At 46.6% G+C, this 501224-nt stretch overlaps 2 protein-coding genes across 3 annotated transcripts; one reads left to right on the top strand and one right to left on the bottom strand.

Annotated features, from left to right (window-relative positions):
- Positions 1 to 18854: 18854 nt before the first annotated feature.
- On the bottom strand, positions 18855 to 416864 carry hcn4 (hyperpolarization activated cyclic nucleotide-gated potassium channel 4). Its single transcript, XM_085972020.1, has 8 exons — positions 415606 to 416864; positions 356945 to 357368; positions 288150 to 288311; positions 206789 to 207007; positions 110893 to 111039; positions 104683 to 104923; positions 94873 to 95037; positions 18855 to 20768 (listed from the first exon to the last, which is right to left on the bottom strand). Exons 1-8 carry the CDS (start codon positions 416280 to 416282, stop codon positions 19159 to 19161), a joined length of 3645 nt encoding a protein of 1214 aa, XP_085828146.1. The 5' UTR covers positions 416283 to 416864; the 3' UTR covers positions 18855 to 19158.
- Positions 416865 to 428573: 11709 nt separating this feature from the next.
- LOC147097343 (meiotic recombination protein REC114-like) lies at positions 428574 to 479731 on the top strand. 2 transcript variants are annotated; one of them, XM_085972236.1, is made up of 6 exons: positions 428574 to 428747; positions 431471 to 431563; positions 459003 to 459086; positions 460509 to 460700; positions 469688 to 469768; positions 479344 to 479731. In XM_085972236.1, the coding sequence occupies exons 1-6, from the start codon at positions 428604 to 428606 to the stop codon at positions 479506 to 479508; spliced, it is 759 nt and encodes a 252-aa protein (XP_085828362.1). In that variant the 5' UTR covers positions 428574 to 428603; the 3' UTR covers positions 479509 to 479731. The 2 variants fall into 2 exon arrangements, with proteins under 2 accessions (XP_085828362.1, XP_085828363.1); XM_085972237.1 differs by lacking the exon at positions 479344 to 479731 and adding an exon at positions 471947 to 472083.
- Positions 479732 to 501224: the final 21493 nt, after the last annotated feature.

Here is a 501224-nt window from a genome sequence, read left to right as displayed (position 1 = left end):
ATTTTCCAAATACATTTTATGCTACGATCAATAAGTAACTAAAAATCAGTGAGGTGGAGCATTGTGCAATGCTCCTGGGTTCAGTGCAGGAAGCGCTTTAATGACCTAACCAGGTCAGGAAAGGTGAGCACAGTAGCATATTCACCTACATCCTCCCCACCCAGCTCCCTCCACCCTCCCTCACCCTCCCCGATGCCAATGGAATGTGCACTTTTACAGAGGAAGCACCAGGGGCCGGACTGATTAAACAAGAACAGCAGATGACTTTAATTCCCTCACAATGGAGATTGGTTTTTACCCCCTTCAACAAATACACGGCAGGAACTGAACTGCCAGCGCTGTGTAGCCAAGGGCCTTGTATAATCAGCACTGGCCGCAGCTCTGTGCACTGAGACCCATGGTAGAAATCTTGTGGCAAAATGATACCACAGTTTTGCTATTACAAAGCAGGGTGGCATTAGTGATATGAAAATTTCTAAAAAGCTAATACTGCAAGGTATATTTTTTAGATATAAATACATCTGTTTGATTTCAATAAAGCAAAATTATTCCGAGCTTTGCCAATTTTGGTTTTAGTTTAAGTGGAGGTTGGTGCTTGATTAACAATCCTGACCAGCGAGAGACACACTGGGCAATAATGGATGGCTAGGAACACATTACAGAGCTATAACACTGCAGATAGCAGTTCAGTAGAGTTTCAAACAAATGTTGCTCACAAACGTTTTATCAAGGGCCACAATTGTGACCAACGTCTCCTCTGAGGGTCACTCATAACCAGCGTGTTCCCTAAGTGTCACTCATAACCATCGTCTTCTATAAGAGTCACTTATAACCAGCGTGTTCCCTAAGAGTCACTCATAACCAGTGTCTTCCCTAAGAGTCACTCATAACCAGCATCTTCCCTAAGAGTCACTCATAACCAGCATCTTCCCTAAGAGTCACTCATAACCATCATCGTCTATAAGAGTCACTCATAACCATCGTCTTCCCTAAGAGTCACTCACAACCATCGTCTTCCCTAAGAGTCACTCAGAACCAGCATCTTCCCTAAGAGTCACTCACAACCAGCGTCTTCCCTAAAAGTCACTCATAACCAGCGTCTTCCCTAAGAGTCACTCATAACCAGCATCTTCCCTAAGAGTCACTCATAATCAATGTCTTCCCTGAGAGTCATTCATAATCAATGTCTTCCCTAAGAGTCACTCATAACCAGTGTCTTCCCTAAGAGTCACTCATAACCATTGTCTTCTATAAGAGTCACTCATAACCAGCATCTTCCCTAAGAGTCACTCATAACCAGCGTCTTCCCTAAGAGTCACTCATAACCGTCGTCTTCTATAAGAGTCACTCATAACCATCATCTTCCAAAAGAGTCACTCATAACCAGTGTCTTCCCTAAGGGTCACGCATAACCAGCGTCTTCCCTAAGAGTCACTCATAACCATCGTCTTCTATAACAGTCACTCATAACCAGCGTCTTCCCTAAGAGTCACTCATAACCAGCATCTTCCCTAAGAGTCACTCATAACCAGCGTCTTCTATAAGAGTCACTCATAACCATCGTCTTCTATAAGAGTCACTCATAACCAGCGTCTTCCCTAAGAGTCACTCATAACTAGCGTCTTCCCTAAGAGTCACTCATAACCATCGTCTTCTATAAGAGTCACTCATAATCAGCGTCTTCTATAAGAGTCACTCATAACTAGCGTCTTCCCTAAGAGTCACTCAAAACCAGCGTCTTCCCTAAGAGTACCTCATAACTAGCGTCTTCCCTAAGAGTCACTCACAACCAGCGTCTTCCCTAAGAGCCACTCACAACCATTGTCTTCCCTAAGAGTCACTCACAACCATCATCTTCCCTAAGAGTCACTCACAACCAGCGTCTTCCCTAAGAGTCACTCACAACCATCGTCTTCCCTAAGAGTCACTCACAACCAACGTCTTCCCTAAGAGTCACTCACAACAAGCGTCTTCCCTAAGAGTCACTCACAACCATCGTCTTCCCTAAGAGTCACTCACAACCATCATCTTCCCTAAGAGTCACTCACAACCAACGTCTTCCCTAAGAGTCACTCACAACCATTGTCTTCCCTAAGAGTCACTCACAACCATCATCTTCCCTAAGAGTCACTCATAACCAGCATCTTCCCTAAGGATCAGTCATAACCAAGTCTTGTCTGAAGGTCACTCTCAGGAATGATGCACCACAGGGTGATGGGGCATGGGTCTGCACCTGTGATCTCTATACAGTGAGCTCGTACTTCATGCTGTTGCGTGCAGACTCTGGATGCAGATGATGCGCTCTCCCATGGGGAGAAGAGCACTGTTGGCTCAATAGTTTTCATTTTACTATGACCGCTTCACTTACTGTTTGGAAGCTGAGATGGCCCTGGCTTCTAATAGCGCTGCCTTCCTTTCTTTTGTGGGGAGCAAGGTAAAAAGAAAGGGAATTACACTGTACCCTGGTTTGGACAACATTCCACAATGAGGAGGTTTAGAGGCACTCAGGTCTCTCGAGAGCCAATGGGGAAAGTGGGAGATCGGCCCCCAAATAGCCTCTGGGCTGCATTCTGAATGTCAACCCCTTAAAACATGAATTGAAAGTTGACGTAGTTTCTTATGCGAGCCCAGAGATCATAGGGTTGAATTTCCATGGCGGTTCGCCCGAACATCTACTGAAACATTGGCGGAATCAGGAGAAATGCCGCCAATGGCTTTTACGCAATTTCTGGAGTTTCCGTGAATCTTCCACCAAATCTACAGTGGACGATTTGGGAGATTCCACGCAGGAAATTCAGCCCCTTCTATTGCAGCCGTCACATATTCCTCGCCAGCTCCCATTCGATGTGGTGCCTTGCATTTTTAAGAATATTGTGATAAAAGGTTACTATCTAGCCTTACCTTTCACGTTGAATTTTGTCAAAAGTGATGGCATCTGATGAGAGCATTTGCAGTGAGACAGGAACATGTGACAGGAGGGAAAATGTGACAAATATTTTTGCAATCTGTTCCTATGTCATCATCATATATATACAGCAAAACCCAACTCCTTTCACCCATTGAAAAGATTTTAGAATGTATTATTACAGTGCCTGCTACAACATATACAATGGTTGGATTCCTCTTTGCAAACCATATAAATACCCTCTTTATAATTTAGTTTTCATATTCCAAAAGATATCATTGTAAAAGGTATACTGTGTTATGTACATTTTAAGAAAACAAAGGCATTATATAACATTGGTAGCTTCATTGGTACTTAAATAATATCACAAAAATACTATACAGGTCAACGTCCTCATGAACCCCTGGAGATAAAGCCGTTCTCTGCAGAAGTATACAATTATTATTGTTTCCGTTCACGCACGTCACCTACTGCACACTAAAGTGTGGCTTTTGATTGAGACTCCTAGGTGAGAGGCCGAGGCCCACAGTACTAGGACATCACTGAGGATGAAAAAGTGAGTGAGAGCTGAGGTAAATTAAGATGTAGTGATGTGAGGTCAATCGTGATGTGGTGATTAGATGACACCAAGCGTGGGTTTTAAAAGCTTTAGCTGTAGGAAGAAGGGAAGACTGAGGGAGATAGTGGCCGGGACTTTGCTCACCTTGGCGGGTCCATGGGGGGCGATGTTGGTGGCGGGTCCTGCCCCCGCTGCTGGCTCCGTCCCGCTCTGTGAAATGAATTTCCCTCGATTGGGCTTGTTAAGCCCACCCAGCGCGTTTCCCGGTCCAATTAGAGGAAGCGGGTCTGCTAACGTCATTTGATGATGCGTCATCAGCCGGTTTCCTTAAAGGGACCATGGCCAACTTTATTTTGACATTTGTGCTGTCAGTGTTCTACAGCATTGAGGTGCTGCAAACACTGACAATCACTGCACAGAGGAGCAGGGCTGCACCCAGGCTCTCCTATGACTCCCTCCATATGCTTATGGAGGGAGTCACAGCATGCAGGGAGGTCCTCTTCCCTTCCCATGGGCGGAAGAGACCTCCCCAGGAGATCAACACAGCCTGGTTGCACATTGCAGAGGAGGGCACAAGCAGGGATGTGGTCAGGAGGACCTGGGTGCAGTGCTACAAACGTTTCAATGATCTTGTTAGATCACGAAATGCTAGTACAAAGCCACACTTAACCTCATCCTGCTGTGCCTCTCATCACATCCCCATCACACTGCCTTCCCTACCCTACTCCTGCACATCCTTACTCACACCAACTTACCTTGCACCTCCACCCATCCCTCTCTATCTATATTATCACATCCCCATCACACTGCCTTCCCTACCCTACACCTGCACATCCTTACTCACACCAACTTACCTTGCACCTCCATCCATCCCTCTCTATCTATATTATCACATCCCCATCTCACTAGCCACCCCTCACACTCACCCTCATCCTAGTCCAATCATACCAACTAACAACACACAAATTTAGCCACTTGGGTGTTTTATCCAATGTTCATGTAAAGTTTCTGTTAATGTGGTGTCAAACATTGAAACCTTTATTTTCAATGCTTTGTGTTCTTGGACAGATTTGTGGGCACCTTTGGAAGTGGCTTAATGAGTTGCAGTGAATGGTGAGACATAATGGTACCTCCCACAGTGGTGATGAGTGTGAAAGGAATGGCTTAGGCATTGTAGGGATGCTTTATGGTGTTGGTGTTGGGTGGTGCCAACCAGGCGCATCATGTGGCAGCCAGGGTACAGCATTAAGTGGAGTAAATCTGGCCATGGTGAGGCCATTCCTGGCCTATCGGGCAGCAATGTGGTCGGGTGCTGATGTCCTGTGTCCTGTGCAGCATCAGTTGATTGCTGAGAAGTTTGGTGTTTTGGTTGGTGTTGGGGCGGATCATGGTGGGATTCTGAGGACCAAGGTGAGAGTGTATAAAGGGCACCCATGTTGATGGACTAGATGGCAGGTGAAGTTGAGATGACAGAAGCGATCTGTCAATGGTGAGAGATGTAAGAAGTCACACAACACCAGGTTATAGTCCAACAGCTTTATTTGAAATCACAAGCTTTCGGAGCGCTGCTCCTTCGTCAGGTGACTTCACCTGACGAAGGAGCAGTGCTCCGAAAGCTTGTGATTTCAAATAAAACTGTTGGACTATAACCTGGTGTTGTGTGACATCTTACATTTGTCCACCCCAGTCCAACACCGGCATCTCCACACAATGGTGAGAGAGGTTGTTACAATGAGGTGACACTGGATAGAGAGTTTGCTCCACACACTTGTAAAGCTCAATCTGTGTTCCAAATGCAGTAAGCAACAGCTTCTGAGCATAGGAAGTGAAGAGCTGTGAGGTGGAAGCTTTTATAGCACATTTCAAGCTGTCAAGTAATCAGCTGATTCAATGGCCATTCATCTCCCACATCAGATTAACAGACGTGATCCCCAAGCAGCGAGGACCCCGTGGGCGAGCAAGTAAAGTCAAAAAGTAAGCTAAAATGAATTCTTAATGATGGTTTCCCCCACCGCTGCGTGTCGGGTCTGCTCAGCGCTGACAGACCTGACATTGGTGAAGGCCCGTGGTGGTGGGTTCACAGCGGGGTCCCGACCCGCTGTGAAAAAAACACTTTCCCACCCGACCCGCCACCGATCACGCCCGCTGACACCCCGGAAAATTCCGGTCAAAGCGTTCCCCAGTTTTGAGATCCTGAGGAGTTTGACGGTGTAGCAAGTCTAGGACCAGGAATTTCCTTCGAGTTGCTCCTTGCTCCTGTCATAATTTCGCTGGAAGTGCCGCAGAAAGGCCCGACGTGCAGGCGTGAACATGGTGGCCACCACATTTCCAGCCAAAACGCAGAGGCAGAGCGAGAGCAGCTCCAGGGAAATTCTTGACCTTGACATCAATTAGTGAGGATGCAGAGAGGAGGAAGAGGTGCGTAGGATGGGGCTCACGAGGCATAGGACAGGAACATTTAGAAGAGTAAGGACCATGGCTGTATTAACAAAATAAAAAGAGACAAGAAAGATCGTGGTGCTGAATGAGACGTGGGAGGTTTGAATTGAGTGAACGGTTGCCGATCAAATGAGCATTATTTTTATATCCTCTCCAAGAAGGATTTGAAAATATAAAATGAAGCAAAGTTTAAAAAATATATATTATTTGGGATGCTTGTTTTAGGAACAGGAGAAGGCCATTCAGCCCCTTGGCCCTGTTCCGCCTTTCAATTAGATCATGGCTGCTCTGCGTCTTAACTCCATCTACCCCGCCTTGGTTCTATAACCCTTAATGCTCTTGCCTAACAAAAATCTTTCAATCTTAGTTTTGAAATTTTCATTGACCACCCCAGCCTCAACAACTATTTGGGGGAGAGTTCCCGATTTTCACTATCATTTGTGTGAAGAAGTGCTTTCTACCCTGAGTGGCCTAGCTCTATATTTATGGTTATAGCCCCTAATTCTGGCCTCTCCCATCAGAGGAAATAGTTTCTCTCTACCTATCCTATTAACTCCTTTAATTATAAGAACATAAGAAATAGGAGCAGGAGTCAGCCATTTGGCTCCTCGAGCCTGCTCTGCCATTCAGTAAGATCATGGCTGATCTTCTACCTCATCTCCACTTTCCTGCACTATCCCCATATCCCTTGATTCCCTTAATATCCAAAAATCTATCGATCTCTGTCTTGAATATACTCAACGACTGAGCCTCCACAGCCCTCTGGGGTAGAGAATTTCAAAGATTCACCACCCTCTGAGTGAAAAAATTTCTCCTAAATGGCCGACCCCTTATTCTGAGACTGTGACCCCTGGTTCTAGACTCCCCAGCCAGGGGAAACATCCTCCCTGCATCTACCCTGTCAAGCCCTGTAAGAATTTTGTATGTTTCAATTAGATCACCACTCATTCTTCTAAATTCTAGAGAATATAGGCCTAGTCTACTCAATCTGTCCTCATAGGACAATCCCCCCATCCCAGGAACCAGTCTGGTGAACCTTTGTTGCACTCCCTCTATGGCAAGTATATCCTTCCTTAGGTAAGGAAACCAAAACTATAGACAATACTCCAGGTGTGGTCTCACCTGGGCCCTATGTAATTGCAGTAAGAAGTCTTTACTCTTATATTCAAATCCTCTTGTAATAAAGGCCAACATACCATTTGCTTGCTGTACCTGCATGTTAACTTTCAATGATTTGTGTACAAGGACACCCAGGTTCCTCTGAACACCAACATTTCCCAGTCTCTCACCATTTACAAAATACTCTGCTTTTCTATTTTCCTACCAAAGTGGATAACTTCACATTTCTCCACATTATATTCCATTTGCCATGTTCTTGTCCACTCACTTAACTTGTCTATATCCCCTTGAAGCCTCCTTGCGTCCTCCTCACAACTTACATTCCCACCCAGCTTTGTATCATCAGCAAACTTGGATATATTGCATTTGGTCTCCTCATCCAAATCATTGATGTAGATTGTGAATAGCTGAGGCCCAAGCAATGATTCTTGCTGTACTCCATTAGTTACAGCCTGCCAACTCAAAAATGACCCGTTTATTGCTACTCTCTGTTTTCTGTCCATTAACCAATCCTCAATCCATGCTAGTATATTACCCGCAATCCCATGTGCCCTAATTTTGTTTAATTACCTCTTGTGTAGCACCTTATAGAATGCCTTCTGAAAATCCAAATATATCACATCCACAGGTTCCCCCTTATCTATTCTGGTAGTTACAACCTCAAAAAACTCTTAACAGATTCGTCAAACACAATTTCCCTTTCATAAATCCGTGTTGACTCTGCCCAATCCTATTATTATTTTGTAAGTGCCCTGTCACCACATCCTTAAGAGATTCTAGCATTTTCCCTAATACTGATGTCAGGCTAACTGGTCTGTAGTTCCCTGTTTTCTCTCTCCCTCCTTTCTTAAATAGTGGGATTACAGTTGCTACTTTCTCTTCCACGGGAACCATTCTAGAATCTATGAAATTTTGGAAAATGACAACTAATGCATCCACTATCTCTATAGCCACTAGGATGTAGGCCATCAGGTCCAGGGGATTTATTGGCTTTCAGTCCCATTCATTTCTCCAGTACTATGTTTTTTACTAATACTAATTTCTTTCAGTTCCTCATTCTCGCTAGACCCTTGGTTCTCCACTATTTCCGGGAAGTTGTTTTTTTCTTCTTCCGTGAAGACAGACACAAGGGGCTCGATTTTTCGGTTCGAGGCGGCTTGGGGAAGGGACAGCTGCCTTCTGGGTTCCAGTCCCGCCTCCAACGACATCAGACGCACAAACGTGATTTTGCGTCAATTGGCCTTGTTAAGCCCCGCCCTGCGAGCTTGCCGGCCAATTAAGAGGAAGCCTGTGTCAGATGACGTCAGATGATGAAGCCTCGTCTGCCGGTTTTCTTAAAGGGGCCACGCACATTTTTCTTTGACAGCTGATTTCTCAGTGTTTGTCAGCACTGAGGTGCTGCAAACACTGACAATCACTGTAAAAATGGTGAGTTCTTACACCCAGGCTCTCCAGTGACTCCCTCCTTAGGCTAGAACAGATGGCAGCTGCAGGTGAGGTTACAGAAGCGATCTGTCACTGGTGAGAGAGGTTCTCCCAATGAGGTGGGACTACACACACAATCCAAAACTTGTTACCTACAGAAAAGTCTAAATGCATTAAAAATGATTTTCCCAACACTATCTTACCTCTGAAACTCACCAATGCACCATTGGATCCTTCACACCACTTCTGCAGCTGTCATCACTGCAAAAACATTACAGTAGACCCACAGCACGCCACACTTACCTGGCGTGGTGTCCGGACATCGGGAAGCCTGCAGTAGAACTGTCAAAATTGCAATAAGCCTCCTAACTGCCTGTTAGCAACCTGTTAACAAGCAGTTAAGTGGCTATAATCCTCTTCCCGCTGCTAGGCATCGGGTCCATGCACAAATCGGGGACCCGACACCTGGGAAGATTGATTGGAAGCAGGTTGACAGCGGGTTTCTGACCCGCTGTCAATCTTTGCGATTTTGCTGGATGTCCCATCTCCAAACCCGCCCCCTGAGCACTGGCAAATTTCCGGCCAAAGTATTTGTTTAATTTCTCTGCCATTTCCTTATCCCCCATTATAATTTCTCCTGTCTCAGCCTGTAAGGGACCCACATTTACTTTCTCTAAACTTTGCCTTTTTACATACCTACAGAAGCTTTTACAATCTGTTTTTATGTCTCTTGCTAGTTTACTCTCAAATTCTATTTCCCTTTTCTTTATCAATTTTTTGGTCCTCCTTTGCTGAATTCTAAAACCCTCCCAACCCTCAGGCCTACTAATCTTTTTGGCAACATTATAAGCCTGTTCCTTTGATCTAATATTATCTTTAACTTCTCTTAGACACCTCAATTAAATAACCTGTTAATCTTCTATATTCAAAGCAGTCGAAGCCTAGTCTGTGCAACAAGATGTCTATGTCTTATTTAATCCTTGAAACTCCATTCACATCAATATTCAATAGATGCTACACATGAATGGCACTGACAAATGGTAATTTGTCTAATTTAACTGAGAGACTCAGTCTGGCATGCCTCAATCTTGAATGCCTTGTGCAGTTTTTAAATCATGTACAATTTTTCCATCACTTAATACTTTCAAAAGTCATCTTCTGCAAGAATCTGGTACAAAATTTATGATAATTGGCAAATGAACGAGGGGGCGAGGAGGAGAATTTTTTTTTACGCAGCGAGTTGTTATGATCTGAGATGCACTGCCTGAAAGGGTGATGGTAGCAGATTCAATAGTAACATTCAAAACATGAATACTTGAAAAGAAGAAAGTCGCAGGGGCTATGGGGAAAGAGCGGGGGAGTGGGACTAATTGGATAGCTCTTTCACAGGCACGATGGGCCGAATGGCCTCCTTATGCGCTGTGAGATTCTATTAAATATATTATGGTAGAATTTAAAAAATGAGAACAGCCACAAAACATAAAATTCTGTCAGGCCTGGACAGACTAGATGCAGGAAGGATGTTTCTGATGGCCGGGGAGTCCAGAACCAGGGGTCACAGTCTAAGGATAAGGGGTAAGCCATTTAGGACTGAAATGAGGAGGAATTTCTTCACCCAGAGAGTGGTGAACCTGTGGAATTCTCTGCCACAGAGGGCGGTGGAGGCCAGTTCATTAAATATATTCAAGAAAGAGTTGGATATATTTCTTAAGGCTAAAGGGATCAAGGAATATGGGGAGAAGGCAGGGACAGGGTACTGAATTTGGATGATCAGCCATGATCTCATTGAATGGCGGAGCAGGCTCGAGGGGCCGAATGGCCTACTCCAGCTCCTATCTTCTATGTTTCTATGTTTCTCTCCATTGGTGGATGGGTCGTAAACTGCTCTCAATTCAGCCCGAACTCATTCTTTATGTACATTGATTTTGCCCCCTCCTCTCCACTTGAAGGCAGTGATGACTCGTGTACGCATCCATGGGTGGTTGTCCTCGCCTGGTACTTCTCCCAAGGGGTCATTCATCATACAATTTTGGTATGCTATTTGACCATAAGGAGGTCACAAAGGAGCCTCCTCCTATGCTCACCTGATGTCCACACATTGACATTCGCAGGGGATTCTGGATCGCGATCAGGAAAGGAAACCCAGCTTGATTATTTTTCACCCCGTTCTAACTCTTGGGTGCTGGGGCCCAACCACTGTCCTGACTCAGCACAGACGAATGTTAGAATCTGGAACCTTCTTGGCATGTGTGGGTCAACTATTCATTGGCCGAAATCAGGAGGGCCTTCTGTGCACCTTCTAAATGCATATTTAAGTTTTTTATTAGCTGTGGCTCAGTGGGCAGCACCCTCACCTCTGAGTCATGAAGGTTGTGGGTTCAAGTCCCACTCTAGCGACTTGACCACAACATCTAGGCTGACACTCCAATGCAGTGTTGAGGGAGTGCTGCAGTGTCAGAGGTGTTGTTTTTCAGATGAGACATTAAATCGAGGTCCTGGGTGGATGTGACAGATCCTATAACATTATTTTGAAGAAGAGCAGATGAGTTATCCCCGGTGTCCTGGACCAATATTTAGCCCTCAATTAACATCGCTAAATCAGATTATCGGTCATCATCACATTGCTGATTGTGGGAGCTTGCTGTGCGCAAATTGGCTGCCATGTTTCCTACATTACAACAGTGACTACACTTCAAATTGGCTGTAAAGTACTTTGGGACGTCCGATGGTCATGAAAGGCGCTATAAAATGCAAATCTTCCCTTTCTTTTTCTTTAACAGAAGAGAAAACTAGAATTATTGCTCCAAGTAACTGTTACAATGGTTCAGTGGGTTTAGTGTAGAAGGAACTCATCGGACAATGAGAATATCATCATTGTGATTGTGAGTTCCAGGTATTTTAATACAAATTACCATCCTAATTTGCTCTTGTCTTAAATATTAATGAGATCTTGACCTTCACATCCATGAAAAAACTGCAGTAGCTTACCATCACTATATAGAGGAGACATCGTGAAGAGCACTTGATGTAGAAAATTAGCTATTTGGTGACATTATGTAATCCTAAACACCAGAGGCACAATTAAGTTACATCATTCATGTCAGAGGATTATTTGCATTCAATTTGCACTGCTCATGGTCTCGTCTAGTAGTTGAACCCTTAAGAGTATTGTCCTTCCATTGAACTCTGTGTGCAGATTGTTGGAAGGGTCGGCAATCAACCTTTACAAACCTTAATGATGATTAATAACACCCACTGTGGCTCACTGGATAGCACACTCGCCTCTGAGACAGAAGGTTGTGGGTTCACAGTCCCACTCCAGGGACTTGAGCACCTAAAGCTAGGCTGACGCTCCAATGCAGTGCTGAGGGAGTGCTGCACTGTCGGAGGTGCCGTCTTTCAGATGAGATGTTAAATTGAGGCCCCGTCTGCTCTCTCAGGTGGACAGAAAGGATCCCAAGATCGAAGAAGAGCAGGGGAGTTATCCCCGGTGTCCAAGCCAACATGTATTCCTCAATCCACATAACAAAAACAGGATTACCTGGTCATTGTTACATTGCTGTTTGTGGGAGCTTGCTGTTTGCAAATTGGCTGCCACATTACAACAGTGACTACACTCCAAAAGTACTTCATTGGCTGTAAAGTGCTTTGAGGTGGTCGTGGAAGGTGCTATAGAAATGTAAGTCTTTTTTTTGTACAGTGTTTATAACAGTGAATAATTCAGTGCAAAACAAGGCAATTCAACCATTTGTGTCCGTGCTAACCCCTTCAAAAGGACTCCTCATATCCCATTTTCATACTCCTTTCCAATCCTTTTGGAGTATGAGTTTTTTTCAGATCAGTGGGCAGTATTTCTGTTGTTTCCACCCAGGGATTTGACTAAAATAGCAATAGTGATGGAGGAGATTAAGGGAGATAATGAAGTTAGCTGTCTACTCAGTGTAGGACATGAGGCAGCTTCCCTTGCTCTTTCCTACGTGTGGTTCGGTGATATAACTATATTGCACAGCAGCACCGAGAGTAAAGGACAAAGAGTGTGCCAGGACAGTGAGGCTGAGTTGGGGGATGAGTGAGACTGTGCAGATGAGGTGTTTTTTTTTGGCAAGGGCTATCAGATGACCTACACTGATCATGTGGGAATAGGAAATACAGCAATTGAGAAGTATTTTAGATTAAGATCTTTGGACCGCCTTATTTGTGCCAGCTACCTAATGTTTGTCGCTGGTTATTAAGAAACTGATCCCTAGACGACATCATCTCCAACCCTGTGAGAGGCATAAACCAATGCAGGAATTCCGTGTAGTGCAAATATGCCCCTTTCAATACTGTAGTTCTACTTTAGTCCTCATACAAGTTAAGGTACGAGTTTTTTTAAATTCGTTCGTGGGATGTGGGCATCGCTGGCAAGACCAATATTTATTGCCCATCCCTAGTTGCCCTTGAGAAGGTGGTGGTGAGCCACCTTCTTGAACCGCTGCAGTCCGTGTGGTGAAGGTACTCCCACAGTGCTGTTAGGGAGGGAGTTCCAGGATTTTGACCCAGCGACGATGAAGGATCGGTGATGCACTTCCAAGTCAAGATGGTGTGTGACTTGGAGGGGAACTTGCAGGTGGTGGTGTTCCCATGCGCCTGCTGCCCTCGTCCTTCTGGGTGGATGAGGTCGCGGGTTTGGGAGGTGCTGCCGAAGAAGCCTTGGCGAGTTGCTGCAGTGCATCTTGTAGATGGTACACACTGCAGTCACGGTGCGACGGTGGTGGAGGGAGTGAATGTTTAAGGTGGTGGATGGGGTGCCAATCAAGCGAGCTGCTTTGACCTGGATGGTGTTGAGCTTCTTGAGTGTTGTTGGAGCTGCACTCATCCAGGCAAGTGGAGAGTATTCCATCACACTCCTTACTTGTGCCTTGTAGATGGTGGAAAGGCTTTGGGGAGCTGAGAGTGAAATAATTCCCCACTCTGCAGTCACTGATTACTGAGACGCTTCTATGATCATGTTTAGCAAAGTTGGGTTCAGTGACATTGCTCTAGCAATGCATCTCCACTCCACTCAAAGAAAATCAGCTCTCCGCAGCAGGAACATTTTGTATTCTCCGTATTCGCCCTTCAGAGCTGTGTCTATTCCATTGATTTTTGAATGCAAGGTAGATCTGTGCTGTAGATGCAGGTTAATTGTGAGTCAGGTGAAGGGAGCTTGATATCAGGTTAAATACAACCTTCAGCAGGAATAAATTTATAACCTTTAGCAACAGTAAGAGTTTATTTGCTTTCCTGGTGCCACACTGAAACTTGGAACTCAATGGTAAAGGTTGCCAGCATCTTAGACTACCCAATATCCCTATAAAAAAGTGTAATCAGTTGCCAACCAGTAATATGAATCTACTACAAAATAAAGGCAAGACCAAATATTTATACCTCAACCAACATCACTAAAATAGATTATCTGGTCATTATCACATTGCTGATTGTGGGAGCTTGCTGTGCGCAAATTGGCTGCTGCGTTTCCTACATTACAACAGTGATTACACTTCAAAAAGTACTTCATTGGCTGTAAAGTGCTTTGGGACATCCTGACGTCACGAAAGGCGCTATATAAATTCAAGTCTTTCTTCATCTTTTCAAATAAACCATTGCTTTCTTTCAATTTCTTCCAAACATATTCATTTCAACCGTTTTTTCCAGATTACAAACTCAACAAAACACACTTGCGCTACATAATCTATAATATATTAAAAGCCCTTGTGTGTAGCGCACACCACCTGAAAGCATCACCCTTCCTTCGGCACACTTTATTGATAAAATCCCCATTATAAAACAGTGTATCTTCTGACGGACTGTGAGCAACACCACGTGAGATCTGCTAGTAAAAGAAAGACTTGCATTTCTATAGCGCCTTTCACGACCACGGGACGTCCCAAATGCTTTACAGCCAATGAAGTACTTTTTGAAGTGTAGTCACTGTTGTAATGTAGGAAACGCGGCAGCCAGTTTGTACACAGCAAGCTCCCACAAACAGCAATGTGATAATGACCAGATAATCTGCTTTAGTGATGTTGATTAAGGGATAAATATTGGCCCCAGGACACCAGAGATAACTCCCCTGCTCTTCTTCGAAATAGTGCCATGGGATCTTTTTACGTCCACCTGAGAGAGCGGAAGGGGGCCTCGGTTTAATGTCTCATCCGAAAGACGGCATCTCCGACAGTACGGTACTCCCTCAGCACTGCACTGGGAGTATCGGCCTAGATTTCTGTGCTCAAGTCTCTGGAGTAGAACCCACAACCTTCTGACTCAGCAGCGAGAGTGCTACCAACTGAGACATGGCTAACAGAGTATACATTTGAAGTCTTCTTCCTGCCAAGCTCTGTCTGGTTACATGCTGCCGACTGGCTCGTTCCCCATCGGTCTCTGGGTGAGATCATTTGGTCAAAGGTTAAAGTGACACAAGTACAGATTCGCGACACTTTTTTCTAACTCTCTGGTGCGTAACTTTGAATTAAAAAATCCTTCCTTATTTGTATTTCAAAATAAAATGATAAACTTCACATTATTTCTTCAGTGTAGCTTTGTCCTGCTAGGGCTGTGATAAAAGTTTGCATGGACAGTAATATGACAAGTCAAATCCAATGGGTTGCACAGAACATTTCTTCACGTATTACGTAAGGGAGCCATTTGTCCAACTCAAACTAGAGTAGTTGGTTATTGATGGTTGACTGGCTCCATGCAATGATTGTTCTTGGTTTGAAAGATTGACTACCTGTCCAGCATGGTGGGAGAACCTGATGTCTCTTTCGGAGTTTCTTTCATTTTCTCAGTGTGCTGGGTTTGAATGCTTATTCTAGATGACCCAGATATTTTTCAAGCCTCTAAAAGTCCTCATGTCACTTTAACCTTACACCAAATGGTCTCACCCAGAGACCGATAGAGAAAGAGCCAGTCCACACACATACATGTGTAACCAGACACTGATTGATAGGAAGAAGACTTCAAAGTTATACTTATTCATGGTGTTGCTTTACTTTCTCAGCAGGATATGGTAATGTTTTTTTAATTCATTCACAGGATGTGGGCATTGCTGGCAAGGCTAGCATTTATTGCCCATCCCTAATTCCCCTTGAGTGGCTTACTGGGCCATTGCAGAGTTAAGAGTCTGGAGTCACATATAGGCCAGGTAAGGACAGCAGATTTCCTTCCCTAAAGGACATTAGTGAACCAGCTGGGTTTTTATGACAATATGGTAGTTTCATGGTCACCGTTACTGATAACAGCTTTCTTTATTCCAGATTTACTTAATTAACTGAATTTAAATTCCCCAGCTGCTGTGGTGGGATTTAGAACTCACGTTGAACCGGATTATTAGTCTAGGCCTCTGGATTACTAGTCCAGTAACATAACCACTATGCTACCGTGTTACTGGACTAGCAATCTGGAGAATTTAAGTTCAAATCCTATCATGAGAATTTGAATTCAGTTTTTTTTTAATCTGGAAATTACGAAGTTGGTAGAAGTAAAAGTGACCATTAAACTGGCGGATTGTCATGAAAACCCAACCGGTTCACTAATGTTTTGTAGGGACATTAAACCTGCCGTTCTTACCCGGTCTGGCCTATATGTGGCTCCAGTCCCACACTAAAATGGCTGACTCTTAACTGCTGTCTGAAGTGGCCTAATCATCCACTCAGTTGTATCAAGGGCAACTAGGAATGGGCAATAAATGTCAGCCTTGCCAGCAACACCTACATCTTGAGAATGAATTTAAAAAAAAGGAAGACCAAAGTTCTGTACTCACCATTTGGCCATCAAATGCAGCTTCGTGACATCAATTAACAAAATCCCTGCAATGGAAATTGGAAATTCCCATTCTTCAAATGGGGAAAATAAAACATTTATTATTCCCTCATCTGGTCTGCCTACCTCGCTTTCCCAATACAATAGGTTGATGGTACTTTAGATCCTGCTGTCCAAGTCCTTTCCTTCTTCACCCAACATGTCTACTGGTGGGCTTATGTAGATCTTATGATGATTCTGTAGTCCGGTTCCAGTTTTATTGGTCACATTTCCATGCGGTGCTATTTTCCGTTAACTGGTTCATTCCTTTCCTGTACTATTTTAATGCATTTGTTAACCTATTTAAAATAGACAGGTTAACGGCCGTATTAGGACAGCACAGGCAGGAGTTTAGCTGGAAGGCAGCGGGGGAATGTTCCAAAAAGGCGAAATGAAATCCCTTACATTTCTACATCGAGCATTTTGGCAGACAATTTAAAAATTGTTCTCCTCTTCGAGTACTGAGTATGAGCTTTTATGTTTTGTAATGTATTTCCCTCTGCTTGTTCAATGACATCTTTGTCATTTAAAATAAAGTTCCAAATGTTATTTGAACATTAATAACATCAATCTTTTAAAAATTATTGAGCCCTCCAATATTCTCCCCTGAAGGCACGCATGAATGGCTCCATCGGCACTAGTCATATTACAGAACCTCACCCAAGTGCCTATTGTTCATGTGTGAGTCTAGACAGTGAGTGCTGGCAGGCTGTTTTGAGTATGGAAGTCTAACAGCTCAGACTGGTCTTCCTCTCACATGACATCTACACGTGGCACCTTCTAGCAGGATGTACTGGATAGAGACCAAGAGACGGATGCCTGTCTAATTATTTTTTTTATCCTCTGGTTTAGTCCAAGGACACTGATGACATTTATGGCATCTGAACTGCTGTCTTGGCTAACTCGCCATAGACATGATGTGGTACCTGGATTATTTTGGTCTGTGCAGTTCAGCTTCACACCGAGCCATGAATTAAGCATCTGAGCCATCGAGAGAGCTACTTAATCCTGTCTACAGTTTCCCTGTTATTTGGCTGTAAAGCGCTTTGGGACGTCCTGAGGTCGTGAAAGGCGCTATATAAATGCAAGTCTTTCTTTTAAAAATCTTACTTAGTAAGGTGTTGATACCTCATTTGGGGAGCTTTTGGTATGGTTTACATATAACAGATACCTCATTGAACAAATTCATGAAAAATATCAAGAGTCACTCTACTAAAGAAATAGCCACATAAATATTTGCTTCTGAAGCCCTTGCATTACATAATGCTGCATGTTATGTCTGAGGAATAAGATGGAATAATTCTTTGTAGGTGACAACCATGCTATGTTTTAACTTACCTTGCAGTCCCCTCACGCGCCCATTGTTAGTACAAAACATTTTTAAATTGCAGTACGGTATGAAGTTTACCAAGGTTCTCAACTATCAGTTGCTGGGGAAAGCCCATTGTTAGCAGTACAGCATATGGAACTGCGATAGATCTCGCCTCCTCTAAGATGCTTCTTAAAACCAAACTCTTTGACCAAGCTTTTGGCCACCAGTCCTTATATCTCCTTATGTGGCTCAGTGTCAAATTTTGCTCGATAACGCCTTGTTTGGGACGTTGTTGAGGGGATGTAAGGAGAAAAAGTTGCTTGCAACTAGCGCCTCATGTAAAGGATACTCCAGTGAGGCTCAAACTTAGGCTCAAACTCCCAATTTTAATACCTGAAAATTATTTTTGACCTTACTTGGCTTGACGCCTGCCCCTATGCAGAACAGGTCATGCCACGAAAAACTGTCTTTAACATAAGAACATAAGAAATAGGAGCAGGAATTGGCCACTTGGCCCCTCGAGCCTGCTCCGCCATTCAATAAGATCATGGCTGATCTTGGGCTCAAAGCCACTTCCCCGCCCGCTCCCCATAACCCTTCACTCCCTTATCTTGCTAAAATGTGTCTATCCCCACATTAATTGTATTTAATGACCCAGCCTCCACAGCTCTCTGGGGCAGAGAATTCCACAGATTTACGACCCTCTGAGAGAAGAAATTCCTCCTCATCTCAGTTCTAAAAGGGTGACCCTTTATTCTGAGACTGTGCCCCCGAGTTCTAGATTTCCCCACGAGGGGAAACATCCTCTCTGCATCTACCCTGTCGAGCTCCCTCAGTATCTTATTTATTTCGATAAGATCACCTCTCATTCTTCTAAATTCCAATGAGTATAGGCCCAGCCTGCTCAACCTTTCCTCATAAGTCAAACCCCTCATCTCTGGAATTAACCTAGTGAATCTTCTCTGAACTGCCTCCAATGCAAGTATATCCTTCCTTCAATAAGGAGACCAAAACTGTACGCAGTACTTAAGGTGTGGTCTCACCAACTTGTCTTTCTCCTTGCCTTGACCCTAATTAATATACATATTGAATATCAATTAACATTGGAGTCCCAGAACAATTTGACAGCTCTAAATACCTGAGAGCAGAGGTTTCTCCCACTGATGTATATCTAATAGTGCAGAGCCGTACAGTTGAACTTCACCCTACTTTAGTCCTGACCCTGAATGCATCACTGGACCATTTGTTGGTGATAAATTGTTTCTGACCTTTAATGAAGCTTCAAGAGTCATTAAATATGTTTTTTTTTTACAAAAAAAATTACATTTTAGTGTCCCACATCATTCTGCTATTAATTCTAGCACTGCGAAAGAGGCCATATTTTGCTTATCTGCAGCAGTTTATACAGTTTATCAATTATCCATTCCCTTTGTATGAAAAATGTATAAAATAATGTGACACAAAACTATAGCTCTAGAATAACTGGTTATCTAAAAAAAAATCACAGTTATACAGAAGAAAAGAGAATTATATATAATAAACTTGATTACTTGCGACTTGCTAGGTCCTCATATAACCTCACAAGTTGGAAGGGAGCTTAGACCGGACAGGTTCCAAATCAGAACCAAAGTCGACTGATCCCTTCCGAGGAACAGTTTCCTCTTTAGATAATGTAGTTGGGAAAGTAGCAGCAGGTGCTCCAAGTACTTGTCCTTGTGGTTGCGATAAAGAACTTGAGGACATCTGCCTAGGTAGAGTCATACGCTCAGGGATGGAGCTGCACGGTTTGCTTAGACGTCCGGGTCTAGAAAAGGTTGTTGAGCTGCCCACAGATTCTCTTACTGAGGAAGGACTGCTTCGATGCATTGCTTGAGCCAACTCTTGGGGCAAGGATGGCTGGGATGCTGAAATCATCTTGAGGTCCTGCGTGAGACGTCCAATTGGCAATGGCGGCGTACTTTTTAGAGTGATGATTTGTTGAAGTGCTGTAGGGGTTTGTGGCATCAGGAGAGAAGTATGGGACCCTGATACGTCAGGCGGGCCACACGGAAATGTTCTTTTAGTCACTGGACTTTGAACTGGAGGACTTGGAGCATGAGGGGTGTAGCACAGAGATGCGGTGCCTGAATGTTGTAGGGGAGACACGGCAACTGACGAATAACTGGGTTTTTCTGGTTGAATTTGGACAACGGAGCTCGCCTGCTGTCCTAATCCACTTTGTGGCATTTGAAAGTGTGCCGATGGGGAGCTTGAACTGGCTTGAGGAAGCTGGCTTAAACTGGATGAAGGAGGGCTCATTCCAGCTTGATGAAGCTGGCTTAGACTAGCCGAGGGAGAGCTAGATGTCATCTGCGGAAACTGCTTCAGCCCAGCTGATTGTGCGCTGCCTGGAAACTGAAGGTGGCCAGAGTTCACCCGAGGTGATTTGGAGGCAGATTGAAATTGGCTAAAGCCAGCTGCGGTAGGGCTGGATGAAGGCTGGTGAAGCTGCGTGAAGATCGGGGAGGATGATCCTAGGGCAGAGGGTTGGAGACCAGATACGGGTGAGCTGCTTAAAAACTGTTGGAGTTGTCCTAGGCTGGATGAAGGTGAGCTCGCTCTAGACTGTTGCGCTTGACTTAAACTAGTTGAAGTTGCACCTGAATGAATGTGACCTGAACTTGCAGGTGGAGAACCGGTTGCAAGTGGCTGGAGTTGATTCAAACTGCTGGAGGTGGAGCCACTTATGAGCTGATGAGTCTGAAATAAAGCAGCTGAGGGCGATTCTGCACAGGGGGTCTGTAACTGTGACGATGTGCTGGACGGAGAGCCCACTGAAGAAGGTCCTGAGTTTGGAGCAGAGTACTGCACCCTCTTTAACTGCCTCGGTGTTTGGATGGATTGTTGCCCCAAGGAACTTAGAATGGACACCGGGGGTTGGAACAGACCTCCAGGGAGGCATGGGTGGTGGTGTGTGAGCGCGATAGCCACGGATGAGGTCGCTGCCGCCGCTTGTAGTGGTGCTTGAACCAGTGGTGTCCAGATGACTGGCGCTGGGGTGGAAACCGTGGGCCCTGGTTTCTGGATGCTCAGTGCCATCTCCCTGTCGTGTTGTACAATCTGCTGTATAATCTCATTCTCCTGATAGTTCAAGGCACCAGAGTTCAGGTCATGCTGCACTTTATGGAGCAAGATAGAGTTTTTCTTGCCTGCAGAAACAGAGGGAACATGTTAGAAGATTATTTAAGTCAATTGGCAAAATTAAGGTGAATGGCCAAAGAATCAAGAGGCGAAGATGAGGAGAATTTTTTTTTACGCAGCGAGGTGTTATGCTCTGCCTGAAAGGGTGGTGGAAGCAGTAACTTTCAAAAGGGAGTTGGATAAGTACTTAAAATGGAAAGATTGGCAGGGCTATGGGGAAAGGACAGGGGCGTGGGACTAATTGGACAGCTCTACCAAAGAGGCACGATGGGCCGAATGACCTCCTTCTGTGCTGTATCAGTCTATGATCGGATGAGCAGGACCTTCTCATCCCTCACATTCTCATGGCCCTTGCTCAGTTGCTGCGTCCACTGCAGCATTCCATCATTGAAGCCTTAGAGTTCATCAAGTTGATTCCACCATCCAGCGCTCTCAGTGGGCTTGTGTGCCTGTGAGTTCCTGACTTGTGAGTCCTGCTCGTCACTTGGGCATGCTAGATTACAGGTATCACCCATCACATGCAGCTTTCAGCAAAATTGCACACACTTAGGCCCCGATATTAACAGAGAAACATAGGAGCAGGAGTAGGCCATTTGGCTCTTCGAGCCTGCTCCGCCATTCAATATGATCATGGCTGATCCTCTATCTCAATACCATATTCCCGCTCTCTCCCCATACCCCTTGACGCCTTTTGCATCTAGAAATCTATCTCTCTCCTTAAATATATTCAGTGACTTGGCCGCCACAGCCTTCTGTGGTAGAGAATTCCACAGGTTCACCACCCTCTGAGTGAAGAAATTTCTCCTCATCTCAGTCCTAAATGTCCTACCCCATATCCTGAGACTGTGACCCTCTCGTTCTAGACCCCCCCCAGCCAGGGGAAACATCCTCCCTGCATCCAGTCTGTCTAGCCCTGTCAGAATTTTATACGTTTCAATGAGATCCCCTCTCATTCTTCTAAACTCTAGTGAATACAGGCCTAGATGACCCAATCTCTCCTCATACAACAGTCCTGCCATCCTAGGAACCAATCTGGTGAACCTTCGCTGCACTCCCTCTATGGCAAGTATATCCTTTCTTAGGTAAGGAGACCAAAACTGCACACAGTACTCCAGGTATGGTCTCACCAAGGCCCTGTATAACTGTAGTAAGACATCCTTGCTCCTGTACTCAAATCCTCTTGCAATGAAGGCCAACATACCATTTGCCTTCCTAACTGCTTGCTGCACCTGCATGTTTGCTTTCAGTGACTGGTGTACAAGGACACCCAGGTCCCTCTGTACATCAACATTTCCCAATCTACCACCATTTAAATAATACTCTGCCTTTCTGTTTTTCCTACCGAAGTGGATAGCTTCACATTTATCCACGTTATACTGCATCTGCCATGTAACTGCCCTCACCTGGCAGGTCACTTACCCCCTCTGGTCACTCTGCCTTACCCCCCCGATATTAACCTGCTCCTTTGAGCAGGCGAGCAAGGACACCTGCAGGAAGGAAGCGGGGACCTACTTTAAGTACCCAGACCGGGTCCAATGTTCCCATCACTATACCGATCTGCAACTTCAACCGGAGGCCTGAGCGGGGGAGCAGTGTCGGGCAGGACTCTGCGTAGATCTATTAAAATAAGGCCCTGCCGTTAAGATTGGCCGGGCTTGCACATTCCTGGCCTTGCCAGGTTCTTTGCCTGCTGCCCGGGCACCCCTGTACCTTTCCCCGCCCCCATTATAATCGGGGCCTTAGCAACTGATTCCACACTGTCTAACGTTCTGTTTATTTTCTGTGTCTCTGATACATAAGCTATTTTTTTCCTGTAGTTAATAAGTGAGTTTAAGCTTTACTGTAATCATCTTAGTCAGATTTAAAAGCATGAAAGCGGTCCGTTCTGATACTGAGCCATTAAGACTCGCAAGGTCAGAGGCTTAACACCAGGTCTGTGCCGCGGTTGGCCAGAGTTTGCAGCAGGTGCACTGAAGGACGGACGCCGTGCCTGCGCCCATACAGGAGGGAAGAAATCGTCACAGATCCACTCCCAGTTGCTGTCCAGTGACCTCTGGTGTAAATAGCACATGTAGAAGATGGGAGAGGGCTTGGCTGTGGCACCTCTGTGATGGAATATACTGTCAATATTCACTGTGTAGATACGGAAAAGAAAAAAGACGGGTACTTTAGTGCAATAGGGCTCGAGTTTGTCAATGGGGAGCTTTTGGAGGCGGGACTCCCACTTTTTGGGTTGTAGTCCCGCCTCCATCGACTTGTGGCCAACCCACGCTACTTTCCCTTGATTGACCTTGTTAAGCCCGCCCAGCGGGCTCAGCAGGCCAATTAAGGGACACCTGGTTACTGGTGACGTCAGCGATTGACATTTCATCTGTCAAACACTGACAATCTGTCTTCTAACTTGAGTCCTTCTACTCAGACTCAGTTAGCGAGCTCTCCAGACCAGAAAGCAGAGGCTGCAGCTTTTGACAGTTCAGCGGCCATTTTGCTTTCTGTGCCGGTGAGCTGAGGGACTCCTGAGAACTGAAGGAAGGAAGCCTGCAGGAGAAAGTAAAGGTAAGTAAAACTTATTAAAACACTTTACACTTACCTCACACACTTACCTCTGCACACATGCACCCATCACTCACCTGCACAATGGACATCTCGACCCCTCCAACCCCTGCAGACCGACGGTCCACTTTGCTAACTTGGCGTGGTTTGGAGCCGTCGGACAGCCCACACTTCAGGGCTAAAAATAGGGATTAGGCAAAAAACTGCATGTTAACTACCTGTTAACAGGCAGTTAGTTGGCACTAATCCCCTTCCCGCCTCGGGGAGGCGGCTCCCAGCACAGGTCGGGTACCCGCCTCCTGGGACATTGGCACGGAGGCGGGTTGGGGGCGGGATGGGTTCCTGCCTCCTGATTCTGCAATTTTCCCACCACTCCCGCCTCCAAACCCGCCTCCTCGGGGCTTGGAAAATCGAGCCCATAGTCTCTCATGAAACCGTGCTGAGCATGCGGCAGCATATTTAGGGGTGGAAAGCATAATGGGTGGGGGGGTGGGAACACAGGACAAAGGTAAAATATTGTGAGTAGTTTGTGTCATATATTGTCAGACTAGGATATGATTAAACCGTATGATAGATATTACTATAGTTATCTACAGTGTATAATCTCGTCGTACAGTAATTAAAATGTCAGTTCTAAAGTAGTCAATGAGTTCAATTTCATCAGTTAATTACACGGCTGAAACAGATCTTCACAATAGCAATTGGCTCATTTAATGATGTGATGGATTAGGGGTTGCAAACCTGAGGGCTAGTTTCAAAAAATTTAGTCCCGTAAGCCCAGGGGTTTCTTTTCATTCCTGGGATGTAGGCAAAGCTGACAGGGCTGCATTTATTATTTCATTGCCCTGATACCTCAGAGGATACAGAATCACAGAATCACAGAAACCTCACAGTGCAGATAGAGGCCATTTCAGCCCATCGAGCCTGCACCGACACATATCCCACCCGATCCCCGTAACCCCTACACCAACACATATCCCACCCTATCCCCGTAACCCCACGTATTTAATCCCCCTAACACTAAGGGTCAATTTTTATCATAGCCAATCAACCTAACCCGCACATCTTTGGACTGTGGGAAGAAACCGGAGCACCCGGAGGAAACCCACGCAAACACGGGGAGAATGTGCAAACTCCACACAGACAGTCACCCGAGGCCAGATTCGAACCCGGGTCCCTGGCGCTGTGAGGCAACAGTGCTAACCACCCTCACCTAGGTTAGACCAGGTAGGGTGGTGACAGTAGGTTCCCTTTCTCTGAAGGACATTAGCGAAACACTTGGGATTTTTTGGGCCACTACTCTCTGGAGTTTAGAAGCATGAGCGGTGATCTCATTGAAACATGTAAGATTCTGAAGGGGATTGACAGGGTAGATGCTGAGAGGCTGCTTCCCCCTGGCTGGAGAGTCTAGAACTAGGGGGCGTAGTCTCAGGATAAGGGGTCAGTCATTTAAGACTGAGATGAGGAGGAATTTCTTCACTCAGAGGGTTGTAAATCTTTGGAATTCTCTGCCCCAGAGGGCTGTGGATGCTGAATTGTTGAGTATATTCAAGGCTGAGATAGATAGATTTTTGGATTCATAGGGATATGGAGATTTGGCAGGAAAGTGGAGTTGCGGTTGAAGATCAGCCATGATCCTACTGAATGGCGGAGCAGGTTCGAGGGGCTGTATAGCTGACTCCTGCTCCTAATTCTTAGGTCCTTGAATTACAAGATTTATTGAATTCAATTTGCCATGGTAGGATTGGAACTTGTGACCGTAGGCTTGAAGCTCCAGTACTATAACCACTACTCTACCATATGGTGCCATCATACCCCCAGAATTTTTACAGGGAAGTGGAAGTAGAGGTAACTCCTGTGGTATGTAGGTGAGCACAAAGCATTGTGGCCAGAGGAACAAGGAACTGTTGAGAAAGCTTCATCATATTAACAAAGCGGCAGAGATTGAAAATGGAATGAAAGGAAAGGGGTTATCTCCTCCTCTGGGGAAGGTTGGCAGAGCTTAATTGGTCTGTTAATCAGACTGCCACACCTATTATATGGTCTTCTAATATGGTTATAATATAACTTTTTTGAGATTAGCCAGGCCAATTCAAATTAAATCGTGCCGTGAATGTGAACTCATTCTATGATTGCAAGGTGTTACCATGCATTAATGGATTAATTCCAGTAATCCTACTTGCTAGTAGAAGAGGCATTAATCTACTAATTAATGTAGTTGCAATATGCTACCTAATCCTTTATTTCCCCATGGAGATTTTACCGTCAGCAATTTAGTGGGTGAAAAGAAAGTAATGCAGAATTACATTTCTCTGTATTTTTTTCTAACCCTACTGGTTTGATCAATGAGTGTCTTGAGCCTTAAAATTCAGGAAGCTTTGATTTCTGGTCTGTGCTCAATTCACTGGTCTCATCTGGGCCGATAATAAGGGAACTACAGTATGCTTCAGTGATCATGGCTGGGGGAGGAAAGAAAGTCGGCCAAGATTACATGCCTGCTGGAAGTCCAGGTGCAGATGTGATGCGAGGACAGCACTGGGCTTGGCTGTGAGTTCTACCCCACCCCGCCCGCCCAGCTGTTGAATAGCCTATTGGTGCCAATAATCACAAAGGGATAATGGGCAAGATACTAGGGGGCAACTGTCACCCATGGGGCCATACCCCTTCAGGAGAAGAAAGAAGGTTGCTGAGAGAGAAAAAAGCTTTTCATTTTAGCTGATTCTGTATTCAAGATGGCCGCAATAGCATTGGATACACTGGCCAATACAGATAGGACTTAACGCATCTGAAATTTGAGATACATTCACAGAGTGATGTGTCATATGGAGCCCTTTGGACCTAGTGAGGCATTACTTTGGATCTTCAAATATAGTTCTATAATTGAGAGAGTTTAACACACAGTAACACTGTCCAGACAAATCAAATGTATTCTTTTGGACAATCTAACTCTTAAAAATGAATATATGTATAGTTCTTCCAACACCATGGGACATCGTAGGAACACCTTCACCTCCAACGTCCCCTCCAAGTCACACACTACCCTGACTGATGAAACTATGGGGGGAATTTTAGCAATGGGGGCACGTTGGGGGCGGGACTGCTGCTTGTCGGGTTTCAGTCCCGCCCCCAACGACGTCCGGCCAACCCATGCTATTTTCCCTTGATTGACCTTGTTAAGCCTGCCCTGCGGGCTTAGCAGGCCAATTAAGGGAAAGCCGGTTACAGAGAACTTCAACGTATGACGTTTCATCTGTCGATGAATTGTCATTGTTTGACAGTTTTGAGAAGCTGTCAAACACTGACAATCTCTGTTCTTTGGTGAGTCCTTGTACCCAAGGCTCACCAAACCTCTTTCCTGAGCAGAAATCAGATGGCTGCTGCATTGGAGAACGCAGCAGCCATTCTGTCATCTCTGCCGTGGAGATGAGGCACCTCCAGATGCCCAACGGTTGAAGACTGCAGGAAGAAACAAAGGTAAAGAAACTTTTTCTAACACTTTTCACTTACCTCACATACTTACCTCTCCACACTTGCACCCATCACTCACCTCCACAGCACACTTTTGGACCCCTTTCACCCCCGCAGACCCACTGCTCGCCTTGCTGGCCCTGGCGAGGTTTCCCGACGTCGGAAAGCCCGCACTTGTGTTGGTAAAATGAGGATAATCCTCTTAACTGCCTTTTAACTACCTGTTAACAGGCAGTTAAGTGGCTGTAATCCCCTTCCCGCCTCGCGGAGACGGGTCCCGGCGCGAGTCAGGTACCCGCCTCCTGGCAAGATGGCATGGAGGCAGGTTGGGGTGGGTTCGGTCCCCGCTCCCAGATTCTGCCATTTTCCCGGCATTCCCGCCTCCATACCCGCCTCCCCAGGGCTGGCAAGATCACCCCCTATATCTCCATTCCATCATTGTCATTGGGTTAAAATCTAGGAATTTCCTACCTTAACACCATCTCGGCAGCACCAAAGTGGTTTATCAAAGAGACCCACCACCACTTTTTAGGGCAACTGGGAGTGGACAATAAATGCAGTCAGCCTTCCCACACACGTTAAGAACAAATGAAAAAAAAAACATTTTAGACATCTACCTTTAGTTTCTTTCTCATAAAATAAAATAAGCAAAATTGCCGGCGAATGGAACATTCATCTATTTTGATCTTGGTCCAATGGCAAGGGGATCCAAGACGATTGGAGACCAGGCTCTGCTACAACGGCAAGACCTTGCTCTGTCAAGCCCGTGTGGTAGCTTGTGTGCAACGGCCACCCCACGTTAAAAGAATTCACGCACAGGCATCTTCCACCCTTTAACATGAAGTTCGGGACCTGGAACGTCAGGACCCTCATGGACAACCCCGACAATGACAGACCGGAACGCCGTACTGCTATCGTTGCCCGGGAACTCAGACGTTTCGACATTGACATCGCCGCCGTAAGCGAGACCCGGCGGGCAGGGGAAGGCCAGCTCAAGGAGCAAGGCGGTGGCTACACCTTCTTCTGGAAAGGCAAGCCTGAAGAAGAACGCCGCCTCCATGGGGTAGGCTTCGCCATAAAAAATGAACTAGTTGGGCGTCTCAGAGACTCTCCTAGCGGTATAAACGAGCGCCTCATGACTCTTTGGCTCACCCTAGTCCGGAACCAGTGGGCTACGGTCATCAGTGCATACGCCCCAATACTGGAAGCCACAGAGACATCTACTTTCAACCCATTAAGAGCATCAAGCTTGTTCAGGCCAGGTGCTGAGCAGGCCAATAAAAGAATTTGTTCAGGCTGGATTCAGACCCATGTTCTAGATTGCCTTGTCTTTCACTGTACAACCCAATTCCCATTAGTCTGTTCTCTTTAAAAGAACAATCAATTTCTTCAAAGGACACATTTTCCTGATCATATCGGGACTCCGCTGTATGACAGGCATTCAGAGAGATTTCTAATGTGCATTGAATGCAGGAACCACTTCAATGTGAGCCACTTATCTTATCTAATAGCCTGTTTGCTGTGGGATTTATCTGTGCCCTGGTTCCTACCCAACAATATTTAAGTGCAGATTAAAAGTGCATATTATTTAAGAACATGCACTGAAGTGCTTAAGTAGAGATTGCAGACCAACCTAACCAGTTTTAATACCGTAAGTGGTAATCATGTTCATAAGTAGCCGATAATCCCCAAATTCTCCACACTGAGTAAGAAAGGCCACATTGGGTTTGTGTTTAGACTATTCATCTGAGCAAGATAGTTGTGAAAGAACTCATTGGAGCTTAGAAGAATGAGAGGTGATCTTATTGAAACGTATAAGATTCTGAGGGGGCTTGACAGGGTGGATGCTGAGAGGATGTTTCCCCTCGTGGGGGAATCGAAAACTAGGGGGCATAGTTTCAGAATAAAGGGTCGCCCATTTAAAACGGAGATGAGGAGGAGTTTCTTCTCTCAGAGGGTCGTGAATCTTTGGAATTCTCTGCCCCAGAGAGCTGTGGAGGCTGGGCCATTGAATATATTTAAGGCGAAGATAGACAGATTTTTGAATGATAAGGGAGTCAAGGGTTATGGGGAGCGGGCAGGAAGGTGGAGCTGAGGCCAAGATCAGATCAGCCATGATCTTATTGAATGGCGGGGCAGGCTCGAGGGGCCGAATGGCCGGCTCCTATTATTTCCTAAGTTATGTTCTTCTGTTCTTACAAGTGATGAGTAACGTAAGTAGACAGGATTATGTCCATTCTTTGGCCATTTCATGATATTCACTCAGTTGGATAAATTCAGTGCTTCTATGCTCCCAGCAGGTAAGCCACATAGAATTACATAGAATTTACAGCATAGAAACAGATCATTTGGCCCAATTGGTCCGTGCCATTGTTTATGCAGCGTAGGTTTACCAGAATGATACAAGGGTTAAATTACGAGGAGAGATTACACAAACTAGGTCCCTGATCAAACACATTCCTCTACATTGGGGAGACCAAACGCAGATTGGGTGACCGCTTTGCGGAACACCTCCGTTCAGTCCGTAAGGGGAACCCCGAGCTTCCGGTCGCCTGTCATTTTAATTCACTGCCCCATTCCCACTCAGACCTCACCGTCCTCGGGCTCTTGCATTGTTCCACGGAAACCCATCTTTATTTAGACAGAAGATCAAAGACTCCCATGACTGTTGTGTATGTAACCGTTTACCTTTAAGGGAACTATAGAATGTAACCGTTCGCCTTTAAGAGCACTACTTTAGGGTGGCACTATCTATTGGCTCATGTATACTGTAATACCGATAGTGACCACACCAGTATATAAGGGTTGTGATACGTTAACTAGGGCAGAATCGCCCGAGCCTCTGAATAGTAAAGACGTGTTTTATTTTGTTAACAGTGGAGTCTGTGATTATTTATAATACAACCCACAGACTTAACATTGGCGACGAGTCAGGATTCGAACCCTGCGGCAGTTGTTCCACGGCGGCTTCGTCCGAAGACAGGACGTTGAAGAGAGGTTTCAATCCTCACCAGTCTGGAACCGACAGGCTGGAAGCGACAGGCATTAGGATCCTGAAGCCTCCATAACCTCGTGGGTAAGCCGCAGCGTTGGCTGCAAAGACAGTGCCACCGATCGGGAGATAAGGGCGATCGCAATCCCTGATAAGAGCCGCGGTGAAACGCGCGAGCGGGTAAGCCAGAGCCCGGGAGGGAGCGAGCAAGATCCGCGCGAGCGGGTCAGCCAGAGGCCGGGGCCCGCTTTCAAGTGCGAGGCGCAGCCGGGCCATCGATCGCATCCGCTGATAAGAGCCGCACTCGGGCTGAAAGTCAGCGTCGGGGAACGGGTGATAACCGCCATTGAAGTGGGCGGAGAGCGCCGAGAAGCGCGGGAAAACCGCCATCGAAGTGGGCGGGGAGAGCGAGAAGCGCGGGAAAGCCGCCATTTTTCGCGGGGAAACCGCTGAAGAAGAAGGAAGAAGCGGGAAACCGCCATCTTGGAAATTATTAAGAATTTCAGGAAAGTAATAAGATTTTTCAGAAAGGCTGGTGTGTTCTCAAGAAGAGAGGGAAAATAAGTATAAGTACAGCAATACTTGTGGTGTTCTCAAGAAGAGAGAAGAAAATTAATAATAAGTAAAGTAATACTTGTACTGTACTCGAAAAGAGAAGAAGATGCCTAAGCGAGGAAATATTAATGACTTTAATGCTGAAATAGAAGACTGGGCCACGTATGTGGAACGCATAGAAATATATTGCGTAGCCAACGACATTGAGGATGACGACAAGGCAATAACTTTGTTAAATTCAATGGGAGCAAAAACATACGGGCTTTTGAAACATCTAATAGCACCAGTTAAACCAGTGGACCAGACCTTCGAAGAGATCGTAGCAGTGCTGAAGGATCACTTGAACCCCACACCGTTGATGCTGGCTGAACGATTTAAATTTTACGCCAGAACCCAGAGGCAAGATGAAAGCAATGCGGAATACTTAGTCGAACTGCGTAAGCTAGCGAAATACTGCCAGTTTGGAGGGAATTTGACAGAGGCGCTGCGGGACAAGTTCGTATGCGGCTTGGCCAAAGAAGGAACGCAGAAGCGACTCCTGGAGGAAAACGACCTCACACTGGACAGGGCTGTCCTCATAGCTTCATCGCACGAAGCCGCAGTGAAAGGAACGGCGGAAATGCAGCTAAAGGCGGCGGCACTCGGGGTGGACCAAATGACTGCAAGCATTTCCAAATGCTACCGTTGTGGAAAGACAACGCACGACCAGAATCAGTGCTGGTTTAAGAATCAAGAGTGCAGGAAATGTGGCAAACTGGGTCACATCGCGAAGGTATGCAGGTCCAGAAAGAAGACCAACAAACAAAGGAAGCCACCACCACAAGAAAAGTACAACAAGGTGCATCAGGTGGCTGAAAAGAGTTCAGACGAACAAAATTCAGACTCAGACCCAAACAGCCAGGAGTTGGATGGTCTGAGAATCCACAATGTGGGTAAAGTAACTGATCTACAGACGATCTGGGTCACACTAAAAATAGCTGGAGTCCAAGTACGAATGGAGCTGGACACGGGATCAGCTGTATCAGTCATCAACCAAAAGGACTACCACCGACTATTCTCTCACATACCCTTAAGAAATACCAAGTTCGTATTACAGACATACACGGGGCATCGCGTATACCCCATGGGGAAAATAAGAGTCAAGGTGAGAGATAGGGGTAAAGTACACCCAAGAATGAATTTGTACGTACTACCTGAGGGAGGACCACCACTTCTAGGACGGGAGTGGATCAAGAAAATAGACATGGAATGGCACTACCGACAAGCAATGACGAGTGAGGACTCGGTGCAGACAAGCAGCTCAGACTCTGAGCCGGAAGACGATAAGTCCAGCTTATGTATGAAAAACAAGGTTAACATTAACTCACAGACTAAGGTTGGAAAATCGATGGCGTGCATAAAGACAGAGAATTCTGAGTCTGTTCAAGCTACAGACATATGCATTACGGAGGAACACCGGGCTCGAACTCAACGCTATTTCAAAGTACAACAACAATTAGAACAATTAAGTTACCGCCTCGTACAAGAGATGAAAACAATGAAAAAGTTCTATGACACCGAATGGGAGAGTCTGGAAAGACAACAGAACCTACTGGCTCAAGCAGAGAGCGACCATAGAGCCATCGTGACCAATTACCGATCACATCTCCCTGATGATGTTCAGGGGTTAGAATATTTGCATGATCTAGAGATACAGCAGAAGGGCAAATCACGCTGCACTGAGGATTTTGTTCTGCAATTAGAGACGGAGCTAGTGCAGGCAAAGTTAAGAGAAATTGAATCACAGGGTGCTCTTAAGGAGATGCAGAAACAAATCTTGGACATGGAAAAGAGAAACGCTTCTTTACCTGATGAGAATAATGTGGCCATGTTGCAAGAGGAGCTTATAGGGGCGAAACTGAAAGAAGCTAAGCAAAGGATGTTGGAACTTGAAACGCAGAACCAAATCAGCGGTAATCAGCTATGTCAAGCAGAGAAGGAGTGCAAGGGTCTACATGAGAAGGTGCAATATCTCTCAGCCCAAAATAAGGGACTACTCACTCAGTTAAATGAAAGTAAACGGGAAATGGCTGAGATGGACTGCAAGAATAAAGAAGAGTTGATGGCAGTGAGACTTCGAGAGGCAGATAGCATAGCAGCCTTGGCTGAACTCCAACAGGAAATTGCGAAAGAAACAAATGAAGAGGAATCTTCAGGAAGCCAGGATTTTATTCCAGTTCTTCTCTACGACTCCTTACAAGCAGAGTGCGAGAAGTTGAAAAAACAGTATGAACAGGCCCAGACTACAATTCTGGAGGGGGTTAACTCAGCAACCTCCGAAAAGCTAGTTTCGTTGGAAGTATATGAGCAACTAAAGGTTGAACATGAGCAAGAAGTCCAAAGGCTGCAGGAAATTCTTGAGGAGCTCAGGGCCAAGACAGACTCATCGGTAGAAGTTCCATACATAGATGAGGATGTAGAGGTGAAAGACATGGCAGAACTCATAAAAATATGGAAGGAAGCCCAAGACAAATATGAGGCGGCAATTACCGAGGTTGACCGACTTGAAGAACAGTTTCAACTGGGAATGGGCCCTGAACATGAGCTAGAGAGCATCGAGGCGCAACTTCTCCAAGCACTGGAAGCCAAAGTACAAGAGGAAGAGAAGATGAAAGCATTGGAGAAAATGATGGATGAAATGGAGGAGTACGCTGAATTACGTCCAGGGGAACAGGAGAATGGGGAAACAGCTACTTCAGTAGAAGGATTAAATAGCCTGATAACGAAATCCCTGAAGGAAGGGAAAGGATTGAACGCACAAATGAGGCCAGGAGGGAAGGAAGGGCAGACATCCGAGGAAGAGCAGGATGAATATGATTGCTTGAAGAAGGGTTTTGACCTGTTGAGTGACACCGAATGTTATGAGGATGTGGTCTGCCCAAATTGTGATGGGAACTCCCAAAGTGCTGAAATCCTGAGGAAGCACTTAAGGTCTAAGGAACATAGAGAGTTGGTGGCGCTACAGATGGCAGCCGGGAAAAGAGCTCGGAGAGTTTCAAAAAGGCAGAAAAGAAAAAGAAGAAGCAGAAAATAATAACTGTTTAAAATATTATTACTTCTACTACCTCAGTCCGAACACTACGAAAGGTGCTAAATTTGTAAAAAAAAATCCAGGGACATTATCAAGACAGCCAGTGGGTTGTATAAGTCCGCACTGCTGGTTCAACAGGACGAAAGTACAAGCTGTTAAAAAAAAAAAAAAAAAGGCTATGGAGGATGCTGTCTGGAACGAATTAATACCAGAGACTGAATTTATGAACTGTTCCCACAGAGACTGAACCTGTAAACTGATTCCACTGAGAGTATGTTTGTAAACTGTTATATGACGTTGACTCCATTGAGAGTATATCTGTAAATTGTTATATGACGTTGACTCCATCGAGAGTATATCTGCAAACTGTTTATATAAAGTTGAAGATTGTATGTTTAACGGGATTCTGTAAGTAATAAGCTAGGAAGGGAGGAGTGTTGTGTATGTAACCGTTTACCTTTAAGGGAACTATAGAATGTAACCGTTCGCCTTTAAGAGCACTACTTTAGGGTGGCACTATCTATTGGCTCATGTATACTGTAATACCGATAGTGACCACACCAGTATATAAGGGTTGTGATACGTTAACTAGGGCAGAATCGCCCGAGCCTCTGAATAGTAAAGACGTGTTTTATTTTGTTAACAGTGGAGTCTGTGATTATTTATAATACAACCCACAGACTTAACAATGACCTAGTGGGTAAAGGCACTGTCCAGTGTAACATTAAGCTTTACAGACCAGAAGTTCCAGATTCATTGCCTATTTTGTGCCAAACTAACTAATCCAGGTCAAAGTAGCAGTTAAAGAAGAAAGACTTGTATTTATATAGCGCCTTTCATGCCCACCGGATGTCCCAAAGCACTTTGCAGCCAATGAAGTACTTTTTGAAGTGTAGTCACTGTTGTAATGTAGGAAACGCGGCAACCAATTTGCACACAGCAAGCTCCCACAAGCAGCACTGAGATAATGACCAGGTAATCTGTTTTTGTGATGTTGATTGAGGGATAAATATTGGCCCAGGACACCGGGGAGAACCCCCTGCTCTTGTTCGAAATCGTGCCATGGGATCTTTTACATCCACCTGAGAGAGCAGACGTGGCCTCGGTTTAACGTCGCATCTGAAAGACAGCACCTCCGACAGTGCAGCGCTCCCTCAGCACTGCACTGGAGTGTCAGCTGAGATTTTTGTGCATAAGTCTCAAGTGGGTCTACGAACCCATAATCTTCTGACTCTGGGGCGAGAGAGTGTGCTACCCACTGAGCCACGGTCAGGGTTCCTGATGAAAATAATTCACCAGTGACTCCTTTTGGAACGTATGTATGTGGGGGTCATCGAATGAGACCAAGATCAAGTCCGGCTTTGATGGCCACTGTCAAACAGGCTGCTAACACTCAGGGCAGGATTTTCATTGGGCCGAGGAGGTGGGATTGAAGGCGTGTGGGGGGTTAAAATCCCGAAATCGGGGGGGCACAAACCCATCCTGCCCCCAACCCGCCTCCATGCCAGTTTCAAAGGAGGCGGGTACCCGACCTGCGCTGGGACCCAACTCCCCGAGGCGGGAAGGGGATTGGTGCCAATTAACTGCCTGGTAACATGTAGTTAACAGGCAGTTTTTAGCCCAATCCCTATTTTTATTGCTGAAGTGTGGGATTCCCGACAGCTCCAAACCACGGCAAGTTAGCGAGGTGGGCCGTCGGGCTGAAGGACTTGGAGGGTTCGAGATGTCCGGTGTTCAGGTGAGTGATGGGTGCATGAGTGAAGAGGTAAGTGTGTTTGGTGTGTGTAAAGTGTTTAAAGAAGTTTTACTTACCTTTACAGCCTTCCTTCCTTCAGGTCTCTGGAGTCCCTCATCTCACCGGCACAGAAAGCAGAATGGCCACGATCTGTCAAAAATTGCAGCATTCAGCTTTCTGTTCTGGAGAGATCTCTAAATCAGCCTGAGGGGAAGGAATTAACTTGGAGTACAGATTGTCAGTGTTTGACAGCTTCAAACAGCTGTCAAACGCTGATATTTCATCTGTCAAAAGCTCTTGACAGATGAAATGTCAATCTGTGACATCACTGTTGCCGGGTGGCCCTTAATTGGCCTGCTGAGCCCACTGGGCGGGCTCAACAAGGTCAATCAAGTGAAAATCGCATGGGTTGGCCACAACTTGATAAGGCGGGACTACAACCCCGAAAGTTGTAGTCCCGCCTTCTACACGCTTCCTCAATGAAAATCCAGCCCTCACTGTCTAGTCTCACAAATTAAGAAGCGACCATTTCAGTAAGCTACCAAAAGGGTGTCAGTGCCTGTGGAACTGTACTCCAGCATGGATCAATGGCTTAGGGAAAATGGAACAAATACTTATAGATCATTATCAAATTTCATAGGAAAGGACAGTATTTAGAATTATTATTCCACAGATTACAAGGGATTGATCCTGGTTAATATTAATGACTCTTCCTCTGACCCAGATTCGTTATGTGAGTGAGATTGTTATTAAGTATGTCCGGATGAATAAGAATTACTCAAAAATGGTTAGCAGGTCACTAAAGTCTAAAATATTGACGACATTACATTAGGAACTCTGCCTATGTGTAAATGTATGTGGACATTCAGACTTTGGGTTATACCGAGATCATTAGCTCATATACCTATTAAAAATAAACTGAATTTGGGTTAAAGCTTCAAAGAATACTGAACGCTGCCTGCTGATTAAACAGACTATTTTGCACTTCCCGTTCTGCTCTTTGCATGTTGTTCTAAAATTATATTATAGAAATATCACTTCACAGAAAATAATGGGATTGCTGCTGTTTAATATTTATGAAATTCAACCTTCTCTGACCCAGACAAATCAGCATTTTTTTTAATACATTTATTCGCTCTGTAGGTTGCTAACAAGGGGAAGAGGGATAAATCCTGTAACTGCAGGCAAATCAGCCGAACGTCAGTGGTGGAGAATATTGTAGAGATAATAATCCAGAACAAAGTCAATTGGCACTTGGCAAAACATGGGTTAATAAATGACAGCCGGCCGGGCTATGGGGAAAGAGCAGGGGGAGTGGAACTAATTGGTTAGCTCTTTCAAAGAGCCGGCACAGGCACGACGGGCCGAATGACCGCCTTCTGTGCTGTAAGATTCTATGAGTCATTAGTAAATTCTTGCTGCTCTAAATACGAAGGAGGCATAGCTGGGCTGTGCACCTCTGATGCCAACATCAAATGTTAATGCTTGCGTACAGATTCACATCTGCCCTTTAGGTTTCCCTTGTAGTCTAACCACCACCCCTTGATATTCAATGGCATTACCATCGCTGAATACCCCACCATCAACATCCTGGGGGTCACCATTGACCAGAAACTTAACTGGACCAGCCACATAAATACTGTGGCTACAAGAGCAGATCAGAGGCTGGGTATTCTGCGGCGAGTGTCTCACCTCCTGACTCTCCAAAGCCTTTCCACCATCTACAAGGCACAAGTCAGGAGTGTGATGGAATACTCTCCACTTGCCTGGATGACTGCAGCTCCAACAACACTCAAGAAGCTCGACACCATTCAGATTAAAGCAGCCCTTTGATTGGCACCCCATCCACCACCTTAAACATTCACTCCCTCCACCACCGGTGTACCGTGGCTGCAGTGTGCACCATCTACAAGATGCACTGCAGCAACTTGCCAAGGCTTTGGCAGCACCTCCCAAACCTGTGACCTCTTCCACCTAGAAGGACATGGGCAGCAGGCGCATGGGAACACCACCACCTCCAAGTTCCCCTCTAAGTCACACACCATCCTGACTTAGAAGTATATCGCCGATCCTTCATCGATGCTGGGTCAAAATCCAGGAACTCCCTCCCTAACAGCACTGTGGGAGCACCATCACCACACGGACTGCAGCGGTTCAAGAAGGAGGCTCACCACCACCTTCTCAAGGGCAATTAGTGATGGGCAATAAATGCTGGCTTTGCCAGCGACGCCCACATCCTGTGAACGAATTTTTAAAAAGTTGTTTTAACCTGCCGCTTCTTAATCCCTTACCCTTCAACCGTGATAAAGCTTGTCTATGGGTTGAGACGCCCTTTGACCTTTTTCCAAAGGCCTTTGGGAATTATTGACAGCTTACTTGTAACATTTTCCTTTAATTGTCCCTGTCACTTTAAATTTCGGGGGCACACAGTTTTTTGCTCCCATGGCTAATGTGTTTCCTGCACCCATCGAATTCTGCCAATCATCAGGTAAACAGCCTAAACTAAGAAATATGAGTGCTAGTAGCAGAATAAAATTCTGGCAAGATTAGCACCAGTTCTTAACCATTAAGAGCTGACTTATAACAGAAGAGGAAAATTAGGCCCAAGAAGACGACATGAAGATTTTCATCTCCAAGTTGTAGGCAACCACTGACGGATTAAAGAATTAAAGTGGAAAGAGTTCTGATGATGTTATGCCCTTTGAATCGTTCTAAATACCAGCCAATGTAAGCGTAGAAATTATCGTCTATGATACTTGCGAGAGAACTTGCATTTATATATTGCGATAATCAAATTTTGTTATCTGTTCCTTGGATGTGGGCGGCACTAGCAAGGTCGCATTGAGTGCCCACTCTGAGTTGCCCCTCTCCTTGAATCATGGAAATTTACAGCACAGAAGGAGGCCATTCGGCCCATCGTGATGTCAGCTGAAAAGAGCTATCCAGCCTAATCCCACTTTCCAGCTCTTGGTCCGTAGCCTTGTCAATTACAGCACTTCAAATGCCTATCCAAGTACTTTTTAAATGTGATGAGGGTTTCTGCCTCTACCACCCTTTCAGGCAGTGAGTTCCAGACCCCCACCACCCTCTGGGTGAAAGAATTTCTCCTCAACTCCCCTCTAATCCTTCTACCAACTACTTTAAATCTATGCCCTCTGTTTATTGACCTCTCTGCTAAGGGAAATAGGTCCGGTGCAGTCCTTATCATGAGGGTACTTCTGTGATGATGTTAGGTCGCGGTCACAGGGCTGCGAGGTCCTCTCAAAGTAAGCAGTATGCAGTGCGTCCTGTAGATAGTACATACTGAAACTACAGTGTGTTAGTAGTTGAGGGGGTGGATATTGAGTCCAGTGGCAGGGGTGCCCATCAAGCGGACTGCTCTATCCTGGTTGGTGGTGAACTGCTCAGGGTGTCCTAAGGTGCCTCATCCATAGACTAAATTACAGTGAAGTTCAGAATGAATTGTTGCTCTGTAAGTGAACGCAACAGCTCATTTTACACACAGTCTTCTAGACAAAGAACAGAACAACCAGCTCAACTATTTTTCTTGGCTATAAGACATCGGAAGAAAACTCTGCACTTCTTTCAACAATGGTGTGGGGTGGGGTCTTCAAAGGCCAAAATTATGAGGGTCTGCTCCTGGCTTGGAGCATTGTGAATGGGATGGAGTTACAGCTATAATGCTATTGTCCCAATTCTCTGGCCCACGCTTAATGCTAGTCCTGTGCCAACAGTTGAGCCTCACAATTTTTTGTCACTTTAATGTCTTCCAAACAGGCAGACAAGCCTTTGATTCAACATCTCATTCGAGAATCGCCTATGAATGCCGCGCATTTGCTTTGTTCGATGTGTTAACAAGTAGCAACCACAATAATGCGTTAAGCATTTCTTGCGCTCGTGCTGTAGACTGTAATTCATAGGCTATGATATTCAATAATTGTGCTAATGAGATCCAGTGGGAAGGCTATAAAGGGTTACGGAACCAAGGCGGGTAGATGGAGTTAAGATACAGATCAGCCATGATCTAATTGAATGGCGGTACAGGCTCGAGGGGCTGAATGGCCAAATCCTGTTCCTACGTTCCTAATGCTTAAAGTAGGAATGCTGTATCAATATAAAAACTTTTAGGCCTTACACAATGCTTCTGAGAACAGTGAAAAGCAATGACGGCTCTTCCTATCCATCCCTTAATAAACCACAGGCATAGCAGGCTTGTGTGGGTTCTTTGATTCCTTACATCTCAATCCCCAATGAGTTGCTCTGTTTTCCTTTGTCGTTGCTAAGGGACTTATAATTCCTCTTCTTTCCCTTCATCAATGTCTCTGTGCATGATACGCGAGCTGGCCTACTTCCAGGCCTCTGCCTGTGATGCTCTGCAAACACCCGGTGGGAGATGCATGAGAGTTTCCAGTGGATTCTGCATCAGATTTTCCATCACATTGGAGGCAGATTCAATCTTATCTTGCAAAAGGGAGTTGGATAAGTATCTGAAGGAAAAAAAAATTGCAGGGCTACGGGGAAGGGGCGGGGGAGTGGGACTAGCTGAGAGTCGGCACGGACTTGACAGGCCGAATGGCCTTCTTCCATGCTGTAACCATTCTATGATTCATTGAGATGAGCCAACCTGACCCTTATGTACTGTGAGGGACGAGATCTCCTCTGCTTGGCATTTCAAGAGAAATCGTAAACGTGGCTAAGGAAAGGAAATCTTCATCGCAAGACTACTGGCTCCATAACAACAGTCGCTGCTCTTCAAAGTAATTCATTAGATGTGAAGCATTTGGAGACATTTCTGAGGGATAAGATAATTGTTCCCATGGTGAACCTAATGGCACCCAGATCGCACCTTCCCCAGACTGCCTGCTGTAATTGGGACATTATCACAGGGGGATATCCAGGTGCAGACCTTCACTTCAACACATTGAGTTATTCATTTTGTCCGAGGTTTTTGTTAATATATATTGGGTGAATGGTTTCACTCTTCAAACTGAAGCTGCTTTTACATTGTACGGGACTTACCCTAACGCTACCAGGCTCCCGAACCACAGAGCTTGCCCTTAGCGCTGCCTATCTCCCGAACCACAGAGCTTGCCCTTAGTGCTGCCAATCTCCCGAACCACAGAGCTTGCCCTTAGCGCTGCCAATCTCCCGAACCACAGAGCTTGCCCTTAGCGCTGCCAATCTCCCGAATCACAGAGCTTGCCCTTAGTGCTGCCAATCTCCCGAACCACAGCGCTTGCCCTTAGTGCTGCCAATCTCCCGAACCACAGAGCTTGCCCTTAGCGCTGCCAATCTCCCGAACCACAGAGCTTGCCCTTAGTGCTGCCAATCTCCCGAACCACAGAACTTGCCCTTAGTGCTGCCAATCTCCCGAACCACAGAGCTTGCCCTTAGCGCTGCCAATCTCCCGAACCACAGCGCTTGCCCTTAGTGCTGCCAATCTCCCGAATCACAGAGCTTGCCCTTAGCGCTGCCAATCTCCCGAACCACAGAGCTTGCCCTTAGTGCTGCCAATCTCCCGATCCACAGAACTTGCCCTTAGTGCTGCCAACCTCCCGAACCACAGAAATTGCCCTTAGTGCTGCCAATCTCCCGAACCACAGAACTTGCCCTTAGCACTGCCAATCTCCCGAACCACAGAGCTTGCCTTAGGGCTGCCAATCTCCTGAACCACAGAGCTTGCCCTTAGCGCTGCCAATCTCCTGAATCACAGAGCTTGCCTTAGCGCTGCCAATCTCCTGAACCACAGAGCTTGCCCTTAGCGCTGCCAATCTCCTGAATCACAGAGCTTGCCCTTAGTGCTGCCAATCTCCTGAATCACAGAACTTGCCCTTAGTGCTGCCAATCTCCTGAATCACAGAGCTTGCCCTTAGCGCTGCCAATCTCCTGAATCACAGAGCTTGCCTTAGCGCTGCCAATCTCCTGAATCACAGAGCTTGCCTTAGCGCTGCCAATCTCCTGAATCACAGAGCTTGCCCTTAGCGCTGCCAATCTCCCGAATCACAGAGCTTGCCATTAGTGCTGCCAATCTCCTGAACCACAGAGCTTGCCCTTAGCGCTGCCAATCTCCCGAACCACAGAGCTTGCCCTTAGTGCTGCCAATCTCCCGAATCACAGAGCTTGCCATTAGTGCTGCCAATCTCCTGAACCACAGAGCTTGCCCTTAGCGCTGCCAATCTCCCGAACCACAGAGCTTGCCCTTAGCGCTGCCAATCTCCCGAATCACAGAGCTTGCCCTTAGCGCTGCCAATCTCCCGAATCACAGAGCTTGCCATTAGTGCTGCCAATCTCCTGAACCACAGAGCTTGCCCTTAGCGCTGCCAATCTCCCGAACCACAGAACTTGCCCTTAGCACTGCCAATCTCCTGAATCACAGAGCTTGCCCTTAGTGCTGCCAATCTCCCGAACCGCAGAGCTTGCCCTTAGCGCTGCCAGGCTCCTGAAGCGCAGAACTTGCACTGGCGCTGTCAGGCTTGCAAAGCGGGATTGCTGCATGGCCAATTGCGAGCCAAATGTAAAACTGCTGGAACTTTTTAAGTTTAGCAGGGAGGCCCATCCTTAACAGGCATTCTAGGGCGCTCATTGCGTGAGAATTGTACTTCAGGATCTCAGCATCCCGAGGGCAGTATAAAAACAAATAACATTCAGAGTGGATTTTTTTGCTGCTTGTGCACTCATAAAGAATTGGTATTTCTATAGCATATTTCACTACCTCAGGACAACCCAAAGCACTTTACAGCCAATGAGGTACTTTTGAAGTGTGGTCACTGTTGTAATGTAGGAAATGTGGCCAACCAATTTGCGCACAGCAAGGTCCCACAAACAGCAATGTGATAATGACCAGCTAATCTGTTCTAAGGGATAAATATTGGCCAGAACAACAGGGAGAACTCCCCTGCTCTTCTTTGAGATATTAACACGGTGTGGCAGAGCCACCAAGAGACACTGAACAACCTGTAATAATTCCTTTAAACACTCTGTAGTGCAGTTGTGGACTGCACCTTTAAGCTGTATGCAGCTTCTTGTATTTTCACGTGATGACGTCATGACGCCGATCACGTGACCCCCAGTTGGCGCGGAAAACGTGATGACGTCATGACGTCAGGTTCCAGTATTTAAGGGCAGTCTGAGAAAGGCTGGAGACCTTAACAGACCTGCTGACCTCTGCTCCTGTAGTTTAAAAGTTAAAGTATTGAGTTTATTAAAAGTTGATTACTTCGTTTATTTGCGTTGGAATTCGTTATTTGGATAGGAACTTCCGTTCCTACAACGGGATCTTTTATATCCACCTGAGAGAGCAGACGTGGCCTTGTTTTTTTTAAAAATTTGTTTATGGGATGTGGGCGTCACTGGCAAGGCCAGCATTTATTGCCCATCCCTAATTGCCCTTTGAGAAGGTGGGGGTGAGCCGCCTTCTTGAACCGCTGCAGTCCGTGCGGTGAAGGTACTCCCACAGCCTCATCTGAAAGTCGGCACTTCCGACAGTGCAGCACTCCCTCAATAATTCACTGGAGTGTCAGCCTGGATTTTGAGCTTAAGTCTCTGGAGTGGGACTCAGAGGTGAGCGCGCTACCCACCAAGCCACGGCTGGCACAAGAAGGGTTCAAACCCTACTCGCTAAAATGCCAGTTGGTGGACATCCACACAAGCAGTTTTATATTTCAATGTTTTTATACTTAGAACTGAGATGAGGAGGAATTTCTTCTCTCAGAGGGTCGTAAATCTGTGGAATTCTCTGCCCCAGAGAGCCGTGGAGGCTGGGTCACTAAATATATTTAAGGTGGAGATAGACAGATTTTTGCAAGATAAGGGAGTGAAGGGTTATGGGGAACGGGCAGGGAAGTGGCTTTGAGCCCAAGATCAACCATGATCTTATTGAATGGCGGAGCAGGCTCGAGGGGCCAAGTGGCCTATTCCTGCTCCTACTTCTCATGTTCTTATGTAAACCTTTTGACAGAAACTTTAAATAGCTCCTGCAATGAAAGTAGTAACGTAAAACAAACGTATGTCTTAGAGCCACGGGGTTAATCCAACAACATTTCATCGGCAATGCTACGTTGTTGAGGTGAGGGTCACCCACAGTAATCAACTCTCACATCAGTCAGGAAAATGAATTGCCTCAACCTAATTAATAAACTATTTGATTGCACAGATTTACAACGGTGAGAAGTGAAGGTTGGGTGATGGTAAAGAGCACCTGTTAGGAGAGGAAAGGAATTTCTAGTCTGTTTTCAATGTAGCTACCCAACATCTTTGGAATTCTCTGCCCGAAAGGGCTGTGGATGCTGAGTCGTTGAGTATATTCAAGGCTGAGATCGATAGATTTTTGGACTCGAGGGGAATCGAGGGATATGGGGATAGTGCAGGAAAGTGGAGTTGAGTTCGAAGATCAGCCATGATCTTATTGAATGGCGGAGCAGGCTCGAGGGGCCTAGTTCTTATGTTCTTACATACACTAAAAGGTGATTCGCTTCCACTGCTAATATTGAGCAAAAACAAAATAATTTGAATAATTAGCTACTGGATGTCAAATGTTAATACCTGAAAACCAGGTTACACTTTTCAAATGGTATCAGCTAACTATTATTTGTTGGGTTACTTCAACTTCTCTCTTCCTCTTTTCAACCTCGCTGCTGTCTGCATTATGGGCCTTCAACCTTTCATCTAGCTTTTCAAATGAATAAGAAATAGCGAGTGCTTAGCCATATTTTGTTTTCATGTCATTGAATGGCTTAATTCCAAACAATCCTTTGTGGAGTTCGGAAAGGAGTCTGGTGTTCAATCATCAACAATGGGGTGCATGCCGAGGATGTTATAAGCCAGTGTGATCCACTTAAAATGGCATGGATACTATACTTGAGACTCTTCATTGCTAGGCAGACTGGCCCATTCTGTCATTACAACCCCTAACATTGCCATTTCACATTTCCAAAATCTTGCTCTAGTATAACTTGGAGTTACACTGGGGGGTGTTTGTGTACAAATCGTCAAAGGTGGCAGGGCAGGTTGAGAAAGTGGTTAACAAAGCATACGGGATCCTGGGCTTCATAAATAGAGGCATAGAGTACAAAAGCAAGGAAGTTATGATGAACCTTTATAAAACACTGGTTCAGCCTCAACTGGAGTATTGTGTCCAGTTCTGTGCACTGCATTTTAGGAAGGATGTGAAGGCCTTAGAGAGGGTGCAGAAAAAATTACAAGAATGGTTCCAGAGATGAGGGACTTCAGTTACGTGGATAGACTGGAGAAGCTGGGGTTGTTCTCCTTGGAGCAGAGAAGGTTGAGAGGAGATTTGATCGAGGTGTTCAAAATCACGAGGGGTCTGGACAGAGTAGAGAGAGAGAAACTGTTCCCATTGGCGGAAGGGCCGAGAACCAGAGGACACAGGTTTAATGTGATTGGCAGACGAAGCAAAGGCGACATGAGGAAAAACTTTTTTACGCAGCGAGTGGTTGGGATCTGGAATGCACTGCCTGAAAGGGTGGTGGAGGCAGATTCAATCATGGCTTTCAAAAGGGAGTTGGATAAGTACCTGAAGGAAAAACATTTGCAGGGCTACGGGGACAGGGCGGGGGAGTGGGACTAGCTGAAGTGCTCTTGCAGAGAGCTGGCACGGGCTCGACGGGCCGAATGGCCTCCTTCTGCGCTGTAACCATTCTATGATTCTACACATTTTAAAAGCACAGGTAACATATCTTGCTCACTGAAAGTTAAAAAAATAAATAACTGGAAGCAGATTTACTTGATTGCAAAGGCATGACCAAATATTGTGACAACAGGAAGCGCTCACATACACAAGATATTTAATAATATATTTTTAAAGGAGGTGCAATAGGCACCATTAGGTTAATCTTCCTGGAATCATCTCTTACTATAAGTAGCATTCTGTAATTCCTATGCTGTTTTTCCTTTCATTCTCCTTTGGCTTGTGAACAAAGGTGCAACTTGATTCTAGCTAGGCTTTCTCTGTGGTGGTGTACACGCGGCTGCAGTGGCAACACTTGGTCATTGGCTACCAGGAATGCTGACCTGATCCCTCTCCCACCCAAACTCTCAGCCTCAGAAATCATTCTCTACTGCCATTGCTGGAAGAAGGGTGGGTTCTGCCTGCCTGCTAGCCCATGCGTGCTTTGCCATCCCGCGATCGCAACCAGTGTTCGCCCCAGAGAGACTGTTATTATGAAACTGTAATGGGTTGGTGCATCCGCAGATTGCAATGTTCCCAAGCACCCTGGTGTTTCAGGAATCCTAGGCAAGCCAGAGATTGCTGAAAAACGGCTGACAGGCATGTCAATGGGAGATTCTAAAATAATCTTTGTAGTTGGCAAGGCAAATGGATCATGCCCAGGTCTGTGCTATGTGTCAGCCAGTGGCTCAGTGGGCAGCACCCTTGCCTCTGAGTCAGAAGGTTGTGGGTTCAAGTCCCACTCCAGAGACTTGAGCACAAAATCTAGCCTGACACTCCAGGGCAGTACTGAGGGAGTGCTGCAATGTCAGAGATGTTGTCTTTCGGATGAGACATTAAACCGAGGCCTTATCTGCTCTTACAAAAGTACAGGATGTTCTTTCAATTCCTACCCCCCCTCTGCACCTGTTTAATATCTGTTACATCTCCAGCTTTTTCCAGTTCTGATGAAGGGTCCCAGACCTGAAATGTTAACTCTGTTTCTCTCTCCATGGATGCTGCCTGGCCTGCTGAGTATTTCCAGCATTTTATGTTGTTATTCCCGTCTGCTCTCTTGGGTGGATGTAAAAGATCTCATGGCATTATTTCGAAGAAGAGTAGGTGAGTTATCCCTGGTGTCCTGGGCCAATATTTATCCCTCAATCAACATCAATAAAACAGATTATCTGCTCATTATCACATTGCTGTTTGTGGGAGCTTGCTGTGTGCAAACTGGTTGCCGTGTCTCCCACATTACAACAGTGACTCCACTTCAAAAAGTACTTCATTGGCTGTAAAGTGCTTTGGGACATCCGTTGGTTGTGAAAGGCGCTATATAAATGCAAGTCTTTCATAGCTTAGAGGAAACAGCAAACAGCTGGCAGAATTTTATTGTCGGTATCAGAACTCACTCGTGCAAATGCTTTGCTCACAAATTAAACTTGACCTTAAAGATCCATTGCCTTGTTTTGTTAAAAAGCAGCCATGGGTATAAAGTAGGAATCCCCTCATTGTACTCACCCTAAAACTGTGCGCTAAAATTAGCGGAGGGAATTATATTGGCCCGTGATGAGGTTGAGAACATCGCATGAAAGGCTGATGAATTATGTAGTGGATTGCTGTGTAATGACATGTTTGATTTTGTTAATTGCATTGTGATAATAAGTATAAACTAGATTATCTGGTCATTTGTCTTGTTTGCGGGATATTGCGAATTCCTTGCCTACTCCCGTAACAATAAATGGTCTTCACAGTATTGCATTGTACATGAAATGCTCGGAGACATTTCCATGATTGGGGGGCTATATAAGTATAATCCTTTCTTGCTTTGAAAGGACAATCAGAGGGTTTGATGCCAACCTGATACCAGTTTCCTTAAAAAAGATTCGAGATTGCCCAATTTGCACCAACATTTATAAAATATGACTTTATCTAGTGCCAGCTACTGTAAAGTGGGAGCATAGTTTCAGAATAAAGGGTCGTTGCCCTTTTAGAACTGAGATGAGGAGGAATTTCTTCTCTCAGAGGGATGTAATTCTGTGGAATTCTCTGCCCCAGAGAGCCGTGGAGGCTGGGTCATTAAATACATTTAAGATGGAGATAGACAGATTTTTGCAAGATAAGGGAGTGAAGGGTTATGGGTAGCGGGCAGGGAAGTGGCTTTGAGCCCAAGATCAGTCATGATCTTATTGAATGGCGGAGCAGGCTCGAGGGGCCAAGTGGCCTATTCCTGCTCCTATTTCTTATGTTCTTACGTTCATTTTTGTCAGTTGCTGGGTTTTTTGCAGCTAAGTTTTATAAAATGATAATCTCAGGTGCAAGACTGGCAATATAAATCTTCTGTTGGTCAGTTAAACTACATATTTTTCATCATTCTGAAGCAGTTTCAATGTAGGCAAGCACTGGATGCGCACTTCAAGGAAGCATTGCTGCACCGAAGCAAAGTTTAAACGTGGGATAAAGGACCACTTCAAATGTCATTCTAATTTTTGACCCGTGTGAGTCCTGTCAGTTTTTCCTGCCATTTCTTTCACCCGAACACCTTACCAGTATTTGGACACCAGTAAGCGTAGCTTTGCACATTACTATTTAAATTTCTTAATCTGATAGCAAAGTATTTGGTTTTGAAAAATAAAGTTATTTGACAGAAACATTGAAGAAGGGTGTACCCTTTCATCTCTGGAAGCTAGTTTCAAACCCCGCCTATCTCAGGTGAAGCCTATCTCAGAGGGACTCACTTTTCTGTGAGTTAGACAGGGGCCTTTCACTCCTGGGGGGCGATTTTCTGACGTCGGAGGAGGCGGGTTTGGAGGCGGGAAAGGCGGGAAAATCAGATTCAAAGAGGTCGGGTTCGGAGCCCGCCTCCAACCCGCCTCAGCGGGATTTTGCCGGTGCTGGTTTCGGAGGTCGGGAAACGCTCCCGCCTCCAGCTGGCCATTGCGCTATTTAACATCCTTAAATGCTCGTTAAGGGCCTCTCTAAGCCTATTTTGAGAGGCCCTCGTGATTTTTCCAGTTCTTCGGCGTGATCCACGCGCCTCCTAAACCACGCCAGGTAAACCCAGGGGGTTGACTCGTGGGTGGCCTCCTCACTGCTGCAGCTCTAACAAGACATTGTTTGCTGCAGCAAGGATTACTTGCAGGTGCCAGACCCTGGCTTTAAAAGGTCTCTGAGCACTTTTAGAAGGCCTTCCGAAGTCGCAGGTGTTGCAGCTTGACTCCATCAACTGTGGGACCTCCTTGGAAGACCCTCTCCCCGCTTGCAATGAGCGCTTCCCCAAAGGAGGCATCTACAAGCAGCATGGGAACCATTCGTTTTCTTTCTGCATGGACCTCAGATAAGGATGAGGAGGAGGAGGAGGGGGAGGAGGTCCGAGCGCCGGTGTATCGACCAGCAGCAGTGACAGCACACGTGCACATGGCTGCCTGGGATGCAAGGGATGAACTTATCATGGCCAGATTTTGAAGGAATAAGCCATATAACCTATTCAGAAAAATACACCATTCTATGAAATAACTTTGGCCTTATTAAAACATGACAAACTGGGTCTGGAAATCTAGAAACCTAACTATGAAAAAGCTGTGAAAGCATTCTGGCTATAGAGATAAGATAAGTTGTTGACACTGAATCAATAACCTTATTGAAACAGAAGGTTAAAGGCTCCCAACAGGAGTAAAACAATGGTTCACCGTAGACAATGTGCTCTAATCTACACCTCGTAAAGAAGCACAAACATCTGCCTTCGTAAAAATGACGTCAAGTAAAACACACCTGCCGTTACACCATTTTTTATGGTAAACTTAGAACACCTAGAGAAGAGACATACTGTAATTCAGTAATACTACCAGCTGAGGTGACTGTAAGAATTGCAGGGGTCAGCAGAAAAATGACTAGAGATAATTAGCTTGCATCAGCAGTAAGATTACATTAGCTTACACCCGGCACTAAGCTCATGGTCTACAGAGCAGCAGTGATACCCGCCCTGCTGTATGCCTCAGAGACATGGACCATGTACAGCAGGCACCTCAAAGCACTGGAGAGGTACCACCAACGCTGCCTCCACAAGATCCTGCAAATCCATTGGCAGGATAGGCACACCAACGTCAGTGTTCTTGCTCAGGCCAACATCCCCAGCATCGAAGCTCTGACCACGCTCAATCAGCTCCGATGGATGGGTCACATTGTCCGCATGCCCGATACGAGACTCCCAAAACAAGCGCTCTACTCGGAGCTCCGGCACGGCAAGAGAGCCCCAGGTGGGAAGAGGAAACGCTTCAAGGACACCCTCAAAGCCTCCTTGAAAAAGTGTAACATCCCCACCGACACCTGGGAATCCCTGGCCCAAGACCGCACAAAGTGGAGGAGAAGCATCCGGGAAGGTGCTGAACACCTCGAGTCTCTTCGCCAGGAGCAAGCGGAAGCCAAGCGCAGGCAGTGCAAGGAGCGCACGTCAACCCAAGCACCCCACCCACCCGCCCCTTCAACCACTGTCTGCCCCACCTGTGACAGAGACTGTAGGTCCCACATTGGACTCATCAGTCACCTGCGAACTCATTTTTAATGTGGAAGCAAGTCATCCTCGGTTCCGAGGGACTGCCTAAGAAGAAGAGACATCAGCAGAAAACCTTAAAGGAAATACCACTGGAAAAGGCTATAAATATTGAACTCTCAAATGGGATAGTAGACTCGCGTTAAAGGGGCAAAGCGATTCTTGGCTTCAGAGGCGGCTCGCTAAGTCTCCAACTCTTTGTACCTCGGGGATCAAAGGTGTTTGATTTTGGCGGATATCCTGTAGAAAACTAAGAACTGTAAAACTGTAGCGAAGTTAAGATTTGAGAGTAAGGATCTCTGATAATAGAATTGTAAGCATTCTCTTTTTGGAACTGTTAATGTTGCGATTGAATCACCAACTGTAAATTACATGTCAGTTCTTTAATAAATCTATATATTTTTAGAATTGTCTCACATAAGACTTCTGTATCAAACTTGCAAACTCAATCTCTGTACACTCTTTGGTGAGGAGTTGCAGAATTCTGGGGGAGTTTTCCGGACCCTCATAATATCCGGAACGTTACAGTCTAGTTAAACTTATTAAAAGTGCTATCTGGAGGACGGTAACATTTTCAGGTTGTTCCTTTCCTTTAGGGAGAGATAGATCGGACCTTTAGACCCAATTAAGCGTCTTTAGGATTCAGTTACCTGAAACTTTAGTTGAAAGTGAACGTCTGAGGAATACACCTGATCTGGGATAATCCCAAAGGGGCTAAGACTAGTAATTATCCCTTCAAGATTTGCATAGGTTGCCCAAGTTGGCACATGTCCTTGGCTCCATCCTAGGGCATCATTGACAATGGACATGACTCTCTGGCCTCCTTTCACTCAGGCCACCAACCTGACAAATCAAGTGTGGCGGACACTGCAATGTGGAGCTGCCTAAGGCGAAAGAACAGATGCCATAACGCCAACATTTATGGCTTCAAATCATGTTAATGCTTTCCATCAGGGATGGCATTTCATCAATACACAGAAACAGTCTCCCAATCTGCACACAGATCTGGAGGTTATATCCCTTGCCAGCTGTACTCATACAGCCTTGGTTTCTTTGGCAGGCCTCTTCCTCCGAGATGATTGGAAGAGCACCTCCATGCTAGCTGTCGCCTCCTCCAGCAACATTTGCAGCGCCTCATCCGAGAGCCTCGGGGAGGCCCTTGCCTTGGAATTGGACATAGTGGTTTCTCCAAAGATGTTGGAGGTGGTGCAGGAGATGCAGAAATGCTGTGGAATGAGCCCAGGGAGCAAGAAGCCATGAAATCAGACTGGAAAAGTGCTGTCAACAGAGGCGAGTTTCAGTCCCAAAGCACTAATTGAGCAAGGGCATCCCACACCTCTGAAATCAAGTGGACAATCATGGGAAAATCACAAATTTTTTGAAACCTATCAGTGGAGGCAAGTTTCAAACGCACAGAAACTGATACGCGCCTCCATCTGGCCTCCAGTGGGAAAATCGCCCTTCTGGAGTCTGGATTCAGGTCCAGTCCACATTTAAGAAAGAAAGGAAGAGTTTGCATTTATATAGCGCCTTTCACAACCTCAGGACGTCCCAAAGCGCTTTACCACCAATGAACTACTTTTGAAGTGGAGTCACTGTTGTAATGTAGGAAACGCGGCAGCCAATTTGCACACAGCAAGCTCCCACAAACAGCAATGTGATAATGACCAGGTAATCCGTTTTTTTAAGTGATAAATATTGGCCAGGACACTGCTCTTCTTCGACATAGTGCCAAGGGATGTTTTACGTCCACCTGAGAGGGCAGACGGAGCCTCGGTTTAACATCTCATCCAAAAGACAGCACTTCCGCCAGTGCAGCACTCCCTATGTACTGCACGCCTAGATTCTGTGCTCAAGTCTTTGGAGGGGGCCTTGAACCCACAAGCTGCGGACTCAGAGACGAGAGTGCTGCCAACTGAGCCACAGCTAACACCTAGTAATTATAACCTACTATAACATTCATTAAAAAAACACAAGTCCCCCTCTGCCTGTTGGCTGCAAGGGTCCAATGTGAAATGAGTTTGAATGTTCACAGGCCATCCATGAAGATCAAGCCTTTGCCTGGCATCTGTACACTTGCGTTTTCTAACAACTGGTATAGCAATTGGGAGAAGGAAGCCTCGCTGATTTTCCCCACCCCACCTCACTAGGTCAACTAAGGAAACAACGGGGGCAGTTTCAGAATAAAGGGTCGCCCTTTTAGAACTGAGGAATTTCTTCTCTCAGAGGGGCGTAAATCTGTGGAATTCTCTGCCCCAGAGAGCCGTGGAGGCTGGGTCATTTAAGGTGGAGATAGACAGATTTTTGCAAGATAAGGGAGTGAAGGGTTATGGGGAGCGGGCAGAGAAGTGGCTTTGAGCTCAAGATCAGCCACGATCTTATTGGATGGCGGAGCAGGCTCGAGGGGCCAAGTGGCCTATTCCTGCTCCTATTTCTTATGTTCTTCCGAAACTCTTACCGCTACCCTATGCAATTGAACATGGACCAGGGGTCTTCCTGCTCTGTACGGATGTAGTACCACACAGGATGGGTAACTTACCTACTGAGGCATTGTGGTATCTTGCTGGTTATTGAATCCATTTCAGAGATGAACCACAGAAACACCATTATTATAGACAAAATACTAGACACCGGGGTAAGAACCCTCCTGCTCTTCAGTGAAATAGTGCCACGGGATCTGTTACATCCAACTGAGAGAGCAGACGGGGCCTCGGTTTAACGTCTCATCAGAAAGACGGCACCTCTGACAGTGCAGCGCTCCCTCAGCACTGCACTGGAGTGTCGGCCTAGATTTTGTGTTCAGGTCCCTGGAGTGGGACTTGAACCCACAACCATCTGATTCAGACGCTAGAGTGCTACCAACTGAGTAATATTACAATATATCCCTTGGGGAAACCTAAGGATTGAAATTCAGGTCATTAATTTTAGGGAAAAGTATTGCATTTTACTTTCATATATTTTTTTCGCTAAACATAACAAAGGCAGGACTTTCAGTCTCCGGATAATTCCCAGTTTATTTCCTTAAATGGCACATTCCCTCTGGCAATATGTTCCAAATCTCCTGTTATTCCTCCAATTACCAATCATATGGCTTTAAACATCTGCTTCTTCTTTACTCATGAGGCTTGTATAAGTTCAGCCCAGTATCAGTACCTGCATATACATGTGTGGTTACCTTATTTTATTTTATAAGTGGCATTTGTCAAGGATACGTCTGTGGAAAAATCACATATTCAGATTTCAGGGGCCCAGTTCTGTCTGTAATTTCAACGTGCTGACTGGTAGCGTTTGACCATCAACTGGGGAGAAGATTCTGGCCTCTTGCGCATCCCCGATTTTCATCCCTCCACCATTGGCGGCCGTGCCCTCAGCTGCCTAGGTCCTAAGCTCTGGAATTCCCTCCCTAAACCTCTCTGCCTCTCCTCCTTTAAGACGCTCCTTAAAAACTGCCTCTCACCTGTCCTAATATCTCCTGATGTGGCTCGGCATCGAATTTTGTTTGTGTGAAGCGCCTTGGGATGTCTTACAGCGTTAAAGGCACTATATAAATGCAAGTTGTTGTTGTTGTTGTTGAAGATCGCCAGCCAAGGTGGAATAAGATACAAACGAATATACATGCACGTGATCTCTGGCACTACTGAATCAGCCCTGCAGGGTTATTGGGGCAAATTGAGTATAAAGGAACTGGATCCGACTGCAAAACCTTTTCCACTGGATGTGTTTCTGCAATATAAATGGTAGCACGAAGCACTAGGAGGTCCCTCTACATGCTTTTTATAAATTGTTGGAAACAGTTCCTCATTGCACACCATCATTCCATTTTTGGGAAACAAATATTGGTGTTTGCATAGAATTACACAGAATGTACAGCACAGAAACAGGCCATTCAGCCCAACTTGTTCATGCTGGTGTTTACGCTCCACACCAGCCTCCTCCCACCCTGATTCATCTCACCCTATCAGCGTATCCTATTCCGGTCTCCCTCATGTGTTTATCTAGCTTCTAGCTTCCTCTTAAATGTATCTATGCTATTCACCTTAGCTACGCCTTGTGGTAGCGAGTTCCACATTGTAACTGCTCTCTGCGGTAAAGGAGCTTTTCCTGAATTTCCTATGGGATTTATTAGTGACTATCTTATACTTACGGCCCCTAGTTTTGGTCTCCTCCATGAGTGGAAATATCTTCTCTACGTCTACCCTATCGAACCCCTTTCATAATCTTAAAGACCTCTATCAGGTCACCCCTCAGCCTTCTCTTTTCTAGAGAATAGAGCCCCAGCCTTGTAAACGCAATCATTGTACCCGTCCCCAAATTCTGCCATTTTCCCGGCAGTCCCGCCTCCACACCCACCTCCCCAGGGCTGGCAAGATCGCGCCCATAGGGAACCAAGGGATATCGGGAAAGGTAGAAGATCAGCCATGATCTGATTGAATGGCGGAGCAGGCTTGAAGGGCCGAATGGCCTGCTCCTGATGTTCTTATGAGGTGAACTAACTCAGCACAGACTAGGAATTGAGCATGAAACCTTTTACATTCGTCTAGATTTTCTGATTGGCATTACTTTAATCTTGGACCCTGATGGGTTACCACAGGCATTAAGATAATGCTTCAGAAAGCCAAAGCCACAGGGTCTGCCTATAGAGCTTGTTGAGGAGCCATTTTCTTTTAAACTAAATAGTAGCACGATTGATTATTTTTTATTTCTATCATGCACTAAGTCAATCAAAGAGAACTTAATCTACGGTTCATTAAAAATCTGCAATCAATCTGTTTGATAGAGCTTCCCACTACTCTTGCCGGATTTGCACTGATAAGACCGATGCTTCAATGTCATTCCGTGAATCATTTTAGTTTGCGTCACCGGGGTGGTGAATTAATTGATGGGAGACCACTTCATGCAATTCAAGTCTTCAGAATGTTTCCTTGGCTGCAGCTGATTTAAGCAGCCAGGCCTATTGACCACTTCTATTGTCAACCCAAGCTAATCTGAGCATCTGCGACTCAATGAAACCTTATTGAAATGCATTGAAATCCATCTTATCAGGGTGATGTCTGGCAACAGAGTAAATCCCAGCCATTCGATAACCTGCTGCACATTTAATCAGGCTGGCTGCTCCTTTGCGGTACACTGGAGAATTCCTACTTCTTTTTAGTTCCCTGTTGAAGTGACACTTATCACCAGGAATTTGTGTTTTGCGAGCGAGGAATCCTGACTGGCAAAGGAGGGGCGAATCCAGCAATCCTGAGAACAGTCATAAATAGCACGAATGAAATGGTTTCAAAATTAACTGTCGTGAAAGTTAAATTTGACTTGCATGGAATTACATAGAGATTACAACATGGAAACGGTCTTTCTGCCCAGCTGGTCTGTGTCGGTGATCCTGTTTCGACAGTTTTGGTGTGCTTTCTGCGATGCTTCAGAGTTTGCAGGTGTTACACACAATGACACTTGCGGACATTTTAGAACGGAATATCAACCCAAAAGGGAAGGTTTCTTAAAATATTGTTTTCTACTAGACATGTCAGGCAAAGGAAGGCAACAGGTCAAGAATAGATAATGTCTCTATTGCCTGCTGATAACCTTGATTACATGATTAATTAATTAACATCTGTTTCAGCTATCTTATTTCGAATCCATTGACGCTTTCAAGGACAGCCATTCCATCTTTGAGCACATCTCAAATGCTTTACTCCATGCAATCCTGAAACTATTCAAATCTGAACAGAGCTTTCTACCTCACATCTCGTCCATTGCCAAGATCACCAACTCCTGCCTCTGGAACATGCCCACTTTTGTCTCTTCCTCAAGCTCTTCAGTGGCCTAAACTGTTACTCGAACTTTACCAGCTTGAGGCTTGATTTCTCAGTTATCTTCTTGCTTGCCTCACTATCACCATCTATCACAAGCTTCAAGCTGATCCAGGGCTCCGCAGCTCAAGCCTTCTCTTGTGTGAGGTCCTCCACACGCGTCTACCCCGATCCTCGGCTAACTCCATTAGCTTCCTGTGCCTCAGTGAATTGACTTCAAGATACTCCTCCATATTTTCACATCTCTCAATTACCTTGCCCCATCCTACTTAAGTAATCTTCTCCTGCCTTATGTCCCAGCCCACACATTCAATTTCCCTGATTCCACATCAGTGCTCTCTCCCTTACCCGTCCATTACAGTATCAGATGCCGATCTTTCAGTTATTATGGCACAGTCCTCAAGCACTCTCTTTCAAAACCACTTTGCCTTGTTACTTCTCTCCCTACTGTCTAAACATGTATCCCTTTACACGCCTTCAATCTGCCAGGTTCCCCCAAAAATCTGTTCCTTCCTTCTCAGTGTCATCTCTTCTCCCCTTTATAAAGCATGATCATTAACACGATAAGCACTATATAAAATAAGTTGTTGTACGAGACATAATATTGAAGGTGTCAGCTGTGGTTCACTTGGTAGCACTTTCTTCTCTAAGTCAGAAGGTTGTGGGTTCAAATCCCACACCAGCGGCTGGAGCACATAATCCCGATTGGCACTTCGGTGCAGTACTGAGGGAGTACTACACTGTTGGTAGGTGCTGCCTTTCGATTGAGATGTTAAACCAAGGCCCCTCAGTTAGATTTAAAAGATCCCATGACACTATTTGAAGAAGAGCAGGGGAATTATCCCCGGTGTCTTGGCCAATATTTATCCCTCAGCCAAAATCCCAAGAAAAACCTGATTATCTGGTCATTGTCACATTGCTGTTTGTGGGAGCTTGCTGTGCGCAAATTGGCTGCTAAGTTTCCTACGTTATAACAGTGACTGCACTTCAAAAGTACTTCATTTGAGGTCATAAAAGGCGCTATATATATGTAAGACTTTCTTCTTTCTTTCATGTCATTCTATTCTAGTTGTCATTGTTGACATAAGAAAACTACTGGGCACTTGGTCTAAGCGTTAAACAAAGCTTTAATCAACTGTTTTTCAACATGGAGATCTAGTTGTGTCCTTCACTAGTTCCTGTTAAAGAATGTCCTGAGGAAGCTGGGCCCATGCCCGAGTATTTATACTCTCCCTGGACAGCGCCACCAGCAGGCTGCCCAGTATTATTTTATAAGTCATTTCCACATGAATGACAAGATTCATGTCAATTGTCTTACCTCGTTTATGCCAATTATGGCAGCTAGTCACTCTCTCTCCATGGTTCTCCCCACTCCCCCCACCCTGCATCTCTCCTTGTCCCAAGATTGATCACAAGCAAGTCATTTTAATCCTTCCTCATTCTCCTTTCCCAATCCACTGTCATTTGGTACAATTGATCAGCTGCTGATGTTTTGTCTTGTTTTCCCAACTACTCCGGCACTTGACCCAGCCTTGACAAATGAAGACCACGGGCTTTCATTTCTGTAGCGCAACCACCATCTAATGCAATGCTGCTGCGGAGAGACTGGAACTCCCGGGCATTCAACTCGTTTAATGTCTGGTAAATCAGCTTCTCACAGCAAGCCAGATCTTCCTCAGCTATTACAAATCAAATCAATATCGTTCATAATGACTCTTTCTACACCAATTCTCTCAGTATTTCTGCCATCATTACTGCTTCCAGTTTGACTTAAATAAGCAAAGGAATGATTTGCATTCTCACCGAACTTCCATGCTCATTTAAAACCTGTCAGCTTTCCATTAATTTGCACTATGCTCATTAGCTTACATTATTCGTTTCATGATGTTGAGTGGTTCCTGAGAGATACCTTTAGTTCCTCATTGCTCTTCCTGTAAGGCAGTATCAAACATTGTTTTGAAGTGGTGAATTTATTACACACTGCCTTTTTAGCTTTAGCTCTGTGCTACAAAGACCCTGTCGACCATTCTGCAGCTATTCTAAATCCAGCTTTGCCTTCTGGTTATAGTTTTGATGCTAGATTGTAGCTCTTTGTGAATCACGTCGCTTGCAAGGCTTAGATTTATTCTCCGATAGCTTATATATTCTACCGTTTTTAAAAATCTTTCTTTTGGTACAAAGGAACAATGATTGCTTTACACCAGTCACCAGGTGGATCTGCATGCTATCACTAACACAGAACATCACCTCCTCTGTTTTTCCCCCTTTTAAGAGCCATCTCAAATGTGATCAAATCTGTCCCCGATGACTGCATTCTCCGCTTCTCTCTCCAACAGAATTGATGCCTCCTCCACAGGCAGTTCGAATGAATGCTGACTGACTCTTTGCGTTGGCGGAATTTGGATGGCCGTGCGATTTCTGTTCTGTTCTATGGTTCCATTAACTTGGCCTTTTACGTATGATGATTACTCTGCTCATCTCTGACTTTAATTGTTGTTCTGTTGTCCACCCTGGAGACAACTACAGCCCTCCTGTGGTGCCCATTAGCTGCGTCAGTGCTCTCGCATGTCTCTGCATGCCTTCTCCTCTTGTTACTGCTTGTACTTCTTTGTATTTCTTGTGCAATTTCATCGCATTTTTCTCCCTTTTTTTCAACTTTTATTTCAACTACCAGCTCACCAGAGATACAAGGTCCGTTAAGAAGTCTTTGGAAAGGGGCCTCTGTCCAACCATCCACCTAACCCTGAAACATAACTTTTTAAAATAAATATCCAATCATTAATGGGGCGGGGGAAGGTAATGTTCCCTGCACCAAATGGATTCAGGTTTGATCTCCAGCAAGTCCTCTTCTTAGGCAGTCCCTCGGAACCAAGGATGACTTGCTTTCACATTAAAAATGAGTTCTCAGGTGACTGATGAGTCCAATGCGGGACCTACAGTCTCTGTCACAGGTGGGGCAGACGGTGGTTGAATGGGTGGGTGGGTGGGTGCTTGGGTTGACGTGCGCTCCTTGCACTGCCTGCGCTTGGCTTCCGCTTGCTCCCGGCGAAGAGACTCAAGGTGTTCGGCGCCTTCCTGCAAGTGTGGACATTCTAACTGCCCATCCTTGGGATGAAAAAGGACAATGAGCGACCAAGGCCAACAAAATGGTGGAGCATTGTATTAGGTGTTCAATATTGATTTTATCCCAAGTCTAAGGAGATCAAGTAATTTGCAAATGCCTTGTGCAACATATTTCTGTTAGTCCTCTCATATTCAATACCTAAAGCTAGCTGGTCTGCATGTACGAACATATGCAAATGGAGGGCAGAAGAACACATTGTCCAGTGTGGTATTGACCCGTACACACCAGGAAGCTCCAAGCTTCAACCTCCAGCCCGCGCTGAGTTAGATCAGAGAACCCAAAGAGCAGCACTTCAAAGTAACTACAGGAATCCCGCCCCCAACTGCGGTTTTGCCATACACAGATTTCAAGTATACAGGAAACTCTTTCTTATCCGGCACCGACGGGACCGGCGTGGTGCCGGTTTATCAAAAAGTCCGGATTACAGAGAGGTATAGTAAAAGGTACGAGAGCTCCGTACACAGCAACAAATCCAGGCTTCCCTGTTGCTTAGCAACACGTGCAGGAACCCCGGCCACAGACCAAGCATCCCTGTTGCTTAGCAACAGGTGCAGGAACCCCGTTACACAGCCACAGATCTAGGAATGGCCACTAATACGAAGTAAAACTTACCTGAACCTACTCCTGAATTTTGCCGGTTAACGGAGATTTCCGGTTATTTAGATGCCGGTAAATCGGGAGTTTCCTGTAGACAGTTTCCACTCTGCGACAACTTTTGCCAACCGCGGCAGTGAATTTTGCAGTTTTAAATTTAGGATTAAGGTAAATAACATGATTTTATTGCTTTTATATTTTTTTATTGTGTTATTTGAACATTTATACTGTATTTGCCAACCGCGGTTTTACTAACCACGGGGGTTTTCAGGGTCGTATCCCCCGCGGTTGGGGAGGGATTACTGTATTATGACATTTCTAAGAAGCGTGATAAGGCACTACATAAAATCCAAGTCTTTCTCTCAAATATTGGTTCATCATTAGTCGTAGACGTAGACGTAGAGAAGATGTTTCCACTTGCGGGCGAGACCAGGACTAGGGACCATCAATATAAGATCATCACTAAAAAATCCAATAGGGAATTCAGGAGAAACTACCCAGAGAGTGGTTAGAATGTGGAACTCGCTACCTCAAGGAGTAGTTGAGGCGAGTAGCATAGGTGCCTTTAAGGGGCAGCTAGATAAACACATGAGGGAGAAAGGAATAGAAGGATATGTTGGTGGGGTTAGCTGAAGAAGGGTGGGAGGAGGCTCGTGTGGAGCATAAACACCAGCATAGACCAGTTGGGCCGAATGTCCTGTTTCTGTGCTGTAAATACTTTGTAATTGGTCACTGAGGGGGAAGATTTCATCTGTGCTTTTGGCTGTAACAAGTTGTTAAATGGATAGTTCTTTATACATGCTAATATGATAGAAACATAGAAACATAGAAGATAGGAGCAGGAGTAGGCCATTCGGCCCCTCGAGCCTGCTCCGCCATTCAATGAGATCATGGCTGATCATCCAAACTCAGTACCCTGTCCCTGCCTTCTCCCCATATCCCTTGATCCCTTTCACCTTAAGAAATATATCTAACTCCTTCTTGAATATATTTAATGAATTGGCCTCAACTGCCTTCTGTGGTAGAGAATTCCACAGGTTCACCACTCTCTGGGTGAAGAAATTCCTCCTCATCTCAGTCCTAAATGGCTTACCCCTTATCCTTAGACTGTGACCCCTGGTTCTGGACTACCCCGCCATTGGGAACATCCTTCCTGCGTCTAGTCTGTCTAGTCCTGTTAGAATTTTATAAGTTTCAATGAGATCCCCTCTCATTCTTCTAAACTCCAGCGAGTATAAACTATATCACTATAGCTAATCTAAGAGCTGTTGATTTAAAGAAAATTCTCTATGCAAGAAAGCAGTGAGGCTCCACCTGATGGATCTACTGAAGACACTGGTTAAATAGGAAGTCACTGTGTGTAACATGGCAGGCACAAAGTCCCACCACTGTGTGCTGTAGCATGTGGGTACAGCAAACCACTGGACTACCAGCTCACCTTACGTAGGAGGATGACTATGGTGCTTCTGTTGTACCAAGCTGCTCCTCCCTCATGCCAATTGTCTGACTGTGGATGATAAACACTGCCATCCACCACCGGCGCACCATGGCTGCAGTATGTACCATCTACAAGATGCACTGCAGCAACTCGCCAAGGCTTCTTCGGCAGCACCTCCCAAACCCACGACCTCTTCCACCTAGAAGGACAAGGGCAGCAGACGCATGGGAATGCCACCACCTCCTAAGTTCCCCTCCAAGTCACACATCATCCTGACTTGGAAATATATTCCTTCATCGTCGCTGGAACTCCCTCCCTAACAGCACTGTGGAAGTACCTTCACCACACGGACTGCAACGGTTCAAGAAGGAGGCTCACCACCACCTTCTCAAGGGCAATTAGGGATGGACAATAAATTCTGGCTTTGCCAGCGACGCCCTCATCACATGAACGAATAGGAAAAAATGGATAGAAGACTGCAACACAGATGACAACTTTTCACTGATTTATAACAGGCAAGGCGAACTTCGATAAAAATGAAAACTCTGGCTTGGAGTAGGTTGTGTCGGAGCACCGTGCATTGAATGTGAGTGTTGTGACAACTACAGGTAATTGGGGTGGATATAAAAGGCACTTCAATCAGAGACATCCGGCAGACATTTCCACGGTATTTCCTGAATGCTAAACTTAATGCTGCTTAATATTACATTTAATTGTTGGTTAAAGGGGAAGGTGCACTGAATTTCAGAACAAAAATACATCTAGATCAGTAGAATGAAACCAGCACTGTACTATTGTATAGACCAGAATCTAGATACATCATCATCAAAAAAAATCAAACCAAACCTGTTAAAAAGGAGTAAGACAAGTCATTTCTCCGGTGTTATTTTTATTCTATTTTTTCTGCTGCTATCCTGAAGATATTGGGGTAGACATTGATCCTTGAATGGCAGCACAAAGCGGGCAGTATCGCATTCACCGCCTGTTATAGGCCCCGCCCGATTATCAGTTCCATTGACTTCAGAGTAAATACGAGGATGTAGCCGGCAAAGTGATTAAAAGAGCCTCATTCCAAAGTTCAGGAAGGTGGAATTTCTGAAGGGCTTGGAAATGTTGTTAGGAAAATTGACTGCCCAGTGAAGTAAGCAGGCGACATTGCCCCTCAATAAAACCCGCTCAGAATTGTTAATATTTGTAAAGTTTAAAGGAATACTAATTAACAATTTGTTGCTGTAAAGTGAGCTGAATATTTGACGGTGGGTATAACAGGCAGTCGATGTGATTCTGGGCGTTTTTTGCGACATCCCAAAGCAAATGCCTACCCCACTGACTCTTCAACAGGGTAAAGGTCCATGGGTACTGGGCTGCCTCTGGTACCTCGCCTAAAGTGACTACTATTCATCTATGTGCCTTGATGTAAGCATCAGCAGCTAATTGATCAAGAGGGGTGATGTAAGAAAACTACTAGGCACTTGGTCTAAGCGTTAAACAAAGCTTTAATCAATTGTTTTACAACATGGAGGTCTAGTTGTGTCCTTCACTAGTTCCTGTTAAGAATGTCCTGCGCAAGCTGGGCCCATGCCCGAGTATTTATACTCTCCCTGGACAGCGCCACCCGCATGCCGCTCAGTATTATTTCATAAGTCTTTCTTTCATGAATGACTGATTCATGTCAAGGGGCATTGCAACTGAGCCCAATTCTATTCCCCACCCAACATTCCGCACATGCACATTTCCAGTACAGGTCTCTGAATAGTGAGCAGGAGTGGGGCCCTGGCCAATTCCTTCCCCCCACCTCCCCCACCCAGGGTGACTCAAGCTGACTGTAACACAGCTTACTGCCTCTTGGGCTGAGATCAGCAAATGCAGCACGGACGAGGAGTCGAATCTGGGTTGAAATTATGGTCACCATATGATTTCAGCCTTGACAAACCAACACCTGTTCCCAATCTTACATTTTACGGCTCAACTACTTCACTGATAAACTTGCTGAGTTGCTGGTGGAGCTTTTAGATTAATCTTAAACCATGAATGAGGAGCTTGAGTGCTCACTGATTGAAAAGAAGATGGCGACCGAGGCATCCCAGAGGTAAGCGCTCTCCCTGCTCCGGGCGGACCGCTCCCGCTACCGGAGCTTATACATCTCCGACGATGTGTTTGGCGAGTCGGGTGGAGGCAGCGCAGCAGCGACGACAACCCGTTACAGCACGTTGGCCGGCAGCTCCTCGGCGGGAAGCTCGCAGTCCGACTGGGAGGAGGGGGAGCCGGGTATGGCGGCCAGAGGCCGGACCGTGAGCGGGAGAAGCAGGCCACCACATCGTGGAGCCGGTGACAGTGAGGAGGCGGCCGCGGGGACGGGGTGGATGGAGTGGCTGAAGGACATCGCGTTCCCACTGCCATTAGATGCCATTAAATTGACTTTTTCAGAACACGGCGCTGGAGAATAGCTAACGTGTCTCTGTGAGCTCCCACAGCTTTATTGTGGGAGTGATTGGGGAGTAAGCATTCCATTGTACTAGTTACATATGGCAAATAAAATATCTTGAATCTTGAATCTTGACATTCCAATCTCATAAGAATGGTTAAGACTTGATGCACCCATGGTAATCAATATTTGGCTGATTACAATAGGCATTGCCCACTGTAACTCTCAGGATATGCCATTTAAAGCACAGGAGCATTTTGCAATCTAGCACCCAATATATCTGTTATGCATTAAAAATGTGGCAATGCAAACATAACGTTATGTGACTCGTTGAAAATAGTGGGTTTTTAGCCCCATACTCCGCAATCAATAGTGCAAAAGACATGTCTACCTAAAATAAATTACTGGACCCCTTACATGATCCTCTTGACAGCTTGCAGCATTCATGATTAAAAATTGACTGCATTTCAAACTGTGGCTGGGAACAGGCATTGGATTTGCAAGGCTGAAATCATATGGCGACCATCATTTCAACCCCGCTCCCTCCGCCCCCCCGCCACAGCTGCTGAGACCAGAAATGTTTGACCGAAACCCTCCACTTATGCTGGAGCCAAAATTGTCCTGCTCTTGTGTTCTGCCTCTCCTCTCCACTATTCAGCTCCTCTCTCATCGATTCTGCTTCGCCAAGCTGCTTTATTCCGCCCCCCCTCTCCCCATATCCCTTCATGCCCTCGTTCCTCCCCACCCTCGTGGTGGGAATCCCACTGGGAGCTGACTGTGCATATTCCCTTCCCCCACTACCCCCCTTTTCCTCCACACCCCGTCTTCCCTCACTCCTCCCCATTCTTTTCCTCTACCTGCCGCTCTCTTCTCCAGTCTCTCCTGCTCTAATGTCTTCTCTTCCCCCTCTACTCTCCTACTATCCTCTCGTCTTTCCCCCTCATCACCTCTCTTCTTCCCCTCCTCTCCTCTTTCCCTCCTCTCCTCTCTTCTCCCTCTCCACTCCTCCTTTCCTCTCCTTCCCTACTATCCTCTCCTCCTCTTCTTCTCCCACCTCCTCTCCTATCTCCTCCCCCTCCTCATTACGCCTCTCCTCTCCTAAAAAAAGTGCCCTCGGTCTTCAATCCCCGTGTCCAACACTGAGAGAAATCGACCATAAGACAAAGGTCCTCTACCAACCTGCCCCGCCACACAGTACTGCCTCCCGATTATCAAAATCCACAACAAGGCCTTGGACAACGTGGACCACTTTCCATACCTCAGGAGCCTACTGTCAACAAGGGCAGACATCGATGACGAAGTCCAACACCGCCTTCAGTGTGCCAGTGCAGCCTTTGGTCGCCTGAGGAAGAGAGTGTTTGAAGACCAGGACCTCAAACCCGGCACCAAGCTCATGGTCTACAGAGCAGCAGTGATACCCGCCCTGCTGTATGCCTCAGAGACATGGACCATGTACAGCAGGCACCTCAAAGCACTGGAGAGGTACCACCAATGCTGCCTCCGCAAGATCCTGCAAATCCATTGGCAGGATAGGCATACCAATGTCGGTGTTCTTGCTCAGGCCAACATCCCCAGCATCGAAGCTTTGACCACACTCGATCAGCTCCGATGGGCAGGTCAGATTGTCCGCATGCCCGATACGAGACTCCCAAAACAAGCGCGCTACTCAGAGCTCCGGCACGGCAAGAGAGCCCCAGGTGGGCAGAGGAAACGCTTCAAGGACACCCTCAAAGCCTCCTTGAAAAAGTGTAACATCCCCACCGACACCTGGGAATCCCTGACCCAAGACCGCACAAAGTGGAGGAGAAGCATCCGGGAAGGCACCGAACACCTCGAGTCTCTTTGCCGGGAGCAAGCGGAAGCCAAGCACAGGCAACGCAAGGAGCGCATGTCAACCCAAGCACCCCACCCACCCGCCCCTTCAACCACCGTCTGCCCCACCTGTGACAGAGGCTGTAGGTCCCGCATTGGACTCATCAGACACCTGAGAACTAATTTTTAATGTGGAAGCAAGTCATCCTCAGTTCCGAGGGACTGCCTAAGAAGAAGAAGAAGATAATACAGCATTGAGGGAAATGTCCTGTGTAGAAAGTATATACAGACCCTTAATGTTAATATTTCTTGAAATGCTTTGCCAGGCAAAAAGGTTTTACAAAGTGAAATAAAGTTGGTGAATGTAACGAGCAGTCTTTCACTGATGAGGCAGGAGACATTGTTGTGACTGCAGGGGGGCAGTGATAGTCAACAGAGAGAAACAAACCCCCTGAGTATTGTAGACATGGTGGCCTAGAAATTCAGTGGGCTTTGCGCCCAGTTACCGCCCAAAGAGGGTTCTGCGCCAGTCTGCAAACTTCGGGCGAACTTCATTGACGCGCTAATTGCGGCGGTAGCCGTTGGCGCTGCGCCGCCATCGATGACGTCATCGGTGTGCGCAGCGCCCCGGTTCCGCCCCAACACCGGCCCGATCCCCATCTTCAGTAGCGGCCGCTAATAACATTCGGAGACCGGGTCCGTACAGCAGCCTTAGTGGGGCGCTTTAAGGTGGAGGTGCGGCCGGCCGCTTTTTCGGCGGCCGCCTGCCCGCACCTTCTTCCCCGGCCTCCTCCACCCCCCCCCCCCCTGCGGCATTGCCGGCTGGTTTCCGGGAGCCCGGCACTTCTCCGTTGTGCCGGGCTCTTTTGCCGGCACTCGCGATCGGGGCTCCGGCTGCTGCAGGCACCTCCCCCTTAAGAGAGGGAGGAAGGCCTGCAGTACCGCAGCCTGCCGCTCCGCTGCGGGTGGCGCTGCGGCCACTAGCGCGCCGATATTCAGTTTCAGCGCCCCAAGCGGGGGCGGCCACACCCTTGAACAGCGGCCGTCCTCGACTTTGGGCGCTGAAACTGAATATCGGCTGGGCGCGAGTGGCTCCGCGCCCAGCGGTAAATTCTGGCCGCCAGCGAGCTGGCGGGGCTATAGCTAATTTCTAGGCTGGTGTCTCCGGTGACCTTTCTGAGGTGAGAAGTCAAACCTTTGAAGTTTTGAAATGCAGAATCCGACGTAACTCATGAACCGAACCAAGTGGTTTTCTGCCACCTTTGTAAACTTTAGGAGTGAATGAACAATTTTGGGCAGTGATAAGGACAAACTAAATAATAGCCACACAGGATGTGTGAGTGTAAACGTTTGACAGCTCAAACAGCTCAGACCAACATTAAAGGAACATTTCACTATCTCTGAACGAATGATTTAATGCAAAAGACACGGAAAGCTGTATAAAGCATGGTGGCTAAATAAAATCAGCACTGCAGTCAGAAGAAGGTGGTTTGGCCAGTCATCTCGCCTATGAGGATCAGGCTGCAGTCGGAAGGAGGGGCCTGGCCAGTCTTTACGCTTAACGAGGACCGACAATCAACGCTGGACTGATCATCCGTGGGCGGTTGTATGTATGATTTCCTGTAACATTATTGGTGGACTGCTCGCATAGTGGTTGGGGTTTTGAATCTGTCTTAGGAACAATAAAAGGTTAAAGACAGAGCCCGCGTGTCTGGTGTAATTTCTCATAAGTCTCAAGTCCGAACTCTACCACCTGTTGGACGGGGCGAGGGGTAATTCCGCAGGTCCTACACCAGTTGGCTCTTTCCCAATAACCATCAATAGTCTGTCTGAGGAAAGCTGTCTATGGCTAAGAGTGGGATTAATTAAGGAAAGTCAGCACGGATTTGTTAAAGGCAAATCATGTTTAACTAACTTGATTGAGTTTTTTGATGAGGTAACAGAGAGGGTTGATGAGGGTAATGCAGTTGACGTAGTGTACATTTTCAAAAGGTGTTCAAAAAAGTGCCACATAATAGGCTTGCCGGCAAAGTTGAAGCCCATGGAATAAAAGGACAGTGGCAAAATGGATACGAAATTGGCTAAGTGACAGGAAACAGAGAGTAGTGGTGAATGGTTGTTTTTTGGACTGGAGGAAGGTATAAAGTGGTGTTCCCCAGGGGTCAGTACCAGGACCACTGCTTTTGTTGATATATATTAATGACTTGGAAATAACAACAGAAAACGCTGGAAAAACTCAGCAGGCCAGGCAGCATCCGTGGAGAGAGAAACAGAGTTAACGTTTCAGGTCGATGACCTGACGAAGGGTCTTTGACCTGAAACGTTGGCTCTGTTTCTCTCTCCACGGATGCTGCCTGGCCTGCTGAGTTTTTCCAGCGTTTTCTGTTGTTATTTCAGATTTCCAGCATCCGCAGTATTTTGCTATCGTATTAATGACTTGGACGTGGGTGTCCAGGGCACAACTGCAATATTTGCAGACGACACAACACTTGGAGGTATAGTGAAGAGGATGGTGATAGACTTCAAGAGGACATAGACAGGCTGGTGGAATGGGCGGACACGTGGCAGATGAAATTTAACGCAGAAAAGTGTGAAGTGATACATTTTGGTAGAAAGAATGGGGAGAGGCAATATAAACTAATTGGTACAATCCTAAAGGGGGTGCATGAACAGAGAGACCTGGGTGTATGTGTGCACAAATCATTGAAGGTGGCAGGGCAGGTTGAAAAAGCAGTTAAAAAGGCTTACAGGATCCTGGGCTTCATAAATAGGGGCATAGAGTACAAAAGCGTGGAAATTATGATGAACCTGTATAAAACACTGGTTCAGCCCCAACTGGAGTCTTGTGTCCAAACCTGGGCACAAAACTTTAGGAAGGATGTGAAGGCCTTGGAGAGGGTGCAGAAAAGATTTTTGAGAATGATTCCAGGGATGAGGAACTTCATTTACATTGATAGACTGGAGAAGCTGGGGTTGTTCTCCTTGGAGCAGAGAAGCTTGAGAGGAGATTTGATAGAGTTGTTCAAAATCATGAGGGGTCTGAACAGAGTAGATAGAGAAACTGTTCCCATTGGCAGAAGGGTCGAGAACCAGAGGACACAGATTTAAGGTGATTGGCAAAAGAACCAAAGGTGACATAAGAAAAAACTTTTTTACGCAGCGAGTGGTTAGGATCTGGAATGCACTGCTTGAAAGGGTGGCGGAGGCAGACTCAATCACGGCTTTGAAAGGGAGTTGGATAAGTACCTGAAGGAAAGAAATTTGCAGGGCTGCGGGGAAAGGGCGGGGGAGTGGGACCAGCTGACACGTTGTTGCAGAGAGCCGGCACGGGCTCGATGGGCCGAATGGCCTCCTACTGTGCTGTAACCATTCTATGATATGATTCTAAGATGGAGCTGTGTTGAAGCTGGCTTTCCCCTATAAAATGTAACTGGTAGCAGAACACAAATCTGATCTCCGACATCCTCATCTGTGCCTTTTGTGTAAGCGCTCGAAACAGGCACATCATGAAGTCAATTAGAGGCGTAATTTCTGTTTCTGAAGGAAGATTGCTTATCACAAACACTTCTCTGGCGCAGTACAGGAAACTTTCGTTTAACCGGAGGTTAAATGTCCGGAAAGCTCTATCTACCGGCAACATTCAGGAGCCGTTTCCTATAAGTTTTTTTACTTCTCGTTGCTTTTTTTTTCCATTCAGGCTCTGCAAGATCTAGCTGAAGCTGTTGCTTAGCTACAGAGACGCTTTTAAGCTGCGGCCGACTGTTTTGAGCAACAGGGTTTGTTGATTCACACGGAGCTCAAAAGCTCCGTATGTTTTAACATTAGCGCTGGTTTCTACGGCAGTTTTGATGGTACGGCACCAGCTCGGTCCCGTCAGTGCCGGATACCAGAAGGTTTCCTGTAACAACACCTCTCTTCCTCTAAGTCAGCAGAAGGAAATGGTTTAATGCTCTCAATGCTGTAGGTTGACGGCTGATTATAAATCCCCAAAGCCTTCCCTTGGAGAGGACTCGGATTATCAAGATTAGCAGAAACCAACAGGAATCGTCTGGATTTTTTTTCTCTTATACTTTAAATAATTCTATTGTTATTTTTTTTACATAAATATGATATTTGAGCCAATCAGGGGACAATCAAGAACCTCTCACGCCCCTCGGGACGCGCTACAATGCTTCACTTTTGAAGTTTAATCACTTTTGTTTTGTAGGATAATGTTGCAGACAAACTGTACACAGCAAAGTCCCACGAAAGAACAGTGAGACAAATGCCTCGTTAATCTGCTTGATGAGGTTAGTTGAAGAATAAATGCTGGGTCTGCTTTGAATAGCGCCGTGGGATCTTTTACGTCCAGTGGGACAGGGTCGGGCGCACCATCTCAACCGCAAGACAATTAACAGGGTCTTTACGCCGTGGAATAGCAGCCCTAACTTTCTGCGGCAGTTTCATTCGTATTGACGGCGCAAATGCAGCAATTTCTTGACACTCACGGGGAGGTTGATGGTGAGTTACGGTTTGTGCGAGGCGAAAGGCGGAGCGGCGCAAATCGTCCAGCAATTTGTGGCGATTCGCAACTCACGTCGTGTCTCTTCCTCGCCACAAATTACGCACTATTAACGCTGCTATTTTTCCAGCAAATCCTGGCCCGTCATTCCTGGCCAAGAGAAAGGGGCTAGAAATCTGGTGCATTTGTCTCCCAGGGGGCGCTAACGGGGCGCAAACGGCTTTTCGCCCAGGCGCGGCGCTGCTAACGACTCCCGCTAAATTCAGCGAGAGTTTAGCGGCGGCGGCGGTAACCGGTAATGCCCCTCTCCGCAGGCGATGACGACATGCACAGCGCCCCGTTTTCGCCCCGCCTGCAAAATTGGCCCGCGCCCCCCTGAATCTGCGCCGGGCCATGAAAGCGACCGATTCAGGGGGCAAGAACAGAGCGGCAGGAGGCTCATGGGGCGCGAACTAAAGGGGAGGTGGCGGGCAGTGGAAAAAAAAAATTGGCCGACTTATTTGTCGCGGCCCATTGCTTCATTGAACGCGGGGTCCACACTGCGATCTGGCAGCCCGGTGCTCCTGTTGTGTGCCGGGCTGCTGGCACGGCACCTGCTCCCCGGTGGTCCAGGTAGGGCCCCGCAGAGTTGTGGGCTTAGGCCCTCCCCTTTAATCAGAGGAGCCCTTCCATGCGGCAGCACTACGTGGCCCCGTGCGGAGCGCTGCAGAACGCACCGGCCCGATATTCAGGGTTAGCGCTCTAAGAAGGAAGTGAAGCGTTTGACTTAGCACTCCACCTCCTTCTTGGGGTGCTAAAACTGAAGTTAGCGATCGCCGGCGCTATTTTTCGCCGGGCGCTCAGGCGATGTTAGCGACCCAAAATGGTGGCTAACGAATTTTTCCCCCAAAGGCTATACAACCTGCTCTGTCAATGCCATTCCAAGGAGTTTGACAACAGTCTGCAGTGACTCGTGAATCTCCCTCCCTCCCTCTGGGAAAGGCGCCAATTCTCTTAAAAAGGAAAACGCAAGTTGGCATTCCAAAAAAACGTCTGGAGACGTAATTGAGCCAATGCTGGGAGAGACAATAGGACCCAAACAAGTAACGCAGGCATACAATTTCTATACTACGAGTTATCCAAGCGCCTTAACCTGTGCATAATAACATCACTTGTTGGCTATTTCATCAAATTGGCTGCCTCGCTTCCTACATCACAACAGTGACAGCACTTCATTAGTACTTCATTGGCTGTAAAGCGACTTGGGACATCCTGAGGCCGTGAAAGGAGCTATATAAATGCAAGTTCTTTCTGTCTTTCTTTCCAATGTATTCTGACGAAACTCTTCTAATCCGCTGGAGGGAGCCTTAAGGTCGGAGGTTGAAATTATGGGGAGTGATAAAAAAGGGCTGTGCACTGTTCTCCCCCCATTTATCGTATAGTGGGCACAATACTGGAGATCAGCAATGTCGTAGTGACTGGAGTGTTGCTATAATGACGAGCGGTATTTACTTAACTAACGGCCTGCATCCAGCACAGAATGCCTCTGTCCCCAGATAGTATTACTGTCAAGAAAGTAGGTTATCATTATTAATTTGTGCGCTCACAGGGCAAAGAGAATACGTCCAAAAAACTAGAGCACACTCTGCACAGGCAAACTGTATCATACCATTTTCTATTTAGGTTGATTTTAAATATGGGCCTCATTAAGATGAACGATGTTAATAATGAGGGAATTAAACAATCTTCCATTTTTTTGCAGCCATTGCCAGATCCTGGGTCAAGTATAACATGGGTGCGAAGTAGTGAGTCAGAGTAAAGGGGGCCAATTTTTCTTGCAACTACTCCTCACCGCCCATTCCGAACCTGGGCACTGGTCAGGTTGAAGTTCACTCCACCTAACATACCTGAATCCACCTGGACTTCTGGGCTAATGGCACTAGCCTAGGCCAGACAGAGTTGCCAACTCTGGTTGGGCATATTCCTGGAGACTTCATCACATGACCTTTCGTATCCAAACACCCCAGCCAGTCAAACATACCTTTTTTGCCATCTTCAATGGGCCAGAAATTCGGGTCGGGGGCTTCCCGCGGGTGCAAGCCCCTCCGGCCTGCACTTACCTAGCGCGCCGGCCATTGAGCTGTGGGCCCCCATGGGATTCCGATCCTGGGCCTGCTCCAGCTGCCGGCGCGCAGTGCTTGCGTATCCCAGGGGCACAGTTAGTTCGAAGCGTCCCCTGGGATCATGTGGGCCATGGAGAGCCAATGGTAGCAGGGAATCTGTATACATAGATTTGACAGGAAGGCCTGTCAAATCTATGAATAGAGTTCGGCCCCAAAACATAACTGAAACTTCAAATACATTTTTAAAAAATCACATTTTTAAAATAACTATAAATTACATAAAATAACTATTTTAAACAATAATTTAAATTTTTGAAAAAATTAATTACAGTTTTTAATGGAGCTAAAAATAAACTTACCTTTCTTTAAAGTATTTATAAAAATAATAAACCTGTGGAAAACATGTTTTAATTTTACTTAATTCACCACTTACCTTGTTAAAAGCAGGCCTTGTGACTGCTTTTTAAAAGCGTAGCTGCTGGAGATTTACCCTCCCGGAGAAACCTGGGGAAAAAACGGAAGTTCCAGGCGTACGTGCTGCCTCTCCAGCGCACGCGTTCGACCTGTGAACCCCTTCTTTCAAGGGAACGGAAGTTCTGGTTTCCCGCGCATGCGCAGTGCATGCACGAAACCGGCATTTTCATTGGGCCTACGCGTGAGTACCCAGCACGTACTCACCCGTGGGGACCCGAATTTCTGGCCCAATATCTTTTATAGCTAATAAACACAAGCGTTCAAAGAAAATGAAAAGAAAATGACAATTTCTTTGATTCCCCGTATGATTTTTCTCCCAAGTTGCTCACAGCAGTGTCCAGGAGATTAGCAGCTAATTCCTGGTGACTCCAGGGCAATCCTGGAGGGTTGGCAACCCCTAGACCAGATGCTTCGCCAGTGCAGGCCCAGACCCTCTTCGGGTCTTGCATCTGGAAATAGGGGGTGGAGATCCAATCTCTGCCACAGGCTTGAGAGTCCCTGCAGAAACGGTAATGTCCGCCAACCAAGGGGAATTCCAGTCACCGTCCATAAACAGCAGCCAGCGGGCCTCAAGCACAAGATAGCGTTTCATTCCAGTCAAGGAGAGGTACTTAAGTTTTTCTCGGCTCCATCTGGTTGCCTACCCTTTCTTGGGTCCTCAGAAGCAAGATTATCTTCCTGAGTGCTCATTTCATGGTTTGAGATTCTGTATTTGAATTTCTCTTTTGCTCTTGAAAAGAGAAGGCTGAGGGAAGGCTGAGGGGTGACCTAATAGAGGTCTTTAAAATGATGAAAGGTTTTGATAGAGTGGATACAGAGAGAGAGTTTCCACTTGTGGGGAAGAGCATAACTAGAGGCCATCAGTATAAGATAGTCACCAAGAAATCCAATAGGGAATTCAGAAGAAACTTCTTTACCCAAAGAGTGGTGAGAATGTGGAACTCGCTACCACAGGGAGTGGTTGAGGCGAATAGTACAGATGCATTTAAGGGGAGGCGAGACAAGCATATGAGGGAGAAGGGAATAGAGGGTTATGCTGATAGTGTTAGATGAGAAAGGACAGGAGGAGGCTCGAGGGGAGCATAAACGCTGGCATGGACTGGTTGGGCCGAATGGCCTGTTTCTGTGCCGTATATCCTGTGTAATCCTATGTAACATCCAAGTGGGAGGGGTTGGAGGGGGGCGGTTATAGTTGGCTGGGGATGGATATGTTTTGGGGACTGAAATATTTCATGGAAGAAAGAAAGGGCTAGATTTTCAGTATGGACAGTTTTGGGGCGCTAACCTTAGCGCCCGCCCGAAGTTAGCGCCCGCCCCAAAGTAGCACCCCGTTGCCGGAAATTCAGTGGCTTCGCCCTAAGAGGTTGGTGAAGCGCTAAAAGATGCGTTCCACTACTATCTTTAGGCGCTAAGCCGGCGGTGCAGAGCGCAGCGCCCGAGCTAGGGCGCAGCGCACGGCAGACACTCTTGTGCCAGTGAGCTCTTAAAGGGGAAGGGTGCATGTGTTTTTTTCGGAGGAGGAGGAGGAGGAGGAGGAGGAGGAGGAGGAAAACATAAATACACCGTTCACAACAACACACTGGATCCTTCCACACAACACATGCAGACTGCCTTTTATAGTGCAGGAGGAGTGCCCTTTAATTTGCGCTCCCCAGGGTGTGTTGCGTTCCATTTTACAAACACTCTGGACCTCAGCCGCAGAATGGGGCGGTCCGACTGAAGTTTGGATTCGGGGCGGCCAAAGGGTGTTGCACGAGGATGTGACGTCATTTTCTGCGCGTGCATCCGGGCGGCCGCTAAACTTTGCGCCGGCGCTAACGGGCAACTTAATTTGGGGCGGGGCGCAAACTGCGCTGCGCCCGGGCGCTACACGAATAGCGCCCGAAAATCACTTCTCTTAAGGCGCTAACTGCTGGCGCAAGCAACTGAAAATCTAGCCCAAAGACTTGCATTTATATAGCGCCTTTCATGACCACCGGATGTCTCAAAGCGCTTTACAGCCAATGAAGTACTTTTTGAAATGTAGTCACTGTTGTAATGCGGGAAATATGACCCATAATATGACCCATATTAATGGAAGGAATTTTAAATTTGAGGAAACATTTTTGGAAAAAAATAACAGTCCAATACCTACACCAAAATTAAAAATAATAAATTGTTCTTTGAATTTATTTGGCGACTGTGAAAAAGTACTTATGAAAGTCTGAATGTTGCAGCAATGAGGTCAGAGAATATGGGCGGAGGGTCAAAAGCAGTGGACAAGGTCAAATGTTGCAGTAGTGGGGTCAAAGGTTACACGGTTTGAGGGGGTTTAGTAGAGTCTTATAATTTAAAATCATATTCACACTATAGAAAAATCCATTTATCATTTGAATTAAGCAATGTAAACAACACAGCAATTTTAATTTTTAGCAGATAACTTGAATTAAGAAACTTTGAATTAGTAGTAGACGGTGCTTGTGCACAAATGCTGCTTTAAACGCTGTTGGCAAAAGTACTGGTTGACTATCCTGTGCACCTACCAGAGGAGATGGTGCAAAGAATCTCCATTTCAACACAGCGAGGATACAGAGAGAAGCAAGAACATGCAGAAGAACAAATTCAGAGCTTACGAGGCACAAGAGAGTAGAGCTCAGAAGAGCAATGACCAGGATTGGCGTACAAGACTAAGGAAGTCTTACTACAATTGTACCGGGCTTTGGTGGAGCCACACCTGGAGTACTGTGCACAGTTTTGGTCTCCTTATCTGAGGAAGGACATACAGGAAACTCTCGATTTATCGGCACCTAAATAACCGGAAATCTCTATTAACTGGCAAAATTCAGGAGTAGGTTCAGGTAAGTTTTACTTCATATTAGTGGCTGTTCCTGGATCTGTGGCTGTGTAACCGGGGTGCCCGCACCTGTTGCTAATCAACAGGGACGCCTGGATCTGTGGCCAGGGTTCCTGCACCTGTTGCTATGCAACAGGGACGCCTGGACCTGTGGCCATGTACGGGGTTCTCCTACCTTTTACTGTACCTCTCTGTAATCCGGACTTTTTGATAAACCAGCACCACGCCGGTCCCGTCGGTGCCGGATAATAGTGTTTCCTGTACTTGCCTTAGAGGCGATGCAACAAAGGTTCACCAGATTGATCCCTGGGATGAGAGGGCTGTCCTATGATGAGAGATTGTGTAGAATGGGCCGATACTCTCTGGAGTTTAGAAGAATGAGAGGTGATCTCATTGAAACATATAAGATTCTGAGGGGGATTGACAGGGTAGATGCTGAGAGGTTGTTTCCCCCTGGCTGGAGAGTCTAGAACTAGGGGGCATAGTCTCAGATAAGGGGTCGGCCATTTAAGACTGAGATGAGGAGGAATTTCTTCACTCAGAGGGTTGTGAATCTTTGGAATTCTCTATCCCAGAGAGCTGTGGATGCCGAGTCGTTGAGTATATTCAAGGCTGAGTTAGGTAGATTTTTGGAGTCTAGGGGAATAGAGGGATATAGGGATCGGCGGGAAAGTGGTGTTGAGGTTGAAGATCAGCCGTGATCTTATTGAATGGTGGAGTAGCCTCGAAGGGCTGAATGGCCGACTCCTGCTCCTAATTCTTGTGTTCTTACGATTGTATCCAAAAAATAGAGAGAGGAGAAAGATTGCAATGGCGAGAGTAAGGTTGGAGATCAGCGGCGAGCAATGCTTCTATTTATGTTGTAATAATTCCATTCTGCTAATTTGATGCTATAATTTCCCATTCTCTGCTCGTCAGAAGAACGAGAATATATTTAGTCAAAACAACTTTGCAACTGGATGCTATTCATAGTGCTTTAATAAGCCTTAACATTCTGAAGGGTTCTAATTAGCCTGAGGGAAGCAGCTTTTGTCTTCCTGTGTTTCTGTCATCGTTACTTCAGGAAGTGTGATCTGAACCTCTGGCAGCATGTTGTCACTATATGAAAACATTCTTCTTACAGAATATCTACAGGGAACACCGGCCCAGAAATCATTGTTGGCGATATGGGTGGTTGTCCGCTTCAACACAAACACCCGATGTCCACTGTGAGCGTTTAAATCCTTTTGTTCTAAACGTGTCAACTTCTCTGTTAAAGTAGTGGACCGTATGAGCACGTCAAGTGATCGCTTGCTTGTATCATTAGCAGTCGTTTCTCAGCTACTGTCTGTTCTACTGAGACATCTGTCAGTGCTGAACAAAACAAGGAACACGAAAATGCAACAGTGAATGCGTTGACTGGTGTTAAAGAGATCTGAAAACAAGCTGAGCGAGGGCTCCAATTTGATTTTTGCTGCAATGTTGCTATCTTGGCTGCAGGGTTCGACTGTAGAGGGTGCTTCACTACCTACTGCACGGATTTTTGCTGTGTAGTCTTGGCATGTGCTGGTTTTTGCTTTTGCACTCATCAAGGAGACGGGGTCTGTGCTGGAAGAGGGCACGCCTCCATTTCAGATACCTCGGGGGTAGATTTTCCAATCAGGCTTCCAACTGTTGGGGGTGTCTCTGCCAATGTTGCCCCTGATTTTGTTTGGTGCGCGGTCCCTTTAAATTGCTGCGTGGCCCATTCAAACTCTGCGCATGTGCGGTATTTACTGAGCGGCCTGCGCGGGACCTCACAGGCACTTCGCCTCCGCACAGCCGGGCAGCTTTCAGGGAACATTGGTCAACAAGGGCAGACGTCGATGACGAAGTCCAACACCGCCTTCAGTGTGCCAGTGCAGCCTTCGGTCACCTGAGGAAGAGAGTGTTTGAACACCAGGACCTCAAACCCGGCACCAAGCTCATGGTCTGCAGAGCAGTAGTGATACCCGCCCTGTTGTATGCTTCAGAGACATGGACCATGTACAGCAGGCACCTCAAAGCACTGGAGAGTTACCACCAACGCTGCCTCCGCAAGATCCTGCAAATCCATTGGTAGGATAGGCGCACCAACGTCAGTGTTCTCGCTCAGGCCAACATCCCCAGCATCGAAGCTTTGACCACGCTCGATCAGCTCCGATGGACAGGCCCCATCGTCCGCATGCCCGATACGAGACTCCCAAAACAAACACTCTACTCGGAGCTCCGACACAGCAAGAGAGCCCCAGGTGGGCAAAGGAAACGCTTCAAGGACACCCTCAAAGCCTCCTTGAAAAAGTGCAACATCCCCACCGACACCTGCGAATCCCTGGCCCAAGACCACACAAAGTGGAGGAGAAGCATCTGGGAAGGCGCCGAACACCTTGTGTCTCTTCGCCGGGAGCAAGCGGAAGCCAGGCGCAAACAGCGCAAGGAGCGCACGTCAACCCAAGCACCCCACCCACCCGCCCCTTCAACCACCGTCTGCCCCACCTGTGACAGAGACTGTAGGTCCCGCATTGGACTCATCAGTCACCTGAGAACTCATTTTTAATGTGGAAGCAAGTCATCCTCGGTTCCGAGGGACTGCCTAAGAAGAAGAAGAATGCCCCTCCCCCCCACCCTCCCGATTCCATTGGATCAGCCTCATTTACATAGCATGGCTGAACTCGCAGCCCAGATTAGACTTGGTATTGGGAGCTCTTTCTGTCTGGAGGGGAAGGTGGTGGGAATTTGCGCACAAGGGGTGATGAGTAGATTTTAAGGCCATACGGGCAGGTACAGGAAACTCTTTTTTATCCAGCACCGACGGGACCGGCGTGGTGCCAGTTTATCAAAAAGTCCGGATTACAGAGAGGTATAGTAAAAGGTACGAGAGCTCCGTACACAGCAACAAATCCAGGCTTCCCTGTTGCTCAGCAACAGCTGCAGGAACCCCAGCCACAGACCAAGCGTCCCTGTTGCTTAGCAACAAGTGCAGGAACCCCGATTACACAGCCACAGGTCCAGGAACGGCCACTAATATGAAGTAAAACTTACCTGAACCTACTCCTGAATTTTGCAGGTTAACAGAGATTGTCGGTTGTTTAGGTGCCGATAAATCAAGAGTTTCCTATAACCGCATATGGGGATAAAAACGCTGGTAATATTTTACAACGGCTGCTAGTATTTTGAATGCATATTGCAGGCTTCATAACGGCTGGGTAACAAGAGTCCCTGGCAAAAGTCAGCGGTTGGCATCGTAAGTATGGAGGCAGGATGCCGGGTTTTTGGCCAAGCGATAGACCCTCTAACCCCCTGGTTGATGGTTGATGAAGTAAAGGTGGTGCAGAATGAAGTCACAGCGAGGAGGGTGCCTCTCCAGCCATCCTCGCATGGAATTTGCAATCGCCGCATGCCTGGAAGGCAATGGAGCCAGTACCAGACCTCTGATGCATTTTAGCTGCAGGTGTCATAGAGTCATAGAGTAATACAGCACGGATAGAGGCCCTTCGGCCCATCGTGTCCGCGCCGGCCATCAAGCCCTGTCTAATCTAATCCCATATTCCAGCATTTGGCCCGTAGCCTTGTATGCTATGGCATTTCAAGTGCACATCCAAATGCTTCTTAAATGTTGTGAGGGTTTCTGCCTCCACAACCCTTTCAGGCAGTGAGTTCCAGACTCCAACCACCCTCTGGGTGAAAAAGTTCTTTCTCAAATCCCCTCTAAACCTCCCGCCCTTTACCTTGAATCTATGCCCCCTAGTTATTGACCCCTCTACTAAGGGAAAAAGCTCCTCAGCATCCATCCTATCTATGCCCCTCATAATTTTGTACACCTCAATCATGTCCCCCCTCAGCCTCCTCAGCTCCAAGGAAAACAAACCCAACCTGCCCAGTCTCTCTTCATAGCTGAAGCGCTCCAGCCCTGGTAACATCCTGGTGAACCTCCTCTGCACCCTCTCTAACGCGATCACATCCTTCCTGTAGTGTGGCGACCAGAACTGCACACAATATTCCAGCTGTGGCCTAACCAGTGTTTTATACAGCTCCATCATAACCTCCTTGCTCTTATATTCAATGCCTCGGCTAATGAAGGCAAGTATCCCATATGCCTTTTTTACCACCTTATCCACCTGTTCCGCCGCCTTCAGGGATCTGTGTACTTGCACACCCAGATCCCTCTGACCCTCCGTCTTGCCTAGGGTCTTTCCATTCATTGTGTATTCCCTTGCCATGTTAGTCCCCCCAAAGTGCATCACCTCGCACTTTTCCGGGTTAAATTCCATTTGCCACTGTTCCGCCCATCTGACCAACCCATCTATATCGTCCTGCAGACTGAGGCTACCCTCCTCGCTATTTACCACCCTACCAATTTTTGTATCATCCGCGAACTTACTGATCATACCCTTTACATTCATATCCAAGTCATTAATGTAGACCACAAACAGCAAGGGACCCAGCACCGATCCCTGTGGTACCCCACTGGCCACAGGCTTCCAGTCACAAAAACAACCTTCGACCATCACCCTCTGCCTTCTGCCACTAAGCCAGTTTTGTATCCAATGTGCCAAGGCACCCTGGATTCCATGGGCTCTTACCTTCTTGACCAGTCTCCTGTGCGGGACTTTATCGAAGGCCTTACTGAAATCCATGTATACCACATCCACTGCGTTACCCTCATCCACACACCTAGTCACCCCCTCAAAAAATTCAATCAAATTAGTCAGACATGATCTTCCCTTGACAAAGCCATGTTGACTATCCCTGATTAATCCTTGCCTCTCCAAGTGGAGACAAATTTTGTCCCTCAGGATTTTTTCCAATAATTTTCCTACCACTGATGTTAGGCTCACTGGCCTGTAGTTCCCCGGTTTTTCCCTACTACCCTTCTTGAATAATGGTACTACATTAGCGGTTCTCCAGTCCTCTGGCACATCCCCTGTGGCCAGAGAGGTCCTGAATATATGTGTTAGAGCCCCCGCAATCTCCTCCTTTGCCTCACACAGCAGCCTGGGATACATTTCATCCGGGCCTGGGGATTTATCCATTTTTAGGCCAGCTAAAACCGCCAATACCTCCTCCCTCTCGATGTTAATATGTTCGAGCATATCACAGTCCCCCCGCCCTATTTCTATGTCTACATCGTCCTTCTCCATAGTGAAAACAGATGCAAAAAATTCATTTAGAACCCCTCCTACATCTTCCGGCTCCACACACAGATTGCCACTTTTGTCCCTAATGGGCCCTATTTTTTCCCTAGTTATCCTCTTACCCTTAATATACTTATAAAACATCTTCGGATTTTCCTTTATTTTGCTTGCCAGTGTTATTTCATGGCCCCTCCTTGATCTCCTAATTTCTTTTTTAAGTATCCCCCTGCACTTTTTGTACTCCTCTAGGGCTTCCTCCGTCTTTAGCCTTTTGTATCTACCAAAAGCCCTCCTTTTTTTCCTAATCCATTCTCGTATATCCCCTGACATCCAAGGTTCCCTGTGGTTTTTGGAACCACCCTTGACCTTTACGGGAACATGTTGCCATTGTATGATCTCAATCGCCCTTCTGAAAGCCTCCCATTGCTCCGATGCGGATTTTCCTACAAGTAGCTGATCCCAGTCCATTTTGGCCAGATCCTGCCTTATCCTATTAAAATCGGCCTTCCCCCAATTTAGAACCTTTATTTCCGGCCCATCCCTGTCCTTTTCCATGACCACCTTAAATCTTACCATATTATGGCCACTGTCACCAAAGTGCTCACCTACTAGCACTTTTTCCACTTGGCCGGCCACATTCCCTAGAATTAGGTCCAGTACCGCCCCCTCTCTTGTAGGACTTTCTACATGCTGGCTCAAAAAGCCCTCTTGGATGCACTTTAAGAATTCTACACCCTCTGAGCCTTTCACACTCTGACTATCCCAGTTAATATTGGGGAAGTTGAAATCCCCCATTATTATTACCCTATTATTTGCACATTTCTCTGAGATTTGCCTACATATCTGTTCCTCTATCTCCCCCTGACTGTTTGGAGGCCTATAGTACACTCCCAGCAAAGTGCTTGCCCCCTTTTTGTTTTTAAGCTCCACCCATATGGCCTCATTAGAGGACCCTGCTAATATATCATCCCTCCTTACTGCAGTAATTGACTCCTTAATTAATATTGCGACACCCCCTCCTCTTATACCTCCCCCTCTGTCTCGCCTGAAGATTCTGTACCCCGGAATATTGAGCTGCCAATCTTGCCCCTCCCTCAACCATGTCTCCGTGATAGCAACAATATCATACTCCCATGTGTTTATCAACACCTTCAGTTCATCCACCTTATTTGCAAGACTCCTTGCATTAAAATAGATGCCATCCAGCCTTGCCCTTATATATTTGCCCTGTCTACCAAGCTGACTTGTTTTTTTCTCTATAATTGGCAGCACATCCCCCCCTATTTCAGCTCCCCTCTGTATCCCATCCCCCTGCCAAGTTAGTTTAAACCCCCCCCAACAGTGCTAGCAAACCTCCCCGCAAGGATATTTGTCCCGCTCTGGTTCAGGTGCAACCCGTCCGACTTGTACAAGTCCCACCTTTCCCAGAAGCAGGCCCAGTGATCCAGGAAAGTAAAACCCTCCCCCCTACACCAACTCTTTAGCCACGCATTCATCTGCTCTATCCTCCCATTCCTATACTCACTAGCTCCTTGCAGGAGCTGGCACAGCTCGGCGCCATGGCTGGCCTACAGCCTGTGGAGCCAGTTCCGCATGGACAATGCAGGTTCGGTGTGCCTTTGCTCCTTAAATAGCAGTTGGAGGCAACCAAATGATACGGGCTGTCCCCCCCTGTGGCCTGACCAACTTGGGCCTCTTCCATTGCTCCATCTCTTCCTCCAAAAATATAAGTATCGGTGGAGTCCCACCGGGAAACCCATTGAGCTAATAGAAAGAAAGACTTGCATTTATATAGTGCCTTTCACGACCACCGGATGTCTCAAAGCACTTTACAGCCAATGAAGTACTTTTTGAGGTGTAGTCACTGTTGTAATGTAGGAAACACGGCAGCCAATTTGCACACAGCAAGGTCCCACAAACAGCAATGTGATAATGACCAGATAATCTGTTTTAGTGATGTTGATTGAGGGATAAATATTGGCCCAGGACACCGGGGAGAACTCCCCTGCTCTTCTTTGAAATAGTGCCGCGGGATTTTTTACGTCCACCTGAGAGAGCAGACGGGGCCTCGGTTTAACGTCTCATCCGAAAGATGGCACCTCTGACAGTGCAGCACTCCCTCAGTACTGCACTGGGAGTGTCAGCCTAGCTTTACGTGCTCAAGTCCCTGGAGTGGGACTTGAACCCACAACCGTCTGACTCAGAGGTAAGTGTGCTGCCCACTGAGCCATGGCTGACAGCTAATAGGGTGAATGCACCAAAGAAATGGCCAGAACACTTGGCACAAAGCCTTCTGACCAACTAAATGGAAATAGGAAAGCAATGGGGTGGGGGTGGTGAGGTGGGGGCGGGGGGGGGGAGGCGGCAGAAAAGGTTCAGAAATAGCCTCAAAATGCTGTTACAAATCTTACTATGAGATTCTTTAACTACTCCCCCATGACCTGCATTCCCTAGCAAGTTCCAATGCCCATTCTATATAGGCGGATAAATCATTGCGCGATATGCTGGTGAAATACATTGGGAAATTGCTTGGATATTTAAATTATGTCATCGGGGCCTAATTAACTACAAACTGACAAGGCATTTCTGGAGCCACTACTGATTGGATAAGGTGCTAAATTGGCAGAAATCTGATGCAACAGATCTTTGCCTGTCTTTCCATCGGTTACGCACCTCTCAAATCCTTTGTCCTTCCACTTCTGAGTATTCCCCTCTCTGAAGTGCTTTGGGATGTTTCAATTGGGTCGATTGGGCTTGTACTTGCTGGAGTTTAGAAGAGTGAGAGGGGATCTCATTGAAGCTTATAAAATTCTAACAGGACGAGACAGACTAGATGCAGGAAGGATGTTCCCGATGGCGGGGGAGTCCAGAACCAGGGTCACAGTCTAAGGATAAGGGGTAAGCCATTTAGGACTGAGATGAGGAGGAATTTCTTCACCCAGAGAGTGGTGAACCTGTGGAATTCTCTACCACAGAAGGCAGTAGAGCCAATTCATTAAATATATTCAAGAAGGAGTTAGATATATTTCTTAAGGCTAAAGGGATCAAGGGATATGGGGAGAAAGCAGGGACAGGGTACTGAATTTGGATGATCAGCCATGATCTCACTGAATGGCGGAGCAGGCTCGAGGGGCCGAATGGCCTACTCCTGCTCCTATCTTCTATGTTTCTATCATGTTAAATGTGTAAGCTGTTGTTCTTATTGTTTATTGGGCGTAACTGGTTGGTAACTTTACTCTCCAATCACAGTTTCAAGCCAGCTCACAGTCAGCATGAGCTACTCTGCCACAACTGCGTGCCTCAGTCTCCACCTCGGAAGAGCACCTGCTGCCTCAGCAGGTTGACATTTCCTGTTGCCCGCATCAGTTATCCTGAGATCTCTCTGAGTGAGGTTGGCAATTTAATGCCGGCTATGGTTATGGCCTTGTGTCTGGCAGGAACGGCATTGAGACGGCCAAACTCATTTCACATAGGCCCATTACACGAAAGAACGTGCATTTATCTAGTACCTCGTCACATCTCTCATATACACCTTAAACATTGTAAGCAGCCATTTTGCCCACTGCAAGATCCCACAAAATGTGATGAATGACGAGTGGGAACCTACTTTTGGTGGAGAAACCTTGGCTGTAACACCAGAAGAACGCATTGCCCATTTTTGAATAGTGCAATGGGACCTTTAGGGCTGGATTTTGCCAATGGGGAGCTTTTGGAGGCGGGACTCCCACTTGTCGGGTTTCAGTCCCGCCTCCATCAACTTCTGGCCAACCCACGCTATTTTCCCTTGATTGACCTTGTTAAGCCCGCTCAGAGGGCTCAGCAGGCCAGTTAAGGGGAAGCTGGTTACAGAGAACGTCAGCGTGTGACATTTCATCTGTCAAAAATTTATGACAGATGAATTGTCATCGTTTGACAGCTCTGTGAAGCTGTCAAACACTGACATTCTCTGTTGTTTGATGAGTTCTTGTATTCAAGACTCCTCAAACCTCTTTCTTTAGCAGAAATTAAATGGTTGTTGCACTGGAGAATGCAGCAGCCATCTGTCATCTCTGCCGGTGAGATGCGAGACTCTCCGCATCCCCAACTGTTGAAGCCTGCAGGAAGAAACAAAGGTAAGTAAACTTTTACTAACACTTTCCACTTACCTCACATACTCACCTCTCTACACTTGCACCCATCACTTACCTTCACAGCGCACTTTTGCACCCCTCCGACCCCCGCAGACCCACTGCTCACCTCGGTGACCCTGGCGGGGTTCGCAGCCTTCGGGAAGCCTACACTTTTGTGGGCAAAATGGGGATAATCCTCTAGTTAAGTGGCTGTAATCCCCTTCCCGCCTCCAGGAGACGGGACCCGGCGCGGGTCGGCTACCCGCCTCCTGGCAAGATGGCACGGAGGCGGGTTGGGGGCAGGTTGGGCACCCGCCCCCAGATTCTGCCATTTTCCCGGCAGTCCCGCCTCCAAACCCGCCTCCCCAGGGCTGGCAAGATCGCGCCCTTAATATCCACAAACATCAAGAAGGGGCAGATTTAACCTTGATCTCAGGTTTCATCTGAAGGACGGGACCTCAGATAATACAGCATGCCCGCGGCAAGAAATAACTTGCCTTTATATAGCGCCTTTCACATCCTTACAATGCCCCCAAAGCGCTTCACAGCCAATTGATGACTTTTTAACGCAAAAAGCAAAATACTGCGGATGCTGGAAATCTGAAATAAAAACAGAAAATGCTGGAAATACTCAGCAGGTCAGGCAGCGTCTGTGGAGAGAGAAACAGTTAACGTTTCAGATCAGTGACCCACGAAGGGTCATCGGCCTGAAACGTTAACTCTGTTTCTCTGATTACTTTTGAAAGCGTAGTCGCATATGTCGGCAGCCAATTTGTACGCGGCAAGGTCCCATAAACAGCAATGAGGTAAATTACCAATTAATCTATTTTGGTGGCGTGAGATGAGGGATCAATATTGGCCAGTTAAATGGTGAACTCTTCTGCTCTTCTTCAAATAGTGGCATGTGATCTTTTCCATCTACCTAAATAGTCAGAGGTGGCCTTGCTTTGACAACTGATCTGAGAAAGGACATATCTAACAATGCAGCACCCTCTCAGTACTGCAGCGAAGCACTGAAATACCAGCCGACCTTATGTACACATGGCTTGGATTGGTGTTTGAACCCACCACCTTCCGACTCAGAGGTGAAAGTGCGTTCAACCGGCCCATTACAGCCATGGCATTATTTTATGATTTTTTAAAAATAAATAATACAGGAAACTCTCTTTTTACCGGCACCTAAATAACTGGAAATCTCTCTTATCCGGCAAAATTCAGGAGTAGGTTCAGGTAAGTTTTACTTCATATTAGTGGCCGTGTAACCGGGGTTCCTGGATCTGTGGCCGTGTAACCGGGGTTCCTGCACCTGTTGCCATGCAACAGGGACGCCTGGATCTGTGGCCGTGTAACCGGGGTTCCTGCACCTGTTGCCATGCAACAGGGACGCCTGGATCTGTGGCCGTGTACGGGGCTCTCGTACCTTAGTAAGTATACCTCTCTGTAATCCGGACTTTTTGATCAACCGGCACCACGCCGGTCCCGTCAGTGCCGGATAAGAAAGAGTTTCTTGTATTTGTACATTAAACAGTAGGTAGAATCAGGAATGCTAAAGTGATCTGATCATATATCCCTGGGTGGGAATGCAAGTTGTGAGGAGGATGCATGGAGGCTTCCAGGAGATATAGACAGGCTAAGTGAGTGGGCAAGGACATGGCAAATGGAATATAATGTGGAGAAATGTGAAGTTATCCACTTTGGTAGGAAAAATAGAAAAGCAGAGTATTTTTTAATGGTGAGAGATTGGGAAATGTTGGTGTTCAGAGGGACCTGGGTGTCCTTGTACATGAATCACTGAAAGTTAACATGCAGGTACAGCAAGCAATTAGGAAAGCAAATGGTATGTTGGCCTTTATTACAAGAGGATTTGAGTATAAGAGTAAAGGGGCTAGAAATTCAGTTGGTTGCGCCAGCCGTTAGCGCCTTAGGAGGAGTAGATGTCGAGCGCTGGGCGTTTAGCGCCCGGGCGCAGTGCGATCTGCGCCTCTCCCCAACTTCAGTAGACATTTAGCGCCGGCGCAAAGTCTTTGCGCGCGCTCAGCTGCGCGCGCAGATCATGACGTCATTTCCTCGTGCAACGCCCTTTGTGCGCCCCAAACCGGATCTTCAGTCGCGCCGGCCCATTGTGCGCCGGGCGGCCCTAACGACTGTTGAGTGGAACGTTGCTCAGCCGATGCGGGCCACGGGGAGCGCAAATTAAAGGGCACTTCCCCTGCACTAGAAATGGCAGCCGTGTTGCAACACTCCGTTTTGTGCGCGACGGATCTTCTGGAGGAGGAGGAGGAGGAGGAGGAGGAGGACCACATAACAAACTAATGTCGGCCTTGCAAAAACACAAATGCACCCTCCCCCTTTAAGAGCTCACCGGCGCCAGAGTGTCTGCCGTCAATCAGCAGCTCGCCGCACCTGCCCTGCGCCCGACTTCCGGGGTTTCGCCCCGGGCCACCGGCTTAGCGCCTAATGATAGTTGTGCATCGCCTGTTTTAGCGCAGCAGCAACCTCTTAGGGCGATGCGACTGAATATCGGCGAAGGGGGCTCGACTTTGCTCCGGGCGCAAACTTTAGCGGCCGCCCGACTTTACCGCCCCAAAAGTGGCTATACTGAATTTCTAGGCCAAGATGTCTTACCTCAATTATATAGGACCCTGGTGAGACCACACCTGGAGTATTGTGTACAGTTTTGGTCTCCTTACCTAAGGAAGGATATACTTGCCATAGAGGGAGTGCAACGAAGGTTCACCAGACTGGTTCCTGGAATGGGGGATTGCCCTATGAGGACAGATTGAGTAGACTAGGCCTATATTCTCTAGAGTTTAGAAGAATGAGAGGTGATCTCATTGAAACATACAAAATTCTTACAGGGCTTGACAGAGGATTTTTCCCCTGGCTAGGGAGTCTAGAACCAGGGGTCACAGTCTCAGAATAAGAGGTCGGCTATTTAGGACTGAGATGAGGAGACATTTCTTCACTCAGAGGGTGGTGAATCTTTGGAATTCTCTACCACAGAGGGCTGTGGAGGCTCAGTCGTTGAGTATATTCAAGACAGAGATTGATAGATATTTGAATATTAAGGGAATCAACGGATATGGGGATAGTGCAGGAAAGTGGAGATGAGGTAGAAGATCAGCCATGATCTTAATGAATGGCGGAGCAGGCTCGAAGGGCCAAATAAGAACATAAGAACATAAGAAATAGGAGCAGGAGTAGGCCAATCGGCCCCTCGAGCCTGCTCTGCCATTTAATAAGATCATGGCTGATCTGATCCTAACCGCCAATCTACTATCACAGAACCATCTCCTGAATCTAACAGAATTAGACACACAAAATAGGAGCAGGATCAGGCTACACGGCCCCTGGGCCCGCTCCGCTACCCACAGGGCCATGTCCGATCCGAACCTAGACTCATGTCCAAATTCCTGCCCGCTCCCCGTAACCCTTAATTCCCTTTACTTCTAGGAAACTGTCTATTTCTGTTTTAAATTTATGTAATGATGTAGCTTCTACAGCTTTTTGGGGCAGCATATTCCATGGACCTACCACCCTCTGAGTGAAGTAGTTCCTCCTCATCTCAGTTTTGAAAGAGCAGCCCCTTATTCTAAGACTATGCCCCCTAGTTCTAGTTTCACCCATCATCGGGAACATCCTCCCTGCATCCACCCGATCCAACCCCTTCACAATCTTATATGTTTCAATAAGATCGCCTCTCATTCTTCTGAACTCCAATGAGTAGAGTCCCAATCTACTCGACCTCTCCTCATATGTCCATCCCCTCATTCCCGGGATTAACTGAGTGAACCTTCTTTGTACTAACTCGAGAGCAAGTATGTCTTTTCTTAAGTATGGACACCAAAACTGTATGCAGTATTCCAGGTGCGGTCTCACCAATACCTTGTACAACTGAAGCAATACCTCCCTATTTTGATATTCTATCCCCCTAGCAATGAAAGCCAACATTCCATTGGCCTTCTTAATCACTTGCTGCACCTGCATACTAACCTTTTGAGTTTCGTGCACCAGGACCCCCAGATCCCTTTGTACTTCAGTACTTTCCAGTTTCTTGCCATTAAGATAATAACTTGCTCTATGATTTTTCCTGCCAAAGTGCATAACCTCACACTTTCCAGTATTGTATTCCATCTGCCAAATCTCTGCCCACTTACTTAGCCTGTCGATGTCCCCTTGCAGGTTTTTTATGTCCTCCTCACTCACTACTTTCCCTCCCATCTTAGTATCATCTGCAAACTTTGATATGTTACACTCGGTCCCCTCCTCCAAATCGTTAATATAGATTGTAAAGAGTTGGGGACCCAGCACTGACCCCTGCGGAACACCACTAGTTACTGATTGCCAGTCTGAGAATGAACCATTTATCCCAACTCTCTGTCTTCTGTTAGATAGCCAATCCTCTATCCATGCCAGAATATTACCCCCAATTCCGTGATTTTTTATCTTAAGCAATAATCTTTTGTGTGGCACCTTGTCAAATGCCTTTTGGAAGTCTAAATACACTACGTCCACTGGTTCCCCTTTATCCACCCTATATGTTACTTCCTCAAAGAACTCCAGCAAATTTGTCAAACATGACTTCCCCTTCATAAAACCATGCTGACTTTGTCCTATTAAATTATGATTATCCAAATGTCCTGTTACTGTCTCCTTAATAATGGACTCCAAAATTTTACCTACCACAGATGTTAGGCTAACCGGTCTATAGTTTCCAGCCTTCTATCTACTGCCCTTTTTAAATAAGGGTGTTACATTCGCAGTTTTCCAGTCTGCCGGGACCTTTGCTGAGTCCAGGGAGTTTTGGAAAATTATTACTAATGCATCCACAATCCCTACCGCCACTTCCCTCAAGACCCTAGGATGTAAGCCATCAGGTCCAGGTGATTTATCCGCCTTGAGTCCCATTATTTTACCGAGTACCACTTCCTTAGTGGTTTTGATCGTGTTTAGCTCCTCCCCGCTTATAGCCCCTTGTTTGTCCAGTGTTGGGATATTCTTAGTGTCTTCTACTGTAAAGACTGATACAAAATATTCATTCAGTGTTTTTGCCATCTCCATATTTCCCACTATTAATTTCCCGGTCTCATCCTCTAAGGGACCAACATTTACTTTAGCCACCCTTTTTCTTTTTATATAACTATAAAAAACCTCTTACTATCTGTTTTTATATTTTTTGCTAACATAAGAACATAAGAACATAAGAAATAGGAGCAGGAGTAGGCCAATCGGCCCCTCGAGCCTGCTCCACCATTCAATAAGATCATGGCTGATCTGATCCTAACCTCAAATCTTCTATCACTCTGCATCCACCCGAACCCATGTGATCTCCCGGGAGAGGCGAAAAACCAGATAAAGACCCAATGGCCAATTTGGGAGAAAAAAATCTGGGAAATTCCTCTCCGACCCATCTAGGCGATCGAAATTCTTCCAGGAGATCACTCTGTCCCTATATTTTCTACAGTACTTACCTTCTGTAAAGGCGATCTCCACCCCAGCCAGGAACAGGAATAAAACCATCTCCTGAAATCTAACAGAATTAGAACACAGTAGGAGCAGAACAAGGCTACACGGCCCCTGGGCCCACTCCACTACCCACAGGGCCATGACCATTCCGAACCTAGACTCATGTCCAATTTCCTGCCCGCTCCCCGTAACCCTTAATTCCCTTTACTTCTAGGAAACTATCTATTTCTGTTTTAAATTTATTTAATGATGTAGCTTCCACAGCTTTCTGGGGCAGCAAATTCCACAAACCTACCACCCTCTGAGTGAAGAAGTTTCTCCTCATCTCAGTTTTGAATGAGCAGCCCCTTATTTTAAGATTATGCCCCCTAGTTCTAGTTTCACCCATCATTGGGAACATCCTCACCGCATCCACCCGATCAAGCCCCTTCACAATCTTATATGTTTCAATAAGATCGCCTCTCATTCTTAATTTACTTTCATAATCTATCTTCCCTTTCTTAATCAATCTTTTTGTTATTTTTTGCTGTCTTTTAAAGTTTTCCCAATCCTCTATCCTCCCACTAGATTTGGCTACCTTATATGCCCTTGTTTTTAGTCGAATACTATCCTTAATTTCTTTACTTAGCCACGGATGGCTGTCTTTTCTTTTACACCCTTTTCTTCTCAGTGGAATATATATTTTTTGGAAGTTGTAAAATAACTCCTTAAATGTACACCACTGATCATGTATCGTCTTACCCTTTAATCTATTTTCCCAATCCACCCTACTCAATTCCGCTCTCATACCTTCATAGTCTCCTTTATTCAAGCTTAGCACGCTTGTTTGAGATCCAACCTTCTCACCCTCTAATTGAATATGGAATTCAACGATGTTATGGTCACTCATTCCAAGGGGATCCTTTACTAGGACATTTTTAATTAATCCTGTCTCGTTACACAGGACCAGATCTAAGGTTGCTTGCCCCCTGGTCGGTTCAGTTACATACTGCTCAAGAAACCCATCCCTAATACACTCAATGAACTCATCCTCAAGGCAGCCCTGCCCAATTTGATTTGTCCAATTAATATGATAGTTAAAATCCCCCATAATTATAGATGTTCCCAAATGGCCTCCTCCTGTTCCTATTTCTTATATTCTTATATTCATCTACTTACTAACCTAGTAAACTGTCTCCCAAGAATGTTTACCATACCTCGTTAAGTGAATAAAAATATCATTTTCTATCAGCAATCAGTTATTATGAATTCATAATCAAGTATCCAATGAATACAGTTACACTCTCAATAATCTGTTGCATTACTTTAAAAAAAAATCTCACTAAAATGCAGCAAGATTCATCCACAATAAATAACCCTCCTAAATCACTATCAGCATAATCTGAAAATCTGACAAGTAACAGATTACTTATTAAAATTATAATGTTCTGAGGTTTCAATTATATTGTCAAATTTACATTGCTTCCTCCTGCTCTCAAAGGACTGTTCCGCTGATTAGGTCACAGGCTGCGTCTCAGTCATACTCCTTCCATTATCTGCTCAACTCATTACTTCATTCAGACAACAAAAAAGAAAAGAGCAACATAATTTTGGCAATTAAAAATGAAAGGTCTAGATTCAAGATTGCGAACTTTTGAACGCTGCCTGAATTCAAAAGAAGATGTTAAGTACGGGATTTAAAAGTTTTTGAAATTACAGTGCAGTGGTTATAAAATGTTCTCAATAATTGACCACTTTAAATAGATATTATAACCAGATTAATAATTTACAATTTTGTCAATTCTCTTCACTGCTGCATTAAGAGGGAGAAATTTGTTATCGCCCTGTTTGGGGCACTAACATTTGAAAGATGGGAAATTTAGTGGTCGGCGCTGGTGATTCCCAGCTTTTGCAAAAATGTTTTCACCCGGCGATACTGCAGGGGGCGGAACCGAAGTTCGGGTCCGGGGCGCTACCGGGGCGTTGAGCACGGCAATGACGTCACGATCTCCGGGCGCAGGAGAGCATGGTGCTAGTGGTTACCGCTGGCGTCGGTACTTTTGCCGCACCCGGTCGCAAAGCCGGTAGCTCCCCGTTAGTGCCCCCCGGAGGCGCTAACGGGAGGCGCTAAGGTACCGAATTTCTCCCCCTAATTATTTTGTAGTCTGCACTCAGTGTTTGGGATTTTACTGGTTGTTGTGTATGGCAGTGTACACCCAATATCCTGTGAAGATCCTGAACGTATCAACATTCAAAGTTGCATATTATCAATGGCTAAGATCATCTGCGAGAATTCATATCTTTTCTTCGGTTCCAATTTTTTCCCCACCTCTTATTGGGGTATGGTACATAAGAACATAAGAACATAAGAAATAGGAGCAGGAGTAGGCCAATCGGCCCCTCGAGCCTGCTCCACCATTCAATAAGATCATGGCTGATCTGATCCTAACCTCAAATCTTCTATCACTCTCCATCCCACCTGAACCCATGTAATCTCCCGGGAGAGGCGAAAAAACAGATAAAAAATCCAATGGCCAATTTGGGAGAAAAAATCTGGGAAATTCCTCTCCGACCCATCTAGGCGATCGAAATTCTTCCAGGAGATCACTCTGTCCCTATATTTTCTACAGTACTTACCTTCTGTAAAGGCGATCTCCACCCCAGCCAGGAACAGGAATAAAACCATCTCCTGAAATCTAATACAGAATTAGAACACAAGAAGTAGGAGCAGAACCTGGCTACATGGCCCCTGGGCCCGCTCCACTACCCACAGGGCCATGACCATTCCGAACCTAGACTCATGTCCAATTTCCTGCCCGCTCCCCGTAACCCTTAATTCCCTTTACTTCTAGGAAACTATCTATTTCTGTTTTAAATTTATTTAATGATGTAGCTTCCACAGCTTTCTGGGGCAGCAAATTCCACAAACCTACCACCCTCTGAGTGAAGAAGTTTCTCCTCATCTCAGTTTTGAAAGAGCAGCCCTTTATTTTAAGATTATGCCCCCTAGTTCTAGTTTCACCCATCATTGGGAACATCCTCACCGCATCCACCCTATCAAGCCCCTTCACAATCTTATATGTTTCAATAAGATCGCCTCTCATTCTTCTGAACTCCAATGAGTAGAGTCCCAATCTACTCAAACTCTCCTCATATGTCCACCCCCTCATCCCCGGGATTAACCGAGTGAACCTTCTTTGTACTAACTCGAGAGCAAGTATGTCTTTTCTTAAGTATGGACACCAAAACTGTATGCAGTATTCCAGGTGCGGTCTCACCAATACCTTGTATAACTGCAGCAATACCTCCCTGTTTTTATATTCTATCCCCCTAGCAATAAAAGCCAACATTCCATTGGCCTTCTTGATCACCTGCTGCACCTGCATACTAACTTTTTGAGTTTCGTGCACCAGGACCCCCAGATCCCTTTGTACTACAGTACTTTCCAGTTTCTTGCCATTAAGATAATAACTTGCTCTATGATTTTTCCTGCCAAAGTGCATAACCTCACACTTTCCAGTATTGTATTCCATCTGCCAAATCTCTGCCCACTTACCATTGGTGCCAGCAACCCTCTGCTACATCATCAAAGGGCCGCATCACTAAAACAGATTACCCAATCATTATCACATTGCTGTTTGCGGGAGCTTGTTGTGCACACATTGGCTGCCGCATTTCCTACATTACAACAGTGACTACACTTCAAAAAGTACTTCATTGGCTGTGAAGCGCTTTGGGACGTGCTGAGGTCATGAAAGGTGCTATAGAAATGCAATTGCTTTGCTGCCATTATTTGCAGTGTCCATGCTTGTCTTTCTTTTTCTCTCCTTTGTCTTTCTTTTTGTCCTTTTTCCCTCCCTTGACTTTCTTCACCTTTTTTTTCTTTTCATGAGGCAGCAGATGCTGGCAGTCTACCACACTGAACGGGCCATCGCAGCTGTACCTTGGTGGTGGTCAACTGTGTAACTCAACCACTTTCCGAGGCTGCATCTGCTCTCTCAGGTGGACGTAAAAGATCCCACGGCACTGTTTCGAAGAAGAACAGGGGAGTTCTCCCTGGTGTCCTGGGCCAATATTTATCCCTCAACCAACATCACTAAACCAGATTATCTGGTCATTAACACATTGCTGTTTGCGGGAGCTTGCTGTGTGCAAATTGGCTGCCATGTTTCTTATATTACAACAGTGACTACAGTTCATTGGCTGTAAAGCAATGTGGGACATTCTGAGGTTGTGAAAGGCCTTATATAAATGTAATCTCTTTCTTTCTGTCCTCTTTTCATTCTCAGTGACCTTCTACAGTACGGCCCTTCTCCTAGGCTTCTTAATTAAGAAAATAAAGGTGTACAGGAAACTTTTTTTTATCCGGCACGGACGGGACCGACGTGGTGCTGGTTCATCAAAAATTCCGGATAACAGAAAGCTATAGTAAAAGATACGGAGCTGAGAGCTCCGTATAAAGCAACAAACCCTGTTGCTTAGCAACAAGTTCAGAACAATGGCCACAAGTTGCAAGCGTCTCTGTAGCTTAACAACAGCTGCAGCCACACCCTTGCATAGCAACAGATGGAGGAACGCAAGTACAATATGAAGCAAAACCTACTCCTGAATTTTGCCGGTTAACCGAGATTTCCGGTTATTTAGGTGCCGGTAAATTGAAAGTTTCCTCTATATGGAATTTCACTTAGCTTAGGATATAATGGGCCATATTTTCTGCTCGGAGGCTTCCCACGGACGGAAGCCCCGATGTGCAAAAAAGAACCGCACCGGCCTTAATGCTCTGTGCCCGCGTAATCTTCTGATTTCATCCTGAGGATTTCTGGGCAGCATATGACGAAGAGCAGGGGAGTTATCCCCGGTGTCCTGCCCAATAATTATCCCTCAACCAGCATCACTAAAACAGATTACCCAATCATTATCACATTGCTGTTTGCGGGAGCTTGCTGTGCGCAAATTGGCGGCCGCATTTCCTACATTACAACAGTGACTACACTTCAAAAAAAAGTACTTCATTGGCTGTGAAGCGCTTTGGGATGTGCTGAGGTCGTGAAAGGTGCTATAGAAATGCAAGTCTTTCTCCCTTTTTTTCTTTCTGGCGATCAGCTAGTTCAGTGATGACCTGCTTGTCTTGTCTACAGGATACTTTCTGATATCCGGCACTGACGGGACCGAGCTGGTGCCGTACCATCAAAAGTGCCGGACATACCAGCGTTAATGTTGAAACATACGGAACTGAAAAGCTCTGTGTGAATCAACAAACCCTGTTGCTTAGCAACAGCTTCAAAACAGTTGGCTGCAGCTGCAAGCGTCTCTAGCTGAAGCTGTTGCTATAGCTACAGACCTTGCAGTGTCTGACTGGGGAAAAAAAAGCAACGAGAACTAAAAAAACTTATAGAAAACGGCTCCTGAATTTTTGCCGTTAGATCGAGTATTCCGGACATATAACCTCCGGATAAACCAAAGTTTCCTGTATGTAGCTCAGTGTCACACCAGCTGGTGGAAAGTACTTACTAAATTTGTGAATTCTCACTTTACAGAGAGAACAAAGCGTAATGCTCTAGATCTCCTGAATGAAAATAGCATTGCTCTGTTAGCTGTACAGCACCTAAGAGTCTGGCATATTTCCTAGCATTTTTATAGGGGTTCTTCTGGAAGTGAGGGGGCGAGGCTAAGAAAGCCAGAGAGGAAAAGGGGAGTCTGCCTCTCAAATAGGATAAAAAGGAGATATACCTATCCTGTCGAGTCTGTCGAGAGCCACTGTTTCAAAGGCACGCCTCATCATTGGATATTCCTCCAGCACTTCATTGAAGTGGTCCACCGAGAGGGAGTACAGCCTGCAGTAAGTGTCAGCTCGCACACTCGCTGTCCGACGGCCGCGGGTCAGCAGGCAAATCTCTACCGAGAGGGAAAAGAGAAAGTGCAATCGATTAATGGAGTCATTCACTTCACACGCTCGTTTCACTGACCAACAAAGCTTTGTTCCAGATCTGAATGCTTTCCAAATTGGGCCAAAAATCCCCATTAGTTGAATTAGGATGCTTTCACGCTGCACACTGTGTAACGTTAACGTGAAGCACCGTCACTGTGTACCAACACTGCTGTTGTAGTGTGAATCGCTGAATGCAGTGTCAGGCTCGACATGACATTGAAATGAAATAATGTGGGAATCCCTGGAAGGAGGGATCCTGATTCCACTTCACTACAGTTTAACAAAGGCCCTTTACACCCGATTTAAGATTGGTACAAAGTATTATTTAAATTGTGGTAAATTGGGAAATGTTGATGTACAAAGGGACCCGGGTGTCCTTGTACACCAGTCACTGAAAGCAAACATGCAGGTGCAGCAAGCAGTTAGGAAGGCAAATGGTATGTTGGCCTTCATTGCAAGAGGATTTGAGTACAGGAGCAAGGATGGCTTATTACAGTTGTACAGGGCCTTGGTGAGACCACACCTGGAGTACTGTGTGCAGTTTTGGTCTCCTTACCTAAGAAAGGATATACTTGCCATAGAGGGAGTGCAGCGAAGGTTCACCAGACTGATTCCTGGGATGGCAGGACTGTCGTATGAGGAGAAATTGGGTCGACTAGGCCAGTATTCACTAGAGTTTAGAAGAATGAGAGGAGATCTCATTGAAACATATAAAATTCTAACCGGGCTAGACAGACTGGATGCAGGGAGGATGTTTCCCCTGGCTGGGGGGGTCTAGAACGAGGGGTCACAGTCTCAGGATACGGGGTAGGACATTTAAGACTGAGATGAGGAGAAATTTCTTCACTCAGAGGGCGGTGAACCTGTAGAATTCTCTACCACAGAAGGCTGTGGAGGCCAAGTCAGTGAATATATTTAAGAAGGAGATAGATAGATTTCTAGACACAAAAGGCATCAAGGAGTATGGGGAGAGAGCAGAAATACGGTATTGAGATAGAGGATCAGCCATGATCATATTGAATGGTGGAGCAGGCTCGAAGGGCCGAATGGCCGACTCCTGCTCCTATTTTTCTATGTTTCTAAGTGGTTTATGGCTTTGGTCCAATACGAAACATGTTGAGCGCAAATGCGCCATTATTTTAAAATCAAGGCCGGGAAGGAAACACGATTTTCAACTGGTTTCAAACCAATTGAAAATCGGTCGCAGCCGCAGAGACAGTGTGAAATGTGAGAGAGCACAGATTGGAAGTCACCAAGGATGCAAAGCTTTAGAAAAATGTTCCCACTGACTACTTTGTTTACTGTAAAGCAATCATCAGTGAGTTTGCAGTGCAGTTATACAGATTAGATAGAATACCATATGATAGGTAGCAGGACCAAACCCCCTTGGTTCAAACCCTCCGTAACTCAAGTGCTTTTCAATAACATGTGCCTCAGGCTCTGGTTGATTTCGGCCAGCGCACATAGCACAATAGATTCCACAAATATTACCCATTTATGATTCTGATTCAGATAAAGGGATCCCAATCCACCTTCCCATTTCCCATTCATTCAAACCGTATAGGATCGCACTGAATAAACGACTACATATTCGCTCACATTGTACAGAATCCCAAGAGACCCAAAGCATTTCCTATTCATTGCCACGATAATGAATGTCTATGGACCAATCCACAGACTAAACCACATCCCATTCATTCACTCCTTTATACACGAAAATAAGTTCCCCTTCACCAATTGCTTCTTCATTCTCAGTACATACAATCTAATGCCTCCTAATTATTTACTGTTAATACTAAGCACACATTAAGTCAACCAACGCCAGGCCTCATCATGTGGAGCACACTTGGAAGTTTAATCACTTTTATCTGAATATCTCTTCTATTTTCTGTTTAGACTTACATTGATCTTCTGAATAAATGATTAAATAAATTTACCCACTGGCTATTTTAATTCACGCTTTGTAGGATTCCTGCTTTGAACAGCAATATTTTGACAACCCGGTCATTTATTTACTGAGGCTTAACATATTAGCCTCCCCCGAAAGCATTGTTGGAAATATCGCAGAATAAGATTTGGTGCAGTTAACAAATGCCACCCGTGGTGCATTTATAATGCATTGTTTATCAGACCAGCATTATACTGTAACTGGATTGGATAGTTCTAATCAACGTAAGTGTAGCCAATCATCTCTTAATGCTGTGCTTACCGCAGGTTCTTTACTTCTCCCCCCCACATGTCAACATAAAAGATAGAACTCGGCAAAAGGAACCATAAAAGGGAAAGTGCTACTTGAGGCAAATTGATTCTCCCATGTCAGCAGAAGGCTGAAATAAATCTTTCATTTTTCATCAGCAGACGTAAAATCACTCTTGTGTACAGCACCAACTGGGGCTGAGAGACACGGGGATTTAGCCGAGTGTTGATGGCTCTGCACTAGTGACGAGCAACTTTGGGATTGAGACTTGGAACCTCTGTCACTAGGAAAGAAAGACCTTGGGGGGAAAAATTCAGTTGTTTGCGCCTCCCGTTAGCGCCTTAGGAGGGCGCTAATGGGGCGCAAAGCAACCAGCGCCCCGGCACGGCGATGTTTGCGCCGCTCGTGAAATTAACTAGACATTTTGCGGCGGCGCTAAACACTACTGCCACGATCTCCTGCGCCGGCAGATCGTGACGTCAGTCGAGTGCGCAACGCATCGGTAGCACCCGGGACCGGATATTGAGTGGCGCCCCCTGCCTTACCGCCTGCCGCTAGCAACGACAGGTTGAGGGGAGCGTTTTGCAGTCAGAAAGGGACTGGGGGAGCGCTATTTAAAGGTGACCGCTTCCTGACTTTTTTTGTCAGTGACATTTTTGCACCACGCATTCTGAGAGAGAGAGAGAGACTTCTGGAGAGATTCAACGCTGTGTGAAGGAGTTTTGAGTACTGAGCAGCACTTTGCAGGTTTATTTTGATTTGCCCTTCCTTGCTTCGCCAGCGCTCTGAGGTAGCGCCTCGCTCCTCGGACTTTGTGCCTTAAGACAGATGTGAAGCGCCTGATTTAGCGCTCCAATCACCTCCAGGGGCGATAAAAGCCAAGTTTGCCGTCGGAGGCGATAATTAGCGCCAGGCGCTAAACTTTGCGCATGGCCGATAATGGCGCCCCAAACGGGGCGAGACTGAATTTTTCTCCCCTTGCATTTACTTAGCCCCTTTTGTGTCCTCAGGAGGTCCCAAAGTGTTTCACAGCCAATGGCCCCGAATTTAGCGGGGAGTGTGTGGGGCAACGCAATAGAGCGCGGCAAACCTGGCAAGGGCAGGGGGCGCGGAGGTCCTCAATTTTAAAATTCTCATCCCTGTTTTCAAACCCCTCCATGGCCTCGCCCCTCCCTATCTCTGTAACCTCCTCCAGCCCTACAACCCTCCGAGATCTCTGCGCTCCTCCAATCCTGGCCTCTTACGCGTCCCCGATTTTAATCGCTCCAGCATTGGTGACCGTGCCTTCAGCTGCCTGGAATTCCCTCCCTAAATCTCGCAGTCTCTCCGCCTCTCCCTCCTTCCTTTAAGACGCTCCTTAAAGCCTACCTCTTCGACCACGCATTTGGTCACCTACCCTAACATCTCCTTCTGTGGCTCGGTGTCAAATTTTGTTTGATAATCGCTCCTGTGAAGCGCCTTGGGACATTTTACCACCTTAAAGGCGCTACATGAATACAAGTTGCCGAATTTAATGGCAGGACCTCGCGAGAATTTTTTTCTTCCATTTCCCGCCCGGCATCCGGCCAAGTTCACAGGCTGTTATTTTTCCAACAAGTCCTGGCCCATTAAGAGGACGCAAGTTCTTCACCGGACACATTTGCATTCCAACCCCTATGTCGACAGGTGCGAAACCTATTTAAATGTAATACCCCGCTGCTACACACTTGATTCCTTTTCTCTGAATATCTCTCAGTTTGAGAACATGTTCAGACAAAGCTGCAGCTGTTGCAGTGATTACAATTCACCGGCAGTAATAAAAGCTGACTCCTTTACTACTGCCTGTTAATTAGACTGACACAAGAGACTTCAGGTTTCTCGAAGAAAGCAGTGAGCACATCTTCAGGAATGGGGTGGGCTGGGAAAGCTAATGGCTTGTAAACAGCAGAGCTGGTTGGATGAAGGGCTTAAGCATCTCCAGAGAGGGACTTAAGCAAACAGCAGAGAAGAATACGTGAAGGGTAGCACTAGAGGGCGAAACCATGGAGGAGGGAAAGGTAGGATTGTAAGATCCAAGGAGGGAATGGCTGTTTCATGAATCCAAACCATTGAGAAGAAGGAGTACAAAATGCAGGACCAAAACAGGGAGAAGGGAAAAACATTCATGTCGGAGCAAAGTGTGGTGGAGGGAAGGGCAACACCGTAGAATTAAAATGTAGAGAAGGAGGAAAGGACAGTAGGTCCACAAAAAGAAAGACCTGCATTTATATAGCGCCTTTCACGACCATCGGATGTCCCAATGCGCTTCACAGCCAATGAAGTACTTTGTGACGTGTAGTCACTGTTGTAATGTAGGAAAAGCAGCAGCCAGTTTACGCACAGCAAGCTCCCACAAACCGCAATGTGATAATGACCAGATAATCTGTTTTTAGTGATGTTGATTGGGGGATAAATATTGGCCAGGACACCTGGGAGAACTCCCCCTGCTCTTACAGTCATAGAGTCATGGGCCTAGAAATTCAGTAAGGCCCCGCCAGCTTTGCGCCCAGGTACCGCCGAAAGAGGGCTTCTGCGCCAAAAGAGGAGGCTGCGCTGATATTCAGCGCAGCGGGAATGGCGGCGGTAGCCGGTAGCGCTGCGCCGGCACCGATGACGTCATCGGTGTGCGCAGTGCCCCGGTTCCGCCCCGTTACCGGCCCGACCCCCATATTTAGTTGCGGCCGCCTCTTCCAATTTCTAGCCCATGGAGTCATAGGGCTAGAAATTCAGTGGGCTTTGCGCCCAGTTACCGCCCAAATAGGGTTTCTGCGCCAGTGTAAGAGGGTGCGCTGATATTCAGCGCTGCGGTAATGGCGGCGGTAGCCGGTAGCGCTGCACCGACACCGATGACGTCATCGGTGTGCGCAGTGCCCCGGTTCCGCCCCGCTTCCGGCCCAAACCCCATATTTAGTTGCGGCCGCCTCTTCTCCAGCGGCCGCAAACAGCGATTGAAAAACGGGGCCGTACTGCTGCGCTACTGGGGCGCTTTAAGGTGGAGGTGCGGCCGGCCGCTTTTTCGGCGGCCGCCTGCCCGCACCTCCTTCCCCGGCCTCCTCCACCCCCCCCGCCGTGGCATTGCCGGCTGCTTTCCGCGAGCCCGGCACTTCTCCGTGGTGCCGGGCTCATTTGCCGGCACAATCCAGCGGTGATCTCACTGTTGCAGGCACCTCCCCCTTAAGAGAAGGAGGAGGCCTGCAGTACCGCAGCCTGCCGCTCCGCAGCGGGTGGCGCAGCGGGGCCTACAGCGCAGAAATTCAGTTTCAGCGCCCCAAGTGGGGGCGGGCACACCCTGGAATAGCGCCCGGTTCCGACTTGGAGCGCAAAAGCCGAATATCTGACGGGCGCACCTGGCTCCGCGCGCAGCGCTAACTTTTGGGCGTTAGCCTGCTGGCGGGCCTTAACTGAATTTCTAGGCCATAGAGTCATAGAGTCATAATGGCACAGAAGGAGGCCATTCGGCCCACTGAATCCGTGCCGGCTCTCTGTAGAGCAATCCAGTCAGTCCCATTCCCCCGCTCTATCCCCGTAGCCCTGCAAGTTTATTTCCCTCAAGTGCCTATCCAGTCTCCCCTTGAAAACATTGAGGGCTAGAAATTAGCTATAGCCCCGCCAGCTCGCTTGCGCCCAGAATTTACCGCTGGGCGCGGAGCCACTCGCGCCCATCCGATATTCAGTTTCAGCGCCCCAAGTCGAGGACGGGCGCTGTTCCAGGGTGTGGCCACCCCCGCTTGGGGCGCTGCAACTGAATATCGGCGCGCTAGTTGCCGCAGCGCGACCCGCAGCGGAGCGGCAGGCTGCGGTACTGCAGGCCTTCCTCCCTCTCTTAAGGGGGAGGTGCCTGCAACAGCCGGAGCCCCGATCGCGAGTGCCGGCAAAAGAGCCCGGCACAACGGAGAAGTGCCGGGCTCCCGGAAACCAGCCGGCAATGCCACGGGGGGGGTGGAGGAGGCCGGGGAAGGAGGTGCGGGCAGGCGGCCGCCGAAAAAGCGGCCGGCCGCACCTCCACCTTAAAGCGCCCCACTAAGGCTGCATTACGGACCCGGTCTCTGAACGTTGTTTGCGGCCGCCACGGAAGAGGCGGCCGCAACTAAATATGGGGGTCGGGCCGGTATCGGGGCGGAACCGGGGCACTGCGCACACCGTTGACATCATCGGTGCCGGCGCAGCGCTACCGGCTACCGCCGCCATTCCCGCTGCGCTGAATATCAGCGCAGCCTCCTCTTTTGGCGCAGAAGCCCTCTTTCGGCGGTACCTGGGCGCAAAGCTGGCGGGGCCTTACTGAATTTCTAGGCCTGAGTGTCTCCGCTTCCACCACTTCCGTCGGCAGCGAGTTCCAGGTCCTCACCACTCACTGCGTAAAACATGTTTTTCCTCACATCCCCCCTGTATCTCTTGGCCAAAACCTTAAATCTGTGTCCCCTAGTCCTTGTACCATCAACTAGTGGGAGCAGCCTTTCCCCGTCTAGCCTATCCAAACCCGTCATAATCTTGTACACCTCTATCAAATCACCCCACAACCTCCTTTGCTCTAATGAAAGCAAATCCAGCTTCTCCAACCTGCCCTTGTAGCTAAGATCCCCCATCCCCAGAACCATTCTGGTAAAACTCCTCCGCACCCTCTCAAGGGCCTTCACATCCTTCCTAAAGTGTGGTGACCAGAACTGGATGCAATACTCCAGTTGTGGCCTAACCAGCGCTTTATAAAAGTTCAGCATAACTTCTTTACTTTTGTACTTACTACCTCTATTTATGAAGCCCAAGATCCCATATGCTTTGCTAACCACTCTCTCCACTTTCAAGGACCTATGCACATTAACTCCCAGCTCCCTCTGTCCCTGCACACTCTTTAGAACTGTGCCATTAAGTGTATATTGCTTCTCCCTGTTCCTTCTGCCAAAATGCACCACCTCACACTTCTCTGTATTAAATTCCATCTGCCACTTGTCTGCCCATTCTGCTAGCCTTTCTATGTCCTGTTGCAATTGGTTGGTATCATCATCCCTATTTGCCACACCCCCAAGTTTGGTGTCATTGGCAAATTTAGAAATTCTACTCTGTATCCCAATATCCAGATCATTTATCAGGAAACTTTCTTTTAACCGGCACCAAAAATCTCTGTTAACCGGCAAAATTCCGGAGTAGGTTCAGGTAAGTTTTACTTCATATTAGTGGCAGTTCCTGGATCTGTGGCTGTGTAACTGGGGTTCGTGCACTTGTTGCTAAGCAACAGGGACGCTTGGTCTGTGGCCGGAGTTCCTGCACATGTTGCTAAGCAACAGGGAAGCCTGGATTTGTTGCTGTGTACGGAGCTCTCGTACCTTTTACTATACCTCTCTGTAATCCGGACTTTTTGATAAACCGGCACCACGCCGGTCCCGTTGGTACCGGATAATAAAGAGTTTCCTGTATATATCAAAAAAGGCAGTGGCCCCAGCACTGACCCTTGGGGAACACCACTGTCTACCATCCTCCAGTCTGAAAAACAGACATTTACCACAACTCGCTGTTTTCTGTCCTTAAGCCAATTCCTTATCCAAGCTGCCACTGACCCACCTATTCCATGAGCTTTAATTTTGTTAACCAGCCTTCTATGTGGTACTTTGTCAAACACCTTCCGAAAATCCATGTAGACAACATCCATTGCACTCCCTTCATCAATCCTCCCTGTTACTTCATCAAAAAACTCAATTACATTAGTCAAACACAATCTGCCTTTTACAAATCTGTGTTGGTTCTCCTTAATTTGCTTAAAGCGGTCCAAGTGTTAATTTTTTCCTTGATTATTGTTTCTAAAACTTTACCCACCACTGATGTTAAACTGACCGGTCTGTCGTTACTAGGATTGTCCTTATACCCTTTCTTGAACAATGGTGTCACATTTGCCACTTTCCAATCCTCAGGCATCTCCCCTGCATCTAGGGAAGATTGGAAAATTATGGCAAACCCTTCTGCTATCTCCCCCTCCAATTGCCTTAGTAACCTGGGATGCAAGCCATCTGGACCAGGTGACTTGTCCACTCTAAGCATACCCAGCCTTTCTAGTACATCCTGTCTATCAATTTTCACCCCTTCCATTGCTTCTACCTTTTCCACTTCTACTGATATTTTGTCAGCATCCACCTCCTTAGTAAACACCGATACAGAGTACTCATTGAGTATTCTAGCCTTGCCCAGCACCTTTAAGCATATATCACCTTCTTTGTTCGAAATAGTGCCACGGGATCCTTATCGCCCACCTGAGAGTGCAAGCAGGGCCTCAGTTTAACGTCTCATCTGAAAGACAGCACCTCCAACAGTGCAGCACTCCCTCAGCACTGCACTGAAGTGTCAGCCTAGATTTTTGTGCTCAAGTCCCTGGAGTGGGGCTTGAACCCACAACCTTCTGACTGAGAGGCGAGGGTGCTGCCCACTGAGCCACTGGCTGACACAAGTTGAAGAGAGGCTGAGAACAGACCATTTTAATCAATGAGCTGTTAGGGAATGTTGGATTGGAGTAACAAAAATGAAACAGCAAATGTATTTCATGCTAATTAACTCTTTAGAGTGTCATTATGTCTGGTGGCATTGCCTTTGTTGCCTGGCTCAGACAAACTAGACGCTGAAACAATCCCTAATGTAACAATGCAAAGCTTCTCGGGTGTGAGGTATAGCTCTGGGACTACAACACAACGCAAGTGCACACTTCTGCCCACTCAGTCTTCCCTTTCTCCCCCATTCCCTTTCTTTTCTATCTTCACTATTTTATCTATTTAAGCACCACAGGTACGTCTGGGTCCTGTTGGACTGTGGAAGCCATCAGCGGGTATACCGTCACCATCCCTTCGGGTTTCAGGTGTAAGAACGTTTCCTGGTCATTGGAAATCTACCCTTAAAATCCAATTCTCAGTCAATGAAAACCAGCCTTAATTACAACCCTGTGTATTTTTCAATCTTGACTTTGTGCGACAATGTAAAATGGGTGATTCGGCAGCCCGTTTTACATCTCTTCTGATTGACGTCAATTGAAAACCATTATACACCATTGCACAAAGTCAAGCTCAAAGTCAAGCTCTACCCTAGTCTGTTCCTGAAGTAGGGATTAACATGAATCTTGTCATTCATGGGAAATGACTTATGAAATAATACTGGGCGGCCTGCTGGTGGCACTGTCCAGGGAGAGTATAAATACTCGGGCATGGGCCCAGCTTGCTCAGGACATTCTTTAACAGGAACCAGTGAAGGACACAACTAGATCTCCATGTTGAAAAACAGTTGCTTAAAGCCTTGTTTAATACTCAGACCAAGTGCCTAGTAGTTTTCTTATGCCAGGGATCGCTGTACCTATTCTGGGGTTCATGACCTCTTCTCTTTCCACCATGTAAATGCTGTCAAAGGCGGACTTCATTGACATTCTCACCTCCAAAGTAGGAACCATCCGACAGCTTGGTCTCCTTATTGCCTTTTGTAAGGACACTGACAAGTCCGTGTTGAATGAAGTACATCTTCTTCCCTATCGTCCCCTCGCGGATAATGTAATCCCCAGGCTGAAAGACCTCGAAGAGCAGCTTAGTCAACATGGATGTGACGAAGTTGGGATCTGCGTTCGCAAAGAGGGGCATGGATGCCACCAGCTTCCTGCAGTTAAAGTTTATGATTTCCTGCAACAACAAAAAAAAGGAGGAAGGGGAAAAAAACCAGAATGAAATCTCAGATACAGGCAAGATCTCGGCTGCAATACGCGAATGATGGAAGAATTTTTTTTTAATGGCCCAGAAATTCGGGTCTCCATGCGTGAGTACGCACGGGGTACTCACGCGTAGGCCCAACGAAAGTGCCGGTTTCGTGCATGCACTGCGCATGCGCGGGAAACCAGCACTTCCGTTCCCCTGAAAGAAGGGGTTCAGAATTCGAACGCGTGCGCCGGAGAGGCAGCGCGTGTGCATCGAACTTACGTTTTTTTTCCAGGTTTTTCCGGGAGGGTAAGTCTCCAGCAGTTACACTTTTAAAAAGCAGGCGCAAGGCCTGCTTTTAACAAGGTAAGTGGTGAATTAATTAAAATTAAAACATTTTTTCCACAGGTTTATTATTTTTAAATACTTTAAAGAAAGGTAAGTTTATTTTTAGCCCCGTTAGAAAATGTAATTCATTTTTTCAAAAATTTAAATTATTGTTTAAAATAGTTATTTCATGTAATTTATAGTTTATTTTAAAAATGTGATGATTTTTTAAAATTTATTTGAGGTTTTAGTGATGTTTTGGGGCTTATAGTATTTATCGGTTTGACAGCTCTTCCTGTCAAACTTATGAATGAAGCATTCCCTGCTACCATTGGCTCTCCATGGCCCACGTGATCCCAGGGGACACATCGAACTAACTGCGCCCCTGGGATACGCAAGCACTGCACGCCGGCAGTTGGAGCAGGCCCAGGATCAGAATCCTACACGCGGGCCCACAGCTCAACGGCCGGCGCGCTAGGTAAGTGCAGGTCGGAGGGGCTTGCACCCGCGGGAAGCCTCCGACCCGAATTTCTGGGCCATTAAGTTAATGGTTTGCAAAAGATTATTGCTGTGGTTCCTTTGACTTTGGCACTGGTTTCATTCCTACACCCGTGTCATTATAAATTGTGGCCTTACTCCAGAGAAGCCACCAGTGGAAGTAGGAGACTGAGATCTGGAGTTACTTGTATGTACCTCTGCTGTCAATGTGCTGCCTGGCAACCACAGATGTTGCCTTCATGTCGTATCTTCAAATCTACATCTGAAACTAAGCTGGAGGAGGCACGGCCATCTGGGAGAGGGAACACTCAAGGGGACGATGGAAGAAGGTGTGGACCATGAGTGAGTGGTATAGCGGGGTTGATAGTAAACTGAATTGGAAGGCAGCAATGCAATATGGGTTGAGGTCTACCTTCTGGGTAACCATTTAGCAGAGCGAGAGAATTTACATGAGCTTTAGGGCATACGCTTATAAAAGCATGACAGTATTTGGGAGAGGGGGCTCTTTCCAATTTGACTGTCTCACATTGCGGAGAAGCCGCGGTCGCAGAGAGCATCGTTCAGTGAATTGGGGACTGCAGTGTTGTATCCTGTCTTGAATCCATGCCTCTTTTGGGTGTGGCTGCCCCTTATACGGATCTCGGAAATGAGACTCACAATTCAGCGAATTCCCTCCCTCGACTGGATCTTAAAACGGGCTGAAGCTGTGCCAACAATGGCCGCTACAGGGACTAGGGCTGATTCTGTGATCCTCCGCTCCCAGTGAGAGCGAGTGAGGAAATCGTAGGCCTGAAGCCCATGACTTTCCATCCATTACAATCCCTGTGAGTGCCATCTTTCGCTGGGAGCATCTGATCGAGAAATAAGCCTTCTATTCTAAATTGAATGGATTCCATTTGTTAAGGGGCCAAGTCCGAGTGTTGCAGATGTTATGCTTCTATTAATGGCACTAAAATGCTTAGTACTTAGCAATGGCATCTCATAAACATAGAAACATAGAAGATAGGAGCAGGAGTAGGCCATTTGGCCCCTCGAGCCTGCTCCGCCATTCAAAGCGATCATGGCTGATCATCCAAATTCAGTACCCTGTCCCTGCTTTCTCCTCATATCCCTTGATCCCCTTAGCCTTAAGAAATATATCTAACTCCTTCTTGAATATATTTAATGAATTGGCCTCCACTGTCTTCTGTGGTAGAGAATTCCACAGGTTCACCACTCTCTAGGTGAAGAAATTCCTCCTCATCTCAGTCCTGAGATCTTTTAAGGCTAACCAAAGCTATTGAGTGCTAGAACTAAAGCTCTACATACCTGTTGAGGTAGGGGCTCTCTGCTGCCACCCAGCCCCAAGTCCTGTTCTTGTTAATGGCTTGATCTTCGGGAAGTGACTTAATGTTGTGAAGAACTTTATTCATTGATTTTTTTTGATAAGCCTTCCCTCCCAAAGACACGGAATCGCACTGAAATACAGTTCCCCATTTGCCAGTAGCTCTCTAATAACTCACCCAAGTGCCCATTTTTTTAAGTGTGAGCCTCGACGGTAAACGCCAAGCAACGGGATATTCACTCGTGTTGGGCGTCGCAGCCGAGCCCTCAGCTGATATCCAAGCGGATGCACTTTGCAGGAGCTCGTCGCCGGATAGTGATTACAAACCGATTCTTTTCCCCTTCCCACCCCGTGGGACTTTGAGGACAATTGTAGTGTGGAACTGGCGTGCAGTTGAGATCAAACCTGGTCAGTGCCGCTTCGCACTACACTGGATGGTTCCTCTACCCACTGGGCTCTTGTGGGGAGCTGAGGCGGCATCTTGGAACCGAGAGCATCTCATTTGAGGAAATTGACTCTAAGCCAATCCTGGGCAGCTGTTGCAAGTAGACAAGTGTGGCACAGGGTGACTGGCGCAAGCATTTTTTTCCCCTCCCTCTTTCTACAGTACCGTTATTTGGCAACTCCCCAAGGTGGCATGGCTGAGATCTGTTACCCTGTTGGGAACACGGGGCACTTACCCACATCCCAAAATCTGTGGCACGGCATGCTAGAGCTCCAAAGGCAGTGCCTTCCATCCATTAGGACTGTAGAAAGTATATACATACCCTTAATTTTTAATTTTGATATACATTGAAATGCTTTGCCAGGCCAAGAGGTTTTTTTTCAAAGTGAAATATAAAGTTGTCATGATCAGGGAATTTGCTTTGATGTGCTTTACTGAAAGGCAGGAAACATGGTTGTGACTGCAGGGGCTAGTCATAGACAACAGAGATAAACAAACCTCCTTAGATTTTGCAGACATCGTGTCTCTGATGACTTTTCGGAGGTTAAAGGGGAGAAGCCAAACCTTTGAAGTTTTGAAATGCAGAATACGACGTAACCCGTGAACCGCAACCAAGTGGTTTTCTGCCATTTTTGTAAACTTTAGGAGCGAATGAACAATTTTGGGCTGTGATAAAGACAACTAATGGATGACGACACAGAATGTGTTAATGTTAATGCTCAAACAGCTCAGACTGAACATTAAAGAAACATTTCACTATCTCTGAATGACTGATTTACTGTATAAGGCAAGGAAAGCTGTATAAAACACGATGGCTAAAGAATATCGGCACTGCAGCCGGAAGAAGGTGGTTTGGCCGGTCATCTCACCTACGAGGATCAGGCTGCAGTGGGAAGGAGGGACCTGGCCAGTCTTTTCGCTTAACGAGGACCGACAATCAACGCTGGACTGATCATCCGTGGGTGGTTGTATGTATGATTTCCTGTAACATTATTGGTGGACTGCTCGCATAGTGGTTGGGGTTTTGAATCTGTCTTAGGAACAATAAAAGGTTAAAGACAGAACCAAGTGTGTCTGGTGTAATTTCTCATAAGTCTCAAGTCTGAACTCTACCCCCTGTTGGACGGGGCGAGGGGTAATTCCGCACGTCCTACAGGAACTTTCATAAAAACACAGTTACCAAGAATTATCATCAACATTAACCTCCTTTTGTTTGCTCTTAATTGAATGTGTGTATTTGTACAGTGATAACATAACGGGGACTGGTCACCTGCAGATTATCATTGCGGCCCATAGACTGAGGGCGCAGAGCTCATACTGACTCACCCCAGGTCACGAACAGAAACTATCCACTAATGTTATTTTGGCTCTTGCAAAAACTGTGGCGCTCAGAAATTCCTTCAAGCTAATTCCTCCTTGGAAGCCACCAACAAACACTCTTTAATCACAAATGGCCAAAGAAAATAAACAAAAACAAAAAATCAACAAAACCGGACACAAAAAGAGTAAAGTTAATTCTTTATGAGAGTTTGATTTCTAAGGTGGGGTGGGGGGGGGGTGGGGTAGGGGAATGGTCTTTAGAATGTCATTCGCTCTTCAAGCTTGCGAAAGGTTTCATCTCTCTATAAGGGTCAGAGAGCAGAGAAGTGAGCCACGGGCTTCACCATTTTGATGTTAATACCCTCGGCGTTCAGCTTACAGGAGGTGCGCTTGCTGCAAGAGGAAATTCTTGGGTCTGTTTTTCGTTTCTGAGATAAGACTGCTTCACTCTAGCAAGATGTTCTACCAAGCAGCCCATCCGTGCAGTAATGACGTGTTTATACTCTTGTGGCTGGTCAATGTAAGGTCTGCTTGGACCAGAAGCCACATGGACTGAGTTACAATATACAGTCCAAGACAAACACTTCAATAGTGTTCAGTAGCATTGGTGCCCTCCTGGGACATTGCCCCCCAAAAATGATCACCTAACCCCATTTGTATTACAGGGCTGGCTTTGGGGGAAGCATTTTAGGTGGCATATGTTTCTCAGGAGGCATGGAACATTACCACATGAAGTGGTGCCGTTCCTTACCCAGCACAGGCAAAGTGCTGCCGATGGCAACGGTAAATAGTTGCTGCTGGCACCACTTGCCAAGCTCTCAATCCGCTTGTACAATTTATTTATTTATTTATTCATTCATAGGCAGGAATGATGTATGAGGAGAGATTGGGTCGATTGGGCTTATACTCGTTGGAGTTTAGAAGAATGAGAGGGGATCTCATTGAAACTTATAAAATTCTAACAGGACTAGACAGGCTAGATGCAGGAAGGATGTTCCCAATGGCCAGGGAGTCCAGAACCAGGGGTCACAGTCTAAGGATAAGGGGTAAGCCATTTAGGACTCAGATGAGGAGGAATTTCTTCACCCAGAGAGTGGTGAACCTGTGGAATTCTCTACCACAGAAGGCAGTTGAGGCCAATTCATTAAATATATTCAAGAAGGAGTTAGATATATTTCTTAAGGCTAAAGGGATCAAGGGATATGGGGAGAAGGCAGGGAAAGGGTACTGAATTTGGATGATCAGCCATGATCTCATTGAATGGCAGAGCAGGCTCGAGAGGCCGAATGGCCTACTCCTGCTCCTATCTTCTACGTTTCTATGTTTCATTCACGTGATGTGGGCGTCGCTGGCAAGGCCGGTACTTATTGCCCATCCCTAATTGCCCTTGAGAAGGTGGTGGTGAGCCGCCTTCTTGAACCGCTGCCAACCATCATAGCAGCTTTTTTTTTGATACAACAGAGTAGCCATTTCAGAGGGAGCAGTTAAGAGTCGACCCCATTGCTGTGGGTCTGGAGTCAGATATAGGCCAGACCGGGTAAGGGCGGCAGATTTCCTTCCACTAAAGGACATCAGTGAACCAAATGGGTTTTTACGACAATCCGGTAGTTTCATGGTCACCATTACTGATACTAGCTTTTTATTCCAGATTTATTTAATTAACTGAATTTAAATTCCCCAGTGTGGTGGGTGGAGGGCCACAGCCAGTATGGGAAAATCGGCCACACTGTCTGAATGGTTCTTGAGAAAGGTGAGCCCATCGAAAAATATGTTCCTGAGCACATCTCCAATAAAGTTCACATCTGCTTTCCACCTTTTAACCTCTCCTTTGTTCTGTGTACAAGATGCACCAAACTTACATCGTAGCCTGCGAATGACCGCAAGTAATGCAATGGGGATCGATTAGCAGTGTAAACCAAATCTTTCAATGTTATGGAAAGCGTGAATCATAAAGGTTTGGCCCCAATTGCCTGAAAACATTAAGGGCCAAGTTGGTGAAAACATTTGAAACTTCACAGCCTAACCAGTTCAACTGCTCCTCACCTCACGGAGGGGCTCGCTCAGCTCCCCGAGTATGCTCTCCTCGTCAAACATCTTGCCCTGAAAGCGATGCTCGTAATAGTCGTGGATTCGCTGGCGCATATCGGCTGGCAGCTTGTGGAAAGACATATACTGCTCCACTTGCTTGTACTGCGGAGGGAGGGGAAGAAAAAACAGGGTAAGTTTTTGAATATTGAGCGGTATTTGATTAGTTGCTGGTCCAAGGCTGACAGCACTTTTAATGGGCTGTGCTTTGTATCTGTGTCGATGGCCATATTTGGAATGGCCGCACCAGCAGGCCGCAGCAGAATCTTTGACTTAAGGCCAGAACCCGATATATCCAACCTTGTTACCGCCATTCCAATGAACTACAATGGGAGTACATCAAAACAACCACAGACTTTTTGGCCCCAGTAAAGTAATTGCACAATATAAGACACAGTGGTCTCCATGACATCTAGCAAACCTGATACTTGACGGCGATGAATCCTCTGGAATGACTTGGCCTACATTTTCGTTGCGGAAGCACTTGCGTACTACTGCCCAGTGCTGTGGAATTTGCCCCATTTATATTGCAGGGCAGAATTCCACAGCAGCAGAATAACAGACATAACTGCGCACGGGGCAGGATCGTACATGCATACACACCCACATACAAGCACACATCGTGATTTACAGCCTTATTTTCTGATGGTGGCTGGGGTGAATCTTCGGCCAGTGGGAGTTTAAATGCATCACCAGACTGGCATGAATGAGCTCAGCCTGCTCGTGACCAGGAAAGATGGCAGCCTCTTTCTCCAGCACGGTCACTGACTCCAAAGTGCCATGGCAGCAATGTTGTAAGGTAAATGACCCATTCAATCAGGAGTTGCCTACATAACCACAGTCGCTGCACTCCAATTCATCCGGCAAAGCACTTTGAGACATTTCCACGATACGAAAAGCCTCTATTCAAATACCACTTTGTTCTTTAAATAAGAGATGAGGAGAGATTTTTTCTCACAGAAGGTCATGAGTCTTTGGAACTTTTCCCCTTAGTAGAGGGGTCAATAATCAGGGGGCATAGTTTTAAGGTAAGGGGCAAGAGGTTTAGAGGAGATTTGAGGAAAAACATTTACACCCAGAGGGTGGTTGGAATCTGGAACTCACTGCCTGAAAGGGTGGTAGAGGCAGGAACCTTCACAACATTCAAGAAGCATTTAGATGAGCACTAGAAATGCCATAGCATACAAGGCTACGGACCAAGTGCTGGAAAATGGGATTAGAATAGACAGGGCTTGATGGCCGGCGCGGACACGATGGGCCAAAGGGCCTCTTTCAGTGCTGTATAATTCTATGACTCTATGATTCTTCCTCAGAGGGCAGTGGAAGCAGAGTCTTTGAATATTTTTAAGGCAGAGGTAGATAGGATCTTGGTAAGCAAGGGGGTGAAAGGTTATCGGGGGTAGGCGGGAATGTGGCGTAATCTGATCAGCCCATGGTCTTATTGAATGGCGGAGCAGGCTCGGGGGTGGCCGAGCGGCCGACTCCTGATCCTAATTTGTATGTTCATATGTACGTATGTAATAGGCCTCCCATAATCCAGGGTAGAGATTGGTCAGTATTAAGCCACAGTTAAGAGCGAACGAGTACCCCATGGGCACAATTGTGCCCACATCATAGAATCATAGAATGATACAGCAGAGAAGAAGACCATTCGGCCCATCGCACCTGTGCCGGCTCTTTGAAAGAGCTCTCCAGTCAGTCCCACTCCCCCTGCCCTTTCCCCATAGCCCGGCAACTTTTTCCACTTCAAGTATTTATCCAATTCCCTTTTGAAAGTTATTATTGAATCTGCTTCCACCGCCCTTTCAGGCAGATCATAACAACTCGCTGCCTAATTGTTTTCCTCCTGTCGCCTCTGGTTCTTTGGCCAATTACCGTAAATCTGTGTCCTCTGGTTACCGACCCGCCTGCCACTGGAAAGAGTTTCTCCTGATTTACTCAAACGAAAAGGAATGGTGCCACATGACTGGCAAACCAACAAGCTATTTCCGGGACTCTACCGACCCTGCTCCTTCACTCAGGAGGTTCAATATCCAGCCCGTGAGCCGCGTGCGGCCCCGAGCTCTTCCGCCAAGCCCTCGGATCCCTGGCTGCCAGTTCTACGTGTGCCTCTGTTTCTCATTCATTACTTTGTCCTGTTTTAATTCTGTGTGCCTGGAGGTTTAAAAAAGGGCTGATCCTAGCGGTGTTGGTTCATGGGAGAATAAATCCTCCGTCAGAACACCGAGATCTGTCAGTATCAGCAACTTGGAGATAGCTGCGAGTTAATGGGAGCACGGTGACAAGCTTTAAATGTGGCTCCCATGGCATTAGATCAAAGACAAAAGCCTAGCCTTCCTGCCATAACCACTTAATCTCTGATTTTTGTTCTTACTCTATAGAGAAGTAGGAGACAATTACCCATTCAGAAGCCCAAGTAAAATGCCTGCTGACTCATTGTTACTCAATAGTCTGGCAGTACGGTGATAACAAGATTCTTGACTTGGATTCACACAGGTGCTGGTGGCAACTGCCAGATCTGTTGGACCTCTTACTGCTGTTATTGATGGCAGGTCACACTGTGAGCAGATGCGAGAGAAACATCAACATAAGGTACTCTGGGAATACTTTGGGGGGAAAATTCAGTTGTTTGCGCCTCCCGTTAGCGCCTTAAGAGGGCGCTAATGGGGCGCAAAGCAACTAGCGCCCGGGCGCGGCGATATTTGCACTGCTCGCGAAATTAACTAGACATTTTGAGGCGGCGCTAAACACTACCGCCACGATCTCCTGCACCGGCAGATCGTGACATCAGTCGAGTGCGCAACGCCCCGTTAGTGCCCCAGACCGGATATTGAGTGGCGCCTGTGGTGTATGTAACCTGTTCCACCTTAAGAGAACTTAAGCCTGGTCCACCTTAAGAAAGGTACTACTTTCTTTGGCTGCTGTATACGTAATACCGGTGGTGACCACACCGGTATATAAGCACAGTGTAATAATATTGTATTCAGTATAGTCCGACCTCCAACCAGTAAAGACCTGTTGAATTTACTCTTGTGGTCTGTGTAGTAATTCTCACTATAACACACAGACTTAACAGTGGCGACGAGTCCGATTCTTACCCTGCTGCAGTAATTTCCACGGCGACTTCGTCCACAGACAGGACGTCGAAGAGAGGTTTCCACCCTCATCACCTACTGGAAGACACGTCGAGCGACAGGCATCGAGCAACCAGAGTGCAGAAGACATCCTGACCTCGAAGCCTCCATCAGCGACTGTCAGCTTCTTCTACTACCTCGTGGTGGGTAAGCTGGGCAGCGACGCGACAGAAAGTCAACCGCGTTGGCTGTACAGACGGGGCTGGGAAGACGGAGGAATAAGGGCGGTGAGGTCGATCGCGACCGGAGATAAGGGCCGGGCCGCTTTCGAGTGAGAGGCGCAGCGCGGGACATCGATCGCGACCGGAGATAAGGGCCGCATTCGGGCTAAAGGCGCAGCGTCTGGGGAAACTGAAGGCGCGAGAGCTGCGGTGAAGCGGAGACAGCGTCGGGGGACGGGTGAAGACCGCCAAGCGCGGGAAAACCGCCATTTTGTGGGCGGAGGACGACGACAAGGGCGGGAAGCCGCCATCTTGGATAACATTAAAAATACAATAAATTGCTACGATGCCTAAACATGGGAACATTAATGCCTTCGACAGTGATATAGAAGACTGGGCTATGTATGTAGAACGCATACAAAACTATTGTAAGGCAAATAAAATTCCTGATGCAGATAAAGCACTAACATTACTAAACTTAATGGGTGCGAAGAAGACATATGGGCAATTGAAACACCTGTTATCACCAGATGAACCGGCGGATAAGACGTTTGAACAGATTGTTACTGTCCTAAAAAATCATCTTAACCCCACGCCACTGATGCTAGCGGAACGATTTAAATTTTACGATAGAAGACAGCTGCAAAATGAAAGCAATGCTGAATATTTGATGGAATTACGTAAGCTAGCAAAATATTGTCAGTTTGGAACGGGACTGACAGAGGCACTTCGAGATAGATTTGTGTGTGGTTTATTTAAACAGGATACACAAAGGCGACTGCTCGAGGAGAATGAGCTGTCTCTCGAGAAGGCGGTCACTATGGCAGCAGCACACGAGGCCGCAGCGAGAGGCACGGCAGTAATGCAGCTACGGCCACTGGAACTCGGTACAAACAAATTGGGTTTGAGTTCTGTCAAATGTTATCGTTGTGGAAAGGCAGCGCACGATCAGAACCAGTGTTGGTTTAAAAACCAAGAATGCAGAACGTGTGGCAGGCTTGGTCACATAGCTAAAGTATGCCGGTCAGGAAGGAAGACCAGCAACAAAAAGTCACCGCAAGGAAAATATGCAAAGGTACACAAGGTGACAAAGAACAGTTTGACCGAACAGAAGTCAGATTCAGACGCTAGCAGTAATGAACTGGATAGCTTAAGAATACACAACGTTGGTAAGGATACAGACCTCCAGACAATTTGGGTCACTCTTAAGATAGCAGGAGTCCAAGTAAAAATGGAATTGGACACTGGATCGGCATTGACGGTCATGAATAAGAAAGATTACAGAAGGTTATTCCAACATATTCCCTTACAGGATACGGAGATTATATTGAAAACGTACACGGGGCAAAGAGTGTACCCCATCGGAAAAATAGAGGTAGAAGTGGTCCACAAGGGCGAAGGAAGCCAAGTAATGGACTTATATGTGCTACCTGAAGGAGGTCCACCACTACTAGGATGGGAGTGGATTAGGAAAATGAATATGGACTGGCACTCCTTGAAAGCACTAACGGTAGATTCCGGGGAAACAGCTGTCAAACCTAAACGATTGTCCAGAATATTGGATGAGGCTAAAGAGGTGTTCCAGCCGGGACTGGGAACACTGAGAGGAATTACGGCAAACATCAAGATTGATGAACATGCACAACCAAAATGTTTTAAAGCCAGACCGGTACCCTATGCAATACGACCTGCGGTTGAAGCGGAGCTGGAAGCACTAGAACGTTCAGGTGTACTGTCTAAAGTAGATTGGAGTGAGTGGGCTACGCCCATTGTTCCCGTTATGAAACGTCCTGCGAACAATAAGCCAGGAGATCCAGGGAAGGTTCGCATCTGTGGAGATTTCAAAATCACCGTTAATCCGGTGCTTCACACGGTGCAGTATCCGCTTCCACGGATTGAGGATATTTTCGCTTCACTGTCTGGCGGGAAACACTTCACCAAGATAGACCTGGCGCAGGCGTACTTGCAGATGGAGGTTGAAGAAGAATCACGCCAATACCTCACGATCAACACGCATCGAGGGTTGTACCGGTACAATAGGCTGGTTTTTGGAGTGGCATCGGCTCCAGCAATTTGGCAGAGGGCCATGGAGCAGGTATTACAGGGAATTCCAGGCACACCATGTTACCTGGACGACATTCTGATCACAGGTGATGGTGATGAACAACATCTCGCTAACTTGGAACTGGTGCTCAACAGACTGAAAGAGTATGGACTTAGAGTAAATCGGCGGAAATGTGAGTTCTTCCAGAAGCGGATCTCGTACTGTGGTCATGTCATTGACCGGGAGGGGCTTCATAAGTCTCCTGACAAGATAAAGGCAGTTGTAAAGGCTCCCGCTCCAGAGAATGTCTCTCAGTTGAGGTCGTTTCTAGGATTAATTAACTATTACCATAAATTTCTGCCAAATCTATCCATGGTACTGCATCCGTTGAACGCTCTTTTACAGAAAGGGGTACCATGGGACTGGGGCAAAAACTGTAAGAAGGCATTTCGCAAAAGCAAAGAATTGATCACCTCAGAGGAAGTGTTGGCTCACTTCAACCCGACACTGCCTATTCGGTTGGCTTGTGATGCTTCTCCATATGGTATTGGGGCAGTACTCTCACATAAATTGCCAAATGGCACGGAAAGGCCAGTCGCGTTTGCATCCAGATCATTGACCTCCGCTGAGCGCAACTATGCGCAGATCGATAGGGAGGCCCTTAGCCTTGTATGGGGAGTGAAGAAGTTTAATCATTACCTACAGGGCCAAAAATTCACACTTCTGACAGACCATCAACCGTTGGTGTCCATTTTTAACCCTAAGAAGGGTGTTTCGGTGATGACAGCACAGCGTCTCCAGAGATGGTCTCTTTTCTTAGGGGCACATCAATATCAGATAGAATTCAAAGGTACGAAACAGCATGGCAATGCTGATGGCCTGTCGCGCCTGCCACTACCTGAAGATGAAGACACGACGAAAGTTGACCCTGTTGAGTTATTTCATTCGACCATTATCGAGTGTTTACCTGTCACCAATGCAAGTATTGAAAGAGAAACCAGGAACGACCCGACACTGTCCAGAGTCTACGAGGTGACAGTGAAAGGATGGCCAACACCGGGTGATCCTCTGTTACCGGCATTCTCGGCAAGGTGAGACCAGCTGTCCGTCTGCCATGGTACTTTGATGTACGGGACAAGAGTGATTATTCCTCCCAAGTTAAGGGAAAGAGTTTTAAAAGAACTACATGAAGGTCATCTGGGGGGAGTTAAAATGAAAAGTCTTGCTAGGGCTTACGTATGGTGGCCGGGTATTGACCAACAGATTGAGGAGTTAACGAAAAGCTGCGCTGGGTGTCAAAAAGTGCAAAATGCACCTCCGATAGCACCGCTACACCCATGGGAATGGCCTTCAGCCCCATGGCAACGCGTACACATTGACTTTGCTGGTCCATTCATGGACTCCATGTTCCTAATCGCGGTGGACGCACATTCCAAATGGCCAGAAGTCATCAAGATGAATACCACTACTTCAGAAAAGACAATTGCGGTGTTAAGAACAATATTCGCAAGGAACGGATTGCCAGAACAGATCTGTTCGGACAACGGACCACAGTTTGTGTTGGAAGAATTCCAACAATTCTTAAAGAAGAATGGAGTTAAACATTATACCTCTGCCCCATATCATCTGGCGACAAACGGGTTGGCTGAAAGATTTGTCCAGACATTCAAAAAGGCTATTAAGGCCATGAATGATGATCAGATTCCGCTGCAACACAAGGTCGATAAGTTCCTGATGTCATATAGAAACGCCGATCATGCCGTGACTAACCAAAGTCCTGCTATGATGTTTTATAACAGGAGGTTGCGGTCCAAGTTGGACTTGTTATAACCAAATGTGCGGAGGGAAGTGGAAAACAAACAGTTTCGGCATATTAACAGCAAGACCACTCGAACTTTCGACGTAGGACAACCAGTGATGGCAAGGGGCTATGGAAACGAAAAATGGCAGTCCGGAACAATCCGGGCCAGACAAGGACCTCTGATGTACACCGTAGATATTGGTCATAATGTGATAAGACGTCATGCGGATCAACTGGTAGAGTCGAGAGGAAGGGTCGAACCCATGGTTGTGACAGAGACAGCTGTGGAAGACGTTCATGAACCTGAAGCATCTACCTCGGCCGAGAATGTACTTGATGATGATGACACCCAATACATTGGCAACCAACTAGAGGAGGCACCTCAACAACAAGAATCAGAGACCACTGAAAGGCGTTATCCAAGCCGAATCAGAAAGCCTCCTGAGAGACTGAACCTTTGAACTGTTATACCTGAAGTTATATATGTATAGATGTTATGTTTATTTGGGGATATGACTGTTAAGCTAAAAAGGGAGGATTGTGGTGTATGTAACCTGTTCCACCTTAAGAGAACTTAAGCCTGGTCCACCTTAAGAAAGGTATTACTTTCTTTGGCTGCTGTATATGTAATACCGGTGGTGACCACACCGGTATATAAGCACAGTGTAATAATATTGTATTCAGTATAGTCCTGACCTCCAACCAGTAAAGACCTGTTGAATTTACTCTTGTGGTCTGTGTAGTAATTCTCACTATAACACACAGACTTAACAGCGCCCCCTGCCTTACCGCCTGCCGCTAGCAACGACAGGTTGAGGGGAGCATTATGCTGTCAGAAAGGGACTGGGGGAGCACTATTTAAAGGCGACCGCTTCCTGCCTTTTTTTGTTGGTGACATTTTTGCACCACGCATTCTGAGAGAGAGAGAGAGACTTCTGGAGAGATTCAACGCTGTGTGAAGGAGTTTTGGGTACTGAGCAGCACTTTGCAGGTTCATTTTGATTTGCCCTTCCTTGCTTCGCCAGCGCTCTGAGGTAGCGCCTCGCTCCTCAGCCTTTGCGCCTTAAGACAGGTGTGAAGCGCCTGATTTAGCGCTCCAATCACCTCCAGGAGCGATAAAAGCCAAGTTTGCCGTCGGAGGCGATAATTAGCGCCAGGCGTTAAACTTTGCGCACGGCCGATAATGGCGCCCCAAACGGGGCGATACTGAATTTTTCCCCTTTTATTCCGGCAGAGCCTCCAACTCTTGCATCTGTGGACTGGGGAAATCGTCACAATTTTTCAATGGACGAGGTCCAACCAGAATGGCTTGGCCACGACATTTAATAGAATGAAACAGGAGCAATTGGGAACGTCTCGCACCTACGAATGGAATTGCAGTGAGCAACATGCGGGGGAGCATTGGGAAAATTAACCTTGGCAAATTCGCGTTGGCTGTGGCTCAGTTGGTAGCACCCTCACCTCTTCAGTCAGAAGACTTACGGGTTCAAGTTCCCACTTCAGAGACATGAGCATGAAAATCTAGGCTGACATAGAAACATAGAAGATAGGAGCAGGAGTAGGCCATTCGGCCCCTCGAGCCTGCTCCGCCATTCAATGCGATCATGGCTGATCATCCAAACTCAGTACCCTGTCCCTGCTTTCTCCCCATATCCCTTGATCTCTTTAGCCTCAAGAAATATATCCAACTCTTTCTTGATTATATTTAATGAATTAGCCTCAACTGCCCTGTGTGGCAGAGAATTCCACAGGTTCTGGGTGAAGAAATTCCTCCTCATCTCAGTCCTAAATGGCTTACCCCTTATCCTTAGACTGTGACCCCTGGTTCTGGACTCCCCCGCCATCGGGAACATCATTCCTGCATCTAGTCTGTCTCGTCCTGTTAGAATTTTATAAGTTTCAATGAGATCCCCTCTCATTCTTCTAACACTTCTGACACTCCCAGTGCAGTACTGAGGGAGTGCTGCACTGTCAGAGATGCCGGCGGATGAGACAACAACAACAACAACAACAACTCATCCATGCCTTTGTTACCTCTACACTTGACCATTCCAACACACTCCTGGCTGGCCTCCCACATTCCACCCTACGTAAACCTGAGGTCATCCAAAACTCGGCTGCCCATGTCCTAACTCGCACCAAGTCCCGATCGGCCATCTCCCCTGTGCTCGCTGACCTACATTGGCTCCCAGTTAAGCAGCGCTTCGATTTCAAAATTCTCATCCTTGTTTTCAAACCCCTCCATGGCCTCGCCCCTTCCTACCTCTGTAATCTCCTCCAGTCCCACAACACCCCCGAGATATCTGCGCTCCTCTAATTCTGCCCTCTTGAGCATCCCTGATTATAATCGCTCAACCATTGGTGGCCGTGCCTTCTGTTGCCTAGGCCCTAAGCTCTGGAATTCCCTGAATAAACCTCTTCGCCTCGCTATCTCTCTTCCCTCCTTTAAGACGAGTATTATAAGACAATAAATTTGACACCGAGCCACATAAGGAGAAATTAGGGCAGGTGACCAAAAGCTTGGTTAAAGAGATAGGTTTTAAGGAGTGTCTTAAAGGAGGAAAGAGAGGCAGAGAGGCGGAGAGGCTTAGGCAGGGAATTCCAGAGCTTAGGGCCTAGGCAACAGAAGGCACAGCTAGAGTGTGAATTCTAGCTGGGAGATGCTAAGTGTCTCCTCGCATTTAACATGCCTTGCCCCTATCTCTTTAGCCTCCTCCAGCTCTATAACCTGAGGCCCCGTCTTCTCTCTCAAGTGGACATAAAAGATCTCATGGCACTATTTCTAAGAAGTGCAGTGGAGTTATCCCTGGTGTCCCGGCCAATATTTATCCCCCAATTAACAATCACTAAATCAGATTATCTGATCATTATCACATTGCTGTGTGCAGATTGGCCGCCTCGTTTCCTACATTACAACAGCGACTACACTTCAAAAAGCACTTCATTGGCTGTAAAGTGCTTTGAGCCGTCCGGTGGTTGTAAAAGGCGCTATAAAAATGCAAGTCTTTCTTTCTTTCTTTCCTCCCTTCCCCTCCTCTCCTGAAGGCATTAACTCTTGCTGGGATACGGTTCAAATTCACCAGTAGGTCTTGACTGCCGTTCTTTACGCGTGAGCCCATACGTGTGAGTGGTCAGTGAGGTCATCGCAGCCAAGGTTGATTCTGTTCTCGCCCAATGTCCACCCACATAGCAACAACAACAACAACTTGTATTTATATAGTGCCTGAAACGTCGTAAAATGTCGGGGTGCTATCAGGCAAAAAAATTGATACCGAGCCGCGTATATTTGGACAGGTGACCAAAAGCTTGGTCAAAGAGGTAGGTTCTAAGGAGCGTCTTAAAGCAGGCGACAGAGGTAGAGAGGCGGAGAGGTTTAGGGAGGGAATTCCAGAGCTCGGGGCCCGGGCAGTTGAAGGCACGGCCGCCAATGGCGGAGCGATGAAAAGCGGGGATGCGCAGGAGGTCAGCATTTCGGAGGATTATAGAGCTGGAGGAGGTTCCAGAGAGAGCGGGCGAGGCATGTTAAATGCAAGGAGACACTGGGGGAAAAATTCAGTTGGTTTGCGCCTCCTGTTAGCGCCTTAAGAGGGCGCTAATGGGGCACAAAGCAACAAGCGCCCGGGCGCGGCGATGTTTGCGCCGCTCGCGAAATTAACTAGACATTTTGCTGTGGCGCTAAACACTACCGCCACGATCTCCTGCGCCGGCAGATCATGACGTCAGTCGAGTGCGCAGTGCCCCAGTAGCGCCCCGGACCGGACATTGAGTGGCGCCCCCTGCCTTACCGCCTGCCGCTAGCAATGACAGGTTGAGGGGAGCATTTTGCTGTCAGAAAGGGACTAGGGGAGCGCTATTTAAAGGCGACCGCTTCCTGCCTTATTTTGTTGGTGATATTTTTGCACCACGCATTCTGAGAGAGAGAGAGAGAGACTTCTGGAAAGATTCAACGCTGTGTGAAGGAGTTTTGAGTACTGAGCAGCACTTTGCAGCTTCATTTTGATTTCCCCTTCCTTGCTTCGCCAGCGCTCTGAGGTAGCGCCTCGCTCCTCGGCCTTTGCGCCTTAAGACAGGTGTGTAGCGCCTGATTTAGCGCTCCAATCACCTCCAGGGGCGATAAAAGCCAAGTTTGCCGTCGGAGGCGATAATTAGTGCCAGGCGCTAAACTTTGCGCACGGCCGATAATGGCGCCCCAAACGGGGCGATACTGAATTTTTCCCCCCCCCTAGCCTTACCCAGTTAGAATTCACACGCCCGCTGAGTGTGGATTTGAACACGAGAATGAGAATTTTAAATTTGAGGGGTTGCTGGACCGGGAGCCAAGGTAGCTCAGCGAGCACAGGGGGTGACGGGCGGGCCACTGGACAGGGGCCGGGAGTGGGGTTCCTCTCCCTAGTGTAGAGGCTAATTGCAGCACCCTCTCTGCAGTTGCAGCTGGAAACAGCTGGCTCAGCCTGGACCCGGGATTCAAATCCAGGGCTATTTGGTCTGTACAACTTAGTTCTGGTTTAACAACAGAAAATGCTGGGAGCACTCAGCAGGCCAGGCAGCATCCGTGGAGAGAGAAACAGAGTTAACGTTTCAGGTCTGGGACCCTTCATCAGAACTGGAAAAGGCTGGAGATGTGACAGGTTTTAAACAGGTGCAGAGGCAGGGAAAGCGGGTGGGAGAGGGGAGGAAGGAATTGAAGGAACAGTCTGTGCCAGGGTAGGAGGTAGGAGAGATTGAATGTTGCAAATGGGGATGGCCGAATTATAAACAGCCTGAAAAATGGGGGCAGGGGTTATAGTCTGAAATTGTTGAACTCAATGTTGAGTCCAGAAGGCTGTAAAGTGTCCAATCGAAAGATGAGGTGCTGTTCCTCAAGCTTACGTTGAGCTTCATTGGAACAGTGTAAGAGGCCGAGGACAGAGAGGTCAGAGTGGGAGGGGAGCGGAGAATTAAAGTGATAGGCGACCGGAAGCTCGGGGTCACCCTTACGGACTGAACGGAGGTGTTCCGCAAAGCGGTCGCCCAATCTGCGTTCTGGTGGTGCCTTTACTCACAAGGCCACCAGGGAAGCAGTATTTGTTCACCTCGATGCTGGTAGACAAACATGGGAGGGGAAAACAGGGACTGTGGAAGGACATGGGGAGTTCTCGTTGAACACTGAGTGCTGTAGATTGCAAGCTAGCTATTCTCGCTTTGTCAGATCACTACTTGTTTTAGCAAAAGCTTCGTAAAGACTTTGTGAAGATAAAACCAATATCAAAACGCACCTTTCCCGCAGAGAACATGCTGCTAGGGGTAGTTGCTTTATAACTGCAAGTGCTCGGATAATCTATGTGCTTTTAGATTTTTCACCCCAGGGAAGTCAATCTACAGACATAACCGAGTTATTACTGTATACAGTCATCGCCTCAATGGCCTCACTAGAATATATCCAGCAACGAAAGCACCTTTGCAGAATACGCTTTTTGATGTGTAGTGTGAAAAATATTGGGCCAGAACTTCGGGTCCCCACGGGTAAGTACGCGCTGGGTACTCACGCGTAGGCCCAACGAAAGTGTTGGTTTCGTGCATGCACTGCGCAGGCGCGGGAAACCGGAACTTCCGTTCCCTTAAAGGAAGGGGTTCACAGGTCGAACGCGTGCGCCGGAGAGACAGCGCGTACACCTGGAACTTCCGTTTTTTTTGCAGGTTTCTCCGGGAGGGTAAGTCTACAGCAGCTACGCTTTTAAAAAGCAGTCACAAGGCCTGCTTTTAACAAGGTAAGTGGTGAATTAAATAAAATTGAAACATTTTTTCCACAGGTTTATTATTTTTAAATACTTTAAAGAAAGGTAAGTTTATTTTTAGCCCTGTTAGAAGCTGTAATTAATTTTTTCAAAAATTTAAATTATTGTTTAAAATAGTTATTTTATGTCATTTATAGTTATTTTAAAAATGTGATGTTTTTTAAAATGTATTTGAAGTTTTAGTTATGTTTTGGGGCTGAACTCTATTCATAGATTTGACAGGTCTTCCTGTCAAATCTATGAATAGAGATTCCCTGCTACTATTGGCTCTCCATGGCCCACGTGATCTCAGGTGACGCTTCGAACTAACTGCGCCCCTGGGATGCGCAAGCACTGCACACCGGCAGTTGGAGCAGGCCCAGGATCAGAATCCCACGCGGGCCCACAGCACAACGGCCGGCACGCTAGGTAAGTGCAGGTCGGAGGGGCTTGCACCCGTGGGAAGCCTCCGACCCAAATTTCTGGGCCATTGTACAAGAGAGAAAATTACTAGCATCAAAGGATTAAAGGAAGACGTAACATCACCCGTGCACAGAAAGTACTCTCTCTGGACTTTTATTTCCCTGCACTAATAATTGTGCGAAACTTTCAAATTTATTTTGTTTTGTTATCTCGATATTCTCCTTCCCCCCTCACGCGTAAGTCCTCTTCCTCCTACTAGGTTGGCATGACAGTCTGGGGCCCCCGCATAACTCTCCAGATTTGCCTATCCCGACAGTATCAGGTTGTCTCGGTTCATCGTGTTGCTTGTTGCCAAGTCAGAAGTTTGTGCATTCAAGTCCCACTCCCGCACAGAATGCTGGCCGACACTCCAGTGCAGGACTGAGGGGGAGCGCTGTACCGCTGCCAGTATGATTTGGACAGGTTGGGCGATTGGGCAGATGCATGGCAGATGCAGTATAATGTGGATAAATGCGAGGTTATCCACTTTGGTGGCAAAAACAGGAAGGCAGATTATTATCTGAATGGCAATAGATTGGGAGAAGGGGAAGTGCAACGAGACCTGGGTGTTCTTGTGCACCAGTCGCTGAAGGTAAGCATGCAGGTGCAGCAGGAGGTTAAGAAGGCAAATGGTATGTTGGCCTTCATAGCGAGAGGGTTTGAGTACTGGAACAAGGATGTCTTGCTGCAGTTGTACAGGGCCTTGGTGAGACCACACCTTGAGTATTGTGTGCAGTTTTGGTCACCTTATCTGAGGAAGGATGTTCTTGCCATGGAGGGAGTGCAGCGAAGATTCACCAGACTGATACCTGGGATGGCAGGAATGACGTATGAGGAGAGATTGGGTCGATTGGGCTTACACTCGCTGGAGTTTAGAAGAATGAGAGGGGATCTCATTGAAACTTATAAAATTCTAACAGGACTAGACAGACTAGATGCAGGAAGGATGTTCCCGATGGCGGGGGAGTCCAGAACCAGGGGTCACAGTCTAAGGATAAGGGGTAAGCCATTTAGGACAGAGATGAGGAGGAATTTCTTCACCCAGAGAGTGGTGAACCTGTGGAATTCTCTACCACAGAAGGCAGTTGAGGCCAATTCATTAAATATATTCAAGAAGGAGTTAGATATATTTCTTAAGGCTAAAGGGTTCAAGGGATATGGGGAGAAGGCAGGGACAGGGTACTGAGTTTGGATGATCAGCCATGATCTCATTGAATGGCGGAGTCGGCTCGAGGGGCCGAATGGCCTCCTCCTGCTCCTATCTTCTATGTTTCTATGTCACATTTGGACAAGGCATTAAACCCGAGGCTCTGTCTGCCTGTCCGGATAGATGTCAAGGATTCCAAGGTGCTACTTGAAGAGGTTGAGACAGTCGTCTTGAGATCCTGGTCAATTTTCCTTCCTCAACTAACGCCACCCAAAAACAGGTCGGCGGCTCATTCATCTCATTGCTGTTTGTGGAATCTTCATGCAATAAATGGCTTCCACATTTACCGACATAACAAGTCTCTGCATTTCAAAGAAATTCAGGGGGAAAATTCAGCTGTTTGCGCTTCCCGTTAGCGCCTTAACTAGACATTTTGCGGCGGCGCTAAACACTACCGCCACGATCGCCTGCGCCGGCAGATTGTGATGTCAGTCGAGTGCACAACGCCCCGGTAGCGCCCCGGACCGGATATTGAGTGGCGCCCCCTGCCTTACCGCCTGCCGCTAGCAACGACAGGTTGAGGGGAGCGGTTTGCAGTCGGGAAGGGACTGGGGGGGCGCTATTTAAAGGGGACCGCTTCCTGCCTTTTTTTGTTGGTGACATTCTGAGAGAGAGAGAGAGAGAGACTTCTGGAGAGATTCAACGCTGTGTGAAGGGGTTTTGGGTACTGAGCAGCACTTTGCAGGTTCATTTTGATTTGCCCTTCCTTGCTTCGCCAGCGCTCTGAGGTAGCGCCTCACTCCTCAGCCTTTGCGCCTTAAGATAGGTGTGAAGCACCTGATTTAGCGCTCCAATCAGCTCCAGGGGCGATAAAAGCCAAGTTTGCCGCCGGAGGCAATAATTAGCGCCAGGCACTAAACTTTGCGCCCGGCCGATAATGGCGCCCCAAGCGGGGCGATACCAAATTTTTCCCCCTCATTCTATTACAAGTTCTTTGAGCCTTATACATGATTGTAATTTCCTACATTACAAGAGTGACTACACTTCAATAGTATTTCATTGGCTGTAAAGTGGCTCAGTGGGTAGCACCCTTGCCTCTGAGTCAGAAGGTTGTGGGTTCAAGTCCCATTCCAAGGACTTGAGCACATAAAGCTAGGCTGACACTCCAGTGCAGTGCTGAGGGAGTGCCGCACTGTTGGAGGTGCCGTCTTTCGGATGAGACGTTAAACCGAGGCCCCGTCTACTCTATCAGGTGGATGTAAAAGATCCCATGACACCATTTCAAAGAAGAATAGGCAAGTTATCCCCGGTGTCCTGGCCAATATTTATCCCTCAACCAACATAACAAAAACAGATTATCTGGTCATTATCACATTGATGTTTGCGGGAGCTTGCTGTGCGCAAATTGGCTGCCGCGTTTCCTACATTACAGCAGCAACTCTACTTCATTGACTGTAAAGCACTTTGAGACGTCCGGCGGTCGTGAAAGGTGCTATAGAAATGCAAGTCTTTCTTTTTAAGCACTTTGGGACGTCCTGAGGTCGTGAAAGGTGCTGTATAAATGCACAAGCTCCTTCCTGCAGCAACAAATGAGGTAATTCTGCCACTTTATAAATCATTGGTGTGACTGCATTGTGTGCGGTTCCGGTCGCCCCAGTACAAAAAGAATAGTGTATATATTGAAAGAACGCAGAAGACAGCAACCAGAATGATTGAGGGGATAGAAGGATTGGGTTATGAGAAGCGATACTATAAATTGGGCATGTTCTCACTGGTAAAGAGAAGGCTGGGAGGTGATTTGATTGCTGTTTTTTAGGATGCTAAAGAGACTAGATAACTTAGACCATGATAAGCTGTCTCACCTTGTCCAGAACAGTCGAATCAGAGGACACAGCCTGCATGTGAAGGGGGGGTAAATTGAAAACTAATCTGTGGAAGCAATATTTCAGTGAGTGAGTGGTTGACCTATGGAACAGGAGATGGTGGAAGCAGTTAGTAATGATTCATTCACATTTAATTAGATAGATTTCTTTCAGAAAATAACATGTTGGGATACAGTATGTGAGTAATTTGAGACTTGACGTGTGGTGAGTGTAGCGTGCTTGGAAGGAATAGGTGACCTTGGAACTATGGCTCCCAAAGCTCTCCACCACTGGGGTTTTTTTCCTTGTGTCATGTCTGGGTCTGTTGCAGGCTAATTGATAGAGATCGATTGCCGTGATTAGTCAAAATCTCCATTACCGTTGTGTCCTGTGAGTGCCAGGATGGTAGAAGACGACCTAGATGGACCTCGGTCTTGTTTTTGCCCAGCAATTCCTGTGTTCCTAAGTAGGGGCTCGGGAGGGACAGAGTTGGTCTTCACAGAAAGAATTGGGAAGACAAATCAGAACATTCACAAAAAAGACTCACAGGGGATAGAAACAAAAGCCGAAAAGCCAAAACTGAGCGTTAACTAAGAGTTTGCACCCCTGCGTAGAGCTGTGCATGCTGGGAGCACATAATGATGTAGGATAGGGTGTACTTGTAGGATTTAGTAAACATTATTAAGATTCTATAACCATTTTTGTATAACTATAATATGTGAAATTGTATGTTAAAAGCCTAAAAGCCTGTTTAAAATGGTGAACGGCTGAGAGCAAAGCAGGATGGGAAATTATGCCAACCTGACTAAAAACCTCTGTTTTAAAATGACTGAAGTAACGGAATGTAGTGCTAAGTTTATGGAGATGAGGAATTCGGCAATATTATGCTTAAAGAGATAAAAACTAGAGAGAGAGATAAGAGTTGGAGACATCCTTCATTGGTACAGCTATAGGATGGGCAGACTGTTTTGTCAACATTCTGGGAAGTTTTCTGTGAAAAGTGAACATCTGAGATAAGGATACATTGTTATGCATAGAGAAAAATCTCATTGCATCAACAAGGTCATAAGATGGCTAATGAGGGAAGCAATGCTTTTTAACCAGGCATCAGAGGGTTAATTACTGCCACGTAAGCAAAACGAGAGGAAAAGGGATTTTGAACATCGAAAGCACGCACCGTGTAACCAGAGATTGATAGGAGCTTCGGTCAACAGAACACAGCAAGATTCCAAGGAAGCGAGCTTCAGTCAACGGAACACGGCAACATACATCAGGAGACTTGCGCCGCGGTCACTCGGGAGGAACACCGGGGTGCGAACGAACAGACTGTGACTATCTTCTTGTTAAGTATTACTCCTTTGTACTGGATGTTAATGCTTAATAAACCCGTTTTACTAATACACAATATACCTGTACCCAGAGTGGTTTGAGTCGTCACGGACAAATTATTACAAGAGCTTTTGAAAGCTACAATGGAATCGAGGTTAATGTGCCATTTCACCGTCTGCCCAATCTTTCATCCATTAAGAAAAGAGAAGGCTGAGGGGTGACGTGATAGAGATCTTGAAGATTATGAAAGGGTTCGATAGGGTAGACGTAGAGAAGGTGTTTCCACTTCCGGGGGAGACCAGAACTAGGGGCCATCAATATAAGATGGTCACTAACAAATCCAATAGGGAATTCAGGAGAAATTTCTTTACCCAGAGAGTGGTGAGAATGTGGAACTTGCTACCACAGGGAGTGGTTGAGGTGAATAGCGTAGATGCATTTAAGTGGAAGCGAGATAAACACACGAGAGAGAAAGGAATAGAAGGATATGCTGATAGGGTGAGATGAAGAGCAGTGGGAGGAGGCTCGAGTGGAGCATAAACACCGGCACGGACCAGTTGGGCCGAATGGCCTGTTTCTGTGCTGTAAATTCCATGTAAAAAATGGACAAAGAATGGTGGCAGCTACAAAATTCAGGCACCGACTTAATACACACTGTGCTGGGAGTGCAAACTCAAAAATGTATTCTTAAATGCCACAATTAAAATCACTGGGGGGAAAATTCAGTTGTTTGTGCCTCCCGTTAGCGCCTTAAGAGGGCGCTAATGGGGCGCAAAGCAACTAGTGCCCGGGCGCGGCGATGATTGCGACGCTCGCGAAATTAACGAGATATTTTGCGGCACCGCTAAACACTACCGCCACGATCTCCTGCGCTGGCAGATCATGACATCAGTCGAGTGCGCAACGCCCTGGTAGCGCCCCGGACCGGATATTGAGTGGCGCCCCCTGCCTTACCGCCTGCCACTAGCAACGACAGGTTGAGGGGAGCGTTTTGCTGTCAGAAAGGGACTGGGGGAGTGCTATTTAAAGGCGACCGCTTCCTGCCTTTTTTTGTCAGTGACATTTTTGCACCACGCATTCTGAGAGAGAGAGAGAGAGACTTCTGGAGAGATTCAACGCTGTGTGAAGGAGTTTTGGGTACTGAGCAGCACTTTGCAGGTTCATTTTGATTTGCCCTTCCTTGCTTCGCCAGCGCTCTGAGGTAGCGCCTCGCTCCTCGGACTTTGCACCTTAAGACAGGTGTGAAGTGCCTGATTTAGCGCTCCAATCACCTCCAGGGGCGATAAAAGCCAAGTTTGCCGTCGGAGGCGATAATTAGCACCAGGCGCTAAACTTTGCGCACGGCCGATAATGGCGCCCCAAATTTTTCCCCCACTAAGTCTTATTATTTGATATGGAAGAATGGCCTGACCTCTCTCTAACATTGCCCAGGCTGCCAATTTGGGATCAAATTTCCAAAACAGGCACTTCCTGCAGCCCCTCGGTATCCAAACCAAATGAAATATTGTGAAACGGTTAAAAGAAAGCAATCCTGGTGCTCGACAATGCTGGTGATATCTATAGTCAGACCTAAGTTAAAACGCACAAGAACTAATCATTGTCTTTTTGGCATTAACAGCTTCAGGGGAAACAGTTACCTGCATGTTTTCCCCGGGCCCTGGGCTAACCCCCCCACCCACCCACCCCTGGTACCCTGTGGTGTAGGCCCGCCCTCCCCCTGGCTGCAGCTAGCACCAGAAGGGTCAGAGGTGAATGAGCATTAATCCGAGGCCCTGCCTGCCCACTCACGCAGATGCAAATAATCACGCAAATAATCAGATGTAAAGGGTCCTGCGGCACTATTCACAGAAGCAGCAGATGCCTTCTCCCAGTGACCTTGGCCAGCACTTACCCTTCCGCTACAAGAGGCAAACCGGCCGTTTATTTCATTTGCTGTTTGCGCGACCTTGCAGTGCCACGTTAGCCCAGGAAATAACAGTGGCTGCAGTTCGCATCACTTTGGGATGGCCTGAGAGTGTGAAAGGTGTTGTATAAATGCAAGCTCTTTCTCTCAATGCTAAAACCAACATTGCTTCGAGCTGAAAATGGCAAGAAGCCTTAATCCAGTCCTCAGAAAAGCTTCATAAAATATATATGCTTGTCTAAAGTTCTGAAAAATATATCATTTAAAAAATGAGGAAACAAAGGAATGAGAGGCCGAGAATAATAGTATTGCTGAAATTTTTAATTAAAATTATCTTATTTTGGTATTCAGTGATTAATATGAAATACTAAAGAAGCTCTATTACTGTAATATTAGCATTTGTTTCAGTAGTTTTTAAAAATTCAGTCTCAAGATCTGGGCGTTGCTGGCAAGGCCGGCATTTATTGCCCATCCCTAGTTGCCCTGAGAAGGTGGTGGTGGGCCTTCTCCTGGGCTAGGTTAGTGGCTTAATACAACTGAGTGGCTTGCTAGGCCACTACAGAGGGCAGTGGAATCACATTTTGGCCAGACCAGGTAAGGACAGCTGGTCTCCTTCCCTAAAGCACATTAGTAAACTACAGGAAACTTTCTGGTATCCGGCACGGACGGGACCGACGTGGTGCCGGTTCAGCAACAATTCCGGATAACTGAACGCTATAGTAAAAGATACGGAGCTCAGAGCTCCGTATAAAGCAACAAACCCTGTTGCTTAGCAACAGCTTCAGAACAACGTCCACAAGTTGCAAGTGTCTCTGTAGCTTAGCAACAGCTGCAGCCACACCCTTGCCTTCCTCCATTTGTTGCTGTGCAAGTAATAAAAGTTATAAAAGTTACCTAAAACCGACTCCTGAATTTTGCCGGTTAACTGACATTTCCGGTTATTTAGGGGCCGGTTAATCGAAAGTTTCCTGTAGTTGGGTTTTTATGACAATCCGACTTGCTTTTCATTGATACCAGTTTTTTATTTCCTGAATTCAATTCTCAAACTGCCCACATGGTAGGATTTGAATTCAGGTTCTTGTGGATTACTGGTCCAAGTAACATAACCACTATATTACCGTACCCTGTGATCCGCCAGTTGAAAGCTCACAAAACTGACCAACTCAAAGAGTTCATCTCCCTGTACCTGTCAGCTGTTCATGGGTTAACCTTTTTAAAGTTAAAAGAAAAAGTAGCAATCAAGGATTCAGTCATTGCTGATGTACGTACAGTCCCACAGGGAATCTTCTGTGTCTTTCCTCAGTGACCGTTCTTGAGGTGTGATCGTAAACAGTGAGTGCTGGTTGGCTATTTCAACGTGTGCAGTGAGGTGGCCATGGTTGATGTTCCCCCACATACTGGATATGTTGTCATTAGAGCAAAGGAGGTTGAGGGGTGATTTGATCGAGGTGTACAAGATTATGACAGGTTTGGATAGGCTAGACGGGGAAAGGCTGTTCCCACTAGTTAATGGTACAAGGACTAGGGGACACAGATTTAAGGTTTTGGGCAAGAGATACAGGGGGGACGTGAGGAAAAACATTTATGATGCAGCGAGTGGTGAGGACCTAGAACTCGCTGCCGACGGAAGTGGTGGAAGCGGAGACACTCAGGGGGAGAAATTGGGTGAGTAGCGCCACCTGTTAGCGCCTAAAGAGGCAGTCAGTGGCTGTAGCGCCACTGGCTGCATCTCCGGCGATATTCAGTAGGGGCGCTAATGGTGGCGTTAGGCATTTGCGCTGCGCCGCCACCGATGACATCATCGGTGTGCGCAGCACCCCATTCGTGCCCCGTTCACGATATTTGGTAGCGAACGCCGCAGTTGCGCCGCTCGCTACCCACGCCCGGTTCACGGGGCCTTACTGTGTCAGCAGCGGCGCAAGTTAAGGTGGAGGTGTGGGGCGGCCGCTTTTTCGGCGGCCGCCTGCCAGCACCTCCGTTCCCGGCCTCCTAACCCCTCCCCCGCGGCATTGCCGGCTGTTTCCCGAGAGCCCGGCACTTCTCCTTGGTGCCGGGCTCATTTGCTGGCACTCGCGATCAGGGTTCGCGCTGTTGCAGGCACCTCCCCCTTAACAGTGGGAGGAAGGCCTGCAGTACCGCAGCGTGCCGTGCCGCAGCATGTGGCGCTGCGGTACGTTGCGCTGCGATAATCAGTTTCAGCGCCCTAAGAGAGACGCGGAGCGCCTCGAGCCTCGCCCCGTCTCCCTCGAGGGGCACTGAAACTGAATTTCTGGCGATCGGTATCACACCGATCGCTGCGCTAAATCCTGCGCTCAGCTGACTTTTGCGCCACTTTGGCACCCCAACCCAATTTCTAGGCCTCAATGTTTTCAAGGGGAGACTGGATAGGCACTTGAGGGAAATAAACTTGCAGGGCTACGGGGATAGAGCGGGAGAATGGGACTGACTGGATTGCTCTACAGAGAGCCGGCACAGGCTCATAGAATAGAAAGTTACAGCACGGAAGGAGGCCATTTCAGCCCATCGTGTCTGCACCGACCAACAAAGAGCTATCCAGCCTAATCCCACTTCCCAGCTCTCGGTCCGTAGCCCTGCAGGTTAGAGCATCCCAAGTGCACATCCAAGTACTTTTTAAATGTGGTTCGGGTTCCTGCCTCTACCACCCTTTCAGGCAGTGAGTTCCAGATCCCCACAACCCTCTGGGTGAAGAAATTTCCCCTCAAAACCCCTCTAAACCTTCCACCAATTACTTTAAATCTGTGCCCCCTGGTTTTTGACCCCTCTGCTAAGGGAAATAGGTCCTTTCTATCCACTTTATATAGGCCCCTCGTAATTTTATACACCTCAATAAGGTCTCCCCTCGACTCGATGGGCCGAATGGTCTCCTTCTGTGCCGTTACGACTCGATGACATACTGCATTCCAGCAGTGGTCACTGTAAAGCTACCAGGAACAGCAGCCCTTCTGATTTAAAGCCTACCTTCCCCTCGCACCTCTCCCTCCACCTTCCTCAACATAGGATTCCTGAGGCTAATTGTAGCACTCCTACCATCATTCTGCCAGAGGCCATCTAACTCTGAGCACAGGCCAAGGAGCAGACCTGAGATCTTGTCTGCACACTTACTGATTCAACCAGAGGAACCATTGTGGGAGCCTAGATTCGAAGATTAGTGACTTCACCTATATAGGGCCACAATTTTACAAATGGTTAATCAAAGAAGCGCGGAGCAGCGATGGAAGCACATTGCAAGTGTCCATTAGCAGATCTGCAAGAAGTCTTTTAGAAAACTCCACCAAAAGGTACACAGGACAGGGCATTACAGGCATGCTTTCGGTCACTGTGAACTCCCGCTACCAGTGAATACTGAGGTCTACCGCCACGTAAAAAACTACAAGAAACTCTCGATTTACTGACACCTAAATAACCAGAAATCTCTGTTAACCGGCAAAATTCAGGAGTAGGTTCAGGTAAGTTTTACTTCATATTAGTGGCCGTTCCTGGATCTGTGGCCGTGTAACCGGGGTTCCTGCACCTGTTGCTAAGCAATAGGGACGCCTGGATCTTGTGGCGGGGTTCCTGCACCAGGGAAGCCTGGATTTGTTGCTGTGTACGGAGCTCTCGTACCTTTTACTATACCTCTCTGTAATCCGGACTTTTTGATAAACAAGCACCACGCCGGTCCCGTCGGTGCCGGATAAAAAAGAGTTTCCTGTAACTGCTATTCACCAGGAACTTCCAGAAGGTGAACTTCTGCCCATTTCATTTCACTCTTGAGTTATGCAAGGTGTTCCCTGTGGATTTCTGCTCTGTCCCTCACGCCTGCCAATTTTCAGTACAAAGGACAATCATCAGGCAGAGGCACCTGATTTAGTCATTTCGCCCATTTTATCACTGAGCTGCAGCCAACTAGATACAGGAAACTCCCGATTTACCGGCACCTAAATAACCGGAAATCTCTGTTAACTGGCAAAATTCAGGAGCAGGTTCAGGTAAGTTTTACTTCATATTAGTGACCATTCCTGGGTCTGTGGCTATGCAATCGGGGTTCCTGCACTTGTTGCTAAGCAACAGGGACGCTTGGTCTGTGGCCGGGGTTCCTGCACCTGTTGCTAAGCAACAGGGACGCCTGGATCTGTGGCCGTGTACGGGGCTCTCGTACCTTTTAACTATACCTCTCTGTAATCCGGACTTTTTGATAAACCGGCACCACGCCGGTCCCGTCGGTGCCGGATAAAAAAGAGTTTCCTGTAGATAAGTTTCCCTGGTAGAACCTGGTTGGCCCTTAACTCGCTCAGGACTGATTTACAGCTCGCTGCTGCGGCATTTCACAGTCTGGAGCCAAGAAGCAGAGGGGAGACTGGGAGTTAACACGTTGTGACCCAATGACTGAGATAGAAGTGAGCATGAAGGATAGGTAGAAAGACTCGCATTTATATGACATCTTGCACAACCTCAGGATGTCCCAAGGGGCTTTACAGCCAATGAATTCGCTTCGAAGTGTAATCACTGTTGTAATGTAAGAGTTGCGGCAGCCAATTTGCTCAGAGCAAGCTCCCACAAACAGCAGTGGGATAATGATAATCTATTTTAGTGATGTTAGGAATATAGGAGCATAGGCTTAGGAGTAGGCCATTCAGCCCCTCGAGCCTGTCCCACCATTCAATTAGATCGTGGCTGATCTGTATCTTAACCACATCTACCCGCCTTGGTTCCGTAACCCTTAATACCCTTTCCTAACAAAAATCTACCAATCTCAGTTTTGAAATTTTCAATTGGCAACAACCTCAACAGCTTCCCGATGTTAGTTGAGTGATAAATATTGGTTAGGACACTCGGGAGAATGCAACAACAACAACTTGTATTTATATAGCGCCTGTAATAGAGTAAAACATCCCAAGGTGCTTGATAGGAGCGTTTATAAAACAAAATTTGACACCGAGCCAAATAAGGAGAAATTAGGGCAGGTGACCAAAAGCTTGGTCAAATAGGTAGGTTTTAAGAAGCGTCTTAAAGCAGGAAAGAGAGGTAGCGAGGTGGAGGGGTTTAGGTGGGGAATTCCAGAGCTTAGGGCCTAGGCAACAGAAGGCACAGCCACCAAAGGTTGAGCGATTATAATCAGGGATGTGCAACAGGCCAGAATTAGAGGAGCGCAGATATCTCGGGGGGGTTGTGGGGCTGGAGGAGATTACAGAGATAGGGAGCGGCGAGGCCATGGAGGGATTTGAAAACAAGGATGAGAATTTTAAAATCTAGGAATTGCTTAACCGGGAGCCAATGTAGGTCAGCGAGCACAGGGATGGAGAGGGATGGTGGTTGATCGGGACTTGGTGCGAGTTAGGACACGGGCAGCAGAGTTTTGGATGACCTCAAGTTTAAATAGGGTAGAATGTGGGAGGCCAGCCAGGAATGCGTTGGAATAGTCAAGTGTAGAGGTAATAAAGGCATGAATGAAGGTTTCAGCAGCAGATGAGCTGGGCGATGAGGTGGAGTCGGGCGGTGTTACAGATGTGGAAATAGGCGGTCTTAGTTATGTCGCGGATATGTGGTCAGAAGCTCATTTCCGGGTCAAATATGACACCAAGGTTGCGAACAGTGTGGTTCAGCCTCAGACAGATGCTAGGGAGAGGGTGGTTAGGGAACGGAGTTTGTGGCGGGGATCGAAGACAATGGCTTTGGTCTTCCCAATATTTAGTTGGAGGAAATTTCTGCTCATCTAGTACTGGATGTTGGACAAGCAATGTGGCAATTTAGAGACCGTGGAGGTGTGAGGTAGAGCTGGGTGTTGTCAGTGTACATGTGGAAACTGACGCTGTGTTTTCGGTTGATGTCGCCGAGGGGCAGCATGTAGATGAGAAATAGGAGGAGACCAAGGATCGATCCTTGGGGGACACCAGAGGTGACGATGCTGGTGCGGGAAAAGAAGCCATTGCAGGTGATTCTCTGGTTACGATTAGATAGATAAGAATGGAACCAGGCGAGTGCAGTCCCACCCAGCTGGACGACGGTGGAGAGGCGTTGGAGGAGGATGGAGTGGTCAACCATGTCAAAGGCTGCAGAAGGATAAGGAGGGATAGTTTACCTTTATCACAGTCACAAAGAATGTCATTTGTGACTTTGGTAAGAGCCGTTTCGATACTGTGGCGGGGTGGAAACCTGATTGGAGGGATTAAAACATGGGGTTCCCTGCTCTTCTTCAAAATTGGGATCTTTTGCACCCAGCTGAGAGGGCAGACTTGGTTTAATGTCTCATCTGAAAGACAGGCTGTTAGTGAGAAAGAAGGTGAGAGTGGGTTGATAATACTCCATAACCTCTGACGCACATTTTGATCAGCTTATAAAGTTTAAAAAAAAAATTCTCGGGTGGAAATTCCGGTGGTGGTTTGTTGTATCTTCACAGTCTTCCCTTGAAGAAAAGCACAAAGTAGTGGAAGGATTCGCAGGTCGATTAATAGTGTGCGATATGGGCATCCCTTCCATGGCCGTAACTATCTCTACACCGGTCGCTGGGTTACAGCAGGAGTGTCACAAGGCGTACAATGAAGGGAGGAGGGGGCGGAGGTGGAATCCAAGACCTACCAGACGGGAGAATCCCGCTGGATGTCCAGCCAGAATTCATGTGCAGCGTTAAGTATCATTTCAGTGCAACATTTGAGAGATCCAGTCAAGAAATCATGTCCCAAGAAGGAGATAAAAAAAATAAACATCTAGTCCATCAGGCACAACTCACTTAATCAACTGAGGTAAAAGTTCAGCAACACTGCTCCCTCTTCCCCCAGAAGATTGATTAAGCAAAACTCCAAAAACAACCGTACATTCTGCATTATACGTCCTAGCCCATGATCCTCCATCATTTCAGCAGCTCAGGACCCAGAGTATTTGACGCAGTATTCAATTATCTCTAACTGCTGGCAGATTTGCTCTGTGCAGAATCCTAAAGGCTGCACCTCTTGCACAGAGGATATTCCTCCAGATCTCAAACAGCATCAGCTGGCTGCTGAAGATACGCACATTTCTTCAGGGGAAAGCATGCCTTCCAATCTCAAGGCTTCACAAACTAATTACAGTTGAGAAGGACATTCGGCCCGTCTTAATCCTTCTGTCCAGAAAAACCCTTACAATTTCCCATTGCAGCATTTAATTGCTTCTTAAATGAGTCCAGGGTTTTTCTCTTCACTACTTTTTCTGGAAGTCCATTCTAAGCGTTTATCACTTTCTTGTGAAGAAAAACTTCCTGACATCGGTCCTAAATCTAGTTTTTTAACTTAAAGTGATAAAGTGCCACATAATAGACTAGTTGGCAAAATTGAAGCCCATGGGATTAAAGGGACAGTGGCAGTGTGGATACAAAATTGGCCAAGAGACTGAAAGCAGAGAGTAGTGGTAAACGGTTGTTTTTCAGACGGGAGGGAAGTATACAGTGGTGTTCCTAGCAGTCGGTATTAGAAAAAAGAAAGACTTGCATTTATGTAGCGCCTTTCACAACCACCGGATGTCCCAAAGTGCTTCACAGCCAATGAAGTACTTTTTGAAGTGTAGTCACTGTTGTAATGTGGGGAAACACAGCAGCCAATCTGCGCACAGCAAGGTCCCACAAACAGCAATGTGATAATGACCAGTTAATCTGTTTTTGTTATGTTGATTGAGGGATAAATATTGGCCAGGACACTGGGGAGAACTCCCCTGCTCCTCTTCGAAATAGTGCCATGGGATCTTTTACCATCCACCTGAGAGAGCAGACAGGGCCTCAGTTTAATGTCTTATCCAAAAGGCAGCGCATCCGTTTGAGGGAGTGCTGCACTGGAGTATCAGCCTAGATTTTGTGCTCAAGCCTCTGGACATTCTGACTCAGAAGTGAGGGTGCTACCAACTGGGCCACTGGCTGACACCTTTTAGGAACACTGTTCTTTTTGATATACTAACATAGAAACATAGAAGATAGGAGCAGGAGTAGGCCATTCGGCCCCTCGAGTCTGCTCCACCATTCAATGAGATCATGGCTGATCATCCAAACTCAGTACCCTGTCCCTGCCTTCTCCCCATATCCCTTGATCCCTTTAGCCTTAAGAAATATATCTAACTCCTTCTTGAATATATTTAATGAATTGGCCTCAACTGTCTTCTGTGGTAGAGAATTCCACAGGTTCACCACTCTCTGGGTGAAGAAATTCCTCCTCATCTCTGTCCTAAATGGCTTACCCCTTATCCTTAGACTGTGACCCCTGGTTCTGGACTCCCCCGCCATCGGGAACATCCTTCCTGCACCTAGTCTGTCTAGTCCTGTTAGAATTTTATAAGTTTCAATCAATAATGACCTGGACTTTTGTATAAAGGGCATAATTTCAAATGTGCAGATGACACAAAACTTGGAAATGTAGTAACCAGTGAGTAGGTTAGCACTAGACTTCAGGAGGACATAGACAGACTGGTGAAATGGGCCGACACATGGCAGATGAATTTATTGCAGAAAAGTGTGAAGTTATGCATTTTGAAGGGATAATGGGGAGAGGCAATATAAACTAAATGGTGTAATTGTAAAGGGGATGTAGGAACAGAGAGACCTGGGGTGTTTGTACACAAATCTGTGAAGGCGGCAGGACAAGTTGAGAAGGCAATTAAAAAAGCATACGGGATCCTGGGCTTTATAAATAGAGACATCAGGGGTTAAATTGAGCCTCATAGCATCCATTTTTCAGGTGCTACGCGACCTCCAAAGGCACCAAAATGGCGTGCAGGAAGCATGCGTACACCTACGACCGGAACAGCGCCACCTGTCATATTGGGTAAGGACAAACAAGAGGCTTCCTTTACCCAAGGAGGCAGGCGTTATCAATTTCCATATGCTAATACCGGGCCTAACGCCTGCTTCCGGTGCCTCCTGCAACATTGGTTTGCCTCAGAGAAAACCAACTCTAAACATCGCGTAAGAAAACAAAGCGAGCCACAATCGGCGCTGTCTTGTTTTGCACACTTTGTACAAAAATAATAAATTGCAGGACAACGGAGTATTGCAGTTTAAACTCTTTCATGAAGCATCAGGTCTGATGATTTTACTCATACAGCACAGTGTGGACAAGATGGAGTTAGGACCCCTCCTGGGTCTTCTAAACAATAGCAGTCCTTACAGATGCCTGCAGGCCAATGACAACTCAGCATGTGATCACGTGAATATAATAGGTATTCCTTACAGGTGCCTGCGGGCCAATGATAATTCGATATGCAAATGTTACAGGTGCCACTACCGGTCCCGAGATCCCCGACCACCGGCAACCAGGCCCCCCCGATCTTCCTCCCGACCCCCAGCCCTGACAACCAAGCCCCTCTCCCCCAATCTACAATCCTTCCCTCCCTCTTGACCACACAATCAGGGGGAGGATCCCTCTGATGCCGACTCCTGAATCCCTGATGCTGAGCGTGACCCCTGCTCCCCCGATGGAACCCGACCCATGAACCACCGATGCTCAGCCCGACCCCTGAACCCTAAACCCCTGAGCCCGACCCCTAATCCCCCGAGGTTGAGCCTGACCCCTGATGTTGAGCCTGACCCCAGATCCTCCAATGGAACACGATCCCTGAAGCCCTGATGGGGAGCCTGACCCCCAAAGCTAAGTCTGACCCCTGAACTCCCGATGCTGACCCCGAGCCCCGTCATTACACTTCAAAATAGTATTTTGCATGTGTAGTGCTTTGCGCCATCTCTGATGAGGTGCTCTATAAATACAAGTATTCCTTCTTTATTACGGAAGAGAGGGATAATACATGGGTTAGAGAGGAAAGCAAAATGCTGACTTGTGATTTTACTTCAATTAGAAATATTGGTTTCATTCTCCCACAGAATACAAAGGCATCATTGTTCTTGTCTATGTAAAAGTCAAAATGTCCTCATTACATGGTCTTACAGCTCTCTCTCTATTCATTTTGTGTTTTTTTGTAAGTTATTCTATGTTTTCTTCAGTCTCGAGGGAGACAGCTTGATCCCAGAATTCTGACAATACTGCTCTTGATTTGACTATTTGAAAGGTCCATGAAGCATTAACAGGGAAGTTGAAGGATTTTTTTTCCCCAGGCACAGGGCTGTTAGAATATAAAATGCATCCCCATAAATGACTATCAAAGCCATGTCAGCCACGAGATTTAAGAGGGAATTAAGGGGCTACTTCCCGAAACCACCTGATCTTAAAGGATGTGGGGAAACAATCAGAGAAAATGAGATTCGGATAGATGGCTGTGACATGAAGCTCACAACAACACAGGCACAGACACAATCACCTGATCGCCACCTTTGCGTCTTCTTCCCCAAGGAATCTGCCTGTAATGATCAATATGTCATGTGGGGGATGGAAGATTTCGATTTTAATGGGTAGGCTTGCAACAGGTATAGATGGCACTGCAAATCGTTCCTGTTGCTCTGAGGCACATGAATACGTGCATATCTACACTGTTAGCTTCTGCCTCTGGGCACTGCACCGTCAAACAAGAGTCTCGCGGCAATGCTGTCGTTCTCACCCCCCTCCCCCGCAACCCCGCACATGATCAATCAGTTAATGCGCGTTTTTGTCACTCCCTATCATATTCAGACGATAAAGGAAGTTGAGTCAACTCTCTGCCCTCATTTTGTTCGCCGTTGTCTTGACAGATGTTGAACATGTGTCCACTGGCTCCGACTATCAATAAGCAATGTTGTAAATAATGAAATTTGCACCACAGGGAGCAGGCTGGAAGTTAATTCGGGCCTCAAACCCTGAGGATTATGTAAGTTTCTCCAGAGACAGTCACAGTTTATTAAAAATTGATGAGAATCACCAGAAGCGAGAATGCTAACGTTGGCCAGAGGATTACAGACTGAATTTATGTGATTATGGCAACGTGAACAGTAACTTGGAATTCCATCTAAATTAAGTGTCATTTCTTTCCCTTGGTCTGGAGTTATAGAAACCACCAATGTAGATATCCAGCAGAGTTCAATACAGCTTATTAACTTAAAGGATAATCTTTGAGATTTGATAGAGGTGTTCAAAATCATGAGGGGTCTAGACAGAGTAGTTAGGGAGAAACTGTTCCCATTGGCGGAAGGGTCGAGAACCAGAGGACACAGATTCAAGGTGATTGGCAGAAGATCCAAAGGCGACATGAGGAAAAACTGTTTTAAGCAGCGAATGGTTAGGATCTGGAATGCACTGCCTGAAAGGGTGGTGGAGACAGATTCAATCGTGGCTTTCAAAAGGGAATTGGATAAGTACCTGAAGGAAAAAATTTTGCAGGCCTACGGGAAAGGGCGGGGGAGTGGGATTAGCTGAAGTGCTCTTGCAGAGAGGCGGCATGGGCTCAACGGGCTGAATGGCCTCCTTCTGTGCTGTAACCATTCTATGATTCTATGAGATCAGATACACAGTAATACAGATATATGAACTGATTGGGGTGTACATGTGAACTGACTGTGCCCATCAAGGTGAGAGTTGTCCACTCTGGGAAAAGGAACCTTTCCTGTTTCAGTTGGCCAGTGTCAGCATCAAGAGCAAGTCAGCTACGTTGGAGTGTGATGGAATATTCTCCACTTGCCTGGATGAGTGCAGCTCCAACAACACTCAAGAAGCTCGACACCATCCAAGGCAAAGAAGCCCGCTTGATTAACATCCCAGCCACCACCTTAAACATTCACTCACTCCACCACCAGTGCACCATGGCTACAGTGTGTACCATCTACAAGATGCACTGCAGCAACTCGCCAAGGCTCCATCGGCAGCACCTCCCAAACCCGCAACCTCATCCACCTAGAAGGACAAGGGCAGCAGATGCATGGGAACACCACCACCTCCAAGTTCCCCTCCAAGTCACATACCATCCTGACTTGGAAGTATATCGGCCGTTCCTTCATCATCGTTGGGTCAAAATCCTGGAACTCCCTCCCTAACAGCACTGTGGGAGCACCTTCACCACACAGACTGCAGCGGTTCAAGAAGGCGGCTCACCACCACCTTCTCAAGGGCAACTAGGGATGGGCAATAAATGCTGGCCTTGCCTGTGGTGCCCACATCCCATAAATGAATTTAAAAAAAAGTTAGATGCAGAGTAAAGCTCCTTTTTTCTGTGCCCCAATCCCAATCTAAGAACAGCATATCCTACTGCGCCAATGTGATATTTTCCATTTCTAGTCATCTCAGAGTGAGATGCAGCAGTTAGTGCCAATAGGAACTGGGATTAAACCGTCCAAACTCATTCCATGCAGGACCCTTGAATTTAAACGAATCTGCAAAGGCATTATGTTATCTTACTGTGCAACTGATTCCCCAAATTGGGAAGCGGGGGGGGTGGGGTGGTGGAAGATTTCATCCGTGTGAGCCTGGACACTGGCTGTTGGGAGGCAATTTGGATATGAGGAACATCACTGGCCATTTCGTCGCCCAACGTCCGCACACGTGCAATTTCCAGCCGGGATCACTGGGTAATAATCAGAAGCAGAAGCTCCGGCCGATTGGAACCCTCCCTATCTCCAGGATACTGAGGCTGGATGTTCCGCCCCTATCACTGGTCCAGCTGAGATCAGTTGACTGAAACTGAGACCTTCCTCATCTCTAGGGCTCCGTAGTGCAGCATCTGATGGGTCCCTGAAGCTCAATCCCGCAGATCCAACCAGTTTATCTAAAATAGGGTCCTTTCACGTTATTCACATGGTGACTGACATGAATCTTGTCATTCATGTGGAAATTACTTATGAAATAATACTGGGCGGCCTGCTGGTGGTGCTGTCCAGGGAGAGTATAAACACTCGGGCATGGGCCCAGCTTGCTCAGGACATTCTTTTACAGGAACTAGTGAAGGACACAACTAGACCTCCATGTTGTAAAACAGTTGATTAAAGCTTTGTTTAACGCTTAGACCAACTGCCGAGTAGTTTTCTTACGTCAGTGACTGTTAACTACTCCTATGTGAATTACTCTACATTTATATTCACAATGAAAAGCATCTGTTGGATCTCAGCTCACATGTGTGTATTTGGTTTAATGACATAGAATTTACAACGCAGCAACAGGCTGTTTATGCTCCATGGAAGCATTACTCCTAACCTCATATATCCGGCCTGTTCCATAGGAACATAGAAGAATAGGAGCAGGAGTAGGCCATTCGGCCCTTCGAGCCTGCTCCGCCATTCAATATGATCATGGCTGATCTTCTATCTCAATACCATATTCCCGCTCTCTCCCCATACCCCTTGATGCCTTTTGCGTCTAGAAATCTATCTATCTCCTTCTTAAATATATTCAGTGACTTGGCCTCCACGGCCTTCTGTGGTAGAGAATTCCACAGGTTCACCACCCTCTGAGTGAAGAAATTTCTGCTTAAATCAGTCCTAAATGTCCTACCCTGTATTCTGAGACAGTGACCCCTCGTTCTGGAGCCCCCAGCCAGGGGAAAACATCCTCCCTGCATCCAGTCTGTCTAGTCCTGTCAGAACGCCTTTATTCCCCATTCCTTCAAGCACCTGTCTAGACAATTCATAAACATTGACCCGGTCTCGGCTTCAATCACTAACTCTGGTAGTATTCCACAGCTGTGTAAAAAAAGTTTCTTCTGCATTTTATCGTAATCTTCATCTTACATTTATGTCCCCCTCGTTCTAGATTCCACAACCACCAGAAACAATATATTTTTATCTACGATAGCAAAATACTGTGGACGCTGGAAATCCGAAATAACAACAGAAAATGCTGGAAAAACTCAGCAGGCCAGGGCAGCATCCGTGGAGAGAGAAACAGAGTTAACGTTTCAGGTCGATGACCCTTCGTCAGAACTTGAAAAAAGCAGGAAATGGAAAGCAGGTTTAGGGGCTGGGAAAAGGGGGAGGGGATGAAAGAACAAAAGGGAAGGTCAGTGATAGGATAGAAAGCCGGAGAGATTAAGAGAGATTGAGAGACATTAAGAGATATTCAAGGCAAGAGGAGGTGGTAATGGGACAGGTTAAGGACAAAGGATGGCTCTAGATGGGGTGTGAATTGCGCTGGCAGAATGATATTTTTATCTACTCTGTCCCATCCCTTCACAGTCTTAAATTGTCTGTCAAATAATCCTTTAGTCTCCTTTGGTACAACAAAAGCAGACCCAATTTTTCTAGTCTTTCTTTGCATTTGTATTTCCTTACACCAGACTCCACTGCAGCAAATCTGTGCTGGACACTCTCTATTGCATCAACTTGCGTCCTTCTTATAGAGTGGAGGCCAAAACTACACATAGTACGCCAACTGTGGCCTTAACTAAGGCTTGATATGGACTTATATATTCTATGGCCTGGAAATTCATCTTGGACTGCAACAGAACTGCATATCAGGTGCTGCGTATAACGGGCAGCTGATCCGATACCGCCACCGCCCAAGATGAATTTCTAGGCCCCTACCTTGCTGCGAAACCCTATAGGCTGGATTTTCATTGGGCCGTGGAGTCGGGATTGGAGGCGTGTGGGGGTTTAAAATCCCGAAATCGGGGGTCCCGACCTCATCCCGCCTCCATGCCAGTTTCAAAGGAGGCGGGTACCCGCCCCGCACTGGGACCCGCCTCCCCGAGGCGGGAAGGGGATTAGTGCCAATTAACTGCCTGTTAACAGGTAGTTAACAGGTAGTTAACAGGCAGTTTTTAGCCTAATCCCTATTTTCATTGTTGAAATGTGGGATTCCCGACAGCTCCAAACCACGCCAAGTTAGCGAGGCGGGCTGTCGGGATGAAGGGCTTGGAGGGGTCGAGATGTCCAGTGTTCAGGTGAGTGATGGGTGCATGAGTGCAGAGGTAAGTGTGTTTGGTGTGTGTAAAGTGTTTAAAGAAGTTCTACTAACCTTTACTTACCTTTACAGCCTTCCTTCCTTCAGGTCTCGGGAGTCCCTCATCACAGAAAGCAGAATGGCCGCGATTTGTCAAAAGTTCCAGCATTCAGCTTTCTGTTCTGGGGAGATCTCTAAATCATCCTGAGAGGAAGGAATTAACCTGTAGTACAGATTGTCAGTGTTTGACAGCTTCAAACAGTCTTGACAGATGAAATTTCAATCTGTGATGTCACCTGTTGCCGGGTGGCCCTTTATTGGCCTGCTGAGACCACTGGGCGGGCTCAACAAGGTCAATCAAGTCTAAATCACATGGGTTGGCTAGAGCTTGATGGAGGCGGGGCTACAACCCCAAAAGTTGTAGTCCCGCCTCCTACCCGCCTCCTCAATGAAAATCCAGCCCTATAAGCCCGTGTGTTTTTTTTATGGCCTTATCCACTTGAGGTGTTGCTTTTAATATCTTGTGAAATTGAACCCCCTAAATCCCTCTGTTCTTCCACATCACCCAGCCTCCTGTAAGTCAACGTTTATTCTAAACCAAAACGTGCCACCTCACATTTACTAACATTGAATTCCTTCTGCCACTATTTTGCCCATTCCACTCTCTTATCAATATCCCCCTTGTAGCTTCCTTTGTCCTCAGGATTATTAACGATACTTCCAATGTTAGTATTGTCTGCTAATTTGGACACCACTCCCTCCAAATCATTGATGTATACAATAAACAGAAGCGGTTACAGAACCGAATCTTGTGAACACTGCTACCCACTTCCAACCACTCTGAGAAACTTTCTTTAACTCCTATTCTCTGCTTCCTGACCAGTTTTGAGATCCAATTTGCTTACCTTCCTCTAATTCCATTCCTCTTCAATCCAATAATCTTCTCTGGTACCTTGTCAAAACCTTTCTGGAAGTCCATGTATGCCGCATCCACTGCATCTCCTCCATCCACCATATCAGCCAGCTCCTCAAAGACCTCGGCCAGGTTTCTAAGCACAATCTTCCTTTCTGAATTCCAACTTGACTGCCTCTAATTTTTCTTTCTCTTCATTTGGATATTGGGTCATTTCACCATTTCAGCTGTGGCTCAGTGGATAGCACACTCACCTCTAGGTCAGAAGGTTGTGGGTTCTAAGTCCCACTCCAGGGACTTGAGCACATAAATGCTAGGCTGGTACAAGCCTATAGGCTGATGATACTAACGGAATTCAGAAGGAGCGGCAGTCACTAAGTATGAAAAATAAAGCGAAAACTGATCAGCCCACTATAATCAGTGAAGTAGCTTCTTGTACATCAGGACTGTATATATGTAAACTTGATTAAATTCATAAATCTTTAGAACGAGGTAATTATAGTTCATGGGATTAAGTGCACAGATTTTGTTGCTTTAATTTAAATCTGTGGCAACCAATTATTTTGTTAATCAAATATTCTATTGATTGGTGAAACGTATTAAATGAATATTTAATGACTTGAAACAATGCTATAATTGAGTTTTATATTTAGTCAGGGTCCTGTGCAATACTGTATTAAAGTAATGCTGCACTGGCATTCCTGCCCATCCTCAGCCCTTTGCAAGGGGACTGACAGACATGACCCCATTTCTGGCGGGAGGTGGGATCATCTGGATGTAAGGCGGGCAGCAGGACCAGAAGCAACTCCGACACCTGGGAATCCCTGGCCCAAGACCGCACAAAGTGGAGGAGAATCATCCGGGAAGGTGCCGAACACCTCGAGTCTCTTCGCCGGGAGCAAGCGGAAGCCAAGCGCAAACAGCGGGAGGAACGCACGTCAACCCAAGCACCCCACCCACCCGCCCCTTCAACCACCGTCTGCCCCACCTGTGACAGAGACTGTAGGTCCCGCAGTGGACTCATCAATCGCCTGAGAACTCATTTTTAGTGTGGAAGCAAGTCATCCTCGGCTCTGAGGGACTGCCTAAGAAGAAGCACTTACACAGTACCTCGAATGCAACAAAGCAACCCAAGGAGACTGAGAGATTGAAGGGGTGGTCAGAGCTGAGCACCAGTAGGAAGAAGGGTTAGGGGGGAGATGGCTAAAGGTGCAGTTGAAGAGGCAGGCCCTTGAAAGTAGGAAAAGACGTCGCAAGGTATTTAGGAAGAGAATTGCAGAGTGCAGGAATGTGATGGCTGATGGCTATGCCACTGATGGCGAAGCGGCCACAGGAGGAAATGTACGGTAGACCAGACTTTGGAAAAGCAGAGCCCTTGGTGTGGAAGCAGAACTGGGGGAGGTTGCAGAGGTAGGGTGGAGTGAGGCTGCGGAATGATTTTTGAAATCTTTGTCCTGATTTACAAATCCATGTGCTGGGGGACCAGCGGCAAGGGCAGGGATGATAGATGATCAGGATTTACAGTGGAACAGGATGAGGTGCGGATGAGTTGGAGTTATTCAGGGTAAAGCTCAGCAGTCCGGAGTGGAGAGCATTCGCAAAGTCAAGCCTGGAGTTGAGAAAGGCGTGGATGAAGGTTTCAGTAGCGAGTGACGCAGTGATAGAGAAAGGCAACATTTTGGAGATAGAGGTACGCAGCCCTGGTGATAGATTGGACGTGAGGTTTAAAGCTCAACGCAGGGACGAATTCACTCAGAGGGTGGTGAACCTGTGGAATTCTCTACCACAGAAGGCTGTGGAGGCCAAGTCACTGAGTATACTTAAAAAGGAGATAGATAGATTTCTAGACACAAGGGGCATCAAGGGGTATGGGGAGAGAGCGGGAATATGGTATTGAGATAGAGGATCAGCCATGATCATATTGAATGGCGGAGCAGGCTCGAAGGGCCGAATGGCCGACTCCTGCTCCTATTTTTCTATGTTTCTATGAATGTGATACCGAGGTTGCACACTGCCATGTTCAGTCTGAGTGAGCTGCTGGTTAGGGGATGGGATCAAAGGTTAAGGTATGATGTTTCTGGCAAGATTAGCTTTGATCTTGCCAAGGTTGACCCATAGAAAGCTACTGCCCACCGTCAATTTGATGTCAGACAAGAAGTTGAACAGTATGGCAACAGTTGTGGAATTAAGGGGGGTGGGGCAGTTAAAACTGAGGGGGCGAAGGATGAAACCTTGGTGCTTGGAGGTGTGGACACTTGAGGGAAAGCAATTTCAGGAGCCGTGCTGGCAGCAGTTGGAGAGGATGAAAAGATCAAGGGTGGGGGTTTCTAATGAGCGGTTGAGGATATCTGGGATGGCAGGAATGACGTATGAGGAGAGATTGGGTCAATTGGGCTTATACTCGCTGGAGTTTAGAAGAATGAGAGGGGATCTCATTGAAACTTATAAAATTCTGACAGGACTAGACAGACCAGATGCAGGAAGGATGTTCCCGATGGTCGGGGAGTCCAGAACCAGGGGTCACAGTCTAAGGATAAGGGGTAAGCCATTTAGGACAGAAATTAGGAGGAATTTCTTCACCCAGAGAGTGGTGAACCTGTGGAATTCTCTACCACAGAAGGCATTAGAGGCCAATTCATTAAATATATTCAAGAAGGAGTTGGATATATTTCTTAAGGCTAAAGGGATCAAGGGATATGGGGAGAAGGCAGGGACAGGGTATTGAATTTGGATGATCAGCCATGATCGCATTGAATGGTGGAGCAGGCTCGAGGGGCCGAATGGCCTACTCCTGCTCCTATCTTCTATGTTTCTATGTTTCTATAACATGTTTGAAAGGTGGGGTGGGGGCCAATGTCACCCGAATGAGGACAGCAGTTGATAGCAGTTCAGGTAGTTGTGCAAGAGGGGGTCAAGGGAGCATACAGAAGGCCTCATGGAAGAAATGAAGGCTCGGGTGTGTAGTGATCAATAACATGTCATTCTGTGGTGGACACTAGGTGGAGCAGTAGAGCTGTATATAGCTGTATGTATAAGACTACACTACCCAGCTGTATATATAATAAGACTACATTACCCATGAGGCTAGGCTACCCACAAGGCAACAGTCAAGATGGCAGCCTGCACACAGGAGCACACACATGCTGCATCTCTACAGATACTGTACCTAGAGAACGTGTACTGAATAAATGACTAGGTAGAAGCTAGCTGTGTTCATAATAAGAATGTCTAGTTATTAATGAACATAACATGGTACCAGGGTGGTGAAGATCTGCTGAAAATTGTGAAAAGCGACATGGAGAATTTGAAGCCACCAGAGCGTTTGAATCTCACAGAAAAAATCAACTACAATTGGCAGACTTTTAAACAGCAATTCGAACTCTACATTGCAGCCATCGGATTCGGTACGAAGCCAGACGCAAGGAAGATAGCGTTGCTGCTTACGGTTGCAGGCCCACAGGTGATAGAGGTATTTAATACATTTGTATTTAATCCAGTGGAGAACAGAGAAAAATTAGAAGATGTGCTAAAAAAATTTGATGCACATTGCTCTCCCAAAAAGAATGAGACGTATGAAAGATACATCTTCCGTTCTCGGACACAGCAACAAAATGAGACTTTTGATAGCTTTATAACTGATCTGAAACTGAAAGCACAGACATGTAATTTCTCTGAGCTCAAAGCATCCATGATTCGTGACCAGATTGTGTTTGGTATTCATGATAAAAAAGTCAGGGAACGTCTGTTGAGAGAAACTGAACTAAATTTGGAATATGCGGTGAAAATATGCCAAGCCAGCGAGCTAGCTCGAAAGCACGCGAAGACTTTCAGTGAAATCAATAATGATGCGAATGTAATGAGTGATAATGCTACTGTCGGTGCTGTGTCCTACAAGGGGAAGAAACGTGGGCTGAACAGAAATGAAAAGCAATCAGAGGATGAAATTTTTAATTGTAAACGCTGTGGTTACAAACACCAGTTAAGACAATGCCCAGCGTTTGGAAAAATGTGCACAAAGTGTAATGGAAAGAATCACTTTGCCAAACAATGCTTTTCAAAAGTAAAAACGACGAAAGGGCAACGAGTTAATGTGATTGAGGACACGGATTTAAGTGAGACATTTTTTGTAGGAATGGTGTCATGTGACGATATCAAAAAAGATACAGAAAATGTGCAGCCCTCAGAAATAGACAATGCTGAACATAAAGTTAATGCAGTAAAAGAGGACAAATGGATGATCCCACTGCAGATAAATGGAGCATTAGTTACATTGAAACTGGGCACTGGGGCAAAAGCAAACTTAATCAGTATGAGTGACATAAAAAATAAGAAAGAAAAGCCCAAAATACAGAAAAAGTTAGTACTACTGAAGGACTATAATGGACAGAAAATAGATAGCTTAGGTGTATGCAGACTCAAAGTGACAGTCAAAGACAAAGTGCATCATCTCATGTTTTCTGTTGTGGCTGAAAGACTTGATTCGATACTAGGTGACAAAGCTTGTGAAGACTTAGAACTGGTCAAGAGAGTCTACCGTATAAACTGTGCCATAAGCAGACCAGATGACTCAGGTGATGAAGCAGAGAGCCCATCAAGGCTGAAAAGGCAAAAGGGGTACCCAAGTCTTCAAAAAGCCTAGTTTCTCCAAGAAGAAAGAAAAAGACTTTAAGGTCAAAGAGAAGCCAAAGGAAGAAAAGCACAAAGAGGAAAAACACAAGGAGAAAAAGTCCAAAGATATAACTGCAGCAGATGTTGTTAAGCAGTGGAAAGAGAAAAAGAAAAAAGAGAAGCCTGTACCAGAGCAGGAAGCAGTTCTGGTGGATACTCCTTCTTCCCTCAGGCCAATCTTTGGTGTTCCATTAGCCGAGGCTGCTGAGAGGACTATGCTGTATGATGGGATCCAGCTGCCAGCAGTTTTTCGAGAGTGCATTGACTACATTGAGAGTTATGGCATGAAGAGTGAAGGAAACACTGAAACCGTCTCCAAGCAAAGATCGCAAGGAGACCTCGATCTATACAAGAGCAGATTGATGACAATGCCGCAACTGCATCTTGTCATTCACCGCCAGAACAATCTCATGAAGACACATCAGACTTACCCATGTTGAGAAGATCCACACGTGAAGTAAAAGAGCCTGATAGACTTGATCTTTGAGTACAATGTAAAGCTTTGAAAATGTGTTGACTGTTTTGAAAATGTTTATGTTTATAGAGCACTAACAAAAGTGTTACTGATATTATCTTTATTGTTTTCTTGAAAGTTGATTGATATTGATTTTGTTAAACCTCAAAGAAAGGAGGATGTAGTGATCAATAACATGTCATTCTGTGGTGGACACTAGGTGGAGCAGTAGAGCTGTATATAGCTGTATGTATAAGACTACACTACCCAGCTGTATATATACTAAGACTACATTACCCATGAGGCTAGGCTACCCACAAGGCAACAGTCACGATGGCAGCCTGCACACAGGAGCACACACATGCTGCATCTCTACAGATACTGTACCTAGAGAACGTGTACTGAATAAATGACTAGCTAGAAGCTAGCTGTGTTCATAATAAGAATGTCTAGTTATTAATGAACATAACAGGGTGGAGAGAGGGAAGAAGCCTCGGAGTATGCTATAGTGCAGTGGTCTGGTGGGGTTGAAGGCGATGGTGGAGCAGGAGGAGGCTGAGACAGTGGAATAGATAGCTTCCATTTTGGGTGAAAACTAAACAGAAGAAAATCATCCAGAAGGTTAAGGGGACATTATATTCCATTTAAAAAACATTAATATCCTCTCTCTCTTCTTTAATGCATTTCACGACGGAAGATTTCACAACCTGCAGCTCTTCCACCCATGAAGGTGACAGATGGTGCCATTAAAGTGGCTTTTGCAGAGTGGATTCAAGTTGTGGCAGGTGCATGGTTAATTAAAATTGAAAACAAACGAAAGCCAAGATCTTCCAAGTCAGGGTAAAACCGAAAGCGAACTTGTATGGGAAATGATGGGAATAAGAGAGGTACAGAGTAGAGAACAGTCACGGGCTTTTAACCAAATAAAATGGATGTCGCAGGCAGCCTCGTGCTTTGGGCCTTAGCCGCCTTTCCCCACTTCAGCCCTCATCAGGCTCACTTCCTCTATGAGACCAAACATCTGCTCACTACACCCGCCTCCCACTTGAGTCTGCTTTCTCCAGAAAAGAGAAGGCTGAGGGGTGACCTGATCGAGGTCTTGAAGATTCTGAAAGAGTTCGATAGGCTGGATGTAGAGAAGGTGTTTCCACTTGCGAGCGAGATCAGAACTAGGAGCCATAAAAATATAAGATCATCACTAATAAATCCAATCGGGAATTCAGGAGAAACTTCTTTACCCAGAGAGTGGTGAGAATGTGGAACTCGCTGCCACAGGGAGTGGTTGAGGCGAATAGTATAGATGCATTTAAGAGGAAGGTATTTAAGGGGGTATCTGAAACTAGGGGGCATAGTTTCAGAATAAGGGGTCGCCCATTTAAGACGGAGATGAGGAGGAATTTCTTCTCTCAGAGGGTCGTGAATCTTTGGAATTCTCTACCCCGGAGAGCTGTGGAGGCGGAGTCATTGAATATATTCAAGGCGGGGATTGACAGACATTTGAGCTACAGGGGAGTCGAGGGGTCTGGGGAGAGAGCGGGAAAGTGGTGTTGAGGCCAAGATTGGATCAGCCATGATCTTATTGAATGGCGGAGCAGGCTCGAGGGGCCGGTTGGCCGACTCCTGCTCCTGTTTCTTATGTTTCTTATGAAGCTAGATAAGCACATGAGGGAGAAAGGAATAGAAGGATATATTGATAGGGTGAGATGAAGAATAGTGGTGCAGGTTCGTGTGGAGCATAAACACTGGCACGGACATGTTGGGCCAAAAGGCCTGTTTCTGTGCTGTAAATACATTGTAAGTACTTCTCCTCAATCCACTGCGTGCTGTCATCGCCAACTACTCTTCCCCACCTCTGTGAAGCACCTAGGGTCGTTCTTTTCCCATTAAAAGTGCTATATAAATAAAGTTGCTATTGTAAAGAAAGGTAGACTTGCATTTACTTAGCATCTTTTCTCATCTATCATAAACGTCTCAAAGTGCTTCCGGTGTAATGAATTGCTTTCAAGTGCGGTGACTGTTGTTATTGCAGGCAACCAGTCATTTTGTACAGAACAAGATTCCACAAACAGCAGTGAGATGAATGAAGAGTTAATCTGTTTTTGGTCGTGGTGATTGAAGGAAGAATGTTGGCCAGGAAATCAGGAAGGCTCTTCTTCAAATAGCACCATAGATCTTTAATGCCTACCTGAAGCACTGGGGCAAGCAGATGGGGCCTTGATTTAACACCTTGTCCAGACTAAGTCATCACCAACAATGCAGCACTCTTTCAGCACCACACACCGCGATCTCTGCGCTCCTCCAATTCTGGCCTCTCGTGCATCCCCGATTTTAATCACTCCACCATTGGCGGCCGTGCCTTCAGCTGCCAATCAGCAGCACGGTGGCATAGTGGTTAGCACTGTTGCCTCACAGCGCCAGGGACCCGGGTTCAAATCCGGCCTCGGGTGACTGTGTGGAGTTTGCACATTCTCCCCGTGTTTGCGTGGGTTTCCTCCGGGTGCTCCGGTTTCCTCCCACAGTCCAAAGATGTGCGGGTTAGGTTGATTGGCCATGATAAAAAATTGATCCTTAGTGTTAGGGGGGATTAAATACGTGGGGTTACGGGGTTACGGGGATAGGGCTTGGGTGGGATGGCTGTCAGTTTAGGGACCGGGTGCTAGGGTTTGGATGATCAGCCATGATCTCGTTGAATGGCGGAGCAGGCTCGAAGGGCCGAATGGCCTACTCCTGCTCCTATCTTCTATGTTTCTATGCCAAGGCCCTAAGCTCGGGAATTTCCTTCCTTAACCTCTCTACCTGTCCCTCCTCCTTTAAGACATTTGGTCAGCTGTCCTGGTATCTCTTTATGTAGCTCGGTGTAAATATTGTCTGATAACACTCCTGTGAGGCACCTTGGGACGTTTTACTGTGTTAAAGGCGCCATATAAAGGCAAGTTGTTGTTGTTGTTATTTTTGTACGACAGCGTTAGCCTTGATTATGGGCAGGATTTTCATTGGGCCGTGGAGTCGGGATTGGAGGCGTGCGGGGTGTTAAAATCCTGAAATCAGTGGTCCCTGACCCCATCCCACACCCAAACCCGCCTCCATGCCAGCTTCAAAGGAGGCGGGTACCCGCCCCGCACTGGGACCCGCCTCCCCGAGGCGGGAAGGGGATTAGTGCCGATTAACTGCCTGTTAACAGGTAGTTAACAGGCAGTTTTTAGCCTGATCCCTATTTTTAAGGTTGAAGTGTGGGATTCCTGACGGCTCCAAACCACGCCAAGTTAGAGGAGGCAGGCCGTCGGGTTGAAGGGCTTCGAGGGGTCGAGATGTCGGTGTTCAGGTGAGTGATGTGTGCATGAGTGCAAAGGTAAGTGTGTTTGGTGTGTCTAAAGTGATTAAATAAGTTTTACATACCTTTTCTTACCTTTTCGGCCTTCCTTCCTTTAGGCCTCGGGAGTCCATCTCACTGGCACAGAAAGCAGAATGGCTGCGAACTGTCAAAAGTGACAGCCTTCAGCTTTCTGTGCAGGAGAGATTTCTAACTGAGTCTGTGGAGAAGGACTCAGGTTAGAAGTAAGACTGTCAGTGTTTGACAGCTTGAAACAGCTGTGAAACGCTGATATTTCATCTGTCAAAACCTCTTGACAGCTGAAATTTTAGTCTGTGACGTCACCTGTTGCCGGGTGGCCCTTAATTGGCCTGCTGAGCCCACTGGGTGGGCTCAACAAGGTCAATCAAGTTAAAATCACATGGATTGGCCACATCTCGGTGGAGGCGTGACTACAACCCCGAAAGTTGTAGTCCCGCCTCCCACCCGACTCCTAAATGAAAATCCTGCCCTATGTGTTCAAGTCTTGGAGGAAACCTTGAACCCATGAGCTTCTGGCACAGAGGCAAGACTGCTACCAGCTGAGGCAAGTTCAGAGTAGGCCACTTTCAGAGACCTCAATATTGGACAAATCCAAAGAACGAGGTCACATATCGGAGGTGACACTTGTTTTTCTCCCTTTCTCTTTTCACAATTCACCTGGCTGTGAGATTTGTGTGGAAACTAGTGGGCTTAATGGGCATTATCTACACACTTGTGTTGGCAATCCAAAGGTTGGGCAAAATCACAATTTAATGCGTGAGGCATAGAAGCAGGAGAGTTGACAGGCCTGTTAACTAGCCCATCATACCAGCCAGAAGCAGTCGGTAATGTGGGGGAATCCTCCCTTTCCTTAGAATAGGAGTTCAGTCTGAAGAGCCTTGTGACCAGAGACTATGGGCAGGATTTTCATTCAGGAGTCGGGTTGGAGGCGTGACTACAACTTTCGGGGTTGTAGTCCCGCCTCCATCGAGATGCGGCCAATCCACGCAATTTTAACTTGATTGACCTTGTTGAGCCTGCCCAGCAGACTCAGCAGGCCAATTAAGGGCCACCTGACAACAGGTGACGTCACAGACTGAAATTTCATCTGTCAAGGGGTTTTGACAGATGAAATATCAGCGTTTCACAGCTGTTTGTAGCTGTCAAACACTGACAGTCTTACTTCTAACATGAGTCCTTCTCCACAGACTCAGTTAGAAATCTCTCCTGCACAGTAAGCTGAAGGCTGTCACTTTTGACAGTTCGCAGCCATTCTGCTTTCTGTGCCGGTGAGATGAGGGATTCCCGAGACCTAAAGGAAGGAAGGCTGAAAAGAAAAGAAAAGGTATGTAAAACTTATTTAATCACTTTTTACACAGCAAACACACTTACCTTTGCACTCATGCACACATCACTCACCTGAACACCGACATCTCGACCCCTCCAAGTCCATCAACCCGACGGTCTGCCTCGCAAACTTGGCCTGGTTTGGAGCCGTCGGGAATCCCTCACTTCAACCTTAAAAATAGGGATTAGGCTAAAAACTGCCTGTTAACTACCTGTTAACAGGCAGTTAATCGGCACTAATCCCTTCCCGCCTCGGGTAGGCGGGTCCCAGTGTGGGGCGGGTACCCGCCTCCTTTGAAACTGGCATGGAGTCGGGTTTGGGTGTGGGATGGGGTCGGGACTCCTGATTTCGGGATTTTAACCACCCCCCACACCTCCAATCCCGACTCCATGGCCCAATGAAAATCCTGCCCTATGAGTTGTCCCCTGGTACCTGAGTGGGACAACAATATTCATGAAACCTTCACACTCTTCAGACATTAATCATGCCTTTCACTGGATAAAGTGGTTGCTACTCTCTCAATATCACAGCTGTTATTTTTCATTTAACAGTAACAGCACCAGATGAAGAGAAATCTCACGTTTTATTTCAAAATGAACTGCCGTGAGTTTGCAGAGTTCCGGTTGAATTGCCGTAGTGTAACATCCTTAGTGTCGAGGGTCTGAGATATGACGAAGGACTTGGACTTGTTAGCCTGGATAGGAGGCAATTCAGAGGTGATCTTATATAAGATGATCAAGGGAATGGAAAAGGTAAAGCCGGAATATTACGCTAGATTAAATTGCTGGAGTAGGGCAACACAGGTTCAAACTAAAGAAAGAAAGAACTTGTATTTATACAGCACCCTTTCATGACCACAAGACGTCCCAAAGCGCTTTAAAGCCATTGAATTACTTTTGAAGTGTAGTCACGGTAGTAGTGTAGGAAACTAATAAAAGGAAAATTTAAGACTGATATCAGGTAGTTCTTCTTTGCACAGAGTGATCAACACATAGAAACAGAGAAAAATAGGAGCAGGAGTAGGCCATTCGGCCCTTCGAGCCTGCTCCGCCATTCAATATGATCATGGCTGATCCTCTATCTCAATACCATATTCCCGCTCTCTCCCCATACCCCTTGATGCCTTTTGTGTCTAGAAATCTATCCATCTCCTTCTTAAATATATTCAGTGACTTGGCCTGCACAGCCTTCTGTGGTAGAGAATTCCACAGGTTCACCACCCTCTGAGTGAAGAAATTTCTCGTCATTTTAGTCTTAAATGTCCTACCCCGTATCCTGAGACTGTGACCCCTCGTTCTAGACCCCCCAGCTAGGGGAAACATCCTCCCTGCATCCAGTCTCTCTAGCCCTGTCAGAATTTTATACGTTCCAATGAGATCCCCTCTCATTCTTCTAAACTCTAGTGAATACAGGCCTAGACGACCCAATCTCTCCTCATACGATAGTCCTGCCATCCCAGGAATCAGTCTGGTGAACCTTCGCTGCACTCCTTCTATGGCAAGTATATCCTTTCTTAGGTAAGGAGACCCAAACTGCACACAGTACTCCAGGTGTGGTCTCACCAAGGCCATGAAATGGACTTCCAGATAAGCATGATGGCTGCCGAAGTGAAAATGATGTTGTTTCAGGGTAGATGGAGAGAAACGTTTCCTGCTGGTGGGGGAGTCTAGGACAAGGCGGGCATAACCTTTAAATCAGAGCCAGGCCATTCAGGAGAGAAGTTAGTGTAATGATATCAGCAAATAGTGATGATATTTGTCTGTGTTTGATTACTTATGCCTTACAGCATATTTGTCTGTGTTTTTGATTACTTGTGCCTGACCAGCAGAGGTCATGTGAGAGACGAGCAGTTCAGAGGAGTTTTACTTTCGGTTTCATTCTAGATCCATCACAGCATAGTGTGTTCTGTAAAAAGCTGTAGAAAGTCTTGAACAAGACTTTAGATTAAACAACATTCTCTTTCAGAAATGAGTCTTTATTGAACCCAAAAAGAAATCAAAACAGTTAGGAAAACCTTCTTCATGCAAAGGGTGGGAGAAGTGTGGATGCAGTAGGTGCTCGCTCATTTTGAAGCTGACATCGATAGATTTTTTGCTAGCCAAGGGTATTAAGGGATATGGAGCCAAAGCCGGTGGACGGAGGTAGGATACAGATCAGCCATGAGCTCATTGAATGGCGAAATGGCCTGCTCCTGTGCCTATGTCCCTATCAGGTGCAGAAGATTTTCCATTTCACAGCATCATCCCCAAAGATCAGCGTTGTAGAATGACAGGAGATGGGTGGAGACAAGTTGGGGGCAACTATTCGTGTCACTGGCTGCACTGACCCAATGCTACATGTTGGCGGCAGTTGTGAGCTACCTCTATCTGTTGACCCAGAACCTTCATGTATACCACAGTCACTGCCAGTTAGGTGTAACAATCCTTACAGGTGACATCTTGGCGGACACTGTATGGCTGTTCACCACCCTGGCCTTCTATCATGCAGTACCCATGAAAATGCAACGTGCTGTGATTGGGGTGCCTCTGAAGAACCATCCATCATTGGTTATTCTTGCCTTCACATAAAGATAGGAGGAGGAGTAGGCCATTCGGCCCCTCGAGCCCGCTCCGCCATTTAATGAGATCATGGCTGATCATCCAAATTCAGTACCCTGTCCCTGCTTTCTCCACATATCTCTTGATCCCTTTAGCCTTAAGAAATATATCTAACTCCTTCTTGAATATATTTAATGAATTGGCCTCAACTGCCTTGTGTGGTAGAGAATTCCACAGGTTCACCACTCTCTGGGCGAAGAAATTCCCCCTCATCTCAGTCCTAAATGGCTTACCCCTTATCCTTAGACTGTGACCCCTGGTTCTGGACTTCCCCCGCCATTGGGAAGATCCTTCCTGCATCTAGTCTGTCTCATCCTGTTAGAATGTTATAAGTTTCAATGAGATCCCCTCTCATTCTTCTAAACTCTAGCGAATATAAGCCTAATCGACCCAATCTCTCCTGCCAACCCAGGTATCAGTCTGGTGAATCTTCGCTGCACTCCCTCCATGGCAAGAACATCCTTCCTCAGATAAGGCGACCAAAACTGCACACAATACTCAAGGTGTGGTCTCACCAAGGCCCTGTACAACTGCAGCAAGACATCCTTGCTCCTGTACTCGAATCCTCTCGCTATGAAGGTCGACATACCATTTGCCTTCTTAATGGTATGTTGTCTCCCTGCCATTAGGCCTGTTGCCACAAACAGCAGGCAGAATGATGTGATGTCACCACCCCCATTTTAATATTTTAGTTAAGTTCCTACCTGTCTCAGGTAGCAGCTCCCTGTCCATGCTTTAGATGCCAGCGGAAATGCACGTGATACGCAAGCAGGCGCATATGAGGCATGCCGGCCAGGAAAATGGGCATAACGGGTCTCTGCTACTGGTCTGTTACTCCATGTGTACAGCACTTTATGACGCATAATGGACATAAAAATCGGGCAATGTATAGCTTCACCTATGTACCGCGGTCACACTGCTCGTTTATGTAAATCACAGCGAAATGTTTGACGTTATTCATCTGAGTCATAAGGCATGTCTCACCTTACTTAACCAAGACAATGACTTAGAAATTCCACCACTTTTGTGCCAATAGGAAATTAATTGTGCCCGCCAATGGTCTTTAGACCTGAATTTCCTGGGTCAGCTCATTCGCTTGTCCATTGGAGTAGTGATTGGTGTAAAGCAGGTGTAATTTTTTTTAAATATTTGTTCATGGGATGTGGGCATCGCTGGCAAGGCCAGCATTTATTGCCCATCCCTAGTTGCCCTTGAGAAGGTGGTGGTGAGCCGCCTTCTTGAACCGCTGCAGTCCGTGTGGTGAAGGTACTCCCACAGTGCTGTTAGGGAGGGAGTTCCAGGATTTTGACCCAGCGACGATGAAGGATCGGCGATATACTTCCAAGTCAGGATGGTGTGTGACTTGGAGGGGAACTTGGAGGTGGTGGTGTTCCCGTACGTCTGCTGCCCTTGTCCTTCTAGGTGGAATAGGTCGCGGGTTTGGGAGGTGCTGCCGAAGAAGCCTTGGCGAGTTGCTGCAGTGCATCTTGTAGATGGTACACACTGCAGCCACGGTACGCCAATGGTGGAAGGAGTGAATGTTTAAGGTGGTAGGTGGGGGTGTCAATCAAGCGGGCTGCTTTGTCCTGGATGGTGTCGAGCTTTTTGAGTGTTGTTGGAGCTGCACTCATCCAAGCAAGTGGAGAGTATTCCATCACACTCCTGACTTGTGCCTTGTCGATGGTGGAAAGGCTTTGGGGAGTCGGGAGATGAGACACTCGCTGCAGAATACCTAGCCTCTGACCTGCTCTTGTATTTATAATTAAAATGGTAAACTGTGGAGAATGGTGGTAAAGGCCCTAAGCCCATCCTTGCTAGTGGTACCAGAAGATATCTACACATGTAGGTGCCGAACACCACGAGTCTCTTCGCCGGGAGCAAGCAGAAGCCAAGCGCAGGCAGCGCAAGGAGCGCACGTCAACCCAAGCACCCAACCCACCCTCCCCTTCAACCACCATCTGCCCCACCTGTGACAGAGACTGTAGGTCCCGCATTGGACCCATCAGTCACCTGAGAACTCATTTTTAATGTGGAAGCAAGTCATCCTCGGTTCCGAGGGACTGCCTAAGAAGGAAGACACACGTAGTACAGCTCAATCAATTTAAATTATGCAATATGGGCACAAAATGTTTCTATGTTTCTATGTTAAAACAGAAGGGAAGATTGTACATTGTGTTAAACCACACAAGTGTAGGAGTGCATGTTATAGGTTGCAACAGAATCTCAGAACATTGTAACAAACTAATAAACAACAGATATGTGCTATGATCATCTTTATTTGGAGAGTTATGCTGCATAAACCCGAATGCTGTGTTGGGTTAATTTTCAGATACCAAAAATTCAGTTTACGTAGGTCCAACCATTTTATTTAAACCTATCCCAGCATTTTCACCCGTTGCCTATTAATTCAGTCTTGTATGGACTGTTAGCGTAAGGAGTCCTTCAAGACTAACCTCCCTTTAAAGCCTTGTCTTTTGTGTCAGGGTCTCAGCTGCTGCAAGGTGCCTGTAATTATTTCCTTATAGATCTTGTTTGGAGATGTCAATCCTTTTGGTAGTGCAGCGGCTGTGTAGTGTCTTGAAGAGTGTGACAGCACTGCGATATACAGTAGCGCGCTCAGACCCCGAGCAGGCATGAACCTGCAGCTCACGGTGATATGTGTCACATTTCCTTAAACACCAGGCACTCACTGCCCTTGTCCTTTCCTGAGATATGTAATGTAGACTCATATCATAATTGCCACCATCTGGACTATCAGCAGACCACAACAGGGCGGGCTGCACACTGCTGTGACCCTCTCAAACTAGTTTGGATGCATTACTGTCTCTGGTTACAGTATTCATCCTTAGATTCCCTTAGACTAAAACATTTTAGTAAGGCTGCTTATTTTAAAACATGGTATTAAATTCCCACAATAGGAGTAATTCTGGAGTGTAATTGCAAAGAACAGTCCTAACATTTTGTCAGAATTCATTCATATTGGTGAGATATTAATCAGTCTTGGCTTGACGAAAGTACAGGCACTGAGAAATATAAAACTGATGAGTCCTTTAGGACTCCTATAAAAATGTCATTTATGATTCATACGGGGTTTGTAATTTACTTTTCCTCTAATACTTCACAGTTTGGTTAGACTCAGCACCGTGCCTACAATTCAGTGACTTCTCCATCATGGTTCAGGAAAAGTGTCGGAGCAAAGGTCACTTCTCGAAAGAGAGGGAGGAAAATTTTCTAAATGACTTATTCCTGGCCACTCTTGCATCTATTGCAGCAGTTGGTTCATCAGTAGTGTTGGAAAAGGCCTGGGACCTGGTTGCTCATGATTGGTGTTGGAAGAGGTCTGGGTGTGACTTGCTCAAGATTTGCATTGGGAGTCATCTGGGAGAAGGTCGCTCAACACTGGTGTCGAAGAGCCAATGTTGAGTGTGGGTCTGCTGCCCATCCTCTTGACTGATACATTGCCCAGAATATGATATCCTAATGCCAACTTGAAACAACGTTACGACTGCACAACAGTCCAGTATCAGGTATACAAACGTTAAATAGGAAAGAAAACTGTCCTTTAAGGTGACTGGATAGCAGTAATGGACTTTATGTGTACCTTTGTGGGACAACAGATATGATCGAAGATTGATGGCGCTGACCTTTGCATTCATCCTTTTATCGTTCAGTCTATCCTCAATTTGACAAGACAGCTGCACCTTCTACTTCCATACACCACATCAAGTAGTCGATGACCATGTTGCGATTTTCAGGCACTGATTTTTTTAAAATTATGTTCAATCATACCTACCTGACAACAACTTGCATTTATATAGCGCCTTTAATGTAGTAAAACACCCCAACGCGCTTCACAGGAGCGTTAACAAAATTTGACATAGGGATATATTACGACAGGTGACCAAAACCTTGGACCAAGAGGTAGCTTTTAAGGAGCGTCTTCAAGGAGGAGAGGTGAAGAGGCGGAGAGGTTTAGGGAGGCAATTCCAGAGCTTAGGGCCTTGGCAGCTGAAGTCACGGCCGCCAATGGAAATCGGGGATGCGCAAGAGGCCAGAATTGGAAGAGTGCAGAGATTTCGGAGGGTTGTAGGGCTGGAAGAGGTAACAAAGATAGGGAGGGGGGCGAGGGCCATGGAGGGATTTGAAAACAAGAATGAGAATTTTAAAATCAAGGCGGTGCCGGACTGGGAAGCCAAATGCAGGTCAAGGAGCACAGGGGTGAAAGGAAACAACTTAATTGGATGTTTGGTGTTGTATTTTTATGCCAAAGGTCTTAATGTCCAGTTTATAGCCTCACAACCTCAAACAGGTGTGCACAGCAATGAGTGAATACCAAGTTTATGTATTCCATATTTTTGATGTTTATCAGAATGCCCACTACAACACAGCTTTGGATATGTTCTCTATTCGTAAATAAATATGAGATGAACTTTAATAAACAATACAATTGTTAGAAGTTGCCCATTGTCAAAATTGAAGTGTGGTGTGTGGCTTCCGACCCATATAGTGCAATCCTGTTACTGAATACCTCATGGTGTTGTCGCAGTAATAATCTAGTTGCTACTGGGTAAGAGGCAACAGCGTAAAACTACACCCGGTTCAACAGCAATTGACATTAGATTAGCGATCCCAGGGGATTGAAATTCCTCCGTGTGCTATTTTCAGCGCACCGATTAAGTCATTTAATGGCAAATTTCTCTGATCTCTGAAAATCGTTAACCCGTTTAAACTAAACAGGTCAACGATTGTGTTCAAGGCGTGCACACAGGCGTACTAATCATTGGTGCCAAAAATAGCCCACAGAGTAATTGCAATATCCTGGAGAAACGCTTAGGGCTGGATTTTCATTGAGGAGGTGGGTAGGAGGCGGGACTACAACTTTCGGGGTTGTAGTCCTGCCTCCATCGAGTTCTAGCCAACCCACGTGATTTAGACTTGATTGCCCTTGTTGAGCCCACCCGGTGGGCTCAGCAGGCCAATTAAGGGCCACCCGGCAACAGGTGACGTCACAGATTGTTATTTCATCTGTCAAGACCTTTTGACAGATGAAATATCAGCGTTTCACGGCTGTTTGAAGCTGTCAAACACTGACAATCTGTACTCCAGGTTAATTCCTTCTTCTCAGGATGATTTAGAGATCTCCCCGGAACAGAAAGCAGAGGCTGCAGGTTTTGACAGATCGCGGCCATTCTGCTTTCTGTGCCGGTGAGATGAGGGACTCCCGAGACCTGAAGGAAGGAAGGCTGTAAAGGTAAGTAAAGGTGAGTAGAACTTCTTTAAACACTTTACACACACCAAACACACTTACCTCTGCACTCATGCACCCATCACTCACCTGAACACCAGACATCTCGAACCCTCAAGGCCCTTCATCCCGACGGCCCGCCTCGCTAACTTGGCGTCCGGAATCCCACATTTCAACAATGAAAATAGGGATTAGGCTAAAAACTGCCTGTAGTTAACAGGCAGTTAATTGGCACTAATCCCCTTCCCGCCTCGGGGAGGTGAGTCCCAGTGCGGGGCGGGTACCCGCCTCCTTTGAAACTGGCATGGAGGCGGGTTGGGGGCGGGATGGAGTCGGGACCCTCGGTTTCGGGATTTTAAACCCCCACATGCCTCCAATCCCGACTCCACGGCCCAATGAAAATTCAGCCCGTTGACTCTGTTTCTCTCTCTCCGCCGATGGTGCCTGACCTGCTGAGTGTTCCCAGCATTTTCTATCGTTGTTTCAGATTTCCAGCATCCACAATATTTTGCTATTGTACCAGACTTCCCTCATTGTTGTGCCAGCTCCCAAGTGCAGCGAAGAGCAAATGAGCCCAGCAAGCCATGACATAACATCTCCGCCTCTGCTACACTGTCCCTGGTAGTCCCAAATTGGGGGTAACTCGATCTGCACCAGCAGCAGACCCTGTCGGTAGCAAAGTGGAGTGAGTTCTGTGGTGACGTTCCTCTTTCTGCCAGCCAGGATAACTGAGCAGATTCTTCCTCTCACAGGAGCAGTGCATCTCTAGTACATTGGGCCGGATATTCCGATCCCTACGGGTGTGGGTACGCGCTGTGTACCCACCCGTAGGGACATCGGAAATGCCGGTTTCAGGCATGCACTGCGCATGCGCTGGAAACTGGCATTTCCGATCTGTCAAGAAAGCGCTCGACAGATCCTTCGGCTGCCCTGGAGAAGGGCCTCTGCGGGCGGAGAGTTCCGCTTTCTGGAGACCCTCCGCCCGCAGTAAACCCTTACAATTCTTGCACCTGGTAAAAGCAGGAGTAAGGCCTGCTTTTACCAGGATAAGAGCTGAAAAAAGTTTAAAAAAAACATTTTTTCCACTGATTTATCATTTAAAAATACTTTAAAAAAAGGTAAGTTTATTTTTAGCCCCGTAAAAAACTTCAATTATTTTTTTCAAAAATTTAAAGTTTTGTTTAAAATAATTAATTTACTTGTACTTTCAAGTCATTTTAAAAATTTGATTTTTTTAAAAATGTATTTAAAGTTTTACTATGTTTTGGGGTGATCTCCATTCGTATATTTGACAGGTCTTCCTGTCAAGTGTATGAAGGGAGATTCCCTTCTTTGATTGGCTCCCCATGGCCCACGTGACCCCAGGGACGCTGCGAACTGCATGCGCCTCTGGAATACGTGGGCCCTGCGCACCGGCAGTTTGGAGAGGCCCAGCATCGGAACTGTGCGCCTCCCGGGAGCCCTCCGGTCTTGGCGCAGAGTTTTTCACATCGCAGTTCTCCGCCCGCGGGAGGCCTGCGATCAGAATATCTGGGCCATTGTACCTAGCTGGTTATCCAGTGAGGACCCCAGAAGAAAACTGGCCCTGCATTTCTCCTACTGGTGCTATATTGCTAGTGAACTTTAAAGCACACACACCAAATTCCAGCCTATGCCATCTTAATACTTAAACGTAAACAGGTTAAAATGTTAACCAGCCTGGGTTAAAATGGCACAGACATGATTTATACAGACATGCAAAATTGACGGGCAGGTAAAGACCAGCTGGTCCATCAAGCCTGCCCCACACTCATGATGGCCAGAGCATCATGACTAGACACTTCCTTCCTCCCTCCCTCCCTCTCTCTCGCCCCTCTCCAACCTCAGCCATGTAATCTCCCGGGAGAGGTAAAAAACACAGAGAAAAAACCCAGGTCGAATTGCTATAAGGGTATTCATACTGACTGGCAAATAAATCTCCTTTAGGTGAAGAAAGACTTGCATTTATATAGCGCCTTTCGCAGCCACCGGATGACCCAAAGCGCTTCACAGCCAATGAAGTACTTCTTGAAGTGTAGTCACTGTTGTAATGTGGGAAACATGGCAGCCAATTTGCGCACAGCAAGCTCCCACAAACAGCAATGCGATAATGACCAGATAATCTGTTTTAGTGATGATGGTTGAGGGATAAATATTGGCACAGGACACTGAAAGAACTCCCCAGTTCTTCTTCGAAATAGTGCCATGGAATCTTTTATGTCCACCTGAGAGTGCAGATAGGGCCTCAGTTTAAAGTCTCATCCAAAAGACGGCAACTCCGACTGTGCTGTACACCCTCAGTACAGCACTGGAGTGTTCAAGTCCCCGGAGTGGGACTTAAACCCACAACCTTCTGACTCAGAGGCGCGGGTTCCACCAACTGAGCTACAGCTGACACATAGGTGTATTTCTAAGCCGTGAGATCCCTCACCAATTCAGCCTTCCTTCATGACAGAAAAATAAATGTAGAATTTTGGTGCGTGTTGCTATTACTGTGCATGCGCATGTGTGTATTTTACAATGAGTTCTCTGTATATGGAGAAAAGCAAATATGATTTTTCAATCCACCTTCTAGATGCCCAACCACTCAAGTTGTTGAGAATATAGTATCAGCCACTAGTCTGTGACTCGGGATATAACAGTAGACTTTCCTCTTTATTGTGCCTGGGGAACACTCAGTTGCGTGGTACAGCAAAGAGGAAAAGAGGAAACAAAGGTGGAGCCCCATCGTGTGCGGTCTCCACCTGCACTAAGCTGTCTCTTCATAAAAATTTCCATGATGCTATTTCAAAGAGGGGCAGGAGAGTTCTTCCCCGTGTCCTGGCCAATATTTATCCCTCAACCAACATCGCTAAAAACAGATTATCCAATCATTAGCAAATTGCTGTTTGTGGGAGCTTGCTGTGCGCAAATTGGCTGCCGCGTTTCCTACATTACAAAAGTGATTACATTTTAAAAAGTACTTCATTGGCTGTAAAGCGCTTTGCGGCGTCCGGTGGTCGCTATAGAAAATGCGAGTTTGTCTTTCTTCCCTCCTTCCTCCCTTCCTTTCTTTCTTTCTCTCTCTTTTATTTCGTGGGCATGAAGCAAGGGCAATTTAAATCAGATCAGGCAGCTGCATTTCACTCAATTGTGTGGGCAAGTGATTTTTTTTTTCCCCTGGGGCGGCAGCCGGAGGTTCGGTCTATGAATAAACAGCCGCACTCAGCTCTTAATGCACTGTGTTGCTGTAATTTACTGTAAAAACGTAATCTCAGTAGAATGGGGGATTAGACTAATGGGTCGATGGACCGGCCCAGTATTCCCTATGGGGAGCTGCTCCTGATGGGAGGGTGGGCTGAAGACGGGGCTACAAGACTGTTTTGCAGGAATGCTTGAAAAACAAAACAACTGAAATGATATTGTGCAAATATTAGCATCCAAGTGCTTAATGCATTCATTTTTAATGGGCTAATGCCTCCGTTGAAAGAGCAAGCAAATGCGTTTCTCTTTCAGGGTTCACCTGATTAAAAGAGAACTGGATATATATTTGAAAAGGAAATATTTGCAGGGCTATGGGGAAAGAGCAGGAGAGTGGGACTTTCAAAGAGTGGCATAGGCATAAGAACATAAGAAATAAGAGCAGGTGTAGGACATTCGGCCCCTCGAGCCTGCTCCGCCATTCAATAAGATCAGGGCTGATCATCGACCTCAACTCCACTTTCCCGCCCGATCACCATATCCCTTGATTCCCCTAGAGTCCAAAAATCTATCGATCTCAACCTTGAATATACTCAAAGACTCAGCATGCACAGCCCTCTGGGGCAGAGAATTCCAAAGATTCACAACCCTCTGGGTGAAGAAATTCCTCCTCATCTCAGTCTTAAATGGTCTGCCCTGAGACTATGCCCCCTAGTTCTAGACTCTCCAGCCAGGGGGAAACAAATTCTCAGCATCTACCCTGTCAATCCCCCTCAGAATCTTATATGTATCAATGAGATCGGTCGAATGGCCTCCTTCTATGATTCTATGTTAATGTTCATATAGTGTGGGAAGAGAAAGAGGGAGAAGTGATTTAAGGGGTGTGTAGGAACTGGAGAAGTGTGCCTCTGTTGGACAGAGAACTCAAAAACTATGGTTCTGCTCTCCCACTGCCCTGTTCATGCAATCTCTCCAATGGGTGTTTCCAGCACTTCTCCTGAACTCAACCAAAGGGATATTTCTGTATCTGAATGTGACAATACCTGAGGAGCGGAAACCCACGCCCAAGAAGAGCGGCAAGAAATCCGTGAGTAGTCACAGCAAAGGCCGGCAAGAAGTGGAGAAGGTCGAGGAAGGAGAGTTATTCCATCTACATCTACAAAGTGATGAAGCAGGTTCACCCCTGACACTAGCATCTCCTCCAAGACCACGAGCGTCGCGAACCCCTTTGCCAACGATATTGTTCGAGCGCATCGCGGGTGAATCTTCTCACCTGGCAAATTACAACGGGTGATCGACCATCGGCTTCAGGTAGATTCAGATGGCCATGTGCCTGCTGCAGCCCTGGAAGATGGCCAGACACGCCACGCTGAAGGTGTGTCATCGCCATCGGAAGTGACAAAGACTGTGACCAAGTACACCAGCTCCAAGTAAAACTCCAGAGTGTACAGGGTTGTTGTGCAAGACCACCAGTGGCTGTCGAACTGGAAGAAACCCTTCCAACCTTGGAGAATTCACATTGTTTAGAGACTATTGTAAACAACGTCTACTTGCATTTACACAGCATTCAGCACAAGAGCAAGATGTGTCTGAGCATGTTACAGTAAGGAGGAATGGGACACAGAGGACACTCTGCACTGGAGAAAGGAGAGGGGAATGGAAAGGTTAGGATCAACAAGTGAAGTCAAAGAGGAGAATTTGGAAGCAGGGAGGGAATGGGAAGGCAAAAGGAGCTGGGTAGAGAATTCCAAAAGGGCAGGTGCTGAATGCCACTGGTGGAGGGCCTGAGGGGTGAGGAGAAACCTGGTGTTTGGAGGGCGTGCGCTGGGATGCAAAACGGAGGAGATCACTGTGGTGCGTTGGAGGAGATCACTACGATATGGTGGAGGAGATCACTACGGTACAGTGTAGGAGATCACCACGGTATGGTGTAGGAGATCACTACGGTACGGTGTAGGAGATCACTACGGTACGGTGTAGGAGATCACTACGGTACAGTGTAGGAGATCACTACGGTACAGTGTAGGAGATCACTACGGTCCGGTGTAGGAGATCTCTACGATATGGTATAGGAGATCACTACGGTACAGTGTAGGAGATCACTACGGTCCGGTGTAGGAGATCACTACGATATGGTATAGGAGATCACTACGGTACAGTGTAGGAGATCACTACGGTCCGGTGTAGGAGAGCACTACGATATGGTATAGGAGATCACTACGGTACAGTGTAGGAGATCACCACGGTCCGGTGTAGGAGATCACTACGGTACGGTGTAGGAGATCACTACGGTACAGTGTAGGAGATCACTACGGTCCGGTGTAGGAGATCACTACGGTACAGTGTAGGAGATCACTACGGTACAGTGTAGGAGATCACTACGGTCCGGTGTAGGAGATCACTACGGTACAGTGTAGGAGATCACTACGGTCCGGTGTAGGAGATCACTACGGTACGGTGTAGGAGATCACTACGGTACAGTGTAGGAGATCACTACGGTCCGGTGTAGGAGATCGCTACGGTACAGTGTAGGAGATCACTACGGTCCGGTGTAGGAGATCACTACGGTACAGTGTAGGAGATCACTACGGTACAGCGTAGGATATCACTACGGTCCGGTGTAGGAGATCACTACGGTACAGTGTAGGAGATCACTACGGTACAGTGTAGGAGATCACTACGATACGGTGTAGGAGATCACTGTGGTCCGGTGTAGGAGATCACTACGGTACAGTGTAGGAGATCACTACGGTCCGGTGTAGGAGATCACTACGATACGGTGTAGGAGATCACTACGGTACAGTGTAGGAGATCACTACGGTCCGGTGTAGGAGATCACTACGGTACAGTGTAGGAGATCACTACGGTCCGGTGTAGGAGATCACTACGATACGGTGTAGGAGATCACTACGATACGGTGTAGGAGATCACTACGGTACGGTGCACAAGATCACTGCGATGAGGTAGAGGAGATCACTACAGTACGGTGTAGGAGATCGCTACGATACGGTGTAGGAGATCACTATGGTCCGGTGTAGGAGATCACTATGGTATGGTGCACGAGATCACTGCGATGAGGTAGAGGAGATCACTACGATACGGTGTAAGAGATCACTACGGTACAGTGTAGGAGATCACTACGGTCCGATGTAGGAGATCACTACGGTACAGTGTAGGAGATCACTACGGTACAGTGTAGGAGATCACTACGGTCCGGTGTAGGAGATCACTACGGTACAGTGTAGGAGATCACTACGGTACAGTGTAGGAGATCACTACGATACGGTGTAGGAGATCACTACGGTCCGGTGTAGGAGATCACTACGGTACAGTGAAGGAGATCACTACGGTCCGGTGTAGGAGATCACTACGATACGGTGTAGGAGATCACTACGGTACAGTGTAGGAGATCACTACAGTCCGGTGTAGGAGATCACTACGGTACAGTGTAGGAGATCACTACGGTCCGGTGTAGGAGATCACTACGGTACAGTGTAGGAGATCACTACGGTCCGGTGTAGGAGATCACTACGATACGGTTTAGGAGATCACTACGATACGGTGTAGGAGATCACTACGGTACGGTGCACAAGATCACTGCGATGAGGTAGAGGAGATCACTACGATACGGTGTAGGAGATCACTACAATACGGTGTAGGAGATCACTATGGTACGGTGCACGAGATCACTGCGATGAGGTACAGGAGATCACTATGGTAACGTAAGGCCACCGAGTGATTGGAGAGCCATAATAGATGGGAAATGTAGAGCGCTACAGTTTCCAAGTGACGGTCCAGACAGAGCATTACACATAAGTGATTAAACCTGATAAAATCTCTGGCTTTTACTCATACATGTAAAGTCAGGGGAATTTTGTTTTTCTAAAGGTTTTTGGAAAAAGGGCTGCCTCGTCTGATCTGCACAGCAACAGCATTTTAATCAGATTGGAGAACAGTTAGGGTAAGGAACCTTTAATCAGTCCATAATACTTACCCCTGCGCTGTCTCCAGGTCAGACGCAGTGACAGACATGATAGCAAGCCTGCTGTGTTTGTCCCTGTACCACTCGTTGCCTCGGAAACCAGGTCATAATGTAGGTATGGTCTGAACACAGAGTCAAAGACCCTTCTTCCCAACCACAGTGGTGTAGAAAGACGTTTACTAGGGATTTTATTTTATTTTTAAAGATATACAGAGAGATTTTTTTAAATAATAATCTTTAACGAAATTTAGTTTGCCAATTTGAAAGGGTGCGGAATATAAGCAATTATACCACTACAAATCATGCCTAGGGCATACCAATTGATTTGGCATACATGGTAAGCTCGACACCATCCACGACAAAGAAGCCCGCTTGATTGGCACCCCGTCCACCACCTTAAACATTCACTCCCTCCACCACCGGCGCACCGTGGCTACAGTGTGTACCATCTACAAGATGCACTGCAGCAACTCGCCAAGTCTTCCTTGGTAGCACCTCCCAAACCCGCGACCTCTTCCATCTAGAAAGACAAGGGCAGCAGGTGCATGGGAACACCACCACCTCCAAGTTCCCCCCCAAGTCACAACATCCTGACTTGGAAATATATCGCCGATCCTTCATCGTCGCTGGGTCAAAATCCTGGAACTCCCTCCCTAACAGCACTGTGGGAGTACCTTCACCACACGGACTGCAGCGGTTCAAGAAGGTGGCTCACTACCACCTTCTCAAGGGCAATTAGGGGTGGGCAATAAATGCTGGCCTTGCCAGTGACACCCACAGCCAATAAACGAATAAAAAGAAAAGTGCTGTAACGATGTTTTGAAGTAAATGGAAATGTTACAGTTACACATCTTCAAGTATCATTTAAAACTTTCCACTGCTTTCTGATCAATCGACAACGGAGGAGGATATATAGTGGCCATATACCTTGAAAAGGAAAAATTTGCAGGGCTATGGGGGAAGAACAGGGCAGTGGGACTAATTGGATAGCTCTTTCAAGGAGCCGGCACAGGCACGATGGGCCGAATGGCCTCCTTCTGCGCTGAGTTCAAGCCAGGCGGTTAATCCACCGGATTTACAGGCCGCATGATTTTCCCTTCATTAATCATGCCAGACGCAAATCGTCTACGTTGGCCTCCGCACCAGAATTCCCGACATGCGCTCCAGCCCAGTGAAGCCAAGTGCCACGAAAGCTGAAGCAAGAAATTTACCTCCCGAAAGAACTGGCATTTATATAGCGCCTTTCACGACCTCAGGACATCCCAAAGCAAATTACAGCCTACGAAGTACTTTTTGCAGTGTAGCCACTGTTGTAATGTAGGAAACGCGGCAGACAATTTGCGCACAGCAAGCTCCCACAAACAGCAATGTGATAAATGACCAGATCATCTGTTTCTGTGATGTTGATTGAGGGATAAATATTGGCCAGGACACCGGGGAGAACTCCCCTGCGCTCCTTCGCAATAGTGCCCTGGGATCTTTTACATCCACCTGAGAGGGCAGACGGGGCCTCGGTTTAACGTCTCATTCAAAAGACGGCACCTCCGACAGTGCAGCACTCCCTCAGTGCTGCACTGGAGTGTCAGCCTAGCTTTATGCTTGAGGCTCTGGGGTGTGGGTTTTGAACTCACGACCTTCTAACCCAGAGGCGGGACTGCTATCTACTGAGCCACAGCTGACACCCTGTGTAGTGACATAAGCTGCCTTTATACTAGCACTTGTCCAGAACATATTCTAGGAGACCAATGCCAGCATTTGTACGGAATCCGACTCTCTTATCCGAGAGGTGGGAGGAGGGGGTAGATTCAAAGACATATGAGAAACTAGGCTGAAAAACATAAGAACATAAGCAATAGGAGCAGGAGTAGGCCATACAACCCCCTCGAGCCTGCTCCGCCATTCATCCGCCATGGCTGATCATCAACCTCAACTCCACCTTCCTGCACTGTCCCCATATCTATTGAACTCTGTCTTGAATATACTCAACGACTGAGCATCCACAGCCCTCTGGGGTAAGGAATTCCAAAGAGTTCCTTAGGAGTCTACCGCTGGGGTAAGCGGATCTGGATTTTATAATGTGCACACTCATGGAAGATGGTCTTCTGGAGTCTGTCTTAGACACGGACCACTATAAAAGTGCCAGTGTTTCACACCAAATCGCAATCTTTGTGTTTCCGATTTCATTGGGAATAGGGAATAAAGGAAAGCTTCACAAAGGACATCTTCGCAAGTGCATTTATAACTTTGCCAAATGCAGCAAGCAGGGGAATTTTTACTTTATCAGGTGTCAGAAAAATAATCAGCACTGCAGCAGTGCTGTGTGACATTAGCATGATGGTGATAATGTGCAGTTTTTAAGTTTCTTGCTTTTCCCCTTTGATAAAAGCAGCTTATGTCACTATACAAGGTGTCGGCTGTGGCTTGGTGGGTCGCACTCTTGCCTCTGAGTCAGAAGGTTGTGGGTTCAGAGGCCCCACGCCAGAGCCTCAACCTTAACATCCAGGCTGACACTCCAGTGCAATACTGAGGGAGTGCTGCAGTGTTTGAAGTGCCGTCTTTTGGATGAGATGTTACACCGAAGTTAAACCGTCTGCTCTCTCAGGTGGACATAAAAAAATCCCATGGTATTTGACATGAATGTGGAAATGACTTATGAAGTAATACTGGGTGGCCTGCTGGTGGCGCTGTCCAGGGAGAGTATAAATACTCGGGCATGGGCCCAGCTTGCTCAGGACATTCTTTAACAGGAACTAGTGAAGGACACAACTAGATCTCCATGTTGAAAAACAGTTGATTAAAGCCTTGTTTAATACCCAGACCAAGTGCCTAGTAGTTTTCTTACATCAGTATTATTTTGAAGAATGGGGGCGTTCTCCCCGGTAGCCTTTTTAGGGACTAGTGTCAACTTGGCTCAATGGTAGCGCTTTCTCCTCTGAGTTAGAGAGCTGTGGGTTGAAGCTCCACTCCAAGGCTTGAGCGCAAACTGACATTTCAGTACAGTAGGGTAAAGACTGCTGCACTGTCAGGGCTGCCGTCTTTTCCAATGAGCTGTTAAACGAAGGCCACGTCTGCCTCTTCAGGATCTCACAGCATAGTTTGAAAAAGAGCAGAGGAGTTCCTGGCCAACATTCATCCCTCAACCAATACCACCAGAATAGATTAAGAACATAAGAATTAGGAACAGGAGTAGGACATATGGCTCTTGGAGCCTGCTCGGCCTTTCAATAAGATCATGGCTGATCTTCGACTCCAACTCCACCTTCCCGCCCGATCCCCATATCGGTTGATTCCCTTTGAGTCCAAAAATCTATCGATCTCAGCCTTGAATATACTCACCGACTCAGCATCCACAGCCCTTTAGGGCAGAGAATTCCAAAGATTCACAACCCTCTGAGTGAAGAAATTCCTCCTCACCTCAGTCTTAAATGGCCGACCCCTTATCCTGAGACTATGCCCACTAGTTCTAGACACTCCAGCCAGGGGAAACAACCTCTCTGTCAATCCCCCTCAGTATCTTATGTGTTTCAATGAGATCACCTCTCATTCTTCTGAATTCCAGAGAGTATCGGCCCATTCTACACAATCTCTCATCATAGGACAGCCCTCTCATCCCAGGAATCAATCTAGTGAACCTTCGTTGCACCGCCTCTAAGGCAAGTATATCCTTCCTTAGATAATGAGACCAAAACTGTGCACAGTGCTCCAGGTGTGGTCGCACTAACTGGTCATTTATCTCATTGCAATTTGTGGGACCTTGCTGTGTGCAAATTGGCTCCTGAGCTTATAGCCACTACACTTCAAAAAGTAATTCACTGGCTGCGAAGCACTTTGGAATGTCATGAGGGTGTGAAAGGTGTTATATATATAAATGCATGTTTTTCTCTTTCTTTATATACGCTGTAAATTACATTGTGTGATATTACACGAATTGTTTCAAAAAAATCACACTGCTGCAAGTGCCTCTAAAGTTAAGGTGACTGTATAATTTTTGAGAAGAAAATGGAGAGCTTTACTCTGCATGTGACCATACCTGGCCTAGGAATGCCGATGTTGATATTGGATATCATAAATGTTCCATTCCTCACGACTGACATTTACCCTATGGATCAGCGCAGTTGGTCACCTGATAGTTATTAGATATTAGTTTTAAAAAGTGTTGTATGTGTGTGCGCATTTCCTGTCCAGGAACATGTTGTCACGAGTTTTGGTCACACTTTTCATGTCAACGGTTAACATTGGAAATCCCTACGTAATCAGTTATACTGGGAATTCTCTATGTAAACAGGTTCTGGTGATTGCAGATTGAGGCCACCAGGTGGCAGTGTAGCTCCACTGTATCCTGCACCACAAACCATGAGCAATGCCAGGGGTGATCCACTGATACATATAAAGTAATGAAGGGTAATTTTTGCAGAGCGCAGCTAAGGTAAATCAATCTCGTGTCATTCATGTTCCTACTGAAGAGGCATTGTCAATGGGGAAACTGAAAAAAGCTGCATCAATATAACAGCATTTTACTTAACAAGTAAAAGAATCAGACTTTACCCACTGATGTGAAAAAAATGTCAATTGCATGACTACAACAAATGGTTATCAAAATCACTTTTTTTACAGGAATGTACTTGATCTGATTGAATAGCCACGTGGTGCATTACCTCAATTGGAACAAATCACCTCCACCAGAAATATTTGGCGAGTTTAGTGGTAATTCTTTAAATTTTGATGGGAGGGATCGGTTTAGTAAAGAAGTTTCAGTTAGTTCTGGAGCCACCATCAATAGTTTCCGCCCTCTTTGTTGGAAACCGAATTATAAGCAAGCTTCTATTTAATGGCAGGTCGTCTCAATATTGGCCAACACGCCTCACTGATTTCCCCTTCCGCAGGAACTCTAAACCACATCAATCAAGAGTATCATAAGAACATAAGAAATAGGAGCAGGAGTCGGCCATTTGGCCCTTCGAGCCTGCTCCGCCATTCATTAAGATCATGGCTGATCTTCTACCTCATCTCCACTCTCCTGAACTATCCCCATATCCCTTGATTCCCTTAATATTCAAAAATCTATCGATCTCTGTCTTGAATATACTCAACGACTGAGCCTCCACAGCCCTCTGGGGTAGAGAATTCCAAAAGATTCAACACACTCTGAGTGAAGAATTTTCTCCTCATCTCAGTCCAAAATGGTCGACCCCTTATTCTGAGACTGTGACAGCAGCAGGAGCGGCGGACCTGCGAGGGAGCAGCGGCTGTGGGTGAAAATAAAGGTCGGTGATTTTCAGGCCCAGTCGAGCAGCGGCTGCAGCGGGAGCGGCGGACCTGCGAGGGAGCAGCGGGAGTGGCGGCAGAATTTGACAGTGATGTCACAGTACAGAAAGTGATGCCAGTGCAGGGGAAGCAGCTGATTGGGTGAGTATGACCAGGTGAGTATTTATACTACTCTATAGTTTGACAGTTAAGGTTAATAGTTTATAAAGTTTAAAAGGTCTTAATTTTGTGGTTTATAGTTGCTAAGGTCTCTGTGGTGTAGCGGGGAGTGCTAGGAAACAAGGGCCCTTGAGTATATCATTTAATTGTAGTGTAATTAGTGGTATTGATTTGGTTTAATTTAACTTTAATTAATTAAAGGGTAAGTCATGGCAGCACAGCTCGGCCCCGTGGCATGCTCCTCCTGCGCTATGTGGGAAATCAGGGACACTTCCTGTGTCCCTGACAAGCATGTGTTTGGGAAGTGTATCCAGCTGCAGCTACTGACAGATCGCATTGTGGCGCTGAAGCTGTGAATGGATACATACTGGAGCAGTCGCGATGCTGAGGACATCGCGGATATCACGTTTAATCAGTTGGTCACACCGCAGGTAAAGGCTGCAAAGGCAGGAAGGGAATGGGTGACCGCCAGGCAGAGTAGTAGGCGCAGGCAGGTAGTGCAGGGGTGCCCTGTGGCCATCCCCCTCTCAAATAGATATACCGCTTTGGATATTGTTGAGGGAGATGGCTTATCGGGGGAAGGCAGCAGCAGCCAACTTCCTGGCACCATGGGTGGTTCTGCTGCACAGGACGGGAGGAAAAAGAGTGGGAGAGCCATAGTGATAGGGGATTCTATTGTAAGGGGAATAGATAGGCGTTTCTGTGGCCGCAAATAAGACTCCAGGATGGTATGTTGCCTCCCTGGTGCAAGGGTCAAGGATGTCTCGGAGTGGCTGCAGGGCATTCGGGGGGGGGGGGGCGGCGTGGAGGGTGAACAGCCTGTTGTCGTGGTGCATATAGGTACCAACGATATAGGTAAAAACCGGGATGAGGTCCTAAAAGCCGAATATAGGGAGTTAGGAGGTAAATTAAAAAATAGGACCTCAAAGGTAGTAATCTCAGGATTGCTACCAGTGCCACGTGCTAGTCAGAGTAGAAATAGAAGGATATTTCAGATGAATACGTGGCTCGAGGAGTGGTGCAAGGGGGAGGGATTCAAATTCCTGGGACATTGGAACCGGTTCTGGGGGAGGTGGGACCAGTACAAACTGGACAGTTCACACCTGGGCAGGACCGGGACCGATGTCCTTGGGAGAGTGTTTGCTAGTGCTGTTGGGGAGGGTTTAAACTAAAATGGCAGGGGGTTGGGAATCTGAGCAGGGAGGCAGAGGAAGGAGAAACAAGGATGGAAGCAAAAGACAGGAAGGAGAAAAGCAAAAGTGGCAGTCAGAGAAATCAAGGGTTTAAATCAAACATGGCCACGGTAAATAATAATTCTAAAAGGTCTAAGAGTGTGAAAAAAAACAAGCCTGAAGGCTTTGTGTCTTAATGCGAGGAGCATTCATAATAAGGTGAATGAATTATCTGCGCAAATAGATGTAAACGGATATGATATGATTGGGATTATGGAAACATGGCTCCAGGGTGACCAAAGCTGGGAACTCAACATCCAGGGGTATTCAATATTCAGGAAAGACAGGCAAAAAAGAAAAGGAGGTGGGGTAGCATTATTGGTTAAAGAGGAGATTAACACAATAATAAGGAAGGATGATCATTTTCCTCAGCAACTGTCTCCGGTTCCGACTTACTCCACGTGGATTCCAACTAAACTTCCACCCTTCGTGCTTCGGATCCACCCAGGATTACAAATATCTCCAAGATATTCATCGTTCCTCGAACTACTGCTCTCGCCGCATCCTGAGATCCACGCTCAACGCCATGCGGCGCCACATGAACACACTCGACTTCTCTCTTCAGCAACACCGGCGCACTCTATCTCAAAGCTGTCCGGGTCCTCAGTTCCACTTCATCCTTCGACTCATCCGACGCTTCAACAAAAAACTTTTCTTCTTCCTTTCCGATGTCAAGGATCGCAAGCTTCATCAACTCTTGGACACCAACGCCCCTCCGGAACCTTCTTCCCCTTCACTTTCCTCTGACCCCCCTTCTCCCAATCTCACCCCCTGCCGTGTGTTCACTATCCCCTCTGACCTTCCACTCTCTGACCCTGAACGATCAGTCCTCAGCAAAGGCCTGAGCTTCATCCCCTTACGCCCCCACCTCAATGAATTTCAAGCTCGGCACGATGCTGAGCTCTTTTTCCGCCGCCTTCGTCTCCGTGCCCACTTCTTTGGCCAGGAGTCCTCCCCCCGCACAACTGACCCTTTCTCCCGCTTGCAGAATTTCCATTCTACCTGGACCCCTCCCCCTGGCCTCTTACCCTCTCTAGATCTTTTCATCGCTAACTGCCGCCGTGACATCGGCCGTCTCCATTTCTCCGCTCCCCTCACTCACTCCAACCTACCTCCCTCTGAACTTGCAGCACTCCATTCTCTTAGATCCAACCCTGACATTGTCATTAAACCCGCTGACAAGGGTGGTGCTGTTGTTGTTTGGCGCACTGACCTCTACCTAGCGGAAGCTGAACGCCAACTCTCCGACACCTGCTCCTACCTCCACCTGGACCATGACCCCACTACCGAACATCAAACCACCGTTTCCAAGACTGTCACTGACCTCATCTCCTCTGGAGATCTTCCCCCCGCTGCCACCAACCTCATAGTTCCCCAACCCCGCACAGCCCGCTTCTACCTCCTTCCCAAGATCCACAAACAGGACTGCCCTGGTAGACCCATCGTTTCAGCCTGTTCTTGCCCTACGGAACTTATCTCTTCCTATCTTGACTCTATCTTTTCTCCCCTTGTCCAGTCTCTTCCCACCTACATCCGCGACTCTTCGGACGCCCTCCGCCACTTTAACAGTTTCCAGTTTCCTGGCCCCAACCGCTTCCTTTTCACCATGGACGTACAATCCCTCTACACCTCCATCCCCCACCCGGATGGCCTGAGGGCACTCCGCTTCTTCCTCGAACAGAGGCCCGACCAGTCCCCATCCACCACGACCCTCCTCCGCCTGGCTGAACTTGTTCTCACATTGAACAACTTCTCCTTTAACTCCACTCATTTCCTCCAAATCAAAGGTGTTGCCATGGGTACCCGCATGGGTCCTAGCTATGCCTGCCTTTTCGTGGGCTATGTGGAACAATCTTTGTTCCAGTCCTACTCGGGTCCCCTCCCTCACCTCTTTTTCCGATACATTGATGACTGTATCGGTGCCGTTTCCTGCTCTCGCCCCGAACTTGACAATTTCATTCACTTTGCCTCCAATTTCCACCCTTCCCTCACCTTCACATGGTCCATCTCTGACTCTTCCCTTCCCTTCCTCGGCTTCTCCGTCTCCATCTCTGGGGATAGGTTATCGACCAATATTTACTACAAGCCCACTGACTCCCACAGCTACCTGGACTACACTTCCTCCCACCCCGCTTCCTGTAAGGACTCTATTCCATTCTCCCAGTTTCTCCGCCTCCGCCGTATCTGCTCCGACGATGCCACCTTCCACACCAGTGCTTCAGACATGTCTTCCTTTTTCCGCAACCGAGGATTCCCCTCTACCGTGGTTGACACTGCCCTCGACCGTGTCAGTTCTATCTCCCGCACCTCTGCCCTCACCCCTGCCCCTCCCTCCCGGAACCACGATAGGGTTCCCCTTGTCCTCACCTTTCACCCCACCAGCCTCCACATTCAACGGATCATCCTCCGGCATTTCCGCTACCTCCAAAGTGATCCCACCACCAAACGTATCTTCCCCTCCCCTCCCCTTTCAGCATTCCGCAGGGACTGCTCTCTCCGAGACACCCTAGTCCACTCCTCTATCACCCCAAACAGCCCTTCCCCTTCGCCTGGCACCTTCCCGTGCAAGCGGAGGAGATGTAACACCTGCCCCTATACCTCCCCCCTCCCCACTGTCCAGGGCCCCAAACACCCCTTCCAGGTGAAACAGCGATTTACTTGTACTTCTCGCAATCTAGTATACTGTATTCGCTGCTCACGATGCGGCCTCCTCTACATTGGGGAGACCAAACGCAGATTGGGTGACCGCTTTGCGGAACACCTCCGTTCAGTCCGTAAGGGTGACCCCGAGCTTCCGGTCGCCTGTCATTTCAATTCACCGCTCCATTCCCACTCGGACCTCACCGTCCTTGGCCTCTTGTACTGTTCCACGGAAGCTCAACGTAAACTCGAGGAACAGCACCTCATCTTCCGATTAGGCAGTCTGCAGCCTTCCGGTCTCAATATCGAGTTCAACAATTTCAGATCATAACCTCGGCCCCTATTTCATTTTCACTTATATTTTTCCACTCCTTTCCTTTCCCCCCCCCCCTTTCCTTTTGTTTCTCTCTCACACCTGGCAGCTATCTTTTGCCCTGCCAGTACACTTTACACCTAATCACAGCCTATTACCATCTCGTCTAGCTTCTAATCTCTTTTACTTCTTTTGGTTCTTTTATTCTTTTGTCCGATTGCAGCCATGCCTTCGATCTAGTTCCTTTTCTCTCCAGTTTTGAAGAAGGGTCAAACCCGAAACGTCAACTCAAATTTCTCTCCACGGATGTTGCCTGACTTGCTGAGTTTTTCCAGCATTTTCTGTTGTTAATAGGGAAGGATATTAGTTCTGATGATGTGGAATCTGTATGGGTAGAGCTGAGAAATACCATGGCGCAGAAAACGTTAGTGGGAGTTGTATACAGATCCTGAAACAGTAATGCTAAGGTTGGGGATGGCATTAAATGGGAAATTAGAGACACGTGCAATAAGGGCACAGCAGTTATCATGGATGACTTTAATCTACATATAGATTGGGCTAACCAAATTAGTAACAATACTGTGGAGGAGGAATTCCTGGAGTGTATACATGATGGTTTCCTGGACCAATATGTCGAGGAACCAACTCGAGATCAGGCCATCTTAGACTGGGTATTATGTAGAGAAAGGATTAATTAGCAATCTTGTTGTGCAAGGCCCCTTGGAGCGGAGCGATCATAATATGATAGAACTCTTCATTAAGATGGAGATTGAAGTGTTTGACTCAGAGACTAGGATCCTGAATTTAAATAAAGGAAACTACAATGGTATGAGGCGCGTGTTGGGTAGGATGGATTGGGGAACATTACTTAAAGGGTTGATGGTGGATAGGCAATGGCAAACATTTAAAGATCGCATGGATGAACTATAGAATTTGTTCATCCCTGCTTGGCATAAAACTAAAACAAAAAAGGTGACTCAACCGTGGCTAACAAGGGAAATTAGGGATAGCATAAGATCCAAGGAGAGGACATATAAATTGGCCAGAAAAAGCAGCAAACCTGAGGATTGGGAGCAGTTTAGGATTCAGCAAAGGAGGACAAAGGGATTAATTAAGAGGGGGAAAATAGAGTATGAGAGTAAGCTTGCAGGGAACAAAAAAATGACTGTAAAAGCTTTTATAGATATGTGAAGAAAAAAGATTGGTGAAGTCAAGCGTAGGTCCCTTGCAGTCAGAATCAGGGGAATTTATAATGGGGAACAAAGAAATGGCTGACCAATTAAATACATACTTTGATTCTGTCTTCACAAAGGAGGACACAAATAACCTCCCAGAGATGTCGGGGAACATAGGGTCTAATGAGACGGAGGAATTGAATGAAATCATTATTTGTAGGGAAATGGTGTTAGGGAAATTGACGGGATTGAAGGCCAATAAATCCTCAGGGCCTGATAATCTACATCCTAGGGTACTTACTGCTGCACAATAGAGAGCATCCTGACAAACTGTATCACAGTATGGTATGGCAGCTGTAGCTACTATGACCGGAAAGCCCTGCAGCGGGTAGTCAAAACTGCCCAACGCATTACCGGCACCCGGCTACCGACCATAGGGCACATATACCAGAAACGCTGTTTACGGAGGTCACGGTCCATCATCAAAGACCCTACCCACCCCAGCCACAGTCTGTTCGCCCTCCTGCCATCTGGGAGACGCTACAGATGCATTTGCACCCGTATGACCAGATTTAGGAACAGCTTCTTTCCCAGGGCTGTCATCCTACTGAACTCCACAAATAAACTCTAAAGCCTGCACATCTGCCAATGCACTTTATTATGGTTATGTTTATGTTAATGTATTACAAGCCAAATGTGTGTTGAGTGTTTAAATGTCTTAATCTAAATGTACACTCTCGGGAGCCGCAAGCCTACATTTCGTTGTACTGCACTTGTGCACTAACAATGACAATAAAAGTTGATTTGATTTGATTTGATTTTAAGGAAGTGGCCCTAGAAATAATAGATACATTGCTGGTCATCTTCCAGAACTCGATAGACTCGATGGAGGGTAGCTAATGTTACCCCACTATTCAAAAGAGGTGGTAGAGTGAAAACGGGGAATTATAGACCTTTAAACCTGACATCGGTAGTGGGGAAAATGCTAGAGTCTATTATAAAAGATGTAATAGCAGAGCACTTGGAAAACAGTGACAGGATCGGACAAAGTCAACATGGATTTACAAAAAGTAAATCATGCTTGACTAATCTACTGGAATTTTTTGGGGATGTAACTTGTAGAATAGATAAGGGAGAACCAGTGGATGTGGTGTATTTGGACTTTCAGAAGGCTTTCGATAAGGTCCCACATAAGAGATTAGTGTGTAAAGTTAAAGCACAAGGGATTGGGGGTAAGGTACTGATTTGGATAGAGAACTGGTTGGCAGACAGGAAGCAAAGAGTTGGAATAAATGGGTCTTTTTCCAAGTGGCAGGCAGTGACTAGTGGGGTACTGCAGGGATCGGTGCTAGGACCCCAGCTATTCACAATATATATTAATGATCTAGATGAGGGAACTAGATGTAATATCTCCAAGCTTGCAGATGACACAAAGCTGGGTGGGCGTGTGTGCTGTGAGGAGGATGCTGAGAAACTCCAGTATGATTTGGACAGGTTGGGTGATTGGGCAGATGCATGGCAGATGCAGTATAATGTGGATAAATGCGAGGTTATCTACTTTGGTGGCAAAAACAGGAAGGCAGATTATTATCTGAACGGCAATAGATTGGGAGAAGGAGAAGTGCAACGAGACCTGGGTGCCCTTGTGCACCAGTTGCTGAAGGCAAGCATGCAGGTGCAGCAGGCGGTTAAAAAGGCAAATGGTATGTTGGCCTTTGTAGCAAGAGGATTCGAGTACAGGAACAAGGATGTCTTGCTGCAGTTGTACATGGCCTTGGTGAGACCACAACTTGAGTATTGTGTGCAGTTTTGGTCGCCTTATCTGAGGAAGGATGTTCTTGCTATGGAGGGAGTGCAGCGAAGATTCACCAGACTGATACCTGGGATGGCAGGAATGACGTATGAGGAGAGATAAGAACACAAGAACATAAGAAATAGGAGCAGGAGTAGGCCATATGGCCCCTCGGGCCTGCTCCGCCATTCAATAGGATCATGACTGATCTGAATCTAGACTCACGTCCACTTCCATGCCCTCTACCACAGAAGGCGGTTGAGGCCAGTTCATTAAATATATTCAAGAAGGAGTTAGATATATTTCTTAAGGCTAAAGGGATCAAGGGATTTGGGGAGAAGGCAGGGACAGAGTACTGAGTTTGGATGATCAGCCCTGATCTCATTGAATGGCGGAGCAGGCTCGAGGGGCCAAATGGCCTACTCCTGCTCCTATCTTCTATGTTTCTATGTGACCCCTGGTTCTAGACTCCCCAGCCAGGGGAAACATCCTCCCTGCATCTACCCTGTCAAGGCCTGTAAGAATTTTTTATGTTTCAATGAGATCACCTCTCATTCTTCTAAACTCAAGAAAATATAGGCCTAGTCTACTCAATCTGTCCTCATAAGACAATCCCCCCATCCCAGGAACCAGCCTGGTGAACCTTCATTCTCTATGGCAAGTATATCCTTCCTTAGGTAAGGAGACCAAAACTGTACACAATACTCCAGGTGTGGTCTTACCAGGGCCCTATATAATTGCAGTAAGACATCTTTACTCTTATACTTAAATCATCACTTCAGCCCTAAGCTGCTGCTCGCGTACCTCCCTCTTACCAGTTTTGTCCCTCCGTGCCGCTTGATTTCTGGGTCTCCTACTTTCTGAAGGGCATTGCCCCTTGCCCGCCGCTTGCTCCCACCCTGCCATGGGCCCTGCCCTGTTACTCGTTCCCAGGCCTGTATGTCCACTAAAATTTGCCCAGTCTCAAACACGACCCGACCCATAAACAATGTCGCAGGGGACGGAGCAGTAAATGTTGTGATCCGGAATGCACTGCCTGGTGGTGGAAGCAGTTTCATCAGTAACTATCGAAAGGGAATTGGATAAATACTTAAAAAGGAAGACTTTGCAGGGCTATGGGGAAAGAGCAGAGGAGTGGGATTAGTTAGATAGCTCCTCGATTTTAACTCCAGGTGGATTCCCCGCTCAGGCCTGAGTTAAAATTACAGTCGGGTCTCAATGATGTCATTGGGCCGCAACATGCCTATGTAAAGAAGGACCTCGTTGGCTCCGGGCGGGTGTCATAGAGTCATAGAGTCATAGAGTAATACAGCACGGATAGAGGCCCTTCGGCCCATCGTGTCCATGCCGGCCATCAAGCCCTGTCTAATCTAATCCCATATTCCAGCATTTGGCCCGTAGCCTTGTATGCTATGGCATTTCAAATGCTCATCCAAATGCTTCTTAAATGTTGTGAGGGTTTCTGCCTCCACAACCCTTTCAGGCAGTGAGTTCCAGACTCCAACCACCCTCTGGGTGAAAAAGTTCTTTCTCAAATCCCCTCTAAACCTCCCGCCCTTTACCTTGAATCTATGCCCCCTAGTTATTGACCCCTCTACTAAGGGGAAAAGCTCCTCAGCATCCATCCTATCTATGCCCCTCACAATTTTGTACACCTCAATCATGTCCCCCCTCAGCCTCCTCTGCTCCAAGGAAAACAAACCCAATCTGCCCAGTCTCTCTTCATAGCTGAAGCGCTCCAGCCCTGGTAACATCCTGGTGAACCTCCTCTGCACCCTCTCTAACGCGATCACATCTTTCCTGTAGTGTGGCGACCAGAACTGCACACAGTATTCCAGCTGTGGCCTAACCAGTGTTTTATACAGCTCCATCATAACCTCCTTGCTCTTATATTCTATGCCTCGGCTAATGAAGGCAAGTATCCCATATGCCTTTTTTACCACCTTATCCACCTGTTCCGCCGCCTTCAGGGATCTGTGTACCTGCACACCCAGATCCCTCTGACCCTCCGTCTTGCCTAGGGTCTTTCCCTTCATTGTGTATTCCCTTGCCTTGTTAGACCCCCCAAAGTGCATCACCTCGCACTTTTCCGGGTTAAATTCCATTTGCCACTGTTCCGCCCATCTGACCAACCTTGCTGCCTGCTCAGGAGAGCAGGTTAAAATTGACGATGTTGCGATCATGGCGGCTTTCGGACAGGTAAGAGCCGGGGGCGATTTTAACTGCCCGTCCGCCAGGTTTACGCTGAGCGAGTCGGGTTAAAATCGCCCCCACATGATCGGAAAAAAAAAACAAGGTGTACTTTCTGGCTTAAAATTCACAGCGGCTGAAAAGCTTTGATACCTTTAAGCTATATTGAGGGCGTAGAAGGTTGTGCTCAATACATTTAATTTTCAGCCGTATAAAAAGAGGCCGTTGCATATTCATGACACAGCTTGATGTGCCTAGACATGTCTGAGAGGTAAGTCTGCTTGGGAGTTGCCACTTGGTTCGCTTCAGTTGATTCACGGAGAAAAACAGCTTTTGGGTTTTTACTTGTGAGGTTAATTGTAAAAAACAAGAAGGAAGATACCTTCTGCTTTGCAAGGTTACATTTTGTGCTCAACTGCGAGCATTCATTATACATTGTTCAATTCATTAATACTTAACTGCGGCTTCCTTCTTTGCATTCGAAAGAAAGAACTTGCATTTCTAAAGCACCTTTCACGCTTTAGAACCAATGCATTACTTTTGAACTGTCGCGTGCAGGAGAATACAACAGCTAAGTTGCGCACAGCAAGGTCCCAAACAAACACCAGATGAATGATTGACCAGATAATCTGTTTCCTTTGTTAATGTTAGTTGAGGGAAGAATGTTGGCCAGAACTTCTTTGGATGAGGCCATGGTCTCCTTAACCAGCAGGTGGGACCTCAGTTTTAACCTTTCACCTGAAAGACGGCACCCCTGACAGTGCAGCAGTCCCTCAGTAGTGCACTGAAGCGACAGCTTAGATTAAGAGTAAAATATGAAAAGCTCCTTTTAATGCACTGGAACTCCATTGAACTAGCCTTTTTGGGGTTTTTTTGGTGGGGGGGGGCAGTGGTAGTAGAGAGCTACGAGAGTGAGAAAAGGCCATTCAGTCCATTCTGGTTGTATCCTACCCAGGTCTTGTTTCAAGATGGAGTCTGATCGTTTTCTTTTTTGATTCATCTTTTATCTATCCCAAACCCAAATAGCTCTTCTTCCCGCTGAATTAGAAACTGGTCTGATAAACTTTTAAATTTTTCAGTCAACTTTTAATTTTTTGCTTCAAAAGTCAGTGACGAATTTCGTTATTTTAACACCAAAACTAACCCGTTTATTTTAAACACGTTAATGCCAGGGGGAATAAAAATCGAGGCTTGAATATGAAGGAATTATTCCTTGGGTTAAATTCAGTTTGTGATTTCTTTTGTGACTGACCATATTCTTTGGTTCTTCTATCCTGATTTTATACATAATGGGGGAGAAATTCCCCTGGAGGGCCGTTTGGGGCGCTAAGTCAAAAATGTTTGAAAAACATTTGTGAAATTCCCATTTTTTGCTCCAAGAGGGAAGTGGAGCGCTGAATCAAGTGTTCCACTTGCCTCTTGACATGCAAGAGACGGGGAATGTCCCGCTCCGGGGCGATGTGCTCAGCAGCGCCACATGTGGCCGCACATGGCGCTGCTGCGTTGCAAGGGCTCGTCCCTCAGTTAAAGGGAAGGGCTCCCCGTTGCGAGCTCTACAATTTTTTTTTGCCATCTGCTGGAGCACGAGGTTGCAGGAGTGCTGTGCGATTAGCCTGAGTGCCGGGCTGACCGATCGCGGCACTCAGCCCACGTCCGGTGCGGGGAAATTATTATTTTTTTAAATCGGTGATTTTTTTCATGTCGCCGCGCCTTTCAGCGGCGCCCCGCGAGCGGCCGGTCTCACTGTCCGCGACACCTGCAGCAGCCGGGAACATCGCCTGGGGCGCGAGGGGGAATTTTTCTCCCGAGGCGCTACCGGGGCGCTCCGCCTGGAGATGACGTCATAATCTCTGGGCACAGAGGATCGGGGCGCTACTCGGTAGTGCGCCGCTAACCTCCCACGGAATTTCGCGGGAGGCGTGGTTATGCCATTTGCGCCCCGTTAGCGCCTCCCACTGGAAGCACAAACGAGGGGAATTTTGCCCCCAATGTACCCCCTTCATTGACCATTATTGATTCCCTTCGTTATCTTAAAAGCTTCAATCACGGTCCCTTTTTAAGATTTTTATGCATTGGAGTCTAGAGTTAGCGTCCTTTGCCTTTCTTTGTAGCTCAACGATTTGAATCCTGGAATCACCTTGGTTGCTGTTCCTTGTATATCTTCCACTCCCGCTTTGTCTTTACCCAATGGTGGGCTGCTCGAGTTATCAGGTGAGGTTCTTCTCTCCTGACTTGAGCTTGTGATTTCCCACCCATTAAGATGAATTGGGTGGAAACTTGGGAAATGCAGAAATCTGGATGTCTTGTCTTGTCTGGGCACGAGTGAGTTGTGGAGACGTAGGACTGATATACTTCATACAACACTAAGGGGGAAAAATTCAGTATCGCCCCATTTGGGGCGCCATTATCGGCCGTGCGCAAAGTTTAGCGCCTGCCGCTAATTATTGCCTCCGACAGCAAACTTGTCTTTAATCGCCCCTGGAGGCAATTGGAGCGCTAAATCAGGCGTTCCACACCTGTCTTAAGGCGCAAAGGCCGAGGAGCGAGGCGCTACCTCAGAGCGCTGGCGAAGCAAGGAAGGGCAAATCAAAAAGAACCTACAAAGTGCTGCTCAGTACCCAAAACTCCTTCACACAGCGTTGAATCTCTCCAGAAGTCTCTCTCTCTCTCTGTCAGAATGTGTGGTGCAAAAATGTCACCGACAAAAAAAGGCAGGAAGCGGTCGCCTTTAAATATCGCTCCCCCAGTCCCTTTCTGACTGCAAAACGGTCCCCTCAACCTGTCGTTGCTAGCGACAGGCGGTAAGGCAGGGGGCGCCACTCAATATCCGGTCCGGGGCGCTAACGGGATGTTGCGCACTCGACTGACGTCACAATCTGCCGGCGCAGGAGATTGTGGCGGTAGTGTTTAGCGCCACCGCAAAATGTCTAGTTAATTTCACGAGCGGCACAAACATCGCCGCGCCCGGCCTCTAGTTGCTTTGTGCCCCATTAGCGCCCTCTTAAGGCGCTAATAGGAGGCGCAAACCAACTGAATTTTTCCCCCAAAGGTTCTTCTAATTGACACTACCAAATCACAGCAAAGGTCTATAATGTGACCATGTCAATCTTCAGACATCTGCAGCAACAGCAACTTTTATAGAAACATGTCAAGGTTCTTCACAGAGGAGAAAAGGAGTGGATGCTGAGACTATGTGGAAGGGTTAGGAGAAGTGATTGAAGGCTTGTGTTGCAAAGATGGGTTTACAGCAGCCTTTGCAAGGCAAGTAGGGAGTTAGTGAGGTGGAGGTATTTAGGCGGTGGGGCTTGTGGTGTATGTGCCTTTAAGAGCAATTATGGTGTATGTGCCTTTAAGAGCAATTGTGGTGTATGTGCCTTTAAGAGCCCCAGGTGTGCGTAATGCCGGTAATTGCCACTTGGGCTATATAAGCCTGTGTATTGTGTATATCCTTTAGAAACCCCCCCCAGACTTGCTTAGTAAATACCTATGAACCAACTCCTGTCTTCAGTGTCTTTATCTACACACGGACACTACAGTGGCGACGAAGTGGAAACGGACTTACCTGCAATTCGGCAGCACCTCAAGGACATCGAATCCTCCAGCGTCCAGAAGACTCAAGGAAGTAAGAGAAACTGTGGTTTCACCAGCTGGCCAAGCTGGTGACAGGGACTGCGCTAATCCTTCCTGGGCGTCAGGCTGGAGCTCCAGCGGCGGGCTCTACAGCTGAGACAGGCAGCGAAATCGGAGGCAAGCAATAACGGACTGGGAGGGTGCACTCGAGAGACGGCCGGCGCGGCAAGCAGGTCAGCGTTTAGACCTCCGTCGGGAACGAGTCTCCAACAGTGAATAAACGGAAACCACAGTAAAACAGCGTTGTTATCGGTAGCAGCGGCGGGAAAGCGCGGGAAGCGCCATATCGTTGCTACAGAGAGAAAAAAAAAGCGCGGGAAGCGCCATATCTTTTCTGAAATGCCTAAATCTGGTAATATTGAGGCTTTTGATGGCGAAATAGAAGATTGGACCACATACGTGGAAAGAGTAGAGGTTTATTGCACTGCAAATGGAATAACAGATGAAAAAAAAGCTTCAGTACTTCTGAACTTAATGGGCGCGAAGACATACGGGCTGTTACGAAATTTAATCACTCCAGCCAAACCAAAGGACAAGACTTTTAAAGAAATTGTTGATACCCTGCAGGAGCATTTAAACCCAACACCGCTGCTGATAGCGGAACGATTCAAGTTCTTCAAGAGAAATCAACACAAGAATGAAAGTAACGCTGATTACTTAACCGAATTAAGAAAGCTATCAAAGTACTGCCAATTCGGAGCAGGACTATCGGATTATCTTCGAGACAAATTTGTTTGCGGTCTCTTAAGTGAAGGAACACAAAAAAGACTGCTTTCTGAAAAAGATTTAACATTGGACAAAGCTTTCAGTATGGCTGTATCATACGAAGCAGCAGCAAAAGGAGCTGCAGAGATACAACAAGAGACACAGGACTTCGGCACCCATAAAATGACACAGGAGTTCGGAAGATGTTATCGCTGCGGCAGATCCACCCATAACCAGAGGGACTGCTGGTTCAAGGGCAAAGCATGCAGGCAATATGGTAAGATTGGACACATTGCACGGGTATGCCAATCTGGACAAAATAAATCCACTGACAGAAAACAAAAAATCAATAAAGAAAAGTACAGGAAGGTACAAATGATGACGGACAATAGCTCCGAAGACCAGAATAGCGATAGCGACTCCGGAAACAAGAGACTAAGCTGTCTCAAATTACATAATGTACTTGCCAAAGAGGATTACCAAACCATTTGGGTTACCCTCACAATAGCAGGGTCCCCAGTTAAAATGGAGCTAGATACAGGATCAGCTCTAACCGTAATAAATCGACGAGATTACGAGAGGCTATTTTCGCATATACCTCTAAAAGACACATCCATTATCTTAAAAACATATACGGGGCAGAAAGTCTACCCCAAAGGAAAAATAAGGGTGCCTGTGGTATACAACGGCAAAGAAATACAAAAGTTGTATTTATACATTCTACAAGATGGTGGTCCACCGTTGTTGGGACGTGAATGGATAAGGAAGATATGTTTAGACTGGCACTCCATTCAGGCACTGACGGTGACCAGTAAGGAAAAAAACAATGATGACATCATACCTGAACAATTAAAAGACATCTTGGCCAACGCCAAAGAAGTGTTTCAAGAGAAACTAGGAACCTTGAACGGCATCACCGCCTCAATAAAAGTGGAAGATACAGCAATTCCAAAATTTTTTAAGGCAAGACCGGTGCCATATGCAATACGTCCGGCAGTCGAGGCAGAGCTGAAGAATTTGGAAAAGGCAGGCGTATTATCCGAAATAGATTGGAGCGAATGGGCAACACCCATCGTTCCAGTCATGAAAAAAACATTGAAAAATAACTCTGAGGAACAGAAAAAAATTCGCATCTGTGGGGACTTTAAGGTGACTGTAAACCCGGTCCTTCACACGGTACAGTATCCTCTTCCGAGGATAGAAGATATTTTCGCCTCACTATCCAGAGGGAAACGTTTCACAAAAATTGACTTGGCACAGGCATATCTACAGATGGAGGTTGAGGAGACCTCTAAAAAGTATCTCACAATAAACACACACAAAGGCCTGTACCAGTACAATCGATTGGTTTTTGGAATAGCATCAGCTCCAGCTATCTGGCAAAGAGCTATGGAGCAAGTCCTGCAAGGGATTCCAGGGACTCAATGCTACCTAGACGACATCCTTATAACAGGAGAAAACGACAACGAGCACCTTGCCAATTTGGAGCAGGTGCTCACTAGGCTGAAAGAACGGGGCCTACGAGCAAATCGCCCCAAGTGCGAATTTTTCCAAAATCAGATATCATATTGTGGCCACATAATTAATAAGGAAGGGTTGCATAAGTCACCTGAAAAAATTGAAGCAGTTATAAAAGCCCCAGCACCTGAAAATGTTTCACAATTAAGGTCATTCCTGGGATTAATAAATTACTATCATAAATTTTTACCGAACTTATCAACTATTCTACACCCTGTTAATGATCTTCTACAGACAGGAGTGATTTGGAAATGGAACAAAGACTGTAAACATGCCTTCCATAAATGTAAAGACTTAATCACATCAGGGAAAATTTTGGCTCATTACAACCCATCACTACCAATCAGACTGGCGTGCGATGCATCCCCTTACGGCATAGGAGCGGTATTGTCCCATAGATTCCCTGATGGCTCGGAACGGCCGATAGCTTTTGCGTCACGCTCATTGAACTCAGCTGAGCGTAACTATGCCCAGATAGACAGGGAAGCACTCAGCCTGGTATGGGGAGTGAAGAAATTCAACCATTACCTACACGGACAAAAATTTACCTTGCTGACTGACCATCAACCCCTCATCTCTATATTCAACCCTAAAAAAGGTGTCCCCATTATGACGGCACAAAGACTACAGAGGTGGTCCCTTTTTCTAGGGGCACACCAATACAACATTGAATACAAAGGGTCAAAACAGCATGGGAATGCTGACGGTTTATCACGCCTACCATTGCCAACGATAGAAGAGGCACCTACAGTAGACCCAGTAGAGATATTCCACTCTACCATAGTGGAATGTCTACCGGTGACAAATTCTGCCATTGAAAGGGAGACAAGAAATGACCCTACTCTCTCACGGGTCTACGATTTAACAGTGAAAGGATGGCCAGCACATGGCGAACCACTGTTGCCAGCATTCTCGCAAAGAAGAGAACAGCTGTCAGTGTGCCGAGGAACCTTGATGTGTGGATCCAGAGTGGTGATTCCACCCAAACTCCAGGATAAAGTGCTAAAGGAGCTTCACGAGGGGCATCTGGGTGGAGTGAAAATGAAGAACCTAGCTAGGGCGTTTGTATGGTGGCCAGGTATCGATGGAGACATCGAAGACATGACCAAGAGCTGCCTAGGATGCCAGAAGGTCCAAAATGCTCCGCCACAGGCCCCTCTACATCCATGGGAGTGGCCCTCATCTCCCTGGCAAAGGGTGCACATCGACTTTGCTGGTCCATTTATGGACTCAATGTTCTTAATCGCAGTTGATGCACACTCCAAGTGGCCGGAGGTAATAAAGATGTCCTCCACCACCACGGAAAAAACCATCACAGTATTAAGGACCATATTTGCCAGGAATGGGCTGCCGGAGCAGATATGTTCTGATAATGGACCGCAATTTGTGTCCGAAGAATTCAGAAAGTTCTTAAAGAACAATGGAGTAAAGCACTACACGTCCGCCCCATACCATCCCGCCACCAATGGATTGGCTGAAAGGTTTGTCCAGACCTTCAAGAAGGCCATCAAGGCCATGGGTAATGAAGACATAAAACTTCAGCACAAGGTGGATAACTTCTTATTTGCATATAGGAATGCAACGCATATGGTTACTAACCAAACTCCCGCCATGATGTTCTACAATAGAAACCTAAGATGCCGGCTGGATTTGGTCAAGCCCAACATCCGAAGGGACGTGGAGAACCGGCAGTTTCAGGGCATGAATGAAAGGCCAACTAGGGCCTTCCAGATAGGCCAACCGGTTTTGGCCCGGGACTACCGTACCGAGAAATGGCAGCCTGGAACTATCTGCACACGATTAGGACCACTGATGTATACCGTGGACATCGGAGACAGCATAATAAGGTGCCATGCTGACCAAATCATCAAGTCATCCGAAAAGGGACAACCTACACCACCACTCTATACATCTAACGATGAAGTAGAGATACCCATATCTACCTCCGATCCGGTGATACTGGAGCCCCATGAACCCGACACTGGCCTTCAAGCCGAATCAGCCTTGCCAGAAGAACCTACTACACCACCAGAAACTACTACACCCCCGAGGCGTTATCCGGACCGAGTCAGGAAGCCTCCTGAGAGACTAACTTATAATTAATTAATACAGCAATGTATATTATTTTGCATATAACATGTAATTAATAATTACTTAAAATATGATGTACTAGTTAGCTAGAAGGGGAGGAATTGTGGTGTATGTGCCTTTAAGAGCCCCAGGTGTGCGTAATGCCGGTAATTGCCACTTGGGCTATATAAGCCTGTGTATTGTGTATATCCTTTAGAAACCCCCCCCAGACTTGCTTAGTAAATACCTATGAACCAACTCCTGTCTTCAGTGTCTTTATCTACACACGGACACTACAGGGCTGAGACATCTGAAGACCCCCTTGCCAAAGTGGAATAGAGGGGGAGAGGTGCACAGAGGACCTGAGGCCATTGGAAGGCGGGGGGGGGGCGGAGGGTGTGTGGTGGAGGCTTAACGCTGGAGAAGGTTGCAGAAGAAGGGTGGGGTGAGACCATGGAGGGTTTGTAGATGAGCTTGAGGACTTTAAATCTGGAGGAGAGGGAGCCAGTGTATCTCAGTGAAACAGGAGGCTGGGCAAGCGGAGACTGCTGCGGGACAGAGGTGATGAAGGCATGGATAAGTGTTTTAGTGGCAGTCTCCACCCCTTCAGTGGCTAATTTCTAGTTAGGAAAGTTCATGTGGGTGTGGCTGCTTTCTCTTAGCATTAGAAATATTGAAAGGTGAGTTGAAAAAAGTTCCAACGTGCGAGCTGGCTACTGGGTTAAATGCAGCTTTACTCCAGGCTGGAGTTATACTACACTTAGTGCAAAGATCAAGTGGTGCGATCCTACTTACTGGAGCGGGTCTTAGATCTCTTGCTTCAGTGCACACATGAGGCAGGTCACTGACCCAAGTTATACTGCAACCGCAACAGTGTCAGCTGTGGCTCAGTGGGTAGCACGCTTGCCTCCGAGTCAGACGGTTCCCAGTCCCACTCCAGAGACTTGAGCACATAAAGCTAGGCTGACACTCCCAGTGCAGTGCTGAGGGAAGTGCCGCACTGTCGGAGGTGCTGTCTTTCGGATGAGACGTTAAACCGAGGCCTCATCTGCTCTCTCAGGTGGACGTAAAAGATCCTACGGCACTATTTCGAAGAAGAGTAGGGGAGTTCTCCCCAGTGTCCTGGCCAATATTTCTCCCTCAACCAACATAACAAAAAAAAAACACAGATTACCTGGTCATTTTCACATTGCTGTTTGAGGGACACTAAAATACTTCACATCACTGCGAAAGCAGCAGTATAATTGCACTGTTATTTGATGGAGATTTTTTACAAGCGAGCAAATCAGGAAGCAAAAGATTTTTTTACATCTGAATACAGGCTCTATAAATATCAAAGCTGGATTTCCACAGATGCAGAGATTGAAGACAAGGAAAACCCTTTCATCAACATTGCACTCAAATGATAAGGATGTCATCTGTCTCCGAGATCTCAAGTTCATCCCTGCTTTAGTCCGATTCACAGAGAGTAAAGTTGCTGATGCACCATTTGCAAAGCAGTGCCAATGTAAAAGCTGTATTCAAACATAAATGTACTTTGGTTACCCGATCTATTGCTTTGTAAAAATAAAAAATCAGTAGCCCTTTAAATCTGCTTAAATAGTTATATTAATACAGATGCTGAAGTGTAAAATTAAATGTTGCTTCCAATAAAAATAATAAAAAAGGGCGGTTCATTCCTGTCAAAATCTCCAGCACTCAGTTTGTCCCCAGTAACCTAAGGACGTCGTGTAGTGCATTATAACTCCAGTATTTTCAGAATGGTCCATTACACATATTACCAGCGTAAGTGTCACACTGAGAGAAGGTGGAAGGCAAGCGAAGAGGGGAATCTATCATTTGTCAAACACAAATTCAGATGGATTAACAATAATGCTGGAGTACATGTCAGAAAGACTGACTAAGTTGCTCCTCTATTAGAGAAAATCACAGAAAAACAGGCTTAATTGCTGTTTAGGTCTAAGTGCAGCCTTCCTTGGGCCAGAAATTCGGGTCGGAAGCTTCCCGCAGGTGCAAGCCCCCGACCTGCACTTACCTAGCGCGACGGCCATTGTGCTGTGGGGCCGCATGGGATTCCGATCCTGGGCCTCCTCCAGCTGCCGGCGCGCAGTGCTTGCGTATCTCAGGGGCGAAGTTAGTTCGCAGCATCCCCTGGGATCACGTGGGCCATGGGGAGCCAATCGGAGCAGGGAATCTCTATTCATAGATTTGACAAGAAGGCCTGTCAAATCTATAAATAGAGATTGGCCCCAAAACCTAACTAAAACTTCAAATAATTTTTTTTTTAAATCACATTTTAAAAATAACTATAAATTACATAAAATAACTATTTTAAACAATATACATTTTTGAAAAAATTAATTACAGTTTTTAATGGGGCTAAAAATAAACTTACCTTTCTTTAAAGTATTTAATAATAATAAACCTGTGGAAAAAATGTTTAATTTTACTTAATTCACCACTTACCTTGTTAAAAGCAGGCTTTGTGCCTGCTTTTTGAACGCGCAGCTGCTGGAGACTTACCCGCATGGAGAAACCTGTAAAAAAAACGTAAGTTCCAGGCACACGCGCTGCCTCTCAGGCGCACGCGTTTGACCTGTGAACTCCTTCCTTCAAGGGAACGGAAGTTCCGGTTTCCAGTGCATGTGCAGTTTATGCACGAAACCGTCACTTTCGTTGGCCCTACGCATGAGTACACAGCGCGTACTCACCCATGGGGGCCCGAATTTCTGGCCCAATACTTCTACAACAGATAAAAATTAGGAATGATTCTCAGAAGGAAGCAACGTCACAAATTAATGATTAAGTACAACGTGACTCCTCTGATGGTGCCCTGGCCTTATTCAGTGACCAGCTGAGCCATATAGACCAGCATGGTTCTAGGTTGGATCCCCAGTCTGTGCTGGCGTTAACTGCTATCAGCCTGGGCAGTGGTGAGGCTGGTACAAATCACCTCTGCCCCTCTTAAGGAGGGGGAAAATTGTCCTGAATTTCTGCTCCTGATGTATCAGCTGTGGCTCAGTGGGTAGCACCCTCACCTGAGTCAGAAGGTTGTGGGTTCAAGTCCCACTCCAGAGACTTGAGCACAAAAATCTAGGCGGACGCTCCAGTGCAGTACTGAGGGAGTGCCGCACTGACAGAGGTGCCGTCTTTCAGATGAGACGTTAAACCGAGACCCCGTCTGCTCTCTCAAGTGGATGTAAAAGATCCCATGACAAGATTTCGAGGAAGAGCAGGGGAGTTATCCCCGGTGTCCTGGGCCACTATTTATCCCTCAATCAGCATAACTAAAACAGATTATCTCATTGCTGTTTGTGGGAGCATGCTGTGCGCAAATTGGCTGCCGTGTTTCCCACATTACAAGAGTGACTACACTTCAGAAAGTACTTCGTTGGCTGAAAAGCACTTTCGGACATCCGGTGGTTGTGAGAGGCGCTATATAAATGCAAGACTTTCTTTTTTTTTCTGATCGCGATCCAGCAATGCCTGTTTGAAGGGTATGTGAGGACAGAAGCGAGGTACGCTGTTATGTCACAGGGACAATCTATGACGGCTCACGTGAATAACGGCAGCAGAGGGTAACTGTGAAATATGCAGTGTATGATGATGTCGTTGGCAGATCGTTATTACACAGTAAAAGAAGCATCCTCCCATTTTCGCTAAAGAGGCTCGCTTTCTGAGATGTGCAGGCCGACCCTGCCCACCCAACAATGGGAGCATGCTCACAGGGAGCACGATGCAGGTAATTGGGAGGCCGCCATCTTCTGCCCGCTTAAATGACCGGACAGAAAAACTCGTGGATTGTTGCTTGTGATCTCGTGCGCTGCGCTTCCCAAGAGTGCGGCCTTCCACTGGGAACGCCCGTGAAGAACGGTTACAGGAAACGCACGCCGCGCAAGACCACAGTTTCAGGATAAGGGGTCGCCCATTTAAGACGGAGATGAGGAGGAATTTCTTCTCTCAGAGGGTCGTGAATCTTTGGAATTCTCTGCCCCAGAGAGCTGTGGAGGCTGGGTCATCTCCAAGGCGGAGATACACAGATTTTTGAGCTACAGGGGAGTGAGGGTTATGGGAAGCGGGCGAGAAAGTGGAGCTGAGGCCAAGCTCAGATCAGCCATGATCTCATTGAATGGTGGAGCAGGCTCGAGGGGCCAAATGGCCTACTCCTGCTCCTATTTCTTATGTTCTTATGACCAAATTGAATGAAAACACAGGTCACTTACCCGCACAAACCTTCTTAAAACAAAAATCCATACCGACTGAGGGGTCGTTTTATTACCTTGGATGGATTGTACACTGCCCTTATGCCTGCGATCCTTGTCCCAGACCAAGTCAATAACCTGCCATCTTAGAACTAATATACAGGTGTACGCTGTAGGACCTAATACAATAGACACGCTCTCACAGCTAATGTGGTTGGTGAGCTACCAGTAATAAGGACCTTGCCAGAAACCTTGCCACTTCTCTGCAGACTGTGTTTTTGTCAAGTGAGATTGAGAGAACTGTCAGTGCTGGCCTTCCCCTTTAAGCCTTTTGATGCGTTGACTGATTATTTCTTCCTTCTCAGTGGAAGACAAATCTGCTCCTCTCTAACGAATATTTTCTCATTGAAAAGTGACTTAAGAACATCTGAACGGCGCCGCAGACAGCCTTCTGCTCAGCGTTTGATAACGACAAGCTTCTTTTTTTCCTCTTGGGCTCGGGGTTGCGCGTCACCCATGCGCGGAGCTTGCGATTCAACGAGATGGAGGCGAGGAGCAGAACTGTCTGGAAGCGTCACAGTTCGACAATAAGGCTCAGTTTTAGAAACATAGGAACAGGAGGAGGCCATTCGGCCCCTCGAGCCTGTTTGCCCATTCAATTAGATCATGGCTGATCTGTATCTTAGTCCCATCTACAAGGGTTCCATATCCCTTAATACCCTTGCTTAACAAAAATCCATCAATCTCAGTTGTGAAATTTTCAGCCTCATCAGCTTTTTGAGGGAAGAGAGTTCCAGAGTTTCACTAGCCTTTGTGTGAAGAAGAGCTTCTTGACATCAACGGCCTCGTTCTAATTTTAAGGTTACGACCTCTTGTTCTGAACTTCCCCACCAGAGGAAATGGTTTCTCTCTATCTGCCCTAGCAACTCCTTTAATCATCTAAACACATAAGAACATAAGAAATAGGAGCATGAGTAGGCCATTTGGCCCTTCGAGCCTGCTCCGCCATTCAATAAGATCATGGCTGATCTTCTACCTCAACTCCACTTTCCTGCACTATCCCCATATCCCTTGATTCCCTTAATATTCAAAAATCTATCGATCTCTGTCTTGAATATACTCTTAAATTAGCAAAGATAAACCTGAAGACAGTACCACAAAGTAGGGCGGTTTTAGTATGAATAGATCACTACTGCACCTTAAGAAAGAGTAATACATAATCCAAAATAGCAAATATAGAATATAGAAAGACTTACATTTATAGGACGCCTTTCATCACCACCGGACGTCCCAAAGTGCTTTACAGTCAATGAAGTACTTTTGAAGTGTAGTCACTGTTGTAATGTGGGAAACGCGGCAGCCAATTTGCGCACAGCAAGCTCCCACAAACAGCAATGTGATAATGACCAGATAATCTGTTTTTTAGTGATGTTGATTGATGGATAAATATTGGCCAGGACACCGGGGATAACTCTTCTTCAAAATAGTGCCATGGGATCTTTTACGTCTACCCGAGAGAGCAGACGGGGCCTCGGTTTAACATCCTGCCCAGCGGGCTCAGCAGGCCAATTAAGGGCCACCCGGCAACAGGTAACGTCACAGATTGAAATTTCATCTGTCAAGACCTTTTGACAGGTGAAATATCAGCGTTTCACAGTTGTTTGAAGCTGTCAAACACTGACAATCTGTACTCCAGGTTAATTCCTTCCTCTCAGGATGATTTAGAGATCTCCCCGGAACAGAAAGCAGAGGCTGCAGATTTTGACAGCTGGCGGCCATTCTGCTTTCTGTGCCGGTGAGATGAGGGACTCCTGAGACCTGAAGGAAGGAAGGTTGTAAAGGTAAGTAAAGGTTAGTAGAACTTCTTTAAACACTTTACACAGACCAAACACACTTACCTCTGCACTCATGCACCCATCACTCACCCAAACACCGGACATCTCGACCCCTCCAAGCCCTTCATCCCGACGGCCCGCCTCGCTAACTTGGTGTGGTTTGGAGCTGTCGGGAATCCCACATTTCAACAATGAAAATAGGGATTAGGCTAAAAGCTGCCTGTTAACTGGCAGTTAATTGGCACTAATCCCCTTCCCGCCTTGGGGAGGCGGGTCCCAGTGCGGGGCGGGTACCCACCTCCTTTGAAACTGGCATGGAGGCAGGTTGGGGTCAGGATCCCCGATTTCAGAATTTTAAACCCCCACACGCCTCCAATCCCGACTCCACAGCCCAATGAAAATCCTGCCCAGTGCCTCTGATAGTGCGGCACTCCCTCAGCACTGCACTGGAGTGTCAGCCTCGATTTTTGTGCTCAAGTTTCTGGAGTGGGACTTGAACCTACAACCTTCTGACTCAGAGGAGAGAGTGCTGCCCCTTGAGCCATGGCTGACACCATATAAAGTACCCACTTCTTAAAGGGCAGAGTGAATTACATAGAATATACAGTACAGAAACTGGCCATTTGGCCCAACCAGCCCAGGGCAGTGTTTATGCTTCACTCGAGCCTCCTCCCAGCCTTCCTCATCTAACTCTATTTAACCAAACAGTTTGGTCATTCCTACAGGTTAATGCCGATGAATAACTTAATAGATTCAGTATTGGTTGACGCTTGACATCTTAATGATATGATTTGGGTCTGAATAGGCTAACTTACAACCAAATGATGTCACTCTTAATGTCAGGCAGTAAGGCAGGGGAGACACCCTCTATTCAAACTGTATATACCTAGAATAATTGCTGGCTTGATGTGTCGTAAAACATGGGAGGGAGTAAATCCAATCACCCCAAGATTGTGTTACAGTTGCATGATAGACTACCCAAGACAGACATTGTTTAAACATATGTACAGTGTGCTCTCAAAGTCTTTGGAATTTGTAGAAACTCTGCATTACAGAATTATATATATTACAAATGGAATGGTTCAGTATTAGAAAGAGAGTCATAACATTTTGTTACTGTATCAGAGATTATGGTATACCTCAGAGTGTTATGTAAAAGTTGGAGGGACAACCTTCTTTCTCGCCCTCTTTCACAGGATGACATTGAATATACAGCACAGAAACAGGCCATTCGGCCCAACCAGTCCATGCCGGCGTTTATGCTCCACTCGAGCCTCCTCCTGTCTTTCCTCATCTAACTCTATCAGCGTAACCCTCTATTCCCTTCTCCCTCATATGCTTATCTAGCTTCCCCTTAAATGCATCTATACTGTGCAATTCAACCACTCCCTGTGGTAGCGAGTTCCACATTCTCACCACTCTCTGGGTAAAGAAGTTTCTTCTGAATTCCCTATTGGATTTCTTGGTGACTATCTTATATTTATGGACTCTAGTTATGCTCTTCCCCACAAGTGGAAACATTCTCTCTGTATCCACTCTATCAAAACCTTTCATCATTTTAAAGACCTCTATTAGGTCACCCCTCAGCCTTCTCTTTTCAAGAGTAAAGAGACCCAGCCTGTTCATCCTTGTAAATCTTCTCTGCACCCTCTCTTGGCCTGTCAAAGTGGTTCAGACGGGTAGAAACGGTGAGCAAATTTCCAAGTGGAATAAAAACAGAAAATGCTGGAAATGTACAGAAGGTGAATCACCATCCGAAAGGGAAAGACGGGTTAATGTTTCAGGTGTGGCCCTTCATCAGAACCAGCACCATCAAGCCTCTTTACCATAGAAACTTACAGCACAGAAGGAGGCCATTCGGCCCGTCGTGCCTGTGCTGGCTCTTTGAAAGAGCATTCGGGCTGCGTCCCCCCGCCCCCGCTTTTTGTCCTGTAACCCTGTGAGTTGCTCATCCTCCAGAACCCGTCCAACTCCCTTTGAAAATGATTTATGGAATCAGCTTCCACCACCTTTTCAGGCCGAGCGTTCCAGATCCCGACAGCTTTCTGAGTGAAAATATTTCTCCTCATCTCCCGTCTAGATCTTTTAAATCTATCTATCAATGTCCCTATAAAGGCACCTCTCCAATCTGACCATGCTATGAAGAACTGACAATGAGCTACATCCTCAATATAAAGCTATATTGAAACGTATAAAATTCTGACCGGGCTAGACAGACTGGATGCAGGGAGGATGTTTCCCCTGGCTGGGGGGGTCGAGAACGAGGGGTCACAGTCTCAGGATACGGGGTAGGACATTTAGGACTGAGATGAGGAGAAATTTCTTCACTCAGAGGGTGGAGAACCTGTGGAATTCTCTACTATATTTCCCCTTTACCGTGTCGATTGATCTGTTATGCAAATCCAGAATTTTCTCATTTTCATTTCTGATTTCCAGCATCTGTTATTTCTACTGTGTTAGTTGGATAGTCCCTGAGCTACCAACAATATTAAGGTACTTGAGCCTACGTTGATGTGTTTCATTTCTTTTCTTTTTTAGTTTGTTGTTAAAAACTGGTCGCAAACTAAGTAGAAGAGTTTGAAACGGTTTAATTCTCGCTCATCAAAGAGGTGTTGTCTCTCTCTCTCTCTCTGTCTCGCTGTGAGCGGCAATGAGGAGTCTGTCAACAGCATCACTGCAGCTTCATCGCTAGCAGAGGTGAGTGGAGCAGGGACGGCTTGTGCAATGACCGCCTGGTGCTTGGGCATGTGGCAGGGGTCACCAGCCTGGCCGCCTTGTCAACTGCTCAAACCTTAACGACTGCAGTCTGTGACAGCACAGAGGAAGCATTTGCTGTCCTCCTCAAGCCGCGATGTAATGCCAGCACGGCTCACCTTTAGCTACGTCGCATTAATTATCATTATAAACAATCAAAGCTGAGAATCGAAACAGGATACAGTAATCCCTCCCCAACTGCGGGGGGATACGTCCCTGAAAACCCCCATGGTTGGTAAAACCGCGGTTGGCAAATATAAGACCCTATGGGAAAAATGGGGTTAGGGGGAACGCGGCTGCATTTACACTCATCAGAGCCTAAGTAAGTTGCTTTATTTTAAATAACACAATATTGGCCCAGAAATTCAGATCTCCACGGGTGAGTACGCGCTGGGTACTCACCCGTAGGCCCAACGGAAGTGCTGGTTTCGTGCATGCACTGCGCATGCGCGGGAAACCGGAACTTCCGTTCCTTTAAAGGAAGGGGTTCACAGGTCGAACGCGTGCGCCGGAGTGGCAACGCGTGCGCCTGGAACTTACATTTTTTTTGCAGGTTTCTCCGGGAGGGTAAGTCTCCAGCAGTTACACATGTAAAAAGCAGGTGCAAGGCCTGCTTTTAACAAGGTAAGTGGTGAATTAATTAAAATTAAAACATTTTTTTCCACAGGGTTATTATTTTTAAATACTTTAAAGAAAGGTAAGTTTATTTTTAGCCCCGTTAGAAAATGTAATTAATTTTTTCAAAAATTTAAATTATTGTTTAAAATAGTTATTTTATGTAATTTATAGTTATTTTAAAAATGTGATGTTTTTTAAAAATGTATTTGAAGTTTTAGTGATGTTTTGGGGCTTATAGTATTTATAGGTTTGACAGCTCTTCCTGTCAAACTTATGAATGAAGCATTCCCTGCTACCATTGGCTCTCCATGGCCCACGTGATCCCAGGGGACGCTTCAAACTAACTGCGCCCCTGGGATACGCAAGCACTGCGCGCCAGCAGTTGGAGGAGGCCCAGGATCGGAATCCCACGCGGGCCCACAGCTCAACGGCCGGCGCGCTAGGTAAGTGCAGGTCGGGGGCTTGCACCCGCGGGAAGCCTCCGACCCGAATTTCTGGGCCAATAAAAAAGATCATCAATCGAGGGGGCTGAATGCGGAGAAGCGACATCGTGGCTGGTTGATGCAACTGGATCATCAACTGGGCGGTTTCTCAAAGAATTCTGCGATGGATGTTTGACTCATTTTTTTCTAAATATCTTTCTGGACCTGCTTGTAGGGTCTCATTAAATCCTCCAAACCTCGCTTGAATTTTAAACTATGCTCCAAGAATGGGTCAATCTCCATAAAGAGGTCCGAGAGATTAGTAGCAAGGAGCATTGCCTTGCTAAGGTTGGCACTTGTCATCTTCGACGTCTCCACCATATCCTCGTCTTTGTCCTCATCCTCTGCCTCACTAGAATGCTGTATCAGCTCATCAAGGTCCTCCTGTACTTTCACCATGGGCAAGTCTATTAACAACATTTAATTTCCTATCTAAGGTTGGTACATTCCTTGCCCTTTTCGCTATTGATTCACCTTTACCACTGAGGGGCCATGATTAAGGGCTAAATAGAACAATACAATTCTGTAATTAAAGGCAAAATGGGTAGCAGCGAGACGACATTCACACACACACACACACACACACACACACAGTATATCCACGAGTGGAGAGAGACCACGTGTGGTAGTAAATATGCTCAAAAGAGCGGCGCGGATGAATGGAGTCTCGTGTTTGGAAGCGCGACCCGTGAAACTTGAAAATTAAAAACCGCGTATACGCAAAATTCACTGCCGCGGTTGGCAAAAATTTGTCGCAGAGAGGAAACTTGAAATCTGCGTATGGCAAAACCGTGGTTGGGGCGGGATTCCTGTACCTGCGACGAGGCTGCTGTGGCCAAAAGGTCACAAAACCACCGAGCTCATCCTTTTAGGCCTCAGCTTCCCTGCGAGATGTCAAGTCAAGATGGCTGAGGACAAAGTCAGCCCTGGATGCGATACCTACCGTGTTGAATATAGCCTGCTGTCCGGGATCACACACGTGGGAAATGGGTCACTTGCGCGAAGTACCGGATGGCAACCAGTGTCCGCGGGGCCTGGGCCCAGCATAAGCCAACAACTTTGGGAGGGGAACCAAGTAAAAGGACTTATTTAAAAGCAAACACGTAATAATTTCAGAGGATGTTAACAAGGTAGAGGAGGTGCTAGGAGAACATTTCCAAATATTGCCCCAAATTGACTTAAATCTCCTGTTTTAATAGTTGAAGCACGTCTTGGACACCGTTGGTTACCTCTAGACTCCATTTCTCCAATTCTCTCCTCGCCAGCCTTCCATCCATCACCCTCCATAAACTCAAACCTTGGCCAGAACTCTACCACCCATATTCTTGTCCACACTAAGTACCGCTTACCTACTCTGGCTCTCTGTCCCCCAAAGCATTGAATTAAACTCCTCGCCCTCATCTTCAACTCCTTTCATGGCTTCGCCCCAAATCCTACCTCTTTAAACTGCTGCATCCTAACGATCTCTTCCAATATGTATCCTTCACTCCTTTCACCCCACCATCGCTACACCAGGTCTCAGTCGCCTGAGTCTTAAATCCCTCCTTAAACCTCTCCGCCTCTCTATCTCTCTCCCGGTCTTTACAATGTTTCTCAAAACCCATCTCTTTTGACAAAACCGTTGGTCGCTTCTGCCAAGTCTCCTTCTAGCACTTGGGATCCATTCCGACTTTTGTTCCTCTGTAGCTTTTTCTCGCGTTGAAGGTGCTATATAAATGCAGGTTGTTGTTGCAAGTGTTAGTTGTTTGCAGTAGGGCCAATCAACGTTCCTCCTAAGGTGCGCGGGCGCGCTAACGCGCATTGATCAGGAGGTCCCGAGCAGGCCGTTCACCAGCTGTTGCCGTTGGAAAAGATACCACGCATGTGCATCCGTGCAGCTAATTTAAAGGGACCACGCATGAAAAAAAGTTAAAGGGAACATTGGTGCCAATATTAGTAGTGTCGATTTCAATACTGGAAATGCATTTCTTGATGCATTTATCTGCTTACTGAAAATAATATTTTTATATATGTAGCAGCCATAGAATTCTCTATGTAATTAACAGAATATTATTTCTAGGTAAGCCTTCATCGTAATCATTAAACCTTCAGATAATCACCACCATACAGCAAGCAATAAGCAAGGCAAATGGCATTGGAAGGGGGTTGGAGTATAAGAGTAAGGAAGTCTTGCTACAATTGTACAGGGCCTCGGTGAGACCACACCTGGAGTACTGTGCACAGTTTTGGTCTCCTTATCTAAGGAAGGATATACTTGCCTTGGAGGCGGTGCAACGAAGGTTCACTAGATTGATTCCTGGGATGAGAGGGCTGTCCTATGAGGAGAGATTGTGTAGAATGGGCCGATACTCTCTGGAGTTTAGAAGAATGAAATGTGATCTCATTGAAACATACAAGATTCTGAAGGTGTTTGACAGGGTAGATGCTGAGAAGTTGTTTCCCCTGGCTGGATGGTCTAGAACTAGGGGGCATAGTCTCAGGATAAGGGGTCGACCCTTTAAGACTGAGATGAGGAAGAATTGCTTCACTCAGAGGGTGTGAATCTTTGGAATTCTCTGCCCCAGAGGGCTGTGCATGCTGAGTCTTTGAATATATTCAAGGCTGAGATCGATAGATTTTTGGACTCAAGAGGAAATCAAGGGATATGGAGATCGGGCGGGAAAGTGGAGTTGAGGTCGATGATCAGCCATGATCTTATTGAATGACGGAGCAGACTCGAGGGGCCGTTACGGCCGACTCCTGTTCTTACTTCTTATGTTCTTATGTTCTTATGCATCAACAATGCAGAACACATTGGAGCAGAAACAAATTCACCCAAAATTAAATGACGACATCCTTCCGTTGAATTAGCGGTTTTGTGTTATACACAGATAACTTGGAGCGATTTAAAAAGAGCAATACAATCTCTGATTTCAGGCGACACACCTAAACATTCTCACAGTCTATGACAAGAATGGAACTCTCGATTAGATTACAGCCTTGTATTCATTCTCAGGTATCTATTATTCACTATAATATTGCAGGATCCTGAATTAAAACTAGCTCTGCAAATAAAACTGAGAGCAGTATCAAGTGTCTTGGTTCCCCACCAGTGCCTCGCCATCCAGTATTATTGCTATCAAGAGATTCCTGCAACTGGAACTCATCATTGAAGATGTGCGTCAAAAGAAATATCTCTGCATGCGAGTGAGCACTTACCTTCTCTTGGTACTGCCTCCGCGAGGAGTCCAACGACTGGATGAGGGCCGTAGCATGCCCGATGAACATGGCGTAGCAGGTAGCTCCTACGATCATACTGAGCATAGTCAACCAGACGTCAGACATGCCAACCGGCGCCTGCTGTCCGTAGCCGATGCACAGCATGTGGCTCATTGCCTTGAACAGTGCGTAGGAATACTGCTTCGACCAGGAGGCATCCTGCGAAAGAGAACAAAACATCAGAGTGTAAAAAAAGAAACCCCACACAGAAGCAGGATCGCTGTAAACTCCAAAGCAAATTCAGAGGTGGCCTATATAGACTCGAAGAGGCCTGTGCGTCGTCTCTTCACTAGAGGGAGTTGAAATTGAGCCAGATCCACATCAAGTTCTATATTGTACATCCCATCCTCGTCACAATGGTCAAGCAACCGTGCTTTGTTAAAGTAGAGCAGAGAACAATCAGCGTACTTAATGAGCAAGCATAAATAATTAAGTTGCAGCTTATTTTTCCTTCTTTCCCCGACCCTCCATCAGTTTCCACTTCCCACCCTCTCTTGAAGGACCTGACACATGTTACAGTACAGTTCAACAACAACTTGCCTTTATATAACGCCTTTAATGTAGTAAAACGGCCCAAGGCGCTTCACAGGAGTGTTTATCAAACAAAATTTGACACCGAGCCACATAAGGAGATATTAGGGCAGGTTATAGGGGGAAACATTCGGTTGCTTTGAGCCTCTCGTTAGCGCCCTACGAGTGTGCTAACGGGGCGGAAAGCAACTAGTGCCCGGGCCTGCTGCCGCCAACGCCTCCCGCGAAATTCAGCGGGAGGTTAGCGGTGGCGATAACCGTTAAATTTCCTCTGCACCCTCTCAAGGTCCTTCCTAAAGTGTGGTGACCAGAACTGGATGCAATACTCCAGTTGTGGCCTAACCAGCGCTTTATAAAGGTTCAGCATAACTTCTCTACTTTTGTACTCAATACCTCTATTTATGAAGCCCAAGATCCCATATGATTTGTTAACCACTCTCTCAATATGTCCTGCCACCTTCAGGGACCTATGCACGTTAACTCCCAGGTCCCTCTGTCCCTGCACACTCTTTAAAACTGTGCCATTAAGTGTATATTGCCTTTCCCTGTTCCTTCATCCAAAATACATCACCTCACACTTTTCTGTATTAAATTCCATCTGCCACTTGTCTGCCCATTCTGCTAGCCTTTCTATGTCCTGTTGCAGTCGATTGATATCATCCTCACTGTTTGCCACACCCCCAAGATTGGTGCCATCAGCAAATTTAGAAATTCTACTCTGTATTCCAATTGCCAGGTCATTTATATGTATCAAAAAAAGCAGGGGCCCCAGCACTGCCCCTGAGGAACACCACAGTCTACCATCCTCCAAAAGCTTGGTCAAAGAAGTAGTTTTTAAGGATCGTCTTAAAGGAGGAGAAAGAGGTAGTGAGGCGGACAGGTTTAGCAGGGAATTCCAGAGCTTAGGGCCCAGGCAACAGAAGGCACGGCCACCAATGATGGAAGGATTAAAATTGGGGATGTGCAAGAGGCCAGATTTGGAGATATTTCGGAGAGTTGTGGGGCTGAAGGAGATTACAGAGATAGGGAGGGCCGAGGCCATGGAGGGATTTGAAAACAAGAATGAGAATTTTGAAATCGAGGCGTTGCTTAACCAGGAACCAATGTAGGTCAGCGAGCACAGGGGTGATGGGTGAACTGGACTTGGTGCGAGTTAGGACATGGGCGGCCGAGTTTTGGATGACCTCAAGTTTACGTAGGGGGGAATGTGGGAGGCCGGCCAGGAGTGCGTTGGAATAGTCAAGTCCAGAGGTAACAAAGGCATGGATGAGGGTTTCAGCAGCGGATGAGCTGATGAGTTCAGTGGAAACTGGTAGCCACTTCCTCACCCATATATCCATTCTTTATATGCGAACCCAGACAGCAAGTGCTCGCTGGTTATTCAACTGTGGAAGGCATCACAGCTGAGCAGCTGACACTCACACACTTTCCAGTAGGAGGCACTGGTCAGGAGCAGGAACCACGGCTGTTGTTATTTCCCTCCCTGGTACTGAGGGTAGTTGTAACACCAGTTTCATTGTAACAACAACATCTTGCCTTTATATAGCACCTTTAACTCTGGGTGATAATAATTCCAAATTCTTAGCCTTTTTTTTGCAGCGATGTGTCAGCGTCACGAGAGACACGGCGAGGTTTTCAAGCTTATTCCTCTCCAAATTATAAGAGCCGCAAGATTAATAATACAACGACTGTACAGCTGATTTCCCTTATCACCCACTCGAGGTCAAGTCTCCTGTTTGGAATTTGAGTGTAATTATGCCCTGACAATGTTAAATCCAAGGATCAGCGGCCTTGCTTCTCAACAACAACAACTTGCATTTATATAAGAACATTAGAATTAGGAGCAGGAGTCAGCCATTCGGCCCCTCGAGCCTGCTCCGCCATTTAATGAGATCATGGCTGATCTGATCTTGGGCTCAGCTCCATTTCCCTGCCCGCTCCTCATAATCCATCACTCCCTTATTGTTCAAAAATCTGTCTATCTCCACCGTAAATATATTCAATGACCCAGCCTCCACAGCTCTCTGGGGTAGAGAATTCCAAAGATTCTGAGAGAAGAAATTCCTCCTCATCTCCGTTTTAAATGGGTGACCCCATATTCTGAAACTATGCCCCCCTAGTTCTAGATTCCCCCGAGGGGAAACATCCTCTCAGCATCCATCCTGTCAAGCCCCCTCAGTATCTTATATGTTCACCTCTCATTCTTCTAAACTCCAATGAGTATAAGCCTAACCTGCTCAACCTTTCTTCATAAGTCAACCCCTTCATCTCAGCAATCAACCTAGCGAACCTTCTCTGAACTGCCTCCAATGCAAGTATATCCTTCCTTAAAAAAGGAGACCAAAACTGTATGCAGTACTCCAGGTGTGGTCTCGCCAACGCCCTGTACAGTTGTAGCGTATATGTATATATAGCGTCTTTAACATTGTAAAACATCCCAAGGTGCTTCACAGGAGCGTTATCAAACAAAATGTGACACTGGACCACACAAGGAGATATTAGGACAGGTGACAAACAATGTTCCCCCTAAGGTGCGTTGGCCACGCGGATGCTCACCAATCGGGAGGTCCCGTGCAGGCCGCTCACCAGCTGCCGGAAGATACCGCACGTGCGCGGCCGCGGCATGGCTGCGCTGCAACTTTAAAGGGACCACACACGTAGACCGCAACTTAGAGGGAACATTGGTGACTGAATGCTTGGTTAAAGAGGTAAGTTTTAAGGAGCGCCTTCAAAGAAGAGAGTGAGGTTTCGCTCCAAGGCAGCTGGAAGGCACGACCACCAATGGCGGAGCGAAGAAAATCAGGGATGTGAAAGAGGCCAGAACTGGAGGAGAATTTTCTAAACTGTGTGAGTTAACTGCACACTGATCATTTACCAATTGAGCTGTCAGAGAACATACATTTATAAACTGAATTAATACGTTGCTTTACATTTTTCCCATCCGTCCCTATTTGGCGCGCTTATGCTCATGATCTTTGTATGATTCCCTGGGCTGGTTTGTGACCTGTTTCCAATCAGTGCTGTTCCAATACTAGTGAACCAAGGGCACTTTATAGCCTTCCGGACTCAATATCGAGTTCAACAATTTCAGATCATAACCTCGGCCCCTATTACATTTTTATATATTTTTTATCCACACTTTTGTTTTGTGCCCTTCCCCCTTTTTCTCTCTCCCACATGGCAGCTGTCTCTCATTCTGCCAGCGCATTTCACACCTAATCTAGAGCCGTCTTTTGTCTCTCCACTAGTCCTATCACCATCCCGTCTTGTTTTGAATACCTCTTAATGTCTCTTCACTTCTCTTTTGTTCTCTCATCCCCATTTCCCAGCCCCCAAACTGGCCTTTTAATCTGTTTCATTTCCTGTGTTTTCTCTCAGTCCTGACGAAGGGTTTCGACCTGAAACATTGACTTTATTTCTCTCTCCATGGATGTTGCCGGGCCTGCTGAGTTTTTCCAGCATTTTCTGTTGTTATTTCTGTTCCAGTACTAACTGGGGGTGCAAGAAAGGGCAGGCTTTGGTGGCTCATTCTTGGACTCTCCCTCATCCCTCGGCAGGAAACTCTCTGGCTTCACTTAATGCTCTCCTAGGACAGGGTGGCTGAATGCAGGAAATCACTGCCTGGTGAATGAAGGGTGCCAACCTCCCTCCTACCAGAAGGTGACACTGCATGTTACTGTCCCTGTGCATTGTGGCTTTGTGCAACTCCTTAAAAAGTAATTTGTAAAGAAGCACCTAATCATTTTGTACAATGCAGATAAATTTAATGAATATATTTCACGCACTCTTATCATAACTGATTCTTTGGAGCTGTCGGTTAATAAGATGTCGAGGGAGGACTCTGCCTCTTTATTCCATAGAATTACCCGGAATTTACAGCACAGAAACAGGCCATTCGGCCCCACAGGTCCATGTGGTGTTAATGCTCCACACGAGTCCGATGTATGTTTGATCATAATCATTCTTAGCGATGCTGCCATGATCTTTCGCACCGGAACATAGCAACAGGAATAAGCCATTTAGCCTCTCGAGCCTGTTTCATCATCCAATGAGATCATGGCTGACCTGTGACCTAACTCCAACCTAACCCGCCTTTGCCCCACATCCCTCAATACCTTTGGGTAACAAAAATCTACCAAACTCAGATTTAAACGTAACAATTGACCGAGTATCAATTGCCGCTTGCGGAAGAGAGTTCCAAATTTCTACCACCCTTTGCGTGTAGAAGTGTTTCCTAACTTCACTCCTGAAAGGCCTAGACTCACCAACCAGCGGAATTAGTTTCTCTCTATCTACCCTATCAGCTCCCCTTAATATCCTGAAAACATCTCGACTCTTATAGATATGTATATGTGAGCAGATCTCCTGTGGCGTTGCTCGTGGTAAATCAGATGAAATGCTTGTCATGTGATTTGTTGCACCTGTTGTTGCCATGACAATAATGATGCGCAACTATTCTCCCTCCTGATCCATGAAAGGAAAGGTTTGCCAAACTCCTTTTCTTGCAGACAGTGTCCTTTTAGCAAATGATGAAGGCAGCTCAATTCCACATTTGACAATTTGCTGCAATATGAAACAATATTCTTACGCTGTGAAAAAAATCAACTACAGTCAGTCCAGTGTGAAATTGTTTTGTTTTCATTCGTTTATGGGATGTGGGCATCGCTGGCAAGGCCAGCATTTATTGCCCATCCCTAGTTGCCCTCGAGAAGGTGGTGGTGAGCCGCTTTCTTGAACCGCTGCAGTCCGTGTGGTGAAGGTGCTCCCACAGCGCTGTTAGGGAGGGAGTTCCAGGATTTTGACCCAGCGACGATGAAGGAACGGCCGATATATTTCCAAGTCGGGATGGTGTGTGACTTGGAGGGGAACTTGGAGGTGGTGGTGTTCCCCTGCGCCTGCTGCCCTCGTCCTTCTAGGTGGTAGAGATGGCGGGTTTGGGAGGTGCTGCCGAAGAAGCCTTGGCGAGTTGCTGCAGTGCATCTTGTAGATGGTACACACTGCAGCCACAGTATGTCGGTGGTGGAGGGAGTGAATGTTTAAGGTGATGGATGGGGTGCCATATAACAGTGCTCTACACAAAAGGGGTGAAATCATGCTATGTAATATCAGCTTATGTATGTCAACCTCACAATTACATCCCAAATGCCTTTTAAGGTGGCTCAGTGAGTAGCACCCTCACCTCTGTGTCAGAAGGTTGTGGGTTCAAGTCCCACTCCAGAGACATGAGCACAAGAATCTAGGCTGACACTCCCAGTGCAGTGCTGAGGGAGCGCTGCACTGTCTGAGGTGCCGTCTTTTGAAGGAGACGTTAAACCGAGGCTCCTCTGCTCTCTCAGGTGGACATAAAAGATCCCATGGCACTATTTCGAAGACGAGCAGGGGAGTTATCCCTGGTGTCCTGGCCAATATTTATTTCTCAACCAACATCACTAAAACAGATTATCGCATTGCTGTTTGTGGGAGGTTGCTGTGTGCAAACTGGCTGCTGCATTTCCTATGTTACAAAGTACTTCATTGGCTGTAAAGCACTTTGGGACGTCCGGTGGTCGTGAAAGGTGCTACAGAAATGCAAGTCTTTCTTTCATTACTGTTTCTAATCTCATCCTTTATTTCCGAGCCCATTCTGTTTATTTTAAGGTGCCAACATATATTTTAGAGAGTATTTGCCTCGTAACATTTTAATGGATACAATCTCATAGTAAAAGCGAGTGATGTAACAAAGCACAGTGGTCCTTCTTGAGCACTGACTGGTTTGTTTATGGGGTGTCCTTTTAGTTTATCTAAAACCCTCAGGGGGAAAAATTTAGTTGTTTGCGCCTCCCGTTAACGCCTTAAGAGGGCGCTAATGGGGCGCAAAGCAACTAGCGCCCGGGCACGGCGATATTTGCGCCGCTCGCGAAATTAACTAGACATTTTGCGGCGGCGCTAAACACTACCGCCACGATCTCCTGCGCCGGCAGATTGTGACGTCAGTCGAGTGCGCAACGCCCCTGTAGTGCCCCGGTCCGGATATCGAGTGGCGCCCCCTGCCTTACCGCCTGCCGCTAGCAACGACAGGTTGAGGGGAGCATTTTGCAGTCAGAAAGGGACTGGGGGAGCGCTATGTAAAGGCGACCGCTTCCTGCCTTTTTTTGTTGGTGACATTTATGCACCGCGCATTCTGAGAGAGAGAGAGAAACTTCTGGAGAGATTCAACGCTGTGTGAAGGAGTTTTGGGTACTGAGCAGCACTTTGCAGGTTTATTTTGATTTGCCCTTCCTTGCTTCTCCAGCGTTTTAGGTAACGCCTCGCTCCTCGGTCTTTGCACCTTAAGACAGGTGTGAAGCGCCTGAGTTAGCGCTCCAATCACCTCCAGGGGCGATAAAGGCCAAGTTTGCCGTCGGAGGCGATAATTAGCGCCAGGCGCTAAACTTTGCGCACGGCCGATAATGGCGCCCCAAACAGGGTGATACTGAATTTTTTCCCCCCTCAATGTGTATTGCAGCCCTGGTCGAAACAGCAAGAAAACAGGCGTCGCTCCACCTCTTCACTCGCCCACCCCCTCCTCAGAGCTGCACGACAACACTGGGTTGGGTTTTACTCTCCGATTGTGGCTGGGCTTGGTGCATCCCCTTGATGGCCCAGCTGCCACTCAATGCTCACCGTGAGGGAGAAATCGCAGAAACGTACCAATGTCCTGCTGCTCTGCCAGCATCCCGCACAGCAAAAAAAAAAATTGATATCCTATTTGTAAAAGTGATAGAGCCATAAGTTGTGCTTATTAAGCTTGCCGCTGCAGTTAGCTGGTGTGTAGAGGACATTATGATATGTTCCAGGTATCGGATGCTCAATAATCATCATCATCATCATCACTACCTGGAATAGTCAACACTTGCGAAGAACATACTTAACACTTCATTGTACTATACTTGACTGTGTCACTGCGACAGTTAAATGAGATGCGCGTGCAATCATCCCTTGCACTGTTGTAAAGTGGAGAATGTGGTCTTTAGAGATGTTGACAATGGTAAGAAGAATATTGGGTGCATCGTGCGATTCATTCATTATTTTGCCATCTGTCAGAATCTTGGAAAATGTCCTGCTGTTAAAAGAAATAACTAGGCTCCCCCAGCTCCCTGAGATAGCTCCATTACTCCTCCATCCTCCAATTATATTCTAACTAGGATGATGTCACTGGGGTTGCTGTGCACTCCATGATGTCGAGCTTTCCATCAGCTTTTGGTAGCTATGATTATTTTGGAGCAATACTTTCTTGCAGAGCGGAGAACTACGAGGGCCCTTAATGCTGAGAAAATGCAATATTAGACACATATATTCCTTTCATTCCCTACATGGTTGAGAATTGTCCATTGAAAAGTATTTTTTTTAACATATTTTTCTTCACCTTGGTTTTAGAATTATTTTATCCCCTTGCGTCCCCTTGGAGCACATACACCTCCCAACAAGGAGGGCAGGCGGGAGGCCTAATTGCAGGTGTCTACTCACGTCACTCTGGAGCTAACCGTTCGGATAAGTGCTCGACCTGCACTCTGAGCTCCCTCTTTCTGCGGCATGTCTGAGATCAGGCGCTCACTGTATGAGAAATCGAGGGCACAAAGCCGCATTTTACCACACCGTGGCCAAGTCTAGATGCTGATGACTTACATAGATACATAGAAGATAGGAGCAGGAGAAGGCCATTCGGCCCCTCGAGCTTGCTCCGCCATTCAATGAAATCATAGCTGATCATCCAAATTCAGTACCCTGTCCCTGCCTTCTCCCCATATCCCTTGATCCCTTTAGCCTTAAGAAATATACAGGAAACTTTGTTATATCCGGCACCGACGGGACCGAGCTGTTGCCGATCTATCAAAACTGCCGGACATACAAAGTTAATGTTGAAGCATACGGAGGTTTTCATCTCCGTATCTGACAACAAACACTGTTGCTTAGCAACAGCTTGTAAACAGTCGGCCCGTACCTTGGAAGCGTCTCTGTAGCTTAGCAACAGCTTCAGAGAGACTTTCCAGAGCCCGACTGTTGAAAACAAAGCCACGAGAAGAAAAAAAACCTAACAAAACGGCTCCTGATTTCTGCCGGTAGATCGAGGTTTCCGGACATACAACCTCCGGATAAACCAAAGTTTCCTGTATCTAACTCCTTCTTGAATATATTTAATGAATTGGCCTCAACTGCCTTCTGTGGTAGAGAATTCCACAGGTTCACCACTCTCTGGGTGAAGAAATTCCTCCTCATCTCTGTCCTAAACGGCTTACCCCTTATCTTTAGACTGTGACCCCTAGTTTTGGACTCCCCCGCCATCGGGAACAGCCTTCCAGCATCTAGTCTGTCTAGTCCTGTTAGAATTTTATAAGTTTCAATGAGATCCCCTCTCATTCTTCTAAACTCCAGCGAGTATAAGCCCAATCGACCCAATCTCTCCTCATACGTCATTCCTGCCATCCTTCAGTTATTATTCCTCCTGTTAATAAATGAAAAATAAAATACGCAAGGGTGGACTTTAGCCCCCCCCACCCCCGTCAAATAAAAGTTAGACTAGCGCAAGACCATAGTTCGATCTACTTGATGCGACACTGCCTCTTGCATTGAAGGTGAAACTAAGCCACAGATATAACAAACAACATAAAATTACCAAGCATACAATTGGCCTGTGGCTGTGTTATTTTCAGAACTGTGCTGCCATGGGTTCAACATTCAGAAGGCATTTTATTAGCTCCGAAATAAAGGTCAGCAACTTTGCCTAATTATTCATGTAAATGCTCGATTCGCCAATGATTCATGGTTCAGTGCTGAAACTGTCAGTTTTGGTTATCTTATTTATTTTACTCGTAGATCTCCTGTGGTGTTTCTCAGGGTAAATCGGAATTTTTTGTTAGGAAAGGGTATTCAGGGTTACAGAACCAAGGCGGGTAGATGGAGTTACGATAGGCTGGGGTTTGTTTCCTTTGGAACAGAGGAGGCTGAGGGGAGACCTTATTGAGGTGTATAAAATTATGAGGGGCCTAGATAGAGTGGTTCGGAAGGACCTATTTCCCTTAGCAGAAGGGTCAGCAACCAGGGGGCACAGATTTAAAGTAAAAGGTAGGAGGTTTAGAGGGGAGTTGAGGAGAAATTTCTTTCACCCGGAGGGTGGTTGGGGTCTGCAACTCACTGCCTGAAAGGGTGGTAGAGGTAGAGACCCTCATCACATTTAAAAGGTACAGGAAACTCTCGATTTACCGGCACCTAAATAACCGGAAAGCTCTGTTAACCGGCAAAATTCAGGAGTAGATTCAGGTAAGTTTTACTTCATATTAGTGGCCGTTCCTGGATCTGTGGCCCTGTAACCGGGGTTCCTGCACCTGTTGCATAGCAACAGGGACGCCTGGATCTTGTGGCCGGGGTTCCTGTTGCTATGCAACAGGGACGCCTGGATCTGTGGCTCTCGTACCTTTTACAATACCTCTCTGTAATCCGGACTTTTTGATAAACCGGCACCACGCCGGTCCCGTCGGTGCCTGATAAAAAAGAGTTTCCTGTACTTGGATGTGCACTTGAAGTGCCCTAACCTACAGGGCTATGGGCCAAGAGCTGGAAAGTGAGATTAGGCTGAATAGCTCTTTGTCGGCCGGTGCGGACACGATGGGCTGAAATGGCCTCCTTCTGTGCTGTAAATGTCTATGATTCTATGATCAGAGAATGCTCTGTTTTATATGACCATGTAATAATGAGGGAGGTATTCATGTCTTGATAGGGTAGATAGAGAGAAACTATTTCCTCTGGTGGGGGGAGTCCGGAACAAGGGGGCATAACCTTAAAATTAGAGCCAGGCCGTTCAGGGGTGATGTCAGGAAGCACTTCTTCACACAAAGGGTGGTGGAAATCTGCAACTCTCTCCCCCAAAACGATGTTGAGGCTGGGGGGTCAATTGAAAAGTTCAAAACAAAGATTGATAAATTTTTGTTAGGAAAGGGTATTAAGGGTTACAGAACCAAGGTGGGTAGATAGAGTTAAGACACAGATCAGCCATGATCACATTGAATGGCGGAACAGGCTCGAGGGGCTGAATGGCCTCCTCCTGTTCCTATGTTCCTTTCTAATTAGATGTAATGGGGCTCCCTGCTGCTAAAATGGAATGCAGAACATATTGGAACATAAATAAATGAAACTAAAATTAAATGAAGGCTTTCTTCCATTCCATTAACAGTATTATGTTATGTTTCCATCAGCTTATTATTCATATTCTAAGATGGAGCTCTGTTTCAGCTGGCCTGCCCCTGTCAGAAAGAAAAAGACTTGCATTTATATGGCGCCTTTCACAACCACCGGATGTCTCAAAGCGCTTTACAGCCAATGAAGTGCTTTTGAAGTGCAGTCACTGTTGTAATGTGGGCAACGCGGCAGCCAATTTGCGCACAGCAAGCTCCCACAAACAGCAATGTGATAATGACCAGATAATCTGTTTCACTGATGTTGTTTGAGGGATATACATTGACCAGGGCACTGGGGATAACTCCCTTGTTCTTCTTCGGAATAGTGCCGCGGGATCTTTTACGTCCACCTGAGCGAGCAGACGGGGCCTCGGTTCAACGTCTCATCCGAAAGACGGCACCTCAGACAGTGCAGCACTCCCTCGGCACTGCACTGGAGTGTCAGCTTAGATTTGTGTGCTCAAGTCCCTGGAGTGGGACTATGAACCCACAACCTTCTGACTCGGAGGCGAGGGTACTGCCCACCGAGCCACGGCTGACAGGTAATAAGGGCTAACAGGAGCAAAGTAAAAACCTTTTTCCTATTCAATACTTCCTGTGGAGAAGTCATCTAAATAAGCAAGTTGTCAAGCACATAATTGCTGTTGCTGAGGAATGTTTGTCTGTGTAAAGGAACCCCCGAAGCAGCAAAATCAACTTAACCTGAGACTTATCAGATGTTGAACGTGACATTTTTAGGCGTGACAGATGCGTTAGATGCAAGATTGTCATGACAGATATAAAGAAATTCATTATCTTACTCGTTTCTCTATTCATTGCTTTAATTTAATTTGACAGAGATTTAGGATAATTGACAATGGAACCAGGGGGCCTGATGCGAAGAAACTACTTCACACGGCGAGTTTATACGATCTGGAATGCGCTGCCTGAAAGGGCGGTGGAAGCAGATTCAATAGTAACTTTCAAAGGGGAATTGGATAAATACTTGAGAAGGAAAAAAAATGCAGGGCTATGGGGAAAGAGTTGGAGAGTGGGACTAATTGGACAGCTCTTACTAATATCGTCACAGACCCAATGGGCCGAATGGCCTCCTTCTGTGCTGTAAGATTCAATGGGGGCGATTTTACCCGACTCGCTCAGCGTACCTGACCTCTGCCCCTATCTTTTTTTCAATTTTTTTCTCTCTCACACGGCAGCTGTCTTTCATTCTGTCATCGCCATTTACACTTCATCTAGAGCCATCTTTTGTTTCTTAACTTGTCCCATTACCATCTCCTTTTGCCTCGCACCATCGTCCCTTTTGTCTCTTAATCTCTCCTGCCTTCCACCCTATCACAGACCTTCCCTTTTGTTCTTTCCTCCCCTCCCCCCTTTCCCTGCTTAAAAATCTGTTCCATCTCCAGCTTTTTCCAGTTCTGACGAAGGGTCATCGACCTGAAACGTTAACTCTGTTTCTCTCTCTCCACAGATGCGGCCTGACCTGCTGAGTGTTTCCAGCATTTTCTGTTTTTATTTCGCTCAGCAGAAACCTGGCGGGCGGGCAGTTAAAATTGCCCCGGGCTCTTACCTGTCCGAAAGCCGCCATGATCGCAACATCTGCAATTTTAACCTGCTCTCCTGAGCAGGCAGCAAGGGCGCGCGCCCGGAGCCAACAGGGTCCTTCTTTACATATGCACGTTGCAGCCCGATGACATCATCGAGCCCCGACTGTAATTTTAACTCAGGCCTGAGCGGTGATTCTATGTGACGCTTATTGAATCATAAAGGCATCCCATTCCAATATCACAGGTGAGACCACGTCCCATGAGTGTGTCTGATACCACCCACACCCACCCTAACCAAAGTGAGACCGTGCACAAAAGTGTCAATATTTACATCTTTTGACTGGGAAAGGGCAACTCAACTCAACCTAACCTAATCCTAAAATTAGACAAAAGGGGAGTCGAATATCTGGAGGGATTAAAGGGAGAAAAAAATGACCAAAAAAAGTAACATTTTGATCAGTAAAAATTGCTCACTCAATTGTAACTTAGACAACATACTCTGGACTTGAAAAGTAAAGATTTTCTCGTATTTCTATCCATTCATCAAACAGCTAGATGAATATATGTTTAATAATGTAAGATTGAATTATGAGAATAAGTACAGATCGAGGTCATTGAATACTGTGTGAGAATGATGGTCCCTGAGCTGTTGGAACTATGGGAATGTCTGGCCCAGGAAGACAACCAGTCAAGGGTGTATAATGTCACATGTAAGGTCATATAAATATTCAGGACTTCTGCTTTATTTGCCTTTAGCCCGATAGAAACTTCCCAAATCTTTCCTCAGGAGATTAAGTGGGTTGGGGAGAGTCCAACATCGAGCAAATTGTACATGGTCTATGATGGGCCCAATAACCTTTATCACAGAATCATGGAATCATAGAATAGCACAGCACAGAAGGAGGCCATTCGGCCCATCGAGTCTGCGCCAGCTCTTTCGAAGAGCAATCCAGTCAGTCCTGCTCCCCCTGCTCTTTCCCCATATCCCTGCAATTTTTTTCCCTTCAAGTATTTATCCAATTCCCTTTTGAAGGCGACTATTGATTCTGTATCCACCGCCCTATCAGGCAGCGCGTTCCAAATCCTAACCACTCGTTGCGCAAAAAAGTTTCCCCTCATGTCGTCTCTGGTTCTTTTGCCAATCACCTTAAATCTGTGCCCTCTCGTATCGACCCTTCAGCCTTACCTTTTTGTTTCTATGATATATTTTTGAGGTGTATGAAAAAGGAGACAACAGAGAACAAATAGAAAGTGGAAAGACTATTGAACTGTTCAATCCTGTCACTGGAGTTCGCTTCCCTCCACGTGTTGTATTGCGTTGACTTTTCTTAGTACTCTCTGTGTACTCTCTTGAGATTAGCGGGAGTTTTTTTTCCACAGACAGTGACTGAATGAGTCACAACACACAGACAGCCTCATCACTCGTGCTCAGTCAGATGTCAACAAAGACTGTACCACACCAATCATGAGGAAATATGCTTTGTTCTTTCTTTGCCACAGATCACAGTGAGGTATTTTATGTCCACTGGTGAAGCATCAGGTTGCCACTGTGACTGACGTCAACCTTATTTCTCAGAAAGGTACAATCTAGTCATTGATTATTTATGCACATAGCCCTTTTTTTGTAGGATGCTGTCAATCCTTGTGTCACATGCTGCAGCAGAAGCAACATTTTGTACGCGGAGTGTTAGGATTCTAACCACTTCAGAGTTGGATTGGTAGGTTTTTGCGGGGAAGCCACAGCTTCTGTCTGTCTTCTTTAAAAGGAGAAAGTAACTCGCGCGGTATAATTTACAACCTTGCATTGCTGGCAATTTGGGTGGCCATTGCCCGCGGCTTTCCAACTGTGAAAGAAAGACAGACTTGCATTTGTATCGCGCCTTTCACGACCACCGGACGTCTCAAAGCGCTTTACAGCCAACAAAGTATTTTTTTGAAGTGGAGTCACCGTTGCAATGTGGGAAACGCAGCAGCCAACTTGCGCACAGCAAGCTCCCACAAACAACAACGTGATAATGACCAGATCATCTGTTTTTTCACTGATGTTGGTTGAGGGATAAATATTGGCCCAGGACACCGGGGAGAACTCCCCCCTGCTCTTCGTCGGAATAGTGCCGTGGGATCTTTTACATCCACCTGAGAGAGCAGACAGGGCCTCATCCGAAAGATGAATTTAACTGTTTGGAAAGATTATGCGCAGTGTACGCCAGAATTACTAAACGCTGGTGCAGCTGCCCTTCAAGGGTGCAAAGTCAGAAAATTATCACATACAAAGAATCATAGATGTTTATGGCACAGAAGGAGGCCATTCGGCCCATCGTGTCTGTACTGGCCGACAAAGAGCTCTCCAGCCTAATCCCACTTTCCAGCTCTTGGTCCGTAGCCCTGTAGGTTACGGCACTTCAAGTGCATATCCAAGTACTTTTTAAATGTGATGAGGGTTTCTGCCTCTACCACCCTTTCAGGCAGTGCGTTCCAGACCCCCACCACCCTCTGGGTGAAAAAAGTTCTCCTCAACTCCCCTCTAATCCTTCTACCAATGACTTTAAATCTGTTCCCCCTGGTTATTGACCTCTCTGCTAAGGGAACTAGGTCCTTCCTATCCACTCTATCTAGGCCCCTCATCATTTTATACACCTCAATAAGGTCTCCCCTCAGCCTCCTCTGTTCCAAAGAAAACAACCCCAGCCTATCCAATCTTTCCTCATAGCTAAAATTCTCCAGTCCTGGCAAAATCCTCGTAAATCTCCTCCATGCCGTCTCCAGCGCAATCACATCTTTCCTGTAATGTGGGCAACTATTAATTCGTTGTAATTAATGGTAAACCTTAACCAGGTAAAAACTTGTGCCTCATCACACCACTCAAAACACTTCACATAATGAACAACATACAAACACATTTCCCAAGTAATTCCTCAAGGGCGGTAATGTAAAATGAGTGGTATCGCATTGGCCGCCCGTTAGACGCCCCGCTCGATATTCAGTTCCACTGGCGTCAATATCGGGCGGGGCAAATAACGGGCGGCCTATGGAAATACCGCCATTTGGTGCTGCCACCAAGGCAGCAGCAAAATTCGCAGTCGTGTCGTGCACAAGATCCCATTCACCATAGGACCATAGGTGGAAAAATTCAGTTGTTTGCGCCTTAAGAGGGTGTCAATTGGGGCACAAAGCAACTAGCGCCCGGGCGCGGCGATGTTTGCGCCGCTCGCGAAATTAACTAGACATTTTGCGATGGCGCTAAACACTACCGCCACGATCTCATGCGCCGGCAGATCATGACGTCAGTCGAGTGCGCAACACCCCGTTAGCGCCCCGGACCGGATATTGAGTGGCGCCCCCTGCCTGACCGCCTGCCGCTAGCAATGACAGGTTGAGGGGAACGTTTTGCACTCAGAAAGGGACTGGGGGAGTGCTATTTAAAGGCGACCGCTTCCTGCCTTTTGTTGTCAGTGACATTTTTGCACCACGCATTCTGAGAGAGAGAGAGAGAGACTTCTGGAGAAATTCAACACTGTGTAAAGGGGTTTTGGGTACTGAGCAGCACTTTGCAGGTTCATTTTGATTTGCCCTTCCTTGCTTCGCCAGCGCTCTGAGGTGGCGCCTCGCTCCTCGGCCTTTGCGCCTTAAGACAGGTGTGAAGCGCCTGATTTAGCGCTCCAATCACCTCCAGGGGCGATAAAAGCAAAGTTTGCTGTCGGAGGCGATAATTAGCGCCAGGCGCTAAACTTTGCGCACAGCTGATAATGGCGCCCCAAACGGGGCGATACTGAATTTTTTCCCCTTAGAGCTTTACAGCACAGAAAGAGGCCATTTGCCCATTGTGTCTGTGGTGGCTGTTTACTACAGCAATCCAAAACTAATCCCCCTGCCTTGCTCTGTCCCCATAGCCTACATCTTCTTCTACTTCACAAGTATGGGAACGACAGCATAGTGGTAATGTTACAGGACTAGTAATCCAGCAGTCTGGGCTAATGATCTAGACACAAAAAGTTCAAATCCCACCTTTGGCAACAGAGGAATTTAAATTCAATTAATTAAATAAATCTGGAATTTAAAAAAGAAAGCTAGTAATGGTGACCATGTAACTTCCAGATTGTTGTAAAAACCCATCTGGTTCACTAATGCTTTTTAGAGAAGGAAATCTGCCGTCCTGACCCGGTCTGGCCTATATGTGTTTCCAGACCCACAGCAATGTTGTTGATTCTTAACTGCCCTCTGAGATAGCCGAGCAAGCCATTCACTTGTCAAGAAGGTGGCTCACCACCACCTTCTGAAGGGATATGAGGAAAGTGGCGATGAGGTAGAAGATAAGCCATGATCTTATTGAATGGCGGAGCAGGCTCGAAGGGCCAAATGGCCTACTCCTGCTCCTTGTCTTTATGCTCTTAATTAGGGAGGGCAATAAATGCTGGCTTTCCCAGTGACGCCCATATCCCATAAATGATTTTTAAATATGAGGTGAGTGGACCATTTTTTGAGGAAAGATTGCTGGCCAAAGCACTGGGAGAACTCTTCTCTGAATAGTTCCATGAGAGCTTTATCATACACCTAAACAGCCAGATGGGCCTTCCGTTTAATCTCTTGTCTCCTTCTTAGGCTCAGTGTCAATTTTTATCTGATTACGCTCCTGTGAGGCACCTTGGGACGTTTTACTATGTCATACCTAGCACAAAGGAAGTTGGCTGTGGTTGTTGGAGGTCATTCATCTCAACCACATGACATCACTGCAGGAGTTCCTCAGGGCAGTGTCCTAGGCCCAACCATCTTCAGCTGTTTCATCAATGACCTTCCCTCCATCATAAGGTCAGAAGTGGGGATGTTCGCTGATGATTGCACACTGTTCAGCACCATTCGAGACTCGTCAGATACTGACGCAGTCCGTGTCCATATGCAGCAAGACCTGGACAACATTCAGACTTGGGCTGACAAGTGGCAAGTAACATTCGCACCACACAAGTGCCAGGCAATGACCATCTCCAACAAGCGAGACTCTAACCATCTCCCCTTGACATTCAATGGCATTACCATCGCTGAATCCCCCACTATCAACATCCTGGGGGTTACCATTGATCAGAAACTGAACTGGACCAGCCATATAAATACTGTGGCTACAAGAGCAGGCCAGAGGCTGGGAATTCTGCGGCGAGTGTCTCACCTCCTGACTCCCCAAAGCCTTTCCACCATCTACAAGGCACAAGTCAGGAGTGTGATGGAATACTCTCCACTTGCCTGGATGAGTGCAGCTCCAACAACACTCAAGAAGCTCGACACCATTCAGGATAAAGCAGCCCGCTTGATTGGCACTCCATCCACCACCTTCAACATTCACTCCCTCCACCACCGGCGCACTGTGGCTGCAGTGTGTACCATCTACAAGATGCACTGCAGCAACTCGCCAAAGCTCCTTCAACAGCACCTTCCAAACCCGCGACCTCTACCACTTAGAAGGACAAGGGCAGCAGACGCATGGGAACATCACCACCTACAAGTTCCCCTCCAAGCCACACACCATCCTGACTTGGACCTGTATCGCCGTTCCTTCACTGTCGCTGGGCCAAAATCCTGGATCTCCCTTCCTAACAGCATTGTGGGTGTACCTACACCATATGGACTGCAGCGGTTCAAGAAGGCGGCTCACCACCATCTTCTCAAGGGCAATTAGGGATGGGCACTAAATGCAGGCCTAGCCAGCCAGCGACGCCCACATCCCATCAATGAATTAAAAAAAAGGCGCTATATAAATGCAAGTTGTTGTCCACCTCCAACAAGATCAGCTATTCCCCAGTGTTGCACTGGAGGAGAGTCAGTCTCTGATATGTCCTGAAGTCCGAGAGTGAGGCTAAAACACACAACCTTGTGGCTCAGATGCAAGAGTACCACTGACTGAGCCCAGTTGACAACCTGAAAGTACCGACAAAGGCTTACGGTGGCAACAGTAAATAGTTGCACCTCTTCTGCTGAAACAACAAACTACTTAGATGCAGCAGCTGAGATTCCTCGATGTCCCAACGGGTAAATGCAGGCATCCTATCACCTCACAACCCTCTGCGTAAAAAAAATTCTCCTAATCTCTCCCTCGTTCTTTTGCCGATGATCCTAATTTGATCCCCTCTAGTTACTGACTTATCGATCTGTGGAAGTCACTTTTCCCCAATCGGCTTGATCAAAACCTCTCATAATTTTGAATATCTCTATCAGATCTCCTCCTTTGCTCTAGTGAAAAGAGTCCATTCTTAGGCAGTCCCTCGGAACCGAGGATGACTTACTTCCACATTAAAAATGAGTTCACAGGTGACTGATGAGTCCAATGCGGGACCTACAGTCTCTGTCACAGGCGGGGCAGATGGTGGTTGAAGGGGCGGGTGGGTGGGGTGCTTGGGTTGACGTGCGCTGCCTGCGCTTGGCTTCCGCTTGCTCCTGGCGAAGAGACTTGAGGTGTTCGGCGCCTTCCCGGATGCTTCTCCTCCACTTTGTGCGGTCTTGGGCCAGGGAATCCCAGGTGTCGGTGGGGATGTTGCACTTTTTCAAGGAGGCTTTGAGGGTGTCCTTGAAGCGTTTCCTCTGCCCACCTGGGGCTCTCTTGCCGTGCCGGAGCTCTGAGTAGAGCGCTTGTTTTGGGAGTCTCGTATCGGGCATGCGGGCAATGTGACCCGTCCATCGGAGCTGATTGAGCGTGGTCAAAGCTTCGATGCTGGGGATGTTGGCCTGAGCGAGAACACTGACGTTGGTGCGCCTATCCTGCCAATGGATTTGCAGGATCTTGCAGAGGCAGCGTTGGTGGTACCTCTCCAGTGCTTTGAGGTGCCTGCTGTACATGGTCCATGTCTTTGAGGCATACAGCAGAGCGGGTATCACTGCTGCCCTGTAGAACCATGAGCTTAGTGCCGGGTTTGAGGTCCTGGTCTTCAAACACTCTCTTCCTCAGGCGACTGAAGGCTGCACTGGCCACTGAAGGCGGTGTTGGACTACGTCGTCAACGTCTGCCCTTGTTGACAGTAGGCTCCCGAGGTATGGAAAGTGGTCCACGTTGTTCAAGGCCTTGTCGTGGATTTTGATAATTGGGTAATTGCCTCATAACTAAAGCCTCTCATCCCTGGCATCATTGTTTTTCTATGTTGAAGAATGGTTGCATAGAAGTCTATGAGATTTTAGAGACTGAACTGTGGTGTTCCACAGATGATGATGATGGTTTGTCCGTCATTGTCTATGATGATAACCTATGATTCATCTCCAATTTAAGAAAGACTTGCATTTATATAGCACCTTTCACACCCTCAGGACGTCCCAAAGCCCTTTACAGCCAATGAAGTACTTCTGAAGTAACAACAGAAAATGCTGGAAAAACTCAGCAGGTCAGGCAACATCCGTGGACAGAAATTTGAGTTGACGTTTCGGGTCGAACCCTTCTTCAAAACTGGAAAGAAAAGATAGATCGGAGGCAGGGCTGCGATCGGACAAAAGAATAAAAGAAACAAAAGAAGTAAAAAAGAGACAATAAAAGGTATTAGAAGCTAGACGAGATGGTAATAGGCTGAGATTAGGTGTAAAGTGTACTGGCAGGGCAAGAGATAGCTGCCAGGTGTGAGAGAGAAACAAAAGGAAAGGGGGGCGGAAAGGAATGGAAAAATTACAAGAAAAAATGAAATGGGGGCCGAGGTTATGATCTGAAATTGTTGAACTCGATATTGAGTCTGGAAGGCTGCAGAGTGCCTAATCGGAAGATGAGGTGCTGGTCCTCGAGTTTACATTGAGCTTCCGTGGAACAATACAAGAGGCCAAGGACGGTGAGGTCCGAGTGGGAATGGGGCGGTGAATTAAAATGACAGGCGACCGGAAGCTCGGGGTCACCCTTACGGACTGAACGGAGGTGTTCCGCAAAGCGGTCACCCAATCTGCGTTTGGTCTCCCCAATGTAGAGGAGACCGCATCGTGAGCAGCGAATACGGTATACTAGATTGCGAGAAGTACAAGTAAATCGCTGTTTCACCTGGAAGGGGTGTTTGGGGCCCTGGACAGTGGGAAGGGGGGAGGTATAGGGGCAGGTGTTACATCTCCTCCGCTTGCATGGGAAGGTGCCAGGCAAAGGGGAAGGGCTGTTTGGGGTGATAGAGGAGTGGACTAGGGTGTCTCGGAGGGAGCGGTCCCTGCGGAATGCTGAAAGGGGAGGGGAGGGGAAGATACGTTTGGTGGTGGGATCACTTTGGAGGTAGCGGAAATGCCAGAGGATGATCCGTTGAATGTGGAGGCTGGTGGGGTGAAAGGTGAGGACAAGGGGAACCCTATCGTGGTTCTGGGAGGGGGGGCAGGGGTGAGGGCAGAAGTGCGGGAGATAGAACTGACACAGTCGAGGGCAGTGTCAACCACGGTAGAGGGGAATCCTCAGTTGCGGAAAAAGGAAGACATGTCTGAAGCACTGGTGTGGAAGGTGGCATCGTCGGAGCAGATACGGCGGAGACGGAGAAACTGGGAGAATGGAATAGAGTCCTTACAGGAAGCAGGGTGGGAGGAAGTGTAGTCCAGGTAGCTGTGGGAGTCAGTGGGCTTGTAATGAATATTGGTCAATAACCTATCCCCAGAGATGGAGACGGAGAAGTCGAGGAAGGGAAGGGAAGAGTCAGAGATGGACCATGTGAAGGTGAGGGAAGGGTGGAAATTGGAGGCAAAGTGAATGAAATTGTCAAGTTCGGGACGAGAGCAGGAAACGGCACCGATACAGTCATCAATGTATCGGAAAAAGAGGTGAGGGAGGGGACCCGAGTAGGAGTGGAAGAAAGATTGTTCCACATAGCCCACGAAAGGCAGGCATAGCTAGGACCCATGCGGGTACCCATGGCAACACCTTTGATTTGGAGGAAATGGGTGGAGTTAAAGGAGAAGTTGTTCAATGTGAGAACAAGTTCAGCCAGGCGGAGGAGTGTGGTGGTGGATGGGGACTGGTCGGGCCTCTGCTCAAGGAAGAAGCGGAGCGCCCTCAGGCCATCCGGGTGGGGGATGGAGGTGTAGAGGGATTGTACAGCCATGGTGAAAAGGAAGCGGTTGGGGCCAGGAAACTGGAAACTGTTAAAGTGGCGGAGGGCGTCTGAAGAGTCGCGGATGTAGGTGGGAAGAGACTGGACAAGGGGAGAAAAGATAGAGTCAAGATAGGAAGAGATAAGTTCTGTGGGGCAAGAACAGGCTGAAACGATGGGTCTACCAGGGCAGTCCTGTTTGTGGATCTTGGGAAGCAGGTAGAAGCGGGCTGTGCGGGGTTGGGGAACTATGAGGTTGGTGGCAGCGGGGGGAAGATCTCCAGAGGAGATGAGGTCAGTGACAGTCTTGGAAACGGTGGTTTGATCTTCGGTAGTGGGGTCATGGTCCAGGTGGAGGTAGGAGGAGGTGTCGGAGAGTTGGCGTTCAGCTTCCGCTAGGTAGAGGTCAGTGCGCCAAACAACAACAGCACCACCCTTGTCAGTGGGTTTAATGACAATGTCAGGGTTGGATCTAAGAGAATGGAGTGCTGCAAGTTCAGAGGGAGGTAGGTTGGAGTGAGTGAGGGGAGCAGAGAAATGGAGACGGCCGATGTCACGGCGGCAGTTAGCGATGAAAAGGTCTAGAGAGGGTAAGAGGCCAGGGGGAGGGGTCCAGGTTGAACGGGAATTCTGCAAGCAGGAGAAAGGGTCAGTTGTACGGGGGGGAAGACTCCTGGCCAGAGAAGTGGGCACGGAGACGAAGGCGGCGGAAAAAGAGCTCAACATCGTGCCGAGCTCGAAATTCATTGAGGTGGGGGCGTAAGGGGATGAAGCTCAGGCCTTTGCTGAGGACTGATCGTTCAGGGTCAGAGAGTGGAAGGTCAGAGGGGAGAGTGAAAACGCGGCAGGGGGTAAGATTGGGAGAAGGGGGGTCAGAGGAAAGTGAAGGGGAAGAAGGTTCCGGAGGGGCGTTGGTGTCCAAGAGTTGATGAAGCTTGCGATCCTTGACATCGGAAAGGAAGAAGAAAAGTTTTTTGTTGAAGCGTCGGGTGAGTCGAAGGATGAAATGGAACTGTGGACCCGGACAGCTTTGAGATAGAGTGCTGCTGGAGAGAGAAGTCGAGAGTGTTCATGTGGCGCCGCATGGCGTTGAGCGTGGATCTCAGGATGCGGCGAGAGCAGTAGTTCGAGGAACAATGAATATCTTGGAGATATTTTTAATTCAGGGTGGATCGAAGCATGAAGGGTGGAAGTTTAGTTGGAATCCACGTGGAATAAGTCGGAACCGGAGACAGTTGCTGAGGAAAATGATGTGGCTGTGAAACCGAGTCTTGGCAGATACCTGATCAAACACGAGAAGGGAAACTGAAAGTAATGAAGATGAACAAGGTTGAAGAGTCAAGCGGAGATCCCGTCGAAGAGAAGAGCAGAACTTCTTCAAGGTAGGCATTCCTAGAAGAGGTGTGGCAGTGAACCAAACACTAGTACGATAGCAAAATACTGCAGATGTTGGAAATCTGAAATAACAACAGAAAATGCTGGAAAAACTCAGCAGGTCAGGCAACATCCGTGGACAGAAATTTGAGTTGACGTTTCGGGTTGAAACCCTTCTTCAAAACTGGAAAGAAAAGATAGATCGGAGGCAGGGCTGCGATCGGACAAAAGAATAAAAGAAACAAAAGAAGTAAAAAAGAGACAATAAAAGGTATTAGAAGCTAGACGAAATGGTAATAGGCTGAGATTAGATGTAAAGTGTACTGGCAGGGCAAGAGATAGCTGCCAGGTGTGAGACAGAAACCGAGCTTCCGGTCGCCTGTCATTTTAATTCACCGCCCCATTCCCACTCGGACCTCACCGTCCTTGGCCTCTTGTATTGTTCCACGGAAGCTCAACGTAAGCTCGAGGAACAGCACCTCATCTTCCGATTAGGCACTCTGCAGCCTTCCGGACTCAATATCGAGTTCAACAATTTCAGATCATAACCTCGGCCCCCATTTCATTTTTCCTTGTAATTTTTCCACTCCTTTCCCGCCCCCCCCCTTTCCTTTTGTTTCTCTCTCACACCTGGCAGCTATCTCTTGCCCTGCCAGTACACTTTACACCTAATCTCAGCCTATTACCATCTCATCTAGTTTCTAATACCTTTTATTGTCTCTTTTTTACTTCTTTTGTTTCTTTTATTCTTTTGTCCGATCGCAGCCCTGCCTCCAATTTATCTTTTCTTTCCAGTTTTGAGGAAGGGTTCGACCCGAAACGTCAACTCAAATTTCTGTCCACGGATGTTGCCTGACCTGCTGAGTTTTTCCAGCATTTTCTTTTGTTATTTCGGATTTCCAACATCCACAGTATTTTGCTATAGTACTTCTGAAGTGCAGTCACTGTTGTAAGTGGGAAACGAGACAGCCAATTTGCACACAGCAAGCTCCCACAAACAGCAATGTGATAATGACCAGCTAATTTGTTTTAGTGATGTTGGTTGAGGGATAAATATTGGCCCAGGATACCAGGGAGAACTCCCCCTGCTCTCCTTCGAAATAGCAGCATTGGATCTTTTACGTCCACCTGAGAGAGCAGGCAGGGCCTTGGTTTAACATCCCATCCGAAAGACGGCACCTCTGACAGTGCAGCACTCCCTCAATAATGCATTGGGGGAGTAGCCTAGATTTTTGTGCTCAAGTCTCATGGAGTGGGAACATGAACCCACAACCTTCTGACTCAAAGGCTACCTACGGAGCCACAGCAGACACTGTTTAATACAGATTGTGGGATCTCATATGACTGTACGTTCAATTTTTGCGAGGAATGTGTTACCACTGGCCCAAGGGCTGATCTTTCCTGGATTTCCTTCAGGCTCTCCGTTCTTCAGCTAGCTGGGTAGGTCTTTAGGCAATCCTTCTATCTTTTGAACTGACCACCACGAGAGCTTCTTGGGTGGTCTTGGACGAGCCGACCAGTCCACCTCAGCTGCGCCTTTAATACCATTGCCCTCAATGCCTGGCACATTTGCGCCTCGTATAAGTTTCACATTGCAACTCCACGTGACTCAATTAGAGCTGTACGGCTCTCCAAACAGGGTGCGAAGCCAATTTAACAGCAAATATGATAGCCTTCTGGAGTAGCTGACACTTAACTGGGAAATGACTGCAGAAAGGCAACGGAGGAATGACTCAAGGAAAGTCAAGTACCTCTGAGAGACCTGGGCAGCAGAGCGCTGAACAGAAACACTGCTTCCATCCAATTCTGTAAGTGGTTCAGGTAATAAGCAAATGAAAACATTATTTTCCATGAGGTGCTTGTCTGCCCCTGCTACACTGTATGATCCAAGGCTCTACGTAACAACTACTTCTGAACATCAACAAAAAATCAATTCCAAACCAAATTGCTGGCGTGAATTATTTTAATGAACACTCGCACCAACTCAATCTGTTTGTTCTGTATTAAAACATTTTTTTTTTGGTTCAGAATATATTGTACTGCTGGGTGACACGATCAATCAGAACAGTATTTTTTCACAACTCGGTGATCTGGACATGTTCCAGCCCCAACAGCGTTGCAGAAGGTATGTTCTCACTGATAGCTGTCAAAGGCGGCCAAGTGAAATGATGTAGCCACATCTCTGCTCCTCTGTGACAATGAGTTCCTGACACAAAACCTTCCAAAACCATTCATTGTAAATTTAAGGGAGAGTTTACTGAGCAAGTGTGGTGTTAGCTCACCAACGCTGCAGTTTCTAGGGGCCAGGGATGAATTTCCAAAGATCCCGTGCTACCAAAGGCATCCCAGGATCACAGCCCCAGCCACCTCCTGATCTCCGATCGCCCTCAAGACCCAAGCCTCCCTCCCCCCAATCTCCAATCGCTTTCAAGACCGCAAACCCAGCCTCCTCCCAATGTCCGATCGCCCTCAAGACCCCAGCCCCAGCCTCCCCCCGATCTCTGCTCGCGCTCAAGATTCCAGCCTCCCCCTCCCTCGATCTCCCTCAAGACCCCAGCCCCAGCCTCCCCTGATCTCCGATCGGCCTCAAGATCCCTCCTTCCAGTGATTGTTCCCACGGGTCCCCGGCTGCGACCTCCTGCTGCCAAACTCCCACTCCCGCTCACCGGCGCACTGCCTTCTATATGTTCTGCCCATTAATCTCTATGTGTGTCCATGATGTTCTGATCCACCCTCACTGCGAGCGAGACCCTGGTCGTGTGGTGATCCCACGACAAAATGCAACATTAGCACCAGGCCTGACATTGGAATGAAGCAGAATAGGACTCCCTGGGGGAGACAGCATCATTTTGCTTTGCCTCTGGCTCAATTCGAGCCTTAACTCCTGTTGGCAGTCAACCTCCTTCATCCTCTGGTTCACAACAACATGTTTTGAGTAAATACGAGACACTTCGAAGTGGAGTATAAGCACAGGCTTTATTGATACACAGTAAAGGTGATCAGCTTAACTGTTTACAGAGTGGTTTTTCGGTTTCTCTATCTCTTGAGCCCTCTGAATTACTGCTGAAAACCATGCTCCTTTGTACACTGAGCTGTGGCTCAGTTGGAAGGTTGTGGGTTCAAGTCCCACTCCAGAGACTGGAGTATAAAATCTAGGCTGACACTCTCAGTGTAATACTGAGGGAGAAACATAGAAACATAGAAGATAGGAACAGGAGTAGGCCATTTGGCCCCTCGAGCCTGCTCTGCCATTCTGTGAGATCATGGCTGATCATCCAAATTCAGTACCCTGTCCCTGCCTTCTCCCCATATCCCTTGATCCCTTTAGCTTTAAGAAATATATCTAACTCCTTCTTGAATATATTTAATGAATTGACCTCAACTGCCTTCTGTGGTAGAGAATTCCACAGGTTCACCTCTCTCTGGGTGAAGAAATTCCTCCTCATCTCTGTCCTAAATGGCTTACCCCTTATCTTTAGACTGTGACCCCTGGTTCTGGACTCCCCCGCCATCAGGAACATCCTTCCTGCATCTAGTCTGTCCAGTCCTGTTAGAATTTTATAAGTTTCAGTGCTGCAGTGTCAGTAGGTGCCGTCTTTCGGATGAGACATTAAACCGAGGCCTGTCTGCTCTCTCAGATGGATGTAAAAGATCCCGCGGCACGCTTTTGTAGAAGAGCAGGGGAGTTCTCCCCGGTGTCCTGGGCCAATATTTATCCCTCAATCAACATCACTAAAAAAAAAACAGATTATCACATTGCTGTTTGTGGGAGCTTGCTGTGCGCAATTTGACTGCCGTGTTTCCTACATTACAACAGTGACTACACTTGAAAAGTACTTCATTGGCTGTAAAGCGCTTTGAGATGTCCGATGGTCGTGAAAGGCGCTATATAAATGCAAGTCTTTCTTTCATGTGTTTCATTACACAAGCTCCTTTCAGATCAGGAAACAAGCAATGCATTCCTTTCATGACACTTCAAAGGCACCCTGATTACATTGGAAGGTTTATTGCTCCATGATAGGAAGAAGTTCAACTGTTAAACTTTTAACTCTCACGATGCCCAACATCTCCCAACCAAACACACTTTTTGTGTTTTCTTCCTTCAGCTGTCCTTCATTCTACCAGCGCAATTCACACCCCATCTAGAGCCATCCTTTATTCCTTAACCTGTCCCATTTCCACCTCCTCTTGCCTTGAATGTCTCTCAATGTCTCTTAATCTCTCCTGCTTTCTATCCTATCACCGACCTTCCCTTTTGTTCTTTCATCCCCTCCCCCTTTTCCCAGCCCCCAAACTTGCTTTCCATTTCCTGCTTTTTTTCCCCCAGTTCTGATGAAGGGTCTTCGACCTGAAATGTTGACCCTGTTTCTCTCTCCACCAATGCTGCCCTGGCCTGCTGAGTTTTTCCAGCGTTTCCTGTTATTATTTTAAACACTACTCTAGTTCAGTGCCAAGACAAGGTGAGACCCCTTCATGCCCATCCTAAGTTTGCAGTGTAAATGCTGCCCTAGAGCCCATGAGGATAGTGTAGATGGAAAATGGAGAGGTTACCCCAGGGCGGTAAGGGTAAGTCCATTGGAGGCTGAATTTGTGTTGCGAGACGCTGTCCACTGGGTGACAAACTCAAAGTTATTCAAGCACTATTGCGTCTCGCTTTAGTAAGCATAGATTTAAACACACACATTCTGAAGAAGAGCAGGGGGAGTTCTCCACGAGTGTCCTGAGCCAATATTTATCTCTCAACCAACAACCGCTAAAAAAAAAACCCCAGATGATCTGAATAATTTATGAGCTTTGTGGGATCTTGCCGTGCGTCATTGGCTGCCTCGTCTCCATTACAACAGCGACGACACTTCAGGAAAGTACGTAATTGGTTGTAAAGCGCTTTGGGACGTCCTGCTGGTGGTGAAAGGCGCTACATAAATGCAGGTCCTTCTTTCTTTCTGTTTACCCAAAACAAAAAAAAACTGTATGAAAGACTGCAATCAACGTGGAATGAAAAGCTGTTTTGATGGGAATACTTGAAAAAGAAATGCTAAATTTTATTCAAGCAATTTGTCTAAGATTGATTTTTTTTTTGAAGTGGTGAGGTACACGTCTACTTCAGCTTGATGTTAAATTAATGTCAGATGAAGGTAAACTCTGCAGTGACTGGAATTTGTAGAGCACTGTTTGTAAATGTCAGGACAGAAAAACACGCCGAGACTTTCTGTAAAAAAAAACAGAAACCCTGTAATCTAAACTGGGGCAGAGGGACTGAAATTCATATTCCCCCCCCCCGCCCCCAAGGTGAAATAAATGCCAGTATTTTGTCAAAATTAAAGAGCCACTAAAAAAAAAATCGCAGGAAAGTGCCAATCTTTTCAGTGACTTTGCTCGGGTTTGTTAATATATTGTTGCAGAGCTGTGCTAAGCATTAATGAACAGTCCGTTTGTGCACACTATCTATCGTCCAACACTTTTCACTCACATCTACATTGGTGCTAAATTTAGCAAAAGCAGGAATTTTGTCCCCAAGTATAAACTTGAAGCACGGCCGTGCGAAAACCAAATTTTATTCAGCGTTACAACATGAGATTGAATGGGACCAGGTGAATATTCAGGCTTTCGTTTGAATATATTTTGTGATTTGTGCTCACGCTATTTTGAATACCCCAAAGAAATGATCCCACAAAATGGCTGCTGGCCGTGGTTCAGTGGGTAGCGCACTCTCGCCTCTGAGTCAGAATGGTTGCTGGTTCAAGTCCCGCTCCATGAGACTTGAGCACAAAAATCCAGGCTGACACTCCAGTGAGGGAGTGCTGCACTGTCGGAGGTGCCATCTTTCGGATGAGATGTTAAACTGAGGCCCCGTCTGCTCTCTCAGGTGGATGTAAAAGATCCCATGGCACTATTTTGAAGAAGAGCAAGGGAGTTAACCCTGGTGTCCCGGCCAATATTTATCCCTCAACCAACATCACTAAAACAGCAATGTGATAATGACCAGATAATCTGTTTGTGGGAGCTTGCTGTGCATAAATTGGCTGCTGCGTTTCCTACATTACAACAGTGACTACACTTCAAAAAGTACTTCATTGGCTGTAAAGCACTTTGAGACGTTCGGTGGTTGCGAAAGACGCTGTATAAATGCAAGTCTTTCTTTTTACAAGACTGCTAAAGGAATAGACTTCATAAGTTGGATGGCCTATTCTCATTCCATGCGTGAGTTTTGGTGGAGCCAAAATTGCCTCTCTCGTGGCCAGCCTACATAACATCTGCCTTCACTCTGAGTTGGGTAATGTTGGTTGGCAATGGGAAGAGCTAAACAGATAGAGGGCAATTTTGAAACGGGGATTCTAAAAAAAAAAATCAACAGGGTTCTTGAAGTTAGATAATAATGGTCAACAGGGAGAGCAGCTACTATCCCAGTTTACCAGACTGTGCAAAACTGCACAGTGCGACTCCTGTTATTGTCACTGTCAGTTTTTGCGAGTCAGATTATACCCTTATGTTACGGCAGGAGCTGTAAACAAACATGTTGGTCATTTACCTGCAGTGAATTTTAATTGAGGTGCTGGAGGAACTGCAGAACTTGCGTCTGACTGATGTGACAAGAACATCATAATGAATTTGGATCATAATCAAATGCTATAAACAGCCGCCGAGCATTCAGCATTTTTAAAATGAGCCTTAGATTTTTACCATATTTCCACTGTTATTTTGTGTTTCATTCATTTTTCTCTGTTACTATTTCCAGCTTCAGACTTAACTACCCCGATATTTCACTGTCTAATCCAAAGCTACCAATTATTAAGATAGCAAAATACTGCAGATGTTGGAAATCCGAAATAACAACAGAAAATGCTGGAAAAACTCAGCAGGCCAGGCAAAATCCGCGGAAAGAGAAATAGAGTCAACGTTTCAGGTCTCCTCTACATTGGGGAGACCAAACGCAGATTGGGTGACCGCTTTGCGGAACACCTCCGTTCAGTCCATAAGGGTGACCCCGAGCTTCCGGTGGCCTGTCACATCAATTCACCACCCCATTCCCACTCAGACCTCACCGTCCTCGGGCTCTTGCATTGTTCCACAGAAACCCAGCGTAAGCTCGAGGAACAGCACCTCATCTTCCGATTAGGCACTTTACAGCTTTCCAGACTCAATATCGAGTTCAACAATTTCAGATCATAACCTCGGCCCCTATTACATTTTTACATATATTTTTTATCCACACCTTTGTTTTGTGCCCTTCCCCCTTTTTCTCTCTCCCACATGGCAGCTGTCTCTCATTCTGCCAGCGCATTCCACACCTCATCTAGAACCGTCTTTAGTCTCTTTACTAGTCCTATCACCATCTCGTCTGGTTTTGAATACCTCTTAATGTCTCTTCACTTCTCTTTTGTTCTTTCATCCCCATTTCCCAGCCCCCAAACTGGCCTTTTAATCTGTTTTATTTCCTGTGTTTGCTCTCAGTCCTGACGAAGGGTCTTCGACCCAAAACGTTGACTCTGTTTCTCTCTCCACGGATGTTGCCTGGCCTGCTGAGTTTTTCCAGCATTTTCTGTTGTTACTACCAATTATTAACATTGCTACAGCTTAATGCCTTACATTTAGACTAGACCCAGGAACATATGGGGTAACGTTATGATATCCTGTTCCTGCCACCGAACCTCACTCACCGGGGACGCAGGTTGGTATTTGGGCCACGCCCTTCCCGTAGTTTTATATTCATAATGTTGGAAAATCATTGGGAGCACACCCCTGCGTTCCTAATGTGCAATCCTAGTGGGGAATACTCTGCCACAGAAGCACGATTATGTAAAATGACTCCTATATTGGCAGAAAGATGACAAGTATAAGAGAGATTGGTGGCATTCAAAGGGATTTGAGGTAATTAAGTATACAGGCTAAGGAATGGTAAATGGAATTTATTGTAAGAACAAATGTAAGATTATAAAAATTGTCAGATGGAACATGTAATAATTGTACACTCCAAACAGAAGCTGAGAAAAGAAATGCATTTGGGTTTGACTTTTGGTCATTCACTAAAAGCATCTAGTCAGTTGAGATTAGAACAGATTCTTTCCCCCACAGAGTGCCGAATATGTACAACAGCAATTTAAACACAATGGTACATGAGTTGCTGTATCCTGGCAAAAAATGGGGTTGCGCTAGCCCATTGTGATTGACTCTTAACTGCCCTCCGAAGTGCACTAGCAAACCACACAATCAGGGCAACTGGGAATGTCACAATAAATGCCGGCCTTGCCTCTAACATGTCCAGATACTTGTGCAGAGAACATGAGAACATAAGAAATAGGAGCAGGAGGAGGCCATTTGTCCCTTTGAGCCTGCTTCGCCATTCAATAAGATCATGGCTGATCTACCTCATCTCCACCTTCCTGCACTATCGCCATATCCCTTGATACCCTTAATATTCAAAAATCCATCGATCTCTGTCTTGAATATACTCAACGACTGAGCCTCCACAGCCCTCTGGGGTAGAGAATTCCAAAGATTCACCACCCTCCGAGTGAAGAAATTTCTCCTCATCTCAGTCCTAAATGGCCAACCCCTTATTCCGAGACTGTGACCCCTGGTTCTAGACTCCCCCAGCCAGGGGTAAACATCCTCCCTGCATCTACCCTGTCAAGCCCTGTAAGAATTGTGTATGTTTCAATGAGATCACCTGAGAGGGTCTATAAACATAGGTCCCGAGGTACTGCTAGGTGTGGGCAAAATGCTTCAGGGGCCATTGCACCTACATGTGTTGTCCTCTCACCGACTCCTCTTCCTCTTCTCAATTGCGCAGCACAATCGGAAGCCGTTAAGGAATAATTATTCTTATCTCTTATTATGCCGCAAATTAAACGTCAATAGCATCCGAGAATAATAGAAAGAAAAGGTTTGCCGGGGCAGTGGGGCGGGGGGAGGGAGGCTGTCGAGCAAAACTAACCACATGCAGCAGCAACATGCAGCAAGAGGAATTTAAAAATAGAAAAGAAAATGTAACCTACAGCAGAAACCGGTTTTCCCCTGGAAGAAGCCTCTTTGAGCAGGCTAGGTCCCAAGTCTCTTCATCCAGCTACTTTTTATGGGTAAGGCCTATGTTGTAGGGCGATATATGCCCGAAGGCATGGCATTCAGTTTTAAACAGGGGATTTACATATTGAAATGAGTTCCAGGCATGCCTGTATTGCAGCCTTAGTCCTTGCCCTTAAATCACGTAGTTAGCACAAAATATTGGGCCTGAATTTGCGATCGGATGCCTCCAATCATCAAATTTTCTACGCATTTACCTGGTGGTCCGGGAGATACGGAGGCTTGCGATCCTGGGCCTCTCCTGGTAGAAAAGCGTAGAGGCCCACGTATCCCAGGGGCGCAGGCGGTTCGTAAGTGCCCTTGGGATCACGTGGGCCGATCCAACCAATGAAAGAAGGGGAATCCCCATTCATACTTATGCAACTTCTGTACGTACAGAACTGTCATAAGTTATGAATGGAGATGACTTAAAAAATACACGAACACATGAAATTAATTTTTTTTTAATTACATATATAAAATTCATTAAAATGCCATTTAATTAAATATTTTAAACAAAAATGTAATTTTTGGAGAAAAAAAAGTATGTTTTAACGGGGCTAAAAATAAACTTACTTTATTGGGCAGGGTTTTTAATGTATAAGTGAGTGATAAAATTTAATTTTTCTCTTTTTTAAAACTCTTATGCTGGTCAAAGCAGGCCTTACCCTGCTTTTACCGGGTGTAAGAATTCCATGGCCTTTCAGCGGGCGGAAGTTGGGCAAATAGCGCAACTCTCCACCCGCGGAGGCCCTTCTCCCGGGGACGCGGAGGATCAGTCAAGAGAATCCTTGACAGATCGCAAGTGTCGGGTTTTAGCTCGTGCGCTACGCATGCCCAAAACCCGGCACTTGCACGGCCCCTACGGGCGCGTGCGCACCTCGTATGCACCCGTGGGGGGGGTCGCAAAATACGGCCCTAGATGCCTCACAAATGAGTCATGTGAGAGCCCACACCACTTGCAAAATCTATCCAGTCATGCCAGGGAAAGGTAACCACTCAATGATGAATAAGGCAAGATGCAAGGTCAGAAAGACATTCTAAACTTTTGCCTCAGTGATGTCCGTAGTTTTTCCCTTAGGTTTGTGTGGTCGAGCCCGTGATCGAACTGCTTCATAAAAGTTCTGTGCGAGGAATGGACTTATGGTTTGTAGGTCTTTTCTTTCATATTCTTATCTGGCTTTATCAAGTCCAACCTTCTTCTGGTCTTAAAGGGGCATTGGTTTCATGAAAAAATCTTTCCCAAACCGAGGGGGCGATTTTGTCAATGGGGGCGCATTGGAGGCGGGATTGCTGCTTGTCGGGTTTTATTTTCGCCTCCATCGACTTCTGGCCAATCGACGCTATTTTCCCTTAATTGACCTTGTTAAGCCGGCTGCAGAGGACGTCAGCGTATGACGTTTCATCTGTCAAAAATTTTTGACAGATGAATTGTCATCGTTTGACGGCTCTGTGAAGCTGTTAAACACCGACATTCTCTGTTGTTTGATGAGTTCTTGTATTCAAGGCTCATCAAACCTCTTTTGTGAGCAGAAATTAGATGGTTGTTGCATCGGAGAATGCAGCAGCCATTCTGTCATCTCTGCCGGTGAGATGCGAGAGTCTCCGCATCCCCAACTTTTGAAGCCTGCAGGAAGAAGCAAAGGTAAATAAACATTTTCTATCACTTTCCACTCACCTCACATACTTACCTCTCCACACTTGCACCCATCACTCACCTCCACAGCGCACCTTTGCACCCCTCCGACCCCCGCAGACCCACTGCTCGCCTCGGTGACCCTGGCGGGGTTTCCCAACGTCGGGAAGCCCGCGCCTCTGGTGGAAAAATGGGGATAATCCTCTTAACTACCTGTTAACAGGCAGTTAAGTGGCTGTAATCCCCTTCCCGCCTCCAGGAGTTGGAACCCGGCGCGGGTCGGCTATCCGCCTCCTGGGAAGATGGCACGGAGGCAGGTTATGGGGCGGGATGGGCACCCGCCCCCAGATTCTGCCATTTTCCCGGCAGTTCCGCCTCCCCAGGGCTGGCAAGATCGCGCCTCTTATTCATTTGTTTACAGGTGCTCAACGCAATGACATAAATCCCATCATGTCCCTTGGATGTGCAGTCATGATAGTGAGGATGATGCACGGCTTCTCTCTCTCATGAAGTTGTTCAATTATGATTGGAGCTCCACAAAAGTACAAGTCAGAGATTCACAGACAATGCCAGTGACCACTGGCTCTCTTGCCTATTTAGCGATAGCTAGAGATTGGAATCTGGTGTTGGCTTCAATAACAGCAACAACTTGCATTTTAACAGCAGCTTTAATGTAGTAAAACATCCCAGGGTGCTTCACAGGAGCCTTATCACCGAGCCATATAGAGAGATATTAGGACAGGTCAAAGAAGTAGGTTTTAAGGAGTGTCTTAATGGAGAGAGATGTAGAGAGGCGGAGAGGTTTAGAGAGGGGATTCCAGAGCCTTGTTTCTTTCTAGGTCTTCAGTTGCCTGGGCCCGAAGCCCTGAAATTCTCTCCCTAAACCTCTCCGCCTCGCTACCTCTCTTTCCTCCTTTAAGACGCTCCTTAAAACCTACCTCTTTGACCAAGCTTTTGGTCACCTGTCCTAATACCTCATGTGGCTCGGTGTCAATTTTTTTTGATAACTCTCCTGTAAAGGTGCTATATAAATGCAAGTTGTTGTTGTTGGAAAGGAAGTTATTTAAAAAAATCATGAACAACCCAAAAAAATGATTTGTTTGAAACCAATTTGAAGAACAGTACAAATAAAAAAGAAACTAGAATTGGAGGTTACAGATATAGTACCCAACCCATACATCACTGATTTTCTTTGTGTCTTATGCTACCATTAATAACAATTCTACATTACAGTTTAAACATGATAGTATTAAAATAGTAAGATCCTCATATTTCCATTCAAAATTCCTATGCCAACAGTGCCTATGAGACTTTCAGTGCTGACGTGTCCACATCTGGTGACCCCTGTCCTGTCACATTTTTAATAGGAATTTCCCATTAATGTCACGGCCAGTGATGCTGCAGTTCCATTGCTAAAGCCACTAGGTGGCTCTGCATGGCAATTCCTGTCTTTTTATCAACAGGCCCCGTCAGCCATCTTGGTAAAGGTGAGTATTAACTTCTTCTCATAGTAATGGCCCGGATTTTACGAGGCTGATGACAGCCTACGCTGTCGTGAGCACTCAGAATGGCCCCGCGAAAACCCAGAACTTATGACCCGTCCAGTTTCGCTTGGCCAGATCCTTCGCACCCGCTACAAAATCACATTCGCTGGCGCAGGGTTGGGCTACTTGCCCAACTCTTACCCAGCGAATGCCCACGAAACCCTTATGTCTGGTAAAAACAGGCGTAAGGCCTTCTTTTACCAGCGCAAGGGTTAAAATAAATGTTAAAATCATTTGTTAAAAATGATTTAAACATTCACATACATTTAAAATAGGTTTTGGCAAATATTGGCCCGTTTTAAAATGTTTAAATTTATTTTTCAAAAAATGAAATTTTTTTATTTTGAAGGGTCTTTCAATTAATTTTGAACATGGCAACATTTATTTTTATTGAATTCTTATTTATTTGAGGATTTCTAATATGCTTATGGGGATCTCGTACATTAATGGAATCTCCATAAGCATCATAGGATTCCCCTTTTGATTGGTTGGCCTCGCACACGTGATCCCAGGGATGCTTGCGAACCACCTGCACCTCTGGGATCCGTGGGCCTTTACATAGAAACATAGAAGATAGGAGCAGGAGTAGGCCATTCGGCCCCTCGAGCCTGCTCTGCCATTTAATGAGATCATGGCTGATCATCCAAATTCAGTACCCTGTCCCTGCTTTCTCCCCATATCCCTTGATCCCTTTAGCCTTAAGAAATATATCTAACTCCTTCTTGAATATATTTAATGAATTGGCCTCAACTGCCTTCTCTGGTAGAGAATTCCACAGGTTCACCACTCTCTGGGTGAAGAAATTCCTCCTCATCTCTGTCCTAAATGGCTTTCCCCTTATCTTTAGACTGTGACCCCTGGTTCTGGACTCCCCTGCCATCGGGAACATCATTCCTGCATCTAGTCTGTCTAGTCCTGTTAGAATTTTATAAATTTCAATGAGATCCCCTCTCATTCTTCTAAACTCCAGCGAATATAAGCCCAATCGACCCAATCTCTCCTCATACGTCATTCCTGCCATCCCAGGTATCAGTCTGGTGAATCTTCGCTGCACTCCCTCCATGGCAAGAACATCCTTCCTCAGATAAGGCGACCAAAACTGCACACGATACTCAAGGTGTGGTCTCACTAAGGCCCTGTACAACTGCAGCAAGACATCCTTGTTCCTGTACTTGAACCCTCTCGCTACAAAGGCCAACATAGCATTTGCCTTCTTAACCGCCTGCTGCACCTGCATGCTTACCTTCAGCGACTGGTGCACAAGGACACCCAGGTCTCGTTGCACTTCCCCTTCTCCCAATCTATTGCCATTCAGATAATAATCTGTCTTCCTGTTTTTGCCACCAAAGTGGATAACCTCACATTTATCCACATTATACTGCATCTGCCATACATCTGCCCAATCACCCAACCTGTCCAAATCATCCTGGAGTTTCTCAGCATCCTCCTCACAGCACACACGGCCACCCAGCTTTGTGTTGTCTGCACACTTGGAGATATAACATCTAGTTCCCTCGTCTAGGTCATTTATATATATTGTGAATAGCTGACGTATGCCTGCAGGCCCAGGACCGGAACAGTCTGAAGCTCTGGAGACACCAGGTACGTTTGGATTTTTTTTTCCGTTCAGAGGCGTATTCTTCTGGCATGCCTCCGACCACAAATTCAGGGCCATTATCTTATTTATAGAGCACTTTGTTGTTCCTCCCTGCTCTTTTACCCCATAACATGATTGTACTGTCTTTGTGCCTCCACCACTGGTCAGGAGGCATTCTAGACCCCTTCTCCTGGGCATTACTCCATTCCCATGCTGGTCTAAAGTGCAGTAGTGATACCCGCCCTGCTGTATGCTTCAGAGACATGGACCATGTACAGCAGGCACCTCAAAGCACTGGAGAGGTACCACCAATGCTGCCTCAGCAAGATCCTGCAAATCCATTGGCAGGATTGGCGCACCAACGTCAGTGTTCTCGCTCAGGCCAACATCCCCAGCATCGAAGCTCTGACCACGCTCGATCAGCTCCGATGGCAGGTCACATTGTCCGCATGCCCGATACGAGACTCCCAAAACAAGCGCTCTACTCGGAGCTCCGACACGGCAAGAGAGCCTCAGGTGGGTAGAGGAAACGCTTCAAGGACACCCTCAAAGCCTCCTTGAAAAAGTGTAACATCCCCACCGACACCTAGGGATCCCTGGCCCAAGACCGCACAAAGTGGAGGAGAAGCATCAGGGAAGGTGCCGAACACCTCGAGTCTCTTCGCCGAGAGCAAGCGGAAGCCAAGCGCAGGCAGCGCAAGGAGTGCACGTCAACCCAAGCACCCCACCCACCCGCCCCTTCAACCATCGTCTGCCCCACCTGTGACAGAGACTGTGGGTCCCGCATTGGACTCATCAGTCACCTGCGAACTCATTTTTAGTGTGGAAGCAAGTCATCCTCGGTTCTGAAGGACTGCCTAAGAAGAAGACTCCATCCCCACTATCTGGCACTCCTGCCATGCCACCATCAGACGCCACGCCCTGCTGTTGGATAGCTCCGGCAGACAGATTCTACATCCCCCATCGCTCCTCTGCAGATGTGGCTGGGGTGGAGGAGGTGGTGGGGGTGGATACCGAGAGCCAGTGGAGTGGCTTTGCATTGGGAGGTCGTGGAGGCAGATAGTCTCAGCACTTTCAAGAAGGAGAAAAAAAACTGTTCGAGAATTGAAAACAAAAACCAAAAATGCTGGAGAACCGAGAGTCTCTGTAAAGAGAAAAGACAGGCTCTCATTTCGGGTGTTAAACTTTCCTCAGAACTGAAAACTAAGAGATAAGTTAACTGTTTGTAGGGTATCAAGGAGGGAAAAGGAAGAAAAGTGGGAGAGGAATGCAGACAACAGGCACTCCAATCACTGAGAGAAGGTTAATTTTTTTTTTAATTTGCTTATGGGATGTGGGTGTCGCTGGCAAGGCCAGCATTTATTGCCCATCCCTAATTGCCCTTGAGAAGGTGGTGGTGAGCCACCTTCTTGAACCACTGCAGTCCGTGTGGTGAAGGTACTCCCGCAGTGCTGTTAGGGAGGGAGTTCCAGGATTGTGACCCAGCGACGATGCAGGATTGGCGATACACTTCCAAGTCAGGATGGTGTGTGACTTGGAGGGGAACTTGGAGGTGGTGGTGTTCCCATGCGCCTGCTGCCCTTGTCCTTCTAATTGGTCCACATCTTACAGTACAAAAATAACTGCACCAATATACTAGCTTGAAATCCAACAAAAAGTTAGATTCATTGCAGGATATGCTGCTTACTCCAAAAGATTTTAGGCCCTAACAGTCATGGGTTAATGAAACAACAACAACTTGCAATTTATATAGTGCCTTTTGTGTAGTGAAGCGTCCCAAGGCGTTTAACAGGAGTGTAATCAGAAAAAAATTGACACCGAGCCAAAGAACGAAATGTACACTGCGAGTTATGATGATCTGGAATGCGCTGCCTGAAAGGGCGGTGGAAGCAGATTCAGCAATAACCTTCAAAAGGGAATTGAACAAATACTTGACACACAAACATCTGCAGGGCTAGCGGGAAAGGGCAGGGGGAGCGGGACTAATTGGGCAGCTTTTTCAAAGAGCCGGCACAGGCACGATGGGCTGAATGGCCTCCTTCTGTGCTGTCGGATTCTATGATTGGAACAGTTGACCAAAAACTTGGACAGAGTGGTAGGTTTTAAAGAGGGTGTTAAAGGAAGACAGGGAGGCGGCGTGGCGGAGAGGTTTAGGGAGGAAATACCGGAGCTTAAGGCCTAGGCAGCTGAAGGCACGGCCGCCAATGGCAGGGTGAAGCAATTTGAGGTATAAATGTGCTTGATGTAAGTGGACGCTGTTTGTTTTTGTTGGCAACATGTGTAAACATTAGTGAGAAGTGGGTACTGATTTAGTGCAACATTTGTTAATCTTTCAAAGGTTGACAGAGCTGGGCATGCACCTTTTCTCACACTGAGAGAGCACTCACTATGAGCTGCATTGTGGCCAGCAACAGCTCCATTACATACAGCCTCTGTTTTCCCAATGGATCAGTTGCTACCTTCATTTGACTCTGGATAATTAATTATACCTTTTGTTGACGTGCTGACAATATCTGGGCACTTCGCTCGTTACTTGACAGAATGCTGAGAAACGGAGACACACTGTGATCTACAGTGGTTTAAGGCAGGTGAGGGAGTTGAATTGAGCGACTCTGCGGAAATAACACCATCAATCAATGCCTCTTTACACCAACACGTGGAATGAAAAGCCAGTTTGTTTGAGGTAGGTGTTTTCTCTTCCAGGGCTGCACATGCCAGAACTGATTTTTTTTTATTTAAAAAGGGGCATGGGTGGCGAGACCTTTTACACCCAGTCCTGTTCCAACGAAAAGCAGACGTGGAAGATTAGCAATCTGTACAATCATTGCGCAATTAAATAATAAAGACTTGCATTTATATAGCGCCTTGCACAACCTCAGGGCGTCCCAAAGTGCTTTACAGCCAATGAAGTACTTTTGAAGTGGTACAGTAGCACTTTTAGAGGTACAGTAGCATAGTGGTTACTGGTCTAATAATCTGGAGGCCTGGACTAATAATCCAGAGACATGGGTTCAAATCCCACCACGGCAACTGGGCAATTTAAACTCTGTGAATTAAATAAATCTAAATTTAAAAGATAGTATCAGTAATGGTGACCATGAAACTACCAGATTATCAGAAAAACCGCTTTGCGGAACACCTCTGTTCAGTCCGTAAGGGTGACCCTGAGCTTCCGGTCGCCTGTCACTTTAATTCTCCGCTTCACTCCCACTCTGATCTTTCTGTCCTCGGCCTATTACATTGTTCCAATGAAGCTCAATGTAAGCTCGAGGAACAGCACCTCATCTTTCGATTGGGCACTTTACAGCCTGCCGGACTTAACATCGAGTTCAACAATTTCAGACAATAATCCCTGCCCCCATTTTTCATGCTGTATGGTTTTGCCATTCCCATTTGCAACATTTTATCTTTCCTGCCTCTTACATAAGCACAGTATATTCTTTCAATTCCTTCCTCCCCCCCCACCCCCCCCGCCCCCCGCCCCGGTCTCTGCACCTGCTTAATATCTGTTACAGCTCCAGCTTTTTCCAGTTCTGATGAAGGGTCCCAGACCTGAAATGTTAACTCTGTTTCTCTTTCCACAGATGCTGCTCAGCCTGCTGAGTATTTCCAGCATTTTCTGTTGTTATGTCAGAAAAACCTAGCTGGCTCACTAATGTCCTTTAGGGAAGGAAATCTACTGCCCTTACCCGGTCTGGCCTATGTGTGACTCCAGACCCACAGCAATGTGGTTGACTCTTAACTGCCCTCTGAAATGGCCGAGCGAGACACTCAATTGTACCAAACCACTACAACAAAGTCAGCACTGTGGGAGTACCTTCACCACACGGACTGCAGCGGTTCAAGAAGGCAGCTCACCACCACCTTCTCAAGGGCAGTTAGGGATGGGCAATAAACGCTGGCCTTGCCAGCGACGCCCACATCGTGAACGAACAAATTTTAAAAAGTGTATTCACTATTGTAATGTAGGAAACGCAGCAGCCAATTTGCGCACAGCCAGGTCCCACAAACAGCAATGTGATAATGACCAGATAATCTGTTTTTTGTAATGTTGAGTGATGGATAAATATTGGCCAGGACACTGCGGAAGACTCCCTTGCTCTTCTTCTAAATAGTGCAATGTGATCTTTTAAGGAGTGTCTTAAAGGAGGAGAGAGAGGTAGAGAGGCAGAAAGGTTTAGGGAGGGAATTCCAGAGCTTAGGGCCCAGGCAGCTGAAGGCGCAGCTGCCAATGGTTGAGCGGTTAAAATCGGGGATGCGCAAGAGGCCAGTTTTAAAGGAGCACAGAGATCTCAGAGGGTTGTAGGGATGGAGGAGATTACAGATAGGGAGGGGCGAGGCCATGGAGGGATTTGAAAAAAAGGATGAGAGTTTTAAAATCAAGGCGTGGTCCGACCGGGAGCCAATGTAGGTCAGGAAGCACAGGTGTGATGGGTGAACGGGATACGGGCAGGAGTGTTTTGGATGAGCTCAAGTTTATGGAGCGTGCTAGGTGGGAGGCGGGCCAGTCGAGCACTGGAATAGTCGAGTCTTGGGACATAGAAACATAGAAGATAGGAGCAGGAGTAGGCCATTCGGCCCCTCGAGCCTGCTCCGCCATTCAATGAGATCATGGCTGATCATCCAAATTCAGTACCCTGTCCCTGCCTTCTCCCCATACCCCTTGATCCCTTTAGCCTTAAGAAATATATCTAACTCCTTCTTGAATATATTTAACGAATTGGCCTCTACTGCCTTCTGTTGTAGAGAATTCCACAGGTTCACCACTCTCTGGGGGTTATGTGGCAAGATTGTCTTTTTACAACGGGTGAAAGTGGTGAGACTCTCTTCAAAAGACACAGAGGTGACAAGAACCTGTTTGATAGGAACACACTCTTTAAAAGGTGTCAAGGTAACAAGGTCTCTCTTTAAGAGTAGAGCTGGTGAGACTGTTTAAAAGGAACAGAGGTAATGAGATTCTCTTGAAAAGTGGTAGTGGTGATAAGACCCTCTCTTTAAAATATCTGACGGCGGTGAGACTCTCTGTGAAGAGGTAGTAATGGTGAGACTCTTTTTATAAAGGATAGAAGCAATGAGATTCTCTTTCTAACAGATACAGGTGACAAAACTCTCACTGTGAGCCAATTTTATTCAGCTGGATTTGGTCTAGAAAAAGTGTGACAAAAGGGATTAATGAAAGGTAGACTACAATGTCATCAACCCTGACACATTCAAATGAATTTGGCCAATGTTATTGTAACACAGTTGAATAGCTTGAATAAAAAATAAGGGATTAGCCTGACAGTTTACCTTACGGTGCCCGCTATTCATTGTCGAGACCCTCAATCATTTCTATCGTATTTAAAGAGCTACTGTCACCCGCAGTTCTCCTTTTTTCAAAAAGAAAACTGAAACAATTCACAATTATCAATAATTTGAAACCCTTTTGTTTTTTCAGTCGGATTATTTTTAATGTTTCTGATTTAAACAGTGACTCCTGTTGGCAATGCTGGAGATATTGGCATCATGACGGGACTGAATTAACATGCACAGTTGACGATGAATTATTGCTGTGTTCACAACTGTCTGGGCTTAATTCAGCGGTCAGGCTCACAAGCTCATCCAAGCCTTCACCTCTGAAACCATTGGCACTTGCTGCTTAAAGGAAGCCCTCGAGAAAGAAGAGTAATAGAAAGAAAGAAAAAAAGTGTATGAAAGTTTAATGAGTTATGCAATACATTAACTGACGGTACCTCATTAGAACCGAAGGCAAAGTTTACATGCTAGGGCAGATTTTCAGATTCATTGGGTGTGCCGAGGTCTTGTTCTTAGGCAGTCCCTCGGAACTGAGGATGACTTGCTTCCACATTAAAAATGAGTTCTCAGGTGACTATTGAGTCCAATGCGGGGCCTACAGACTCGGTCACAGGTGCGGCAGATGGTGGTTGACGGGGACGGGTGGGTGGGGTGCTTGGGTTGACGTGCGCTCCTTCTGCTGTTTGCACTTGGCTTCCGCTTGCTCCCCGGCGAAGAGACTCGATGTGTTTGGCGCCTTCCCGGATGCTTCTCCTCCACTTTGCGCGGTCTTGGGCCAGGGATTCCCAGGTGTCGGTGGGGATGTTGCACTTTTTCAAGGAGGCTTTGAGGGTGTCCTTGAAGCGTTTCCTCTGCCCACCTGGGGCTCCCTTGCCGTGGGACCTCTTTTGCCACAGACGCACATTGTAAAATCACAGGCAGCGGAACCCACAGTTTTCCGATGCGTGTTTGCAGCAGGTGAGGGTTGTCCCCACAGCTGAAGATTTATCGACCCTTCTGTGGTACCATCATGCCATGCCGACCGTGGGCACAGCAACAGTTCCTGACTTAATGCACCTGGGTTCCTGCTCGTGCAGATCAGATATAAAGCCTTTGGCACATGCCAGCAGCACGGGGCGCTACCGGCTACTGGCTACCGCTGCCCTCCCGCTCAATTTCACAGGGGGCGTTAGCGGCACCATGCCCGGGCGCTAGGTGACTTCCCCCCCCACCCGCGGACAATAACGAGTGGCGCAAACCAACCCAATTTTCCTCCCAAGAAGTCTTCCTACAATTATACAGGGCATTGGTGAGGCCACACCTGGAGTACTGTGTACAGTTCTGGTCTCCTTACCTAAGGAAAGACTTACTTGCCTTAGAGGGAGTGCAACGAAGGTTCACTGGACTGGTTCCTGGGATGAGGGGATTGCCCTATGAGGAGAGATTGAGTAGACTAGGCCTAGATTCCTTAGAGTTTAGAAGAATGAGAGGTGATCTAATTGAAACATATAAAATTCTTACAGGGCTTGACAGGGTTAATGCTGAGAAACTGGTTCCCCTGGCTGGGGAATCTAGAACCAGGGGTCACAGTCTCAGAATAAGGGGTCGGCCATTTAGGACTGAGATGAGGAGAAATGGCTTCACTCAAAGGGTTGTGAATCTTTGGAATTCTCTACCCCAGAGAGCTGTGGATGCTCAGTCGTTGAGTATAGTCAACACAGAGGTCGATAAATTTTTGTGAATTAAGGGATATGGGGCTGGTGCGGGAGGGTGGAGTTGAGGTAGAAGATCAGCCATGACCTTATTAAATGGCGGAGCAGGCTCGAAGGGCCAAATGGCCTAAGCACAAATTCTAGGCTGATACTCCAGTGCAGTACTGAGGCAGTGCTGCACTGTTGGAGGTGCCGTCTTTCGGATGAGACATTAAGCCAAGGCCCCGTCTGCTCTCTCAGGTGGACATAAAAGATCCCATGGCACTATATCGAAGAAGAGCAGTGGGTGTTATCCCCGGTGTCCTGGCCAATATTTATCCCTCAGTCAGCTTCAAATTTTTGTTTGTGGGAGCTTGCTGTGCGTAATTTGGCTGCCGTGTTTGCTACATTACAACAGTGACTACACTTGGGAAAAGTACTTCATTGGCTGTAAAGCGCTGTGGGACGTCCTGAGGTCATGAAAGGCGCTGCGTAAATGCAGGTTTTTCTTTCTCTCACTGAGTGACAGTTGCAAGTGTTTGGAGATTGAAGTTCCTAATGACTCACTGAGCTTCCCATAACTGGTGACAATCACGCTTGCTGTTCATTCACCAGGGAGGCCAAGCACTTCAGAATGGCTGGGTTTACTCCACCATCCCTGCGATGGTCCCTCCTCCCGCAGAAAGGCGCTCCGTCTAGTTGCACAAAACTCTGGCTTGGTGACTTCCAACCGTCGCTGTTATGTGTGTAAATCTATGAGGAACGATGAACGGAGAATAGCTGATAAAGGTTAATCTTTCAAACTGTCCCAAAGTAGCTCAGTCGGATAGGAGGCATTCCCAAACCGGGTTCTGCGCGGTTCCACTGCAAATAGCAGAGACGCCAACATCAATGGATTGACATTTATATTTCAGGCTCTGTGATTATCACAGTATGTGTCAGGTGTGAGCTCCTGAGTCGAAAGATGACATGCATTGACTTAACAACCCGCCTGTATCAGTCACTGACTCATTCATTCTCCAGGCTCTCCGCATCAAGTCACAGTCTCTGTTTACACTTTTCATCTTCACCTTCCTATTATTGGTGCTTTAGGGTTGAATACAGTCCGTGCCTAACATGATAATTCCATTGTCTGTTATTTAGGAGTTCAGCCCCGGTGTCCTGGGGCCAATATTTATCCCTCAACCAACATCACTAAAAAAAAAAAATACGATTGTCTGGCCATTATCACATTGCTGTTTGTGGGATCTTGCTATGCGTAAAACGGCTGCCACGTTTCCCACAGTACAAAAGTGACTCCACTTCAAAAGTACTTTATTGATGAAAGCACTTTGGGACTGCCTGAAGTCGTGAAAGGCGTTATATACATCGGATCAGGAGCAGGCCATTCAACCCCCTCGAGCCTGTTCCGCCATTTAATGAGATCACGGCTGATCTGTATCTTAACTCCATTTACCCAGCTTGCTTCCATATCCCTTAATACTCTTGCCTAACAAAAATGTATTAATCTCAATTTTGAATTGACACCCCCCCCAGCTTCAACAGGGTGGGGGTGGGGGGGGGGGCGGGGGGAGAAAGAGAGTTTCAGATTTCCGCTACCCTTTGTGTGAAGAAGTGCTTCCTGACATCACCCCTGAACGGCCTGGCTCTAACTTTAAGGTAATTCTCCCTTGTTCTGGACTCCCCCCCACCCACCCCACCAGAGGGAATTATTTTGCTCCATCTACCCTCTCAACTCCTTTATAACGGCAAGTTCCTTCTTTCTGAAGTGATAATCTTTCACACTAGTTTGAGCAGCATAGAGACATGGCGGGGGGGGGGGGGGGGGGGGGAGGGGGTGCGATCTTCGATTTTCACCTGAAAAGGCCACGAAGTGGGCAAGATGGCTGTGCCAACACAGGCATCGGGAAGCCCGAACTCTTTTCGGGTTTGGGCCTCATTTAAATATCACTGGCGGGCCATCGCAGCTTGACGGTTGAAGGGAGGACGGGAAGCTGGCCTACATAGAAAAATAGGAGCGGGAGTAGGCCATTCAGCCCTTCGAGCCTGCTCCGCCATTCAATATGATCATGGCTGATCCTCTATCTCAATACCATATTCCCGCTCTCTCCCCAAACCCCTGTGTCTTTTGTGCCTAGAAATCTATCTATATCCTTCTTAAATATATTCAGTGACTTGGCCTCCACAGTCTTCTGTGGTAGAGAATTCCACAGGTTCACCACCCTCTGAGTGAAGAAATTTCTCCTCATCTCAGTCCTAAATGTCCTACCCCATATTCTGAGACTGTGACCCCTTGTTCTAGAGCCCCCCACCAGCCAGGGGAAACATCCTCCCTGCATCCAGTCCGTCAGGCCCTGTCAGAATTTTATACGTTTCAACGAGATCCCCTCTCATGCTTCTAAACTCTTCTAAACAGGCCCAGTCGACCCAATCTCTCCTCATATGACAGTCCCGCCATCCCAGGAATCAGTCTGGTGAACCTTCGCTGCACTCCCTCTATGGCAAGAATATCCTTTCTTAGGTAAGGAGACCAAAACTGCACACAGTACAGTTCAGGCCTGGGCATCGGGAAGCTATCCTATGGGCCTGTGGGGGCCTCGCACGGGACTAGCAGCAAACTGGAGGGTTTTTGTTTTTGTAGGCCAAGTGGGGCACTCTGGCCTCAGACAAATATACATTCAATATTTCTTGGATCAGATAGGTCTCGGGAGTCAATGGGGCGGCTGAGGTGCCCCCCACCCCCCCCCGCCCCGATTTTCAACTGCTGGTCACCCATTTTGCAGGCGAGAAACGGGCAGCCTGCTGCTGAAAATCGCCCCCATTCTCCTAATGATCATTGTCTCGCGATGCACCAGTGAGAGAATTGGCTTCAAGCAGGCTGCGGCAACCAAAGACTGAAGCTGGAGTTTGCAGGCAGAGACTGAACCGCTGAATGAATCAGACACGCACGCAGCACAGAAGGAGGCCATTCGTCCCATCTTGTCTGTGCCAGCTCTTTGAAAGAGCTCTCCAATTAGTCCCACTCCCAGGCTCTTTCCTCATAGTCTAAGGATAAGGGGTAAGCCATTTAGGACTGAGATGAGGAGGAATTTCTTCACCCAGGGAGTGGTGAACCTGTGGAATTCTCTACCACAGAAGGCAATTGAGGCCAATTCATTAAATATATTCAAGAAGGAGTTAGATATATTTCTTGAAGCTAAAGGGATCAAGGGATATGGGGAGAAAGCAGGGACAGGGTACTGAATTTGGATGATCAGCCATGATCTCATTAAATGGTGGAATAGGCTCGAGGGGCCGAATGGCCTACTCCTGCTCCTATCTTCTATGTTTCTATGTTTCTACAGCCCTGCCATTTCTTTTCCTTTTTAAGTATACACCCAATTCTCTTTTGAAAGTCACTAATGAATCTTCTTCCACCGCCCTTTCAGGCAGGGCATTCTGGCTCCCAACAGAAAATAATCTCCTCATCTCGCCCTCTGGTTCCTTTGCCTCTGTCCAGAATATTGTTTTCATTTTTTTTTTTCTTTTTTTGATTCATTCTTGGACGACAAAGGGCACGAAAATAAGTTCAAAATGAGAACATTGCTAGTCCGAGATCAGGGAATCATCGAAATTTACGACACAGAAGGAGGCCATTCGGCCCATCGTGTCTGCGCCGGCCGACAAAGAGCTATCCGGTCTAATCCCACTTTCCAGCTCTTGGTCCGTAGCCCTGCAGGTTATGGCACTTCAAGAGCATGTCCAAGTACTTTTTAAATACGATCAGGGTTTCTGCCGCTACCACCCTTTCAGGCAGTGAGTTCCAGACCCCCACCACCCTCTAGGTGAAAAACGTTCTCCTCAACTCCCCTCTAAACCAACCAATTACTTAAAATCTATGCCCCCTGCTAATTGACCCCTCTGCTAAGGGAAATAGGTCCTTCCTATCCACTCTATCTAGGCCCCTCATAATTTTATACACCTCAATCAAGTCTCCCCTCAGCCTCCACTGTTTCAATATGACCAGGCCCATCAGACAAATAGCGAGTGGCAAGTATCTGACATGGAAGAGGACGCCTGGAATTACAGCGAGGCACCTATCTCCGGTGATCTGTATCTGCTTTAAGATGGAACATCAACTGTATTTTCATTGCACGCATGCAAACACCTGAAGGTGAAAATCACGTTGATATTATTGTGGTGAAAAAATAATGCTGGATTTTTCTGGACCTTTTCCCCCACTGAGGCAAAAACGTTTCTGCCAGACACTGGAGAAAGGTGCCTCACTCTGATCACAGGCGTCTTCTTGCTTGTCAAAGACTTGCCACTTGTCTGACGGGCAGAGCAGCTCGCTGTCATGGTCATATTTAAATTTTGCAAAATGCGGCTGGCTGTGCCTTTGTCAATGTCACCGGTATCAACGCCTCCCTGGGAAAACTGCACGACAACAGCGGCGTTTCATGGAACGCCATTCCCAGGAAGCACCAGAAGCTTTTTTTTTAATAGGCAGCACAATGACTCTGTAGGGAAGCGCAGAAGTGGATGCATTTTAATTACTTTGTGAAGGTGAGCGAGCGCTGCCGTGCTGGGAAACTGAGCACGCTCCATCTCAGGCGCTCAGTGCCATCGTTTGCAACATAGAATGAAGCACCTTCTACTCTGCCCCAGCAATGCGTCTCAGCTCCGAGCTCAGTAGCGCACTTCCTGCTATACTGGAATGGTATTTTTCCCCCGGAGTAAAATGGTATTTTCACTCGGAGGTCAAACTCCAAACCATCATCAACACCTTCACCGAAGCGTACGAGAGCATGGGCCTTACACTAAACATCCGTAAGACAAAGGTCCTCTACCAACCTGCCCCCGCCACACGGTGCTGCCCCCCTCCGATTTATCAAAATCCACGACAAGGCCTTGAACAACGTGGACCACTTTCCATATCTCGGGAGCCTACTGTCAACAAGATCAGATGTCGATGACGAAGTCCAACACCGCCTTCAGTGTGCCAGTGCAGCCTTTGGTCGCCTGAGGAAGGGAGTGTTTGAAGACCAGGACCTCAAACCTGGCACTAAGCTCATGGTCTACAGAGCAGCAGTGATACCCGCCCTGCTGTATGCCTCAGAGACATGGACCATGTACAGCAGGCACCTCAAAGCACTGGAGAGGTACCACCAACGCAGCCTCCGCAAGACCCTGCAAATTCATTGGCAGGATAGGCGCACCAACGTCAGTGTTCTTACTCAGGCCAACATCCCCAGCATCGAAGCTTTGACCACGCTCGATCAGCTTCGATGGATGCATGCCCAACACGAGACTCCCAAAACAAGCACTCTACTCAGAGCTCCGACATGGCAAGAGAGCCCCAGGTGGGCAGAGGAAACGCTTCAAGGACACCCTCAAAGCCTCCTTGAAAAAGTGCAACATCCCCGCCAACACCTGGGAATCCCTGGCCCAAGACTGCACAAAGTGGAGGAGAAGCATCCGGGAAGGTGCCGAACACCTCGAGTCTCTTCGCCGGGAGCAAGCGGAAGCCAAGCGCAGGCAGCGCAAGGAGTGCACGTCAACCCAAGCCCCCCACCCACCCGCCCCTTCAACCAGCGTCTGCCCCACCTGTGACAGAGACTGTAGGTCCCGCATTGGACTCATCAGTCACCTGAGAACTCATTTTTAATGTGGAAGCAAGTCATCCTCGGTTCCGAGGGACTGCCTAAGAGATCCTGGAATGGAATTTTTCCCATTTCCCCACAACAGCCTCCGTGTGAGAATGCCAAGCAGTGCCAAATTACGAGCAGTTTTGCAATGTGGGATCAGTCTCATTTCACATGGATGTTTATGGGTCGATCCCATCAGTGGTAGTTCATTGCAAAGCAGTGTGGTATAATGTCGAGGGAGGTACACTCTATGATACTTTATGGCATTTTGGGGGTGATAATTCCCTTTGGCAAATCCAGGCCAATCTGATGAGTTCAAGGCGGGGGGGGTGGTTGAGGAATTCGCTTCATGGTTTTTCGGGTTGGGAGGAACTTCTGCCTGCCCCTCAAAATCCACCCCAACCTATTTTCCTGGATTGGGATTCATTCCATATGCATGATAGGCTTCCCGAGGGCTTCCTGGCACAAAGAGGGAGAACACCAGTTAAGGGCGGAACTTCCCAGAGATGCTGCAGCACCAGAAGGGATGGAGAGTGACCTTAGAGAGGCAGAAGCTTCACAAAAGATGGGAATCAAGGCTTCCACTGAAGGCCTGGGGGCATCTCTCAGGGCTTACCACCACCACCTTCCACGTGGCAGTCCTAGGAAGCAGCAGTAAGGGAGGCAGGTGGTAGGGATATAAGCTGGGGACATCTACCCTCACTGCCATTTGCATGCGGCGGGTGGTGAAGGAGTGGCCAGCAGTGGTCCCAGCTTGGGGAGGAAAATCCCAATCTCTGTAGTAGGCCTCACTGCCTGAATTTTTTCTCATTCTCTGCCACAATCCAACCCAATTCTGGATCGCAGAAGACAATTCCCCTCCCTGCTCATAATTTAGAGCTAAGAGATCACAAGGATGGCTAGTGCAGCATTTGAAAAGGTAAACTGCTCTTCTGAGTTGGGGTTTAAGAAATAGGAGCAGGAGTAGGCCATTTGGCCCTTCAAACCTGCTCCGCAATTCAATAAGATCATGGCTGATCTTCTACCTCAACTCCACTTTCCTGCACTATCCCCATATCCCTTGATTCCATTAATATTCAAAAATCTATCGATCTCTGTCTTGAATATACTGAACGACTGAGCCTCCACAGCCCTCTGGGGTAGAGAATTCCAAAGATTCACCACCCTCTGAGTGAAGACATTTCTCCTCATCTCAGTCCTGAATGGCCGACCTCTTATTCTGAGACTGTGACCTCTGGTTCTAGACTCCCCAGCCAGGGGAAACATCCTCCCTGCATCTACCCTGTCGAGCCCTGTAAGAATGTTGTATGTTTCAACGAGATCACCTCTCATTATTCTAAACTCTAGAGAATATAGGCCTCGTCTGCTCAATCTCTCCTCATAGGACAACCCCCCCATCCCAGGAATCAGTCTGGTGAACCTTCGTTGCACTCCCTCTATGGCAAGTATATCCTTCCTTAGGTAAGGAGATCAAAACTGTACACATTACTCCAGGATGTGGTCTCACCAGGGCCCTATATAATTGCAGGAGTTTAAAGCAAGTGTCAGGTCATAGGACAGGAAGCTGCATGTAATCCATTGGTGTGATTGACCATTAGGTACAAAAATGTTTCAATCTCACTTTGAGCACAAAATTTACCTAAAGTTAAAAACAACACAAGAAGGAGCTCCCATGATGGTATGTGGTACTGAACCATAAAAACCAGGAAGATGTCAGGTTAAGCCCCCTGGACTGTTGTGTATGTACCTTTAAGGGAATAACTGGTCTTAGACTGCAGTACCGGCAGTGACCACCCCTGTATAAAAGGCCCTAGCAGGCTCCAGTAGTTTCAGTTTCAAGCTGCCTCTTGTTCAGTAAAGTACCTGTTAAACTGTTCTCCCGAAGTCCGTGTATTATTGAGGCGCGGACTTTACAGTGGCGACGAGTAAGTTCGAACTCACCTGCAGTGTGGCATCATCTCACGGGGATCTCGCCTGAAAGGAAGGTCCTGGAAGGTCGTAGTCTGAGCAACGGGCGTCGACCGAGGGCAACCGCCCAAAGAATCCATCGGTGTTTGGAGAATTGCGGGAGAGACTGTGGTTCCAGCGAATCGTGCTGGTAGCAGGTAGCGCGCTGACCCTTCCGGACTGCGGCGGGCTCAAGCTCGATCGAGCGGCTCTACAAATCGGGCCGCGCAGCGTCGCCGGGAAAAGAAAACAAGAGAGAGAGGGTGGAGTGCACAGGGCGCGGTCGGTGCTCGAGAACAGGACAGCGGAGAGAAACTAAACAGGGGGGGGGGGGAAGGAAAGCGAGGCGCGCCGAAGCTGCGGGTCGCCGCCATTACCCCGTAGAATGCTAGGAGCAGCGTGGCAGTAAGGGGAAGAAGCAAAAGTGCGGGAGGCGCCATTTTATCCCGTTGGGGAAGAAGCAAAAGCACGGGAGGCGCCATTTTATTCCATTGGGGAAGAAGCAAAAGCGCGGGAGGCACCATTTTAAATCGCCCAAGATGCCGAAAAGTGGCAGTATCACTGCTTTCGACAACAAGGTAGAAGACTGGACCACATATGTGGAAAGAATTGAAGTGTACTGCAAGGCAAATGAGGTGGCCGATGGAAAGAGGGCGTCGGTATTATTAAATCTGATGGGTGCGAGTACGTACGGCCTATTGCGGAATTTAATTACCCCAGCTAAACCAATGGAGAAAAGTTTTGAGGAGATTGTTCATATCTTACAGGAATATCTAAGCCCTACGCCACTGCTGATAGCAGAAAGATTCAAGTTCCATAAAAGAAACCAGCACAAAGATGAGAGCAATGCTGACTATCTTACGGAACTACGCATGTTATCGAAGCACTGCCAGTTCAGAGCAGGACTGGCAGACGCCTTACGGGATAAGTTTGTCTGCGGGCTCCAGAGTGAAGGAACCCAGAAACGACTACTTTCAAAAAAGGACCTGACGCTAGAACAGGCTTTCAGCGTGGCAGTATCCTACGAAGCAGCAGCACGGGGAGCTGCGGAAATACAACAGAAACCACAAGAATACAGCGCTAACAAAATGGCGTATGGAGCCGAAAAGTGCTATCGCTGCGGCAGAACAACCGATGAGCAGAAGGACTGCTGGTTTAAAGACAAAATATGCAGGCAATGCGGGAAAATGGGACATATAGCAAGAGTCTGCAGGTCAGGAAAGAAGACCAACATGACAAGAACTACTAAGGAACAGTACAGGAAAGTAAAGAAACTGACAGATAGTAGTTCAGAAGATCAGGAGAGTGATAAGGACTCCAGGAGCAGGTGACTAGGTTGTTTAAAGTTACACAACGTGATCGCAAAAGAAGATCACCGAACCATTTGGGTCACCCTCATGATAGCAGGGTCCCCAGTGAAGATGGAATTGGACACAGGATCAGCCCTAACTGTCATGAATCGACGAGACTATGAGCGGCTATTCTCACACATACCCTTAAAGGACACGTCCATTGTATTGAAGACATACACGGGGCAAAAGGTCTACCCCAGAGGAAAAATAAGGGTGCCAGTTGAATATAACGGAAAGGAAACACAGAAACTATACATGTATATACTACGAGATGCAGGACCACCATTATTGGGACGTGAATGGATCCGAAGACTACAATTGGATTGGCATTCCATTCTGGCACTAACTGTGACTGACAAAAAAGATGATGACGTCGCACCTGGACGTCTGTCACAAATTCTATCTGACGCGGAAGAGGTGTTCCAACAAGGACTTGGGACTCTAAAAGGAGTAAAGGCAACCATAAAGATTGAGGATAACGCAACCCCAAAATTTTTCAAGGCCAGACTGGTGCCATACACGATACGCCCAGCTGTGGAAGCTGAACTGGAGAGTCTGGAGCATTCGGGGGTGCTGTCTAAGGTGGACTGGAGCGAGTGGGCCACACCCATCGTTCCTGTAATGAAGAAAGCATTGAGCAGCACGCCTGGGGAGCCAAGAAAGGTTCGCATCTGTGGGGACTTCAAGGTGACTGTGAACCCAGTCCTTCACACAGTACAGTATCCACTTCCGCGGATAGAAGATATTTTCACCTCACTATCTGGAGGGAAACGTTTTACAAAGATTGACCTGGCTCAAGCGTATCTACAAATGGAGGTGGAAGAAGCATCTCGGAAATACCTCACGATAAACACTCACAAAGGCCTTTACCAGTACAATCGACTGGTATTTGGGGTAGCATCGGCCCCGGCTATGTGGCAGAGGGCAATGGAACAAGTCCCGCAAGGGATCCCGGGGACCCAGTGTTATTTGGACGACATCCTGGTTACGGGCAAAAATGACAATGAACACCTTGCCAACCTGGAACAGGTGCTCACGAGATTGCAGGCATATGGGCTACGAGCCAACCGTCCCAAATGCAAGTTCTTCAGGAGACAAATCTCGTATTGTGGCCACATGATTGACGAGGAAGGGTTGCATAAGTCGCCGGACAAGATTGAGGCTGTAGTCAAGGCTCCAGCACCAGAAAAAGTGTCGCAACTGAGGTCGTTCCTCGGATTGGTGAACTACTACCATAAGTTCTTGCCGAATTTATCTACAATTCTGCACCCACTGAACGCCCTCCTTCAAACTGGTGTAACATGGAAATGGAGTGATGAGTGTAAGCGTGCCTTTCAGGAATGTAAATGCCAAATCACTTCAAGAGAAGTATTGGCCCACTACAACCCAACACTACCGATTCGGTTGGCATGTGATGCGTCACCTTACCGCATTGGAGCGGTGCTGTCACACAAATTCCGTGACGGTTCAGAGAGGCCAATAGCCTTTGCATCGCGCTCGCTAACCTCAGCCGAGCGTAACTACGCCCAGATTGACAGGGAGGCCCTCAGCCTGGTGTGGGGGGTGAAGAAGTTCAATCACTATCTGCACGGGCAGGAATTCACCCTACTGACTGATCTTCAACCCCTGGTCTCAATTTTTAACCCAAAGAAGGGCATTCTGGTGATGACGTCGCAACGGCTGCAAAGATGGTCACTGTTTCTAGGGGCACATCAGTATGACATAGAGTACAAAGGTACGAAACAACATGGAAACGCTGATGGGCTGTCGCGCCTACCGTTGCCTATGGTGGAAGAAGCACCTGCAGTGGACCCGGTGGAGATATTCCATGCGACCATAGTCGAGTGTTTGCCTGTTACAAATGCAAGTATTGAGAAGGAAACCCAAAATGACCCGACACTCTCTCGGGTCTATGATTTGACGGTGAAGGGATGGCCAGCATATGGCGACTCACTGTTACCAACATTCTCGCCAAGGAGGGAACAGCTGTCAGTGTGCCGGGGAACCTTGATGTGTGGATCCCGAGTGGTAATTCCACCCAAGTTGAGAGATAGAGTACTCAATGAGCTTCACGAGGGTCATCTGGGAGGGCTAAAAATGAAGAGCCTAGCCAGGGCGTTTGTGTGGTGGCCGGGAATCGATAAAGAAATCGAGGATATGACCAAGAGATGCACAGGATGCCAGAAGATCCAAAACGCTCCACCACAGGCCCCGCTACATCCATGGGAGTGGCCCTCATCTCCATGGCAATGGGTACACATTGATTTCGCTGGTCCATTTATGGACTCAATGTTTCTAATCGCCGTGGACGCCCATTCGAAATGGCCAGAGGTCATTAAAATGACCTCCACCACCACGGAGAAAACTATTGCAGTCCTAAGGACCATCTTCGTCAGGAATGGGTTGCCAGAACAGATCTGTTCCGACAATGGCCCACAGTTTGTGTCTGAGGATTTCCGGAGGTTCCTGAAGAATAATGGGGTGAAACATTACACATCTGCCCCATATCATCCAGCCACAAATGGATTGGCTGAGAGGTTTGTTCAGACCTTTAAAAAGGCCATAAAGGCAATGTATAATGACGACATACCACTGCAACACAAGGTGGATAATTTCCTGTTTGCGACACATGCAGTAACCAACCAAACTCCAGCCGTACTGTTTTTCAACCGGAGACTAAGATGTCGCTTGGATTTGCTCAAACCAAACATAAGACGAGATGTTGAGGATAAGCAGTTCCAGCACATAAATGAGAAGCCAACCAGGAGCTTCAAGATAGGGCAACCAGTCTTGGCCCGCGACTACCGAACAGAAAAATGGCAGCCAGGCACGATATGCACACAGCAGGGACCACTAATGTACACAGTGGACGTTGGAGAGAGCATCGTGAGATGCCATGCTGACCAGATTCTAGAGTCACAGGAACAAGCCAAACCTGTACCACAAGCATATGCACCTGGTAATGAGCCCGAAGTACAGATTGCATCTACCTCAGAAGCAGGGGTATTGGAAGCTGACGAACCAACCAATGACAATGAGCCAGAATTGACTCCACCGCCAGAACAGGATACTCGAGAAAGGCGCTGTCCAGTCCGGATCAGGAAGCCTCCTCAGACTGAATTTATAAATGACTATTCCAGTTAATGTATATATTACTGAGAAAATTGTAATTGTAATTAGTTATTATTTAGTTGTTAAATGAATGTTATGTACTGTTTATCTAAAAGGGGAGGAATTGTTGTGTATGTACCTTTAAGGGAATAACTGGTCTTAGACTGCAGTACCGGCAGTGACCACCCCTGTATAAAAGGCCCTAGCAGGCTCCTGTAGTTTCAGTTTCAAGCTGCCTCTTGTTCAGTAAAGTACCTGTTAAACTGTTCTCCCGAAGTCCGTGTATTATTGAAGCGTGGACTTTACATGGACCATGCATAGTCTCTTGATCTGTAAGTGACTGCAGTGACAGAGATGATAAAATTTGCCTCACTGCCGGTGGCATAGTGGTTAGCACTGTTGCCTCACAGCGCCAGGGACCCAGGTTCGAATCCGGCCTCGGGTGACTGTCTGTGTGGAGTTTGCACATTCTCCCCGTGTTTGCGTGGGTTTCCTCCGGGTCCTCCGGGTGCTCCGGTTTCCTCCCACAGTCCAAAGATGTGTGGGTTAGGATGATTGGCTATGATAAAATTGACCCTTCGTGTTAGGGGGATTAAAATGCGTGGGGTTACGGGGATAGGGTGGGATATGTGTTGGTGTAGGGGTTACGGGGATCAGGTGGGATATGTGTCGCTGCAGGCTCGATGGGCCGAAATGGCCTCTATCTGCACTGTGGGGTTTCTGTGATTTCTGTGACTGTCCGTTGGGAAAAAATTGGCCAGGATTCCTGCCATCTGGCTGGGAACTGGTGATCCCTCCTAGAAAAGTATGTGTGTACAGGCTGAGGAGCTTGGAGACACATAACTGAGGTGCTGAAGCACCTTTAAAAAGAAAGAGAGACTTGCATTTATATACCGTCTTTCACATCCTCAGGATGTCCCAAAGCACTCTACAGCCAATGAATCACTTTTTTGAAGTGTAGTCACTGTTGTAATGCAGGAAACGCGACAGTCAATGTGCACACAGCAAGCTCCCACAAACAGCAATGTGATAATGACCAGATAATCTGTTTTAGTGATGTTGATATTGGCCCAGGACACCGAAGAGAACTCCCCTGCTCTTCTTCAAAATAGAGCCGTGGGATCTTTTACGTCCACCTGAGAGCAGACGGGGCCTCGGTTTAACGTCTCATCCGAAAGACGGCACCTCCGACAGCATGATTGGCTGGTAAGGATGCAAGTCCTCAGTTTCCACAGCAGCTACGATGGATGTCTGTGCAAATCCGGTGCAAACCTGTCCCAAGACAATGGGAAAAGACAAAACCTATACTCAAACTGATGGAAAGTATCAGTGTGTAGGTATGATAGGCAGAACAGCTGAACAAGGCAAAGAAGAAAATATGGAGCAGGAAAAGACCATTAAAATATCAAAAGGGAGTATTATCAATATCTCTGAAAATATTTTCTATTGAAGTATAATGGAACGACCTAAAATTTTCCAATCGGTTTTATCTCAATTCCGGCATTAACCCGTTTAAAATCAATGTTTTAAGTTTGCCTCTATTCTGACACGAAAATCTATGCCGACCTTTCCAAAGTTGTCAACAATGGACCAACCCAATATGATTATTTCGAAGAGTCATCGACCTGAAACGTTGGGCTAGATTTTCGTGGAGCTGTCAGGCAGGGTTTCAGGCGTGTTGGGGGGGGGGGGGGGCGGGGGGAATCTCGAATTTGGGGGTCCAGACACCATCCCGCCCAAAACCCCGCCCCACGTAAGTTTCAGGGGCGGTGGGTACCCGCCCCGCACTGGGACCCGCTGAAACCAGGCGGGAAGGGATTAGTGCCAATTAACAGGTAGTTAACAGGCAGTTTTTAGCCTAATCCCTATTTTGAGGGGTTTCGTGTGGGATTCCCGATGGCTCCAAACCACGCCAGGTTGGAGCGGTGGGCCGTCGGGTTGAAGGGGTCGCGATGTCGGCACTCAGGTGAGTGATGGGTGCATGAGTGTAAAGGTAAGTGTGTTTGGTGTGTCTAAAGTGTGTAAAGAACTTTTACTCACCTGTACTTACCTTAACAGCCTTTCTTCCTGCAGGAGTCGGGAGCCCGTCACTCAGCCGGAACTGAAAGCTGAACGGCTGCGATCTGTCAAAAGTGACAGCCTTCAGCTTTGAGTGCCGGTGAGAGTTCTAAATGAGTCTGTGCAGAAGGACTCATGTCAGAACTCAGAGTGTCAGTGCTTCACACAGCTGTGAGACACTGATATTTCATCTGTCAAGAACTCTTGACAGATGAAATTGCAGTCTGTGACGTCACCTGTTGCTGGGTGGCCCTTAATTGGCCTGCTGAGCCCGCTGGGCGGGCTCAACAAGGTCAATCAAGGCAAAATCGCACAGATTGGCCAGACGTCGATGTAGGCGGGTCAAAAACCCGAAAGGGGAAGTCCCGCCTTCTTCCCGACAGGTTCGGGAAAATCTACCCCGTTATCTCTGTTTCTCTCTCCACAGATGCTGCCTGACCTGCTGAGTATTTCCAGCATTTTCTGTTTTTATTTCAGTATCCGCTGTATTTTGCTTTAGGTTATTTTCAGTGGTGAGTTGGGTGCATACACGAGGCAACGCTTGGCATCAAAAACAGAAAAGCAGCAAGCCGCTTCCATTACACAAGTCAGAGGGAACTCTATCAGGGCTTTAATCCAAGTTTGCTGACCTATTTCCACTGATTTGGCTTCTCCAAGTCACCGAGAGACCAAATTGCTTCTCCCGATAGCTACAGGAAGAAACACTTTCAGTCCCATAGTTTCAATGGCTGGGGGAGAAGGGGTGGTGCGACGACATTCACTTGTGACAGCGCCACCTCCATAGAGATATCCTCTCCATCACCAAGACCGCTTACCTTCACCTCCGTATCAGCGCCCGTCTCCGCCCCTGCCTCAGCTCAACTCTAGACTCGATTATTCCAATTCTCTCCTGGCCGTCTTCCCACCCTGCACCCTCCATAAACATAAGCTAATCCAAAACCCTGTTGCCCGTCTCCTAACTCCCATCACCCCTGTGCTCGTTAGCCTACATTGGCTCCCGGTCCGGCAACGCCTCTTTTTTAAAAAATCATTCCCATCCTTGTTTTCAAATCCCTCCATGGTATCAACCCTCTCTATCTCTGTAACCTTCCCCAGCCCCACAACCCTCCGATATTCCACCAGGACTAGACAGACTAGATGCAGGAAGGATGTTCCCGATGGCGGGTGAGTTCAGAACCAGGGGTCACAGTCTAAGGATAAGGGGTAAGCCATTTAGGACTGAGATGAGGAGGAATTTCTTCACCCAGAGAGTGGTGAGCCTGTGGAATTCTCTACCACAGAAGGCAGTTGAGGCCAATTCATTAAATATATTCAAGAAGGAGTTAGATATAGCTCTTAAGGCTAAAGGGATCAAGGGATATGGGGAGAAAGCAGGGACAGGGTACTGAATTTGGATGATCAGCCATGATCACATTGAATGGCGGAACAGGCTTGAAGGGCCGAATGGCCTACTCCTATCTTCTATATCTCTCCACTCTTCCAATGCTGGCATTTTATATAACCCTGCTCCACCATTGGTGGTCGTGCCTTCAGCTGCCTAGGCCCTAAACTCTGGAATTCCCTCCCTAAACCTCTCCGCCTCTCTACCTCTCTCTCCTCCTTTAAGTCGCTCCTTAAAACCTACCTCGTTGACCAAACTTTTGGCCACCTGTCCTAATGTCTCCTTACGCGGCTCGGTGTCATATTGCGTTTGATTACACTCCTGTGAAGCGCCTTGGGACGTTTTACTATGTTATACAGGCACTTATATAAATGCAAGTTGTCGTTGAGATTTCTTGTTTTCACACTCTGGAGGGAACATGTGAAGCCAAGTTTTGTTGGCACACTGGTGAGGCATGAAACCAAGATCCTCTGGTGGGTGGGAGATTAGGATTTCACGCACGAGGCACAGACTGGAATCGGGAGATTTGTAGGCCTGAATATTTCATGAGTAAATCAACAGTGCGCAGCGAGCCATCTTTTCTTTGAAAATAAAAATATGTACAAACAAAAGCACGAAATCACAGGATGGCCCATCTTATTCCTGTGGGAAGCATATATCGCAGCCAGTATCCCTGAACACTGTAGTCAGCTGGCTGTGTAGCACACACCTCTTTTACACATCACATTGTATCTTTACTGTTGTCTGCAAACAATAAGGCCAATAGTGGGATGGGAATCGTGACAATGCCAGATTTCCACTTATCCTTCTTTCCAATTCAGTCTTCTTTTGTCTGCGGCAGAGGCCTCAGACTGACTGCCAATTGTGAGTGGGTCCAAATGATAAGGATCATTGCCAGTCTCATCTAACACACTGCCCTCGTCCAATTCAGACTATTCTGACTCACATGATACGTGGGGGGGGAAAGTATTCTTCAATTCAACCAGCCATTGCGGAGTGCCTTGCTACTGCTGGGGCTTTACTTCTGTCTCCTGTGGTGACCATCACACAGTGACAGATGCTCGTTCCAGCAGTTAGTAGGAGGGCAATCAGCAGATTTCCTATCAAAGTAATATGGTGTGGGCTGTTTTTCACCGTGAATTAGTGGGGCGGGGGGCATTACAATATTATAGATCTGCAAAGTTCAGTTCTTCAGTTGCACCTTGGACTGCTTAATGACATTGCGTAAACGGTTTATATAATGCTATTCTCCCTCTGCAAAATGAGAGTATAAAAGAGGGCTTAAAGGGGCACTGTCCTCGTAAGAAAAGCATCCGATTTCTCTCATTGGCAAACCCATAAAACAACGTGGATTGTTTGAAAAGGCATCGCGGCGACACTTGCACTCGATTTGCTGGTGCTTTCCGCTCTCCGATGAAATAAATGGGCGGCGGGGGGAGGGGGGGGAACCATCACGGGCTGGCAAATGGAAAAGTGGAAAGCCCAGGCCGGCACGTTGCTTTTGATGCACGTGTCAGCCATGGCCAAGTGGGTAGCACACTCACCTCTTAGTCAGAAATTTGTGGGTTCAAGTTCCCACTCCAGAGACTGCGGGGGCGATTTTGCCAGCCCTGGGGAGGCGGGTTTGGAGGCAGGACTGCTGGGAAAATGGCAGAATCTGGGGGCGGGTACCCATCCCGCCCCCAACCCGCCTCCGTGCCATCTTCCCAGGAGGCGGGCACCCGACCCATGCTGGGTCCCATCTCCTGGAGGCAGGAAGGGGATAAGTGCCAATTAAACGGGCAGTTTTTTTGAGAATCCCCATTTTGAGCCCTGAAGTGTGGGCTTCCCGACGGCTCCGAAGCTCGCCAGGGTCAGCGAAGCGGGCCGTCGGTCTGCGGGGGTCGGAGGGGCCGAGATGTCCGGTGTGCAGGTGAGTGATGGGTGCAAGTGTGGAGAGGTAAGTGTGTGAGGTGAGTGTAAAGTGTTTGAATAAGTTTTACTTACCTTTACTTCTTCCTGCAGGCTTCCTCCCTTCTGGTCTCGGGAGTCCCTCAGCTCACCGGCACAGAAAGCAGAATGGCCGCTGAACTGTCAAAAGCTGCAGCTTTCTGCTTTCTGGTCTGGAGAGCTCTCTAACTGAGCCCGGGTGACAGGACTGAACTTAGAGGACAGATTGTCAGTGTTTGACAGCTTCACAGAGCTCTCAAACGCTGACATTTCATCTGTCAACAGCTGACGTCACCAGTAACCAGCTTTCCCTTAATTGGCCTGCTAAGGTCAATCAAGGAAAAATAGCGTGGGTTGGCCACAAGTCGATGGAGACGGGACTAAAACCCGACAAGTGGGAGACCCGCCTCCAAAAGCTCCCCATTGACAAAATCCAGCCCAACAGCACAAAATCTAGGCTGACAATCCAGTGGGAATGCTGCACTGCCGGAGGTGCCGTCTTTCAGATGAGATGCTAAAACCGAGGCCCCGTCTGCCCTCTCAGGTGGTGAAAGATCCCATGGCACTACTTCGAAGAAGAGCGGGGGGGGGTTCTTCCCCGGCGACTTGGTCAATATTTAATTCTCAACCAACACCACTAAAAACAGATTATCTGGTCATTCATCTCATTGCTGTTTGTGGGAGTTTGCTGTGCGCAAATTGGCTGCTGCGTTTCCTACATTACAACAGTGACTGCATTTCAAAAGTACTTCATTAGCTGTAAAGCGCTTTGGAAGGACCCAAGATTGTGAAAGACACGATAGAAATGCAAGTTCTTTATTTCTTTCTCCATCCACAAACATAAGAAGGTTTGCCATGCACTTTTCCTGAAGACAGTGCCCCTTTAAAACAGTTAACAAGGGAGCGGGCGTATCTAATTTGTGAGATCACACCTAGGAGCATCTGCAACTAACAGTCGCGCATACATTTCTTGCAGTCTTTGAGAACGAATGCATTTTTTTTATTTTAGCGAATGCATTGCAGACACAAAGCTGTTACATTTCACAATAAATCTAAATGGCAAAGCACTATAAATATTTTGGAAAATAGGGTCCAACTCAGTGATGAGCAAGTGTATGTAAAAGTCTAGTGAGAGCCACCAGCAGCTCAGCGCATTGAGATAGTATGCAGCTGAGTCGTGTGACTAAGCAAGAAAGATAGAACTAACCTACATTATTATAGCGCACTATCAAGCCCTCAAAACTCCCGAAGTGCCTCACAATCAATAAAATGTTCTTGAAGTGCACTTTCTATTGTTAGGTGGGCAGACGTAGCCGCCAATTTGTGCTTAACTAGGTCGCACAAACCGCAAATGGCCAATTAGTCTATTTTTGTTGAAATGTTGGTGGAGGGAGGCGTGTTGGACAGGACACCTAGAGAACTCTCTGCCCCTCTCCAAATAGTTGCTCGGGATTTTTAACAGCCACCTGATCTGGCAGGCAGACTTTGGTTCAACATCTGTTATGAAGGACGACGACCAGGTTTGATCCCCGGTCTGCACTGAGTTCATTGATCCCAATAGGGCAGCAGTTACAACTGATTTAACTCCACCCACCCCCGCCCCCAGCCACCTCCCACACTCCCAGGGTTTGCTCATGGAGCTTTCTTTTGAAAGTTGCCTTTCCGATCCTCCTGGCCTCCAGTGAAGCGAAACCCAGAAGGTGCACCACGCTTATATAAACAACCTCGTTCTCAGGAATTGGGATGGGCTCGACACAGGGGCCAGATTGGCAGCTGGAAGTCTTGCCCCAGCACAGGTGCAGAAAGTAGAGCAAAGCGAAAGAAGTGTTTGTCCCCCCCCCCTCCTCAGCTTTCTGTTCATAATTAGTCTGTTTATTTTGGGGGCAGAGGTAGCGTTCAGTCTGAATAATCTATCAGATCAGAGCACATAATCTGGGCTGACACTCCAGTGCGGTACTGAGGGAGTGCTGCACTGTCAGCGGTGCCATCTTTTAGATGAGACATGAAACCGAGGCCCCGTCTGCTCCCTCAGGTGGACGTAAAAGATCCCACAGCACTTTTCAAAGAAGAGCAGGGGAGTTCTCCTTAGTATCCTGGACGATATTTATACCTCAATCAACAGTACTTTATCCCTCAATCAACGGTACTAAAACAGATGATCTGGTCATTATCACATTGTTGTTTGTGGGAGCTTGCTGTGCACAAATTAGGTGCTGTGTTTCTGACATTACAACAGTGACGACACTTCAAAAGTACTTCATTGGCTGTAAAGCGCTTTGGGACGTCCAAGGGTCATGAAAGGTACTATCCCTTCCTTCCTTCCCTGTGAAAAGATGAGTGACTGCAGCCAGGATTTATTAAGGGTTACTAGGTTAACAACCCCTAGAACTGCCGCAAGGTTTATGCTGTACAGGCAGCGAACCGAAAAGGATTCCCATTTCGAGAAGTGAAGCACTGAGCAGACTCCTCATTGCTGTCAGGAACCGATCCAGCTGATTGGGATTACCTGCCGCACATCATTTTTACCAGTGGTTTGAAGCGTTGGTTTTTTCAAAGCCTGCAGACAGGCAGTTTCTCTTCCTTTGATCTTTCCCCAAGACTGCGTGAGGCGTACGTGGCAGATTTCACATGGTCATGTGCTCCCGATCAAGCCAAGGGAACAAAAGCCTGTAGTTCCCTTCGTGGGAGTTACCAGTTATGCTGTGAAATGCTTATAGAGAAGGAAAGGTTGGTGTGTTGATCAAACGTTTGAAGTATCATAAAAAAAAATCCTTGGCCTCTCTGAATGAAACCAAAATGGTCGTCTGTGTTTAGGAGACAGCAAGCAGTGGATGAAAAATCATATGGCCTTCTTTAGGGGCGTGCAACAACAACAACTTGCATTTACATAGCATTTGTATGCACTCCTCCGTATCCGATTTTCCTACATTCATTCATTGCACTCAGGTGATTCAGTAGTTCCGTGCGCAGGAACAGGAAGAAACTGCCCCCAGCATCTATTACATCCAACGCCAGACCCAATCAGTGTATATTGAACATTGATGGGACACTTTGAATGCATGGTCAATATATACAGGCGAATCGTTTCCCTTTTCCGCCCTTGCTCATGGGCTTCTAAGGCATTTGTCCAACTACTTATCCAACTTTGAGCAAAAAAGTTGGATACTTTCTGAGACCACTGCGACCATTGGAATCTTTAGAATCATAGAATAGCACAGCACAGAAAGAGGCTATTCGGCCCATCGAGTCTGCGCCGGCTCTTTCGAAGAGCAATCCCGTTAGTCCCACTCCCCCGCTCTTTCCCCATATCCCTGCAATTTTTTCTCCTTCAAGTATTTATCCAATTTCCTTTTGAAGGCTACTATTGAATCTGTATCCTCCACCCTATCAGGCAGCGCATTCCAGATCCTAATCACTCGTTGCGTACGAACGTTTTTCCTCCTGTCGCCTCTGGTTCTTTTGCCAATCGCCTTAAATCTGTTGCCCTCTGGTTATCGACCCTTCAGCCATTGGAAACAGTTTCCCTTTATTTACTCTATCTAAATCCTCCATGGTTTTGAACACCTCTATCAAATCTCCTCTTAGCCTTCTCTGCTCCAAGGAGAACAACCCCAGCTTCTCCAGTCTATCCACGTAACCGTAATCCCTCATCCCCGGAACCATTCTAGTAAACCTCTTTTGTACCCTCTCCAAAGCCTTCACGTCCTTCCTAAAGTGGGGTGCCCAGAATTTGCACCTGATAATACTATTCTGAATTTTCTCTGTGGCTCTCTCGGCATTCTCCAAAGGGCCCATCATGACACTCGTCGCTGCTTCCTTACACGCAGCTACCCCAACTGCCCCACCCTCCCTTCTCGACGACCTTCCCAACCAGCACGCCCGCTGGGGGCTAATCCTGCCACCTCCTTCCCGTCCTACGCACCTCTACCACCGCTGACCCCATGGACTCGGCCAACAATCACTGACCCTCGCCGCATTTCCCTCCACAATGCCCGCTCAGTTGCGGACAAGGCCCTTGCCATCCATGATCTTATTGTGGATGATTGCATCGACATCATGGCCTTGATGGAAACGTGGCACACGGGTGATGACACCGTGCCCTTACTGAAACCTGCCCGCCCTAACTATCACAGTGGCGATGTGGCTCTTACTACCAAATCTTACCTTGATCTGTCCCCCTACTACTCTGGCACCATCCACTCTTGAGCATCTGACCTTGTTCCACCCCACTCGTCTCACCTTTAAAATCCTTGATCTCTACCGCCCACCAAAGTCCCACTCCAAGGGCTGGGTTTTCTCAATGGAGACGTGCTGGAGGCCGGACTTCTGGTTTCCAGGTTTCAGTCCCACCCCTAGCGACGTCTGACCAACCCACGCTCTTATCCCTTGATGGGCCTCGTTAAGCCCGCCCTACCGGCTAATTAAGGGAAAGCCAGTGACAGATGACGTCAGCGTATGATGCTTCATCTGTCGAAAATGTTTTGACAGATGAATTGTCAGCGTTTAAAACACTGACAATCTCTGTTCTAAGGTGAGCCCTTGCATACAGGCTCACCAAGACCTCCCTCCTCAGCAGAAATCTGCCCCCCAAGTTTCTCACTGAGCTTTACAATAGTCTTCTCTTCCGACCTTGATCCAGAAACTTTACCTTTTCTGTCTTCTGTCCTGCAGAGGTATGTACCCGAGGGTGAAGAGTTGACCCCACTTGGAGTGATCTGCTAACTGGATTCAATGTATTCTGCCATTTTGCGACCAAACTCTCTTTGAAACGCTAAATATTCCCAAGCAGGTAAATTTTGCGTGGCTTGCACCACCAGTAGGCCCCTTGTGAGCCGTCAGCGCGTATTGGAAAATCGTGGACGCACTGCCCATGATCTCCAGCCATTGATTTTGAAAGGCGCGTATGTTCCGTTACGTGTTGGCTGTGCGCAAGGTCCCACAGGGGTTTTCAAAATTTATTCTTAACAGCCCAAAGTGAGGAATATCTTTACTTTCAACTTAATAGTAATAAATAGTCAACAAATACTGAAAAGAATCGGGGGTGATTTTGCAAATGGGGGCGCGTTGGAGGCGGGACTCCCACTTGTCAGTTTTAGTCCCGCCTCCATCAACTTCCGGCCAACCCACGCTACTTTCCCTTGATTGACCTTATTCAGCCCACACAGCAGGCTTAGCAGGCCAACTAAGGGAAAGCCGGTTACAGAGAACGTCAGCGTATGACGTTTCATCTGTCACCCGCCCCCAGATTCTGCCATTTTCCCGGCAGTCCCGCCTCCATACCCACCTCCCCAGGGCTGGCAAGATCGCGCCCATAGAACCGTACAGCACAGAAGGAGGCCATTCGGCCCATCATGCCCGTGCCGGCTCTTTGAAAGCTATTCAACTCCAAAGTACAAATATGTAAGAATACATACAATGAGAAAATCCGTAATGGGTTCATTAGCCTTCATCAGAACAGCTTTAAATTGAGTACAATAATATCTATAAGTACGATGAACAAAGTTCTGTTTTTTTGTAAGGTAAATTCAGCTTGTTTCACCTTCCTACAAACCTCTGTATAAGTTTGTACCTCAAGCAACAACAAAAACCTGCATTTATATAGCCCCTTTAGCATAGTAAAATGTCCCAAGGTGCTTCACAAGAGCATAATCAGACAAAATTTGACACCGACCCACATAAAGGAGCTATTAGGGCAGATGACCAAAAGCTCGGTCAAAGAGGTAGGTTTTCAGGAGCGTCTGAAAGGAGGAGAGAGAGGCGGAGAGGTTTAGGGAGGGAAATCCAGAGCTTAGGGCCTAGCCAGCTGAAGGCATGACCACCAATGGTGGGGCGAAGGAAATCGGGGATTCGCAAGAGGTCAGAATTGGAGGAGCGCAGTGATCTTGGACGATTGTAGGACTGGAGGAGGTTACAGAGATAGGGAGGGGCGAGACCAGGGAGAGATTTGAACAGGAGGTTGAGAATTTTAAAATCAAATCAAATCAACTTTTATTGTCATTGTTAGTGCACAAGTGCAGTACAACGAAATGTAGGCTTGCGGCTCCCGAGAGTGTACATTTGGATTAAGACATTTAAACATTCAACATACATTTGGCTTGTAGTATATTAACATAAATATGACCATAATAAAGTGCATTGGCAGATGTGCAGGCTTTAGAGTTTATTTGTGGAGTTCAGTAGGATGACAGCCCTGGGAAAGAAGCTGTTCCTAAATCTGGTCGTTCGGGTGCGAATGCATCTGTAGCATCTCCCAGATGGTAGGAGGGCGAACAGACTGTGGCTGGGGTGGGTAGGGTCTTTGATGATGGACCGTGACCTCCGTAGACAGCGTTTCTGGTATATGTGCTCTATGGTCGGTAGCCGGGTGCCGGTAATGTGTTGGGCAGTTTTGACTACCCGCTGCAGGGCTTTCCGGTCATAGTAGCTACAGCTGCCATACCATACTGTGATACAGTTTGTCAGGCGTTGCCGGGCCGGGAGCCAACGCAAGTCAGCGAGCACAGGGGCGATGGCTGAACAGAAATCGATGCAAGTTAGGATAAGGGCAGCAGAGTTTGTGGAAGGTGGTACATGGGAGGCCTGGCAGGAAAGCAGGGTTAAACCTAAAGCACTGGTTCTCATCCAAGACTAACACCGGGAATTTCCATGGGGTTTATCCCGTAACTTTGGCACCTTAGCTTTGGCGGAAATGCTGCTCACTTCCGCCAAATCCCTGCCAAAGTTGGCCGGCGGAGTGGGAGACGCTCCGAAGAAATTCCCAGCGCAGATTTGGACTGAACTCTCATATTAATGGGCCAGAAATTCGGGTCCGCACGGGTGAGTACGCGTTGTGTACTCACCGTAGGCCCAACGAAAGTGCTGGATTCATGCATGCACTGCGCAGGAAACCGAAACTTCCGTTCCCTTAAAAGGAAGGGTTCACAGGTCGAACGCGTGTGCCGGAGAGGCAGCGCGTACGCCTGGAACTTACGTTTTTTTTTGCCGGTTTCTCCGGGAGGGTAAGTCTCCAGGAGCTACACTTTTACAAAGCAGTCGCAAGGCCTGCTTTTAACAAGGTAAGTGGTTAATTAAGTTAAATTAAAACATTTTTTCCACAGGTTTATTATTTTTAAATACTTTAAAGAAAGGTAAGTTTATTTTTAGCCCCGTTAGAAACTGTAATTCATTTTTTCAAAAATTTAAATTATTGTTTAAAATAGTTATTTTATGTAATTTATAGTTATTTTAAAAATGATTTTTTTTTAATTTAAAGTTTTAGTGATGTTTTGGGGCTAAATTGTATTCATAGATTTGACAGATCTTCCCGTCAAATCTATGAATACAGATTCCCTGCTACCATTGGCTCTCCATGGCCCACGTGATCCCAGGGGACGCATCAAACTAACTGCGCCCCTGGGATACGCAAGCACTGCGCGCCGGCAGTTGGTGCAGGCCCAGGATCGGAATCCCACGGGGGCCCACAGCTCAACGACCGGTGCGCTAGGTAAGTGCAGGTCGGAGGCTTGCACCCGCGGGAAGCCCCCGACCCGAATTTCTGGGCCAATTGTTTCAAGCTCGTTTGAACTCCCCAAATTGCAAAACCAGCACTTCTGTCGAAGCCTTGATGCAGACTTTCCCCAGACACACTTGCCAGTACTTCGTAGAATTAAACACGAGATGACACAAAATACAATGGCAGCTGTCCAGGAAGAAATGAACACTTTCACAGGCCTGTGTTGAACAAACAAAATCTTCACAATTGGACAAAGCCATTCTTTTCACTTCAGAAGAACAATGCCATGAATCAAGTCAAAGAAACAATCAATTTGTTCTTTTAATAAAAGGCATAAGGGGAGCTTTTTAAATAAAAGAACCTTTGTTACAGAGCTTCTAAAAATATTACCCAGAGCTTCATCTATTTCTTCTCATTTCCTTAAGGATTCTACATGTGTAGTGTTTCACGGTTTGACTTTTAATAATTTTATTTGTTTTCTTTGAGTAAAAATGTCACAGGCAGGAGCCAACAGGACAAAGCGCCGTGGATATCAGTGCTCATTAGAGATCAGTCATTCCCTCCAGCCTACAGTGCACTGAGATTCTTTGAAAAAGAAAGACTTGCATGTCTGTAGTGCCTTTCACAACCTCAGGACGTCCCAAAGCCCTTTACAGCCAAAGAAGTACTTTTGAAGTGTAGTCACTGTTTCAGTGTAAGAAATGACACAAGGAGAAGGTGATTCAGTTCATGGAGGAGAGCTATCCAGTCTGTACAATAACAGTTCGCTTTGTCTGATAAGGTTCCACATTTGAAGCTTTTAAAGTGGATAGAAAATACACAGACCCGGAATTTCCATGGTGCTGCCCTCTCTCCTCCGCCATAACATCGTAGGAAGTGTAGCGGAAATCCCGGTCTCATGCGTAAATGGAATTTCAGCCGCACTTCTGGGGAAGTGACGGCGCTGGAGCGGGAACAGCCGCGAGGAAGTTTCAGGCCATGGTATCACTGGTAACACAGTTATATGGATAGCTAACGTGCAAAGTAGATTGGTGAGAATGGGCTCGATGGGCCAAGCGACCTATTCCCATGCTTATATTTTTTTTATCTCCAAAGCTGCCGACTGTTAAAGGTGGAAGTTACATTTTTACTTATATTTTTTATCCACACCTTTGTTTTGGCCCTTTCCCCCCCCTTTTTTTTTCTCTCCCACATGGCAGCTGTCTCCCATTCTGCCAGCGCATTTCACACCTAATCTGAGCCGTCTTTTGTCTCCACTAGTCCTATCACCATCTCGTCTGGTTTTGAATACCTCTTAATGTCTCTTCACTTCTCTTTTGTTCTCTCAGCCTGGCCTTTTAATCTGTTTCATTTCCTGTGCTTCTTCAGTCTTGACGAAGGGTTTCAACCTGAAACGTTGACTCTATTTCTCTCTCCACGGATGTTGCCTGGCCTGCTGAGTTTTTCCAGCATTTTCTGTTGTTATTTCAGATTTTCAGCATCTGCAGTATTTTGCTATCCTGCAAAGTACTTCATTGGCTGTAAAGCCCTTTGGGACATCCGGAGATCCTGAAAGGTGCTACAGAAATGCAAATCCTTTCTTCACATCAGGCAGTGCAGTATAACTAGCACGCTCTCAAAAACCTTTGATCACTGGCCATGAATAATTTTCCATAGTATTGGTGATCACTACAATTGTAATCTATAGTGCCAATGATCTCCGAAGCTAACTTATCCTGTGGAGCAACTTGTGAGGTCCATACAGAAGGGTCTTAATTGATGGGGTGCTATATAAATGCAATTTCTTCCTTTTTCAAAAAATTCAAGTGCACTGTAAGTTCACTAGATTGATTCCTGGGATGAGAGGGCTATCCTATGATGAGAGATTGTGTAGAATGGGCCGATACTCTCTGGAGTTTAGAAGAATGAGAGGTGATCTCATTGAAACATACAAGATTCTGAGGGGGATTGACAGGGTAGATGCTGAGAGGTTGTTTCCCCCTGGCTGGAGTGTCTAGAACTAGGGGGCATAGTCTCAGGATAAGGGGTCGGCCATTTAGGACTGAGATGAGGAGAAATTTCTTCACTCGGAGGGTGATGAATCTTTGGAATTCTCTGCCCCAGAGGGCTGTGGAGTATATTCAAAACTGAGATCGATAGATTTTTGGGCACTAAGGGAATCACAGGATATGGGGATCGGGCGGGAAAGTTCAGTTGAGGTCGAAGATCAGCCATGATCTTATTGAATGGCGGAGCAGGCTCGAGGGGCCGTATGGCCTCCTCCCGTTTCTATTTCTTACGCTCTTATGGAAATGCCCTGCAAGACAGATCTGTTCTAACCTCAGTTTGCTGGTGTAAGACTATAGAGCCTTGTGAATAAATTTACCTCAGTGACCCAGAAGGAGTAAATGGAACCACTGTAGAGGAAGATGCAGAGAGGGGCTGTGGTTGTTGGCTGAGCCCACGGGGGTCAGCGGTGGTAGGGGCCAGTAGGATGGGATGGAGGTTGGCAAGATTAGGCCCCAGCGGACACACTGGCTGGCAAAGTCGGCGAGAGAGGAGGAGGAGGAGGAGGCAGTTGGAGTTGCCGCTCGTAAGGAAGCAGCAACGAGTGCCACGATGGGCTTTTTGGAGAATGCCGAGAGAGGCGCAGAGGGAACTCAAAACAGGCGGAATAGTAACTTGACAGGAAACGAATATGCAAAGCTTTTTGGGTCCTGCTGCCCCCTCCCGACCCACCCCCCCTAAAATCCCCGATGGCAGCTGTCTTACCGTATGTGAGTAAAGCGTTGAGCCAGCTCCTTGGTCAGATGTAAAGAGGTTTTGCAAGTGTGTTGATTTATTTAAGTCTGTTTTTGGCTTCCTGCCAATTCCATGTTTTGCTGCACCATTCAATGGTGCCAACTACAGCAAAGGTGATAAATTTTCTATAAAGTCAGTATTCTGTCAAGTCCCTTATGGTAATAATTACCATTTTCCACTTTAACATTTATCACTTGTGTGCAAACCGCTTTTGGATATGTTTCCTCTACACATAGTACATATTTTTCCTCGCGGCTACATTTTAATTTGACAAGTGGACAGGAAGTCTCTAAATACAATAAATTGATGAATTTATACTCAACTTGATGGATTATTTTCATCGATGTTTTGAAGCATTAAGAAATAGTCTCTCGCTTCTTCCTGCACAATGATTTAAGTGGACCTCGTGTGGCATTGCTCATGGTAAACTGGGGAATGTTTCATGACAACAGGTCACCTGCAATGTATTATTCTGCTGCTCGGTGGGAGTGATGCATAATCTAGCCTGTGCCTATGAAAGCTTGGAATTCTCTTCCATAAACGAAAGCTGATACTAGGTCAATTGTTAATTTTACATCTGAGATTGATAGACTTTTGTTAACCAAAGGTATTAAGGGATCATGGGGCAAAGGCGGGTAGATGGGGTTAGGTCACAGATCAGCCACGATCACATTGAATGGCGGAACAGGCTCGAGGGGCTAAATGGCCTCCTCTTGTTCCTATAATGTCATAGATTATTCCTTGTAAGATTCTAAAAATTTTAATAAAACCGCTGCTACCGTGTGGGGATCAAAGTTCAGAATGAATTGTGAAATGGTTACAGACGGATTCAAAATGGTGGAAGTCAGCAGGGGATCTTTTGCCTGGTGGTCAACATGGTCCGTTGTTTGAAAGGTCACATGGACAGAAAGGAGGATCATGACTGACAAAGAGGTCCCGCCCCCACACACCTCACAGGAAAATGAACATGTCATGCGGAAGGAACTACAATCAGGGAAGGTTTGGAGTTAAACTGACCTATCAGAGGTAGGCAGACAGTGATATACGAGGGAGGCCGGCAGAAAGGCGGGAAATTCAGAACACATGCTATAAGCCTCATCATTATAAAGAAACTGCTCATGAAATAACACTGGATGGCCAGCTGGCGGCGCTGTCCAAGGAGTATAAATACTCGGGCGTGGGCTCAGCTTGCCCAGGGACACTTTGTAAGAAAGGAACTAGTGAAGTACAACTAGACCTCCATGTTCTGAAACAAGTTGATTAAAGCCTTGCTTTATACTCAAACCAAGTGCGCAGTGAGTTTTATTACGTCAACACAGAAGGGACAAAGAAGACAGGATGGAAGAACAGATAAACAGAGAAAGCTGGCCAGTCTAGGTTTTGACTTATGACTCTCCCTGGACTGATCACCCAGAGATAAAGGAGTATGTATGAAAGTCGGACATAGAGCTTAGATAGTGTTAAAAGGGGTACTTTTATGCATGGTTGACTTGGAATATAAATCGCCCAGAGGTAGCGTGCAAGTTGCTGGGAAATACTTGTAAATTGGACGCATATTGATTGCGACGTACACTTGAATTTTGAACTGTAGTGTGAGTAAAGACCAATTTTATTGATCACATATTTGCCTGTCATTGTTACGCTTATTCGTAATTCGCGAAGTCCAAACAGTAGTAAGAGAAAGGCTTACATCCTACAGGCTAATTGAGGTCAGTTAAAGGTTATTTTTTGTTGCAAGAGGAGATTCTATGAAGGGAGGGAAAATCAGCACAAGGATCAACATCAAGTTGCTCTAATGTGGCCTTCCCCCACCAGCTTAAAATCCCACTGGGTGATATTAGTAACAAGCATGTTAATAAGTTTGTATACTATTTTACTGAAGCCATTGCATCTTCAGTAATGGCTTCTCCTTTCACCCCTGTTCCATGACTTCTGCAATTGCTCAGGGATCTATCCTTGACCTCCTCCTCTTTCTCAAGGATCTATCCTTGACTTTCTCCTCTTTCTCATTGGCAGGCTGCCCCTCGGTGAGATTATCTGTAGGCGCAGTGGCATCTTGCACATGCGTGCAGGCGACGCCTGGCTCTAGCTCCCCACCATCTCTTTTGACCCCACAATCGCTTCTGTGCTATCAAGGATAAATCACAACTTCCTTCAATTGTGCATTAGGCAGATGGCAGCAGTTGCTGTCACCCACCACCATAAGCTACACTGCCTTGCTCCATCCCCTTCCTCAGCCACACATTCAGATTGAACCAGGCCATATGAATCCTAGAGCTAAGCTTCAAACCCCACTTCCAGCCAACCAAAATGGTTTACTTTCCCCCTCCACAGCATTGCATGCCTTCACCCCTCCCTCAGCCCTCCACAACTCGAACCCTTATTCATGCTTTTTAAACATTCATTCTGGGGATATGGGCATTGTTGGCAAAGCAGGCATTTATTGCTCATCCCTAGTTGCCCTTGAGAAGGTGGTGGTGGGCCTTCTTCTTGAACTTTTGCAGTCCTTGCAGTGAAGGTACTCCTACAGTGCTGTTAGATAAAGAGTTCCATAATTTTGATCCAGTGACGATGAAGGAATGGCGATATATGTCCAAGTCGGGATGGCGTGTGACTTTTGGGAGAACGTGGAGGTGGTGGTGTTCCCATGCATCTGATACCCTTGACCCTCTAGGGAGGAGGAGGTCACGGATCACCTCTAGATTAATTTAATGCCCTATTTGCCAGCATGCCCCATCCCATAAACCCCAACTTGCCTAAAACACTGCTGCCCATATCCTGCCCCACTCATCCATCACCCCTGTCCTCACTGACCCATATTGGCTCCCTAACACATTAAATTTAAAATCCTCGTCCTCACCTTCAAACCTCTTTATGACTAATTTCAACCCCTTGGGCTTCACAAAGACACTGAAAGCTATGTAAATGGAAAAATGTGAAACAAAAAGCATATAAAAGAAAATATCCCTGGTATGTTGTTGATTCCAATTGACTAGAGTGAAATGGGACATGATTATGTTTTACCGTTCGGTTCCTAAACTAAAACTAGCAATACCCTGTCACGAATACTCCAGTTGTCCTGTATGATGCTTTAATAAACCTATTTCTGTTGTGTAAAGCAAGGAAGGACTTGCATTTATATAGTGCCTTTCACGTCCTCAGGATGTCCCAAAGCGCTTCACAGCCAATGAAGTACTTTTGAAATATAGTCGCTATTGTAGTGTAGGAAACATGGTGGCCAATTGCGCACAGCAAGCTCCCACAAACAGCAATGTGACAATGACCAGATAAAACCCGGGAGAGTTCAAAAGCAGCGGGAGCAGAGTGAGAGCGCCAAAACCCAGGAGAGTTCCAAAGCAACAGGAGCAGAGCGAGAGCACCAAAACCCGGGAGAGTTCCAAAGCAACAGGAGCAGAGCGAGAGCTCCAAAACCCGGGAGAGTTCCAAAGCAGCGGGAGCAGAGCGAGAGCTCCAAAACCCGGGAGAGTTCCAAAGCAGCGGGAGCAGAGCGAGAGTGCCAAAACCCAGGAGAGTTCAAAAGCAGCGGGAGCAGAGCGAGAGCGCCAAAACCCGAGAGAGTTCGGGAGCAGCGGGAGCAGAGAGAGTGCACCAAAACCCGGGAGAGTTCAGGAGCAGCGGGAGCAGAACGAGAGCACCAAAACCCGGGAGAGTTCGGGAGCAGCGGGAGACGCTGAGATACAAAGGACCGGTGAGTGTAAATAAGTAAAAAGTAATCGAAGTGTGACATCACCAGAAAGCAGATAAGTGATTGGTTGGTGAGTATTTCTCTATTTCTCACTTTTTTTCCCCAAACTTGAGTGTCTAAATTTAAGTGCCTTGGTGTAGATTAAAAGATATAACTGTTCCAAATTTTAAAACTAATGAATTAATTGAGATGGGAGACCAGGCAATGTGTTGTTGTTGTTGCATGTGGGAGCTCATGGACATCATTGAGGTCCAAGGCGACCACATCTGCAGCAAATGTTGGCTGTTCGAGGAACTTCGGCTCAAAGTTGATGAGCTGGAGTCCGAGCTTCAGACACTGACACATTAGGGAAGGGGAGCGTTACCTGGACACTATGTTCCAGGAGGCAGTCACACCCACTAGAATAATTACTTCCAATTTGGCCCATGGTCAGGGACAGGAGGGTGTGACTACAAGCGAAGTGGGATCCAGGAGGTAGTGGTGGAGGAGCCTCAGCCCTTGGCCTTGTCCAACAGGTACGAGATACTTGCTCCCTGTATGGACGAGGCCAGGGACTGCAGGGAGGATGAACAAACTGACCACAGCACCGTGGTACAGGGAGCCATTCAAGCGGGGGGAGCAAAAAGAAATGTTGTAGTGATTGGGGACAGTATAGTGAGGGGGATAGATACTGTTCTCTGCAGCCAAGAGCGTGAGTCCCGAAGGCTGTGTTGCCTGCCCGGTGCCAGGGTTAAGTACATCTCCTCTGGGCTGGAGAGAAACTTGGAGTGGGAGGGGGAAGATCCAGTTGTCATGGTCCATGTAGGTACCAATGACATAGGTAGGACAAAGAAAGAGGTTCTGCTGAGAGAGTATGAGCAGCTTGGGGCCAAATTAAAAAGCAGAACCACAATGGTAATAATCTCTGGATTACTACCTGAGCCAAGAGCGAATTTGCATAGGATAAATAAGATCAGAGAAATGAACGAGTGGCTCAAAGACTGGTGTGGGAGAAATGGGTTTCGATTCATGGGGCACTGGCACCACTACTGGGATAAGAGGGAGCTGTTCCGTTTGGACAGGCTTCACTTGAACCATGCTGGGGCTAGAGTCCTGGCGAATCAAATAACTAGGGCTGTAGAGAGGGCTTTAAACTAAATAGTGGGGGGGGGGGGGAAGGATCCAGGTGAGCGGGAAAATAAAAAGTCACTGAGAAATGAGAAAGCAATAGAGCAGGCTCGAGATGGGGGAAATAATAACCGGAGTGTGACAGGAAGGGACAGAATGTTTAAAAATAAGAGTGTAACAGAAAAAAAGGCCTAACCAAGGAAAAACGGTAAAAAGACAAAGTTAAAAGCTCTATATCTGAATGCACGCAGCATTCGTAACAAGATAGATGAGTTGACGGCACAAATAGATACAAATGGGTATGATCTGATCGCTATTACAGAGACGTGGTTGCCAGGCGACCAGGGCTGGGAACTGAATATTCCAGAGTAAATGATAATTCGGAAAGATATAAAGGGAGGTGGGGCGGCTTTGTTGGTAAAAGATGGGATCAGTGCTGTGGTGAGAAGTGATGTTGGCTCAGAAGATCAAGATGTAGAATCGGTTTGGGTGGAGATAAAAAATAATAAGGGGAAAAAGTCTCTGGTGGGCATAATCTACAGGCCCCCGAACAGTAGCAATGCTGTTGGACAGAGTATAACTCAACAAATAATGGAGGCCTGTATAAAAAAGTTACGGTAATAATCATGGGTGATTTTAATCTCCATTTTGATTGGACAAATCAAATTGGCCATGGTAGCCAGGAGGAGGAGTTCATAGAGTGCATCTGGGATGGTTTCCTAGAACAGTATGTAATGGAACCAACCAGGGAGCAGGCTATCTTGGTTCTGGTGCTGTGTAATGGGACAGAATTAATAAATGATCTCATAGTAAAGGATCCTCTAGGAAAGAATGATCATACCATGGTTGAATTTCAAATTCAGTTGGAGGGTGAGGAAGTTGTATCCCAAACCAGTGTCCTGATCTTAAATAAAGGCAATTATGATGGCATGACGGCAGAACTGGCTAAAGTGGACTGGAAAACCAAATTAAAGGGTAAGAAAGTTGAAATGCAGTGGCGGACATTTAAGGAGATATTTCATAACTCTCAACAAAAATATATTCCAGTGAGAAAGAAAGATTTTAAGAGAAGGGAGCACCATCTGTGGCTAACTAAGGGAGTAAAGGATGGTATCAAATTGAAAACGAAGGTATACAATGTTGCCAGGATTGGTGGGAGACCAGAGGATTGGGAAAAAATTTTAAACTAGCAAAAGATGACTAAAAAAATAAAGAGAGAGAGAAGATGAATTATGAGAGTAAGCTGGCAAGAAACATTAAAACAGATAGTAAGAGCTTCTACAGGTAATTAAAAAGGAAGAGGGTAGCTAAAGTAAACATTGGTCTCTTAAAGGATGAGACTGGGGAATTAATAATGGGGAATGGGGAAATGGCAGAGACTCTGAACAAATATTTTGCATCTGTCTTCACTGTAGAAGACACTAACAACATCCCAATAATGGATAATCAAGTGGCCACAGGGAGGGGGGAACTAAAGACAATCACTATCACTAAGGAAATAGTGCTTGGTAAAATAATGGGGCTAAAAGACAAGCCCCCTGGACCAGGTGCCCTGCATCCCAGGGTCTTAAAAGTGGCTGCAGAGATAGTGGATGCATTGGTTGCAATATACCAAAATTCCCTGGACTCTGGAGAGGTCCCAGTAGATTGGAAAACCGCTAATTTAACACCCCTATTTAAGAAAGGAGGGAGACAGAAAGCAGGAAACTATAGACCAGTTAGCTTAACATCTGTCGTTGGGAAAATTCTGGAATCCTTCATTAAGGAAGCAGTAGCAGGGCATTTAGAAAAACATAGTGCAGTCAAACAGAATCAGCATGGTTTTAGGAAAGGGAAATCATGTGTAACAAATTTGCTGGAGTTCTTTGAGGATGTAACAAGCAGGGTGGACAAGGGTGAGCCAGTGGATGTGGAGTATTTGCATTTCCAGAAGGCATTCAATAAGGTGCCACATAAAAGGTTACTGCATAAGATAAGAGCTCACGGAGTAATGTATTAGCATGGATAGAGAATTGGCTAACTGAAAGCAGAGAGTCGGGATAAATGGTAACTAGTGGGGTGCCACAAGGATCGGTGCTGGGGCCCCAACTATTTACCATCTACATTAATGACTTGGAAGAAGGGATCGAGTGTAATGTAGCCAAGTTTGCAGATGATACAAAGATAGGTGGGAAAGCAAGTTGTGCAGAGGGCTCAAAGAATCTGCAAAGGGATATAGACAGGCTAGGTGAATGGGCAAACTTTTGGCAGATGGAGTATAATGTGGAAAAGTGTGAGGTTATCCACTTTGGCAGGAAAAATAAAAAAGCAAACTATTATTTAAATGGAGAGATATTAATGATCTAGATGAGGGAACTAGATGTTATATCTCCAAGTTTGCAGACGACACAAAGCTGGGTGGGCGTGTGTGCTGTGAGGAGGATGCCGAGAAACTCCAGTCTGATTTGGACAGGTTGGGTGATTGGGCAGATGCATGGCAGATGCAGTATAATGTGGATAAATGCGAGGTTATCCACTTTGGTGGCAAAAACAGGAAGACAGATTATTATCTGAATGGCAATAGATTGGGAAAAGGGGAAGTGCAACGAGACCTGGGTGTCCTTGTGCACCAGTCACTGAAGGTAAGCATGCAGGTGCAGCAGGCAGTTAAGAAGGCAAATGGTATGTTGGCCTTCATAGCAAGAGGATTCAAGTACAGGAGCAAGGATGTCTTGCTGCAGTTGTACAGGGCCTTGGTGAGACCACACCTTGAGTGTTGTGTGCAGTTTTGGTCGCCTTATCGGAGGAAGGATGTTCTTGTCATGGAGGGAGTGCAGCGAAGATTCACCAGACTGATAACCTGGGATGGCAGGAATGACGTATGAAGAGAGATTGGGTCGATTAGGTTTATATTCGCTAGAGTTTAGAAGAATGAGAGGGGATCTCATTGAAACTTATAAAATTCTAACAGGACTAGACAGATTAGATGCAGGAAGGATGTTCCCGATGGCAGGGGAGTCCAGAACCAGGGGTCACAGTCTAAGGATAAGGGGTAAGTCATTTAGGACTGAGATGAGGAGGAATTTCTTCACCCAGGGAGTGGTGAACCTGTGGAATTCTCTACCACAGAAGGCAGTTGAGGCCAATTCATTAAATATATTCAAGAAGGAGTTAGATATATTTCTTAAGGCTAAAGGGATCAAGGGATATGGGGAGAAAGCAGGGACAGGGTACTGAATTTGGATGATCAGCCATGATCTCATTAAATGGCAGAACAGGCTTGAGGGGCCGAATGGCCTACTCCTCTCTTCTATATTTCTATATTAAAAAATGCTACAGTTCAGAGGGACCTGGGGGGCCTTGAGCATGAAACACAAAAAGTTAGCATGCAGGTACAACAAAGGCAAATGGAATGTTGGCCTTTATTTCAAGGGGGTTGGAGTATAAAAGCAGGGAAGTCCTGCTACAACTGTACAAGGTATTGGTGAGACCACACCTTGAGTACTGCGTACAGTTTTGGTCTCCTTATTTAAAGGAAGGATATACTTGCATTGGAGGCAGTTCAGAGACAATTCACTAGGTTAATTCCTGAGATGAGGGGTTTAACTTATGAGGAAAGGTTGAGCAGGCTGGGCCTATACTCATTGGAATTTAGAAGAATGAGGTGATCTTATCGAAACATAAGATACTGAGGGGGCTCGACAGGGTACATGCAGAGAGGATGTTTCCCCTCGTGGGGAAATCTAGAACTCAGGGACACAGTCTCAGAATAAAGGGTCGCCCTTTTAGACCTGAGGTGAGGAGGAACTTCTTCTCTCAGAGGGTCTTAAATTTGTGGAATTCTCTGCCCCAGAGAGCCGTGGAGGCTGGGTCATTAAATACAGTTAAGGTGGAGATAGACATATTTTTGCAAGATAAGGGAGTGAAGGGTTATGGGGAGCGGGCGGGGAAGTGGCTTTGAGCCCAGGATCAGCCACGATCTTATTGAATGGCAGAGCAGGCTCGAGGGGCCAAGTGGCCGATTCCTGCCCCTATTTCTTATGTTCTTATAACCTGTTATTTTTTAGTGGTCTGGGTTGAGGGATAAACAATGTGTATGGCGACATAAGTCAAGTGTGCTATCTGGGAGAAAATAAAACCTGCATCAATCACATAAATTCCGGAGAATATGGAGTTTTGTTCAAACTCTACGCCCTGGAGGCATTTCTGTAGCACTTACACTTTGTATTCTTAGATACTCTAACACCTTGAAGATGTATGTAGTGTTTAGATAAGGGTGAAGGCATGTAGGATTGATTGAGTGTTGTGTGAGATGTGGCCAGTTAATCCACTGAAGGTGCTTAGTGTAAAATGGCATCCTGTCAGTGGCCATTATCTCCTTCGCTTTATGCCTGTTCTTATCAGGATCCTGGCAGGCAGGCTAATGAAACATATGCAGAATGTCAGAGCAGAGGAGTGAGTAACAAGACTGTTATCAGGCGGTCTGGTTAATGTCACAACGCCTGCACAGCAAATGGACATCAATGTGAACGGGATGAATTGGAGAGCTTTCGAACAAGTTCATTCCTGGAAGGCCCTAATCAGGAACTCCATTCAAACATTGCCATGCAGGCTAAAGCAGATGGTACATGCCGTGTCTTCCTCTGCAGAAAACGTTGAATATCAGTTCTCCATTTCACATTCTAATACAGGAAACTTTGGTTTATCCGGGGGTTGTATGTCCGGAAACCTCGATCTAACGGCAGAAATCAGCAGCCGTTTTGTTAGGTTGTTTTTTTTCTTCCCCTAGCATTTTTTTTAAACAGTCAGGCTGTGGAAAGGGTCTCTGTAGCTTAGCAACAGCTTCAGAGACGCTTCCAAGGTACAGGCCGAGTGTTTACAAGCTGTTGCTAAGCAACAGTGTTTGTTGTCAGATACGGAGATGAAAACCTCCGTATCCTTCAACATTAGCGCTGGTCTATCCGGAAGTTTTGATAGATTGGCACCAGCTCGGTCCCGTCGGTGCCGGATATCACGAAGTTTCCTGTATTTAGCAAAAACTTCAAAAAAGACTAAACCTTGATCTCCAGTCTGATGCAATGCTATGCTGACAGCTTTATTCTATTTTTGGATATTTTAGCAGAGGCAATGAGACCCATCCATGTCTTATCCAGTGTGAGGATAGCCCACCATGTCAGCGTAACCTGGAAACTATTGGTAGGGACACACACAGAAGAATGCTTACCATGTTTATATGGCATTTATCTGTCTGTTAATTAATTGATCTGACCCGGGGCAGCAGTCTGGGTACCACAATTGGCCGGTGTGATGTACTCCAGCCTCTAATTATGATTACACAAGATCTACACATATTCTGCTCGTGTTGAGAGAGCCACTTACCACCATATTATTGAGAGACACCCAGCAGTCCTCCGGGAAATCCTGCAGCATGGGTACCAGGAATTGGAGGCAACCGTCCCAGTGGCATAATAACAGCATCATCCCAATCAGGTTAACAATCCGCACCACCGCACTTGCCAGGTCGTAAGTCATGTGGAAGATCTATCCAATCAAAGATAATGGTATAATTTGTTAGCTTCTTTTGAGACAGGCCTGTATTGATTAGGAGATCAATGAATGGCAATACATTTGCAGAACAAACTAATTTCAGTGCAGGAGGCAATCTAACATCCTCTTTTTATTAAATTCATTTGTCCGATTCATTCAATTCAGTCCACTACTGTTCAGCACATTGGGACAGGAAAGAAGAATGACCTTTAGAGTTCAAAAGATGAAGGAATTTCAAGGATGTCATTGATAGATTGGAATATCTGATGCTGCTTGTGACACCCTTAACATTCCTTCATGTTTAGCCCTCTGCAGTGGCAAAGCCTTCCTGTCATGACTTCACAGATATTCTGAGAGCTTTAGTTCATTTTTGGAGATTTTTGCATTGGCGGTGAGGCACACGGAGACCCATCAATGACTTATCCAGTGTAAGGATAGCCCACTGTGTTAGCATAACCTGGCAACTATTGGTAGGGACACAAGCAGGAGAAATGCTTAACATGTTAATATGGCATGTTTCTATCTGTTAAACAGCGGACTGAAAGGTGAGGTAGTGGAGAAACTGGATGGGATAAAAATTGATTAAGAGGAGGTACTAGAAAGGTTAGCCATACTTAAAGTCGATATGTCACCAGGACCAGGTGGGATGCATCCTAGGATGCTGAGGGATGTTAAGGTGGAAATTGCGGAGGTACTGACCATAATCTTCCAATCCTCCTTAAATACGGGGGTGGTGCCAGAGGACTGGAGAATTGCAAATGTTACACCCTTGTTCAAAAAAGGGTGTAAGAATAAACCCAGCAACTACAGGCCAGTCAGTTTAACTCGTTGTGGGGAAGCTTTTAGAAACAATAATCGGGGACAAAATTAACAGTCACTTCAATAGGTGTGTATTAATTAAGGAAAGCCAGCATGGATTTGTTAAAGGCAAATCGTGCTTAACCAGCTTGATTGAGTTTTTTGATGAGGTAACAGAGAGGGTTGATGAGGGCAATGCGGTTGATGTGGTGTACATGGATTTCCAAAAGGTGTTTGATAAAGTGACACATAATAGGCTTGCCTGCAAAGTTGAAGCCCGTGGAATAAAAGGGACAGTGGCAGCATGAATACAAAATTGGCTAAGTGACAGTAAACAGAGAGTAGCGGTGAAAGTATGTGTATCGGATTGGAGTAAGGTATACAGTGGCGTGCCCCAGGGGTCGGTACTAGGACCACTGCTTTTCTTGATATTTATTTAAGACTTGGACTTGGGTGTACAGGGCACAATTTCAAAATTTGCAGATGAGACAAAACTTGGAAGTATAGTGAACAGTGAGGAGGAGAGTGATAGACTTCAAGAAGACATAGACAGGCTGATGAAATGGGCGGACACGTGGCAGATGAAATTTAACGCAGAAAATTGCAAAGTGATACATTTTAGTAAGAAGAACGAGGAGAGGCAATATAAACTAAAGGGTACAATTCTAAAGGAGGTGCATGAACAGAGAGACCAGGGGGTATATGTGCACAAATTGTTGAAGGTGGCAGGGCAGGTTGAGAAAGCAATTAAAAAAGCTTCCGGGATACTGGGCTTCATTAATAGAGGCACAGAGTACAAAAGTGTGGAAATTATGATGAACCTTAATAAAACACTGGTTTGGCCTCAACTGGAGTACTGTGTCCAATTCTGGGCACCGCACTTTCGGAAAGATGTGAAGGCTTTAGTGAGGATGCAGAAAAGATTTACGAGAATGGTTTCAAGGATGAGGGACTTCAGTTACGTGGATAGACTGGAGAAGCTGGGGTTGTTTTCCTTGGAGCAGAGAAGGTTGAGAGGAGATTTGATAGAGCTGTTCAAAATCATGAGGGGGTCTAGACAGAGTAGATAGAGAGAAACTGTTCACTTTGGCGGAAGGGTCGAGAACCAGAGGACACAGATTTAAGGAGACTGGCAAAAGAACCAAAGGCGATATTAGGAAAAAAAATTTACTCAGCGAGTGGTTAGGATCTGGAATGCTCTGCCTGAAAGGGTGGTGGAGACATTCAATCATGGCTTTCAAAAGGGAATTGGATAATTACCTGAAGGAAAACAATTTGCAGGGCTACGGGGAAAGGGCGGGGGAGTGGGACTAGCTGAAGTGATCTTGCAGAGAGCTGGCACAGGCTCGACGGGCCAAATGGCCTCCTTCTGTGCTGTAACCATTCTGTGATTCTAAATTTTAAGCACACATCACTCTTATTGCCAACAGTCTACCCTAAAATGTCTAGGGGGAAAAATTTCCGTTGCTTTGCGCCTCCCGTTAGCGCCCTAAGGGGACGCAAAGCAACTAGTGCCCGGGTGCGGTACCGCCAATGCATCCTGCGAAATTCAGCGGGGGGTTAGCGGCGGCGGTAACCGTTAGCGCCCCGCGGCGCTGCGCCACCAGCGATGACATCATCGTTGTGCAAAGCACCCCGCTTGCGCCCCGGCCGCAATCATCAGTAGCGCCCCCCCTGACGTACCGCTGGACGCTATGTCTGACGGGGTCAGGGGGCCCTACCTGAGGCCGGGTCGGCACGTTTTAAAGACGAGGTGCTGGGCGGCCATTTTTGTTGCCTCCGCCCCCCCCCCCCCGCCCCCCCACAGAGTGCTGGCTGCGCTCCGTGAGCCCGGAACTTCTCTTGAGTGCTGGGTTCTTTTGCCGACACTCCGATCCCCGGTGGCCCAGCTGGGCCCAGGGTGGCGCTCGGCAAGGCCCCTCCCCCTTTAAGAAGGGGCGGAAGGCCAGCAATACCGCGGTGCGACGGACAGCACGTGGCGCTGCGGCACATAGCGCCGTGATATTCCCTCCCAGCACCCCAAGAGGGAGGCGGGGCGCTTCCAGTAGCACCCTGCTTCCCTCTTGGGGCGCTACCACTGAATTTCGGCCGCAGGGGCGCTAATTTTTTCGGGATGATAAAAGTAGAGCCCCGGCGAAGTTAGCGCCCCAAAGGGGGTGAGACTCAATTTTCCCCCTTAGATTCAAAAAATGATGTTAAACCAGGGCCCCGTCTGCCTTTACTGGTGGATGTAAAAGATCCCATGGCACTATTTGAAGAAGAGCAGGGGAGTTATCCCCGGTGTCCTGACCAATATTTATCCCTCAATCAACATCACTAAAACAGATTACCTGGTCATGATCACGTTGCTGTTTGAGGGAGCTTGCTGTGCACAAATTGGCTGCTACATTTCAACAGTGAAGACACTTCAAAAAGTACTTCATTGGCTGTAAAGCACTTTAGCACGTCCTGAGGTTGTGAAAGGCGCTATATAAATGCAAGTCTTTTTTTTTAGTTGGGAAATGGTTTGCGATATCTTTGGGGGATCTCTGTTCTGCCATTCAATTAGATCGTGGCTGATCTGCATCTTAACATCATCCACCCGCCTTGGCCCCATACATTTTTATGCCCTTGTCTAGCAAAAGTCTATCGGTCTCAGATTTTAAAATGAACGTCTGGGAATTTGCGGTGGGTAATAACAGCGAGCGGACAGGACAGCGTTCGCTGTTATCACCCCTTTGAAACTGACCGCAACTTCAGGATGTAGCGTATGTGCATCCTAACGGGGAAATCCTGAATGTTGTGGTCAGTCATTCACTGCTCCGACTGTCCTTCACTGCTGCACTGTGCCCACCGCTCCCCCCCCCCCCAACCCACAGAGGACAACCAATGTAATCTGTCAAATCAGGGAAACTGGCAAAAACCTTACCCCATTAAAAGTTAAACAGTTTTGGATTAGGTGTAACTGGGGTTTTAACAGCGTATTGACCGCTAAACAAACGTTATGGCTCTGGAAAATTAATTTTAATTTTAAATCTATCCATTTAAAACATTTTAAGAAACATTAAAAAATATATTTTTTTTTTAACGTTTGTTCATCTTTATTTCAGATTTCCCTTTTCCGCATGTCAGAGGTCCCCAATCTTTGTTTTGCTTTCTATAACATTTTTAAAAAGTTAGAATAAAAGGAGCTTCTTCTGGAATTCCCTGCCTAAACCTCTCCGCCTCTCTACCTCTCAATCCTCCTTTAAGACGCTCCTTAAAACCGACCTCTTTGACCAAGCTTTTGGTCACCTGCCCTAATTTATCCTTATGTGGCTCGGTGTCAAATTTTTTGGTCTTATAATAATACTCCTGTGCAGCGCCTTGGGATGTTTTACTGCGTTAAAGGCGCTATATAAATACAAGTTGTTGTTGTTCTTCTTCTTCTTCATTTCCTGGTTCCCGGTCTGTGAGAATTCTGCGAACGCCTCTGCTTTGCCGCTGACTGCAAATTTCGGGCCATTAGTTGAGCTAGCAGATATTGCTTTTCGTGGGGGAGAGTGCCACAGAAATATGAAGGAGAAAATATCAAAGAATAAGGGGAAACTGTTAAACAGCGCACTGCAGCACGGAAAGTGAGGTGGCTCACAAATCTCCTTCTAGATATTGCGTTAAAATGTTATTTTACTAACAGTGTATTTATTTATTCTGAAATTCTCGATTCCGACATGGATACCTCTGGCAGTATTGATTCTGTTCTTCCTGGCCATTGTTACTTTGCTGTACAAATTATTGCGATGATGCCGCTGTCTTTAGCTTCACACCACTTCTTCTGTTCCCTACTGTTACTATAGAAACAGCAACAATACCAGGACAAATCGGAAAACACCAGACATTTCCTCCCCGCAGCAAATCACCGTCTGATTTGCCTAATCCGTTTGATCTTTCCGAATAAACAAAACTTTATCATAGACCGTTTCTTTTGCAACCTCAAATCAGCGTACTTTACTTATTAAGGTGCAATGCTTCTAGCAAATGATCTGAATATTCTGGCGAGAGATTTTTTTTTTTCTCCACAAATGACTACCGAATCAGTTGGCAGTGACATGGGTGGAACTCGAGCCTTGAGAAAGGAAATTGAGAAAGCATCAGCAACAACAACTTGCGTTTATATGGTGCCTTTTAACACAGTGAAGCATCCCAAGGCGCTTCACAGGAGCGATTATCAAACAAAATTTGACACCCAGCCACATAAGGAGGTAGTGGGACAGGTGACCAAAAGCTTGGTCAAAGAGGTAGAAACATAGAAAAATAGGAGCAGGAGTAGGCCATTCGGCCCTTCGAACCTGCTCCGCCATTCAATATGATCATGGCTGATCCTCTATCTCAATACCATATTCCCGCTCTCTCCCCATAACCCTTGATGCCTTTTGTGTCTATAGAATCATAGCAGGTTTTAAGGAGGGTCTTAAAGAAAGAGAGAGAGGTGGAGAGGTTTAGGCAGGGATTTCCAGAGCGTAGGGCCCAGGCAGCTGAAGGCACGGCCGCCAATGGTGGAGCGAAGGAAATCAGGGATGCACAAGAGATCCGAATTGGAGGAGCGCAGAGATCTCGGAGGGATGTAGGGCTGAATGAGATTACTGAGATGGGGGGCGGGGCGGGGGGGGGGGTTGTGTGGTGACGCCATGGAGGGATTTGAGCACAAGGCTGAGAATTATAAAATCGAGGCGATGAACAAGAGGCCAGAATTGACCAGAAGAGGTTCAAAGTACAATAATGGGCAAAAAAAAGAAGGGGGGCACCAGGAGCATTGAGTGGGAGCTTTCGTTTAGCAATTTGGCCTTTCACCTATGAAATCAGAGTTCAAATCCAATCCTGACTGATCGGATATTGGTGTCCTCTCTATGAGCGAATATGATGAAAATATGTTTGGAAAATTTGAAGCCGTATTTTAGTGGCTACTGGACAACAGCACAAAACCACCTACAATGCAGCAAAAAATGGCACTGAATTGACTATCTCACTCAAAGAGCTACGGGGAGGCTGCTATAGGGACTGATCTACCCTAGTAGAGTTGACTATTCCAACACACTCCTGGCTGGCCTCTCACATTCTACCCTACGTAAACTTGAGGTCATCCAAAACTTGGCTGCCCGTGTCCTAACTCGCACCAAGTCCCGTTCACCCATCACCCCCGTGCTCGCTGACCTACATTGGCTCCCGGTTAAGCAGCACCTCGATTTCAAAATTCTCATCCTTGTTTTCAAATCCCTCCATGGCCTCGCCCCTCCCTATCTCTGTAATCTCCTTCAGCCCCACAACCCGCCGAGATATCTGCGCTCCTCTAATTCTGCCCTCTTGAGCATCCCTGATTATAATCGCTCAACCATTGGTGGCCGTGCCTTCTGTTGCCTAGGCCCTAAGCTCTGGAATTCCCTGCCTAAACCTCTCCACCTCTCTACCTCTTTTTCCTCCTTTAAGACGCCCCTTAAAACCTACCTCTTCGACCAAGCTTTTGGTCACCTGCCCTAATTTATCCTTATGTGGATCGGTGTCAAATTTTTTGTCTTAAAATACTCCTGTGCAGCACCTTGGGATGTTTTACTACGTTAAAGGTGCTATATAAATACAAGTTGTTGTTGTTGTTGATATAGGATGCTATTACCGTCAAGACAGATTAGATAAACATCTTGCTCTGCTGGCTGTAAGGAAGCTAAATTAAATAAATTGAGCTCTGCCTGTCCGTTGCTAGTTGCTATGAGGCCACAGCACTATAGTTCAGTAATTTATCATTAAGCTGACAATCTACCTTAGAGACGTAGGATGGCTGGTGTTTGAAATGGAAATATCAAACTGCTCCGCTACCGGAGGGTGAGCTGAAGCTGGGTTTAAAGCACGTTGGGGAAGAATTGCTGAGTGACGCCATAAATAGGTTCTTTTTTTTGAACACATTTCAATAGCGAAACTAACCAGAGAAAACCTTTATGATGTCGCTGCACACAGTGACCACAGCTAGTCTTCCATTATTGAGATAATTCAAAGGGAGCGTTACCATGCTGGCTATTACTACACCCGAGTGCCCAGGAGTTGGCATTAAAAGGGGTAAAGGTTTACGAGTTTCCATGCTCGGTGCGGAATCTTATCTGCTGGGACCGAATATTAGGCATGTATTCATAGAATAGTAAGCACAGCACAGAAGGAGGCCATTCGGCCCATCGAGTCTGTGCCGGCTCTTTCGAAGAGCAATCCAGTCAGTCCCGCTCCCCCCTGCTCTTTCCCCATATCCCTACAATTCTTTCTCCTTCAAGTATTTATCCAATTCCCTATTGAAAGCTACTATTGAATCTGTATCCTCCACCCTCCCAGGCAGTGCGTTCCAAATCCTAACCACTCATTGTGTAAAAAAAAGTTTCCCCCTCATGTCGCCTCTGGTTCTTTTGCCAATCACCTTAAATCTGTGCCCTCTGGTTATCGACTCTGGGTAGATGAGGCTGATGCCAAGAGCATAAAAAATGGCTCTTGATATGCTAGAAGTCAAAAGTATTTAATTCTCCAACAGCCATATTGAAGATCACAAAAAAAATCACTGAAAAGGTGTTGCAATCATTATTAAACATTAAAGTTGATATAAAAGCATCAATTTTGCCCCTTTTGCAGGTACATAATGTACCCTACAATCATGGCTATTTTATTTATTCTTCTCTTGATCTTTAGGGTCTCGGGTGCTTTGCAGTATTACCTCACCATGACTCAAAGTAATCAAGTGAAGGAACACTGTTGAACTGACAAAGATTACTGCAGCACTTTGGGGAAAATGACTTGCATAGAGCAGAATAGTCACCTCGTTCCACTCCAACAGCTTCTCAGAAATGAATCCTCACCACCATAAACTCTTTTATAAATCAAGTCATCACAAAAAAAAATTGGATTATCCTATTTCTTTCTCCTGTCCATATGTTTCTTTCGGCTTTGCGACTATCTTGCTTAAAAAGTGAGCACTGATATCATTAACGGGAAAGCACATCAGGAATGTCACTGAGCTTGACAGTGTAATGTGAGGGAACTGAATTAACGTCGGGGGATACAATCATTAACCCAGGGTGCTTCAGTCATTCGGCCATCTCCACTGTGTACGTTACATCCTTCCACTCCTCTCCCCAGCATCTCTCTGAGGCTGAATCAGACTATTCACAATCTTGGCATCCTATTTGACCCTGAAATGAGCTTCCGACCACATATCCGCGCCATAACTAAGACCGCCTGTTTCCACCTCCGTAACATCGCCCGTCTCTGCCCTTGCCTCAGCTCATCTGCTGCAGAAACCCTCATCCATGCCTTTGTTACCTCTAGACTTGACTATTCCAACGCACTCCTGGCTGGTCTCCCACATTCCACCCTACGTAAACCTGAGGTCATCCAAAACTTGGCTGCCCGTGTCCTAACTCACACCAAGTCCCGTTCACCCATCACCCCTGTGCTTGCTGACCTACATTGGCTCCCGGTTAAGCAGCGCCTCGATTTCAAAATTCTCATCCTTGTTTTCAAACCCCTACATAGCCTCGCCCCTCCCAATCTCTGTAATCTCTTCCAGCTCCACAACTCACCAAGATATCTGCGCTCCTCTAATTCTGGCCTCTTGAGCATCCCCGATTGTAATTATTCCACTATTGGTGGCCGTGCCTTCAGCTGCCTAGGCCATAAGCTCTGGAATTCCCTCCCCAAATTCTCCGCCTCTCTACCTGTCTTTCCGCCTCTAAGACGCTCCTTAAAACCTACCTCTTTGACCAAGCTTTTGCTCATCTGCCCTACTTTCTCCTTATGTGGATCAGTGTCAAATTTAGTTTTATAACACTCCTGTGAAGCACCTTGGGACATTTTAAGAACATAAGACGTAGGAGCAGGAGTCGGTCATTTGGCCCCTCGAGCCTGCGCCGCCATTCAATAAGATCATAGCTGATCTGATCTTCGACCTCAACTCCACTTCCCTGCCCGCTCCCCATAACCCTTCACTCCCTTATCATTCAAAAATCTGTCTATCTCCACCTTAAATATATTCAATGACCCAGCACCTTGGGACATTTTGATATGTTAAAGGCGCTATATAAATACAAGTTGTTGTTGTTGTTAATTCAACTTTCTTGCAATGTTGGGCACTGACTTTCAAAATTTGTTAAATAACAGCTTACCTTATATAGCACCCTTAACATAGCAAAATCACAGAATCACAGAATCCCCACAATGCAGATAGAGGCCATTTCGGCCCATCGAGCCTGCACCGACACATATCCCACCCTATCCCCGTAACCCCACGTATTTAATCCCCTAACACTAAGTGTCAATTTATCATAGCCAAATCAACCTAACCCGCACATCTTTGGACTGTGGGAGGAAACCGGAAACCGGAGCACCCGGAGGAAACCCAAGGTGTCCCAAGGTGACCCAAACAAAATGTCCCAAGGTGCTTCATAGTTGGGGGGTGGAGGTGGCGGCAGGGGCTCAGGTCCAAACAGAGTAACGGACAAACTAGGGGAGGTCGTTACAAGCATGGTCAAAGAAGTGGGCATTAAGGAGGTTACTGAAGATGGGGGGAGATGTAGTGCAGAGGAATTTTGAGGGAAATTGCCAAAGTGTGGGGTAGGATGGCAGAAGGCTCTGCCACTGATGGTTGAACAGAGAGAGGAGGGAATACATAGCAGATCTAGAATGAGGGGTCACAGTCTCAGGATACGGGGTAGGACATTTAGGACTGAGATGAGGAGAAATTTCTTCATCCAGAGGGTGGTGAACCTGTGGAATTCTCTACCACAGAAGGCTGTGGAGGCCAAGTCACTGAATATATTTAAGAAGGAGATAGATAGATTTCTAGACACAAAAGGCATCAAAAGGTATGGGGAGAGAGCGGGAATGTGGTATTGAGATAGAGGATCAGCCATGATCATATTGAATGGGAGTAGGTTCGAAGGGCCGAATGGCCGACTCCTGCTCCTATTTTCCTATGTTTCTATGATCAGAGCTAGTAGGGTGGAGGGTGTGAACAGGAAGGTGGAAGAGGTTGGAGAGGGAGAAACAAGGCCATGGCTTTGTAGACAAGGATGAGGATTTTGAAGTCAGTGCACTGAGGGACAGGAAGGCAATCGATGTCAGCAAAAATGGAGGTGAGAGGCTGAGTGGGTTTGGAGGCAGGTTGTGGTGTTTTGGAGGATTTGAAGTTTATGGAGGGTTGTGTTTGAAAGGCTGGCAGAGAGGGTGTTGTACAAATTGAGTCCGGAGATAAACAAAAGGCACGAATGACGGTTTCAACATGAGTAGATGTGAGGTCAGGATGTAGTATGATTACATAGAAATTACAACATGGAAACAGGCTGTTCAGCTCAACCAGTCCATGTTGGTGATTATCTGTGCACATAAGTAGTCGTCCTAATGCAATGTGCCTACCCTGTTCCCATATCCCTTTATACACCTTTCCTTCTACTCCCTATCTAACGTATTCAATCACTAACTCCGGTCATTAAAATATGGGGCTAGAAGCTCAGCAAGTCCCACAAATGGCAACGAGATTAATGACCCATAAATCTGCTTCCGGATGTTGGTCAAGGAAGGAATATTAGCTTCAAATGTGTGACAGGATTTTAATATTCACGGGGCCTCGGTTTAATATCTCATCCGTAAGACAACACCCCTGATAATGCAGCACTCCCTCAGTACTGCAGTGGAGTGTCAGCCTAGATCATGCACTCACGTCCTGGAATCTATCTATCTATATATATAAACGGATACTTCTTTCTGTCTGTCTATCTGTCTGTCCTTCTGTCTGTCCTCACGTGTGCGTCTGTCCGGCTATGCGCTCGAAAGTTATAGAGCGTACCTACGCGCGCGTTACCTCCGAAGAAAGCTTACGCTTCCGGGACGCTCGTAAGCATATTTACTTTTCGGTCGGACGGAAATTGTTCGCGCCTTATGCAAAAAACCTTCAAAATTAAACTCATTATCTGCTACTTAGCATTGATTGACTGACGTCAAGGTTCGACCAATCCTGTGCCGTCACGATTGACCAATCCTACAGTACAGTCCCCTGATGGTTGGCCAATCGGTGTGGGCGGGACTAATCGTTTTCATCTCAGGGATCTGGCAGCCATTGTTTGACTGCCATTACTTCAGCTTCCAGCTCAAACTACTTTGATCATCCAGCTTTGAAAAAGTTAGTATCTCTTTTAAAAATAACATAAGATTTACCAAAAACGTTTTATAAGTACTTTCACTTTCATCTTTCAAGGTATTAAAAGGTAGAAATGTTGCCCGGCAGCAGATTGAGAGAGGGACACAGACAGGGCCCAAAAGCCTGGGACTCGATTTAAAATGTTGCCCAGCACCAGATTCACAGAGGGACACAGAGAGGCCCCAAAGCCTGGCACGCGATTTAAACCGCCCGGCCCAAAACAGCCCTGGCAAAGCCGGGCTCCCCCCAGCTAGTAGTTTATAAACTCAAAGCCTTCTCACTCTGAGGCAAGAGTGGTATCAGGGGAGCAGACCGCACACTCGTGATGCTTCTGATGAAACATTCCAACTGAAACATTAAATTGTCTTTCTGTTTCAGATACTGACCAAGTTACTGTGTACTTCCAGAATATTTTAGTTAGTCTCTCTTTTAAAGAAGTGATGATGAGAGTAAGAAACTCTCTTTTACAGAGATGCTGTTACTCCCTTTTGCAAAGCCTCTTTATGTCTAGTGCTGCCATTGACATCATTACATAGTATTTACAGCACAGGAACAGGCCATTCGGCCCAACAGGTCTATGCCGGTGTTTATGCTCCACACGAGCCTCATCGCACTCTTCTACATCTAACCCTATCAGCATATCCTTTCTCCCTCCTGTGTTTATCTAGCTTCCCCCTAAAGACATCTATGCCAGTCGTTTTAACTACTCCTTGTGGTGGCGAATTCCACATTCTAACCACTCTCTGGGTAAAAAAGTTTCTCTTGAATTCCCTATCGGTGACTATCATCTTATGGTCCCTAGTTCTGGTCTCCCCCACATCTTTATTTTTTTATTCATTCATGGGATCTGGGCATCACTGGCAAGGCCAGCATTTATTGCCCATCCCTAATTGCCCTCGAGAAGGTAGTGCTGAGCCATCTTCTTGAACCGCTGCAGTCCGTGTGGTGAAGGTCTTATTATTATGTTTTGTAGCGGTTTTTTTACAACTGAGTGGCGAGGCCATTTCAGAGGGCAGTTAAGAGTTAACTACATTACTGTGGGTCTGGAGTCACATATAGGCCAGACCGGGTAAGGACGGCAGATTTCCTTCCACTAAAGGACATTAGTGAACCAGATGGGCTTTTACGACAATCCAATAGTTTCATGGTCACCATTTTCAGAATAAAGGGGCACCCATTTAAAATGGAAATGAGGAGGAATTTCTTCTCTCAGAGGGTCAGGAATCTTTGGAACTCTCTTCCCCAGAGAGCTAGGTCATTGAAAATATTTAAGGGGGAGATAGTGTCTTGTTTTGCACACTTTGTACAAAAATAATAAATTGCAGGACAACGGAGTATTACAGTTTAAACTCTTTTAATGAAGCATCAGGTCTGTAAGCTTTCTCAATCAATACAACACCGTGTGGACAAGATGGAGTCAGGACCCCTACTGGGTCTTCTAAACAACAGCAGTCCTTACAAATGCCTGCAGGCCAATAACGACTCAGCATGTGATCACGTGAATATAATAGGTATTCCTTGCAGATGCCTGCGGGCCAATGATAAATCAATATGCAAATGTTACAGATAGTCAGATTTTTGAATGGTAAGAGAGTGAAGGGTTATGGGAAGAGGGCAGGGAAGTGGAGTTGAGGCCAAGATCAGATCAGCCATGATCTTATTGAATGGCAGAGCAGGCTCGAGGGGCCAAATGACCTACTTCTGCTCTTACGTCTTATGTTCTTACTGATACTCGCTTTTTATTCCAGATTTATTTAATTAACTGAATTTAACTGGGATTCACATCCCTGGATCATTAATCCAGGCCTCGAGATTACTAGCCCAGTAACATTACCACTATGCTACCGTTCCCCTTCGCTACAGCTACCCTATCAAACCCTTTCATAATTTTAAAGACCTGTGGCTTCAGCAGAAATGCGGTAAAGATGGAACTGCTGCTTCTGCTCGCGCTATTTGAAGAAATGCTGTTCCTTGCAATTCTTCCGACAAAGTGAATTGCAATGTTGAGGCAGCTAAGGGCTAGGCTAGATACGGTATCCCAAAGCAACACCATCTAGTGCGCGGGTTTAGCAATCATCTGTCTCGTTCTTGGTGTACAGTATCTTTCTGGAATAGCAACAAAAAAACTTTGGAAACGCTCAACGGGTCAGGCGGCATATGTGGAGTGAGAAACAGAGTTATGTTTCAGGCCTAAAAAACAACAGAAAATGCTGGAAAAACTCAGCAGGCCAGGCAACATCCGTGGAGAGAGAAATAGAGTCAACGTTTCAGGTCGAAACCCTTCGTCAGAACTGAAAAAACACAGGAAATGGAACAGACTAAAAGGCCAGTTTGGAGGCTGAGAAATGGGGATGAAAGAACAACCCTAACACTAACCCTAACCCTAACCCTAACCCTGGCCTTTTAATCTGTTTCATTTCCTGTGTTTTTTCAGTCCTGACGAAGGGTTTCGACCCGAAACGTTGACTCTATTTCTCTCTCCATGGATGTTGCCTGGCCTGCTGAGTTTTTCCAGCGTTTTCTGTTGTTATTCTGGATTTCCAGCATCCGCAGTATTTTGCTATCATCATACTTATGTTTCAGGCCGATGACCTTTCATCAGAACTGGAAGGTGTTAGAGATTTAATAGCTTTTAAGCAAGTGCAGAGCCAGAGAAAAGGGGAGGGGGTGGGGGCAGAGGGCGAAAAGAGCAAACAACAGCAACGACGACGTGTATTTATATAGCGCCTTTAACGTAGTGAAATGTCTCAAGGCGCTTCTAAGGATAAGGGATAAGCCATTTAGGACAGAGATGAGGAGGAATTTCTTCACCCAGAGAGTGGTGAACCTGTGGAATTCTCTACCACACAGGGCAGTTGATGCCAATTCATTAAGTATATTCAAGAAGGAGTTAGATATATTTCTTGAGGCTAAAGGGATCAAGGGATATGGGGAGAAGGCAGGGACAGGGTACTGAATTTGGATGATCAGCCATGATCTCATTAAATGGCGGAGCAGGCTCGAGGGGCCGAATGGCCTACTCCTGCTCCTATCTTCTATGTTTCTATGTTTCACAGGAGCGATTATCAGATGAAATTTGACACCGAGCCACACAAGGAGTGTGGTAAACCACTGTTTGTATTCCACTGTGTACATGCCTGGACATGCCTCGGCTGACTCCTCCCACAAGTCCTAGTATAAAGGTGACTGCTCCCCAGCCCTTTGTATTCTGGACCGGTCGACCACTCGAGGCAGACCTTTATTCTTTTGTTAATAAAAGCCTTTAGTTACTCTCTTAACTCTCAGTCTTTTATGAGTAATTGATAGCGCATCAATTTTATTAACAAAATTTTTATAATGGAGAAGATCCTCACACCAGCATGCCTGGACTTAGATCATCGGGAGGCGGACTCATCCATCAAGTTTACTCACTGGCTTAAGTGTTTCGAAAAATTCCTGACCGCCTCCGCAGCAATCAAATCGGACGAGGACAAACTGGATGTCCTGACCTCCAAAGTGAACCACCGAGTGTACTCGGTCATCCAAGACGCGACCTCGTACGCGGACGCTATCAAGCTCCTCAAGGACCAGTACACGCGCCCAGTGAACGAAGTGTACGCCAGGCACCTTCTGGGGAGTCGTAAACAACAACCTGGGGAATCGACCGTGGAATACCTTCAGGCACTGCCTGTGCTTGGCTGGGCCTGTGGTTGTAAGGATGTAAAGGCCGCCGTGTACACAGAGGAACTTATCCGGGACGCTTTTGTAGCGGGCCACAGATCCAATTACACCCGACAGCAGCGACTGTTGGAGCAGAGTGACCTCAACCTCAACAAGGCCTCTGAACTCGCACTATCATTGGATGCAGCCTACCGGGGCATGGATGCCTACTCCTCTGCACCGTGGACGCCGCGGGGAATGACAGCCTGGGACACGGTAGGACCGCCTCATAGCGCCGTGCCACCCCAGCCACACCCCAGCAACGGCCCAACTACCGCAGCAGTGTCCCAAGGCCAGACAGCAGTGCCCCAAGGCCAGAAATGCTACTTCTGTGGCCAGGCAAAACACCCCAGAGTGTGCTGCCCGGCGAAAAACGCGATCTGCTCGGGCTGCGGGAAGAAGGGACACTACGCTAGCATCTGCAGGGCCAAAGCCACCCCGAACCCCAGCAGCGCCGCGTGTGGGCCATGCGGGCCGCCATCTTGGGCCTCCCCGGCCATGTGCGAACCACCAGTACAGCAGCCATTTTGGACGCCTCCAGCCACATGGGGATCATGGACGCCGCCATCTTGGACGACAGCCGGAACGCAGCAGGCCCCCAACACCGCCTCATCTGATACCCGCAGCGACACACCGACCCCTACGCTGGCATCCGTTACACTGGACCAAGCGAGACCGCACCAGCTGGCCAGTTCCACATTGGACATTAAGGTAAATGGTCACGATACAATCTGCCTTTTTGACTCTGGGAGCACGGAGAGCTTCATCCACCCCGACACGGTGCGGAGTTGCTCTCTCCCAGTCCTGCCTGCGCACCAGCGGATTTCTATGGCCTCCGAGTCCCAGTCGGCGGACATCGGCGGCTACTGCGTGGTGACACTCGTAGTAGACGGGACTGTGTACGATCATTTTAAACTTCTGGTCCTGCCCGACCTCTGCGCTGCCGTCCTGCTGGGGTTAGATTTTCAGTGCCACCTTAAAAGTGTTACGATGGCGTACGGTGGACCCCTACCCCCACTCACAGTCCGCAGCCAGCAGCTTCCAAATTGCCCGCCGCGCACCAGGTGCAACCTCTCCACACTCAGAGTCACCCCCCCCCCCACTGTTTGCTAACCTCACCCCCGACTGTAAGCCCATCGCCACAAAGAGCAGGCGATACAGTGCCGGGGACAGGGTTTTCATTAAAACCGAAGTGGAGCGGCTCCTGAAGGAAGGGATTATTGAGGGCAGCACCAGCCCCTGGCGAGCCCAGGTTGTGGTCGTTAAGACCGGCGAGAAGCAGCGCCTGGTCATCGACTACAGCCAGACAATAAATCGCTACACCCTGCTGGACGCCTACCCACTCCCCCGCATAGCTGATATGGTCAACCAGATCGCGCAGTACCGCGTCTTCTCGACCATTGACCTGAAATCAGCGTACCACCAGCTCCCTATCTGCCCTGAGGACCGCCAGTATACTGCCTTTGAGGCAAACGGCCGCCTCTATCACTTCCTTAGGGTTCCCTTTGGCGTCACCAACGGGGTCTCCGTCTTCCAAAGGGAGATGGACCGGATGGTAGATCAAAATGCGTTGCAGGCCACTTTCCCATATCTGGACAATGTGACCATCTGCGGCCGTGACTTGCAAGACCATGACGCAAACCTCGAAAAATTCCTCCGCACCGCCCAACTCCTGAACCTGACGTATAACAAGGAGAAGTGCATATTCCGCACAAACCGCCTCGCCATCCTTGGCTGTGTTGTGGAACACGGAGTCATCGGCCCCGACCCCGACCGGATGCGTCCCCTTATGGAACTCCCACTGCCTCAAGGCCCTGAAGAGGTGCCTAGGGTTTTTCTCCTATTACGCCCAGTGGGTCCCCTACTATGCGGACAAGGCCCGTCCGCTGATCAAGTCCACCTCTTTTCCCTTGACGGCAGAGGCCCGCTTAGCCTTCCACCGTATCAAGGAGGACATTGCCAAAGCCACCATGCACGCAGTGGACGAATCCATCCCCTTCCAGGTGGAAAGCGACGCGTCCGACTTTGCCCTGGCCGCTACCCTCAATCAGGCGGGGAGACCCGTGGCCTTCTTTTCACGAATCCTCCAAGGCCCGGAGACCAGACACTCCGCTGTTGAGAAGGAGGCCCAGGCGATTGTGGAGGCTGTGCATCACTGGAGGCACTACCTGGCCGGAAAACGATTTACCCTGCTCACTGACCAGCGTTCAGTTGCTTTCATGTTTAACAACAAGCAGAGGGGCAAAATCAAAAATGACAAGATCTTGAGGTGGAGAATCGAACTTTCCACCTACAATTACGAGATCTTGTACCGGCCCGGGAAGCTCAATGAACCCCCAGATGCGCTATCGCGTGGCACCTGCGCCAGCGCGCAGATCGATAGACTGCGGGCCCTCCACAATGACCTCTGCCACCCGGGGGTCACCAGGTTCTTCCACTTCATCAAGGCCCGCAACCTACCTTACTCTATTGAGGAGGTCAGGACCATGACCAGGAACTGCCAAGTCTGCGCTGAGTGCAAACCGCACTTTTATAGACCAGACAGGGCCCACCTGATAAAAGCCACTCGCCCCTTCAAGCGCCTGAGCGTTGATTTTAAAGGGCCTCTCCCCTCCTCCGACCGCAATGTGTACTTCCTCAATATTATTGATGAGGTTTCCCGTTCGCCATCCCCTGCCCGGACATGACCAGTGCCACGGTCATTAAATGTCTGAACGACCTCTTCACCCTGTTCGGTTTCCCCAGCTATATCCATAGCGACCGGGGCTCATCGTTTATGAGCGACGAACTCCGTCAGTACCTGCTAACTAGGGGTATTGCCACAAGCAGGACCACCAGTTACAACCCCCGGGGGAACGGACAGGTGGAAAGAGAAAATGCGACAGTTTGGAAGGTCGCCCTGCTAGCCTTAAAGTCTAGGGGCCTTCCAACCTCCCGCTGGCAGGATGTGCTCCCCGATGCGCTCCACTCTATTCGGTCACTGCTCTGCGCTGCCACTAACGCCACCCCTCATGAGAAAATGTTTGTCTTCCCAAGGAAGTCCACATCGGGGACATCGCTACCGCCATGGCTGACGTCCCCAGGGCCGGTCCTACTGAGAAGACACGTGAGGACCCATAAAACGGACCCCCTGGTCGAGAGGGTCGACCTCCTCCACGCCAACCCCCAGTATGCTTACATTGCATACCCGGACGGGCGGGAGAACACAGTCTCCATAAGAGACCTTGCACCCTCGGGGGCCGCAGTAACCCACTACTCACTACCACCCCCCCCCACGACCAGATATCCAGCCCCAGCAGACGGCAGGCCTGGGCCCCGTGACCCGCTCGACATCTACGAGGACGACACGCCTGTGCCACAGCCTACGCAGGACTCGACGCCGGAAGCTCCACTACCCCTGCCGTCGCCACGCCGATCACAGCGGCAGACAAGACCTCCGGAGAGACTCCAATACACTAACTTTTAATACACTTCACCCCGCCGGACTCAATTTTAAACAAGGGGTGAATGTGGTAAACCACTGTTTGTATTCCACTGTGTACATGCCTGGACATGCCTCGGCTGACTCCTCCCACAAGTCCTAGTATAAAGGTGACTGCTCCCCAGCCCTTTGTATTCTGGACGGGTCGACCACTCGAGGCAGACCTTCATTCTTTTGTTAATAAAAGCCTTTAGTTACTCTCTTAACTCTCAGTCTTTTATGAGTAATTGATAGCGCATCAAGGAGATATTAGGGCAGAAAAGCCTGGTCAAAGAGGTAAGTTTTAAGGACATAAGAACATAAGAAATAGGAGCAGGAGTAGGCCAATCGGCCCCTCGAGCCGGCTCCGCCATTCAATAAGATCATGGCTGATCTGATCCTAACCGCCAATCCACTATCACAGGACTATCTCCTGAATCTAACAGAATTAGACACACGAAATAGGAGCAGGAACAGGCTACACGGCCCCTGGGCCCGCTCCGCTACCCACAGGGCCATGACCGTCCGAACCTAGACTCATGTCCAAATTCCTGCCCGCTCCCCGTAACCCTTAATTCCCTTTACTTCTAGGAAACTGTCTATTTCTGTTTTAAATTTATGTAATGATGTAGCTTCTACAGCTTTTTGGGGCAGCATATTCCATGGACCTACCACCCTCTGAGTGAAGTAGTTCCTCCTCATCTCAGTTTTGAAAGAGCAGCCCCTTATTCTAAGACTATGCCCCCTAGTTCTAGTTTCACCCATCATCGGGAACATCCTCCCCGCATCCACCCGATCCAACCCCTTCACAGGGTACTGAATTTGGGTGATCAGCCATGATCTCATTAAATGGCGGAGCGGGCTCGAGGGGCCGAATGGCCTACTCCTGCTACTGTCTTCTATGTTTCTATGTTTCACAGGAGCGATTATCAGATGAAATTTGACACCGCGTCTTATATGAGAAAAGAGAGAGAGGTGGAGAGGCGGAGAGGTTCAGGGAGGGAATGCCACAGCTTAGGGCCCAGGCAGCGGGAGGCACGGCCATCAATGGTGGAGCGAAGAAAATCGGGAATGCTCAAGAGGCCAGAATTGGAGGAAAAGGTCTGTGATAGAGTGGAGGGAAGGAGTGATTAAATGACAAAAGGGATAATGGGGCAAGGCAAAAGGGGTTGGTAATAGGATGTAAAATAACAAAGGACGGGTCCAGGGGAGGTGTATACAGTTACAGCAGAACCATTACCGGCACCTGCTATCCAATATAAGATAAAAGAGACAAACTGAAATCCTGTTGGAGAGAACAGCAGTACTTCTTCAAGATGGGTATAAATCTTTGTGGGGCTGGATGCAGTGAGATAAAAAAGCAATAATAAATATGATGTAAGAAAAAGGAGACTTACCATCAAGTAACTTTAAAGTAAGCTTTAAGTAACTTATAAACACACTATATACACAAGAGAGGTCTTTACCATGCCTCTGGTAGAAGCCTCTTACAATACTGAACAGACCAGTATTTATACCAGTCCAACAGGAAGTGACATATGACAGGAAGTGAGGTATGTACACAGTTCATAGTTCATAGTTCACAGGAAGTGATGACATAACTTCCCGGAAGTTATCATTTTTATCACAAAATATATGTTAGAAATCAAGGTCGTCTTGTTTGCAACATACAGGCCCTGACTTCTTAACAATATAAAGAACCAAAGAGAAACATAGAAACATAGAAGATAGAAGCAGGAGTAGGCCATTCGGCCCCTCGAGCCTGCTCCGCCATTCAATGTGATCATGGCTGATCATCCAAATTCAGTACCCGGTCCCTGCTTTCTCCCCATATCCCTTGATCCTTTAGCCTTAAGAAATATATCTAACTCCTTCTTGAATATATTTAATGAATTGGCCTCCAGTGCCTTCTGTGGTAGAGAATTCCACAGGTTCACCACTCTCTGGGTGAAGAAATTCCTCCTCATCTCTGTCCTAAATGGCTTACCCCTTATCCTTAGACTGTGATCCCTGGTTCTGGACTCCCCGGCCATCGGGAACATCCTTCCTGCATCCAGCCTGTCCAGTCCTGTTAGAATTTTATAATTTTATAAGTTTCAATGAGAAGAAACAACCTTCAGAAGAAGCGGTGCCGCCATAGGCAAATATAAATTCTGCCCCTGCAAGAATCCAGCCGCCATTTTATCTGGGGATGGGTAGACTGAGTACGCGGCTCTGTAAAGGGGAAGGTCTATACACCAATGGGAAAATGTTCCTTATTGAAGTGGGTCTGCCGTATAAATGCGCCACCAAAAGGCTATTGGTAGCGAGATTTTATCTTTCAAAAGGGCCGATGGTTAGACAGCCCTCCTGAATACTGAATGCCTTAGTGCTGCCCGTTTTAACAGTTGCTTAATTTTGTGAATCAGCCCCTTTAGATGAATCTGCACAACAAAGGTGCTGAAAGCTTCTCTGCATTGGAAACATTAAAGGGACTCTTCCACGATCAAGCATAATGATGGTTAAGGAAACCTCTCACCTACCGTTAATAAGCATTTCCTGCTTAGAAACACTTAGTTAATATGCTTTTATATGAAATGCAGTTTGCAATTGCTGGTGCTCAATAAAGAACTGCCTTCTTATTAAAATAGTTTTATGTCAACGTTTCAATGTGAATTCGATTTATCCTTGTTGGTAGATCTCATTAGGGTAAAGCAAAAACAAAAGCAACACTTTATTTTAATTGTGTGAATGATAATTCTACTGATCAGAGATGTGATTATTCACAACAGGGATAATTCAGGGTATAATGAGGACTATGAGGCTATAGGATGTTGGGCCTTGAACCTGGGAGAGTTGAGGGGTTGATGATGTTTGCACTTAGCCTTCTGCTGGATGGCGAGTTCTGGCATCCCCACCCAGGCCTCATTGGGCAGAGGAGGCGAGGGAAATACTGGGCCCCTCCTTCAAGATGTGCGCGCACTCGTACGGTCCTATGAAAGTAAAGGGAGATAAAAGACCATCAGGCCTATCAAGCTCACCCCATCCAGTGGACTTTCGAATCTCATCCTCCTACCCTTATTAATGGGACCATGGCCATCTTTAATTAGACATTTGTGCTGTCAGTGTTCTACAGCATTGAGGTGCACCCAGGCTCTCCCATGACTCCCTCCAGTCACAGCACGCAGGGAGGTTCTCTTCCCTTCCCATAGGCGGAGAAGTCCTCCCCAGGGGATCAACGCAGCCTGGTTGCACATTGCAGAGGAGGGCACAAGCAGGGATGTGGTAAGGAGGACCTGGGTGCAGTGCTGTAAACGTTTCAATGATCTCAGTAGATCATGAAATGTCATTACAAAGCCACACTCAACCTCATCCTGCTGTGCCTCTCATCACATTCCCATCACTCTGCCTTCCCTACCCTACTCCTGCACATCCTTACTCACACCAACTTACCTTGCACCTCCACCCATCCCTCTCTATCTACATTATCACCTCCCCATCTCACTAGCCACCCCTCACACTCACCCTCATCCTAATGCAATCATACCAACTAACAACTCACAAGGGTAGGCACTTGGGTGTTTGAGCCAATGTTCAGGTAAAGTTTCTGGTGATGTGCTGTCAAACATTGTAACCTTTATTTTCAACAATTTACGTTCTTGGACAGATTTGTGTGCATCTGTGGAAGTGGCTTAGTGAGTTGTAATGAATGGTGAGACATAACGGTACCCCCCGCAGTGGTGATGAGTGTGAAAGGAATGGCTTGGGCATTGTAGGGATGCTTTATGGTGTTGTTGTGGGGTGGTGCCAACCTGGCACATCATGTGGCAGCCACCGTGTACAGCATCAAGTGAAGTAAATCTGGCCAAGGTGAGGGCATCTCTGGGTTTTGGGCAGCAATGTGGTCGGATACAAATGCCCTCTGTCCTGTGCAGCATCAGTTGATTGAGGAGAATGTTGGTGTTGTTGGTATGCCTGCTGCTGCTGGTGTGTGCCTGGTGATGCTGGTGTTGGGGCTGATCGTGGTGGGATTCGAGGACCAAGGTGAGAGTGTTTCAAGGGCACCTATGCTGATGAATAGATGGCAGGTGAAGTAGAGATGACAGAAGCGATCTGTCAATGGTGGGAGAGATAATGAGGTCAGACTGGATGGAGACTTGTGCAAAGACTTGCAGCATCCTGAATCTGTAGTGGAAATGCAGTTTAGGGAAGCTAGTGGTTGAGGGAAGGTATCTCAATCAGCTGGGAGCTTTGACTTGACATTTGAAGCTGTCAACTCATCAGCTGATTCAATGGCCACTGACATCCCACCTCAGCTTCACAGACGATGTCCAGGCACAGCTGGGAAAAAAACATTGTTAGGTGGCTGCAAACAAGCAACTAATGATTTTAATTGCCTCCCCTGCCACTGCGTGTCGGGTCTGCTGAACGCTGGCAAACCCGACATCTGGTAAAGGCGCGTGGCAGCGGATTCACAGCGGGGTCCCGACCCGCTGGGGAAAGAAAACACTTTCCCACCCGACCCGCTACCGAGTGCACCCGCTGACCGTCCGCAAACTCCAACCCAATGTCTCAGTATAACTGGACCAAAGGACTTTGCTAACTGAAAATGGTTGAAACTATATTGCTGAAAAAAAAATTGGCCTGCATTACTTGGATATCTAATTCAAATTTTTATTGTGATTTTTTTTTTTAAGGACAATGCAAATTTCTACACGATGTGAGCTGAGTGTTAAATTGGTAATGAAAGGAATGAGGTACTTGTGGGGAAGAATGCTGCGAATGTTAAAGCACATGGTTTCAAATTACTGCCTATGGATTCTATGGGGCCCAAGAGTTCAGTATTTTTCAGTATTTATTGATTCACTGAGTGCACTAATAAAAGATAATGGTTTCTGCAACACTGCCTTTCAGACTTTAGGACAGGGAATCTCTGGGAGAATGTGAATATTTACAGCCTGCCAGCCCCCACCCCTCTGTCCCCACCACAAAAAACTTTCAAAACGGTTGTGTTAGAGAGGGGAACTCTAGGAAACTTTGTTGGACCTTCCCTCCATCATAATGTCAGAAATGGGGATGTTCGCTGATGATTGCACAGTGTTCAGTTCCAATTGCAACTCCTCAGATAATGAAGCAGTCCATGCCCGCATGCAACAAAATCTGGACAGCATTCAGGCTTGGGCTGATAAGTAGCAAGTGGCATTCATGCCACATAAGTGCCAGGCAATGACCATCTCCAACAAGAGAAAGTCTAATCATCACTCCTTGATATTCAATGGCATTACCATCATCGAATCCCCCACCATCAACATCCTGGTCACCTTTACTTAACTGGACCGGCCACATAAATACTGTGGCAACAAGAGCAGGTCAGAGGCTGGGTATTCTGCGATGAGTGTCTCACCCCCTGACTCCCCAAAGCCTTTCCACCATCTACAAGGCACAAGTAAGGAGTGTGCTGGAATACTCTCCACTTGCCTGGATGAGTGCAGCTCCAACAACACTCAAGAAGCTCGACACCATCCAGGACAAAGCAGCCCGCTTGAGTGGCACCCCATCCACCACCTTCAACATTCACTCCCTCCATCACCAGCGCACCATGGCTGCAGTGTGTACCATCAACAAGATGCAATGCAGCAACTCGCCAAGGCATCTCCGATAAGACCTCACAACTGTGGTGTATGTAACTTGTTCCACCTTAAGAGAACTTAAACCTGTTCCACCTTAAGAGATGTACTACTTTCTCTGGCTGCTGTATACGGTAATACCGGTGGTGACCACACCGGTATATAAGTGCTGTGTAGTAATTTGCTGGGTAGTACAGCCCTAACCTCCGAATAGTAAAGACCTATTGAAAAGTTATTCTTGTAGTCTGTGTCAGTAATTGACCTTAAATATAACTGGAACACACAGACTTAACAGTGGCGACGAGTCCGATCTTACCCTGCGGCAGTTTACATCCACGGCAGCTTCGTCCTCAGAACGGGCGTCGAAAAGAGGCATCCACCCTCATCATCCTGCTGAACAGTACGTCACGCGGGAGGCATCGAGGACCCGGAGTGAAGAAGAGAAATTCTGAACTCGAAGCCCCCATCAGCGGCAGACAGCTATCTTCCTTCTACCACGGTGGTGGGTAAGCCAATCAGCGAAAGTCGGCCGCGTTGGCTGTAGCGAAGGGGAGGGAAGACAGAGGAAAGAGGGCGGTGAAATCGACCGCGGCCGGTGAAAAGGGCCGGGCCGCATTCGGGCTGAAAGGCGCAGCGACTGGGGCAGCTGAAGGCGCGAGAGCCGTGGTGAATTCAAACGCAGCGGGTGCACATAACCGGGCTGCAAGAAGGGCTGCGAGGCGCGACGGCAGGGAAGCGCGAATGCCCACGGGAACCGCGGTGGAGTAGAAGCAGCGTCGGGGGAGTTGTTAACCACTGGGGAGGCGAGACCGGCAGCAGCACAGCAATCGCCATTGCAGCCAGCGGGTGAAGAAGACGAGCGCGGGAAAGACCGCCAAGCGCAGGAAGCCACCATTTTGCAAAAAAAAAAAAAAATTGCAAAGATGCCTAAACATGGGAACATTAATACTTTTGATAGCGACATCGAAGATTGGACCACGTATGTAGAACACATAGAAGTTTATTGTAGAGCAAATAAGATACCAGATGGGGAGAATATTGTTACTGTCCTGAAAGATCATTTAAACCCCACGTCGCTGATGCTAGCAGAACGATTTAAATTTTACAGCAGAAAGCAGCTGAAAGATGAAAGCAATGCTGAATTTTTAATTGAATTGCGTAAGCTAGCAAAGTACTGTCAGTTTGGAACAGGACTAACAGATGCGCTAAGAGATAAATTTGTGTGTGGATTGTTAAAAGAAGAGACACAAAAGCGACTGCTTGAGGAGAATGAGCTGACGCTTGATAAAGCTGTCGCTATGGCAGCATCGCACGAAGCCGCAGCGAGAGGCACGGCGGTAATGCAGCTACGGTCACCGGAACTCAACACAAATCAAATGGTCTTGGGTACAGTAAAATGTTATCGTTGTGGAAAGACAACGCACGATCAGAACCAGTGCTGGTTCAAAAATAAGGAATGCAGAAAACGTGGCAGGCTTGGTCACATAGCTAAAGTATGCCGGTCGGGAGAGAAGACCAGCAACAAAAAGTCACCGCAGGGAAAGTACAGAAAGGTACACAAGGTGACAGAGAACAGTTCGAACGAACAGAAGTCAGATTCAGACGCCAGCAGTAATGAACTGGGTAGCTTAAGAGTACACAACGTTGGTAAGGAAGCAGACCTCCAGACAATTTGGGTCACACTTCAGATAGCAGGAGTCCAAGTGAAGATGGAATTGGACACTGGATCGGCATTGATGGTCATGAATAAGAAAGATTACAAAAGGTTATTCCAACATATTCCCCTACGGGATACGGAGATTGTATTGAAAACATACACGGGGCAAAGAGTATACCCCATCGGAAAGATAGAGGTAAAGGTGGTCCACAAGGGCAAAGAAAGCCGAGGAATGGACTTATATGTGCTACCTGAAGGAGGTCCACCACTACTGGGACGGGAGTGGATTAGAAAAATGAATATGGACTGGCATTCCTTAAAAGCACTAACGGTAGATGCCAGGGAAACAGATGTCAAACCTAAACGATTGTCCAGAATATTGGACGATGCTAAAGAGGTGTTCTAGCAGGGACTGGGAACACTGAGAGGAATTACGGCAAACATCAAGATTGAAGAACATGCACAACCAAAATTTTTCAAAGCCAGACCGGTACCCTATGCGATACGACCTGCTGTGGAAGCGGAGCTGGAAGCGCTAGAACGTTCAGGAGTACTGTCTAAGGTAGACTGGAGTGAGTGGGCTACGCCCATTGTTCCCGTGATGAAACGTCCTTCGAGCAACAAGCCGGGAGAACCAGGGAAGGTTCGCATCTGTGGAGATTTCAAGATCACTGTTAATCCGGTGCTTCACACGGTGCAGTATCCGCTTCCACGGATTGAGGATATCTTCGCTTCATTGTCAGGCGGGAAACACTTCACCAAGATAGACCTGGCGCAGGCGTACTTACAGATGGAAGTTGAGGAAGAGTCACGCCAGTACCTCACGATCAACACGCATAGAGGCTTGTACCGGTATAATAGACTGGTTTTTGGAGTGGCATCGGCTCCAGCAATTTGGCAGAGGGCCATGGAGCAGGTATTACAGGGAATTCCAGGCACACAATGTTACCTGGACGATATTCTGATTACAGGAGATGGTGACGAGGAACACCTCGCAAATTTGGAACTGGTGCTCATCAGATTGAAAGAATATGGACTTCGAGTTAATCGGCAGAAATGTGAGTTCTTTCAGAAGCGGATCTCGTACTGTGGCCATGTCATTGACCAGGAGGGACTTCATAAGTCTCCTGACAAGGTCGAAGCGGTTGTGAAGGCTCCCGCTCCGGTTAATGTATCTCAGTTGAGGTCGTTCCTAGGATTGATTAACTATTACCATAAGTTTCTGCCAAATTTATCCACGGTACTGCACCCGCTGAACGCTCTTTTGCAGAAGGGAGTACCATGGGAGTGGAGCGAGGACTGTAAGAAGGCCTTTCGCAAAAGCAAGAAATTGATAACCTCAGAGGAAGTGTTGGCTCACTTCAACCCAACACTGCCTATTCGTTTGGCTTGTGATGCTTCTCCATATGGTATTGGGGCAGTACTCTCACACAAGTTGCCAAATGGCACGGAGAGGCCAGTCGCGTTCGCATCCAGATCATTGACCTCCGCTGAGCGCAACTATGCTCAGATAGATAGGGAGGCTCTCAGCCTTGTGTGGGGAGTAAAGAAGTTTAATCATTACCTGCAGGGCCAAAAGTTTACGCTTCTGACAGACCATCAGCCGTTGGTATCCATTTTTAACCCTAAGAAGGGTGTGTCGGTGATGACAGCACAGAGACTCCAGAGATGGTCCCTTTTCCTAGGGGCACATCAATATCAGATAGAATTCAAAGGTACAAAGCAGCATGGTAATGCTGATGGGCTGTCGCGCCTGCCACTACCTGAAGAAGAGGAGACAACGAAGGTTGACCCTGTTGAGTTATTTCACTCGACCATCATCGAGTGTTTACCAGTCACCAATGCAAGTGTTGAAAGAGAAACCAGGAACGACCCGACACTGTCCCGAGTCTACGAGGTGACAGTGAAGGGATGGCGAGCACATGGTGATTCTCTGTTACCGGCATTCTCGGCAAGACGAGACCAGCTGTCCGTCTGTCAAGGAACATTGATGTATGGAACGAGAGTGATTATTCCTCCTAAGTTAAGGGAAAGAGTTCTAAAGGAACTGCATGAAGGTCATCTGGGGGGAGTCAAGATGAAAAGCCTTGCTAGGGCTTATGTGTGGTGGCCGGGTATCGACCAACAGATAGAGGAGCTGACGAAAAGCTGCTCAGGGTGCCAAAAAGTGCAAAATGCACCTCCAATTGCACCGCTGCATCCATGGGAATGGCCTTCAGCCCCATGGCAACGCGTACATATTGACTTTGCTGTTCCATTCATGGACTCCATGTTTCTAATTGCGGTGGACGCACATTCTAAATGGCCAGAAGTGATCAAGATGACTACCACTACTTCAGAAAAGACAATTGCGGTGTTAAGAACAATATTCGCAAGGAACGGATTGCCAGAACAAACATGTTCCGACAACGGACCACAGTTCGTGTCAGAAGAATTCCAAAAATTCTTAAAGAAGAATGGGGTGAAACATTATACCTCTGCCCCATATCATCCGGCTACAAATGGGTTGGCCGAGAGATTTGTACAAACATTCAAAAAGGCAATAAAGGCCATGAGCGAAGATCAGATTCCACTACAACATAAGGTGGACAAGTTTCTACTGGCATATCGAAACGCCGCTCATGCAGTGACAAACTAAAGTCCTGCCATGATGTTTTATAACAGGAGGTTGCGGTCCAGGTTGGACTTGTTAAAACCAAATGTGCGGAGGGAAGTTGAAAACAAACAGTTCCAGCATATAAATAACAAGACCACTCGGAGTTTCGAGGTAGGACAACCAGTGTTGGCCAGGGACTATGGAAACGAGAAATGGCAATCCGGAACAATTCGGGCCAGACAAGGACCCCTGATGTACACGGTAGATGTTGGTAAAAATGTAATACGGCGTCATGCTGACCAACTGGTAGAATCGAGAACAAGGGTCGAACCCATGATTACGACAGAGACAACCGTGGAAGAAGTTAGTGAACCTGAAGCATCTACCTCGGCAGTGAATGTACCTGATGATGATGTCCAAGACATAAGAGACCAACTAGAGGAGTCACCTCAGCAACAAGAATCAGAGACCCCTGAAAGGCGTTATCCAACTCGAATCAGGAGGCCTCCTGAGAGACTGAACCTTTGAACTGTTTCTACATGAAGTTGTATATGTATATATGTTATTATGTTATGTTAAATGGGGATATAACTGTTAAGCTAAAAAGGGAGGATTGTGGTGTATGTAACTTGTTCCACCTTAAGAGAACTTAAACCTGTTCCACCTTAAGAGATGTACTACTTTCTCTGGCTGCTGTATACGGTAATACCGGTGGTGACCACACCGGTATATAAGTGCTGTGTAGTAATTTGCTGGGTAGTACAGCCCTAACCTCCGAATAGTAAAGACCTATTGAAAAGTTATTCTTGTAGTCTGTGTCAGTAATTGACCTTAAATATAACTGGAACACACAGACTTAACAACAACCCTGCAACCTCTACCACCGAGAAGGACAAGGGCAGTAGACGCATGGGAACACCACCATCTCCAAGTTCTGACTTGGAAATATATCAGCCATTCCTTCATTGTCGCTGGGTCAAAATCCAGGAACTCCCTCCCTAACAGCACTGTGGGAGTACCTTCACCACACGGACTGCGGCGGTTCAAGAAGGCGGCTCACCACCAACTTCTCAAGGGCAATCAGGGATGGGCAATAAATGCTGGCCTTGCCAGCAACAGCCACATCCTGCGAATGAATAAAAAAAGAGTCTGTTCAATATATTTCCCACCCTCCAGGTAAACTACCGTTTTTTTTCTCCTCTTCTGAACTTGAGTTTATGACACTTTGTTGTAGAGTTTATGAATGTGTCAATTATTAAAGGAAGAAGCTATTTCAATGATCACAAGCCCAGTTACAAAGATCACATTCAGCTGGCTGTATTCCATGGAATTCGAGCTTTGAGTTGGGCAACAGGGCTAGAGATGTCCTGTGTCACCACTGGTTCAATCAATAAAAGGGAGCTATGATATTTGGGAGTGCTCTTAATCTGTGCCATTTTTGCCTTCTAAAGTTATTGGTATAATTTCTAAATCACATTGAAAATACAGGAAAACCTAATCTTCACAAACACAGAAAGTATGAATGTTACAAAGGTTAGCAATGAGAGAAAGCCATTAGCTCAGAATAAAGCAACAACAACTTATATTTCTATAGTGCCTTTAACGTAGTAAAACGGCCCAAGGCGCTTCACAAAGCAAAGCAAAATTTGACACCGAGCCACATTAGGAGATATTAGGGGGTAGATGACCAAAAGCTTGGTCAAAGAGGTAGGTTTTAAGGGGCGTCTTAAAGGAGGAAAGCGAGGTAGAGAGGTGGAGAGGTTCAGGGACGGAATTCCAGAGCTTAGAGCCGAGGCAACAGAAGGCACGGCCACGGCGGAGCGATTAAAATCGGGGATGCGCAAGAGGTCAGAATTGGAGGAACATAGAGGGTTGTAGGGCTGGAGGAAAACATTCGCCCATTGAAGCCCATCCGTCCCGTACCCTAACACTCCCGCATTTTGTTCATCCATGACTGGTTTGAGCAAAGAAGTTCTTCCATATATATATATCGATTCAAACCTTTATTTTCTTACTGATTTAAATTTACATCCTGCACATATTGATTTTAAAAAATCGAAATCTGGAGGAGCTGGCCGTAATGTTTCACATAGTCCTGTTGGAGTGAAACCAAACCTTGCACAAAAGAATTGAATGGCTTCTAGATGAAATATTGATTGGAATGTTAAAGTTTGCAAGGCTGAGACTGAGTGAAGCTTACGCGCACTGAAGACCCGTTGCTATTAATTTAACAGTCTTAGTGATCTCGGAATGTAATCTGGAGGAGCGGGGGGGGCGACATAAAAGTCTGAAATGGAGCTCTGGATTTACCTCTTCACCATCTTGTAATTACCTCTTTTCAAGGCTAAAATATCCCCAGTTTTTGAAAGTCCTTTCTTAGTGCAATCTCTCCCTGAGAACTTTTATCAAATCATGTACTTTGGAAGTTGGTGAAAAACCTCTCAAAAAAGCTGAACGGCCAAAGGCCCGGCAGTGTTAACATGCCTGAAAACGGGCGTGCATGGGGGGAGCGGGTGGGGGGGGGGGGCTGCGCACTGCACGTGCCTGTTCACGTGGGCGCAGGAATCACGTGAAATTCGTGCTGGGGTCTAATTATTATAGGTGAGGCATGCAGCCATTTTGCTGCTTGTTGGCTGCATGCCTGTTTTGGAGGGGCCAGGAAATCAGGCATCTCTGCCACCACTTAATGGCAGCCATACCGCTTAAAGGGGAGGTGCACCGTGGCTGGAGACAGGAGCAAACACTTGGGGACACAGAAATGGTTGCAGGAACTGTAGAACGAGCCCCCAGGTTCTCCGATGCCACCCTGGTCCAGGCAGTGGACAGGAGGAGAGATATCCTGCTCCCTACCCCACCCCCCACCCCGCTCCGAGGGGCCGAAAGCCCTCCAGGCAACACCTCTGACTCCAGCGGGAAGAAATTGCGGAGGAGGTTAATACCAAGAGCTTAGCTTCCAGGATGTGGCTGCAATGCCAGAAAATGTTCAATGACCTGACCAGAGCGGTCAAGGTAAGAATCTTACCTCTCACATTAATTACTTTCTCCTCACATCTGAAGCTGCACTATTCACAACACTCCCACCACCTCCCCACCCCCCACCATTTCTCCTCGCTTTCCTACGATCACTGCACCACGTCACACCACCTGCTGCTGGACATCTCAAGTATTCATCAGCCATAGTGGAATTCTATTGAGATTTACTAAGTGATACAAAATCTAATTTCAACAATAGTAAGGATTTTCTGCATAGACTCCCAGGGTGTCTATTACTTTAGTTGAACAGGTTCAAGTCTTGTTCACACATCACCCTGTGCTTGCTGACTTTCATTGGCTCCCAGGCCAACAACGCCTCAGTTTTGAAATCCTCATACTTGTTTTCAAATCCCTCCATGGCCTCGCCCCTCCCTATCTCTGTAACCTCCTCCAGCCCTTCAATCCTTTGAAATCTCTGCAATCACCTTTGAATTACCTCCTTTCAAGACTCAAGGCTTCTAATTCTGGCCTCTTGCGCATCACCGATATTGATCGCTTCACAATTGGTGGCTGTACTTTCAGCAGTCTAGGTCCTAAGCTCTGGACTTCCTTCTTTAAACCTCTCCACCTCACCACCTCTCTCTCCTCCTTTAAGTCCCTCCTTCAAATCCACAGATTGACCAAGCTATTGGTCATCTGTCCTGATATCTCCTTCTGTGGCTCGGTGTCAAATTTTTAAAAATTGAAATCGCTCTTGTTAAGTGCTTTGGGACGTTTTGCTACGTTAAATGCACTATATCCTTATCTGAAAAAGAACATACTTGCCTTAGAGGCGGTGCAACGAATGTTCACTAGATTGATCCCTGGGATGAAAGGGTTGTCCTATGAGCAGAGATTGAGTAGATTGGGCCGATACTCTCTGGAGTTTAGAAGAATGAGAGGTGATTTTATTGAAACATGTAAGATCCTGAGGTGGATTGATGGGGTAGATGCTGAGAGGTTGTTTAGAAGTAGGGGGCATAGTCTCAAGATAAGGGGCAGACCATTCAAGACTGAGATGAGGAGGAATTCCTTCACTCAGAGGGTCGTGAATCTTTGTAATTCTCTACCACAAAGGTTGTGGATGCTGAGTCTTTGGGTATATTCAAGGCTGAGATCGATAGATTTTTGGACTCTAGGGGAATCGTGGGATACGGAGATCAGGCAGGAAAGTGGAGTTGAGGTCGAAGATCAGCCATGATCTTATTGAATGGCAGAGCAGGCTCGAGGGGCCAAATGGTCTACTCCTGCTCCTAATTCTTATGTTCTTATGTTAACATTAGCATGAGGAAAGAAAGGTTACTGTTTAGAAGAAAGGGAAATAAAACAGTCACGGCCAACTCTACAATATTACCTGGAGATGTGCATTATCATTTTGTACCTTAATGGTTCGTGATGCATCAAACGCATGTCAACCACTCAGTAGGCACATAGGAAGAGGAGTAGTCCATTCAAGCCCTCGATATTGATATTGATTGGCACTTCTCGGTGTGGGCTGCACACTCAGCAGTAAGTGAAGGCAAAGTGTGAGATCAGGTGCGGCACAGAATGGGCACTCAATCAGCCATCAACGGCAGGTGGAGGAGAATGCCACGGTGCAGACCGACTCAAATCAAGTTCTTCTTCTCCAATTAATTTTCAAAACACAGTCTTGCTGTGAAAAATAATAGCTCTCTCACCGTGGCAGTAATTGTGTTTCGAGTGCCACCCCCCCACCCATGTTTCTGCCTCTGGTGTCCTGCCTGGTGATGCTGGTTCGTCTCCCTTTAATGGGAGCATTGCTAGGGGGTGATTGTGTCAAAAAGCTCCTAAAAAGCGAGGGGGACCAGGTTTCCTCTTTTTACCCCAGTTCCAGGCAAATGCTCACACATTACTTGTTTGGATTTGTGGTGTATGTAACCGTTCCACCTTTAAGAGAACTATTTTAAGAGTTGCACTACTTTATCTTGGCTGCTGTATACTGTAATACCGGTGGTGACCACACCGGTATATAAGTGCTGTGTAATGATTTATTGGGCAGTTCCGCCCTGACCCTCGACTAGTAAAGACCTGTTAAAGTTTACTCTTGTGGTCTGTGTAGTAATTCTCACTATAACACACAGACTTAACAGTGGCGACGAGTACGATCTTACCCTGCGGCAGAGATACATCCAAGGCAGTTGACGGGCGTTGAGAGGAGGCATCTGCCCTCATCATTCTGCTGAGAAAAGACTCGGGTCTGCAGAGCAAAGGAAGAATTCTGACACGAAGCCTTCCATCAGCAACAGGCAGTGATCATCCCTTCTATCACGGTGGTGGGTAAGCCGATCAGCGACGAGCAGCAAGTCGGCCACGTTGACTGTGAAGTAGGGGAGGGAAAAACGGAGGATATAAGGGCGGAGAACTCGACCACGGCCGGGGAAAAGAGCCGGACAGAAGTCGGGGCCAGAGGCGCTGAGACTGGGCAGCGTAAGGCATGGGAGCCGCGGTGAATGCAAACGCAGCCGGTGTAAAAGACCGGGCTGCAAGCGGGCTGGGAGACGCAACAGCGTCGAGAGAGAGCTCGACCGCGACCAGTGAGAAAGGCCGGGCAGCTACCGAGGCCGCGAGGCGCAGCGAACGGGTCAGCGTAAGGCGCGGGAGAAAATTAAAAAAAAAAAAAAAAAAAACCGCGGAGAACTCAGCCGCAGCCGGGTGAAAGGACCGGACTGCAAGAGGGGCTGGGAGGCACGATTTGAAAACCGCTGGGGAGGGCGAACGCAGCAATTCGGCAATCGTCATTACAGCCAGCGGGGGAGAAAGGCAGACGCGGGAAGCCACCATTTTCGTAGGCGGGGGAAGAAGACAAGCGCGGGAAACCGCCATTTAAAAAAAAAAAAAAAAGAAAAATGTCTTTTTGTTTCTCAAGAAGATTGCGAGGATGCCTAAGCGTGGTAACATCAACGATTTCGATCCCGATGTTGAAGATTGGGCCACGTATGTAGAACGCATAGAGATATATTGTAAGGCAAATAAAATATCAGATGAAGATAAAGCACTAACCTTACTAAACTCAATGGGTGCGAAGACATATGGGCTATTGAAGCATCTTCTATCACCAGCTAAACCGGCGGATCAGACTTTCGCTAAAATTGTTGCTGTCCTGAAAAATCATTTGAACCCCACACCGCTGATGTTAGCGGAACGATTTAAATTTTATGCGAGAACGCAACTGAAAGAGGAAAGCAACGCGGAGTATTTAATTGAACTGCGTAAGCTAGCGAAATACTGTCAGTTTGGGGAAAGTCTGACAGAGGCACTGAGAGACAATTTCGTGTGTGGATTGTCGAAAGAAGGAACACAAAAGCGGCTGCTTGAAGAGAATGATCTTACACTTGATAAGGCTGTCACTATTGCAGCATCGCACGAAGCCACAGCGAGAGGCACTGCGGAAATGCAGCTGAAGGCAGCGGTACTCAGCGTAGATCAAATGGCTTTGGGTACAACGAAATGTTATCGTTGTGGAAAGACAACACACGATCAGAACCAATGCTGGTTTAAAAACCAGGAATGTAGAAAATGTGGCAAGCTTGGTCACATAGCTAAAGTATGCCGGTCAGGAAAGAAGACCAGCAACAAAAAGTCACCGCAGGAAAAGTGCAGAAAGGTACATAAGGTGGCTGAGAAGAGTTCGGATGAACAGAATTCGGATTCAGACTCCAACAGCAAGGAACTGGGTAGTCTGAGAATTCACAATGTGAGTAAGGAAGCTGACCGACAAACTATCTGGGTCACACTGCAGATAGCAGGAGTCCAAGTGAAGATGGAATTGGACACCGGATCGGCGTTGACAGTCATGAATAAGCAAGATTATAAAAAGTTATTCAAACATATTCCCCTACGGGATATGGAGATAGTATTGCAGACATACACGGGGCAAAGAGTATACCCCATCGGAAAGATAAAAGTCAAGGTGGTACACAAGGGCAAAGAACACCAAGGAATGGACTTATATGTACTACCTGAGGGAGATCCACCACTTCTGGGACGGGAGTGGATCAGGAAAATAAATATGGACTGGCACTCCCTAAATGCAATAACGGTAGATTCCGGAAAAAAAGATGCCAAACCTGAACGATTGTCCAGAATATTGGATGAGGCTAAAGAGGTGTTCCAACAGGGACTGGGAACACTGAGAGGAATTAAGGCAAAATCAAGATTGCAGAACATGCAAACCCAAAATTTTTCAAAGCCTTATGCGATACGACCTGCTGTGGAAGCTGAGCTGGAAGGGCTAAAACGTTCAAGAGTACTGTCTAAGGTGGACTGGAGTGAATGGGCCACGCCCATTGTTCCCGTCATGAAGCGTTCATTGAGTAACAAGCCAGGGGAACCGGGGAAGGTCCGCATCTGTGGAGACTTCAAGATCACAGTTAATCCGGTGCTTCGCACGGTGCAATATCCGCTTCCGCGGATTGAGGATATCTTTGCTTCATTGTCTGGCGGGAAACGCCTCACCAAGATAGACCTGGCGCAAGCGTACTTACAGATGGAAGTTGAGGAAGAGTCGCGCCAGTATCTCACAATCAACACGCACAGAGGCTTGTATCGATATAGTAGACTGGTTTTTGGAGTGGCTTCGGCTCCAGCAATTTGGCAGAGGGCCATGGAGCAGGTATTACAGGGAATTCCAAGCACTCAATGTTACTTGGACGATACCCTGATTACAGGAGATGACGATGAGGAACACCTTGCAAATTTGAAACTGGTGCTCACCAGGTTGAAGGAATATGGCCTTCGAGTTAATCGCCAGAAATGTGAGTTCTTTCAGAAACGGATCTCATACTGTGGTCATGTCATTGACCAGGAGGGGCTGCACAAGTCACCTGACAAGATCGAAGCTGTTGTGAAGGCCCCCGCTCCGGAAAATGTATCCCAGTTGAGGTCGTTCCTAGGGTTGATTAACTATTACCATAAGTTTCTGCCAAATCTATCCACGGTGCTGCACCCGCTGAATGCTCTTTTGCAGAAAGAAGTACCATGGAAGTGGAGCGACGACTGTAAGAAGGCCTTTCGCAAAAGCAAGGCATTGATCACCTCAGAGGAAGTGTTGGCTCACTTCAACCCAACGCTACCTATTCGTTTAGCTTGTGATGCTTCTCCTTATGGTATTGGAGCAGTACTCTCACACAAGTTGCCAAATGGCTCGGAAAGGCCAGTCGCATTTGCATCCAGATCATTGACCTCCGCTGAGCGCAACTATGCTCAGATAGATAGGGAGGCTCTCAGCCTGGTGTGGGGAGTAAAGAAGTTTAATCATTACCTGCAGGGCCAGAAGTTTACACTGCTGACAGACCACCAGCCGTTGGTATCCATATTCAACCCTAAAAAGGGCGTTTCCATTATGACAGCGCAAAGGCTACAGGGGTGGTCCCTTTTCCTAGGGGCACACCAATATGACATAGAATACAAAGGATCAAAACAGCATGGGAATGCTGGCGGTTTATCGCGCCTGCCGTTGCCAACGGTAGAAGAGGCGCCTACAGTGGACCCAGTGGAGATGTTCCACTCAACCATAGTGGAATGTCTACCAGTAACAAATTCTACGATCGAAAAGGAAACAAGAAATGACCCGACTCTCTCACGAGTCTACGATTTAACGGTGAAGGGATGGCCAGCTCATGGCGAACCACTGTTGCCAGCATTTTCGCAAAGAAGAGAACAGCTGTCAGTGTGCCGAGGAACCTTGATGTGTGGATCCAGAGTGGTGATTCCACCCAAACTCCAGCATAAAGTGCTAAAGGAGCTTCACGAGGGGCATCTGGGTGGAGTGAAAATGAAGAACCTAGCCAGAGCGTTTGTGTGGTGGCCAGGTATCGATGGAGACATCGAAGAAATGACCAAGAGCTGTCTAGGATGCCAGAAGGTCCAAAACGCCCCACCACAAGCCCCTCTACATCCATGGGAGTGGCCCTCATCTCCATGGCAAAGGGTACATATCGACTTTGCTGGTCCATTTATGGACTCAATGTTCTTAATCGCAGTGGATGCACACTCCAAGTGGCCGGAGGTAATAAAGATGTCCTCCACCACCACGGAAAAAACCATCACAGTATTAAGGACCATATTTGCCAGGAATGGGCTGCCAGAACAGATCTGTTCTGATAATGGACCGCAATTTGTGTCCGAAGAATTCAGGAAGTTCTTAAAAAACAATGGGGTTGAACACTACACGTCTGCCCCATACCATCCCGCCACCAATGGATTAGCTGAAAGGTTTGTCCAGACCTTCAAGAAGGCCATAAAGGCCATGGGTAAGGAAGACATAAATCTGCAACATACGGTAGATAACTTCTTGTTGGCGTACAGGAATGCAACACATGCGGTTACAAACCAAACTCCCGCCATGATGTTTTTCAATAGAAGACTAAGGTGCCAGCTGGATTTGATCAAGCCAAACATCAGAAGGGACGTAGAGAACCGGCAATTTCAAGGCATGAATGAAAGGCCAACTAGAACCTTCCAGATAGGTCAACAAGTTTTGGCCCGGGACTACCGTACCGAGAAATGGCAGCCTGGAACTATTTGCATACGACTAGGACCGCTGATGTATACCGTGGACATTGGTGAAAGCATAATAAGGCGCCATGTTGACCAGATCATAGAGTCATCCGAAAAGGGACAACCTACTCCACAACTCTATACGCCTAATGATGAAGCAGAGATACCCATAGGATCTACCTCCGATCCGGTGATACTGGAATCAGATGAACCCGACACTGGCATTCAAGCCGAATTGACCTTGCCAAAAGAACCTACTACACCACCGAAAACTACTACACCACCGAGGCGTTATCCGGACCGAATCAGGAAGCCTCCAGAGAGACTGAATCTGTGAACTGTTTTTGCATGAAGTTGTGTATATATGTTATTACGTTATGTTAATGGGGAATATATACTGTTAAGCTAAAAAGGGAGGATTGTGGTGTATGTAACCGTTCCACCTTTAAGAGAACTATTTTAAGAGTTGCACTACTTTATCTTGGCTGCTGTATACTGTAATACCGGTGGTGACCACACCGGTATATAAGTGCTGTGTAATGATTTATTGGGCAGTTCCGCCCTGACCCTCGACTAGTAAAGACCTGTTAAAGTTTACTCTTGTGGTCTGTGTAGTAATTCTCACTATAACACACAGACTTAACAGGATTGGCATATCTGCAGGTGCTTGACCCACGTTGGTTGTAAGATGCTCTTCACCATAGGACATATCTGTGTGGGGCACAGACCTTCAATGAAAAGACCTGTCTAATTCTTTCCCATTCTTTGTCAAGCACTGCAATGTGACAATGCAGCCTGCGTCACCTGCGCATGAAGCAAATGGTGATTGCTGTTCCCCATGACCAACACAATGCCCTTTAACAACTACAACTTGCATTTGTATAGCGCCTTTCACATCGTAAAACATCCCAAGGCGCCTCACAGGGGCGTTAGCACACAAAATTTAACACCTATCTAAGGAGATATCAGGACAGGTGAACAAAAGCTTGGTCAAAGAGGTAGGTTTTAAAGAGTGACTTAAAGGAGGAGAGAGAGAGAGTGCGTGAGGCGGAGAGGTTTAGGGAGGGAATTCCAGAGCTTTAGGGCCTCGGCAGCCGAAGGCACGGCCGCCAATGATGGAGCGATTAAAATCGGGGATGCTCAAGAGGCCAGAATTGGAGGAGCGCTGAGATCTCAGAGGGTTCGAGGGCTGAAGGAAGTTACAGAGATAGAGAGGGGTGAGGCCATGGAGGGATTTGAAAATAAGCATGAGAATGTTAAAGTGACTACCATGCCTACTGCACCCAGCTGAGAAGAGGATTATTGAGCTCTGGCTTGTAACTGATACTTTGTTTAGTGTTAAAACAGGCATGTGGATTGGTCTGAGTTTATGTCCAATGTCCTCTGTGTATAATTACCAAATGAAGTAAAACTGCAACCTAGCTTGATGTAGTATGTGGTACTTTGTACTTCGCACCATTTGTTCTCCTTTATTTGTACTGTCTTATCAGCTGGTTCACGTGAAAGAAGACCAGAGTGAGCCACAGCAATGTCAGATTGTGACCATTTACAGACAAGGGGGTTACATCTGTGAACACAGATGCCACTGTACGCTATTTTAGTGACTGATATTATCATCTCAAGTTTCAGAGACATTTCACTAGGCAACTGAGTGGTGACCTGATCGAGGTGTTTGAAATGTTAAAAGGATTCGATAGGGAAACTATTTCCTCTGCTGGGGGAAATCATGAACAAGGGGACATGATCCTAAATTTAGAGCTAGTCCATTCGGACCAAAAGCAGGAAGCACTTTTTCCACACAAAGGGTAGCAGAAATTTCGAACTCTCTACCCCAAAAAGGCCGTGGGTGCTGGGACAATTGGAGCTTTCAAGACTGAGATTGGTAGATTTTTGTTAGGGAAGGGTATAAAGGGAGATGGAGCAAAGTCTGGAAAATGGAAGAAATGTGCAGATCAGCCACCTGATCTAATTGAATGGTCGAGCAGGCCTGAGGGCTGAATAGCCTACTCCCCTTCAATTCAATTCAATTCAATTCAATTTTATTTGCCATATGTAACCAGTACAAGTACAAGTACAATGGAATGCTTACTCCCCGTCGGGACGCGTCAGCTATACATACAGCGCCGTGTTCAGAAAGTCAATACAATGGCTTCCAGTGGCAGCGGGAGCACGATGTCCCTCAGCCGCTCAGTCCTCCCCGTCACAGCGGCCTCCTCCTCACTGTTGCCGGCTCCACATGTGGTGGCCTGCTTCTCCCGCTCACGATCCGACCTCTGGCAGCCATGCCCGGTTCCCCTCCTCCCAGTCAGACTGCGAGCTTCCCGCCATGGAGCTGCCGGCCGACGTGCTGCAGCGGGTCGTCTTGGCTGCTGCTGCTGCTCGTTGCGCTGCGCTGCCTCCGCCCGACTCGCCGAACACATCGTCGGGATGTGAATGCTCCGGTTGCCGCGGCCTCCTCCTCACCGTCGCCGGCGCCACGGTCCGACGGCCCGGGACCTGCTTCTCCCTCTCACGGTTCGGCATCTGGCTGCCATGCTCGGCTCCCCTCCTCCCAGTCGGAATGCCTTCCCGCCGAGGAGCTGCCGGCCGACGTGCTCCAGCGGGTCATCGTGGCTACTGCTGCTGCTCGCCGCGCTGCGCTGCCTCTGCCCGACTCGCCGAACACTTCGCTCCGGTTGCGGGAGCGAGCGGCGAGAGCTGGCCGCCCGAAGCAGGGAGAGCGTGCTCAGCACCGGACCGTCTCGGCCGCCATCTTGACTCCTTGGTTCCTATGTTCTTAACTGTGATTATGTAGAATGCAGCACCGTATCGCGCTATTCTCTAGTTCTTTTGCTCACAGTTATTTAAATGCTGATCGTTGCTGGGTTTTTTTGTGTGTCTGTGAAGCACTGGTAATTACATAGGGGATAATGGATATCCAGGGAGTGATGGCAATGCAGCAATCTCATTGATGGGTTCAGTTGGTATAAGTGTATATGAGAATAGATTAGTGGCTAACATAAAAAGGAACCCAAAAGTCTTTTCTAAACATATGAAATAGTGAAAGGCTAGTCAAAGGAATAGTGGGGCCGATTAGGGACCAAAAAGTAGATCTTCTTGTGGAGGCAGAGGGCATGGCTGAGGCACTAAATGAGGACTTTGCATCTGTCTTCACTAGAGAAGAGGATGCTGCCAATGTAGCAGTAAAGGAGGAGTAAGTAACAGTATTGGATAGGATAAAAATAGATAAAGAGGAGGTACTTGGTGACGTAATAAAACTCACTATGCTCTTGGTTTGAGCATAAAGCAAGGCTTTAATCAACTTGTTTCAGAACATGGAGGTCTAGTTGTACTTCACTAGTTCCTGTCTTACAAAATGTCACTGGGCAAGCTGGGCCCACGCCCGAGTATTTATACTCCTTGGACGGCGCCACCAGCTGGCCGTCCAGTGTTATTTCATGAGGAGTTTCTTTATGATGATGAGATTTATAACACTTGGCAGTCCTCAAAGTAGAAAAGTCATCCGGTCTGGATGGGATGCATCCTCGGTTACTGCGGGAAGCAAGTGTGGAAATAGCAGAGGCTCTGGCCACAATCTTATAATCTTTCATGGATTATGGAGTGGTGCCAGAGGACTGGAGGATTGCAAATGTTACACCCCTGTTCAAAAAAGGGTAAAGGGATAAACCCAGCAATTACAGGCTAGCCAGCTTAACGTTAGTGGTGGGAAAACTTTGAGAGACAATAATCCAGGACAAAATTAATTAGCACTTGGAAAAGTATGGGCTAATAAATGAAAGTCAGCATGGATTTTTTTAAAGGCAAATCGTGTTTGATTAAGTTGATGTTCTTTGATGAAGTAATGGAAAACGTTGATGCGGGTAGTGCAGTGGATGTTGTGTATATGGACTTTCAAAAAGCATTTGATAAAGTACCACATAATAGATTTGTAAGCAAAATTAAAGCCCATGGGATTAAAGGGACAGTGGCAGCATGGATATGAAATTGGCTGAGGGTCAGAAAGCAGAGAGTAGTGGTGAACGGTTGTTTTTCAGACTGGAGGGAAGTATACAATGGTGTCCCCCAGGGGTCGGTATTAGGGTCATTGCTCTTTTTGATATATATTAATGAACTGGACTTGGGTATACAGGGCATGTTGGTGTGTGCATGTTGGAAGACGAAAGGATTGGGTACGATCTCTCATGGCCCTCGTGGTAAAATAGTCTGTGACACTTCGACAGCAGCCCCCATACCTGCGACCTCCACCAGCTAGAAGGACAAGGGCAGCAGGCGCATGGGAACACCACCGCCTCCAAGTTGCCGCACACCATACCAAATTGGACATGAAAACTAAAAAAGAACATGGTGCCAGAGAGAAGCTGGGACCTGTACAATCGTACTCTAGCATGGGTCGGTCAGTGCCTTTACAACAACAACTTGCATTTATATAGCACTTTTAACACAGTAAAATGTCCCAAGGTGCCTCACAGTAACGTAATCAGACAAAAGAAATGGCAGAGCCAAAGAAGGAGACATTAGAACAGGTGACCAAAAGCTTGGTCAAAGAGGTAGGTTTTAAGGAACATCTTAAAGGAGGAGAGTGTGGTGGAGGGGCGGAGAGATTTAGGGAGAGAATTCCAGAGCTTAAGGCCTAGGCAGCTGAAGGCACGGCCGTCAAGGGTGGAGTGAAGTTAGAGAGACGGACAAGAGGCCAGAATTAGAGGAGCTCAGAGATCTCAGTTGGTTGTAGGGCCGGAGGAGGTTGCAGAAATAGGGAGGGGCGAGGCCATGGCAGGATATGAACACGAGTAGAGAATTTTAAAATCGAGGTGTTGCTGGACCGGGAGCCAAGGTAGGTCAGCGAGCACTGGGGTGATGGGTGAACGGGAGTTTAGCAAGAGAAAGGAGAAAGCAGATGAATAAAATACTTATCACCTGAATGCTGAGATTAGATTGCTGCCTTGAAATTGATGATCATGGTTAGGAACAGCATTGAAGATAATTAGTCTGCCTTTTTCTTTCCCTCCCCTATTTTTCTCACCTCCTCTCCTGAAGTCATTGATTACTTTCTGGAATACACGTCCCATGGTCACCAAGTGCCTTTTGGTACCTCACCCAAGCGGCCATTCTTCACGGCTAAGCTGTGATGGTACAGATGTGCCTAATCTCATCTTCCTGTGACGTCTACAAACAGCCGGTGTCCCTGAAAAGTGATGAGGAGCACTGATCAGGAGTCTGTTTCTTGGCCCTTCCACTGCAGTCCTGCTGGAGTTACAGCAGAGGTCCATTGGAATGCCCACGCATTGTCAGGGCCCATGGTTTCTTGGTTTTGGGAACTCAGCTCCAGAAAGGCGCAATTTTTTTTGGCATCTACAGAGCCGGTGATCTGCCCACAGTCAAGGCTAACTCCATTCCCAGATTTGGCAGAATGGTTATATGTCAGAATATGGTTTCCCACCCTTCAGCCTGAAGTTCACCATCTCCCGCAAGTCCAGACTAAGAACATAAGAACACAGGAGCAGGAGTCGGCCATTCGGCCCCTCGAGCCTGCTCCGTCATTCAATAAGATCATGGCTGATCTGATCTTGGCCTCAACTCCACTTCCCTGCCCGCTCCCCATAACCCTTGACTCCCTTATCATTCAAAAATCTGTCTATCTCCACCTTAAATATACTCAATGACTCCGCCTCCACGGCTCTCTGGGGAAGAGAATTCCAAAGATTCACGACCCTCTGAGAGAAGAAATTCCTCCTCAGCTCCGTTTTAAATGGGCGACCCCTTATTCTGAAACTATGCCCCCCTAGTTCTAGATTCCCCCACGATGGGGAAACATCCTCCCTGCATCTATCCTGTCAAGCCCCCTCAGAATCTTATATGTTTCAATTAGATCACCTCTCATTCTTCTAAGCCAACAATCCCCAGCATTTCTCTTGCGGCATATAGCTCGTGACTGAAAATCTCACATCTAGGATCGATCCTGTGTCCAGCACCACTGGCCTAATTCTCCATCGACCATATGAGAAAGAACTTGCATTCACAGAGTACGTTGTCGTCCTCAGGACATCCCAAATTGCATTGCAGCCAATAGATTAGGCTCAAAGTGCAGTCATTGTTATGTCGGTAGTCTCTGTTATAAAGGCACAAAACCCTCTCTGATTGTACTGAAAGGAAAAGCAAGCGCATATTCATCTCTACACTCTCTGATACCAGATGCAAAAGCCAAAGTGACCAAGCAGCCTGTCAATGACATCAGGAAGACTGGATGTATGCTCACAATCAGGCTGTCTGAAGATGTGCACTGCCTCCCACTCCCTTAATGAGGCTGCCTGTAAAATGGATGTAAATTAGACCGCCAGGAATCAGATGTTCCCCACTAGGCTGCCAGCTGGCAGCTAATTTTTTTTTTGCTGGAAGGAAGACTAGAACTAGCTTCATTGCTGTGTCCTGAGCCTCCACTAGCAGCTACTCAACCATTGCCTCTGAAGAAAGTGAGAAAACCAGCAGCATGATTCGGAGAATTGCCCTGCCCATTCACAGACTGACATTCTGCTCCTCGGCATCTAATCACCACCAAGCCCCAGGTGTCCTCGGCTGAGAAAAAAAAAATTGAGCATTTTGCAAATCAACCAAAAATAGACAAATTCAAAATCTGAGATACAAACAAAAAACACAAATACCTCCACCCCAAACCCGACCCCATGGTCAAACAGCCCAACAACACTCCCTTTCTAAGTTTGTGTGTTAAGAATTGCTGTCATGTTCGTCTTTCCCTACATGACAACAGTGACTACGCTTCAAATGTACCTCATTGGCTCTGAAGCGCTTTAGGACGTCCTGAGGTCGTGAAAGGTGCTATATAAATGCACATTCCTTCTTTCTTCATAAACATTGATTATTTATGCGCCAAAAGTCTTTGAATGCTACAAGTGATGCAATCACCAAATGGTCCTTCTTCCAGCAGAAAACATCTAGTTATGAACATATGAATAATGATGGAAACAAAAAGACCCTCTGGTCCATTCAGCCTGTCCCACACAATGGGCTGGATTTTACCAACCTCGGTGGGTCCGTGGCGGGCGACATCGGCGGAGGGTCCCAGCCCCACTGTTGGCTCCATTCCACACTGTAGAATTAATTTTCCATGATTGGGCTTGTTACTGAAAGCCCGCCCAGCGCATTTCCCCGCCAATTGAAAGAAGCGAGTCCGATGACATCATTTGATGACGCGTCATCAGCCAGTTTCCTTAAAGGGACAATGGCCAACTTTATTTTGACATTTGTGCTGTCAGTATTCTGCAGCATTGAGGTGCTGCAAACACTGACAATCGCTGCACAGAGGTGCAGGGTCGCACCCAGGCTCTCCCACACAGGGAGGTCCTCTTCCCTTCCCATGAGCAGAGAAGACCTCCCTACGAGATCAACACAGCCTGGTTGCACATTGCAGAGGAGGGCACAAGCAGGGATGTGGTCAGGAGGACCTGGGTGCAGTGCTGCAAACATAGAAAAATAGGAGCAGGAGTAGGCCATTCGGCCCTTCGAGCCTGCTCCACCATTCAATATGATCATGGCTGATCCTCTATCTCAATACCATATTCCCGCTCTCTCCCCATACCTTGATGCCTTTTGTGTCTAGAAATCTACCTATGTCCTTCTTAAATATATTCAGTGACATTTCAATTATCTCAGTAGATCATGAAACGTTGGTACAAAGCCACACTCAACCTCATCCTGCTGTGCCTCTCATCACATCCCCATCACTCTACCGTCCCTACCCTACTCCTGCACATCCTTACTCACATCAACTTACCTTGCACCTCCACCCATCCCTCTCTATCTACATTATCACATCCCCATCTCACTAGCCACCTCTCACACTCACCCCTCATCCTAATGTAATCATACCAACTAACAACACACAAGTGTCGGCAATTGGGTGTTTTATCCAACGTTCGTGTAAAGTTTTTGTTAATATGCTGTCAAACATTGTAACCTTTATTTTTCACAATTTGCTTTCTTGGACAGATTTGTGTGCACCTTTGGAAGTGGCTTAGTGAGTTGCAGTGAATGGTGAGACATAACGTTACCCCCCGCAATGGTGAGGAGTGTGAAAGGAATGGCTTGGGCATTGTAGGGATGCTTTATGGTGTTGCTGTGGGGTGGTGCCAACCTGGTGCTTCATGTGGCAGCCAGCGTGTACAGCATCAAGTGAAGTAAATCTGGGCATGGTGAGGCCATCCAAGGCAGCAATGTGCTTGGGCTGATGCCCTCTGTCCTGTGCAGCATCAGTTGATTGCAGAGAAGGTTGGTGTTGTTGTTGGTGCTGCTGGTGTGCCTGGTGATGCTGGTGTTGCGGCTGATTGTGGTGGGATTCTGAGGACCAAGGTGAGAGAGTATTACGTGCACCCACGCTGAAGGAATAGATGGCAGGTGAAGTAGAGATGACAGAAGCGATCTGTCAATGGTGGGAGAGGTAATGAGGTCAGACTGGATGGAGACTTGTGGAAAGACTTGCAGCATCCTGAATCTGTAGTGGAAATGCAGTTTAGAGAAGCTAGTGGTTAAGGGAACAGATCTCAATCAGCTGGGAGCTTTAACTTGACATTTGAAGCTGTCAACTCATCAGCTGATTCAATGGCCACTGACCTCCCGCCTCAGCTTCACAGACGAGGTCTAGGCACAGCGGGAAAGAGGTGGGCAACCTGTCAAATCCAAAAAGCTGGAGAAAAAACTATTGTTAGGTGGCTATAAACAAGCCACAAATGATTTTAATTGCCTCCCCCATCGCTGCATGTTGGGGCTGCTTAGCGCTGGCAGTCCCGACATTTGGTAAATACGCGTGGGGGCACGTTGACAGCAGTTAAAAAAAAACATTTTCCTACCAACCTGCTACCAAGCGTGTCTGCTGACTCCCCCCCAACCCCCCAGCAAAGTTCCCCCCAATACCTCTACACTCGGTACCCCACCTGAGAACCACATGATCTCCTGGGAGAGGTGAAAGAACAGATAAAAACCCAGGCCAATTTGGGGAGAAAATATCCGGGAAATTCCTCTCTGACCCCTTAGGTGATGGAAACTAGTCCAGAAGATCACTCTGGCCCTGATAATTCTATGCACTGTCTACTGTCTGAATGAATGCACCTTAATCCTTTAAGGTGCAATTAAAAAATAACTAGACTGTTTAAAACACAAAATGAAAATTTTTAAACAACATTAAAGATCTAGGGAGTTCTCCCCGGTGTCCTGGGCCAATATTTGTCCCTCAGTCAACATCACTAAAACAGATTACCTGGTCATTATCACATTGCTGTTTGTGGGAGCTTGCTGTGCGCAAATTGGCTGCCGCGTTTCCTACATTACAACAGTGACTACACTTCAAAAAGCACTTCCTTGGTTGTAAAGCACTTTGGGACGTCCTGAGGTGGTGAAAGGCGCTATAGAAATGCAAGTCTCTCTTTTCTTTGATCATCCTTCAGGTACAATGGAGATCTGTTCTTGTAAGGAAGAACATTAGTAGGATGTTACATCGTCGGGTTCATTGCCACTAAAATCAATATTTCTGTTTGGTGTCTGTGATATGTTGAGATTCCACCAACTGCTATTACTTTCTTCAAGATACATTTCTGGTCATTTGTTGGAAGCTTCCTTGAGCAATTATAGTGGAACCAAGTCCGTGAATCACGGTGTAGATGAATGATTTGTATGGGGTTAATAGTTTCCCTTGCTCATTATTTCTCAACAGCTCGTGATCTTCAACTTTGATTTCACTAGGTTGGGCATGATGTTTTCAGTCATGATAGCTTCCGAAGTCACTCATAGCTCATGTCAAACCAACCACAGCTGTCAGCAGTCAGCCTTCAACTTCTGCCATTGATTAGTGTGTCGACACTACATGGCTGCTTGCAGTGCAACATCCTCCTGTGTAGCTTGCTTGATATCTGCTGGAGCAATTGCAATGGGGAAGGTTGAGCTACAAATGAATGAATTCCTCAGCACTTGACTTGTGGCAGCACCCAGATCTCGGAGATACGAGGTAGTCAACAGGATTATCAGATCAGGGTAATAGTTAATGATCGTGTAGTTCAGCTGAACTTTAAGCAACGAGTGCTGGATGCTGGAAGAAGGTTTGGAAAGAATAGGGATCAAAGACTTGTGATCGGTAAGCATCATCAGTGGAATTGTTGCAAAGTCCCATATAATTGCTAACATTTCACTCTCGGTCTGGCTGTAGCCTTGTTCTGTGGAACTCAGTGATTATCAGCAAGATTTATTTGCACCAAGATTATTCATTTTTTGTATAAGGATGACTCCTTAATCCCACCAGATTGCATCAACATAGATCTCCGTGGCCTTATTAGTATCAGAACAAGCCATCACTGTTTTGACTAGATAGCAATGTTTGATAGTGATCATGATTGTCTTTCCACTTGCAGATGTTACCTTTAGGTGTTGGTTCTCACAATGGCTCTGTAATTGTAGCCACATTGGGCACAAACCAGGAAACATAGACAGTCGCGTCTAAAAGACTAGGGGGAAAAATTGGGTTGCTTTGCGTCTCCAATTTAACGTCTCATCTGAAAGACAGCACCTCCAACAGTGCAGCACTCCCTCAGCACTGGAGTGTCAGCCTAGATTTATGCGCTCACGTCTCTGGACTGGGAATTTGAACCCACAACCTTCTGACTCAGAGGTGAGGGTGCTACCAACTGAGCCACAGCTGACACTTAGCGTTGCTTCATGACCAACATACTAGCTGAGGCTGCTAAATTCATGGCTGCAATGTGTGCAAAAGAATTACTAGGCGGCGGAAGTAAATGGAACAAAGTGGGATGCCACCATTGCAAGCATTGGAAAGCAAAGAGAATTGAAGATCCTTTTGACAAGACAACCAATACAGTGGCATCAAGAACTTTAATGATCAATTAGTTACACACAGTAACAAGGCATTAAGTATAAAAGATGGATGTTACGCCAATCCTTTAGAGAGCAGACGACCATGTCTTGAAATGGCCTGTCCCTTTGTTCTTGTTCTGCCATTCTCCCTTAAGGCAGTTCTTTATATACTCCCAACTTCATGTGGCGTCCACATGACCATGACATCATCCGCCCTTAGCCAATCAGCCCATTTAACCCATATATGGACATGCTTCCATTTTGTTTCTCCCTGACTCTTTTCAGCAGTTTCCCAGCAAACACAACTTAAAAAACAACCTGCAGTAAGACAGTTTAGGATTGCAGAACCCGAGTACGGTGACTTAAAAATGGAAACTCCTTTCGCCATGTTTTATTTGCTCCCTCAGTTCCCTGTTGTGTTGCTCACTATTGCTTGCTGCATGGCCGAGCAGGTTCTGTCAATGCTGTCAGTGTTCGTGCATTCTGCAGCATCCTAAGTGGTTGACTCACCCAGCATTCGGGGAAGTGTCTGACCTCTGTTCCACAGCAGCATGGCTGAGATAGGCAATTTATCGCTGGAGGAATCGTCTGACTAATTCATAGTGCTCATACCATCAACAGAAGGCTTCCCAACAAATCCTATAATTTGTAAAATAAGATATATAAAAGGTTTTTAAGATCTTTAAGATCCATCTTTACATAATTGTAGCTGAAGTCAGGGATGACCTGATAGAGGTCTTTAAGATTATGAAAGGGTTTGATAGGGTAAAGGTAGTGAAGATATTTTATGTCGTGGAGACCAAAACTAGGGGCCAAAATATAAAATAGTCACTAATAAATCCAATAGGCAATTCAGGAGAAACTTCTTTACTATCTCTTTGAAACGTATAAAATGTTGACAGGGCAAGACAGACTGGAGGCAGGGAGGATGTTTCCTCTGGCTGGGGGGGTCTAGAACGAGGGGTCACAGTCTCAGGATACGGGGTAGGACATTGAGGACTGAGATGAGGAGAAATTTCTTCACTCAGAGGGCAGTGAACCTGTGGAATTCTCGACCACAGAAGGCTGTGGAGGCCAAGTCACTGAATATATTTAAGAAGAAGGAGATAGATAGATTTCTAGACACAAAAGGCATCAAGGGGTATGGGGAGAGTGAGGGAATATGGTATTGAGATAGAGGATCAGCCAGGATCATATTGAATGGCGGAGCAGGCTCGAAGGGCCGAATGGCCTACTCCTGCTCCTATTTTTCTATGTTTCTATGTTTTACCTAGAAAGTGGAACTCGTTACCACAAGGAGTAGTTGAGATGAATAGCATAATTGTACTTAAATGGATAAACACATGAGGGAGAAAGGAATAGAAAGTTATGCTGATAGGGTGGGATGAAGTAGGGTGGGAGGAGGCTTGTGTGGACCATAATCACCAGAATGGACCAGTTGGACCGAATGGCCTGTTTCTGTGCTGTACATTCTATGGAACAACAAAAGCTTGCATTTTTATAGCACCTTTAACTTGTTACAAATGTCCCAAGGTCCTTCAAGGGAGCATTATCAAACAAAATTTGACACCGAGCCACATAGAAACAAAGAAGATAGGAGCAGGAGTAGGCCATTCGACCCTTCGAGCCTGCTCCGCCATTCAATGAGATCATGGCTGATCATCCAAACTCAGTACCCTGTCCCTGCCTTCTCCCCATATCCCTTGATCCCTTTAGCCTCAAGAAATATATCCAACTCTTTCTTGAATATATTTAATGAACTGGCCTCCACCGCCCTCTGTGGCAGAGAATTCCACAGGTTCACCACTCTCTGGGTGAAGAAATTCCTCCTCATTTCAATCCTAAATGGCTTACCCCTTATCCTTAGACTATGACCCCTGGTTCTGGACTCCCCAGCCATCAGAAACATCCTTCCTGCATCTAGTCTGTCCAGACCTGACAGAATTTTATAGGTTTCGATGAGATCCCCTCTCAATCTTCTAAACTCCAGTGAGTATAAGCCCAATCGACACAATCTCTCCTCGTACATCATTCCTGCCATCCCAGGTATCAGCCTAGTGAATCTTCGCTGCACTCCCTCTGTGATAAAAATGATAACTTCCGGGAAGTTATGTCATCACTTCCTGTGAACTATGAACTATGAACTGTGTACATACCTCACTTCCTGTCATATGTCACTTCCTGTTGGACTGGTATAAATACTGGTCTGTTCAGTATTGTAAGAGGCTTCTACCAGAGGCATGGTAAAGACCTCTCTTGTGTATATAGTGTGTTTATAAGTTACTTAAAGCTTACTTTAAAGTTACTTGATGGTAAGTCTCCTTTTTCTTACATCAATTTAAGTAACTTAATATTTACACTGACAAATACTAGACCTTCAGACAAACTCGGAAGTTAAGGATCCAGGGAACCACCCATCATGGAGAAAATCCTTAGACCTATTCGTCTGGACTTGGACCCGAATACACCAGCAGCTGGCAGGGTATGGAAGCATTGGTATCGTACTTTTGAGAATTTTCTGGATGAATGTAAAGCGGATGCTCCTGCTAAATTGAAGATACTTGTCAATTATGTGACCCCAAAAGTGTTCGAATATGTTGATGAATGGGATAATTACGAAGAGGTGATTCGGGCACTTAAGAAACTGTATGCGAAGACCCCAAATGAGGTCTATGCTAGACATCTACTGGCCACAGCCCGACAAGGGCCAGGGGAATCAATTGACGAATTCCTGCAAGAACTTCGCAGGCTCAGCGTAGATTGTAACTTTCAGGCAGCCTCAGCTGAGCTGTACCGCCAAGAAATGATTCGTGATGCTTTCATCTGCGGGATTGCCTCTCCATTTATACGCCAGCATCTACTAGAAAGTAAAACACTTGAGCTACAAAAAGCTTTTGACCTAGCTTGTTCACTGGATTTGGCAAAGAGAAATGCAGACCTCTATCAGCTGCCCAGATCTCGATCTGCTGCTGTAGCTGCAACCAGACAATTCAAGCGGTCTCAGGTGAACCCTATCATGGGGGAATCTAATTCTGATAATTCTGATGAAGAAGAGGAGGACGACCCCACTTTAGCAGCCTCTTGGCAATCTAGGAAGGAATGCTTCTTTTGTGGAGATGCTTTTCACCCTAGGAAAACCTGCCCTGCTCGCAATGCAATCTGCAGTTATTGCGGGAAAAAAGGACACTTTGCTAAAGTTTGCCTATCAAGGGCCTCTACGAGGGCCAATCCAGCTAAGGCCTACCGAACTGCCCCAATTAGGGCCTATCAAGATGCTTCAGCTAGGACCTATCAAGCTTCCTCTCGAGCTCTCTCCCGAAGAAGCACACCGAGAGTTTTAGCCACTCTCTGTGCAACGACACCAATTACAGCTGCTTGCCCACAGAACCTGTCTCATGCAGCCACAAAAATTTCAATTAAAGGGCATACCTTAGATGCCTTAATTGACTCAGGAAGTACTGATAGTTTCATTAAGGAACAGATTGTTGCGAAATTGAAACTACATGTCTTCCCATCGGACCAGGCAATTGCGATGGCCCAGTCATCACTTAATACCAGAATCTCCGGCTTTTGTGTTGTTGATATGACACTTCATGGTCATATGTATCCCTCCACCCGACTTTCGGTGCTCAAGGACTTATGTAGTGATCTCCTCTTAGGGCTGGACTTCCAAAAACAGCATAAGAAACTCACCATTGAGTTTGGTGGATCCAAACCCGGACTTACTATTTCTAATATACCGTCTAAATTACCATTTTGTGCATTATCAGCAGCTTCACTTGATGAACCCTCATTATTTGCCAGTATTCCGCCTCAATGCCAACCGATAATAACGAAATCGCGGCGCTTTAATCAGGAAGACCAATCTTTTATTGCGGCTGAAATCTCTCGACTTCTAGCAGAGGATATCATTGAACCATATTCGTCGCCCTGGCGGGCTCAAGTCGTCATTGTCAAGAACCCTCTAAAACCTCACAAACAGCGACTATGCATCGATTATTCGCAAACCATCAATCAATATACCGACTTGGACGCCTACCCATTGCCACGCATTGATGATATGGTTAATAAACTGGCCGAATACAAAGTGTTCTCAACTTACGATTTAAAAAGTGCCTATCATCAGTTACCCTTGAAGGTCTCAGATAAGCAGTACACAGCCTTTGAGGCTAATGGACGGCTGTACCAATTTCGTCACCTCCCATTCGGGGTTACTAATGGAGTGGCTGTCTTTCAACGGGCAATGGATGGCCTGGTTAAGCAGGAAAACCTAAGGGACACTTTTCCCTATCTTGATAACATTACCATTGCAGGTCACGATCAACAGGAACATGACTCCAACCTCCAAAAATTTCGGGATGCCCTCCATCGCCGTAATTTGACCCTGAATGAATCCAAATCTGTTGAGTCGCAACCGACCATCAACATCCTTGGCTACTGCGTAGGCAATGGTATCATTAAGCCAGACCCAGAAAGACTTCGCCCGCTCCAAGAGCTCCCGTCACCTAAGAATCCGGCTTCTTTACGTCGGGCTCTCGGTCTGTTTGCATACTACGCTAAATGGATTCCTCATTTTTCGGACAAAATCCAACCCTTGCTGCATGCTAGATCATTTCCACTGGGAACAGCGGCTGTTGCAGCCTTTAACCTTCTCAAAAAACAGTTGGAGAAAGCGGCTCTTCACTCCATTGATGAGAATCTCCCTTTCGTGGTTGAATGTGATGCCTCGGAGGTGGCGATCTCGACTACTCTGAATCAGGAAGGTCGTCCTGTAGCATTTATGTCCAGGACCTTACAAGGTGCCGAGCTACATTATCCTCTGGTTGAGAAAGAAGCCACAGCCATCATAGAGGCAGTACGGAAGTGGAACCATTTTCTAGCTCGCCAGCACTTTACATTGATCACGGACCAACGATCAGTCGCCTTCATGCTCGATAATCGAAAACGAACCAAAATTAAGAATAATAAAATACAACTTTGGAGGATGGAACTGGCCTCTTTTGGCTATACCATTCTCTATCGGCCTGGCAAGGAGAATGTGGCCCCGGACACCCTCACACGGGCATTCTGCTCCACTATGTCATCCTCCACTCTCATGGATGTCCACAATGGTTTGTGTCATCCTGGCGTTACGCGCATGCTACATTTCGTACGATCACGGAATCTCCCTTTTTCCACTGGAGATGTAAAGAAAATATGCTCAGAATGCCGGCTTTGTGCGGAATTAAAACCTCAGTTCTTCCGCCCCTCAGATGGTATACTCATACATGCAACCCAACCGATGCAACGACTTAGCATCGATTTTAAGGGCCCAGTACCCTCTTCAACTCGGAACACATATTTGCTCACCATGATCGACGAATATTCACGTTATCCGTTTGCCTTCCCCTGCTCCAATATGCTGGCGTCCACAGTAATCTGCTGCCTTGAGCAGGTATTTTCTCTCTGTGGCATGCCGGCTTATATTCACTCAGATCGGGGTCCATCCTTTATGTCAAGGGAACTCAAGGACTACCTCTCAGAACAGGGAATTGCTACAAGCAAAACAACACCATACCATCCCATCGGAAATGGGCAGGTAGAGAGGTATAACGGTATCATCTGGAATTCCGTACGTCTCGCTTTAAGATCTCGGGGCCTACCAGACCAGCAATGGGAAACAGTGCTTCCGGATGCATTGCACTCTATACGGTCCCTGCTTTCTACAGCCACAAATACTACACCTCATGAGCGGTTCTTTGGATTCCAGCGTCGCTCATCTCGTGGGACATCACTCCCGTCATGGCTAACTACTCCTGGACCTGTGTTACTCCGAAGATACGTTCGGACGTCTAAAAATGACCCTCTTGTAGACGAGGTCGAACTAACCGATGCCAACCCCACCTATGCAAACATACGATATTCCGACGGCCGAGAATCTACCGTATCATTACGGGATCTGGCTCCCTGCCCACCAGGACCTAGTGGGACATCGGGTGATGGCATTTCACCAGGAAACTCTTGGGACCTATCAGGTACCCCTCTCCAGGATCCTGATCGGACACCAACTAGCTTGGTGCCGGTAGAACCCCGTGCTCAAGGTTGCGACCCTCCCAGTACCGCGCATGAAAGTACTGATCCACCACAGACCAGCTCTGCACCTCCCTCTGAACAGAGGCAGTCCGACTTTGAACCTATTGGGGCTCGTACTCGAAGCCATGATCTCCCCGACCCTTCACAGGGCAATCCAGGCCACACAGACTCTGACCAATGGCCAACCGCATGTAAGCGGACCAGCGACCCTCTACGACGGGAATCCAAACGGGTGCGACTCTTCCTTGTTCGGCGGCTGCGGACCAAAAGGTAGACCACAGCCTCCTAATCCTGCAGGAGGGAAGAATGTGATAAAAATGATAACTTCCGGGAAGTTATGTCATCACTTCCTGTGAACTATGAACTATGAACTATGAACTGTGTACATACCTCACTTCCTGTCATATGTCACTTCCTGTTGGACTGGTATAAATACTGGTCTGTTCAGTATTGTAAGAGGCTTCTACCAGAGGCATGGTAAAGACCTCTCTTGTGTATATAGTGTGTTTATAAGTTACTTAAAGCTTACTTTAAAGTTACTTGATGGTAAGTCTCCTTTTTCTTACATCACCCTCCATGGCAAGAATGTCCTTCCTCAGGTAAGGTGACCAAAACTGCACACAATACTCAAGGTGCGGTCTCACCAAGGCCCTGTACAACTGCAGCAAGACATCCTTGTTCTTGTACTCGAACCCTCTTGCTACGAAGGCCAACATACCATTTGCCTTCTTAACCGCCTGCTGCACCTGCATGCTTACCTTCAGCGACTGGTGCACAATAACACCCAGGTCTCTTTGCACTTCCCCTTCTAAGGAGATATTAGGACAGATTACCAAAAGCTTGGTCAAAGAGGTAGGTGTTAATACAAAACATGATTTTAAATCAAATCTGGAAAATGAAAAGATTACAATAATTTTAAGAAGGCAAAAATCTCCTCAGCCCTTCAGTTACAAAAGAAATAGTAGTGTATTGGGTGACTGAATTCACCTCACGGCTCAGGACTACTTATGCCAGTTGCCCTTTAAGTCTCTGTTATTGATCGATATTTAATGGCATTGTAAGTTTGTAGCACAAAAACATTTCATTTAATAGTGGGTCAGTGGCCAGTTATTGTATCGCTATTAGAACTACAGGGTTTTCTCTGGATTGTGAAACAACACTGGAATCTAGAGGCGAAGAGTAACACTGGGCGAAGATTTCCTCTGCTCCCTATCCGCAATGAACATGGGAACATAGGAATTGCTAAAGGATAAAAGACTGAGGTAGTTGTATGATTCTTCGGCAGCACCTCCCAAACCCGCGACCTCTTCCACCTAGAAGGACAAGGGCAGCAGACGCATGGGAACACCACCACCTCCAAGTTCCCCTCCAAGTCACACACCATCCTGACTTGGAAGTATATCGGCCGATCCTTCATCATCGCTGGGTCAAAACCCTCGAACCCTCTCCCTAACAGCACTGTGGGAGTACCTTCACCACATGGGCTGCAGCGGTTCAAGGCAGCGGCTCACCACCACCTTCTCAAGGGGCAACTAGGGATGGGCAATAAATGCTGGCCTTGCCAGCGACGCCCACATCCCATAAACGAATATTAAAAAAAATACAATGATGATGGAGTTGTTGATTGATGATGGTGATCAGTCTCTATCAATTAGCCTACAACAGACCCAGACATGAGGCGAGGAAAACCCCCAGTGGTGAAGTGGTCCAAAGTCACCTGTTCCTCCAAAGCATGCTAGATTTACCATATGAAATTAGGAAGAATGGGTTTATGATTTGACTATAAATAGCAAAAAGGGGAAATGTGTCCCTGATGTTTCTTAATTCCAGTGTGTAGCTGCTTTTGTTTACTATTGTTTTTATTTTGTTAAATTAACAGATTTGCTTAAAAATGTGGCAGTGTTTGAACTTATTTACTGTGGTGGTCAGGAATAAAGCAAATCTATTATCAACAATTTATTTCTGTATTATAAAAACGGTTGATTCCCCACTCAGGCCTGAGTTAAAATTACAGTCGGGTCTCAATGATGTCATCAGGCGTATGTAAAGAAGGACCCCTCTGTTGGCGCCGGGCGGGTGTCCTTGCTGCCTGCTCAGGAGAGCAGGTTAAAATTGCAGATATTGCGGTCACGACGGCTTTCGGACAGGTAAGAGCCCGGGGCGATTTTAACTGCCTGCCTGCCACGTGTCTAGGGTTAAAATCGCCCCTGCGTGTGGCTTCGTCATACTTTCTGCGTCATGCTTCCTCGGTGTCATATTTTCCGTCCGCACCTTGGCACCACGCTTCCGGCAAATGGCTTCCATCCGAATTGTCTCTTTAGGGCTTTCACTTGAATGTGTCAGCTTCTGTCAAAAGCCTGGGTGTACGGTTAATATTTCCCCCACAGCTCTCTCTCTCTCCGAGCCTGCCCTAGCGCCTTGATGCTGCAGACTGAGCATGTGCGGGTTAGGATGATTGGCTATGATAAATTGACCCTTAGTGTTAGGGGGATTAAATACGTGGGGTTACGGGGATAGGGTGGGATATGTGTTGGTGTAGGGGTTACGGGGATCGGGTGGGATATGTGTCGGTGCAGGCTCGATGGGCCGAAATGGCCTCTATCTGCACTGTGGGGTTTCTGTGATTCTGTGATTCTGTGATGTGCAGGGTACGCAATCTTTCAGCATGCATCAGGATGATTCCCTCAGCGTGAAGCCTCTGCAGGGGAATCCTTAAATTACCTTGTTTGCCCCAAAATATTTGAAAAGCAACTGGAAAATTAATTTTAACAGCTTTACTCGGGTAAACGACTTTTTTGAATAAAAATACTGATAATGATGCAAATGGTTAGCATTGAGACTTTTTTGTATGAGGTAAATGTTTATCTGATTAAAATTATTAACATTTTCTTGGCTGACAGCATGAGTAGCTCTTCAGAGCATGCGAGAAGCAAGCAACAGAATTAATTGTAAAAGCTTTCTTCAGTTAAAGCTTCAGATCTAAACTTTCCATCAAGTAATTATTCTTTATTCCACCCTACGTAAACTTGAGGTTATCCAAAACCCGGCTGCCCGTGTCCTAACTCGCACCAAGTCCTGTTCACCCATCACCCCCTGTGCTCGCTGATCTACATTGGCTCCCGGTTAAGCAGCGCCTCGATTTCAAAATTCTCATCCTTGTTTTCAAATCCCTCCAAGGCCTCGCCCCTTCCTATTTCTGTAATCTCCTCCAGCCCCACAACCCCCCGAGATATCTGCGCTCCTCTAATTCTGCCCTCTTGAGGATCCCTGATTATAATCGCTCAACCTTTGATGGCCGAACCTTCTGTTGTCTCGGCCCTAAGCTCTGGAATTCCCTCCCTAAACCTCTCCGCCTCGCTACCTCTCTTTCCTCCTTGAAGACGCTCCTTAAAACCTACCTCTTTGACCAAGCTTTTGGTCACCTGCCCTAATTTATCCTTATGTGGATTGGTGTCAAATATTTTGTCTTATAATACTCCTGTGCAGCACCTTGGGATGTTTTACTACGTTAAAGGCGCTATATAAATACAAGTTATTTTGTTGTTGTTGCTGTTATTTACTTCAAAGGCAAAAAGGGAACAAGTAAGAATCTCATCGACATGACCGATAGACATTTTGCCAACGTTTTTTTAATTTCCCAAGATTGTCTCCCCTCTTTTTCTTGCATATTATTGAGAAACCCAGTATGAATGACCAAGACCCATTATGCGGGACACTGTACACCCAGGCTTTTGACAGAAACTGAGACATTCAAGTAAAAACCATAAAGGCACAAATTTGGATGTAATAAATTTGCTTCCAAGAAAGCCACCATGATCGCAATATCTGCAATTTTAACCTGCTCTCCTGAGCAGGCAGCAAGGACAGGCTCCCGGAGCCAACTGGGTCCTTCTTTACATAGGCATGTTGCAGCCTGATGACATCATTGAGACCCGACTGTAATTTTAACTCAGGCCTGAGTGGGGAATCCACCGTTTTTCTAATACTGAAAGAAAGAAACTGTTGATAATTGATATTGCTACTTCAAACACTGCCAAATTTTTAAGCAAATCTGTTAATTTAACAAAATAAAAAACAATAGTAAACAAAAGCAGCTTCACACTGGAATTAAGAAACATTAGGGGAAAATGTCCCCTTTTTGCTATTTACAGTCAAATCATGAAACAAGTGGGACAGAAGATGAGGTGAATTAGGAAATGATTAGGTGCAGTCAAGCTTAGATTTTTACAAAATATTTTTGAGCCCAAAGTGAGGGATATTAGTGCTGGGAATGGACCTCTGCCCATTTCAGGCACCCTGGGGTAGATTTTTAACTTGCCCCAGGCCTGAAACTGGTGTTACAGATTTTTTTTCATTCATTATCGGGATGTGGGCGTCACTGGCAAGGCCAGCATTTATTGCCCATCCCTAATTGCCCTTGAGAAGGTGGTGGTGAGCCGCCTTCTTGAACTGTTGCAGTCCGTGTGGTGAATGTACTCCCACAGTGCTGTTAGGGAGGGAGTTCCAGGATTTTGACCCAGCGACAATGAAGGATCGGCCGATATATTTCCAAGTCAGGATGGTGTGTGACTTGGAGGGGAACTTGGAGGTGGTGGTGTTCCCATGCGCCTGCTGCCCTTATCCTTCTAATTGGTAGAGGTCGTGTGTTCGGGAGGTGCTGTCGTGTAGAAACTATCCGATGTTCAATTCCATTCAGTGAAAATCGGGCAGCTTCTACAATGGGCGGATGACTCACGACACCAGTTTTAAACCCAAGTTCAAAATCTACCCCCAGCACCCCTGCCCATCATGTGTTAGCATCAAGGACTCTTAGGACACATGCAGACTGAAGCTCCCTTGACTTTATCCTCCAAGAAAAGGCCTCAGACCCAACCTCAGAAGAACATCTCCTACCGTACCAGTGACACATTTATTCCCCCCATTTTCCACACAGCCTCTCTGAGTGAATTAGCACCAAATTAAACTACCCACTGGAATAACAACAGAAAATGCTGGAAAAACTCAGCAGGCCAGGCAACATCCGTGGAGAGAGAGTCAACGTTTCAGGTCGAAACCCTTCATCAAGACTGAAGAAGCACAGGAAATGAAAGAGATTAAAAGGCTAATTTGGGGGCTGGGAGAGAACAAAAGAGAAGTGAAGAGACATTAAGAGGTATTCAAAACGAGACGAGATGGTGATAGGACTAGTGGAGACAAAAGACGGCTCTAGATTAGGTGTGAAATGCGCTGGCAGAATGGGAGGCAGCTGCCATGTGGGAGAGAGAAAAAGGGGGGGGGGGGGAAAGGGCCAAAACAAAAGTGTGGATAAAAAATTACCCACTGGAAGCTGGATTGAGACTGGCAAAGGTTTTTTCCAAGTAGGAAACCCATGGGCTGATTTGAAACCATGTCCTAGGCCACTGCCTAATCCATTTCACCACCTAGGTTTCCCCAAGCTTAGATTTTTTTAAAAATGCTGTAGAGTGAAGGAGGGGGCAAAGACTGAAGCTCCTTGGGAAAAATGAGTTTGAGTATGATACGCTGCAATGGGTATTCATTTCAATATGATGAGAGGGCATGTAGGAGAGCATATTTGGATGTTAGGAGGAACAAGAGAGGACAGTTCAGAAGAACAATGGCCGTTGTAGTAATCTGTAAAAGAGAGACAAGAAAGGTTTCGAGAGGGGTTGGCACTTAGAAAAGAATTGCCTATCAGAAGACAGGCTCTTTCTTGTACCCCTGCCCAGGAATAGAACCTTTTAGTAAATTGGCAATTGTACTATTACTAGGCAGTAGAGGCCAATTCATTAAATATATTCAAGAAGGAGTTGGATATATTTGTTAAGGCTAAAGGGATCAAGGGATATGGGGAGAAGGCAGGGACAGGGTACTGAATTTGGATGATCAGCCATGATCGCATTGAATGGAGCAAGCGGAAGCCAAGCGCAGGCAGCGCAAGGAGCGCACGTCAACCCAAGCACCCCACCCACCCGCCCCTTCAACCACCGTCTGCCCCACCTGTGACAGAGACTGTCGGTCCCGCATTGGACTCATCAGTCACCTGAGAACTCATTTTTAATGTGGAAGCAAGGCATCCTCGGTTCCGAGGGACTGCCTAAGGAGAAGAAGGGATGGCGGAGCAGGCTCGAGGGGCCGAATGGCCTACTCCTGCTCCTATCTTCTATGTTTCTATGTACTAATGTCTTCTTGTGGGATATTTTAGGAAAATGGGACAATATAATAGTACACAGTCTTCCCTTAAGGTAAACACTTTTTATATTATTTCTCAATCTAACACTTCGCAATGGGAAGCACAGCTCACTACATACATAATGAAAAATCAACAGTATTAAATGCTTGACAGGGCTGGACACTTAAAAAAAAAAGCACAGATGTTACATTTAGAAATCTGTGTGCATTAAATAGAACGAGGGATTCATAAAAAAAACAACACATGTTTAATGATGTTGCAATTTAAACCAGGGTATTTGATCTTGTATTGTCCTAGGATGAACCTGCTTTTCTATTGTTTTGAGCGTGTGAACGATAATTGTGTTTTATATTTGCTGCAAGGGATTATTCGCGTGCTGCTGTTAGCACGGCGCTTACATAACTCTTCCTGCTCCACCAAATCATCGAAAACTAAATTGCAAACAAAAAAAATGTCACGCACGCTCCAATTTTCTTTCCTGCAGGCACGAGTTCGCGCTCGGTTTCATGGGCAATGTCTGCCCTCTTGCATCTCACCCGGTGGTCATGGTTCATTTATGAATTAGACACTGAAGGGCTAATTTTACCAGTTCGCGCTCCCTGTGGGAAGCCTCACCTGCAAAGTGGTATCATTATTTGTAACATCCTTGCCAAACTCATTTATAAACAGAGTATTTGCTCAGTGGCACCACCTGTAATGTACCAGTACTGTTTGGCTGCTGATCGGATTTGTCTTTGGCACTGTGCACCAAAACAAAGCAAAGACAATCTGAAAATTGCACAGTCTGCAGAGGAGGCCATTCGGCCCATCGTGCCTGTGCCGGCTCTTTGGTAGAGCTATCCAATTAGTCCCACTCCCCCTGCTCTTTCCCCATAGCCCTGCTATTTTTTCCTCTTTCAAGTATTTATCCAATTCCCTTTTGAAAGTAACTGTTGAATCTGCTTCCGCCGCCCTTTCAGGCAGCGCGTTCCAGATCACAACAACTCGCTGCGTAAATAAATTTCTCCTTATCTCCCCTCTGGCTCTTTTGCCAATTATCTTAAATCTGTGTCCGCTGGTTATCGACCTTCCGGCCAGTGGAAACAGTTTCTCCCTATCTACTCTATCAAAACCCCTCATGATTTTGAACACCGCTATTAAATTTCCCCTTCACCTTCTCTGCTCCAAGGAGAACAATCCCAGCTTCTCTGTTCTTAATGGTGCAGAGCAAAATTAAAAGTACAGCTAGAAATATTTACCTCCCCAAAAGGAAATTACAAATGCCGCTGACTTTTATCTGGGTTAGAAGTTAGTAGCAATATTCAGACAGAAAATAATTCACTCGTAGGAGAAATACAGGCTTATTTTCAGAAACCCTCTTCTCTCTTCTCTTGAAAAAACAAGGCTGAGGGGTGACCTAATAGAGGTCTTTAAAATGATGAAAGGTTTTGATAGAATGGATACAGAGAGAGTGTTTCCACTTGTGGGGAAGAGCATAACTAGAGGCCATCAATATAAGATAGTCACCAAGAAATCCAATAGGGAATTCAGAAGAAACGTCTTTACCCAGAGAGTGGTGAGAATGTGGAACTCGCTACTACAGGGAGTGGTTGAAGCGAATAGTATAGATGCATTTAAGGGGAGGCTGGACAAGCATATGAGGGAGAAGGGAATAGAGGGTTAGGCTGATAGATTTAGATGAGGAACGATGGGAGGAGGCTCGAGTGGAGCATAAACGCCGGCATGGACTGGTTGGGCCGAATGGCCTGTTTCTGTGCCGTGTATCCTGTGTAATCCTATGTAAACACAATGTTAGCACAACGATATCAGCATCTTGAAGTATCACCAAGTGCTGTGTCAGAGTGCCATCTGAAAGGCGTATTCACAACATGCTGTTCCAGGAGATAGCACGGCCCATCTCAGTTAAAGTATGTTTCATCTTTTTTCCTGTTATTTTATCCACCTGCTCTCTGGAAGAAGTTGACGAATGCCATGGTAGCCCTCTGGTAACTTTCTCAAGTAGCCATTCTTTCACCTGTGAACTAGACAGTAAGTCTAAGTGCAGGGTTCAGGGTTGTGAAGGACGACGCTAGAAAAGAGACAGGAGGAAATGTTTCTTTCCGCTGAGGCGATCGACAGGTGAGATGCGTTACCAGGGAGAGTCGTTGAGGGCAGAGCATCTGATTTATTTAAGAAGCAGCTGGATGCTGCAGGGGGATTGGTACTCTTGAAGGATAAAGTCAAATGGACTGAAGGGCCTTTTTTATCAGAACCGATCTTGTGAATGTTGGAAGGCTATTGAAGCATGGGGGCATCAAAGCTGGTACAATCATTTCCTCTTCCAACAGCCATCCATTCTCACGCACACACACCACACTGGGGTTATTGACTAGCAGTCAGTAGGAGGAATCGCACCTGTTTTTTCACCTCTAACTCAGGGGTACTGAGACCAATTGTAGCTGTCCAACCAGCATCAGCAACGTCAGCACAAATTGTGGATCCAATCTGGGATCTTCCTGGTCTGAATGGCTCAGTTCTTGGTGGGGGAGGGGTGAATTTTTTATTCATTCACAGGATGTGGGCGTCGCTGGCAAGGCCAGCATTTATTGCCCATCCCTAGTTGCCCTTGAGAAGGTGGTGGTGAGCCGCCTTCTTGAGCCGCTGCAGTCCGTGTGGTGAAGGTGCTCCCACAGTGCTGTTAGGGAGGGAGTTCCAGGATTTTGACCCAGCGACGATGAAGGAACGGCTGATAAGTTTCCAAGTCAGGATGGCGAGTGACCTGGAGGGGAACTTGGAGGTGGTGGTGTTCCCATGCACCTGCTGCCCTTGTCCTTCTAGGTGGAAGAGGTCGCGGGTTTGGGAGGTGCTGCCGAAGAAGCCTTGGCGAGTTGCTGCAGTGCATCTTGTAGATGGTACACACTGCAGCCACGGTACGCCGGTGGTGGAGGGAGTGAATGTTTAAGGTGGTGGATGGGGTGCCAATCAAACAGGCTGCTTTGTCCTGGATGGTGTCGAGCTTCTTGAGTGTTGTTGGAGCTGCACTCATCCAGGCAAGTGGAGAGTATTCCATCACACTCCTGACTTGTGCCTTGTAGATGGTGGAAAGGCTTTGGGATTTACTGACAGTGTCATTGGGGAGTGTAGTACAGTATTTCATTATTAGTCAGAGATCATTTAGATCACTGAGGTAAGTGAAGAGATGTTCTCCTTGACAAGGCTAAGTCTTGAAAGGTCAAATTTCTCAATCACCTGAGTTCGTTGACAAATGCTATGTGATCATTTAGGAATTTGTGGCCAGCTTTCTTAAAGTGGATGATGTCATTCCAGGGGGGAATGAGCTATTGTGAAAGTCACAAATGTTCCAAAACCAAACAAAGAAAGTTTTGGTCTGGCAAAGACTCATTGAAAAGGCCGAGTGTGGATTATACCATGTGTTTCTGTCTGGGACCGTACACATTTCTCTGAGTGTATTGATTATTTATAGTGTTATTTTCATATCACGTTTTAGAATTCAGTGCTTCAAACACTTTGATGTGACATATCTTTCAAAGGACTGCAATTTTTTTTCATTCTAGTATTTGCATGTGTTTCATCTGTTGCTGCTAACGGGAAAGGCCATTTGAATCGATGTTAAAAAAAAACACCGACAGCTGTTGGGCTGAAATTTCATTACTTGTTCCACATCTCAGACCGACCTAATTTTCTCCTGGAGTGAAGCCAACCAGACAGAAAATGCACCATAACTTTGTCCTGGACTGCAAATGATTGCAGTGGAAGCTGCTTTATACGTGGGCAAACAACTCAAGACAGACACTTACTTGGAGTGTCCTGAATAATATTGGATTCAATATAGGAGCACAAGAACTTTCAGGAACAGGGAAGACCTGTAGGGCCGCAAGCCTTTCCCCTTTTTTTTAAAAAACAATTCTCAATCTCCTGCACCTGCCATCTTACCATCTTTCAATCCCCTTCCTCTGCCAAAGCACAGTTGATTGTTTGTTGAACCCATTTATACGGTCCACTTCAATGGCTTTCGCTTAATCCACAGACCTGTTTTCCCATCAGTTGAAAATGTACTCCCCGACTTCCCTTCTTATTCCCAACTTCTTCATTTTTACTGCTGTCCCTTGGTGCTAGAACCCGTCCCCCGATTTTTTACATCAACTCCTTCATAGCCTTAAAAACTTCAGTGAGGTCCTCTCAGTCTCTTTTCCGAAAAAAAAAGTTTTCTGAGACAGGGCATATCCTCCAAAAGTTTTTTATGTTTCCTATTATATTTTCATATAAGGACAGGAAGAAGTAGCAAAAGTAAGGCTGACTAACCTTCCCCCATTTTAATAATTCATAATAAGCCATATGTCCTTCCATTGTGATCTTGCTATGGAAACTCCAGACAGAAACATACAGAAATGTTAAGAAATCTAATGGAAACAATGTGGACCAGTAGAGATGATAGGACCAGGGTAGAAATGACAGTCAGTATTGTTCTCATACAAACAATTAAACTGACTGCTCCAGCTATGTGAACTCAAGTACTAACCTGCTTAGAGAGAGAAAGAAAGACTTCCATTTATCTATCGCCTTTCACAACCTCCGGACGTCCCAAGATGCTTTACAGCCAATGAAGTACTTTTTTGGAGTGTAGCCAATGTGGCAGCCAATTTGTACCCAGCAAGCTCCCACAAACAGCAATGTGATAATGGCCAGATCATCTGTTTTTTTTAATGATGTTGATTGAGGGATAAATATCGGCCAGGACACCGGGGTGGAAGCCTGTGCTCTTCCCCGAAATAGTGCCGTTGGATCTTTTATGACCACCTGAGAGGGTGGACTGTGCTTCAGTTTAACATCTCATCCAACAGTGCGACACTCTCTCTGTACTGCACTGGGAGTGTCAGCCTAGATTTTTGTGCTCAAGCCTCTGGGGTGGGACTGGAACACACAACCTTCTGACTCAGAAGCAAGAGAACGCTACCAACTGAGCCACGGTTTAAATGGTCTCAAGCAATTGCAAATTCATGGGAAGTACCGGCTAAAGGAAATGTGCCCATGCTGGTTGAGATAGAGACAAGAAAACACCATCCCTACTCGTTCTCCTCTGTGCTCGCCTGCCCGGCCTCCCATCTTACACCCTCCGTAAACTTGAGCTCATCCGAAACTCGGCTGCCCGTGTCCTGACTTGCACCAAGTCCCGTTCACCCCTCACCCACTGTGCTCGCTGACCAACATTGGCTCCCGGTCCAGCAACGCCTTGATTTTATCATTCTCATCCTTGTTTTCAAATCCCTCCATGGCCCTCGCCCCCTCCCTCACTCAGTAACCCTCTCCAGCCCAACAACCAACGTTTCCCGAAGGCGCCGCGCGCCAATCCAGAGGTCCCGCGCAGGCCGCTCACAAGCTGTTGTGGCGGAAAGAGATACCGTGCATGCGCAGCAAATTTAAAAGGGTAGCGCACGAAAAAATAAAAAAATGGAGGGAACATTGCCTAAAACCCTCCGGGATCACCGCACTGCTCCAATTCTGGCCTCTTGCGCATCCCGATTGTAATCGCTCCACCATTGGTGGCCGTGCCTTCAGCTGCCAAGGCCCAAAGCTCTGGAATTCCCTCCCTAAACCTCTCCGCCTCTCCACCTCTCAATCCTCCTTTAAGACGCTCGCTCCTTAAAACCTACTTTTGGTCATCTGTCCTAATATCACCTTATGTGGTTCGGTGTCAAATTTTGTTAGATAATCGCACCCTGCGAAACGCCTTGGGACGTTTTACTACATTAAAGGCGCTATACAAATGCAAGTTGTTGTTGTCATTGTTGTGTGCCTCGATGCAGTTATTACTAGTACCACGTGCAAAGCGATTCTGGCCCTGACGGATAACCTTGGATCTATCCCTGTCTAGCCTTTCCCAGTTGTTCGGAGCACCACAGCTGTCGGGATGGGGAGAGGGATACATGCTGGTCAAATCAGTGTGAGTTTTCACGCTGAGTGACTCATCATCCTACCTTTACCCTTAAATAGCCGTGCACTAATTAATCTTGTATGCACAATTAAAACCAAATAAAGGTGTCTTATTAGATTAATGGCTTAGTTAAAATAGTACACAAACACATTAACCAGCGGGCTAAAAATACAAAACTCATAATTTCCAACACAGCAGATACATTCATTATATTTAACCCAATAAACAAGAAAATCTTTTTTCAGGTAAATATTCTTTTCCTGTCACTGTATGGCTGGGATTATCCTTTTTGGGGCAGAGTTACAGTGGGCAATATTTCCACTTGCCCCTCTGAATTCCAATCAATGGGCTGAGGCTCATTATCGATGCATGGCAGGTTTCCGTGGCTCAGTGGGTAGCACTCCCGTCTGAGTCAGAAGGTTGTGGGTTTCAAGTCCCACTCCAAGAAACTGCGGCATAAAACCTAGGCTGGCACTGCAGCGCAGTGCTGAGGGAGTGCTGCACTGTCGGAGGTGCCGTCTAGCGGATAAGACGTTAAACCGAGGCCCCCGCCTGCCCGCTCAGGTGGAGATAAAAGATCCTCCTGGCACTATTGGAAGAGGAGCAGGGGGAGGTGTCCACAGCCAATACTTATCCCTCAACCAACACCGAAAAAAACAGATTATCTGGTCATTATCACATCGCTGTTTGTGGGACCTTGCTGTGCTCCGTGGAAATTCCGGGTCCATGTATTTTCTATCCTCGTTAAAAGCTTCAAATGTGGAACCTTATCAAATCTAACTGTTATTGTATAGACTGGATAGCTCTCATTCATGAACTTAATCATCTTCTCCTAGCGTAATTTCTTACATTGAAACAGTGACCACACTTCAAAAATACGTCATTGGCTGTAGAGCGCTTTGGGACATCCTGAGGTCGTGAAAGGCGCTGTATAATTTCCAAGTCTTTCCTTTTTTCAGATGGTGCCCACTATTGGCCCCAAAGGGAAGGCCAGCAGTGCTGGAGCACCACGAGGCAGGGTTGGAATTAAAGGGGCAGAGGCGGAATTAAAGGGGCAGAGGCTGCAGCCTCTGGAGATCTAAGCAGAGGCCAAGGCCTACATACATAAGTCACTGGGGTTGGGATGGATGGAGAGGAGGCTGCTACAAGGCCCTTTCCCTCCATGGGGGGGGGCACATTGGGGCTGGTACTGCAACTTCCCAGGGCCTACTGCCACCTGTCTCATGGTGGTCAGAAAGTGGTGACAACAGGATGGGTGTGAGGGAAATCCACTTGTGTACGGTGGGCGGGGTTGAAGGTCCAGTCACAGTGGAAGCGGTGATCGGGAATTCCCAATCGGGACGGTGAGGCAGTGATAATCCTCACCACCCGAATTTTCTGTCATTCTCTGCCTTGATCCAGCCCGACTGTAAAGGAGAGATTGGGTCGACTGGGCTTATACTCGCTGGAGTTTACAAGAATGAGAGGGGATCTCATTGAAACTTATAAAATTCTAACAGGACTAGACAGACTAGATGCAGGAAGGATGTTCCCGATGGTGGGGGAGTCCAGAACCAGGGGTCAGAGTCTAAGGATAAGGGGTAAGCCATTTAGGACAGAGATGAGGAGGAATTTCTTCACCCAGAGAGTGGTGAACCTGTGGAATTCTCTACCACAAAAGGCAGTTGAGGCCAATTCATTAAATATATTCAAGAAGGAGTTGGATATATTTCTTAAGGCTAAAGGGATCAAGGGATATGGGGAGAAAGCAGGGACAGGGTACTGAGTTTGGATGATCAGCCATGATCTCATTGAATGGCGGAGCAGGCTCGAGGGGCCGAATGGCCTACTCCTGCTCCTATCTTCCAAGTTTCTATTCCCAGTCTACAGTTCATAGTGCAGTTTAATTCTCTGATTGGGCATCAGAATCTTGTGAGAAACCATTTTCTGTCGCATGAAGTTGCTTGGGGGGGGAAAAAAATGGCCTGCGTTGCTGGACTCCTCAGACAGTAGACCAAGGGATAATGGGAGCTCTGCTGTATAGAGGAGTAGAGGACTTACCTCTTCCCATTGATGAATGTAACGAATTAGTCGGGATAACCGCAGCAACCGAAGAAGACTGAGGATTTTGGTAAACCTCACAATCCGCAGCGCCCTGGCAGTCTTATAAACTTCCGAGTCAATCCTCGTCTCAACTATTAGAAAAATATAGTCCACCGGAATGGAGGATATGAAGTCCACCACAAACCAGCTTTTCAGGTACTTCATCTTGATTTTCTGCGGATCTAAAATAATCTCTGTGTTGTCCTCCACCACAATCCCAGTCCTGAAATTCAGCACTAGATCAACGAGAAAGAAGGTGTCGGACACGACATTGAAGACAATCCAAGGAGTGGTGTTTTCGTCCTTGAAGAACGTGATGCCTACAGGAATGATGATCAGGTTTCCCACCATGAGGAGCAGCATAGTCAGGTCCCAGTAGAACCTGGAAGGATAAATACAGACAATATTTTTTTCAGCCCTTTACTTAATTCATACAAAGCAATTAAAACAGTTACAGGAAACTTTTTTTTATCCAGCACGGACGGGACCGACGTGGTGCCGGTTCATCAAAAATTCCAGATAACCAAAAGCTATAGTAAAAGATACGGCGCTGAGAGCTCTGTATAAAGCAACAAACCCTGTTGCTTAGCAACAGGTTCAGAACAATGGCCACAAGTTGCAAGCATCTCTGTAGCTTAGCAACAGCTGCAGCCACACCCTTGCACAGCAACAGATGGAGGAAGGCAAGTAATAAAAGTTACCTGAACCTACTCCTGAATTTTGCCGGTTAACCGAGATTTCCGGTTATTTAGGTGCCGGTAAATTGAAAGTTTCCTGTACGCAGAATTACATAGAATGTACAGCACAGAAACAGGCCATTCGGCCCAACTGGTCCATGCCGGCATTTATGCTCCACACCAGCCTCCTCCCACCCCGCTCCATCTAACCCTATCAACATAACCTCCTATTCCTTTCTCCCTCATGTGTATATCGCGCTTCCCCTTAAATGCATCGATGCTATTCACCTCAACTACATGAGTGTAGCGCGTTCCACGTTCTGGAAGCCCGTTCCACATTCTCTTCATATCCCACCCACCATTAATATAAATTTCTCTCTAAAGATTAATCTCCATCGACCAAAAACTCAGTATAAAATTCTTAAAGGGCTTGACAGGGTCAATGCTGAGAGGCTGTTTTTCCCTTGGCTGGCGAGTCTAGAACTAGGGGTCATAGGCTCAGGCTAAGGGGTCGGCCATTCAGGTCTGTGATGAGGAGAATTGTCTTCACTCAGAGGGTTGTGAATCTTTGGAATTCTGTACCCCAGAGGGCTTTGGTGCTCAGTCCATGAGTATATTCAAGGCTGAGATCGATAGATTTTTGGATACTAAGGGAACTAAGGGATATGTCGATAGTGTGGGAAGGTGGAATTGAGGTAGAAGATCAGCCATGATCTTATTGAATGGCAGAGCAGGCTCGAGGGGCCAAAAGGCCGACTCCTGCTCCTATTTCTTATTATGTTCAGTGGATTGCAGGAAGCTGCCCTGAATCACCAAGCATGCAATTGTGGCAGAGCCACCAGGGGGTCTCTGATCTAATGTACATAATTATCTTTAACAAATTATGAGCTACAGAATGAATCTGTATCTTGGTTCATATCATTGCATGTACATAGCGCGGTCCCTTTAAGAACGAGACCAAACGCGATGACGTCATCACGTTGATCACGTGATCCTCCAGCGGCGGGAAAACGTGATGACGTGATGACGTCAGGCTGGGGAGCCGCCCTAGCCAGTCCTCGTGGAGCCAGCAAAGAGTACAGACCTGTAATGTAGTTCTCCTGTGTTTTCGTTTTAAACTCTGTTGATTAGTATTAAACATCGTTTGTTTGATAGATTGACTCGACCTCAGTCCTTTAGTTAGGAATCTAGCCATTCCTACATAATCACATTTTTAGGTGTTCCCTGCTTTATACTCGCATCTACTTTTTTGGCTAAAAGTAGCTGACAGACGAAAATATGCCCCTTAATGTCACAACTGACTTAAATAAGAAGGAAAGGCTTTTTGTTCCAAATACACCCTCGGTGTCTGTATAACAGGGGGCCTCAAAACTTCAGATTGTACTGGGAGCTGCCTGACCTTAGAAAAAAACGTGACCAGTTCGGAGTTGGAACGAGCGTTAAAATGAATGGAGCCGCGCTGGGATTGGGTTTCTCCCTGGTGATGATGTCAACACAGCAGCCAAAAGGGTCCCGGGTTCCTCTTCCGGTAAGAATTTCAAAATTTTTTTTCTAAAATGGTAAGCTGTGCTTTTGTCATTTCTGTTTTGTGTAGACGCTGGCGGAGATTTGAACAAAGTCCACTGGGGGAAAAATTCAGTATCGCCCCGTGTGGGGCGTCATTATCGGCCGTGTGCAAAGTTTAGCGCCTGGCGCTAATTATCGCCTCCGACAGCAAACTTGGCTTTTATCGCCCCTGGAGGTGATTGGAGCGCTAAATCAGGCGCTTCACACCTGTCTTAAGGCGCAAAGGCCGAGGAGTGAGGTGCTACCTCAGAGCACTGGCGAAGCAAGGAAGGGCAAATTAAAATAAACCTGCAAAGTGCTGCTCAGTACTCAAAACTCCTTCACACAGCGTTGAATCTCTCCAGAAGTCTCTCTCTCAGACTGCGTGGTGCAAAAATGTCACTGACAAAAAAAGGCAGGAAGCGGTCGCATTTAAATACCGCTCCCCCAGTCCCTTTCTGACAGCATAACGCTCCCCTCAACCTGGCATTGCTAGTGGCAGGCGGTAAGGCAGGGGGCGCCACTCAATATCTGGTCCGGGGCGCTAACGGGGCGTTGCGCACTCGACTGACGTCACAATCTGCCGGCGCAGGAGATCGTGGCGGTAGTGTTTAGCGCCGCCGCAAAATGTCTAGTTAATTTCGCGAGCGGCACAAACTTCGCCGCGCCCGAGCGCTAGTTGCTTTGTGCCCCATTAGCGCCCTCTTAAGGCGCTAACGGGAGGCGCACACAACTGAATTTTTCCCCCACTCTCTCTTAGACTTTTCATCCATTTGGTTTGCTGGGTATTCTGTGGTGAGTGTCTCACCTCCTGACTCCCCAAAGCCTTTCCACCATCTACAAGGCACAAGTCAGGAGTGTGATGGAATACTCTCCACTTGCCTGGATGAGTGCAGCTCCAACAACACTCAAGGAGCTCGACACCATCCAGGTCAAAGCAGCCCGCTTAATTGGCACCCCATCCACCACCTTAAACATTCACTCCCTCCACCACCGGCGCACCGTGGCTGCAGTGTGTACCAGCTACAAGATGCACTGCAGCAACTCGCCAAAGCTTCTTCGGCAGCACCTCTCAAACCCGCAACCTCTTCCACCTAGAAGAACAAGGGCAGCAGGCGCATGGGAACACCGCCACCTCCAAGTTCCCCTCCAAGTCACACACCATCCTGACTTGGAAACATATCAGCCGTTCCTTCATCGTCGCTGGGTCAAAATCCTGGATCTCCCTCCCTAACAGCACTGTGGGAGCACCTTCACCACACGGACTGCAACGGTTCAAGAAGACGGCTCACCACCACCTTCTCAAGGGGCAACTAGGGATGGGCAATAAATGCTGGCCTCGCAAGCGACGCCCACATCCCATAAACGAATAAAAAAAAATCTAAACCTGATTACCGTGTGGTATGAATCAGGTGCTACAACGAGATGGCAATGCGAGTCATTTGGTACAAGAATGCATTGTGAATTGAAGGCAATAACTCACAGAACCAGCCATCTATTGAACTGGAATTGCTATCCGCATACTAATTATTCCCACTCCTGTTTATTTAAAAACCACATTTTTACCACATATTTCTAACATAAAAAATATCACAGGAAGATATGTGCTTAAAGTCAGTGGTGCATCCTGGCATTCAGCTTACATCATTACAGGATCGCCATCCCTGAGATGGCACGGCGAGCAGTGTTGGAATCAGGGTGGGGCCAATGGCTACACAAAGCAGCTCTTCATTCGCTGCTTTCATTGCCCCAGGAACCTGGGCTAAGAGAGCAACCTAAGTGCGCCAATCTCTATGTTCATGTTTAAACCATTAACATTAATACGGCACCTTTAACGTAGTAAAACATCCAAAGGCGCTTCACAGGAACATTATCGGACAAAATTTGACACCGAGTCACACGGGAGATATTAGGACAGGTGACCGAAAACTTGGTCCGAGGTAGGTATTAAGGAGCATCTTAAAAGGGGGAGAGAGAGGTAGAAGTGGAGAGGTTTAGCGAGGGAATTCCAGAGCTTAGGGCCCGGGCAGCTGAATGCACGGCCGCCAAATGGTGGGGCGATGGAAATATGGGATGCGCAAAAGGCCAGATTTTGAGGAGCGCAGAGATCTCGGAGGATTGTAGGAGGTTACAGAGATAGGGAGAGGCAAGGTCATGGAGGGACTTGAAAACAAGGACGAGAATTTTTTAATTTTAAACACCGTCACAGATCTCCTTGTAGACCTTGCGCATGTTTAATCCTGGCATTCTGCAGATGTGCAAACCGGTCGTGACAGTTTGCATCGCATGAACCAGTGTTGTGATAACATGAGCAACAAGCGATGACATAACAACGGAAACATCTAAAGATTCCTTCTGTTGCTAATGCATCAAGACACTTCAAACCAGATCAATAGCTTTGCCAGAGGCCCCAAGGCTGGGAGCAGTCAGGAGTGTCTGTAAAAAGGGAGTCTTCCCAGCTGCCAGTCTTCCCTAATTCCGCAAAATTATTTCTGGGTTGTTGCCAGCTGCATATGTCAGGAGCTGGTAGCTTTAGGTCAATTAAAGTAACGCAGCTAGAGTCAACAATAGACCACAGAAGATTCCTGGATCCAAACCCACACCCCTGCAAATCTTTAAGATCTCTCCCCTCATTCCTCCCTTCTCCAAAAAGTAAAGTCGCGGCTTAGACAATCTTTCCTCATAAATCAGCCCTCTAAGTTCAAGAATCAGCCCTGTAGCCATCCTTTGCGCTCTCTCCAATAATTCTACAGCTTTCCTGGAGTACAGAGAGAAAAATTGTAAACAGGCGTGCCCTCAGATTCAGTTGAAGTTGACGTACCATTTGAGCTTTCAGGGTCTCCCTTCCCTTGCAATCCCCCAGAGCCTACATTGTATTGATGTTTCTGCTACCAACAACAGCTGATGACTGCACAGTGTTCAGCGCCATTCACAATTCCTCAGATAATGATGCAGTCCATGCCCGCATGCAACAAGATCTGGACGATGTTCAGGCTTGGGCTGATAAGTGGCAGGTAACATTCACGCCACAGAACTGCCAGGCAATGACTATCTCCAACAAGCGAGAGTCTAACCACCTCCCCTTGACATTCAGCGGCATTACCATCGCCAAATCCCCCACCATCAACATCCTGGGGGTTACCATTGACCAGAAACTTAACTGGACCAGCCACATAAATACTGTGTCAACAAGAGCGGGTCAGAGGCTAGGTATTCTGCGGCGAATGTCTTACCTCCTTACTCGCCAAAGCCTTTCCACCATCTACAAGGCACAAGTAAGGAGTGTGATGGAATACTCTCCACTTGCCTGGATGAGTGCAGCTCCAACAACACTCAAGAAGCTCGACACCATCCAGGACAAAGCAGCCCGTTTGATTGGCACCCCATCCACCACCTTAAACATTCACTCCCTCCACCACCGGCGTACCGTGGCTGCAGTGTGTACCATCTACAAGATGCACTGCAGCAACTCATCATGGCTTCTTCGGCAGCACCTCCCAAAACCGCGACCTCTTCCACCTAGAAGGACAAGGGCAGCAGGCGCATGGGAACACCACCACCTCCAAGTTCCCCTCCAAGTCACACACCATCCTGACTTGGAAGTATATCGGCCGTTCCTTCATCGTCGCTGGGTCAGAATCCTGGAACTCCCTCCCTAACAGCACTGTGGGAGCACCTTCACCACACGGACTACAGCGGTTCAAGAAGGCGGTTCACCACCACCTTCTCAAGGGCAATCAGGGATGGGCAATAAATGCTGGCCTTGTCAGCGACGCCCACATCCCATAAACAAATTTTTTTTTAAACTTGCACATACATGGCACCCTCAACAGAACAACACCCCAAGGCGTTTCGCAATGGAGATATGCTGAACCAGGGAGGGAGAGATTAGGAAGGGTGACCAAAAGCTTGGTCAAAGAGCTGTGTTTTGAGTAAGGACACCCTTCTCTTTGATAAGCGCTAAAACTATACGAGACAAAAATGACCAAAAGGGTGTTGAGGCCTAATCGCAAAGGCTTTGAAAGGAAAAATATACATTCTTCGAACCCGTGAGAAAACTGGTGATTTTCTGTAATAACACATTCTGAGAATAGTTATGCAAACAAGCTGCTGCATCTATTTATATTTCAACAAATTCCACCGGTTTCGCACAACAAAACCTTTCTCTTTTAGCAGGGTGGTTAAACCAGTAACACTGAACACATTCTCTCAACTTTCATCCGCAAATGAAAGGCTTTGCAATTAATTAGTCAGATTGCCTCGAACCAGACTCGCAGCCTGTTCCAACGAAAAAAATGTGACCCGAAATAAAAGTGAAGAACTTTTAACAAAATTACAAGGAGGATCTGAAGGCCAGCGGAAATGTTAGCCGGCCTAAAAAAAAAACAACCTAAACACAGCATCAGTTTTTGCAGGGCAAGCTTAGCAACGGTTGCCATGGAGAGGGAGTCACCAAATTCATTGATCTCTGGACAAAAGCAGCAAGGGAGTGACTGGTATACGATAAAACCTGTGTAAAACTGCTGCGCAGGCAAAGATAGTCTGAAACAATTGTACTTAAACTGCTCTGTTGGTGCAGTCTTTTTTATCTCTCCTTTTGCCAGCCGCGCACATTTGACGTTACCAGAAATGGGAAACTGCAGTTACGAGGAGAGACTTCAGATACTTGGACTGTTTCCACTGGAGCGGGGAAGGCCAGGAGAGGATTTAATAGAAACATAGAAACATAGAAGATAGGAGCAGGAGTAGGCCATTTGGCCCCGCGAGCCTGCTCCGCCATTTAATGAGATCATGGCTGATCATCCAAATTCAGTACCCTGTCCCTGCCTTCTCCCCATATCCCTTGATCCCTTTAGCCTTAAGAAATATATCTAACTCCTTCTTGAATATATTTAATGAATTGGCCTCCACTGCCTTCTGTGGTAGAGAATTCCACAGGTTCACCACTCTCTGGGTGAAGAAATTCCTCCTTATCTCGGTCCTAAATGGCTTACCCCTTATCCTTAGACTGCGACCCCTGGTTCTGGACTCCCCGACCATCGGGAACATCCTTCCTGCATCTAGTCTGTCTAGTCCTGTTAGAATTTTATAAGTTTCAATGAGATCCCCTCTCATTCTTCTAAACTCCAGCGAATATAAGCCCAATCGACCCAATCTCTCCTCATTCGCCATTCCTGCCATCCCAGGTATCAGTCTGGTGAATCTTCGCTGCACTCCCTCCATGGCAAGAACATCCTTCCTCAGGTAAGGTGACCAAAACTGCACACAATACTCAAGGTGTGGTCTCACCAAGGCCCTGTACAACTGCAGCAAGACATCCTTGCTCCTGTACTCGAATCCTCTCGCTACGAAGGCCAGCATACCATTTGCCTTCTAGAGGTTGATAAACTGTTAAGGGTTTTGATTGATGAATGGAGAAAGACCATTTCCTCTGATTGGGGACAAGGGATGATCAATTTAAAATTGTCACTGAGGGTGAGGAGAGAGGTTAGGAGACATTTCTTCATGCGGAGGGCTGTTAGAGCATGGGATGCGTTTCCCTGTGGATGCGGAGGCAATTACATCTCTTAATGGAAAATTGGATAAATATTTGGTGCAAAGAAGGGTACAGGGCAAGAGCACAGCAGTGGGATCAATTTTAGATTGCTCTAGCAAGGACTCGGCACGGACGCAATGGTCTGAATGGCTGCCTTCCGTGCAGGAAATTTCTATATAATAGAATAGCACAGCGCAGAAGGAGGCCATTCGGCCCATCGAGTCTGCGCCAGCTCTTTCGAAGAGCAATCCAGTCAGTCGCACTCCCCCGCTCTTTCCCCATATCCCTGCAATTTTTTCTCCTTCAAGTATTTATCCAATTCCCTTTTGAAGGCTGCTATTGAGAATCTGTATCCACCGCCCTCTCAGGCAGCGCGTTCCAAATCCTAACCCCTCGTTGCGTACAAAAGTTTTTCCTCACGTCGCCTCTGGTTCTATTGGCCAATCACCTTAAATCTGTGCCCTCTGGTTATCGGCCCTTCAGCCTTACCTTTTTGTTGCTATGCTATAGTTCTATGGTTAGGCTGGCGGGTTCCTGTAGCTTGGACAAGAAATGGGCCATGGTTTGAAAGCAATGATCCGAGCTCAAGGGGCTCATGTCTGCTTCGTTGTAGCACAGGAATGGAACTTGTTGAGGAAGCAGAGAGAAAAATGTTTAGGGTGGCTGAGTGTAGCAGCTGACCAACTTGACATGAATCTATCTTCATCCTATCACGTTCTCTTTTAGTGTAACGCCTGAAGGAAATTTGATGCACGAGGAAAAAAACTAGTCTTGACATGGCCAAAGTGAGTCGTCACTGTCATTAAAATTTCCACCCATTTATAAACCTCATTCATTCCCCAGCCAAGAGTGAGAAGACTACAGGTTGATTATCCGTTTGAAGAGGAATGGAACGGCAGTAGGATTTGTGCCCGGCCCTAACTCCTCATGTTGGCCCAGCCTGATGTTCGGGTTGAGCTCCGATTGAATCATTCTGACCAACTCCTGGTGGTCTGTCTGCCGCTGCTAATTGCTCACCTTGGGGAGACTGGGTGGGGGAGATGAAAGTCACTGTGGCAGGTGCCCAACGGCCCCCAGGGCTAGGAGAGGAAAAAGAAGCACCCCTTGCCCTGCAATCAATTGCACTAGAAAAGACGGCCCTTTAATTTTAGCAACACTGGACACCAAATTCAACAGCATTCCAGAAACCCCATGTTGCTTAGGCCTTAATAATTGGGACAACAGCAAATCACTCCTTCCGGGTGAAACAGCGATTTACTTGACTTTGTGCAACTTAGTATACTGTATTCGCTGCTCACGATGCGGTCTTCTCTACACTGGGGAGACCAAACACAGATTGGGTGACCGGTTTGAGGAACACCTCTGTTCAATCCGTAAGGGTGACCCTGAGCTTCCGGTCGCCTGTCACTTTAATTCTCCGCTCCACTCTCACTCTGACCTCTCTGCCCTCGGCCTCTTGCACTGTTCCAACGAAGCTCAACATGAGCTCATGGAACAGCACCTCATCTTTCGATTAGGCACTTTACAGCCTTCTGGACTCAACATTGAGTTCAACAATTTCAGGCTATAACCCTGGCCCCTATTTTTTCAGATGGCAGCTGTTGATGATTCTGCCATTCCCATTTACACCCCTTCGAGCCCCATCTTTTGGTTCTTTACTTATCCCATCTCCTTTTGCCACATAACAACAGTGACTCCACTTCAAAAGTATTTCATTGGCTGTAAAGTGCTTTGAGACGTCCGGTGGTCGTGAAAGGCGCTATATAAATGCAAGTCTTTCTTTCTTTCATGCTTTGTACAATCACACCTTTTGTCATTTAATCTCTCCTGTCTTCCACCCTATCACAGACCTTCCCTTTTGTTCTTTCCTCCCCTCCCCACTTTCCCTGCCTCTGCACCTGCTTCAAACCTGTTCCATCTCTAACTTTTTCCAATTTCGACCTGAAACATTCACCCTGTTTCTCTCTCCACAGATGCTGCCTGGCCTGCTGAGTATTTCCAGCATTTCTGTTCTTATAATTGGGAACTATGTTCAATGATGTATTCCCATCGTTAATGTACCATTATGCACAACCAAATATCAGATATGTTCAACATCTGTCACTTGTGGTGGAAAACTCCGGAAGTGGCGGAGGACATCGGGGGAGCCAGTGATCCATCGGAATTCCTGCTCCTGACCGCCCTGCTGCCGCCTGAGGTCATAGTCATAGAGTTATACAGCACAGAAAGAGGCCCTTCGGCCCATCGTGTCCGCGCCGGCCATCAAGCCCTATCTATTCTAATCCCATTTTCCAGCACTTGGTCCGTAGCCTTGTATGCTATGGTGTTTCAAGTGCTCATCTAAATGCTTCTTGAATGTTGTGAGGGTTCCTGCCTCTACCACCCTGTCAGGCAGTGAGTTCCAGATTCCAACCACCCTCTGGGTGAAAAAGCTTTTCCTCAAATCCCCTCTAAACCTCCTGCCCCTTACCTTGAAACTATGCCCCCTGGTTATTGACCCCTCTACTAAGCGGAAAAGTTCCTTTCTATCTACCCTATCTATGCCCCTCATAATTTAGTACACCTCAATCAGGTCCCCCCCTCAGCCTTCTCTGCTCTAAGGAAAACAACCCCAGCCTGTCCAGTCTCTCTTCATAGCTGAAGCGCTCCAGCCCAGATAACATCCTGGTGAATCTCCTCTGCACCCTTTCCAATGCAATCACATCCCTCCTATAGTGTGGCGACCAGAACTGCACACAGTATTCCAGCTGTGGCCTAACTAGCGTTTTGTACAGCTCCATCATAACCTCCCTGCTCTTATATTCTATGCCTCAGCTAATGAAGGCAAGTATCCCATATGCCTTTTTAACCACCTCATCTACCTGTCCTGCTGCCTTCAGGGATCTATGTACATGCACACCAAGGTCCCCCTGATCCCCTGTCCTTCCTGTTACAGGAAGTCCAGGTCTACTTGTTGCCGGGCTCCGTACAAGATGTCAAGGCCTCCAAATTTCCTTCCCTGTCACTCGTTGAAAGATATTTCCCCTTCTGGACACCTTTGCCAGACAGCCCGGGAGATAGTTTGAGATCAGAAATCACCTTGTGGGAAATGCAATAATACACTGTGGCGCCATGTATTAGTGCATCAACAGGGCAGTGGGTTACCCCAGTAACATCTTAGATGATTAATTTGTTGGCTTTCTTATTCCGACACCTCACCAGCATGTGGCACAAATTGAACAGATGGTTTCTAGTTGTTGGCACCACAAATAATCTAACTTGTGATGGAAACAAGTAGACCATAATGCCACTTGGTGGGTTACTATTGCAAGTACAACCACTCCCCGCTGTTTAATTAACACTTATCTAGAACAATTTGTAATCATCTATTGAGATCTATATAATATTGCCATTATAATGCAGGTGCCTGTTTGACATAGAACGATATTGCCAATTTTATATTGCTTTTTAATGCTGGCAAAGTGGAGCTCTGAGAAAGCATATTTAAAAACAAGCATGGAACTCCATTCACAGGTGCTGAAATGATGTAGGCAAGCCAACAGTGCCGCCCGTTCTTTAAAGAAAAACTTGCATTCCTCCAGTGCCTTACCATATCCTCACAGTATCCCAAAGTGCTTCACAGTGAACAAATTACTTTGGAAGTGTGGTCACTGACATGAATCTTGTCATTCATGTGAAAATGACTTATGAAATAATACTGGGTGGCCTGCAGGTGGCGCTGTCCAGGGAGAGTATAAATACTCGGGCATGGGCCCAGCTTGCTCAGGACATTCTTTAACAGGAACTAGTGAAGGACACAACTAGACCTCCATGTTGTAAAACGGTTGATTAAAGCTTTGTTTAACGCTTAGACCAAGGGCCTAGTAGTTTTCTTACGTCAGTCGCTATGTTGTGGAAGACCAAGTTGTGCACAGTTGGGTCCCACCAAAAGCAAATGAGATAAATGACCAGTTAATCTGGTGGTGTTGGTAAAGGGAGGAAAGTTGGCTAATTAACTGGGATAACTCCCTTTGCTCTGCTTCAAATAGTTCATTCTGGCGATGTGGGCGTCGCCGGCAAGGTTGGCATTTATTGCCCATCCCTATTTGCCCTTGAGAAGGTGGTGGTGAGCCGCCTTCTTGAACCGCTGCAGTCCGTGTGCTGAAGGTGCTCCCACAGTGCTGTTAGGGAGGGAGTTCCAGGATTTTGACCCAGCGACGATGAAAAATAGTGCCTGAATAGGCAGGTGAGATCTCAGTTTAACATTGCATCTGAAAGACTGCACTTCCAACTGTTAAGTCTGTGTGTTATAATGAGAATTACTACACAGACCACAAGAGTAACTTTTAACAGGCCTTTACTAGTCGAAGGTCCGGGCTGAACTGCCCAATAAATCATTACACAGCACTTATATACCGGTGTGGTCACCACCGGTATTACAGTATACAGCAGCCAAGATAAAGTAGTGCAACCCTTAAAATAGTTCTCTTAAAGGTGGAACGGTTACATACACTACAATCCTCCCTTTTTAGCTTAACAGTATATGTTCCCCATTAAACATAACATAACATATATACACAACTTCATGTAAAAACAGTTCACAGATTCAGTCTCTCTGGAGGCTTCCTGACTCGGTCCGGATAACGCCTCGGTGGTGTAGTAGTTTTCGGTGGTGTAGTAGGTTCTCGTTGCTGGGGTGACTCATCTAATAGTCCTTCACTGGACTTAACAGCTTGAACTTTCGTAACTTCAGAACCAGCATTGCTGACTTCGAAAGGCTCGAGTACCTTGGGAAGTTTTTCTACTTCCAGACTGATTTGGCTCAGTTCGGAGGGACCACGTGCATGACCTGGTAGGGGTGATAATGGTTCAGATGAGTCATCATCTTCTGCTTCTTCTCTATTGTCTTCTATTTCCTCCATCACTTCAGCTTGTGCCTCTGCCACCAATTCCCTGAGTGGCTTATTACTGCTGACACTGCTCACAAAAGGGTGCTCTTTCTTCTTAGCTTTCAACTGATTGATGAATTTGACATATTCCCTTTCTTGCTCAGCTTTGATTCGTTTGGCCTCATCGCGCAGACGGTTTGTGTGTTCCTGATCCATTTTCTCAATCAGCTGCTTCTGCTGTCTTCCCAGATTCTCCAACTCTGTGTCAAAGAACTTTTTCTTTGCATTCATCTCTTGCTCAAAACGGCGAATCATTTGTTCTAATTGCTGTTGTAGTTTGAAATTGAGTTGAGTTCGAGCCCGGTGTTCCTCAGAAATGTGCATGTCTGTAGACTGGACAGACTCAGGATTCTCTGTCAAACTATGTTGTTGTTGTTCAGTGGAATTCTGTTCTGATACTTTGTTCTCTTCTGAAGCATTTATGCACTCCTTCGTTTTTCCATCATTAGTCTGCAAGTCCATTTTAGACTTGTCTTTTGCACATGGGCTGGTCTTACCATCATCAGCTCCAGAGTCTGAGCTAATTGTCTTCACCGAGTTCTCACTCTCTGCTTTGTCACTGTCACTGCTGCATATGCCCTCATCCAATATTCTGGACAATCGTTCAGGTTTGACATTTTTCTTTCCGGAATCTACCGTTATTGCTTTTAGGGAGTGCCAGTCCATATTTATTTTCCTGATCCACTCCCGTCCCAGAAGTAGTGGACCTCCCTCAGGTAGTATATATAAGTCCATTCCTTGGTGTTCTTTGCCCTTGTGTATCACCTTGACTTTTATCTTTCCGATGGGGTATACTCTTTGCCCCGTGTATGTCTGCAATACTATCTCCGTATCCCGTAGGGGAATATGTGTGAATAACCTTTTGTAATCTTGCTTATTCATGACCGTCGACGCCGATCCGGTGTCCAATTCCATCTTCGCTTGGACTCCTGCTATCTGCAGTGTGACCCAGATAGTTTGTAGGTCAGCTTCCTTACTTACATTGTGAATTCTCAGACTACCCAGTTCCTTGCTGTTGGAGTCCGAATCCGAATTCTGTTCATCCGAACTCTTCTCAGCCACCTTAGGAACCTTTCTGCACCTTTCCTGTGGTGACTTTTTGTTGCTGGTCTTCTTTCCTGACCGGCATACTTTAGCTATGTGACCAAGCTTGCCACATTTTCTACATTCCTGGTTTTTAAACCAGCATTGGTTCTGATCGTGTGTTGTCTTTCCACAACGATAACATTTCGTTGTACCCAAAGCCATTTGATCTACGCTGAGTACCGCTGCCTTCAGCTGCATTTCCGCAGTGCCTCTCGCTGCGGCTTCGTGCGATGCTGCAATAGTGACAGCCTTATTAAGTGTAAGATCATTCTCTACAAGTAGCCGCTTTTGTGTTCCTTCTTTCGACAATCCACACACGAATTTGTCTCTCAGTGCCTCTGTCAGTCTTTCCCCAAACTGACAGTATTTCGCTAGCTTACGCAGTTCAATTAAATACTCCGCGTTACTTTCCTCTTTCAGTTGCGTTCTCGCATAAAATTTAAATCGTTCCGCTAACATCAGCGGTGTGGGGTTCAAATGATTTTTCAGGACAGCAACAATTTTAGCGAAAGTCTGATCCGTCGGTTTAGCTGGTGATAGAAGATGCTTCAATAGCCCGTATGTCTTCGCACCCATTGAGTTTAGTAAGGTTAGTGCTTTATCTTCATCTGATATTTTATTTGCCTTACAATATATCTCTATGCGTTCTACATACGTGGCCCAATCTTCAACATCGGGATCGAAATCGTTGATGTTACCACGCTTAGGCATCCTCGCAATCTTCTTGAGAAACAAAAAGAAATTTTTCTTTTCTTTTTTTTCTTCAAAATGGCGGTTTCCCGCGCTCGTCTTCTTCCCCTGCCTATGAAAATGGCGGCTTCCCGCGTTTGCCTTTCTCCCCCGCTGGCTGTAATGGCGATTGCCGTATTGCTACGTTCGCCCTCCCCAGCGGTTTTCAAATCGTGCCTCCCAGCCCCTCTTGCAGTCCGGTCCTTTCCCCCAGCTGCGGCTGAGTTCTCCGCGGTTTTTTAAAAATTTTCTCCAGCGCCTTACGCTGACCCGGTCGCTGCGCCTCGCGGCCTCGGTAGCTGCCCGGCCTTTTTCACCGGTCGCGGTCGAGCTCTCTCTCGACGCTGTTGCGTCTCCCAGCCCGCTTGCAGCCCGGTCTTTTACACCGGCTGCGTTTGCATTCACTGCGGCTCCCGTGCCTTACGCTGCCCCAGTCTCAGCGCCTCTAGCCCCGACTTCTGTCCGGCTCTTTTCCCCGGCCGTGGTCGAGTTCTCCGCCCTTATATCCTCTGTTTTTCCCTCCCCTACTTCACAGCCAACGTGGCCGACTTGCTGCTCGTCGCTGATCGGCTTACCCACCACCGTGATAGAAGGGATGATCACTGCCTGTTGTTGATGGAAGGCTTCCTGTCAGAATTCTTCCTTTGCTCTGCAGACCCGAGTCTTTCCTCAGCAGAATGATGAGGGCGGATGCCTCTTCTCGACGCCCGTTAAACTGCCTTGGATGTATCTCTGCCGCAGGGTAAGATCGTACTCGTCGCCACTGTTAAGTCTGTGTGTTATAATGAGAATTACTACACAGACCACGAGAGTAACTTTTAACAGGTCTTTACTAGTCGAAGGTCCGGGCTGAACTGCCCAATAAATCCTTACACAGCACTTATATACCGGTGTGGTCACCACCGGTATTACAGTATACAGCAGCCAAGATAAAGTAGTGCAACCCTTAAAATAGTTCTCTTAAAGGTGGAACGGTTACATACACTACACCAACAGTGCAGCACCCCTTCAAGACTAAGATGAAATGCCAGGACTGATTTTGCACTAGTTTGTGGGGTGAGGCTTGAACCCATTATGTTAGAGGTGAGAGTGCTAGCAACTGAGCCAAGCTAGCTAACAGCAGTAATTTTGGCTTGGGTTTCAAGTGTCAGCTGTGGCTCAGTTGATAGCAGACTCACTTCTAAGGCAGGAGGCTGTGGGTTCATAATCCCACTCCAGCAATTTGCACAAATAAAGGTAGTATGGAGGGTACACTGTCGGAGGTGCTGTCTTTTGGATGAGGTGTTAAACCAAGGCCCCATCTGCCCTCTTAGGTGGATGTACAAAATCCCATGGCACTATTTTGAAGAAGAGCAGGGGGAGTTCTCCCTGGTGTCCTGGGGCCAATATTTATCCCTCGACCAACATCACTAAAACAGATTATCTGGTCAGAATCACATTGCTGTTTGTGGGAGCTTGCTGTGCGCAAATTGGCTGCCGTGTTTCCCACATTACAACAGTGACTCCACTTCAAAAGTACTTCACTGGCTGTAAAGCTGAGGTGTCCGGTGGTCGTGAAAGGGGATATATAAATGCAAGTTCTTCTTCTTCAAGCCCAATGCAGTACTGAGGGAGTGCTGCATTGTTGGAGGTACTGTCCTTTGACTAAAACAAAAAGCAAAGGCCCCAGCTCACTTTTGAGGTGGCTCTGGTAGATGTTGTGTCTCAATTTCAGGGAACAGCAAAGAATCACCCTGGTATCTTGGCCCCACATTCTTTCTTCAAACACCAAAAACAGATTAACTGGTCGTTCATCCCACTGTTGTTTGTGGGATTTTGCTGTGTGCTAAACGTCCGCTGTTTTTGCTTCCAAAACAATAGTCAGTGATGTAAGAAAACTACTAGGCACTTGGTCTAAGCGTTAAACAAAGCTTTAATCAACTGTTTTACAACATGGAGGCCTAGTTGTGTCCTTCACTAGTTCCTGTTAAGAATGTCCTGCGCAAGCTGGGCCCGTGCCCGAGTAGTTATACTCTCCCTGGACAGCGCCACCCGTAGGCCGTTCAGTATTATTTCATAAGTCTTTCTTTCATGAATGACTGATTCATGTCAGTCAGCGAACTTCAAAGTAATTCATTGTTTCTGAAGCACTTTGAGATGTTGTGCATTTGCTTAGGAGCTAAATAAATACAAGTGTTTATTTGTTTGCTTTAGCCAATTGACTGTGATCTTTTTTAATAAAAAATAAAATTGCAGTTGCACTGTAAATCCCTGGTAGTATGAGACCACCTACTGAGAAAAGTTAATTAGACTCACACCATTAGTAAGCAGCAATGCCACAATACAAAATGAAACACTAAGCCTCATCTTAACACTCTTGTGCAAAGAATGTGATAAGACACATTTTATGGCTCCCTCAGTAACACAGAAACCATATCATGCACCCTCTCCATAACACTGCCCTTTCCTGAATGGAGAAATGTATAATACAGCAATTAAACTGCATGATGCAGACAACATTATGAGTCTAAATTGTAATTCGCTGACTGACATGAATCAGTCATTCGTGAAAGAAAGACTGATGAAATAATACTGAGCGGCCTGCGGGTGGCGCTGTCCAGGGAGAGTATAAATACTCGGGCACGGGCCCAGCTTGCGCAGGACATTCTTAACAGGAACTAATGAAGGACACAACTAGACCTCCATGTTGTAAAACAGTTGATTAAAGCTTTGTTTAACGCTTAGACCGAGTGCCTAGTAGTTTTCTTACGTCACTGACAACCATCCTTTAAACACTGAAACTTGACGCGAGCCAGTTTGTTTGATGGTATGGTGGGTGTATTCATCAAAGATTGTCCTCAAATCTGCAACCTCAAATTATAGTTTCATTATTGCAGCACAAGTCTCATGTTGAAGTGATTCAGAAATTGCTATCTGCCGGCCCTGTGAAGGAAAATAAAGGTACACAGTTCATCGTCTGAATTTTCTGATTATTTCAATATATTAGCCAAGAAGTTACTGTTGCCGATATAGGCAGAGGGATACTTCACATGTTTCCACAACCTCCCTCTCTACTTTATATTAATGGAGCTGTTCACCCATTATTTTATTCCTTCTTGGGCATGACTGGCAAGGCTGGCATTTATTGCCTGTTCCTAGTTGCCCTGAGGCAGTTTGATACACTAGGCCACTTCAGAGGACAGTTAAGAGTTAAGAAATGTGGGACCGGAGTACTGAGGGAGTGCCGCACTGTCGGAGGTGCCGTCTTTCGGATGAGACGTTAAACCGAGGCCCCGTCTGCTCTCTCAGGTGGACGTAAAAGATCCCGTGGCACTACTTCAAAGAAGAGCAGGGGAGTTACCCGAAAGGGTTTTCACCCGAAACGTTGGCTCTATTTTCTCTCCACGGATGTTGCCTGGCCTGCTGAGTTTTTCCAGCATTTTCTGTTGTTATTTCGGATTTCCAGCATCTGCAGTATTTTGCTATCGTACTAGTTATCCCTGGTGTCCTGGCCAATATTTAGCCCTCAACCAACATCACTAAAACAGATTATCTGGCCATTAGCACGTTGCTGTTTGTGGGAGCTTGCTGTGTACATATTGGTTGCCGCGTTTCCCACATTACAACAGTGACTCCACTTCAAAAAGGTATTTAGTTGGGCTGTGAAGTGCTTTTGGGACATCCTGAGGATGTGAAAGGTGCGATATAAATGCCAGTCAAACTCAACTGTAAGAAGACCTGTGCCTCAGCACTACTATGGCTCCATGTGAGTACGGAGTGCAGAAGTGATGTTACATCCTGGAAGCTCCCATCAACACTGGGCCCCAGAGCCAAGGTGGCAGAGTGGCAACACTGGAGGAAACATCGCCTAGCATTTCTTCACGCTTTATCCCTTTTTCCCCCTTTCTTACTTATATCTCACCCTACACACACTGCATGACAAACTGTTAACAGCAGCTACGCATTACTCGCTGCTGTCTCCTCGCACTAACAGCTAACTCTTGCCCCTCTCTTTCATTTCAGGTGCTGAAAATGTCACGGACGCTCCGGCACTTCAGAAAGAGGAAGCCAGACTCCCTAAAGACGCAGCGTCGCGCGATCTGACCCTAACAAGCACCAGCTCAGAGACTGGCAACATGCGCACTTTAGCGGGTCGGCTAGAGGAGGGAGTCTTCACGTGGCGAATCATTGGCCACGAGTCTGGTGGAGCTAGGGCACCCGGGTAAGGCGCCGTAGGTGTCAGTTCGCCAGAGGGCGAGATCACACACTACCTCTGCTGCTGAAGACTCAGGTCGTGACTTCAAGGGGCCCAGGCCACCGAAGAAGGTCAATGGGAACAAACCAGGAAATTTTAGATGCACTGGGAAGCTTGCCAGCGAGTTTGGATGATGTTCTGTTGCTGTCATTGTCTATGATGCCTTACAAAGGCCAAAAGATCTTGTTTTATAATCCCCTGATAAGTATCCATTATTCTCTATGTATGCTATTTAAATATTAAAGTTATTCAAATGCAACAATGAATGCAAAATTGCCAAGACTTAAGACTAGTGATTGAAATAAATATTTCCCCCCACCCCCCACAGAGCAGTCGATCTGTAGCATGGATTCTCATCAGAAATATTTAATGGAGTTTAGATTAAAGAAAGAGTTAAAATAATGTTTGGGTGTGAAAGTTTTTAAAATGTTGATGGTTTGAGTATCGGCAAATGATTTATATAGTACATTATTTGGGTCATCTTGGAGTGTCACCTGGATGTAATAATATTATGGTGACATCCTTGATTGCCTCCAGGAGACAGTTTCATTTGTTTGAAATTGTTACTTTATCTCAGTCTTAGAATCATTACAGCCCTAAAGCAAGCCATTGACTGGAGCACATAATCTAGTCTGGCACATCTGTAGAGTATCGAGGGAGTGCTGCACTGTCGGAGCTGCCGTCTTTCAGGTGAGATGTTAAAACCGAGGCCCCGTCTGCCCACTCGGGTGGACGTACAAGATCCCGTGGCCACTATGCTAAGAAGAGCAAGGGAGTTCTCCCGGTGACTTGGCCAACATATAGCCCTCAACCAACACCTGAAACAAGTGATTGACTCATCTATTTCATTGCTATTTGTGGGAGCTTGCTGTGCATAAATTGGCTGCCCTGTTTCCTACATTACAACAGTGACTCCACTTCAAATGTACTTCATTGGCCGTAAAGCGCTTCTGGGCGCCCTGAGGTCGTGAAAGGCGCTATAGAAATGCAAGTCTTTTTATTTGGCCCATCCAGTCTATGCCGGGCTGGGGGTCCTGTCTTCACAGGTATTGTGGCGGGGTGGGACTCTACCTACTGCCACGAGCCGCAACCCAATTTCCTGGATGGGGACTGTACATTTAGGCAAGTCATTGGTCCCAGTAGGATCCCTGCTACCAGTAGGCATTCCACCAGTGTCAGAACGTAGTACAACAACTGAACCACTACTACAACATCAGAAGAGGCGGCCCGGCCCTACAAAGGGGGCCGGCAGAGCCCTGAGGGGAATTCCAAGAATTTTTCTTTCAGGCATCGGGCAAGGGAGCAGATGGCAGCAGAATTGGCCGGCAAGCCATGCCCTTGCTGGTATTTACAGGCGGTGGGCAGTAAGAGTGTGCCTAGCTGTGGTGTCGGCAGGAGCTGGGGCGGGCGGGGAATGGAACTCGGGCCTGGAACGCAGGGGTAAGCCTCGCCATCGGATTGTTCCTCCTTTTTTTAGCCTTTATATTGGTGTGGGATGGCAGAGTAAAATCCAGCTTAGTTTAATCCCATTCCTTTAGTCTGGTCTCCAAAGCCCATTAATAGTCTTCTTTCTCAAGCAACTATCTAATCCCCTTTTAAAAGAATTTATGGGCTCTGCTTTTAAAAACAGTTTGGGGCAGAGAATTCAACATTTTATCCACCCACAGTGCAAATAACATTTTTCCTAACCATCCCCTTTAATTCAATCATCTGAAATACGTGCCTTCTTGCTATCGTATTGCCAACCGGGAGAAATAATCTACCACTTGTTATTTTGCCACAATCTTGAGGGCCTCTATCGGACCTTCTCCACTTGGGTGGAAAAATCTCTTAACATCTCCAGTCTCTCTTCATAATTGTAACTGCTCTTCGCTGATAATATTCCAGCGAATCTGCAGTGCACCTTTTCCATTGTTTTCATATCCTTCCTACATTGGAGTGCTCAGCATCGTACACAATACTCCAAGGTCATAAACCGGGTCGGCATTATTTCCTTGCTTTTGTATTCTATGCTTCTAGATACAAAACCAAGGATTTCATTTACCATGTCAATGCCTTATCTACTTGCACTGCCGCCTTTCATGTCATGAGTGTCTCCACACTGAGGTCCCTCTGCTTCAACAAGCACCGCAAGCAGCGAGCATTGGTCAAGCTGTTACAGAAGAGGACGACATATAAGTGTCTGTGACCTTAAATTCAGGTTCAGACTCTTGAGGGCGGATAATATGTAACACTGTCACGGTAGACTTGACTGAATCTCCATTTGACTGAATCTGAAAGTGAGCGAATTTTACCATCATGCTTCGCGAGGACAAAGACCGGTTGCTGTGAGAACTTTGCAAAATAAACTGTTTGACTTGCAAGCTGTAAAAGCTGCCAATTGTCTTTCAACAGATATGGGAAAACAAGTTTAATGAAGTTCTGTGGGAACAGACTATTGACTGTGAAATCAGTGCAATAGCAGAAACATCTTCAGACTATGGAATGTGCCGCACCTTAAAGGCCCACAGTTGCCTAACGGACTAGTGATAAGAGGGTCTGGGAAACAACTGCCGACCATTATGCCGTATAGTTAGGGACACGGACGCAGTGAGAGGGTTGCCAAATTTTGGGGTATAAAAGGTACTGTTTCAAAACATTCGGCACTGCAGTCGGGGCTATAGTCGATGGTGACCTAGTCAGTTGCCAGTTAAAGTTAGTCATACGTCTAGTTCATCATTGAATTGGCCTCTCATCTGGTGAATAGTAATTAATGTGGTTTTGCATATAATCAAATGATTTTAGATGCTTGCTTGTGATAAGTACATGAATTGAGTACAGTTTGTATTCTGGTCATTACATGTAACCTCTTGTTGATTTTTAAGTAAAAGAAGTTTCACAGATTCATTGGGCAGGATTTTCATTGGCCATGGAGTCAGGATTGGAGGCGTGTGGGGGGTTTAAAATCCCGAAATCAGGGTCCCGACCCCATCCCGCACCCAACCCGCCTCCATGCCAGTTTCAAAGGAGACGGGTACCCGCCCCGCACTGGGACCCGCCTCCCCGAGGCGGGAAGGGGATTAGTGCCAATGAACTGCCTGTTAACAAGTAGTTAACAGGCAGTTTGTAGCCTAATCCCTATTTTCATTCTTGAAGTGTGGGATTCCCGATGGCTCCAAACCACGCCAAGTTAGCGAGGCGGGTCGTCGGGCTGAAGGGTTCGAGATGTCCGGTGTTCAGGTGAGTGATGGGTGCATGAGTGCAGAGGTAAGTGTGTTTGATGTGTTTAAAGTGTTTAAAGAAGTTTTACTTACCTTTACAGCCTTCCTTCCTTCAGGTCTTGGGAGTCCCTCATCTCACCGGCACAGAAAGCAGAATGGCCGCGATCTGTCAAAAATTGCAGCATTCAGCTTTCTGTTCCAGAGAGTTCTCTAAATCATCCTGAGAGGATGGAATTAACTTGGAGTACAGATTGTCAGTGTTGACAGCTTCAAACACTGATATTTCATCTGTCAAAAGGTCTTGACAGATGAAATATCATTCTGTGACGTCACCTGTTGCCGGGTGGCCCTTAATTGGCCTGCTGAGCCCGCTGGGTGGGCTCAACAAGGTCAATCAAGTCAAAATCGCATGGGTTGGCTTGAACTCGATGGAGGCGGGACTACAACCCCGAAAGTTGTAGTCCCACCTCCTACCCGCCTCCTCAATGAAAATCCAGCCCAATGATTTTAGATGCTTGCTTGTGATAAGTACATGAATTGAGTACAGTTTGTATTCTGGTCATTACATGTAACCTCTTGTTGATTTTTAAGTATTAGAAGTTTCACAGATTCATTGGGTTTTGTGTTGTCTGTTCGACAGGTCTGAGCTCTATAAACTGTCAGACAATCAGAACGTCTTACAACTCCATTTAAAGACTTAGCATTTAAGGTGTATTTCCTTTCCCTAGTCTTATTTCCAAAGTGTATTTCTTCACATTTTTCTACATTGAACTGCATCATCCATCCATCTTGCTGGCCTAGTTCGACCTGCAAACTTGTACAATTTTCACCACAATTTGCAATTAGCCCCCAATTTGATGTCACCTGCAAATGGTGAGATTGTTCCCTCAATTTCTAAATCCAGATTATTTATATATATATGGTCGATATCGAGTCCTTTTACGGCGATGCTTCGCTTTCTGCCCTCCAAACATCTCTCTCTATCCATGTGCCATTATCACATAAGTCCTTTGTGTGGTAAATTTTAATGAGCTATTCACCTTCCTCAGGGGATTGTACGAACCAGCGAGATTCCATCATATGGAGGGAGTGGGGACAATAGGTTTGATGACCTTTTCTCAGCCGTGTTTTCTTTTGACATTATGTAATGATTAATGGTAAAGTTAGCTTGCAGGATGCTGAAATTTGTGGAGATAACAAAGGCTTTGGCCTTGTACACAGTTAATTGCATTCGCTCACCGTGCCAATGATTTTGACTTTCATCAGCTTGGAAGCAGTGTTTTGAATGTTCTGCAAAATGTAGCACGTACTGACATTGCAAAAATATGCATAACAATGCCTATCTGCTCTTCCTGTGTCACCTTTTTCCTTTTCACAAATAGGTCGTAAGGCTTTGCAGTACCTCTGCAATAGTGCGATCGTCTTTTGGATGAGACGTTAAACTGAGGCCCCGTCTGCTCTCAGGTGGACGTAAAAGAGCCCACGGCACTATTCGAAGAAGAGCAGGGGAGTCCTCCCCAGTGTCCTGGGGCCAATATTTATCCCTCAACCAACATCACTAAAACCGATTATCTGGCCATTATCACATTGCTGTTTGTGGGGGCTTGCTGTGCGCAAATTGGCCGCCGTGTTTCCCACATTACAACATGGACGACACTTCCAAAAGTACTTAATTGGCTGTAAAGGGCTTTGAGACGTCCGGTGGTCGTGAAAGGCGCTATAGAAATGCAAGTCTTTCTTTTTTTTCCAATCGCAGGACTCTGCATCGCTTGAAGCAGACACCAGCCGAGGAGGAGCTTAGTGAGACTCAGGAGGGGATGCAGGATGCATCACTGATGTGTGAAGAAGGGGCAGAGATGGTGGATGAAGACAGGCTGGGTGGCTTTGCGACTCTGATCTCACTTACGAACCGAGGGGACGTCCTGAGCAAGGACTGCTGGACGTCACTTGTCTCTTTGCAGGAGATGATACAAGCTGGTCAACTTACAGTGGTAACGTGAGCATAAGAGCATAAGGAATTGGGAGCAGGAGTCGGCTCCTGCCTCGAGCCTGCTCCGCCATTCAATAAGATCATGGCTGATCATCAACCTCAACTCCACTTTCCCGCCCGATCTCCATATCCTTTGATTCCCCTAGACTCCAAAAATCTATCTATCTCAACCTTGAAAATACTCAACGACTTAGGATTCACAGCCCTCTGGGGCAGAGAATTCCAAAGATTCACAACCCTCTGAGTGAAGAAATTCCTCCTCATCTCAGTCTTAAATGGCCTACTTATCCTGAGACTGTGCCCCCTAGTTCTAGACACTCCAGCCAGGGGGAAACAACCTCTCAGCATCTACCCTGTCAATCCCCTTCAGAATCTTGTATGTTTCAATGAGATCACCTCTCATTCTTCTAAACTCCAGAGAGTATCGGCCCAATCTACACAATCTCTCATCATAGGACAACCCTCTCATCCCAGGAATCAATCTAGTGAACCTTCGTTGCACCGCCTCCAAGGCAAGTATATCCTTCCTTAGATAAGGAGACCAAATCTGTGCACAGTACTCCAGGTGTGGTCTCACCAAGGCCCTGTACAATTGTAGCAAGACTTCCTTACTCTTATACTCCAACCCCCCTTGCAATAAAGGCCAACATGCCATTTGCCTTCCTTATTGCTTGCTGTACCTGCATGCTAGCTTTCTGTGTTTCTTGCACAAGGATACCCAAATCTCTCTGAACACCAACCTTTGAAAGTTTCTCAGCATTTAAAAAATATTCTGTGTTCCTATTCTTCCTACCAAAGTGAAAAACCTCACATTTCCCTACATTATACTCCATCTGCCACCTTACTGCCTGTTATAAATCTCATCATCATAAAGGAACTACTCATGAAATGACGCTGGACGGCCAGCTGGTGGCGCCGTCCAAGGAGTATAAATACTCGGGCGTGGGCCCAGCTTGCTCAGGGACATTTTGTAAGACAGGAACTAGTGAAGTACAACTAGACCGCCATGTTCTGAAACCAGTTGATTAAAGCCTTGCTTTATACTCAAACCAAGTGCGGAGTGAGTTTTATTACATCACTGCCCACTCACTTAGTCTATCTATATCCCTTTGCAGATGTTCTCCTCACAGCTTACTGTCCCTCCTAGCTTTGTATCATCAGCAAACTTGGATACATTGCACTCAGTCCCTTCATCTAGGTGAAGCTTGACAAGTACTCCCAATAGTTACGAGCTATCTGAAATGCACAGTTGTGTAAAGCCTTATCAACCAACAGCATCTGTAGAGGTCCAAGGGACCCGCACTCGGACTCTTTGTAAGAATTTTGGCACTTCCAAATGATAAACTCCTGCTATGTGACATACTAATTGTGACTCAGCTGATGTAACTTACATTGCTTGTGAAGCAGCTGCTAACTTGGCATTACTATATCAAAGCTATTACCAAAATAAATTGTGGGAAATGGCAGCCCACCGTGATTTTTACAGTAATGCCTTGTGAGAAAACCTTTACTTGAAGGTTACACGTTTGAAACAGTCCAAACAATTACCGTAAAGCTTTTGACAGACTCAGATTTTCCATTTCTTATTGAGCAGTTCCAAGTTCAGCACTAACAATAACATTATACAGATAATGTTGCTGTGGTTACAACTTAGCTTCTTCTAATCTGTTACCAATATTGTCCCTGTAACCTCCTCCAGCCCTACAACCCCTACCCTGAGATCTCTGCACTCCTCCAATTCAGTCCTCTTGCACATCCCCGATTTTATTCGCTCCACCATTGGCATCCGTGCCTTCAACAGCCTAATCCCTAAGCTCTGGAATTTCCTCCCGAAACCTCTGTGCCTCCCCATTTCTCTCTCCTCCTTTAAGACACTTCTTAAAACCTACCTCTGCGACCAAGCTTCCTGTCCTAATATCTCCTTATGTGGCTCGGTGTCAATTTTTATCTGATAACGCTCCAATGAAGCACGTTGGGCAGTTTTACTACGTTAAAAGGTGCTATATAAATGCAAGTTGTTGTTGATGTAATTAGACTATTGTCTAACTGAATGCAACTAAAACTGTTATGATGTATCCTTGGAAGCAACTTTCTGTGAGAAGTGAAGGATAAGATGACACACTTTGGGCTGGATTTTCATTGAGGAGTCGGGTAGGAAGCGGGACTACAACTTTCGGGGATGTAGTCCCGCCTCCATCGAGTTCTAGCCAACCCACGCGATTTTGACTTGATTCATCTTGTTGAGCCCACCCAGCGGGCTCAGCAGGCCAATTAAGGGCCAGCCGGCAACAGGTGACGTCACTGATTGATATTTCATCTGTCAAGACCTTTTGACAGATGAAATATCGGCGTTTCACAGCTGTTTGAAGCTGTCAAACACTGACAATCTGTACACTAAGTTAATTCCTTCCTCTCAGGATGATTTAGAGATCTCCCTGGAACAGAAAGCTGAATGCTGCAATTTTTGACAGCTCGCGGCCATTTTGCTTTCTGTGCCGATGAGATGAGGGACTCCCGAGACCTGAAGGAAGGAAGGCTGTAAAGGTAAGTAAAGGTATGTAAAACTTTTTTAAACACTTTACACACACCAAGCACACTTACCTTTGCACTCATACACCCATCGCTCACCTGAACACCGGACATCTCGACCCCTCCAAGCCCTTCATCCTGACGGTCTGCCTCCTCTAACTTGGTGTGGTTTGGAGCCGTCGGGAATCCCACACTTCAACATTAAAAATAGGGGTTAGGCTAAAAACTGCCTGTTAACTACCTGTTAACAGGCAGTTAATTGGCACTAATCCCCTTCCCGCCTCGGGGAGGCGGGTCCCAGTGCGGGGCGGGTACCCGCCTCCTTTGAAACTGGCATGGAGGCGGAATGGGGTCGGGACCCCCGATTTCGGGATTTTAACCCCTCACACACCGCCAATCCCGCCTCCACGGCCCAATGAAAATCCTGCCCTTTAAGTGAACCAATCTTCAAAACTACTTGGGAAGGGCAAGGAAGAAGCTTCAAGAACATGGAAAATAATGACCCTTTTAAATGAAGGAAAGGAATAGATTTTATGCCAACATCATTAATTTATCCCAAACAAATCAGGCCACAAACAATCAGCTAATTTGTATTGACCGTAAAAGAAACTCAAAATAAAATGGTTAAGGTAATGAAAACCCTTGTGAATATTATCATGTCGTTTATTACCACTGATAACATTAACGAACAGAAGAATTTTATGGAGAAGGCCATTAGGTCCAATAAACCTCTCTCTTTTTAACAGAGCAACTGCCAACGTTCCACGTTCTTACCACGTCGCTCAATGCGTTCTCTCTCCATAAATACATCACGGGGAATTTACGGCTTAAATGAGACTTTTAACTTTTTCTTCCTTCTTATTAGTACAATTACAGGAATACACAAATTCAGTCAGTGTACATTTTAGAAGTTCAGATGCATTACGACTAACATAAAGCTCAGTTGCCAATCACAAAAAACACGTTGACTCATTAGCCAACACAAGGGCCGTACAGATGCTTTAAAGAACAATCGGTCCAGTAGTCCAGCACAAAGTGGAGTGTTGATGAAAGATGGATGGGATGGGAAGGGAAGGCCTGTTACACTGGGGGAGCAGGAAGAGGCCATTTAGCCCCTCAGCCCTGTTCTGTCATTCAGTGAGATTGTGGCTGATCTGTGTCCAAACTCCATCCACCTGCCATGGCTCCATATCCCTTGGCTAGCAAAAATGTATCGATCTCAGATTTAAAATTATTAATTGAGCTGGCAGCTACAGCTTTTTGTGGGAGCATGTTTCACACTTCTACCACACTTTGCGTCAAGAAATGTTTCCTAACTTCTCACCTGAATGGCCTAGCTCTGATTTTAAGTTTATGTCCCCTTGTCCCAGACTCTTCTTCTTCTTAGGCAGTCCCTCGGAACCGAGGATGACTTGCTTCCACATTAAAAATGAGTTTGCAGGTGACTGATGAGTCCAATGCGGGACCTACAGTCTCTGTCACAGGTGGGGCAGACGGTGGTTGAAGGGGCGGGTGGGTGGGGGGCTTGGGTTGACGGGCGCTCCTTGCGCTGCCTGCGCTTGGCTTCCGCTTGCTCCCGGCGAAGAGACTCGAGGTGTTCGGTCCTTCCCGGATGCTTCTCCTCCACTTTGTGCGGTCTTGGGCCAGGGAATCCCAGGTGTCGGTGGGGGTGTTACACTTTTTCAAGGAGGCTTTGAGGGTGTCCTTGAAGCATTTCCTCTGCCCACCTGGGGCTCTCTTGTTGTGCCGGAGCTCTGAGTAGAGCGCTTGTTTTCGGAGTCTCGTATTGAGCATGCGGACAACGTGACCCATCCATCGGAGCTGATCGAGCATGGTCAAAGCTTCGATGCTGGGAATGTTGGCCTGAGCAAGAACACTGACATTGGTGCGCCTATCCTGCCAATGGATTTGCAGGATCTTGCGGAGGCAGCGTTGGTGGTACCTCTCCAGTGCTGTACATGGTACATGTCCTAGACTGCCCCACCAATGGAAAAAATTTCTCTCTATCGACCCTAACAATTCCTTTCAAAATTTTAAAAACCTCAATCAAGTAAATCCTTAACATTCTATATTCCAGAGAATACAAGCCCAGTTTATGAAATCTCTCCTCATAATCTAACCCTTGGAACCTAGGTAATATTCTGGTGAATCTGCGCTGCACTCCTTCCAAGGCCAATATATCCTTTTTTAGGTGTGATGCCCAGAACTGTACACAGTATCCAGATGTGGTCTAACCAGGGCTTTGTACCACTGGAGCAAAACGTCCTCTCTTATGTGGAACCTTATCGAATGCCTTCTGAAAGTCCCTATAAACCACATCCATAGATATTCCCCTGTCTACTATTTTAGTAACTTCCTCAAAAAATTCAATTAGGTTCATTACACATGACCTAAGCTTTACAAATCCATGTTGGCTCTCTCTAATCAGCTCAAATTTCTCCAAGTGCTCAGTCACTCTGTCATTAATTAGAGATTCCAATAGCTTCCCCACAACAGATGTTAGACTAACAGGTCTATAATTTCCTGGTTACTCTCTCTCACCTTTCATAAATAATCAAGTTACATTTGCAATTTTCCAATCTAAAGGGACAATTCCTGAATCGAGAGAGCTTTAGAAGCTTATAGCTGAAGCATCTGAAATTTACCCTGCCAAAATTGGATGAGGCTGGGGCCTCTTCACCGCCGGAATGGGCAACCAATCAGCGTGCTTCCCCGATCGATCGCCCAAAAGTCAAAATAGACCCCGCTGACTTTTAATAAAAGCAAGTGCTGAAAATTGTAGTGTTTTTTTTTATTACTAACTAAAAAAACAGCAAAACAACCAGGCAACTTACATTAAAATACTTCTACAATGTTGTCAATTTGGCCTTTGGTTTGTCAGGGTGCCTTCATGGATCAGATACTACAGCATCAATTTGCATTAATAGAACTCCTTTAATGTAGAAAAACATCCAAAAGCATTGCAGTGATGCTGGGTTAAAGGCAGAATTAAATTCTATTTGTCACAGTTCAGCTTCAAAGTAAGACCTTGCAATTCTTTAACTACTATCACTGCAGGTTTTTACTAGAGTTCCTCTTTTTGAGCTTTCTTTACATCTTGGTGGATCTGTTAAGCTGCCTGCCTTTAAACATCGGAACATAGGAACAGGAGCAGACCATTCAGCCCCCTCGAGCCTGTTCCGCCATTCAATTCGATGATGGCTGATCTGTATCTTAACGCCTTGGTTCCGTAACCCTTAATACCCTTGTCTAACAAAAATCTATCAGTCTCAGTTTTGACATTTTCAATTGACCCCCATTCTCAACAGTTTTTTTGGGGGGGAGAGTTCCAGATTTCCGCTACCCTTTGTGTGAAGAAGTGCTTCCTGACATCACCCCTCAACGGCCTAGCTCGAATTTTAAGGTTATGCCCCCCTTGTTCTGGACTCCCCCCACCAGAGGAAATAGTTTCTCTCTATCTACGCTATCGAATCCTTCAATCATACCTTTAGAGTTACCACCTGCCCACTGGTGTTCTTCTAAACATCGCATTCCCAATTGGACCTCCTCGGGATTGGCTTTCACTGGTGTGGACAGGGCGATAGAGGCCTCCAAATGGGGTTGGTAACAACGTTCCTGCTAATGGTCTGGAAGTCCCGCGCAGGCCGCTCACTGGCTTATACATGGAAGTAAGCGCACGTGCGCGAAACTTTGAATGCGCCGCGCAGCCAGTTAAAGGGACCACGCACGAAAAACAAATTGGAGGGAACATTGGTTGGTAGCCTTACCACCCGGCTGACACCGGTGTCCAAAGCACCCGCCTGCTTCAGGCAATAGGCTGCTTTTAATATGGAAATCGGGACATAAATAGGACCCTGATTGCCAATTTTGGTCAAGAGTAGTTGGAGCAAGTGCGCCACCTTCAATAGAGCGAGGAACAGGGCAAGGAGCACAGTGGGCGGTTGAACCGCCTCCACCAATTTTACACCCCCAACGCAATTGAAAATTAGTCTTGTTAAAAAAAAATCCTCGCTTCCTTTCTAGAGCTTGACGGTTGATGAAGGAACTGCCATATCACTAAAACTGTTTCGGTATCAGTGTGGGGGAAAGCACGATGGCTTCGATCGGTCATGCTGGTGGCAGCCATTTTTTGGGGGCCAACTGTGACTTCGCGGGCGATTTTGTCAACGGCGCGTTGGAGGCGGGACTGCTGCTTGTCGGGTTTTAGTCCCGCCTCCATCGACTTGTGGCCAACCCACGCTATTTTCCCTTGATTGACCTTGTTAAGCCCGCCCAGCGGGCTCAGCAGGCCAATTAAGGGGAAGCCGGTTACAGAGAACATCAGCGTATGACGTTTCATCTGTCAAAAAATTTTTGACAGCTGAATTGTCATCGTTTGACAGCTCTGTGAAGCTCTCAAACACTGACATTCTCTGTAGTTTGATGAGTTCTTGTATTCAAGACTCACCAAACCTCTTTTGTGAGCAGAAATTAGATGGCTGTTACATTGGAGAATGCAGCAGCCATTCTGTCATCTCTGCCGGTGAAATGTGAGACTCTCCGCATCCCTAACGGTTGAAGCCTGCAGGAAGAAGCAAAGGTAAATAAACATTTTCTATCACTTTCCACTTACCTCACATAATTACCTCTCCACACTTGCACCCATCACTTAACTTCACAGTGCACTTTTGCACCCCTCCGACCCCCGCAGACCCCCTACTCGCCTCGGTGACCCTGGCGGGGTTCGCAGCCTTCGGGATGCCCGCACTTGTGTGGGTAAAATGGGGATAATCCTCTTATCTGCCTGTTAACTACCTGCTAACAGGCAGTTAAGTGGCTGTAATCCCTCCCCGCCTCCAGGAGACGGGACCCGGCGCGGGTCGGCTACCCGCCTCCTGGCAAGATAGCACGGAGGCGGGTTGGGGGGGTGGGATGGGCACCCGCCCCCAGATTCTGCCATTTTCCCGGCAGTCCCGCCTCCATACCCTCCTCCCCTGGGCTGGCAAGATCGTGCCCTGTGTGTTCAGAGCAAGTGCATTGAGGCAGAAAGGCAAAAATCAAGATATGCGTTCTGTGCTTCTTGGAAACACCCCAAAGTAAACAGGTTTTGTGTAATTAGGCTCTTTTAGCGTGTAGCAGTTATAGTAGCAAATAAGAGCTAAACATATACTCAGCTGTTGTTTGTTTCGACTGATTGGGATGAAAAGAAAGATTTGCATTTAAACATTGCATTTCTCCAAAGTATCCCGCAGCGCTTCACATACAATGAGGTAGAGCGACAGCTATTGCGTAAAGCACAGCAAGCATTTTGCACACAGCAAGAGCCCACTAAACGATTTACAGGCTAATCTGGGTTTTTTTTTTGGGGTGGCATGCTCGTTACGACACTGGGCGAACCCGCTGCTCTTCTTCAAACCAGTGCCATGCAAGCGTTAACGTCCACCTGAGGCAGCAGGCAGGGCAGCGGGTTAACGTCTCCTTCAGAGACTGGTTCCTTCAGCAATGCACCAGGGCGCTGAAATGTCAGCCTAGATTTTGTGCTCGAGTCCTGGGATGGTGTTTTAAGCACAAAAAAAGAAAAAAAATTGCATTTATATAGCGCCTTTTATGACCTCAGGATGTTCCCAAAGCGCTTTACAGCCAATGAAGTACTTTTTGAACTGTAGTCACTGTTGTCTGTTTCTTTACCTGTCCTATTACCATCTCGTCTCCCCTTGAATATCTCTTAATGTCTCTTCTTTCATCCCCTCCCCCATTTCCCAGGCCCCAAACTGCCTTTTAATCGGTTTCATTTCCTGCCTTTTTTCCTCAGTTCTGACGAAGGGTTTCGACCTGAAACGTTGGCTCTGTTTCTCTCCCCACGGATGCTGCCCTGGCCTGCTGAGTTTTTCCAGCGTTTTCTGTTGTTATTTCGGATTTCCAGCATCCGCAGTATTTTGCTATCGTATCACTGTTGTAATGTAGGAAACGCGGCAGCCAATTTGCGCTCAGCAAGCTCCCACAAACAGCAATATGATAATGACCAGATCATCTGTTTTATAGTGATGTTGGTTGAGGGATAAATATTGGTCAGGACACTGGGGATAACTCCCCCTGTTCTTCTTCGAAACAGTGCCGCGGGATCTTTGACATCCACCTGAGAGAGCAGACAGGTCCTCGGTTTAACATCTCATCCCAAAGACGGCACCTCCGACAGTGCGGCACTCCCTCAGCACTGCACTGGGAGTGTCAGCCTAGATTTCTGCGCTCAAGTCTCTACTTTCTGAGGCAGCAGCTGGGATTTGATAAGCTCACAGTAGAATACAACAGACTCTCGCTGAAATGGTTAGGAGAGCATCTGTACTTTTACAAATACAAGAGGGTAGAAATTACCCTCGGGCACGAGCACAAAACAGGCAATAGCGAATCTGCCACCAGTCGCCCCGCCTGATATTTAGTTCCATTGAATTCAGTCGAGCTGATGCGGTAATGGCCATTTAGCGCTTCTCCCCAAAAAGCAAATTTCTACCCCAGTAATCCAATTGCCCCTCATTGTTCTGTGGTCTTGATGAAGGTGAGAGATGCCAGGATTAGGAAATGAGGTTTCCTATTTCAGACATTCAAACCTGGATTGGATCTGCCTGATCTATGCTTCGGCAAAGACTGCTAATGGGTTCAGGTGCTTTTTGATCAGGGTTTTCAGAACTTTTGTCACCCTTTTCTGATTTCCCGACCCCCCTCGCCCCGCCTGCCTCTAATTGTGCACATCTCCTTAATTTCACTCACACATATCTTTTCATTCCCACTACTGGACCTCGATATTTTCACTCCAGTGCATTCCAGAATGAAAGTACTGCAAGAACACGATTCATGCCTTCCCGGTGGGCAGATCTAGTAATAGAAACATAGAAACATGGAAGATAGGAGCAGGAGTAGGCCATTCGGCCCTTCGAGCCTGCTCCGCCATTCAATCAGATCATGGCTGATCATCCAAATTCAGTAACCTGTCCCTGCCTTCTCCCCATATCCCTTGATCCCTTTAGCCTTAAGAAATATATCTAACTCTTTCTTGAATATATTTAATGAACTGGCCTCCACAGCCCTCTGTGGCAGAGAATTCCACAGGTTCACCACTCTCTGGGTGAAGAAATTCCTCCTCATTTCAGTCTTAAATGGCTTACCCCTTATCCTTAGGCTATGACCCCTGGTTCTGGACTCCCCGGCCATCGGGAACATCCTTCCTGCATCTAGTCTGTCCAGGCCTGACAGAATTTTATAGGTTTCGATGAGATCCCCTCTCAATCTTCTAAACTCCAGTGAGTATAAGCCCAATCGACACAATCTCTCCTCATACGTCATTCCTGCCATCCCAGGTATCAGCCTGGTGAATCTTCGCTGCACTCCCTCCATGGCAAGAACGTCCTTCCTCAGGTAAGGCGACCAAAACTGCACACATTACTCAAGGTGTGGTCTCACCAAGGCCCTGTACAACTGTAGCAAGACATCCTTGTTCCTGTACTCGAACCCTCTTGCTACGAAGGCCAACATACCATTTGCCTTCTTAACCGCCTGCTGCACCTGCATGCTTACCTTCAGCGACTGGTGCACAAGAACACCCAGATCTCTTTGCACTTCCCCTTCTCCCAATCTATTGCCATTCAAATAATAATCTGCCTTCCTGTTTTTGCCACCAAAGTGGATAACCTCACATTTATCCACATTATAGTGCATTTGCCATGTTTCTGCCCAATCACCCAACCTGTCCAAATCATACTGGAGTTTCACGACATCCTCCTCACATCTTACCCTCCCACCCAGCTTTGTGTCGTCTGCAAATTTGGAGATATTACATCCAATTCCCTCGTCCAGATCATTAATATATACTGTGAACAGCTGGGTTCCTAGGACCGATCCCTGTAGTACCCCACTAGTCACTGCCTGCCACTCGGAAAACGACCCGTTTATTCCAACTCTTTGCTTTCTGTCCGCCAACCAGTTTTCTATCCAAGTCAATACCTTGCCCCCAATCCCATGTGCCTTAATTTTGCACGCTAATCTCTTATGTTGGACCTTATCGAAAGCCTTCTGAAAGTCCAAATACACCACATCCACTGGTTCTCCCTTATCTATTTTACCAGTTACATCCTCAAAAAATTCCAGTAGATTAGTCAAGCATGATTTACCTTTTGTAAATCCATGTTGACTTTGTCCGATCCTGTCACTGCTTTCCAAGTGCTCTGCTATTACATCTTTTATAATAGACTCTAGCATTTTCCCCACTACCGATGTCAGGCTTACCGGTCTATAATTCCCCGCTTTTTCTCTACCACCTTTTTTGAATAGTGTGGTAACATTAGCTACCCTCCAATCCATGGGTACTGTTCCAGAGTCTATCGAGTTCTGGAAGATGACCAGCAATGCATCTACTATCTCTAGGGCCACTTCCTTAAGTACCCTGGGATGTAGACCATCAGGCCCTGAGGATTTATCGGCCTTCAGTCCCATCAATTTTCCTAACACCATTTCCCTACAAATACTGATTTCTTTCAGTTCCTCCCTCTCATTAGACCCTATGTTCCCTGGCATCTCTGGGAAGTTATTTGTGTCCTCCTTTGTGAAGACAGAACCAAAGTATGTATTTAGTTGGTCTGCCATTTCCTTGTTTCCCATTATTAATTCCCCTGATTCTGACTGTAAGGGACCTACGCTTGACTTCACCAATCTTTTTCTCTTCACATATCTATAAAAGCTTTTACAGTCAGTTTTTATGTTCCATGCTAGCTTACTCTCATATTCTATTTTCCCTTTCTTAATTAATCCCTTTGTCCTCCTTTGTTGAATCCTAAACTGCTCCCAATCCTCAGGATTATTGCTTTTTCTAGCCAATTTATATGTCCTCTCCTTGGATCTTATGCTATCCCTAATTTCCCTTGTTAGCCACGGTTGAGTCACCTTTTTTGTTTTATTTTTATGCCAAACTGGGATGAACAAATTCTGTAGCTCATCCATTCGGTCTTTGAATGTTTGCCATTGCCTATCCACCGTCAACCGTTTGAGTGCCATTCCCCAATCAATCCTACCCAACTCGCTCCTCAGACCATCGTAGTTTCCTTTATTTAAATTGAGGACCCTTGTCTCTGAGTCAACTACTTCATTCTCCATCTTAATGAAGAATTCGATCATATTATGATCGCTCCGACCCAAGGGGCCTCGTACAACAAGATTGCTAATTAATTGCTCACGACCCTCTGAGAGAAAAAATGTTCTCTTCCTCCCTGTCTTAAATGGGCGACCCCTTATTTTTAAACAGTGACCCCCTAGCTCTAGATTCTCCCATAAGAGGAAACATCCTCTCCACATCCACCCTGTCCAGACCCCTCAGGATCTTATGGGGGAAAAATTCAGTTGTTTGCGCCTCCCGTTAGCGCCTTAAGAGGGTGCTAATGGGGCGCAAAGCAACTAGCGCCCGGGCGCGGCGATGTTTGCGCCGCTCGCGAAATTAACTAGACATTTTGCGGTGGCGCTAAACACTACCGCCACAATCTCCTGCGCCGGCAGATTGTGACGTCAGTCGAGTGTGCAACGCCCCGGACCAGATATTGAGTGGCGCCCCCTGCCTTAACGCCTGCCGCTAGCAACGACAGGTTGAGGGGAGCATTATGCTGTCAGAAAGAGACTGGGGGAGCGCTATTTAAAGGCGACCGCTTCCTGCCTTTTTTTGTCGGTGACATTTTTGCACCACGCATTCTGAGAGAGAGAGAGAGAGAGACTTCTGGAGAGATTCAACGCTGTGTGAAGGAGTTTTGAGTACTGAGCAGCACTTTGCAGGTTCATTTTGATTTGCCCTTCCTTGCTTCGCCAGCGCTCTGAGGTAGCGCCTCGCTCCTCAGCCTTTGCGCCTTAAGACAGGTGTGAAACGCCTGATTTAGCGCTCCAATCACCTCCAGGGGCGATAAAAGCCAAGTTTGCTGTCGGAGGCGATAATTAGCGCCAGGCGCTAAACTTTGCGCACAGCCGATAATGGCGTCCCCAAACGGGGCGATACTGAATTTTTCTCCCTATATGTTTCAATCAAGCCAATGGATATGTGCCCTGCTCCATTTTAACAACCCTCGCTCCCCCAACCTGGTTTCCGTTGGGCGAGGAGGGGGGGGAGGTTAAATTTCCACCCACCCCCCCAACGAGTGTCTATTGAGAAGGTAAGTGGAGATGTGTGGGGCCTGTGCATTTGGTGCATGGGGGGGCGGGGGAAGCAAGATGGAATGAGCATGGGGTGATGACGAACGTAAAGTGTGTGCAATGTGAAGTGAGGAAGGAGAGGCGAGCGTGCAAGTGAGGAGAGAATGGTGTTAAGTGTGTGGTATGAAGAGAGGAAAGGAAGAGGTGAGTGTGTTTGGAAAGAAGAGAGGTGTTGCTGCGGGCACTGGTACGGTGAAGGATGTGATGGAGGGGAGAGAATTGTTGAGAGAGGTGGGGTGGGTGGGGTGCTGCTGAGAGGTGGAGAGGTGAAGAACTGCAGTCACCCTTGCTGCTTCTGTGAGGTGATCGGGCCTCTTCCTGCATTGCGCTCAAGTCCTTGGGCGATGCTGGTGACGCTGAACCTTTCAGCTACATCTGTCTTGGCCTTTTCTATGGCGGCCTTGTGGAGTCCCCTTGCAGGTTTTTGGGACCAGCTGCTACCTTCCTGGCCCTCACTTCCTCCACTAGTACATCCAGCGAGACAGCTGAAAAGTGAGGGAAGGGTGAGGGGGAGTTCACCCATTTGACTGGCAAGAAGTCTTCCAGAGTTGTTCACCAATAAATGCGCACAGGGAATGCGACCTTGCTTTAAGAAGTGAATCCTCACTTTAAGTAGGCCCCGGGAGTCGAGCGGGTCATGTGGGCAGAGTGTCTGATTGGCGTTGCAATCGGGGTGGGCAGCCCGTCAATCTTCCTAAAATGAGGCCCGGAAGTTAAAATTGCCTGGGCCTCACATTGGAAAACATCATGGGGTGGGGGGCTTGCTGCTTGCCCCACCCCCGCACGCTGATTCCTGGCCTGGGGTAAAATCGGGTGCGCAGGGGGTTACGGTTGTGTAGGAGAAGTGGCTTTTATTTTCTCTGTATCCTGAGGAGCTTTAGTTAAGGATCATTACTGGAAACCTATTGTTTGTGCTTGCTACTGTTCACTTACATGTTTAATGCTAAGTAAATCTGTCTAGTAGTTTGCAGCTTAAGTGACTGTCTCTGTCTCAGAGGGATTATTCCTTTGTCTTTTGAAGTTGAGATATAACATGGTGGCATGTGCTATATTTAATAAGCAGAAAAACAATGACAAGGGTTAAACTGTAGATAGAGGCAAACTACTCCCTCTGGTCATAGATAACCAGAGGTCGTCGATTTAAAATCATTCAGAGGGGAGACGAGGAGAATTTGTTTCACTCAGAGAGCTGTCGGGATCTGGAGCGCTCGACCTGCAAAGGTGGTGGGAGCTGATTCCATCAATAATTTTAAAAAGGGAGTTGGACGGGTTCTGGAGGATGAGCAACTCACAGGGTTACGGTCAAAAAGCGGGGGGGGTGGTGGGGGGACTGAGCACGACTGCTCTTTCAAAGAGCCAGGACAGGCCGAATGGTCTCCTTCTGTGCTGTAAGTTTCTGTGAACTCCTGGGCCCACTGCATTTATTGGGTGAGTAAAGGCACATCGTGGAGTGTAGGGAGTGAGTGCTTAAGCGGAGGCGGAGGCGGTGGGGGAGGGGGACAGTGACACTGAACTCTAGGAAAATATCAAGTGAAAAATCCCAAAATGTAGCAACAGTATTAAGAATAAAATGGCCACTGCTGGCCGGCGGGGGGCGGGGGGGTTGGTGTTTAACCCCCAAAACCGGGCAGGTTTGGGTCAAGTGGGAGGTTTTAAAGTGTTAAAAATCTGAATCCCGACCCCAGCCCGCCTCCAACAAGCCCACTTCTGGTTTTAATGGAGGCGGAATTGGGGGGGGGCGGGAAGCCAAGCCGCTCCTAGGAGGCGGGTTGGCACTTTAAATATGATAATACAGCTGGAAGCCTCGGATTTAACCTGATTTGCATACAAACCCCCCCCCATACAAACTCCTCAGACCCCCTCCCCCTGCCGGTGCTCGGACCCCCCACCCTGGGGTCGGGAATGGGACACCCCCAGGAGCGGACCTCCCTGGGTTCATCCCATACACTACTGGTACCCACCCGCCCGTCAGAACATTAAAATTCTCCCCACCACGTCTGCTCAACAGGGCTTTAAGAGTTAAATTATGAGGAGAGTTTGCATAAACGCAGCTTGTATTCCCTCGAGCTTAGAAGGTTGAGAGGTGATCTAATTGAGGTATTTAAAATAATTAATGGATTTAATAGGGGAGATGTAGAGAAACCTTCTCCTCTGATGGAGGAACCCAGAACAAGGGGGCATAATCTTAACATTAGAGCTAGCACATTTAGTAGGGAAATCAGGAAGCACTCTATCGCACAAAGGGTCGTGGAAATCTGGAACGCGCTCAGCGAAAGGCAGTGGATGCTGGGTCAATTGAAATTTTCAAGGCTGAGATCGAAAACCCTGTAACGCACAGCCTCTGTAAATACAGCGCACCCCCCTGTAAATACAGCGCAACCCCTGTAAATACAGCGCGCCCCCTGTAAATACACCGCGGCCCCTGTAAATACAGCGCACCCCTGTAAATACACCGCGCCCCCTGTAAATACACCGCACCCCCTGTAAATACACCGCGCCCCCTGTAAATACACCGCGCCCCCTGTAAATACACCGCGCCCCCTGTAAATACAGCGCGCCCCCTGTAAATACACCGTGCCCCCTGTAAATACAGCGCGCCCCCTGTAAATACACCGCGCCCCCTGTAAATACACCGCGCCCCCTGTAAATACACCGCGCCCCCTGTAAATACGGCGCACCCCCTGTAAATACACTGCGCCCCCTGTAAATACACCGCGCCCCCTGTAAATACACCGCGCCCCCTGTAAATACAACGCGCCCCCTGTAAATACAGCGCGCCCCCTGTAAATACAGCGCGCCTCCTGTAAATACAGCGCGCCCCCTGTAAATACAGCGTGCCCCCTGTAAATACAGCGTGCCCCCTGTAAATACAGCGCGCCCCCTGTAAATACAGCGCGCCCCTTGTAAATACAGCACGCCCCCTGTAAATACAGCGCAGCCCCTGTATATACAGCGCGCCCCCTGTAAATACAGCGCACCCCCTGTAAATACAGCACAGTCCCTGTAAATACAGCGCACCCCCTGTAAATACAGCGTGCCCCCTGTAAATACAGCGCACCCCCCTGTAAATACAGCGCGCCCCCTGTAAATACAGTGCACCTCCTGTAAATACAGCGCACCCCCCGTAAATACAGCGCAGCCCCTGTATATACAGTGCGCCCCCTGTAAATACAGTGCACCTCCTGTAAATACAGCGCACCCCCTGTAAATACAGTGCACCTCCTGTAAATACAGCGCACCCCCGTAAATACAGCGCGTCCCCTGTAAATACAGCACAGCCCCTGTATATACAGCGCACCCCCTGTAAATACAGTGCACCTCCTGTAAATACAGCGCACCCCCATAAATACAGCGCGCCCCCTGTACATACAGCACGCCCCCTGTAAATACAGCGCACCCCCTGTAAATACAGCACACCCCCGTAAATACAGCGCACCCCCTGTAAATACAGCGCACCCCCGTAAATACAGCGCACCTCCTGTAAATACAGTGCAGCCCCTGTATATACAGCGCACCCCCTGTAAATACAGCACACCCCCTGTAAATACAGCGCGCCCCCTGTAAATACAGCGCGCCCCCCTGTAAATACAGCGCGCCCCCTGTAAATACACCGCAGCCCCTGTAAATACACCGCAGCCCCCTGTAAATACAGTGCGCCCCCTGTAAATACAATGCACCCCCTGTAAATACAGCACAAGCTGTGCAACACGTACTGCACGACTGAACCATCAATCAAGTGAACCGTCAATCAAATTTCGGCAACGCAAATTAAACTGTAAAATAACAGAGGACAGGAAACAATAATGAGTTTGTTTTGAGCACTGAAGGCATTAACTAGACACCGTGATTTCATCTGGATGTATCGGGTGATTTTACATGCAGCGGTTCTCAATCTGATGCAGGCTATTCCAATAATAATGAGAGATCTGTAAATATGCAGAGTCAGTCAAGGAGGCTCATGAGACAGAGGAATCCCCTTGGGATTAGCTCTTATCTTTATTCAAAAAGCCATAGAATATATTTTGCTGCACTCAGAACGAAAGAGAGTCCAAGGAAAGAGCATAATGCTTTTCAGATGACTCAAAGCAGTATTTTTTTTCCCGAACTTATTCATCAGAAGTCAGTTTTGATGAATGGTCCTATTCAAAACATTGTTAACCTTTCTTCCCCTTTTAGATATTGGCTAACCTGCTGCGTATTTTCAAAATTTCTGTTTACATTTCAGAATTCCAGAATTTTCAGTTTTCTTTCTTTCTTGACTCCACTTATTAAATCTATATTTGGGTTGGTATTACAACAGCTATAAGACTCAATGAATGAAAATATGAATAGATGCGATTCACAAGTTTGTACCAATGATAATAACAAAAGCAAAATTCAAACTGAACTTCACACCAACCAAAACTGGCTGCGAAAGACAACATATGCATATACCATGAGCTGGCAATCACAAAATGAGACCAGACAACCTGGAGGGGAGCAATTATTTAAACTACAAAAAAATATATACGCATTTATATAGCGCCGTTCACGACCTCAGGACGTCCCAAAGCGCTTTACAGCCAACGAAGTGCTTTTGAAGTGGAGTCACTGTCGTAATGTAGGAAACGCGGCAGCCAATTTGCGCACAGCAAGCTCCCACAAGCAGCAATGTGATATTGACCAGATAATCTGCTTTAGTGGGAGTGCCCATTCTGTAATCTATTTATTTTTAACTGTCGTGGCACTAATTTTCAAACTGGCTCGAGGGTGGGCCGCGCTCATGCACACCATTCTCCGTAACTCACAAAGGGGGCGATTTTGCCAGCCCTGGGGAGGCAGGTTTGGAGGTGGGACTGCCGGGAAAATGGCAGAATCTGGGGGCGGGTGCCCATCCCGCCCCATAACCCGCCTGCGTGCCATCTTCCCAGGAGCCGGGTACCCGACCCACGCCGGGACACGTCCCCTGAAGGCGGGAAGGGGATTACAGCCACTTAACTGCACGTTAACAGGTAGTTAACAGGCAGTTGAGAGGATTATCCCCATTTTTCCAGCAGAGGTGCGGGCTTCCCGACGTCGGGAAACCCCGCCGGGGTTAGCGAGGTGAGCAGTGAGTCTACGGGGGTCTGCGGGGTCCAAAAGTGTGCTGTGGGGGTGAGTGATGGGTGCAAGTGTGGAGAGGTGAGTATGTGAGGTGAGTGAAAAGTGATAGAAAAAGTTCCCTTACCTCTGTTTCTTCCTGCAGGCTTCAATCGTTGGGGATGCGGAGGCTCCAGCATCTCCACGGCAAAGATGACAGAATGGCCGCTGCATTCTCCGATGCAACAGTCATCTGCTTTCTGCTCACAAAAGAGGTTTGGTGAGCCTTGAGTACAAGAACTCACCAAACAACAGAGAATGTCAGTGACATAATAAAACTCACTACACACTTGGTTCGAGTATAAAGCAAGGCTTTAATCAACTTGTTTCGAAACTTGGAGGTCTAGTTGTCCTTCACTAGTTCCTGTCTTACAAAATGTCCCTGAGCAAGCTAGGCCCACGCCCGAGTATTTATACTCCTTGGACGGCGCCACCAGCTGGCCGTCCAGTGTTATTTCATGAGTCGTTTCTTCATGATGATGAGATTTATAACAGTCAGTGTTTGACAGCTTCTCATACGCTGACGTTCTCTGTAACTGACATCCTCTTAATTGGCCTGCTAAGCCCGCTGAGCGGTCCTAACAAGGTCAATCAAGGGAAAATAGCGTGGGTTGACCACAAGTCGATGGAGGCGGGACTGAAACCCGACAAGCAGCAGTCCCGCCTCCATAGTGTTGAAAGGGTGGAACTGTCGTTGCTGCTGATTTTGCCAGCTTGGGGGCCCTTGCATGCTGCTGCTGCTGGTTTCTTTACTGGTGCTGTGTAACGTTAGCATGTCCCGAACATGATAGGGCAGTTGGGAGGTGTGCTCACTCCCACGTGCAGTGGAAATGCTGAAGTTTAAGTTGCAGATTCTTAAATTGAGCAAAAAAAATTAATATTGCTCTTTTAGCTCGAGTTACCAGAATAGTTGAATTGCAAAATTCTAAATGAATATATTTTTTTTCTTTTTTGAAACATAACCATATCATATTTACAACGGTGCTTCAAAAGAGGCACAAGAAAGGCGTAGTTTTGTTGGTTGGAAATCATATTTTTTATTAATGGAAATTGGATTTTCTGCCTTCACTTTGTGATTTTAGTTGGATAAAGCATATCTGACATTTTTAAAAAAAATGACTTAGGTCTTTGTGTTAGGAACTCTTTGTCCTGTGGCCGCATGCCAATTTCACATTGTCTAGCTCACGGCTAGAGAGCTCATTTTGCCTAATTGAAAACGGTACTAGCCTCCCTCCTGGGGTGCTGCAAGATGTAGTTTCCTCTTTCATCTGGTGTCAAGAACCATTGCGAGTGGGAAATTGTGAAAAGCACTCCAATGATACTTGTTTGCCGGACTACTAATGGGTGGGTTGCTGGCATCTGTGTTTGTTGAGATTAATCTTCAAAAAAGGGTCTGCATTTATATAAAAGACAGTAATCCAGGGCTGGTCTCATGGTCTGAGGTCTTTGTATGATGCCTAGCCTTCACCTGAAAGGATAATTACTAGTCCTAGCCCCTTTAGGGCTACCCCGGATCAGGCATATTCCCCAGATGTTCACTTTCAACTAAAGTTTGAGTTAGCCTTATCCTAAAGACGCTTAATTGGGTCTAAAGGTCCGGACTATCTCTCCCTAAAGGAAAAGAACAACCTGAAGATGTTACCATCCTCCAGATAGCACTTTTAATAAGTTTAGCTAGACTGTAACATTCTGGATATTATGGGGGTCCGGAAAACTCCCCAAGAATTCTGCAACTCCTCACCAAAAAGAGTGTACAGAGATTGAGTTTGCGAGTTTGATACAGAAGTACTATGTGAGACAATTCTAAAAGTATATAGATTTATTAAAGAACCGACATGTAATTTACAGTTGGTGATTCAATCGCAACATTAACAGTTCCAAAAACAGAAATCTTACAAGTCTATTATCAGAGATCCTTATTCTCAAATCTTAACTTTGCTAGTTTTACAGTTCTTAGTTTATTCCAGGATATCCACCAAAATCAAATACAATACCTTGATCCCCAAGATACAAAAAGAGATGAAGACTTACAGAGCTTGCCTCTGAAGCCTGAGAATCGCTTTGCCCCTTTACAGCGAGACTATCTTCCCATTTGAAAGTTCAATTTTTATACCCTCTCAGTGGTATTTCCTTTGAAGTTTTCTGCTGATGTAAGCTAATTATCTCTAGTCATTTTTCTGTTGACCCCTGCTATTTTTACAGTTCGTTCAGCTTGTAGCATTAAGAATTATGTCTCTACCCTTAGGTGTTTGAAGCTTATCATAAAAAACGGTGTGGAGCAGGTGCATCTATTTGATGTCATTCTTACCAAAGTCTTCTATGCAATTCTTAAGTCACCTCAGCTGGTTGTAACACAGACTTGTGTCTTCCATGTTTCATTTGATGTCATTTTTACGAAGGCATATGTTTCTTTAATTTTATGTGATTCTTTCTAAAGCGTAATTTAAAACACCTTAACAGGGTATACCATTGTGTTCTTTCCCAGGCTTCAGACTATCAGGAACCTCCAACCTCCTGTTTCAATAAGGCTATTGATTCAGTGTCAACAACTTATCTTATCTCATTAGCCTGTATGCTGTTTACCGCTTTTCCATTGTTAGGTTTTTAGATTTTCAAGCCCAGTTTGTCATGTTTTAATAAAGTCATAATTCTTTTATAGAATGGTATATTTTTCTGAATAGGTATATTGCTTATTCCTTCACACACCCGGTGTGTGAATAGCAACTGTGGGAGATATCGCTTGCTATGATCGCCATTACTGTGAAGAACCTGTTGAAAAGAAGTGCAAAGATCTCTGACACTTTTGTCCTGCTTGTTCACAGATCGTGTAAGATTGGTTATTGCACTCAAACTTGTATGTCTCTTTTCTTCTGTATGTTATTCCACCCATAAGTAAATCTTCACAAGTTGGAGTAGCTTGTGCACATTGCTCTCTTGAAGCTTATTTTGTGGTAATGGTAGCATAGTGGTAATGTCACTGGGCTAGTAATCCAGCGGCCTGGACTAATGACCCTGAGACGTGAGTTCCCACCACGGCAGCTGGGGAATTTAAATTCAGATAATTAAATAAATCTGGAATAAAAAGCTAGCATCAGTAATGGTAACAATGAAACTATCGGATTGTTGTAAAAACTCATCTGGTTCACTAATGTCCTTTAGGGAAGGAAATCTGCTGTCCTTACCCGTTCTAGCCTATATGTGACTCCAGACCCACAGCAATGTGGTTGACTCTTAACTGCCCTCTGAAATGGCCTAGCAAGCCACTCAGTTGTAACTAACCACTACAAAACATAATAGCTCCCTATCTAACAGCACTGTGGGAGTACCTTCACCACATGGACTGCAGTGGTTCAAGAAGGCAGCTCACCACCTTCTCAAGGGCAATTAGGGATGGGCAATAAATGCTGGCCTTGCCAGTGATGCCCACATCCCATAAATGAATGAAAAAAAATTGTGCTCTGAGGGAATGGGACTATTTGGTGGCCATTCCATGTATTCTCCAGTGAGCGCTATACCCACGATTAGGGGTTAGTTGGAGTAAATTGCTAAACTGGGCATGCTAAGCCATACCTGGCAGTCAGTAAAGACTCAGTTCATGAGAGAATTGGTCTGCTTATGAAAACTAGAGTGTGACTGCAAAGCACACGGAAAAGAACTGGGGAACAGGCCCAAACTGTAAAAGTGTTTCTTTCTGTTGATCAGCACCCTCTCCCTTCCGCTGAAACTGCAAAGCTTTGAAAACACTATTTGATCTTCGGTGGCATTGCTCACAGATGCAAAAACATTGTGCTTTTCTCTTTCTGTAACTGTCGATCTACTTAACTTATGCTCTCAAATGTTTAGCTTTACATAAAAATAACAATGCAGAGATCTTTTCCCACCACCGTAATTTCAAAAGACATCCCAAAATATTTTAATCAGACCAAGAGCTGCCGCATCATTTTTATGTCGCACTTGAGCGCAGTACAATGTACGGTCTGATCATCTGACTAATATCCCTTTTCCTGTCAAAGCTTTGCATTAGTCCACTGTTTACAAACAAACATTTATACATCAGCTGAGTATTTTTATGCCTATTTGGATGTTCACAAGTGAGTGGATAATTGTGACGAGGGCCGCAAGGGAAGTCACAAAGATACTGTGATGCGGAGCAAGGAATCTCATGAGACACTGCGAGATTATTGTGTGTGATGACTTGGAGTAGGAGCTTTCTGCACTTTTCTGCTCACGATGATAATTCATTAAAGAAGATGATGCTTTTGGCAGAAGGGAGGAATGTAGCCCCTAACTGAACAACAACAACTTGTATTTATATAGCGCCTTTAATGTAGTAAAACATCCCAAGGCACTTCACAGGAGTATTTTAAGACAAAAAATTTGACACTGAGCCACATAAGGGGAAATTAGGGCAGGTGACCAAAAGCTTGGTCAAAGAGGTCGGTTTTAAGGAGCATCTTAAAAGGAGGAACGAGAGGTAGCGAGGCGGAGAGGTTTAGGCAGGGAATTCCAGAGCTTAGGGCCCAGGCAACAGAAGGCACGGCCACCAATGGTTGAGCGATTATAATCAGGGATGCTCAAGAGGGCAGAATTAGAGGAGCACAGATATCTCGGGGGGGGGTTGTGAGGTTGAAGGAGATTACAGAGATAGGGAAGGGGCAAGGCCATGGAGGGATTTGAAAACAAGGATGAGAATTTTGAAATTGAGGCGCTGCTTAACCAGGAGCCAATGTAGGTCAGCGAGCACAGGGGTGATGGGCGAACGGGACTTGGTGCGAGTTAGGACTTGAGCAGCTGAGCTTTGGATGACCTCAAGTTTACGTAGGGTAGAATGTGGGAGGCCAGGCAGGAGTGCGTTGGAATAGTCAAGTCTAGAGGTAACAAAGGCATGGGTGAGGGTTGCAGCAGTGGATGAGCTGAGGCAAGGGCGGAGACGGGCGGTGTTACGGAGGTGGAAATAGGCGGTCTTTGTTATGCTGCAGATATGTGGTCGGAAGCTCATTTCAGGGTCAAATATGACATCGAGGTTGTGAACAGTGTGGTTCAGCCTCAGACAGATGTTAGGGAGAGGGATGGAGTCAATGGCTAGGGAACGGAGTTTGTGGCAGGGACCGAAAACAATGGCTTCGGTTTTCCCAATATTTAATTAGAGAAAATTTCTGCTCATCCAGAACTGGATGTCGGACAAGCAGTCTGACAATTTAGACACCATGGAGGGGTCGAGAGAAGAGGTAGTGAGGTAGAGCTGGGTGTCGTCAGCGTACATGTAGAAACTGATGCTGTGTTTTCGGATGATATCAGCAAGGGGCAACATGCAGATGAGAAACAGGAGGGGGGCCAAGGATAGATCTTTGGGGGACACCAGAGGTAACGATGCGGGAGCGGGAAGAGAAGCCATTGCAGGTGATTCGCTGGCTACGATTAGATAGATAAGAATGGAACCAGGCGGGTGCAGTCCCACCCAGCTGGACGACGGTGGAGAGGCGTTGAAAAGAAATGTACGTACAAATATCTGAATTTAATTTGCATTTGGCTTGGTGTAGTATTTCTGTATTTTGCAGGTTTGTATATGGTACATAACAATAGGAGTGGTTCAATACAATATAAATCGGATAATACATGGAGTTTAGAGTCACAAGATTAAAATTAAATGTTGTCATTCTCAAAAGGTAATGAATGCCTAGAAATACAAAGCAGAATGTCAAGACTGATTGACAATCTCATAACTCACCAACAGCCATCCCATGTGCTGTTCACTACCACACCATTAAATATTGTTATTCATTTTATTGGATGAACATTTTTTTGCATCTCATGTTTTTGTTAAAATAATACTACTGGAAGAGAATGAGAGAGAGATAAATAAAGAGAGAATGGGGACAAGAGATGAGACGTTAAGCAGAAAAATGGCAATACTTTAAAGATAATGGGAAACTTTTAGAATAGTTGGAATACTGTAAATTATTTTGATAAAGAGCGAAGTTAAAATAAAAGCTATGTTTGAGGGACGATAAGATGAGGCAAAGAGAATTAGTAGAATAGAATAACTGGGTGTCAACAAGTAAAAGTGGTCAGGATGGTTTATTCATATTTCAAGTTATATTTTGTGTTTATATTGGTAGTACATAGTTAATATTACAGAGATAAATCTATTTTGACATTTGAGTAGATTTATTCTTGTAAGTTTAACATTTATTTTAGCATCAGAATGTGTGAAATAAGAAAGATCGCTCACCCAGGGAGATTGATTTTACCTGTAAGGCGAAGGTCAGGAACTCGGGCGGGGGGGTGAGAGAAGGTCAGGAACTTATTGTGGGGGAGAACATCAGAAACTCAGGGGGGGGTGGGGGAGGTCAGGAACTCGGGGGGAGATGGTCAGGAACCGGGGGTGGGAGCAGGTCAGGAATTTGTTGGTAGGCAGGGTCTAATTACACATTCCAGACAAACTGCTGGATGTGTCTTGCCTCCAAGGGGACCAATCAGAAATCTGGTCTTGTCATCCAAGGGGACCAATCAGACCTTTGGTGTTGCAAATACACACGACCATTAAGAGTTAGTACTAAACAGAGAGATTTTCCACTTTCTTCAGACTAAACAAAAAGACCATTCTACGGTTTAGCAGTTTTTTGAATTCTGTAATACTAACATTTTAAGAAATAATGGTTGGTGGAAAGTAAATTTGACGGTCAAACTGCAGCTTAATTATTAGTCATTTTGTCGATGAGAATCATAATGGTGAGTTTACAAAATATACGTGTTTAGAACAAACATAGGGATGTGTTCTCCTTGGTATTTAAGGTCAAAAGAAAAATGATTTCAATAAACTATTATAAGCAAATATGTACACAAAGAGAAAAATAGTATCGCACAATTGGTAAAATAATTATATTACAATAACATAATATGCCTCTACAGATTACTCTTTTGACATTAGTGCCCATCAGTTTTCACATTAAGAATTCTGCTCTAAACACATTAATTATGTAACAGGTAAAGTCAACTCATTAGTCACAAATAAAATATTAAATTGTCTTATTGTTGACTTTTGTAAACAAGAATTTTGCACATGTGCATCCATTCCTATGGATGTAAATTAGAAATTCTTCAGAAGGGGATTTTTAACAGGGACAGCAGAGCTGCAGGGTTTAGGTGTGATCCCTCTGTCCTGCACTTTCCACAATGGCACAGTTCAATGGGAAACTGTACCGGTTGATTCACTGTACAGTATTTTTCCCATTAAGTTGTACCATTGCGGGAGATGCTGGTTGGAGGTGAAGCCCCCCTCCCCCCTCAATGGGGAAGAAAGGAGATTCCCCAGTCACTTGTACATACCTCCTGACAATTAGAATAGAGTCCCGGCAATAAGAGCTCTTCTCTCAAGATGTTGTGCAGCACAGAAGGTAAGGTTTGCAGGTAGAATAGAAAGCACAGGAAATAATTTGAGTGCCACAGGCAAATTTACTGATCAGGGAGTTATATGAGTTCTCATCTGCAGATGAGTCATAAGAACATAAGAAATAGGAGCAGGAGTTGGCCATTCGGCCCCTCGAGCCTGCTTCACCATGCAATAAGATCATGGCTGATCTGATCTTGGCATCAACTCCATTTTCCAGCCCGCTCCCCATAACCTTTGACTCCCCTGTTTTTCAAAAATCTGTCTATCTCTGCCTTGAATATATTCAATGACTCCGCCTCCACAGCTCTCTGGGGTAGAGAATTCCAAAGATTCACGACCCTCAGAGAGAAGAAATTCCTCCTCATTTCCGTTTTAAATGCGCCACGCATTATTCTGAAACTATGCCCCCTAGTTCTAGATTCCCCACGAGGGGAAACATCCTCTTAGCATCTACCCTGTCAAGCCCCCTCAGAATCTTATATGTTTCAATAAGATCACCTCTCATTCTTCTAAACTCCAATGAGTATAGGCCCAACCTGCTCAACCTTTCCTCATAAGACAACCCCTTCATCTCCGGAATCAACCTGGTGAACCTTCTCTGGTCAGCTTCCACATGTATGCAGAAGATACCTGGCTCTACCTCTCCACCACCTCTCTCAACCCTCCATTGCCTCGGTGTTCTCAGACTGCTTGTCTGACATCCAGTCTGGTATGGAACGCAATTTCCTCCATCTAAACATTGGGAAGGCCAAGGCTATTGCCGTCGCCTCCTTGCCACAAACTCATGTACCCTGGCCACCAATTCCATCATCCTCCCTGGCCACTGTCTCAATCTAAACTAGTTGCTTCGCAATCTTGGCATCCTATTCGACCCTGAGCTGAACATCTGACCCCATGTCCACGCCATCACAAAGACCGCCTACTTCCACCTCCGTAACACTGCCGTCCTCTGCCCATCTACTGCTTACGCCCATGCCCATGCCTTTGTCAGTTCCAGATTTGACGATTTCCAAAGCTCTCCTGGCCAGCCTTCCCTCCTTCACTTTCTGTGCAATTCAGCTTGGGCAAAACTGCTGCCCCGTGCAAAAAGCAACAAATACTTGTGTCAACCGCATGAAAAATTCTTGATTTGAACTGGGACAGATGTCTAGAAAGGCTTGGCATTTCCCCTGCAATGGGGGCAAGAGAACTGAAGTGGCCAGCCCAAGAGCATCACTGGCAACAGTCTCACCGTAGCTCACCTGCTCACCATCTCAGTAAGGGAATAATCGGCCAGGTAACCAAGAGAGGGAGAATAAAATAATCGGCAAAAGAGTGGGCTGGGGGCGGGGGAGAACAATGTCTGAACCACATTTATAAACTCCAATCATAATTTTAATAATTTCTTTACTGTAGTTATTGCCACCGTAGATTTTTACTGGCATAATAACATGCTGTGACTGGGGAAGTGACATCTCTGCTAGGCATTGGGAAATACAATGTAAGAGCTGCTTACACACAAACACCATCAATCTAACTTTCCACATCAACAAAAACATCCATTAGCTATGTTATCAATCATGGTCTGTTATTTGTTCAGTGTCACAAGTTATACTCTAAGGCCCCCATTCTCAGTTGCCTTGCTGCCACATATTATTGACTACAAGTGGACTAAAGCGCCATCATAATGCATCTGTTCCAATAACTTTACAGTTCTAATGAATGTTATTTCTCTCAGTCAGCACTGTTACTGCTGGGGATCTGAAATGAACCAGCGGAATGAATTTATGTTGTTTACAACAGTTGCACAGAATGGCCCATGCTGCCCTCTGTATTGTAAAACAAACACCAGAGGTTGCTCAACTATCAATTTTAAAAAACAGAGGACAGCTTTGAGCCGATAAAATGTGATAGGTATATTGACGGACGAACGCATCTGATTGCCAATTAGTGGGAGTTTATGGGGGGGAAAATTCAGTTGTTTGCGCCTCCCGTTAGCGCCTTAGGAGGGCGCCAGTTGGGGCGCAAAGCAACTAGCGCCTGGGCACGGCGATGTTTGTGACGCTCGCAAAATTAACTAGACATTTTGTGGTGGCGCTAAACACTTCCGCCACAATCTCCTGCGCCGACAGATTGTGACGTCATTTGAGTGCGCAACGCCCCGTTAGCACCCCAGTGGCGCCCCCTGCCTTACCGCCTGCCGTTAGCAACGACAGGTTGAGGGGAGCGTTATACTGTCAGAAAGGGACTAGGGGAGTGCTATTTAATGCCTTTTTTTGTCGGTGACATTTTTGCACCACGCATTCTGAGAGAGAGAGAGAGAGAGAGAGAGAGACTTCTGGAGAGATTCAACGCTGTGTGAAGGAGTTTTGGGTACTGAGCAGCACTTTGCAGGTTTATTTTGATTTAGAAACATAGAAACATAGAAGATAGGAGCAGGAGTAGGCCATTTGGCCCTTCGAGCCTGTTCTGCCATTCAATGAGATCATGGCTGATCATCCAAATTCAGTACCCTGTCCCTGCCTTCTCCCCATATCCCTTGATCCCTTTAGCCTTAAGAAATATATCCAACTCTTTCTTGAATATATTTAATGAACTGGCCTCCACTGCCCTCTGTGGCAGAGAATTCCACAGGTTCACCACTCTCTGGGTGAAGAAATTCCTCCTCATTTCAGTCCTAAATGGCTTACCCCTTATCCTTAGACTATGACCCCTGGTTCTGGACTCCCCGGCCATCAGAAACATCCTTCCTGCATCTAGTCTGTCCAGGCCTGACAGAATTTTATAGGTTTCAATGAGATCCTCTCTCAATCTTCTAGACTCCAGTGAGTATAAGCCCAATCAACACAATCTCTCCTCATACGTCATTCCTGCCATCCCAGGTATCAGCCTGGTGAATCTTCGCTGCACTCCTTCCATGGCAAGAATGTCCTTCCTCAGGTAAGGCGACCAAAACTGCACACAATACTCAAGGTGCGGCCTCACCAAGGCCCTGTACAACTGTAGCAAGACATCCTTGTTCCTGTACTCAAACCCTCTTGAAGGCCAACATACCATTTGCCTTCTTAACCGCCTGCTGCACCTGCATGCTTACCTTCAGCGACTGGTGCACAATAACACCCAGGTCTCGTTGCACTTCCCCTTCTCCCAATCTATTGCCATTCAAATAATAATCTGCCTTCCTGTTTTTGCCACCAAAGTGGATAACCTCACATTTATCCACATTGTAGTGCATTTGCCCTTCCTTGCTTCACCAGCGCTCTGAGGTAACGCCTCACTCTTTGGCGTTTGCGCCTTAAGACAGGTGTGAAGTGCCTGATTTAGTGCTCCAATCACCTCCAGGGGGTGATAAAAGCCAAGTTTGCCGTCAGAGGTGATAATTAGTGCCAGGCGCTGAACTTTGCGCACGGCCGATAACAGCGCCCCAAATGGGGCGATACCGAATTTTTCCCCCTATGTCTCCCTCTTTATGTACAAGTACACTGATTCCTCTCTGTATATAAGCCTCTCCATAGCAGTTTATAGCTGGATTAACAAGGCTCATTCCTGAGGTTTCCCAGGGAGCAAGTTCCCAATTTCAGGCACACTGTTGGGAAGGGAGACTCACCCTGGGAAATTCTTGCAGACCGGCTACTGGCGAGTTCCAGAGGAGCACTGGCAAAAGCTCAAATGTCTACCTGCTTGCCCTCGCTGCCGGGGATGCAGCATGGCACAGGAACACCTACAGCAGGAAAATCTGGACAAAACTGCTAATACCACACCGTATAACTAAAAGAAAAAGTCAGTGAGCATGATGGTAAGAGAGGCAGCAATAAGCTGAATCCATCGCATTTTACTGTTCCCGGAGTGAGAATAAGTGCATTGACTGACTTTCCAGAAATGTATTTGTGTCTTATTATTCTCTTTAAGTATTCTAGTACTGAAAGCTGGGGACAGTTATTTTTTTAATATTTTAAAATGTTTCTGCACAAATAGCATATTCTGGAAAATACTTGGTGATAAGTATATACATTTAAACAGCATGAATAAAAGAAAGACTTGCATTTCTATAGCGCCTTTCATGACCACCAGACATCCCAAAGCGCTTTACAGCCAATGAAGTACTTTTGAAGTGCAGTCACTGTTGTAATGTGGGAAACGCAGCAGCCAATTTGCGCACAGCAAGCTCCCACAAGCAGCGATGTGAGAAGCTGCTTTAGTTACATAGAAACATAGAAACATAGAAGATAGGAGCAGGAGTAGGCCATTCGGCCCTTCGAGCCTGCTCCGCCATTCAATGCGATCATGGCTGATCATCCAAATTCAGTACCCTGTCCCCGCTTTTTCCCCATATCCCTTGATCCCTTTAGCCTTGAGAAATATATCCAACTCCTTCTTGAATATATTTAATGAATTGACCTCTACTGCCTTCTGTGGTAGAGAATTCCACAGGTTCCCCACTCTCTGGGTGAAGATGTTGATTGAGGGATAAATTTGTTGCACTATTGTTAAAAGAAATAGGACATGTCTACATTATAAAATAAAGTCATGTACGGCCTTATTAGATGCGGTCAGCAGTTGAAATAAACTGGTGCCTTATGAGTAGCTGAGCCATATGGAGCAAGACGGTCCCAGGTTTGATCCTTGCTGGGTGCTGACTCCGCTGATTATGAGGCAGTAGCAGTGCTATAATTGTCCTCAGTGCCTCTTGGTTAACAAGGGGAAAACTGACCAGGGTTCCCACTTCTGAGCCTCATCCAGAGGGTCTGCGGGTGTCGGGTGAGGACAGTGTCGAACTCCGCACCGCTGTCCCCATGATTTACCATGCTAAAGCACACTGTCAAAGCTCACATATGAATGATTGCTACTTGGGATAAGCTACTGGAGGATGACTGGAGCCTATGGAATCCTGGCCCAGCAAGGAATTAAAGCATTCAGCACAGGAAGGGGGAGAGTTGGTGATAAAATAAATATATAAAACTAGGGAAACCATCCTTTACAAGCATTGAATATGATATGTCGATGTCCTCACTGAATAAAACTAAGAACTCACTATTCCTGTTAATTGATGCCATTCCATCACTTATTATTTGGTACGATAGCAAAATACTGCAGATGCTGGAAATCCGAAATAACAACAGAAAATGCTGGAAAAACTCAGCAGGCCAGGCAACAGCCGTGGAGAGAAATTAAAAGTCGATGTTTCGGGCGAACCCTTTTTCAAAACTGGAAAGGAAATAAAATAGATCGAAGGCAGGGCTGCGATAGAACAAAAGAGAAGTAAAGAGACATTAAGAGGTATTCAAAACCAGACGAGATGGTAATAGGACAGAGGAGACAAAGACGGCTCAGATTAGGTGTGAAGTGTACTGGCAGGATGAGAAACAGCTGCCATGTGGGAGAGAGAAAAAAAGGAAAGGGGGGGGGAAAGGGAAGAGCCAAAACAAAGGGGTGGGAAAAAAATATAAGTAAAAATGTAATAGGGGCCGAGGTTATGATCTGAAATTGTTGAACTCGATATTGAGTCCGGAAGGCTGCAAAGTGCCTAATCGGAAGATGAGGTGCTGTTCCTCGAGTTTACGTTGAGCTTCCGTGGAACAATGCAAGAGGCCGAGGACGGTGAGGTCCGAGTGGGAATGGAGCGGTGAATTAAAATGACAGGCGACCGGAAGCTCGAGGTCACCCTTACGGACTGAACGGAGGTGTTCCACGAAGCGGTCACCCAATCTGCGTTTGGTCTCCCCAATGTAGAGGAGGCCGCATCGTGAGCAACGAATTGTTCATTTTACTCTGTAATGATCGACAGAAATATTTTTAACAAGTTATTTTATTTTTAAATGAAAATGTATTACAAAAGCTGATGCTCAACTCAACATTGATAACATCAGTTTTGCAAACCATTCTGTACAATATTCCAAACGTGGCAACTCTATTCTTACATTTAACATTTTAAAATGTGCTTCATTTTGCCTTGGATGGGCTTACATCCTCCCACTTATTCAATGCTTATTTGAATTAATTCTTGAATTAACATGCTAGTTGAGATCATCCTTGCACTCATCCTCAGAAGAGGATTTGTATCCCCCAATCCTGCACTCCAATGCTCTTCCCCATCTCGACCCAAATCCGTTGGTAGAGTCCAACCTTTATTTCAGCATAAAATCACATCTCCACAGATTCTTATACTTGCCCCTCTCATTGTTGGGATCTGGAAATTGCCAAGGTAGAATCAGGGATCTGAATCAGTATCCTACCATTACCTGCTGCCTTGCCACCCTCCAATAAGAAAGAAGAACAACTTACATTTCTATAGCGCCTATCACAACCTCAAGATGTCCCGAAGCCCTTTACAGCCAATGAAGTACTTTTAAAAGTGTAGTCACTGTTGTAATATAGGAAATGCGGCAGCCAATTTGTGCACAGCAAGCTCCCACAAACAGGTAATGAGCAGATAATCTGTTTTTAGTTATGTTGATTGAGGGTTAGATATGGGCCAGGACACTCCCCTGCACCTCCGACAGTGCAGCACTCCCTCAGCACTGGAGCGTCAGCCTAGATTGTATAAACAGGCCTTGCCGTTTTATTTTGCTCCTTAAATGAAACGAGATGGATCGCCGAAACCTTTCCATTCACATGCACAGGACGAGTGAACCAAAACTGCTTCTCACTTACATCAATGAAACCTTGGCGCTTCCCACATACTACACCCTGCAGTTTATTAAACATGAAGAGGAGGTGATGAGATATACCACGTTCATATTGTCTGTGACTCATTACAATCAATGTTGCTCAGCGCATTTAAGCCTTAATCAGCTGGGATAGAGCGTGGTTGAATTTTTGCACTGAGAGCTGTCACAACACGTTGCAAAGCTGCATCACGCGTTGACATTCAGCATGATTTCAACTTTTGGAAAATCATTAACTGAGTTTGTAATAACTTGAAGCTTAATCAGATTTAAGTTGCAACCATCTCAGTACCGGGTTATGCAAATACAGCAGGGTAAAATATGACTAAGGCAGTGGAAACAGAAACAGATTTCGTGGCTCCTGAGTTTAGCTTTAATATATTTCCAGGATATGGTATTACTGACGCTATCATGATTCCAGGTAGTACTGCCTATTATGTAATTAAAACACTAGTTATTCCTTTACGCTACATAATCCGCAGAAGCCATTACTTTATACAAATCGATTAAGGATATCCCAATGGCCGGCTATGTGATCTGATGCATGTCTCCACAAGCGATGTTGACTGAGTGACAAGAGCAATAGAGGGTGATGACCAGCCTCGCAGGAAATGCTCGTCGTGGCATTTTCTGCTTGGAATGGAATCATTTTAAGAAGCATTTCATACGCAAAAATGTTGGCATTGTTTTGTGTTATTGCAATGATCACTATCAGATATCTGACTGAGCCTTAAATGTGATCGTATTCCTTCTGCTATTTCGTTAATGAGTGTTAAGCATGGTGTATATTGTCACTGCGCCGTGTATTTGATATAGCCAATTTATAAATGAGATACTTACCAATTACTTTTGTATTTACAGATAAGGAAATTAAAGCGAATAGTTGATAAATGGGTTAATTTCTACAGACACTTTAATTTCACCTGAGTGCATTGAGTTCATGTGTGAATATGGCGCGGTGTTATTTCTGGACTGGGCAGAATAATGGGAGCGATCAAGGCTGGAATCTCATCTCAGGGTTCAGGTGACAGTTACAAATTATTGACACTTTGCTTCCGCGGTTTATCCTGTCATCTAAACACATGGACAAGATTACAGTCTTGTCATCGCTGCTATGCGCCCGTCCGCAAAACTGATGCAGATATTGCCCATAGGTCTTGCAGGCAGTGGCGCGGTGCCTTGGTGGTCGGTGGGAGCGAGATGTCCTTGCACATTGGATTGGGGAAAGACGCAAAACAATTAAGGGCTGTGATTATCATCACTGCAAGTTCCTGAGGTGATAATCAACAGGTAATTGCTGAGAAATTAAAACTATCGGTACATATTAAAGAACAACAGAGAGACAGATAGAGAGGATGAAATGTGGGTGTCAGATTTCTGTTGCTGAAGTTCTACGGTGCTAAGCTTTGGAGACCTTAAACTCTACAAAAAAATAAGTCAGATCACATCGTCCAGGTTTAAATCCGCGATTTCCTCCCTCCCCTCAACCCGGTCATTTTTGCTTTAGAACTCTAACTTAGCATTGTTAGCAACTGTTGGAGTGCGCTTCTTGAATCCGCCTGTTCCAAAGGGCATGCGGAGTGTCTGCATTCAATTCAGAAAAGGAGGCTCTGTTCGAATGACTTCGCACGACAGTGGAAATAACGGTGCTGCGAGCACATGCGTTTGGAAGACGCCTGTTCCTGAAGCTGTCGGGACCAAGCCCGACAGGCGCAACAACCGAGGATAGCTTTCAGCACCAGGGACAGCGGCCGCCCAACCAGCACCACTTACTCGCATTGTTGCAATGGACGGGGGGAGTGCCACCGTTCCATTCCTTGCACCCTTGACTTCATGGAGTTTTCACAGTCCTCCCCTCCCCCTCCCCCTCCCCATTTTTGGTTTGAAACACACTTTAGGATTATAGGTGTTATCAGCAACGAAGAACTTGTCCAAACTCGCACACCACCCGAGGCTAGGTGCCACCTTTCGGAATGTGTAAGGTTCGCTGGATCGCACTGCCTTGGTGCAATCGCACCTCCCTGTCTCCTCTAATCGCACAGGATTCCCTGTGATTCACTTTCTGCCTTGTACAGTGAATGGGAATACGAGAAATGTGTGCGCGCGGAAGTAACACAGATAGTAAATGATGAAACTATACTTTGCCACGGCATATGGTGTGAGACCTTTGCATAGGGGGCACACGGGTCGGAAACTTCAAACCTTCGTGTCTGAATATGTATGCGTGTTAAAATGGGTGCTTCAAGGCTTCGACAACAAGCTATCATTAACATTAGACACTGAATTGTGATTTGGCATTGTAAAAAGTGTAATTCACATATTTGTGATTTCAGAGAGAAGGAACACTATTTATATTTCTAGTTATGCACAGTAGACTGGTCGCAGTCTGCACAGAATCCACGGAGTTTTACAACATCCAATCATGTACATTAAATCTTACCCAGCGCTTTTAGAAAACCGTAGACCGAGTTTCTAGTGCTGGACGGGTGTTGGCAACCAGTACTATTTATAAGCCAATAAAACTTCTAAAATTAGATTCCTACACTTCTAGTGAGTTGTTTCCGAATCGTTTTACTATGTCCGCAGTAACTCCCTTAGTTCAAACTTCCTCGGTTCCCTGTTCTTGTGTCGGGATATCTTGTTTCTATCGCGAACACATGTGGAATGTGCAGCATAAATCGCCTCTAAATGGTATTTTGAGCGGGATGGTCGTTTATTGAGATGCACGGGCAGAATTTTAAAGTGATTGAAAGCACTATTTGCAGCGTTAGCCAGCCCTGCTCTGAGCAAACAGGGAAACAGTAAACCAGTACCTGAAGTCACTGTAAGGGTGAACTATCCAAAAGCCAGCCGATTTGACGCGCTCTTGTTCCCTCTCCACCGCCTTCTGGCTCCCAAACATCCTCAGGGAGAACTTGTTGACTCCGGGTTGCAGCATGGCCCCAAACTGCCTTTGCATGAAGCCGGCTTGGCTGGCTCGTAGCTCGTCGTCCAGGGTGCTCTGCTCGGCGCCGTCCACTTTGAGGGAAGCCGAGTTGGGCTCCTGCTCCGATGCTGGCGGCTGCTTGGTGCCTGGCTGCTGGCAGCTCTGGTCGGAGCCCGAGCCCTCGCTGCCGAGGTTGGTGTCCTCGCTCGGGGTGGACTCCCCTTGCACGATCAGGCGTTTCTCCTCTGCCACATCAGGATCGTGCAGGTGCCTGCTGGCAATCGAGGAGAGACTTCCTCGGAAGCGCCGGCAATCCCCGTTGGTGCTGCTCTTCAGTGTCTTGCTGACATCTGTCTCCATGATGTTGGTGCCTTCTCCTGCCTTGGTCTCGCCACCCCACTTCGCGCCTCCCCCAGCAGGTGATGGCAGTGGTTTCATTCTGATGCTCCTTCGGCCGGTGTCTTTGTCGCCGTCTTCTTCCTCGTCCATGATGCTAGCTTTGGCCCCAATCTGTTGAGGGAGGCTGTAGAGCCTCTTCCGCATCGAAGGGGGGAGCTTGTCCATTTCCGATCGAATCGGAGCCCCAAACTTCTCCCTCTCCTCCAGTATCCAGTGTGTGTGCAGGGAGAAACTGTCACGGGCATCTCAACCAGGGGATCTCGATTACATGGCACATCTCACCCCAGACACCGTGAGACATTGAGAAAACAGTATCATCCACCCGGCCTCCTCTCCCTTTTGATGGCTGCTTTTATTAATTTTTTTTTTTACTTTTAAGTTGAGAAGCAAGAGGTTAATCTCGAATTCTGGGCTTCTGGATCCAAAGGCGTGCGAGCCCCGAGAGAGAAATTAAACAAAAGAAGAACAACAATGAGAGAGGGGGGGGGCTGGAAAAAAATCCAGAGACTGTCAGCCTTTGGTTACAAAGGAGACACAAAGCAGGTCACCAATAGTCCTTGCACGGCTGCGCGCATCAGCCCAGAGCGAAGCCGATTCCACCCCTGTTCAGCAATGATTGGATTGCAACAAAAAAAAAGGAAGGGAAATCTTCTTGCAATCGAGGGCAGCTGCTTGCACACTTTCCATATGCTCGCTCGCTCGCTGCTGCTGAATAAGGAAATACAATCCATTGGGTTGCTATAGGAGCTACCCTGATGTGCGGCTCTTCCTCCCCCACCACCTGTGTTTTGAGCTAGGATGGCACCGTTCCACAGGGGACCGGTGTTATTCTTCTGTTGGCGAAGCAGGTTTTACAACAGCCCCAGGACGCAGCTAACAGGGATATGGGGGGGGGGGGGGTGCCGTCTCCCAAAACTACAGAGTTGTTGCTAACTTGGAGAGCAACTAGGGGCAAATGAGAGCAATTTTTTTAATCAGTCTGGCCATTCCTGTCGCCTCAACTGCAATTGCTAACTAGTGCTGGGCAGGCATGGTGGTTCTTAGTTGACGTGTAACAAAGTACAACCTTAAGAAAGAGAGATTCTGAGCTGAGGATCTGAAGTGCTTTCATGTAGCGTTCTAAAAATAAAATAACAGGAAATCAATAATACTGGGCAATTTTAAGTGACATTTAAAAGGGGAAAATGCTTGCATTCTCAGAAATGTCTCAAAGCATTTCATATGAATTGCTTCGAAATGCAGTGACTCTTATGCAAGCGAACGGTAGCCATTTTACACACTGTAAGATCCCACAAACAGAGCCAGTTCAGTTGTGTTTGGTTGGAGAGGAGTAATTGGGGGTCCTGGAATCGTTAACATCCAGCTGCACCGTCTCAGTTTAATGTTTTAGCTGAAGGACAGCACCTGTGACAATGCAGCACTCCCCACTCCGGTGATGCACTGATATTTCAGCCTAGATGACAAGCTCAGATCATGGAGCTGGGCTTGAACGAGGCAAGAGTCACAGGACCAACCAGTCCAGCTGACCATCCCTCCCTAAATAAAATACTGCAAATTATACCAGCAGAACATTTACTTCGGTCTTTGCTTTGAAGTCATTAAAAGAGAGAGAGATTTGCCCATCGTCCCAAATTGTGCTTTCACTAGAAAAATTAAACATTGCCAACAGATGTACCTTTTTTGCCCTAAAGTGTCTTGTTGCTTTTAGGTACTCGGACTTCTCAGAAATGCTCCAGCCGAAGCAAGCAAGAGAACAGACTGCACGTGGATCTTTTGTACTGTCCAGACAGTTTTCAATAATAATCTACATGTGATAAATATGCTTCCAATACAAAATGAGGCTTTAAGATTGGTGCTGATATTACGTAGGGTATACAGCACAGAAACAGGCCATTTGGCCCGATTGGTCCATGTCGGTTGTTTATGCTCAATCCACCTCTTTACATCTTCTTCTTCTTAGGCAGTCTCTCGGAACCGAGGATGACTTGCTTCCACATTAAAAATGAGTTCTCAGGTGACTGATGAGTCCGATGCGGGACCTACAGTCTCTGTCACAGGTGGGGGAGACGGTGGTTGAAGGGGCGGGTGGGTGGGGTGCTTGGGTTGACGTGCGCTCCTTGCACTGCTTGTGCTTGGCTTCCGCTTGCTCCCGGCGAAGAGACTCGAGGTGTTCGGCGCCTTCCCGGATGCTCCTCCTCCACTTTGTGCGGTCTTGGGCCAGGGATTCCCAGGTGTCAGTTGGGATGTTGCACTTTTTCAAGGAGGCTTTGAGGGTGTCCTTGAAGCGTTTCCTCTGCCCACCTGGGGCTCTCTTGCCGTGTCAGAGCTCCGAGTAGAGCGCTTGTTTTGGGAGTCTCGTATCAGGCGTGTGGACGTGTGACCCGTCCATCGGAGTTGATCGAGCGTGGTCAAAGCTTCGATGCTGGGGATGTTGGCCTGAGCGAGAACACTGACATTGGTGCGCCTATCCTGCCAATGGATTTGCAGGATCTTGCGGAGGCAGCGATGGTGTTACCTCTCCAGTGCTTTGAGGTGCCTGCTGTACATGGTCCATGTCTCTGAGGCATACAGCAGGGCGGGTATCACTGCTGCCCTGTAGACCATGAGCTTAGTGCCGGGTTTGAGGTCCTGGTCTTCATCTAATGCTATCAGCGTAAACTTCGATTCTGTTTCTCCCTCATATTTATCTAGCCTCCCCTGAAATGCATTTATGCTATCCGCCTCAACTACTCCCTGTGGTAGCAAGCGCCACATTCTCACCACTCTCTCCTTTATTTATTTCGGGGAATAGATTAAGAGTATAGAATCAAAAGTGTTGCCTAGAAATATGCTGCAAGGCTTTTCCCAGCACTTCAGGACTAAACACATCCACATTATTACTCACAGTCACAGACACAAAACCAGTTGGTACTAACCTAGTCATTGCAGTGGAAATTGTGTCAGTGGGTAAATTCAGCAGCTCGCAGCAGGTGTCTTTTTGTGATCACTACGGTGTGTTGATGTAGTCACTTGAAAATAATTCTATATTACAGGGTGTTTTGTGTTTGCTCTTAGTCTTGTTTCCTCATGAAGGCATCAGTGTTCTGTAATTATTGTCCTTTTGCACACAAAGTACAATAATTACAGCCCCTTGTTATATTTGTACTTATTAATAGGCGTATATTTGAAAATCCCATTTACTTTAGCTTTTAGATTGCTGGCAGTGGCAGGTCCAGGGAAATGGCTCTCCTCTGAGCTGATCGGTTTTACTTTAACTCACTTACCCTAATGTCAAATATTACAGTAATAAATCTGCTCAAGCATCAGGAATATGTTGGATCCTTTTTGTGTGGTAAAGGCACTACAGGAATGTGATTTGTCATTTGTAATATTAACCTAAAACTAAAATCAACATTTATTTTTTAAATTGAACACATCGGCCCCGATTTTAACTCCAGGTGGATTCACCGTTCAAGCCTGAGTTAAAATTACAGTCGGGTCTCAATTATGTAATTGATGGCAACATGCACATGTAAAAGGAGGACCCCTGTTGGCTCCGGGTGCCTGTCCTTGTTGCCTGCTCAGGAGAGCAGGTTAAAATTCAAAAAAGTTCATGGCGGCTTTCGAACAGGTAAGAGCCAGGGCCATTTTAACTCCCCACCTGTCAGGTTTCTGCTGAGCGAGTAGGGTCAAAATCACCCCTGAATTCCAAGCCAGCTGTTTCTATTTTCCCCCTTTCTCTTTTTACGAATCTCTATCTGACCTCTTTTTATTTTACTTTTCTCCCCTACATTTAAAAGCTATTACATATCTCATTTTCTTCTGGTTCCCACCCTTCATTTTGGAGCTGGGAGCAGGAGCTGAATAGTGGAGGATGCGTATTGTTCTCTGTCTTCGAAAGAAAAGGGCCAGTTGCTCTTTTTTCATAGATTTTCACAGATTTTCACGGTGTCAGCTAAGAAGATGGTGAATGGGTGTCATTTTGCTATGGCTGATTTTATGCAGCAGAAAATAGGTTATAGAAACAATGGAAAATCAGCCAACCATGGCACACCTGCAATAATACTCTTTCTTTCACACTTCAATTAGCTGCTTAATCAGTATAAATAAAACAAATTGTTGATCCAGCTTTCGAACGTGAAAACGTTAGTAATGAAAAAGTCAAAGTCTATTCCTTACGGATTGTGTACTAGAGAACTGGAAAGACATTCTTGATCAGGCAGGGCAGCTCATATGTTTAACAGAACACTGGCCTTGTTTGATTGGGTCCAAGTCACTAAATTCTCTCTAACCCATACCCTCAATGGCACACATTACCATGATTTCTATAACTGCCTCCTCATGGTGGCTCAAAGCTTGTAATATCAGCCTCAACTCATCTGCTGCTGAAACCCTCACCTATGCCTTTGTTACCTCCAGACTCAACTATTCCAATGCTCTCCAGGGGCTTGAGCACAGAAATCTCGGCTGACACTCCAGTGCAGTGCTGAGGGAGGGCTGCGCTGTCGGAGGTGCCGTCTTTCGGATGAGACGTTAAACCGAGGCCCCGTCTGCCCTCTCAGGTGGATGTAAAAGATCCCGCGGCACTATTTCGAAGAAGAGCAGGGGAGTTATCCCCGGTGTCCTGGCCAATATTTATCCCTCAATCAACATAACAAAAACAGTTTACCTGGTCATTATCACATTGCTGTTTGTGGGAGCTTGCTGAGTGCAAATTGGCTGCCGCGTTTCCCACATTACAACAGTGACTACACTCCAAAAAGTACTTCATTGGCTGTAAAGCACTTTGAGACGTCCGGTGGTTGTGAAAGTTGCTATATAAATGCAAGTCTTTCTTTCTTTCTCACCTGGTCGGCCTCCCAACTTCAACCCTCCATAAACCTGAGCTCATCCAAAACTCTGCTGCCCCTATCCTAACTCGCACCAACTCCCGTTCACCCACCACCCCTGTGCTTGCTGACCTACATTGGCTCTGGGTCAGAGAGATGCCTCGAGTTTTACATTCTGATCCTTGCGTTCAAATCCCTCTCTGGCCTCACCCCTCCCTCTCTCTGTAACCTCCTCCATCCCTACAACCCCCAAGATCTCTGCGCACCTCCAGATCTCTGCGCACCTCCAATCCCGGCCTCTTGTGCACCCCAGATTTCCTTAGCTCCATTATTGGTGGCCATGCCTTCAGCTGCCTAAGCTCTGGTATTTCATCCCTAAATCGCTCCATCTCTCTACCTCTCTCTCCTCCTTTAAGTCACTGCTTAAAACCCACCTCTTTAACCAATCTTTTTGGTCACTTGCCCTAATATCTCTTTAGATGGCTCGGTACTGCTCCTGTGAAGCGCCTTGAGTTGTTTTTACTATATTAAAGGCGCTATATAAATGAAAATTGTTGTATTTCTCTCTCTCTATTTGAGGGCGGCCTTTTCCTTTAAAAACAAACAAAAATAAAGGCGGTCAGCATTTTGCTCCAATATGAGTTGCACCCCAGTGCCCAGCTTGCATTCATATCTGGTGTGTTTACATTGAAGGGGGCGGTTCTGCCCTCAGTCCTTAGTAAAGTTCCTTTATCACAGCAGAACAAACACATGTTTGAAAAGAGCGGCAGCCCTTTAAGTGCTGCTGCTCTTTTCAACCGTGCTAACTTTTAGCCGTGGTGCCCCCCTCGTGCCCGTGGAACTGTTAAAATGATAACTATTCAAATAAGCTGACCTCGCTGAATCCAGTCACGGCCACTCTCCATTCCCGAATGCACAACATTTCCCCCACGTGCAGCGATTCTGCGGCCAATCTCCGGGTTGCCGGAATCAGCTCTCGAGTACGTTGATGAGAGGAAGCATATTATTTCTGTAATTTGCGAAATAGTTCTTCCTCACTCCCACCAAGATCTGCTATCGCCCCAAATTTAGGAAAAGTTATTTGCTCCTATCCCTCAGCACTCACCCCAAACATCAAAACGTGGTCGGTCGGAAAGTTTCGCTGTGTACAGTGATTGACAATGATACGCCTACTGTTCACATTGATCTCTATGGCACTAGCACCATTCATAGTTATCATTACTTTCCTAATACTCATGGAGATTACAAAAAAAATATTCTCAGCGCTTAGAGTAATTACCATGATGCTTTCATTGCCCACGTGGATATGTTGCAATAACAGTGAGATTTACTGTAGTGCTTGTAGTTCTCGCGGGGACTCAGTGCAATTCATCCATCTCTTGCACTTAATATACTGGTTCCTCAAAGGGATTCATCAAGGTTCTTGCATTTCTTGCATAGATCTGACTGCTGTGATTCAGAAATATTTATTTATTGATCAACTATGTACCATCAACAATCTTTAAATCTCCGTAATTCTTCATTCCCAAGCAGCTTCTGTGCAACAGAGGCTGGAGTTAGATATCACCTCGTTATTTTATGCCTCAACTAACATTTAAGCCTAGAAATGACTATATTAGCAGATCATATGACATTCTTTTGTCTCCTATTTTAGTGGAGGCATCAACTCATTTGAAATAAACAAACCTGTGTTAAAATAATGGACAAAAGAATGTCACTTGAACTTAATAGATGTTGGAGAAGCGCTTTCAACATAGAATCATAGAACAGCGCAGAAACAGGTCATTTGGCCCAGCTAGTTGCATCGGGACTTTTTGTCTTCACGTACTGCTCTGAGTGTTTCTTCCCCTTAAAACAATAATTCATACAGTCTGTACTTTATCAGAGACTTGAGGACAGGAGTGTCTTTCTGGTATTACTCTTACAGCCTGCTGCCCTTAATTCCCCAGTGGGGGAGAGGCAAGATTGTAGTCAGTTTAATCCCAGCCATTGTTACTTTTTGAGCCAGTACCTCATTCTTCTGCTCTTTTGTCACTTTGATATATAGCTGGCCCAAGGCTCAAACAGTGGGGAGGACTCTCCTGACATGGTAAAAGGTGTGGACTGGTTGTCATGTGAAGGTTTCCTCAATCAGGCCTGACCACCTACATAAGAACATAAGAACATAAGAAATAGGAGCAGGAGTAGGCCAATCGGCCCCTCGAGCCTGCTCCGCCATTCAATAAGATCATGGCTGATCTGATCCTAACCGCCAATCTACTATCACAGAACCATCTCCTGAACCTAACAGAATTAGACACACAAAATAGGAGCAGGATCAGGCTACACGGCCCCTGGGCCCGCTCCGCTACCCACAGGGCCATGTCCGATCCGAACCTAGACTCATGTCCAAATATCCTGCCCGCTCCCCGTAACCCTTAATTCCCTTTACTTCTAGGAAACTGTCTATTTCTGTTTTAAATTTATGTAATGATGTCGCTTCTACAGCTTTTTGGGGCAGCATATTCCATGGACCTACCACCCTCTGAGTGAAGTAGTTCCTCCTCATCTCAGTTTTGAAAGAGCAGCCCCTTATTCTAAGACTATGCCCCCTAGTTCTAGTTTCACCCATCATCTGGAACATCCTCCCCGCATCCACCCGATCCAACCACTTCACAATCTTACATGTTTCAATAAGATCGCCTCTCATTCTTCTGAACTCCAATGAGTAGAGTCCCAATCTACTCAACCTCTCCTCATATGATTAAGTTTGAACATCCAGAGTTCAGCCAATCAGCATGTCATATTTTCAATCAAGCAATTTAACGATGTAAAGAGAAAAATAAGTTGGTATAAAATTGCATAAGGGATATCAGATTTTGAGTTCCACAAAAGGAAGTAACCTACACTATTGGTTTTATTTTTGATAGAGTTTTTGATCTTCATTACATTAATATTTTACTATTTTATTTGCACATTAATGCAAAAACTCAGAGTGTCAATGAGCTTTTTTTTTCATAGGATTACATAGGATATACGGCACAGAAACAGGCCATTCGGCCCAACCAGTCCATGCCGGCGTTTATGCTCCACTCGAGCCTCCGCCCGTCTTTCATAGAAACATAGAAGGTAGGAGCAGGAGTAGGCCATTCGGCCCTTCGAGCCTGCTCCGCCATTCAATGTGATCATGGCTGATCATCCAAACCCAGTACCCTGTCCCCACCTTTTTCCCCATATCCCTTGATCCTTCAGCCTCAAGAAACATATCCCCCACCCTATCCCCATAACCCCGCGTATTTAATCCCCCCTAACACTAAGGGTCAATTTATCATAGCCAATCATCCTAACCCGCACATCTTTGGACTGTGGGAGGAAACCAGAGCACCCAGAGAAAACCCATGCAAACATGGGGAGAATGTACAAACTCCACACAGACAGTCACCCGAGGCCGGATTTGAACCCGGGTCCCTGGCGCTGTGAAGCAAGAGTGCTAACCACTATGCCACCATGCTGCCATATTCCTCATCTAAATCTATCAGCATAACCCTCTATTCCCTTCTCCCTCATATGCTTGTCTAGCCTCCCCTTAAATGCATCTATACGATTCGCCTCAACCACTCCCTGTGGTAGCGAGTTCCACATTCTCACCACTCTCTGGGTAAAGAAGTTTCTTCTGAATTCCCTATTGGATTTCTTGGTGACTATCTTATATTGATGGCCTCTAGTTATGCTCTTCCCCACAAGTGGAAACTCTCTCTCAGTATCCACTCTATCAAAACCTTTCATAATTTTAAAGACCTCTATTAGGTCACCCCTCAACCTTCTCTTTTTAAGAGAAAAGAGATCCAGCCTGATCATCCTTTCCTGATAGGTGTACCCTCACATTTCTGGTCTTATCACTGTAAATCTTTTTTGCAGCCTCTCCAGTGCCTCTATATCCTTTTTATAATATGGCGACCAGAACTGTGCACAGTACTCCAAGTGTGGTCTAATCAAGGTTCAATACAAGTTTAGCATAACCTCGCTACTTTTCAATTCAATCCCTCGAGAAATAAACCTAGTGCTTGGTTTGCTTTTATAATGGCCTTGATAACCTTTGTCGCTATTTTCAGTGATTTATGTATTTGTACTCCTAGATCGCTTTGCTCTTCTACCCCATTTCAATTCTCTCTTTAGGATCTTTAGTTTTTATAGTCATAGTTGTAACACATCTCTTTGTATTTGCAAAACACCTGAGAAAGGGTATAGTTCACAAAATTGTTCTTTGCATAGTTATGTCACCTGTAGTGGGATTTCTTTCTTGATATATTTAAGGTCAGACTCCATTCACCTAAGGGAAAAAATAAGGTTTATGAAAGCTGAAGGATAAATATGCTTTTTTGGGGAAATACATTTTGGGAAATGAGAGGAGGAACATTTAGGAAGCTGGAAGGCTTTCAGACCACAAAGGCCTTGGGAGTTGAAAGAAACATTTTGGAAAGGCTTAGAAAGTCCTAAAAAGCTGAGAGAGATTTTAAGAATGTAAAATATTAACAGGATACGTTCCTAAGCACTAAGGGGGAAAAATTCAGTATCGCCCCATTTGGGGCGCCATTATCGGCCGTGCGCAAAGCTTAGCGCCTTGCACTAATTATCGCCTCCGACAGCAAACTTGGCTTTTATCGCCCCTGGAGGTGATTGGAGCGCTAAATCAGGCGCTTCACACCTGTCTTAAGGCGCAAAGGCCGAGGAGCGAGGCGCTACCTCAGAGCGCTGGCGAAGCAAGGAAGGGCAAATCAAAATGAACCTGCAAAGTGCTGCTCAGTACTCAAAACTCCTTCACACAGCGTTGAATCTCTCCAGAAGTCTCTCTCTCTCTCTCAGAATGCATGGTGCAAAAATGTCACCGACAAAAAAAGGCAGGAAGTGGTCGCCTTTAAATAGCACTCCCCAATCCCTTTCTGACAGCATAATGCTCCCCTCAACCTGTCGTTGCTAGCGGCAGGCAGTAAGGCAGGGGGCGCCATTCACTATCTGGTTCGGGGCACTAACGGGGCGTTGTGCACTCGACTGATGTCACGATCTGCCGGCACAGGAGACCGTGGCGGCAGTGTTTAGCACCGCCGCAAAATGTCTAGTTAGTTTCGCGAGCGGTGCAAACATCGCCGCGCCCGGGCGCTAGTTGCTTTGCGCCCCAATTGGCGCCCTCTTAAGGCGCTAATGGGAGGCACAAACAACTGAATTTTTCCCCCCTAAGACTGTAAGAAAGTTGCAGTATGTGCCAAGTTAACTAAACTAGGAAGAAAGAAGACAATTGAAGATGGTCAGCACCGACATGTCCCAGAGGTGACCTCAGAGCATCATAGAGGAAAGGAGAACTGCCTGATATTACTGCTCAAGGAGAGGTTGTATTATTTTATGTTGTCAACAAGTGGCACTCTTAAAATTTGTGGGGTAGAGTTTCCACTTTGGGGGTAATCGGCCTTCTGGGCGTAAATAGCGCCCAAATTTGCACCAGCTTTAACATAGAAGCATAGAAACATAGAAGATAGGAGCAGGAGACGGCCATTCGGCCCCTTGAGCCTGCTCCGCCATTCAATGCGATCATGGCTGATCATCCAAATTCAGTACCCTGTCCCTGCTTTCTCCCCATATCCCTTGATCCCTTTAGCCTTAAGAAATATATCCAACTCCTTCTTGAATATATTTAATGAATTGGCCTCAACTGCCTTCTGTGGTAGAGAATTCCACAGGTTCACCACTCTCTGGGTGAAGAAATTCCTCCTCATCTCAGTCCTGAATGGCTTACCCCTTATCCTTAGACTCTGACCCCTGGTTTTGGACTCCCCGACCATCGGAAACATCCTTCCTGCATCTAGTCTGTCTAGTCCTGTTAGAATTTTATAAGTTTTGAGAAGTGTTTTTCTTTCTTGAGTTTCCGCTCAAAGTTATTTGCCTATCGCCGAACGTAAAATCTGTCATGAACCAGCACAATTGGGCAGCGTATTAAAACAAATTTATTTTTTAAAATTTGCTTTAAAAATATTCTTTGATATATGTATACTGATAACTTGGTGCAGTTTCATTAATACAACTGAAAATGGCTTTATCACAAAAAAGTAAGCATTAATCAGTGTCAATCTACCACCTGTGAGTAACCTGATTTTAAATGACTGAAAATGACACTTAAAAAATGTACAGGAACAGAGTGAGGCAGAGTGTGGATAGAGGGGTTGTTATAAATCTCATCATCATAAAGAAACTACGCATGTAATAACACTGGATGGCCAGCTGGTGGCGCCGTCCAAGGAGTATAAATACTTGGGCATGGGCCCAGCTTCCCAGGGACATTTTGTAAGACAGGAACTAGTGAACTACAACTAGACCTCCATGTTCTGAAACAAGTTGGTTAAAGCCTTGCTTTATACTCAAACCAAGTGCGTCGTGAGTTTTATTGCATCAGGGGTTATGCAGTCCCTTGACCTCTCCTGTTTACTCTACACCGGAAAGTTTTGGGTGGTGAATAATCCTCCTGGACACATTGACAAATTTGTAAACAGAAATGCCACCTTGACATCTAGGAGAACGAACTCTTGCCAACTCCCACATGGGGAAAGGTGTATGAGCAAGGGTCGTGGGTGGAGACCGGATTTTTTGCCGAGATAGATATTTTTGGGGCTTCTAGGGGAATCAAGGGGAATCAACAGACAATACAACATGGCTGATTACCTGACCATGGTAAAGGATAGCAAACTGAGAAAAACCTTGACAATGTACAGACTTAGTGAACATAGCCTTGGGATCGAAAAAGGTAGACACAGGCAGACCTGGCTACCAAGAGAGGACAGGATATGCTCTCACTGCAGTCAGGGAGTGGTGGAGACAGAGATGCACTTCCTCATAGCTTATAGAAAATATCAGGGCATCAGGGAGAATTTTTACCCAAAATTCACAAAAATATGCCCAGAATTCAGAAATTTGAATGAAGACCAAAAACTCCCATACCTACTAGGGGAAGGGAGAAATTGTGTAACCTTAGCGGCACACTATGTTACAGCTTGCCATAAACAGAGGGACAACCACTAAATATAAGAAAAGAGTATATATAAATTATATGAAAGTATATTTATACGCTCAGGGATATATCTGTTTATACACTGTATGGATAGATCTGTATTTTTGTGTACAAACATGAATGTTTTTCGATGCTTTGGCAACATAAGATGTAACTTGTCATGCCAATAAAGTGATTTGAATTGAAAATTGAATTGATATGGAGCTCGGGCGGGAAAGTGGAGCTGAGGTCGAAGATCAGCCGCGATCTTTTTGAATGGCGGAGCAGGCGTGAGGGACGATAACCGAGGGGGGGGTTAAGTGGAAAATTCATCTTTCGTTTTACAAAGCAGATTATTGAGAGTTTACTTCTTAAGAGATTTCTGGAAGGCCTCATGATAAAAAAGGGGCCAAGGGGCTACTCAGGATATTGGGAACATCATTCCCCTCCCTTAATCTGATTGGTTTAAAAAATAGTCTTCGCTAATTGGACACCGGGCAGTCGCGGCTATCTGGCCAATCGCAAGGGAGCTTCGATCCGATTGGTCGCGGTGGTTAACGCTTCAGTCTTATTGGTGGAGGCCCCCACCTTGCTGGCTGTTGATTGGTTAATTTGTTTCTCCGGCTCCGGCTCCTGCTCTTCCTCCTCCTTCCCCAGCTCTGTGGGATGATGGCGGCGGCACGGGGCCGGGGTGGGCGGGGAGCGGCCGGGAGCCGGGGCCCGGGACAGGGGCGGCTGGGCAGCGCCGACTGGCTGCTCAAGCGGTACGGGCGGTTCGCGGCGCCGGGCGGGGCGTCGAGCGCCTGGGAGGTGAGAGAGAGAAAGAGGAGGAGGAGGTGTGGGGGCAGGGGCCGTGTGGGGGCGGGGGCCGTGGCCGAGGGGGGAAAGGGTCTGTGGGAGGGTTCATGGCCCGTGGGTGGGCTCGTGGCCCGTGGGAGGGCACGTGGGGCAGGAGATGGTACATGGCCGATAGGATGGTTCATTGGGGTCTGTTTTAGGGGTGGTATAAATAGCCTGTGGTATTGGAGGAGTAGGAGGTGGTATCGGAGTAGGTTATTAGAGGGTGGGAGGTGCTATCGGGGTATGGTATACGAGGGCGGGAGGTGCTATCGGGGTATGGTATACGAGGGCGGGATGTGCTATTGGGGTGTGGTATACGAGGGTGGGAGGTTCTATCGGATCTGGTATACGAGGGCAGGATGTGCTATCCGGGTATGATATGAGGGTGGGAGGTGCTATCGGGGTATGGTATACGAGGGCAGGATGTGCTATTGGGGTGTGGTATACGAGGGTCGGATGTTCTATCGGGGTATGGTATACGAGGGTGGGAGGTGCTATCGGGGTATGGTATACGAGGGTGGGAGGTTCTATCGGGGTATGGTATACGAGGGTCGGATGTTCTATCGGGGTATGGTATACGAGGGTGGGAGGTGCTATCGGGGTATGGTATACGAGGGTGGGAGGTTCTATCGGGGTATGGTATATGAGGGTGGGAGGTGCTATCGGGGTGTGGTATATGAGGGTGGGAGGTGCTATTGGGGTATGGTATATGAGGGTGGGAGGTGCTATTGGGGTACGGTATACGAGGGCGGGAGGTGCTATTTGAAAGCATGCACGTGTCCTGATTCAGGCGTTCACGAGATATTTTGTTTTGTGCTGTTGGGGAAAAAGTGTTCCTACGCTTCTACCTGATTTTTCAACCATCAATAAAAGTCCTGTTTATCCAGACGTTCTCCTTTTAGTAAATGTATTATTTTGAATTCGGCATCTGATGTGACGTTCAATGTGAGATTGAATCGTATATGCAGCCCCTCATTAACCATAGTTAGTAGAACAGTGGGGTGAACGAGCAAAATCGTGCCATACTTATATGCTGCAATCAAAATAGACTTCAAAGGTGCTTCTCTCCTCATAAGCTTGTCTCAAGCCTTTTGTCCATTTCCAGGATAAAGCGGAGCTATTGGTCTGATAGTCAAAGCCCCTTTTTGAGACGACCACCATAATTTGTGGCGGTCTGGTACAGCAGCACACACAATAGCCTGTAAATCTGGGACGACTATAGACTGGTGGTCCATGTAAATTGTTTCTATGAGGTTGATTGGCTGTGAGTTTTCTCTCTCACTTGTTGAACAATTGGTTGTGTGAACTTCCATTCCCATAGTTGGACGGCCCCCAGTCTTGCCTATTCCGTCACGTAATTAGAGATGACAGAGGAGAAAACAACCCCATATTTACATACAAAAAGAAAATACTGCAGATGCTGGAAATGTGAAATAAAAGCAGAAAATGCTGGAGATACTCAGCAGGTCAGGCAGCATCTGTGGAGAGAGAAACAGAGTTAACGTTTCAGGTCGATGACCTTTTGTCAGAACTGGAAAAAAGCAGGAAATGGAACAGATTTTAAAGCAAGTTTAGGGGCTGGGAAAGGGGGAGGGGATGAAAGAACAAAAGGGAAGGTCTGTGATAGGATAGAAGGCAGGAGAGGTTAAGAGACATTAAGAAGATATGGGGTAAGCCATTTAGGACAGAGATGAGGAGGAATTTCTTCACCCAGAGAGTGGTGAACCTGTGGAATTCTCTATGACAGAAGGCAGTTGAGGCCAATTCATTAAATATATTCAAAAAGGAGTTGGCTACATTTCTTAAGGCTAAAGGGATCAAGGGATATGGGGAGAAGGCAGGGACCGGGTACTGAGTTTGGATGATCAGCCATGATCTCATTGAATGGCGGAGCAGGCTCGAGGGGCCGAATGGCCTACTCCTGCCCCTATCTTCTATGTTTCTAAGAGATATTGAAGGCAAAAGGAGACGGTAATAGGACAGGTTAAGAATCGGGATGGCTCTAGATGATTAGGCACTTTACAGTCTTCTGGACTCAACGTTCAACAATTTCAGATCATAACCTCGGCCCCTATCATATATATATTATTCACTTTTTGTTTGTGCCTTCTGTTCTCTCCCTTATTTACATAGATAAGTCACTGATGTTGGATTCATGCACCAGAAAGTATGCTAATTTCGCCTAGACTGATTGCTCCCAATGTGCAGTAACCAGTTTAAAGTGCTCATAATGTGGCACAACTGCAACCACCCAGCCTGTGTGAACCAAACAATGATTCTTATGATATTAAACAGGACAGATGGTATGTGAGGAGTGTGAGATTATGACTGGCATATGAGGGTGCTGTGAAATGGCAGGAGGCATATGAGGGGTGAGATTATGTCTGGTGTACGAGGCTGGTGTGAGATGGTGTTTCTTTTTGGAGTGGGAGGTGATGGGTGGAATGTGAGCTAGCAGGAAGCAGGCAGGTTTGTATAGTACTTGTGGACTCCGTGAAACACGTCGACTTATAGGGATACAGTAAATTTCCAATCTGGCTCCTGGTTTCAGAAGAGTGATAATGCAGGCATTCTAGTCACATTTGTAAAGCTCCTGAAATGTTGGGAGACGTGGATTATTAAATGCTGTGAAAATATTTCTGATATTGTTGTTAACCCATTGATGCAGTACACCAGTTTTATTTTACTTTGAGGTTTTTGAGTCCGGTCCGGAAAAGGGTCTTCTCTCCTTGACGATTGTGCAGTCAGGCCATTTCCTCATCACTCAAGGTGGGGCAACCCTACTGGTAAGTGTGTCTGAGCAGATTTAAGTTGTATTTTTCCACTTCTAGGTGTAAATTACAATGCACTGAGACCTTGCTGTCAAAACCCTGTTCCTTGCCTCCAACTTCAGAAGGGATAATTATGAACTGTGGAGGTTTGTTACCTACCTGATCGAATCTTGTTCATTTTTTTGAATTTGAAATATCTTCTACAGACCACAGAAATGAGTCCAGCTGGCAGTCTAATGCAGGGAAATTCCACAAGGAGATTTTGATATTTAGATTGCCATAACATCACCGCATGACTCTTTTCCCCGCCCCCCCCCCCCCCGCCACTCCCTGCGCAGTACAACAGTGCAACTCACGAACACAGCCACTCAGTTCATTTCTCAACTAGAAAGTTGACCGAAAAGGACCTGCTAAGAGGTGTTTCGTTCCGTGCGGGATGCTTCGTCGTACTTGGAAAAATAAAGAAAACTCTAGCAAGCAGATGAGAGTGTGTGTGTGTGTGGACCGACCATGTGGCTGAATTACAGATGCTCCCGGCAGAACTTGGATTGGGAGTGCAGCACAAGCGCTGGACCCTCGAATCTCTCTCAAATACATGGTTATCCTCTTCCCTCCACAGACACCTGTGTATTCCTCCTATCCCTCATTCTGTTCTTCTGCGGAAATGACAACTTCTGAGTGCATTTCTGAAGAACAATGTAGAGAACTCATTTGTGAAGACCCGGAAGACTATTTCTGTTAATGAACTTGAATTCATGTTGTTTACAATAAGATTATTTCAGATGCCAATGATCTTACTTTAAATAATATACGAATGAATACAAGCAAAGGACATGTGATTTGTGTGCTAAGTAGTTGCAAATTGTTATTTTTAGCACCGTTTTCTCTGCTCTTTTTTTCCTGTGACCTTTTCTATATTCTGCCCTCAGATGTGTGTGTGGGGGCTCAAGGGGCTAATAGTTATCCCATTTGGGTAATCATCTTCCTGGATTTAGCATAGATTCAGACCTCATTCGCTTCAAAATGGCAGGGACTTGCCACCATGTCATGAGCATTTTGAACAGCTTGATGATACAGGAGGCTGTGCTTTCTCTGTACTTTAGGCATGGAGTGGGGGTGTTGAATGGACAACACTTTTCTGCTCTGACAGATCAATCTCCTAGCCTGCTGTGGTAGAACCCCCAACTTTATAACAGAATCCAGAGATGCCCCTGTTATGGCCCAGAAATTCGGGTCGGGGGCTTCCCGCGGGTGCAAGCCCCTGACCTGCACTTACCTAGCGCGCCGGTCGTTGAGCTGTGGGCCCCCGTGGAATTGCGATCCTGGGCCTCCTCCAACTGCTGGCGCGCAGTGCTTGCGTATCCCAGGGGCGCAGTTAGTTCGAAGTGTCCCCTGGGATCACGTGGGCCATGGAGAGCCAATGGTAGCAGGAAATGCTTCATTCATAAGTTTGACAGGAAGACCTGTCAAACCAATAAATATTACAAGCCCCAAAACATCACTAAATCTTCAAATAATTTTTTTTTTTAAATCACATTTTTAAAATAAACTATAAATTACATGAAATAACTATTTTAAACAATAAATTTTTGAAAAAATTAATTACATTTTCTAACAGGGCTAAAAATAAACTTACCTTTAAAGTATTTAAAAAAATAAACCTGTGGAAAAAATGTTTTAATATTAATTAATTCACCACTTGCCTTGTAAAAAGCAGGCCTTGCGACTGCTTTTTACATGTCTAACTTCTGGAGACTTACCCTCCCGGGAAAACCTGCAAAAAAAACGTAAGTTCGATGCGCACGCGCAGCCTCTCCTGCGCACGCATTCGACTTCTGAACCCCTTCTTTCAGGGGAACGGAAGTGCCGGTTTCCCTTGCATGCGCAGTGCATGCAGGAAGCCGGCACTTCCATTCGGCTTACGGGTGAGTACCCCATGCGTGGATGGTGTCCACCACTACACAGGTTTAAAATGGAAGACCTCCGACAATTGGGGGTCAAAGTTAACCTAACCCGTCAGTCGGTAAACTGATGAGATCGGGTGCAATGCTGGTTTACATTCTGAAGTCGGTGGAGACTAATATTGGGTAGGGTGAAAAACCGGCGTTCCACCCAATCCCATGGGATTCCCACCTGGCGAGTTAGTGTAAAATTACCACCTTAGTCTCTGGAAAAGGGGAAAGTGCCTTGTGTTGAGAGATGGATTAAGATAAAGTTACTTTGATACTTTGAGTGACTGCTTGGAATTTTAATGTATGCCATTAGAGAGAATTGTGTTTTCCAATTGCTGTTGGATACCACAAATCGACTGAAGTTTCCATGCCCTTTGCACCTTGTCTACTTAAGTGTTAAAATGGTTAATATTTTGATTGACTAACTATTGTCGAAATAGTTTGATCTTGCAAGGAAAAGATGCCTTTTAACCCACAGACATTTTAGGGGTCTTTAGTTCCCTATTCGCCTTGCTGTTTATACAGGTCATTCGGGACTCAGTAAAGAATAATTTTCAATATTATTTAGCACCACAGATTGTTTTCTAGAATTTGTCGAGGAAAGGTGCAAGGACTTTAGACTCTTGTTTTTAAGTTAGCAAGCCGTTTGCGTGTAAGGTTGATCAGCGTCCTGTAATAATATATTGCTGTGTATTCTCAACATTATTCCTTCTGTAAGTGAATCTGACTAAATGAGTGTAGCATGTACGGATTAAGCTAGCGGCATATTTTTTGCCTTCTGAGTTGATACTAGAACTGATGGGCATCCCATGTATTCTCAAGTTATCATTTACAACTATTCACGGTTAATTATTAATCCTGGGAGGGCTAACCCATGCGCAATGGGGAATAAAAGTGCAGGTTTCGGTCCATAAGGGACTGCGACTGCTTGTGGAAATTAGTCTGGCTTTGAACAGGCGAAATGGTGGAAAGGCTGAACCGAAATCGAAACTTTAGTTGATATCAAATTGCCGAAACAAATGGCACATACAGGAAACTTTGGTTTATCCGGAGGTTAACTGCCCGGAATGCTTGAGCCACCGGCAAAAATCAGGAGCCGTTTCGCTAGGTTTTTTTTCATCAGTCAGGCTCTGCAAGGTCTCGCTGAAGCTGTTGCTAAGCTACAGAGACACTTGCAAGGTACGGCCGACTGTTTAGAAGCTGTTGCTAAGCAACAGGGCTTGTTGCCAGATACAGAGCTCAAAATCTCCGTATGTTTCAACATTAGCGCTGGTTTGTCCGGCAGTTTTGATGGGACGGCAACAGCTCAGTCCCGTCGGTGCCGGATAGCACAAAGTTTCCTGTACTAAAAAGTGCCTTGCAAGTGTCGCAAACACAAAAATGTCTGCAATAGGTTAACTATTCTCAGTAAGCACGACTTCTGATTTAGTTCAGGAGCCTGTCAAATTGATAAAAGTTCTTGTTAAAATGCAACAAACTCAACCCCAGTTTCAACCTCCCAACACAGTGCTCCGTGTCAGAGAAATTCATGATCTGTCAGGGCTAATAGCTTTCAAAGTAATTCTGGGCTCTTCCATTTAACTTCATAAGTGTCAGAACCAACATTTCTGCGAAATCTCAACGGCTTTCTTTCCAAATCAAGTCACAATGTCTCACGCAGCTTTCAGGTTAACATCATAAATTACTTGTGCATTGTTTTCCAAAGAAATCATACAATGTGCCTAATAAATCTAATTAAAGACTTTATATGGATGTAGAGCTTCCTATCAATATAGTAGACATGATGTGGGAGATATGCAAGGCTGTTCACTTTGAGATGAAGACCATTTGCATACAGAAAATCAACTGGGTTTCTAAGTTAATTGGGTGAGTGTCTTCACCATTGAATGTACCAATTCTTTATTCAAGAGGAAAATCCTCCTGCTAATTACATGAACAAGACTCTGCGCTTGACAGGCACCATTTGATTGTTGCAGTCAAGGAAGCAAACAGTTCAGACTCTGCCACGCAATCCTACTGTAGAGAACTCAATGCACATTGCCATGTTATTTCTTTCTACTGATTTTAATATAAAAAATACCAGTCAGAAGACTCGGAATGTGCCAGTTCCTTTACCCAGAAGATCGAAGTGTTTAGATTATTTTTTTCCTGACCCTTTATAGAATCATAGAATAGTACAGCACAGATGGAGGCCATTCGGCCCATCGAGTCTGCGCCGGCTCTTTCGAAGAGCAATCCAGTCAGTCCCACTCCCCCGCTCTTTCCCCATATCCTTGCAATTTTTTCTCCTTCAAATATTTATCCAATTCCCTTTTGAAGGCTGCTATTGATTCTGTATCCACCACCCTATCGGGCAGTGCGTTCCAAATCCTAACCACTCGTTGCGTTTATAAAAAAAAAAATAAAAAAAAAAGTTTTCCCTCATGTTGCTTCTGGTTCTTTTGCCAATCACCTTAAGTCTGTCCTCATGATGGAGCTGTATGTTTTGAATAATTTCAGCTGATTACCAATTGTAAGACACAGCGCAGTAGAGTATTGGGCATTAATAACCTGGCGGTAAATATGCATATTTACATTGCAAACCTCTCGAGTGCCTTTACACCAGTTGCCTAGTTATGTCCAGATTGCCAGACACCTGTTCTTGTTGTTTTGTAGGTGAGAGAGTCCTCAGTTTTCTATTTTTTTTTTCCTCACCTTGAAGAGCTGCTTCTTGCCTGTGTACAGTCTCGACGATTCAGACAGCCCTCTGGTATCTCCTCTAAATGGGCGTTCTTTACCTCCAAAGCTGGGCAGTGAGTGTTGTCGGGCCAATTTTTCCATGGGGAGCATCATAGCCAGGTTTGCCCCTTTTCTCACTCAACGTCCACACACGTGCACTTTGCAGCAAGAGTCACGAAACAAAAATGGGAACTCTGGTTGATTTTTATTGTTGGAGCTCTCAAGTCCCAGCTGCTTCTTGGCTGAGATAACAGAGACCAGGACCTTCTAAACTGTGTGGTTTAGCACTGTACTGGGCACTTCCTTTACCCACCAAGCCATTGGGCAGCAATGTACTTGTTATATGGACAGGTTGGGTGATTGGGCCGATGCAGTATAATGTGGATAAATGCGAGGTTATCCACTTTGGTGGAAAAAAAACAGGAAGGCAGATTATTATCTGAACAGCAATAGATTGGGAGAAGGGGAAGTGCAACGAGACCTGGGTGTCCTTGTGCACCAGTCGCTGAAGGTGAGCATGCAGGTGCAGCAGGCGGTTAAGAAGGCAAATGCTATGTTGGCCTTCGTAGCGAGAGGATTCGAGCACAGGAACAAGGATGTCTTGCTGCAGTTGTACAGGGCCTTGGTGAGACCGCACCTTGAGTATTGTGTGCAGTTTTGGTCGCCTTATCTGAGGAAGGATGTTATTGCCATGGAGGGAGTGCAGCGAAAATTCACCAGACATACCTGGGATGGCAGGAATGACGTATGAGAGATTGGGTCGATTGGGCTTATACTCGCTGGAGTTTAGAAGAATGAGAGGGGATCTCATTGAAACTTACAAAATTCTAACAGGACTAGACAGACTAGATGCAGGAAGGATGTTCCCGATGGCGGGGGAGTCCAGAACCAGGGGTCACAGTCTAAAGATAAGGGGTAAGCCATTTAGGACAGAGATGAGGAGGAATTTCTTCACCCAGAGAGTGGTGAACCTGTGGAATTCTCTACCACAGAAGGCAGTTGAGGCCAATTCATTAAATATATTCAAGAAGGAATTGGATATATTTCTTAAGGCTAAAGGGATCAAGGGATATGGGGAGAAGGCAGGGACAGGGTACTGAGTTTGGATGATCAGCCATGATCTCATTGAATGGTGGAGCAGGCTCGAGGGGCCGAATGGCTTACTCCTGCTCCTATCTTCTATGTTTCTATATAGTTGCGTCACTAAACTTGTTAGTGGCCTTCTATGGACATCAGAAGGCATGATTTAATACCTTTTTTAGAATAAAAATGGATTATTCACGGACAATAAAGAGCACGCAGACAGCAGCCGACAGCACAACATGCCTTTAAAATTGAACTAAAAGCAAAATCACAGCTCAAAGTAAGCAGTTTGGAGGAAAAAGAGAATGAACTCAAGATGAATCTCTAAATTCAGATGAAAGTTATAAACCACTCATACTTTGCCCTTGTGGTGTCTGATGTGAACTGAATTGGACCACATTGCAGCTTTTGTCAATTGATCCCGATTATCTTGCATTTTGATAAAATATTACTGTTGCATTTGTGACTCTGTAAATGCTGTTTAGTATTTAATGTTGATAGCCGTGTAACGGAGTGCCACAGTTTTTAGTAAGATTTTTTGAGAAGGAAATACTGGTATGTTAAGTGAAGATTCTCCACAATTCAGTTGGTGATGGGGGTGGGGTGAATTTCTCCAGGTTTTTTTTTTTGCCCACTGCACCATAAATCCGGAAGAGTTGTGTTGTGTATGTACCTTTTAAGAGAGAACTGATTTTATACTGTAGTACCGGCAGTGACCACACCTGTATATAAAGCCATAACAGGCTTCTGTACTTTCAGTTTAAGCTTACCCTCTGTTCAGTAAATGCCTGTTGTTATTCTCCTGCAGTCCGTGTATTATTGATATGCGGACACTACACTGGCGACGAGCAGGTTCGAACTCACCTGCAGCACCATCACCTCACGGGGATCTTTCCCTGAAAAGAAGTTTCTTGGAGGTCGAAGTCAGAGCAATGGGCGTCGACCGCGGGCAACCGCCCAGTGATCCATCGGAGTTCTAGGAATTGCAGTGGAGGCTGTGGAGAGCTGAGCTTGGCTCCCCAGTCAAGGTGTTCCAGCAAATTGTGCTGGTAGCAGGTAGTGCGCTGACCCTTCCGGACTGCGGCGGGCTCGGGCTCGATCGAGCGGCTCTGCAAAAGGGCTGTGCAGCGTCGTCGGGAGGAAAAGAGAGAGAGAGAGAGGGTGGAGCACACAGGGTGCGGTCGGTGCTCAAGAACCGGGCAGCGTAGAGAAAATAAAACGAGGGGAAGGAAAAGTGAGACGCGCCGAAGCCGCGGGTCGCCGCCATTACCCTGTAGAACGCTAGGAGCAGCGTGGCAGCAAGGGGAAGAAGGAAAAGCGCGGGAGGCGCCATTTTATTCCATTGGGGAAGAAGGAAAAGCGTGGGAGGCGCCATTTTAAACCACCCAAGATGCCGAAGAGTGGCAGTATCACTGCTTTCGACAACGAGGTAGAAGACTGGACCACGTATGTGGAAAGAATTGAAGTGTACTGCAAGGCAAATGAGGTGGCCGATGGAAAGAAGGCGTCGGTATTATTAAATTTGATGGGCGCGAGAACGTACGGCCTATTGCGGAATTTAATTACCCCAGCTAAACCAGTGGAGAAAAGTTTTGAAGAGATTGTTAATATCTTACAGGAACACCTAAACCCTACACCGCTGCTGATAGCAGAAAGATTCAAGTTCCATAAAAGAAACCAGCACAAAGATGAGAGCAATGCTGACTACCTTACGGAACTGCGCAAGCTATCGAAGCACTGCCAGTTCGGAGCAGGACTGCCAGACACCTTAAGGGTTAAGTTTGTCTGTGGGCTCCAGAGTGAAGGAACCCAGAAACGGCTACTTTCGGAAAAGGACCTGACGCTAGAACAGGCTTTCAGCGTGGCAGTATCCTACGAAGCAGCAGCACGGGGAGCTGCGGAAATACAACAGAAACCACAAGAATACAGCGCTAACGAAATGGCATATGGAGCAGAAAAGTGCTATCGTTGCGACAGAACAACCCATGATCAGAAGGATTGCTGGTTTAAGGACAAAGTATGCAGGCAATGTGGGAAAATGGGACACATAGCAAGAGTCTGCAGGTCGGGAATGAAAACCAACACTAAAAGAACTACTAAGGAAAAGTACAAGAAAGTAAAAAAAAAATGACAGACAGTAGTTCAGAAGATCAGGAGAGTGATAATGACTCCGGGAGCAGGAGACTAAGTTGTCTAAAGTTACACAATGTGATCGCAAAGGAGGATCACCGAACCATTTGGGTCACCCTCATGATAGCAGGGTCCCAAGTAAAGATGGAATTGGACACAGGATCAGCCCTAACTGTCATGAATCGACGAGACCATGAGCGGCTATTCTCACACATACCCTTGAAGGACACGTCAATTGTATTGAAGACATACACGGGGCAAAAAGTCTACCCCAGAGGAAAAATAAGGGTGCCAGTTAAATACAACGGCAAGGAAACACAGAAACTATCTATATATACTACAAGATGGAGGACCACCATTACTGGGATGTGAATGGATCCGAAAAATACAATTGGATTGGCATTCCATTCAGGCGCTAACTGTGACTGACAAAAAGGATGACGACGTCCCACCTGGACGACTGTCAAAAATTCTAACTGACGCGAAAGAGGTGTTCCAACAAGGACTTGGGGCTCTAAAAGGAGTAATGGCAACGATAAAAATCGAAGATAACGCAAACCCAAAAATGTTTAAGGCCAGACCGGTAACGTACGCGATCCGCCCAGCCGTTGAAGCAGAGCTAGAGAGTCTGGAGCGTTCGGGTGTGCTGTCCAAGGTGGACTGGAGCGAGTGGGCCACACCCATCGTTCCTGTAATGAAGAAATCATTGAGCAGCACGCCTGGGGAGCCGAAGAAGGTTCGCATCTGTGGGGACTTCAAGGTAACTGTGAACCCAGTCCTGCACACAGTACAGTATCCACTTCCACAGATAGAAGATATTTTCGCCTCACTATCTGGAGGGAAACGCTTTACGAAGATTGATCTGGCCCAAGCGTATCTACAAATGGAGGTGGAAGAAGCATCTCGGAAATACCTCACGATAAACACTCACAAAGGTCTTTACCAGTACAACCGACTGGTATTCGGGGTAGCATCAGCCCCGGCTATTTGGCAGAGGGTGATGGAACAAGTCCTGCAAGGGATCCCGGAGACCCAGTGTTATTTGGACGACATCCTGATTACGGGCGAAAATGACAGTGAACACCTTGCCAACCTGGAGCAGGTGCTCACTAGATTACAAGAATATGGGCTACAAGCCAACCGCCCCAAATGTGAGTTCTTCAGGAGACAAATCTCGTATTGTGGCCACATGATTGATGAGGAAAGGTTGCATAAGTCCCCAGACAAGATTGAGGCAGTAGTCAAGGCTCCAGCCCCGGAAAATGTGTTGCAACTGAGGTCATTCCTCGGGTTGGTGAACTACTACCATAAGTTCTTGCCGAATTTATCTACAATTCTGCACCCACTGAACGCCCTGCTGCAAACTGGAGTAACATGGAAATGGAGTGATGAGTGTAAGCGTGCCTTTCAGAAATGTAAATGCCTAATCACTTGAAAAGAAGTATTGGCCCACTACAATCCAACACTACCGATTCGGTTGGCATGTGATGCGTCTCCCTACGGCATCGGAGCGGTGCTGTCACCCAAATTCCTTGATGGTTCAGAGAGGCCAATAGCCTTTGCGTCGCACTCGTTAAACTCAGCCGGGCGTAACTACGCCCAGATTGACGGGGAGGCCCTCAGCCTGGTGTGGGGGGTGAAGAAGTTCAATCACTATCTGCACGGGCAGAAATTCACCTTACTGACTGATCATCAGCCTCTGGTCTCCATTTTTAACCCAAAGAAGGGCGTTCCGGTGATGACGGCGCAACGGCTGCAAAGATGGTCACTTTTTCTAGGGGCACATCAGTACGACATAGAGTACAAGGGTACGAAACAGCATGGAAACGCTGATGGGCTGTCGCGCCTACGGTGGAGGAAGCACCTGCAGTGGACCCTGTTGAGATATTCCATTCGACCATAGTCAAATGTCTACCTGTTACAAACTCAAGTATAGAGAAGGAAACCTGAAATGACCTGACACACTCTCGGGTCTATGATTTGACGGTGAAGGGATGGCCAGCACATGGCGACTCGCTGTTGCCAGCATTCTCGCCAAGGAGAGAACAGCTGTCAGTGTGCCGGGGGACCTTGATGTGTGGATCCCGAGTGGTAATTCCACCCAAGTTGAGAGATGGAGTACTCAATGAGCTTCACGAGGGTCATCTGGGAGGGGTAAAAATGAAGAGCTTAGCCAGGGCGTTTGTGTGGTGGCCGGGAATCGATAAAGAAATCGAGGATATGACCAAGAGATGCACAGGATGCCAGAAGGTCCAAAACGCTCCACCACAGGCCCCGCTACACCCATGGGAGTGGCCCTCATCTCCATGGCAACGGGTACACATTGATTTTGCTGGTCCATTTATGGACTCAATGTTTTTAATTGCTGTGGATGCCCATTTGAATTGGCCAGAGGTCATCAAAATGTCCTCCACCACAGAGAAAACTATTGCAGTCCTACGGACCATCTTCACCAGGAATGGCTTGCCAGAACAGATTTGCTCCGACAATGGACCACAGTTTGTGTCCGAGGATTTCCGGAGGTTTCTGAGGAATAATAGGGTGAAACATTACACATCTGCCCCATATCATCCAGCCACAAATGGATTGGCTGAGAGGTCTGTTCAGACCTTTAAAAAGGCGATGTATAACAACGACATACCACTCCAACACATGGTGGATAATTTCTTGTTTGCTTACCGGAATGCGACACATGCAGTCACCAACCAAGCTCCAGCCATAATGTTCTTCAACCGAAGGCTAAGATGTCGCCTGGATTTGCTCAAACCAAACATAAGATGAGATGTTGAGGATAAGCAATTCCAGCACATCAATGAGAAGCCAACCAGGAGCTTCAAGATGGGGCAACCAGTCTTGGCCCGCGACTACCGAACAGAAAAATGGCAGCCAGGAACGATATGCACACAGCAGGGACCACTAATGTACACAGTGGACGTTGGAGAGAGCATCGTGAGACGCCATGCTGACCAGATTCTAGAGTCACAGGAACAAGCCAAACCCATACCACGAGCATGTGCACCTGGTAATGAACCCGAAGTACAGATTGCGTCTACCTCAGAATCGGTGGTATTGGAAGCTGACGAACCAACCAATGAGAATGAGCCAGAATCGACTCCGCCGCAAGAACAGGATACTTGAGAAAGGCGCTATCCAGTCAGGATCAGGAAGCCTCCTCAAAGACTGAACTTATAAATGATTATTTCAGTTGATGTATATAGTACAGAGAAAATTGTAATTGTAATTAGTTATTTAATTGTTAAATGAATGTTATGTACTGTTTATCTAAAAGGGGAGGAATTGTTGTGTATGTACCTTTAAGAGAGAACTGATTTTATACTGTAGTACCGGCAGTGACCACACCTGCATATAAAGCCATAGTAGGCTTCTGTACTTTCAGTTTAAGCTTCCCCTCTGTTCAGTAAATACCTGTTATTATTCTCCTGCAGTCCGTGTATTATTGATACGCGGACACTACAAGTTGTAAAAGCCCCAGGAAAACAGCCATAACATCAATTTTTTTCCCCCAGGGTTTCCGTGACTCTTAAACCAAAGTTGTGGGAGAACTTCAATGGAATTTAGTTTGGTTCAGTCCTGAAGATGTTTTTTTAATACCTGTGGCTTGGTGTTCCTTTGCTGGATCGGTGGGGTAAATGCACTGTGTATTGTGATACTAAGCACCACAAGACCCCAGGCCTGATTGTGTTGGATTAGCTGATTTCAGCTGGAGCAGTAGATGTCTGCAGTGCCACTAACTAGAGAGAGCAAAAACCAGCTGGTGTCCCCATTCCTGATTGCTATCCACTTAGCTCTGCTGGAGAATGCACCTGTAGACATCGGTGAAGATCTGATGGGTGAGGCTGAAGAAAGACTTGCATTTATATACAGGAAACTCTTTATTATCCGGCACCAACGGGACCGGCGTGGTGCCGGTTTATCAAAAAGTCCGGATTACAGAGAGGTATAGTTTAAAAGGTACGAGAGCTCTGTACACAGCAACAAATCCAGGCTTCCCTGTTGCTTAGCAACATGTGCAGGAACTCCGGCCACAGACCAAGCGTCCCTGTTGCTTCGCAACAAGTGCACGAACCCCAGTTACACAGCCACAGATCCAGGAACTGCCACTAATATGAAGTAAAACTTACCTGAACCTACTCCTGAATTTTGCCGGTTAACAGAGGTTTCTGGTTAGTTAGGTGCCGGTTAAAAGAAAGTTTCCTGTAGTGCCTTTCACGACGTCTCGAAGTGCTTTACAACCAGTGAAGTATCTTTTGAAGTGTAGTCACTGTTGTAATGTAGGAAACGCGGCAGTCAATTTGCACACAGCAAGCTCTGACAAACAGCAAGTGATAATGACCAGATAATCTGTTTTAGTGATGTTGGTTGAGGGACAAACACTGGCCGGGACACCAGGGAACACTCCCCTGCTCCTCTTCGAAATAGTGCCATGGGGATCTTTTACGTCCACCTGAGAGAGCAGACGGGGCCTCGGTTTAACGTCTCCTCTGAAGGACTGAACCACTGATGATGCAGCATTCCCTCAGCACTGGCACTGCAGTGTCAGCTGAGATTTTTGTGCTCGAGTCTCTGGAGTGGGACTGTGAGCCCGCAACCTTCAGACTCCGAGGCGAGAGTGCTACCCACTGAGCCACCGCTGACAATGTGCTCCATGGTGAATAGCCTGCTGACATTCCCTGTCTAGGCTAACAAATGATGGGCACTTGGGTGAGCTCTAAGAATATGCGGCTCGCACCCATGAAACGAAACCCTAGCAAACGTTAGCACTATGGAAGAGGAAGGTTTAAAGCTGCCTTAAAAATAGCAGCTTCTCACTATGATGTGAGCATGGGCTTTACTAGGGATTAGCTATGATGTACTGTTTCAGTAGAGAAAGTTAATTAACATTCCAGTAAACATCAAACTGCTCTCCGATTATGTTAAGATGACAGTGTTACGTGGGACAGGAAAAACCCAGCAGAGAAGAGACCCAAAACAATTAATTTAAATCCACATTCCTCATTGGGCCACCGTGATGGGAAAATACCTTCACTGACACATTAATCTTTCATTCGCTGGTTTCTTTTCCTTAATGCACGTAGAAAGAATAAAGTTGATTATTTCAATTGCTATATTCCATAACTTGAAATATCAAGGAAGTGAATTAAAATAACTTAAAGAAAATTGATTTCGACAACAAATGTCTTTATTTAATGAAAATAGCTTCCCATCAGAAAAAGGATACCCAATTTTCAGTATTAATCTAAACTTATTACAAAGAATTTACAGCTCAGAAACAGGCCATTCGGCCCAGCTGGTCCATGCCGGTGTTTATGCTCCACACGAGCCTCCCACCCCTCTTCATCTCACCCTATCAGCATATCCTTCTATTCCTTTCTCCTTCATGTGTTTATCCAGCTTCCCCTCAAATGCATCAATGGATGTATGGAGCCAAGGCATTTTGTGTCTCACTAATTGAAGTTAGGCTGCTGGCATAGACAACATTAGGTATTTTAGTCAGCCAGGTGTGTGACTAATGCAGAAAATTGTCAGCATGTTTTCAAGTCCCAAAACCAAGCTAATGAGAAATCCAAATGAAAAGCAAAAAAAAACCCTCCAGTTATTGGAAATCTGAATCAAAAACAGAAAGTGCTGGAAACCAGCAGACAGCATCTCTGGAGGGAGCAGGCAAGTTAACATTTCAGGTGTCGGCTACTGACGCTCCTCAATGTGACATTTGTGTTGATGCTAAGGCTGGTATTCGTGATTACTTTATTTTTTTTAATTCATTCCTGGGATGTGGGCGTCGCTGGCAAGGCCAGCATTTATTGTCCATCCCTATTTGCCCTTGAGAAGGTGGTGGTGAGCCACCATAAACCGCTGCAGTCCGTGTGGTGAAGGTGCTGTTGGGGAGGGAGTTCCAGGATTTTGACCCAGTGATGAAGGATCGGCGATATATTTCCAAGTCAGGCTGATGTGTAACTTGGAAGGGAACTTGGAGGTGGTGGTGTTCCCATGCGACTGCTGCCCTTGTCCTTCTAGGTGGAAGAGGTCGCGGGTTCGGGAGATGCTGCCGAAGAAGCCTTGGTGAGTTGCTGCAGTGCATCTTGTAGATGGTACACACTGCAGCCACGGTGCGCCGGTGGTGGAGGGAGTGAATGTTTAAGGTGGTGGATGGGGTGCCAATCAAGCGGGCAGTTTTGTCCTGGATGGTGTCGAGCTTCTTGAGTGTTGTTGGAGCTGTACTCATCCAGGCAAGTGGAGAGTATTCCATCACACTCCTGACTTGTGCCTTGTAGGTGGTGGAAAGGCTTTGGGGAGTCAGGAGGTGGGACACTCGCCGCAGTATACCTAGCCTCTGACCTGCTCTTGAAGCCACAGTATTTATGTGGCTGGTCCTGTTAAGTTTCTGGTCAGTGGTGACTCCCAGGATGTTGATGGTGGGAGATTTGGCGATGGTAATGCCATTGAATGTCAAGGGGCGGTGGTTAGACCCGTTTGTTGGAGAATGCACATGTCCTTTATAGATTCCATATTAACTGGATTAAGCAAGAGCACATATTAAGTACATGAACAGCTGTGCGAATAATAGAGGAAGGCAAGATAAAGAAGGATTTCAGAAAGAAAAAACCTGCATATATGTAGCACCTTTCACAATCTCAGAACGTCCCAAAGTGCTTTACAGCCAATGGCCATTTATCAAGTGTAGTCAAATGTAGCAAAACACGGCAGACAGTAACAAGATAATGAGTAGATAATCTGTTTTAATGATGTTTGTTGAGGGATAAATATTGACCAGGACACTGGCAGAAGTCCCCTGCTCCTCTTTGAATAGTGCTGTGGGATCTTTTACACCCACCCGAGAGGGTAGACAGGGCCTTGGTTTAACATCTGATTGGAAATACAGCACCTCCGATAGTGCAGCGCTCCCTCAGTACTGCACTGGGAGTGTCCACCTAGATTTGTGTGCTCAAGTCTCTGGAGTGAGACTTAAATGCATGACCTTCTGACTCCGAGGCGAGAGTGTTCCCACTGAGCCAAGACTGACACCTTTTATGACAAAGTTCTCAATGGCAGAAAAGGAGACCAGATGGGTATGAAGCCAACTACGCACTGGCAGCTTGTTGGAATGAGAGAGAGTGACAGAAAGAGGACTGGGGTGCTGCCAGAGAGGAACAATTGGTGTGCTGCTAAAGGAAGAAGATTAGTCGGCTGATGGATATACTGCATTTAATCTTTGAAATGAAATGTCTTAGTCCTGCAATATTATTGAAAAGGATTATGCTGATGTGAGGATTAAATATATCCTTTTTAATCCAGAACAGGGATTCTGCAGTAATCCATTTTTAAAGTCATGGAGCTACTCGTGTTCAAGTGTTCAGCACTGATTTTTTTTTTTCCCCAATCTGGGTCAAAATCAGTAAAAGAGTGAAAGCAAGAACAAAATTAGCAACAACAACTTGCAATTATATAGCACCTTTCACCCAGTAAAACATCCCAAGGTGCTTCACAGGAGCGTAATCGGACAAAATTGACACCGAGCCAAAAGAAGGAGACATTAGGACAGAGGTAGGTTTTAAAGATTATCTTTAAAGAAGGAGAGAGAGTTGGAGAGGTTTAGGGAGGGAATCCCAGAGCTTGGGGCCTAGACAGCTGAATGCATAGCTGCCAATGGTTTTAATTAAGGGCTTTTAAAAAAAAATGTAACCAAATCATTACCAAGGGGGGAAATGGTGTCAGCAGAGAGATTTCTTACGAAACTGGACTGAATCCAGTTTGTATAATATTTACATAACCATTAATGTGGAAGCAGTATGTGCTCATTTAATTATAGCATTCTTGCTTAGTTGGTCTAAATTGGTAGCTCTGGTTACTGCAGGAGATAATCTACCTTTTAAGTGACAATTTGATGAGCTCACTTCTATGCTTTTGCACTGGTTTCTCCCTGAAATCTGGTGCCGATCACAATGGAGCAAGTGCAAATTACAAAGTTAGGTGCAATAAATGAGACTTCAGGCTTCCTGACTAATTCAGTTAAGGCAGCAAGCAGCTGTGTCATACAGAAGAAAGAGCTCCTTTTACAACCACCGGACGTCTCAAAGCGCTTTACAGCCAATGAAGTACTTTGTGAAGTGTGGTCACTGTTGTAATGTAGGAATCGCAGCAGCCTATTTGCGCGCAGCAAGCTCCCACAAACGGCAATGTGATAATGATCAGGTAATCATTTTTTTTGTGATGTTGAGTGAGGATAAATATAGGCCGGGACACCGGGGATAACTCCCCTGCTCCTCTTCGAAAAAGTGCCATGGGTTCATTTGCATCCACCTGAGAGAGTAGACAGGGCCTCGGTTTAACGTCTTATCCAAAAGACGGCACCTCCGATGGTGCAGCAGTGCACTAGCGTGTTGTAATGTGGGAAATGCAGCAGCCAATTATCTCGGGAGTGGGACTTGAATCCACAACCTTCTAACTCGGAGGCAAGAGAGCCATGGCAGTCGTAGAAACCAGGTACAGGAAACTTTGTTATATCCGGCACTGACGGGGCCGAGCTGTTGCCGATCTGTCAAAACTGCCGGACATACAAAGTTAATGTTGAAGCATACGGAGGTTTTCATCTCCGTATCTGACAACAAACACTGTTGCTTAGCAACAGCTTCTAAACAGTCGGCTGCAGCTGCAAGCGTCTCTAGCTGAAGCTGTTGCTATAGCTACAGACCTTGCAGTGCCTGACTGGGGGAAAAAAAAAGCAACGAGAACTAAAAAAAAACGTATAGAAAACGGCTCCTGATTTTTGCCGTTAGATCGAGTATTCCGGACATATAACCTCCAGATAAACCAAAGTTTCCTGTATGTCCCATGTTTGATCTTGTGATAATCGTGTTGAGTTAGCTGGTCTCGACCAGCATGCACTTTAGGATTGCTAACTCTCCCAAGTTGGGGAGAGGAAAATCACCCAGGATTTTGTCTCCTGATTGCTATCCAGTGACCGCTGTTGAAAATTTTTAGGGGGACATTGGGTATGGATAGGATCAGGCTCGGCTGCAATACTGCCATGGCCAAATAGCGTGCTTACTGCCTTGCATGCAAAGAATGCCTACTTCGGTGAGGACCCCATGGAATCGTATCCCAGCAGGGAGCTAATATTTTCCGGAAGGAGTGAGAGAAACCATGAAATAACAAAAAGACTTTGCAGAAAATATTTAAGATCTAGCTTTAAATACTTAGAATACTTTGAGGCCGTTACCCCCCTGGACTGTTGCACAATATCTGCTATGTGAGAGGTGTTAGTCAAGCAGTTCTTAATTGTGTGAGAATTTGCGATTCTGCAAGAGGAAACCATCTCCAGGCACTACTGTGAAATTTTAATAAACGACGTCTCTTATGTATGACTTAATGACTGCTCCTGATCTGCAATCTGTAGATACTTTAAATAAAAAAGACATTGCTCCATATATTTTGCATATAGAGCAGTCCTTTGCTGTGGCATATTGCTACCTAAAAGAAGCATTATGTTGACCTTCACAAACAGAAACCATAATGATTATCGCTATCACACATCATAAAACTATGCTTTTAATATGACAAGGGCAGCGGAGGGATAACTACATTTGTGTTCCTCTCATGCCCTCTTCTGTGCAGTAATGCAATCTACACCACCGGATTCTTTTCTGTGCAAAAGATTTAGGGGCAGACTGTTCTGCATGAAGGCACTTTAGGCCGTTTTCTAGTTGTAATCATCTATGACTGAGGCTTTAAGACTGAGCACTCCAATCCCTTGCCTTATGAAGGTCGCGTTTAAACTGATAAAGGGATTCAATAGGGTAGATAGAAAGCATTTACTCTGGTGGGGGAGTCCAGAACGAGAGGGCATAATCTTAAAAGTAGAGCCAGGCCATTTAGGAGTGAAAGTTGACAATATTACTTTAAATTGTGGGAGTAGGACAAAGAGAAGCGGGTTTAAATTAATGAAGAAAAATGTATACTGACTAAAGATGAGATTTCACTAGAGAGGATACAGAAGAGATTAATGAGGATGTTGCCAGGACTGGAGCATTTTAGCTATGAGGAATGATTGGATAGGCTGGGATTGTTTTCTTTGGAACAGAGGAGGCTGAGGGGAGAACTTATTGAGGTGTCTAAAATTATCAGGGGCCTAGATCGAGTGGATAAGAAGTGTTAGATCCGGGTATCTTAATGTTGTGTCCTTCAATAATCAGACAAAAGACTGCAGGGAACGATCAACAGGTGTTTACTGAATGAGGGTTCAAACTGCAACTGACTGTACAGTTCACTACTCCGGGTTTATATACAGGTGTGGTCACTGCCGGTACTACAGGATACAGGAGCTGTAAAAAGTAGTTCTCCCCCTTAATAAAGGTACATACATTACAATTCCTCCCCTTTTAGATTAACAGTATCATAACACTCATTTAACAATTAAATATCAAACTAATTACAATTAACACTTTTAACATGCAACATTAACTGAAAATAGTCTATTTATAAATTCAGTCTTTGGGGAGGCTTCCTGATTCTTTCTGGACAACGCCTTTCCCGAGTGTCTCGCTCTTGGTGCGGAGGCAATTCTAACACCCTGTCGTCAGTTGATTCATCAGCTTCCAATGCTATTGTTTCTGAGGTAGATGCGACCTGTACGTCGGGTTCCTCACCAGGTACGTATGGCCGAGACATGGGGTTGACTCGTTCCTGTAACTCTAGGATCTGGTCAGCATGGCGTCTCACAATGTTCTCCCCAACATCCACTGTGTACATTAGTGGCCCCTGCCGTGTGCATATCGTTCCTGGTTGCCATTTCTCTGTTCGGTAGTCGCGGGTCAAGACTGGTTGCCCTACATTGAAGCTCCTTGTCGGCTTCTCATTGATGTGCTGGGATTGCTTATTCTCAACATCTCTTCGTACATTTGGTCTGAGCAAATCCAGACGAGATCTCAACCTTCGGTTAAAGAACATCATGGCCGGGGCCTAGTTGGTGACTGCATGTGTTGCATTTCTGTAGGCTAACAGGAAATTGTCCACCTTATGCTGCAGTGGAATGTCGTCATCGCACATGGCCTTTACTGCTTTTATAAAGGTTTGTACGAACCACTCAGCCAATCCATTTGTGGCTGGATGATACGGGGCGGATGTGTAATGCCTCACCCCATTCCTTTTCATAAATCTTCGAAACCCTTCGGACACAAACTGTGGTCCGTTATCAGAGCAAATCTGCTCTGGCAAGCCGTTCCTGGCAAAAATGGTCCGTAGGACTGCAATAGTTTTCTCCATGGTGGTGGAGGACATTTTGATCACCTCAGGCCATTTCGAGTGCGCATCCACGGCTATTAAAAACATTGAGTGGACCAGCAAAATCAATATGCACCCATTGCCATGGAGATGAGGGCCACTCCCATGGGTGTAGAGGGGCATGTGGTGGTGCATTTTGGACCTTCTGCCATCCTGAGCAGCTCTTTGTCAGGTCCTCGATTTGCTGATCGATCCCCGGCCACCACACATAAGCCCTAGCAAGGCTTTTCATTTTCACCCCTCCCAGATGACCTTCGTGAAGCTCATTGAGCACTCTCTCCCTTAACTTGGGTGGAATTACCACTCGGGATCCACACATCAAGGTCCCCTGGCATACTGACAGCTGTTCTCTTCTGGATGAGAATGCTGGCAACAGTGAGTCGCCATGTGCTGGCCGTCCCTTCACCATCAAATCATATACCCGAGACAGTGTCGGGTCATTTCGGGTCTCCTCTATACCAGCGTTAGTTACTGGCAAGCATTCAATTATAGTCGAATGAAAATTTTGGACAGGATCCGCTGCTGGTGCTTCCTCCGCAGTAGACAGTGGCAGGCGTGATAGCCCATCAGCGTTTCCATGCTGTTTCGTGCCCTTATACTCGATATCATATTGGTGTGCCCCTAGAAAAAGGGACCATCTTTGTAGCCATTGCGCAGTCATCACCGGAACGCCCTTCTTTGGATTAAAGATGGAGACAAATGGTTGGTGGTCAGTCAGCAAGGTGAACTTCTGCCCGTGCAGATAGTGATTGAACTTTTTCACTCCCCACACTAGGCTGAGGGCCTCCCTGTCAATCTGGGCGTAGTTATGCTTGGCTGAGGTTAGTGACCGAGACGCAAAGGCTACTGGCCTCTCCGAGCCGACCAGGAATTTGTGCGACAGCGCCGCTCCAATGCCATAGGGTGATGCATCAGATGCCAACCGAGTTGGTAGTGCTGGGTTGAAATGAGCCAACACCTCTTTTGATGTGATCAATGCTTTGCTCTTCTGGAAAGCTCATTTACATTCGTCACTCCACTTCCATGGTAACCCCGTTTGCAGTAGGGTGTTCAGTGGGTGTAGTACGGTAGACAAATTCGGCAAGAACTTATGCTAGTAGTTCACCAGCCCGAGGAATGACCTCAGTTGTGACACATTTTCCGGTGCTGGAGCCTTGACTACTGCCTCAATCTTTTCAGGGGACTTATGTAACCCCTCTTTATCAATAACATGGCCACAATACGAGATCTACTTCTGGAAAAACTCGCATTTGTGGCGATTAGCTCGGAGCCCATATTCCTTCAATCTAGTGAGCACCTGCTCCAGGTTGGCGAGGTGATCACTGTCATTTTCGCCCGTGACCAGGATGTTGTCCAAATAACACTGGGTCCCTGGAATCCCTTGCAGGACTTGTTCCATTGCCCTTTGCCAAATAGCCGGAGCTGATGCTACCCCGAACACCAGCCGGTTATATTGGTAGAGACCTTTGAGTGTTGATTGTGAGGTACTGTTTTGAGGCTTCTTCTACCTCCATTTGCAGGTACGCCTGGGCCAGATCAATCTTAGTGAAGCGTTTCCCTTCAGATAGCGAGGCGAAAATATCTTCAATCCGCGGAAGCGGATATTGTACAGTGTGAAGGACTGGGTTCACTGTCACCTTAAAGTCCCCACAGATGCGAACCTTCTTTGGTTCCCCAGGCATATTACTCAACGACCTCTTCATTACAGGAACGATGGGTGTAGCCCACTCGCTCCAGTCCACTTTGGACAGTACTGAACATTCCAAACCTTCCAGCTCTGCTTCGACGGCTGGGCGGATCGCATAAGGTACCGGTCTGGCCTTAAAAAACTTTGGGCTTGCATTTTCCTCTATTTTGATCATCGCTGTTATGCCTTTTAGTGTTCCGAGTCCCTGCTGGAACACTTTTTGTGCGTCAGTTAGCATTTTTGACAGTCGTCCAGGTGTGACGTCGTCATCCTTTTTGGCATCTACAGTCAGTGCTTGTATGGAATGCCAATCTAGCTGTATCTTCCGGATCCATTCACATCCTAGTAGTGGTGGTCCTCTATCTGGCAATACATATAGGTCCATTTTTGGTGTTTCCTTGCCGTTATATATAACGTTCACCCTTATTTTTCCTTTGGGGTAGACTTTTTGCCCCGTGTACGTCTTCAAGACAATCTTTGTATCTCTCAAAGGTATATGTGAGAATAGCCGCTTGTAGTCCCTTCGGTTTATGACTGTTAGGGCTGATCCTGTGTCCAATTCCATTTTCACTTGGACTCCTGCTATCTTGAGCGTGACCCAGATAGTTTGGTGATCCTCCGTTTTGATCACATTATGTAGTTTCAGACAACCCAGCTCCTTGCTTCCGGAGTCTGTATCACTCTTCTGTTCATCCGAACTACTCTCCATCACCTTATGTACCTTCTTGTACTTCTCCTGTGGAGATTTCTTGCTGCTGGTTTTCTTTCCCGACCTGCAGACTCTTGCTATGTGTCCTACTTTTCCACACTGTCTGCACACTTTGTCCTTGAACCAGTAATCATTATGGTCGTGTGTTGTTCTGCCGCAGCGATAGCACTTCACTGTTCCGTATGACATTTCATTTGTGCCATATTCTTGCGGTCTCCGTTGTATCTCTGCAGCGCCCCGTGCTGCTGCTTTGTGTGATACTACAATGCTGAAAGCCTTGTCCAGCGTAAGATCCTTTTCTGATAGAAGCCGTTTCTGGGTTCCTTCACTTTGAAGCCCACACACAAACTTGTCCCTTAAAGTATCTGCTAGTCCCATTCCAAACTGGCAGTGTTTCGATAGCTTGCGCAGTTCCGTTAAATACTCAGCATTGCTTTCATCTTTATGCTGGTTCCTTTTGTGAAACTTAAATCTTTCTGCTATCAGCAGCGGTGTGGGGTTTAAGTGGTCCAGTAAGATTGACACTGTTTTCAAAATCCTTTTCTACTGGCTTCTCTGGGGTTACTAGGTTTCGTAGTAAGCCATACGTTTTTGCACCCATTGAATTCAACAATACCAGCGCTTTCTTGTCATCTGGCACTTCATTCGCCTTGCAGTATACTTCTATGCATTCGACATATGTCGTCCAATCTTCGACTTCATTGTCGAACGCTGTGATACTGCCACTCTTCGGCATTTTTGGGTGTGGTTAGACTGGCTTAAAATGGCGTCTCCCGCGCTTTCCTTTCTTCCCCGCTGCAGCTTAAAATGGCGTCTCCCGCGCTTTCCTTTCTTCCCCGCTGCGGCTTAAAATGGCGTTTCCCGCGCTGCTGCCAACGCCGCTCTCGGCGGTCCTCGTGGCAAATGGCGACGCCCTGTGGGTTTCATGCGCTGCTCCTGCACTGCTGCCAATGCCGCTCTCTGCGGTCCTCGTGGCAATGGCAGCACCTCGCGTTTTCCTGCGCGCCTCTCCCCCCCCGTTGACGCTGCTCGGCCCTTGAACACCGGCTGCGCTCTGCTCTCTCTCGTCTCTCTTCCCCCGTTGACGCTGCTCGGCCCTTGAACACCGGCTGCGCCCTGTGCGCTCTGCCCTCTCTCCCCCATCGATGCTGCTCGGCCTTTTTCTGTGCCACTCGGTCGACTCTAGCCGCCGCTGTCCGGGAAGGGACTGCGCAGTACCTGTTGCCAGCCCGTTTCGCTGGACCACCGTGACTGGAAAGCCAAGCCTGGCTCTTGACTGCCTCCCCTGCGATGCCCGTGCTTCTGGACTCGACCTCCTTCCACTGTTCTCCAGGAGCGAATCCCTGGGAGGTGATGCAGAGTTGCAGGTAGGTTCGAATCTTTGTCGTCGCCAATGTTCGATCCGGGTATCTTAATGTTGTGTCCTTCAATAATCAGACAAATGACTGCAGGGAACGATCAACAGGTGTTTACTGAATGAGGGTTCAAACTGCAACTGACTGTACAGATCACTACTCCGGGTTTATATACAGGTGTGGTCACTGCCAGTACTACAGGATACAGGAGCTGTAAAAAGTAGTTCTCCCCCTTAAAGGTACATACATTATAAGAAGGACCTATTTCCCTTAGCTGCGAGGTCAGTAACCAGGGGGCATGGATTTAAAGTAATTGGTAGAAGGATTAGAGGGGAGTTCAGGAGAACTTTTTTCACCCAGAGGGTGGTGGGGGTCTGGAACTCACTGCCTGAAAGGGTGGTAGAGGCAGAAATCCTCATTGCATTTAAAAAGTACTTGGATATGCGCTTGAAGTGCCGTAACCTGCAGGGCTACGGACCAAGAGCTGGAAAGTGGGATTAGGCTGGAGAGCTCTTTCTCGGCCAGCACAGACACAATGGGCAGAATGGCCTCCTTCTGTGCCGTAAATGTCTATTATTCTATGATCAGTAGTTCTTCGCACAGAGTGATCAACACATGGAATGCATTTTCAGATAGAATAGTGGAGGAGAAGTCCTAGAATTATTTAAGAAACAATTAGATACTGCAATGGGGAAAACTATAAGCCTTTTCCAGCTGGATGAACTAAATTGGGTCAAATGGCCTTCCTCATCCGTAATTATCTTGTCATCTTTGATAAATTACTGTGGTGGGTAATTAAAAACATCCAGTTAGCTGTTGGTTGAGATTGTTCAAACGTATCTTTCAAAAGAAGGTAAAAATGAGTCATTATAAATGTAAATGAATCTGACTTGTTATTCTGAATGCTAAAAATGTGACAATAGAAAATGTTGACATACGCAGCATGTTAGTCAACATCTAAAAGGGAAAGAAAGCTTCAAATGGAGACCTTTGTCACATTGTTTCTGTGGTGCCGACGACAGTTGATTTTATTGAAGCAGAACGGTCTGTGTTGAACGGGACCTCAAATTCAAACATTTTTTTGGCATCAAAAACAGAATTGTCCACACTACAGAAATGTGTGAATACAACGAAGTTCCTAAGTGCTGAGAAATGCAGATACTGGGAACCATGTCTAATTAATATCTGACTAAATGTAAAGTTGAAAGCAGTAACAAAAATCTGTAGTGTACACAACCACATATATCCCTCTAAAGATGGTCAGTTGGCCAGAAAAAAAGGATTGGTAACTACTTAAGTCTTCCAGGCACGGGAGCCAGCATGTCTTTGTGATTCCAGGTCCTGGTAAGTGGTATGTGCAGTGTTTTTAAAGTTATTCATCAGTAAGAAGTAATAGCATCCTGTGAATATTCATGAAGTCTTGTATAATAATAATAGTGAAATTGTGCAAATCACATGGATAATCTGTATTCATATGTGTGCTGTGCTTTAAGTAAATAAATAAATTATTCTTTCTCTGTCTCCTGATCAATCTTGCTGTAGAAAAAACAGTTCATGCATAATGTGTCAGTTAATGAAGTATTATTTCTTGTCTGCGCAGAAAATTCTTCCACAATCCAGTTCCTCAGATTTGCATCTGAGTAGAAAGAGGACAGTGGGTTTGGAGCACGTCCGAGGTCCTGAAGACGAGTTCTGTGATTCAAATCTTACACTATGCTGCAGAGCCGACCTGTGCTAGGATCCTCCATAGGTCACCTCTATACAAGCTGGAACACCTCCAGCAAATTAGAGAGATACATCATTCCACTGACTGGTGCTGGCCCTTCAACCCCCTCCACATACCCAGAGCACAGTGGAGAAGGTCATTTACATGCTGTAGCAGCCCATTCAAAATGCCAATGGCACTGTGCAGTCAGGCAATACCCTGCTGTACAGTGACGTGACAAAATTGCAGAATATGCAATTTGACTGGTTGAGAAGCCAGGACTTTCCTCCCCCTTCCCAGTTCGGAACTGTAACCATTCAGATGACACTTGAGTGTTCGGAAGACAACTCAAGTTAGGGATATAGGGTAGCGTTACCATCTTCTGTGACGGATATTGCTCCAAATCCAGAGTAGTCCAGTGGAAGAGCATTCCAGTGATAAGTCCCTTGTAAAATCTGTAAATTGAACAAATACACGCAAAGATTTAAAAACAAACAATGGTAACATATTACATTCTTTAACCAGCGTTTCTTTATTTTTATTAATGTTAAAGTAGTGAACAGAAAGATTCATTTCAAATGTTGAAAAGGACATTTACTGGTTTAATATTGATTCTCTTTCACAGAGTAATGTAACAAAGTTTACTTTTATGTATAAACATTTGGAAGTATCTGAAATTACAGCCCAGGAGGAGGCCATTCAGCCAGTGCTTCGACTGGAGTTATATAATCTCATTTCCCTGTATCCTTATATTAATTGCTTTTCAAATAGTTATCCTGTTCTATTTTAAATTATGTTATTGTCTCAATAGCCACTTGTGGCAAAGTGTTTCATACTCTAACAACTCTCTATGTAAAACAAAACTTCTCTTCTAACTTCTAGTATAATCCTCAGACCATGTTCCTTTGTTGCCAATTAGCCAACTTGCTGAAACAATTTTTCACATTACCCACTCAAAACCATGCATAGTTTTGATAACCTCTTTTGGATCTCCCCTTAACATTCTCCGATCCAATGAAAAAAGCATCCGTTTTCAAGGTTTCCTTCACTGTTATGACACCTCTAGGCTGACACTCCAGTGCAGTGCTGAGGGAGTGCTGCACTGTCAGAGGTGCTGTCTTTCAGATGAGACGTTAAACCGAGGCCCCGTCTGCGCTCAGGCGAATGTAAAAGATCGCATGGCACTATTTCGAAGAAGAGCAGGGGAGTTATCCCCGGTGTCCTGGCCAATATTTATCCCAAATCAACATAATTAAAAACATTATTTGCTATTTGTGGGACCTTGCTGTGCGCAAATTGGCTGCTGCATTTCCTACATTACAACAGTGACTACCCTTCAAAAGGTATTTCATTGGCTGTAAAGCTCTTTAGGACATCCTGAGATCATATAATGTGATAATGACCTGATAATCTTTTTTAGCGATGTTGATTCAGGGATAAATATTAGCTAGGACACCGGGGATAACTCCCCTGCTCTTCTTTTAATAGTGCCATAGGATCTTTTACCTGAGAGGGCAGACGAGGCCTCGGTTTAAAATCTCATCTGAAAGACAGCACCTCCAACAGTGCAGCACTGCCTCAGCACAGCACTGGAGTGTCAGCCTGGATTTTTGTGCTCAAATCTCTGGATTGGGACTTACATAGGATTACATAGGATATACGGCACAGAAACAGGCCATTCGGCCCAACCAGTCCATGCCGGCGTTTATGCTCCACTCGAGCCTCCTCCCATCTTTCCTCATCTAAATCTATCAGCATAACCCTCTATTCCCTTCTCCCTCATATGCTTGTCCAGCCTCCCCTTAAATGCATCTATACTATTCGCTTCAACAACTCCCTGTGGTAGCGAGTTCCACATTCTCACCACTCTCTGGGTAAAGAAGTTTCTCCTGAATTCCCTATTGGATTTCTTGGTGACCATCTTATATTGATGGCCTCTAGTTATGCTCTTCCCCACAAGTGGAAACATTCTCTCTCTCCACTCTTATCAAAACCTTTCATAATTTTAAAGACCTATTAGGTCACCCCTCAGCCTTTTTTCAAGAGAAAAGAGACCCAGCCTGTTCATCCTTTCGTGATATCTATACCCTCACATTTCTGGTATCATCCTTGTAAATCTTCTCTGCACCCTCTCCAGTGCCTCTATATCCTTTTTATAATATGGTGACCAGAACTGCACGCAGTACTCCAAGTGTGGTCTAACCAAGGTTCGATATAGGGTTAGCATAACTTCCCTACTTTTCAATTCTATCCCTCTAGAAATAAACCAGAGTGCTTGGTTTGCTTTTTTTATGGTCTTGCTAACCTGTGTCGCAACTTTTAGTGATTTGTGTATTTGTACTCCGAGATCCCTTTGTTCCTCTACCCCACCTAGACTCACCCCCTGCAAGTGATAAGTGACCTCCCTATTCTTCCTACCAAAATGTAATACCTCACATTTATCTGTGTTGAACTCCATTTGCCAATTATTTGCTCATTCTGCAAGTTTATTAATGTCCTCCTGTAACTTGTTGCAGTCGTCCTCAGTATTGACTATCCCCCCCCAATTTGGTGTCATCCACAAATTTAGAAATTGTGTTTTTGATTCCTAAGTCTAAATCGTTAATGTAAATTGTGAACAGCAGTGGTCCCAGCACTGACCCTTGTGGAACACCACTACCCACCTCCTGCCACTGTGAATAGCGACCCTTTACTCCCACTCTCTGTTTTCTGAGTTGAACCCACAACCATCTGACTCCGAGACGAGGGTGCTCCCCACTGAGTCACAGCTGACACACTGTCCACTTGAGGGTTGTACTAATGTCCTTAATTTTTCAGGAAGGATTTTCCCTAATTGAAGCTCACAAATGGTGGAAAGCAGTCCGTAGAGCAGATTGTGTGCTCTTTGGGTCTAAAGTTAAGGTAAGAAGTTGCAGATCATTTTTTTTTCAGGACCAATAGACTCCACCCTATTTTACCAGCTTGTTTTGTTTTAATTTTAGACTTGATGGACAAGCTTTTAATCCATCTCCTCATCTCTGCCTTGGGTTGCCTCTCACTGATGTAGCTGTTTGCACGTTCTTTGCTCTTGAATTTCTATTGTCTGATATAAAATTCATCTGACAGGTGATTCGACTGAGACCTCTTTCTTTCACCTCCACCTTCTCGAGGGCAATTAGGGATGGGCACTAAATGCAGGCCTTGCCAGCGATGCCCACATCCTGTGAACAAATACATTTTAAAAAATCATGTTGGGGATTTTCTATTTTATCATTTGATATCCTTTTTTAGGATGCTCAAGAATCTTCCACCAGCACCAAGTACAATATTTTGAAGAAGGGTTCGACCCGAAACGTCAACTCAAATTTCTCTCCACGGATGTTGCCTGACCTGCTGAGTTTTTCCAGCATTTTCTGTTATTACAGTGACTCAGTTTTCCCCAACTGTAATGCGTCCTGAAGACAGCTTGAAGTTCTATTTCAAGTTAATTTACGACAGTTAACAAGTCTTTTATTAAAATCCAGTGTCACGTAAATGTGTTGCATTTAAATATAACTTTTGGAAGTTTACAGCACAGAAAGAGACCATTTGTCTTATTCGAGGTGAAATTCAAATACGGCGGCTTGCAAAATCCAATAGTGGACCGGCCGCCCGTTGTAAATCCTTCCCAATGTTCCATTCCATTTGAAAATCGGACGGGTTGTCTCATCTACTGCCTGATTTTTGTCCCCCATTGAAGTTGAATCTCACCCCATTGTGTCTGGCGACTCGGAGCAGTCCAAAACAAATCCCACTGTCCTCGCTCACTTTTTCTCTCTCGCTCTCGTTCTCTCGCTCACCTTTTTCTCTCTCGCTCTCTCTTCGCTCTCGCTCTCGCTCTCTCTTCGCTCTCGCTCTCGCTCTCTCTTCGCTCTCGCTTTCTCTCGCCCTTCTCTGCTCCAATAGAATTAGTCCCAGTAGCTGAAGTCTCTCCTCATAACTATAGTTTCCCATCCGTGGCTTCATCCTGGCAAAAATAATTGTTTAAAGTATCTTTACGCAGCAGACAAATGCATAATATCTAACTGGCATTTTTATCTGCCTAAGAGGAACTAAAAACTTGATGAGGAATCAAAGTAATTTGAGAGTTCATGTTGTGAAATCACACTGTGATATCTAAGAATAGAATTTTTTTTTTAAATGTTTCAGTTTACAAACCGCAGAGTATCTGAACATGTTTGATATTAAGGAGCTTTGACAGTTCATGTACAGTAAGTCAGAATTATTCTATTCTGACAAACTGAAAATGTAAAAAAAGCACAGTTGTAATCTTCCTTTGTTCTCTTCCTTTTCCCCCTCCTCTAGAATGAAAGCCGCATGTTTCGAGTGCAGTTCAGTGGAGATTCACACGAGCAAGCACTGGAGCACTGCTCTAGCTGTGTGCAGAAACTCCTTCAGTATATAGATGTACAGAATCCCGATGGAAAGAATCTGAAGCAAGCTCTACAGTTGAGCCAGCCAGCAAACACCAGCCACTCTGGAAGTTTGGAGCTTGAGGTAGGATAGCAGAGGGTAAATTAACCCCTCCTGCCCAACCCCAGTTTATTTTGCACCACAATTGAGCTGAATCGACCTGAAATTTCTATTAGAGAATATGCAACAGTGTCACGTTAACATGCCATCAAAATATTCGAGATGATCCCTCTCGATAACATGAATGCCCTGTACCTGTGAAATCTCATGCACCACTGACAAGCAACTTATCTGCAAGTGGCGTTACAGACTAGGTCACATTAAAAGCTCCACGGTGTGAGAAGCATCACTATTCATGCTGGTGTTGGTGAGCAATCCCAGCTGTCATGTCCTCATGCTTATCCTTTAAGCTACTACCTCAGCAAGAGTACGCCATGGCCCGAAATCCTCTACGAGCTATTTATCAACCCCATCCTTTGCCTCATTATGAAGAGCATATGACTGAGATTGCGAAAGCTGTGGAGATTATTCCGATTACATTTTAGGGTTTTGTTTTTTAGTAGCTTTGAACAAGTGTGAGTCACTTGTTATATCTGAAATGATTACAGTGAGCAGCAAAACTGGAGTCCGTAGCATTCAAACAGACAGCTCTTCAATGGCAGGAGTGAAACCTGATGCAAAGGAAGATGGTAGCAACATACTACGGATGCTGGAAATCCGAAATAACAACAGGAAACGCTGGAAAAACTCAGCAGGCCAGCGCAGCATCGGTGGAGAGAGAAACAGAGTTAACGTTTCAGGTCAATGACCTTCAGAACTGGAAAAAAAAGCAGGAAATGGAAAGCAAGTTTCAAATCAAAAATCAAATCAACTTTTATTGTCATTGTTAGTGCACAAGTGCAGTACAACGAAATGTAGGCTTGCGGCTCCCGAGAGTGTACATTTAGATTAAGACATTTAAACATTCAACATACATTTGGCTTGTAATACATTAACATAAACATAACCATAATAAAGTGCATTGGCAGATGTGCAGGCTTTAGAGTTTATTTGTGGAGTTCAGTAGGATGACAGCCCTGGGAAAGAAGCTGTTCCTAAATCTGGTCGTACGGGTGCGAATGCATCTGTAGCGTCTCCCAGATGGCAGGAGGGCGATCAGACTGTGGCTGGGGTGGGTAGGGTCTTTGATGATGGACCATGACCTCCGTAAACAGTGTTTCTGGTATATGTGCTCTATGGTCGGTAGCCGGGTGCCGGTAATGTGTTGGGCAGTTTTGACTACCTGCTGCAGGGCTTTCCGGTCATAGTAGCTACAGCTGCCATACAATACTGTGATACAGTTTGTCAGGATGCTCTCTATTGTGCAGCGGTAAAAGTTAGAGAGGATCAGGGGTGACGGGTTGCATCCCTTCAGCCTCCTTAGGAAATATAGGCGCTGCTGGGCCGCCTTCACCAGAGAGGAGGTATTGAGGGACCAGGAAAGGTCTTCCGTGATGTGGACTCCGAGGAACTTAAAGCTGTCCACCCTTTCCACCACAGCCCCGTGGATGGGGGTGTGACTTCTGCCTTTAGACTTCCTGAAGTCCACAATGATTTCTTTGGTTTTCTTGATGTTAAGGGCCAGGTTGTTATCGGCGCACCACTTCACGAGATGCTGGACCTCCTCCCTGTAGGCTGACTCATCATTGTTGGTGATCTGGCCTACTACCGTGGTATCATCCGCAAACTTGATGGTGGTGTTGGAACCATGAACAGCCACACAGTTGTGGGTGAAGAGGGAGGGGTGAAAGAACAAAAGGGATGGTCAGTGATAGGATAGAAAGCAGGAGAGATTAAGAGACATTGAGAGACATTAAGAGATATTCAAGGCAAGGGGAGGTGGTAATGGGATAGGCTAAGGAACAAAGGATGGCTCTAGATGGGGTGTGAATTGCGCTGGCAGAATGAAGGACAGCTGAAGGGAGGGAAGAAAAAATAAAAAGTGTGGATTAAAAAAAGAAAATATATATATGTGACATGGGCCGAGGTTATGATCTGAAATTGTTGAACACTATGTTGAGGCCAGAGGGCTGTAAAGTGCCTAATTGAAAGATGAGGTGCTGTTCCTCGAGCTTACGCTGAGCTTCCGTGGAACAATGCAAGAGGCCGAGGATGGTGAGGTAGGACGGTGCAAAGGAAGATGGTGTGCTTGTCGGAGGCCAGTCATCACAGCACCAGCACATCCCAGCACCAGCACATCACTGCAGGAGTTCCTCGGGGACTTTCTGCTGCTTTATTAATGACCTATCTTAAGGTCAGGAATGTGGCTGTTTGTTGACAATCCCACAGTATTCAGCTCCATTCACAGCTCTTCTGAAAATGAAGCCGCCCATGCCAGCCTACAAACAGGACCTGGATAACATCCAGACTTGAGCTGACAAGTGACAGGTAACATTTGTAACATTATCCAGGTAATGATAATCTTGAACAAGACAAAACCCAGCCACCTCCGCTTGTTCTTCAATAGCACCACCATCACTGAGCCACCATGAAGATCCTGGCGATCACCATTGACCAGAAGCTGAACTGGATCAACCATATCAACACTGTGTCCTGCTTTTTTAGCCAGAGGTTGCGTAGAGTTGCTCACATCCTGACTCCTCAAAACCTCTTCACCTTCTACAATGCTCAAGTCAGGAGTATGATGGAATACTCACCACTTGCCTGGATATGTCGTCTTCTTCTTAGGCAGTCCCTCGGAACCGAGGATGACTTGCTTCCACATTAAAAATGAGCTCTCAGGTGACTGCTGAGTCCAATGCGGGACCTACAGTCTCTGTCATAGATGGGACAGACGGTGGTTGAAGGGGCGGGTGGGTGGGGCGCTACTTCCGCTGTTTGCGCTTCGCTTCCGCTTGCTCCCAGTGAAGAGACTCGAGGTGTTCGCTGCCTTCCTGGATGCTTCTCCTCCACTTTGTATGGTCTTGGGCCAGGGATTCCCAGGTGTCGGTGGGGATGTTGTACTTTTTCAAGGAGGCTTTGAGGGTGTCCTTGAAGCGTTTCCTCTGCCCACCTGGGGCTCTCTTGCCGTGTCGGAGCTCCGAGTAGAGCGCTTGTTCTGGGAGTCTCGTATCGGGCATCCGGACAATGTGACCCATCCATCAGAGCTGATCGAGCGTGGTCAAAGCTTCGATGCTGGGGATGTTGGCCTGAGCGAGAACACTGACATTGGTGCGCCTATCCTGCCAATGGATTTGCAGGATCTTGCAGAGGCAGCATTGGTGGTACCTCTCCAGTGCTTTGAGGTGCCTGCTGTACATGGTCCATGTCTCTGAGGCATACAGGAGGGCGGGTATTACTACTGCTCTGTAGACCATGAGCTTGGTGCCGGGTTTGAGGTCCTGGTCTTCAAATACTCTCTTCCTCAGGCGACCGAAGGCTGCACTGGCACACTGAAGGCGGTGTTGGACTTCGTCATCGACATCTGCCCTTGTTGACAGTAGGCTCCCGAGGTATGGAAAGTGGTCCATGTTGTCCAAGGCCTTGTCATGGATTTTGATAATCGAGGGCCAGTACTGTGTGGCGGGGGCAGGTTGGTACAGGATCTTTGTCTTACAGATGTTTAGTGTAAGGCTCATGCTCTCGTACACTTCGGTGAAGGTGTTAACGATGGTTTGGAGTTCGACTTCCGAGTGTGCACAGACGCAAGCGTCGTCTGCATACTGTAATTTGACGACAGAGGAAGGGACGACCTTGGATCTGGACTGGAGGCGACGGCGGTGGAACAGCTTCCCGTTTGTTCTGTATATTAGCTCCATTCCAGCGGGGAGCTTACTGAGGGTGAGATGGAGCATTGCTGCAAGGAAGATCGAGAAGAGCGTTGGTGCGATGACACAGCCTTGCTTGACCGCAGTCCGTACATGAATTGGGTCTGTGGTGGAACCGTTGGTCAGGATCACGGCTTGCATGTCGTCATGAAGCAGGCGGAGGATGGTGACAAACTTTTGAGGGCAGCCGAATTTGAGGAGGACACTCCATAATCCCTCATGGTTGACCGTGTCAAAGGCCTTTGTGAGGTCAAAGAAGGCCACGTACAGCGGCTGGTGCTGTTTCCTGCATTTCTCTTGTAATTGGTGCGCGGTGAAGATCATGTCCATTGTGCCCCTTAGTGGGCAGAATCCACATTGCGACTCTGGGAGGAACTCTTCAGCCACTGGGAGAAGGCGATTGAGGAGGATTCCTGCGATGACTTCCGATGTGCAGTTGCAACAACACTCAAGAAGCTCAACACCATCCAGATCAGAGCATGAATTACTTTTTTCTTTTCTCTCTTTTTCCCCATCCTCTCGTGTCCGACTTTCACTTCCTTTTCTCTCTCTTGTTCTGTTCTTTCTCCACAACCTAATTAGTTGGTGGACTTCCAATTCTCACTGAGTGAGAGAAAGCAAGACTGAAATGAAAATAGGGTTATCCCAGGATTGATAGTAGTTGTGAAAGATCCCTATTAAAACTGTAGACCCCATTGTTATAATCGAGGGCTTTCAGTATTGCTTTGGATGCTGGGATAGACCATAGCGAGAGGATTCGAGTACAGGAGCAAGGATGTCTTGCTGCAGTAGTACAGAGCCTTGGTGAGACCACACCTTGAGTATTGTGTGCAGTTTTGGTCGCCTTATCTGAGGAAGGATGTTCTTGCCGTGGAGGGAGTGCAGCGAAGATTCACCAGATACCTGGGATGGCAGGAATGATGTATGAGGAGAGATTGGGTCGATTGGGCTTATATTCGCTAGAGTTTAGAAGAATGAGAGGGGATCTCATTGAAACTTATAAAATTCTAACAGGACTAGACAGACTAGATGCAGGAAGGATGTTCCCGATGGCGGGGTAGTCCAGAACCAGGGGTCACAGTCTAAAGTTAAGGGGTAAGCCATTTAGGACTGAGATGAGGAGGAATTTCTTCACCCAGAGAGTGGTGAACCTGTGGAATTCTCTACCACAAAAGGCTGTTGAGGCCAATTCATTAAATATATTCAAGAAGGAGTTAGATATATTTCTTAAGGCTAAAGGAAATAGATAAGAGAGAACCAGTGGATGTGGTGTATTTGGACTTTCAGAAGGCTTTCGATAAGGTCCCACATAGGAGATTAGCGTGCAAAATTAAGGCACATGAGATTGGGGGCAAGGTATTGACTTGGATGGAGAACTGGTTGGCAGACAGAAAGCAAAGAGTTGGAATAAACGGGTCATTTTCCGAGTGGCAGGCAGTGACTAGTGGGGTACCGCAAGGATCGGCCCCAGGACCCCAGCTGTTCACAATATATATTAATGATCTGGACGAGGGAATTGGATGTAATATCTCCAAATTTGCAGATGACACAAAGCTGGGTGGGAGGGTAAGCTGTGAGGAGGATGTCGTGAAACTCCAGTACGATTTGGACAGGTTGGGTGATTGGGCAGAAACATGGCAAATGCACTATAATGTGGATAAATGTGAGGTTATCCACTTTGGTGGCAAAAACAGGAAGGCAGATTATTATTTGAATGGCAATAGATTGGGAGAAGGGGAAGTGCAAAGAGACCTGGGTGTTCTTGTGCACCAGTCGCTGAAGGTAAGCATGCAGGTGCAGCAGGCGGTTAAGAAGGCAAATGGTATGTTGGCCTTCATAGCAAGAGGGTTCGAGTACAGGAACAAGGATGTCTTGCTACAGTTGTACAGGGCCTTGGTGAGACCACACCTTGAGTATTGTGTGCAGTTTTGGTTGCCTTACCTGAGTAAGGACATTCTTGCCATGGAGGGAGTGCAGCGAAGATTCACTAGGCTGATACCTGGGATGGCAGGAATGATGTACGAGGAGAGATTGTGTCGATTGGGCTTATACTCACTGAAGTTTAGAAGATTGAGAGGGGATCTCATTGAAACCTATAAAATTCTGTCAGGCCTGGACAGACTAGATGCAGGAAGGATGTTTCTGATGGCCGGGGAGTCCAGAACCAGGTGTCATAGTCTAAGGATAAGGGGTAAGCCATTTAGGACTGAAATGAGGAGGAATTTCTTCACCCAGAGAGTGGTGAACCTGTGGAATTCTCTGCCACAGAGGGCGGTGGAGGCCAATTCATTAAATATATTCAAGAAAGAGTTGGATATATTTCTTAAGGCTAAAGGAATCAAGGGATATGGGGAGAAAGCAGGGACTGGGTACTGAATTTGGATGATCAGCCATGATCTCATTAAATGGCGGAGCAGGCTCGAGGGGCCGAATGGCCGACTCCTGCTCCTATCTTCTATGTTTCTACGTTTCTATGAGATCTTTCGTTATCCCGTCTCTCCAATGAGAGAAACCAAAATGCCAACACAATGCACCCATGTATAGGTGGGAGGCCAGGACAAATGCAGGCGAGCTGGTAAGCCTGTTTGTTTTCATTGTTTTATGTTGTAATAGCTGGGGGAGCCCGGCTTTGCCAGGGCTGTTTTGGGCCGGGCGGTTTAAATCGAGTCCCAGGCTTTGCGGCCTCTCTGTGTCCCTCTGTGAATCTGCTGCCGGGCAACATTTTAAATCGAGTCCCAGGCTTTTGGGCCCTGTCTCTGTGTCCCTCTCTCAATCTTCTGCCGGGCAACATTTCTACCTTTTAATACCTTGAAAGATGAAAGTGAAAGTACTTATAAAACGTTTTTGGTAAATCTTATTTTTAAAAGAGATACTAACTTTTTCGAAGCTGGATTAGCAGATTTTGAGCTGGAAGTAAATGGGGTTTTTAGCTTGAGGCAATGGCTGCCAGATCCCTGAGATGAAAACGATTAGTCCCGCCCACAGACGCAGCGATTGGGCAACCATCAGGCGACTGAACTGTAGGATTGGTCAATCGTGCCGGCACAGGATTGGTCGACCTTGACGTCAGTCAATCAATGCTACTTAGCAGATTTTTTGCATAACGCGCGAACAATTTTTGTCCGGCCGAAACGTAAATACGCCTAGGGCGGTTCTGGAATCGTTGGCTTTCTTTCGACATAACGCACGTGTAGGTACGCTCTATAACTTTCGAGTTAATTCAAGACAGACAGACAGATGGAATGACAGACAGAAGTATCCTTTTATATCTATCTATATATATAAAGCGGTACTTCTGTCTGTCATTCTGTCTGTCTGTCATCGCGTGTGCGTCTGTCGGGTATGCGCTCGAAAGTTACAGGGCGTACCTACGCGCGCGTTACCTCCAAAGAAAGCTTACGCTTCTGAGACGGTTTTAAGCGTATTTACGTTTTGGCCGGGCTAAAATCGCGCCCGCGGTATCCCAAAAACCTTCAACGTTCCGCTCATTAGCATCTCATTATCCGCTCATTAGCGACAGAGTGACCTCGAGCTCGACCAATCGTACGCCTGGTTGCTGGCGTGTGCCGCCGGGCCAATCAGTGTGTGTGTGGCCGGGCCTTATCGTTCTGAACCGAGGTGAGTCGCCGCCATCTTGATTCCAAACTTTTCCTTTCTTTTTCCCGCTTTCTGCGTCTTTAAAAAAAACGTTGCTTTTAAAACACATATTGTTTTTAAAAAAAAATGATTTAGAAATGAATTAACTTATCTAATCTCATTAATTTTCCTACCTTTCCCCATTTTTCCAGGTAGGCCTCGAAGCCTCGGCTTCTCCTTCGCACCCACGCCCGAGCTAGGCACCTCCCGGCCCCACTCGAAGGCTGGAGGGCCGAGCCTCAGCCCAGTGGCGCTAGGGTGCGCGCGCAGCAGGAGCTGAGACGCGGCGACTCTGGCTCGGCCGGGGGGCGGGGCTTGCTGAGCATCAAGCGTCACCCTGGCAACCGGCCCCCCCGGCCGTCTCGCACAGCCGCAATCAGCGGTCTTCACCTCGAGGGGGGGGCGCGACCCTCGGCGGGGGGCCGCGACCCTCTGCAGGGGGCGTGACCCACGGGAGGGCCGTGACCCTCGGGGGGGGGCCGCGACCCTCGGGGGGGGGCCCCCCGCCCTCCCCCCCTCCCTCCCCCTCCCCTTCCCCCCTGCCCCCCCTCTCCCTCCCCTTCCCTTCCCCCTTCCCTTCCCCCTCCCCTTCCCCCTTCCCTTCCCCCCCTCCCCCCCTCTCTCTCCCCCCCTTCCCTTCCCCCCTCCCCCCCGCCCTCCCTCCCTCCCTGCCCCCCCCAGTCGCTCTCTCTCTCTTCCAACAACAACATGCCCTCGAAAAAGCCTCGGCACCGCCGGGCACTTCTACTAGTATATAGATACACTACTTCTTCAGAGGAATAATCTTTAAAGGTTTTTTTTGTTCTAGGAAAGCTTTAAACATGAGCGAGTGAATAACAAACTCTGCTTAATCCAGCACATGATCAGGATTCTTCATGTCAGATAACGAGAAGCTGAAACCTTCCCCCACCCTGAAAACATCTCAATTATATAATTTTGCTCATTCATCTAAACTGAATTGCTTTAAACCTCTGTGAAATTAAACAAAAATCTGTCCCCATTGAAGGGAGAATGAGCAGATGAGGTGTTGCCCACAGAAGAGCTGAGGTTGTAGGCAGAAGCAGTCTTGCTGGCTTCTCCCACGATTGGGTAGTAATTGTTGGGCAATTCTGCCTTCAGTTTTATTGAAGGAATTTCCCATGAGCCATGAATTATTCAAAGGCATGAAAACGTCGGCATTACAGTGGCCTGAATGTGTTGGCATTTCGATGTATTGTGCCACCAAATAGTTGGCTGTGGGTTCACATTGACTACTCCCTTGAGGTTCCAGTGTCTGCTCTACTGCTGCTAGGAGGAAGCAACCAGCAGGTATGCACAGGAGAAGGAAAGTCAGAGAGAATCACCATCTCTCGGCTTCTTGCGTGGCTTGTTCGCGAGCAGCACAGGCAGAAACCTGGGAGTGGGTAGCCCACCTACCGTAAGGTGAGCTCTGGTTTAATGTCTGTTACAAATGTTGCAATTATCGCACTGGTACTGCTGAGATTTGCTTTGTGCAGCACAGATACCACCTACACAGACGGTACAAAAGGTTTGACTCTTAACATTAACCACATGGTACTTATCCGTGGAATGATTCAGTCCATTAATTTTAGCATTTTAAGATCTTGCGTTTTTATCTTTTAATGACAGGCACGTGGTACAGAGGAGGGGCAAACAGTGACTCAAACTACCCTTCCTGAGGGTAGGGTGTCCATCAAACAACTGGCAAAGGTAGGCAAAGACAGCCAGCTATATGCCTTCCGCGTTTTACTGTGTAACAAATCTGTATTCCTGAATCAAATACTGTTCCACTTTTTACAGTCAGTAAACACATACTCCCAGAAAAGATACTGAGCAGACTTGATGCAGAATAAAACTCCTTCTACGCTGTTCCAATAAAGTACAGCAATGCGGCATTTCCCACTCCAAGACGAAAATTAAAATTGTTTTTGAAAGCCACTGCGGCTTCCGAGCGAGACTCACGATTTGATACTGAATTACGAATAGATTTTTGCTCTGAAGACTCGAGCCCAGTCTGAACTTGGTAAAGACTGGCCCAGATTCGGATCATGAAAGGCTTTTTACGGCTTAGAGAGCTGAATAGCAAACTCCCCCAGAGATTCAAGAAAAAACAGTCATCGTATTTACTGCTTGTGGAATCTTGCTGTATGCGAATTGGCTATCACCTTTGCCTGCACAACAGTGATTACACTTCAAAAGTATTTAGATTTCAAGCACTTTGAGAGCCTGAGGATATGAAAAGTCATATAAATGCAAGCTTGCTTGCTTTCTTTATTTACTTCTTTCCTTTGCTATGCCACACATTTCCCCTTTGAGATTTTTTTAAACTATTTTTTTCTTTGAGCTCTACATTATTCTAAACTTGCTGCTGCAACAACTAAGGACAGAAGAGAAAAAGGGTAATCAATAAAAAGGGGGAAAATTAAGGAAAGAACTGGAAAGCTAAGAACGAAAAGGGCTTGTTTCTATTTCTATTTTTTTTCATGCAGCCAGGAAGCAAATGTTATTCTACTGCACCCTAGTTTATCGTCCTTGATCTGCTGAAAGAGTTGAGATGCGATGTTACTCTCGATTTTTATTCTTAATTTGGATAGCCAAATTTGACAGTTTCTTGTAGCATTAATGAAATTGAGCCTTTTCTGTCCCTTACCAAAACTATGACTTCTACCTGGATCAGAATCTGCATCTAGTGGCTAGTAACTGTTGTGGGGCTAGACTCGGTTGAATTGGAAGATGCATATAATAAATATCTTATATTCTCGAACTGTCAGTTTCGTATCGTCTTTCCTGCAATACGGGAGTACCTTCACCACACGGACTGCAGCGGTTCAAGAAGGCAGCTCACCACCACCTTCTCGAGGGCAATTAGGGCTGGGCAATAAATGCTGGCCTTGCCAGCGACACCTACATCTCGGGAACAAAAAAAAATATCCGAACTTTAGGTCCACTTCTGAAATTTGGAAGATGAATACATTATTCTGTATCTCTGGAGAGTTAACAAAAGCTCTAGTCTATTCACTTTGGGCTTCTAGTGAAATGCAGCAAATAGATGTTTTGACATTGGGGGCTAGAAATTCATTATAGCCAAGGAATGGGTGGTGTCAGTAGAAAAGTTGGAGAATTAGCGCTAATGCTTTAGACTGAACGCAAAATTCGTGCTCACTGCTCAAAAAAATGATTGGAGTCCTAATTCAAGTCTTAAAACCCAAGCTCTATTGGCGTTGCACTCAAAAGGGTGGCCCAGTATCGGGTGCAACTTAATCGCAAGTCATGATTGCCACAGGCTTTTTTCACTTCTTAGAGGGGAGGTTCATTGATGCTGCAGCACCTCATTCTCAGCATTGCTGGCTATGCAGCTGCCTCAGCAAGCAGCAGCAGGACAAGGAGAATGGGCTGGAGGACTGAACCAGGTGTGCTCATGGCAGATCCACGCCCCAGGGAGAGAGCCCGCAGATTCTGCGATCAAACATTGGAGGCATTGGTTTTCGCTGTGGAGAGACGGAGGGCGGTGTTCTACCCGGCAAGTAGCAGGAGGCCCCCACCACAAGTCATCCGCACCATGTGAAGGGAGGTTCCCCAGCATGTGTCAGGCAGCACTGTGGTCCCCAGGACCCACACACACAGCAGGAAGAAATTTAACGACCTCACTTGGGTGGTTAGGGTGAGTGAAAGCTTCAGCAAATGCGATGTACCACCATCTGAGCCACAATCTTCACACACTGCCTAAAGCACCACACCCCCAGAACTCACCCGCCAACAATCTTTACCTACCAACACTCACATCCACATGTCACACCTTGCACACAATGACAGCTATTTAACTATGGCAGGGATAGCACCCAAACAGATTGCTCCACACTCACTTGCACACTTTCCTTTTTCATGCAGGCCAAAGTGGCTCACAACAGGAGGGAGCAGGAGTGCACAGGCTGGGAACAAGCTGACACCCAACCACTGTCTGTGCTGGAGAATTGAGTGCTGCAGATTATTGTGCGTCGTGGTCACTGGCAACGTTAACCCCCTTGGGGACAACAACGGTATGTTCATCACTACTCCTTCTTCTCACATCACACTTCCCCCCTCACCCCACAAGCGTTTTGCACTTTCCAGCTAATCATGCTGTATGCATGTATTTCTCCCTTCCTGCCCCCCTCCCCTCACCTTAACCCGACTCTTGTGCCTTTGTGCTTTCAGATAATTAGCAAGCACCTGAGCAGCCTGTCCCTGAGGGCACTGTAGAGAGCGAGGTGGGAGAAGAGGAGGAAGAACACGCCACATCACTGCATCTCTCACCCGCAGACACCAGCTCAGATACTGGCACTACGTGCTCTTTAGAGGCTAGTATAGTAGCGGGATCTGCACAGGGTGAGGCACCGGGGACGGGTGGGCTGCAGCAAGGCCAGGGGGCAAGGGTAGCTTGGGGGGGCCAGCTCCCCGGAGGGCGAGTTCTGCTGCACAAGACACAGATGAGGACCTCGATGGGGAGGCGTTTAGAAGGGTGATGGGCATGCACGAGGAGATGATAGTTGCAATGGCAAGGGTGCCCGAGAGCCTCTCGGCAATGATAAGGAGCGTGGAGGAGTCTGCCGCCAACATTGCACAAGGCTCTGCGCAGACCATGGAGCCCATCATTTCCAGTCTGCAAAGGATTGTAGACTCCCAGAGAGACCGTGGAGACCCAGGCCTGATGCCGCGTGTGATGGGCGATCTGGCAGCTTCCATTGCAGCACAGGTGGAAACGACGCAATGTCTTAGTGCTGTAATGCAGTCTATGCTTGGTAGCATCCAATCGCATACTGCTCTCATGCAGTCTCAGTATAATGCCATGCAAGCTCTGACTGCTGCCATCGTGGCTGGGTCTACCACCATCGATGGATTGCTGAGGTGCTGCCCCGGGGGAGTGGCTGTGGGTCAGTGGAGCAGGAACCTGATGTCCTCTCTCAGGATGACAGCATTCCTGCTCCCACCACTGCTATTCCGCCATTGCCCTTGTCACTGCCTGTCATCCAGCCAGCCCAGATTGCTGCCGCCTATGCTGAGGTGGTGCAGTCTGCAGCTGGGCCTTCCGGGTCCAGAGCTGGTCGAGAACATCCTGCAAGGCTATCTGAAGTCTCCTGCGCGGACACTCAGCAGCCTTCCACCAGCCCTGCTGCAGCCGCTGGGCCAACACTTCATAGGAGCACTAGAGTAGACAAAGGCACAGTAACAAGAGGCACTAAGGGATTGCACAAGGGGGAATAGTTAATATTTTTGCTGTATATATGTGTTTACTAATTATTGGTAAATGTATTAATTCACTTACCATTCTTTTGTGGTGTCTGTCATTTCAGCTTTGAAACGGCTTGCGAGAGGGATGGAATGATGGGGATGTGGTGAGCAAAGGGGATCTGGGCTTTAAGTCATCCTGGTGTGAGGCTGGAGGTCCTTTTTGTCAACCGCAAGTGTCCTCAATGTACAGCTGGTGTGTAACCACAAAAAGGAGATCTTGCATGTTTGCGCCAAGTACTGTGGCACTTGCCATGACTCGTTTATCCTGCGGCAGTCTAGTGTTCCTCTGCTCTTCCAGCCGTCAAACCAACTTAACGGATGGCTACTTGGAGACAAGGGCTAACCCCTGAAGCCGTGGCTAATGACGCCGATCAGGAGGCCAGCGAATGAAGCTGAGGAGCGCTACAATGCTAGCCACATTTCGACCAGGTCCATCATCGAACAAACCATCGGCTTGCTGAAGATGCGATTCAGATGCCTTGACCGATCAGGTGGAGCCCTGCAGTACTCAGCAGCCAGGGTCTCCAGAATGGTCGTGGTCTGCTGTGCGCTGCACAACATCATGGCTTGCAGCTTCCTGAGGAGCAAGAGGCTCACAACATAGCCTCCTCAGATGAAAAGGAGGAGGAGGAGGATGACAGAGCAGGGGCGTATCAACCTGCAGCAGCACGCAAGCACATTGCTGGCCGGAATGCAAGGGATGCACTCATCTTGGCCAGATTTGCTTAGACTGCCCATTCCAGCACATGTGCTTGGCTTCTTCTTAGCACAAGATACACAATGGACATGACTCTCTGGTTTCCTCTCACTCTGACCACCAACCTGACCAAGCAAGTCTCGCTGAGGCCGCAATGTGGAACTTCTGAAACCGAAATCATAGAGGCCATAACGTCAACAGTTTGCCATCACCAGAGTATAATACATTCACAAAGGGATGGCATTTAATTATTAAACACAAAAAAACACCCAAATGACTGCCCGTGTGACTAATTGTGCTTTATCTTCCTCTTACGCGTGCTCCTACGTGGTGCTTCTCCTGTGGCTCTTGCTCACTTTCATGCTGCTCCTGCTTCGACACCAGGCATCCTCTGGGTTTGCGAGCCTGTGAGGGCTCGCCAAAAGTCTGCTCCTCCTGTGGCTGTGCAGGGGCTGAGATGCCCATCTCAGTTGGGTGAGGACTCTGGTGGGGCTATGACCGAGGGCTCCGCAGTGGCATGGAAGTGTGAGCGCTTGGAGAGGAGCCCCCACTTCCTTGTTGTCTGCTGCCAACATCCCTCTCATGGGTCAGCCCCACCTCACCGCTAGCAAGTGACTTGACAGCACCTTGCTGCACATCAGAGGGGTCATCAGGACCCGTGTCTGCACTGGCAATTCTACTGCTGAGGACTTCCAAGAAGCTCTGGTCCCTCTGATCAATAGCTGGCCATAGCACCTTCACCACACGGACTGCAGCGGTTCAAGAAGGCAGCTCACCACCACCTTCTCAAGGGCAATTATGGATGGGCAATAAATGCTGGCCTTGCCAGCGATGCCCACATCCCAGGAACAAATTTTTAAAAAGTTTTTCTTCTTTCATTTCATCGTACATACCTAGAAAAATTATAGGGATGCATTGCCTTTTAAAGTGGGGTTGTATCATCAGTAAGGATATGAAAAGTTAAAACAGTTAGGGCTAGATTTTCAGTTGCTAGCGCCAGCAGTTAGCGCCTTAAGAGAAGTGATTTTCGGGCGCTATGCGTGTAGCGCCCGTGCGCAGCGCAGTTTGCGCCCCGCCCCAAATTAAGTTGCCTGTTAGCGCCGGCACAAAGTTTAGCGCCCGCCCGGATGCGCGCGCAGAAAATGACGTCACATCCTCGTGCAACGCCCTTTGGCCGCCCCGATTCCAAACTTCAGTCGGACCGCCCCATTGTGCGGCTGGCGGCCGGAGCGTTTGGAAAAAGGAACGCAACACAACCAGCGCGGGCCCCGGGGGGCGCAAATTAAAGGGGGCGTGCTCTCCAGCATAAAGGCCAGCCTTTTTTCAGAAAACACTCTTGCGCAACGCATTTCTGGAGACACAACAAGGAGGATAGCTAACTGGTTTCAAGCAGCAAGAGCTCAGGTATTTTTGGACTCAGGCCAGAGCGCTGCAAGTGGCCTTTTGGAAATTTGAGTGTTTGCCAGGATTTGATGGGGGTTGCATGGGGTGCCAACGCGGAGCTGCAGCTCCATGTCCGTAGGGCTCGCAGACGCATTGTGAGAGGGGCAGCCCTGGCTAGAGGCAGAGGGGGCTACAGGCGTCAGCCACGTAGGCCTTACCCAGTCAGGCTATACCGCCAGCAGCGCTCCTACCTAAACATGAGTGCCGCGCGATGTGTTAAAAGGCTCCGATTCCGAAAGGAGGTGATTGCAGAGATCTGCGGCCAAAGCTCAGGTGCAGGACGTCTCTGTCGGTGGAAGTGAAGGTGACGGTGGCATTGAACTTCTATGCCACCGGCTCCTTCCAATACGCTGCTGGGGACATAGCAAACATCTCCCAGTACGGCGCGCATCGCTGCATCCGCCAGGTGACCGAAGCACTGTTCAGAAGGAGAAGCCAATTCATCTCCTTCCCCATGGCCCTGGAGAGCCAGCATCAGCGCGCATTGGGATTTTCCAGACTCGGGGAATTCCCCTTGGTGCAGGGCGCCATTGACTGTACGCATGTGGCTTTGCGGGCCCCTCTGGAGCATGGCGAGCAGTATCGCAACAGGAAGGGCTACCATTCTCTGAATGTGCAGCTGGTGTGTGACCACAAGCAGCGCATCATGGCAGTCAATGCCAGCTTCCCAGGCAGCAGCCACGATGCCTTTATCCTGCGGCAGAGTACTGTGCATGACATGTTCCAGGCACAGCATCCCCCAAGAGGATGGCTACTCGGGGACAAAGGCTATCCTTTGTGTACCTGGCTCATGACCCCGCTCCGCGCGCCCAGGACCGCTGCTGAAGAGGCCTACAACGAGAGCCATCAAACCACCCGCAACATCATCGAGCAAACTATTGGGGTCCTCAAGCAACGGTTCCGCTGCCTTGATCGCTCCGGAGGAGCTCTCCAGTATTCGCCGGACCGGGTCTCCCAATTTGTGGCGGTTTGCTGCATGCTACACAACCTGGCTATCCGCAGGACTCCGGCACTGCCACCTGACGTTGGAGCAGCACCTCAGGAGGAGGAGCAGGAGGAGGAGGAGGAGGAGGAGCAGGAGTACGTTCCCAGGAGGGAGCGACCAGGGCCAAGGGCCGCGCGACGCCACCTTATTACACGGTACTTCTAAGCCCCCTGTCAGGGAATGGCCAGGGGCCATGAGGGAAGATGAATGCAGCCGCTCCGCAAGCCCTCAGCCGGCGAAGCCAACAAACACTAAGAAGAACAACCATGGAGACTGCATGAATAAAGATAATTATTTATTACACAAAAATGAAAAGCCTTTCCCACATGAATCCCCAAAAACAATAAACGGGCCCCACAAAAAGCCCAACAAACGACTCACTCCCACAAACTGGGGAGGAGTCACTCCACATTTCTTCAAACCGGGCCTCAACGTCGGCCTAACGCAAAAAATAAGCCCTCCAACAACACAACCATGGGCAAAATAAAGATGGCCACCGCCATATAAAAGGAAAGCTGGCCACACCCTCTACTGAGTGGCCCGCGAGGGCGAGACCTTGCCCAGCCTTTTGCCTCCCCTGCCCGGCCTGCTGCTCCTTCGCAAGCTCTGCCCAGTGGCTGCTGCGAGGCTGGGGGAAGGCGCCTGAGGCTCAGATGCCCTTCTGCCAGATGCCGCTGGGGGGCGGCCTACACGGCGTTTGGGCCTCGAGGGGCCGTCTGCTGAGTGGCGCACCTGAGCCTGGCCACCATCAGCTGCAGCCGCTTGCCCTTGACGCCCCAGTGGGGGAATGGCGGCGACGGATGGCGCAATGTGGGCCAACTGGCGTCTGGGATGCGCTGGCTGGTGCTGTGGCACGGTGGCACTCGGCCGGGCCCGCACTGCAGGTTCCGCAACAATCAGCCGAGGGGCGGCTCGCTGGGATGGTCCAGCGCGGCGGCTGCCCTGGCGATGCCTGCCTGAGACAGCGCGTGTGGCAGCAGTGAGTGCCCCTGTTGTCCTGGTGTGCGCCCGCATCACATCCGCCAGGGTCTTGACGGCATCAGTCAGCATGCCGCCACTCGCGGCAGTTGCTGCCCCGAACTCGCGCACACTGGTCGCCAGCGACTCGATGGCCTCAGGCATGCGCCCCACCACGCTCATGAGCTCCGTGTGGTGCCGGTCCGAATCCTCGGCCATCTTATCCAGCTTCCGCACCTCCTCCGAGGTGAAGGTGTCCGGACTGGAGTCGCGACTCTCCCGCTGGGGAGGAGGGGGCCGAACTAGGGGACCCTTGCCACGTTGGTGGCGGCGAGTGTGCCGATCAGCAGCACCCCCCTCTGATCCTTCCCCCCTTTGGGGGGAAGGCCGCGGGCCACGCGCACGGCTCCTGGGTGGCTGAACGCCACTGGTCCCAGAAGCTGCATTGTCCTGCGACAGTTCCTCCAGGCACTCGTCCAGTGAGGAGGTGTCAAGCATTTCCTCCTCTCCTGCGGGACGTGACTGTTCCCCCGATGGTCCGGCTTGTTCCTCCTCCTCCTCCTGCTCGGAGGTGCTGTCACTGGCAGCTTCAGGGTCCTGGTCGTCACCAGCTGAAAGCAGGAATGCACAAGAGTAGCTTCAGAGTGAGGAGACGGCGTCAGCGAGGGAGTTAGGACTGGTGGCATTCAGCGCATTGGTGGGACAGTGGCAAAGGAGGTAGCTCGGATGGGCCAGTGCGACGCGAGAGGGCCAAAAGGCGAGGTCCTTACCATTGCCGGGCAGTGGAGGGTCGGCTACTCCGCACGCTGTGGGGACGATCACACGGGCTCCCATGAGCACACACATGCGCTCCTCCAGCCGAGTGAGCTTCTGCAGCTTGGCGCGGCCACCCCTGGCACGGGCCTGGCGATTAAAGGCTACTTTAGCCTGCAAGAGAAAGGACGGGCTGTAAGTGCGCAGTGTAGCCCTGATGTAGTGTGCACTGCCTCCCATGGTGGAATAGCTTGGCCAGAGTGTAGAGTGCCGAATGGCCAATTGATGCTCATGACTGTCCCAATGCTGCTGGCTGAGGGCTGGCCAATAGGACTTTCAGCTCCCTTTGCCCATCATGTCAGGTGTACATGCAAGAATGAGGAGGAGACTGGAAAGGGTACTCACCCTGACAATCCTGGTCAGGTCGTTGTATTTTTTACGACATTGTTTGTGCGTCCTGGGGGCATCGCCGGTGAACGTCACCCTCTGGGCGATCTGCTTCCAGGCTTTGGTGTAGTCGTGGTGGGTTGGATTCCTCCCACTCTCTGGGAACAAGATCTTGCGCCTCACCTCCAGAGCTGTGACCATTATGTCCAGATCACCCTCTGAGAAGCGCAGGGCACGCTCACGGGCCTTCTCTGGCGTTGCCATGACTCCCTGGGGCTGAGCAGCAGTGTTGAGGCCTCTTTGCAAGGCTGCAGTGTGCAGGGCGTGGCAGCAGACCAATTCGTCCCTTCCCCCTTTAAGAGCTGGTCGGCGCCACGGGGTCTGCTGTCAGTCCAAAAATGACCGCACCTGCGCTGCGCCCCGCCTGGGCGCTATCCCTCTGGACCGCCGGCTTAGCGCCTAAAGATAGTAGTGGAACGCCTCTTTTAGCGCTCCACCAACCTCTTAGGGCGAAGCCACTGAATTTCCGGCAACGGGGCGCTACTTTGGGGCGGGCGCTAACTTCGGCCGGGCGCTAAGGTTAGCGCCCCAAAACTGCCTATACTGAAAATCTAGCCCTTAATCTTCCTTTAACGTTAAGTTGAATATCAGTTATTCTTGTATTTTATTACTTTGAGAGAGTTTGTATTCTGGTAAAAGCTGTATACAGAAGCTTGAGAAAGCATAATTCAGTTACAGACACTTATACCTGTTAAAAACAGTTTCAATTCTGTAACTTAGGTTTTTCTTTCCTAGTCCATGTTAGGAGCTACATCACCTAAGCTGCCGTTGGCCTATCAGCAGTCAGCATTGGACAGCGAAGAGCTGGGTCCTTTCCTGCGACTCTGTCTTATGGATCAGAGCTTCCCAGCATTTGTGGAACAGGTCGAGCAAGAACTTAAAAAGCTGATAGACGAATGACTGGGAACATGTTTGACCTTTCTCCAGTTGGTGAAGCGCCAAATACCATTGTAGAAGGAAATGACGACAAATCGCATTAATTTTCATGAATTCGCCCCACATTTGAGTTTTTTCTGGGCTAGATATCTATATATGGTAGTACTGTCTCTATTTACTTCAGACATTTTTATTTCTAATCATTAGTTTGCTAGTGTCGTTAATAATAAATACTTTCTTTAACAAACTTAAGCCTTAAATATTTTCATTAAGTCAAACTCGGTGACTTTGTTCTGTGTGAATAAGTTCTTAAGGGTTGTGTCTAACCTTAATTCAGGCTGTACGTTTAATGTTTCTATTTGGAATTAGTCCTGTTTGCCAAGTAGGTCGAGAGACAGGTCAGTGTGGCATGAAGTCATAGAGGCCAGAAAGTCGCAGGTTCAGTTCTTGGGCTGTGCTCCGTTGAACATTGGCTTGCATTGTCAGTTGGGCCACTCCCACTGGCCTCGATGTCCCAGGCTAAGCTTAGAAAAAAAATCACTCTGGCTTCCCAAGGCCCAACCCTGAAAGTGCGTTGGCGTGGACGGAAAGAGGAGGTTGGGATCGAATCCAGTTGTGATGTCCTGTGTGGTCCGCAGAATCTCACTCTCGAGGGTCACACATCAAGTATGGCCATTTGTCTGAGATACTGGAGAGCAGGAGCAAAAAGAGGAATAAACAGGGAATGCAAACAAGACAAATGTACTTTTATTAAATATTGGTGACTGAATTTAACGAATCTTGGAATTAAACACCAGGAGGCAGTGTTGTACAAAGACAGGCTTAATATCAGAATAGCTAATGCTACACGCATGAATTTTCTTTAGAGAAATATTTTTCACCAGGAGAGGAGTAACGTCGATCGTAGATATCCAAAGCATATTGAAGTAAAACCTGTTCCTTTCAAGACTCATTCTTTCTCATTCACAACTAAAAAATAAAATCAGTTGTTCTGGAATGTATTAAGTACACCACAATCTGTAACCTCATGGCCCGGCATATCCCTCACTCTACCATTACCATCAAGCCAGGGGACCAACCCTGGTTCAATAAGGAGTGTAGAAGAGCATGCCAGGAGCAGCACCAGGCGTACCTAAAAATGAGGTGCCAACCTGGGGAAGCTGCAACACAGGACTACATGCATGCTAAAAAGCAGATGCAGCATGCTATAGACAGGGCTAAGAGATCCCACAATCAACGGATCAAATCAAAGCTCTGCAGTCCTGCCACATCCAGTCGTGAATGGTGGTGGACCATTGAACAACTAACGAGAGGAGGAGGCTCCATGAATATCCCCATCCTCAATGATGGTGGAGCCCAGCACGTGAGTGCAAAAGACAAGGCTGAAGCATTTGCAACCATCTTCAGCCAGAAGTGCCGAGTGGATGATCCATATCGGCCTACTCCTGAGGTCCCCACCATCACAGAAGCCAGTCTTCAGCCAATTTGATTCACTCCACGTGATATCAAGAAACGGCTGAGCGCATTGGATACAGCAAAGGCTATGGGCCCCGACAACATCCCGGCTATCGTGCTGAAGACTTGTGCTCCAGAACTAGTCGCGCCTCTAGCCAAGCTGTTCCAGTACAGCTACAACACTGGCATCTATCCGACAATGTGGAAAACTGCACAGGTATGTCCTGGCCACAAAAAGCAGGACAAATCCAATCTGGCCAGTTACCACCCCATCAGTCTACTCTCAATCATCAGCAGAGTGGTGGATGGTGTCATCGACAGTACTATCAAGCGGCACTTACTCACCAATAACCTGCTCACTGATGCCCAGTTTGGATTATGGCAAGACCACTCGGCTCCCGACCTCATTACAGCCTTGGTCCAAACATGGACAAAGGAGCGGAATGCCAGAGGTGAGGTGAGAGTGACTGCCCTTGACATCAAGGCAGCATTTGACCGAGTGTGGCATCAAGGAGCCCTAGTAAAACTGAAGTCAATGGGAAGCAGGGGGCAAATGATCCACTGGCTGGAGTCATACCTAGCACAAAGGAAGATGGTTGTGGTGGTTCGAGGTTATTCATCACAGCCCCAGGACATCGCTGCGGGAGTTCCTCAGGGCAGTGTCCTAGGCCCAACCATCTTCAGCTGCTTCATCAATGACCTTCCCTGCAACATAAGCTGATGACTGCACAGTGTTCAATGCCATTCACAACTCCTCAGATAATGAAGCAGTCTATGCCCGCATGCAACAAGACCTGGACAGCATTCAGGCTTGTGTTGATAAATGGCAGGTAACATTCGCGCCATACAAGTGCCAGGCAATGGCTATCTCCAACAAGCGAGAATCTAACCACTCCCCCTTGACATTCAATGGCATTACCATCGCCAAATCCCCCACTATCAACATCCTGGGGATCACCATTGACCAGAAACTTAACTGGACCAGCCACATAAATACTGTGGCAACAAGAGCAGGTCAGAGGCTAGGTATTCTGTGGTGACTGTTTCACCTCCTGACTCCCCAAAGCCTTTCCATCATCTACAAGGCACAAATAAGGAGTTTGATGAAATACTCTCCACTTGCCTGGATGAGTGCAGCTCCAACAACACTCAAGAAGCTCAACACCATCCAGGACAAAGCAGCCCGCTTGATTGGCACCCCATCCACCACCTTAAACATTCACTCCCTCCACCACCAGCGCACCATGGCTACAGTGTGTACCATCTACAAGATGCACTACAGCAACTCGCCAAGGCTTCTTCGGCAGCATCTCCCAAACCCGCGACCTCTTCCACCTAGAAGGACAAGGGCAGCAGGCACGTAGGAACACCAACACATCCAAGTTTCCCTCCAAGTCACACACCATCCTGACTTTGAAATATATCGGCCGTTCCTTCATCGTCGCTGGATCAAAATCCTGGAACTCCCTCCCTAACAGCACTGTGGGAGCACCTTCACCACACGGACTGCAGCGGTTCAAGAAGGCGGCTCACCACCACCTTCTCGAGGGCAATTAGGGACGGGCAATAAATGCTGGCCTTGCCAGCGACGCCCACATCCCGTAAACGAATTAAAAAAAACATAGACAGCAGGGGAGTGCATGATCAGGGAGAATATGAAAAGATTCGGAGAAAAGTCAGAAAAACAATTTGGGAGGCAAAGCGAAACTGAAATTAAATTATCAAGGAACATAAAACAAAATAGTAAAATATTTTATAGGCACATCAATAAAAAAAGGAAGGTTGGGATGGGAATAGGGCCATTAAGGGATAGACAGGATAATACCACAGGTAACGATAGAGAGATGGCAGAAATATTAATTAATTATTTTGCTTCTGTATTTACCATGGAGATAGAACAGGTGGACATGACATTGGCTGATGAGGTTAGTAATGAGATAAGTTCATTTAAAATTTAAAAAAGGGGATATATTAAATAAACTATTCAGACTCAAAGAGGATAAAACCCCTGGTCCGGATGGATTGCATCCACGCATTTTAAAAGAATCTAAGGAAGAGATAGCAGAGGTATTACTACACATATTTAATAATTCGTTAGAAAATGGTGTAGTGCCAGAGGACTGGTGGATAGCTAACACAATACCGACATTTAAGAAGGGCGATAGAACATGTCCAGTGAATTATAGACCAGTCAGCTTAACGTCGGTGGTAGGAAAAATAATGGAATTCCTACTAAAGGAGAAAATAGAAGAACATCTGGAAACCAAAAATATAATAAGGAATAGTCAGCATGGATTTCAAAAGGGAAAGTCTTGCTTAACCAACCTATTGAATTTTTTGAAGAGGTAACAGAGAGAATATACAGTGGTAAGGCAGTAGATGTAATTTATCTGGATTTTCAAAAGGCCTTCGATAAGGTACCCAATAATAGACTGATGAACAAGGTCAGAGAATGTGGAATCGGGGCAAGTAGCAGAATGGATTGCTAGCTGGCTTCAAGACAGAAAGCAGAGAGTAGGGGTAAAGGGTAGCTAGTCACTGGCAGAAGGTGAGTAGTGGTGTTCCACAAGGATCAGCGCTGGGACCGCTGCTGTTCACAATTTACATTAATGACTTAGACTTTGGAATCAAAAACACAATTTCTAAATTTGCGGATGACACTAAATTGGGGGAGGGTTGCGGGAATAGTCAATACTGAGGAGGACTGCAACAAATTATAGGAGGACATTAATAAACTTGCAGAATGGGTATATAATTAGCAAAGGAAATTCAACACATAAATGTGAGGTATTATGTTTTGGTCGGAAGAATAGGTCATTTATCACTTGGAGGGTGCGAGTCTAGGTGGGGTAGAGGAACAAAGGAATCTCGGAGTACAAATACACAAAGCATTAAAAATTGCAACACAGGTTAGCAAGGCCATAAAAAAAAAAGCAAGCACTAGGGTTTATTTCTAGAGGGGTAGAATCGAAAAGTAGGGAAGTTATGCTAAACCTGTATCGAACCTTGGTTAGACCACACGGAGTACTGCGTGCAGTTCTGGTCGCCTTATAAAAAGGATATAGAGGCACTGGAGAGGGTGCAGAGAAGATTTACAAGGATGATACCAGAAATGCGAGGGTATACATAGCAGGAAAGGATGAACAGGCTGGGTCTCTTGTCGCTTGAAAAAAGAAGGCTGTGGGGTGACCTAATAGAGGTCTATAAAATTATGAAAGGTTTTGATAGAGTGGATACAGAGAATGTTTCCACTTGTGGGGAAGAGCATAACTAGAGGCCGTCAATATAAGATAGTCACCAAGAAATCAAATAGGGAATTCAGACGAAACTTCTTTACCCAGAGAGTGGTGAGAATGTGGAACTCACTACCACAGGGAGTGGTTGAAGCGAATCGTATGGATGCATTTAAGGGGAGGCTGGACATTATAATAAGCTGAAAACAGACGCTGTCTCTCAGTTAAGGTGCAGCACTGAGAGGTGAGTGACCTGCAATGCCTGAAAAGACCTGAAAAAGTTTTTAAAATTAAAAAAAAAACTTTTTAAAACACTTTTTTTATAAAAGTAATTAACAGTTTTGAATATAAACTTTTCTACTGAAGTGTTTCTCAAGAAGAAAACAAAGAAAGATCCCAGAACTGTGGCCTGTGCGGTGGCTGGAGCCATATTGGCGAGTGTCAACTCCTTGTGCATTGTCTCCTGGCCAGGAGCCATCCAAGGTTGAGAGAGAGAGGAGGGACATTTGAGGTTTGTTAAAAGCACAAGCGGATGGAGGAGGGATGGGCGGAGGGGGGGGGCGGGGGGTTGGTGACCAGCAGAAGGCTGCATGGCGTATACGATAATGGCGCAGCGATGTCAATGGGCCAGAAATTGCTGCAATGGCACATCTCATGGCCATCGACTTTTTACCTCAGTGTGTACATCGCATTTATTTTTTCCCGCTATCGCTGGAACATTGATTGAATGCAGGTGATGTGCCATAGACACTCCTGTCCCCACACTGCACCATGAGGGTGCTGATGTGGGGTGGGGAGAGAGAGAGACACTTGACCGTCTTCTCCAGCATTCTGACCCCTTCCATCTCAGCATGAGACACACCCATCTCCCCTCTCACAGATAGCCGCAAAACTGAGTCTGACTTGTAAGGGGATGAGGGGCCATTGGGAGCTGGGGGAACTGTGCCCTGTCCCCTATAAAACGAGGTAGACAAGCATGAGGACACCTGGGATCAGGGCTACAGGAATCCAAGACTGAGAAGGAGAATGATTGAGGAGCTTTGCAGGTATCTGCGACATCTCATGCCCATCGACTGCCAGGTGACGCTCCTCACTGAGATGATAGGGCAGAAACTGGACAACCTCTGCCAGGTTGTTGCACGGGCAATTGACTTGCTTGTCGCGGGTGCAGCCGCACTGCAGCTGACACCAGTGTGCCCTCTGCAACGCCAGTCGCTGCGGACACCGACCCAGGGCCATGAGGGGACGTGCTGCTGACGAGCCGGAAGGCAGCGGTTCCCAGGGTCACCCCAAGGCTTTGTGCCCGATCCACACGCCTTGCAGGAACCAGGATCCTCCAGGGGATGCCAGCCAGTAGCTGCCCCATCACAGGAGGCAGGTGGCACTAGTCGCAGCCTGTGTCCCCTCCCGGAAGCAACATCCGGAACCCAAACTCGCCACTCCCTGATCTCGACCAACATGTCGGACTCCGAGGCACAGAGGGCCGTCCACATGGAGGGGTGAGGCACAGGTGCATGAGAGAATAGGGAGCCCCTCTCCTGCAGAATCTACCTCCTCCCGCTCAGTCTCGCTCACAGCAGAACCACAGGCTTTGGACTCTTGTAAATAGTTTTTATAAATGTTCAATCAACGGGTGCTACCGAGCCCATTTTCACGCCCACAGGGCTGGATTTTCATTGAGGAGGCGGGACTACAACTTTCGGGGTTGTAGTCCCGCCTCCATCGAGTTCTAGCCAACCTACGTGATTTTAACTTGATTGACCTTGTTGAGGGCCACCCAGCAACAGGTGACATCACAGATTGAAATTTCATCTGTCAAGACCTTTTGACAGATGAAATATCAGCGTTCGATAGCTGTTTGAAGCTGTCAAACACTGACAATCTGTACTCCAGGTTAATTTGTTCCTCTCAGGATGATTTAGGGATCTCCCTGGAACAGAAAGCTGAATGCTGCAGATTTTGACAGCTGGCGGCCATTCTGCTTTCTGTGCCGGTGAGATGAGGGACTCCCGAGACCTGAAGGAAGGAAGGCTGTAAAGGTAAGTAAAGGTTAGTAGAACTTCTTTAAATGCTTTACACAGACCAAACACACTTACCTCTGCACTCATGCACCCATCACTCACCTGAACACCGGACATCTCGACACCTCCAAGCCCTTCATCCCGATGGCCCACCTCGCTAACTTGGCGTGGTATGGAGCCATCGGGAATCCCACATTTCAGCAATGAAAATAGGGATTAGGCTAAAAACTGCCTGTTAACTACCTGTTAACAGGCAGTTAATTGGCACTAATCCCCTTCCCACCTCTGGGAGGCGGGTCCCAGTGCGGGCGGGTACCCGCCTCCTTTGAAACTGGCATGGAGGCAGATTGGGGGGTGGGATGGGGTCGGGACCCCCGATTTGGGGATTTTAAACCCCCACACGCCTCCAATCCCGACTCCACGGCCCAACGAAAATTCAGCCCACAGCCTCTATGAACTACAGCATACAGAACTCGTAACCGAAACTACAGCAGAGACTCCCGATAAAAGCGGGATTACTTCTCCGTCAAAATGCAGTGAGTGGACGATAACTACGTAATACAGATTGTGTGTGTAAAATAAATCCCAGTCACTTACAGCGTGATTGAAAGGGGAATTACCCAATCATCTCCATTCTGGCCAGAACTATGTGGCGTCACAATATGCAGCCTAAAATATAAGCAGAAATAAATTGAGGATCTGACCAAAACTCCAAGACATGATTAAATATTGGTATAATTTATGGGGGAAATCACTACCAGAGAACCAATTGCCCAGGATCTCTTGTGCACATCCTGGCAGTTGATTGTAAAGTGCCAGAGGTAGAGGCCTAGCGAACAAGTTACTTACCCATACAGAAGCAAAATACTGCGGATGCTGGAAATCTGAAATAGAAGCTGAAAATGCTGGAAACACTCAGCAGGTCAGGCAGCATCTGTGGAGAGAGAAACAGAGTCAACGTTTTCGATGACCTTTCGGCGGAAGTTATTTACCCACCTTTTTTGTGGTGAGTGACAAGGGTTGGTCTGAAGGAATGGAAGGGGCAATAAATCAGAAAATAACATCCTTCAAAATTTGCTAAGTCATGTAAGTTTTTTGACATAGCACAGGTTTAGGGATATTGAATGAACACACAATCTAAACTAATGAATAACCTCGTGAAAAGTTTGCGCAATGGGCTGGGCAAATTCAGCTACTTCAGCGAGCCTTGGGTGACAGACGCAGGTCAACTAATTGTAGAAGAGATAGGGTAAACATACTCAAGCTGTTTTTGATTCAGTGCATAGAAGGTGCAGAGCCAAGCAAACATCACGGAAGGAACCCTCAAGTGGTTTGACTGAGTCTTGGAGAGGGTGAGTACAGTAACAAGCAAATGCTAGATCAGTCTCGGTGGGACGTAGGCCTGCACTATCCAATGACCCTGCTGTAGTCTGTTCCTCGCTATATGTCTTTATTAACATTATCCCACCGGTGAGTATGAAATTATGTTTGTGCGACTTGGAAAAACAGGAAGGCAAATTATTATCTGAATGGCAATAGATTGGGAGAAGGGAAAGTGCAACGAGACCTGGGTGTCCTTGTGCACCAGTCGCTGAAGGTAAGCATGCAGGTGCAGCAGGCGGTTAAGAAGGCAAATGGTATGTTGGCCTTCGTAGCGAGAGGGTTTGAGTACAGGAACAAGGATGTCTTGCTGCAGTTGTACAGGGCCTTGGTGAGGCCACATCTTGAGTATTGTGTGCAGTTTTGGTCGCCTTATCTGAGGAAGGATAGTTTTGCCATGGAAGGAGTTCAGCGAAGATTCACCAGGCTGATACCTGGGATGGCAGGAATGATGTATGAGGAGAGATTGGGTCGATTGGACTTGTACTCGCTGGAGTTTAGAAGAATGAGAGGGGATCTCATTGAAACTTATAAAATTCTGGCAGGACTGGACAGTCTAGATGCAGGGAGGATGTTCCCGATGGTCGGGGAATCCAGAACCAGGGGTCACAGTCTAAGGATAAGGGGTAGGCCTTTTAGGACAGAAATGAGGAGGAATTTCTTCACCCAGAGAGTGGTGAACCTGTGGAATTCTCTACCACAGAAGGCAGTAGAGGCCAATTCATTAAATATATTCAAGAAGGAGTTGGATATATTTCTTAAGGCTAAAGGGATCAAGGGGTATGGGGAGAAAGCAGGGACCGGGGTACTGAGCTTGGATAATCAGCCATGATCGCATTGAATGGCGGAACAGGCTCGAGGGGCCGAATGGCCTACTCCTGCTCCTATCTTCTATGTTTCTATGTTTCTATTATAGACAAGTTGGTTTAGATATGTTTTGGAAAGAATTATCAGAAGCAAGCTTCAGAGTTTCAGACTGTTCACCAAATAGTTAAGGGGAAATCTATTTTAAACGTCCCTGACAACAACAAGGACTTCAATACAGCAGAGAACTTTTAATGATGGCTATACCACTTTAAAATACAAGTTGAGAACAAAGATTATGGAGGAATATTTTTAATAGACATTACTCATAGAGCAGTTGTAGCCAAGGGCAAATCTGGGGTTGCCATAGAACCAGTTCAAGTGGATTCAGGGTATTTTCTAGCATTGACTGAAGAAACAGCTAATTAAGACTTGTTTGGCAATCAATTGGTTGAATGCTGACCTGCCAAAGGCCTGCAGAAAAATTAATTATAGGCGAGCAAACACTGTATGAAAGATTGCTGACTATGATTGAGAAACATAGCACATGGTTATCTATAGTGTCATGACTTCAAAAGCAAGACTTGCATTTATATAACACCTTTCTCAATCTCAGGATGTCCCAAAGCACTTTACAGCTAATGAAGTACTTTTGGAAGTGTAGTCACTGTTGTAATGTAGGAAACGCAGCAGCCAATTTGCATACAGCAAGCTCCCACAGACAGCAATGTGATCATTTTTTTTTGTGATATTAGTTGAGGGATAAATGTCAGCCAGGACACCAGGGAGAACTCCCCTGCTCTTCTTCAAGATAGTGTTTCGGTTTAACATCTCCTCAGAAAGGCTGCATCTCCGACAGTGCAGCACTCCCTTAGCACTGCACTGGGAGTGTCAGCCTAGATTTTGCGCTCAAACCTCTGGGGTGGGACTTGAACCCACAACCTTCTGACTCAGAGGCGAGAGTGCTACCCACTGAGCCACTGGCTGACACTTCAAAAGTTGAAACGCCCCAAAAGCACTTCACATGTGAGATTCAGTCATTGTTGAATAGGCAGATGCTGCACACGTCCTGTGACAGCAGGACCCCATAAACAACAATGAGATGCAAGACCAATTGATCTGGGGTTTTTTTGGTGTTATAGATTGTGGGCATAATGTTGACCAGGACACCAGGAGAGCTCCCTACTCTCACCTGAAATTCAACCCCCCCCAAATGTTGGCATGAGACTTTCCTCTTGTTTATGCACAACGAGAAAAAGGATGAAAAGTATCACGAGTTTGGCAGCTTCACGGGCAGAAAGCTGCTGACTGTCAGACAATTGGCATCTCGTTTTTGGTGTGGGGCGGATACGGGGAACAATTCACAAAAGAAAATTGGATGCAGTCATTTTGAAATAATGCCTGCATAATGTATTGATTTCTATTGTGGGTTCAATGACGACACATTCATGAAAGAGAATGACTTTTTATCTAAAGTATGTTCAACTCAGTTAACAGCATTACAGGAGACACCATCTTAGAGATCCATCTAAAACGAAACTAAAACTAAACTGCTTGTCTCTCACATGCCCTCTGCTGGTCAGGCATAAATAATCAATCAGGCAAATATGCTGGTAAGGCATAAATAATCAAACAGGCAAATACCATCACTATTTGCTGATATCATTACATCTCCCTTTCTTAAAACAAAAGTATTTTACTTTTATCTAACTACATGTTTTCTTTGTATTACTCTGCATTTTAACTGTAACACTTAATGGACTTACATTATCATTATCATTATCAAGGTTTTTTAACCTTGTTTTGTGTGTTCACATGAAATATGTAAATACACTAGAACTTGAAGAAAGAATAAGATAACATTACTTCCTTCTATAACAAGAGTCCTTAAATTTGCTCAATGAGTCTCTCAGGAGGCTTCACGTGTCTTGAGGATTTTCTGATTGATTGTCCTTGAATCTGAGTTGTTGCCTCAGATGATGATTTCTCAGCTGTGTGATCAGGTTGTTCAACAGTATCAGTCTTTTGACCTGCTGTGTGATCAGGTTGTTCAACAGTATCAGTCTTTTGACTTGCTGTGTGATCAGGTTGTTCAACAGTATCAGTCTTTTGACTTGCTGTGGCTGGTCCCATGAGAAGATCCCGACGATTTCTTCTCAGAAAAGCACCCTCATCTGTCTGAATGGTGTATGATCTTGGTTGAACTTCACTCAGGACAGTTCCCTTCTGAGTCCATATGTTTGTTTTGTCTTTGAACCTTACTTGGTCACCAGTGTGGAGTTCAGGTAGGTTTTGTGTTCCTCTGTCATAGTAGTACTTTTGCTTTTCTTTCTGTTGTTCTTTGAACTTCCTCACTTTCTCCCCCTCTTTTGTTTTCAGGAGGTTCTCCAGGATGGGTAGGTTTGACCTTAGCAGACGTCCCATAAGGAGTTGGGCTGGTGACATACCACACTCGAGCGGCATTGTGCGGTATACAAGCATGCTCTGGTAGAAGTCAGTTCCACCGTCTTTTGCCTTGTACATCAGTCTTTTCACTGGACCGATTTTTCCACTAGTCCATTGGACTGTGGAAAGTGAGGATTTGACGTTGTGTGGACAAAGTCCCACTCTTTGGCAAAGTGTCGGAAACTTGCATTGTAAAACTGGGGTCCGTTGTCTGTGAAGACCTCGCTTGCCACACCATGTCTGGAGAATATGGCTTTCATACATCTTATCACAGCATCTGCAGTGGTGGTGTACAGTCTACAAACCTCTGGATACAGGGAGTAATAGTCTGTGACTACAAGATAGTCCTTCCCTTGACATACAAATAGGTCAGCGCCTACCTTCTGGTAAGGTCTGTCTGGCACTGGGTGTGGCTTTAGTGGTTCTACCGGATTGCTTGCTCGATATTTCAGGCATATTGTGCAGTTTGACACCTCATTTGTCACATCTTGGTTGATTCGTGGCCAGTACATCACCTCTTGTGCTCTTTTCTTACACTTTTCGATTCCCAGATGTCCTCCATGGATCCTTTTTAGCATCTCTTTTCTCAGACTCTTTGGGATAACTATTTTACTTCCTTTGTAGATGATGTCTTCGACCACTGATAGTTCCGCCCTGCAGTTCCAGTACTCTGCCATGTCAGGTGAGCAGTCTTGCTTCATGTTGGGCCATCCATCCAAGATGCTTTTCCTCAGTCGTCTCATTGTTTCATCTTTGTTTGTCTCAGTCTTTATGAGCTCCATTTTTGCATCTGCTATGGGCAGTGCACTTGTGATCATGTCCACGTAGGCGTTCACTTTTTCATCCATTTTGGTGTTTGCGGGCTCACTTGGGTCAACAGCTCTGGACAACGTGTCTGCTGTATACATCAGCTTACCCGGTGTGTACGCAACATTCAGTGTATAGCGTTGCAGCCTGATCATCATTCTTTGTATTCTAAGCGGACATCCATTTAGTGGCTTTTGGAACAATGCAATCAAGGGCTTATGGTCAGTCTCTACACTGATTGCTTGTCCTGCCACAAACTGGTGAAATCTTTCACAGGCGTATGTGATGCTGAGCAGCTCCTTTTCTATTTGAGCATATCACGTCTCCGCGTCTGTCATTGAGCGCGATGCATATGCAATAGGTTGCCAGTAGTCATATTTTTGCAGAAGAACGGCACCGAGCCCACTCTGTGATGCATCTGATGATATCTTGATGGGTCTCGCTGGGTCATAAAACCTCAGAACTGGTTCCTCTGTGAGCAGTTTCTTTAGATCGCTCCATGACTTCTCATGCTCATGATTCCATTCCCATACTATGTTCTTTTCAGTTAGTCGTCTCAGTGGCGCCATCTTTTCTGAGAGGTTGGATATGAATTTACCCATGTAGTTGATCATTCCATTAAACCTCTGCACATCCTTTTTGCATTGTGGCTTTGGCATATTCTCGATGGCGGACACCTTTCTGGGATCTGGTCTGATGCCCTCACTGCTAAGGATATCTCCCACGAATGTCAGTTCTGTCACCCCGAGCTGGCATTTCTCTCTATTCAGCTTCAGGTTTGTTTTCCTTGTTGCTTCCAGCACTTTTTTCAGTCTCTCGTCATGCTCAGTTCTCGTGGTTCCCCATACTATGATGTCATCCATTGATGTATCAACTCCCTCCAGGTGCTCATAGATCATATGGATAGTTTTGTGATACACTTCAGGAGCTGAGGCAATGCCAAATGGTAACCTTAGGAATCTGGATCTGCCAAATGGACTGTTGAATGTGCACAGTCTTGAACTTGCCTCGTCCAGTTTCATCTGCCAAAATCCTGATGATGCATCTAACTTGCTGAAATACTTTGCATTTGCAAACTGTGACATGATTTCCTCACGTGTAGGAAGCTTGAAGTGCTCTCTCTTTATTGCTCTGTTTAGATCTCTTGGATCCAGGCAAATTCTGAGCTTTCCATTCTTTTTGTCCACAACGACGAGGGAACTCACCCACTCAGTTGGCTCATCTATCTTCTGAATCACGTTCAGGCTTTCCATCCTGTCCAACTCTGCCTTCAGTTGCTTTTGAAGAGCAAATGGAACTTTTCTGCATGGATGTATGACCGTTGGCATACTTTTATCTACTCTGATCGTGTGTTCTCCTGGAAGGCAGCCTAGACCCTTAAATAGGTCGTTGTACTCTTTCGTGAGTTCATCATAGACTGTCTCTCCTTCACTTTCCACAACGAGGACTCTCTTTACCAGGTTCAGTCTCTCACAGGCTTTTAAACCTAGTATGGCTTGCACATCCTTTGGCACCACGATTAATGCTAGCGTGTGCTCTCTGTCCTTGTGTGTCACTTTGACAATGCATCTTCCTTTCACTGGTATATCAGTACCTGAGTATCCTGTCACTTTCACTTTTATTCCATGTATCTTTGGTCTGGGTCTAATTTTCTTAAAATCAGTCTCTGATATCGCATTAACTTGTGCTCCAGTATCCAATTTAAATGGAATGTGTATGTCATTCACTTTTAGTGTCAACATCCAGTCTCTTTTTTCTTTTTTGTTTTCAGACATGACATCCACATAGAACTCCTCTATCTCGCTTTCATCTACTGCATGGACCTTGCTTTGTTGCGCTTGGTTCTTACAGCAACGGGCATAATGGTTGTTTTTGTTGCAACTATTGCATGTTTTACCATATGCTGGACACTTTTTTGGTGTATGCTGTGTACCGCATCGACTACATGACTTTCGATTGCCCCTTTCATTTTTGTTCGCTGGCCACGCCTCTTTTTTCACATTGGCGCCCTTTTTGTTAAACGGTTTGTGTCCGTTCTTTCTCACTGCATCCACGTTGCAGCTACTGTCACTGAACAGCTCCTTTGCCTGCGACTTCACAGTCTCTGTAGCCCTACACAGTGCTATGGCTTTTCCCAGGTCTAGATCTTGCTCTCTTAGCAGTCTTTCCCTTAGACCATTATCTGGAATACCACACACCAGTCTGTCTTTTATCAGCGAGTCTGTCAGTCCCCCAAATTCACACGTTTTGCTTCTGTTTCTCAGTTCAGTCACATACTGATCAATATTCTCTCCCGTTTTCTGTACACATGTGAAAAATCTATGCCTCTCAAACGTCACGTTATGTTTAGGTATGCAGTAGGCCTCACACTGTTCCATTATTTTATCCAACTTCATTTTGTCTCCATCAGCAGCGAATGTGAAGTTATTATACACCTCCAGCGCTTCATCACCTACGACATGTAAGAACACTGACGCTTTCATTTTATCACTTTTCTCGTCAGCTCCGATTGCCGCTAAATACAACTCCAAACGTTGTTTGAACCTCCTCCAATTTTCAGCCACATTACCTGTCAACTGAAGCTTCGCTGGTGGGTGTAATCCTACCATTTTTTCACTTCATTAGCTATTCTCCAATGGTAAGTAACGATGTTCTCTTTTGGCTTGCTAATATGTGGAGAGCTGATTTAACTTCAGATTTTTCCTCTTCATCTCTTTCAATCACTTCTGACTTCTGACACCATGTATCGATTTCTTTGTGGGTTCAATGATGAGACATTTATGAAAGAGAATGTATTTTAATCTAAAGTTTGTTCAACTCAGTTAACAGCATTACAGGAGACACCATCTTAGAGATCCATCTAAAATGAAACTAAAACTAAACTGCTTGTCTCTCACATGCCCTCTGCTGGTCAGGCATAAATAATCAATCAGGCAAATATGCTGGTAAGGCATAAATAATCAAACAGGCAAATACCATCACTATTTGCTGATATCATTACACATAACACACTGCTTTGTAACGAATTAACTTTAAGGTGGTTCCAGAGGGGGTGTGTCATGCATAATCATTTTAACGTGCGTCTTAGTGCCGCCTCTAAGGAGTGTTCCTTTACAGTCACCGTGTAGTTGTCAAAGATCTTACGTAATTCAGCAGTTCCTCCTGTGTCTCTTTGGAATGGATGTACAAATCAGCCCAGACCAAATCTCTTTTTATTGACTTAAACCAAGCTTCATCTAACAAACCATGACTTACAGATAGAGAGCAAGTTTTCATGAGGTATGTTGTTCTCATTTATTTTTCCGACTGTTTTAATTTTCATTCTGTTACTTTTAATCACATTTTTAAACTCTTCATGTTGCATACAAAGGATCAATCCCAAAGCGAAGTCTGACTATCACGCAATGTAAAAGTTACGGTAGCTTATCTATAGTATAATGTTGTATAACGCACATAAATGGGTATAAATTCTATATATCATTAAAAAAATAACTTTTTAAATGGAGTTCGTATGAGTGGAAACCAGCATTTTCGTTCAAAAAAACTGGCATTGTTAATGCTTCCAGTCCCCTGGCATTGCTCACAATGAGCCAGTGGAACCGTAGTCTCGGATTTTGCGGTGGTAATGACGGCAAAACTGTCGGCGCTCACCATCATTACCCCTCTGAAACTGACCGTAACTTCAGGATTTAGTGCATGCGCAGATAAACGCGGGAATCTTGAAGTTGCGGTCAGTCATTCCTTGCTTGCGCCACAGGCTGCACTGTGGATGCCCACCCCCACTGAAATCACTGGAACTGATGAAAGCGTCCCCTTTTCCACTCTAATATCGCTGTTAAAACACCCCATGAAAAGTTGAGCCTTGTCGGAATAGGTGTAACTGGGGTTTTAACAGTGTATTGACTGCTGAACGAGCATTCTGGCCCTGAAGCAACTCGTTTTATATTTGCGGAGCGAGTTCCCGCTAAGGTGTGCCCATGCACGGCCGCGCAGCGGTCTGAGAGGTCCCGCGCAGGCCACTCACAGGCTTTTGCATTGTAGATACTGCGTAGGTGAAAACATTTGAATGGGCTGCACATTGGGAGAGGCAGGAGGCAGTGCAACTTACAAGTGACGTTCTTTGTGTAATGTCAGATTTCTTCTTTATGATAAAAATTACTAGAATTTTAACATCCTTTAAAAAATTTTTTTAAATGTGTATGGTATTTTGGCTTCTAACTTAACCCCCATGTGTATGTCCCAAACTTTATTTCGCTCTCTGTATAATATTTAAAAAGTGCTTTTATTTCCTGGTTTGCCGAGCGTGAGAATTCTTCAGTGTGATCGGCTGCCGTGACAGCTTGACGACATCACTGCTAATGTACGCTGGGGATCCCCTTTAGACAGCGCTACAACCAAGTTAAGGTAACGAAAGCTAAAGTTTTTGCCACAGAGATCGTGAGATCTTTGTGGGCAGCTTTCTTTGAGGTCGCTTCGCCGCTGACCGAAAACTCCGGACCTTTACGTATCTGTCTCTGTCGTATTCATGTTTCTGCTTCTAACTCTCTCTCTTTATCCTGTCCTCTGCTACTATCTCTCTTATCTCCCGATCTTTTTTTTATCTCATCTCCTGGTGCTCTGTTTCCATTATCTATCCCTGCTCATATGCTTCTGCTGTTTCAACGTTTCTCTTCTGCTATTCTTTTGCTGCTCTCCATTTCTCTGTCTTTCCCTTCCTTTCGATCTCTGTGCCTTTTCTATTTCTGCCTGTTTCCTTTCTTGTTCTCTCATTTCGGGTGGGAGGTTAATGGGTCTTTGGTGTGGGGAGGGATCTGGCAAAGTTCAACTTGCTAGCTGGGCATAAAACTGGAATTGTAAATCAGCTGCCCAATATAGTAATCACCCGATTTTCACCTAATTTGACTTCAATGGACATCGGGCAGTTTCTGTAATGAACAGACTCCAGTTTTATGCTCAAACAGCAAGTTGAAAGTCTCCCCCACAGTATCAGCCTAGGTGCAGTGGCAGCAATCTTATCTCTAAATCAGCCCCAGTCAGGACTTGAACACATAACCTAAACATTTCAGTACAGGATTGAGGGAATATTACATTGTTGGAAGTGCCATCTTTCAGATGACACGTTAAACCGAGAACCCGTCTGCCCCCTCAGCTCGGTGTTTTAAGAACATAAGAAATAGAAGCATTCGGCCCTTCGAGCCTGCTCTGCCATTCAATGAGATCATGGCTGATCTTCTGCCTCAACTCCATTCACCGGCCCTATCGCCATATCCCTTGATGCCCTTACTAGTCAGAAATCTATCGACTTCTGTTTTGAATATACCCAATGACTGAGCCTTCAAAGCCCTCTGGGGCAGAGAATTCCAAAGATTCAGCACCCTCTGTGTGAAGAAATTTCTTCTCATCTCAGTCCTGAATGACCTACCCTTTATCCTGAGGCTGTGGCCCCTGGTTCTAGACTCCCCAGCCAAGGGAAACATTCTCCCAGCATCCACCCTATCAAGCCCTGTAATAATTTTGTATGCTTCAATGAGATCCCCTCTCATTCTTCTGAATTCAAGAGAATACAGGCCTAGTTTACTCAATCTCTTCTCATACGACAGTCCTGCCATCCCAGGAATCAATCTCGTGAACCTTCGTTGCACTCCCTCCATGGCAAGTATATCCTTCCTTAGGTAAGGAGACCAAAATTGTACACAGTACTCCAGGTGTGGTCTCACCAAGGCCATATATAATTGGAGTAAGACTTCTTTACTCCTGTACTCAAATCCTCTTGTACCATTTGCCTTCTTAATGGCTTGCTGTACCTGCACATTCACTTTCAGTGACTTGTGTACAAGGACACCCAGATCCCTTTGAGCATCTGCATTCCCCAATCTTTCACCATTTAGGAAATACTCTGCCTTTCTGTTTTTTCTACCAAAGTGGATAACTTCACATTTATCCACATTATATTCTATCTGCCATGTTCTCGCCCACTCACTGAGCCTGTCGAGATCCCCTTGAAGCCTCTTCACATCCTCTTCGCAACTGACACTGCCACCTAGCTTTGTATCATCAGCAAATTTGGAAAAGTTACATTTCATCCCCTCATCCAAATCATTGATATAGATTGTGAATAGCTGGGGCCCAAGCACCGATCCATGCGGTACCCCACTAGTCACAGCCTGCCATCCTGAAAAAGACCAGTTTATCCCTACTCTTTGTTTTCTGTCTGTTAACCAATTCTCAATCCATGGTAGTATATTACCCCCAATTCCATGTGCCCTAATTTTGTTCGCCAACCTCTTGTGTGGGACCTTATCGAAGGCCTTCTGGAAATCCAGATACACCACATCTACCAGTTCCCCTTTGTCTACTCCACTAGTTACATCCTCAAAGAACTCCAATAGGTTTGTCAAACAGGATTTCCCTTTCATAAATCCATGTTGACTCTGCCCAATCTTACTATTAGTTTCTAAGTGCCCAGTTATTGTATCCTTTATAATAGATTCCAGCATTTTCCCAGCTACCGATGTGAGGCTAATGGGTCTGTAGTTCCCCGTTTTCTCTCTCCCTCCTTTCTTAAATAGCGGGGTTACATTTGCTATCCTCCAATCTGCAGGAACCGTTCCAGAATCTATAGAATTTTGGAAGATGACAACCAATGCGTCCACTATTCCAATGGCCACCTCTTTCAAAACCCTAGGATGTAGGCCATCTAGTCCTTGGGATTTATTGACTTTTAGTCCCATTAATTTTGCTAGTACTGTTTTTTTACTAATAATAATTTCTTTAAGTTTCTCATTCTCGTCACACCCTTGGTTTTCTCGTATTTCTAGGAGGTTTTTTGTGTCTTCCTCCGTGAAGACAGAAACAAAGTATTTATTTAATTTCTCTGCTATTTCCTCATTCCCCATTATAAATTCTCCTGTCTCTGACTGTAAAGGACCTACATTTACCTTTGCCAGTCTTTTCCTTTTTTCATACCTATAGAAGCTTTTACAATCCTTTTTTTATAATTTTCGCTAGTTTATGCTCATATTCCATTTCCCCTTTCTTTATCAATTTCTTGGTCCCCCTTTGCTGATTTCTAAAAGTATCCCAATCCTCAGGCTAACCGCTTTTTCTGGCAACTTTATAAGCTTCCTCCTTTGACTTAATACTAGCTTTAATTTCTTTTGTTAGCCATGGTTGGATCACTTTTCCTTTTGGGTTTTTATGCCCTAGAGGAATATATGTTTGTTGCAAATTATGCATTATTTCCTTGAATGTTAGCCATTGTATGTCCACCTTCATACCTTTTAGTGTAGTCTCCCAATCTACCATGGCCAACTTGTCCCTCATACCCTTGTAGTTTCCTCTGTTTAGATTGAAGACCTTAGTTTCAGATTGGACTACATCACTCTCAAACTTAATGTAAAATTCGATCATATTATGGTCACTTGTCCCTAAAGGCCCCTTTCCCACAAGATTATTGATTAACCCTTTCTCATTACACAGTACCAGATCCAGAATAGCCTGTTCCCTGGTTGGTTCCTCCAGATACTGATCCAGGAAACCATCTCGCATGCATTCCAAGAATTCGTCCTCCACACCATTAGTGGTAATTTGATTTGCCCAGTCAATATGTAGATTAAATTCCCCCATGATTACCGTATTGCCCTTGTTACATGCACTTCTAATCTCTTGATTGATACTGTGCCCTACATTACCATTACTGTTTGGTGGCCTATACACAACTCCCACCAATATTTTCCGCCCTTTGCTGTTTCTTAGCTCCACCCAAACTGATTCCAGTTCTACATCACGATCTGCCAAGCCAAGATCTTTTATCTCTACCATACCAATCTCATCCCTTATTAACAGCGCTACACCACCTCCTTTTCCTTTTTGTCTATCCTTCCTAAATGTTGAGTACCCTGGAGCATTCAGTTCCCAGCTTTGGTTACCCTGCAACCATGTCTCTGTAATGGCAATTACATCACACCCATTTACTTCTATTAGTGCCATTAATTCATCCACCTTGTTGCGAATGCTACGTGCATTTAGATAAAGTGCCTTCAACTTTGCCTGTTTAATATTTTTCTGCACTTTGACCCTATTTACTGTTGGCCTTTGCTCTGCTCCCCACTAGTTTTGCTGACTACGTTTCTAACTTGCAGTTCCAGCTTTGTTTCTCTCTGTTCTGGGTCCACACTTAGGTTCCCAGCCCCCTGACAAACTAGTTTAAATTCTTCCCAACAGCACTAGCAAACCCCCCTGGGAGGATGTCGGTCCCGTTTCTGCCAAGGTGTAACCCGTCCGGCTTGTACAGGTCCCACCTTCCCCAGAATCGGTCCCAATGCCTCAGGAATTTAAATCCCTCCCTCTGACACCATCTCTCCAGCCACGCATTCATCTGGTCTATTCTCCTATTTCTGCTCTCGCTAGCACGTGGCGCTGGGAGTAATCCTGAGATGACTCCCTTTGAGGTCCTGGGTTCTGGCGCCAGTAAATGGACCTCAAAGGTAGTAATCTCAGGATTACTCCCAGTGCCACGTGCTAGAGAGAGCTGAAGTAGGAGAATGGTGGGCTTTAGTGCCAAGTTAACACAGAGATGACACTGGATAGACTTTGATACCAACTGCAGGGCGATAAAGGCAGAATTTGCAGGTCAATTTATAAAAAGCTGTGCAAATTCCTTTCCTGTGGTACTTTAACGTTTAATCCTGAATTATGTTCATATTGTATTTATTATTCTGTTGCTTAGAGGTAAAACTACTTTTCCGCCAAGGATGATTCCAGAACTGAGAGGTTATAATGATCAGGAAAGAATGAACAGGCTGGGGCTCTTTTCTGCAGAAATGAGAAGGCTGAGGGGTGACCTGATACAGGTCTTTAAAATTAAGAAGGGGTTCAATAGGGTAGACATAGAGAAGATGTTTCCACTTGTGGTGGAGACCAAAACTAGGGGCCATCAATATAAGATAGTCACCAATAAATCCAAATAGGGAATTCCGGAGAAACTTCTTCACCCAGAGAGTGGTTAGAATGTGGACCTTGAGGAAAGAGCCCCAGCCTGATCAGTCTTTGCTAATAGTTATTAGCTCTCGGTTCTGGTATCATCCTTGTGAATCTTTTTTGCACCTTCTCCAGTGCCTCTATATCCTTTTTATAACATGGAGACCAGAATTGTGCAACAGAGGTACTATTTGCACCGCACAAATTGAATTGCATCTAAAAGAGCGCCGGCAAATTCTGCATATTTTTTACACATTGGCCCAGTAATTCCTCTCTGAACGCGTGAGTACGGTCGGGGTACTCACGCGTCTGGCCGGAGGAAATGCCCGTGTTCAGCATGCGCAGCGCATGCGGGGAAAACCGGCATTTCCAGTCCTCTGAACGAAGGGGTTCAGAGGCACAGCGCGTGCGACTGCACAGGCAGCGCTTGCGCAGTGAAATTCCTTTTTTTTTTCCAGAGTTGCCCGAGTGTAAAGGCCTCCGGTTTTTACGCGTGGAAAAACCAGACGTAAGTACTTAGTTTTACAGGTAAGTGGGCTTTTAGTACAATTTAGAATTTTTTTTTCCACAGGTTTGTTATTTTTAAAGAATTTACAGTAAGGTAAGTTTAGTTTTA

This window comes from Somniosus microcephalus, chromosome 32 (assembly GCF_052327205.1).
Source record: "Somniosus microcephalus isolate GS21.2 chromosome 32, FLI_Smic_1.0, whole genome shotgun sequence".
Lineage (NCBI taxonomy): Eukaryota > Metazoa > Chordata > Chondrichthyes > Squaliformes > Somniosidae > Somniosus > Somniosus microcephalus.
The sequence above is the reverse complement of the archived record's forward strand: the minus strand, read 5'-3'. Positions and strand labels throughout refer to the sequence as shown.

Excerpts from the sequence above, each read along its gene's own strand:
- hcn4 (XM_085972020.1), bottom strand. The coding sequence starts at position 416,282 with ATGGACAAGCTCCCCCCTTCGATGCGGAAGAGGCTCTACAGCCTCCCT. Across the intron at positions 207,008-288,149 it reads TGTCTCTCAATAATATGGTG|GATGCCTCCTGGTCGAAGCA; the intron begins GTAAGTGGCTCT and ends TCTCTTTCGCAG. Across the intron at positions 20,769-94,872 it reads CGACAGACTCGACAGGATAG|GCAAGAAAAACTCTATCTTG; the intron begins GTATATCTCCTT and ends CTGTTTCTGCAG.
- LOC147097343 (XM_085972236.1), top strand. The coding sequence starts at position 428,604 with ATGATGGCGGCGGCACGGGGCCGGGGTGGGCGGGGAGCGGCCGGGAGC. Across the intron at positions 428,748-431,470 it reads GGGCGTCGAGCGCCTGGGAG|GTTTTTGAGTCCGGTCCGGA; the intron begins GTGAGAGAGAGA and ends TTTTACTTTGAG. Across the intron at positions 460,701-469,687 it reads CTGGAAGTTTGGAGCTTGAG|GCACGTGGTACAGAGGAGGG; the intron begins GTAGGATAGCAG and ends TTTTAATGACAG.